A 532,299-nucleotide genomic window follows, 5' to 3' on the forward strand; every position below is an offset into this window, starting at 1 on the left:
TGGTGACTGGATCACTCACGATCACTCGTCCTGCGGTGATCGTGTGGTCCGTGCGTTTCTGCCTATCTTATCGTGCTGACCGCCCTTGGGGCAGTGCACTGCGGTAACGGCGGTTGATTCTGTGACACTTAAGGTAGTAATAGGATAGAGGTAAAGATCTAACTACTTAATAAACTCTTAGTGCTTATTAATTAGAAGGATCTTAGTTAGCCTATTAGCTAGTATCTAATTAGTAGCTAGGTATTCTATCTCTATTATCTTCTTTTAGACCTTTTACTAGGCCTAATAATAGTAGATATTAATATGCCTTAAAGCTATCTTAAGCTATAGGTTCTTGCTTTTAACTAGGTAAATAGTTTAATAGTTATTATAATAGATAATAAACTAGCCTAGTAATTATAATATTATCTTCTTAAAAAACTATATAGTAGTAATAGTCTCTTAAAGAGAGCTTATAAGAGTAAGTAACTCTACTTTAGTAAATAAGATAGTAATAATATTTTACTTAACTACTTTCTAATTAACAATACTTCTAAATAGCATTATAAGATATCTCTAGAAGGACTTCTAGTTCTCTAGGTCATCTCTAAATAAAGTATTAGTATAGACTTTAAGTAAGAGATCTAGGTTATTTCTATTAAATAAAATGTCTAGCTCCTTTATCCTTAAGAGGTAGTAGATAACTTAATCTACCTCCTTTATTACTTTAGGTAAAGGGTTTATAAGAAAGTAGGTAAGACTAGTGACCACTTTAGTGATGTTCAGCCTTATAGTAATACTAAGATAGATTAGAGATCCTACCTTTTATTAGTAGATATAAATCTCTAATAAGATTGCTTACTTATCTAGCTTTATAATCTCCTTAACTAATATAGAGGTGGCTAGCCCTCTAGCCATATCATTAAGCTTATATCTAATAATAAGATTAATAATCTTATCTTCTTATAAGATCTAGATCTAGCTTTAATCAGTGCTTTAAATAACCCTTATTTCTAAGAACTATTTAATATCCTCTAGGTCTCTTATTTTAAATTAATAGGTTAAGGCCTCTTTAAAGACCTCTTCTTTAGCTTTATCCTTCTTATAATAGAGGTAGATGATATTATTAATATAGAAGAATATTAGGATAGAGTTATTATAGAAGAGGTATGGCTCTTTAATTGATTAGATGAATCCTATTTTAATAAGAACTATTAAGAGAAGCTTCTGCTATAGCAGTAGCGATATCTATAGGCTGTATAGTACTCTAATTAAATAAGTGATCTTGCCGGTCTATTTAAAGTGCGGTAGAAGTTCTATAAATATCTCCTTATTAAGGTAGGTATTAGTAAAGGCATTAATTATATCTAACTACTTTACCTTAAGCCTAAATCTTATAGTAGTAGCTATAAGGATTTAGAAAAACCTTCCTGCTAATATAGTAGTATAGATATCCTAATTATTTAGTAGCTATTAGTCTCCTTAAATATAGATCCTGGCCTTAAATCTCTTAATATACTCTTTACTATTAAACTTATAGGTAAATACCTACTTTAATAATATAACTATCTAGCTCTTAGCTTTATAATAGTTTACTATCTCTAATATCCTATTATCTTAGATATTCTTAACCTCTTTCTATATAGTCTTAAGCTAGTATTAGCTATAGAGGCTATTAATAGCCTTCTTAATATTTCTTAACTCTAGTAATAGATTATTTTAGTATAGTTAAAGTGGCTATTAAGGCTCTTATTTAATAGGGACTACTTTAGCTTAGAAGCTAGTATAGACTATATTAACACCATAGCAGTCCCTTAGGATCATCCTATTAACTACTTACTATTACCTTCTAAAGAGCTCCTCTTACTCTCTTAACTGCTGTCTATAGTCTATTAGCTTATGATTTTAAGCTGATTGTCTAATCAGTATAGAACTTAAGGAATCTTTCTGAAAATTTTCTAGTATCTTTAGAATACTATTCTCTCCCTCTAATAAAGTTTCTAAAGTCATTAGACTAGAGGTTGTAGATTTAGAGCCCTCTATTAATCCTATTATGGCTAGTTCTTAGACTAGCTCTTTACTTTAGTAAGAAGTTAGGTAGGTGATAATGATCTCTTTAAGCCTCTCTTATGTTAAGCCGGCCTTTTTAATTACTTCAGCCTGTTAGAACTAATCTCTCTCTCTAATAGCTTTAAACAGTCTATTTATTAGACTAGAGAGGCTGATAATCTTATTATCAGTCTCTTTAGGCTCTAGCTCTATTAATTTTAGTAGCTTATAGACCTCTACTAATAGTATGAATATGGCTAATCTCTCTCTAGATCTATTATAATTCTTCTTTTTAAAGAAGGACCCTTCTTTAAAGGTTATATCCCTTAATAGGACAACCTTCCTCTTCTTAGGGATCTAGATCTATTAAATATTTATATCTTTATAGCTAATAAGATATCTAATCTTAATATAGGGTTGATATTTAGCCTTAGTTAAGATTATAGTATTATAATATTTATCTTTAAGACAATATACCTTTAAACCATACTCTTTAATATAGCTAAGGTCTAGCTGATTCAAGCTGCCTAGGATTCAGTACCTATTCTTCTAGCACTACTATTTAATGATCTCTTCTAATAACTTCTAGCTATTAGCTTAATAAGAGGATCTATTATAAAGGTAGGTCACTACTTTATAGGCCTTACTAGCTAGGTTGGTTAATAGACCAATATTAAACAGTATTATATTAGCCTTTATCTATATCATCCCTCTAGATTACTTAGTATAGCTATTAGGTTAATATATATATATTAGTAATAGTTCCTATATAATTTCTTTATATTATTTCCACTCCTTAATAACATTAGTATTAAGAGCTAGTTCATTATTACTACAACCTTATTAGACCTAGAGACTCTATTACCAGTCTACTAGGCTGTAGTAGTTATAAAAAGTTTTAAGAAGAGTGTACTTCTTCTTATCTAGTAGAGAGTATATGACTTTTAAGCCTGAGAATTCATCTTTAATAATTAGGACTACTATTAAACTATTAAGGCAGTCTAGTATTATAAAGAGATCTAGATAGATTCAACTAAATAGGTATTCTACTGGTTAATTACTTAGCCTTCTTAAGACTTATTACTTTGCCTTAGCTTTAACATATACTTAGTAAGGCTGATTAGACTTACTAATAATTATAACTTCTTTAGTATTAGTAGATAAGTAGCCTAGAACTTTATTATTAAGATGTCTTATTCTCCTATACTAGATATTATACCTCGTCTTACTTTCTAAGCTAGGCTTTTATAATAAGACTATATTAGCAGCTTTATTTAGTTACTATTTATTAGCCTATCCTTAACTTTAATAGAAGTTAATTATAGTATGACCCTTAATTTATTTAGTTAAAAAGACTACTAGTTCTAATATAGAACTCTTAATAATACTATAGTTATCATCATTCTATTAGTATCCTACCTCTCTTATTACTCTATAGAAGACTAGATTGATATAGAAGCCTTTAATAATAATAATATTCTTTAGCTTAAAGCAGGCTAGGCTAATAGAGGTATTGACCTCTATTATCACCTCTCCTATACTATAGTATAGTATTATAGTATTGCCTATATTAATAACACTAGTTACTGGTTGATATATACCCTTAATAAGCTTCTTCTTTAAGTTAATAATATAATAGGTAGTATTAGTATTATAAATAAAGTTATCCTTTAATAGGTATATTATAGTGATAAAGGAGCTTGCTATAATATTTAAGAAGACTCTCTAAGAGGCCTTCTTAACTAAAATTATCTAGATATAGGCACTTCTAATTTACCTAGCCTTATCAGATCTCTAATTAGCTGGTAATAGCTTTACTAATAACTCCTTAATTACTTTAATTAAGTTCTAATATTACTTCTATAGCTAATCTATCTCTATAATCTTCTATAGCACCCTTTCTAGCTTTCTCTAGATAAAGGATAGTATATAGGCTAGCTTCTTCTCTAGATAGAGGACCTAATACTAGTTCTTATTATACTTTATCCTATAAGAATAGGTAGGTCTCTTACTATTAGAAGCCTTATCTTATAGTATTAGTTACTCTATTAACCTATAGGTAGGTTCTATTATTATATTAAATAATCTCTTAGCTAATCCCTTAACTATTATTATTACTATAAGCTATTATTAAAGCTAGTAAGTAAGTATATAGCTATTTAGAATCAACTCTTTCTGGTTAAGAGTGTTTATATAGGTCTAGGTAAAGATACTACTAACTTTATTAATACTACTAATAATAATAAGAAAGTCCTCTATAGGTTAGTTATCTTAAATATTACTAATATTAATATTCTTAATATATTATAGGGCTTATTCCTATTATTTAATCCAAGCTAATAGACTAATAGATCTAGATGGTTGTCTAGCTTATTAGTATTAAGCTTAAGCTTATACTCTTACTTTAAAGCCTAATAGCTTAAGATATTTCTTTAATATTATCAGCCTTATCTATATTAATCTAACTCTTAATAGTTGCCTAATTACTCCTATCCTATTAGAGATCTATATAATTACTTACTATTATTCTTCTAATAACTTATTAAATAGAGCTATATACTACTTAGCTATTTAATAGATAAGCTTATTTATCTTAATTAGCTTTTTATTCTTCTTCTTATATACTATATTTAGAACCTTCTATTTATCTAACTCTATATTAAAGAAGTTCTTTCTTATCCTAAACTCTAGATATACTATTACTAATTATTCCTCTTAGAGTATTATTAAGAGAATAGAAGGAGGTCTTAGATAATCTCTAAGAGGCTTTAGAGTCTAATCTCTATTTAGATTAATATACTTCTAGATTTTATTATCTATAGCTTTAAGATAGATATATAAATACTATATATTCTAGTCTGCTTTATTAGTAAGAATCATTACCTAATTATTATCTAGGTCCTCCTTAGCTATAATATTACAGTTAAATAATTAAGAGGGTTGATTAAGTAGTACTCTAGTTTAAATAGAAGATTAATTAGGTTGTTATTATATTCTAGAGGGTTCTAGCCACTCCTTACTAAATTTAACTATAGGAATCTATAACTCTATAGTCTAAATCTTATAATAGTTGCTCTAGATAGGTAGGCCTACTCTAATCTACTCAATCAGACATTAACCAGACTTATAACTATCAACTAAGGGTCAGATCAATCAAATTCTATTTATTGAGGTGTCTAATTCTAAGAGAGAAAAGGGGAAGGCCGCCAGGGGGCCGCCGGCCCTTTGGGGTGGCCCTAAAGGGCGGTGTGGTTGGGCAGAGACAGCTCCACATACTAAATTTGCCCTGGGGTTGTCCTTAGTGGACCAGCCCCTTCTGACAACTTTCCGTGTACTCAAATACAATTCCACTATCACTTTCTGAACTCAACCACGATATCCTCAATCTAATCCATCAGCCATTAAGTCCTTTACATCCCAGTTTACCCGGGATCCGGTAAAGGGATGTTTGCGCTCAGCGCGAGATGGTACTCTCTGATCTGCCAAGCCCGTTGTTGTCAACTGCCCACTTCAAAACAGCGTCTCCGCACATTCTCCAGCCGCATGTTGATAATTCCAGGGTGAGCCTCGGACTGCGGGAGCTAAGCCTGTACCAGACTGGATCTAAGTTTGGCATGATGGCAGCCTGCCATCCATTAGACTTCGCTCTCGGAATCTTTTCTCTTCCATATTTTTTTCAGTTGAGTGCTTCAATGAATGAGGTTGGCAAAGCGAATACTGGGGGTCTTCTCGTCCATGTCCTTGCCGATATGGCCACACAACATGTCTGATGTGTGACCTCCAGCTCCACGTCAGCCATGATCCAATGCAGCATGTACTGGTCCGTTTGCAAGTAGGTCCATACGAGCGAGCCTTCTAGTAGAATGCCACCAACTGGATGAGGGAAACCGCTTGCCATGCAGAGTCCATCAAGCTCCATTTGGCTCTGACCTGTACGAGGTGAGTGGATGGCAGGCCGTATAGCACAGCACCTGAGGTAGAAGTAAGCCCTTTTGCACTGCAGCCCTCGTTTCCTGACTCGTATTTGCTGCCGCGGAAGTGGAGGTGCGGATGTTTATTAGGCGGCTGTCTATTCCCCCATGGGAGAGTCCGATGGTCTTTAAAAGGATCTCCATCCGTGGCGTTTGCATTCTTGGCCAGCAATTTCACGCGTGCTCGCCCTGTTCCGCCTTGGTCAAAATGGTGCTGACCTCTCGCCTCGTCCTTGCTATCTCTCTTCTCACTCCGGCCACCTATGCAGGCGTATCGCCACTCGATCCTCCTCTCAATACCGGGGCCCTTGACGGCCAGGTCGATGCAGAGAGGTATATAAAGATCTGCCACGCCAAGTACGACCAATGCCGTGACGAAATGTCCCACGGGAACAGCAGCTATGCAGCTGGATGCAGAAGCCCGGAGAATTGGATATATGCCAGCGACTTCAGCGAGGCTACTCCATTCCTCGATCGGCCCGACATCGTCGGTATACAGACCCTCTACCGGTGGAAAGAGACGGAGAATCCTCAAAACCGCTACGACTTTTCCGAGATCCGCGAGAATCTGGCCGCTGCGCGATCCAAGGGCAAAAAGTTGTGGGTGCAGATACAGGACCGAACCTTCTACGTCAATTCAAATCCGGTGCCGAATTATTTGCACACACCGCTCTACGACAATGGAAGCGTGCCCCAATGCGACGGTACGAACTGTGAGGCTGACTTCCAGCCGAGTGGGTATGCCGTAGCGCAGTGGAACAAACATGTGCGACGGCGTTTTCAGGCCTTGCTGAACGCCATGGCAAACGAGCCTGACGGCGAAATCTACGGCGTCAACCTTGCCGAGACGGCGATCAGCGTTGAAGCCTGGCCAAGAACACAACTCGTACCCTTACCTCACTGCCTACCACGACAAGGTTCCGTTTACAGTGGTGGCAGTCCAGGAGCCAGATCTGAACGCTACCGAGAACCCGAATCCCCAGACTGGCAAGCAGTTCACCAAAGAAGAGTTTCAGAACTACGCGGTCAACTGCTTGGGGGTGAATATCATTTTCTGGGCCACCTCCACCCCTTGGCTAAACGAGACTCAGCCGAACGGCCGTTGAATTACGTCCTTTCAAACAGGACACTGGTGGTAACAAAAGGGCGCACAGAGGATACTCTGGAGATAGATTGTATTAACAAACTCAGGCAGAAAAGGCCAGTTGTACCGTCAACAGGCCGGCGACGACGTAAAAGCATCAAAATGTTGATCGCTTTGTCCCCCGCTTCTTTTTCTTTCTCTTTTCTTGAGATGGCTCATGAATGGATGGAATAGTCAAAGTGTCTCTCACCGGTGACTCGAACCCGCAAGAAAGTAGAAGAACAAATAGGAATGCCAACGTCCTGTTCGGCCGTATTATGATTCAACGCCCTCGGCCCAGAGAGTGAATCTCTCTTGGTGACGACCCCTTAAGAGCGTACAAAATCCAGCAGGTCAGCGTTGACCTCGTCGACGTTGATATTGTGGATGGCGTGCGACCCTCCTCCGTAGATCTTGAGCTTGCCCTGGGGCAGCAGCTTCGCGGACTTTTCACCGGAAGCTCCAAAGGGGACAACTTGGTCGTCATCGCCATGAAGGACCAGGACCGGGATATTGATTTTTTTCAGATCATCGGTAAAGTCAGTCTCTGAAAAATCCTTGATGCAGTCGTAGGCCGTCTTGAAGCTTGTATTCATGCCTTGCTGCCACCAGCTGCGAATTTGACCCTCGCTACGGGGCGCACCCTCCCGATTGAAGTTGTAAAAGGGTCCAGTGGCCACGTCGAGGAAGAACTGAGCGCGGTCCCTCCGCATGGCGTCGCGGAAAGAGTCGAACACGGCCTTGTCCGTGCCCTCGGGATTGGCAGCCGTCTTGAGCATCAGAGGCGGCACAGCACCGACAAGGACGGCTTTCCTGACGCGGCCGGTGCCATGCTTGCCAAGAAAGCGAGTGACTTCTCCGCCACCGTGGGAGTGGCCTACCATGACGGCATCCTTGATGTCGAGGTGCTCGAACAGCTCCTTGAGATCATCGACAAAGGTGTCCATGTCATTGCCATGCCACGTCTGTGTCGACCGTCCATGGCCTCGCCGATCGTGGGCTATGCAGCGGAAGCCCTGCTCACCCAAGAATGCCATCTGGTTCTCCCAGTTGTCGCTGCTGAGGGGCCACCCGTGCGAGAAGGTGACGATAGCCCCCTCGGGGTTACCCCAGTCCTTATAGAAGAGCTCGGCTCCGTCCCGTAGCCTGAGAAGCGGCATTGCAGGCAATTGAGCAATAGTAAACTACTCAGTGGGCCAATCAATCAATCAAACCTGCGTGCTGTCGTAAAGAGTATAGGTAGTATTGAGATACGCGAGGGAATAGCAACGAGGAAGTCAGGAGGCTGCTTGGTTTGGGGGGGATGGGTGAGAAAGGACAGCGAAGAGGCCATCATCTTACACGGGAGAGGGGGCACAAGCTTGCAATAAGAACTTTGCACAGAAGCAGGTCGCCTTCAAGCTGTCTTTTGGCCTTGGCTTGGAACCCGCTTCAAGCGGCCATGCACTGCTGCTGGGTGCTGACATGCACATCTTATCTCATGCATGATAGCGTCACTTTGACGAGTGATGTCTTGGAAAGGAAATTGGGGGCGGGAGGGTTTTCAGAACAGCCAATGAACATGCTGCACCCTCTTTTCCGTTCCTGGCCTTGATTCTGGGCAAAGCTGTTGTTCACCTTTTACTTTTGTCTCCCTCATATGACAATGGCCGCTCGGCAGGCCGCGAGACTAGTTGATATCGACCCGGTCGATTAATCCACTTGGTCCCCGGTCCCGTCGGCACGACCTTCTGGCCGACGCCGGCCGGTGGATCATCCAGTCCAGCTGCCGCCGATGCGCCTCCCCGCTTCTGCACCAAAACGGGCCGCATTGGTTTGGACCTCGCTTTCTTTCCTTTGGCAGTACCTGGTGCCTAGAATTTGTCCCGTACCTCGGCCGGTGTTTGCCACGACTGGAGCTGCCAGTCGATTGACTGGTACTGTAATGTTAAGGCAGTAAAGTACCGGTGAGCTGAAATGCTACTCCGTATATATTCGTGAACAATTTCCAGCCCCCATCTCATATACTTAGCTCACGTATCGCCATGGCTACAGACATGTTGGCCGTTACTGCGCCAGCATTCACAGACCCTTCTGGCTATGAGCTGTCCAAGCTGCCGCGACCGGTGATCAGTGGCGAGGCGGATGTCATGATTCGAGTCCTCGCGGCCAGCATCAACCCAGTGGATGTGAAGAAGGCAGCTGGCGCATTCAAATTGGCCATGCCGGAAAGGTGAGCAGGCGCCTCTTGAACATTCTCCTGTTTCAGCCTGGTCCAGACACCATCTGACTTGACTTGCCACGTCCAGATTCCCGTACAAGATTGGATATGACGCTGCCGGTATCGTCGAAGCCATTGGAGGGCAAGTGACCCGCTTCAAGGCCGGCGACGAGGTTTTTGTGCGGCTACCTGAGGTCGGGCGAGGTAAGAGGCTCCGCCTTCCATGAAGAGCCCTTCTGCATGGCGACACTATCCCGATCATTGGTTGTTGTGCATCATGTAAGAAGAATCTAGCTGACTCGGCATCAATATGTTCAGGCTCGTGGAGCGAGTATGTCGTGTGCCCAGAGTCATACATCGCTTTCAAGCCCCGGAACCTCTCCTTTACCGAGGCAGCATCCTTGCCCCTGGCCGGTGTCACCGCTCTACAAGTGCTGAGGCAGTATCAGGGCGGCCTGGAGGGAAAGACAGTCTTCGTGCCCGCTGGACGTGAGTTTCCCCTCTCCCGCCACCCCATCCTCTGACTCTTCCAGGCTGTAAGAATAAAGAAGCTGATGACGTTGCAAAGTTAGCGGCACTGGCGCCTATGCCTGCCAGTTGGCCAAGAATGTCTTCCGTGCAGGTAAAGTAATTACGACAGTTTCGACCTCGAAGGTTGCCAAAGTCGCCGAGCTTCTGGGAGAGGGGGTAGTTGACCAAGGTAAGTCGACTTCTTGAAACCCCAAGGCCTGTGCCTGACTGACGCCGGACCGGATAGTCATCGACTACACCAAAGACAGCCCAACCAAGGTCATTGCGCCACGCTCGGTCGATCTCCTGTTTGACACGACAGGCCAGGCCATGCAATTTCTCTCGCTCATGGTTCCATCTACTGGTCTCATCGTATCCATCTCTACCACCCCTTCTTCTGCAACACTGCAAAGTGCCAGCGTTATGCAACGACCCGACAACCCCCACGTCCCACTCCTCGGGCGGCTCTTGCTAGACACCATGGATGCGCTGCGCAGACTGCGCGCCTGGCGCTGGAGCGTGACCTACATGTACTGGTTCCTCAAGCCGAACGGGGAGGATCTCACGGCACTCTCAGGTTTTGCAGAGGAGGGGAAGTTGTTGCCGTTGGTAGGGACAAGGGTCAGCCTCGAAGATATCGAAAAGGTCAGAGAGGCATGCATGCTGTCTTACAGAGGCAAAGGCGGCATCGGCAAGACCGTCTTTGAAGTGTCTCCTGCCAACTAGTCCATTTGTCAAACGATCACACGTCCCTAATCTCTGCAGACTAGTCGGAGCAATGCAGCGTGTAACATAGTGACCATTAGTAACCTTGAAGGTTGTGTGCCTCTTTAGAGACTTTAGGGCCGACCGGTAGGGGACGGAGCAGTCACGACTATCAGGAGGGTGATGCTTCTCGGCTTGGGCCTCTGGGGATACTACTGGCTCACGCCAACACGGCCTGGGCAATCAATCAACTTAGGGGATCACGGGTGCCTGGAGCTTTCGTGCACGATCCTTGGCAATATCGCACATGGCCTGCAACGTGTATCAGCTGGCCGGCCATGAATGTCTCGCGGTCCACAGGACGGTCCAGGGGCCATGCACCTACCTCGATTGCCTCACGCTCCTCCAGTACGACGTCCCCCCTATCGATTCTCTCCCGCATGTTCCGCATAATCTCATCCCTCCCTCTGCCATTCACAAACACCACATACCTTAGCCCCGGGAATCTTTCTTCGTACTCTTCGTTGACCCTCGCAAGTTCGTCTTCTTCGCCGGCCCCGGCACGGCCGCTCCTTAGCTGGGCCTGCTCCGCCGCACTCTGCGCACTCTCTACCTTCTTCTGGCCCAGCCGGGGATGGGACCCGAGTATGTTGAGCAGGGGCTGCCTGGCTGTGGGGTCCGAATGGACCGCGCTCTGGATGGTAAGCAGCTGGTCGCGGATGGTGTCGATGAGCTCAGGATAGGAGGTGAAGGTGATGGAGCGCATGGTGGGTATGGCGAGGGCATGCAAGTCGCGAGTCGGCTCGAAGAGGAGATCGAGGGCGTCGCCAAGAGTCGAGTCGGCCAAGGAAGAGAGGCTTGCTATGTCCGGCAGGGAAGATGGCATTGGCATTGGTGCCGCCATTATTGCTGGACTGGAAAAAGCCGACAGCCCTTAGAAACGGTTCGAGATACGGCAAGCTGATCGCTGATTGATATCCGTATCACAAGCCTTTAAGACGATTCACAGTGACGATCATTTCAAGGACTAAATGTCTGGTGGTTGATGCTTACCAGCTTATCTCCTTATCTTATCAGTGTGCGTATTTATTCAATGTTGACTCGACCTTCTTCGAGGTATCTAGGTACCTTACCTTAGCTGAGCTTAGTTAGTCTCCTTAGGTACATCAGTCACTGCGTCTGGAAAACACAAAGTGGCCCGTGCACCACATGGTCTCTGCCAGCCTGGGGACCTGGACGCGGTTGGAAAAAGTTCGACTCGATCACAGACCTTGGAACTCCTAGGTAGCATATTCACCCTTCCCACGCCCGTCACATCATCCGCCATGTTGTGCGCCATTTCAGGGGAGGCCCCTGAGGAGCCCGTCGTCTCCAAAAAGACAGGTAGCATTGTTCCCGTCCTGAAGGGCCAATTGCATTTCCAGCAGACTGACTTTGGCCTCCGGGGCCCTCGACCAGGTACCGTCTACGAGAAGCGACTGATCGAGAAATACATCGAAGAGCATGGAAAAGAGCCCGGCACCGAGGACGAGCTCGACATCGAGGATCTGTTGCCAGTCAAGACTGCTCGCATCGTGCGACCGCGGCCGCCGACCCTGACCTCCATTCCGGCCCTGCTGGCTGCCTTCCAGAACGAGTGGGACGCACTGGCTCTCGAGACGTACAACCTGCAGGAACAGCTGGCGCGGACCCGGGAGGAGCTTGCCACTGCGCTGTACCAGCATGATGCCGCCGTGCGCGTGATTGCCCGCCTCACCAAGGAGCGAGACGAGGCGCGCGACTCGCTGTCCAAGGTCACCGTGTCTGGTGGCACTGCTGCCAACGGCGATGCTATGGCCATCGACAACGAGGGCTTGCCAGAGGACCTGGCCAACAAGGTGGACGAGACACATCAGAGGTTGGTCCCTTCCATGATTCGAGTCGACCTACTGGTGACATGCTGACTCGGCTTGCGCGCGCGCAGCCTCTCCAAGTCGCGCAAGAAGAGACCGGTGCCCGAGGGCTGGGTATCCGCCGACGAGATCGCTGCCTTTGACAAGGTTGCTTCCGAGGACAGCCCCGTCCAGCAGGCGTCCTCAATCGGCCTCGAGGGTGATTATGCCGCGATCAGCGGTCTGCAGGGCGACGTAGCCATCTTCTCGGTCGAGGCAGCCAAGGTGGAGCGGTCGCTCAAGGTCAATGAGCCCATCACCGACACTCTGTGGACTGGTAGCCGGGTCATTTTTGCCACATCCAAGGGCTCGGTCAAGATCTACGAGAACGGCAGCGAGATTGCCTCCTTTTCTGAACATGCCGGCCCCGCGACGGGACTGGCACTGCACCCGTGCGGCGACCTTCTTGCCTCTGTCGGTTCCGACAAGAGCTTTGTCCTCTACGATCTCTCTACTCTGAAGCGCGTCTCTCGCGTGTACACCGACTCCTGTAAGGGACTTTTCTGCTCTCTCTGTCTCTCCCTCCCTCCCTCCCTCCCTCCCTCTCTCTCTCTGTGTCTCTGTGTCTATATGTTTGGATTGGTACTGACGCTGCGTTCTTTGTAGCACTCACGACTTGCAAATTCCACCCAGATGGCCACTTCTTGGCGGTGGGCACTGTCTCTGGCGAGATCCGGGGATTCCTGACCAAGACGGGAGAGCAAGCGACCAGCTTCGACCTGGGTGCTCCCATCCAGGCACTTACCTTCTCGGAGAACGGGTACTGGATTGCAGCAACGGCCAAGGGCCAGTCGACGGTGACCATCTTGGACCTGCGCAAGGAGGGCGCGGCGGCCACGGCCAAGGTGTTGGACACGGGCAGCTCGGTAGTCGCTCTGGACTGGGACTACACAGGACAGTACCTGGCCACGGTCGGGCCGGCAGGGATCACGGTGCAGCAGTACGCCAAGAGCTCCAAGAAGTGGACGCAGCCCGTGGCCAGCGCCACGCCCGGAGTGAGCGTGAGGTGGGGTGCCGAAGCGAAGAAGCTGGTCTCTGTCAGCTCGGAGGGCGTTGTTTCGATACTGGGTGTCAAGGAGTAGAGGCGAGATCAAAGAAAAGAAAATGGTCTGCGGGTTCTTTGCTCTGGCGTCAAGGACATGATGATTTTTTTTTTTTTTTTTCCTTTTTGGAGTGGGATCCATATCATTGCTGGTTCATCGGCAGGCAACTCATATAGGGGCTCTGCGTCTTGAAAGAAGCGGGCGGGATTGAGGGGAGGGGAGAGGAGAATACAGGAGCAGCGCGTGGCCATAGGAACGAGAAGCAGGTAGTTTGTATTGTGCAAACAGTGATGTTTTCAAGAATAATGTAGAATAATGTGTTTTTCCTTGATCCAGCACAATGGCAACTTGGACTTGTTGGTCACACTGGCCGGGCCCGGACCTTATTGTGTTGTGTTGCATTGCATTGTATTGTATTGTATTGTATTGTATTGTATTGTATTGTATGGATCAGTCATGTCATGGCTGTGTCTCTGGGTGTTCTTGAGCTGGTGGCGATTCCTGCTCGGAGTCGAAATGCTTTGTCGGGGTTTAGTAGTGTCGCGCAGGTTGAGTGGCATTTTGGGTATGGATCATGGGATGTGTGGGATGTGTGGGATACCTACTGTGATTGATGGATGGTTGATGGCCGAGGCGTGCATTCACCCCATTCGCTCTGGTTGGACAAGCCCGAATACGCTCCCGAGTCTTAACGCCGAAAGGGCCAGCGCCAACGCCAGCCAGCGCGAATGCTAATGATGCCAACGGCAAAAGCTGGGCCGAGCTGAGTGAGGTCAGACTCGGTGCGATAGAATGTGCTCGCTCTCCCGCTGCATCAAATCTCCAGAAGGCTGGTCCGGGCTGCCGGCTCTCTCCTCTTCTTCCCTTCCCTTCCTGCATCGACTCGCCCTCACCATCCTCCCCGACCCCGACGTCAGCCTGGGCAGGGCTGACTTTCGATTCACTTTCCCCGCGGCTTTTCTTTTTTGGGGGCCCGACATCACCGCATCACCACGTCCTCACCTTGTCGACGACACCGCAACAATAGCGCAGCAACAATAGCGCAGCAGCAACGCACGAACCAGGCCTGCTTCACTGGGAATCCACTCTTTGTTCGCCCCTCCCCACACGGGAGAAGCCAATCGCCACGTCCCTGCCGGCCCAAAAAATAGAGCGATTCAATAAGAAGGAGAGCCCATGGTCAGGCGGGCGGCGACTTGGAAGAAATGGATCTCTCGGACCTAGAATTCCTCGAGCAGTCGTCCAACATCCCCCACGAGGCCTTTCTCCAGAACCCCGCCCTCTTCTACGAGGGCCTCGACCAGGATTTTGAAGACTACGAAGACTACGAAGACCACCAAGACTACGACGACGACGATTTGGACGACCCCTTCGCCTCCTACTACCTCGACGACGACGACGGCGAGGACGACGAGGACGAGGACGACGATCTGGCCCGAGAACTCTTTGGAGAGCCGTCGGGCACCGACGACAGCCAGACCGACGACGCTTCCCTCGCCTCGCCGCGCACCTCTTCCTCCTCCTTCTCGGCCCCCTCGCGGTCAAGCCAAACCCAGAGACATCACCAGAGCCGGAGGGACCCCTCGTCCTCCCATCGGCAGTCCGACCCGGTTCTCGAGAGCCAGGACCCCGCCTCTGGACTCCCTCCTCTCCACCCACAGCCCTTTCCCGAAGACCCGCTCGACCAGCACTTCCTGCGCCTTCAGCGCGTCACCAACTCTCTCATCTCCTCCTCTCCCGGACGCAACTCCCCGCGCCTCGACTCTCTTCGGCGGCGGATCGACCAGCACTTCGATGGGCGTGTGACCGGCCAGACTGCCAGGACGGGATCGCAAGCGGACAGGAGTGGAGAGCAGGACTTGGCCGGTCGCCTTCGCCAGTCGATGGATGAACGGAGAGCCACCGCGAGGAGGCGGAACCACGACCAGTTCATCGACGACGAACTCGTCGAGATGGAGGTCGCGCAGCCGCGCCGGCCGTGGCAGCCCATCCAGGACGCCCCCGGCAGACAAACCGTCATCGATCTGACCGACGAGCCTGACAGTCCCGTCCAGAGCCAGAGGCCTCTGCCTCGACCTGGCCAGGCAGCGGCGGCATCGGCCGCCGCCACAGGCTCTCGAAACCCCCGGAGGCAGGCGTCGCAGCGAAGACAGACTCCGGCTTTCACCCGCAGTGACGGTAGCATATTGGGAGCAGGCGGTTCCGGCGCAGGTGCAGGTTCCGGTGCAGGTTCCGGTGCAGGCGCAGGCGCGGGTGCAGGAGGTCCAGGTGCGGTGCCGGCTGACTTCATTGATCTCACCGAGGATTCACCAGACGAGGCTAGGAACCCCTCGCAACCCCGCCCGCGTCGAGCTCAGGATGCCGCCCTACGCGATGCTGCTGTGGACACCGAGGTGGCAATCATGGGCGTGTTTGCTCGCCTGAACAACGAGCTGCCTTTTGGCAACCTCAGTCCCTTTGGCAGCCCGTTTGGTCGCCTTTTCAACCTCCTACCCCGCTCAAATTCCGAACGCAGACGAGCCAACAACCCACCAGATATCGAAGTGCAAATTATCGGCCATCAACAAGGCCCATTTGCAGCAGCCATGGACAACCCTCTCGCAGGCAACCCTGTCCATTTCGACTACCAAGCCCTCGGCTTTGGCAACAACCACCATCATGCGCAGCCTCCCAAGCCCCCGCATGTGCCGCCGCCGCCGCCTCGTGAAGGCTTCACGCGCGACACCGGTCCCGACACGGTCGTCATTTGCCCTAGCTGCGACGAGGAGTTGAAGTACGATCCCGAGGAGAACAACGAGGATGGTCCCCCTTCCAAGAAGGCACGCACCAAGAAAGATAGAGAAGAGCATCACTTTTGGGCTGTGCCTGCATGTGGTCACGTAAGCTCCCCCCCCTCCTCTTGTCTGTGATTCTGTGATCACATGTTTCACCACCTGATGCTGATAAAAACATTAGGTTTACTGCCGTCGCTGTTACGAGAACCGCCGCAACTGCATCCCACCCAAGAAGGCCAAGGCGCCCGAGGCCTTGCCCAAGGTCGGCTTCCGACCTGGTGCCAAACCCAACCAAGTCCTTTGCGCTGTCGAGGACTGCGACTCCGATGTCTCGACAAAGAAGCATTGGGTGGGAATCTTCCTGTGAGGCCGATTTCCGCCCGGCTCGCCCAGCATTGCAGCAAGAGGGGAGAGAGAAGCGAGAAAGCTGTGGTTTTCTGCAACCTTTTGTATCTCCACCAGGCCATCCTGTTTGTTTGTTTTTTCTTCTTGCTGTAGCGCAGGCATTTTCAAGGTGATAGAGAGCAAGGAAGGACCATACCCAGGACCGGACAAGATGTTTCTCGCATTTTCGACCAGAGGGTTCATTCCTCGTCATCTCGCAGTCTCACCGACCGTGGAGACGGCACATTCTTGGGGGATTTCCAACTTGGCACGAAAGGCAGGACACGGACGTGTTCAGGACACGAGATGACAGCTCGCACCCGGCATCCACAGCACGTACACTTGCATTTAGACGGCGTTTGTTTTTCACTGCCACCCGAGTGGCCGGATTGGAGTCGGAGGCAGGGCATCGAATCACGGATGGGGGCATACATCCCTAGGGCACAGGGCGTTTTGCGGGTTGGGTGTTGCTATTCTCCTGTGGGCATGTGTGAGGGATGGGAAGAGGACTTCCTTCTCGTCCTGGAACGGAAAAGGAGCTTCGCATGTGTAGCATTGTCTAGCGTGTAGCGGATACTTTTCCACCATGAATTCTAGGACATTGACATCAAATCCGAGGCGCAAAGCAGTGCTGATGGTGGTGATCTTTGTGGGGATGCGTCAGATGCAGCAAGAATGATTTGTGTTTCTCGGACCTAGAGCTGCTCGGCTGCTGCACGTCTCTTCCTATTACACAACTACAGTCAATGGGATGTATTGGTAAGTACCTACAAGTAGGTAGGTCTCTGAGTTCGCCTGCCAGGCAGGCACCGCAACGATGCACCCTCTCTATCCCTTTGAATGTCTCTCACCAAGACCCTGCTGCCGGCTCTTTGCCCGTACATCTTTCACCCGAGATGTTCCGCCTCCATGCTCTCGAGCGTCCCTCGTTTTCCCTTCTCAAACCTGACGCTGGACCCGGTTCGCGCGAGCTCACCACCCCAGCGCCTCCCTACACTCTGTATCCACAAGCGACAGCAGCACCATGCCGTCGCGACCTCCCGCCCCCTTGACCTCAGCTCGTGAGGCCGCCTCCTCCATCGTCTTCGCCTTCTCCGCCACGATCCTGGGATACGAAGTGCTGTGAGACGTGTCTGCCAGCACCTCCATCCGCCGCCGGAGCTTGCCGAACTTGCGCCGTGCGTCGCCGTCGCGCACGAATCCTGCCCTCCAGGCCTTGTTGATGAGCGAGAGCCGTGCCGAGGCCCAGAGGGCCGACAGTGCCGCCGCGAGGGGTTCTTTGGCCGTTGCCTGCTTCGCAGACTCTTTCTTGTTGTCGTCGTCGTCGCTGTCCATGTGATTCTTCATCCTTGTCGATGGCTGCTGAGCTTCACCTCTGCCACGCACACCTTGGATTCCAGTTGCTGGGACACACCCGTCGGGGCTGCCAGGGGGCACCGGTAGCGCACCCGACATATGCCATGGGTCTGGGGCCAGGACATCGATGTAGCGCTCCTGCGTCTCGGCGTCGATGCTTTCGTAGAACAGTGAATACTGGTCCCGGGCCAGATCGAGTCCCAGAGCTGCCCCTGCGAGGGGGCAGTGGCTCATGAGTGTGTTCTGGAGGGCGGATATATCCTCGGGCAGCAGGCGAGCGTAGCGAGCATACTTGGGGTAGCTGAAGCTGCCGCTGCCGCTGCATCGTGGCGGAGAGGGATCATAGACCTGTCGAGATGGAGGCCGTGGGCTCCCCGGCGAGAACTGGGATGCGCTGCTGCTGTCGGACGCGGCGAGCAGCTGGGCAAAGGTGACGCCCTCGCGAAGGAGGTACGCGCGCGGGTGCTGTGCCTGCTGGTGCCGGACCTTGCTCAGGGTTATGCCAAGCTTGCGTGTGAAGACGCGGGCTTCCGAGAAGGCTGTTATGAGAGCTTCGAGCTGCTCCAAGGTAAGTGGCGTGCTCTTCTCCTGCCCACGGCTCGGTGACGGGTCGGGCGACGAGAACTTTGAAGCCAGGCGGCGAGCTTTGCGTTCGGCTTCCACCGCCCAGTCCTTTCGGTCGACCCCGTCGTGAGCGACAATGTTGACTTCTGGTGGTCTCACCACCTCTTTGCCTTTCCCCTGGGGATCATAGGTCGCATCGACACCGTCATTCAGGGTGCAGCTCTCGACGTTGTCAGTGCCCGGTATGTCATCTTCAGCAGAGGGTGCGACGCTCTTTTCCCACATTATTCCTCCATTTTCCAGATGCGCCTCGTCTTCCAGCCTCAGGTGGTCGAACCAGTACCGCAGCCCAATGTTCCCAAACTCCGTCAGTACCGGAAGCAGCACCTCCAATTCCCTTACTTCTGGCAGGTCGAGCGTATTGGATGACTTGCGCATGTACTTGTCGTACTCGGTAATGAATCGTCCAAATTCGAACCTCCACTGCCTGAACGTTGCATCGCATTGCGTCTTGGTGTGTGGACTGCCGGCCGCAACGATCTCGTGTTGAGCTGGCTGGCTTGGGGTTGGCAGCGCGGACGAGGAGCTGGCTTCCGTACGGAATGTATGGCCGATGTTGGTATCGAGAGAACTCCGTGGGATAAATCGACGGGATGAAGCGGCTTTCGAAGTGGTTGCTGAGTTCTCAGCCGCGACGTCAAGCCTTGATGCGCCGTGCCAGTGAGCTAGTTCTACCTCCATGGGCATTGATCGCCTGCAGGACGAATGATAGTCCGCCTTTGCCAGATTCAAGAGACTTTCAACTCTGCGGAGGTGTGGTGAGGGCCTCAGGGGCGGCAACGATATGTCTGAAAGATGAGGAGGGATTGGAGAGTTTGGCGGGCACCTGACAGTGCTCTCCTCCTCGCTGAGAGAGTCGCGTCCTTCCTCCATCTTGAGCAGTGATGCTGTTAGTAGTACATGACAAGAATTAGCACAGCAGTATTGTGGCAGCAGTATCCTCAAATACCACGCATCACGTATCTGGGCAGGAGAGCCAGGAAAGGGCTGGCGGGTAATTGAGCAAACGACACTATAGTTTGATGCCACAGAGCTTTGTCTCCTTTATGACAGGAATTCGTTACCTCCAAACATCCTGTTCGTACATTGTGACCATTTCTTAGTGATCAGACACATTGCAGACAAAGCGGTAGCAGAGTGAAGGAAAGTTGAGCATGTCTTGTGTTCAAACTGACCGACTCTGGGCTCATCTGAGCCTCGGCAAACATTTGTTTCCAATGCAATTGACTCGGATCATTACCAAGGCTTGAATACAGTCATATATTAGACAAGTGCATTTTCACGAGGGCATCCAAAATGTAGTCAAGGGGAGATCTTCAGGCAATGAATAGATTGTCAGGGCAAAGTCGAGTCAGGCTGGCCTCCAGGCAACACCACGGGAATTGACCAGCCTCGAATACCATAAGTATCAGCGGCAATTCTACTCAATCGCGTTGAAAGGGTTCGAGTTCAGATGTGCGACACGGGCAGCAGCAATCGGCTTTCGCATAGGCACCTGCTGAATGTCGTTGACCTCGAGTAGTATAAACGGAACTGGGCTAGGTAGCTCGTCGGTTTTCCAAAGATGGCGACAGAGTCTCTCCCGGCAAGGAAGAGCATGGTTCGGCATATACAAGAGGATCCTAGGCTGTAGGGACCATGTGATAATGCCGTGCAGTTCGACTTGTCTGGACTAGACCCGGACCTGCCATGAGTCCTCTCCGACGGAAGCCCAAACTCGACTGCACCAATGCTCTCCATGTCCCCATCTGCCTTCCAGTCAGTGCTTCTGGGAACTGCCGAGACTCGTTATTAGCGACTCGGGTCTACCGTATATTGGATCTGCCGAGACTATGTAGGAGCAAGAATAGTTTGGCGAGGACAACATCACTTCTCTTGGATTTTGCTGTGCACGGCCTGGTATCGGATCTCGTGAGCCAGAGGGGGCCTTGGACCGAGCCAGCAACCTTGCTTGTTCAAGACCTAGATATCTCCCAGGTGGTCGTTGGGGGTGGGCACCGGCTCCTTGGCTTGGCTCTCGTCAAAATAAGGAGGGTGTGCATCAGCCTCCTGAAGCAACTCCACCTCACAGGCACATGCATCTCCGTCTTGCCGGTGGAGGCAAGGGAGACGACAGCTCCGGACTGGATGCTCTGCGCCAGACTCGTTTTGGGAACGGGTTTGTAATCAAACCAGAGGAGAATGCACGCCGGCCGGGGGCAGCGTCGAGCGTTGTCGAACTCCCCGAAGGCCCACCCACATGAGGTGCTCGGGGAGAAAAGGTTGGTGTGGGTCGTCAAGCTCGAAGCTCGAATAGGTACAGAGGGTGACTATTATCTCGACGCACACCCGATGCCGCCGCTGTCGAAGGGGTCCCTCTCGTCACTTAAGAAGACCTCTTGTCCCAATGTTTGGTATGTCCTCATTCTTCCCCTGAGACTTCTGGACCCTGCACAGACTCGAGTGATCTCCTACGTGGACGCATTCACTAACCACAAGAAAACAAAAGCAGAGAGACGACCGTCATGAGGCGCCCCTCGTCTCCTGGGCCGCACAAATCGACCGCCTCTGTGGAGGCGACACCTCTGCTCGCACCCCAGAGCGAGGGTTTGGCGTCTTACACAAGCCTGCGTGACCAGCCAAAACCCAAACCGGTCACTTGGGCATCGCTTCCCAAGAAAGGACAGTTGGCTGTCATTGTCCTGGCCCGCCTTGCCGAGCCCCTGAGCGAGAGGTCGCTGACATCGTACCTCTTCTATCAGCTGAAGTGGTTCAACCCGGACCTGCCTGCCTCTGAGATTGCCAAACAGTATGGATTGCTCACGGCCACCTTTGCCGCTGCCCAGTGCATCACTTCCATGTGGTGGGGATTCGCCGCCGACAGCCCGCTCCTCGGCCGCAAGCGTGTCTTGCTGATCGGTCTGTTTGGATCTGCCATATCCGCCCTGGGGATGGGTTTCTCGAGGTCTCTTTCCCTTGCTTTCTTCTTCCGATTCCTCGTCGGTGCCCTCAATGGAAACATTGTTGTTCTTAGGACCATGGTCTCCGAAGTCGTTGTTGAGCGGCGGTACGTACAGTCGAGACACCAAGACTGACCCAGAAGCATCCCTTGTCAAGTGCTGACGAGCCCTCCAAAGGTTTCAATCGAGGGCGTTTTTGCTCCTCCCCATGTGCTTCAATGTAGGCGTCATCATCGGTCCGCTACTCAGCGGCTTCCTGGCTGATCCTATACACTCGATGTCCAACATCTTCGGACCGGGATCCTTCGTTGGGGGTGCTGACGGCGTGCAATGGATGGCCAAGTTCCCGTATGCTCTGCCCAATATAGCCTCGGCTATTTTCCTGGTCATGTCAGCCATGTTGATCATTCTCGGCCTCGACGAGACGCACCCCGAGCTGCGGCACCAGCCAGACCCCGGCCGTCAACTCGGGAGGGCGATTGTGCGCCTGTTTAAGGGGTCTTCAGAGCCTGATGTCGCTTACGAGGCCATTCCTCGTGACGACCCGGCTACCCCCCGTGACTCGCACCTCATTGGCGACGAAGAAGACGCCCGGGCGGCCGAGCCGGAAGCCAAGCCCAGCACTCCCTTCCGGGCCATCTTTACTCTCAACGTCTGCCTGAGCCTATTTCAGCGCTTTCTCCTGGCGATGCACGTCTCAGCGTTCAGCACCATCTTTTTCACCCTGCTTCCGACTCCCAAGGAGGACAGCCGCAGTTTCGACTTGCCTTTTCGCTTCAGCGGCGGCCTGGGATTGTCGAGCAAGAGTATCGGCTTGGCAAACACCACGATCGGCATGATCGGCATCCCCCTGCAAGTGTTGCTCTACCCGCTCCTCAGCGGACGTCTTGGAGCCAGGAAGTCATACCTGGTCTTTCTGCCCCTCAGTATCGTCGCGTACTGTCTGCTGCCTTACCTGGTTCTGCTGCCGGCCGACAACACGGCCCTCGTCTGGACGAGTCTCTCGGCAGTACTCGTCCTGCTCGTCACCTCGCGGACTTTTGTCACCCCGGCGACCATGATGTTGGTCAATGATTGCGCGCCGAGCCCGACACTCCTGGGCACAGTGCACGGTCTGTCCTCGAGCATCGCCAGCTCTGCCCGCATCATGGGCCCGACAGTCGGGGGCGCGATGCTCGGCTGGGGCCTTGGCCACAACTTCGTCGCACTTCCGCTGTGGATCTTGAGCATCGTGGCCGTAGCCAACTGGGCCGTGCTTCTGTGGATCAAGGACCTGGACATGGACGAGTAGATTTCAGTGAGGGAGACCTCAGGGAGTAGGGGCTGGAGTTGCCAGTGGCTTGACTTTGTGCAGTCAGCAAAGTGTGACCAGTCAGGTCTTGTTGAGGGAAGCTGAGGGTTGCTGAGTGTAGAGGTAAATGCCTACAAAATTTACGGTGCATAGTCAACACTATTCATTCTCCCCATTATCGAGGGTTATGAACTTGCTTACTATGATACGTATGTCTAGAACGAGAAGTTCGTGCAATCCATCCAAGAAGTGATCTAGTTATGTTTGCCTGCGGTGAGGAGATAGAGTCTTCTGGTAACTCATGCATTCGCTAATTAATATGCTACACGCCTGGTATCTATGCTGTGCCAGTTACACCCAATGCCGTTGATATGCAGTGTCCAAAAAGTCTACCTTGGTCATAAATCATTGTCGTCAATCATGAGATCCTCCTCGGTGATGCCATCCAGCAGAGCACTGCAGTCTTCCAGATCGAAATCTCCGTAGTCGGTCTCTTGGGAGGCGGAGTTGCTCTGAACAGACACCGCCCCAGCTTGGGGGACCGACTCTGCTGCGCTTGGCTCAATCGGCTTTGCGCTTCGAGGAGAAACAGTATTGCGCTGCTGTGTCTCGTTCAGAGGAGGTCGCGTCGCCCTGCTCATTGCCGACGACGCAACGTGGCTTCCTTTCTGCTGATATTTGTGCGCCTGAAGCCGCTGCGCTGGGCGCTGCCTCTGCCTCGCCTGCCCGGCCTGCCGCGCGAGCTCCCGCTCCCTCTGCTCCCTCTGGTAAGTCTGCCGGCTCTTCTCCATGGCCAAGTAGACGGCTTCGCTGCCACTTGACGTGAAGAAACGTTTCCTAGGTGGCGACTTTGATGAAGGGGACTGCCCAGTTCTTGCACCAAGCTCGGCCATTTGCGAGTCGCGGCCCACTTGTGAGGGAAGAGCAGGCGACTCTGAAACTGAAGGCGAAGAACAAGGACGCAACCGCTTCTGACTGCTCTTTGGCGTTTGTTGAGAGTGAGGACCAGAGCTAGTACCTTCATGGCCTGAGCCTTCCTCCTCGCAGATTGGGCTCAGTCGTGTTGGCGCCTTGTCGGACACGCCAACCTGGTCTCTCGACGTGGAGATAGGTTTCTCGAGCTCCCTGACCTCCTGTGACGAGAGGACGAAGTCTTGAGTTGAGAAGAAAGGGAGTTCATCAAACGAGTCATTGCCATGGACCCGAGGAGTGGGAGGAGAAGGGACTACCGTGGGTGGATGAGACCCGGCCTTCGCAACTACGCTGCTGCTGCTTGGAGGAGGCCTGGATAAAGAGGAATCGTCCTCGATCAGTTCCAAAGCCTGCTGCGATGACGACGGGAAAAGATCGGCCATATCATCGAGGAAGAGCATCTGGGTGCTGGATGGCAAAGCGAACTCAGTCTTGACCGCTCTTGGCTTTTTATCAATGGCCGAAGAAGGTTTCCCTAGAGATGCATGTCTCTGAGTTTGAGGCCTTCCCTGTTTGGAAGGCGACCCGAGGTCCGAGATTGGCCCGGATGGAAGCTTGCATCGAGGCACTGGAGGTGGCCTCATGGCTCCAGGCTTCATAATAAGATCGCGCTTGAAGTCCAGACCTTCGCTTGTAGCTGATCTCTGTGGCGCATTTACCGGCATTTCCTGGAACGGTGTTCGTGCAGGCGGTGGCCTCATGATGCCCAGTTCCGGTGAACGGCTTCGTTGTTGCGCAAAGTTCTCCGATGGCCTAGTCACAATAGATGGGAGAAAGGAGGGTGCTGAGCTGCCTACCACATCTACTGCTGTACTGGTTTCAGAAGGCGCAATGTGTGGTCGAGCAGGGTCCTTGGCCTCTTCCCGGGCAATGTCGCTCTGTGGTTCACCGACCTTGATTTCGGATGGTTCAGAGCCTGAAATCAGATCTTCCATCGAACCGGCAACGGCCGAACCAGTGCCACTATCCTGAAAATTCCCCGCAGCCTTGTCCTCAGTAGCCGGCTTCTCCTGCTTGGCCCGCCGGACGAAGCCCGAGATCATACCCTGGCTGGGGCGGACATTGACGATCGGCTCTCCCCGCCGTTTCTTTTCTGCTTTGACGGCCTCCTCTTTCTCTTTCTTCCGCTCACGTGCTGCCTTGGCTTTCCTAGCAGCTTTTGCTTGCTCCTCTTCTTTCTTGATCTCCAGCAGCAGGGCCCTCTCCTCGATCTTGGTCAGGCGCTTGCCACTGGTTGCCTGTTTGTGGAGTTTCTTGGCCTGCTTGCTGGTCATGGGCGGTTTGGAAACCGGAGGGTTGGAATTGGTATTTCCACCGCCACTCAACATGGCTGCAGGCCCGTTGGGGACCAGCTCAAAGGTGGTCTGTATCGGCGGCATGGTTGCGGCTTCATTGCAGCGTGAGCGATTGTCGATGGTGGGGAGCAGGTAGTTGAGGTCGCTGTTCGATCCTTGATCGCTCGGTCCGCATTGGAAGGTGTACACTTGTAAGAGCGCCTTGGTAACTTATTGACCAGAGAAGCAAGGGCGTGCAAGGGTCGGTATGAGGGTGGAGGAAGTGTGTGGCTGCAGGGATTGTTCAAAGAATGCCTGTTTTTTTTTTTTTGCTTTTGTTGACTTTGGGCACCACCCAAATTTTAGATTCAGTGAATGACGCGCCTAGACGCGGTGCCGGTTCTGGGATGACAGGTGCGGGGAGCGACTCCACGTGATCTTTTTCCAACAACCATGAAGAGCAGTGACCGAGGCCAAGGGTTGTGAAGTGAAGGTCAAGTTAGATGCATTCTATATATGGAGATAATCAAGCTGGTCAGTGTCTCATTATTCCCATGCCCATTGATCATGGGTGACTCACAGCAGATGCATTTGCAGGCGCTGGAACTATGTGAACCCTCAGTGCTGGTGGACATCGAGCCGGGGAGCAATTCATAGAAGCAGCAGGCAAACTCAACACCATGGTTTTCGGGGCTGACAAGTGGGTCATGTACCAAGTACAAGGCAATTGTTGCTTTTTCTTTTCGAAAATGCTCCAACCTGGGGGGCCAGGGCCAGACCACCCATGCACTAATTTTATGCCGTGGACTTCATCCATCTCGTCCGTTCGTCCGTCCGTCCGTCACGAGGCTCCTGTTGAGATCAGCGGCTTCATTCTCTCCCCCCTTCTCTACCAAGCCCCTTTTTGTGACAGTCGTACAACCAGATGGCCATAACGCTCCAGCAAGAATCACCCATCCCAAACATGCAAACAAAAACGACCAGACTTACCTTTCCCGGGACCCCATCCTGCCCGGTTTGCACTGGCCATTGCAAAGAAGCACTTCCATGACCGAATTCAGGAAAAAAAAAAAACCCCGTCCCAGAGTCCACAGCCCGCTCACATTACCTCACACTCCAGGGAATTCCGTCCAGATCATCCATGTAGTCCTGGTACTCCTCGTCGCTGTCAGCGTCGCTGCCACCCCCAAAGATCACCCCGAAGTCGGCATACACTTCGGTGCCGTCCCTCTCCTCCTCCTCGTCATCATCATGGTACCGACACTCGAGCCACTCGGACCCCGGGAAGGCACACCCGTTATCTCGGTCCTCCGCCTCCTCGGCGTCCAGCTCCCTCTCCCGGGCTGGTATCGGCGGGGTCGAGGCTGCCATCATCGTTGTCGCTGTCGTCGCCGTCATCGTGGTGATCGCCGTTGCTGTTAACCTTGATGGAGACGGGGATCTGGCAGCCGCGGCTTTCGATAAGGGGTGCGGACTCCCGCTCGGCGGCAGGGCAGGGAGCAGAGGGAGTATGTTCGGCACTACCGACCCGGGCGGCCCGTGGTGGCCGGGGAACCGTGCCCCACTGACCACACCCAGCCCCTGACTGAGCTGCAGCAAGCTTGCGCTGCCCGCAACCTGCGCCACGCCCGAGTCGCCGCGCGCCGCGGCGTGCCGGTACACCCTCAGCCGGAAGCGGTTGATGATGGCTGCGCGTCTGAGCATCTCGCTGGGGCCCGGCTGGTCCGGCGAGTGAAGCTGCCCCTGCGGCCCGCTCCCCGCGATGCGCCGAGCCGCCATGATGGCAGCGAGCTTGAGGAAGCGCTTGTCTCCAGCCGCAGCGGCCTCGCGGTTGAGGATGTGCGTTGCAGGCAAGGAGAAGGGGCGGGACAGCCGCGAGGTGATGAGGTCGAGGCGGAGACGGCGCTTCTTACACGACAAACAGGCCGTGTTGGGCCCATCCACATCCGTGCTGGGCCGTCGGCGCTTGACGCCCTGTCGACGCAATGGGGGGATCTTGGAGGGGAAGTGGAAGGGAGTGCTTCTGACTGGAGCATCTTGGCTGAACGTGAAGGTCGACAGGGGACATTGATCAGACCCTAAGTCGGGTTTGATTTTGGTCGGTGCAGGGCCTTGTAGCGGCGTGCCTGCCGATAGACACGCTCGTGCTATCGGTGCATGGTCGGCTTCTGTTTCTGCTGTGACTGTTGCGAGGAGATGTGGCTTGGTGTTGGAAACATGCACATCCATTCCCTCGTTCAACGAACGTGGAAAGTCGGAGCCCCCGTGCGGGACCGCAGCAGCGGTGGTGCTCGTTTCAAGAGCACCGGGTGTGAGGTGTTTATTATGGTGTAGACGAGGAACCAGGCATTCAAGGGCGCCATGCGACAATACGTCGATTGTCATGACCATAACCTCCATCGATGCGGCCAGGGGCAAGCTTCTCAGAAAGAATGATTGCGAGACCCAAGCGTCAGATTAGACACGGTTCCCCAGCACCACTGTACCTGTAGAGTATCCCGAGTTTAATGGACCCAACTTGCTCTTAGGCAAAGACTGACAGACTTCTCGTGTGGTTGTTGAGCCCCAACGGGAGCCTGAGACTGGCATATGGCGATGAAACAAGCTGGCAAGGGATTGCATTCATAGTGATGGAGTGACTGAACGCGCGAAAAACAACAGGGCTAGCCTATCGCTGCCGTGTGCTTCTTGTTGGGAAAGGTGTAATCCACAAGCGATCTAGGATCGACGGGTAGCAGAGCTTCGAGAGCTCAAAACGTTGTGACGGGTACACAGTGATGCAGACGCAAAGCACCCTGGCATGTCCGAGACAAACGCAGGCCAGAAAGAATTCTGTTCCTATGCAGCAGATGATGGGCACAACAGCGTGGGGGTAAAATAAATCCAGTACCACGGGGTTGGGAAAGCGATGTGGGAAGCGTCGTTGCGCAATGTGGAGGGCGATGATGAGGCCCGCACGGGTTAAAAGCGAGGACAGACGCTCAGACACGCACCAGATTCAGCCCCCCCCCCGAGCAGCCACTTTCTCTTGGGAGGAAGATGCAGCAGAGGAAGAAACTAGGCTCAGAACGGTAGGCGAGAGGTGCGATGGCAAATGCGGAGAGAGCAGCTCGGTAGTCACAAAGGAGCGGAGAAGGATGAAGGTCTGGCGGCGAAAGGGCAGGAGGAGCTGCAGCTTCGTGTGTCCGTCGTGCAAATCCCGCTGCAGCCGGAGAGGATGGCACTTATATCAGGCAAAGCCGGTTCATGTGAGAGGCGGAAAGCCAGCTTCGAAAGACAACAGTCGTAAAGGAAATGAAAGGCCACTCGAGGTTGGGCACAAGAGCAGATGATGGCCAGGCCATTCGAAGGACAGAGTAGAGCTAACTGGAATAGGGTAAACTGCAACAACGAGGAAGTTGAGACGAGCAGACATTCAAAGGACTCCCGGATGCATCATCTGAGAAAATGGGGTCTGCAGCAAAGCGCAGGGATTCCGGCGTGCTGGTAGTGGACAGCAGGGGTATGAACCAGGGTGTGGGCGACCAGCCATGCAGCTCTGAATGGCCAGAGGGTCCGTGAGGCGGAGAAGCACGAGACCATGACCTGGAGGATCAGTCCCGGCTGGTACACTTGCATCTGCATCGGCTTGCGGCGCCTGCTTGGCAGTTCTGTGTAGAGTTGCTCCGGCGGGGAACAAGGTGCAAAAGCAACAAGTGCAGAGCGAGAAATACAAGTCGAGAGGGAGGAGCCCAGTGCAGGAGAGACATTAAGTCACGACAAAACAGTGTCCCGAAGAAGCCAGGGACGAAGGAGGAACCGAGGCCAGCCGAGAGAGTGACTGGGTTCAGAGTGGCTTAGTGGCGACAATGTTGTCGTGAGGTTGGACTGCAACCTCGACGGCGTAAGATCAAAACATTGAGGGGGAGATGAAACCAGGCCAGGTTGATGGTTCTGGGGACCATGTACAGATTGGCCAGTCCAGACCGGTTTCAACGCATGCTGTCACAGGAACCGTACGGAAATGTGATATCTGATGAGTGGCGAGTGACGCTGACAAGGCGAGGCACTTTTGACAGCCGAAAACGAGAGAACGAGTCTTTGCCGTATTGCTTTTTCGTCGCAAACCATGTTCCGTTTGCACTTCAGTGAACTATTCCGTACCTACGCGAACACATGCACACTTGTGCAGGGTCAGGGGTTCCCTGCCAGACTTAGGCCCAGCTCAGCAACGAGAAACGGCTATGGGCATGGACAAGTCCCCCCTCTAGAGGCGCGAAGGGGATGCGTACCCATGAGCCAAGCCCTCAGGCGAGAGGTTGCCGGAGGCTTGCCCTGTCCCTGACCTGTTTGCCCATCACCCCCCTCAGCATTCTGGTGCTCCACTCCGGGGTGGAAACCTTCTTGGAAATCGAGTTTGCTATGATCATTGAAGTCGCTTAAGACCGCGGTGCGACCTTCGACGCACACCAACGGGGAGATGATGCTGCGCCTCTGACCAGGTTCTGGTGCCCCAAAAGCTGGAGAAAAAACTCAACCCCGGACAGGGTGCAGGTGGGCGAGCACAGCCAGTAGGGAGGGACGTGAGTTTGTCGCAGTAGGGCTGCTCGGCCAGCGCAGTCTCGGAGCCGGCCGACACGATGCACAGTTGATTACAAAGTACTTGTAGTAAGAATGTGCGAGGGACCACCGACGAGCTTGGTGGCAATGGCTTTTGCTCATCCTGCAGATCCGTTTGGCGACGACTGGAGCGAGCCACACCACCATTCAGGCAAGGATACTGCGGGGTGCATTACCCAAGGACTCATGCAAGCAGGGCCGGCCCTAGATTGAACTCTGCGTGTGCTGCTTTAGGCAGTGCCGGTCATTATGAAAAGATATCTGCTGCTGTTGGCGTCGCCTTGTTTTCAGTAACGCGGAACGCCGCCGTTCTCGGCAGACTTGTGCCCGGTCGTGATGAATTGGAGGGTTGTTCTGGCCGGAAGTCCCGGTTTCTTCATTTCAATCGATGCGTTTTGCTTGCCTGAATGAGACTCGTCACGGAAGGATCTGTGGAGGAGAAAGCGACAAAGTGAACGGACGTGCTCATTCGACGACGCTAGGGGGTCACGAGGCCGAAGCTGTGCGGGAGGGAAAAGATTTTCTGGAGTCATCGACGAGAAGAAGAGAGCTTTATGGCCAATAAAGAAGTGACCGGGCTCAAGCCCCGCGATGCAGGATGGGAACCTAGATCGTCCTGGAGTCCCCCCCGGTCCTGCAGTGTGACCAGGAGGAAGAGGATTAGCGCCTGCAGGGTTGGAGGACGACAAGACACATCCAAGTCACCCGTGCTGAGCAGCATGCTACCACTACGAGGACTGACTTGTTGCCCGTAGTGGTAGCCCAGCTACTTGGAGTTATTTCGCGCAAGTCAGGGACCTGGTTGGGAGCCGGGGAGGTGGTGATGGGTGCGACAGCAAGACCAGCAACTCACCCCTCTCCGCTTCCTGCCCTGCTCCCAGAGGGAAATGATCGGCGACGTCGCGAAGGTGGCCAGCTCTTCCCAACCGGCCGGGACACCGGCCTGACCTGGCGAATCTGCTTCGTAAACAAGTACAAGTACAAGTAGACAGTCGAGAACCGACAGCGTCAAGGGGCGTTGCCAACCCAGTTTCGAGGTTGCATGGGATTCGGATGGGATTGTCGAGGTCGAGGCCCTGCGGCAGTTGGGGCACAGCCATTGACACATTACCACATTACGGAGTACGTACGCAGCCCTCCAAGCGCTAGTTATTGCTGACCTCAATTTCCACGATGAATCCTGGATGCCGAAAATCGAAAGACATGGGACATGCCATCTTCCCCCCTCGTAGCGGCCCAATGTGAAGGTGCCATCAAGCCAATACCAATGTTGGAAGCCAACACGTCTCCGCGCTCGCGGCACAGTCTGGAAGAATGTGTCGCATACACGTGCCCTGGAGCTGTTGTCAATGTGTGTGTGTGTTCGTAGATTTGGGACGACCCTTGGCGAGGGAATCCCTGTCCGTACCCAGCAAGGATGGCTCAAGACCATCGAGGGCAGGGCTTGAGGTTTGAGGGCGCTTTTGGCTACTCTAGTGTCGGAATGGCCGATTCATTCTCGGTGGAAGCCAGACAGATATGGACGACCGTTGAATGATCCATGAGCGAGCTTCCGGTTCAGTAGCTCGGTATGCCGGTGAGTGTGCTGATGATCGGTCGACATTCGCCATCGAGTCGGCTCAATGTTCCGATCGCGGCATTTTCTGGAAGGACCATCTTTCGCGTCGCCAGGTTTTGCTGTTCAGCTGACATTCTGCGCAGTCCACCTGCTGGAGGTAGGAATTCATGAACGAATGGATGGATGGACCCAAACAAGAAGTCCGCTTTTTAGTGGAAGCACTAGGTAACTACAAGTACAATTTAGCGCTACAGATTGTTTTAGCGGGCTGGGGGACCCATTGTGTATTCTTTTCCAGCGCTTGCGATCGCTACGGGCCGCTGTGGGACGACCCGCCCATCAATGGAATGGTTAGAAGACTTTAAGATTGGAGCGAAGCATTGTCCCCGGTCGTGACGCGTGTGAGGATCTGCCCTGCTGCACCGCTTACCAGCCAGTGCGATAAACCCCTTGACTCACCCAAGAGATCTGACCAAAAGACTTGACACAGCCTCTCCGTTGCGCTCGGGAACAGTCTGTTCCAGCGATGAGAATGCAAGGTTCTGTGAGTAAGGGTGGTTTTGAAGCCTTTCGTTTATCGCTTTCTCGCCCCTATTTGGGCCTGATGCCCCACCCCTCCCCTTCAGGGGATGGTGTGTCCCAGACTGTCAGATATTCACATCTGAACGCAGGGCACCTTGGATCTGCCCCTTTATTACCGCAGTAAACTAGGTATCAAGTCTGTCGGTGGTGTCCTCGAAGACTCGCCAATCTAGCTGTGAACAAACATCTTCCTGGGCATTCTAGCATGGAGCGGTTGTACGTAGAACGGGGCGTGTTCAGCATAATGTACCCCAAAAGCATCCAAGAGGAGAGTCGACACGATTACTGCAGTGTCCCAGTATTTTGAGCAGAATACCAAGCACGGCGAATTGGACTAGGTAGTTGATGGAGACTTGTTGTCTCGCACTGCCAAGGGTCTTTGACAGCAGTGCATGACCCAGCCAAGTATTTAGACTACCTTGCATTTCCCTATATGAGTATGGATAACATCTCTAATACAGCTTGAATAGAAAAGTCCCTTGTCACTTGTCGCCAGTCAGTCCACATATCTTACATGGCATCACCATGGGTGGCTTGCATCAGAACGACATCTTAAAGATGCTATTGACCTTCTCTCATGTCAACTTTATTCGTCTAGGTATCGAAGTAGAAGGGTACCTGGTTCAAGATAACCCGAGTCATAGCTTTAGAACGAGAGTTACCTATCAAGGAAAAATGTGTTGTGCTTTTCCATCGACACAATCGAGAGCCCCTCCTTAAGCCTCACGGGGGTTATCAAGAGGGGTCGAGCACGGGTCCCAGCAAACAGGGCTATACTCGTCCGTCTCGAGCTGCTTCATCTCGTCCGCAGTCAGGCTGAAGCCGTACACGGCCGCGTTGTCTGCAATGCGCTTCGGCGTGACACTTTTGGGCAGCGGCACGTAGCCCTTCTGCAGACTCCAGCGGATCAGCACCTGCGCCTCGGACACGCCGTACTTGTCCGCCAGCGACTTGAGCGACTTGTCCCCCCAGCGCTTGCCCTGCACGAGCGGGCTGTACGCCTCAACGGCGACGCCGCGCTTCTTGCACCACTCGCCAATATCGTTGCGCGCGCACCAAGGGTGCATCTCCCACTGGCCGACTGACAGCACGCCGCCCTTGCCCCTGCCGCCACGCTCCTCCTCGAGCTCCTTGATGTGCTGCTCCAGCTCGTCGAGGTGGTGCACTCCGTAGTTGGAAACGCCGATGCTGCGCACCTTGCCCGCCTCAACCGCCTCGACGAGCGCGCGCCACGCGCCCTTGCGGTTGCCGGAGCCGCCGTATGGGGCGTGCAGCAGGATCAGGTCGATATACTCGAGACCCGTCTCGGCGAGGGTCTTATCGACCTGCGCCTTGGCCGCCTCGTAGTTGACGCTCTTCCAGGGCACCTTGGAGGTCAGGAAGATCTCGGAGCGCGGGATGCCGGAGGCACGGATAGACTCGGCGCAGCCAGCCTCGTTGCCATACGAGGCAGCCGAATCGATCTGGAAGCGGCGGCTTGGTTAGTTTTCCGGGATCTGCGAAACGCTCGAGGCCGACACCGGGGCGGCGGGGTGGTTCATACGTGACGGTAGCCGATCTTCAACGCCTCATCGCAGCATTCTTTGGTCTGTTCAGGCGGGCTGCAAATCACTCCAAGTCAGCCCGAGGTACTGGTCAAACACAGGCCGTGGAGGAACTCCTCACGTCTGATAGACCTACGACACATTGTCAGCATACTGGGCCAGGATAGATCAGCGGCAGTGGGCAGGGCAAAAAGAACTCACACCAAAGCCGAGCAGCGGGATTTCGTATCCACTGTTGAGCTTGAACTTGGACTGGAGGTTGAAGGTGGTGGCCGTCATTCTGAGTAGCACTAAAGAGGGATGCTCTGGTTCTTTAAGAGTTATCGGGCACCGTCCAAGTCTCTCGTATGGGAACGATGGCTTTATGGGGATGGCAGGAAAGTCAAACGTGCCACCTTGACGGCCTGATGAATAATTAACCAAGTCGGCGGCCAACGGTTGGTGGCCGATCCTTAGCTCCATATTAACTTGGTCAAAGTCCCATCTTCCCCTCGCTAAAAACACAAGATGCCCCACGTTCTCCAAACCTAGAGCTGCTGAACCAACCCGTAGGCAAGTCCGTACGATACCTGTTTGGGGTGTATCGAGTCAGCCCGCTTGAGATCCTTGGAGACCATCATCTCCATGCATAATCACCGTCCCTACAGTTGTTGGGCAGTCACGAGATCCCAGGCGATAGGATGTAGAGGCAGGTGTTGGCGAAGGTGATGTGTCGCCCTTGGCAACTTGCCTCGAGATTATGTGTGTAAAGCGGTTGTCCATGCCGCTTTGCGGACTGAGTCTATGCGCATCTTGCAGCCAGTTCGGTCTATTCATATTTCTGTCCACTTGAGAGAGATACTGCTGGGAGTATACATGCAGCCTTCCCTCATTTCGGATGGTCACACGGGCGAAAGCGAGGTTTCATTGCAGACTCACCTCGTGGCATCGACAACGCCTTCCTACGCTGCATGCCATTCCTGGCTCGTCAAGAAGTTTGAATCTTTGGAGCTGTCGTTGAATGTAAGTATATGTATAGCCGACTCGAACCCTGAGTCAATATGGGTAATGCTTGCCCTGAGCAGATATACTCGATCAACAGGGTCGTTGTTGGAGCACACCAACTAGTCTCTGAATGGACCGCAGGCTTTTCTTGAATAAGAGTAAATATTGTTAATAAAACACAATCCAATCTCACGGGATTGAACAGTCAATGTTTGTATCGGGTCGAAGGAGAGCTCACACCTCCAGTCTCTACAGGACTTTCTAGTTAAGAATACAATGGATAGGCTGAAGATTAGCTTCACAGGCCATTGCAGAACGGAAACAATTCCTGAAAGATTACCTAGGTATATTAGAGCAATAACATTGCCTATTGAGAACGAGGATTTGCGAGGTTGCAAGCAGGCTCCAGCAGTGGCGTCCCGATTGCCAAGCTTGGAGGATATTTGCAATACATATCAGATTCTTAGCACTTTCTCCAAAAAGAAACCAAGGCTGGAAACTGTTTCGTGGCACAGCGGAGGTTTCTTTCTTGATACAGACAGTTATGGTTCCCTGAACAGATATGATGCTGCTCGAGTTAACCAGGATGATGCTTGAGGGGAGAGGATGAAGAGCCGGAGCCGACCGTCCTACGTCGCGTTTACCCAATCGAATAGTCCAGACCGAGCTTGTGGAATCGGGTCATGCTGTCTAAGAATGATTGCATTGTAATGATGTGTCGCCAAGAATACTCGATACCGTGAGGCTCACTCACAGCTACCGCACACACACACTCTCATTCTCATTACTAAGCCCCATCGTAGAATCTATGGAGATCAGAGGCAGTGGGAAGAGAAATTGGGAAACTATATGGATTGCTATCTAGCCTGGTGCTCTGATCTATTGTGTACCAACCACCTCAAGCACTGAGTATATGTACGGAGTAGGTTTAAATCCATGGATGGATCTGTCGCCCGATGCAAACCTTGGCTTGGCAGTTGGCCCGGTCTTCCTCGAGCACGTTCTCCACCCATTTTAACCCCTCTGAAAGGACCCATAGACCCCGCCAAACCACTGGACTCAGAGAGAGGGAGGCACATCATCGACAGTACACCCCGGCACTATTGCAATACCTTTCGAATCGTCCTTGCGACAGAAACAGGAACAGAAAACCGCATTCTCGTTTGATCCGCATATTCTTCCCAACCGGCGGGCACTGAGCTGCAAAACCCCCGTCGTTCCAGCTTCTCACCCGCGGGCATTGGAAAGCAGCTACAACACACCCTGAGCTATCTGAACCCTTCCACGACCGAAGAGAACTTACCGCCCAGAATGTTGCTGCCCGGGTCCAAATCCGTCAATGGCCTGGGAAGCATTGACGATGAGGCGGGCGTCACTCTGCTCCCCACGGAGCCAGAGGACATGGTAAAGCCTTTCACGCCTCTCTCCCCACTCGCAATGCTGCATCAACAGACTGACCCCTATGGCCCCCGGCCGCAAACAGTGGCACGCCAACAACCTGATCCAACCCGAAGATATCCTCAAGGCTCACGCCGTCCGCAAGGTCGTCCGCGAGACAGCGACCGGTTCCTCGACCTCTCAGCGCGTCCACACTGAGCTCACCATCAGAGTCGTCTCCACCTTCTTCGACCCGGGCGCATCGGCGCTGCATGTCTCGGGCCAGGTCATCAACGAGAATTCATTTGTCAGTGTCGGGCAGCACCACACGCTCGACCTCGAGCTCAATCGGACATTTACGCTGTGGAAGAAGTACGGATGGGACAGCGTGGCCCTCGAGACGTTGCGGGATGCGCTCGCGCAGGACAAGGACGGCGCTGTGGCCGCCGTGGTCATGCAGGAGGGGTTGGCCAACATCTGCCTGATTACGGATTTCCAGACGCTGCTCAAGCAGCGGGTGGAGAGCAGTGTGCCGAAAAAGCGGTCGGCGGCGTCGGACCAGGACTCGGGGATGCGCAGGTTCTACGACAAAACGCTGTCCACGTTGCTTCGGTCCATCGACTTCAACGAGCCGCGCATGCTGCTGCTCGCGAGCCCCGGCTTTGTGGCACAGGACTTCAAGAAGTGGATCGGCGAAGAGGGCGCGCGCAAGGCGGACAAGATGCTACGGCGCATAGCCAAGGATGCAGTGGTGGTACACTCGAGCTCCGGTCACCTGCACTCCCTGAACGAAGTGCTCAAGAGCCCCGAGGTGGCGGCGCTGCTCAAGGACAAGAAGTTCAGCAACGAGACGCGATTCATGGACGACTTCTTCGAGCGGATACGGAAAGACGACGGGCGGGCGTGGTACGGCACCAAGCCCGTGGAGAAGGCGGTGCAGGAGGGTGCCGTGGGCAGAGGCGGCGGAGTGTTGCTCGTCAACAACTCGCTGTTCCGCAGCCAGGACATCGCAACGCGCAGAAGATATGTCGCGCTCGTGGACAAGGTCAAGGAGGACGGAGGGGAGGCTCGAGTGCTGAGCAGCGATCACGAGAGCGGACAACGGCTAGACGCATTGGGCGGCATCGCGGCGATATTGACGTACCCGATAGTAGACCTAGACGAGGATGAAGACGAAGACGACGAAGGAGGTGGCGGCGCGGAAGGAGACACTGGGGGGGCCTCGATAATCTGAAATGCTGTCCATGTTCAGTAGCCTATGCGCGAGTGTCACGATTCCCACGATGATTCAGACGACCATTCAAATATGCGCGACAAAGGTAACAGAGGCCGCGGGCAATTGATAACGCAAGCTCCACTGGAGCCCGTTTCGAGGGAGAGAACATAATGTCTGGCAGTAACTAGGTGCCCAAGGCAAGCTCTTCTGCGTACCTAGGCGAATTTCGGAATGCATTCGCGTAGGGATCTCGCATTATCAGCGCTTAAAGAGATGCCTGGTCGGGACATGAATGGAACCGAGCGGTCGGGGAATTTGCGTCTCCGTCCGAGCCGGATGCAGGCCGGGTCCGCTGGCGAAGGCTGGCTGGCTGGTGGTGATTCGGAGCCAGGCACACACGGAACGCCAGGCGTTTTCGACATATGGATACTGATCGCTCACAACAGGTTGACGATCCCTGTCACGCTCCAGCATTTGTTCGAGCGTACATTGGACGGGTACCCAGACGAATGGATAAGCGACCGGGGATTGGGCTTGGTCTCTACGTAAGTAGTTGGGTAACTGAAGTGTGTTTGAATGAATGGACGGACTTTGGTGGGCACGACGGGAAGCTGGCACCGGGTACTAGTCGGTACCTCGGATGCAGTGATCGACCATTGCTTGGCTGGAGCTTTAAGCTCTGATTAGTGTCGATGATGGCTATGATGTAACCGGGTTGGAGAACAGGGCCATGATGGAACTCTGAAGGAGGAGGAGGAGAGGGATCTGAGTTCGCCGAGGGCCATGCATGACACAATGGACGAGAGAGACATAGGTATGGAGATACGCCTCGTCGCCTCTATTCATCCATCACTCCGTATATCTCGCATCACCTCTTTGCGAGACGAGAGAGCTAGCTCGACCTCAAGCTACTTAGGCAAAGTAGGTGAAGTCGGTATCGCTTTGTTCGCATTCCCATCCACCCTACCTCGCCTACCTAGGTACCTACCTTACGAGCTTACCTACCTAGGAGCCTAGGTACCTCCAGTACCTACCATATGATCTGGCATCCGTCCCGTGGGCAGAGATGCATGGATGCTTTCTTAGCGCTGCCACTAGTCGACAGCTAATCGACGACCTAACAACCCCGAAGCTGCCATCACACGCCCAGCCTGCCAAAATCGCATGCACTATCGCATTCGCATCCACAACCACCGCCGCCTTGCCCGCCGTATTTCGCGCCCGCGCGCGCATCACCACGACTGACGGACCTTTCGGATCCCTCGGACCCCAAGCATCGCGGTCGGCTCTCGTCAGTTCACCGCCCCTCCCCCCGACTACTCGATTGGTCGTGCCGTACTACCGCGCGACAGGGACAAGGTTGCTCTTTGTATTGGAGTGCTTTCCTCTTTTTCCCGCGCGCTCCTCGGCGCATCCGACTCAGTGCGTGCGCACCTGAGCTCCATCCATCCCGGCTTTCACCCTCGACCTGCAAGCAAGCCCCGTCTCGACCGCCGCTCGTCCATACAGTCGCGATTCCAAGTCCCGACTGCCCTGCCTCACGCCCCCGCCTGCCTATTTTTATCCGATTTTCACCGCCAGCCGACGGAGCGTGGGGGAATGAGCCTCGGGGGCGCATGATGGACCATGTCGGTCCTCCAGGAAGAAAAGTCCTCCCTCGAGGCCAATACATCAACTCCCTCTGCCCCGGCCGCCTCTGCCTCTGACCACCGTCCTGCTCTTTCCTCGGCTGGTAGTAGGACCACAAGATCCCCTACGCGGTCCGAGCCCAACGGTATGCACAGCTGATCCTTTCCTTTGTCGCCGCCCGAGTCGCCAGAACCAAAGCCAAGCGGTGGAGTTCCTCAGGCAGCAGGATAAGCCAAACAACACCAAACCTCCTCCCCCTCCCAACATCCTTGTATACATCGTGTTCTCCTGCATCTGAGAAAGGCCGCGACAACTGCCCGGCCCGCGGGCTTGGCATGCCATTGACCAATGGTCTCCCAGCGAGCGAGATCTGGCTCGCGAGACCTCCGTCTTGCTGCGCCCTGGTCCGCGCCGCTTGCTCCTGCGAGTCCGAACTAACAGGTCGGGAGATCTCATGCGCTGACGACAACGTTTGATCGCAGCAGGCAACAGTATTTCCGCGCCGGTAGCCGCGCCGATCCCTGCCGGCAAGAAGACGCCGTCTAAGCTCGTCCGTGCCAACACGGCTTCCCTCAAGGATGCCGACGACAGTCTCAGGGGTTCCGCAGTCGCCCGAGCTACACCTCCCCCGTCAGCTCCTTCTCCAGCCAACAGCACTGCCATCGATCCGCTGTCTCAGGTAAGACTAGTATGCCACATACCGGCGCCTCTCTTTTGTGCATATTACCCCACGGAAATGGTTTGGCAAGGCCCAAAACGAGGCGCCCATTCGTCACGGTTCCAATTGGTCAACCTCTTGTTCCGCTGGGCAGCGAAGCTGACATGAGCCTTGTGCGCTTCATCTGTAGCACATCTTCCTGAGGACAAACACCGACCACTCCATACCCTCTCGACTACGAAATCAACCTCGACCTGAAAGCCCCCTCGCCACCGATGGTCTACCCAGGCCAAGCTCCGACCTCTCGACCAAGTTCAACACCCCCATTACGGATGCTGGCCGAGATAAGAAGTACGTTGTACCACCGGAAGGCTTGAACTCCGAACCTGTGTCAAGTGTGGAGGCTGACAATTGCACTCTAGGAAGACGGGCTCGTTCCTCAGCCGCCTGAGCATGCGCGGCAGCAAGAGGAGAGATGACGACGACGACGAATCAGAAGTTAGTGAACAGCGCATGGAGGGTGTCAATGCCCTCGTCTTCGCCAATTCGGGCGCAGGCGGCGGCTACATCCCCATCCACAAGGAACCTCCGCGCTACATCAAGATCAAAGCCCACAATAAGAAGCACAAGGAATTCGACCGCATGTTCCTGGCTCAAGAGCTTGTCGGCACACGGCCACCAAAGACCGCCACCGAACTCAACGACAGTTATCCGGTAGTCACCGTATCAGTACCCGGTGGAGGGAGGAAGAGGGCCGAGACGGGTGGCGCCATATGGGCGTCAGAGTTCAGCAAGGATGGCAAATACTTTGCTGTTGCTGGCCGAGACAAGGTTGTTAGGATATGGGCCGTCATCACCACCCACGAGGAGCGGCGGGCACACGAAGAAGAGGAGGCGGCCAGCGGAACGACGACTGGGGAGAGGCTTAGCGCGCCGGTCTTCAGGGAGAAGCCGATATGCGAATTTGAGGGCCACACCGGCGAGGTGCTCGACATCAGCTGGAGCAAGAACAACTTTCTGCTGTCTACCTCGATGGATAAGACGGTACGCCTGTGGCACATGAGCCGCAATGAGTGTTTGTGTACCTTTAAGCACAAGGAGCTCGTCAGCAAGGTCGCTTTCCATCCGACAGACGATCGGTTCTTTCTGGCGGGCAGCCTCGACGCAGCCTTGCGGTTGTGGAGCATACCCGACAAATCTGTTGCGTACTCGGCGCAGCTTACAGACTTGATCACCGCAGTAGCCTTTTCCCCAGATGGCAAAACGGCGATCGCAGGCCAGCTGAGCGGCGTGTGCACCTTTTTCGAGACAGAGGGTCTCAAACTGCAAGCGCAAGTGCATGTCCGGTCGTCGCGAGGCAAGAATGCCAAGGGCAGCAAGATCACGGGCATCCAGACCTTGCAAGAGCCCAGCAAAGGCCGGCGCGAGGGCGACGTCAAGCTGCTAATCACATCGACAGACTCTCGCATCCGCGTCTACAGTCTGCGAGACAAGACGCTGGAGATGAAGCTCAAAGGCCACGAGCACACGTGTAGCCAGCTTTTCGCGAGCTTCAGCGACGACGGCGCCTACATCATCTGTGGCAGTGAAGATCGCAAAGCCTTTATATGGAACACAAGCAGTACCGAGTCGGAGAACAGGGACAAGAAGCCGTGTGAATACTTCAACGCCCATAGCGACGTGGTCACGACGGCCGTGTTCGCCCCAACAAAGTCGCGTCAACTCCTTGGAAGCTCTGGTGATCCGATTTATGATCTCTGCAATCCACCTCCCGTGACTCTCATGTCGGTCGAAGAGACGACGACTTCCCAGCCCTCGGAAGACTTGAATCATGGCGCTGCTGAGACGAGCGCGCAGCCGCCGCCGACTGTCAAGAAACCCGAGGAGTCACCCGCGTACATCGCCCGATCGACTCACTACGACGGCAATATCCTCGTGACGACGGACGACATGGGAATCATCAAGGTATTCCGGCAGGACTGCGCCTGGGCCAAACGGAAACACGAGACGTGGGAGACGGGCTCTACCTTCAGCCGCCGCATGGGCGGCTCTGGTCTCATCGGCCGCAGCGCCTCCATCATCACTCGCACGAGCCAGGGCAGCGTCCCGCACTCGCGCCGCGGGTCGCTGTCCCAGCCTCCTGTCGGCTTCCCAGGCGTGGTATCTGGCCCGCCGAGCGCGACGAGCACGCCGCAACTCGGTGGTCATGATCGCATTCTCTCCTGGCGACAGGGCATTGTCAGCCACGGCGGCCAGAGCCGGCCGGTGTCCATGGTGACGCCGACACGCAGTGAGAGATCGCTCTCCCCCGGCAAAGGCGCCAGGTCCGGGATGCCCATGTCTGCCAGCGCCGGTAACATGGCGCGCAGCTCACCACTCGCTTCGCAATTCAATATCAAAAGCGACCCCATGAGTCCTCTCTCGGGCACATTCAGCCACCTCAGCCTGACTAAGGAGGAGAGATCGCATGAAGATCGAGAGAGCATCCAGAAGAAGAAGAAGAACAGCATAGACGCGAACAAGAAGGCTAGCCCCGAAGCGGGGCGGAGGAGCAATGCTACAGATGCGGGGGGGAGTAAAGAGAGGAAGATGAGCTATGATGGTGTGAATAAGACGTCGGGCAAGAGGGATAAGGATAAGGGTATAGAAGACGAGCCGACACACCCGCCGACGCCGAGCTTCTCGTTCCGGCCTGCGGATGTGGACGACGCGGAGGAAGACCACCTGAGGCTCGACCCCGCGGGTGCCAGCTACTCATTCTGGAACCTGAACCGGTGGAAAGGCATCGCAGGTCTCCGGGCGTCGATCTCTGGGGCGCCGCCAGACGCCAGCAAGCAAAATGGCCGGTCCTCGAGCGAAGCGCGCGAGGGCGAAACATCACCCGGCGCGGCCGACGACGCGGGCGGTGGCTCCCGGCGCAAATCCGCCGCAGGCTCGCTGTTCGGGAAGCCCTCGCCCCTGTCGCGCGGCGACTCGGTATCCATGGATGCCGCGGCCGAGAACGGCGGCCGACGGCGGTCCTCGGCCGCGGCGGTATCGCACGCCACAACGGACGATGACGACGGGCGCCACCTTTCGCCGCACGGGGGCACCAGGCACCGCGGCCGGTCACCGCTCTCGGGCGGGTCGCGCGGGAACTCGATCGTCAGCCGCCTGAGCTCGGAGCTGACGAGCGAGGAGGCGTCGGAGGCCGGACCCGATGGCGAGGAGGAGGACATGCGATGCGCCAAGTGCGGGGGCAGGAAGTTCAAGGCCCGTCGCCTGGAGGGCTCGGCTCGGCAGAGGTTGGTGTGTGGCCGGTGTGGCAAGGTCGTCGACGATTGATTGATGGATGGATGGATGGATGGATGGATGGATTGGCTGGGTGAGGGACGGGGAGTTTATAGAGGGCTCGGGAAGGGCGCGGTATACATTATAATGTGTGCATCTATGCATGGCGGCGGGCATCATCCCTGGTCTTGTGAAAAGGGGTGGGTTTGTCCATTTGCCGGGAGTTTCCTTTGGATGTTGTGGAGGAAAGGGTACATTTGCATAGCATTCGTCTGGAGATGCGGCGGCTCCTTTTCTTGTCTTGATGTTGAGATACCACCCACGTAGTTCCGTGTTTGGCTGGCTTTGCATACATAATATATGTATCTTGGGGGTCTGAGACTCTCTGTTTGAGAAGAAGCTGGTGCAAGTGTAGGTTCAATCCAGTTCCTGAAGCTGCCCGGGCTGTCTTGGCAGCACATACAGCGACCAGATTTAGCACCCCGCAGCCGATGTGAATCACCTGAGTGCCTCCCCAGCAAACGAAACGACCCTGATCTTTCCAAAGGCGGCTTTTCCCCCACTCTATCAATGCCTCTAGAGCTGTTTCTCTAGATCTCTAGGATCCCCGTTTTTCTGTCACGAGCAAGCTGCGTCATTCCCGGAGTCATCTTTCGTTTTCTCAGCCAGCTGGGGGGGGCGAGAGGGGAGGGTGTCCAAGGTGTCATCCTCAAGACGGTGGCGGGCCCGGATCATCTTGGGCACAGGCATTGTGTCGTCCTCACCTCGGTCCCATGGCACGCACTCAAAGGACAAACTCGTCTCGGCGGCAAGCTCGAGCTCCTCCGCCTCCTGACTCCTCGCCTGGTCTGTTTCGAAACGAGGAGGCAACGATGGTGGAGGGCTATATTTGCACATCTAAGCTTGGGCTACCCACTGATCCATGGCGCCGCAACGGCAACGATCTTCGCGTCCGTCTTGTCCTGCCTCCTCTAGTGGCGGCTACAGAAACCAGGATGCCAATACGTTCGTTTTTGGCGCTTCTTCTTTCGATTAGCGAGCTCATGCACTATGCTCGCCGCTCCTTCGCCATGCTTCTTCTCTCGTCGTGTCTTGCCTGGCGGGGTGGACGGACTGCCCGCTGTCCGGGCAAAGCCGATGCTCGTCCCCCTCTCTCCCCTCTCGTTGCGTATGACGAGGCCGCCCAGCTTCTTCCTGTGTCTCGGCGCTTAGTCTGCTCCATACACCTCATCACTATACCATCCATGGATGCTTGTCTTCCCCTCCAGGAACACCCTCGCTCTCATAGGTGGCGTGTTCCTTGTGCGCCCCCAAACCCAAGACCTAACCAGCCCAGTCCCTTGATCTGGCCAATGACGCTGATGCACTGTTTCGAGGAAACATTGAGGGGGCAGCCTGCGGGTAATGCGCCAGTCCTCCCAACAACTTGGTTCAGGCACGCTAGATCGGATGCATGCGGCTCTGACACCGGCCTCGGTGCGACCCATGTTTGGTCCCCCAAGCGGGCGCGACAGGGGAGTCCCATTGGCTCGCCATCCCGGGCTCTCGCGAGTCTGGACAAACTTACACTTCCATCACCACCGGTCGATCGCATGAAGAAGCGTTCTGTACGGGGGGGCATCCTGATGTTGCTATTTCTGATTCTGCATTTCCGCAATCCTTGTCATGCTACTTGCCTTCCAAGACGCGAGTCTGTATGCTCCTCAAGCAGATGGTTGCCTTGATACGTCCCGAACCAGACCCCTCTCTCTCTGTACATCATATCGCTATTTTAGAGTCAGTGTGCTCCTCGTAACGGACGCCCCGTCTGGCGCCAGGATCTTGTCGTCCCCTCCTCCCCAAAGCCAGGATCAGAGAGCTTGTTCCCTGCTTCTTTAGCCTGTTGTCGCGGTTAGCTGCTGTCACAAATGACATGACATCGGAGCCAAGGGCCAGCTCCGTATAGGTCGGCAGCCTTGTCGATGTTTGGCCTCGGTGGCGCCGGGTCACGATGGGCGAGACGCCGTCTGTGATCGTGCATTGCTTGCTGCTTGTCAGAGTAGAGAACGAGGGGATGGTTGGTCGGACAGTCTGACCCCGATCCTAGTGTGATATGGCCCAGCGTCTCGCCGGCCGTCAGATGGCTCCAGGAGGACCGGAATCTGAAAGCTGAAAGGTGGGTTTGAAACCCCTGGTTCCCCTTTCAAGCACGAGGGAGAAGGAAGAGTCAGGACAAAGCGAAGTGTCATGGAGCCTCTCAAGCTTTCACTCGCCGGATACGCGCTTTGCTAGGCCCAAGACCACCAAGGGGGCCGACCTTGAAGCTCTACACTACGTTTCACGTCGAGTATGCTATCACTTTTGATATCAAGCTCAGGAGAAGCGGTGAGGTATAAAGACCCCAGGAGCATTGTGGAGTGTCCTGAGCCAGATCGTCCTAGTGCCATGCTTCGTCGTTTCATAGTCTCTTGAGCCCCTTTTCCCATATCGGAAGAGAACTCCTAGTGACTCTGCTGCTCTTCTTTCCTGCCTTCTTCTTCATCTCAGACACCACTACCTACAGACACTCCTCCTTGAGACATGGCAAGCCAAGCTCCCTTCCGATTCGGCGTTGAGATTGAGCTTCTTCTTGGTTGCAAGAAGAAGACTTATACCGCGTGGAAAGCCCTCGCGAAAGACCTCTGCAAGAAGCTGCTCAAGGCCGGCATCCACTGCCACGTCAATGAGGGCAATGAGAAATCGGCAGAGAACTATGCCGAGTGGTCGTTGGTTCAGGAGATCACTATTCCTAACCAGCCGGCCAAGAACCTATGTACAATATATCCTCTCCCATGCCCAAACTACTGTCATAGATCACCAACACTTGGAGTCTCCATCTTTGGTCTAGAGGTACATATGTTACTGACACACATCCTGGTCAGGGGGCATCGAGCTGGTCTCCCCTGTCTACCCAGCAGACTGGTACTGGGCCGGCGACCTGCACGCCATTTTCGCCACGCTCTACGACTCGGGCTTCACCATCCATCCTTCGAACCACTGCAGCACCCACGTCCACATCTCGGGCCTGCCCACGCCACTCTCCGCCCTAGAGCTAGCCGCCGTCGCCAAGGCCGCCCTCTATTTTGAGCCTGCCATCGATGCCCTGGCCCCCCGAGACCGTCGCGCCTCGGGAACCTACTGGTGCCAGTCCAGCCGCGCCAGCCCGAGCCTCCGGAGCTACGGACTGGCCGACTGTCTTGCCCTGCTCGATCACGCCGCCGCCGACCCGGGCGAGGCGCGGGGCGTGGTCCACGCGCTCAACATGTTCCCCGCGGCGTCGACGTACGGCCGGGCCCACGGGAAGAAGCACGACTTTGTCCGGGGCAAGGTCTACAAGTGGGACTTTTCCGGCATGCTGCCCGGCGGGCGGGGCACCGTCGAGTTCCGCCAGGGCGGCGGGAGCCTCGACGCCGCCGCGGCGAGCGGCTGGGTCGCCCTCGTGCTGGCCTTTGTGGCGGCCGCGACGGACGGGTTCGGGTTCCAGGTCTTGGATCCGGAGGAGGGCGGCACGGGGGAGGAGCTCTGGGGGTTCGTGGGACGGGGCATGGGGGTGCTTGGCTGGGGCGAGGGGGACGGGGAGGAGCTTTCTTGGGTGGGTGGGTTATATGCTGCGGCGGAGTAGCGTGGTCCTTGGTTATGAAGAGTTCGGGCTGAGAGCTGCAGGACAGCTTCTGTGATTTTTGATTTATCTCGTTGGGACGCTTGGCCGTCTTAGTCGCTGAATATTCTGTATTTTCGTTCATTACTATTCCTGTGCTGTAGAATATCACTGCCCAGTAGCCTTTCCGGGCATTAGATTCACCGTCTCGTATTGGGAGCCATAAAGTCTCTAACTCTTATGTTCTTGCAAGACACCCTCATAGTTGAGCTAGCCCTCATGCAAGAACCCATTTCTTAGTTCAAAGTCACGGTTGACCTCCTTCCTCATCCACCGAATAGAATCCTGTATCACATCATATGAAAAGTTGTAGTCATGGAACTCTGAGGGGCTCTCTGTTGCATTGTCAGTCAACGTACTGATGGCGGCACTCATGCATGGCACAAGACTCACGCGGTATTGCCTCATCGCCCAAGTACTTATATACCTCTTCGCGCACCTTGTGGGCTTCATCTTGTCCGGCGTTGCTAAAGATCGTCACGACGCTGGCCCTAGGGCGGCGGATACGGTCGTACAGTTCTAGCCTAGACATAATGATACCTGGGTCCTTCGGATCATCAGAGAGGAGAATGCCGAGACAAACGCCGTCCTGGACAGCCTGGGCTCCCCCTTGGCCTTGGTGAGGGAGCATGGGATGTGCAGCATCACCCACGAGCGCCATCCGTTGGCGGTAGTATGAGTGTATGGGCGGGCGGTAGAGTAGAGGGTGTTGACTTGGTTCGTTGGCTTTCCTGTGATGGTGATCGTACGCAGAGTCTTGCACAACTGCCTAGTTGGGATTAAAGAAGTCACGACATACTTGAGAATAGCGACTATACTAGGGTGGAAGTCGGAGAAACGGCTCAAAAGCTCTGCTTTTGGGAGTGTGGCCTGCCAGTCTGCAAAGCTTACAGAGTTAGAGTTCGAGGCAATTGGCTGTGCGGCATACGTCAACTACCGACCTTCTTTACTCATCGAAGGGTTCTCGTGGTGGAAGATGGCGACGAAGTTGTGTTGTTCGTTACTACTGTAATTTTAGCCTCCAGCGCAGACAGTTAACTCGGAAATGTCCTCAAATATAAAAGACGTACTTTCGGCATGGATACGACACAATCCTCTTCCCCTTTCCAACTAGAAACCTATTCACTCCATCCGAGTTGTCGTTCCAAAACTGGGTCTCCGGGTCAGCCTCGATTTCTGCCGCAGGAATCAAGAATCGGTAACAAAAGTTGTCATTGTCCATTTTTGAAGATGGCACAGCAGGGTTCGGCTGACTCAGTACAGCTTCGACGGCCAGTGAATGCACGCCATCCGCGGCGATGACGATGTCAGCATTCATCACAGTTCCATCGGCCAGAGTCAACGACGGAGCATCTGGATTCTGCGCCGACTTCCTTGTAAGTCCACACATATACTTGAGATCTCAGAAGGTCAAAACAAAACTCACGTATCCTACAACCTCACATCCCGTCCGCACCTGGACCGGCAAGCCGTTCCCTTCAATGCCCTCTGCCAGCCTCCTCAACTCGTCGTGCAAGTCAACTCTGTGCAATAGAAACCAGGGCGCACCATACTTCTCCTCTATCCTGCTGTGATCTTCACCGTCCCGGCCAAGAGGCTCGAGCGTGACGCCGTCGAACCGGCGTAGGCGACGTGTACGCACGGCCTTGGAGCGCAGCGGGTCGAATCCCCATGCCAGGAGCGCCCGAGATGCGTTGGGCGGAATATGGATGGCGGCGCCAAGCTCGTTTGCTAGACGAGACCGCTCGAGGAGCGTGACGCGGTGGCCGGCGCGACGAAGGGCGATGGCCGCGCTGAGACCGGATATGCCTGCTCCGGATATGAGGATAGTGAGCATCTTGAGGCTTGATTATCTACGACGTTTTTGGTTTTGTTGTTGTTGAATCGCAGAAGTAGTAGTAGATGCTGTTGGAGAAAAGTAGTGACAAACGGATAAAGAGGCTGAAATGGCGGCTCCGGAGGTCCGAAGAATTGCTGGGATTGGTGCATTCACAATGCACTGCATGTTGTACAAGACTTTGACGCATTCAGCTACTTAATAAATGCCCCGTACTTGGTTCGACGTGATGAATCAACGTTCACGGTTAGAGACCCAGCCCGGTCTGCTCAGGAGTGCAGTCTGGACGATTCTACAGAGCGTCTGCATCTCAGAACTATAGCTTATGGAAACAACAAGGTCCCAATATCAAACATACCAAACACCACCTAGGTAATTACTACTACTGAGAACAATAAAGCGATACACATAGCAAAAAGAAGGGGGTTTGGCCAAAAAGGAGAAAAAGAACGTACAACACCAGGCATTCGCTGGTCGTCACCGACCCAACTACTACTCCGGCGATTGGCAGCTTATCTATGGGAGAGCGGACGGGATCCCGAGTTCTCTACCATCTATGGTCGTACGTGGAAGCATTATTGTCGCAAGGCCTTATAACTCCAGAGCAGGGGGAAGTCGAAACGTTACAGAATGTCCAGCCCGCCTTCAGTTGCGCCGGAGGGAACTTCAACAAAATGCCTCAAAAGGCTGGCAAGCTGCGACTGTGACGCACATATGCAAGGCATTGCAACACAATACTATCAAGTCCTAGAAAAGCTGCCGCGTAGGTCTAGACTGATCTATTCAGTCAGTAGTCAGCACATTTGGCACTGTGGCCGGCCCATTGCGCGTGCCTCGCTAGTTGGAAAGCATTGGTCTTGTTTCTCGTCATTAATTACAATGTAGGTCTATGGATTTGATCTTGCGCACAATCCGTGACCTCGCAAAATTTCAAGTCCCCTATTGACTTGATTCTTTATGTCTTCTCTTACAGCTTCCCTGTCGGCGCTGGGTGCAGGTGATCACGAGAGACATACACGAGGCCACAGTAGCTGGTGGAGCCTGACTCTATGCGATCTAGTAGACGTACGGCAAGATCTTCCAGCGCACTGTCTTCTTGTACTTGTCCCAGTCCTCGCCGTACTTCTTGGCGCACATGGCATCGTCTCTGCCCTCGCGGTGGATGAGCAGGATGGCAAAGTATAGGACGTAAAAGTAGGTGAAGAAGACGCCGAAGCCTCTCGCCTCGCCCTGGATGACCTGGCGGCCGTCGAGCATCCTGAAGCCCTCGCCGGCCACGGCGGCGGCGGAGGCGGGCAGGATGGTGTAGCCGGCGAGGCCCGTCGGCAGGCTGAAGGGCGAGGCCTGCAGCCAGTCGCCAAAGTAATTGATGTGGCGGGACATGCCCCACCAGCCCTGGGTGAGCAGGCGAGTGCCGCGCTTGGTCTGGATGTAGGTCATATTCCTGACGGACGGGTGGTCGGGCTGCGTGCGGAAGCGGTTCTTCTGCGAGTTGGCGGAGCGGAAAATGAACAGGCCCAGGGAAAACACGGAAATAATGGCCGCGAAGCCGGGAACGCCGAGATGCAGCGGGTAGGTGGACAGGTAGCGGCACTGGGTCGAATAAAGGAAGGGCACCCAGACGATGTCGCCAAAGGACAGCATAAAGCCCAAGCCATCCGTAGTGATGTCCATCATGGTCAGGACGCCGGCCTCCATGTACTGACCCTCGAGGACGTAGTAGCCCTGCATGCAGGCGGTGAGAATAATGCTGTCCGAGACAAAGCCGTAGTTGCGGTATTGCTTGGCAATGAAGGCCAAATCAAGCAGCAGCCAGCCCGTCAGACCAGGCCTCATCTCGAACCAGGTCTTGATATCGATCTCACCAAAGATGGGCAGCGTGATACGCGGGTTCAGCTCGCGGCCGATGTAGAAATCGTAAATGAAGCTGCCGGTGTGGCCGCCATCGGCGAGCTCACGCATGTCCTTGTTGGGGTAGTTTGTGTCGACGCTGAATGAGGTGACATAGCAATATATGGACAAGAGATAGCCAAAGACAATGTTGGCCGTCAGCAGCTGCCTGTAGTTGTCTGCGATGTAGGTCCAGACAACAAAGTCGGCACCCTGCAGATACGTGCCTACAGCGCAGACGGCCAGGTGGACGAGTGTGCTGGAGAATGCTGACGGGACAGTATCAGCATCATTGATACTGCTGGAAACCCCCCCCCTACGGTCCTACGGTGGGAGACGACTCACCATTGAAGCGGTAGTTGAGCGGGCGGCCATGCTTCTTGAGCTTGGTACCACAGACCTCCTGAGCTGGCAGGAACCGCCACAGAACCAAGCTGAAGAGGTAGTAGAGAATGGTCGTGCCAAAGACGTGAGGGCTAAAGAAGTCACGGATGCCACCGGCTGGCCAGCCGATCTCGGCCTTGAGCTGCTCCCACGTCAGTGTTGAGGGGTGCAGCAGCGACGGCACCGGGCATCCGGACTGGTCATTGCAGGCGAATGAGAAGAAGTGCAGAAGGATGGGCAAGCCAAAGACGATGGCCGTAGCACCAGGCCTGTGATATAAAGGGGGTGGCGGGTTAGCATGGCCGGGGTCTTTGTTTTGGTCTGGTCGATGGATGAGGGATGAAGGACTTACGGCCCGCCAAACTCGTACTTGGGTCTGCCAGGAGCCATTGCTTGAAATTGACCTCTAGTCAGAAATGAATTTCCAATCAAAAGGTGGAGCGCGTGAGGTTTGGGTGAATCGAAGACGACATGAAGTGAGGTTAGAGGGATAGAGTTTTATGGTAATTTGCGGCTGCGGCACGGACCACACAGAGACGCCACCCTGAACGGTAAAAGAAGAGCCAAGGCCAAAGACGGCCCCGGAAAGCTGATGGCCCGGGTGGTGTCATCCATCATTTTCACCAGGGATCTCCACTTTGCATACCTGGGCACCCGAATAAGCGTATTCTCCCGGATTCTGCGGACTCCGCGACTGGTCAAAACATCAATTGAAGCAGCCTCACTCCTGCAGCCAAACTGCTCGAGCTGCGCTGGAGGACTCAAAAGTCGTATTTGCCAGGGTCTAGGCCTCAATCAAAGGCGACGGTCACGCATGGTTGTGGCATGACGCGGTGGACGGAGGGGGAACCGCTTGAACTCCAGTGCTCTTTTGATGATTCATTATTATCATAGCCGTGAGCATCTACTTCATGCATTATCCGCCATCTATCACGCCCTCGCGCCCTTCTTGATGGCCTCGATGCACCGCCACACGTCCTCGAACGTGTTGTACATGGGCACCGGCGCCACCCGGATCACATCGGGCTTGCGCTTGTCGCAGACCACGCCCGCCTCGGCCAGCGTGTCCACCACCTTGTCCAGCAGGCCCGCCTTGAGCAGCACGCTCAGCTGCGCGCCCCTCTCCATCGGGTTCCGCGGCGTCAGCACCTTGAACGACGCCTCCGCTCCGTTCTGTCTGTCCTCTTCCAGTATCCTGTCTAGCAGGTACTCTGCGTAGGCCGTCAACACCAGGGACTTGCTCCGCAGCTTCGAGATGCTCGTCTTCTCAAACACGCTCAGCGCGCCCCGCAGCGACGCCAGGTCGACCGCCGAAGGGTTCGACAGCTGGAACCCGCCCGCGCCGGGCGTCGGCTGGAACTCCTTGGCCATGTTGAACCGCGACGTCTTGTCGTTGCCGTACCACCCGGACAGCCGGTCGCGGAACTCGAAGCCCTTGCCGTCCGCCGCCGGCACCACCTTGCCGTGGCGCTCGTGCACAAAGGCGCCCGCGATGGCGCCTGGGCCGGCGTTGAGGTACTTGTAGGTGCACCACGCCGCAAAGTCGACGTCCCAGTCGTGCAAGCGCAGCTCCACGTTGCCCGCCGCGTGCGCCAGATCCCACCCGACCACGATGCCCTTGGACCGGGCGTGCGCCGTGATGCGCGGCATGTCGAACAGCTGGCCGCTGTAGTACTGCAGGCCCGGCAGCATGATCAGCGCCGTCTCCTCGGCGTGCTCGTCGATGGCCGCCAGGACCCGCTCTGTCGAGATGTACGCGTCACCTCCGGCCTCGTTGTCCGGGTGCAGCGGCACCATCGACCGCGCCGGGTCCAGGCCGTGCCAGCGGATGTGCGACTCGATCGCGTACCAGTCGCTGGGGAAGGGCTTCCACTCCAGGATGATCTTGTGCCTTTTCTCCGTCGGCCGGTAGAAGCTCGCCATCAGCAGGTGTAGGTTGACCGTCAGCGTGTTCATGACGACGATCTCCTCTGGCGACGCGCCGACAATGTCCGCAAAGTGGGCGGCGCAATCGGCGGCCATGTCCTGCCAGCAGGCCAGCGGCGAGTTCTCCAGCTTGTTGAAGTGCCCATGCACAGCGATCGACGCCCACGTCTCAAGCTGGGCGTCGATGTGTTGCCGGACAGCCTTGGCCTGCAGACCTAGGGAGTTCCCGCAAAAGTAGACACCCGGCGTAGAATCCTCATCCTCATGCTTTGCGTCCCCATTGGCAAGGCCATCAGTCAGGCCGTTGGCGTGGCCATTGGCAATAGCTGTTTGGTCATGTGAGCTAATGAACGATTAATGCTTACGAGTAGTGACGCAAGGTGCCCCTTACACGGTATCTTGCCGTCAAGAGCCTTCTTCTTCAGCGACGCCTGAGTGGGGATGATGTATTGGTCCCGCAGCTTGATAGGATCTTGTGCGTCGAGCGACCTGGCGTAGTCGAGAGTGTGAGCTTTGGGAGGGAACTGAACCTGTTGGCCGGCCCTCAGCTGCTCGACATATTGTGTGAACTCCATGCTCGTATGATATCTTCTGGGATTGTCTCTCTGGGGCTGAGAAATGGCCAGATGCTGGTTCGAGCTTCTTTGCTTTCATGAGCATCCCAAACCAGTGAGGGGGAACTTTCCCTCACTTTGTAGCTGGTTCTACGTCACGGGAGCGGATGGTGATGCGTCTTCCGTGTGGGACTAGCAGAACATCCTAAGTTCCGTCTTCATCTCGCGCTTCCGTCTTCCGAGGTTCCGCTAACATCCGCTCTCATCCGCCACTAGCCGTACTTTTGTTTCCACAATTCATCATCACCCGCCACGCTAACATCAACAAACCTGGCGGGCAAATGTCTGAATGAAGTTGGATATGGTCACAAGCTAGAGTTCATCGCCGCGAGGAGGCTAGATATGAGGTAATGGGACGAGGCCCACTCTTGGGTGGTTGCATCCGTTACCAAGGTTCCGTGCTCGAGCTTCCGCCATCCGTATCATCCGGGCTCGCACAGCATAGAAACTTCCTTAATCTGCTCTCAGCTGTATTAATGAACTATGGATGAAGTCTCTAGAAAGTGTCTTTTGTAACTTTGGCATTGCAGTCTACTCAGAGCCTCGTCTTTCCTGTGAATTCTGAACCTTTTCAACTTCAACTCTGTCACAATGTCTCCTCACGCGGTGATCACTCCAACAATAAGCCCTGTCATCGACGAGGCTATTACGAAAGAGTTTGCCGTTACAGAGAATGGCTTTCTCCCCAAGTCAGCTCCCTCAAAACGTCTTTCGGACTCCTACTACGCGCCATGGGAGAGGCTAGCCTATAGACTGCCTCTCTTGATCCAGGAAGAACGCATCCGCTGCGAGGTCGACCTCCTCCCCGTGCTCTCGGTGGACAACTTACGTAGTGAAGAAGACTGGAGGAGAGCATATGTTATCTTGACTTTTCTCACCCATGGGTATATCTGGGGAGGCCAAAAGGCAGCGGAGGTATGTGTCGACATAACATCCCTGGGCCACCTGTCACCGACAGCACCGGCTGACTGACATGTTCAACTTCAGATTCTCCCACCTGCCATCACCGTTCCTCTGCTCAAGATATCCTCGCATCTCGAACTTCCACCCGTCGCGACCTATGCCGGACTCGCTCTGTGGAATTTTGCCTCACCGTCCTCCAGCTTTGAAGATGTCGAGTCTCTCAAAGCCCTACTCACATTTACTGGGACTGAGGACGAGTCATGGTTCTATATGGTGTCCGTGGCTATGGAGTGCCAGGGCGCCCAGGTCATCTCAAAGATGCTCCGAGCCCTAGAAGCCCTGCGTGTTCGTGACCTAGACTCTGTGTCCGCCGCCCTCGAGTGGCTTCCGGAGCGTTTCCGTACCATTGGCGACATGCTCGACCGCATGCACGAGCGCTGTGACCCCATGGTATTCTACCACGATATTCGCCCCTTCCTGGCTGGCACCAAGAACATGTCCGCTGCGGGCCTGCCTCGGGGTGTATTCTTCGACGAGGGAGACGGTAAGGGCAAGTGGACCGAGCTGCGCGGCGGATCCAACGGACAGAGCTCGCTCATCCAGTTCTTTGACGAGGTGCTCGGCGTGGAGCACAAACCTGCCACAAGACAAAGCCCTACGGGCAAGAAGGAAGAAGTGAGCTACCATGAGGAGGTCCGTGGCTACATGCCCGGCCCGCACCGTCGGTTCCTCGAGCACCTGCCCCGCCTCGGCAGCATCCGCAACTACGTCGCGCAGATCGCGGATAGGGAAGGCAACGACGGCGAGGCCATCTCGCCTGAAGAGGCACGCCTGCGGGTGGCGTACAAGGGCGCCACGGCGGCGCTGACCGAGTTCCGCAATAGGCACCTCAACCTCGTGGCGCGCTTCATCATCCTGCCGGCGCGGCAGGGGCGCAACGGACCCGGCCGGCCGGGGGCGGAGAACCTGGCGAGCGCATCGAGCGCCCTGGCGAGGCAAAAGGGCGCGCAGGCGGAGCTCACAGGCACGGGCGGCACGGCGCTGCTGCCTTTCCTCAAGCATGTGCGGGATGAGACGTGGAGGGCCGGGAGTGAGATCAAGTGACGGTGAAGAAGAGCAGTCTTGTGCTGCATCATGATGTTATGACCTACACATACATACGATATAGACACCAGATTCGCTGGTTAATCATAGCCTTGGATGGCTGAATGCATATCTTCGTCCGTGATAGAACTGACGGTTTTATTCCATCGTGAAGACTATGATATGCATATCGACCCGGCGCATGCGCAACAACAATGATGCTGATTTGATGGCCTTCCAGTCTCTGTATTGTATCACTATCGCGAGACCTGAGCCCACCTCAAGGTCGATCTGATGTCCCGATCGAGTAAAGACACTTCGGCGCTTATCATGCTCTCCTCTCCCTCCCTAGCTCGGGACCAGCTGCGGCATGGCCGGCTAGCCAACAAATCGCTATCAACCTATCAGGGCTGATTGTTGGGCGGCCAGCAGCCGACCGGCTATTTCATTAGGGCACGCCTCCCTTCTCTTGAATCCACCTGGGCCCTGACTCACCTCTCGTCCCGCCCACTGAGAGGAGACGAACCAGGGCCCCCAGTGCTCAGGTCAGGTCGTCGCCAAGTTGGATCGGCTGTCGTCAATTCAGACTTGCCAGCCAGCCAGCCAACCATCCATCAGCGATGGAGCTGGACACCGACTCAATCCCGGCTGCTCCCCGGACCAGCTCGTCTGATGCGGCCGACAAGGATGCCTCCACACCGTCCCACTCGCGCTCCCGCTCCGGGTGCTGGACCTGCAGAGAAAAGAAGGTCAAATGCGACGAGGAGCGACCCCAGTGCCGCCGTTGCGTCCGTCTTGGCCGCGTCTGCGACTACGAGCCCCGCGCACGCAAACCCTACCCCCGAAGGCGTGCTCCTCCACAGAAGTCGCAGCAGCAGCAGCAGCACCAGGCACCTCGCCCTGCCCTTCACAGCGACGCCAGCTCCGAGCCCTTGACTGCCCACCGCTCCCCACTTTCCACTGCCGGCACCACCCCGGGCTCGATTCTGGGGTCGGTCCCGAGATCCATCCCTGGCGGTGCCCTGACATCCCCGAGTGTTCCCCCCGCAGCCGTGAGTGCCGGCCGACCCTGGGTCTCCGACGCCTGCGCTGTGATTCTCGAGCCCGCAGACTACGATGCCATCCACAACTTTCGCTTCGTTGTGGGGCCCTCGGCCGACAGAAAACCACCAGAGCTGTCGGTAGCTGCCACCATCTGGAAGATGGCGCAGAACGACGAGATGCTCCTCCACATGGTCTGCGCCATGGGTGGCCATCATCTGGCCTACAAGCACCAAACCATCACAATCGACCCTGAAGCACAGAAAGTTCGAGCTGTAGAGCACTATGGAGCGTCCCTCCACCTCCTCGCACTGGCAACGGCACAGGACAGGGGCGGCACGGTAGAGCTGGACCACATCCTCGCGACGCTCTGGCTGATGATACACTACGAGCAACGATTCGGAGACGGCTCCGGGGCAGGTTTGAGTGCGCATCTGAGCGGTGCTGCTTCCTTCATCCAGGGCAGGCTCCACAATCTACGGAACATTCTGGAGAACAACGCCGACCAATTCTGGGGGATTGACCAGGGGGCGAGCCCTCAGCCCATAGTGAATCACGATGACTGGCTCATCTCGGGGTTTGCGTGCCGCATGGTGGTCTGGATCGCGTTTAGAGACGGGGCTGCTGCTCTGAATGGATTTGGCGGCTTGTTCAACGAGATGCTCAGCCAGGCCATGGTCGGCATCGCCGAGGACGAGGAGACCTCATTAGTCGAAGGCTTTGATGCCCTCCACAGGCATGCCAACTGTAAGCTGACCGAGGATTGGAACCATCCACAGGAGCGTCTGCTGGACGACCTACACAGCCGAGCAACCTTCTACCTGTTCGGAAACACAGGGCAGGTTCGCTTCCTCCTGTCAAAACTCGTCGGGCTTCGAGATTCGGGTTCCCAGGCGTTCGAGGTTGCCCGCCAAAAGGTGGTCCGTATTATGGGCATGATCACAGATCGGTACGCGGAGCTGATTGGCCTGGCGCATACCCTGCAGCTGGACCCGTCAAGTCCACATCGCACGTTCATCATCAACGTCCGTGGCATCGTCGCCCACTATCACGCGTCTGTCCTTTGCTACTTCCGCATCATCCGTAGGGGGACATCGCTCAACAGACGGCAGAGCGTTGCTCTTGGGCGCATTCTCAACATTGCGCACCAGATGTACATTGACGAGGGCGATTCCTCATTCACAAGAATAGGCTGGCCCTTGTTCGTAGCTGCACTTGAGTCAGATGATGCACTGCATCGTGCCTGGATCATGGAGAGGTACCAGCGCCTGGCCGAGGAGGGAGAGAACTTCCGCAGGGCGTACGAGTCCCTCAAATATGTCTTCACTCTGCAGCGTTATCACGAGAGGCGAGTCGATTTGTTCGACCTGCTCCACAATAACCAGTTGAGTCGGTTCCTCGTATGAAGAGGAAGTATGTCCGAGGTGGCTCTGGGCCGGGCCTCATGAATTGCATGGCGGCCTGAAGCAGGGAAAAGAATGAAAAGACGAATGGCAATGGCAGAATCAATGTATGGGAATGGGGCACTCCGGATTCCACAGCATGATCGAGCGAGCCCCTTTGCTGGTCGGCTAGGCTTGGTCGGCTAATTGGAGGCGGCTAACCTCCCCGCCCACCGCGAACGGAGCACAAGGTGTGGTGTTTACGCACAAGAGACTTAGGGTATCTCTCCCCTTGGAGAAAGCGCCGGGGGTTAATTTAGAGCCCACGAAGTAATGCTCGCTTCGCCGGCTGGTACTGTGTGAAGTCCTCCAGACCATGAATAGTTGATATAGAGCCGCTTGTTGTCGACAGTAGAGATGTTGTATGCCTATGCTAATCTATATTTAGCAGGTACCATAGCCAAGAAAGGTTGGTGAATGCGTATAAATGTCGTTGCTATTTCTCGATAAGCTCGACTGTCTTGTACAATATTGTAACAGGACGAAATAGCTAGGTTCTAATCAGGGATCACAGATGAAGTTCCGGCATCGTGCCATTAATCTCGACATCGCTGTTCCAAACCCTTGATTTTTTGACATGGGTCAACAATGAATGAGCTGTTGTTATCCGCAATAGCACGATGGTAAGGCCACATCCCAAGATATCGGCCATAAATAAGGGCGCCGAGCCTTCAGTCTCAGCATTGAGGGTTTCGTAGCCGACGATAACTGCCTGCACCACGCACCTGTGCGGGTCGCCCCTCCTAGCCAATATTTGGAAGAGCTTATCTAACTGGCCAATTGCGCGGAGAGCATTTAACTTCTTATAGTGATTGAAGGCCTGGCATCAATAGCTTCAAACCCGACCTCGGAGTGTCCAACACTCCTGTCATCGACCTCGTCGGGACCAATACACAACGCAAAGCATAGGGCAAGGATCACGATGGGCGAGACGGTTGTGGTCGTAGGGTAAACAAACAATTCAGCCTGCTTTCCAATCTTGGGATACTGATGTCGTTCCCAGAGCGGGCGTAATTGGCCTGACAGCTGCGCTCTTGCTATCCCGCGACAAGCCCAACACCGTCACTGTCGTTGCCAAGCATATGCCCGGCGACTATGATGTCGAGTATGCCTCGCCCTTTGCCGGTGCAAACGTACTTCCGTAAGTCTAGGTTGTCTATCTGCCTAGCAGCTCGTCTCGCTCCAACGCTGACAACCTGATTGCCAGTATGGCAACAAAAGAAGACAGCAAATGGGAGACTGTCACATGGAAAGAGATGAAGCGGCTGTGCGAGCAAGTACCCGAAGCCGGCATTCATTTTCAAAGTGAGCAAAGTCCCACTGAGTGATGCAAGTCTAGTTTCACTGACTCTCTGTAGAGTGTCAAATATTCAGGCGTCGTAAGGATGCTTCGGCTCTCCCCGCGGGCATCTTCGATCCCAACCCTTGGTTCCGCGAAATTTTCGAGGACTACAGGGACCTCCGCCAGGACGAAGTACCCGAGGGCTATGATTCAGCTTCAGAATACTCTAGTGTCTGCATCAACACGGCCATCTACCTTCAATGGCTGGTCGGCCAGCTTCTGAAGAATGGTGCCGTCTTGAAACGAGGCGTTCTGTCGCACATCAAGGAAGCCAGGGGACTCAGTCACACCGGCAAGCCTGCGACCATCATTGTCAACTCCACAGGGCTCGGTGCTCTCAAATTAGAGGACGTTCAAGACACCAAGATGAGGCCCGCAAGGGGGCAGGTGGTACTTGTTCGTAATGAAGTCCCGATGTTTGTCACTAGTGGAAACGATGACGATGAGAATGCGGATTTGTGCTACGCCATGACGCGAGCTGCGGGTGGCGGTTCTATCCTTGGGGGAACTTATGATATCGGGAACTGGGAATCGCAACCGGATCTGAACATTGCTAATCGGATCATGGACCGTATAGTCAAGAAGTATCCCGAGATTGCTGGTGGCAAAGGCGTCGGTGGTCTGAGTGTCATCCGACATGCTGTGGGCCTGCGCCCTTACCGGGAAGGAGGAGCCCGCATTGAGGAGGAGAAGCTCGACTCCGACACCTGGATTATACATAATTACGGACATGCCGGCTGGGGGTATCAGGGATCTTACGGCTGTGCTGAGGACGTTGTACAGCTCGTGCAGAAGGTTCAAAGGATCAAGCATGGAGACAAGGCGAAATTATAAGGCGGGAAACAAGATGGGAGGTCAGAACGCGGAAGTAATCTCCTGTCAGATTTGAGCTCTTGATCGGCTCTCGAAAGAAAAAATTATTGAAGGGTATCATTTGACTTTTCAACTTCCAGTGTCATGGCCATACCGACCCCTTGGTGCCAAAGGATATGGCAGTGCAGGAACCAGAGTCCAGGATTGTCGGCATTGAACCGTAGCACTACATATCCGGCAGCCGGCACAAACACGGTGTCTTTTTTCAACGGGCTCTTGAGGTTATAGGCACCTCCAGGAGGCCCTTTGCGCTCGTCATATGCGTTATATGCATTCCAGCCTAGGTGTTCCTTCGGGTGAAACGAGGAAACGATGTAGAACTCGTACCCATGCTGCATTGATTGATGTGTCAGTCAAGGAAGAAAGACAACTCGGGAGCACTTGGCTGTCACCTGTAGCGACTCACAAGATGGAAAGGGTGACCAAGCTCATCAACATTGTTGATAACAAGATCAACCCACGTGTCTTTCTTCTTGGCCAGGGGGATAAATGGCACCTGTTGATGCTCATTCCATTGTTTCCTCGGAGTGCTAATCAAAGGGTCATCCTCCTGTGGTATCCAATATGTATGGTTGATATAACCTCTCGGCCTGTTCTCAAGATGTGCTAGTAGTTCAATCTTTGTGTATATTTGCACAATATGATCTGGTCTGTCTCCACCTAGGGCTCCCCCGGATAGCTGTACGCCGGTAAGCTCGACGAGGTCCAGTGCAGTTGGATTTGGAGAGCGGGTCGTGGCTCGACTTTGTCGGCCGCCCTGTATTTCATCCGCCCGAATCACTGGAAAAGCTTGCTCAGGTGTCAATGCGAGATTTTTTGACCGGTAGTATCTAAGAAATCTGTCAGACACAGTGTAACATGCAAGAGAACTGGCAGAATATACTCTCGATCTAGGATGATTTCGAATGCGTCCGCGTCCATCCATTCCACAAGAAGATCCACTCTCTCACCAGGATGTACGGTGCCTACAGCCGACCATGTCTGGTTCTGTGGTGCCACGGCATTGCCGCCGTCGACTGTCAGCACTGTGATTCTAGCTCTAGGTATGTGAAAACTGAATCCTGACATGGCGCTAAGATGTACACCGTCCTGTTGTCAGTATGGCCTGTGTTCTCAATCCAACGCAGCTGCATGCTTTGCGGCAATAGACTTACCCAACATTGACGATTCGCAGACGTGAAGTACTCCCACGTGGGGCCAGGCCTGGTGTCGTCGTGGACATACATTCAACCTTCCTCCAGTGTGGAAGCCTGGGACAGTTAAAAAGGCCGACACCATTGATGAGTAGCGAGTCCGGAGCTGGCTCAAGACCCCAATGTGTGTAGCTATCGTAATTTTCCTGCACCTCTTGGGCTGGCGAGTGGTACCAATCGCCGATCAGGAGGACCGAGTCTTCGTCATACTCTGCGCCGCAGCCAGACATCGAACCAAGTGCTTCGCCGCTTGCCTTAGGCGCATGCACGATGAAGGCACCGTATAGACCGTCGGCACGTTGAAACTCTGCATGAGAATGCCACCTACAAGAGAGGATATCTTGTTAGTGGTGCACACGTGGGCAGCAGGGATATGCAGGCTATGCAGCAAAGTATCCTGCCAAAGCGACATCCCGGTAAGTCCAGGGTTCCGAGTCCTCACCAAAAGGTACCCGCCTGGGCTGGGCTGATGCGGAAAGAGTAGGTGAAGCTTTCACCGGAAGCGATGGCACGCTGAGTGATGCCGACCACGCCGTCCATGTGGTTTGCGCCTGGAAAAAGGGACGACGCATTAGTAAGAGGTCAGAACGCGCTTCCGCTATGTTTCTGTGGAGTAATTGATAGAGGCGAATCTGGACATCGGCATCTGGGATTGTGTATTGGTCGTTACCTTCCATACGCAGCCCATGGAAATGGAGTGCTAGTCCCTCGTCCGATAATTGATTGTGGACATCGATGACAATAGTATCCCCTGCTCTGGCCTCAATACTGGGGCATGGAAACTGGCCTGGAGACACTTTGTCAGCCGAGTTCCGAGAGAGATCGACGGGTGGGATGCAAAGAAGCGGAGGACGCTCACCGTTCACCTGGTAGACCCACTTGCCCACTCCATCGGGATATCTGAGGCCTTTCGTGACTGTCCAATCTAGTTGAATCGTGGTGTTCTCTCTGCTTTCGTGAGCTTCCGGTCTGAGCTGGGCGTTAAAGAGCCGTGTATTTCTCGTGGACTCGACGGGAAACCGTGAACGAAGCAGTCCTCTTTTAAACGAAAGTGGCTCGAAGAAGTATATAAAGAACAAAACGAAAGCCGATGAGAGCAGACCGCCATTCAAAAGCCAGAAAAGTCGCCCCCGGTGCTTGCCGGAATCAAGTTGCTTGGGCATTCTTGCCGCAGATTGCTGTTTCGAGGAGATTGAACCGCACTTCAACAAACAGCCAGCAACGATAACATATCCCGAACAAACGCTCCTACGATTCGAAGCCAATAGGAGCACTTATAGCAAAGACGCATGTACGGGGTGCTCTCTGCCCCTTGCCCATCTCGAGACCAACGGCGGTGTGATCCATCTAGGACTAGCTTCAACGGCACAGGCATCTCAGGTGGGAACGAAATGCATGTTTCATAAATTGAGAGATATCTCCGGGAACGCTCGCCATTGATAAGAGCTTGTCAAACCATCATATTACTTCGCACAGCTGGGGGGCCGCATCCCGGTACGACAAAACCTGGTTCAACACCCAATGATGACTGCTACCAATGCGGGAATAAAGGTGTGGGTTGTCTAATGTCCCCGCATTTCACGACCGCGTGGGCTCTTTGACTCGCTGAGAATGACTGGCGAACGGAAATGAAGGAAATTGCATCGAAGAAGGTGTTGTGGTGGAGGAAATGCTACTCACACAGGTCTTGCATAAGCCTTCGCAAGTCCATGTGACGAGCACACCTCTCCTTCATAATGCCCAAAGCTTGGGAACCCCTGGATTGTGCATATCCGATGAGATGCACTGACATGGCTGCCCCTGTCAAACGGGTGAATGGTGCTCTCTTGGGAGATCCTCATCAATCTCCAAGCAGGTTTAGCTTGACATTTAGTATCTATCTCAGCAACAAGGTAAACCCGAAGGATTCTTCTGTACAATTCGGACGAATAAGGTACGACATATTGATATCGCCTTGAGACCCGTGCTGAACTTGGGTCGGGACGAAGTCCGCAGCGGAGTCTGTACATGTACATACTCCGGCGGCAGAACGCGTTTTGTCATGAGATCCGGGTGCATACTACCATGCCTTGTATTTAAATAATGTTACATCTCCCCGACTGAGAGTTGTAAATCAAGTTTGAGAGACGCAAGCCCCGGATCACCAAAGCGTTACCTCTCTGGCCTTGTGCCCTTAGCTCCGTTGTCTCAACGCTCCAGGTCGACTGCATTCCGCCATCAAAGATGCGTGGCCAGGTTTCCACCGCTGCCGCTCTATCGGCATTGTTTGCCACTGGAGGGGCCGGGCCCTTGAAAGACGTCAAGCATGTCGTCATGTTCATGCAGGAAAATCGAGCCTTTGATCATGTTGGTGAAGCTTCAATCCTTGAATAGAATTTCTACTGACAGACCGTTGCTCAGTACTATGGGACCATGGCTGGTGTCCGCGGCTTCATGGATGCCAATCTTCAGGTGAACAGATGGAGTGAAAGAGACGGCGAACCCAGTCTAACATAAGTCAGGTTAACCCTGATGGCCGTACGGTGTTCCAGCAGTGAGCCTAAAGCCTTTCTTTGCCATTATCACGTATTAAGCTTAGCATCATCATCCAGACTTGTACCAGATTACTTTGTCAACAAGACGGGTGACATAATCTATACCAACAGCACGCCAGAGGCTGACCGTCAGCTGAGCATGTGGTACCTTCCGTACAAGGGAGGTGATTGGGTTGATGTAAGTCTGTCACTGGGTTTGAAGTCTCCTGCACGTGGTGCAAGATCATGTCTGATGTCTTTCGAAAGGTGATGCAATGCAGTGGCGCCGGCTCTAACAGCTGGCAAGCTAACCATGCCACTCTCAACAATGGACTAAACAACTTGTGGGCAACCAACAGTATGTACAGCATCACATGGAAGCACAGAAGAGCTAATGTGCTGATTTACTATGTGTGCAGACACTTGGATGAGTTGGGCATACCTGAAGAGGAGCGATATCCCCTTCCAATTTGCTCTGTCCGAGTCATACACCCTCTGTGATATGTACCAGGAGGGCGTCATCGGTGCCACTGAACCTAATCGTGTCCAATGGATGACCGGCACGATCAACGCCCCTGGCGGACCGACCACTCCCGATCAAGGTGGTACTGTGCTGGATAACAACGGCACTCCGGGATGTGAAGTCGGCCCTGGTCTGGGGTGCTACCCTTTCTCGTGGAAGACCTTTCCCGAATACCTCGAGGAAGCCGGTGTATCCTGGCAAGTGTACCAGGATAGAGACAATTACGGAGATGATGTTCTGGCGGATTTTACCCAGTACATGAATGCTGGCCCTGACAGCAACCTGACCATCAAGGGTAATTCTTACCCTGGCCTACAGAAATTCTATGATGACGCTATGAACGGCGATCTGCCCCTTGTTTCGTGGATCATTGGTCCCGCTGCCTTGTCCGAGCACAACCCATACATGCCCAAGGATGGTGCCTGGTTGCAGCAGCAGGTGGTCAACGCTGTCACCCGCGGGGAGTCGGCTAACGATACCGTTTTGTTCATCATGTACGATGGTGCGTTCCAGACAGCTCCTTTACAACACCATGTATCTACCAAGAGCTAATATTCTTTCCAGAAACTGGTGGCTGGGGAGGTGAGCATATTATATAATGCCTCTGTTGGGACGTTGGCAGTAACCCTTAACTTGCCTAGACCACGTCATCCCGTTTCACAGCCCTGAGGGTACCGCTGCTGAATGGATGAACGATCCATTCGGCAACTCTGGTTACGTCTACACTGGACCTGGTTTGTTGATGGCTTCCTGTCACCGATATGGCCTCGCTCTAACCCCTAGGCTCTTTCAAGGCTTCCGCGTTCCTATGCACATCATCTCTCCCTGGACTCGGGGCCAGAAAGTGTTCACCGAGCACGTTGACCATGTCAGCCAGCTTTTGTTCGTTGGTGCGTTCCGTCAACCCTTAACAGGGTCACCCTGATCAGCTAATCGTGTCAACAGAGGAGTGGCTCAAGGAATTCGGCTTTGACATTCGCACCAAGGAGATGCCTCCTTGGCGTCGCGAGCACATGGCCAACTTTGTCCACGCATTTGACTTTGAGCACGTAAGTCGCTGCTTTTCTCTGCCACGAGGAACGATTCTGTTGCTGATCGCCCCTTCGATTAGCCCGACTACTCTATACCCGCCCTTCCAATCATGCCCAAGCCTTCCCAGGACAAGGATGGTAAATGGGACGGCATGGAGCGATGCATGGACGTCTTCGGCTTCGACCCGAAGCCTATGCCTCCTTATGGAAAAGAGAACGCCCATATGGACATGTCTACGCTTGTTGAAGAAGGCTTCAAAGAGGTTCTAGGCTACTTGACGGAGGGCCGCTGGCTCGTCTTTGAGCAAGACGGGTTCGCCATCACCAACCCAGGAAATGACGCCCGCGATATCGTGCTCACTGCCGCCACAGCCAAGCATGAGTCGAAGACGCAGCGCTGGGTCATCCACGCCAAGGGCGGCGCGCCCGTTGACGGCGGCAAGGGGAGCGAGGGCACTTACCACCTCAACAGCGCGGTCGACGGCAAGTGGATGTCTAGCCACACTTCGCTAGACAAGTCGGAGAGGGGTGCCCAGCTGTACACCATCAAGTACATGGGCAACGGTAACGGCTATTCGCTGCAGAAGGAGAACGGAAAGTACCTTGGCGTCAGGAACGGCCAGATTTACATCTCGAGCCAAGAAAGTGCATGGAAGGTGTATAGTGTTAGTTACCAGAAGTAGCCTATGACTGTGAGATGCTACTAATAAAAGGCACAGTCCACCGATCCGATTGTGGATCAGTGTGAAGCCGTCTGAGGGAAGTCTTGTGCTTAACGAGAAGTCCCCGCCAACCTATTGCTACAAGCTGATCAAAAGAGTTGAAATACTGCATACAAGGCAGAATCTATCATCACTTGGACCGAAAATAGTTCCAGTAGAGCTTGATATACCACCTGAACACAAGCAAGGATCGAATTCTGCAACACAACAAGTGTTGGCTGTTAGCCTGAGATACTCACAGGTGGACCCTGGAATAGCGTCAGGTGATAGGATCCTCACTGCTAGTGTCGGGGTCGCCCGAATGTCGCGCAGTTGTTGCCCGCTGTTCCCGATTGCAGATGCTAGTGTGTGGTGTGATCGATCGTTGGGACATATAAGCTCACATGCAAGCTGGACACATCTTCATATCATCCAAAACCTAACTGCAACATTGCAGCAAAACCGACGAAGCATACCTGGACACCCTCTGTTCCCACGTATCTTGCCCGCTCCCCATCCCTTACGTTCGCCATCACGTCTACTAGCGCGACAGTCTGGTCGTCAATCCCTCTCGACGACCAACACCAAGAGCATCGCTCCCTAGAGCAATATACGTCAGCATGATGAGAGCTGCTAGATACTACGGCAAGGAGGATATCCGGATCGAGCAAATCCCTTCGCCGTCCATAAAGCCAGGACAAGTCAAGGTTCGACAGGAGAAAATTGATCTCCAGACATCTCCGGACCCCAGCTAACCTCTCCCCGCGCGGGGTCGTAGATCGCACCCGCCTTTGTCGGCATCTGTGGAACCGACCTACACGAATACCTGGGCGGCCCCAACTTTTGCCCTGAGCACCCGCATCCCGTCACTCACGAGACCATCCCCGTCACCCTCGGCCACGAATTCTCGGGCGTTATCACCGAGGTCAGCCCCGACGTCAAGGGGTTCGAGGTCGGCCAGCACTGTGCCGTCCAGCCGACCATCTTCTGTGGCCACTGTGCCGCCTGCCACGACGGCGCGCTTAACGTCTGCCATGATGGCGGCTTTGTCGGCCTGAGCGGCGGCGGCGGCGGCCTCAGCGACTCCGTGTGTGTAAGCGCCACACATGTCTTCAAGCTTCCAGAAAACTTGACGCTCGAGACGGGCGCTCTTGTCGAGCCCTTGTCCGTAGGGTGGCATGCCATCACGGCGGCCCCGGGGCTCGGACCCGAGGCGGTCGTTGTCGTCATGGGCGGCGGTCCGATCGGCTTGGCGACCATCCTCTGTCTGAAGGCCAAGAATGTGCACAACATCATCGTGTCCGAGATTGCAGCCTCTAGGCAGAATTTTGCCCGCGAGTTCGGGGCTACCGAGATCGTCAATCCGATAAAAGACAACCTCAACGAAGTGGTAATGCGTGTCAGTGACGGGCGAGGAGCCGATGCCGTGTTCGACTGCGCAGGTGTCCCTGCGAGGTGAGCCGAATCCGGTTACTCTCTTGAGATGCCTAGTCTGACTGCCATTTACAGTATCAAGAGCGCATGTGAGATTGTCAAGGTGAAGGGAACAGTTGTCAATGTGGCAATCTGGGAGAAGGAGATCCCCTTCAACCCCAACTGGATCACATGGAAAGAGAGTTCCTATAAATCTGTTCTCGGGTACCAAAAGGAGGACTATGAAGCTGTTATTGAAAACTTGAGGACAGGTCAGTTCGAACGGTTGGTTGGACACTTTGGGAAATGACTACTGACAGCAACTTAGGCGCCATCAACCCAAAGGGCATGATCACACGAAAGATCAAATTAGAGAATCTGGTTGAAGATGGCATCAAGACTTTGATCCATGACAAAGACAGTCACGTCAAGATCCTGGTTGATGTAAATGATAAATGAGGATTGAATATTTGAGTCTGGGAGTTCCAGGAGGATCTTTGAGGAGTATGGGCTGAGCAAGGGTAAAGCGGGTTTATCTCGGGTGTGTGATAGAGTGATTATGTGACTTCCGTATAACATCATACATGATCCAAAGAACTAGAATTCTCTAAGATGGTGCTCCATGATCTTGCCATCGTCGATTGCCACATACTCAACGCCCACAGTCACGGCGATGGCGTCCATATCAATCAACTTTTCTTCGTCCGGGCGGATCCTCTCCTTGTACTCCGGATCCAAGAAGGCCGCCTCGAAATCCTCGTATTTACGCACATAAAAGTCAGCAGACCCGTCGTAGTCCAAGATGGGACGGCCAAAGGCTTCGGACATCTTCCTTGCTAGGTTTCGATGCTTGGAGGTAGTGTGGTACTAGGTATGCTGTTAGACTTGACTTGTTTTTGCTGAAAGGCTCTGTACTGACCTGGACATATCTTAGGATACCGCGGCGCATCAGCCATGGTGCGGCTAAAGGACCGTGGTTGTTAACCCAATACTTGTCGAACTCCTCCTCCGTCATGCCCTTCCTTCGCTTCACCATGACAGTGACGCGGATCAGAGGCTCTGTGTTCATCATCCTGGGTGACGTGTTTGTGGAAATGATCTCACTGTTGATGATGGTGGAGATGCTCTTGGATAGGTATGACAACAGTTGGGAGGCACAAAACTTCTTTATCAATACAACCTTGGTAGGTACGACCAGAGCATACACATATCCCTGGATTTCAGATGAAATTATCTAGTCAATATTGGAGCGGAACAGATCTGGAAGAGCCTGGCAACCAGTGGCCCTTGATTCTGAGCCACGGGTTGGGGGGCTAGCCTGGATCGGGAAGAAGCTCGCTTCCAATATCCGGGATGGCTTGTCACGGGTGTGTCTTTACTCCGCATATCTCCGCACCAAGCTATGTTAATGAGCCAGGTGTTGCGATCATCTTGACTACTCCATTCGTGGATACGGTGTACGGTTGAGATACCTCAGATGGGTTTGGTCCACATTGAACAGTCTGAACAAAAGCAGGCCGAGTGGTCAATGACTAGTCATCCTGGTCCTGTACCCGAGTATCGAACAAAGCAATGCAAGGATATCACGGCTTGACATCTCATTTTGTCCATATAAATATCCTCGCACTTCATCAGAGTTTTGATGCTCAGTAGAACCAGCCGCCTTCAGTATATTTTATTGTCCTAGTTGTAAAGGAGGAAGCGTCAGATATACAAAAATTCCGCGAGACACGCAACCCAACCTTGATGGGGGTTGGCTTTGCGCCTGGGATCAATATGGCTGAAGTCAATCTCTCAACCTTGAATACCAGCGGACTGACGGAATATAGGGCTCTAAATAAGTCCATAATATAATTATGGTATTTAGCTCGTCTGCAACATAAGGGGCAATTCTCTTGGTGTTTACGCGCTGAACAAAATTATATTTAATTTGCTGGGTTGGTGTATCCTTTGGCGCAAATCTTTATTAAGTGACAAGTGAAAATGCAGTGAGAAGGCTCAAGGTAACAAGTGGTATATAATAAGCGTCTGCAATTTGAACGGGATGATGTAACTGGTTAGTGAAAACATATTATACCGCATTATGTCTGTTATTCTCATGCTCCATTTGATGTGCAGAGGGGCTATCAGTGTATTAAGCCGCGAGACTGTAATACGCCCTCGGGCGTAGTGGCCACGGTCCCAGTGAATGTCGGTGAGACTCTTGATTTCTCAAGGGAGAAATCAATCATGCAAGCCTGGCCCCCACACCAAGACCCCCACATCAGCTCTTAGCTCTGGCTTGTCTCGTCCGGACAGCGTTTTCCGAGCACCAACAACTGCATAGCGACGCAGCGGCTTCAAGCGCGCCCTGTGCGCATAGCTGGTGCGTCTGGTGTAACTCGCGATCTTGGCGCATGCGTTCAAGGTATCAAAGGCTAACGGGCCCGCGGAACCAAGATGCAGCAACTCGACGCTTGCGAGTGTTTGTTCAGACCAAGAACAGGGATCTTATCTCAGGGGCGATGCTGGATGTCCCAGGGTTCAATATGGGGTGCATGGATCACGGTGTCCAAGGGCGTCCTGGCTGGACTCGCGGGAACGATCAACACCAATCAGAGTGACGAGATACCCCTTGAGTCAACTCCCCCAGCCCGAGGAACCGCATCGAGTGGGTCATGTGTGCTGCTGTGCAGCAATGCAGTGGAATATCCCCGCGACCAGTGGAGCTAATGATGACATGAATGTCCTGGCCAATCTGTATTCGTATGATCCTACGACATGCAGTCCTCTGGTCTGGATTGTTGGTGGTCAGCCCGGCGACTCGTCAGGCGAATGTCAATGTAGGCTTCAATGTTCTATATGCGGCACGATGATGAATGGTGCTGGCAGCGAACCATCATATCTTTTGACAGTATCAAAGAAGTGCTGGATGAAGAGCACAGGGGAGGCAAGGTTGAGCACTTCAAGATCCCCGGCATTCGAAGCAGGCGAGTTGGGACGGTGTCCGATCTATGTCCCCGCTGAGAGGAGAACCTGCCAAGTCTTGTTGACGAGTCACACTCACAAAGTCCTCCTTCTTCCTCCGGAGCCATTTCTAGAGAGTTCGATTCTAGGAGTACGTGTGACACACTGGGTAAGGATGTGTGCGAGCATCTGGTAGACCTGGGACCTGCTATTACCTCGCCACTTGCCTTGAACCCCCAAAATGACCATGCGTCTCAACCCCTCTTCAGCGTGCCAAATGGGTGAATATCTCAAACAAGTTCCTCGTGTGGGGCCGATTCTAGGGGCTAGCAGATTTCACGGGGGTGATTTTGCCCATGGGCCGTTCGTGGAGTGGTGGAGTGGAAACTTGGTGGACGGAATCTCGGAGTCTCGGAACGCCTGGGGAAGCTAGGGCCTTTGATGGTTGTGCATCTAGGCTCGCCTAGGGGCGACATTACGCGATCTTAAGAACAAAGTGGAGGGGGAACCGGCTCCGGGGTTGATTAGTGAAGGCCCCATTTCGATGACTACTTGTAGAGCTACATATCAACAGCCCTCATATACGTTGACCGTCCCTTTGTGCTCTTCGAATCCCAGTAGGTATATCTCCAGCGTCGTTGGGGCTATCCTTCGTCGTCCCACGTCATCATGATCGTGAAATTCCCCTTCTATCCTTGTCCGTGACTCTTCCGATCAAGATGGCTCGTTCGTCAGAGTCCAGGATCCCAGCCAGGCATCGCAACCGTGCCAGTGCAGCTTGCACAGCTTGCCGCAAGGGCCGCATAAGAGTGAGTTGGAATATAGTATGAATGTTGTGCTGCATGGGCCGCTTACTAACATCGGTCGCGTGTGTAAGTGTCTCGTCGACTCTGAAACTAGGATCTGTTCTCATTGCCGAGACAATGGCCATGACTGCATCTTCGACGAGAAGGATGGGCGAAAAAGGTTCGCAAAACTTCTTGTGTGTACTTCCATCCGGAAAGGCTGAGTCTAATATGCCATCAATAGTCGTGCCTCGGCCAAAGCAGTCGCCAGTGTTCTCTCTCAGCGCATCCAGGTTCTCGAGCAAAGGCTGGGCGAACAAGAAGCCCAGAACGAGGCCGAGCGCGCTGCGGCGGTCAACTCATTTGGCATCGAAATGACTTCTGCCTCGAACCACGGAGACCAGCCGCCACCATACGATGCTGTGTCCTTCACCACTGAGCCGGACCCCGGTACCATAGTGGTCTCCACAGACGCTGACTCCTCGCCTGAGCAGCCCGACAGGGGTTTCGATACTGAGGAGGTCTCGACCCTTATCCGAAGAATTATCCCCCTGCCTATGCGATTTGACATGACGACAGGACGAACCCGATACTTCGGCCCCACGGCGAACATGAATGTCCTATCTGGGGAATATGGAGGCGCTACGAACGGGATGTGTACCCCCTTAAGTAACCCTCGGGGAAGTGCTGGGCCAGTGACGGTAGCTGGAGGAGAGCGCCGCGAAACCCATTGGCCGATCTGCCTGATTGCCCGCGATGTCCTGCCCGAAACTCACAATTACCTGATGGATCTATTCTGGGCATGCCACAACTCGGTCGTGCACTTGGTGCATTTTGACGCTTTCTATAATGATCAGGATCGTGGAGGCACCCAATTCTACTCGACATTCCTCCACATGGTGATGCTGGCAATTGGCTTCCGTTACGCGGACAAATCGCGGGTGGATATTCAGCGTCTGACTGTAGCTGGCCAGGGGAATGGGGCCATCTCTACCTTGCATGAGAAAGCACGGGCCATGGCGAAGCTAGAGATGGACAGGCCAGGCGGGATCCCCGCGATACAGGCCTACCAGCTTCTGGGAGACATGGAATTTTACAGTGGTCGAGACGATACCGGTTGGATCTACACGGGGATGTCATTCCGCATGATCTTCGATACTGGCCTACATGCAGACCCGAGCCTGCTGAAGCTAACCGAACGGGAGACGCAAATCAGGCATATGACTCTGTGGGCGAGCCTCGTAACTGACAAGTGAGTGTTGCTACTGAAGGGAAGCCATACGTAGTTGCTCACGGGACCCTACATAGATCCTGGTCCTTATATCTCGGCCGTCCTACGAATCTCAAGACATCAGATATCTCGACTGCCTGCCTGTCCTTTGACTTTGGCCGCCTTGCGGCGTGTCGACCGTCTGGTCATGAGAAGAAGATTGGAACACGCATCTACGAGGCTCTTTTGCGACTGATGGAGCTCGTTAGCCGATTGTGTTCGGAAGCGCCAAGACCTCCTCCCCCAACCTCGACCCCAGAACATCAATCGGCTTCCGCATCTTCCACAGAAGCTTACTTCAAAATGGTGGCCATGGGTCAGGAGCTCAAGTCATGGTACTCGGGGCTACCTGAAGACTTGAAGTGGCCATCTGAGAAGCAGTCGACGATGCCTCCTTCATATTTCTTGCTCCAGTATGTTCCAACTCCATTTTGGTTTCGGGCAGTGTTGCTTGCTGACTTGAATGACCAGCACCGCTTACCACACCTCACTGATCCTCCTTCATCGCCCATTCGTCCCATATTGCGACCCCTTGGCGTCTACCCCAGTCACTGCATCCCCTCCAACACGCGAATTCGATCCTTCAAGCACGACCGACAACGGTGCCGGCACTGACAGCGACGCTCCTATCCGATCACATTTCATCGCCCTCAGCCGCTCGGTGTGTGCTGACTCTGCAAGACGGACTGTCGCAGTGCTTCAACACTACAGCAGTCGTTTCGACCCGGCCCAGGCCTTTGGCACGGCCGTACAGCATGCTGGGATAGCGGCGTCCTCATTGATGGGCGAAGTCCTCTTGCAGCAGCATTCTTCAAACCCAAGGTCGAGGGCATCGCCAGAGATGAGACGACTCATCAAGGCAGATATTGTCTATCTTCGCCAGGTTCTGGGCATCATGTCTCGTAACTACCAACCCGCGGCAGTCATGGCATCATCCATAGACCAGTTCCTCAGCGGCACACAGATCCGTGCCCTTGACGGACCCATTGCTTCTCCCTACACAATCACACAACAGACAGACTACTACGATACGTATCCTGAAGTCGTGCCAGGCCAGATGCGGAAGCGAGCCCCCTTTCACAACTCGGTCCTGACCTCACGTGCCCCGTCGCCGGTCACACCGGCCCCCGGCGGCCTCCCCTTCTTGCTTTCGCCTTTCCTCGGGCGTCTTGGCGCGGACGAGTCTACTTTCGCAGAGCTCGGTGGCCACGCCGACTATGATTTTTCTTGGGATCTAGCAAGCAGTCTGGGGCTTCCCTGACGACTTGTTCTTGCTTGAATCAGGAAAGAAATTGTTTTTCCGGCGCTGGGACGATATTAGGACTTAAGATATTCCGGACAGGGTCGAGCGGAGTTACGGAAATTTGTGCTTAGATAAGGTGTGATGGGAATCATGAAATGGGTTTGGGACCTAAAACTTCATGCGGATGGTCATTGTGTTTCTGGCTTAGTCGTTATCCGTACAATTGGCCATGTTTTGAAGAACAGTTCAAGGAGAAGCAAGCCAGTTGGTTTCAAGAAGATCAGCCATGCTACTCAAACTAGGAGGATTTAGCAAAATAAGATACTAATGAAGCATATCCATAACGTCTAATCAGAGACGGGTCTCTGAGACTCATATAACTTGCGAAATTTTGACTCGCCCTCCATGAGAATGGCGGGAGCACCGAATTCCACGACATGGCCCTGGTCCATGACAATCACCTTATCAAAGAGAAGTGCAAACTCCAGCTTATGCACGACAGAAATGACCGTATGATACTTCAGGCGTGTCTGAATGACGCGGTTGACGACCGCTTCTGCGTCCTTGTCCAGACTGAAACATGAAACAGGTCAGCATGCCGGTTGGCTGAGACTTGGTGATGGGCAAAACAAACCTGCTGGTAACCTCATCAAATACTACCAAATTCCCACTCCTCAGCAACGCTCGAGCGATATTGAATAACTGCCGCTGACCATGGCTCATCATCTCCTTGTCCAGTTTTGTATCGAGACCATGGGTCTCAAAGATGCGCCACAAGCTCATATCGACTAGTGCTTGTACCATGGCGTCGTCTGCAACCTCACCGTACGGATCCATATTCTGGCGGACAGTGCCTGGGAAGAAGAAGGGCTCTTCTGCAACTCCAATGATGCGCGCCCGAACCAGGTCGCGAGAGAGAGAGACAATGTCGATCCCATCAATGGTGATGGTGCCTTCGAAGGGATCAAGTAGGCGAAGTAGTATGAGGACCAGGGAGCTCTTGCCACTGTGATGCACTGTCAACTTCTGTCGCACATACAGATCAAGGTATTCAATAGCTCACCTTCCCGTGCGGCCACAAATACACACTTTCTCTCCTGCACCGATCTCGAGGTTGACATCACTCAGAACAGTACTCTGGGAGTCATCTCTATCACGCTGCATAAGTCGCTGTTCTACGCGGGAGGGATTCAGGGGGCATGGGCTGCTTACTTGTATCGGGCAGAGAGGCCTTGAATACGGACTTCGCCCCTCGCTGGCCACTCAGGAAGAGGCTGGTATGCCGGGTCCGGACAGGACTCTTCCTCAGTGTCTCGACTGAAACGGTGGATCCTTTCCACTGCAGCCATCGCGGTCTGAAGCTGAGCCCAAAAAAGAATCATCATCTTGAGGTAAGAAGTGAACGAGACAATTTGAGTGAGCGAGACACCTGTGAATCCAGCCGACACTGTATCACGCAGTGCCACGGCAACGCCAACGACGAGAACAGCCAGGCCAGCAATGGCCATATCAAGGACCAGACTTAACCATTTCTGGATCACGTACATGAGATAGAACGGTTTTTGGGACTGGTCGACTAGTTCGTAGTTCTTCCCAAAAGACGAACCTTGCCATGAAAAGGCTCGGATGCTGGTCATACCTTCCAGAGTCTCGAGAAATTGAGCGCTAACGAGAAGTCAGTAGAAAGCCTAGGGATGAGAATAGTACAGAACTACTGACTATAACGGAGCCTTTTGTTCCAGATCCAATGTTCTGATCTGTCGTGCTGTGCGGACATAGTACTTGGGGATGATAAAGAACACGGCAACTAAAAACGGATAGCTGACAGCAATCCACGCCGATGCTGAAGCAATCAAACCGGCTTGCGCTATGCCGATTAAGAGGTCTATACACAATTACTTTAGTTAATGCTTTTGGCTGTAAATGCATTGATGAGTCTGATACGTACTGGTCACAACAACTTGAAGCGCAAGAGGAAGCTGGACATCAGCCAGCTGGATATCTTGTGTGAACCGGTTCAATATGCCGCCACCTTCGGTGGTACCGACCAATTTCAGTGTAGCACTTTTGTCACCATCAGTAACCAGATCCAAGGTTAATTTGCATGGGAAGCACATACCGCATGAGTGTCTTCGCCAGAGTCGCATGAAGTTGAAAGCCCGTGGTGACTGCCAGTACATTCAACGTCCACCTTCGCACATCCAAGTTAATCAACGCGTGTCCCTGGCAGCGTTTTATTGTCTTACTCACCATGTTACCAACCCGGATGCAACCAGTGCTGCACCTTGCATAGCAGAGTAGACACCAATGTAGTACCCTGTCCGACTGTCGCGGACGTCTGTGTTGCTATCGGACCACCATTTCAACCAAACAACTGATCATGCCACGTCAATTCACATGCGCGAGAAGAAGAATTGGAAATGATTGCTTACAGGGAAAAGAGGACAAGAATGCCAGGCAGATTTGGAAAACGACAAATACGACGGCCTTCTTCGAGCTGACCGTTGAGAAGTAGTATCGGTAAACGGAAAAGTCTGTCCTGGGCGGCTTCACTCGTGCTTCGCTAGTCGTGTTTTCTACATTATTACCTTGCTTCTCCTTTTCTCCAGTCGCCGCCTTTGCTGGAGAATCATTGTCCAGGGAAGCTGCGGCCCCAATCTCATCATTTGACTGGCGAGATTGCCTGTAGACACTACCGTCTTCTAGTCCAAGGGCTGTATGATTTCCTTGTTGAGCAATTTCTCCAGACTGATTCAGGATGATGATATTGTCGGCGAGCGACGAAAATATGTCTGAAAGTACGTGAGCCTCGAAACGCAGACCCCTCGACAAATGAAGCCAATTGCTACTGACCCGAAGTAGTTGTCAGAATGACCGTTGTTCCCCAACGCCGATAGAGGCCTTCCGGCCCGAGCAGACGGCTGGCGATCTTGGTCTGTGTGCTTGCATCTAGCTGGCTGAACACGTCGTCCAACAAAGCAATCTTTTTGCGCGAGTATACCGCACGAGCGAGGGCCTACTGCCTGTCAGCCCTTAATTCAATACATAGCATATACCGAGTAGTCCTCACCACTCGTTGCCTTTGACCTGCGCTGAGTGAGAAGCCTTTGCTGCCAATGACTGTTGCATCGCCCTGAGCTAGTGTTGCAATATCAAATGCCAGATCACAGCAATGAATGACCATGTCATACAAGGCGGCATCAAGTGGAGACGAGAAGGTAATGTTGGATCGGATCGAGCCGTTCTGGAAGGTTAGCACGACAGCTCGCACGGATACAATTGGACGGACTTACCGTAATCCAGGGGGACTGATCACAGAATGCAATTTCGGGATGTGCAACCGCTACCTCCCCTTCCAAGCAAGGCGTTTCACCCAAAAGTCCCTTCATCAGTGTCGACTTGCCGCAGGCCACGGGCCCCATCACGAAAACAATTTCTCCCGCTTTGACGGTAAAGTTCAATTTCCGTAAAATTGACTCGCCCTCCTCGGTCCAGCCGAAGCTGCCGTTCTGTACATCGATATGAACATCGTCCGTCCTAGAATGTGGGTGTAGAGCTTGCTGCGGAGATTGTGCAGCACCGAGAGACGTCCTGTCCTCAGAAGACAATCGAGTCTGGAGTGACTGCAGTTTTCTTTTGTCCATCTGATCTGGAGTGAGCAAGAACTTTTCTATCCGCCCCAGAGAACCGATAGCCGTCATGAAGTCCATCAGACCACTGAACAGACTGAAGAGTGGTTCTGCTACCAATAGCAAGAGAGATAGTGATGTGAACATGCGAGCAGGATCGAGACTACTCGTCTTGTTCCTTGAGACCGAGATGAAAACTGCGAAGGTGATGACTGGTGAGATAAGTTGCGGGATGACCGCTTCAACCAGGGTCAGCAGTTTGCCACGAACCACTAGCCAGGATCAACATACCAATTGTCGCTGTGATCAATGTGATGTATCTGAACTTGGCAGCAGCTGCAAGCTCATCTTCGCGTAATTTATGTAGTAAGGTCAACGCCTTGTTCGCAAGGTTCGTAATCTTGATCGCCTTGAATGAACCAATGATTGAAGAAGTAACACCTAGTGCAGGTCGTGAGAAATAGACATCGGGAACAATACGTCTTCCCCTACGACTTACCTATCCGAGACTCAAGTTGCTCGAGCCACTGAACTTGAAAACCCGGCATAAATTGGGCCGCATAGCCGGTCAAACCCGTCGTCACTAAAACTGTGTCAGCACTCCAACTTGAGATCCCCATCGAAGAGAATTGATTCACCCAACGTCACCGCAATGGGTGCCACACAGGCGACACCAACCTGTGTTTCGATTAGGTAGGTTGCGATAGCAACTTGGGCGATATTAGCCCACAGCTCGTGCAAGTCCATCAAGCCCCTGGTAATGCGTTCGCAGTCTGCACTCATCAGTGTTACTGTCTTGGCATTGCTTGCTGCTGTAGATCTTATGCTCATCGCCTTTCGGTAAACGGCTGTTGTCAGCGTGCCTCGGATCATAGCCATGAAACGATAATGTCGGTGCCAGTAAATTGCTGCAGATACCTTTGGGGTTCTCTTGGTCAGGTACGTTCATCTGGGGCAAGGGGGGGATCACGCACTGCCATGCTGACATAAATGATGCCGGCAGCACCAATCAATGCGTAGCCGAGTCTGGCATCTTGTCTCTCGGTGGGATCGGCGAGGTAAACCAACAGTCGACGTATGAGCAGTGGTTGGCACAAGGTGAAAGTGAGGAGAGCTAGCCGAGGAAGAATTGGAAGGAGGATAGGCCACCAGAGCAGCCGGAAGAGCGCTTTCTTGAGTCCTGGTCTTATGTGATTCTGGTCATCTGTACGGAGTAGATGATATGTCGGTTAGCGCCGTGGCGAACGCATAAAGGGAACGAGACCCTCACTGTCTGTCATGATTGCCCAAAAGCGGGCGCTCAGCTTCTCGGAAGACATATCGGCCGTGATAGGATACAGTCGCTCTGGCTTAAGAAGATGGCGGGCGCCGAAGAAGATGAGATCATTCAGCCACCACAACAGACCTTGGCTGAGAAGGCCGCTGGATTCCTCTGGGCTTCGCTTCTGGTACGGGGGGAGAAAGAATCTGCGCTTTTCCACGGCCTCGAGGACAAAGAGAACGACCTTGGTAGCAAAGCTAGCTGTGAATATGGATCGAATGGCATGATTAGTAGTGGGCATTAGCCACAAGGTCCTGATGATAGCGACGTCAAGTAGAATATTTATCAGGAGATATGCATTGACGAGAAGAGAGGGCCTAAGGGACCGAACGTGCTCGATATGTGAAAGAGGTACGAGAGCGAGGCTTGCAGCAAGCGAAACGGCGACGGCGGCAAGGGTTGTATGGCGAGACCCTTGTACATGTTGCTGAGAGGCGCACAAGACGAGGAGAGCCAGCTGGAGACATGCCCACGCTGCGCAGACGGACTGGGGCATCGTGAACAATGGTCAGAGATCTTTCCGCCTCATGACAATGATGCCTCCGGGGGAATAGGTCATTTGAGTGCGCCACAATCAGATGCCTAATATAGCTATCGAGACATACCACTTTGGTCAATCTCAGTCCGGCTCCTGTGACTTTGGCAGGCTGGCGACGCAGGAGGGCGATGCGAATGGGTGCCGTCAAGAGGAGCACGGCAGATGGAGCAACACTGAAGAAGTATTGTTCAAAGGCAAGAGTGAAGTCAAAGTCCTGCCGACAGCCGTGGATGATGGGGCCGAATGCTGCATCGTCGCAGCCGGCTGCGAGCGTCGAGCTGTTCATTTCGTCTTTGGGCACCTTGCCAGGAGCTGGTAGTGCACGCCCACCAAGCAATACCCTAGCAAGCCAAAATCAGCTCTTATCTTGTGCGAGCCCAGGAAAGTAAAGCAAGGTTCGAGGCACATATGATAGGGATTGAATGATTCTCACTTGCTTCTGAGTCCACAACTCTACGTCGTTTGTGCCGATCCGCCGTCTGGGTGGAGGCTCAGAAACGCAACGAGGGAGTGAGATGCGTCCGTTATCAGCAAATTTGCCCCATGCTCGCTGTTCAACCACCTGCCAGTTTGGGACACTGCCCCTGCATGGTCCGAAATTAGCCGGAGGTAGGCCTCACCATTAGCGACCAGCCTCACATCCGCACCCCTCCATCTTGGTAGTGTTTCTTGGAGTTGTTAAGAGCAATCGCAGCCGCCCATTCGTTTCAATCTAATGACGTCTTCGGCACAAATTATATAAACTACACACCCCTTTTTGAATCTCTGTCAAAGGTAGTCCCGCTCACGCACGACAATAACATCCTCTGGATAGGGCACAGGCACCGGCGGAGGCGGGGGAGGCGACGTCCTGTAGTAGTCTGAGTAAAGGTCGTCCGGAAGAGACCGGTAGCCCTGCTGGCGGATACCGAACGACTGAATCCAGCGCACAATGTTGCCCAGCTCGCCGGTCCACAGCAGGCCCAGGAAGATGACGACGACGGACACGGGGATGGCTGCCGCCCAGTAAACCCACTGGTCGTAGTCCATATCGCGCACGTCGCGCGTGTTCATACCGAAGATGCTGGCGACAGCGCTGAGAGGCAGGAAGATGATGGTCACGATGGTGAAGGCGTAGATGGCGTTGTCATGCCGGTCCTTGGTTGTATCGATTTTGTTGCGGTTCTGTCGGGAGGCGTTAGCAGGGCATTCAAGAACCGATAGGTGCTCCGGAGGGACAAATGCAGAGGCAAGGTTCCAACATACCACTTTCTCGAGGAAAGACGCCCAGCCACGAAAACCGGAGATGTCTCTCTTTCGTCCGGCCAAAAATCGCAGGCACTCATTCAACAGAAGAACGCGATAGCCGCCCGGATCCGTCGAGGCCAGCTTGAAATCAACAGGCACCGACGCGATGTATGGCGTCTCATCGTAATACCCAACGACCGCGTCTCTATCATGCGAGTAAGATCTATCCCTCGCATGTGATGGTGACGGATAGTGACGCGTATAGGCATCGCTCGGTCCTTCTCGGTAGTAATCGTCTCGATAGTCTCGATAGTAATCTGGCGCTATCCTCGTCCGAGTGGACTCTCGAGATCGATAGTACATTGTTTCAGCACTCTCCCTGGATTCATGCCGTGCTACTGGCGTGATATACTGAGTGGCGGGTGGCGGAACATCTAGCTGATCAGGGCTTTCTCCTGGACCAATTTCGTGCGTGAAGTTCAAGAGCTGCTGAAAGACGAACGACTGGGCGTTGAGAACGCGTTGGACCGTCGAGATCTCTTCTGTTAAGAGGTTAATACGATACTCTCGGGATCGATCGGATGGTTTTGATGCAATAGCCGCTTCCTATACCAGTAGGTTAACTTGGAAATCAAGACTATGATACCAACTTGGTGACAACCTACCATTGTCTCGAGGGAGGCGGAGTAACACTCGCTGATATCCGGCTTTCCTAAGGTGATGTCTTGTAGCAGCTTCAAACTGACCAAAGACAACAGCTCCAGAGGCAAGACGATAGAATTGTTTATCAATGACTTCTCGGAGAGGGAGTTTACCACAATAGCCATACCGCTGCGAATGAGAGTCTTGGCATCTTCAAGGAGTCGGTCGCTCTTGTCGGTTTCGTTGGCTAGGTGGACGAGTCCCATAAGGAGATGAATCCAGCCCTCGATCATCTCCTTGGGCACGGCGAGCTTGGAACGCTCTGCTCGGCTGGACTGGCTGAAGATCTCCTGGAAAGTCTGCATCTCGACGCAGAGAGTCCTCAGTTCTGAACGAAGGGCCCGAATAGTGTAGATTGGGATCGAAAGGCGGGCGATTTGTCGAAAGCCGTCCCCATCAGTGGATGAAAGAGATTTTCCGTTCTTGTTGTGTCAGTTAAGTAACCTGTTTTGCACCTCAACCGAATTGACTTACCGTGATGACAGCTGTCAATGCTCCCCAGAATTTTCCTATCGTAGGAACATCAACTCGTGGAGGGAAGAAGAAATTGAAGACCAGATCAGCGGCATTGAATATAGCCAGCCGTGTTTCGTAATTGTGCTGCCTTTCGCGATCACTATCCTTCCGCTGTGCTAGCTCAGCGCCCTCCCTGTCGAGATGCTTGTACAGCAGATCTCGAGTAGCCTCGGGACAGGCTGTGTACGCACGTTGGTCGCTGAACCTTGTCTGGGAAAGCAAGAAATCCTCAACTTCGCGGAGGTGGTCGTCTAAAGCTTCCTCGTCGATCGTATGATAATCCGGATGAGTGACACCCACTAGGCACGAGAAGATGGGCATGAACGACACTGAAGATGATCCTGATTTGGGTGATATGCCCTTTGGGTCCTCGTGCCCGGGCTTCAGACTGGGTCCTGGCGCGTCCTTCGGCGGCTGTGGTTTGGCGTGCGACGGCTCCGACTTTGGAGCAGCAATATCTTCCACTCCCTCGTCAGTCTTGCAGACCAAAATCCCACCTGGCGGCGGCAAAGGAGACCTCCTGACAGGCAGATTAGCCAGAGCACTTTGATTGTTGAGTTGATAAACACCAACCCGATACGCATCTCAAGCGTGATCTTATCGGTAACATGCCTGGCCGTATTCCAGACCCTCGGCCAATCCTCTGCTGTCACTGGGCGTTTGCGACGGAAGAACTGAAGGCGCCTAGGCCAAAATTCCCGAAAATGCGAAAGGAAATCCTGGATAGTCGTAAGTATCGCATCGATTTAAGCCATCCTCTGTCAAACGTTGATAGATGAAACTTACGAGCCATGTCTGGCATTCGTCAACCGGAATTGACCACAAGACTGTTTTTCGGTAGGAAACAGCAATGATTGCCCGAGACTTGGCACTCGATATCTCCTGGACAGACGACAGAGACAAGGCAACCAAATCTCCACGCAGAGCATCCTCAGGCATACGACTGTAAGTGAGTAGGAATGCTGCGTCATTCAGCATACAGATCAATTAGTCAGATTGGCGCAAACTCTTACAATTGTCGATTATGAGACACCATATCTGCGCGATATGGAAACACAGCCCTGCTGGTGTGTCCTTCATTTGGCAGACAGCTTGGAGCATATCCCGTTCCTTGCCAGCTCTCGAGAATTTGGCTTGTGACAACGTCTCAATCGGGAAATCGGATGAGTTCTCAGCAACTGCTTGTAGTCCTGAGTACTGTTCGAGCGTGAAGTATGGCAGGCATACCCAAGTCACCGTGCGTCGAGCAGACCCAAGAGCCTTGGAGGTTCCGTCGGCTGGAAGCAGGTGCTGTATGCATGCTGGCTCCATATGGCGAACACTTCTTCCATTGGCTGTCTGGACATTCTTGACATACTTACGCTGCACGCGGGCTAATATATCTCGAATGCCCTTCTGTTCGGCGACCGTCAGGTCCGGAATGCGTGTGGCTTCATTCTAATGTTGACGATCAGACTCAAGTCTTCTGCAAGAGACGAGCCGATGTTGGACTGGCTTACCGAGAAATCTTCAAAGCTCAACAAGGCTCTCTTGATATGTCTATAATTCTCACGTCAGCTCCCTGTATGAGCTATCAGAGTTGGATCGTAACCCACAACCAGCGGAACAGGCCCTGGATCTTTAACCTGCTGCTCTGTACCGCAGCCAGTCTCGCGCCATGAGAGCCACCCAGCATGTAATCGCCACTGTACTGTGACTCGAAAACATGGGATAAGCGCAGCGAGCGGTCTGCTTCCTTTCGCGCACCACCACCGCTGACGGCATTGGCTTCATCCTCATCCTTATCAGACGGCTCATCATCGGTGTTGGTGCTAGGCTGTGCCGAGGTGGCGCGCGACATGCGTGACGGCGTGAATGAGTAAGCAGTAGACGAAGAACCCTCATAATCATCGGGTTCTGGGTAGTACGTCCGTGAACGCCTGACGAGGCGAATCGGCACATCACTCTCCTCATCAGAGTCGTGACGGCTGCGACGGTGCCTCCTCACCGGCTCTGGCGATGGCGTCCTGCTTCTCTCCCGGCCGTAGTCACTGGGCAAGGCAGCCCGTCCAACATGTGCGGAACTGCTCCTAGACCTGGACTTGGACCTGGACCTGGACCTGGGCGGAGATCTGCGACGTCGACGGGAGCGTGACCGAGAGCGGGAACGAGAGCGTGATCGCCGAACGTGTGCCCGACTGCTGTCAATCGAGGAGAGTGGCAAACCTGGCATGGCTGCTGTAGAGTAACCCATGAGGCTGGGCTCGTGCACGGCCTGTTGGGGCCTCACGTCGATGTAATGCAGAGGTGGTGAAGGGTAGTACATGGGCATGCCCTGCGGGGCTCCACCGTAGTAGTATGGTGCATAGTATACAGGAGCCCTCGACCCTTCATACGTGCCGGCCTGAGGCAATTGATGCGGTGCTGGTACGTGGCGTGCGAAGGAGCCCGTCGGCTGTCTTAATGGCGGCATTGGCTGCCCCGTCAGCCGGGCTGGCGTGGTCTCCCGCCGCTGGATCGGTCGCAGCGCGGGATCATCGTCACCGTAGGATTGCATCTTGTTGTGGCGAAAGGAGAGTAGACGGAGCAAGATCGGTCGCCAAGAAAGCGGAAAAGGGCGAGAGTGCCGAGCTGAACAGGAAAGAAAGGCATGGCTTATGTAGTCCTGGCGGTCGACGATCGCAAATGGCCCCCAATTTTCATTGCATAATATCCACCATGCATGCATTGGCGCTGTCCAAACCCCTGTCGCTTTCGCAGATTACCTTCTTCGCTGCCGCATTAGTGCTGATTGAATCCTCAGCCCAAAAGTGTCATGGGAGCGAGTGATTTTCGTGATCGATCGCGGGCCGGCTTACTGCATGGCAAGCCATGCCAGAAGGCCTAAAAATGTCATCAGGACTGTCAGGAGTGTTTGGTGTGATCGTTGTGGCTGTCGTTGCACCTGTCATCGCCATGCTCGTTGCTGGGCTATGAACCTATTCCATGCGGCACCCATCCTCTCGCAGATTCGACATGAGCAACAAGGCTCGCATGCTCTGTTAAAGTGTTGAAACGCCACATGGTTGTTCTGATCCGCCTTGAGTACAAGTAGTCAGTTTAACATGGTGAACATGTATTCTGAGAGGTAATAGTAGACCAATGCTTGTATTAGCTCTGATCATATCTGTCCATCAAGGTGGCTTCCATTTCAGTATCGACGGGAGTTGATCGAAAAAACAATAGGAATGACATGATACAGCGGGGTGGAGACCAAATTACTTCCTGTCTCAGTTCACGAAAGCATCCAGCTTCTTCTGGTTGTAGACATCCGACTCGACCAGTTTATGCCATTTCTACACATGATCAGCATCGACGAAGCCACCGAGAGTCTCGACAGAATACCGAACTTACTCCATTGCTAGTGACCTTGATGATGGTGGGAAGGTTCGTGACGTTGAAGGGCTCCTGTCGCCACTGATTGCTTGGGTTCCTCCACCTGGCCGTTCTCGTCAGCATGCCGACTCTTGTGACTCGGATGGATTCGTCTCAATAGGGCTTCGGTCCTAAGCTAGACAAGGTCACTCACTCGGACACGCTTCCAGCATAGATGAGCTGGGCATCCTTGCCCGCAAACTTCTTGTTCACGAACGGTTCCGCATCCTGACAGTCGGGACACCAGCTCTTGCCCCTGACCAGGCTGGCGTAGACGACGAGGTACTGAGGCTCCTGGGTCGAAGCGGCTTGCTCGACGAGGCTCTTGGCCAGCTCGTCGGATGGAAGAGTAGCTTGTTTGAGAGGCATCTTGCAGGATGACCGAGAGAAGTGCCGGCGTCGATGTTCGCGTAGAGACTCTTGATCTTGCCTGAGCCGATACAGCTGATGTAGAACACTTGTGGCAAAGGAACTGGACGAGTGGCGAATAGCTTGATGACTGGAGGCGGGCAAGGGAGGGAGGATTGATGAGAGGCCAAGGGGCAGTCTGTGCCGGCGGTGTCGAAAATATTTGCCTCGTCGGGGCTCGTCCGACAAAGGCGTGGGTCGCATCGGCGGGGCTATTTTGGCGGGAAGGGCGGCGGAATGTGGAAGGTGTGAATTCACCCGTACCTTCCTGCCAAAGCCGGCCCGCGCGCGAGAGAAATTTGACGTGGGCAGTGACGGACATGAACCCTTGTCTTCGGGGAAGCTTTGGATGCATCGTCTGGGGGAGATGCTGCAACACATACACAGGCGATATGGACAGCCCATCCCTCTTCCCACGGTTGAGCGACACCGGTTGTCACAACACACCACAGGAGGCCACACGTCACAATGCGCCTCTCTGCCCTTCCGTCCGTCCCCACGAATCCGACATTCCTTTTGGAATGCCTTGTAGAATGGCCGCGCTCAATATATGTTGAATTTCCTGGCCAGCCTTGATGAGGACTGGTCCTAGTCTCCGGAACGCCACATTTTGCAGCACTAAACTGTCGGCATGCTGTGGGCGATGCGATTGACGCTGGAGCTCAGGAGAGAAGTCCCGGGACAAAGTACTCAGAGAGCAGAAGGAGGGAGCATGACCATCTAGCCTGAAAGATGCCTGGAGCCTCAATGCTTTACACAGAGAACATTGAAGCTCAGTCGTAACAGAGCCGCATCCCCACGTTTTCCTCCTTTGGGCCTATTCCTCTTCTGACAAAGTCGCAAGCATTGCATCTGCGCACATTAAAGGTCGAGACTAACTTGCTTTGTCAATGATCCTATCAGCATTACCGCGATTGGCAAGGTGCATACAGCCAGCCACCAGCTTCCATGCATCTCCCGATAGCAAAAACTTGGCAGGACTGAGTGATGTGCTCTCGTCACGGGAAAACAGGCCTGTCCAATTTCGTTAGGAACCCGATGCTAGAGCCTTGGCTGCGCATAACCCGGCTGGGCAGAAAGGCTTTATCGGCACAACAAAGCCATACGGACGCAATGTATTGTTTTCCGATACTTGGAACTGTTGACTCAAGGAGATAGTAAACCCTAGTTTTGCTCTATATCACAGATTGACGTGGTTCCCACACTGCAATTATATTGCGATGAACACGTCCATCACTGAAGTTAGCAAGAACTGCCATCTATAAAACTTCAAGTGAATCACTTATTCGTTTGTTGTGTCTGGGAGCGCTGGGCCCCTCGATAAGCGTGTGACTCTATCTGCCGCAGTGGCTGGCGATTGGCTTTTGAAACCCTAAAGTCTGTCAGTCTCCTCTCAGAACTTATTAAATACCTTTCTTGATCTCCAACCAATAGACACACGAACAAGGCATCGATAAAACGCTCATCATGTCTGGACAGCCCGTCTATCAAGTACTCAACCCCTCGTACGTCTACTATCCGGGCAATCCACCAATGATTTGCCCAGTCGCGCCGCCTCTCCAGCAGGTACAGCTGGTACAGCAGGCGCAGCGAGTACAGCCCGTTCTTGTCGCTCAGCCTGTCCAGGCAGCCCACGTGCAGTTCGTCCCCGTGGCAGTCACTCCTACCACTCACTGGGCTCTCCGGCCGCCTGGAGACTATGGACGTGTCGTGCCGCCACCCCCGGGACGTCCTGGCCAATGGGTTCAGTTTGCCGACGGACAAATCGCTTGGGTAGCGCCAAAGCAGTAGCCATGAGACACGAGGACTACCATCTACGTCGGTGCGAGTGAGGCATTGAGCACGACATCAAGCAAAGGAAGGGGGCCAGCCACCGGCAGGACTTCGAAGGTACAGACTCTTACCATCTATCTATTCTATACTCAGGATGTAAGCTGACCGAAGAGTTTCCCATGGAAATAGAGGGTTTCATCTTTGTTCAGTGCGGACATGGAAGGTCGGGCCAGAAGGAGCAGCATTTGGAGGCAGCTAGAGCATCTGCGGTCATGCTCTTGATGGAGAAAGAACAATGGACTTCGGAGAAAATCAAATATCATTTGACAGCATTATACTGAGGCGCGGTCATGATAACCCGTTGTGCTGCTAACCTTTCGGAGGGGACGTTCCGCCAAGGTGGGATGGCCCGTCGGTTTCCGGGTTCTCGGTGCCATTGATCCCGGTTACAACGCGCACCATGCAGGGGTTGATATATTGCTCATGTGCATCCTGTCTGCAGAGCAACTAAGGTCTGTCATAGCTATTTCACACCAGCCCGGGCCGTTCTCGGGGAAACATTTGGCGATGTTCCCCTTACCGTGTTTGCCACGGACCGCACAGTTGCTTCAAGCCTCATGCAGTTTTCATCTCGGCCAGATTTCCCGTCGTGCATATGTCTGGATAGACTAGCGAAGCAAGGCATTATTGTATAACTTTCTTTGCTGCCCAGAACTCGAAAATCCAGATGTCTACAGCCATTGCACATCCGAACTGGCCACCATGCGTTTCCAGACATCCTTGACAGCTTCTATGCTGCTGGCAGCCGCGACTGCACAGGGTACTGTGCAGGCATGGGGACAGTGTGAGTTCTTGGCGAATAGTCGCTCATTTATTTGCTAACGTCTCGATCTTTCTGACCAGGTGGTGGCAACGGCTACAGTGGACCGACGGTCTGTGGACCAGGATACACCTGCTCAACTCAGAAGTAGGTCTCTTTGATCATCAAAGGTTTCAAGTGCACCTAATTGATAACCATGTGCAGTCAGTGGTATGCTCAGTGCACTCCAGGTGGCTCGCCAGCGACAACGACCTCCGTCCCAGTCCAAACAACACTGCAGTCTACCTCGGTCAAGACCACCGCGCCGCCCGGCAAGCCCACGACTCTGACGACCATCGCCACCGCCACCAGCAACCCAGTCGGCGGCAGCGGACCCGGCACCCCGTCCACCCTCCTCCCGAATTGGTATTGGATCCGCGCTGTCGCAGAGCCCAACTACCACTCGTACCTGCAAGCCCGTCCTACGGGGGCACCCGCACAGCCCGGGTCCTTTGCGTACCTGGGCCAAAACACACATGCGGCGCAGCTCAACGTCATCTCGGGCCAGCTCGTGCTGAACCGCGGCGAGGGAGTGGCGCCTCTCTACATGAACGTCGAGAACCCGACCGACAAGACGCAGCGGCGGCTGACGACCTGGTTCAACGCGACCGAGAACCCGTACGGCACTTTCGCCTTCCAGGGGGACACACTGACGTGGAGCACGCCCGACATCAAGCGGCCGAACCTAGCGGCTTGGTATGTGTGTGGGGACCAACAGCTGTTTGTCAACACCGGCGCGTACTTGTACCAGACCCCGGATGGGTGTGCTGATCAGACAGTGAGTAATACACAAGCTACTACAGCTGGTTGAACGTCAAGGGCTGACATGTTGAGCAGATTCATTCCTATGGAGGGTCGGAGGCCAATGTCTAGGAGGGTGGCAACGACACTGAAAGGTACTGAAGGTAGACAAGATGGAAGAACGCTTGCAGGTACTTGAGCATCTCTTCACCGAGATCACTCCATTGTCTCTTGCTATTGTCTTTTCTGATCATCCTTGGGTCGTCAAATCATAAACTCATGAAGCCCGGCATATACTTGTACACTCTGTCCCTCTGCCTGGGCCCACACTATTTCATCCAAGGATATAAATTGTGTTCCAGACATATCTCCAGGTGAATCTCTCCACAACACATCTAGGTTGTAGCCAGCGCCGACGGCATCCGTAGACTGCGGTGGCACAGGATCGCCCTCATCAGTCACGAGCTGGAAAGCGAAACTGACCCACGTGTTTTCGGCGCAAGACGCATCTGCCAGAGATCCGATCCTTTTATCGGGTGTGTCAGCCCAGTTGAAGCATGAGACAGATGCGTTGGCAGGCGAGCCGATGGGACGGATACTGAACTCGACGCTGTGTATCGCTTGTCAGCCTTTTCGTTTCCCTCATACGCCGAGTGTATCCCCTCACAATGATTTGTAGACCCCGTTGACCTGGATCGGATTCACCCCTGCAAAGAACCCTTCGACGTGAAGTCCAGAAGTAGATGCGTGAGGAATTGGCAAGAGGGAGGAGAGTAGTAGGCACCACCGTTTGCGAGACATGTTGTGTTCTGCAGCTGCTGCGAGGGGTGCAGAGAGTTTAGTGTATCGAGCTTGTCTCAGGTTGAGTCGAGTAAAACTAGAAGGAGTGGGAAGCCTCGCACCTAAAGCATCTATATGTCGCCATGGAAGTCAAGGCCACATCAGGATCCGGCGGTATATCCTCCCGCCTGCAATTCGTCTAGAAGTCTGACAAACCCAAGCATAGGACTCGAGTGCTGTGTGATGTTGGGCAAAACCAAGAGGATAGAATCCAAGAGGCGACTTCTTGTGCCACACTCGCTAAGGATGGGTCACAGGATGCAAACAACCTAACACAAAAGGCTCTCACGAGGCCTTGGTCACCGCCTAGCTAAGGGACTTTGACTCTTGTAGCATATTGAAGAATGGTATCGCTTTTGCCCAACCTTGCCTAGCTTGCAAAAAATGTCTATGAACAATGAGCTCAGAAAGAGAAAGATGAAGATTAAACGCTGATGGTGCGGAAGACACTGAACTCGTCACCAGTAGCAACCAGCACACCAGGAATCTGGGGGTGCCAGTGCAACTCCTTGGCGTTGGAATGGTAGTGCACGAACAGCAGCTGGGGTGGCACATCCTTGACGCCGGCCGTATCCTTGCTCTCCTCGTCATCCAGCTCGACAGCCAGATCCCACAGTGTGACGGTGTTGTCGCCTGCTGCAACGGCAACGATGCTGTCATCGGTCGGGTGCCACTCGACGCTGGTGATTTGCTCCTTGTGGTAGTTGAAGCTGGCGATTGGGCTCGACTTGGAGGCACCACCCGTGGTGCTAGGCTTCCACTGTCGCAGGTCCCAGACGCCCCATTCTCCATCATCGGCACCCGATGCCAGCAGGTGGGTCGTCTGCTTCGACCAGCTCATGACGTTGACATCTGTGTTGCTGACCTGCATCGTAATAGCGGGCTTTCGGCTCTTGCTCCTGACGTCCCACACGCGGATGGTACCGTCGCTTGAGGCAGATGCAAACACCGATGCCTCGGAGGGGCTCCACTGGATCTCCTCCACGCTGCTTGTGTGTCCTTGGAAGGGCCGAGTGTCTGTAACAAAGCCGCCCCCGTCGGTGCGAGTCGTAACGTAGATGAGGCCATCGTTGTCACCAGTCAGCAGCTTGCCCGCTGGGTGAAGAGGCGACCAGTCTACACCGTATCCTTCCGATTTGTGCGCGCGGATAGTGCACAGCGGCTTGTTTTGTTGAGGTGTGATCATGGTGCCAGGGTTGTCGAAAGACGAGAGATGGGGGGTGATGTCGTGGATGAAGACATTGGTCGACTCGGTCATAGTCGCGGTCAGCGTAGTCCCCGGCTTTCCAGCCTCTTGTGCGGGAGTTTGGTGCGATCGTATCCTGTTGGTGGTCGAATTGAGGGGTATGCTCTTGGACTCGAGGATGGGGTCGGCATCTTCGTCGTCATCGTCATCTCCAGACTCAGATGCATCGTCTCTGTCCATCCTGCTCAGGCCGCTGAACTTCATGACCATTAATTGATTCTCGGAAGCTTTGGCGTTCTCCGCCTGAGTGCCGGAGACGGTGTACATGGTGGCAGGGTAGACTTTGCGGTTGTCTCCTAGGCTGTCGCGGACAATGTCGAAGGAAAGGCAGGGCCAGGGGGTACTCAGGTTGTGTAGCATCTCGTACGTGCTCGGGTCGGGGGCGAGTACTTGGCCAGGCTCGAGCTTCGTTCGGCCGACAATGAATGTGCCAGGGCCGCTGTCAACATCCATCGCACCTTCGATTGTCGCACGTTAGTACTGTGTGGTTGTCAAGCTTGGCGAGCGCATTGGAGGGATCTTACTCTTCTCCTCAGCCTCGCGCTCTGCATCGGGCCGCCCGTCAACACCAGCCTCGAAGATCTCGTCTTCGCTCTCGAACTCATCTTCGAACTCATCCTCAAACTCGCCCATCTCGGCCATCTTGTTGTCGTCGACGTCCATGGCGTCGGGGCGGTCACCTCCCTTGAGGGGAGCTCCCCCATTCTCTGGGGCGGCTGCACGCTTTGACATGTTTGGAATACACAATATGCGCCTGTTTGCGGTTGAATCAGGAGAGAAAGAGAGCGAGAGAAGTTTGATAGTGACTGCGGTAAGTGAGGCCACTGTTAGCGGGGTTGGCGATGCCAATGCGCCCAAAATTTTGCTCCAAAGAATTTTTGGTGGGCGGGGTTATCGATAAGACTGATAAGCACCAGCATCAATCACATGCATCAGGTACTATATTATGAAATATCGGATAACTTTAGTGCAGCGCATAAACAATTCACATAAATTTATTCACGTCACCATTCTTTTATTACTTGTGTCAACACCAGGTAAAGTAAGTAGGCATTATACTCAAGCAACCCTGCATGGTCAACAGGAAACGCAGCTGAAGATTGACTTCGCCATAATGATGCTTGCATTAATTTTTTTTTACCTCACTTCGAAGCCAAATGCACTCAATCATCCAGTCATGAGTGCTCCCTTCAGGCTCCTCGTCTGACAAGACCAGACACGGAGGTCAACCTTCCGTAATTACTCTATCTGCCGCTGTTGAAACATCAATGAAGTGGCCTAATGCACTCTCATGTCGGCGAATTGATCTTCTGTGAGTGCTTCATTTCTCGATTTACAGCCTCTTTAAGCTGTCGGCTTTGGCACTCATTCCAAGAATCTTAGAACCTGAAGCATGATGAAAGGCATACCGAGGATTCTAGCATCGCGTTTATCTTCTCTACCCATCGTCTCGTCTCGTTGGGGAAAACTTCTCCTTCTGATATGTTGCATCTGTCTCACCACTCTATGGGCCCATCATCATCGGCATCAAGATGATTTTCAACAATGGTACCCTAACATCATCGGGCGACCAGCCAAGCACAGCATCGACCTCTCTGCTCCAGACCCGGCCTTCAGACCATGGCCGCTGACAAGAGTATGTAGTGAGGCGACATCGATGCCAGGTCTTGTTTTCATGTGTGACAACAACTCGGGCGGCATAGGGAATATCCGCAACTTCATTCTGACATGCTTGCGCTACGCAATCGAGGCTGGGGCCACAGGGCTCGTGATGCCACAGATCGAGACAAGGTCCGATTCTGACCTCGCAGAGCTCTTCAAGGGATATAGGCCCTTCAGTTATTTCTTCAATGAGACTCATTTCCGAGACGTTCTCACTACCAGCTGCCCCCAGATCACCATTTATAACACTGTCGACGATGTGCCAAATCTCAAGAATACCAGACCTGAGATGGTCACCCCTAAGCACTACGGACTTCGAGGTGGCTGTGACCGAAGGGATCTGAACCGACACACGGATATGTTTGGGCCACGTTTCCGGGATTGGCTCGAGGAGACGGCTTCACGGTTCAAAATTCATCCCCTGAGCACTGCCCACCCGCGCCTTGTCCGACTCAACTGGGGCGTACAGTGGGAGTGGCCAGTGTGGAAAGACGGTCCCGAATTTGCCAACTCTTTTGGCACCATTTTAAGGTTCCGCCAAGATCTACTGGACATGGGTACCAGGGCAGTGCTTGCCACGCGCCGCCTTGCCACCGGTGGACAAGGCGAGTACCTTGGGGCTCACCTCAGGACAGAGCATGATGCTCTGAAGGGATGGCCTGACTTTAAGAATCAAAGTATGGCATACTTGAGAGAAGGAGACAAGCGAGGGCACAAGACTGTCTATCTTGCGACTGGGAATTCTACCGAGGCCTCGAAGTTCAAGGCAAAAGCCCGCTCTCAGTATCGCATGCGCGTAGTCACCAAGAACGAGCTCTTCGAGTTCCAGAAGGATGATCTGCAGCTTCTACGATCGTTAAGCTGGGACCAACAGGCGCTTGTCGATTATATAGTCCTTTTGGGAAGCAGTTACTTTGTGGGCGTAAGCCCAAGCTCTTTCAGCATGAGTGTAGCACTGAAGAGACATCTGAAGACGGGAGGTCTATACACCCGACCTTGGAGGGTCGGTCGCGATGGCGATGGCAGAAGCTGTCTTGTCGGCAGATATGACAGCTACTGGGAGGACTGGTTATTTATGTACGACTCCATGTGGCCCTGATGGCAAAGTTTGGTTCTGCGCCACAGAGGCAGGTAGCTCCGGACAGTGGGTTCGGAGTTTGGTTCACCGAGGTCAGTCGGTCGTCTAAGCCACACTATCGAGCCCTCAAATTGTGGTTCACAAAGGAGGAACATATTATCCAATTTTCAAACAGTCAACATAGTACCTACCTATATTTCTCCTCCTTCCATGGAAATATGGTTCACTCAGGACACAACTTCAGTACTCCATGCTGAACTGTAAGTGTGTTGTCTCTTCCTTCTGTCTCGACTTCTCTGCCACTTCTCCGCTAAAAGATGACCACTAGCCCTGTCGCCATGCAAGCCCACTCTCAAAGCTCAGTTCCGGACTCGTCCGCCAACCCCCTCGAGCATATTGGTTCGAGGATGAATCACGAGGCCTTCCTTGCCGTCACAACAGTCCTTGCCTTTCTCGCCGCCACCTACGTCGGCGCATGGATCGTGTACGCATACCGGCTCAATAAAAAGATTCGCTCGCACCGGCCGCAGATACGAGATTCGCGCGTGACGGCCACTGTCTGTCTTTTGGCCTGCATACTGGCCTCCGTCGCTTGGCCCGTCGTGCTGGCCTGGGATACTTATCTTCTCGTGCAACGCAGGGTCCTCAAATATCGATGTTGTCATCATGGTCGAAGTAGGGACGAGGTGGTGATCGAGAATCTCTCACCTGAATTAGACAAAAGGTGGGCTGTTTAGGGTCTATTGAGCCACACTGAAGTTCTCAGATCGGGTTGTTTGAGAACGCCTTTGGTGTAGGGAGGTTGGAGAATAGGTGGGAGAGGCAGGATTGTGCTAGATGAACACGACATTGCTTTGGATTCATTGCTTCCTGTTTGTGAAACAGAACGGCGAACGTCGAACGAAGGCTGGCTATCCTATCATGCCTACCTGTATCACCTGGCCAGCATCGGGATTGTACTTGGTCGTATACTTGGTGCTAAGACTATATATAGCCAGCTATGATTCCTACGGCAAAGCAGCTGGTTGTCCATCTACAATCCGGCTATGCATGGGTAAAGTACCAAGGAAACTTTGGAAGGTCAGCCTGGTAGTGATTGTACCGAACAGGTTTCTGATGATTCATACCTACATGACATTGAAAATGCATAACATGCACGTGTATTAGTAAATATACATCCATGTGTACATCTACAACATACCTAAGTGATATATTTATTAGAGATCCCATTCTCCTGGAAGCCTTGGGCTTCTCGGCGGCTTTCGTTCACCGCACAGCTCTTTCCAACCTTTGCCAGTCCACTCAACAAAAGTCGCAGCCCGGCACTCCGGTCGCTCGAAGGAGCACTCTCAGCATCTCAGACCTTGCATCGAAACTCTTCAAGTCGTGACATTCTCGAAACCGAATCAGCGCCTTCGTCAAGCTCGCTCCGAAAGACATCGATAGAAATTTCCAAGCTTACAAGATTTTCGGGATCGCCACTGCCCCAGTGATCTCAACTTGCATGTCGCTGGATACGGGGATGCTATGAAGCTTGGATCGCCTTTTGGGTTCTTCAAATTAGTCATTCGTGATGTTATTGTTCGTCGAATCGGCGAATACCAGAGTCAAGGTCTCGATTTGGTCACAGTGTAAGACCAGACATTGTGACATGAAGTTCCCCTGAAAGGCACACGTGGATGGTATGGCGACATGGCGACATGGCGAACCTGGCGAATCCAGTAATCGTAATATCCTCTGTATAACGGTCCACATATGATCCATATGTTTACATCCTTTCCCCAGTAGTGAATGTCCAGCTCTGGTCGGAAAGGGCGAAAGGGCACACTGAAGCCTGCTGCCGGCTCGTATCGAAACTGGACATCGCTGTGATTCCGAACATAATGACGGGATTCGCGTGAGACGTGCATTGCTAAGGGGAAGGCTGTATGAACAATCATGGGCTCGAGCGTATCGGGATCTCGTCCAAATTCGTTGAGCATCTCCTTCTTAACGATACATATTTTCTGTATGTCTTCTGGCAAAGTAAAGTGCCAAATAAGCTGTCTAATCTCCAATGGTAGCTTGAAAAGTGGCTTGAATACCGTCATTTGGGAAAGACGGTGGCTGCGAAGTGTATGTGAGGAGATTCGAGTGAGGCAATACCGCCGAAAAGGACGGGGAGGAAAAGAATAAACATATCTCCATTGACCCGGTTTTGGTTCTTTTTAATGTCTCGTCCAATGAATCAAGATCACATTGATTGGCTGCATAAGAGGCGCACAGTGAAAGCGGGTGCGTAGGGTGACATTCAATACGAACGTCCTGTCGCGGGCCGAGGCGTGCTGTGGAACTGTCGGCCTCTCTACCTCGGAAGTCTACCTGGCCGGTCTACCTTCATTTGTGCCGGGAGAGCTTGCCAAACACTACCAAGTCTACTCTCCCACCATAAACAAAGATAAATATGTTCACTATCCGATGCGGGAGAAAACGAATGAGGAAACGAAGGGCTGCGCCAAGGAAGCCGGAGTCCGCGGATCGGATTGGCTGGGATTCATTAAAGAGTCAGCAGCTCGACAACAGCTTTTCCCAATCCTGTCAGAATCGCCCAATCTCTTTGAGCAAAGCTCTTGTTAAAACCCCTTTTCAAAAAGCAAGAGTAGAACCAGACTATGAACGACAAACGGCCGCAAGTGTACGACTGCATCATCGTCGGTGCTGGCTACTCGGGCCTGGCAGCCGCCAAGACCCTCCAGGCTGCCGGGAAATCCGTTCTCCTGCTCGAGGCGCGCGACCGCGTCGGCGGCCGGGCCAAGACGCTACGGCGCGACGATGGCTCCTATTGGGACTGCGGTGCGTCCTTCCTCGGCGACAAGCACGCGCGCATGCGAGCGCTGGCCGAGGAATACGACGTCAGCCGATCCGCGATGCCCACCGATGGCAAGCTGGTGCTGTGCTACCGCGGCGCGTCCAAGACCTACAAGGGGCTGATCCCGCCGACGCGGCCCTGGGAGGTGCTCGAGCTGGGTCGTGCGATAAGCGCCTTTGAGTCGCTCTCCGCGACGGTGGACCTCGACCAGCCGTGGCGCACACCGCGCGCGGCCGAGCTGGACAGGGTAACGATGCGGGAGTGGTACAACAAGAAGCTGTGGACCAAGGGAGGCCGACAGATGATGGAAGTGGCGCTAGAGTCGACGATCGGCCAGGACCCGAGCTGCTATTCGATGCTCCACGCCATGTTCTTCTTCAAATCATCTATCTGTATGACTTGGGCTTTGAACACGCGAAACGGCGCCCAGCATGAGATGATGCAAGGCGGCGGGCAGGCAATTGCGGATAAGATCAAGCATCATCTCGGAGATGATATTGTTCACCTCTCAGAGCCCGTGGAGAGGGTTGTTCAAGACGATAGTGGTGTGCAAATCGGTACGACCAAAGGGGCCTACCGAGCCAAACGAGCCATCATGGCGGTTCCCCCACCACTGATTTTCAAGATACGCTTCGAGCCCAGCCTTCCCACCGAGAAGCAGACCCTGCTGCAGCATATGCCCATGGGCGCGTACGCCAAGTTCTTCGCGAGCTACAAGACTGCATTTTGGCGTGCTAAGGGTCTGCGTGGCGAATGTACGAATCCCGGAGGAACCATGGCCGTAATGTTCGACGCGACTCCCCCGTCGGGATCACCGGCCAAGTTGATGGGCTTCGTTGCGGCGAACACGGCGCGTCACTTCCTCACGCTTTCAGAAGAAGAGCGGCGTCGCATTGCTCTGGGAGAATTCGCACTTGCATTCGGTAAGGAGGCACTTGAGCCAGAGGAGACCTTCTTTCATTCTATGATTGAGGAGGAATGGGCCATGGGCTGTCCCATGGCAAATCCCGCGCCTGGTATGTGGACATTACATGGGGAATGGATGCGGAAGCCCGTGAACAGAGTGCACTGGGCCGGTACGGACACGGCCACGCACTTTTATGGGTATCTTGAGGGCGCAGTGCTGGCAGGAGAGAGGGCTGCGGGAGAGGTCATGCAGGTACTATCATAGATGAACGCGACTCCTTGAGTGGTGTGTTGATTAGCTTTCATCAAGTTAAGCATTCAGACTCTCCTCAAGCAGGGCGATCCCGGAGAGTTCCGACCAACTCTGCTTCTCCTCAAGACTGATCAGACAATCTCCAGCACTACTGGTTTTGTACGGCTATTCCGGGCACGCTAGGTCTGGTCTAGCTGTTTGGTCGGCTTGACAACAATGACACAAAGCGCACGAACAATTTGGATATAGTTTAATGGTAAAAAGACTTGCATTGCTGATGTAAGATGGCTAGTCCTCTAACTGTCTTCAAGAGCGGTCTCCCTTGATTTTGCCTGCCGGTCTCGTGTACACCACCGGTTTCTTGCGAGATACAAACGTTTCTGAACTGGCCAAACTACCTATCCTGCAGGACTTCGCACCCTGTGAATACTTTTATGGCCATGGAACGCCGACGCTGGCGCAGGTGGCCGAAACCCAATTGACCGTAGCGACGCTACGATTGTAAAGTCAACATCCATTGGACATAGTCAGAGCGGTTTCGTGGATAACTACTTACATGCCATCGTTATCACAATGGCCGACGATGCAATTAGCCATGGCGTCCTGGTACGCCTTAGGGCTGGAAAGGTTGTATTAGTGGAGAGGATACATTTTGTGACGTGCATATGGACATACGCGGCGCAACTGCACTTGAAATCCACCAAGTCTTTGCATCCGCTTAGAGGAAAGTTATCGACGAAGCAATTGAGCTATAGGATAATTCAGGGTTAGCGAATGTGCATGTCATTTCATCTAAAGTTCATCTTACCGAGCAGTCGGGAATCTTGCTGACGTCCTGGGCAGCAGCGAGAGCTGCAAGGGCAGAAAAGAGGGTCAGTTTGAGCTGCATATTGGGCAATATGATGAACTTGAGGATGGTTAGAGTTATCGAAAAGAATGCAGCATCTCTATCTATATCTAGGCTCTATATATAGTTGAGCATTCAGAGTGTACGTCCAGTGAAATATTTGTGAATGGTCAAAAGCTGAGCTAGCAAGATACAGTGTTGCACGTCAAAAGGGGCCGAAGCAAAACCGCCCGAACTGCTTGAGTCGGGGTGTTTCAGCTTGCATACGATCAGCTCGAAGCCAAGCCTCAATCTGATGCAGCCCTTATTCAGCTCTCGTCTCTCGTCTGGTGACCTTGAATAATTCTAGGCAAACAGGACACTCGCCAAGAGTTCTTTTGGACGCCATCGAACCAGCCGAGATGCGGGGTGTTATTGAAGACAGCTAGACTGCAAGAAAACTATCCGAGCTGCTGTGATCAATGCAAATTGACGAATTGTTCTACGATCTGTTTAGCCTCGATCAGTCCCTCCTTGTCGAACGAACGCGTAGTGATCTGGATGACAAAAAGTTTGTTCCATCGTGAGAGGCTGGGTCGTTCACTACAAGTATCGTGTTTCCGAACCTCCATGGCAGTGCAGCTCCCCAGACTCACGAATTCCTCAATACCTAACATCAAAGGCGTTGTTCTTTGGCTTGTAGGTCTTTAGTATTGGGTAGTCATTCGACATTGATTCTGTATACTTTAATTGCAAGGATGAGCAGTGAGGGTAGGTTGATAGACATGGGTGAGGCCACCCCATCAAGTAGCCTATCTAGAGAAGCAACTGGGATGCATGGTAGTATTGTGGAGTCATTGACAATTACTATTTAGATTATGAACGGTTCATTATTTGTCGGCTGTCAACAAAAGCCAAGAAGTCCTTAGTAAGGGCTCGTGGCATTGCTGATGCCGCTGTAGTAATTGATCCACTTGAAGATCTCCGTGTGCCACACGAGGCTGTTCTCGCGGTTCAGCACCAAGTGGTTCTCGTCGGGAAAGTTCAGGAACTTGCTGGGTACGCCCTTGGTCTGCAGCACGTTGAAGAGCAGGATGCCCTCGGCGACGGGTAGGCGGTAGTCCTTGTCGTTGTGAATGACAAAGTGCGGCGTGGCAAAGTTGTCAATGTACAGCATCGGGTTCCAGTCGTAGTAGGGAGAGCCCGGCTGGAAAGCCTTGGGCGTGAAGGTGCCGTTGAAGTCGTGGTCCATGAACCACAGCTCCTCACTGGCGAATTGGTTGAGGGTCGAGGTGCTGCCATCGTGGGTGACGAGGGCCTTGAACCAGCGGCCCATCTCATGACCTTGCATCCTGCATCGCAAAACCTATCAGCACGATTTCACATCGACTTACAGCGGCCCTGTGTAACTTACCAGTTTGTCATGTAACCACCAAAGGAGGCGCCAGCCTCAATGCCGTTATCTGTATCGACATAGTCAAGGTTGTCACGCACATATTGCCAGGCATGGACGAGATCCCAGTAAGGGTAGCTACCCCAGCGGCCCTGGACGGAATCGGTGAGGTTCTGGCCCCAGCCCGTGGAAGCAGTCGGGTTCGGAGCGATGACAACATAGCCTTGATCGGCCCAGACCTTGAAGTTCCACCGAGTACTCCAGCTGTTTGCGTGATTACCCTGGGGCCCGCCATGGGAGATAAAAGCGAGTGGATACTTCTTCGACTTGTCGAACCCTTTAGGGTAGACAATCCAGGATTGCTGCTTGATCTCGGATGTGTTGGTCGAGTAATAGAATTCGGACACATCCTGAGGGCCGAGACCGGCGAGCTCCTCATCGGCCGTGTTGGCTTGAAAATGCGAAATCACCTCCTTGCCGTCAGGGATTACCGAGTAGATGTCTCGGCTAGACCAGATCTTCGAGTCGGAGATGAGAATTCTATCACCTGGAAGCACGAAATAACTCGAGACCACGCCTTCGTTAGTGATGTTCTTGGGCTGGAAAGTCTCCTCTGAGTCCAGCGGCACAGGGAAGATGCGCCCACGGCCCAAGTCAGTGGCCGAAGCGAAAAGGGTCTTGGAGTCACGCGACCACTCGAGGTGGTCCGGACCGCGGTCCCATTTAGTAGCGAGAGCAGTGACATCGAAGCTTCCCTTCTCAGCCTTGGCTACGTAGATGATGTTGCGATCCGACTCGTAGGAGATACCATTCTGCTGGACCCAGCCCACGGACTTGCTGTCCGGAGAGAACTTGGGGGCGGAGGAAGCACCCTGCTGCTCTGGGTACTTAGTTCCACCACGGGGGTTGATGCGAACAGCATCCTTGGCCGTGCCATCGAATGGCACATACCAGAGCTGGCTGCTTGTGTAATTGGCGAGCGGGAGGTCGATATCCTTGCTGATGAAAACAACCTTGGTCCCGTCCGGAGAGAGGTCATAGTCGCCCTGATCATTAAGGTCCAGAGGACTCTCGGCCTTGGTAATATTGCCAATCCCCGTCACGTAGTTGGTCAGGTTGCCCTTTAGAACGGCGGTGCCGTTGCTGACTTTGAGTACACCGCCAAACACCGCATTTTTCTTCTCGTCGAGGTAGTAGTCCTACAACCCATGAGCAAAAGAGTAGCGCGACAGGGTCGCATAAGAGACATACCCAGTGGCGCACGTAAATGGACGAGTAAATCCGGGCAGTGGAGAGAGGGGTGGCGGACAGCTGCTCGTTGTATGCCGTGCCATTGGGCCACGCCTTGGTATAGACGAGGAAATGAATGTCACCCGAAGCAGTGCGCGAGGCCTTGAGGCCCGAGTACGGGGCGGGCAGAGAAGCAACAAGCTTGGCGCTCTTGGGCGAGCTTGACGGGCCGTAGTACAAGCTCACACCGCCATTGTCCTCGGCGTTGGAGCTATTGAGGTACAGGATGTTGTGAGGGTCATTCTGGATGAAGACCAGCTCGGAGATGCCGCCACCTGTGTGCCAAGTGGTGATGGCCTTCTTGGTCTTGAGCTCGATGCGCTTCCAGCTAGTAGAGGTCTTGTGCGTGGCCCACGAGTAGTTGGTGGCCGTGAAGAATGCGAATTCCTACTCGAATGTTAACATCTAGAGGACCACATGTCAACGATAAATGGATATCAGAGCGCCACTCACTCCCGACGGATCCGGTAGCGCTACCGAGTAGCGATTCGCAGCGAGCATCTCCCTCGGGGTGATGGCATCAACAGCTGGCAGTAGAGCCGACGCTGCCGCTGCAGCCAGCAAGTTGAGGCTCTTCATGACGCGTACAACGTTTGGAATTCCCAATTGATTGACACTGAGCGGAAATGCTGTACCTGCGTTTGACGCTGGACGGAAGGAATTAGGCAGGCCAGTGCTGAAGCTGTGTCGATATCGACCTGGGCGGAGGAGCTTATTTATCTGGGCCTGCGATCGTCATTGCGCCCCGCTTGGATGGTAGCAGACGCATACAATGGCTGAAATAAGCAGGTGAGATTTGCATGCTGTCGTGATGGGATGCGGGACGCGTGCGAGTGGCACACAATTGCGTCCGTTGATTGCAGGCCAGATTGACGGGATAGCAGGGGCCCCGGGTCCACGAAAAACCAAGTCTCTCCTGCGGCGACACAGACGGACGGCCGGCAGGAGGACTGCAAAAGCAATTGCATCAACAAAGCCAAGCCTGCTTCCGGCGTTTGCCTGAGCTTGGCAATGAGCACCGGATTCGGCAGGTCGATAGAGCGGATGGGATCGCTCTCATGCCTTTGGGGAGTCCAAGCACCGTCAACGTCATTCGCTGACGGACGGGGCGGGGATTCGGCTTGGCCAGCCAGCACAGTCGTGTATGTAGATGGACACCTGCAGTCAGCTCACTTGTTTCCTAGGCGCGGCACGGTAAACAAAAGTATATTGCAGACGAGTGGGACAGGCCCTGTCTCGCGGATGCCAAGCCCGAGCGGATGGGAAAATGGCCATCTTGCGTAGCACTGCAGCTCCAGCACCCCTGGTCGCACCGTCTGACCCCGCAGCGACGAGCACACAGCACCGTAAGAGTGACGACGCAGAGGGAAGCTGTCGAGTAGATTGCGAGTCCTGCCTCGGGTGCCCGGCTGGCGAGGATGCTTCGCTGTGCCACGCAATTTGATAATGGACTCGGTGAGCAGATCGAGGCCAGAGCCGAACATCCGGCCTCCGCTTGTCAAAGCTTCAATCAGGAGGATACCGCTGCTGCCGACGTGGTTCTCCCATCACAAAGATGTGTGAAAGCTCACGCTCAGGAACACGGGCTCCTTAGCTCTTGTAAGGACTACGGAGTAAAACGGGCATGACAGGGAGGTGTGCCAGGGGTTTTTAAAAACAACGAGCCTCAAAGCTAAGCTTGGGGAAGGTGTCTGCGATTGGTCACTTGACTTACATGCATCTTACCTGACAAGACCAAGCTGACTGCCTCAGCCTTGTGGAGTTCTGAGCAGCCTTTACTTGGTTGCTTGGAGTTAAAGCCAAAACTTGGTGCGATTCCTGATGTAGACTAGGTAATTATGCTGTAGGGTGGAGGACGTAGGAAAAGGACATGAGCACCAGCACGAGCGTCATGGCTTAATGTTCCCTGCCTACTACCTGCGCCTGGATGGCTATGTCTCCTTGAAGACCAGCCACTCTTTCGACTCTGCAGACGAGTTATTCAAGCACTTGAGATCGCGAAGCAGCGATTGGCTTGGGAAAGGAAGTGACCGGACAGGAGATGTCGAGTGTGAATGAGACAGGCGACTCGGCCACTGGTGCATACAAGGAGACCAGGGATAATCATTTTGCCAGGCCCTAAGCACGTAGTACTCGGTTCAAGGACAATAAAGCCGACGGGACCCTCTCCTTTTCTCCAACAATGTACTTGTAGGGGCCCTTATCTGCGGAGTATTCCTCGTTTTGGGGAGTCATTATCTCTGCCCCATCTAACCGCTCCCTTTTACGGAGTAGTCCCGGATTAAGAGCAGGGAGCTTTGGGGTGTGATCCCCGCAAATATCCACTGGGGTGAGGCAAGGTGGTGGTCGGGCAAAGTCTTGGTCCTGTTTAATTCCCCAGACAGTCTCACCTGCCCGGGCGGTGATTTTTAACCTATCGGCCAATCTCACCCCCTCCCATTCCCAGTAGGTAAGCGTGTAGATAGGCACACTCTGGTTGGTTCTTGAGCCCAGATCGATCAACTTCCTGTTCCCGTGGCGGCAATTGAAACACCCACCGAGGCTGAACGCGGACTCGAGAAAAGAAATGGATACCAGCCCGATCGAGCAGCCCCCGTCGAAGCGGCGGCGATTCCGGATCCAGTCCGAGTTTGGTCGGGCGCGGCAGTGGAGAAGCCGCAAGAGCCGTCCTTGCGACACTTGCCGAAGGCGTAAGACGGCATGTATTATTGATACCAAGCCACCTTGTGAGAATACTCCCGCCCTCGAGGCCGACCACAAGTACTGACATCAGGATGCCAACGTCCAGGTCGCTTCTGTCGTGGGAAAGGTCTCGAGTGCAAAGCAACGTCTGATCCAGGACCACCTAAGAAAGCAGCTCAAGAAGACGACTCGTCGCCCACGGAGTCCAGCCCTCTGGAAGCTGAGCCGGATGTAGACATTGGTATTGAGGTTGCCATCCATGCCCCGCCTCCTCTGACTGCCGAACTTCCCGTGTTGTCCAACCTCAGTCCCGTCCGGCCCGTTGTCGAGCTGACAGCCGCAACCTTGTCGCCGCCATGGACTATCAACAATGACGAGTCACTAGAGACTCCGCCTGCCATTGCCAGCCCGGACAATGCCATTGCGGCACTACCTGCCAACAGCGGCCGAAATCATAGGCGCCGTACTACAGTCCACACGCTCGAGGATGGACCGAATCTCACCGCTCACTCGATGGGGCTATCAGGCGAGCAAGATCCCGAGCTCCTGTCATCCTTCAGATCCGTGGTTATGAACGAGGTGAACCGCGTCGACGCCGACATCATACAGCTCTGCGCCGGGGACATTGTCACCAACCAGCCTCCAGTCCACTTCACCATCCTGCATGACGAGTTCGCTCCGCTTGACATCATTGCCAAGGATGCAGCCTCTGACCGCATGGAGGCCACCGTCGACGGCCACGGTGATAACCTGGTGCGGTTATACTTCAAACACGTGCATCCAGTATACCCCGTACTGTCCAAAACTCGCTTCCTTCGAGCCTATGCCGAGGACAAGACCAAGATCCCTGCTTCCCTGCGTGGTGCAGTATATGGATTGGCCGCAAACTTTTGGAAACACGACCCGAGCATGACGAACACTCTTGGGTTCAATCAGCATGAGCTCTTCGAGGATGCCTTGGCCTGTTTGCAAAGAGAGTTGCACGGGCCAGACCTGTGGACGATGCAGGCCTGTCTCCTGCTTATGCACGAGAATCCGGCTGCAAATGCAACGATCGAGTCACCACGAGTCTGGACACTGGCAGCGCAGGCGGTGGCCTGCGCCCAGATGATTGGGCTGCATAGAGACCCCATGGTGTGGAACATTGCACCCTACGAGAAGTCCATGCGCAGGAAGCTCTGGTGGGCAGCTTTCGCCGTTGACGTATGGTCCTCTATTTGCCACGGCAATCCACCACACATACACACTGACTCCTTCACGACGTCCCTCCTGACAATGGAGGATATAGCCTTTGATGAGGAGGTGCCGCCGGAGCTCAGCTACCTGGTTCATGAAGAGGGCACGCGGCCAGACATATCTACGAGCGCTCGCTTTTACGAATACACCACTCTCAGCCTCATGCTGCACAGACTCCTCATAGACTTCTAGTATGTATACCAGCATCGGCATAAACCAGAAAGTATTGAGTGATCATCTAACATCAGATAGTTCGGATGTCAAGTATCAAGACACGATGCAGGATCCGGTGGCAAGGGAAGGGGCGTTGCTTGGCTTCAAGACAAAGCTACATAACTGGGAGTCACTACTCCCACGATGCGTTACTCTAGAGATGACGACTCTGAATTCGCCGCACTTGAACAACGGTATGTAAAAACACCCACCCTTCTATATTCCCCTTAAAGCTGACAGGCCAAAGCACCTCTCCATCTATCGTTTTACACCGGCGTGGCTCTGCTTTATCGGGCCCTCATGAGTCCTGTAACAAAAGCGGCCAAGCGGGATCCAAACTCGAGTCTTCGACGCCATTTCAACGAGGCCATCAGGGCCTTTGCGCCATTTACCATGTTCATGGGAGATATCACACCGGAATGCCTACATGCCTTTTGGGGGAACCGTAAGTCTCCTCATCTCTGGGTTGCTTACACTCGGCCCACCACACCCATGTGACAAAGCTGCATGGTCAAGTAGGCTAATCACATTTCTAACCATGTGCAGAGGCTCGGTCACAGTTGATTCTGTGCGGCAACTTCTTGATCTATCTCTTCCTCCTGGCTCCAGACCCGGAACAAGTCCAAGCCACCTTTCAGCTGCTCGAACGATTTCACGACTCACTGCAGCGGCTTAGTGCCGCGGCGGACGAGGTGTCCATACACCTCCTGAGACCCGTCGCCCTGCGCATCGACTCTTTCTTCTCACAAGCGGCACAGATCATGCGAACAGGGTCTTCGACTGCCTCGGTCTCCCCGCAGACAGCCGAGTAAAGAGTGGAGAATCAGCTTGGGCCGGGGCGTGATATGTCTTGTTCTCAGACAGAGGCTAGGTTATGCTCGGCTCGGCCAGGGACGGAAGCTGGGGTAATTCCCCATGCAAGGATTACAGGTCTCAGCGGATATCATCGTGTAATAATTTGCTCAGAAGTGTCGAATCCATGAATAAGCACCTGCATCGTATGGGTCATCCCCCGCAAACCCTGCAAGGGTTCTGCCGGCAGTGTTCCCTTCCCCGCATGTGGAAGTCCTTTTGAGTTCAGGACAGTTGGAGACTGGTGCAATGGGTTTCGAATAACAGCTGTTTGGCCCTGAACCCGTCGAGGCGAGACCGTCTTTTCTGTCATCCCCTCACAGGCCTCACAGGGGGGCATGTGGACCAAGTTGGCCGATCAAGATAGGAGAAACATGTACTCCACTTGTCGGTGAACTTGCATCGCAAGCAAGTAGCTACTTTCAGCTGTCCGCCCCAGTTCGTAACCATTGGTACCCCAACGCAGTGCGGCCGCACCAATCTCACCTATTCCGTCCCCTCATTACGAGTTTCACCCCATCGGCCGATCGGTCAACCAAAGCCAGTGCGTCCCCTCCAATATCTTCTTCCCCGCGTTTGGTGATGATGCGATCGATCCCATGAACTCTCCCAGTGTGGTACGATGATTGTGATGAAGAGGAAATGACGGCTAGTCGAGGCGCTGCCTGTGATATTTCTATTCCGGCTTCGCCGTCCGTTGCGTCGAAGTGAATTGTTGACTCGCGTTTTGACTTACAACGAAGACAGGCCTGAAATACAAGCCCCTCAGTTACGCACCCGAGCTGCAGTATTGGGAGTCCAACACGCGATCTAGTTTAGGCATACAAAAGATCACACGGTCCGCAAAGATGGGCTCCGACAGTATTGCTGAGCAAGATCTTGCCATCCCCGTTATCGACTTTGCGCCGATGCGGAGTGGGAATCCCGAGGACGCCGCAGCGGTGGGGAGGAAGGTTTATGAGGCGTTCAGGGACGTTGGGTTTGCTTACATCAAGAACCACGGCATTCCTCAAGAGACAGTCGACGAGGCATTTCAATGGGTGAGTCGCATGTCTCTCTGGATCTCTACCTTTTCAATCTCAACATACCGTGAACATAAATACTGACGACGTCGTCCTTCTCCAGAGCGCCAAATTCTTCGCCCTCCCCCAAGCCGTAAAGGACAAGGCACCACACCCCCCGTACGGATGGTGGCACCGCGGATACTCGGGCGTCGGCCGTGAAAAGGTGGTGCAGATGGTCTTTGACGAGCAGAGCATCGGCGAGCTGCGCAAGGTGCCCGACTTCAAGGAGTCCTTTGAGCTCGGGCGCGAGACGGACGAGAAGACGAAGAACATCTGGCTGCCCGAGGAGGACCTGCCCGGCTTTCGCGCCTTCTTCAACAAGTTCTACGAGACGGGCTACCAGCTCGAGCTGCAGCTGCTGCGCGCCATCGCCATCGGCATGGGCCTCGACGAGAAGTTCTTCTGGGAGTACCACACAAAGGGCGACAACCAGGTCCGCCTGCTGCACTACCCGCCCGTGGAGGAGGAGCTGCTGCGCGGTGGCAAGATGGAGCGCATCGCTGCCCACACCGACTTTGGCACCATGACGATGCTCTTCCAGGACCAGGTCGGCGGCCTCGAGGTCGAGGACATCCATGAGAAGGGCAAGTTCAACCCGGCCCCGTACGTACCCGGAGCCATCGTCGTCAACATTGGTGATTTCCTGCAGCGCTGGAGCAATGACGAGCTCAAGTCCACTCTGCACAGGGTGCGGGCGCCGCCCCTGACCGATGACCAGGGTGGTGTGGGTAAGGGAAAGATCACCCGTGCTCGTTATTCGATCCCGTACTTTGTGACTGCGGACAGGGAAAAGACTATCGATTGCCTGCCCGGCTGCTGGGGCCCAGACCGGCCCAAGAAGTACGAGCCAATCAACAGTCATGAGTATATCTCTATGCGGCTCAACGCTACCTATTAGGTAGTTCTTTGTACATTTAGATATTCAGCGAAAAGGGAAATCTATTCTCATTGATGCTCGTCTTCGCATTTGTACTGGAAGTGTAATTGGCTATATGTTCCTTGTGCGTTGGTGGATGGAGGTGTCTAGGATTTGGCCACCTCCTGAGCCCCTTTCTGATATGTTTCCCAAGTCTCGACGCCGCTGACCTGATTGCACTCGCCTTGAGGTCGTCATATTGCGGCAGAATCGTTCCGATTGTGGTAGCCCCTTTGTAGTCACCTGGAATAGAGTTCATGTAGAATGAACACGAGATGACGAGCACAGTCTGAAGACCCAATTTTGATACTCGCGCGTCTAGTATTCTATCTACTGAAAGCCCAAGTAACTTGAAAGTCCTCCTATCTGAAGCCACCTCAAAATGTACCTTTCAAACACCGTGCGCCTGTCTCCTAGCTGGCTGTGTCGTGTCTTAGCCAACTAAGCCGGATGGCCAGAGATTAAACCTTGTCACTGACCTCCATAGGCGGTTGCTTCTCTCCGGCCTGTGAGTCATTCTCCGTCGTCTCCGTGGCGCCGTGGATCACACCGTCTTCCACGAACGGTGCCTCGAGGCCTAGGCCAGAGACAGGGAAGAAGTAACTCAGGGCCCAGAACGAGACGAAGGACATGGCCACACCCACGAGGAATGTGAGGTTGTAGAGTCGAACCCAGCCAGTCCAGCTAGGACCTTCGTAGGCATTGACGGTACCGACAAGTCCAGCTGTGGTCTGTTGTTAGCAGTATTCCTATCGAGTGAGTTAAACCAAGCCTGACTTACGTAGAAGTGGCCACATGCCGATTGTGAAGGCGGCAAAGGCCCTCCAGTTGAAGCCTTGTCTGAACCAGTAGATGGAGCTGCTGTCACCGATGTACAGCTCGTTGACCTTGAGCTTAGCCTTGCGAACGATATGGTAGTCTGCCAACATCACTCCACTAGAGCTTTTCATCAGCAATCGTGTTCAGGTAAAGTGATCCAAGGGAGTGCTTACGTCGCAGGAGCCATAAAGACACCGAAGCCACTAAGCACAGACAAGAACTTGGTTGCCGTGCTCAAGAGTTGCCAGGGCCTGCGGAAGTAATTAGCGATCTTTATCTACTGCTAAGCAGTTTTGCATGTTTCAACCTACTGTGTAGCAATACCAATAGCAGCCATGATATATCCACCGCGCCGGATGTTGATGTACTTTGGGCAGATACCAGCCATGTCCATACCGCAGGACACTGAGTTGAGGACAACAGAGATCTATGAGACGGGGTAGTTAGTCATGCATGCGTCATTATTCAAGCAAGATGTTGAGGCTTACAGAGAACTGAGAGGATACACATCCCAGGCTGGCAAAAAACACACCGGCTCTCGCACGCGAGCTCGAACTGTAGTGCTCTTGGATGGCGGCAAGCAGATAGATAGGGTTCCAAATAACGTCACCACCCAGGACGTCGCGGGCGGCGCTGGTCACAATGATGCCGATGATAGCCGTAATGGCGATTGTGATTGGAGCCGCAACGAGCTGCGATAGTGTCGGGGCGAATCTGCGAGAGGCATACCTAGTCCAGTCGGACTGTCCGAGAGTACCGGCGCCCCAAGCGCCGAGGATGGCCGTGATGCCAAACATAAAGCTCCAACCGACGTTGGGAGTCGAGCCAGGCTCTGTGAACATCTTACCAGCCCCGCCAGCTTGAGAAACACTCCTGTTCACACGTTAGCTATTAGTGGCTTGCTAAGCATGCACTGTCATCTTGGACTCCTCACCAGGCGAGACAGCCAATGCAAGTACCGGCGAAGAAGAAGAAGCAGATGACGAAGGGGATCTGCAACTTTTCAGGCCGGATGAGAACGCCCGGGACGAAAAGACACATCCAGATGACAAGACCAATAAAGTCGTTGGTCATCAGGTGTGAGCTTTCGGAGAAGTAGTTGGGCATGTGCGCGAGGCCCGGGATGATGGCGCCGAACATGACGCGAGTGGCCTGACCACCCCAGAATGCCTGCATACCGAACCACATGCAGGAGACAAAGATGCGAAGGATGACAGGGACTGTTTGGGGACAAAATTAGCTCGAGTCAATGCATGCGTAGAGCCGGTGATGGAACACACAATAGGATCCTCGCATGCCCCAAGAAAAGCGACTGGCAACAGTGAAGCCAATATGGTGAACCTCGCCCATCCAACCGCAAGCAACGGCTAGAAGGCCAGTCAGGAAACCGCCCAGAATCTAGATGGTAATCTGTCAGTTGTCGTGTTCGCCCATGTGGGCATCCGATGCATGGCTCAATTCTAGACCTACCACAACACCAATAGCCTGTTGAGGGCTGAGCCCGAAGGCAAGTAAGGTACTACCGGTGGACCATGCTGAGATACAAGATCCGGACACCGTCCAGTAACCTATCGAAGGGTTATTAGCCAATCCAAGCTTGTCCGACCGATCAAATCGAGAACTGCGTACCGAAGTACGACCAGACTCCAAATGTTCGACGCTCTGGCGGAATGGGAATCAGGTCACGGTTGCACCAGGTCGTGTTCTCGTAATAGGCATCCTCGTCTTTAGGACTGTTCTCCAACTGTTAGCATACGTGGAGTCCGGCGGATCCATACGGAACAGTTGACTCACCACTCAAGCTTCTTCTTCCAATGGGCCCAATTGACACCCATGATCTCTACTATTTCTGCAAACACGCAGCGTCCCGAGTCAACGAGAAGGGGTTGGAAGCAATGATGGATTCAAGAGCTCAGCATAGACAATCAGCGACGAAGGAGGACTGGCCGCTCTGCATGTCTTATGTGAATCCCGTGTACTCTTGAGGAGGTTAATTGTTCGAGACATGAGTTGCCTCCCCTCAGACTCGGGCGTGGAAAGTACCGTAATCTGGGGAAGGCCTTATCCAAGGAACCGGGCACACTAGCCGCCGCCCCCGGGCGCTACCAAGAGGTGCCATACCCCATTTGGAGTGAGATGTTCATGCAATGGGCGGTTAACCGATCACTCGAAGGCTCTTGACCGATCGACTCCGCAGATAACTGGTGGGGATAAACAGCTAACTTCTCTGTCAAGGTGGATCACGAAACTCCACAGATAAACCACCCTTGAACACAGTTGACTCGCCTTCGACTTTTAGCCGATCTTGCTTCGCTTGTGATACCCTGTCGTGCTTTCGGTTCAGCAAAAGGAGAGTTCGCCGACTCCGCCCTGACGCAAACGGCCAAGGATCGGCCTACTAGCCTGCGGCCCAGCACTGTGGTGTTAGCCCGTTTGAAAGCGAGGAGTCCAACGACAATGTTTCAGATATTATACGTAGTGCATTGTACCAGATCAAGCGATGAAGCGCCTCACAAAACAACTGCACAAGGCAAAGCAGATAGTTGGCCGATCTCATTGGCACCAGTGAATATGACAGTCTTGCCCCAACCCTCTCACGGAGGTGCCAGCTCTGGGCCCTAGAAGGACTGCATCTTGCATTTGGAGATCGGGATCTCGGCCCCCATTGCAGGTGACAAGATCACAGACACGCTGAGACGCGTGCGTGTACATCTAGTTGACCGATTGGGGAATATTTTGCCCGAAATCAAACAAACTTGTCCCCGTCTGTGGGGTAGCTGAGTATGTGATAAGTAGCATCTCGAACCAAGGCTTAGATGCTGTGACTTGTCCCAAGAGTCTTATCTTCCCTTTTGTGTAATACCACCAATGTCCAGCCTGCTAGGACGTCTTCCCACCCGCAGATATCTATCAACCTTATCGACAATGACCCAAAACACCAAACTCACTTTCAAGCTGAACAGCGGTGCTTCCATACCAGCCGTTGGCCTGGGCACATGGCAGGGCAAGCCCAACGAGGTCAAGGATGCAGTCAAGTACGCACTGCAGCATGGTTACAGGCACATTGATACCGCGCTCAACTACGGCACCGAAAAGGAGGTTGGTCAAGGTATTCGAGAGTCGGGCGTGCCTCGCGACCAGATTTGGGTGACGACGAAGCTCGACAACACGTGGCACCGCCGTGTCATGGAGGGCTTCGAGAAGTCCTTGAGCGACTTGGATATCGACTATCTAGACTTGTATCTCGTCCATTTCCCCTGCTCAACCGACCCCAACGATGCCAGCAAGCACTTGCCAGATTGGGACTATATCAAGACTTGGTGAGTAGGAACAGCCGTTCTCCCCGTTAGAAAGTTGGAGAGTTAATATCGGTACATAGGCAAGAGATGCAGAAACTCCTCGACACTGGCAAGGTCAAGAATATCGGCGTATCCAACTTCCAGATCAGCCATCTCGAGAAGCTTCTGAACGACCCATCATGCAAGGTTGTGCCAGCGGTCAATCAGATTGAGGTGATTTTCATTGATAGTTGTTGCATCAGTCAATTGTTAACATGAAAATAGCTGCATCCTGCCAACCCATCGTGAGTATTGATCTCCTGCAACGCAGCTCTCCACGGATCCGCACCTACTAACTAGAAGATATAGACCCAAGCTGCTCGACTTCTGCAAATCTAAGGGCATCCACTGCACCGCTTACTCATGTCTCGGTGGCACTATCGGCTCAGCGATCAACAATTCAGGCCCACTAATGGAGGAGGCTACACTCATCAAAATTGCCAAGGCGCACAAAAAGTCTCCTCAACAAGTTGCGTATGTTGTATCTATGGAATCTTCCCAGAGCAGCAAAACAAGACTAACGAAATTGCTCTCACCAGGCTAATGTGGGGGCTACAACGCGGCACGAGCATCATTCCCAAGAGCGTAACGCCAAAGCGAATCGACTCGAACTTCGATCTGGATGGTTGGAGTTTAACGGAGGCAGAAATGAAGGAGATAGATGCCATAAAACTGCGCTTCAAAGTGGTCCAAGATGGCTGGATGCCGATCAAGGTGTTCCTTGGTGACGACGAGTAGGGTGATGTTACGGTAGTACCATATAGCATAGAAACTTAGAATTTAGCATAGAACTGGAAGAGAGAACTGTCTTTCTAATCTAGTAGTCTTGACATTGAGAATGTCGTGAGTATTGAGATTTCCAGTGTCTCAAAATAATCGCCTGTGTAGCAAAAGGCAGTATAGTGTCCAGACCACATTGAGTGCTCAAAGAATCTTCGCAGGGCATTGGATCTCTTAGGACTCCTCCGCAGCCACAAGTCAGATCGCTCGAGTCTCTTGCACTCTCTCGATCACGGCCGTGTCGGCGGCCATGACCTAAATTTATGGTCCCAGTTCACCCTTGCCTATGACCTCTCCCTTCTCATTATCAGGGTCCTCGGGAAAGTCAGCCTGCTTCTGGCGCTCCAGGGCCTCTTCCTTCTTCTCAATGGACCGCTGGCTGTTGCGCGCGAATTGGAGATGCATGGCCGTGATCTGTGAAACCCTGGCCGTCGCGTAGTTCATAGCGTCGAGAACCTCGGTCAGTTGGATGACGGTGAGGAGGCGTACGCCAGAGAGGTGACGGTCGATGACATTATAAAGAACCTTGGTTGCGGCGTCCTCGAGCAGAGCGACCTCTCCGACGAACATGGACGCCGGGATGGCTTGCTTGAGCTGGTCAAGAGTTTCTTTCTGTGTCTCGATACCACGGACAATGTCCATGATGAGCTCGATTTCGGTGAGTCTATAGGCGAAAGCAAGAGTGGTTAGAGCTGTGCAAGTGCAAGAAGTCGAAGTCGGATGTTGTATGGGTATAGGGCAACTTACTGCTGCTCTACAGGCATGCTGGCAACGTGATGATGTCCGTGGTGGATGAGATTTGTCTTGCGAACCTCGTTCTCGGAAGGTAGTTGATCGTGATGGAGCAGAGGTGCACTTGGCGAGCTGATTCTCAGATGAAAATGAGTCCTGGACTATCGTCTGCAGGAGGCGGAAATTGGGCTTGTGCGGGCTGAGGAAATGCGTTGGGGAGATTGATGACAAGGTGGACGGGGAGAAGCAAACCTGGTTGAGGCGTTGGAGGTAAACTGAAAAGGAGGCTGCGAGTCTGAAATATGTAGCTGATAGGACATCCGAGACGAGGATAGACTTGACTCAAGTCGAGTGAATAAGTAGAGTGACCCGAAACACTGCTCGATAGACCTAGCGACAATGGAACAAGCAGCTGAGTGAATATCTGACCTCTCAATGATATTGAATATACTACCTCTATCTGCTATGTTCTCCAGTCATTCACATTCATCAAACGTCAATAACTCCCCAATCAGAAAGTTACCGACGACTCATTCTGAGGTAGTATTGGTCAAGACCTCAAGTGAAAATCGAAGCGGTCGCAATGACACGCCGTCTTTCGTGACAGAGGACCACGAGCTTAGCAAGAAGAGTTCATCGTATCTCTTCGAGGAGGGTGCACTTCTTTAGACGTATATAGTCGAATTTTGCTGCCTGGGTAGACTCGATATCCCGTCATCTCTACGTGCTCACAACGAGAGAGTTAAGGCGAAAGAAGCAAGCAATTACCTTTTCCCCCCTCACACCTCACCAAAACCGCCTCATCATGGTGTGAAGAAGCGGACACGGCCTTTTTCATGCATCTCGAATGTACCGGTGACAAAAGTCCTAAAAACAGACATAATCGGCCTTTTCAAGAGACCGGCACGACGCCGGTAGGCGGCGCGTGCGTGGAGCTGATCCTGGTAATCCTGCTGCCTGTCAGCACCTAGAGAAAGCCGACTCCACACACGGTGACGCGTGGCTGGTCAGTATGAATTGAAAAGGTGACAAACAAACGGTCAAAAAGCGGCAGGCAGTCTTGTTTCCAATGAGACTGTCTAGGCTGGTGACTTTGTTCTTTCTTGTGCAATACGACGAGGTGAACTCGGATTATGTACGACCTGGAGATGCTCATTCGCCGAAGCGTATACGGAGATCCGCGGCAACAGCAACCGGGTCCGAACCCATGTCAGCCTGGGTTGTGTGGGCCGCAAATCGTGGCGCCTTGCTTGAAACAGGTTAATGCGGCGTCAGTCAGCACAACGTCCGTCGTTTACTTATGGCCGAGGAACGAGGAGCAAGCCCTGAAATGAAGATAGAATATCTTGGAGTTCTACTATTAAATACATGCATATCTGCTCAACTGATTTCCTCTGGAAGTGAGAGAGCAAGTAGAACAAGAATGGTAAGCCTGGTTTCGTTCGCTCCTTGGGTATATTGAAAGAATTCCCTGTTTCCTTCAATCTTGCGGTTCTTTGACCTTTCCTTGGTTCTTCCTTTCAGTACGAGAGCATTGTTCTCTGCAAAGGGTTCTGTTTATTGTTATCGCTCTCTTTGAAGCACCATTCATATCAGGTCACTTCGCTTCTTTACCCCGCGCATAACTCCAAAGCTATGATCTCAGACGTAATCCCTGTTATTCTCACGGTCGATATAGACTGCCGTTTCGGGATCCGTCCAGTGGACGGGCTTGTGGATCCGCACTACCCAGAGGAAGTAGTCTTCCAGCACGAGCAGGTTCAGCAGCACGCCGTTCAGATTCCAGGCGATACCGCAGACGATCGCACCAGCAACGGCATCGAGCACGAAGTGGTTCGCTGTCGCCACGATGGCCGTCAGGATCAGGGCAGGATATGACATGCCGCCAACAGCGAGAGCAAAGCGGCGCCAAGCGGCGGAGCCGGGACGCAGAGGCAAGGTGGCAATGGTCAGGCCGATGAGGAGGGAATAGCCGAAGTGCAGAGAGGGCATAGCAGCTATCAAAGTTGAGTCAGTGTCAAGGTGCACAGCGCCCGATATGAAGGAGAGGAGGGCAGTCAACTCACCATACTGGTTACAGAACCGGTTCGTGGTCCACACGCTGCTCTCACCGGCACCGCTGTGCACAGTGTCTACGAAGCCGTAGCTCTTGGCCTCTTCGGCATTCTCGCCTTGGTACTCGGGATCACTCAGCAGACGAGGTGGCATACATGGCCAAAACGTGAAGATGACGAAAGCAATGAGATTGCACAAGGCCATCGTCCGCCTGCGGGCCTCGTACAACGCCGGACCAGCTGCCGACTCCCATTTCGCACCAATGCTGCCTTCTAAATCGCCGGCGTCATTCACCTTGGCGGCGAGGGCTTTGCGTCGACGAGTTGTGGTCAAGTAATAGAGGACGACGAGGAACAGGATACTGCCGGGGATGTGGATGTATGAATACGTCCGGTTGATCCAGCGGAGGGCAGTGGGGTGTCCGAGAAACCACTGCTGGACGGGGAGTTCGATAAAAATATTCAGTCTCTGCTCGACATGGATGAGCTGAAGCGCATGTTTGCGAGCGACATCGACGGTGCTCTCGACGAGGGTGAGAGCGGTGAAAGCGCGACCGAGCTGGTAAACCTGCATGATCGAACACGCGTTAACTCTGGCACCCAGATGCCCCGGACCGTTGATGGCTTGCTTACCCAGTACAGCAACGCCCAGTACCACGCCTCCACCAGAAAGGGGAACCTCCTCAGAAGTCTACTCAGCATTCGGTCCCTAAACACCCGCGTGTTGGGTGTTGACATGAGCCGCCTGAAACCGAGGAACCTGAGCATGCGCAACCGGCGGTTGGGCTCGCCATCGGCCCCAGATAGCAGCGCCGACCCTGAGCTGCTCCACGCGCCCATGGACATGAGCAGATCCCCGGAAGGAGTCGACGCGCCCGAGTCCGAGGGGCTCTGGCTATCTGAGCGCTTGTGCGATGCATCGATATTATGGCTCGGACTGGGACTGCGCCAGCGACCGAGCAGGCTGGTGTCGCCGGTCTTGACGCTCTCTTGGAATGAATTGCGGTTGAACCAGGTGCCGCCGAACAGCAAGGTGACAACCACCAGCGGTTCTGCGACGGCGCCGATGCCCATTCTGGTCAGATATCCACAAGAGGAGGGCACGGTTCGTCCAAGCTTTCAGATTTGCTTTTGGGGGTGTTGGTAGCGACTACCGTGGGTGACGGTGTGCGATATTGGCGACGTTGGATTAAGCTCAAAGTGGCATATAAATGAGCTGCTAGGCAGGCACAGATGACGGGTGGCAAGTCGACCTGCTTCGTCACTTCCCTATCGAAATCGTTCTCACTACTACTTCGAGGGAGGAGGTGGAATTCAGTCAATCGGAGGGAGCGTGTCTCAATCTCAGCGATTCAGCAAAGACAGCAAAGAACAAAACCCAGAAGGAGGCCGCTGCTTGGGAGAGAAGCTTATTGTTCCTGGCCAGATTCGCCACCAGCTAGGAACAAGACGGCTTGCGAAGTACATTTAACAAAGGCAGAATCACGAGATGGGAGGCCCGGAAACAGTTCGGACGTTGTCTGCTGAAAGGCGACTAGATATGGAGAGGCAGGACTACCTGCGGAGCAAACGGACCTGGCCACCCAGAGATGCGGATCGATCGGAAATAGGGAATCAGCAAGCAAAGGCGAATCCATGTTCTCTGGGCAGCTTCATCTTGAGCACCCGGGGCACAAGGCCCTCCCATCAGCATGCATCCGTCAATGCGAGGACTGGCAGCGACGCACTTGGCCGACACAAAATGAGTGGGTAAGGGTGGTGATGCCAAGCCCTTAAGGAGTCGTACGGGAACGCAGAAAGATGGGCATGGTGTGAAATATGAATTACTGGTAATGTACTCTTCGCCAGCCTGCCCACCACCCCGACCGACGTGGACCATCCCAACTGGAGCCGGTGGTGGGGACGGACAGTCGGCGACGGGCTCTTCTGGACCAGCGACCCCGACTAAACGAAGGATGGCACATGCGGCCGATTACTCGAGAGGCACCAAGATGAAATACAGCGCAGAAGATGACCAGCCCGACACCGAGAGCACGTACGGAGCTCTGAGAGAGTACTACAAGCCAGGCATGCTCAGACCAATGCATCAAGGGCGACGCGGGCCCCCGTCAGGCCAAGCAGCGGCGGACGGGTAGGTCGGCTGCCATATTGCTTGGACGTTGCAAGGCCAAGGAAGCCGAGGAGGTTGGCCCGAACGGCCCCTGCCCTACCGTACTTAGCAGCAGCACTACCGACAAAAGGATGACGACGCACCATATGTCTAGAAAAGGATAACGGCAGCTTTGCCAAACGGCAAAATGATTGCGGCACAGAGTAGGGGCCAGCAAGGCCAAGAAACGACAGGGACGAACATGCACAAATCCATGGACGGGTCTCGAGCGTACCCGACATGTACCGTTATGCACCCCCGTTTCCCAAGCCAAGCCCTCTGATGAATGGCCGATGAGGCTGGCCTCTGCAATTGGCACGCGAGCGCGCACCAACGACAAGATCAGTTGCACCGGAGCACGAGACCAAGTGTCTGATGTCTAAGGTTGGGCGGGAGTGGACGACGGGTGGCTTGCGGTGGGGACAGCCATCAAAAACAGGCCTTTCATCCATGGATGACCGCCCCAGCTGCATATGCGACAAGTCGACCATTTGCCCAGTCGGGCATCTGGGCACGCATACAAGTACAAGTAGTTATATCCTGTGAATCTTGGCAGGCCGGTCAAAGCTTGAGGTTCCCACTCCCGGAAATGTCGGCAGCAAGCACGCGACCCTTTCTTTCTGTCTGAACGCCAACCCGCAAAAAGAGGCCCAATCATGTAGGGCGCCTCAAATGCCCTGTTCAGGGCATATCTTGGAGGTCAACACCCCGGCATTGCTGTCTCAGTCGGGCACTCGCTGATCTGTCCAGCAGCGTTTCTGTCGGCTGTGAATCAGTCTCTACTTGTCCAGACAGTACCGGAAAGATCTTTTTCGAGCGTGGCAGATCGAAGGCAAATGGAGCATCACCCACCATCCTCCCAGCTGGAGGCGTGTGGAACGACCGCTTCGGCACATGTGGCGGCCGGCAAGCCACTGGAGCTAGCCGGCCGTAGCGTGCGGCCGCCACAGAACCCCCCAAAAAGGTTATCGATTCAACCTTGAATCAGATCAGAAAGCTGCAGGGCACCCACCCGTCAGCGGCCGGGATATGCCACAGTCCGTCTGTTGAATCCCCTTGAATTTGTCTTGCGAGTGTCTCGAACGGAGCACCAAGACAGATTTCACCTACGGAAATGCAAATTGGGCGGATCCCAAATCAAATCTTTCCAGCATGTCCGTTCTGCTTCTGCTCCCGTGGTCTCGCATCTCATTGACCTCTTTCTGGAGTCCGGTCATGTGTTTGTATCATGCATGTGATATCAATCTCTTGAGCTAAGTACCTACCCAATGGCATGCATGCCAGTAATGACATGGCAGTGACGTAGGACTCGGTCCAAGAAACGATCATATGTCATGAAGAGCTGTCTCAAAACATTGACAGCAGCCCATATTTTAGAGCCACTTGAAGTCCGCGGATTGTGGGCCCGTCACCTCTGGTCTCAGGCAAAGGTATTCCTGGATCTGATTGTTGTTAGACTCGTTAGCGCGCGCCGTCATCAGACAAGTGGGAATAAAAGAGCGCCGAGGCATCCGGCGGCGAACGGAGCTTTGCAAGACACCGTGCTCCGCTCCCTGCAACTGCGCTGCCGAGGCATGGCATGGAAAGCTTATAAGGATCTTCCGCTGGCGACGGACCCGGATTAAATATGATTGAACGGAGAGCGCGGATAGCAAGCTGGATCAAGTTTGACAGCTCCACACGTTGACAGAACACACAGAATTCGGTTCACCAACAGCGACATGCCATCGCGGACAAAGGCTTCCGGCGTAAGGCACTTTTTCCGTCTAGTCTGGACCATCCAGCAAATCTGCTGGATATTTGACAATAAGGACTGGCAACACGACGGCTTTACACTCGATATCGTATACGCTCTAGGTAGATTACATCTTAATGCTGAATTTCCCTCATGCCTCTGAATTCCGATTGATCCACGTCTGAATTTCATTCGAGCTCATCATGGAGCGATACTGTTACTATAGAGGTTAGGACGATCGCTCTCCAGAGAGGTTGATAAGAGTTGTTGAGGTCGCGAGAGAGAATGTCTTTGTCGCGCCAACATTCAAGTCACACATCACATCTACTCCCAGCCTTCGTTTCACAAGGGGACAAGATATCTAGGGAGTCAAAACGGATGAAGGACAGTGCGCCATGCTTTCCTTGCGATCCCTTGTGGACGTTTCCGGGAATTTCATCATCATACGGAACTCGGTAGCTGGTACTGGTGTTCTCGTTGGCTGTTGAAGTCTTGGTTGTCAACTAAGCTTTATTCGGGTCTTGAGCGGGTAGGATATAATTTGGAGATTGTTCAAGAGCCGCCATGATGCTTTGGTTGTGGGAGGTCGGTTGGCTGAGTTGGGCAGCTAGAGGGTAGGCGATGTTCATTCGGCAGCTGCTCGAGCACGAGGTCGAAATATCCCAATATAAACCTCTCGATTCGCTCTAAATACCCAACGATCACCAATGATATTGTATCGACGCTGGGTCCAGGATTCAATCCTGCCTCATTGGTAATACAGTCAACACAGCAGCATAGACAGGTATATGCCGTAACTCTGTCGACACCACGGTGCTTTCATTGGCTAAGAGTCGCGAGCAACGGACACTTATTCTGTTGTTCCACGAGTTCGAAATAGCTTTGCCAAAAGACTACTTCAATCCGTTGATAATTCAGAGACCCTAGAGCTTCGCCTCCACTTCCTTAAGGAACGGGAGGTGTAGGCAGACAACCCACGATAATGAAGATATTGTATTACATATGTGGTGTGGAATGTCGACATTCGATCACAAGCAAGTTGAACAAACTAGCTGTATGCAGACATAGTGGTATCGAAATTGGCATGAGATCTGCCTAGCTGAGGCATCCGCCGGCATGCGCTCTGCTCTTGACTCATTTCCACGGCCTGCTTGAGGTTCGACTGTATGTGACGAAAGTATCTCAGCCTCACTCAAAACGTGCATATTGCATTCATCGCCTCTTCTTCATATATGGGCAGTTAAGCTCCCTATTTCGGCAAAATGGCTCCAAGACCTCCTATATTGATGCTTTAGTACTCGTTCTAGGCATGTTCAATCGTGCCGCATATTTTGCTTATCGAGGCAGGATTCGAATTCCGGCTCGCTCTTACCGCCGTCGGTATAGCTAAAGGCGAGCGCTTCTCAGATGAGTTCAAGGCCCTCTACCCAAAAAGCCGAATCCCAATCCTAAAGCTAAGCGAAGACACCATCACCGAGGCTCCAGCGAACGTGACGGAACGTTCATGCCTCGCACCTGATGGAAAATTCCTCGACAAGACGACTTGGAGTTATGTCCGCGTGTACGAGTGGCTCAACTACCTCGGAGGAGTGGTGCATAATCAGGCATTTGGCGAGCTCGACAGGCCGGAAAGGGTTGATGAATACCAGGATCTCCGCACTGCCGTCCGATTCAAGGTGCTCAAGACTCTTAAACAGAACTTCGGGTGATAGAGAATAGATTTGCCTTCGCTTGGACACCCTTCGCAGTGGGACAATCTTTCACCGCTGCAGACGCTTACTTGTTTGTATTCTATGGCTGGGCGGGAGCATTCATTATGGACATTGACAAGATGTACCCTGATTTGCCGGTTTGGATAGGAGAATGCTGGAGAGGGGCTCAGTTCTGTAAAGCCGGAGAGGAGTCATGCTACTTCTGTCTTAGATCTAGCAAGTCCCAAGCACCCTCAACATCCGAAGACATATCATTCTGCCATCGCACATATATTAAAGTGGAACTTTAGTAGTGAAATAAACTGGAAACATATTGCAAAGGGTATCATATGTAAGAAAATCCGACAGGCTGATCACTCAAACAGACCCCCTTTTACCAAACAGCTTCCCCAGGAACGGCTGCTTCTTGTCCTTCTTCACATCCTTCTTCTTGTCTTCCTTTTTGCGAGCCTCTTCCATGAATGCCCTCAGCTTCTTGTACTGAAAACGCATTCCTCGCACCTGCCACAGCAGACCGAGAAGCGACGCCACGATGACAGCCTCATCCTCCATGCTCAGGCCTTCCCGAAGCAGCAGGACGCCTTCGCTGTGATTGAGGGCCAAGGAGGCACCGAGGCCTATGTGGTGGTATATCGCGTACACGGCGTCATTCGCGTCGTCGACCGCCGAAAGAGACGGGGCCAGACGAGTGTCGACGAGGGTGTATCGCAGATTGCCGTGCTCTCTCGGGTGAATCTGCCACTGCAGAGCTGGCCGACGGACCACATTATCTGATATTGGGATCAGTGGCTCGGCCGCCGGCGCCGATATAGTGAAGTATGGTGCGCGATGGACCATCCCAGCGGCGATAGTGTCAGGCAATGGAAAACTGCTATCGATGGTCCACTTGACCCCGGTGGTTTCCCTCTCGACAGTAAATGGATCCTCCGGCTCAGACGGCAGTGCCCTTTTTGCTTGCATTAGTACACACACGTATTTTCGAATGTTTGCAAAGCTGGCTGCTGATCTGTCATGCTACTCACAGGTTCACTCTAACGCTCTCGACTCCGATGTGCCTGCGCTCCACCGCCGCCCTGCCCAGGGTTAACCCGGGCTCAAAGTCGACGAGGTACCGGACCTCGCCGATGCCGGTGCCGTCCCCGGAGGGCTTCTGCATGGACGCCAGGTTGATCTTGTACCTGCTTCCACCGACCGGCTCGCCGCGGATGGCACGCGCGTACTCGGCGCCCACATCGTATAGCGGTAGGTGCAGGGCGGGCGGGTGGCTCGGGATATACAAGACGACGCCGCGGGAGAGCTGCGCGGGCGTGTCGGAGAGCTTGCGGCCGAGCTTGGAGTCGATATCGGGCAGCGAGGTGGCGCGCCGGTCGCGTCCTTCAAAGTGACTGGCCCACGCGCCGCCGTGGCCGATCGACGCCGCCATGGTCGGTTTCTTTTGTCCCAGAATACGTGATGAAGAGCGGGATGAGCTTGCAAGACGCCGCTTTATGCTGTTGCCATTGACAGCCGGGCGGCCGTCCCTTTATAGAGTTGAGGAGGGAGGTTGCAGACCCGCCAAGTTCAATGTGCGGTGATAAGATGCCAAGAGCTTCCGGGCTTTCCTAGGTGCCTGACTCGTCGGGCGATTGACGCGGGCGGCGGCGGCGGCACAGCGGGACCACTCTAGGTTGCAGGCGGAGATTCCTTTTCGGGCAATGGTTTGGCATATGCGTCAGAGATCAGGATGAGCAATGCCTTTTCCCGCACGATACATCGAGACACCTGGCTGACAAACGCTGGATGATGAAAGGGAAAGAGAGAAAGAAAGGGGGATTTTCGTGGCGTCGCGTGACACCCTGAAAATGAATGGGCATTGACGCTTCGAATCGGATGGCTAGGGGCGGGGGTTTCGGAATGGTCACAGCGGTAATCGCCGACGTGGCGCACACACGCTCTCTCTCATACCACGCTTTCTCCAGCCTTGATTGATGATGTTCGCCAGTGGTGATGAGACGATTTAGACCGCATCTGGGGTCGCCATCGGTTCACCGCCTCCTAGTACCAGTACCAGTACCAGTCAACGGAAATGAACGGGCGGCAACGGCGGCGCATCCGGCCGGGCGCACCGAACGACAACCCACACCGGGGGGTGATTGACTGGCGGAGCAGATGCGATCGCGTCCTCCCACCGAGATTCCTTTGTTTTGACAGTTGTACGTGTTTTATTGAACAACAATCCAATCTGTTTGGAGACTACCTAAAGAGAAGAAACCGATACAAACTCCATTAAATGCCATGCAAGTGCTTCATTCGTGTCCGACGAGCAAGCTGCCCTCTTGGATCACGATCATTTCATTTCATCCACTGTTTCATCTTTCCTCCCCCATCCGCACCCCACCACCGCCTGCTTAGATGCGGCCGCGCTCCAGGAACTTGTTGGGGATGTCGACGTGCTTGGAGCGGATGTACTCGCACAGGTTCTTGCCGAGCGAGTCGAAGCTCGAGGTCGAGTTGAAGCCGCGGTCGAGGTGGTCCTTGAGCAGGAAGTGCACGGCGCGGATGTTGGGGAACTCGCAGCGGTCGATCTGCTTGCCCTTGTCGTCCTTGCCGAGCAGCTCGCGCAGCTTCTGCGTGCTGAGCAGCGTGCGCAGCCAGTCCCACTCGTCGTCGTGGCGCACAAAGAGGCCCAGGTTGGCGTTGGAGCTCTTGTCCCCGGAGCGGCCCATGACGACGTAGCCCAGGGGCGCGCGCGTCGTGGGGCCGTACTGCGACAGGTCGACGGGGCTGCTGGTGTCGTAGCTGGGCTGCTCGCGCTCGTACGTCTTGCGCACGGGAGGCGTGGGGATGTCGACCACGCGGCCGTCGGGCAGGTGGGCCGTCTCCTTGACGTGCTCCTGCGGCAGCAGCGAGACCCAGTACTCGAAGAAGGGGCGGCCGATGGCGGTGCGCATGTCCGGGGCCATGGTGCTTCCCGGGTAGCCCTGCAGCAGGTTCTCGATGCAGAAGCGGGCAAAGGAGCCGCGGTCCGAGTCGACAAAGTTGTTGCCCGACAGGATCTCCGGGTCGCGGGACTGCGCAAAGATGCGCATGTCCACCGTGGCCTCCTCCTGGGACTGGGGGTCCGAGGGGACGGCGCCGGCGACCTGGAAGCGCAGGCACGAGAAGCGCGTCAGGTGCTCGCCCATGAGCGCCTTGGTCTGGCGCTCGACCATGGCCGCCTTCTCCTCGATGTCGAGACCGGTCAGGTAGAAGTGGAACTCGGCTTGCCAGCCGCCCTTGGCAGTGATACCGACTATTTCAAAGCGTTAGCAATCTCTTTTGTTCTATATCTGTTCGCTGCGATGAATCGACGTACCTTTGGTCGTAGCAGGCGCGGGCAGACCCTTAGCACCAGAGATGGAGACTTGGTTGGGGCCAATCTCCTTGATGACCATGTCCTCAATCGAGGCAGTGACATCAGAGTTGTAGTACAGGGGACCCTGGATCTCGTACAGAAGCTGGCTGGCAACGGTGGCCGTGTTGACCAGGCCGTGACGGCCCTTCTCCATGGTGATGACACCCTCACCCTTGTGGTCGATGGAGGCGATGGGGTAGCCCATGTCGGTGTCGTTAGGGACAAGGTCCTTGAAGCCGGAGTAGTAACCACCGGTGGCATAGTTGGAGCACTCGATGACGTGTCCGATCATCAGGGCGCCGGCCAGGGGGTTGAGGTCGTCACGGCTCCAGCCGTGCCACCACATGGCGGCGCCGACGGTGACGGACGCGTCAGCGACACGGCCGCACAGAACAATGTCGGCGCCGTTCTCGAAGCAGGTAGCGATACCCGTGCCACCGAGGTAGCACTGGGCGCAGATGGGGTCGTAGCCCCAGTCCTGGATGGCCTTGTTGGCGGGCAGGTTCAGGAAGGGCTCGCCCTTCTTGTAGAGGTCGAGAACGACGTCGGTGACATCGTCGCCGTCAACGACACCGACCTTGAGGTCGACGCCGTGCTTCTTGATGAGCTCCCTGACGGCATCAGCCAGGCCGTGCACGTCGGAAGCGCCGGCGTTGACGGCAATCTTGGTGCCCTTCTTGGCGAGCCAGGGGATGGCAGGGTCGAGCTCGTCGAGGAAGTAAGGCTCGTATCCCTTGGCAACGACGGTAGAGCCGGAGGACATGGCCTTGTTGGCCAGGCGGTCCCGCTTGTCGGAGCCGCGCAGAGTCATGTTGCACTCGGACATCCAGTCGCCGGTAATGACATCGACATCCTCGTTCTTGGCCACATCGTGGATAGCACGCTTGCGGTCGTAGACACCTGTGGGGATATGCACATTAGCCTTTATTTTCTGTGTGATAACATTACTGCATGCAATTTCAAGAGTACTACTCACCACCGGAGCACCCGGCGACACGGATGGGTCGCTTGTGGCCACCAAGCACGCTGGTAACCGTCTCGCCAATGGAACCCATGATGGAGATGTGTGTGTGATGTATGGTGTGGGAGATGAAGAAAGGATGGCTCGAGACGAAACACAAGACCTTTCCAGAGAGGAGGAAGAGGATGGGATGAGACGAGGACAGAAGATCTGGATCACAAACTCAAAGGATGGGAAAAGAAAAAGGAGGATATTTAAACATGATATACAAGTGTCCTCGTCAGCGTCGGAGATGGACTTCCATCTGTCTAAGCCCAACGCAGACTTGGGACCCTCTACTGACCTACTGACAGCCCACCATCCCGTATCGCCAGTCCAATAGCCATTGGTCCAGACTGCTGCCCAGCACGACGGCATTGCGCGACGGGTCAGCGTAGCCCTCACACACCACCGCAGGCTGTCCATTCTCCCCACGATGAGGGGCAAATCAAGCCGCCTGCCCCGCGAGAGACTAATGGGATGGCCGCGATGGCAGAGTGAAGGGGGGTGGCCGCCACGCGCTAATGATTCATCGTCTGTGTCTCAGGGTGCAGCACCCCACACGAATTCCCATCGTCAATCTTATCGATAGCGGCTCTGCCCCTCCGGGTCCTCCTCGGGATCCGATGTCGTTCCTTGGCTCGCTGTCGTGTCATGCTAGTCTGTACATCACGATGGTGTTCTGGTGCTGTTGCTTGGCCAGACGGGCCAGGAGTGGAAGCGGAGACCAGGAGCAGACACACCACTGCAGAAAGCTCATGGGTTGATCGGAAAGTCATGTCAGGTGTAAGCAGAGAGTCGTGCCAGGAGGATTGCAATGACCTTTAGCCCTAAGGGAGGATGAGTGGTTGCTGAGGGACTATTGTATGTGAGATCTCTACGTCAATATTCACGATAGCAATGATACGCCCCAGATGCCCAGTGTCTCATTCATTTTCCATGTATTGAACTCTATGAAGTCTAGTTACTTCTTGAAGAAACCCCCGACCTTCTTCAGGAAGGTGTGCTTCAGACCCTCACGTAGATGTCCCGTGTTCTTGACATTCGCCTGAACAGCGTCGCTCTTGGCGTGTACGTCGTACAGATACTCCTTGGAGGTGTAGACTTCCCATGCAACAACCTGGTTCTTGTCTTCCGTATTCGTATAGATGCCATAACTAAGCGTGCCCTCCTCCTCAGCCGAGATGGCAACCACGTCCTTCCAGTAGGGCATCGATTGGGGCACGGTGCCATCCTTGTAGGCCAGGACGCCCATGGCGACGAAAGGATCCTCGTGCGTGTCGGCTTCTGCTCGGGTCGGGACACTGAAGCCCTCGCCTACCTCGAGCTTGGAGACCTTGATGTCTCCTGCGACCGGCTGTCGCGTCGCCAGCCAGTTCAACATCTGTTTGACCACATCGGATTGCATGTGCGCATCAGCAGCCGCCTTGTCGGTGAATCTGTGTCCAGGATCAGTACCAGAACGGAATGGCCAATATCCAAGCTATGATTTGCCTACTGCTCAAATGAGTACACGGTCAGGTCGCTAGGGTCGTTCCGGTTTGTGAAGATGGCGAACTTTTCACAGCCGGGTGAGTTCTTCTGGAGAGAGACTGCTTCCTCAATGTACTTCTCGATCATCTGTAGATATACACATGTCAGGCTCGTGTATAATCATACACTAGTACGGATCAGAGCATGGCACACCTCCTTCTTGGCCGGTTCATCCTTGCACGGCACTTGAGCTAGAAGCATGTACCCCATGTTGACTGAGATGTTGTGATGTGCGACTTGAGAAGAGGGGATATCTCAGTGATAGAATGCAAGACCGGCTTTTGCTGCCACAGTGACGGATGGGAAAGTTCGCGAGCTACACAACTAGCGAATGGCCAAGCTGTGAAGCTCGAGGTGGAGCGCGGAGGACTTATACTATATCCCGATCCTCCGACCACCAACCGGCCAGGTGGGGTCCCGGGTGTGCTCTGCCAGCTCCAAGCCATGCGGGGTAGTGAGGGAAAGCCCCGGATTCTGGACAACTTCCAGTGTGAAAATGCTTCAGAAAGGATTAGTTGATAACTTGAAACTGGGACGTTTATACGATGCCCATACGTGTGCAAACCCAGTGCTGACGAAAACAGGTCTCAACCAAAGGAGATGCTCGTTCTATGAACACATAGTTGAAAGAATTTGTGTGGTGTGTCCCCAATTTAGGTCACCTTTGGGGAAACTGTCATGACACGGAGGTGGACGCCAAGTGGATAGAACCCGAGTAAGCAAGACATCGGGTGGCCCTCTCCGTTCACGTTGACCTCCCTGACCATCCCCCTCGCTAACAGTGGGTGTGGGTTCTGCTGGAGACACCAGAGACCTACACTAATATGACTCTGCATCTCGAGCGTCCCTCTGGCCAATGATGAGCACCGGGAAAGAAGTGTTTACTTCCAGCTACACACAAAGGTTTTGTCGATGTCTTGGCAGTATCACCAGATTGAGATCTTCGATGGCTATTGATAAGAATGCCCTCGTCTAGAAACAGTAGAAGAAGCATAATCACATATTTACAGCTTGGAGAGGATCTTGTTCTCCAGTGACGTGAGGCCGTCCCTCATCTCCTGCATCTTTTTCCTCAGGATCTTGCCCGTCGGGTTCTTGGGCAGCGCGGGGATGTGCCACACGCCGCCCCTGAGCTTCTTGTAGCCGCTGACCTGCGCGTCGACGTTTTCGTGGATGTCCTTGAGCGCCTTCCTGGTCTCCTCCTCGCCCTGGATGTGGTCCTTGAGCACGACCCAGGCCGTGGGCAGCTCGGTGAGCTGGCTCTCGTCCCAAGTGGCGCCCACGCCGCCCTCGGCCACGTGCGGGTGCGAGTTGAGGTAGCCCTCGAGCTCGGCGGGCGCGACCTGGAAGCCCTTGTACTTGATGAGCTCCTTGGTCCGGCCGACGATGCTGACGCGCCCCTGCTCGTCGATCTTGCACACGTCGCCCGTGTTGTACCAGCCCTCCATGGGGAAGGCCGACCTGTTGGCCTCCGGGTTGAAGGCGTAGCCCCGCGTGATGTTGGGCCCGCGCAGCCACAGCTCGCCGGCGCCGCCGAGGGGCACGTCCTCGGTGCCGCCCTCCTTCTTGAGCACGGCCTCGATGTTGGGCAGCAGCTGGCCCGCGACGCCGTCGGGCAGCTCCTCGTCCGCCCGCTGGAAGGCCACGTAGCCCGCCGCCTCGGTCATGCCGTAGCACTGCCGCATCTTCCAGGGCGCCTTGCTCATCAGCTTGGCGACCTGGTCCTGCTTGAGCGGCGCGCCGCCGACCATGATCCACTTGGCGGCCGAAAAGTTGTACTTGGACGGGATCTTGTCAGAGTTGAGCATCTGCAGCAGCACGCTGGGCACGCCCTGGAAGTTGGTCTGCTGGTTGGAGACGGCCTGCTCGGCGAACTTGTCAAAGTTGTAGGCGGGCATGGCGTGGTGGAACATGCCCGTGTAGGGGCCCAGGAACAGGGGCCCCGTCGTCATGGCGATGTGCGCCCAGGGCGTGAAGGCGACCGTCCTGCTGGCCGGGCCGAACTGCACGGGATCATGCGCGACCAGCTGGTGGCAGTTTGCGACAAAGTTGTGGTGCGTCAGCTCGACGCCCTTGGGCTTGCCCGTGGTGCCTGAGGACAGGTGTATTGAGGCGAGGCGCTTCGTGGTGTCGGGGTAGTGAGGAATGGGCAGGCGTTCTGCGCCGTAGATGTCGTCGGGGATGTGCTTGAAGCCGGGCCTCCGCTCGACCACCGTGACGATCGGCGGCCGCGCCCACTTGACCCCTGCAGCCTCTAGGTCTTTCGCCGCGACGTCGACGGCCTCTAGGATGGCGGGGACGGCCGGACCCCACGTCACGATGTAGTGCGGCTGAGAGACAGCCAGGCCGTGTCCGATTTCTGAGGCTTTGAGGGCGTGGTTGATGGGGCAGCCGACGCCGCCGGTCCAGAGGATGGCCTGGAACATCTCGAGGTACTCGACGCTGTTGGGCAGGGCGATGGCCCAGCGCGCCTGGTCAACCGGGTGGAACTCATCGTGCAAGCCCTTTGCGATGCGGCCGGCGCGTTCGCGCAGCTCGCCAATGGTGATGCTGCGATTTGAGAGGCTGTCCTTGGAAATGAGATGCGACTCCGGGAGGTCCGGGTTCGCGGACGAGTGCAGGAGCTCAGTGAGGTTCTGATCTCGCGGGATGTGTATCGTCTTTGCCCTGTAGATCCTCATTGCGGTCGAGTTGGCTGCGGACCGTCGTCGCGCGTGTAAATAGGATCGTAGAGCTTCACGGTCTTGTCCTTGAGCTGAAGCTGGGGCAAATTAAAAATTCAAGAAAATTCGCATACAGCTCTCCGTGCTCAGTAAGACTAGACACTCCCAAAAACCCTTAGAGTTCCCAATGGAACTTGCCCTTTCGAGTCCGGAAGGCCGGCGTGCGCATCTGCACCCGAGAGAAGGAAGAAAATACCGCGGGATGCCGTTACCCTGTAGCCGTGAAGCCCGGAGCAGCGAGCGGAGAGGAACTAGCACAGAGAAAAGAGGTAGGCAGCTCTGGAGCTACCCCTGTGTGTCGTTGGTCGTTCAGGGTTCAGTCCTCGTCCCGTCCTTTGCCCACCCTGCAGCAAAAGTCCTGTCAGGCTCTCTCCGACCCTGGCACCAGTCCTGGGATGCCTGTCTTTCTCGAGCGCTTGCGGGAATGCGCCGCCTCCACCATTGCTGGGGCAGGACGTAAGGTTACCCCGACTCCCCCGCGCCCAAATCTGGCCTCCCCGGGGCTCATTACGGGGCTCAACAATGATTCATCGTGCCATTCTAGCGTTACGCGGCCTCCCCATGCCAGGGAAACCTTTCCCACGGGGCGAGGATGGGGATGTGGCGCCCCCCTAGCACGAGAACAGCTTCGTTCTCGGTTAGCATGGAGACAGTAGCGCCAACCCCTCCTGTCGGCTCCATCCATTCAGGCCCAGTGATGGGTATCTTGATGCGAACAACTTGTTGGCCGCACGGAGCCGAGGGTTGTTTGGATCTGGGCTTCCAATCTGGCATGACATCCGTACGTTCACGCCCTGCCGTATCGCCAGACTGGGATCGTGCCGTATGCAGGGTCAGTCATTGCATTGTCACCACCAAGTGCTGAGAGTGTGGATGGTGATCGAGCACGTCTGTACTTGAAGCGCTGCGCCTAGAGATGCCATCGTCTTGAAGCCAGCCCCGGCCCGCCTACCTAAGACCACCATCAACCACAAGATCACAGCAGTCATGGCTCGACGTCCCATCCGCATAGGCAACTGCTCCGGTGCCATCAACGATGGGCTGGACCAGCTCTACGCCCATGCAAAGTCCGGCCAGGTGGATGCCATCACCGCAGACTACCTCGCCGAGTTCAACTTGGCATGGCGTGCCATTGACCTCCAGACCAAGCCGGAGGCAGGCTACGAGGGCAACTTCCTCGAGCAGCTGGCCTACCACAACGGCGACGCCGCCCGGCTCCTCGCCAAGAACAAGATCAAGGTCGTCCACGACGGCGGCGCGCTGAACCCCAAGGGCCTGGCCGTCGCCGCGGACAAGTACTTCAAGTCTCTCGGCATCAAGGACGTCCGCGTCGCCTGGGTGGACGGCGACAACGTCACGGAGCAGGTCAGGAAGGAGCAGTTTGGCCCGCTCAGGCACCTGGACTACGAGAACGAGTTCTTGACCGAGGCGCACGTCAAGACGATGCTGACGGCCAACGCCTACACGGGCCAGGCCGGTGTCGTGCGTGCTCTCAAGGAGGGTGCCGACATCGTCATCTGCGGCCGCTGCTGCGACGCCAGCCCCGTCATGGGCCTTGCCTCGTGGTGGCATGGGTGGGGTCCGGAGGACTATGATCAGCTCGCCGGCGGTCTCATGGCCGGCCATCTGATCGAATGCGGCCCCTACGTCACGGGTGGAAACTACTGTGGTGCTCCCGAGATTAAGAATGTGCTGCGTCCGGGCTTCCCGATCGCCGAGATCTCGGCCGACGGGACCGTCATTGTCACCAAGACGGAGGGCACCAATGGCGCCGTCACTATCGACACTTGCAAGGGCCAGCTTGTCTATGAGATCCAGGGCGACAGGTATCTCAACCCCGATGTCATCGCGCACATCGAGAACATGAAGCTAGAGGAGGTCGGCAAGGACAGGGTCAAGCTCACGGGCGTCACCGGCTCCGCCCCTCCACCCACCACCAAGCTCGCCGTCTGCCTCTTGGGCGGCTGGCAGGCCGAGATCTGCACCTTCTGCGCCGGCCTCGACACCGACTTCAAGTTTGAGCAGATGAGGGAGGGCGTGCTGTCGAGGCTCAAGCTTGAGCAGTTCAGCCACGTCAGCGTCGAGCGGTACGGCACGTCGCCCGCCAACCCCAAGAACCAGGCCGACTGCACCGTCATGATCCGCATCTTTGCGCAGGCGCCGCAGAAGGAGCACCTGACGCAGCTCAAGCAGGCCGTCTTCTACAACGGCATGACCGGGTACGCCGGGCTCACCGTGGCCATGGACTGGCGCACCCTCGAGCCCAAGATGTACGTCAAGTACTTCCCGGCGCTGGTGCCCCAGACGCGCGTGCCCCTCACGGTCCACATGCTCGACACGGGCATCCAGTTCCTCGTCGAGCCCCGGCCGGCGCAGCTGTGCGCCCCCGCGGCGCCCAAGCAGCGGAGCTTCGAGCCCCGCGCCCTCGCGCAGTCCGGCAGGACCGTCCGCCGCGCTCTCGGCGACCTGGCCTTTGCCCGCAGCGGCGACAAGGGCGGCAACGCCAACGTGGGCTTCTGGGTGCGCGAGGCGTCGGCCTGGCCGTGGCTGCAGTCGTACCTGACGAGTCGCAAGCTCACCGAGCTGCTCGGCGAGGACTGGAGGGACAAGTACGAGATTGTGCGGTGCGAGTTCCCGGAGCTGTGGGCGGTGCACTTTGTGATCAAGGGCATCCTCCAGGAGGGCGTCAGCAGCAGCAGTCTGATCGACGGCTTTGGCAAGAGCTTTGGCGAGTACCTGCGCGCGAGGCATGTCGACATGCCGGCCGAGCTGTTGGAGAGCGAACAAAAGCGGCGAAAGGAGAACATGGCCAAGGCCGGCCGGTCTGCGGCCAGGCTGTGATGTCGCCGTATAGGTACATGGCTGGTATGAGTGCGGACCGGGCGTTTGGGCATACATCATTTATGAATTACGGACCATATCTAGATTGAAGTAAAACGTATCACCTTACAGGGTTTTCATTTAATTTCTTCCTGAAAATCTTCTACAGACGAGGCCTCTGATAAGAGGCACTATTGCTGTCGAATCGCATCTTTGACGTCTGCAAAACTGCAGTGATCAAGCCGGGTTTGAAAAGTAAGGTAGTTAACTGTCGGCTCTTCAAGGTTCCAAGACTTGGCCGAGGTATGCTAGCAGTGGAGTGATTGGGGGGGGTGTTTTGGGGTACCCTTCTCCGTAATGGACGCCAACTCGAGGCGCTGGTCATCCCCACAGACGCTACTTTACAGCAGGGATGCCGCCTGGAACTTCATGGGACCTCGGGCGGATTTTGGACTAGTTATCCAGTCTTCCTTCTCCAATTCCCACCTGTGAGCATTAACATTTTCATACCTTTTGCGTTCATACCTACTTTTGCATTCATAGAGCACGGCTTAGATTTACTTGCACAACAGTTCTCTGCTATTTGGCGGAAACAGACACTGCTCCCATTCCCATCTCACTCACGAAGCAGGCCGTGATCCGCAACATGCCTGTCAAAGCCAGCGACAAGCCGGTCAAGAATGCCTCTGGGCGGTATGACAATGTCGACTTTAGGAAAGCTGCGGGCTTCAAGTATCCTCCCGTAAAGTGCAGCTACAACAGGAGAGATGTCCTCTTGTTTGTGAGTCTCGTCCCACAGACAGACGCACTGCCACCATGCCCAGACACTGACCATGAATCCGCAGGCCAACGCGATAGGCGTGTCCGCCGACGAGCGGCACTTCCTCTACGAGCTGCACCCGCGGTTCGCCGCCTTCCCCACGTTCCCCATCAACCTGTTCTTCAAGACGACCGACCAGGACGTCTACGACTTCATCAAAAAGTGCACGCCCACCGACGTGCCGGGCACGCCGCCGTTTGACGCCCAGCGCTCCGTCGACGGCGAGCGCGGCATCGAGATCGTCAACCCGGTGCCCGTCAGCTCCGACGGGCTGGACCTCGAGATCCACCAAAAGGTGCTCGGCGTCTACGACAAGGGCGGCTCCATGATCCTCGAGGCCGAGCAGGAGCTGCTCGACGTCAGGACGGGCACCGTGTACGTGCGCATGACCTCGACGGCCTTCGGCATGGGCCAGGGCGGCTACGGCGGGCCGCGGGGCCCCTCGCGCCCGAGCCCCCGGATCCCGGACCGCGCGCCGGACGCGGTACACGTCTTCCGGACGACGCCCGAGCTGGCGCTGCTGTACCGCCTCTGCGGCGACTACAACCCCATGCACGCCGACGACGAGTTCGGCCGGCGCGCGGGCTTCAAGGGCCACATCCTGCAGGGGCTGGGCACGTGGAACATCGCGGCGCACGGCATCCTCCGGGAGCTCGGCGGGTCGGACCCGGCGCGGTTCAAGGCCTTCACGGCGCGGTTCAAGAGCGTCGTGTACCCCGGCGAGACGCTCGAGACGCGCATGTGGAAGGTCGGCATCGAGAAGGGCTGCGACGTCGTCATGTTCGAGACGGTGGTCCGCGAGGACGGGCGGGTGGCGCTGTCCAACGGCCAGTGCAAGATCCTGCAGGCCAGCGCGGGTAGCAAGCTGTAGATGGGTTTGTGTACTCTTACCCAGCATCAATGAGAAAAAAAAAAAACGCGCATCTTCTTTTTTTGAAGGAGAAATAAATTAATTCACTTGTGGCGGTGTTGATTGCAATAGCGTCGGAACGATGCATTGGGCAATTTGGGATGTAATCAACTGCTGTATCATGGATCTTTTTTCGCTAGAATATCAATACATCTGTCTCATGAGGCACCCCTTCCTGAAACACACACATCATCAAAGGATTAGATGTGCGACGGGAACCACTTGGGGTCCCTCTTCTCCTTGTACGCCCTCAGGCCCTCCTCGGCGTTCTTGCTCTTGAGCATGTTCTCGGCCCAGAGCTCCTGGCCGCGCATGGTGGCGCGGCTGATGCCGGCGCCCTCCCAGGCCTCGCGGGCGGCGAGGCGCGAGATGATGACGCTGTCGGGGGCCAGGGCGGCGATCTCGGCGGCGTACTCGATGGCGCGGTCGACGAGCCGGTCGAGGGGCACGACCTCCTTGACGAACCCCCAGTCGACGGCCTCCTTGAGGGTCAGCACGCGGCCGGTCAGGATGATGTCCATGCACCGGTGGTTGCCGAACAGCATCATGGCGCGGGGCAGGGCGCCGGCGAGGGCCGAGACGCCGCGGATGACCTCGGGCAGGCGGAAGTCGGCGTTGGGCGAGGCAAAGATGACGTCGGCGTTGAGCAGCATCTCCATCCCGCCACCTGTTTTTTATTCAATTGTTTTGTTTGCAACGGTCAGGGACAAGGGCACAAGAGCGTAGCGATGGCGGCGAGGGTCTGGCCGAGGGTGTAGTTACCGTGAGCGTGGCCGTTGCAGGCGACGATGATGGGCTTCTTGCCCGTGCGGTTGGACATGCCGCCGAACTGGCCCGAGGGGTACTCGAGGGCGACCTCCTCGGTCAGCAGGACGTCGTGGCGCTCCTTGAGGTCCATGCCGGCGCAGAAGGCCTTGTCGCCGGCGCCGGTGAAGACGGCGCAGCGCAGCTCGGGCTCCGAGTCGTACCACTTCCACAGGTGGCCGAGCTCGATGGTGGCGGTGACGGGCAGGCAGTTGCGGTACTGCGGGCGGTTGATGGTGACGAGCAGGATGTGCTTGCGCGGGAAGGAGACGAGGCAGTGCTGCATCTCCGGGTGAGGGACCTGGATCCAGTCCGGGACCGGGTTCTTGGTCCGCTTGACAGACATGTTGTTGGTGGGGGAGGGAGAGGTTCTGTCGGATGGGATGCGGTGGACGAGAGGTTCAGTCGAGCAAGACAGCAAGCAATTGAGCAATCGAGATTGCCGCGACACAGCGATCTTGTGGCAGCAGGTGTGAGAATCTGTCAAATGCCTTCAGGCGCAAGCAATGAGTGTCACGAATTCTAAGCGATCTGGAATGCCAATCAGCAAAGATCAATGACAGGCCAGTCAATGCACCTCTTTTCCTTTGTGGTAGTTTGCGCCAACAGGAGCTTGCCGAGCATCGACGTCTGGGGTTCACTCACTGGTTGGAGCTACCAGGTAAGGGAATCGTACCGCGGCTGTCAATCCCCAACACGCACTGCTGCTGGCTCAGTCGTGGGTCTGGTGTGGGCACAGAAGCGTGCGTGCGTGTCCCGTGGATCTGGCTCAGGTAGCAGACAACCGTTGAACCAGCCGAAGCCGAAGGCAATTCCACGGCTATCTCTGGAGCATTAGCTTCCTATCTTCTTCTTCTTCCTCTTCGCGTGCGGGGTTAGAAGGCGGGGGCTCCAGGGGAGGCGGGGAAAAAGGTCGGGGAAACCAAGAGATTTGAAGCCATCGCTAATGTCGCAGCGGATGGAGACAGATGAATCATTAGCTCGACCCGGCATCTCTCAACTTGCTGCCCCGACCCTTGCCCTGTTGGCTGTTGCTGTTGGCATTCCCTTTCCACTCCCCCTGTTCACCCTCCAATGTCCTCTCCGCCAGGAATTGCTTGATCCTCAGCCAGTCACCATCCTTGCCAGCAGTGTCTCCAGCCGTAAGCCAGGATCTCCAACAAGGAGGTTCGGGATCAGCGCCCATCCCTGTTAGCACGCAACCAACACGTTGCATCCAGTCGCAAGCTCTTCCGTCCGTTGGTCCAGTCGGCGTTTTAGGGGCCCGAGGAACGAGTGAGTCGTGCAGCCCGCCCAATTGATCCCTCTCCTGATTCAGTCCTGCTCCAACCACGGACGTTTCGCTTGCTTGTGTTGGCTGCCCTGAACCTTGCAGCACATCTCTCGCCTCTGTGTCTCCAAATTGCCATACACCCACGATCTGCCTCGGCCTGGACCGATTAGCTTGGCGGTAGTTTCGGTAGTGGCCATTCACGTCTTAGCATATCACTTGGATCGTTGTCGAATTTCTTCGCGATCTTTCCAAGGTGTAGACGACAATCTTTCTCGGCTTGCTGCCCGCCCTCCGCACGACATTACTCCGGCATTCCGTGCTGTATTCGCCTTTTGCATTCATTGTCTCGATATCTCGCTTGTCTTGATACATATCTGGGCGGTTTCTTTATCGGGTATTATTGGCGGTTTGTGCTATACCCTCCGAAGACGACTATCGACCATCACCACAACCGAGTCAAAGGGTTCATACACACACACACACACACACACACACACACACACACACACACACACATACACAATGGCGCCAACAGCCACACCTCCCCCTCCCACCCCTACCTTTCTCAAGCTGTCCTTCCCCGCGCCCAGAGTCCTGCTCGTGCGCATGGACAGGCCACGGGATCTCAATGCCATGTCTACGACGGGACAGTGGGAGATGGACTCGGTATGGAAGTGGTTCGATGACGAGCCCAACCTGAGCGTTGCCGTCATCACGGGCACGGGACGTGCGTTCTCGGCCGGCGCCGACCTCAAGGAGTGGAACAACTCCATGTCGGACGATGCCGACCCGAGCAAGCGCATGGGCAACGCTCCGGCGTTCAAGCCTCTGAGCAGGCGGCTGGGAAAGAAGCCCGTCATCGCCGCCGTCAACGGCTTGGCCATGGGTGGCGGCTGCGAGTTTGTCGTCAACTGCGACCTCGTCGTCGCCGCCGAGGACGCGTACTTTGGCCTCCCCGAGGTGAAGCGCGGTATTGCCGCCATTGGCGGTGCCCTCCCCCGTCTTATCCGGACGATTGGCCTGCAGCGCGCATCCGAGTTTGCTCTGTCGGCTCGCAACGTGACTGCACAGGAGATGTATCAGTGGGGGATCGTCAACAGGGTCGTGCCCAAGGAGAAGGTTGTGGAGGAGGCTGTCAAGCTGGCAGAGTCCATCGCGAAACACAGTCCCGACGCCATCATCTGCACGCGTGCCGGTCTCCGGCAAGGCTGGGAGACGGCCAGCGTCGAGAGGGCGGTCGAGTGGACGCTCGAGAAGGAGTTTGCCGAGTTGCAAAAGGGCGAGAACATTCTCGAGGGCCTCAAGGCCTTTGCCGAGAAGAGGGAGCCCCGGTGGAAGGGAAGCAGGTTATGATCCGGCCTGGTCCTTGATCGTCTTCATGAATCGTGTAACTATCTCGCGTTTCGCGTTGCCTATGGCTTGTCACATTATTGAACTATTCGCCAAGTCGAAAAGTGTAAGACTCTTGGCATTGGGACTATGGGGGAATGCGGGGAAAGGCTTATGCTAGAAATGAATCATTATTCACGCCTAGTTTGGTCGAGTGATATTGCACGCGCTCGTATAGAGGAAAAGTCTCCAAGACTTCGTGAGGAGTGCCGTTATTTAGTTAATGATTCAGACAGACGCCCAGAACCGTCGATTCCTGACTCGACAAGCACATGCACTCCCTTCCCCACGGGAACGACGCACCTGACAGCTTCCTAGTTTCCCTACTATCCATTTGCCTGCGATCTCATCTGGACTATACACAACTAAGGTTCAAAGCTACTAGTCACACCACCGATCCGATCCCCCCATGCTATCCGAAACTACCGTGCAATGCGGGGTTGCGAAGCCGAAGACTCGCCAAGACTAGAATGGCTCAACTCAGGAATTGGGGAGAAAGATACCGTGGGCTTGGGGGAAGTGTGGTAGGCCCCTGGTGTTCTTGGTGCCACGCCCTTGCCTTAGACCCCTTTTTGCCACGTGCAGGGAAATGTTCTACCACGGAGATGGCGGCGAGTCACAACAACTAGTCTGCATGAACAGCCATGTGCTCAAGAAGCCCTCTGGCTGCTTGACCCTGGCCGGCTTGCGGGAAGCACACGTGTCTCTGAACTAGGGCGCCGATGGCAAACTTTGTATGCTACTTTATTGAGACGAGGCCTTGTTCTATTCCTATGCAGGACATGGCTCACACTTGTTTTCTTTTATCACCATGCATGAACCGCAGATGGGTTCGCCAAGTAATCGGTATAAAGGTATACGCCTTATGGAAAAGCATTCATGAGATGACTGAGACCCAGCACCGCGGAGCCGCTTTTCCGAAGCAAGAAAAATGGGTAGCATCTAGGCTCGTGATGATGGATCGGGATATGGGATGAAGCATTTCTTGTCAGAGTTCCTTCTGTCACACTCACATATCGAGCTAGGAAGCCTTCGGTATCGATCCATATGCGGTATGCACAGACAAAGTGGCGTGGGGACCAGCTGGACGGGATGTCTGGAGCTGAGCCTCGCTCTAACAGGGCCAGACCCCGACATGCTGAATCACTAAGGTCTTCTCGGGGTGAGACTGGACCCGCAATGGCTTGTGGACCATGCCAATCCCTTCACAACTTGGAGACCCCGGATCCCCCCCCTTTTAGCAAATTCACCCCAGCAATACGCCCCAGTCTCTTGGAGGTACCGGGTCCTCTGGCTCCTGCGAATGGGCAAGCCGTCCGACGCTCGTAATGCTAATCAGTCCACGCAGTATTCAGCCGTTTCAAAGCTAACTCTAATTACCCCACAGGGACGCATTGGAACATTTCAGCGACTTGCCCAAGGAGCATTGCGGGGGGTTCATTCTCTCCGACTAGCCCGAATGCCAAGAATACCCTAGTCCGCGGTGGAAAAAGTGCCCCAGGAGAAGCAAGCCAGTCAGGCCAGTGCAGACATGGGGGAATACTGCGTGTGTGCGGGATGTGTGGTGGTGGTGGCTACCGAGACTGTGCAGGTTAGCTGATGCGGAGCTTTCTGAAATGGGCGAGGAGTCGAGGACAGGAAGAAAAGCCTCTATTCTCCTATCCCTGTATTTTAATAAACGTCGAGTCTCGCACCCTCTTGAGCCAATTCTCTTCATCTCATCTCAGATCATCTTTCTCCTGGCCTTTTGGACTTGCCCTCCCTCCTCCAGGGTATAAGACTAGCTTTGGGATCGACACCCTCGACTTCTCTTTTCTCCCAAGCCCTCTCGATTTGCGCCAGGTTGATTTCCATCCCGTCGACCAGCGCCCCTTGGTGATTCTTCACAAATTCTCCGAGCCTTAGTTTCATCCTATCGTGAGTGAGCGCTGTGCGCCCGGAAGCATCATGGCTGCGGCCCCAGAGAACACCAACGCCGAGATCCGGCAGGACGAGTCCACCGGTCAGGCCAACTTTGACAAGAACAGCGTCAAGATGTACGAGCACGCACACCCCGGGCACGAGGATGATGCCTCGTCCATCAGGTCGGAAGCCCTGGGAGACAACCTGCCGCCTGGATACTTTACTTCCTTCCGCTTCATCTGTGCCGTAGCGGTAAGTACATGAGCCAATGTTCTTCGTGGGGTTGAAGAAACCATATACTCATGCATCTTTGCTATGATTTAGGGCTTCTGCCTCTCGGCCATTTCTGCCTACATCTTCCTGCTCATGCCCACCAATGTGCTGACATATATCAATGCGGATATTGGTGAGTTGAACTTGTCTCGATCTCTCATATAAGAGGCACTGATGATCTAACGTGGTATCTTCTCACCTAGGCCCGAGCAATTACCTGTCATGGGTGAACATTGCCCGTACCCTCGCCCTGTCCTTCACCTACACCATTCTCGGCCGTCTGTCCGATCTGTTCGGACGTCGCTGGTTCTTCATCGGCGGCAATGCCGTCGCCCTCATCGGCATCATCGTCTGTGCTGTGGCCCAGAACATCGACACCCTCATCGTCGGCAGCGCCATCTACGGCCTCGGCGAGACCGTCCAGCTGTCCTTCAACGTCGCCCTCGGCGAGCTTGTCCCCAACAAGTACCGTGGCATGGTCAACTCGTTCATCTTCCTGACCAACGCCCCCTTCGCCACCTTTGGCCCCATCATGGCCCGCAAGATGATGTCCCACCCGGGCATGGGCTGGCGCTGGACCTACTACATCAACATCATCACCGTCGCCCTCGCCATCGTCCTGCTCTTCTTCGGCTACCACCCGCCCACCTTTGAGCTGCTCCACGAGCGCAAGACCAAGCGGCAGCTCATGAAGCAGCTCGACTACGTCGGCATCTTCCTCTGGATCGCCGGCCTGACCCTGGCCCTCATGGGCGTCTCCTGGGGCGGAGTCATCTACCCCTGGAAGTCGGCCGCCGTCATCTCCTCGCTGGTCATCGGCTGCGTTCTCCTGATCATCCTCTTTGTCTACGAGACCTACGTGGACCTCGCCTACCCTGCCATCCCGGTGCAGTTCTTCCGCAACCGCGGCTTCATGAGCTTGGTCATTTGCGCCACTGTCGCCAGTGTAAGTCTTTCTTCATGTTGGAAGACCAAGTTGTTTCTCGTTTTTTTTTTTCATGTTCTTCTTGCTGACGCTTGCACGCGCACACACAGATGTTCTACTACTCGGCCGTGCTCCTGTGGCCCCAGCAGATCCAGGCCCTCTTCACCAAGGACATCACCTACGCCGGCTGGCTGTCGTGCACCGTCGGCGGCGCCGTCGCGCTGGGCCAGATCCTGGCCGGCGCGCTGATCAAGTACAAGTGGGCCGGCAACGACCGGTACTGGATCATCTTCTCGGCCTGCGGCATGGTCGGCTTCGTCGGCGCCCTGGCCGCGCTGACGCCCGAGAAGAAGGGCCTGGGCATCGCCCTGACCCTCCTGGGCCCCTTCTTCGTCGGCGTCATCGAGCTGCTCGCCCTGACCCTGGCGCCGCTCTACTGCAAGCCTTCCGACATCGGCCTGGCCGCCGGCCTGCTCGCCTCGATCCGCTCGGCGGGCGGCTCCATCGCCGTCACCGTCTACTCGACCATCCTCAACAACCGGCTCGGCACGACCCTGCCCGCCGCCATCGCGCCGCTGGCCCAGGCCGAGGGCGTCGCCGCGGACAAGATCCCGGCCATCGTGGCGGCGGCCAAGACGGGCAAGCTGGCGACCTTCCCGGGCATCAGCGACGCGCTCAAGGCCGCCATCACGGCCGCCATGCCCATGGCCTACTCCAAGGCCTTCCAGACCGTCTACCTCGCGTCCCTGGGCTTCGGCGGCCTCGCCCTTGCGGGCGCCCTGCTGGCCAAGGACTCGCGCAAGTACCTCACCGACACGGTGCAGCGCCGCATGCACAACACGGGCGCCGAGGGCCACCCGGGCCACAACCCGGCCCAGAGCAAGGCCGCCGAGGCGGGTGCGTAGAGGGAGAGTGGTGTTGGTGTCTGGTTACATTGAGGCATTTTGCGTGATTCGATTTTCGTGTTTCGATGGCGCAGGGACTAGGTATGTCCCGCAAGCTGGGATAGATTGCCATGTACGTACGAAAGAGCTTGAGTGGCCGGGGAACCGCGGAGGTGCTTCCGCGTAAGTAGACTAAGTGCGGCGCGCCGCCCGCAGGCTCAGCTCAGGGGGAGGGAACATTTGGGATATTGTACGCCTCACTGTTTTGTTACGAAGCAATAACGAAAGTACCGTGCAGGGATACCTAGGAAAACAGTTGTCGGAATGCAACAGAATGAATAATGTACCTACCTATCCAGCCAAATGTAATCTCCGCCGATGCAACAGTGAAATGCTTGTCTCTCTGACAGGCTGGCATTAGTTACCACTCCTTGTTTTGATCTTGGTGGCTGAGTGCAAGTTCTTAGGGGGTGGCTCTACTGGACATTAGCACTGTAGACCCTGGAACTGTGGGAGAATCCTTCCCCAAGATCAGTCAGCCCTGAGCCCTGTGCATAACCGTCCGGTGCGACCAGACATGGATGGCTCACACAATGGTCAAACATTGTTCTATATGTACACTTTTAATGAGGCCTATTAATCAGTTGGGTTTAGAGACGGCGCAGCTCAAAAGGTCGAACCAGAAGGGATGCTGTAGTATTCTAGATTTCGGCGACGGTTTCGACACGGCCAGGGTGACCCATGGAATGATGTCTCTTGAGAATCCACAAGAGTCGCAATGTACAGGCTCCGTCTGCATGTATTTACAGGGCCGGGTTAGCATGGATGCATCAGCCAGGATGGCCGCCGACGGGGTATTCCCGCGCGCGGATCAAAAAGCAGCTGGAGCTGGCTGGCAAGGGTTGATGAAGAAGAGGGTGTGTTTGCCAGGGCGTGCCCTGTCCGGCAGCAGGGCTTCGGGGAGCGCGTAACGTTAGCCCTGGATTCGCTCCAACCGAAAGAATAGCCTTTGGGATGCCTGATCCTCTCTCCACCGCTGGAGCCAAAGCTTCGATTCTGTGCACCACAGTGGCACCACTGGGCCGGAGGTTCAGCACTGGCGCGGGCGGTAGTCGGCACACTCTTTTAGTGCTTGGAGTGCTTGGAAACACTGAGAACAACCTTATTAACCTTGGAACCTTCCAGGTTAAGTGACTCCACTTTGGACTTCTCCCCTCCTCCCCTACTGAATCATTCCCCATCCATACAAACCCAACCCCATGCCCCTTCTGCTCTCAAAGTAGGATCGGCCGAAGGGCCAGTCGAGCCATAGTGCAATTGAATGATTCACGGGGCTTGAGAGCGACAAACCGGAGGGTTCTCCCATCGGCTCGGCCCCCCCAAACCAAACCCCATGCCTCCTCCGCCGGGCCCACACACTGCTCCGTCGCCGATCTCGGGCGGCGGTGCAGTCCCCGTCCTGGCCAACAGCACCACCTCCGGCACCTCCCCGGCGTCTGTCGCCGAGTCCTCCGAGGGCTCCTACAGCGCCTCGGCCGGCGGCATGAGCTCCAAGGCCCTCGAGCTGCAGCGCAAGCGGGCCCGCGACCGCAAGTCCCAGCAGGCCATGCGGGACCGCACAAAGTGGACCATCGCCAACCTGTCCGAGCAGGTCGCCTTCCTCAGCCAGGTCCTCGACGAGCGCACGCGCGACCTCGGCCTGCTCGACACCCGCGTCCGCATGCTGGAGACGGAGAACGCGCACCTGCGAGCCCAGAACGCGGCCCTCCAGCTCAGCCTGATGGGCAACGATGGCCAAGGTGCTCAGGCTGTGAGTCCGGGGGCGGCGCCAGGCCCCTCGGCCGCTGTCGCTCCAGGCGGCGCAATGCTGGCGGCCGGCCAATCGCCGCCGGCGAGGCCAAAGCTTCCGTGGGAGCTTCCTCCGCTCAACTCTCCGCCTTCCTGCCTCGCCGACCAGATCCTGCAGGGATTCATCAGGGCGAAGCTCGAGCGTCGGTCCTTCATATTGCCTGGACAAGCCGCCAACGAGGCTCTCTCGTATTCGCCCAAGATCAATCTGGGTTCTCTTCTCGAGAAGGACAAAACTGGAGGTGATGATATCAGCAATCTTGTCGGCGACATTATTCGGAGCTATTTGGAGATCGACACGCTTCCAAAGCAGGTTGCCGTGTACTATGTCATGCAAGCGCTCCTCAAGGTAAATCTCCACCCCAAGCAGGTGATGCAAGTAGCGCAACGATGGCGTAAGGGATGTCCTGCTAACTTGTGATGGAAAGTGGATGGTTCTACTTGACAAGAAGAGCTGGGAGCTGCTACCACCATGGCTACGGCCGATCCCAGCGCAGCTCTCGAATCATCACGCTGCTTGGATAGACAGGTTACCTTGGTTCGTTCTACACAAAGACCGGCACACAATGGCACAAAGACTTGTACTAACTCACACCCAGGCCCGAGGTCCGCAAGTATCTCATACTAGAGCACCCAGAGATAACACTCGACGATTTCGCCGCCACATACAGCTCAAGTTTCACGATAAGCTGGCCGTATGAGCATTCGCACGTCCTTCTCGTCACCAAGTCCAGTCCTCTCGGAGAGGAGGAGACCACCATCAATCCCGTCTACGAGGAGCACATACGACAACTGAAGAACTGGAATGTCGGCAAGGCATTCAGAGAGCAGTGGCCGGAGATCGCGAAACTGATAGACGAATCGCATTTATGATACCACCACGACAACAACCGACTTTTGGTCCCCTGCATGCGCTGTTTCGCCTGCATAGGATTGTCTGTGCATCGAGCGAAGATGTAAGAATCCCCACGTTATTCTGCAATATGCCAGCTCTATCGAAAACCTCCTCTCTGGTAAGGCATGACAGGTCAACACTTTGCTGGACCAAGTTGCCGGCTTGCTTACACTGGGGGTGTGTCTGCATCCACAAGCCTCCCGTCATTCGTGGTGGGTACCTGGAAATCGATCTCCGGTGCGGGGTCGGCTGGAGCAGCGCCAAGCCTGCAGGGTAAAGTGTGGATGCGGGGACCTGGGTATTGAAGGAATTCCCCAATGACAATGGCGGCCTTCTCCAACGCCGACGCGCCTTGGCCAATGCCCAATTGACCACCGCCCGGATCTCGGCGCCTCTACTGCCCAAGGAGACGATATCGGTACGAGAGATGCTCAAACTAGCCGGCGATTAGCCGCAAGGCCGGCGCTGGAGCAGCAAGCGCTCATCGGACGGAACACCAGACGACGCCAAGCATCATCATCGATACTGGACAAGATCTGCCCCCCCTTCTCTATCATATTCCAACGAGAAGGGCCGCCGAGTGATGACTTGCTAAGCTGCTGAATTTCCCACATACTCAAACTCAACTCATCACCCGCGATCACGATGGCCTCTACCCCCCAACCCCGACGCCCGGTGCGTATCGGCGGCGCCTCTGGTGGTTTCACTGATCGCGTCGCTGCCATCAACCGTCTCGCCAGCGATCCGGAGATGGATGCCATCGTCGGCGACTGGCTCTCGGAGAATGTCATGACGGGCTACGGAGCGGGCAAGGCCCGCAAGATCCAGAACGGCCTCGACCGCGACGACCTGCCCCTGGAGGAGCGCAAGAAGACGGCGCAGTTCGCGAGCACCTTCCTCCAGTGCTTCGAGCCGGCTATCCAGAACCTGGCCAAGAATGACGTGAAACTGGCCGTCAATGCCGGCGCCAGTGATACCAAGCTGCTGGCTGAGGTGTGCGACAACATGGTCAAGAAGGCCGGGCTCGACCTCAAGGTTGCGTGGGTCGAGGGTGACGATGTCACCGTGCCCTTCAAGAAGATGGTCGCCCATGGGCATGTCTTCAAGAACATGTCTGATGGCAAGACTCTCCAAGAGTGGGGATTCGACCCCATCTGTGCTCAAGCATACCTGGGTAGCATGGGTATCGCGGAAGCCCTGCGCCAAGGGGCGGATATTGTCATTTGTGGTCGGTATGTCTAGACTCTTTAATCTTTTTCAACCCTGGAAACTAGCTAATGCACCATGTAGTGTCGCTGATGCAGCGCCGACCATGGGCGTGGCCGCCTGGTGGCATGGATGGAATGCGAACCAACTCGACGAGCTCGGTAGCGCCTTGATCGCTGGACATATCATCGAGTGTTCCGCGTTTGCGACGGGCGGTTACTACAGCCGCTTCAAAGACCTCATGAAGGCCAAGAAGCACCTTAACCTGGGCTTCCCCATCGCTGCAGTCCATGCCAATGGCGAGTTTGACATTCTCAAGGAGAAGAACACCAACGGCGTCGTCAATGTGGAGACGGTGGCCTCGCAGCTCGTGTATGAGATCTCCGGCCCTCTCTACTTCAACTCGGATGTCGTAGCAGATATCCACCACATCAAGACAGAACAGCTGGGCGAGGACCTTGTCCACGTCAGCAACATCAAGGGGCTGCCGCCACCGCCCACCACCCGCTGCGGCATTACTGCCCAGGGCGGCTTCCAGGCCGAATGGCACTTTTACCTCGTCGGCCTGGACATCGAGGAGAAGTGCCAGTGGATGGAGGAGCAAGCCCGCTACGCCATTGGCGAGGAGCTTATGAGCAAGTTCTCCATGATCAAGTTTCATGTGCATGGCACCTCACCGGAGAACCCAAGAAACCAAGAGATTGCTACGGTCGACTTCCGCATCTTTGCTCAAGCGCGCGATGCTGCGCTCTTTGACCCCAGTCTCACCGATGGATTTAGCAGGAAGCTCTACGAGACGGTCTTGCAGTCATGTCCTGTAAGTAGGCCCTGCCTATACGGCTTCCGTCAAAGCTGAGCTAATGATGTGCTTTATAGGGTGTTTCACGCCCCAACGACTTGCGCCAGTCTACTGCAAAGAGCTACTTTGAGTACTACCCGACGCTGGTGCCGCAGTCTATCTGCAATCACCGCGTCCATCTTCTCTTTGGGGACCGTAGCTCTACAGATATCCCCCTTCCCTCGGAGATGAGGGAATACGGCCTTCAAGAGTCCTATAATACCAAGGACCCTGTGCCTCTAGAGACCTTCGGTGAGACTGTAGATGCACCTCTCGGCTACGTTGCCCTCGGCCGCTCAGGTGACAAGGCCTCAGATGCAAATGTCGGGTTCTTCGTCCCCAACCAGGAGCAGTGGGACTGGCTGAGGTCCTTCTTGACAATGGAGAAGATCAAGGAGCTCCTCGGCCCTGAGGAATATGAGGGCGGCCGCATTGACAGATTTGAGATGGGCAACATCCGCGCCGTCCACTTCCTGCTCAAGAACCACCTAGACCGCGGGTACAACTCGGGATCAAAACTAGACACGCTGGCGAAGAACTTGTGCGAGTATCTGAGAGCGAAATATGTGCCAATCCCGCGCAAATTCCTGGAGAACGGCAGGATATGATATCACGGGTTTCCATCATACTAGCTAGATAGGCAGCCTAGGATCTAGGGATTGCAGGTCCGAAAGCGGTTAACAATTGCCGCACTAAAATAGACAAGCATATCAGCCAAGATATTTCGCAGCCCAGAGAGACCTTTGCTACGTGACTAGACCTGTCCTACCGAGTTCCGTCCGTGGGCTGGCTCGGGAACCCGTTGTCCCGCAACAGACACTAATGGTCAAGCAACCTGAGCTGCTTTGCTTACCCCACGCCGCGCCATCTCCGCATGGGACAAATATCCCCGACTTCCCCCGCTGCTTGGGTAAGTTCCAAGTGTGCGTGCTAGACATCTTGGCTTTCTGAAGCGACTGAGCTCCTTTCCTATATTGTCTGACCTGAACCTAATATCCATCTGTCTCCCCTGTTCTGCCCCCAGTAGCTACACATCACCTACCATGTCGAACCAGAACTTTGCCAACAAGGTCGTCGCCCTCACCGGCGGGGCCTCTGGCATCGGCGAAGCCACTGCGCTTTTCCTTGCCTCCCGGGGCGCCAAGCTCTCCCTCGCCGACCTGCAGCAGGAGGGCCTCGACAGGGTCAAGGCCGAGATCGAGCGCAGGCACCCCGGCGCCGAGGTCATGGTCTTCCCGCTCGACGTGCGCAACTACGAGCAGGTCGAGGGCTGGACGGCCGCGACGGTCGAGCGGTTCGGCCGCCTCGACGGCGCGGCCAACCTCGCGGGCGTGATCCCGCGGTCCATCGGCGTCAAGACGCTCGCCGAGCAGGACTTTGAGGAGTGGGACTTTGTCATGGGCGTCAACGCGACGGGCGTGATGCACTGCCTCAAGGCGCAGATGAACGCCATCGCCGACGGCGGGTCCATCGTCAACGCCTCGTCGATCGCGGGCGCCACCGGCCGCGCAAAGAACGGGTCCTACACGGCGTCCAAGCACGCCGTCACGGGCCTGACGCGGACGGCGGCCAAGGAGATTGGCCACAGGGGCGTCCGGGTCAACGCCATCCAGCCGTAGGTTCTCCTCTTTATTCACTGATACCCGCTGTGGGACTGCATGTGCTAACACAGACATATATAGCGGCCGTATTGAGACTCCCATGTCGCGCGCTGCGCGGGCAATCGGCGAGACCCCGGCCGGCGAGGAGAAGCACGAGCAGGCGGCGCTGAAGCGCATCGGCACCGCGGAGGAGTGCGCCCATCTGATCGCCTATCTGCTGAGCGATGAGTCTACGTATATCAGTGGGACGAACATCCCTATCGATGGCGGCTGGAACTGTTAAATAGGGTCTCATAGCACATTTTCACAATTCAACTATATAGAAGAAGAACAAATGATCATGAAAGACATGTTGAATCATATCTTGGCCCGCAAAGGCTTGTCTGGTACAAAGAGTCTTTCCTGATTGATCACATCCTCCGGCTTGGGCATGGTGTTCTTGAGTCGCAAGTCGCAGATCTCACATATCCTCGTAGCCATGTCGAATGCATAGTCGATCCGCTCCCGCGTTCCCCCATTCCTGATCAGACCGCGCATATGCCAAGCTACTTCGGCAGTGACATCCATGGTCATCAGGGTGGCAATGTTGAGCTGGCTTGTTATGATGGGGCCCAAGATGCTCACATCAGACTGGTAGTAGCCGTAGATGGTTGTCACGACGAGCGTGCGAAGGTCTGGCCAGTAGTTGTCCATGGTCTCGAGGAAAGGGTCTAGGTCTGCCCGAAAGATATTGCGCATATAAGTCAGCCCTCTCTCATCCAACTCGGCCGGAACTTTTATGTGGCTGCGCATGGAGGAAGTCTCATTGGCTTCTGGCGTAGGGATAGCCGTGATCAGTGCCCGGAATGCATTGATCACTCTGGGAATCCCATAGATGACGCTGGTTTTAAGTAGAGCCTCTGGACGTATGTTAGAGACTTCGTCATCAAAGGTATATGCTGATGCTTCTGACCTTTGATCCTCTTGAGAACATGCTGTTGGTACTTGATGTCCGATGGGTGAGGCTTGATTGCAATGCGATATACATCGGCTACATACTTGGCCTGGTTGCAAGCAGCAAATGTGCATGCCTTTCGCCATGTTAGCAGTGGATGAAGATGGATCGAGGCATCGATATGGGGTACTTACCGCTATGCAATACCATGTGTCGGCAGTATCTCTCCCTTGGGTATCTACCAAGAGCTGCTCGAGATATGCGACGGCGGCCCTGTCCCTGACATCATTGGTCTCGTGCTGCATTATGATATCCGCAGCCAGAAGTCAGACAAGGATGTGCCAGTGGTGTCACTATGTCGGACGGGTGAGCGTGAACAGTATGTGAAGGGCGTCGTGGGGATTGCTCTTGAGTAGGATAGCCTTAGTGACGACGTTCTCCACCTCCGGGACCGGTTAGCCGATGCAGGCCCGATGCTAGGGCAAAGCATACCACAGTACATGGCGTTTTGCTGCAGCATTGAATCATTCTCAGTAAATCGTATTGAACCGTTTCTATAAAATTCTATCTACAACTTTGGCTGTGATGTTTGCTTCTTTGCATGCTCGGCCAGCTTGGCCGGAATTTCACGCCTGACCAACTTACCAGTGGATCCCTTTGGGAGCGCTGGAAGATGGAATAGCCCGCCACGTAGACGCTTGTACGGAGCAACTCGTTCGTCAACATGGCGCATGATGTCAGCCAGGGTGGTGTGGATGTGCTCCTCCTTGACAGCTGGGCCCAGTACGACCGCGCCCACCGGCAGCTCAGTCTCTTGCTTTTCGTCGTACACCCCTACGACACCAGCTTCGTCGACGTGAGGATGTGAGAGCAGAACCGACTCCAACTCTGCAGGAGGCACTTGGTTGCCCTTGTACTTGATAAGCTCTTTCTTCCGTCCCGTCATCCAGAAATACCCATCCTCGTCTACGCGCACGATATCTCCTGTGCGTAGCCAGCCGTCCTTGAACGTGTTTGAAGTCTCTTCCGGATTTCCCCTGTATTCTAGGAAGACCGTCGGCCCCTTGAACAGACACTCACCGTCTTGTCCTTCTGGGACATCGTTGAAGTCATCATCAACAACACGGATGGAAACGCCAGCGACGGGCTTCCCCAAACTACCAGCGCGATGACTTTGCGTTTCCCTCAACATTGAAATACTCCCCTCAGTCATACCGTAGCCATTAAGCACCGATGCAGAGGGGTCTAGAATCTTCTGCAGATCCTTGACGGTTTCAGTAGACAACGACGCTCCGGAGACGGCCAGAGTATGGACGCTCTTCAGGTCCAATTTCAGAACCTCGGGGTCTTTGGTCATTCTCACGGCCAGGGCAGGCACAAGTCTCAGCACTGTTGCCCTGATGTCGGCACACCTCTTTAGGTACGCCAGGAAGTCAAAGTTCTTCATGGCGACGATGTAGCTGCCGCAGTAGGATGACAGAAGCACCGCGGAGACCAGCCCGTAGATGTGAGCAAACGGTGGGAAGAACACCTCTCGCATGTGCGCACTGTGGATGAAAGGGTTTGTTATCCTCATTGACAGTAGATATGCAATGAGATTGTAGTGGGATAGCACGACAGCCTTGGGTCTTCCTGAGGTCCCCGAGCTGAAACACATTCCAACGGCCACTTTGCGATTATCTCGCTTGGACAGGTCAAACGGAGCGACAGAGCGGGCCTGAAACCTGATAAAGTCCTTGGGGAACTAATTGCTCAGATGAGAACACGATCATTCAAACAAATATCCTTTGAACACACTTACCTTCGGAAGCGTTGTGTGTTGTTGATGGTCCGAACCTTCGATCACGACAATGCGCGGAGTTCTCGAGAGTTTCACTGTCTTCAGCGCTTGCTCGACTCGCTGCACCATGCCCCCGTCCATGGCGATAATTGTCGGCTGGGCTATCTCAAAGTAGTGTTGCAGCTCATAGGGTGTCGCCAATGGGTTGATAGCGCTGCGTGTCCATTAGCACAAGTCCTCGGCATGGATGACATTACACGCAGCCTGCAATGAAACCTACCAGAAGCACCCTCCACCCCACATCACGCAGTGGCACAGGAGCAGCCAGTTGACTGAGTTCTGGCCGTAGATGCACACCACATCTCCCTCGCCCATGCCGAAGGCATATCGCAGACTGGCGGCGCCTTGGGCAGCGCGCTTGCGAAGCTCGCCAAAGGTCAAGGAGCGGCCCGGGTTGTCAAAGTCGCTAGCAATGACTCGGTCGGACGAAACATCATCGGGATTATTCCTCGCAATGAACTGAGATAACGACAGGCCCGTGGGCACGTTGAGGTCCCCAAATGGTGAGGTGTAAATCATATTGAGCGTGCTAATGACCTTCTGTGGTCCAAATTTGCACGCTTGAAGAGCTTAGTGATGTTTGGGCAAACTCAAGTTCTAGTAAAGCTATGTGTCTGCCCACAACCCATACGGTGTCCGTCAAAAGACTTGGACTTGGTCTTGATTAGTATGGGCGTCAATTTAGTCACTTTAAGTCCGTAAAAGCATAAACTGCCCCGACAGGGGATCTCGGCTCCCGCATGTACCCCGCAAGAGTTGCTCTCGGGTGCGGAGTAAAGTATCCAGCCCAGTCAAAAAGCGAACCAGACCACAGGGAATAAAAAGGCTTATCTCCATTAGGCGAATTTCGGCGAGCCAGTGGATGGTTTTGTCAATCAACATGGCTGATTTGTGACCAATCCAAGCCCAGAGTGGATTCGCGAGTCTTGCTTGTGAATCATTAGGCGTCCTCGCAGCCACACGTCTTAAATGCGAAGCTTCAGCCCTAAGACTTACCCGCAATCATACTGGGGGAGGGGGAAGAACTGTGGCGTGGTCTAGTAGTCTCTAGCTCGTACCCCAGCCTTGGGAAACCGATTCCGGGCCACACCCCGCGAAGACTCGCATCGTAGGTGGAATGTCTTTGCCATCACCCTGCATAATGCCGCTGGCTATACATACACGAAGAGGAAAGACAGGGGGGTCTTAAAGAGCTTTGACATCCTCGATGCAGTCTCCGTGTCGATCACTTCGCATTCTGTGTCTCGACGCCCGAGTTCTTCCTGTAGTTTCCCATTTGTCACGCACGACGCTCTCCGTGCAGTTCTGTTCTCTCTAGGCCATCATCTGCTCCTCCGGGTGAAAGACTCCAACCATGGCTGCCGTGGCAGACAAGCCAGAGGCTTTCAACCATGATCATGTTGAGAAGCACGATGACTCTGGCTCACAGCTCGAGACTGGCATCCCCGCCGAGGAAGAGGGCAAGATCACCCTCAAGACAAAGCTGGCCGTCCTGGTATGCTCACTCCGTGGCTTGCAGCTTGCTTTGGTATCATGATGTGTCTCTGACAATACACGACTTGTGCAGTCCCTGATCCTCATGTACGAAAGCTACCTCTTCACCCTCATCATGCCGGCAGCAGTCTTGACCTATATCAACGCCGACCTCGGGCCTGACACGCGATACCCATGGATTGCTATAACGTGAGTTTGCATCCCCGAGTTCTGCTCTGTTGTGTCTTGAAATATCACAATATTGACTCAAACATATACAGCTGGAACTTGGGTGCCGCCGTCATCGTTACCATCGGCGGTCGTCTTTCCGATATCGCCGGTCGACGATGGTTCCTCCTCTTCGGGGCTGGTGCCGCTGCCGTTGGCGCGTTGGTGGGAGCCACAGGCCAGAGCATCAACCAGATGATTGCCAGCGGCATCATTTTCGGTGTTGGTGGTGGCTTCCAAGAGATGTGCTTTGCTTGCGCCCAAGAGTTGGTCCCCAACAAGGACCGCTTCAAGACCCTTGGTAAGCCAGCCAATGCACATGTATCGCACATATTTATCTGGTTACTTATGCGGATTCAGGTATCATGATCCTCGCCAACCACTTCAGCTCGATCTCTCCCATTCTCGGCTATGTCTTCATCACCTACACCAAGCCTGGATGGCGCACATGCTACTGGTGGTGCTTCGCCTGGGAGTGCGTCACGGCCGTTATGCTGTACTTCTTCTACCACCCACCCACGTTTGAGACCAAGCATCAGGCCGACCACAAGTCCAAGATGCAGATGATCAAGGAGATCGACTATGTTGGTCTGTTGCTCTTCACTGGAGGCTGCCTGCTCATCCTGCTCGGTCTCAACTGGGGTGGCGGCCTCTATGCTTGGTCGAGCGCGCATGTCATTGCTTGCATCGTGGTTGGATTTGTCTGCTTTGTAGCTCTGGGCTTCTGGGAGGCATATGCTCCTCTTCCATGTCCTATCCTGCCTCCTCATCTGTTCGTTCAGTGGCGAAAGTAAGTCTTTTCCAACGCACTTGACTCAAGTTGGTGACAACTAACTGTTGTGATAGGTTCACGAGTTTCCTCGTCGTATGCTTTGTTGCTGGTATGCTCTACTACAGTATGAATGTGTAAGTCTCCTGCACCGATAGGCACTAGTTTGATGGGTTCTTGTTTTGCTGACTTCAGTCGCGCCGTAGCATCTGGCCTCGCCAGTCCGGACTCCTCTGGGTGCCTGCCAACCAGCCCATTATCCGTGGTGTTTACGCCAACATGATCTCGTTCGGTACCATCATCGCCGGTTGGTACTGCATTGGTGTGATGCCCTGGATCAAGCACGAGCGCTGGCAACTCATCACCATGATGGTGATCCAGACCGCTTTGATTGGCTCTCTTGCGTCAGTCGGGACCAACGACAAAGCTCAGGCCATTGCCACCGTCATCCTCGTCGCGACCGTGAACCTACCGCCATCGCCTCTCTCCTTCGGCATGGTCAGTCTCCATCTCGATGACCAGACGGATATCGGTGTCGCAGTCGGACTGATCAGCACCTTCCGTCTCATTGGTGGAGCCATTGCGACGGCTATCTACACGTCCATCCAGACCAGCCGGTTCGCGGTCCTGCTCCCTGGTGAAGTCGAGGGCGCAGCCCAGGCGACTGGCTTCAATGGGTCCCTCCCTGCTCTCGTCACGGCCGCGAAGACCAATACCCCTGCAGCTTACAGCAAGGTCCCCGGCATCACCAACTCGACCATTTCCGCTGTGCAGGAGGCCGTCCGGCAGGCCAACACGCAGGGCTACAAACTTGTCTACCTTGTTGCCATTGCATTCGGCGCTCTTGCCATTGCAGCGGCTTTCAGTACTAAGGGAGTGGATGAGAAATCGAGGTCCAGCTCTACTGCAGCGAGGCTTGAGAATGAGAAGGAAGGCGGAAAGATCATTGACTACCACGCGCACTAAAGAAGTCTGATCGTAGTAAATACATGTTCGATCGCAAGAATTAGTATCACTAGTCTTTAATCAAATCATGTTGGTAGTTATACGGTGGTTATCCACGATCTTCGAGAGAAGTTCCACGCGTGTTGAGGCACTCAGCAGGCGGCTATTAAAACTAGGTTAACCACAAGTATCATGCGGAGCCCGTACCTCCGCCGATTCGGACAATTGATGCAACCTTTAATCTCATGTGTTCGCCTTTCTTCTCAATAAAGGAATGCTCGAAGTATAAGATGTAATGAGAGATCCTTACCTTCTATTCCTGGTGATCATATTTGATCAATGATTCACAGTCCTAGTGAAATACCTGGTATTCAAATGGCGACTCTTCGAAGGGCTGTTACCTACATTCCGTGGCTTGTGTCGGTGATCTCCGGTGCATCTCTTCAAAGAATCGCCGAGCCCTTCGGCTACAATCCCACAAAGGTTGGTTTCTACATCTACGTCCCCGACGCTCTCGTTCCGCACCCGCCCGTCCTAGTCGATCCTCACTGGTGCCACGGCGACGCCAACGCCGCGTTTCGCGGATCTCAGTTTGCGACGCTCGCCGACAAATACGGCTTCATCGTCATATACCCTGACTCGCCCAACACGGCGGACAAGTGCTGGGATGTGTCGTCCCGGGAGACTCTGACCCATAACGGCGGTGGCGACAGCCTCGGCATTGCCAGCATGGTGCGCTGGACTCTGGACAAGTACGGAGGGGATAAGGGCCGTGTCTTCGCGACGGGGGTCTCATCGGGCGCGATGATGACAAATGTTCTTATGGGCTCTTATCCCGACATGTTTGCCGCCGGCTCGGCTTTTGCGGGCGTGCCGTTTGGCTGCTTTGCTGCGCCTGGGAACAACAGCGGTGTGTACGGGTATTGGAACGATGCGTGTGCCACCGGCAAGGTGTCGCACACGGCAGAGGAGTGGAAAGCCATTGTCGAGGCCGCGTATCCGGGATACAGCGGCTGGCGGCCAAAGTTGCAAATATTCCATGGGACAGCAGATGAGGTGCTGAGCTACAACAACTACAACGAGGCTGTCAAGGAATGGACGGCCGTTTTGGGCTTGAGCACCACGCCCAGCTCGGTCACGGAGGACACTCCAGCCAAGGGCTGGACAAAGTCGGTGTATGGCCCCGATAGCTGGTTCGAGGCATACAGCGCAGCAGGGGTGCCGCACAATATCCAAGTGCAGGAGGATACTGTCATGAAGTTCTTCGACTTAGCATGTAAGGGAGACGGTTGCTTCAAATGGGGAAAAGGGGGCCTGCATAGCAAATGCCGCCGCTCTCGCAACTAGACATGAGGTCATACCTCAAACGCATGTAGAGAAGCATTTTCTGCTTGGCAGCTGTTATGTATTGCGGTCATCCTTTGGTTCATCCCACAACACCTGAGGGAGGCACAGTTGTCCAATAAGATGTTATTGGTGGCTTTTGCTGAGATCTTAGCAGAGCACAGCGTGGAAGCCTGACACCGCTCTTGGACATGGCGCTAATTAGACATCAACCTGACAACTCATTTGTGGACAACATATAACCCGCGGTGGTTAAGCGACGCGATATGGGATAAAGATAAGCTCAGGGAGTTGGGCAGGCCAGACGAATGATGACCACGATTCCCAGGATCATCGCCCGGAGTTAGCGGTAACCGCTCAAGCGACATCCGACGAAGCGACATTCGTGGTATGATTGTCAGCCGCTAAGACGGATTGAGCAGGTAAAGGCCAGCCTAGCAGTGCGTCATGAGTAATAAAAGTAGCACAGTGTTGTCGGATGTCGCTTCGACGAGCCGAAAGATGAAGCCAGACACAGCAAAGACGCAGTGTCTTTTCCAGGAACAGGTCAATTTCTGACTTCAGGGGCAACACATTATTTTCGCGGTTCTCGACGTGCTGAATCGACCGGTCAGGCGGGATCAAGAACCCAACAGCCAGGAGAATCGTCTATTATAGCCCAGAGATGCACGCCCAAAATCATACATAACTTGCATACGCGCGCATCTTTACCGTCGGTTCTCGATACACGATACACGAACCTGGAGCCCTAATTGTTATCCACATCTTCTTTCGTATCTCGCGTGGGCTCTGATCCGCGCAATCTTCCTCCAGTCGAGACAATGGGCGACTCTGATAGCAAGAATGACTCTTCCGGCGGGTCCACACCGGCAACGACACAAGCGACACGCTCCCGGGCAGGGTGCTTAACTTGCCGCGCTCGGAAGCTGCGCTGTGACCGGAACGGACCCGATGCCACAGGCTCCTCATGCGGCAGATGTGCCCGCCTCGGCGTGAAGTGCGTCTCGTCCAACAACGCCAGTCTGTCCCAAAAGGAGCGGAGGCAGCTCCAAGGAGATGCCGCCCGGCGCCACGACCTGAACCAGGCCGGATTTACGCGCCTCAGGACGGCTGCCAGCTGCCGTTACTGCCGGTCTCGGCGCCAGAAGTGCAGTGGAGACCGGCCGGCCTGCGCTCGGTGCCAGCAAAGCAAGCAGGAATGCATCTATGATCGCGGCAAGACCGAGGTCAAGACGAGCGAGTCGATGTCACCCACAAACATTGCCGTGACAGCGTCGGCCACGTCGGCTGTGATGACTCTCCAGGCTGAAGGGAGCCCCCTATCTACTTTGAGGAACTTTCATGATAAGGCCCTCATCCGCAGCTTGGTGGAGGTGTTCTTCCACGAGATATCTCCGCTGCGCTGCTTTGGTTTTATTCATGAGCCATCATTCATGCTCCGCATGGACTACCTCCTCAGCAACGATGACAAAGATCCTCTCCTGATGACCGTGTGTGCCCTTGCCAGCAGGGCCACCAACCAGCCACCCGAGATCCGAGCACAAGGCGCGGCCTGGGCGCAGTGTGCACTGGTGATGACGCGAAGCCAGGCACACAGGATCAGTGTCAACAATCTCATGTGCCTGGTCTTGCTTCACGAATACTTCGCGCGTGTTGATGAGGTCAGCCAATGCTTCATCTTGGGCAGCCTAGCTTGCCGCCTTGCCCAGGCCCTACAACTCAATGTTGAGTATGACGAGGACTATGAATGTCGATCATCGGCCCTGTCGGCGACTGAAAAGGAAACGAGAAGACGTTTGATGTGGGCTTGCTACATTCTGGACTTTGCTTGTTCAGGAGGCCTCGATCCTATCAAAATGTTCGAGGAGGAGGATGTGTCGATCCAGATGCCCGCGGATGAACAGGGCTTCTTCTACAGGACTGCAGGGATGACTTCATTCTTGAAGCCAATCGGCCAGCTGGCACACCAGGACCACTTGGGCCTCGGTGTAATCACTAGCAACGGGCCGCTCCTTGGAGGGTATCGTGCTTACTACATACACCTACTTGTCATTCGTGAACGAACGATCAGGTACCTCAAGAGGCGAGTCCAGGAGGAAGACCCTAGCGGTCCCATGTCGCAGTACAATCTACTTCTTTCTGATCTTGAGCAGTGGCGAGCTTCGCTGCCCCAGAACCTTCGCTTGACCCCAGAGATCATCTACATCCGCAAGTCACAAGGAGAGTTATCCGCCCTGTTTGATATACATACAGGCTACCACCAATGTGGCTGTGATCTCTACCGGGCCATGATTCCCGAACTTCAGCTGCCCCCCAAACGGCACAACAACATGACAATGACTGCAACCCCTGAGTTTCTGGCCGAGGGCAAGCGGAGGTGGTTTCGTCACGCGTGTGAGATGACCAAAGTCTTTCGCCTTGCCATAGAGCACGCTCCCAAATCAATGACGGAGCCAGGCTCCTCGATTCACGCCTACACAGCCATCCGCACCAAGCTCTACTATCAGCTCTACATCATGACGAACAAAGAGCGCCAGACGCAGTCAGCTGCAGTAGAAGAGAGCATCCAGACAGACTTGGAGTATCTACGACTCATGACCGAGCTGCATCCGTCTGCGGGTATGACACTTGCCTGCTCCGAGGAGCTCGTCCGCACACTCGACCCCCGCAGCGGCGGTACCAACCCTGCTGAAGAAGGGCCGTCGACAGTCGACACGCCGGTCAACACGGCAAGCCCCCATCACAGTGCTGGTACGCGCAGTGACGCCGGCGGGAGCGCCGTGGTCGTCGACCTGGCACCCACCTCGAACCCCTCCCCGGCCGTGAACCTCAACGGCTCGCAACCGTACAGCGACACGTCGGGACGCCCACACACGGCCCCACAGGTGTCGGTCGACGTGATCCTACACCCGCTCGCGCCGTTCCGGGTCCTGCGAGCGAAGCTGTCCGAGAAGCACACGCCGGAGAAGATGCGCGGCAGCACGCTGTCGCTCAACGGGGACGAGGCAGTGTCTCCCGGGCTAAACATCGCGGCGCCGTTCTTGACCGCGCCGGCGGAGCTGCCGCAGCAACAGTTCTCGAATGCTTTCTGGGGCTTGGACGAGAATTCGTTTGCGTGGATCAATGCTGATGTGCAGGACACTGACTTTATGATGTCGAATGGCTGGTATGCATGAGAAAATTGAGGGTGTCAGTGTGGACACGCATGGGCAAGCAGGCTTCTATGAAATCTATTGATTTATATCCGATGATATTTGTTCCATCCCACATGATAATACCCCAAGTGTGGTACTGAAACATGAACGTATCTCCCAGCTTGTCCTTCTATTTCGGCGCCACCTTCTCGTAGTAATACTTTTGCGCGGCATCCAGGATGGCCTTTACTCGTGCAGCCGGAATCTTGGCGTGTCGGCCAAAAGAGTAGAGTCCATTGACCTCTTGCTCGACGTCGCATCTAGATTAATCATGTCAGTCACCATCTCGTTGTGTCTAGGCTGCAAGTTTCACTTACAGCTGTGTGTAGACAAGCCCGCAGATGAGGCCTCCCTGAACGACAGCCATGATCAGCTTCTCAAAGCGTGAGAGCAAGTCTTCGGGGTCACTGGCGGTTGTGTATCCCCAGTCTCTCTCTCCAGCCTCTTCGGACTTCCCAGGGGCAATGTTGACGCCGCCGAACTCTGTGCATATGACTGGGAGACCAGGGTTGTACTGTGGAGGAGCGTCTACCTCGATGGAGCCGTCCATTATCTTGGGAAGGAAAATCGGATGCCATGCCTGGCCACCGTGTTTCAGGTTCAAAATCCCACCCTCCATCTTCTTGCAGGATTCTGCCAGCACATCATGGTCGTCGTAGTCGTGGAAAGTGGTCAGGTCAGTGATGACGTGTTCCCAGCCACAGTTGTCGTTGATCGGTCGAGAAGGATCAAGAGTCCTGATACAAACGGATTAGCAGCGGCATTCTAGATCGATTTTTTTGGGGACGTACTTGGTCGTATAGTAGAGTGTGCGTAGGTGATTGCGCTGCTCGATGTTGTCCTTGAGCTTGTCGTATCCCCAGCTTTCGTTGGCAATGGTCCAAGTGATAATACAAGGGTGGTTGATATCTCTCTTCATTGCTTCTAGCCACTCCTGATTGAAAGCCTCGACGTAATCGTCATTGAACTCGTAGGCGCTGGCCATCTCACCCCAAACCAGATATCCGAGACGATCAGACCAGTAGAGGAAGAGAGGGTCTTCGACCTTCTGGTGCTTCCGGCAGCCATTGAAGCCCATTGCAATTGACATTTCGATGTCTGCTTTCAGGGCATCTGGTGAAGGAGGAGTCATGCCAGTGCGAGGCCAGTATCCCTGATCGAGAACAAGTGCCTGGAAGTAAGGCTTGCCGTTGAGGCGGAACGTACTATCGCCGTTGTTCCAAGATATACTGCGCATGCCCGTAGTGGTCTGAACCTCATCTACGAGAGTATCTGAGGAATCGTATAGCCGGATAGTCAGGTCGTAAAGGAGAGGATGCTCAGGTGCCCACAGGGCAACGCCGTTCTCGGACACAGCCCCGTCGACGTTGAAAGGCAACCCCTTGCTCTTGAGGCCAGCAACATCAGTCACTGTCATGGGAACATCGACGTTGACGAAACCCTTGTCCTTGGGCAACTCTTTCTTCTCAGACTTGCCGACCTGCTGGCCGCCTATGCTCGATACTATCTCCACCGAGCAGCCAAATCCAACAGGACGTCCGGTCACAGCAACTCTGGCGTGCAGCTGAGCGTTCTTGACATCGTCAGATCGCAGGATCGTGCCTTCACTGCTCGTCGCGAGGCGCATTTGCGGCACACTCTCGAGCCATACCGAAAGCCAAATACCGCTGGTGGGATGATAAAAGATACTCTCCGGAGTCTCGCGCCAATACTGCTTGCCACGGGGTTGTGCAAGATCGTACGCCGAATCCTCTACGCGGATCGTCAACGTCGCGTTGTTTTTGTCGCTAGCAGCCTCGATCGCATCCGTGACGTCTAGATCGAATGATACGTGGCCGCCACGGTGGGAGCCAACAAGGTGGCCATCAACCCACGCTGAGCACTTGTAGTCAACGGCGCCGAATCGCAGGACTAGTCGGTTGCCCTTGGCGAGCTCCTCGGCGCTCCGGATGTCAGCAATCTTTCGCTCATACCAGAGGACCTCGTGGACTTCGTTCAGGCCAAGACCAGATGCAGGCGCTTGGAAAGCGAAAGGGACTTGGATCTGACGCTTGGAATCGGCCGGGATGCCTTTGCTCTGCCAGAACTCGGCTCTGCCAGCGTCCTTATCATCAAACACGATGTCCCACTGCCCGTCCAAAGTCGTCCAATTCAGGGCCGTACGTTGATAGTCGGGACGGGGGTACGTGGGAGTCATGATGGATTTCCGAAAGAGACGATGATGCGTGCGGGGGAAGGTTGGGTTGAGCTCCAGCACATGCAGGGAAGTGTTGAGATATAGGAGGATAACGAATCACATTGCTGCTATGCCAAGTCTAGATCCTCACGACTAAATACAGACAAAGCCGCATTGGATTCTCCAATTTTCTAAGCACGTGAAGTAAATCTCCTCATCGGATATGGCACAGCGCGCCAATGCTCGGTGTAGTGCTTCCCCGAAGCGACACGCGATCGTCAAGAAGTGTGCTAGTATCGACTTCGGAGTAGAGAGACACAATGTTTCAGCATGCGAGACGGAACCCGATGTAGACGGTGCTCGTCACCGTGCTAGATGTAGAGCACGGAGACTTAGGATTTGTTTGCGCATCTCGCCACGCGCAGAAGATTCGAGCAGCATTTGCTGGACATTAACCCAATGTTGAATGTGTTGTTCTACCAAGACTAGGCTTTTCAGTCCAGTCTGCTATCCCTTATTACACTCCAATGCAGTTTGAAATTTCATGTAGCCATCCATATACATCTCCTTTTCACTTCATGAAGCTCCATATTCTAGAGACAATCTGCCAAGTCGCACCCTTCGTAGAGATTTGGACGTCACTCAAACACAGCTTTTATCAACAATGCGGGGCAGCCCCAGCATCCCGCCCCAATCCAGGCAAAGCGCCCAAAGAGGCGGTCCGAATTTTGTGGCGGCACTGGCAAAGAAAACGGGTACTCGGCGGCGCCGAGATCGCATTTGGATGCCGGAACACAGAGAGACAATGAGAGCAGCGACGGCCGCGATACTCTAGGAGGTTACGACTGGACGTGCTTCCTATAATATCTTCTTGTGAGGGCATACTTCTTGCGCTTGCATTGCTGCCAGTCATGGATGCTCACTAAGAACTTGGATCGAGGACTTTGTCGCCGAGAACCCGGCAGACAAGTAGAGGCTGGAATGCGCAAGGTTTTTCCGCGCAAAAGTCTGGCGGAGATGGCACCATCTGCCATCATGGCCGGAACCGGGAACTCGTGTGGCTATGATCTCAGCCATCCTACACTAGACGCAGTCCTCTTCCAGAGGAAGGATGAGCGTGAGATGGGCATCCCATGTTTTCATAGCTCTGACAGAGGATTCGTTTTGGAGAGGAGCACTGAGTCCTATCATCAGATATACTGGGGTTTCCCATTTCACTCTGCGCCATATCGATCGACTTTGCGTCGTAGGCGTTGTAGGCGTCGACTCCATCAAGCAAGGATAACTTTTAAGCTTCATTACGATGTTGTTCCCTTGTTCGGGAGTCGCTCCACTGTCAGTCTGGCCATTTCAGCTTTGACTGTGGAGAAAGTTACTCTACAAGGTCAACAAAGAGCGCGTTAAATCTACTCCAGGATATACTTGCTCCATGAAAATTAGGAATAGGAAATATACTCCTGTATTCTCAGTAGTAGGATAAGCTGTTCTTGGCCCTAAAGTGTTTCCAAATGCTGGTTGACTATTGGGTGCAACAAGACCTCTCAAGAAACATAACAGGACCTCTGGCAGTCTAATTACACTCTTGAGGGTTCCAAACAACGTTCAGTCCTCTTCAGTCAAAACAACTGTCCTTGGTTTATCGACCTCAATCAATTGTTTCAGAGTCACAGCGTCGTGATATTCGGCCTGGCGCCATCGTAAGTGTTAAAGCTTTGACTGAATACCAGATTCAGGGTAAATACTGATGAAGGCTCAATGTGGGTAGCAAAACCAAAGTTGACTCGAGCAGTTGGAGCTGCGACAGAATAGCTGTCAAGAGCGACCCAAAACAAAGTTCTCTTGCCTGGGCGCCGCCACCGGTGCGGCATTTCGTCCACTCACCGTCATGTCCTCACAATGATTCCACCGTCCTTTTTCGAATGAGGGTACATTGTGGCGAACCTGGGGACAAGACCAGGCTCTGACTTCGGACCTCGGAGGCGCGGAGACTTCTCCATTGAGTGTAGCCTCCTGCAACCACTTAAACAGTCGACCCCAAACTTCCCCGCGAACGCGTCCTGAACCCGGATCACCGGGCTGTCACTCGCTGCAACTCTACGGCGTCATCTCGCGCCACCTGCGTGCTGAGATCGACAGGGCAAGGCGAGAAAGTATTCAGATCACAAATTGAGCGGAGGCAGTTGTTCTGGTCTTTTGAAGCTTAAGTAGATCGCAGGTCATGCCGTCCCAATTCTGACCTTGATCACATCTGCTCATCTGCTCACTTCGACACTCGTTCCCCCATGGCGCATCCTTGAGTCTGACATGCCGGCCTGCACAAAGGATATCGATACAGGAAAGTCGATCTGATCCTTCCCAGATGGTTGAGATCGTGGAGGTGACATCCCCGACTCAAATTAAGGACCTTGGCTTATACAAATCCGACCCATTTGTGGGCTTTTCCGAACAAGAACACCGAACGGTTTCTCCGTGTTTGCTCGTTTTAAGGCAATCTTGAACGCGGGGTACCGCTCTCAGATGAGCCTAGGTAGGGTCCGGCACCTGCTCAAGACCTTACAAAGCTGGTGGTGGAGGTGCGGCTATCGCCCGATTAGATCCGAGCTTCAGTGCTGACAGCGAAACATCAGCCAATGGGCATGTCCATGGGCGTCCTTGACTGACGTCGCGTCTTGGTGAACGTGCTAGAAAACCAAGCTGTCCTTCGAGGTGACGTGACCAAAGTCGCCGTAAAGCGACCGTGATCAGCGCGGTCAGGAAATGTAACGCTTGGCAGGAGAGACCATGAGTAACCCGCCGCTCGAGTGCATGGGAATCGGGGGTTTGTCAAGAAGTAGTGCATGAGCTCGGCCTTCAATGATGACAATGAATTATTGTCAACGTGCTTTTCCGTGCGCGTGGAAGCAGAGTGACAGCGTGTCGTGGTCTTTGGGTCGTATTGGCCCGCGTCATCAACTGCTGTAGAGAATGGCCCACTGTAGTCTATTAATTACTTGTGCTTGTGCTGTCCTGAAACGCCTCCAGGCCGGAAGAGAGCACTGGCTAGATCGAAGCCGACCCACGGCTGTTCCCGTCAGTCCGGCAATGCCGTCAATCTCGGGAATTGAAGACATCCTGATGCCCTTCCTTCTCAGAGACATCGATTGCATGATCTACAATACAGCCAGCCTTCCTTCGGGGGCAAAGGCCAGGATGAAGACTTTCTTTCATTCTTTCTATCGCTAGAGAGTAAACAGGGGATTTCTTGCCATGGCGTGATCTGCAATGCGGCGTCCAAATGGAGCTAAGGATGACTGTGCCATTTCACCACCGCCCGCAAAGTGGAAGAGTGGGTTTGATTTTGATGGTCAGGTGGCAGTGATGAACGTTTTTGAATCCTATTGTGGGTTAGGTGTTGATGCTTATTTCTCGGACATGCTGCGTCGACGCTGGGATGGCGAATGTGAAGCGGCAAGAGAGCCAGATAGGGGTAATGGTTCGTGGTGGGATGTCTTGCTTAGGGTGCGGCACAGACTCGCTTCTTGTACTCTGCTCGCTTCTGGTCCAGTCTTTTCAGCACCAGCTCGCGCTCGAACATGTCATCGGAATTGAAGGACAGAAGGCCAAGGGGCTGATCCTTGCCCGTGCAGGAAGGTCTCCTGCTCATCCCACATCCCGCAGTGACTGGCTCTCAGCGAAGCTTCCAGCACTGCCTCTAACGGCGTCTTTTAGTCTCTGTTCCAGTGCCTCATTTTGCTGGCAACGTTGCAGGATCACTCAAGCATGGATTGCACCGAGCCCAAGAGCCCAAGATGGAGGATTCCCGACTCTTGGCGGCACCGCCGGGGTCCCAAATTAGAAACCCATCCGCCCTGTGGTCGATCCACAGACACACTGGGGTAATATGGTGATGACGCGAGATCCAGGTATTTAAGTCGACAAGATTCGCGACAAAAACTAAAGGAATTGGATCGGTCCAGCAGCAGCACCGGGTTCACCCATTCGACATTCACTGCACCGGCGACGACAACAACAACGACAATAGCCATGCTGTCCCCTGTGGCCTCTTTCAAGCGGCACTCGGCCGGCCTTCTTCTGGCCCTCGTGGTCGTGCTCTGCCTGCTAGTCGACTTCTCCACTGCCGCCACCAAGATCCGAGATGGCGCCGACCCCTCCATCATCAAGGTCGGTGACAACTACTTCTCGGTCGAGTCGGCCGGCGGTGGCATCTGGGTCCGCAAGGCCACCTCCCTCCTCGGCCTCGGCGCCGATGGTGTCGAGCGGAAGAAGGTCTGGTCCGACTCTACCAACCTGGGCGAGGTCTGGGCCCCTGAGATCTCCATGGACAGCGGCAAGACGTGGATCCATTTCGCCGCCGGCACTGGCCCCGCCCACCGCATGTACGCCATCAGCTCCGACACCCCTGACGGAACCTACTCAAGCCACACCAAAGTGAACCTGCCCGATGACCGCTGGGCCATCGACGGCACCCTCTTCATCTTTGAGGGCCAGCGATGGTTCGTCTGGTCCGGCTGGTCGGGCGAGACAAGCGGCGGCATGCAGAACCTGTACATCTGCAAGATGAGCAGCCCGACCCAGAGCACCGGCGGCCGCTTCATCATCTCCCAGCCCAAGGAGACGTGGGAGCAGGGCGACAGCCCGCTCATCAACGAGGGCCCAGAGGCCATCATCGACCCCAACGGCCAGCTGCACATCGTCTACTCCGCCAACGGCAGCTGGGGCTCCAAGTACTGCCTGGCTGACCTTCGTCTGAAGAAGGGCGGTAACCCCACCAATGTCTGGGATTGGTACAAGTCCAACGGATGCCTCTTCGGCTCTCACCAGGACCGGATGATGTCCGGCTGGGACGCCACCGTCCAGGTCGATGGCCCCGGCCACCATACCTTTGTGATGCCCAACGGTGACATCAGGAACAGCCAGGGAGGCACCTCGAGGATTCCTTTCGTCTTCCATGCCGTCAAGAAGGGCGAGACCTACAGCTGGTCGAACCGTGACTGGTTCACCGGCAGCTGGGTCTGGTGGAGCAAGACCAACTACCACCGTGGTGGCAACACCCCCGGCGACCACGACAACTCGGGCTACAGCTTCAAGTTCTTCGAGTAAATGGTTGCTATCTGCTCTGTAAGCCCCTCCAGCACCATCACGGTGGGAGGAGATCAAGAATCTGCCCCTCTCATCCTCCGGGCTATGCTTATTGTACATACTTATTTTTAAGTTGTTCGGGCTTCTAATTTATTTGCCTCGGAACCACGAGGATGATGATGATGATGATGAATTAAGTGCCCCAAATGCCTCTGAAACTCCATCCCAACCAAAGCCCCTCCGTGATTGTTCGCTACTATCGTCTCGGCTCCCATCGATACTACCAGCCCTTCTCGGCGTTATATTATCCCCAGAAGCCCTGGGTCTTTAAAAGTCCCAGAGCGTGCCGAAGGCATGCAGGCCGGCTAATTGGTGATTAAGATTAGCATACGATCGCCATGATAGAAGAGAAGTGCGAGTCCTACCTGCTGTACAGCCTTGCATCATCTCGTCATTGCCCTGCATGTTGGACGTGATGAAGATGACCTCGGCGCCGAAGCTGTCCCACGTCTCCTTGAGCAGCTGCACCGTGTCCGGGCGGCCGCCCCTCTTCTTCGAGTCCCAGAGGATCATCCTCTCGGGCTCGATGTATTTGTGGATCATGCCCGTGATGGTCGGGCCGAAAGTCCGCTCTTGGTCGGAGCCTATCCAGATGAGGAACCAATTAGGGCTCTGGATGCACGTCGACAGCGCCGCGCCAATCCCCGTGCCCGTGCAGACGCGAATTCCCCTCTTGAACATGGCCGAAGCGTGGCCGACGCCCGCGAACTTGAGCTCTCGCGTCCACAGCGTCTTGGGCGGGTTGGCGACGAGCTCCTTGGTGAAGTCGCCCTGGACGCCGCAGATCAGGTAGTGGTGCGGGGACTTTCTCCCCTCGCTGATGATGCCAAAGGCATGGTATTCCATGATCGAGGTGCGGCTGATCCTACTCAGCAGGCCTTGCTGCATGCCGCGTTCGAACTTGATCACTGCGACCTTGGGCGATGGCTGCGTGAATTGTCAGCTTGGGGATCAGACAGACTCGACGGGATGACGTACAATCTCAACCTCCACAGGGACCTCACGCAAGGTGACCCATGGGATCAGAACACTGAGACCATATTAGCAAGAGAGGTGAACCATTCAGGGGTGAGGGAGTCATACAAGATGGTCATGAAGACGGCGAACCACAGCTCCTGAGCGCTGAGCAGGGTGTTTGCGTTGTGCCGCCATTCTCCGGTCTTGATGTCGTAGGTGTTCCCAAGAATGACAAACACCCAGGTCGCCGCCAGGCCCAACCAGCCGATAAACCGATGGTGCTTCTCAAAGACATTGTGGTGATAACTAGGTTTAGTTGCCAGGTGTTAGTCGGTGACTTGGCAAATGCCAGGAACAAGACGACGGAGCAGAACAAGCTTGCGCCATTATACTCACTTTCGGACCCACGGAAATGCGCTTAGTACAGAGATGATGACAAAAACGTTCGTGACGATGCCAGTGGCAATCACGGAGCTGTGCTGCACCGCTCGGTACCGGATGATATCGACGATCTTGAACACTAACCAGCTAGCGCCGGAGAGGGCACATCCGCTATGGATCCCTCCGACGTGTTGCAGGAACGATGTGGCGGCCAGCTTGACGCACACTGGGGCCCACTGCAAATGCAAGATGGGTTTCCTCGATCAGCGGGCCGTTGATGTAACGAAAGGAGGTTGCGTGGGGAAGAAATAAGCTTACACCACGGAGACCATAGATGGCCACCATGTAGAGCACCCGCAGGAACAGCTCGTTTCGGAACAAGATAGCGCACAGCAGGTTGCCCAGCACTAGCGCGCCAAGATGGGTCTCGCCGTACGGGAACCGGCCCAGTGCCGTCAGGAGGATCCCTGTCAGGTTGAAGAGGGTCACGAACGTGAAGAGCTTCCGGTAGGTGTTGAACCAGAGCTGCATCAGGATCAATCGGCTGATCCTGGGCTTGGGTCGGGCCGGTAACGCGGCCTTCTTGTCCGAGTCGGCTCCGCCGGGTACTGCAGCCGTGAGCGAGAGGACGGGCACGCTCGACGACGGCGTGATGCCCTCGTGGACAGGCGACATGGGAGACATGAAGCTCGTGTCGATCTCGAAGGGCTTCTTCTCGTCGACATGAATGAGCGGCGGCAGCACCGGCAGGCGGTGCGTGTAGTCGTACAGACCCTTCTCTGCGTCGTCGTGGTCCTGACCGCCGTCTCGCCGCCTGGCGGCGCCGCCCTGGGACTTTTCGAGAGGCATGGTGGGGAGGGAGAGAGAGACCCAAGTTCCCCAGGGACGCAGAGAGGTTTGGAAAGGCAAATACAGACGTAGTGACCAAACGAGGGAAAGAGGAAGGGCTTGCAAGGTGGGATCGCCTACCCAGGCCGTTGGCTTTAAGGTTTCCCAGGTTTCAGAAGTCTTCCCAGGTTCGAGCGCGAGGCCTGTCCGGATTTGGACGAAGGCCATCCATCTTTTTAAAGGAGCTCACACGGATGAACTGGTCATCGCCAGATAGATGATGTCGACCATGCGATCTGAGATGTGCCGGACTTGTTCGCGGGCGGCCGTCAAGAGTCAGGCCGCGCTCTTCCGACTGCCGATGGAGCCATTCCTAGTCGGTCGTTAGAACAAGATCCGAATCGATATTGTTGTACTGGTCGTTTTATCATTCCTCTTGCTGCCCATAAGCATGGCCACATGGATATTGCCAGCTTAGGGCTGCTGGGGCGTCGAGGCGGCCGTTATGTGGACAGTCCCGGCAAAACTGCATAGAAGCGCCGATTATCCAAATTAACCCCCGGATTCGTCAGGCGAAAACCTGCCTCCCCATGGGGCAGCACGTGGGTCTCGAGTACCTAGCCAAAAGTGAGGGATATTACTCGGGCGACAGGATGGGCAAGTCTCGCCCTGTCGATCACTCGTGTTTGTTGTCTGGTGTTCGCCGTGGGCTGGAGCTGGCCGGTCCGATGACGATCCCACGCTTGCCGATGTGGGCGACGGCATCATTTATCGATATTTCTATACAGTATCTCGTAAGATATTTTTCATATACCTGTATCACCACCATTTTATCCTGTACAAGAGCATCAGAGGCTTATCGCACCAAGAGCAAAGTCCCTGATGGCACTGATTTCCAGTCGCACCACCCACCACCATAGCAGAATTGCCCGCGCTCAACTGCCATGGTCAGGTTGGAGTGTTTAGTGGTGGGCAAGATAAATGATTGGCCACATTATTTGTATTTTGCACATGTATAGATGAGTAATGGCTATCAACGGCCGGTTTGATAATGTGAATAGTGCAGTGCAGCTCGCTTTCGTCATGGCTCAAGGACCTGCAGATTCGGAGGAAACGGGGGCTTTTAACTGGCGAGACTCGGTGAAATTCAAGACGCGCCCGTTATGGATACCCAGAAACGCGTCGGGTCCGAAAGAGGTTGCCAGAAGTATGGACCGCCCGTCCCCTTGGGCCCGTGGTTACGCTGTCCGGAGCCAAGAATGGAGCGGCTGGGTGCCACGGCCGAGAAAAATTGAGTTTATTACTTCCTATTTAAGATAGCCCCGGTAGAGCATAATGCGTTAAGAGCAGTGGCGTGGCTCCCGCTCATGCACGTCCGCAACCCCTCAAACCTCAGGCATGCCGGGTTCTTCCTAGGGGGGGATCGAGGAGAACAATATCAATATCAGGTGTTGCTCTTCTCAGCCCCAATCAGACATATCCCACTAGCCTGGATGCAGATACCGGCTTTATTTGACACTGCTACAACGAACGATCGAGTTCTAGATGGTGTGATGTCCGTGGTAATGGCAGGCATTCCATTGGCTTATGCGTTGCACCCATGGTCAGACAGGCAGCCACAAATGACAGTCTCTCGGGTCGCTGGGTCTAGCTCCCCCGTGGCGACTTTGTCAAGGCACTCGGCAACATCAAGCATCTTCAGATCAAAAGCTACTTCCCAAGCTGCCCTGCCATTCTCCTCCTGAAGGTAGACGTCGGCGCTTCGCTCTACAAATAATCGTAACGTATGATGGTTGTCGCTAGTTAAGCGCCGCTCCAGCACCGTTGGGTGCTGTTACGCCACTGAGCGTAGGATGGTAGATATGCACAGTCTGGTAGTTCCCCGGACTACCGTTGACATCTCGCTTGTTTTCCCAGGAGAGTGTTGCCAATATGCACTCGGCCCAGCCAGACTGCAGATACTTGTCCCGGAGTTCTGCTATTTATTGCAACAGGAGCTCGACAACTTTGACGCAGACCTGTGCAGCAATCACCAAGCCTCTATGCGGTACTCTCGCTGCCGTTTAGGTTCAGACTGGAATTGGTACCGCCTTGCCAGAATTCAACGGATATAAAGCAGGATCGAAGTCAAAAGTCAATAGACGACCCACTCCCTCTTCGCAAATGCAATCGCACAAGGCAACAGATAATCCTTGTCAAGCAATCATCATTGGCTAATAAGCAATCTCGGCAGTCCACATGGCGAGACAAAACCGATCTATGGAGACAACAACCGAAGATAACAACTCTCTCGATCATTATGGAAGACGAGGCATCGTACTTCAATACTTTGTCGTGCCGGTGTTCCCTCTGGTGTCTGGGGATCAACAAAAGCGGTGTGGGGTGTCAGGGCGGCTATTCCAGGTTTGCCCCGTGGCTGTCCTTCGCTCATCGAGTCGAAGCACTTGATGAACATGACTTCATCCGGGGTCATGTCCTTGACGTAGTAGAGCCTATGGCTGTCGTTGTGAAGAATGCCATACGTCTCTCCTATGAGTCCCTATCAGCTTCTGGACTTGTGTCAAGGGCCTTCATTGTACCAAAGAATACAGACCTTTTACCTCGTAGCCTTCAGTTGTCCTTGCCTTGGCGGGGTCTGGTAGCACTTCCTTCCCGCGGTCATCGTCGTCTTGGTCTCTGTCTCTAATTGGATATAAGAGCTTCACCTCTACCAGATCACGTGGAGACGTCGATCGCCAGTCCACCACAGCCAGAGGAAAGTCGGTCGCAGGGTGTGAAATCGGCCTCCAGACATTAATGAGCTGGTAGCGGCGCTGTAGAAGATCATCCACCTCCGAGGCGGGAACATGTCTTCTTACGCGGCTCTCAGCAGCTTTCGGGGTCTGATCCACATGGACCTGTTGGACAGGCTGTCGTGCAGAGCCGGGGTCATTCCGCCGGATTGTGTGGTCGAAGATAACAACCTTCTTGACTCCAGGAATCTTTTCACGGAGGAGTGCCTCAACCTCGTCATAATAGTCCCGCCTTACCACCTGGTCGTCGTGGAATAACTTTCCCTTCGTCGGAGAGTTGAAAACGGCAAAACCGGACACATCGGTGCCAAAGGCATCAGGAGTATCGCGGATGTTGGCGACAGGGAGGGTCTTCTCGAGACGCGCATAGGAAGTGACGTCAGTGTCGACTTTGCCCCATACTTGTTCGTGCTCGACAATTGTCGCTGGGTCAAGATATTTGAAGATTCCTGTGGTCATCTTGGAGACGATGAGTGTGAAATATCGTGGTGGTGCATCAGACAGGTCCAGCGAAGTCAAGTCGGCCAAGGAAACAAGGCCCAAAAGCTTTCATAAAGATCACGCAATTGATTAGTAATTCTCAAACCCGACCCCGCTTTCAAGTTTTATATGTCAGCTATCTAGGTAACAACTATTCGCCGTAGCATTGAATGGAAATGCGTAGGATCATTGGACTCTGCGTGAATTACGAGTAGATTATGCCGTTGGTATAGCTGTGTGGAAGACTACACCTCGGTCGCTTGTGTGAGGCGTCAGCCAGATTGGCCATATCTTGTGATAGATAAGTACAAATTTTCCAAGTGTCAGGTGTTGCTGAAGAGTTGCAAGGATCAAGAATACGTTATACAACTTGACAAAAAAGCCTCCTACTACCGACTGTAGAGTAGAGAGACCTTGTATTTCAGCACGGCTTCTGAGGGAGCGACTAGTGATGCAATAAGGCTTCGGATCATATAGATCTTCAACTAAATGTTCAAATTGTAGGTGTACAGTCTCCTTCCTGGGGGCATTGAGCTTGTTAAAAATTCAACACTCAGATGACTTACTGATCAAATCTCCCATTATTTTGGCATGTAGTTTCTCACCACATGCATCTTGACTTTTTGTTGAGTCAATGTGATGCGGAGTTGCGGGGCACTCATGGCCAGAGAGGCCCTCTAACGACTTCAATTTTGTCTCAAGTAGACGAAGTTGCCCTTCTAACTCAAGCGATTCAAAGCAATGCACCTTGAGTGCATACCACCCGAAATTTCGTTTCTCGCAAGCAGGTGTGGTTGGTACGGGACGATCCACGGCGCTTCCGAAACACGGGATACAACCACGCAATTACTAACCCAGCAATTGCGGAGGAAGAATCGCCGGGCGGCTACAGTGTCCCGGATATAAATGCTTCTGATCACGCTCTCGCTCCGTTTCCTCGTCTTCGCTTAGTTCGCCGAGACTCAAATCAACTCATCTTCGACAAAATGCTGTGTCAATTGGCCTTGTTTGCTCTCGCTCTCGCGCCGTTCTCGGTCGCGCAAGTCGCCGATGATTTTGAGAAAGGATGGGACCAGACGGCCTGGCCCACCTACGCTCCCGACTGCAACCAGGGCGGCAAGGTCACCCTAGACAGCTCCACTGCACACAGCGGCAAGAACTCGATGAGGGTTGATGGAGCCGGAGGCTACTGCGGACACGTCTTCTTTGGCACGACCAAAGTGCCCAGCGGTGACGTCTATGTAAGGGCTTGGGTGTAAGTTCCGTCACCTCTACGAAGAACAGCATCGGTCGGATATTGAACATGAAGCAGGAAGGCGTCGAGGGCCCTCACAGACTCTCACGTCTCTTTCATCACTATGCCCGACTCTGCGCAGGGAAGCAAGAAGCACCTCAGAATCGGTGGCCAAAGCAGGATTCTGATGTACAACCGCGAGTCGGATGATGCAACTCTTCCCGACCTGTCTCCGCAAGGTATTGCCTCTTCCAAGGCCCTTCCCACCGGATCGTGGCAATGCTTCGAGTACCATCTGGGCCCAGACGGCACGGTCGAGACATGGCTGAATGGGGATGCCATTGCTGGCCTCACCAGCAAGGCGGGTACCGCCAACCCCAATGCAGCCCAGTGGCAGAGGAGCAGCATCAAGCCCAAGGTCACGGCCATTTACTTTGGCTGGGAATCCTACGGCGGGGACTCCAACACCTTTTGGTATGACGACATTGCCGTCAGCTCGACCCGCGTGGGATGCACTTGATTTGAGGTCGACGTACCTGGAATAATCCCCGCATCCTCTGTTGAGGAAATTCCCGAACTGCATATTAGCCTGAATAGAAGGAATGATCGACAGGGATATCTCAGCCCTGGCAACTTGAACACATGACGAACGTTCTCATTCGTGCGAAGTGCCGTGTTAATAATCTGATGTTCCCGGTAATATATCTTGCATACATCAGTACTGGGAGCTTCCGTGGCTACCGTTCTTAGGTGGTGCGACCCAAACTCGGGAGTTCACCGGTCAGGATCGACAACTGAGCCGCAGATGTAACAGTCCAGGAAGCTTAATTCTAAAAATTGCCAAATGCCTCTATTTGCTAAGCAAGTTTGCAATGCTAAGGTGAGCTTCATGTTCTTGACTCTCGCGAGTGCATCTGGCGCATTGAATCGAAAGGCCCATGTACATATAATATAAACTCACGGCAACAGCATAATATTATATCGATAATTAGTTAAGCATGCTTGTGGCCCGATACTCCTCACTTTTCAGATATTCTTCACTGAAAGGATAGTCGATGTAACCTTTGCTTTGGACTGGCGTGTAGAACGTTGACCGATCGTAAGGGTTGGGCTCGAGTCCGTGGAGAATTCGGAAGACGAGATCAGGTGTCGACACAAAGAACCGCCCAAATGCCACCAGAGTGTTCGTTTCCTTGTACTCGTGATCCACTGCCTTCATAGCAGAGTCTCTGTCGAACCCACCCGCAACAACGACTGGTGACTGATTCTTCCAGATATCAAATGCAAACTCTAGTCCCTCAACCTTTTCGGTGTCGATGCTGTTGATCACTCGAGATTCGATAAGGTGGAGATAGGACAGTTGAATATCTTTGAGCTTTTGAATAACGTACGAGAACTGTTCAGTCGCAAGCGCCGTATCCATCTTCATGCCCTGAAAGGTTGACCACGGGCTCAGCCTTACAGCCACCCTGTCGCTTCCGATAGTGTCCACGCATGCTTTGGTGATCTCAAGAAGGAACCGAGCACGGTTCTCAACGGAGCCACCCCACTTGTCAGTCGTGACATTGCAAATATCTTGGGTGAACTGGTCGATCAGATAGCCGTTCGCTCCATGCAACTCAATGCCATCGAAACCGGCGGCAATTGCATTCTCAGCCGCGACTTTGAAGGCCTGGATGCACTCAATAATGTCGTCCTCCGACATCTCTTGAGGGACCGGGCCTCCCGGGGTCATGGGGATGGGACTGGGGCTGTATGGAGAGTATCCGTTCTTGGAGCCAGCCCGCCCAGGAGCACACAGTTGGCAGTAGATGAAACTACCTTTGGCGTGAATGGCCTCAGTAACTTTTCGCCATGCTTCAATCTGCGCTTGGGACCAAAGACCTGGCGAGTGTTCTCCGCCAGTATGTTTCGGTGAGGGGTAGGTTGCTTCGGCAATGATGAGCGTGCCCGGCGTGCTGGCTCTTTGGGTGTAGTAAACGAGAGATTTCGGCAATTGTACATGATCCTCATCGGCTCTGAAGCGAGTCAATGGTGCCATGACTACTCGATGTTGCAGAGTTAGCCGCCCGAGCTGGACTGGTTGAAAGAGCTTAGTGCTGCTCATCCTGTCGACGTATTAATTTCGGAAATATGCTTCAAGCAGCTTGACGGAAAGTTTGGCTTGATCTCAAGGACCTTTTTACACGTATTGGGCTAGAATTATGAGCTTTATGTAGTGCATCGTCTCATTCCACTTCTTTAGGATGTCAGATTTCCACGCTTGATCAACATGTACCCCAATTATACGTGGGCACACTTAATTGGGACTTATAATCACACATATCTGGGCTCCTAACAGATGGAGAACGGGCTCATTGCGGGGCAGGTCGACGAAGTAACTCCAATATGCGCCTGAGGTGTCTTTATGAAGGGGCCAGCCCGCCTCCTCCTGTTAAAGTTCCATTTTGATTGGTCATCCCGAATCTTCAATGCTTGAGATCCTGTTATATCCGGGTCTTCAAATCGGCAATCCCAATTTACTCCACCATAATGGAGTCCATGAAAAGGACACACAACGCCAACCTGATTCAAAGCAGTTTCCAACTCCTTGCAATGCACACATGATAATCGTAAAAGTATTGAAGGAGCTGTTCAGAAGTTGAGGTTGTTTTTCTCGCCAGCACTATACCTGTCGTTCATATTCCTGGATTAGAAGATCACGGTATTGCTCCAAGCTTGCTCCCATGACGTTGATAAATCGCCACTGTGTGTTGCTTTTGAAGAAGTGCGGCCAGATCTTGAGCACAGCAAGACTAAGGCCTTTGGGGTCCAAGCTCTGCTCGGTCTCTTCGTCCTCAAAGTCCATAACCGAGAGTGCCTCTTCGACAATGCAGCGGACCCAATGAAGCATGCGGTCTTCACCTGCTGTGACAGATGTCAGGTCTCACTTGAAAGATTCGACAGGAGTTTTCATAGACGCAACTAACCATTAAGAGCGACGGTATCCATAGAACGATGCAGAGATGCCAACCACTTACTCAGAAGCACGGCACATTCAAGGCCAGAGAGTGAGTGACGTACGCTCCAGAAGAACGCCTGACTACGTGCCACGCGGTCTACGCCGAGTCTCACCGGTATACTCAGCGCATGTGCCGCGTACAGAAGGGCCGAGATTACACCATCACTTCGTTCCACATCGGGGCAGCGGATCAGTGCCTTGGATATCGTGTCCGGATCCCTGGACTCGAGTTGGCGATGTGGTCCGATATTGAGGTATATGCGGACATACGCCAGTCCAAGAAGCGAGCTGGAAGTGAAGGGAATGGGGCCATTGTCGTTGTTTGGGTCAAGACTTGATTCGGGGGCTTGTTGCCAACTCGTCGTCCAGGACCGGAGGCCTCGGCTATAGCAAGAAAGACGTTCAGTTACACGGTCGGTGGCTACGAGGAAGGAGTCTCACGAAAGGGGACTTACTCAAGCTTCTGCAACTCCTCCGGTGGCAGAGAGGCGCACTGATCCATGATAGGCAGTGACAAGTCCCGCACGATGTATATTCGCTGTAGAAGACCGTGAAGCAGTATGTAATTACCCATGGGTGAAGGCACAGGATCTAGTGAGCAGTTTCCATCGCGCAAGAGACGTGATAGTGCTTCCTGAAACAACAGTTGCTGTTTCTTCGTTTCGCGACGGGCAGCTTGCCATGCCTGTGCAGTGGGCGCTCGCCATTCTTTCGTGTGGCACGGTAGCCGGAGGTGGATCTCATTACTCCTCAGAGGTGGATAGACATTGTAAGCAATGCTATGCGTGTGCGTAAACGAGAAGACGATGAGCTTCGCCCTCCTAACAGACTCTTGATGGACCCAAGCTATCCATCGAGTGTGTAAGGGCGTTTGTTCGGAGTCAAAGTCGACTTCGCAATCTTTAGACTCTTCCAAGCCGATATCGCGAAGGACTTGGATCAGCAGACTTTGTAAGGCAAACGCTTCCTGTACAAGATATTGCTTCATCTCCCAAGTCGCATAAGCCATGAGATTCAGAAGGGCACGGACGGTATCAATCGGCTCCCACGTTCCGCAAATAGCCCGACTTTCCACGGTGTCATCGTAGGCACGCCGGCTGGGTGACCTGCCCTGGAGGCTTAGATGACTGGCCGTCTTGGGTCCAAAACGGCCAGCTTCTTGCCGTAACCTCTCAAACAGTATGGCCTTGCCTGCATGGAACAGGCGTTCTGCATTGCGGTGCTCGAAACAATACTGGGCCCCAATGGTAGCCACAGACAAGACGAGCTCGAGCGGGCTGTCGAACACGGGCCACGTTTGCACATGCATGAAGACCATGTGAGAGTGGAAGCCCTCGAAGTAGCTGGTGATGTAGCGCGTCAACGCATGACGCGAAGGCAGGCGGAAGTCGGGATCAAGTAGACTCCGATAGCTCTCTAAGGACTGATGGAGGCGCGATCGCTGGTCGTCCGTGATTTTGAACAAGGGAGGCGTGGCTTCGCGGGTCGCGTGCGGTCCATCTATTGGGAGAGATGGGAATGTCAGCAAGTAGACATAGAAGATGCCATGCAGCTAGTATCTACCTTGATCATACGTGTTCCCGGGAGGCTTATCGCCAACAGGGGCTGAAGGTAGCCATGAGTTGAATGGAGTGCCAGGGCGAGTGCCATTGGAGCCGACATTTGCAGAAGCAGTATCGCTTGCCTCTTGCTCTGTGAAGTCTGGGCCTTGCAGATATGGGCTCCATTCGGCTGGGAGTCCAATCCCGTCGAGAAACCCTGCAAACTCCCAAAATTGATGAAAGTTGTCGTTGAGTTCATTGCCTACAAGGTCAACTTAACAAGCGGGCTCACAATCCAGAGCAACAATTTCACGTACAGTACTCAAACATGGGCTGTGGGACAATGAGCTGCTGTTGGGCGTATGGCTGTGTCTCGGCGTCCAGCATCCCTTCGCCGTTAGTCACAGCAGCCCCTTCGCCAGGAGCATTTTGTGGTTCTGGCCACACATGGGTCTGTCCCAGGCCGGGCAGTGGCTCCGAGTCCGGGAGGCCCGTTAAGGCAGAATCAGGTGTGGACTGTTGGTCCTCGGCCTGGCCATGGTGTGATGAGAGGCGGTGGTGCCTCGTCAGGAGATCCCGGCGTGTGAATGCAGCCCCGCAAACACACACGAAGGGCTTCTCCTTCGTATCTGCCATGCAGTCCAAGTACGTAAGAGATAGGCCAAGCAAGACCAAGGGCGGGGAACACTAACGAGTTCGAACATGCCGTCCAAGATGTTCGGAGCGCTTGAAGACCCTCGTACAATGGGGGCAAATATGGGGAGTGCCCCGGCGTCGCCTCCGGGGGCGCGAGCCGTCGACTACTTCGGGGTTCATTCTGGGGAGTGAGTTGGAGATGTTTGTGTCAAGGAAGAGAGAGTTGGAGGCGGTAATTGATATTTGGAGGACGTTATCAAGTGGAGACAGTAGCAAGGCGCTAAATTTGGAGTCGTTATGATCACATGTGGAGATAGCCGTGACTAGTGACTGATGGTCCGATGCCCCGATGCCGATTACGGCAGGTTGATGTGATGAAAAGGTCACACTGGATAAGGATGTGCTTGAGAGCACAGGAGCCTAACTAATCAAACAGCTTGCCGTACTGGATCTATCGAACTCTGGCCAGAATACGGAAGTGGGAGGCAATTCCGGATGGCGTCCATCCTAACTAGATTTCCCGGCGTGAGCTTGATCACTGGTGCTGGCGGTACTGGTAAGCCCAGTTCATATGTTTCAGGTGCCAGCGGAGGTGGCCTCCCTGTGCTAATCTCTGATATAGGCATCGGCGCCGCTGTGGCCAGGGCCTTTGCCCAACAAGGCTGTTCACGTTTGGCCATCACCGATGTGAATCGGGAGACGCTGCTTCAGACACGAGACGCAATTCTAGCAATCAAGCCAGATGCAGAAGTTTACGCGCATTCCGGAGATGTCTCGGACGAGAAGGATGTAGAATCTTTCGTGACCGAGGCATCCCGGCAGTTCGGTCGCTTGGACTACGCAGTGAACTGTGCCGGAATCCTAGGTCCATCGCTCAAATCAGCGGATATGAACATCGAGACTTTTGACACGATCACGCGTGTCAATTACCGCGGATCGTGGCTTTATTCTCGAGCAGCCCTGAAAGTCATGTTGAATCAACAGCCGCTTTCTGCGCATCCAGAGCAGCGAGGAGCCGTCGTGAACATTGCAAGCCAGTTGGGCATCGTGGCGCGGCCTGAAGCTGGTGAGCGAGCCCCTAGTAGTCCTGACGGCCGTCTGAGTGCTAATATTGATACATCTATCTAGCTGCATATTGTGGCTCAAAAGCAGCCATCATTCATATGACACGCTCAGACGCAATCGACTATTCGAAACATCAGATCAGGGTCAATTGCGTCTGCCCCGGCGTGATTGAGTCACCGATGACGACGGGCAGTGCAGAAGTCACTGAAAGGCTACGCCCGGCGATCAACATTGCGCCTATGAAGAGAATGGGGAGGCCGGAGGAAGTTGCTGATAGTGTGCTGTTTCTATGCTCTAGCCAGGCGTCCTTCATTCAAGGACATGCCCTGGTAGTTGATGGAGGATACACAATCAATTAGATACCCAACTATGCAAGGCTCGTTATTACTGCTGCTGATAATTGGGGGTCTGTGAAATCACTTGTTCTCTGCAGTGCAGATGGGGCTTGCCTGACAATAGAGAAAAGCCTGTCTACTTGGTCGTATGAGTATCCGAGGACAGCGAGCTTTGGCATCTAACGTTCTAATTGCAAACTTCCAAGCTGTTGACTACCAAACTATGACTTTACGGTGAGAGGGCTGGGGATTGTTCTCTGCTCATTTAACTTGCTCCAAGATTCAAGGTCCGGTACGTCGCTGATGCTTTCTTTTGTGGATGAAGAGTGCAGGAGCCGCCAGTCAAAGCTGGTTTCCCATGCATGTGCTATTCTCAAAATAGTCTTCTCTTGCTTCAGGCCACCCACTATCTGCATTCCCACTGGCAGTCGGACTGAAGCGTCATCTTTTGCAGGCGCGTACCCTACTGGGATTGACACAGCCGGGTGACCGGTGACATTGAAAACAGCAGTATTAATAGTGAGCCCAATACTTGGTTCGAAGCACTGCCGTGGTGTCCCCTTCGGATTGCCATGCCTCGGAGCAACCACCGGTGTCGTCGGCATGATCAAAGCGTCGAACTCTTGTAGGGTCTTTTCATAGTCGTCGCTGGCCCTTCGAACTAGGTTCATCGTTTTGCCATAGAGTCCTGGAAAGTGGTCCATAAGATACATCCCGTTAATGACGGTGTTCTTTGTTGATGCGAAGAGCTTTTGGAAGTTGCCTGCCGTCCATGGGAGCCTTGCATGCTCAAACTCGGTGAGATATAGACCCCTCCGCCCATGGGCATGACCGAGAATATTCATTGCTCCTGCTATGCGTTGCTGGATCGTCCACAGTGCAGGTCCTTCCATATGTAACGGGACTGATACCTGGCGTATTGAAGCTCCAAGCTTTTCGAACATGGTGGCTGCTGACAGCACGACCTCATGTACTTCGGCTTGGACAATGGGGTTGTCAAAACCTTCCTGTAGGATTCCAATCTTGATGCCTGTGAGGTTTGTCGAAGATTCTCTCAGGGACTCCGCAAAGAGATGTGACCCAGGCTCTCCGGCACCGAGTGATCTGTCATCGATTCCATCATACCCGGCCATTGCGTCGAGACAGACGGCCGCGTCGTAAACTGACTGAGTCAGTGGACCTGCATGATCATCAACGGCATCTCCGCTGGTGAGTCCAGTCCAAGGAACTAGGCCATGTGTTGGCTTGAGCCCAACACCTATCATGCCATTAGCGATGAATTCGGCAGAAACTCGGTGTCAATGGGGCGAACTCATCACGTACAACCACAAAGAGAAGCTGGCACCCGAATGCTCCCGCCTTGGTCTGAACCAATTGCGCAGTCCACGAGCCCAGATGCTACCAACACCGCACCACCCGAAGTACTTCCGCCGGCAGAGTAGCCGGTACGGTGCGGGTTTTCCACCGTCCCCTGTGCACTCGTGAATGACGACGTAGAGTTGCAAAAGTTCTCACACACAGAAGTGCCAACTATATCGGCCCCCGCGTCGAGAAGTCTCGTCACAATAACGGCATCCGTCATGGGCGTCCATGCCGGAAATGCATCGCTCCCGTAGAATTGTGGTACGTCTGCCACGGCGATACAATCCTTCAGGCAGACAGATTTGCCTTTGAGGGGCGCATTGTCTGATGTATCGCCTCGGATCAGAAACTTGTGTGCCCAAGCATTACCGAAGACTTGTTCATCGGCTGTAGGCCGGTGAATATCCTGACGAGGATAGCGTTTGAGTTCCGGAATAGGCTGGTAGTCCGGTAGACCCATGACATGGTCTGCCACATCGTGAACTGCCGCAAGCAAGTCATCAAAATCTCGTGATTCTATTTGCTGTAAACCGAATCCGAGATGATGCCGTACTAGCTTCTCTGCATCGCCTGCTTTAATAGGATTGTTTCTGTCCGGTCGTGAGTGAGAGTCCATGAACTTTTGAACACTTTAGACAACATACTCCGAGATCTCTTTGAAAAACACTGACATCTTGACCGCACATAAGGAGCCTGCAACGGGATGTCTGTAAGTCGTAATCGGTGGGTATTCTGATAAGAGATAGAATTTGAACTCTCTGCAGTAAAGTCAATGCACTATTAGTACCGAGGCCTTGTATGGCAACAAAAACAATGCACGAAGTCATGGTGACTAACCCAACTAGTACGACTGGCGAGAGTTGTTGGAGTTGGAGTCACAAAAGCGACCCACTCAAACATCTCCAACACGATGTCCACAAGGATTCAGGCACGAACTCCACATCTCCGGCAGTTCAGTCGGGACCCATCAGGGGAAGAACCTGGACTCCATTCCCCAGGCTCGGGCAAGAGATAACGAATGCACGGTCATATTCACTATCAGTATACTGGGAAACTAGCTGATATTGACGACTAGGCGACCCTTGAAATCTCTAGTCTCGTACCTTTCTACAAGCCTTGGGGACTCGTCAAATGGCACACAGGTAACTTGAGATTGTATGCCACTTCTCGCCACAGCCTCCATCATCCTAGCTGTGCTCTCCGCGCTGGTAACGTAGCTACCTATGACCGTCAATTGGCGGAATACCAATAAGCTTGCGTCCAATCGCCAGCTCTCAGAGGGTAGCCCGAGCGCTACCATTACGCCTTCGATTCGCAAGAGTGACAAAGTCCAGGCCGTGACCTCGATCGAGTCTGTGCATACAACTGCAGCAGCGACCCCATCCATGTCCGTAAACTCGAATATCTGTTTTAGTGCATCCTCGGCGTTGCTCGAGTCTACGACTAGATCTGGCATCAGCTCTGGAGACAGCACTGATCTAGCCAGGTCATGTCCAGCCCGGTGATTATCGATGGCAATAGTGCGGAAGCCCATAGATTTGGCGAATTGAAGACCTAGATATCCAAGGCCACCTATACCAATAATCGCAACGGGTGCGCCGGGCTCTAGGCCCTTAGTGGCCTTTTCAAGGGCACCCCAAACTGTTGCCTTGGGGAGTGTGAGTGAGATGGGGCATTGAATGCAATTCGAGATTGGAACTTACGCCTGCACACATCAAAGGCGCTGCCTGGTCAAAGGATACGCTACTTGGCAAAGTAATGGTAGTCGCCGGATCAGCAACCATGTACTCAGCCAGGCATCCATCATCCTTGAATCCTGCCATCTCTCTCCGTTCACAAAACCGAGGATCCAGTACTCCGTTGTGCCGGGACTGGCACTTGATGCAGCCTCTGCACTGTGAACATGCCTTCTTGAAGTTCAGAACTCCAACGCGATCGCCGACCTTCCAGTTGCTACCACAATTTGGTCCGACTTGTACGATCACGCCAGCGGGTTCGTGTGCTGGGATGATAGGGAGCCGCGAGTTGAACTGTCCATGGTAGACCTGGAGATCCGAATGGCAGAATCCGGCAGCATGAATTCTTACCAGTAATTCATCGTCTCGTATCTCGGGGACCGGAACCGTGACTAGCTCATATGCCTTATTGTACTGCAGAGATATACAAGATTAGTGCTGTGTGGTGGGCGGAGCCAGGGGTATCGTGGCCTACACTACGGAGCTGTGCAGCTCTCATGTACGACGAGATTGTCTTTGTCAAAGTCATCTCCAAAAGTTTCACGCATCATGTCGTATCGTATCACCATGCAGTCTGGGGTACACTCGCCCGTATTAAGGAACTACCATTGATAAGTTAGCTACCCATTTGTCTCAACTGTCAACCCCAACTTTCTGTTAATTGACTCCAATTAGTGAAAGATGATCTTATCTAACTGACTCCAACACCTTATCTTTTCCCCGCCAACTAGTGGTAAGGACCTGGGCTAGCGCGTCCGAAACCCGGTTCAAGATGGAGGGATAAGGAAACGATCAACTTGTCTGAAGCTTGCTGAAGATAATTGGTAAAACCTCGGTCGGCAGTTGCATTTGACGAGTTGTACAATCGCACTTTCGTTACTACCTAAAGATATCAGCATCATGGGCAAGAAGCGTGTTCTCATCAGCTACGGTGTTGACGTCGACGCTGTCGCTGGATGGCTTGGCTCGTACGGCGGCGAAGACTCCACCAATGATATCAGTAGAGGTAGGTCGGCATACCCTAGAATGGATGAATTGCGATGCTAAATTCTCCTCGAAGGTCTCTTCGCCGGGACAGTCGGCGTGCGGAGGGTGTTGAAGTTGCTTGAGAAGTACAAGATCAGGTCCACGTGGTTCATTCCCGGACACAGTTTGGAAACCTTCCCGGAAGAGATGGCGATGGTCCGGGACGCAGGCCATGAGATTGGACTGCACGGCTACTCTCACGAGAACCCTACCGATATGACACTTGAGCAGCAGCGAGACGTCCTCGACAAGACTTACAAAATGCTCACCGACTTCTGCGGCAAGCCACCACGTGGCAGTGTCGCACCGTGGTGGGAGACCAGCATGGAGGGTGCACAGCTTCTCCTTGACTACGGCATCGAGTATGACCACAGCATGTCCCACCACGATTGCCAGGCATACTATCTGCCCACGGGAGAGTCGTGGACCAAGATCGACTACACCAAGAAAGCAGCGGATTGGATGCATCCGCTGAAGAAGGGTATCGACACAGGTCTTGTGGAGATTCCCTCAAACTGGTATTTGGATGATCTGCCTCCAATGATGTTCATCAAGGCAGCGCCCAACAGTCACGGCTTCGTGAATGCGCGCGACGTGGAGGATATATGGCGAGATCACTTTGACTACTTCTATCGGGAGTACGACGAGTTCATCTTCCCTATGACGATTCACCCTGACGTGTCAGGACGCCCACATGTGCTGCTGATGCACGAAAGGCAGGTAGCCCGGGATCCATTTGATGCTATACATCAGTTTCAATTGCTAACACAAAACACAGATTGATCGAACACTTCATGAAGCACGAGGGAGTGGAGTTTGTCACGATGGCAGAGATTGCGGATGACTTCAAGGCGAAGAATAAGCCTGCCGATGGCGCTATCATGCCTGCTGCACCTGGTGCTATTCTGAAGAAGTAGTCTAGTTTTCATAAATAAAAGACATGCCTTGAATGAGATCTGCATGTGGACCAAATGATAACGCAAGCACACTGTTATTATTATGCTCAAAATAGCACTATGTAACCCAACCTGTCTCATACTATCCTTGTTCCTCCGCATATCAAGAGACTGTCAAGCTCAGGGCACACGAAGCTCTAGTGCATCAAGGCAATGCACCCGTCATATGATGCCCACTACTTTGTTATTCGCTATCTATCATTTGTGAGTTGGGTGCTCCAAGAATTATGGGGCAGGTGCGTAAAAGTCTCCAACTCACAACCTTTTACCCCAACGTTATCATCAAGGATCCACCGATCGTCCCATCTCATGGAGTGACTCTGCGGCCCCACGGGGTCCATCAACCAGGCTCTTCACCCCAGACGGCTTATCTCGAGCCTCTGCAGAGCCAGGAACCCTCTCTTTTCATCAACTCTATTTATATTGGTGGATGGTTCCGCTTCTTGCTGTCCCTCAGAGAGGCATCAGTCGTCCTTTAGTCATCCACAACTCTCCTCTTGTTAACAGACGCGGCCCTGCAAACCACATTGGAGACTGCTGCCATGACTCTTGCAACCAAGACAGGCGACGAAATCGCCCCTGCGGCTAGCCGCAACAGTACCAGCAGTACTGAGAGGTATGGAAAAATAGAGAACCCCGAGAATGCTACCGAAGTATTCAAGACGGGAGAGGGAGGCGTCGAGTTCCGCACTGTTGGTTGGATCCATGCTTCTGTGATCTTCTTGAAGGGTATGCCTCTCCCTACTTCCTGTTAGACAAATATTGTTGTTGACTTTGCCGATTGCAGTCATCTTTGCCACCGGAGTTTTGACGATTCCCTCGGCCATGTACGTCCTTGGAGCTTTCCCTGGTGCCATCAACGTCCTGGGCTGGCAAGCCCTGAACACATACACAGCCATCATTCAGGGCAACTTTCGCAACTCTCATGCTGGGTGCCACTCGATTGCTGATATGGCCGAAAAGGTCGGAGGCATATGGGCTCGCGAGATTGTGGGCATCATCTTCCTGGTTACGTTCGCCATCGTTGGTGCTTCGGGAGTGTTTGGCGCATCTGTGGCACTCAATGCTCTTTCGAACCACGCCATTTGCACCAACTATTTTATGCTCGTTTCCATGATTACCGTCTTCATTCTCGCTAGTGTGCGCAAGTTTGAAAAGATTGCGTGGTTGACATGGATTGGCTTCCTGTCGGTCTTCATTGCTGTCTTCATTGTTGTGTAAGTCCAACATAAACCACTACTACTCGCACCACCGGAGTTCTGACAGAGTCACAGTGTTGGCGTCACCACCCGCGATAGGCCAGCTGCCGCACCTCAGACCGGAGATTTCGACCTCGGATACCATGTCATCGGTAGCCCAACCTTTGTTGCCGGCATCACCTCCGCCGCAACAATCTTCTGCTCTGGCGCTGGAACTTCGGCATTCCTCCCAGTCATCTCGGAGATGAGGAAGCCGCGCGACTACAACAAGGCCGTATATCTTTGCATGAGCATCGTCACAGCCTCCTACCTCTCTTTCAGCCTGGTTGTGTACCGCTGGTGCGGCAAGTGGGTTGCCTCGCCATCTCTTGGTAGTGCTGGAGGCACTATCAAGAAGGTCGCCTACGGTATCGGGCTCATAGGTCTGCTTGTCAGTGCTTGTCTCTACATCCACGTCGCCGCAAAGTACATGTTCGTACGCATTCTCCGAAACTCGGAGCACTTGCAGAAGAACTCGTTCGTCCACTGGTCGGTCTGGTTCGGCTGCACGCTCACTATGAGTGTTGTCTCGTTCCTTCTGGCATCTGGCATCCCCATCTTCAACTACCTCCTGGCTCTAGCTGGAAGCCTGACCTTTGCTCCCCTCGCACTGGGGCTGCCCGGTTACCTCTGGCTCTACGACCACCAAGACTACCGCAAGGGGTCTATCCTAAAGACGGTCATTTACTATCTGCACTGGGTCTTGATTGCCATTGCGGCTTTCATGACTGTAGGAGGCACCTATGGTGTCATCCAGCAAGTTATTGATGCATATGCCAACGGCGAGATTAGCTCTGCCTTCTCATGTGCCGACAACAGTGGATCCTCTTAGCCATGGATCCCTACCCAGGTCTTTTCCTTGTCTGTATTGCACATCATGTTCAGTTGGACTATTGGCCAGGAACATCAATATCTTTAGAGTAGCAGTCTGCACTGCAAACCTTGCCCCTGGTGGTGAGATGATCATTACATAATATAGCAACTGAATATGGAACGTATTTAAGATTTTCGTTCACAGATTCCGGTATCCTTCGCATGTCTCACATGCCGCAGTGTTCAATTATTCCAGCCTTTGTGTCACAACTCGGATTTCTTGTGCTGCTGTTAAGCCCAAAAGTTTCTAGTGGGTTTCATGTCTAAGGTCACTATAACAACGTGTTGGCCATTGCCGGCGAAAAGATATAGGCTACCTTGGATGATCCCCAAGTACTATCACACCTCGGACTCACGCCAAGAATAATGAGAAATTATCTGGCACCACACTAGAAAAACATTGATTCGGCTTCGGGTATCCCGACTGACGCCGGTCTGTTAAATTTCAAGCAGGGTGGCTGTCATCAGTCCGAGTTATCCGTACTACGGGGTTAGCAGCTTAAGTCCACCGGAGCGCCATCGTGTAAGAAAATCCCAAGTTGTATAAAATGTAAGGGTCTTCGTAAGATCTGTCAATATCATACATGCTCACCTTACTTTTCCAAGGCATCCCCAAACTGCAATGACACCCCCGAACAACCTTCCAACTCGCAAGCTGGGTAGAGATGGGCCTGCGGTCCCTTCCATTGGGCTGGGTCTCATGAGCCTCAGCGCTGCCTACGGCGCAGTCGGGTATGTCTGAAAGCTTCTAGGATGTACCTATACTGATCTCTATCAATAGGTCCGACGAAGAGCGTTTCAAGCTACTGGACAGAGCATGGGAGATAGGCTGCACAAACTGGGATACTAGCGATCAATACGGGGACAGCGAAGACCTTCTGGGGAAGTGGTTCAAGTTGCACCCAGAGCGCCGGGCCGACATCTTTCTAGCCTCGAAGTTTGGACTGAAAGTCCGGCGTAAGCCAAATGACTCGGGTTACGACATCGGAGTCGATAACTCGCCAGAGTATGCTCGGGTGGCCATAGAAAGAAGTCTCAAACGCCTTGGAGTTGACTATCTGGACCTCTACTATGTTCATCGACTTGACTCCTCTGTTCCTGTCGAGAAGACCATCGAGGTTCTGGCCGAGTTTAAGAGGTGAGTTTCTCATCGTAGGATAATCAGTATGAGCATGGTAATGCTGACGAGCTGCACCTAGAGACGGAAGAATCAAGGCCATCGGGCTCTCAGGCTGCACCTCTAGGTCTCTGCGGCGTGCATACAAGGTGACGCCCATTGATGCTGTCCAGATGGAGTATAGCCCATGGGTACTCGACATCGAGAACGACGTCGGTACTAATATGCTGTCCGCATGCCAAGAATTGGGCGTCACTGTCTTTGCTTACTCACCCCTCGGGCGAGGGTTCCTGACAGGAAAATACCGCACAACATCTGACTTTGGCCCAGGCGATTCTCGGAATCTACTGCCACGCTTCCAAGAAGAGAATATGGCACATAATCTACCACTTGTTGACCGTTTCCACGCTATTGCGGGGCGGAAAGGCTGCACCCCAGGTCAGGTGGCTCTGGCCTGGCTGTTGGCGCAGAGCGAGAATATCATTCCTATTCCAGGCACCAAGAAGATTTCGAACTTGGAAGAGAATGTTGCCGCTCTCAACATTGACTTATCAACTGCGGAAGTCAGAGAGTTGCGAGATGCAATCAATGCATGTAATATTGTGGGCGAGCGTGGGTTGCCAGGGCCTTTGCTCGAGTATGGAGATACGCCGGAATTATGATGGGTGCATTCGCAGTGGAACTTCCTACTCCGTAGGCAGAAGGCTCTTTTGAAATCGATTACGTATGTTCTGCTAAGCGAGACCTGGCTGGTACGCTGCTATCATTTTCAATCTAGGCATTGAGGTATCCAACCAATATGACAGATAATCCGAGAGATACGGCAGGGCAGTGTTCAACTCCCGTATTTTCATTTAAAGTGATTTGGCAACTACTTGTAGATGCCACCAGAAGGGCGTGGCGTTTCCACAGCGTGGGAAACGCTGTGGCTCCTAACTGATTCGGTATTCAGATCGGCAGCTTGGTAGATGAAGGCGCAGCTGAACAACAAGGAACAGGATGGCCACAACAATGTTATGTCGGCATGGCCCCCACGACAGGTGCGCCGGTGAGCGGCGGACTATCTCAGGAGACCGAAGTGTTCTCAGGAGTTCTATGCAGATCATGGAGCGTCCTCAAAGCACAGCGACCCAACGCTAATGCATGGGTTGAGTCTGAAGCCACCTCAGGACGATACGGAGATAAGCCTTGCCAATCAATGCGAGGTGGTGTCAAACATGTGGTTTCATGTATAGAAGGTCATGACAATGGAAGCCAAGACGGACGCGATTGAGCATAGTACATGCTTGGCAAACAGAATGCAACCTTGTCCTTTGGTGCCAAGATCTTCGCCGGCACTTGGAGGGAGGAGCGGGGAAATCGGCTCCGTTGATACCAAATCCAAAAAGGAAAGTGTATGCAACTCATCACAATTTCACCATCTCGAGCTGATTCCTGCTGGGGCTTGGCAGACGCCTTGAGGCTCGCGGTTGGGCAATAAATGCCACCACTCAGAGCCCCGAGGGGCAGCCTCGGGACTGCAAGGCGCGACATTGCCAAGAAGCGGTTGTTACCTGGTCCATGCCACGCTTCGGGGCGCCTATTCCAACTTGGAAGGTCATGGATGGACAGGAGCCGAATATTACGAGACCAACCTTCCGCTACTGCCGTCGTGCATCGAAACGGCGGGATTTACGGCCAAAACACTCCGACAAACATTGGTTCACCGGTGTGGTGAAAGGAATCGTTGCACATGTGGCGCGAGGAAGGACCGCAGCGATTAGTACTGATACCACCACAAGCACATGGAAGTAGCATCACTAGAGAGGAAGGTGATATACTGCTAGTGAGGGCATCGCAAGGTGCTACTGAATACGGAACCGTGGTGAGAATCGATAGTCTCGGTCCGTCTATATAATATCCGTTGACTGACTTTCTACCAGTCTAGAGATTGGCTCTGCTGTCCTTTTGCTCTTCAAGCCTCATCGATCACAGTCTTGGTTGACCTCCGTCTTTTCCTGGATACTTGGCCTTGTAACTCTCGTTATCATCAGACAAGATGAAGTCGTTCGCAGCTTACATTATGCTCCTGGCGTCTGCTGTCAGCTCCATGCCAGTCAATGAGCGCGATGCATCCCCCTTGGCAGTCAACCTGGAAATGGTTGGCAACACCCTTGTGAAGGCGACTATCACCAACACTGGCGAATCCGGTCTGAAATTGTTCAAGACCGGCTCGCTGATTGACTCTGCCCCAGTCGAAAAGGCTGAGATCTTCCAGGCTGGTGAGTAGTCCACCTGTCTCTGGGTGACTGGATACATGGCTAAGCCAGACACATACTAGACCAGAACGTTCCCTTTGATGGTATTCGTCTCCGCATCTCGACGGCAGACCTGGATGAGACCGCCTTTGAAGCTCTTGCCGCTGGCCAGACCATAGAGACCACTTTCGATGTCGGTGAGGCCCACAACCTCGGCGCCGGTGGTGATTTCTCCTTGACCTCTACGGGTTCCTTCTCGTATGCTCTGCCCGAGTCCAACGAGATCGCAGGCGCCATTCCCTTCACCAGCAACACCATCAACGCGAAGGTGGACGGCGCTGCTGCCTCTGCCATCCACCAGCGCTCCCTCCTTCGTGGGCGCCAGATTGTGCAGTCCGATTGCACCGGCACTCGGCGCAGCGCGACGACCAGCGCGATCTCGGCTTGTGAGTCTCTCGCCCGTCGAGCCGCTACTGCTGCTCGCTCTGGAGCTGCCGCCAAGATGACCGAGTACTTCAAGTCGAGCACCACGTCGACCCGCAACACCGTCGCCGGCGTCTTTGACCGCGTCGCGGCAGAGTGCGACAGCACCACCTCCGGCAACGCCCGCCAGTACTGCACCGACGTACTCTCCAGCTGTGGCAGCCGCGTCCTGGCCTACACCCAGCCGTCGACGGGCGTCATGGTCAACTGCAATCTGTACTACACTGGCCTGCCGGCTCTGACCAGCACCTGCCACGCCCAGGACCAGGCAACTACCACGCTTCACGAGACGACCCATCTGACCCAGGTCAAGGGCACCCAGGACTACAACGCCTATGGCTACTCTGCGGTCCGGGCTCTTTCGGCCTCTCAGAACCTGAACCATGCTGACACGTACACTCTCTTCGCTAACGGTGAGTTGGATGCTCAAAACGTGAATGTTAACTGTAAAACCTGTGTGACTGACAACGTTTCTTGTGAAATAGCCATCGCTCTGAACTGCTAAGTTAGTGCATTCTCCGCATTCTTATGAGGTCACATTAACTCCTGTGTGCCAGGCCGAGCAAGATATAAGGATTTAAGGCCAGGAGAATTTAATTGATCAAGATAAGGATTGGAAGAGCCAGTATCCAACATTCTGGTTCCTGGTAGCAGGGGATTCAAGAGTGACAGCAACAAGGACACGTTTTGGGGATGTATTGTATTCAAAACCTATCTGTCTACTTGCGCTCTGCTCTACTGCATCTTTCATGGTCCAAGGTGCCAATGTAACAGATCCGGCATCTAGTTTCAAGCCAAAATCTAACGTCACCCCATGAGATATAAAAAGAGAGCTTATGTCTCAGTTCTCTGCTCATGATCCCAAGATTTGAGTCTGCCATAATGTGAAACTTTCCATATGAGCCGACAGTCCTTGATATAGTCAACCCTCGTACCATTCCACATCATGACAACGAGAGGTTCACACAAGCTTTTTTTGTATTGATGTCTTTCTGGGTACTCGTGTCATGAGCCTGAAGTCTTAGGAGTTGACTCTGTTGGTCCAGTTGGGTTTATGAGGTCAACATTGAATGAAGAAGTGTCAAGTCAAGTCTGGGGCCTGTAATTGCAATGAGAAATCACAAAAGAGAACGGCATACAAGACTCCACGCCCATTTGATTTGTATATGTCTTAGGGCCGAAACGCGGTCTCCTTCCATTCGAAAGTTGAGCCGTATAGGAAGCTTCGTCAGCCGATAAATTGCATCGAGGCCATTAATCATCGTGACAGACACATTGGCAACCTGATCTGGGGTTCAGAATGCGGGGTCTTTTTATTTCAGCTGCCAAGACCTGTAGACAAGGATCATTGCAGCCGTTTGAAAGGTGGGAGGTTGGCAACTTGGCGGCAGACTGGTGGGCATTTCTAAAGGCTGAACAAAGGCCTCAATGACTGTTTTCCGGACGCTAAACCATCTCTAGAACTCAAGCTCTCGTGTACCTAGGTTCAGCACAGAGCAGGTGTTTGGCTGCTTTCCGCGGGAGGTTGTTGGTCCGCCCAAGGATAAGCACCTAATATCTGCAGATCATTCTTCACCCGCAAATTCCAATTTACGTCTTCAACTCTGGGCCTCTGTATTTTTGGTAACATGACACTATTCTTCAATCGACGGCTCGAGTTCACCGCCCGCGTTACCGCCGCTCTCAGCGGCTTCTGATGTGCGCCATTTCGTTGTGATAGAAGATGGCAGACAGAACACCAGGAGCCCGCGCTGACGCGCTCGCGAATATTACCAGGACGCAGAACATGTTACGACAGCATTTGGCCTCTGGGACTATACCCGTAGACCAGGAAGTTAGGATGCGCCAAGAAGCAGCGGAGTTCCTCATCCAACACTACAACCAGCTCCAGCAGCCACAGTTCATCCATGATGCCATTGAGCACCTCGAGATCATCCTTCGGCGGATCCCTCAGGATTCACCAGACCGTGCGAAATACCTCAACAGGCTGTCTTACGCGAAGATGACCGAGCACATGATTACCAGCGTCCAGCGCTCGCTCGACCAGGCCGTGCGATACGGACGGCAGGCAAAGGAAGTCGCCGAGGCGACCCGTCTTCTTGACCGGCAAGTCTCTGTGTACTTTGAGATCCTATCCAACTACGGATTTGCCCTGTCCCATCGCTACGCGCTCTTGCAGCAGATGGAGGACCTGAACGACGCTATCGCCTGCGCGAGGACCATCGTGGACTCGGCGCCGAAGGATTCAGAACCCTACGAGATCACGCTCAACAACCTTGCATCGCGCCTGCGCATGAGGTACGGTCGCAGCGGACACTCTAAGGACATCGACGAGGCCATCGCACTGGTGCAGAAATCGCTGTCGCTATCGGCCAAGGGAACGGTGCCGTACGGCGTCGCGCTGGGTCAGCTGGGCATGATCACTGCGGACAAGTTCAAGCGTACGCAGTCACTGCAGGATCTTCAGGATGCAATATCGCACTGCACAGAGGCCGTCAAGGCCCTGCCTCCGACCGTCGAGACTAGGGTTGATCTGTTCCGGCAGATTATCCAGCTTTATGATCAGAGATATCGCATCACAAAGGACACAGCCGACCTAACCGAGCTTGCAAACTACTCGGGATCGTTGTTCAAGGCGATTCCGGGAGGCCACGCGGCACGCGGGCAGTTCCTGCTAGACCACTGTCTTCATCTCCAGAACCATCTCTTTACCGCTCCAACGCTCCCTCTGGAGGAAAAATACGTCAGCCAAATCCAGCTTTTCGTCAGCATGATGCCTCAAGACTTTGTTGAGAAGTTCAAGTGCCAGTCTGTCATGGTCAACATCTTTGGCCAGCGATACATCCTCACACACAAGCTCGAAGACTTGCGCTTCCTAGCCGATTTTACTCGGACCGTGCTTGAGGAACACAACAGCAAGAGCGAAACCATGAATCCTCCCAAACCCAAGTACGACACGAAATGGCTGCAGGACCTAATCAACAACTTGCGGACATGCTGTGGAGCAGCAGCAGGAAATCCGATGCGAGCAGCTCTCGAAAAGGACGTTTATGAGATCTTCGACAAGCAGTACATAATCCAGCACGCTGCCCTAGATGCGATGATTGTGCTCTGCGAGAAGCGCGATGTGCGTCTCCAGGTCATCTCGCTGGCTGTACAAGCAGGACGCACTCTGTCAGAGGCGGACATCGACGCCGAGGTGGCGAACCGCAAGGCGTGGACGGAGACAGAGCCCAAGAAAGCAGAGGCATCGAGGTATCGTCCTCCAGAGTACAAGACTGAGCTTGGGCTCCGCAAACTAGCAATTGACCCAGAGACCAAACACATCGTCATGGATCTCAGCAACATGCTGGAGAGTGTCCTCGGCTACGATCCTACGGAGAAGGTCACACCGCAGGAAGCCGTAGCCAGGGAAGCTCGGATGGAGAAACAGGCAATTCAGAAAGCTCGTGATCAAGGACGACATCCCAATCTGAAGCTGTGCCGGATGTGCCGCGATCATACCAAACCGATTCAACTAGGCCAAGGCGGGTTCGAGCTAACAGCCAAAGACTCTCTTTATCCCTTTGGCAACTACTTCCAGCTCTCCCAAAGGAAGTCCATATGCGTCTTGTGTCGCTCCATTTTGTCGATCATCGAGGCTAGGCTTGGGGTTCTGCACCCAAGACTTGCCGCTATTGATCGGGAAATCCAAGGAACCCGGCTGTCCAGTGGGACATTGAGAAATGGGGAGAAGGTAATGAGGATCGACTACGGCATGAGACAAGTTGGTGAGCTGAGGCTGGTCACACCCAAGACGTATCAAGCAGCACTCCGCCAGGGCTGGTGCCTCGACCCGTATACCTCATTTGATGCCGCTCTGAACGGTCATGGAAGCCCGATCCATGACCCTCACGACCAACGCATTAACCTTGAAATCATCAAGGCGTGGTTACATATCTGCGATCACAGCCATGGGACGCTCTGCAATACAGCAAAGTCCGAGGTGCGAGCCGACACAGCAATACCAATGAACTTCATTGACGTGAGTCGGGACTGCCTCGTCAGCGCGACCTCCCATGAGAAGTACTTCGCCCTGAGCTACGTATGGGGCCGGGTCGAGATGTCCAAGACGGTCAAATCCAATTTTGAGCAAAGGCAGCAGCCCGGGGGCTTGGGCACAAAACATCTTCCGGCCACCATTAGAGACGCGGTTGAGTTTGTTGCCGCACTGAGCGAGCGTTATCTCTGGGTCGACGCCATCTGTCTTGTCCAAGATGACCAGGACCAGATGCAGCGGGACATCCCGCGCATGGATATTGTGTATGGAAGGGCGTTTGCCACCATTGTCGCCCTGGGTGGGGACGATGCCAATGCTGGTCTGCCTGGTGTCTATCCAGGGACTCGGCCCCCTCAAACCGTCGAGCAACTGCTCGTGTCGAAGCGGTCGACAGAGCTTGATGACGACCCTCAAGACCCAAATCGAGAAGTATTAGGCTTAGTTGCAGCACCGCGCGCTTTTTACTTGGAAGTCGAGCTCTCCAAGTGGAATTCACGTGGATGGATCCTGCAAGAGCGCCTCCTGTCCCGACGCTGCATCTACTTCTCGCCAAGTGCTGTATACTTCCAATGTGGACAGGACACACTCTGTGAAGGGGGCTCCAATGAAGAGTATACTTCGTTCATGCTCGGCAGGGTAGCCCTTGACGACAACCATGTGATGAAGAAATCCAATCACGACAATCCGCTGTCTGACATTGACGCCGTCTACCGCATGAGACCAGAGCAACGCACGAGGTCAGCATTCCAGACTTACAAGGCGCTGCTCGAGACGTACAGCAAGCGGGAGTTCTCATTCAAGTCTGACATTCTCAACGGGTTCGCCGGCATGTCCGCAGTGCTTAGCGAACTGCTCGAGGGCCCGACGCTACATGGGCTTCCGACTGCTGTGTTCAGTCACGCACTTCTGTGGACGCCGAATGGTAGACTCCCGCGCCGCGGAGCCAGTCTACCCACCATGGTGAACTTTCAGCCTGGCAAACCCGATAGAAACTTTCCTAGCTGGTCATGGGTCGGATGGGACGGGCCAGTCGAGTACCGCTTGTTTGACGAAGCCAACGGGAACATCATCTTCCCCAAGCCTCTGGTGCGCTTGTTTGAGCTCGAGGACGAAGGCGACCGTCAGGTCATTGAGGTGAAAGGTTACATTGAGAAACCTGCTCCAGGTGTCATCTCTGCGCCCGACTCTACCGACATAGGCACTACAACCGGTGGCCCATCTAATGCCATGTCTGCAACAGAGGAAGCAAAGAAGCAAGTCCTCGCAAAGATCGTCCCTGACCTCGACCGCAACTCGTCCTGGGTCGTCATGCCACCGGTACGGCCAGCGGAGCCAGTCTCCACGACCCCACCCAGGAACATCCTCCGCTTCAAGGCTCGCACTGTGCCCCTCACGGCTTTCAAGGTCACGCCGCGCAAGGAGTATCTCAGCGTGAGGACGCATATCCACGTGCGAGGAGACCAAGCCGTCCGGCGCATCGTCGACCGCAGCGGGAAGCACTGTGGTCTGTGGTGGGACCAGGCTGGCTACGGCTATGTGGGCATGGGTATGAGCGCCGAGGCCGAGGGCCAGATGGTCATGGCCGCGATCTCAGAGTATGAGAACATCTACTGGCGCCGCAAGGGCCCGAATCGTGTGGAAGGGGAGATACGGATGTTTGACGACGACGTCTATCCTGCAACGGGTGCTGGCAGTGGTATAGTCAATGTCCTAGTTGTTGATCAAGACATGGGACATCCAGACAAGATTGGGGATAGGTGTACAGTGGCGGTGATACATCAGAAGGCTTGGGAAGAGGCCGGGCCTCAAGAGGCTGAGATACAGGTGGCATAACGTGACTGTGCTCCATATAGGCTAAGCCCTGAATCAGGAGAAGCGGGTATGTACACGAGTTCATTGTTTCTCCTAATGTCTTGGATTCCAGCTGAGCAAGGATACCAGAGAAACACAAATAGTGAACAAGTTCCGAAAGCTCGTCTTCATATTGCTCAAGGGAAGGCCCGAGCGACATAGCTCTTCTTGTTATCAGAATACTGCCAGCCCCTGGTTGAATGCCACCGCTTTATAACTCGGTGAGCATCGTTCATAAACTTGATGATATCGAACCTCTCGGCCCAGGGTACCGGGCCTTCTCTCTGGAGGACTTGGATTGCTGCTCTCACCCACGTGATGCAATTTTCGTCGCCACTCCGCATTGGCATCGAGACACGACTTAGAACATGTTCGATTTCATCGTAGCCCATGCCGGCCGGGAGCTTTCCGATCATAATACGCCCGATCAGATGTTGACTGGTCTGCGAATTGCTCTGGCGCAACCCAAATTTCCACCCTCCGGGAACTGGCCCCCGTGAACTGTTCATCGGCGGATGGTCCTCCACATGGTGCAAGCGTCCCTCCCCATCGCTATTCTTTGGCTCTACCCAAATGCCCCAGTGATACATGGCCAGCCCGTATACAGGCTCCAGATCACGTCGGTGAGAAATGCCATCACGAAAGAAGGCAGCGACGTAAACGCGGAACTTGTTACCGGTCATGGTTGCATCTTGTCTTGACACACATCAGTTTTGGCTCTCACAAATAGTCGAAACACATGACTATACTTACAGCAACAATTCGACTTTTGGGGGAAAGACAGGAGGATGTGTTAAAGTCAGGGGCCAGGGATATTAGCATCTGATGAACTGCGTGATTGATCACGGGAGACAAAAGTCAAGCGTGTTCCGTGGACTAAAAGAAACAGGTCTTTCGTCTAGCAGGAAAAGTAGAGCCCCGGGGTGTTTTGGATCTTTGTCTAGGCCTTCCCTCAGCTGAGGGCACCACACAGTGAGTGTAGCAGAGGAAGCTTCCACTCCAACTGTCAAGGAAGGCTCCATTCACGTTACTGAGGAAGGATAATGGTGAATAGTTGGCTCAGCCGCATTAACTCATATCTCGGTAGGCCCATTCACTCCTGCATGGCACAGATGCATGCATACCAAAAGGCCTAATGTTGTCCACAAACATTCGTGCTTTCTTCTCTCGCTAAACCCATCACCCCGGTCCTCCAGGTGAGACGACCACAAACTTGCTCTAGTTTGTAAGTATTCAGGTACACACAATTTACAATGGAATTTCTAGAAGTAGCAGATTTATCTCAAGGATTTCTGCCACCATCCTCAGGCCGGGTGGCTTACTTATTTCAAGAGGGAGCACAGTCGTGCAGATACTCCGGGAACTTAATACCGTACCAGCGAGCACCGAGGGACAAACAAACTAAGTACCAACCAATGAAATGCGGAGCCTGTAATAATAGTGGGGGTACCATCTACGGATGTCCAAGCACCAACATCCCAACACATCCCAACCTTCTCCCTCTTTCAAACTCAAGTCTCCTGAAGGTCTTCTGTGCGGCACACCTTGTCTTGATCTACTACCGCAATGCCTAGCCTGGATTCGCAAGCAATGGCAACACATGCAACCCCCGGCACTACGTGTCCCCGACGCGTTGTGCTTAAATCAAGGAAGCTCCCTGCCTGGCTTCGCCTGCGGGTGTGGGCCAGCCAATATCTCTACCCGGGGAAGAATCGAGCGGGTTGGGGCAATATCGTCCGCCTTCCCTTTGGCAAGGTCCTTAAAATCTCTACTGGGCGGAATGAGCTCGAGGCGATGGAATTTGTGCGTGCCAATACGTCCATACCTCTGCCCCGGCTTTATGAGGTGTACGAGCGGCCAGACGGTACGGTTGGTCTGGTGATGGAAGAGCTCCCTGGAGACGGCACTGAGTATGCCAACATGGGCCCTGAGCAAATCCAGGCGTTTGGTCAGGAGCTTGCCGGTTACCTCCAGCAGCTACGAAGACTGAAGCCCCCTGAAAAGGGTTTCATTGGATCCGTGTCGCAGGGTCCGCTCCTGGACTATCGAGTCGGTCAGGTTACCTTCGGTCCTTTTCACCGGATAGCCGACTTTCACTTCTATTTGCGTCTTGGAGGGCCGCTCGAGAATTGGACGAAGGACCCTGTGGTGAAGGAAGTTCACGGGAGGTCCGCATCATACAGTGTCAAATTCACCCACGCCGACCTCAACCCTCGCAACATCCAGTATCATAACGGCCGGATAGTTGGGATCATCGACTGGGAGCTTGCGGGTTGGTACCCCGAGTACTGGGAATATACCAAAATGCACTTCAACTATTGGCCTGCGTATGAGGACTTCTTCGCCGCTGTTAATTCCGAGCCGGGCATAGAGAAATACCCCGAGGAGCTCAGCGCAGAGCGAGATATTTGGCGGCTTATTAGCACCTGGGCTTATGACGACTTCTATGAGGATCCACAGAATGCTGCTACTGTTGCCGCCGCCATTGCTGCTGGGGCAGCAACTGCTCAGAATGAAGAAAGAGTCTAGCGAATATCAACGCCTGGTGCAGCAGCCGGGGCTGTGAGGATGCTACGAGAGGTTCAAAAATTTGGCTGAAGCCTGTGGAGTGCTGAGAACGGTGTATGTCATAGTTTTGAAGTGTCATCTGTTGACAAATTCGACGCTTTGAGGATATGCAATTCATTGAAATCCCAACATGTTACCAGTACCCGCGTGTCTGTTTCTCCTGGGACATTTGCACGCCTCCAGAAGATCTCCCGAGTTGACTATCGGTCCCAGAATGCACGTGTGGCGGGACGAGAGCGCATTGTTGAGGCGTTGTCAAGCTCTATCTCGGGCGCTTGGTAGGAGCAGTGGCTGAGATCTTCGTGATAGATTTCCACGTCACACACGTCTCCCAGTGAGCATACCATATATGAGGCCTGAAACTGCTCTATCTGTCACACAGACTTATAGCTTCGGAACCATTGAAGCACAGATTGTACTCTGGCGTTATTGGAATTAATTCTATTCTCCCCTTGAATTGGACATGGCTTCGGCACACTCGCTGGTAGCTTATGATCCCACTATGATATACTCTTCTCCTTTTCCTTTTGCAACAGTTTACAGTCATTATGATTCGAGCCGTCTCGCCGGACTTGAGGTCAGAAGAGCATATCTTGTGGATTAAAATAGAAACCTTGGCCTTGCTTCATCCGGCAGGAGTCATCCAGATTCAGTCAAGTAATCTCCTGATCTCACCAAAGGTGCCTGGGCTTGAGTTGAAGTGTGTTTGCCACTCACAAATTGCTCCCAGTATTGGAAGGTGTCACTCTCCAAGCTCAGGCTGCTACACAGTCTGGTCAGCGAATTAGTACGCCACGGTTGCATTGCCGTCCCGATGGATCAGGAGAGATGAGCTAAGCGCGAGTGCTTATCCCGGGCTCACTTCTCCCGAACGGTAATGTGAAGGACTTTGAGAGGTCCAGAACATCCCGATCGGGCCGTAGCCGATCATCCGGTGGCTTCGGATCACTCCGACGCCAGAGATCAAGCCACTAGTAACCTGTAAGAAAGCCACGAGGGTCGTGTGAGACTGTCAGCGTCGTGATGTCTGGTCCTTTTAGGTGCGGATAGAGTTCGGCCTGGACGCAAACGCGTGTTCTGTACCTGCGTCTGCTGCAGGGGTAGGGTTGCAGTGAAGGATCGTGGCAAAGGCTTATACACAGGGCACGTTGCATCTGCGAGCGTTTTCGGGCCTGGGAACTGCCCACGTACAATAGCTGCGCCAGGCCCTCGCGTCAAGCCCTTGAACTGTGTGAGGTTCTGGGCGTTGCCAGCCTTGCAGTCTTCGCCGAGATGGGAAGGTCACCTCTGATTCTCACCTGCAAGTACCCAAAATGTCAAGCCATCTCGGCTAGGGTCAGATTATGTTGGAAACTTCCAACGCAACCTTGCTACACAAGCTATGTTCATCCCTCGCTTAATCCGGTGGCAATATTCGCTCGAAGCGAATGATACGCGCATGCCTGGGAGTGACAGCGGGCTAGGGCTGAAGGCGAGTTCGAAGGACTGAGACCGGGCATCTGATGATCAGTTGCAAGTATATAAGTACGCAAGTCACCCACTGGGTTGACGAGACTCTTTTTCCATTAGCACATCTCTACAGAAGCTTGGACAAGTTAACAACTCTTCTTTATCTTGATTCTGCCACATAATATTGAAGCTATTTACCAAATTGAACTCTACCGCAATGCTTTCCCGCATCAGTATCCTGGCTCTCTTGAGCCTTGCCTCGAGCGTTGCTGCCTTCCCTCAGCCAACGCCCGTGGTTGGTCGAGATGTGGGCGAAGATACCGTCTCAGTTCCGGGCAATGCCATCAGTGTCGCCGACTATTGGAAGACCGCCATGCCTGAGGTTACTGAGGCCCCTTCGGCCGATGCCGCTGCTGCTGCCCAAAGGTTCACGATCAAGGTCACCAACAAGCTTGGCCGAGCCATCCAGACAAAGCATGCCCTCAACAAAGGCTTTGCTGACATCGTCTCCGGTGACAAGGGTCAGGGCGTCATGCAGAACGGTGCCCAGTCTCAGTTTGTCGTCCCCGTCGGCTGGGCTGGCAACTTGGCTGTTGTGGAGAATGGCGGTGGCCGCACCTTCTTGGGGGACGAGTCTCTGATTGAGGGTTCGTTCGTAAAGCAGGGTAGCAGCCCCAAGTTTGATATCGACGTGTCATATGTGTAAGTTACTTCTCTCCGGGCAGAACGGACAACTTGGGTCATGAGACTAAAATGCTCCGATAGCACTGGATTTAGTCTGCCCATCACATGTACCTGTGATGGTAAGACCGTTACAGGCTGCAACAAGTACCTCTGGTCGCTGAGCAAGTGTCCCAACGACAATGGTAAGGGCTCGTGCAAGAACCCCCACCGCGATATCAAGGGATCTGCAACCCCATTCTTCAAGCCCTGTCAGCATGCCGCCTACACCTACCCCGATGATGATGGCGCCAATGCCAATGGCTTGTGCAAGGGCAACACTATCACTTGCTGCGTCGGAACCAGCTGCCCGAAAAATCCCAAGCAGAGTTAGAAACTTGCATTGTGGGTTGAACAACGTCAGCAACAGCACCGTCAAGCTTCATGGGTATTATTCGAAGACAGACGCACTACTTTCTCTTTATATTAAACTTCTTGTACACGTCGACTATTTCTTCTCGATGTTCTCTGTAACTAAATACCGAGCTCTCAATCTAAACCTCGATTGGATTTACTGTATAGTGGAAATGACAATAGATTTTCTCGTGATAAGAATCAAAGAGAAATGAAATTCTGCGTCGAATGAAGGGAAAGAAAGAAACATCCAAGTTCTGACGGACCATAATGAACTGATGCTAAGTGTCGGAGGTAAATATTGAGCTCCAGGCGTGAACAGCGAGCGTCAGCATAACGGCGCCGCCTATCTGAGCTGGGTGTTGGGGAGATGGCTGCTACTGGCCAAGAAAAGAATTGTGGAACCGACAGCTGGTAGAGGCATGGCATTTGGTAGGCTGTTCGAACCGTCAATGAACACCGGAGTAAGCTGATCATCCGATGTTGGTCGGTTCACGCGTGCATGACACTATTGCTGACAAGCTTTCCCAAAGTCTGATGTGTTCTTGGTAGACCGATGCAGTCACGCCTATCTTGATTGGAGCTTTGGCTGTATCTCACGCCCTATTAGTCGTGGATCAACGCCCTACGCCGGTCTCGATGCCCGTGCCGTCTCAGCTCCGAAACCTGCAGCTCAAGCTCGCATTTGTGCATATCTCGTCAGCCAATGACATCGGCGTGTCTGCAACAGCTCCTTGTTGATAGGGCAGTGAGGTCATATCACCTCAACATGCCAGGATTCGATCCTTGCAAACGGTCATAAGTTATGGAGCGCGGATGCCTGCAAAGTGGCGCCCCGGGCGGAGGCGTGCGCTCGACTTGCACACAGCCTTGTGTCCCTCGGGCCAGTGATGCGGTGCCACACACATCCTTACCCTGCAGTGCACCCTGTCGCATCACAGTCAACACTCTGGCAGGCCGCATACACGCATGCACTTCCCCGGACCAAGGCTGCCTTGCAGCAAGCTTGGAGCTCCCAGGTGCTGATCATGCCATTGGGCATGGATGGAGAAGCCTACATTGAGTCGCGCGGGGAAGAGGATGGGCATGTGTATAAAAGGCCTGCTGTTCGGGGGCGATCTATGCAAAGCTTCTGTCCCAGCATTATCCCTGGTCTCCTCGAGAGCCATTCGTTCCACCAGTGATAAGACTACTAATTGTCATCACCGCACCATCGACCCTCGTTAAACCTATCCTCCTGTTTTGCAAACATGCATCTCTCGCTCTGCACTACATTGACCCTCCTCGGGGCCGTCGCCACTGCCCTCCCGGGTGAGCTTATCTCGAAGCGCGCCCTCACCCCACAGGACATCAATCCGCGGACAGGCTGCCCGGGCTACCTCCCCGCCGGCGAGTTCGAGTTCCCGCACTACATCACGCAGGTCTCCAAGTCCGAGCCCGACCGCTCCTGGGGCCCGCAGTACTTTGGCGTCTTCACGCCCAACGACGTCGCCTCCATCTTCAGCTTTGACGTCCCGGCCTCGCGCGCTGGCGCCAACTGCACCCTCGAGTTCCTCTTCCCGCGCCAGGAGCAGCTCGTCACCAGCTCGTACGAGTACAGCGGCGGCGGCAGCTTCTTCTTCACCGGCTTCAACCCGGGCAGCTGCCCCGGGCCCCAGACGACGTGGAACAACCTGCCCGCGCCGGGGCCGTTCCCACCCTTCCCGCCGGTCCACATGGAGCCCGGCAATGCCTATGTCATCGACATTGGCCCTTGCTGGGTCGGTGCAGGCACTTGTGTGGCTGGGATGACGAGCACGAATGATTCCAACTTTCGGTTCTTTCAGGACTTTAATGACTGTCCAATTGGCATCTACACTACCTACTCTTATCTCACTTGATCCGACGCATATCTGATCCAGACTGAGAGTATGGGTGGGATGGGAGGAGAATGGGAAAGATCAGTAGCACAGTACAGAGAGATTTTAATCAGTAGTCTAGTAATGTCAGTCCAACGTCCACTTTGCGAGTGGCAATCAGTACCATCATTGCTTTTCTTGGGTTGGTCGTATGTACGCGAATCAGTCGGTACCGTGGTTTTTTTTCTGTGTTTTCCCTTTGATAATGCCAGTTACTGATTTGGAACATAATTAAGAAAATGATGAGGCAAAAAAGAGAAAGCATCTCGCCTCTTCAACCACTCTTCTCGAATGTATGGTAAGGAGTGATTTGGGAGTGATTTGGGAGTCTATGGATGTCTATATAATTCCTCTCCATTCCTCCATCGAGTGTCGGTAATTCTTCACCCGAACAACTCTACCTACTCAGTCAAGCACCCTGCTACCTCAATATTCTCTTCTGAAAACACATCTGTTCTCGGAAGTCCTTCACTCACGATCTGAACCACGTCAGCTCGTCAATCTTCACGCGTATCGCCACCACGCTTCCCGCCTTGCTCTTGAAGCCAGCTATCATCACACGCTCTGCAACAAACATCATCCGACATGGCCAACACGTTCACGCTGCCGTTGCGCCCGAAGCACATGGCCACTTCAGCCAATACCTCCAACCACCACGACTGCGCCCTTTCAGAGCCCGCAGCCAACACGATACCTCGCGACTCAGCATTCGGCAGAATTCTGGCTTGGGATTTTCTGCGGCGCAAAAACGCCATCTACAAGCAACATTCTGCAGCAATGTCAGACCTTGCCAAGAAGCACAGCGCGAGGCTTAGGAATGACCTAGAGGCCCACTACCTCCTGGTACCGTCCTTCTTCTCAAGACCTCGGAGGGAGATTCCTCACGACCTTGTCAAGCTCCACTGCAACATCGTGTCAAAGGGTGTATTCACGAGCGATGGTCGAGTCCGCAAGCTGCCAGTCGTTCCCAAACACCTGCGGGCGAGTGCAGAGAGACGATTCCTTGAAGACGTGGCACATCTTCGGGAGGACTACGAGAGTGCCATGTCCTCTCTGGTGGAAGAAATCAAAGTGCTGTGTCCAGACCTTGTGCCCACATGCACGGGGCCGGTATAATCTCTTGGCATATGGCTCATATAGACACATATATCTCTCAATCAAACTCTCAATGAGCATATATCCTTAATTTCCAGATCCAGCGTCTGCATTTCCTTGGATGAGAAATCCCATGGCTCCCATCATAGGGGCGAGTGTGCGTGCCTCGGCATGGCCAACTTGGCATCAAGTCATAAAATGCTCCTCAGTCAACTTTGACTTCGTACCTAAACCAATCCTTCAGACATTCTTTTCACGCGCTCTTGTCCACCAGCCCAACCATCTCGTCAACAACAGCCTCAGGACGAATCACATTGACTGCGTGCCCCGCGCCGTCCACAAATACCCTCTTCACCTTGCCGCCCGCACCCACTGCCCGCTCATGCATCTGCTCCTGGAGCGCCGTGGGGATGACCACGTCCATCCCAGGGATGATTTGCACGGTAGGAATGTCCATCCACGGCTCGTACCCGAGCTTGCCGCCGTAGCTGTCGGAGCTGTGCCGCGTAAAGAAGGACAGATACCTGTCCCCGACCTGCTCCGCCGAAGGGCTCGCGCCCGTGAAGCTCATGAGCAGGATCTCGCGCGGGGCGGGAGGGAAGTACTCCCCCGGCAGGCCGGAGCGGTACGGCTCCGGAGCTTGTGACCCCATGAGGTCGCGGGCGGACTGGCCGAGGGCCGGGAGGAAAGAGGCCATGGCCGCGACGCCCACGACGGCGGTCTGCCTGCCCTCGGCAACGCGGGCGGCTTTACTGAGGCCGGCTAGCGCGGTGCCGACGGGGATGCCGCTATACGAGTGCGACGCGATGACGACGTCGCTCGGGTGCTGGGGGTCTTCGAGGATAGCCAGCACTACGGCTCGGATGTGCTCGGCGTCCTGCTCCATGGTGGCGGGGGGCTGCCGGGTGCCGTCATCGGCAGATAGTAGGGGGATGGTGCGGGCGTCGTAGCCGCGCTCGCGGAGGAGGGCGACGACGTTGTCGTCGTAGAAGCCTGGCAGGGCGAAGGAGCCCGGTACGATGACGAACGTGGTCTTATTGATTGCCATTTTGCTGTTGCATCACTTTCTGACCTTCTGGAGAACATGCGAACTCCGCTGTCAGAGTCTCTTTCCTGCATTACGGAGTGGTGGGGATATTGCAACCTTGGACGGCGTGATATGGAGCTCTCATTTGTCAGCCCGGTCTTACATCATCGCATTGTCCATTCAAGAGGCCCGCTGCTTGAATCCTCCCAGCGTTATATCGAGGCAAGGTTAAGGCAGAGTAGATCTGGAGGAGAATCATCAGGGTACACGATCTGGCTTTGGGAACAAAGGGGCGAGAGTCTGGTGTCTGTATGCTGTTATTCTATGACGGCTCCGGCTTGACCCTTTCCCTCCAACGAAAGATAGGAACTCATATTTCTAGCACTAGCCTTCTTGCTATTCCATATGCCACACTAGTCACTCCAATTTGGCACGCTCCTTGGTTTGGGGTGGTAATAGACTGCTGTTGCCTCGGAGGTGCTCCTTAGCCCAATTCATTCAAGCTCAGCAGTACCAAGCAGCTTTAATCAATCTTGATGAGTGAGCAAGAATAACTAACATTTGTCAACTCAGATCCAGTTATTCTATGATCTGGTCACGCCAAAGGTCGCTATTGGCAGGTTGGCGATGAATAACCTGTCTCGTTCGATGTTAGACACGTAATGCCATCCTCTTTTTTCCATCCTTTCCGGAAAGTCTCTCTCAATGCTGAATCCAAGAATAGTTCCCAATTAGTATTCCGCTTCCATTCAGTGCCTTTACATATTGCATCTCACCCATATCGTCGATCCAAACTGTGTTACATTAGTTGGGGGCTGGTCTTGAGGATCAGTAAGCAGATGTTTCACATCGGCCCAAGCCAGACCGCGAGCCGCGTGTTCGTGGTCTTACGGATCGGCCTGTTGGGGTCAGATTATGAGGGAGCTTCTCTGTATTGTAATCTCGGATCCAAGGGTTTTAGATTTGAAAAGCTTAGCATGCAGATTGGTCCGGGGATGTGTGATTACAGAGACTGGAGCCGCTCCGGATAATTTCTTGCAGATCCCCAGATGAGAAGGTGTGGGGACAAGTTCCTAGAGCTTTATACGCGCTGAAGGCTCGTCAGATTGTACGAGACATGCAGCATAGTGGCTCCAAGCATAGTGGCTCCAGTGCGCAGGCACCAATGTGAGAAGGTTGGGGCTGCCTCATCGATAATCACGGTGGTACTGTGGGCACACAGAAGGGGTTTATGCTAGAATCTCACAAGTGTCTTTCTCCTGAAGAGTCCATCAAAGAGATGCTCAATAACGCTTGAGACCGAGTGAAGGTCATCCCCAGCTCAATGCCCTCCATTGACACCGTTAGTTCCATTCGTCTCGCCTGTGTCGAGCTGAGCAGCAGGGTGATTCCACAGTTCCGAGACGTCATACTCTGGCAGCGCTTCAAAACTGCACTCCAGAATGCGTCGGGCCAGGATCACCACTTCCTTCTTGGCCTGCTCCTCCGAGATGTGAATGCCACCCTTGTTCTGTTCCCAGGTGATGGCCTCAACCTTCGCCCCTCCTCGGTTGATGCTGCTGTTGCTGCTGTTTCCGGCGCGTGGGTTTATGACAAGTACATAGAGTTCCTTGTCAGTCCCGCTTCTGGCAAGATGGATGGAGATATTTCCGCCGCTCTGTTCGTTCGCCGAGACGCGCCATTTGTCATCTTGGTCCTGGGGTTCAAAGCCAGCCTTGAGCTTCGCAAAGTCAGCGTCGCTGACACTCAGGCCCCACTGTGCTGTGGCAGGCTCCTGCATGGTAGTCATGTTGACGTGATCTAGATGGATTGTGATGAGATCGGCACGAAGGCACGAGGGGTACGAAGTGGTTACATACTCTTGAGTGAATTAGTGATAGGATTTGGACTCGGCGAGAGACAATCTAAGATCAGGTGACTAGCCAGTATGAAAAGAAGTGATGATCTGTGCTTTGAGTTGGCTGCCAAAATCCGAATGTCGGTGTCGAATGTTTATATTGCGTTTGATTGCATCGTGATTCTAGACCATGACGTAACGTGCCGTCATCAGCCACAAGCGTTCAACAGGCATATACCGCGCGTAATGGCCCATGGTACCATCTTACTTGCAGAGATGATTCTATATTGAGCCGTCTCCTCGGCTGTGCCACATTGAGATTCGATCCTCTGCTGACTCGGGTCGAACCGTCTTGGTCGACCCATCGATCCTTTTCAGGGGAGTTGATCAACAACTGCGACCCCAGTTTTCAAAGACAAGAGGGGATAGTACTATATGCCAGACAGATGGTCGCACAGTAAGCCTTTTGCAGAGAGATCAGCATCAAAGGGGTCGGTCCGTTTCTATCTGACACATATGGTGACATTCTCTCTCAATTGCATCTCCGCGGCAAGTTGGCGATAATGGACTCTGGTCTGCTCTTGTGGTATTACTTCAACAGTGATTTCTTGTCTCCTTATGTTCCTGGCTGCAAAAGAACAAGTACACTGTTTACCTGTTTAGCGACATCGACTTTACCTGGGAACTCAAATAATGCAAGTCACGTTGGCAACATAGACAGGTCACTCGTATGTAATTACAAGTCGTTGTACGAACGCGCAAATGCATATACTGAGTCGTCAAGGAGTTTTCCTTGACACGGAATGCAACACAGCCTCGGGGGCCTCGACTCGAGGGGGCCCATGTCCAAGTTCATGAGATCAGCCTGTGGCCGTAAGCTTACTTGTGGATATCTCCATACACGGGAAAGGCTTCATGTACTGGCTGCACATGAATTTATCACTCCATACTCGTTCCGAGCACTCCCTTGGGGGCGGGGACAACTACACCATCGTCACTCCTGGCTGCCAACCCTCGGAGTCGTCCTTGGGCTGTCTCTTAATTTAGAGGCACACTTCCGAGATTACTGAGAGACCTTGAGGCGTGTGTAGCTTTCCTTGATGCCAAATGAAGACGATGTGCGAGACGAGAGAGCAGTGGTGTGTATAAAAGGCTGTTCTTGCCCTCTCCAAGATGAACAACTCATATCAGCAACACAGCACCAGCCCTGACATCTATCACAACTTATATTCTTGAGCTCAAAACCTTCGAGTCTACTAGCCTTGTCGATCCAAGATGCACGTCTCTTCTCTCTTCATCTTCTTCGGCCTCGTCGCCTCGCTCGTGAGCGGCGTCGTGGCCGAGACCCTGTACCGCGGGGACTCGCGCGGGCCCAAGACCATCAAGGAGGCCGGGGGCTTCAAGGCCAAGGGCTTCGACAAGCCGGAGGGCACGCTGTTCGAGCCCGTGGAGGGCACGCTGAAGCACCCGTCGCGCGACCCGTTCATCTCGACGTCGGACGACATCGAGGTCTCCAAGAAGCACGCGGGCAAGGGGTACCTCTACTTCCTCGACTCGACCAAGATCGGCAGCAAGATCCACGACGTGGCGGCCGAGTACAAGGCGGCGGGCAAGAAGTACGGGCACGCGGACGAGAAGGAGTTCGCGGTCGAGCACCTGATCCCGTGGGCGGCGGTGACCAAGGTGCAGAAGAAGGACAAGGACGGGGTGTGGAAGACGCTCAAGATGCCCACCAAGCGGATGGTCGAGTTCCCCGTGGAGGATATCTTTGTAGACTGAGGTGTAGAAGCACGAGACAGGACAGCTTGAGCCTTGGAAACAGGATTCAAGAAGCCTACAAAACTACGGGATCGGATCGGATCGAATTTGGCTACTTTGAACGCAGGGGTGACGGAGCCTGCAGACATTCGCTCTTTGCAATAGCATGCATACACACACCACAGTCTTTTAGCTCTTCAAGAAACTATGTCATTCAACTGTCATGAACCTCTCTTCCGTCCCACCCGTAGACAGTTAGTTACAGGGAGTTTTGCATTGAAACTTATCTCCATCTCGTGTGACCTTTGCTGGGATGAGTGTTTGAGCAAAATGAGTTGACTCAGCACGAAACAGGAGCGTGGCGGTTGGAGGATCATGGGCTTCCTTTTTCGGACGTGATGTCCTCTCGGGATTTACGTACATTGGCAAAAGAAGATATGGCACGGTTGATTAATCGATTGCGATAAGGGGATGTAGATCCAGTCTAGCCCGTCTGACAAGGTCGGTCGGTAGTAGCCGTGGGTGATCAGCAGCCTCAGCTCGACCGCACCGAGACACAAGACGAGTATTCCCGGGCGACAACTGCACTGCAAATCTGTTTATTGGTGCGCCAGTGTGATAGGATGCAGCGTCTGAACGGATGGGATGAAAGGCGTCGAACAGGGGCCCCCATGGCCGCGATCAAATGCAGAAGCAATAAAGCCTCCACTCTCATTTGTCCGACGATTCCATTATCTGGCCTCTCTGGCGCCCGGATGGAGCCCCCAAGATCGAATGGAGCCCAGCCCTGGAGGATCTCCTGCATGATTGATCCAATTGATTTGATAGATGTGCTTTTCACTTGGCCTTATCCGTGGCTCCTTATCGACTCGCACCCGACCCAGCTACCTACGGAGTAGCCAATCCGCTAACGAAGCCTCCAAGGGTTCGGCCGACACGCACGCTCCCTGCCCACTAAAAAGGGGGGCCATTCAAGAGTTGGCGCGGGCTGGCGCGGGTTGGCGGGCCCAGGATAGGGACAGGTACCTGCTCCCACCACCAGGAAGGGGTGCGAGCCAGAGGTATCTTTTAAGATTGGTTCAGCTCTTAGAGTGCCCCGGAGCTGAGCGATGTGTGCCATTTCATGATGACCAAAAACCTGTGCCAAGCCGGGCGTGTCCCCTTTTTTGTGAAGAAAAGCATCACAACATTTTTGAATACAAGTAGATGAGATGAATGTATGGAGTAGGTACTTGTTAGAATGGACACACAAGGACATTGGAATTAACGACCCCCTGACGCCATCCGGGATGGATGCGAGTGCATGTACCGAATCTGCTTTGTTGCCCTCCCCTAATAACGAAATCATTTAGGGGTACCCTGGCCCAACCGCGACCCTTGTGTCGCCTAGAAAAATTCGAGCCTCAGTTATCATCATTAGCGCATCAGCAGAAGCATCAGCCAATTTGGATTGCATCCTGTCTTCAGGAAGCGCAATCAAAGATTCCCTTTGGCGTCAATTTGGACGATCTTGACTCCATCCATCCTACCTATCTATCACACAAATTGACTTCACCCACAGCAGTCCTCCTCCTCTTTCCTCCTGCACATACCTTACTCTACTTACGCCACTGCAGGTTGCATGCATGCACGATAATAAGCACACGGCAGTTTGCGCCGTTGCATTTACGACCACCCGCCTCCTCACGCCTGACCCTGTCCGGACCGAAGTGAAGCGAGTGTGAACGAGATACGACGAGACCTCTGCCCTCCACCTCCGTCTCACTGGCCTGTCAACTCGAGCTTGGCGGCGGCCCCCCTCCTCCAATTCTCGTATTGCCTGGAAAAGCAGCACACCCCCCCCCAAGCATCTTGGTTTCTTGGTACTTTGGTGGTCAGCAAACCTGCAAACCCGGAAAGCCACCAAAAGCCATCTCTGTAGTGCCCTCGCGGGAGTACCTAGCGCCAGCTAGCACGTCCCGGCAGACGCACCAGAGACATCCAAGGCCCCATACCAGTCGAGATAGTGGACCTCCAGCGCTGCTCAGCACCACTCTCAGCACCACATCAGGGCCACCTCAGCACCACCCACTCCCGGGTACCTGCCAGTACGGCTGCACTAGACTTTTTGCACGCTTTTTTTACACCTTGGCCTTGTCTCAGACCACAAGTCACCCGTCACTTTTTGACTCTTGTTGTCTGTTGTCTCTCACTCTCGACTCGTCTCTGCTGCGACGGTACTACCGCTCTCCTCTCTGCGTGGCCTTGTCGCTCTAGTTTTTTTTCTTTCCCATTTGGATCTCTTGCATCCCCTCCTATCCCCCTTTCCTCCCTCCTCCTCTTTTGTATCATTAGTTTCGTGATTCCAGCGTGGCCCCCGGCGTTTCGAGGCGGCCATTCTGGTGACACGATTCACGACACATCTGCGACCCTGGCTTCCTCACGACTCTCAGCCGCATCTTCCTCCTTCAGCGACCGGCAGTCACGCTCCCAGCATCGGAGAAGATCGTCCTCTGCTGCTGGTGCCGCCTCCCGACCTCCAGTCGCCGGCGCCGGCTTGACACTCCACGACTCGTCGTCCTCGCAGTACCTCGCTGTGCGCGAAGCGGGTCTGCCGCCCATTCCAGGTACGTGGACACTATTTTTCTTCTCTGGCTTTCTGGTCCAATTGCTACATGCCAGCTCCCCGAGACCCTCCTCTTGCCGATCACGAATACTCCTCACGGACATTCAAAAATGAACTCACACTAACCTCACTTTCAACCCTTCACAACAGGCACACCCAGCACCCCAATGTCGCTATCACGAAGCCCTTCCCCCGTCCCGGGTGGAGGATGGGCCAGCCCAGGACTCAACATCACCTCGAGCGGCCGATCGAGCCCCGCGCGCTCTGCCAACGGCGCCGGCAGCAGCAGCAGTCCGGTCGTCTGGGAGTCGGCGAGGTTAAAACAGGGCAGCTCTTCGAGCACCGGCTACCCGTCCTTCTCGACCCAGAACCAGGGCTTCTTCACCCGCCACATGCGCAAGCTCTCGAGCAGCCTACCGCGGTTCAACAGCGCCGGCAGCATCCACCACGCGCCCTATGCCGATAAGGAAAAGCTTGGTCGCGGTCGGTGGTCCAACAACCTCGACAACGTGCCGCTGCTGGGCCGCCTCAAGGCCATCTTTGGCCGCATGGGCAGGAAGTTGAAGCTGAGGCTGCTGATTGCCTTTATCGTCTTCCTGTGCATCTACATCTTTTACCATTCTCGTGAGTCCCTCCCTTCGACCTGGTTTCGGTGCATTGGCGGGCGAGATCTTGGCCAGAAAAGACCTCTTGGGGGTTTGAATGGCTTGCGTGGCCTTGACCCTCCCTCGCCCCGGGTGCTCTTGGCAACAGAAAGTGACTGACCACCATATCTCAACAACAGCGCTCGTCTACCACTGGAGGAGATCGGCGAAACTGGGCGGCGGCGAGAAGTTTGTCATCATCCTCGCGGCCAACATTGGCGGAGGTGTCATGGAGTGGAAGGGAGCTCGCGAGTGGGCCATTGAGCGGGACAGCATGCGTAACAAGAAGAAGTATGTGGCTGAATGGGGCTACGACCTCGAGGTTGTCGACATGAGCACCAAGAAGCGCTACGCCCACGAGTGGCGCGAGAGCTGGGAGAAGGTCGACTTTATTAGGAATGCCATGAGGAAGTATCCCAAGGCCGAGTGGTGCGTATTATCTCCTCCCATTACTACAACAAAAGTTTGTGAGCTGGAGTGACTAACCTTTTCTTCCCACCATGCTAGGTTCTGGTGGCTGGACCTCAACACCTTCATCATGGAGCCGCACACCTCGCTGCAGAGCCACCTCTTCAACCATCTCAAGGACCACACCTACCGCGACATCAACGTCTACAACCCCCTCAACATCTCCCACCCACCCACCGACCCCTACCTCGACGCCGACTCGCTGTCGCCCGTCGGCGACGGCAACATCAACAGCGTCAACCTGCTCCTGTCGCAGGACTGCTCGGGCTTCAACCTGGGCTCCTTCTTCGTGCGCCGCTCCGAGTGGACGGACCGCCTGCTCGACGTCTGGTGGGACCCGGTCGCCTACGAGCAGAGGCACATGGACTGGGCGCACAAGGAGCAGGACGCCCTCGAGCAGCTGTATAAGGCGCAGCCGTGGATCCGCAAGCACACGGGCTTCCTGCCGCAGCGCATGATCAACAGCTTCCCGCCGGGCGCCTGCGCCGAGAACGGCATGGACTGGCGCTACCACTACGACCAGAACGACCGCGACTTCCTCGTCAACATGGCCGGCTGCGAGTGGGGCCGCGACTGCTGGGGCGAGATGTACAGCTACCGCGAGCTGAGCTACTACCTGAACCGCACCTGGTGGGAGCGCTTCAAGGAGGACTTTCTGGCCTTGATCTGGTTCAAGATCACGGGCCAGAAGGTCAAGTTCTGAAGGAGAGAATCGACAAGACCAAGAAGAGAGCACCACCAAAACAGAGTTGAGGGAAGACACCGAACATCGATCATACGGGGATACAAAAAAGCATCATTCTTTTTTTTCTTCGATTCTCGCCGCGCGCGCTGGCATGGCAGCTCTGGCTAGAGCTTAGCAGCTGCCCACTGTTCTCACTATACCCTTTTTCTGTACGATTTTACAAGCCACGACTGAAGGAAAGGAGGGAAGATGGAACGAACGGGATGGGATGGGAAAACGAGACGACGAAACAACGGAGGCTCTGGCCACCCCCGACCCCTTTCTCGCTGTCCGGAACGACGATTGCACGAATCGATGTGTGTGTATGTATTGTGTGGGGTTGGTGTGGAAGAGGAGGATTTGGTGTTTTTTTTTTCTTTCATTGTTCGACTGCACTTTCCAGTGTGTGTATGTGTGTTTGTTTATTGCCCGTTCCTCTCTTTCTGGAGTTGGGAACACAGGAAAAGCAGGGATTCCAGAAAGGAGGAGAAAGGGGATGGTTGAGACCACACCCAACCCTTGTTCTTTCTTGTGTGCATTCGCGCACCGTCTTTTTTTGTTTCATGCATCATCAAAGACTACCATACAGAGTGTATGCATTTTCTACGGAGTACCGTTGTTTTACATATACTACTATTACTGCCTGCCATCTGGAGAGCATCCAGTGAGAGGGCAGGCTAGCTGAGAATTTGACTCGTTCCTGAAATCGCAAGGCTCCCAGATGATGTCTTCTTGGGTGACGACGATGACGTTGTCGTGTTTACCCCTAAGTCCCGGGAGATCGGGAGTGGTTTGAGATCGGGGTGCGAAAGGCGTTGGATCGATCTGCATATCCCGGTGCGGCTCTTTCGGGTGGGCGAGAGGCAGGATTCACATGCCAGCGGTGATCTACATGCCTCCGGGCCAGTGATGACATCGCCGACTCTACGGAGCGACGAATTACAGCTGGTCTGGAGACGTACTGTCGTCAGAACCAGAGCAGACCAAGGTGTTAAGGAAACAAAGACAACAATAACAAAAAAGGAAGCGCTTTTGGCTTTGTCGGAAGACGACGAGAAACCACATCACATGGTAAGGCCACACACACATCGGTACACCACCTTCAGCGCGAGAGCCTGCCTTTTGTTTTCGATCTCCTCATCATTTTCCCGCTTTGTTCTGAACCCACCCGCCACCCCTTCCCGTTCAAAACAATTGTCTCTTGTCTCTTCCAGCTGAGACCCTTTGTACAGCCCACACCACCAAGCCTGCCTGCCGGCCGCGCACGCGGGACTGATACCTAATAAGTAATGTAGGTACCTATGTAGGCACCGGCACCTAAAAATGGACGAGACGACGCAAAGGACCCCAGCCGGACCCAAGCCTAGCGCTGCCCCGACGTTGAAGAGCGCGTCTTGATCGCCCACGGTTGAGCACGCAGGAATAGTGCGGCGCCAAATTGGGTCCCAGGGTTTTTTCCTTCGTCCGACTGGAATGCTGGCCAAGAAAGGATCAAGGAATTTTCTCGACCAACCCAGCTGTGCCTGCCGCAGCTTTTTTTTTTTTTTTTTACCATTTTTCCAGCGAGCTGCTGGCTGGTATGGCTGCTAGCAGGCTGTGCTGCGGCTCGATGGTGTGCATGAGCTGGGCGTGTGTCCTCACGACCAGCTTGCGCGTTGGGTACATACGAAATGGTCATCTACCCTCGTGCCGCACGAGAAACAGAAGGGGATGCATTCGTTCAATGCCTTGAAAATTCCCCAGATGGTTCTCGAGGTCAAGAGGTCAACGGCTGAGCCGCAACTCTTCCCAACAGTCTACCACATGCCCTCAGTAACACCGCAGGAGAGCATCAATGCATCTAAAGCTGTAACTTCAAACTTGTATGTATTTGGTCTTTCTTTTCTACTCTTTTTTTGCAAGAAAAGGCAAAGCAAGACTTGTGTGTATGCTCAACTCTGATTTGTATATGTACCAAGCGAAGATAGAATCTATGATGAGAAGACTGGGTGTAAAAATGCAACAAGATGGGGGTTGAGCATCCGAATGTTGGGAAGATCGCACGAGTTTGGTATCAAGAGCAAACCAAAGAGCCAACGAATCCAAGCCATGCTCGTCCACCGCAAAGCCAAAAAAAAGAACGCCCATGAGTGCCAATCCAAGAAGGAAGAGGCCAGCTTTGGAACCTCGCAAAGCAAACAGAACAGACCAACAGAACACCAGCCCAGCCATTCATCATATGCATTTATATAGAAAAAAAAAAAAGAAATCATGGGCTTCATGCAAACATCCATCCCCCCAACGCACTCACTCAAGAGCTCTGAAACACCTTGACCGCGTTGATCATCCAGTACGCGTCGGCAAAGGCCCCCGGGTTGTTGGCCACGTACTGCTGGCACGTGGGCGCCAGCTTGCCGCACGTCGCGTCCTGGCCCCAGACCTGGCCCGCCCAGTCGCCGCACAGGTCCGTGTTGAAGACGACCTGGTGGTCGCGGAAGTGGGCGTCGAAGTCGCAGCCGGCGAACCGCGCCAGGGGCGGGCCCCAGCTCGAGGGGACCGGGTTCGGGCTCAGCGCCTGCGAGGCCTGCGGGCTGCCCCGCGAGAACTGCCACATCTGGATGGCCTCGGCCGTCCACTCCATGGCCACGACGGCGCCGCCCGCGGCGTTGAACCCGGCGCCGTACGTGCGGCTGTCGGCCGTCGCCTGCGAGCAGCCCGAGAAGCCGCCGGCGTGGCCGCAGTCGGTCGACCCGCCCGCCACGAACTTGGTGCTGCCCAGGGAGCCCGTGTTGGTCACAGAGCAGCCGGGCCCCGTGTGCAGCGTGAGCGAGTTGGTGGCCTGGCTGTTGACGCCCTCGATGATGTCGATCTCGCCGCTCGAGGGCCAGTTGGGGCCGAAGGTCCAGAAGGCGGGCCAGACGCCGCACCCTTCGGGCATGTGCGTGATGTCGGCGACGAAGAGCCCCCGGGTGTAGGCCTTCTTGGAGGTCACGCGGACCGAGGCGCGGCCCGAGGCCGGGTTCTGCGTCGTGTGGTCGACGCCCAGGTAGATCTGGTTGCCCGCGTAGCCGGCCAGCCCCCTGTTGTTGGCCACCTGCGGCGTCGTGTACTGGACGAAGCCGTTGGTCGGGTCCTTGTCGGTGAAGAAGGTGAACGAGTCGAAGAAGTTGCTGCGGTCGTAGTTGTCGACCAGCGTGTAGGCTGCGTTGGCCGTGCTGGCCGCGGCCGCGGCGCCGAGGATGAGTAGGGATCGTGGCAGCATCATTCTTTTTTGTTCTTCTTTTATCTTTCGTCTAGATAAAACAAGGAATTGTGTCGTCGGGTCCGAGGTGTGCTGCAGACAGACTGTCTTTCGAAGTTCGATCGAGTGAGTCTTGTCAGTCTGTATGTAGTGTCTGTATGGTACCAAGTGGCCAGGACAATGCTTGTTGATTGTCACTGTCAATACACTGGTTCTTTTTGTCTTCTTTATAATAGTGAAATGAATGGATCAAGCCGTTCTCAGAACTTGTTGACTTTGATGTTGGACAGAATGGGTGGCTGTACTGCTTCGCTCCCAAAAAAAGAGATGACTTTGGGTCTATTGTTCCTGACAATAGACACAAGAGAGACCAGGCTTCGTTGGACGACGACAAGATTGGTATCGTCACACGAGGAGTGGTATCGGGTAGAGAGTGAGAGACCGGTGGTCAGGGAAGCCAAGTAACTTTGAACAGTAATGAACAGGAAGGGGTACAAGAAACAGAAGAAAGGATCGTCGAGTTCCTTTTTAAGTGAGATGAGAATAGAACCGCTCCGTCACAGCCGCATAAGGAGGGACGACTGCGCAGGGGACTGGAATGAGGCTTAAAGGAAAGAAGGCTGTGATGCGTAGGCAAAGCACAGGAGAGAAGACGTAACCGACGAGACAGAGCTGGTGTTCCCCAGCCATGAGGGGGAACGCCGAGCTTCTAAATAGGTATCGAGGAGGACAAGGCACATGGCATGGGTTCAAAGGACTAGAGAGGTTCGAGGTGCACACATGCAACCCACTCACATACATCTCCTCCCTCAACGTGGACGGAGACCAAGACTAGTCGAGGTGGGCCAGGGGTTGGTTCACTTGACAAAGGCCGACGACGAAAAGCAGGAGAGGAAAAGCCGTGGGGCGGTCGAGCTACATGCCTCTGCCTGCCTCTCCCTTTGGGAGTGTAAGCTGAAGGTGTGGAGCCATGGCTTCTTGAAACGAGAGACAAGTGTTTCTCGGAAGGGCTTGGGTGGCTTCAGGAGAGACGGGCAGTACCTAGGCCGGACGAGCCACGAGATCTGTACTTGTGACGAGCGAGGTGGTGTCGAGCGAGACCCCTGGCTCGAACGAGCCTTTGTCGTCGTCGTCTTTCGTGGCCCCCGCATGACATTGGGCGGTTGGGGAGAGAGCTGGGTAGACAAAGACCAGCAAACAAAATGGGCTAAAAAGAAACAAGTGCAGTCCAAAAGGCCAAGCACAGGGGCCTCGGTGGCGGCTCCGCGCTGCTGTCGAGATCTTCTGATCGGCAGCCGGCAAAGACTGGAGCCCAGAGACAGGGGTTTGCATGCCTATTAGCGCTAGGCAAGGGGCTGGAGAGACTGCATCTCGAACAACTGCGCTCTTGCTAGTAATAAGCGACAACTGACTACTCGTATTCATCACCTCTTGTCAGTCCACTCGCCACTCGCGTGTCTCGCGTAGACAAGGAAGTAGACTTGACACGCCTTACTGTCCTGAAAGAATTTTCAATTAAGCAGAGTACGCGTCGCAACCAGGGAGAAGAGAAACCAGGTGGAACACAGGAGTGATGCCGAGGTCGAGTCAAGAAGCCCGCACGCGCGCGGGCGAAATGCCAAGGCCCGCAGCCACTGACAGCGAGGCTTCTGCCCAGGCATTCCCGAAGAGGGTGCAAGCGCAGACAGAGGAGAAGAAGAAGAAGAAAAACTGTGCGTTTCAGGATTGCAGTCGCGCGGCCAAGTGGTGCGGTGCTGGCATGAGTCGAGATGCCACACGCCGGCGCGCAGTCCGCTCTCGATGACGCACAGCCAATCATTGCAAGCCCGCGCGTGGAATGTGCCGTTGCCCGGCGCGGCCACTAACTGGCATTTTCGTCCGGTCCTGGCTAGCGCGACAGAAAATGGCCGCTCTCTTAGTGGGCTAATCGCAAGAAGAGTACGCGCCTGCCCCTGAACAGATCCACTAAACGCGCCCTCTGTGATCCCGTCTACAGTGCTCGCGGCCACTGATAGGCTGAGGCCGACTGACTGAGCACGCTGTGAAGCGCCCCTAATAGGTGGTCCCTGAAACGACGCCGTTCCTGCATGCACCACCTCAGGATGGATGAATGGATGGAAGACTTGTGCAAGCCTGAAACGAAACAATTCTGCTTTTTTTTCTTCTCTCCTTGAAGACCAGAAGAGAACAGAACACTTGCAGGAAGGAGATGGCTTCTATCACAACGGCCACCTCAGCAGACTCGGTTCTGCAGGGAAGAAGACCTCCTCGACTCTTACTCGGTAGTTACCCCTTGCATGAAGCTGATCGGAGACAAACGGAGGGGATTCCTCCCTCTTACCGAGACAGCAAACATCGCGCCTCCGTCTGTGTTACCCCCTTTCCTTATTACGCGTTTGCTCTGCCTCGATTGATATAAAAGGAAAACAACGAGGGGGAAAAAGGTGTTCGCTTGCCTCCTCATCCCCTCGTGCTACCACCCGGAAGATCTGACTTGCACCTCGGAGTGCAGGCCTGCCGCCCGCCCGCACTACTGCGCCCAAGCGCCGGCGCCAGGAACATTCGAGTCAAGATCTAACACTCTCTCCTTCTATCTTCGTCCTTTGCCGTGATAGCAGCATGCCGCAGGCGGGTAGAGAGCCAGCAGTGTTATCCGATGGGACCTTTTCCAAACGCGCGGGTCTGGTGGTGTCTCAGCACATCTGAATCGGGGAACTAGCGTAACGCATTGGCACAGCTCGGCCTCTGCGAGACACGCATCGGATGAAATCTTCAGCTGTCACAAGATCTGACATTTAGTCTCTAGCTTCGTACATCAGAGGAGAAGGGGGCGAGGGAATTATGTGTGTATGACGAAAATGATGCAAGTCGCTTCATGGTCGAGGCGGGAAGAAAAAAGGTGTGGCTTGTGGTGGTGGCTGGACCGCAGCATTCCTCTCCCTGGCTTTCTTCTTGCTTCCTGCATGTAGTCTCATCACGATGCCCAGTGCCATGCCTTTGCCATGACCGTCTGATGTCTGATCTCGGAATCATGGCCAAAAGAAGGTTGTCCTTGTGACCAGCAATTTGCTTCCCGCCGTCAGCTTACTCCGTCTCTGTCTTGCTTCCGTCATATTGAATGCGGCTCGCAGGCCCCCTAAACTAAGGGACGGGAAGAAAGCCACTGCAGCAGGTTGAGCGTCACCGGCTTCGTTTTCGCAGCCGTTATCGAGTGGCGCCATAGCCTCATGGCTAGAGCCAGGCGGTAATGTCTCTCCCCTCCGCCAGCAAGAAGGCTCATGGCTCAAAACAATCACCGGCAAGCCATACATCAGCGTGAGCAGAAATAGCATAGCCATACCGAACCATCTCCAGTCTTCGCATCTCAGGTCACACTGCTTCTCAGCTAGCCGCAGCACACGGAAGAACCCGCTCTCGTCTGTTATCGCTCCAGTCTCTTCGCGGAAACGCTCTCCGTGGCTTTCTGATTGCAGTAGCATCAGGCATCTGAGAACGAACACAGTGCTTGATTCTCGAAATAGTCTCATTACCTGTCGTACAAACTCTTTAGCCTCAAATCGCTAAAAAGAGAAACACATGCAAAGCCTAGACAACACCAATCCCATGCCAATGCCATGTCATACACACCATTAGTTTTTCCACATCTCACTCACTCACTGCCAACTCCTCTCCAGCAGCCCCTCTCCGCCTCCTTGCCCATCCGCCTCAACCTTCGTCGTCGTCGTCTTCTTCTTCTTTTCCTCTTCCTCGATCCTGAGGATCAGCTCCCCAAACAGCCCATTCGCCCACCCGAACCACGCCCTCGTCCAGTCGTCAGCGCTAAACGCATTCACCGTCTCGTGGATCACGCCCCATCCCCCCGTAGAGTCCAGCACCTGTCCCAGCTCCGCCGCGACCTCCTCCTCCACCGCCTTTTGCGCCAAGGCAGTCCCGTTCCCATCATCACTACCACCACGCTCTGGCGAGCGAGAAACATCATACGCCGTCATCCCCGCCACGATAGCAGCCATGGGCCACCCCTTCCCGGGACCCAGGTGCGGCCCGCCCACGGCCGACAGCACGGGGCCCTTGGCCCAGTAGGGGTTGTCCTCGCTCGTCACGAACCGCCGCGTGTTGCGGTAGATCTCGTCGTGCTCCTCGGCGCCGCGCCCGCCCTCCGGCAGGCCCCCGGCCACCGACGACCGGCTGTAGTTGAAGAGCGGGCTCGCCAGCAGCGACGGCAGGTTCGCGTCGTCCATGAGGTTCTGCCCGCCGAACCCGTCCACCTCGTAGGCGTACACCTCGCCAAACTTCTTGTGCCTGACGACGGCCTCGGCATCGATGCCGCGCCGGATTCCGAGCGCGTGGCTGCGCATGACGCGCGTCAGGCTCGCCGCGCGCGGGTCCGTGTCCGTCAGCCGGTCCATGATGTGCGACGCCTCCTCGAGGTACTTGGCCCACATCATGTTGGCCGGCACGAGGAACTGGTAGATGGTCGCGTCGTCCGAGGGCCGGAACGCCGAGCGCACCATGCCGTTCTCGCGGCTCGGGTTGCCCAGGCCGTCGTTGGTCAAGGTCTCGCTGCCGCGGTTTGTCCACCCCGTAAATGTCCACGCCGAGCTCTGCACCTTGCCGTCCTCACCGTAGGTGCCCTTCCGCATGGCGCCGGCGGCATCGACGGCGGCCTGCACCGCGTCGATCCAGGCGTACTTGCCGAAGAAGGCGGCGTCGCCCGTGCGCTCGTAGTAGGCTGTCGAGATCTGCAGGAAGGAGGCGAGCGAGTCGAGCTCCCACTTGCAGTCGAAGACCTTGGCCGGGTTGTAGGGCGGCTGCGGGTTGTTCTGGTGGAAGGCGCCGTTGTGCGTGGGTTCGATGCCCGACTCGGCGGGCGGCTGGAAGCTGTGGCAGTAAGGCGAGATGACGATGTAGCGCGAGTGCGAGTTGATGAGCCCGCGCCACAGGCTGGCCAGCGAGTCCGAGCTGTTAGACGCCTCGAGCAGCGAGCGGTACGAGTAAATCTGCGATGCCGAGTCGCGCAGCCACATGGCGTCGATGTCTCCCGTGATGACGTAGGTGAGTTCTTCGTCCGTACGCTCCTGGAGGATCACGCCGTCGTCTCTCGTCTTGTTTCTGTAACCCTTCCACTTGACCATTGTATCCAGCGTGTTGGGGTAGCTGTTCTCGAAGAGGCGGAACAGGTCCGGGTCCTTGATCACACCCTTCATGCGCGTAATCAGGGCCTCCATGCTCGGTAGATTGAAGCTGCGGCACTCGGGAGGCGGTCGCACGTAGGGAAACTTGCGCTTGCCCTCGGAGGGCGGGCCTGGCTTGGTCCGTAGCCAGCTCTCAAACTTCATGCACTTGTTTGTAGGCGAAGGGATCGCCGCCTGGACGACGGATCCGGCAGAGGAGGTTTGCGCGACAGGCGCTCCCGCTTGGGCGACCTCGGTCGGAGATACGGGCTCTTCGACGGGTCGGCTCTCGATCGGAACATTGTACGAGTCTTCTTCGCCGCCATTGCTACCGACCTGCACATTATTCGACTCGTCGTTGGACGCTTCGTTGGGTGGTTCAGCCGGAGGCGGCGGCGGAGGCGGGTCGTTTGACGGCTGCTGGAGGCCGTAGTCGGATCCGCCAGGTGCGGACCAGATCAGAAACACCACCGAGAAGGCGAGTAGTATGGCAAGGAGGAAGATTCGAGGACGAATCTGTCCACCCAGGAGCATCGCCATCTCGTTGCGATGAGCGTTGCGCACGCTCGTGGACCAAAAGCTCAGCTTTACGTGCAGGCAGAAGGACGACTCACTCACGCGAAAGCGTCGCAAGAAAGAAAAGAAGCGAGAAAGAGACCGAGGCTACGGGCTGCAGGACATGGCCAATTCTCTGTAGGTAGAGTCTCAATGGGACGTCAGGCAGCACACAAGGAGCTTGTCACTGCTCGCTCATCGAGTCTTGGTCTCCGTCTGAGCCAGAAGTCAAGTGAATCGCGAACAGAATGAATGTCAACCGCCACTTTGGGCGAGAGCGAGTGGCACAGAAAAATGGAGAGCTGGCATCCATGCATCGTGACCCTGAACCCTGCTCCCACTGCCACTGTAACCCCCGTCCGTTCCCATTCTCATTGGCACTGAGCCCATCAGCACCAGGTGCAACACGGGGTAAGTCGCAGGTGCCGAAACGGGTTAGGGCAGGGACGAGAATGTGTGTACGCAAAAGGGTTGAATTGCTTCGCTGGAAAAGAGTCCAGGCAGAGTGCCAAGACTTCTTGGCAGGCGGGGAGGTCTTTTGCAAAGGGGGAAACGCTCTCCTCTGTGTTCCGTATGTGTGTGAGAGAAAGAAGGTATGTGCATTGGATGAGAGCTCTGCCAGTGCGACAAGCCCTGCCTCTCGTCCATCAGGTCGAGAGGGTGGTGAGGGAGTGCCAGATAGATGCTCGAGAAAAAGAACAGATTCTCGACGGGGCCATGCCTCAATTGGGGGTCCAGCAGGGGTTCCCAAAGCAGCCAAGCAAAGCATGTCTCTCGTGTCAAGTGAATCCGTCCATCCGTTCATTCTCGCGCGCGTGCGGTGCTCAGCACCGGATTTGCTCTCTGACACTGGCTGGCGGTTGCGCCGCACTGACACCGCTGGACGACATTGCCGAGTTATCCGGGCCCAGACCTTCAGCTCACACGCCCACGATTGCCAGGCAGCATGGCTTTTCCCGGATAAAACCGATCATGCCAGACAGGCACGATAGCTTTCTTGTCGTTGAGTTTACAAGTCGATATAGGTAGTATGTAAAAAAAAGAAAGTACAGGCATGAAAATAAGGTTGGAAAGACCCCATGTGCGCTTTTCCGAGTCGGGCAAGGACCTGCGCTGGCCGCTCGTTCCTCCCCGCAGCATTCCACAACGTCCCTGACGCTAACAAGGCGGCAACGATTGACAATGATTGATCCGTCGTCATCCGGCACGGAACGAACCATGGTTGATAGCACTGAGGTATGAGTGTCCGCCTCACCGCAACACCACTGAAATCTCTGTAAGACCAGTTCGAAGACAGCTTCACCATGAACTCGATTCAACACGCAATAAAGAGACGGCCTGGAAGAACTGGGTGCATCGCAGATGTTCACTGATGCGGTTCTCACTGCACTGTGGATGGCGCTTGTGGTAAAAAGTACTCTGTCTACTCCCAAATGCTCTTTTCAGTCGGGTCCTCCATGTTTGCTAACCAAGAGCAAAGCCTCTACCACCTGCCTGTGTGTTGTAATAGGCCTGGGTCTCAAGGTATGTGGTCCCTGGTAGGCTCGCAATGACGGCCAACCCGGCCGTGGTAAGATATCCGTGATGCGGTACTTCAAAGTCAAGGATCCTATCATCTCCGAGTCAAGGCTTTACTTCCGTACCGGAAAAGTCCCGCATCTGAATGGATATGAACGACGTGCGACCTCGGAGAGTTGGCCTTCCTCCCCAGCGATCCCGCCGCCAGCCAGGATTTGAGAAACCGGAGAGCTGCCGCCACAAAACACGCAAATAGCCCTTATCAATGTTGAGAAAAGCATCGGAACACGAAGATCTGTAGGGAATAACACGCAATGGGGAAGAGAAAAGTCGATTCATCACATCGACTCCTGCAGCCAAGGAGTCGAAAAACCTGTTATCTGCTCTGGCGATCGTTCGGGCAATGCCACTTTTTGCATAGAGGCTGATCGCTTGCTCGATTCTCGGTGCCGAAACAGCATCATGGGACGCCATAGCTGTCTTTCCCTAACCAAATCATCCATTCAAGAAGGCAGCCGATGGTGTGAGTGCCAACGCACGGGAGTGCCAGGGTGGTCATTGTCCCGCCCGGCTGTCAACGCTAGTGCACTACGGGTACACATTTCCAGTGGTCATGAACGTTTGTCCTTGGTAGGAATGACACACCTGTGATTATATCTTTGCCCGGATTGCATGCCGGTGTCTGTTGGCTGCTGACCTCCCGCTGCCTCGGCTGTTGACTGGTTGTTGGTGCAGGGGGGTTGCAGTCATGGCTGTGCATGTTGGTTGCCGCTTCTCTCTTGACTACATGCCATAGAAGTATCCCCTCTGGGCTGCAGACTGTTTGCGCTGATTCTCGCGTGGAACCAATGAAACAAAAGTGCCAGATCACTCGGCATCGCCCATATGTCCCGATTTGACCCTTTTGGCTTCTTTTGCGCCTCTGCGCGGTGATCGCCTCGTGCTGTGCCGTCCATACAAGGACCCGACAGTCTGGTTCGGCCCGACTTCCTATACGGGATAGGTGCTTGAATGTCGACTGCAATATCCCACCTCGTTTGGGATCTGAGTATAGGACTGCCAAATGTGACGTCCAACAAGTCTGACGGCATTGCCTGTCTGAGCTTGTGCTGTCTATCTCCTGATCCTACCAGGCCCAAAGCTCAATGCCGGGGAATATTGAGACTCGGTCAACGCTTGGTTCTCCAATATTCTCAACTGTATAAACCGGGAAAACCCATATGTATCTTGGCTCACCGAGCAGCTAGAACAGGCGACGATAGAAGATGGGAGACATGACCTCCATGACGAAGGTGAGTCGCGAATGGAATGTGAGATACTCGTGGCATCGCCCCCACGAGACAGCCATAAAGACACGAGCAACCACTACTAGAACATGATCGGCGTAGCAGTGAACGCCAGATTGTGATGATTGAGGTGAGCAAATTGCCAACAAAGACAGCGAACCTTCCGCAAGATAATCGGACTCGACGAAACCGGACCCGCAAGGCTCCCAGCCTGGGTAATGGCCTTCTGCAGGGCCCCTGCTGGTGCATGACTGTGGTGCAGGGTGACCGTCCCGGTCCAGTGTGAGAACTTGGCCGAGCCAGTGATCTCGAGGCTGGCTCATCGGGCATCTCTGCCCTTGTTGCTGTCTAGGTATCGGCGATGAGTGGTCGAGGGGCGCTAGGCTGGAAGAGGACTTGACAGCACATCAAGCTCGCCTCAGTGGTCAACGCAAGTCACTGGGTCTGCGGTGTATGCATGCAAGGTGGCGCACAGTAGGGTCGGGCTGGGGCAGTCGCGGCAGAGCGCAAAAAAAAGGCAGAAGTAAGCGAGACTGAAGCCCTTCTACTCGTTGGCGCGACACATTGCAGCTCCCTCACCTCTGTCAGTGGTCAAGTCTGTGACACTACCAGAGCAGAGCCCCAAGGCCGCGGACACCATATGAGTCGTGGCACTGTGGCAGAGAGGAGTGGGAATAAAATCATTCGTTTTCGTTTTCGGTCGAAAGGCTACCACGAAACTCTGTGAATAATACTTTTCCGGAGGACGGACGAGCGAACTGTGCCTTGACTCCAAGCAACGAGTGGATGAGCGATGGTTATTGCTGAATGAAGAAAACAACAGAGATCACTAATCAGACCTGATTCGTGTACATTTGATCCCTTAATCTCATGCTGTTGGGCTGTTATGGGTGTGCCGGTTGCAGTAGAGGTCCTGGATCAGTCGAGCCATTATCTCGACTCTACACTCGTATTGACCTCTTGACAGGGGGCACCCATCCATGGCGATGGGCATCAAAGTCTCCAGCATGCGATGCAGGAAGCAGTACTTTGACTCTATGTACAAACCAACGAGCTGTAGTTGATGCTACATCCATGATCGACTGGGGAGCCCGAGTGATTCATCATCGTAAACAGGAGATGTTGGTTGGTAGAGCGGCTCAAGGAATCAGAGATGTGATTAAGCCCATGAGTGCAAGACCATGGCGCTGACTGGATTTTGCAAGTATTTAAAGAGCGACGATGAACCTTTGAAATGCGGATTCTCTGCGAAGCAAGAACAACAGCAATCATCTTCAGATACATACTACAAGATCCATTGAAAAGACACCCATCCCAACAAGCAAGACGACCAGAACCAACATGAGCCACTCTCACCAGCGCCACCCTTGTGTGCCACGGTCTCGTCGAGCACGCCGCCTTACCTCCACCTCAGGGCTAGGAGCCAGAGCCTACAGGGGTCGACGCAACAGGCACCATACTCTCGGCCTCACAGTTTACGCACCACTGTCTGAAATGGCGGACGGCCCCTGCGCACATAAATGGACACATGGGTGTGACAAAAAAGCACGGTCCGACGCTCCAGATGGTCTCTGTCCAGATTGCCAAGCTAAGAAATGTTCTTGAGAGCTACGCTGGAGAGTCGTGCGACAAGGGTATCAACTGTGGTCCAGTCGCACTCGGAAGGATCAATACAAATCTCTTGCCGGAACGAAGACAAGACAGGAATGTACCATTTGGACGGCTTGCCTATTGTCAATGGCAAAGTGTATGGGTTGGGGAGGCAAGTGTCGGGTGAATGCAGGTATGGGGGATGGCTTTTAGGAGTGATGAGAGGGATCAGCATCTGTCTTTACAGCTTTCCATAAGCAGGGCTCCCTGCAAATAATCACTGTCTTTCCCGGAGATAACCCACGGGCCATTGACAATACCTGTATGAAGTGACCGTGAGCAACTGTGCGTGATATATCCGGCTGACAGCTGGACTGTGTGCGCACGGCGTGCATGTGGCCACCAGCGGATCTCGGCTCCGTGCGTGTTCGCGAGGAGCAACCTTCAATGCTGCATGAGCAAAGAACCAAGGGCCCAGTGGGCGTCATGCGGAAGAGAGTTACCAACACGTCGAGAATGAAGCAATAAGGAACAGACCCTGACTCACCTTTTAGATTGTTGAAGAGTTTGGCTTCAAGGTACCTTATTATTTTTTTTGGAAAAGTCCCTAAGAATGTTATTAACATAAAAGGTAACCTACCTGAAACAAAGAAGGCACATTGATGGACGTAACCGGCGAAATAGAGGATGCCAGCGGGCTGCGAGGGAGAGTTGCAGAGATGAATTTGCTACATTTGATGAAGCGACACGACTCCTCATTTCATGGATTTCAAGAAGAACACCGATGCAAGTATAAGTTTGGCCATTTGAAAAGGCACATAGACAGATGACTGGCTGCGTAGACGTGCTATCGTGTATCTGGAAGCCACGGTGATGCTGGCTACGTTGAACCTCAGTTACGTCACACTCGTAACTCACACCTGTGCCGACTTGTCTAGACACATGCATCCAAGGCAAGTCCGGTAAGTCCTGGAATCCTGGGAGAAAAGCTTGTCATAGAACGATCTCCGATCAAATGTACGACTCCAGTCTCCCCTGCGCCACGGGTTGAGGAGCCGCAAGCCACATCACGACTTACACGCGCCGCGCCGTGCAAGCACTCTCTGCGGACGCGATCGTCCAAGCCACGACTTAACCTCGAATGTATATTCATCACCACTTACATAGGAACGCCGTGGCGCCCAGGGATAGACATAGTTCTGCAAGCACTCAACATAAGTACAGACGCTGACGCCATCCATCCATCTCTGCTCCCGTCCCGGAAACGGGGCGCCATGTCTCACGGACAACCGCCATTCTTTCTCTCTCTGCCGAGGCCTGGACGCGACCGCACGGTATAAAAGAAAAAAGGAAAAGAGGGCACACACGCACGCAGGCCTGGGAGTTTTTGAGTTTTCTGGGCACTGTGCCCGGAAAAGAATGCGCAGGTATCGCCAGAAGTACACGTCGAGCCCCCCATTCCAGCGGCGCATTCCAGCGCCTTCGCATCGGACACCCAAACACGATGGGGCCCCTCCAAAACAAATCCCCGTTGCTCGGCGAGAACGCCACACACGTAGAAACAGAACAGAAGCAGAGACAGAGGAAAGAATTGGATAGTTTAGGCGAGGTGGGCGGGCGCTGAGCTCAGCTTCGAAGTAAGGCAGATGAAGCAACAAATACAGGCGTCGTGATAGGGCCGCTTCATGCAAGCACTTCCGCCAAATGACGTTTTTTGCTCGGGTTTCGTAGAATCCATCCAGCTGGGAGTAACCAAGCAGGCAAGTAGTCACATATTGCAGAAATAGTTCACGGCCGAATGTCTGAAGTTGGTCAAGAAAAGGAGTTTCTTCGATCTATGTCCAGAGCGTTTCCTTGATTCAAAAATTAGAGGTATATGCAACAAGATGTTCTCTTTTTGAAGCAGGATCAGACCCTTTCCCCAACTCCCCTTCCCTCCCACTTTTGCCCAACAATACAGCACGCGGCTCGTCGCTTCACCCAGAGCAATATCACACCGGGCTGCGGCGTCCAGCCGCTGCTGTTGTTCCCTTCGCCTAACCCATCTCTGCCGGTCCTACATTGGAAAAAAAAGAGCCAATGTAGGGCTCCGACATGCTTGCCTAAACTCCAAACTAGCTGCTCGTCCCCGGTAGAAAGGTAGTAAAATAGATGTAGCACGATCGATGTCTGAAGTGGGTATCCAAATATCGCTCAGTACTGCACAAAAATGGTATGTTGCGAAGTGAAAGGTATAAAACAGAATGAAATACGAATAGTCGCTGCGTGAACAGAGGTGGTTGCGAGATGCGGGTGAATCGTCGTGATGGATGTAAAAAAAAGCTTGATGCTGGATGCTGTGAGGACGGGTGCCGATACATGTTTGAGGATTCGCGTAACCGGACGTAGTCTCTCATCATTGCGCGGCTCCTCCCCAGAAACGAGTCAGAATGGCCGGTCCTCACACGCCCTTTGCAAGACTCAAAGGGCAGGCGAAAACCGGGGGAGGGGGGTTGGCGATGGAGCGTCCTGTCTCCTCCCCCAGAGAGAGGGGAAGATCAGGAGCTCTATGCGAGGAGCGCGACACCAGCGCCGACGATGCCGAGGAGCAGGCCGCTCTGCATGAACAGGTTGGCGGCGCCCGAGGTCGGGGGCGCGGTCGTCTTGCCCGTGGGGACGGTGGTGGGCTGGGGCGGGACGATGACGGCCGTCTTGGAGGGCGTGGAGGAGGGGGTGATCCAGAAGGTGGTGTTGCTCGGGTAGGCCGTGGGGCCGCAGGAGCTGGTGGTGTTGGACATGGGGTACCAGGTGGTGCTGTTGGTCGTCGCGGGGATGCTGGTCGACGTGTTGCGGCCGGGGCAGTTGGTGACGGCCGGGTTGCACGAGGTGATGGTGATGGTCTGCGTCATGGTCGAGGTGGAGGTGGTGGTGCCCTCGCCGGCGGCGGCAGTGGTCTGGGCGGCGACCATGGAGGCGCCGGTGGCCAGGATGGCGAGGAAGCTGGAGGCGTGCATTTCTGCGGTGTCTTTGGTTTCGAGTGTAGGGTGTGTGTGCTTGGAGAGTTGTCCTTCAACGAGATATGTTGCGAATTTCCTGACTTTCAAAGCCTTCTTGGTTGGTGGTATTCGGCGGGATGCGATGTTTTGATGCTTCTGTTTGAAAACGAGACAAGATCGGATCGAGGTATCGTCAAGAAAAGGGATTTTGAAAGCTGGTTTTGTTTGCTGTTTGCAGGAAATCGACAAGATAATGAGCGTGGTGCGTCGTTGAGACTGTAAAATGAGTGTAATCCGAGCAAAGATGCCGGCGGGTGCAAAAAGAGCGTTATCACGAAGTTGAGACTCGTGAGGAAGGAAAAGAGAAGGGAAAGGGGAGCAGGTGTGGTGGAGAGGAGCGCCTTTTTGGGTGGCTTGCTCTCCTTTTCCCGCAGTGGCAGTGGGTGGTCCTCCAAGAGCGGGAGACCGACAGCAGGTGAGAGCAGAGCAGAGAGTGGGCGCGTGTGTGTGCGTACCTGGTCGGCGGCGGGGGGGCTATTTTGGCCAAAGGATGGGCGGTGGATCCCCCAGACATGGGCGTGATGGGCCCCAAAACGGCACCAACCAGAGCCTAGCAGGCCGGGTACCTGCCATAGCGCGAGCGCCGATCTCAACTAAAACGCCAGGGGTATGGCTGATGTGGTGATACGTCCTTGCGCAAACAGAGACACACACACACACATACGGTACGGAGTACAATTCAAATCAATTCATCCACCCAGGAGAAGAGAACATCGCCAGTAAGGCAGCGCACGAGAGAGGCGCGATGGCCATCCGGACTCTAAACACGGAAACACGACCCAAATACCCGACCACCACATCGCATGCACCCAATCTATTTCCAAGGTAGCCTCGCACGCATCTACGGAGTATCCATCTCACCACCCCTCGGACTAGTCACCACCAACCTACGACCACTCTCACAGGAAAAGGAGGGCGAGACAACCCTGGTCTCTCTCTCTCGCTCTCATCAATCTGAGATGCCCATTTTCTGCAGAGAAGCCAAGCTTCTTGGGTGGTGGGGCGGCCAGCAAGAGCGCCGGCCTGGCCCTCAGGAACACAGCAAACCAGCGCCATTTTGCCGGGTTCCTTGCAGAAGCGCACCCTCCTGATTGGGCGAGCCTGCCAGGCACGGGGCCGAGAGAGCCCACACCCATCTAAAAATCGAAAGGAGTGAGGGCTCGGCTTGAGCCAGAGGCCCATGAGACGCTGGCCTCTGGTTTCGAGGGCCTGCTCCAACGCCGTTGGCTAGCCTTGCCCATCCCGCCAGCGAGCAAGGGTCGTCCTTTATCTCTGTCGGAGGCGAGAAAAATTGAGCTCAAAAATCTTCAGGGAGGCGAGATCACGTTTAATCAATCTCAGGACGGGCGAGATTTCGCAAGGAGGGGCGAGGGGGACTGGAGCACACGCACGCAAGCAAGCCTGGGGACAGGGATTCAGCCGCTCATCAGAGGACAAGGACATGGCGCGAGCATGGTCCGTACGTATGTCCCTCAGTGATACAACGATGTGTGGCCAGAGTGCTGGCCTGTGTATCCGGAGGTCAGGGGACCACTCCGAATGTACGACTCGTTTTGTGAATGGGAGCTCCCGAGCCAGGAGGTCAAACGGGAATACCTGCCATCGCATCCCTCACTTGCGTCACCACGTGTGGATTCTTGGCAGGAGACCTACAATGTACGGAGTAGGGAGTAGTGCGCTGGCACTTGTCGCCCATCATCCCTTTGGAGCCTGACCTGGTGTGGTTTGGTCTGCGAAGTCCGTTTTCGGCCATTTGTGCTGCCCTGTTTACGGTTGGGACGGCACTGGCGTCACGATGCGTACGAGGTAGTATGCTGGATTGGCTGGAGTGGTTCACTCACGAGGCATGCTTGGAGGCATGTTCGTGCGCACCGGCGCCAGAGGCCGGCCCTTGGACGCATGCCACGATACCTACCAAGTGTCTCTACTCCGTAGGCGCTCAGTGAGTGCGTGCGGTATGGGAAGACAAGATGATATTGTCTCTTTCCCTGCACCAAGTATCACGATGAAGCCGGGATGGGCCACAAAAAGGCCTCGAGTATCGATCGGATCAGCTGGCAGACATGTAAATCCTGGGGTTCCGGATCGGTGACAGCGATTGGATCGAGAGGCTGGAGAGAGACTGGAGAGCCCAACGAATCCAAGCACGAGCGCATTAATTAAGATGGTCGCTTCTCCACTCCATTGGTGGGCAAGCGCTAGATCGAATGAAGATGACTTGCTGGCCGTCTGTCTCGCAGCACACAGCATCATCAGCTCGGACGCTGCACAACAAGACTCATATCATTCTCTCGGGTCGATACATTTCACCGTTCAACGACAGCCAAAGAACACGAAAGGAAACACGACAATATCTGCTCGTATCCTTCTGTTTCACCGCACACGCACCACAGTCGCACGACATTCAATAACCATCTTTTCTTTCCTTCCGGGAATCTCGTGCTTTGCAGGGCCCGTCCCCGTCCCGTCGCAGCACTAACAAACGGCAGCAGCCCGTGCCGCGTCCACGAATTTCCCACGCATGCTGAACGAACCTCTCTCGTCCCCCGTTTCACCAGTACTCATTCCTCAATCAATCCGCAGTCCTTCTTTTCTTCTTCCTCTTCCGCGATGCATCATGCCGCTCAGCGCCACCCAGTCCTGCAATGACCGGACCCGGCCGCCCAGCCATGACTCTCATCAGTCCGTCGTCTTGGATTTGGTCCGGGGCCATCGTTGGTCGGGGCCACATCCTGGCCTGCCCAGGCCACAGGCCGGAGATTGAAGTGATCAACAGGGACCCACAGCCAATTACCGGCCAGACAACCAAGACGCACACTCTTGTACGAGTGGAGTGACCAACGCTGACGACGTCTCTTGTCCTTTTTTGAAATGAGCACTCTGAAATGGCGGGGGAGACCCTGCCCTGCCGAAGTAACCTCCCTGGACCCCGAAGGACCGGCCGTTGCCAAGACCCAGACGCCGGAAGGCAGGCACCTCCAAGCCGTCAGGTCCCGTCTCCGGACTGGCCCGTCGTCTCGTGAAGCACATTTCATCACCTCTCTACCAGCCCTGAGCCCAGCCCGTAGTTCCATAACTGCCGTATCCCCCATATCTACCGCCGCCGCCGCCGCCGCCGCCGTTGACCTCCCTCTCATAGTTCCGCCCCCAGAGGAACCCTTCCCTCTGCGCGGCCTCGCACTGCAGGATCCGCTCGGCCTCCTCGCGCCGCGCCGCCTCCCGCTCCCTGCGCCGCGCCCGCTCCATCTTCTCCTCCAGCTCCTCCTGCCGGCGAGATACGCCGGCGAGGCCCTCGCGCAGCCTGCTGTAGGTGGCGTCGGCGCCGCCCGGGTCCCCCGAGGCGGGCGCCCGGTTCGGGCCGGCACTAGCACCGGCGTCTTGGCCTGCGGGAGGAGGAGGTGGTGGAGGATTCCGGTAGTAGACGTGGTCCACGAATCCGTCGTCGCTTGCCATGTCTCGTGGCGGCAGGGCCGTGTGCATCAGGTACGGATCTCTGGGCGGCTGCGAGTAGTAGTCTCTGGGCGGTTGCGAGTAGTAGTCTGCCGGCAAGCGGCCGGCGGCGGGGAGGTCGTTGTAGGCGTAGTTGCCGTACCCGGGGTAGAACGACAGGTCGTAACTGTAGTTGTAGTACCGGTAGGGCGGAAGTGGTGAAGGAGGAGGGTCGGGCTCGTCGCTGTCAAGGCAGCCGCCGTTGATATGGTGGCGCCGATGGCACTGCTTGTGCTTCCTGCAAGTGCGGACCTGCTTGTTCTTCTTGCCTGGTTTCGCCTTGTCGCAGTAGAACGTCAGACACATGGCTATGACTGATGATGGTGCTGTGTCTTGCTCTACAACCGACGGCAGGAATAATAACACCATGGCATGTGTGGTGTGCCGTTGATTTATATCTTCCTTCTATGGACCTCTTTGTGCAAGCACTTCCAAGGCAAGCAAATACTGCAATGTCGATATGACTGAAAAAGCTGGCTTGATGCTTATGACAGGCTAAGAGCGAGGTACTTCGTCTTCGCTGCTGTGTTCTCTGAAGAGCAATCAAGCCGAAGTCGAAGAAAGAGACCTGCACATGTTTACCTTCCTTAGCCTTTCTTCATGGTCTTTATGACTGGCGATGCTGGACGAAGTTGTCAAGCAAACCGGACATCAATTGCCGTTCCACAAGTGCCATCATAAGACAAGGAGCTTCCAGGCCTTTGAGCCTTCAATTATAACAGAAGATGTTTGTTCGGAATGCTAGAATAGCCGCAGATTCAAGCTGCCCTCTGTATGTTCCTGCTGGACTAGCATGATGATAGCTGTGGGTAGGAGCATATGCCACGCCTTGCTGTCTACAGAGCTGTCACACCATATAGCTACATATTTACCTGATTGTAAACCTACGAATACGTGATAGGCATCAGCAGAGCTACATGGACCTTTTATCACCTGTGTCTTCGCAACAACACGCCCGAGCAATGAGGGCTTGAGATCGGCAAAGCTGAGACAGGTGAGGCTGGCGGGCTGTGGCAGTGGTCGATGCAACCACAGGCTGTTGCTTTAGCGCCCCAAACCTTATCTTCCAGGTCGGCGTCAGTTGACTTGGGCGCCCATTCCCACGCAACCCCAGCGATGGAAAGCCCCGCCACCCACCCAGCCCGACCCCCAAACGCTAGGTGCCTTTAGCCTCCAAACTGCCAGCACTGGGCCACATGACATCCGTTCCCGACCCCGCGCTCCATCCATCATCGTGCCGGCCAAGTCCCGTCCCTGTGCTCTCGACCTTGGAGCTCCCCTGACATCCCACTCTCGACCTCCTTGCATTGGGCAGGCTGAAACAAAGAACAGCCATCATCCCGCCCTGACATCCACGCCTTTCCCAACGTCGACCATTTCTTCTTTTTCTTTTTCTGTGCCCTCACTTCCTTCCCAGCACCCCTAGAGTTGATCCCTATTACACCAGACGAGAAGAAGTTAGAGGAGCAGCTCCTAGGACAGGACCCTGGACCCCACACACACACAGACATCACAGCCCTCTTGAAACACACACCGGAAACCATGGCCGCAGCACCGCCGTCTGACGCCGCCGCCGCCGCCAAACCCGGGACGTCCTACTCGACCGACCCGGCCCTCTACCTCTACACCTCGCTCACCGCCGGCTCCTCCCACATCGTCACCGCCACCTCGCGCCTCGAGACCATCCTGCGCGCCAACCGCGTGCCCTTCAAGGCCATCGACATCGCCACCGACGAGAAGGCCCGCATGCTCTGGGGCCGCCGCGCCGGCAAGGACGAGGGCGGCCGCCTGCGCAAGCTGCCGGGCCTGGTGCAGATGGGCCTGGTCCTCGGTGTATGTTCCCCCCACCTTTCCTCCTCTTTTCTCTTTCTATTTCTCCTCCAGCGTCCGATGTGTGTGCTAAACTGGCCGATCAAACAATACAGGACCTCGTCGAGATCGAGGACTGGAACGAGTACGGCGAGCTCAAGCAGCATGTGACCATCTACTACGACGACTTCACCCAGCCCCCGATCAGCCAGAAGCCCAAGACCCCTCCCCCGGCCGTCAAGAAGCCGGCCATCCCGGCGGCGACGGCCGCGTCAGCCGCCGCCGCCGCACCTCCCGCACCGCCGCCGCCGCCCGCGAGCAAGTCGACTGCCGACTCCTCGACCGGCCAACAACCCAAGTCGGCCGCCGCCGCCGTCGCCGACACCGTGTCCAAGGTGACGATGCCCATCCGCAGCATCGCCGAGGAGGCCGCCGCCAGGGCCAAGCAGGTCCACCTCCAGAGCCTCCGGGATAAGGTCTACGGCAAGGGCGGGAGCAAAGACGACGACTCCGCCGCGGACAAGGACAAGGACAAGGCAGACAAGAAGGACGACGGAGGAGAGGAGGAGGAGACGTCAGCGGGCGCCCCCAAGACGCCGGAGAAGAAGCAGGTAAAGAGCATCAGCATCCCCCCGGCCGCCGCCGACGTCTCGACCGCCTCGCTGTCGACGACCCGCAGCGCCGAGCCGGGCCTGCAGTCCCCGACGACGGGCACGTGGCGGGACGGCGCCTCGGCGCGCAGCCGGGGCGGCGCGGCGATGCACACGGTGCAGAGCCCCACGTCGACGAGCTGGAAGCCGACCGACGTCGACGCGCCCATCACGACGTACCAGGGCGCGCGGGTCGCGTCCGTGTCCGAGGAGGAGATCCAGGCCATCGAGAAGGCGCAGGCGATTGAGGAGAGGCCCGAGGAGGAGGAGGAGGAAGAAGAGGAGGAGGAGGATAGTGATGAGGAGGAAGAGGAGGAGGACAAAGAGGGCGAGAAGAAGAAAGATACCACGGCGGGGAAGAAGTAGAGGGCATCCTCGGGGTTTATCGAAACGGGAACGGCGGCCATGTGCGTCGAGGGAAGGACTGTGAGAGGTTGTATGAGTGGACCTCTGGACAGGTCGGGGTTTGGCTGATGAATCCCAGCTCACACGCTACCTGTGATTGCGAGTCGTTTTGAAAGGCGACGGCCAGCGACAGACTATTAGATGCATTGGCGACGGCGATGCTGATGACTGCACGATTGATTGCAAATGGATAAATTTTCCAAGTTATATCGCACACTCAAGTGAATCTTCTCATGACGGAAGAGACCCAGGGCTGTTCGAGAACCTCTTATGACACACACACTCTATCGATATACATACAAACTGGCTGTTCTACATATGAATGCCACTGTACACCATTGCACATGCCACCGAACCCAGCTCACTCATACAGCCCCTCGTCATCACTAGCAGTGCTCTCCCTAAACGCAGGCGAAGAAGCAACGGCCTTGCCCTTGCCCTTGTCCTTGTCCGCCGCCGCCCTCCCATTGACACCGACAAACGAGTCGCCCTCCCTCTCGTCATCGTCCTCGTCGCTCGACATGGCCGCCCGGCTACTCGCCACGGCCACGGCCACCGCCTTGCCCTTGCCCTTGTTCGCGCCGCTCACCATCGCGTGGCCGCCCCTCGACGACGGCCGCCGCGCAGCAGAAGAGGAGCTCGAGCCGGGCCGCGAGGCGGACGAGCCGGGGCGGGACCCGGGCCTGGGCCGGATGGGCACGGCCGCCGGCTCGGCGTGCTGCTGCTGCTGCTGCTGCTGCTGTGACTGCTGCTGCTGCTGCTGCTTGCCGCCCTCAAACGTGGCGCGCACCTTCTCGTAGTGCGCGAGCTCGCCCGCGCTGACGCTGGGCACGAGCTCGGCGTGCGCCTCGACAAAGTCGCGCTCCGTGACCATGACGGCCGTGTCCTTGTCGGTGGCGAAGTGGTCGAAGAAGTAGGCCGTCGAGATCTCCTGCACAGAAACGTGCTGCTGCTCGTGTCCGAATTGGTGGTGGTGGTGGTGGTGATGTTGGTGTTGTTCCCGGCGGGCGGCGTTGAGCTGCTTGATCTTGGCGTCGACGGCCGTGGCCTGCCGCGTGACGGCCTTGAGCATGGCGTCGGAGCAGAGGGCGTAGAAGTCGGCGCCCGTGTAGGTAAAGGGCAGCTTCTCGGCGACGGAGCGGAGGGACAGGGAGGGGTGGAGGGTGAATCTATTTGTTTTTGGCAACAACGTTAGCAAGGTTGAACCTAGACTAATGCATATCAAGAAAGGGAAGTAAGTATACGTACTTTCGAGTAAGCGCCTCCATGATAGTGAGCTGCTTGTCGTGCGTGTCCGACACGCCCAGGTACAGCATCTTGTCGAAGCGTCCGGGCCGCAGCAGCGCCGGGTCCAGCAGGTCGGGCCGGTTCGTCGCGCCGATGACGAAGACGCCGCCGCCCGAGTCCTCGTCGCCGCCCGACATGCCGTCCAGCTCGGCCAGCAGCTGCGACACGATGCGGTCCATGACGCCGCCGCTGTCGCCCTGGTTGCCGCGCTTGGGCGCCACCGAGTCGAGCTCGTCGAAGAAGACGACGCAGGGCCGCGCGTCGCGCGCGCGCTGGAAGACGCGCCGCACGTTGGCCTCGGACTCGCCGATGTACATGTTGAGCAGCTCGGGCCCCTTGACGCTGAAGAAGTTGAGGCTGTACTCGGTCGCGATGGCCTTGGCCAGCAGCGTCTTGCCCGTGCCGGGGGGTCCGTAGAAGAGTATGCCGGAGCGCTTCTTCATGCCCTTGGCGAAGAGCTCGGGCCGCTCGAGCGGCAGCTGGATCGTCTCGGTCACGGCCTCCTTGACGTTGTTGAGCCCGCCCACGTCGTCCCACGTGACGTTGGGGATCTTGGGAGCGCCGATGGCGTCGGCAAAGTTCTTGCGCGCGGCCTCGACGGCGACCTCGAAGTCGGCCTTGGTGAGGCCGTTGGCAGCCGGCCCGCCGGCGACCTGGATGTCGCGGACGGTGAAGGCGTTGTCCTCGCTCGTGGCTCGCTTCGAGAGGGCCTCGAGTCGCGAGCGCTGCGCTACGAGGGCGCGGTCGATGACGTCGACCAGGTCGCCGGCGACGAGGGCGGCGGTCTTGAGGGCCACGGTGCTGAGGTCGATCTCGGGGTCCAGAGTGATGCCGCGGTCGTCGACGATGCTGCGCAGAATGCCTTCTCGCTCGCCCTCGTCGGGAGCGGTCATCTCGATCTCGTGGGTGAAGAGTCCCCGGACGCCATCCGGGACCTTGTCGACCTCGGTAGTGGTGGCGATCAGGACCCGGGCGTCGGCGAGGACCTCCTTCAACGACGAGACCATGCGGTCTGCCGTCAAGGCCTCGATGTGCCGGATGAGCAGGGCGCAGCTGTCGGGCCCGCAGCTCATCGCCCGCTCGGCGCGGACCTTGAGGAAGCCTTCCGTCTTGACGTCGCTGCCGCCGGCGCCGGCCTCGTTGAGAATGTCGTAGGCATCAAGGGTGAAGGCGTGGATGCCGATATCCGCACAGGCGGCCGAGGCCACAGTCGCTTTGCCAATGTTGCGCTGCGTCGAGACGAGCAGGATGGCGACAGGGGGCAGTTTGAGGTGGATGGCTCGCTTGCTCGTAGCGGCAGCCATGAGCTCGCGCAGCCGCCTCTGCAGGGGAGGGACAGGCCGTCGCTCAGGCTCGGACGTCGCCACCGCCGCGGAGCCGGGGGACTGCTTGGGCCGCGCCTTGAGCCCCAGGTAATACTGCCAATTGCTCTCCTTGATGCCCGGTATCCGGCTCGTGACAGAGCCCGACTGCTCGAGGTGAGCCATGGAGATCTCGACGCACGCCGCCGACCCCCAGATGTCCTCCTCCTCTTCGCCTTCTGGAGCCTCCCGGCGCTGCGCCTGGACGTGACTGATCTTGAACCACGCGACCTCGTCATACCGGACATTTCCCCCGCCGCTGGGACGTCCCGCAGTAGTCAGAGAGACCAGGTCGTCGACGGCGACGTTCTCGCCGAGGGCGGACACCTCGTGCAGCGCCTTGCCGAGCTGGGTGTCGATGGGGATGGCTATCAGGTCGCCCCTCCGGACGATGCGCAGCTTCTTCTCGAAATGCCACTTCAGGCCGGCCATGACGGCGGTCTGCACATCCCTCTCGACGGCGGGCGGCGTCCTGACCTGCTGCACGATGACCTCCTTGGCGAAGGGCGGCTGCGAGGCGCTGATGAGCTTCGCCTGCGGACCCTTGCCGTGGAACCCGGCACGCTTGAGCGGGGCGATGCGCAGGTACGGAGTGCTTTCGAGGTTCGCCAGGAGCACGGGGGAGCAGTACGCGATGGGGCTCGTCGGCCTCCGGACCTGCGACTCGAAGAACGACAGCTTCCTCCCCCCGTGTCTCGAGCTTGCGATCCGGGTCATGGGCCGGTGCGAATAGCCTTCGGGGAGGCCAAAGACGCGCACCGGGCGCCACAGGGGCTCCTCCGTCTCCGGCTCTCCGAAGCTGCCGAGCGCAAAGGGCCCGAAGCCATTGAGCGGGGGTTCCTCGGCCGTCTCGAGGCGCACCCAGTCTCCGGAAAAGCAGCCTATCCTGTTCAGGTCTCTGATATCCACGTACACGCGAGCCTCGTCGTCGTCTACCGCCGTGGGCTTGGGATGGAGCAGCTCGGACGGTATCGGCTCCATCAGGCCTTGTGCCTTGAACAGGCGCCCTCTCGGGCGGTCTGGTCGCGCCGTGGTGGCGGTGAAGTTGGAGAAGACGGAGCCCGGGGTGTTGATGCCGTTTGTCTTTCGGCCACGACCGCCGAGGGTCATGGGCGTACCCGGCTGCATCGTGGAGACGCCACTGGCATTGGTGGTAGGGAGTGTGGGCGTCTGAAGGGAGATCATGTCGTCTATCGAGTCGTCGGAGAGCTCGTCGGGGTCGTCGGACAGCAAGTGCTCCTCGGTCTCGGTCTCGGTGATCGAGTCGGTATCGTCCGTCTGAATGTCGGTCTCGGTCTTGACACGATCTTCAGCAGCCGAGTAAAATTGGTCGTTGGCCGTATCCTCGTCATCCTCGGCCACGCCGTTGAGCTGCCGGCTGGAATTCATGGAGATGGTGTCCCTCGACCGTCGGGAGTGCAGACGCCCTCGGGAGAGGATGATCTTGGTATGGGGTGCCAACACTCCCTGCGCAACGGGCTCGCAGAGCGTGACCCGGCCCGGGTTCGGAGGTACATGGGTGACCGGGTGCGGCGGCAGAGGCAGAGGGAACAAGTCGCCGGTATGGACCACCTTGAGGGTTCCCAGGGCGTTGCGGAGCGCATTGGTCAGCCGCTCCTCGGGTGTGCCCTTTCCTTTGCCGGAAGCGATCGCGCTGGACGGGTGCTCGCGGAAGAAGGTGCCTTCGCCGTCCTCGAGCCTCTTGGCCAACTCGCCCTCCAAGCTCACGAACACGGTGTCGAGGGACAGGGCGAGGACGTCGAGTACGAGGATCTCGATGCCGCTGCGGCTATGGCTGGACAGCTTTGAAGGAGCCACTTGCTGGAGGGTCTCGGCGAAGCTCTGCAGAGACAGGGAGGACGGGGAGAACTGGGCGGTGGAGTGGGCGAGGGCGGAGGACCGAGCGACGGGGACGATGCTCCACGAGGCATTGGCGGGGGACGCATCGGGGCGCCAGGGAGCGACGGCGATGTGGTAGATCTCGGCAGTGGTTGGGGTCTGGTCTTCGGGTTGCTCCTCTGTCCGCGACGAGTATCAGTGCCCGTGGCTAGAGAGGCAACGCGATTGTAAGATGGGAGAGCTTACCGTCTGACTTGAGATGAGGGAAGAGGTCGGCAAAGAGGTCGTCAGAGAGGATGCCGACGTCACCCCGCACATGGTCGTCGAGGACGAGCCTGGCGGTGATGGCGGGCTTGTCCTCTCTGCGTCTCCTCCTCCTCCGCTTCCTCTGTTGGACGTCGACCAGACTGTGCGAAGTCATGGCTGCGACTGGTCTGTCCTCTAGCCGGGCACCAAAGCTTGCGATGTCGAAACGAGCAGGTCGTCTTTAGAGGCTGTTAGGTAATAAATACAAGCTGCCGATGGTCTCAATCCATTTGGCTAGGCGGATTGGGCAGTCTGCAGAGTAGAAGAGTCGATGTGGAAGGCAATAGTTGGAGTTGCGATGCGAAAGGAGCTTGCGCTGGAGCTCTCGGCGAGGCCCGCGTCACGAGGGGTAGCAGAAGCAGAAGATGCGTGCGAGGATGTCTTTACCAATGCCCTGCCCTTAAGCCCCAGAACAACAGCGAAAGAGTCTGTCTATGCAGGGGATGCGGTGCTCCTCTGCTTGCGGCGAGAATGATGGATCTCCTCGGTAGAGTCGTGGGAGGTTCCGCAGGTCAATTTGCGATTCTCAGTCTGGCTCGGGCTCTTGTGTGCGCTGGCTCACTTCCAGTTGTTGCGCTTCTCGGCTGGTGAGACTTTTGGCCTCGGCACAAGACGCGCCCACGGCGACACCACCGCATTTGATGCACTACTGTCCCCGCTAAAACGAACCCTCCTCCACATCCGCCAGTTGGGGAAAATTACTACTCTCGGCCAATCTGGAGTCACACCTTGAAGTGGACATATAGGAAAGAGATTGATGCCTCTACACAGAGATACCTAGCTAGCTGAGCCGCTGAAAGAGAGGTTTAGAAATTCGATTATTTTGTTCTTTCTTAGGATCAATCTCGATAAATAGCAGCAGTCTAGCCACACGAAGACTGACGGGGACTTGTTGACCGTTTCATTTCAGTTGAGCTCCGTCTTTCCTCGACCCCTATTATGAAAAACCAGACTTTTCGCTTTTCTGCCTAGTGTCGCTGCTCTGAACTCATGCTTGTCAATAAGATGTAGCAGGCTCACTTGAACGAAAGGAGGTTGGCAAATGCGGGAGCATAGTGTTCTCTCGCACAAGGAGACGCACCGGCCATCACTGTGCCTGATGATGACGACGATGGCCAGCATCAGATGGAACAAGCTCCTCTCCAGAACCCCGCGAGCCGCAAGACCTCGTGCGCCGCTCCGTCGACTGCCTCTCCAGATCCACCTTGATAAAGATCTGCCGGCCCATCTCGACATCGTCGAGATGCTCCCAGCCCAACCCGTCTCCCCAGGGTGCCGAGGCCGTGCGTGCGGGCCGTGAGCCTATAGTCGTGTTGGTGGTGATGGTTGCTCTGTTCAGGCCGTCGAACGGGGTTCCTCGTCCTGGAGGCTTGTCGTCCGTGGCGTCGAACTGGAAGTGCCTCTTGAGCAGCCGCTTGAGCGCAGGGAGCGAACAGGCGGCGATCCCGACCCCTGACTCGACCATGGACCATAATACGATGTTGGCGCAGTGGTCTAAAGGTCTACTATGTAAGAATCCATCTTATGTGTGCATGTGTGATAGTGGAAGAGAGAGAGAGAAAGAGAGCCGGGAGGCATAGTTGGGAAAACGCACACAGGTAATCGTCCGGTCTGGTATAGTACACGACGTAGGGAAATCTGATGCATGTAGCCACCGAGGCCCTGTTTTCATCCATCATCAGTCAGCCGCAGCTCAAGAATATCCCTCTGGACAAGAAAACATGAGGGCTCGCCTACAAGACTCCCAGCCCGAGGATAATACTGAGTGATACTTTCGTCGCCCTCTTCATGTTCACCTTGTACAGCATGAACCCGGGCAGGATCGCACACGTCCAGTCGGTCAATATGGCGCCGCTAGACACGAGGTAGCCGAGGCTGGCGAGGACCGCGGTCGGCGCACATGTCCCCGGGTGACCCCAGGCCGCAGCTATCGGCCGGCAGATGACGAGGAGGCCGATGATGACAACGGCGGTGGAGAGGGTCGTCAAGATCAGAGTCGCCCAGATGATGACGCGGTGGACTTTGAGGACGGCGATGCGCAGGAGGGTAAAGCAGATGGACCCCTTGATGAAGAGTAGAGAGATGCAATACGTCATTTGGAAGGCCCAGAGGTACTGTTGACAGGAGATGTATCAGTTCGGGTTTGCCGTCTTGACTCTTCCCTCTGGAATGCATTTGGACAATGGTCCTGATTCATGCTCACCTTCCGCCCATCACTTTGGAGGTGGGCATTCAAGTTGACGTCTTTTATGCCGAGACCGGCGTATGTGCTTCGAATGACAATACCAGTGACGCCCATGTAGCACAACTGAGAATTCCAGTGTTAGCCTAGTTGCCAGAGAGAGAGAGGGTCATGACATTCGCCGGACTCACCCAGCCGACAAAGATCAAAGCATCATCAACGCCAAATATCTTGTGCCTTATCCGAATCCAACATCTCAGGATGATGACGATCGTTGCCGGTACTGGCAGGATCAGTGTAATCACAAGAAGCGTCCGTCCAAGGCCTGAAGGTTGAATGGTCGTGGCATCTGGATCGAGTGACATGGCAGGCTGGATGGCAGAGATGGGCTGGTGGTCCCAACGACGAACAGCCGGTTCACAGGCGAAGAAGAAAGGAGATCCTTCACCTCTTATCTTCGTCTTAAGGAGACCATCTCGCCAGACGAAGCAGCCCTCTTCCCATAAACACAGCAGGATAGTGCACGAGCTGACTCGTTGGAGCCAACCCCCGCGCTTTTACCTCTCGATGATCGCGCACCGGTTTCGCCACTACCGCACGTGGTGGTGGTGCGTCACCCGCCAGCGCGACATCTGCGGCACGACGGCCACCCTCCATCTCTGGTCGAGGAGGGCATCAGGAGCCGTCCTAGCTTTTGTGGCCGGCATTAGCCCGAACCTTGGCCAGTCTCCCCGGGCCAGAGCCACGGGTAAAACTGCCACCACAGCCTGGTGGTACAGAGACAATCAGGGAGCATGAGCCGAAGCCTGGCTGGAGCACAGCACCGCTGAGCACAACTTGTGTAACATCCCTTCCAATCAATTACTTATGCATAAGGAATGTCAACCTGACAGACGGACTTGAAGTCTTGTTTGACCAACGTGTATACCTGTTGTACCTGTCATTCAGATGATAGTAAATTCCATTTCTGGAGCGTCAAGGAAAGGATTAGGCTCGTCCAACAACTCTGGAATAAGGCCAAGGCGGACATAGACATCTCCAGTCTTGCCGAGGACAAGAGCACGTGGCAGCAAATCATCGTCATCCGGCTCTTCTCCCAGTCCTAGGTCGTGGTACCCAAGTAGGACGCACCAGACCTTACCACCGTGGCTTTTGTACTGTGGGTTGTTTATTGAGGCGGCTGACACTACCCGCTGCATGCTTTCGCCGTTAGTCTCCAACAGACAGTCAGGGAGGAAAGACGAGAAGCCTTCTATGGTATAAAAGTCAAGGTCTTCCAGAAGACCTTGAGGTTCTGGGCAGGATAACCGCCGACAAATAGCGGGTGCTCTGAGAGATAGACGGCCGCCGCTGACTCTTCCATAGGTCATCAGCCCAGAGAGGTCGCACGTAGCTTCTAGAATCGTTGCGCACGACTTGAATTTGCGAGCGATGCTGCGCGGCAAGGCCCATTGCACGGGTCCCATTATGGAGGCCCAAGACCACGAAGGCGCAATGTACACCGAAGGTTGAAGCAGGGATTCTCTGTCGAGTTGTGGGTAATAGTTGGCTTCCCAAGACAGATGGCGTGGCAGAGAGGGACCATCCCACAGGCCGGCGAGATAACGCCTTTGAGTGGCTCGAGAGTATAGAGCAGCCACACCGGCGAGGGCGGGTAGTCTATCCAACGGGAAGGTCAGGTCACGACTGCTGTAACCCTCGACGATTTCATGCCATGTCTGATCGATATCATCGTGAATCGCGGATACTACCAGGACAAGGCGGGGGTCAGTACAAATGAAACAGGCGGCATGAGAGCCAGGGAGCGGCAGTTGGGCGTACGTACACCTGGGAAGCTTTGCTGCATTCCCTACCGCGCCGCTCATCATCAGGCCCCGCGGCTCAGCATGCTGGCCCTTGACATGGTGGCGGCATTCCCAGACCAGGTCGTCGTTTGCAAAGTGAACAGAGCGTGGGGAAAGAGCCGCTTCTTGATATGCCCAAGCTCTTGTGAAAAGCTTACCGCCCTTATCGGATAGGCCTATTGTTTTGGGAACCCGTCGCGCATAAAGGCGTTGTGGCGAGATGGTGTTGACCTCAAAGGGGTGCCAGATGGGGTCCCGGTCTGTCAAGAACGGGGTGCTATGGTCAGTAGACGACGCAGCAGAAATGTTCAGGAAGGCGTTGGAGTAATATTCATGCATATTGGCTGACTCGGTTTCCCAGTCGGTCTGGTCGCCTTGGATGATACAGAGAGAGTTGATCCAGAGATATCGGATTTCTAGTCTGCGCACTATGGAGATCGCCTGGGCGAACACAATAGGAAGCCTCTTTTCCGGTATGCATTTCAACATCTCTGCGAGGGTATCCTTTGTGGTCTGTAGCGGTTGTGTCGCGCCCCAACAGTGACTAAGTGTTGCGTAGATGCCAAGGCGACCCGAGGCAGGCTCAACGAGCCTGACCGATGGGTTCCCCGGCTCGACATCGATCACACGTTTCGGCAAGCGCCGGGGTTCTAGCCCGCCACAGCGCCCGTCGTGGTTTTCTAGACATTCTTTCAAATTCTCCTGAATGAAAGGAAGAGCTGCCCCAAGATCGAGACGTGTCGGATAGACAGGTAGGTGATAGAAAGGCTTGCACTGAGGGACGAGTTAGGAGAGGGTACATGTATGGATTCGCAAAGGCGGAACGTCATACTTCTCGATCCACGGTATATAGGATGTACTCTGGTTCAGCATCGCCCGGGCTAGAACCCATCCTTTTAAGCCTGCATCGTAACCCGCCGCTGGAGGTTGGGACAACGACTACCCTGGACTGCGTTGAGTCCGGGATCCGGGCAGCGAGCGGCTCCAGCACTTGGCAGCAGAATTGGCAGTTTGCATGGAACACGTATGAGTCCGCATAAAACAACCGGCCTACCTCTGCACGCCGCAACAACTCACTGCATTTCGCGCAGCAATTGGTGAAAAGAGCCGCCATTGAAGGAGATGACGCGGAAAGGGAACATGCCAGACCAAAAAGAGAATTCCCTAGTGGCCTCTGACGGAACAGGAGTTCGCAAGTCCGCCCTCGTCTCACGGCCAGTCAGCACAGGCAGTTTGTGCCCAACACACCCCAGCCATCCTCGCGCAGTGCTGCCCTCAGCTGACCTTTCAACTGTTAGGGAGATCCTGCAGCTTCTTGCGGGGTACCTTCACGTCCATCCCTTTCACCCATCCCGACTCTCGGCCTCCTCTGCCTGATCCTGTTGCACATGCATTCTGGCGCACACCACCACCACGCATCCACGCCACCGGTGTCAAAACAGACTGGATGCCAGTGGTTCAATGTTTCAGGTCTTGCCGTCATCTAGGGACCTAAGCCTCGGAGAAACCAGCGTGGCGGCGGCGGATGACGGCCGCTAGTGGCCGCTACTGAGGAAAGACTGCCCTGTTTCTGCTAGCCGCTCGCTCGCCTCCACAACTCTTCAGCTGTGACGTCGTCACCGACCTTCTCCCCCCCCCCGGTAATTTGATTGAATTCCCCTCTCCACTCAAAACTTGGATCTGCAGACAGAGTGAAGGCAGTGGTGTGTTTGCATGTGGTCTGCCTCTCTGCGTAGGTACAGGGCGGCGGCGCGGAGTGCTGTGTCCTGGTTCTGGTCTGGCGATCTATCGACCACACCACACCGATGTAACATTTCGACTTGACGCCCGCAGGAACTCTTCCGTCCTACATCCTCTCTCCTTGTCAGTCATATTGTATCAATCTTTGCTTCTCAGTGGTTGCCATTGAATGTCCTGCTCTTGATGCCACCCGTGATTGACAAGCGCAAGATACCACTCGTTCACACACTCGTTGATCGCTGCGAAAGATATACCTGAAACCAAAAGAAGGTCCCTCGCTGTCGTGGATGCATATCTCTGCACGCAGCTCTCCGAGAAGGCATGGTCGCCAACGATGATCCCAGACGGGACGTTGCATCCAGCCCGTCTGACCCCAATCCCATTCCCAATCCCAATCCCAACGCGAGCGACGATAGCATTCCGAACCGCTCCTCGACAGCCTCCTCCCTCGGCCGCTCCGCCGTCGAGTTTGCCGAGCAGTCCCAGAAGCTCTCCTACCAGCCCCCCGGCGAAGGCAACACCAGCGACATCGCCCTCGAGGCCCGCTTCGTCACGCCCCATGACCCCGTCATCGTCACCGCCGAGGGCCACCGCCTGCCGGGTGTGCCCCTGACCGAGGCGCACAAGCTGAACATTCTCAAGGAGGAGCTGCAGACGGAGAGCGAGAACAATGTCAGCAGCGGCAGCGCCGGCGCCGGCGGACAAGGCCATAAGGTCAATGACGGCGCGGCGGCGTCTCCTCTGTCGGCTGGAGAGCCGAGTGGCAGCGAGCAGCCGCACCAGCAAAAGCAACCCTCGACCGTCCCCGTGCCCACGATGCAAAACGGCAAGTCGGTGCAAAAGTCGGCCGAGGGCTCCCTGCGCCGCGCCATGCCCCCCTCCCACACGAACCCGCTCTTCCCGCCCCTGCCGCTCTACGGCCCGCCCTCCCTCATGCGCGACTTGCAGTGCCTCACCTTCCGCGTCGCCTCCTTCTTCCTGAGCCTCGCCTTCCTCGGTGTCATCGTCCTGGGCGCCCTCTTCACCAGCGTCGGCCCTTTCCTCTCGCGCATCTGGCTCACCTGCACCTTCCGCAACCCGGACGCGTCCCGGCCCTTCTACGACGAGGAGGTCCGCCGCAAGAACCTGCGCCGCGAGCTCGACCGCGCCTGGACCAAGCGCCGCAAGTCGCAGGAGAATGTCCGCCGCGGTGGTGGCGGCGGCGGCGGCGGTCGCGAGCAGGAGAAGGACAACGAGGACCCGCCGCCCGCCGACAGCGACGGCTTCGTGCCGACCGAGGGCGGGCCGGACGCCATTGTGTGCGACCCGGCCTACTACGCGCGCCGCGTCGGGCTCGACGTCGAGGAGTTCCAGGTCCAGACCGAGGACGGGTTCATCATCGACCTGTGGCACGTCTACGACCCCAGGGAGTACGAGGAGCTGCCCCCCTCCGAGCGGGCCCACCGCGGGCCCGACATCTTCCGCGACGACGCGCCCGACACTCCCTTTCCCGAGAGCCGGCGCCGGCGCAGGAGGAAACAGCCAGGCGGCCAGGGACAGCAGCAGCAGGAGCAGAAGCCCAAGTTCCCCGTCCTGCTCATGCACGGCCTGCTGCAGTCCGCGGGGGCCTACTGCGTCAACGACGACGACTCGCTGGCCTTCTACCTCTGCAAGGCCGGCTACGACGTCTGGCTCGGCAACAACCGCTGCGGCTTCTCCCCGCGGCACGTCCTGCTGTGCTACACGGACCCGCGCATGTGGTGCTGGAACATCCGCCAGATGGGCGTCTTCGACCTGCCCGCCCTGGTGTCGCGCGTGCTGCGCGAGACGGGCTTCCCCAAGGTCGGCCTCGTCGCCCACTCGCAGGGCACGACGCAGACCTTTGTCGCCCTGGCCAAGGAGCAGCGCCCGGACCTCGGCGACAAGCTGACCGTCTTCTGCGCCCTGGCGCCCGCCGCCTACGCGGGGCCCCTGATCGGCAAGATGTACTTCAAGTTCATGCGCGTCATCACGCCGGCCATGTTCCGCCTCATGTTCGGCATCCACGCGTTCATCCCCTTCATGATGACCATGCACCGCCTCCTGCCGCCGCGGGTCTACGGCTGGTTGGGCTACAAGGTCTTCTCCTTCCTGTTCAACTGGTCCGACGCGCGCTGGGACCGCGGCCTGCGCGACCGCATGTTCCAGTTCGCGCCCGTGTACGTGAGCGCCGAGTCGATGCGCTGGTGGCTCGGCCGCGAGTGCTTCGCCAAGCACAAGTGCATCCTGGCGACCAAGGAGGAGTGGCGCGCCGAGGAGCGCGAGGACAACGAGGAGGAGCTGCACGGCGGCGACACCGAAAAGAAGAAGAAGAAGAAGAAGGACAGACTGCCGCTGCGCCTGCCGCGCCTCCGCGCCGACCTGGACCCGGACCCGGACCCGGGCTCCACCGACCGCGCGGCCGTCGCGCGCCACGCCCGCAAGCCCCGCGGCAGCACGGCCTGGTACGACGCGCGCGCGCCGCCCTTCGCGCTCTGGGTCTGCGGCAGCGACGACCTCGTCGACGGCGAGCGCCTGCTGCGGCGCTTCGACCCCGCGCGGGGCCGCGAGCCGCACGTGCGCCTCGTGCACAGCCGCGTCCTCCCCGAGTTCGAGCACCTCGACGTCATATGGGCCGTCGACGCCGTCGACCGCGTCTTCGTCGAGGTCAAGGAGGTGCTGTGGCGGACGGCCGGCGGCGAGGCGAGGCGCGGGTGCCGCGTGCCGAAGGGGTGCGAGGGCGTGGAGGAGTGGGTTCCTCCTGAGGAGCAGGCGGGCAAGGCACGAGAGGGTGGTGAGGGCGAGGACGACGAAGGGCAGAGTGAGAGCCAGAGCCAGAGCGAGAGCGAGGGGAGCGATCGCGTGCTTGCTGAGGAGGCGAGGCGGAGGAGCCACGAGAGTGTCCGGGACAAGGCCGGGACGCATGGGCATGGGAGCGTAAGGGGTGCGTCCTAGGGGGAGCGGCGGTGTCAGGAGTTGATGAGACGGAATGATGGGATGACAGAACCAAGTGACGACAAATGAAACGATACACACAATGTACGCACCTGGGAGGAGAGACGGCGACACAACACCCGACACGATATAGATTTCCCGCTACACACGTACGGAATGCGCCGTGGGCGAAGAGGAAGATGTTGGACACGTACACGAGCACACATACACGGACAGCGACTGCTTTTTAGGTTTCGGATCTTTCTTGGAAAGTCTGCTTTATTTTGGATTCTTGATACCTGCCTGGTTCAGCAACACACGAAAAAGCTTATAGATATCCCCCTTTTAGGTTCGCATCCTCATCTTCATCTTTACCCTTGGTAGAACAATCAACAAGCAAGCATAATACACAATACAAAGTAGATCTTAAAAATCTTTGTATTCCGTGCGTCACTGGATGCAATAACACAATCCACATTGCAGCATAAACAACAACGCAGAGAACTCCTGCTCATCCAGTGCCGTGTACCATGATACATGGCTTTGCGCACCGTGCATATCAAGATTGATAGAAAAGCATCCGCGCCCCTTTTCTTGTCTCAATGCAATGTATTCCGATTTTTGATCACCCTGTCTGCTATGCATGCAGGTGGTCCCTGCAGGTGGTCCTTTTGCCCTCATCTTTGGAGGTTAAGAGGACCCTCTAGAACGAAACTGGCCGTATTGTCAAAAACCACATTAAACTCCTTGATGAATTTGCCAGTACCATCCACGCTTCCCCTCCCCCTCCTTTCTTTTCCTGATGTCAAGAAGCCTCATTTCAAACCTCATCATCAGATCGGTCCTTCTCACCCCCGTGCGCCCCGCTTACTGCGCCCTCTGCTGCTCCCTGTTATGGTCGCGCTGAGCCTCGCGCTGCTCCCGCTGGGCCTGGGTCACCATTTCGGCCTGCTGTTTCCGGACGACGGTGAGGACGTTGCGCAGGCTGTGCCTCCACGTGTCGATGCGCGTGCCCAGCTCGCGCCACTGCTTCTCGCCGAATACCCGATAGGTGGTGCGGTGGACGAGGAACACCTTCTTCTGCTGGGACAGCTTGCCCTCGACGAGGCCGGCACGGATGACATCGATGGCCCACATCTCGATCTCCTCGGTGGGAATCTGCAGCGCCTTGGCAATCTTGGCGTACTCGATCTCGCGGCTCGGGGTGCTGGCGGCCAGGGAGGCAAAGGTGAGCAGGCGCATCTTGCGCTGCAGCTTCTCGTGGTCGAGCTTCTCCTTCTCGACGAAACCCTCGTGCTCCTCGGTGAAGTCGTTGTAGTCCTCAAGGTCCTGCTCGGCAAAGATGTCGAGGAGCTGAGAGTAGACGGGATGGGAGTCGCTCAGCGCCTGGATGCTGGCCAGGACGCGGAGGTCCTGGAAGTCGTACTGGGTGGGGGAGAGGAGAGCCATGCGCAGAGCGCGGAGGGAGAGCTGCTGGGCCTCCTCCGAAGTGACCTCCTCCGAGTCCTTGGCGTCGATCGTCCTCAGCGCCTTCAGGATGTACTGGTATGATTCGCTGCGATAGGAAATGGAATTAGTCACGGAAATGAGGCACTTATGAACATGTGTTGCAAGACTTACCCTTCCTCTCCAGCGTCGGCCGCGACATCGGCAATCTCGACGTACATCTTGCGCTGGTCCTCTTCGTCCATATCCCAGCTCTGGAACCATCGGGGCAGGTTGGCGAGGGCGGGCTTGAGGGTGTCGAACATGCCGTGGCCCTTGACAAACTTGAGGATCTGCATGAAGACATTGTAGCGCAGGGTGTTGGTGGGCTCGAGAAGGTTGAAGATGGCCTGGAGGGCGTTGAGGGCCAGGCCGGGGCCGTTGACGGGAGAAGAGGTGATGGGCTTGAGCAGGTTCTGGCAGATGGTTGGCAGGTGCTTCTTAGGCTCCTTGGACTCGAGGACGAGGTGGATGAGAAGGTTGTAGGCGCCGGTGAAGTCCTTCTCGGGGGCCGAGTTCAGGTTGCTCGAGGCGCGAACGATCTTGGCGAGGGCCTCCTCATGTTGGTCCTTGGCGAGCAGCGGAGAGACCTCGTCGCCGATCTGGAGGTAGTCGGCCAGCTCCTGGGCGAGCTCGGCAGGGGTGCCGTCGACGAAGACCAGCTGGGGCCGGGGGGTAGTGGGCGACATGTTGTAGTTGCGTGGCCACGGAGGGTGCTCGGCAAGATCCTCGAGGGCACGGATGACGGCGTCGATGTCGGTCGGGTAGTAGAAAGGGTCGTGGGAGTCGGGGGTGAAGAGAAAGCCAGACTCTTCCGAGTCAGACTGGGTGGTTTGTCCGGGAGAGTGAAAAGCGGCGGACTGGATGTCAGAAGCTCGGAGAGCGAAAGTCGGAGGCTCGAGGGTCCGGGTGACACGGTGGTGACGAGGTTGGATCTGGTCAACGTCCTCGTTCTGCTAGGCGGAAGACGAGACAGACTGGCGCAGTTCAGCTACGGCAGCGGCGCGGGTCTCTTCGGCCGGGGTCGGGGGAGTAGAGAGATGGCTCGAGGACTGTTGCTCGTCGTCAACCACGAAAGGGTCGTCGGAGGTGGTGGTAGCGGTGGTGTTGAGGGCGCGGGTGTGGGCGGATCCGGCTGGAGCAGAGACTTCAAAACCGTCGTCTTGTTTCTGGCCCTGGCCTGCCACCACTTTCTCTGCACCAGTGTTCTCCTCCATCCTCGAAGCCATTTTCGTGATTTTTTGGTGGGATGATCACGTGTAGCAAGACGCTAGGCCCCTTGAGGAATGTTAGGCGAGGGCGGTCAAGATGTTTGTGTGGGCAGAATTTGTGGTTTGGGTGCTTTGGTGGTGGTCATTTGTAGCCCCACCATGAATTTTCAGGGTCGGAGGCCACAGCAGAGCACAGGCCAGTTTACAGGGCACGTCCAGGTACAAAGCCGATCTGGGGAGCTGCTCTGGTTCTGAATGCAGCAAAATGTGAACAGCAAGTGATGTAGCGCATTGGGGAAGTGTATACAGCTGCTGGTATTAGTTGAAGGGCTTCAAGGTGGGCGCTGTCATGAAACTGAATGTCTATCAAAAGGGTCGTTTGGAGTGTCAGGGCAGGGAACAAGTGGGCAAGTAAGTTGTGCTTTCTGGCAGGATCCAAGAACATTGACGTCCAGTCAATCTAGAAGCAGGGATGGATGGAGAGAAAGCAGCTTGTTTGGCAAAGCTTGGATACGTACTTGTAGATACAGGGTCAAGTTATCAAGCTTGCGGCAGGCAAAAGCAGGATTTGGTTGTTTCCTTTCCATTGCCAAGTTCCTAGGTACTAGGTAGGTAGGTAATAATAGCCTAACAACTTGGAGGCTATTCGCCAACTTGAACGTTGTCTTTGCCTTGCTTCATTTCCAAAATGGTAGGCAAAAGTTCAAGTAAGGTGGTTGCACCTCAGCTGGAGAAGATGAAGATGTCAAATGGCAGGACTCGGGCTCATCCAACGGATGGACGTTGATGATCGAGGTTGGCAGTTGAGTCTGCTGACCAAGGAAGCACGGGGAGTCAATCGGGCAAGGTCGGTCTCCAGAGCTGCCTGCCTGACTGATTCATCGGCCCACGTGCCTGTAATTGCTGGGCCATTTCTTGGTCACCGAATATCCTCTGCAAGGGATGCAAATGATGCCCTCCCGGTCATGACCCTCAACCCCAGATCACATGGATGCATTTGCTGCTTGGGTTGTCTGGTACAGAAGACCAAAAGCCAAAAGAGCACGGAAGAGGGAGCTCATATTACATCCCCTGAAATCCCCCAATCGGTACGGTGCGGAGCGGCATCAGCCCTAAATCTTAGCGGCTTGTCCCTCTCTTGGTCTGAACCCAGAGCTCCTGGCAGGGGGAAGCTTGAGAGCAGCCATCGAGGGAGCTTGCCGCATTCGCGCATTTACAGCGTTGCCTGCCCACTTCTTCACTGCCGAATAACAAGCCACGATCCGATTATGCTTTTGGCCACTGGAGGCAGCTCTCACTAGCCTCCAGCTTGATCAAATATCACACCGGCTGGCAGTGTCGACCATGACTGCCGTCGATCACTCAGATACACTACCTCCCCGCCCACGAAAACCAGCTGGGGCCCCGCCAGGTCTCACGTCCCAAGACACCCTCATCCGCCCATTCCTTGTCCATTTGATCAAGAGGGAAAACGGATGACGAAGGGTTGGGGGTCACGGCCACCGCCCGCAGGTGGCAAGCTTACCTGGTACCTTGGTCATAGCCCACCGGGACAAAAGAACAAAAGACAGGGCAGGGGCGTGAGGGGAGAGCCGAGCACGACGACGACGCAGAGCAGGGAAGCCACTCGATGAGGTACGTAGTTATTGTACTTGGTAGCCAAAAGCCGTCATCCTGGTTTTTATGGATCTCAGCTGCCCGCCGCTGCCCGCCAACCAAGACTAACTCCAGGCAGAATCAGCTCCACTCTCCTCCTCCTCTCCTCTCTTCTCTCGCTCTCCTGCGCTCTTGCTCCACCTCAGACACGACTGGAGCTCCTCTCGGCTGCGGTCAGCCTACTGCATCCTCTCAATCACGCTGCATTGGACCCCCGTCATCGCCTCTTTTTTTCCATCCCAGATCCCATCTCCATCCGTCTCTCCTTGAGGATTCAATTGGCAAGCCCCTGTGCTGAACTTTCGTTGCCAGGCTGCCTCCCGATACCATTTGTGACCTCGTTGTGTCTTTGACTACCTTTTCTGGTGATATCATCCGGCCATTCCCTTAAGTGCCTGGACCAGTGCCTCTCGCTTCGTTCGTTGCCTCACTGCCTATCTTACCAATCAAGGGTTATCTCCAGCCTCAGTCAATACCCTCCTTGCCTGTTCTCTGCCTAGACACCATGGCTCCTCGGCCCGAGCCAAGTCATCTCAAGCGAGGCCGGGTATGTCCTTCTGTCGCCGCCGTCGCTCCGTGATCCGGGGCGGGCGTACTGTCGTCATAGTCATCCTTTGCTAATGCGCTGCGCGCCGCGTCTCAGGACTCCCCCGCGGCCGACGCAGAGCTGGACGCCAAGAAGCCCCGTCGCTCCGAGCGTCTGTCCCATCGCGACGAGGACGAGGATAATCGCCACAAGAAGACGCCTGTCTCGACCAAGCAGCAACTCCCAAGCCCACTCACACATCTGACCACCGAGGAGTCGTCAAATCGCTACAAGGAAGCAACAGCTACGCCGCCAGAGGGTCGACCCAGCCAGGTCATCCACCGCAACGGCGATGAAACCTTTTCACAGTCGCAAGGGTTCTCGTCACCCCCGCAAGACACACAAGCCTTCCCTTCGCAATACGTTGACCCCAATGCTGCACTGTCGGACGAAGTCGAGGATGAGGTGAAAGAGGGCGTTTGGGGCTACCTGTTTCCACTCGACACCCGCTATGGCGGCCGCTGTGTCGTTCTGAGGAAAAGGGCCGTCTGCCCTCTGCCAGACACCGTTCGCGACACTGAACCGAACAAGAAATCGCAGAAGAGGGGCAAGAAAGCGCTGCTGCGGGAGGAGGACTCCTTCGAGAAGACCAAGATCTCCGGTCTGCCATCGGGAGGTTATTTGATCGGACGGCACCCGGAATGTGGTAAGTGGGAATTCCGGCTCCTCGTCATACCTGCTGGTGATGCTCGAGATGACCGCGTTCTGACCTCGCACAGACATTGTTGTCGAGGACCCTATCGTGTCCAACCGCCACTGTCTTCTCTTTACCGAGCACGTCGGGTCCGACACGGTCGCCGTCCTCGAGGACCTATCGAGCAATGGCACATTTGTCAACGAGGGCATTGTCGGGCGCAACCAGCGGAGAGAGCTTAAGGAGCAAGACGAGATTGCCGTGCTCGACCGGGCGCGCTTCATCTTCAGGTACCCCAAGAGTCGCACCACCAGCGCCTTTCTGCAGCAGTACACCCTGCTCGAGCGGCTCGGCAAGGGCCACTTTGCCGAAGTGTTCCTGTGTGTCGAAAAGTCGACCGGTCAGCGCTACGCCGTCAAGATTTTCACCAAGACACCTGGCATGGAGGAGAGATCCAAGACGGACGGCCTGCAGCAGGAGATTGCCGTGCTCATGGGTGTCAGCCATCCTAACGTCCTGTGCCTGAAAGACACTTTCAACGAGAAGCAAGCAGTCTATCTCGTGCTCGAACTTGCACAAGAAGGAGAGTTGTTCAACTACATTGTCATGAAGCAGAAGCTTAGCGAGCATGAGGCTCGTAAGCTGTTTACGCAGCTTTTCCAAGGTGTCAAGTATCTGGCAAGTCTCATCTCTTCTCTTCTCGCGATCGATCTATGGCCAGCTAACATCGCTTCCAGCACGAACGCAACATTGTCCATCGCGACATCAAGCCCGAGAACATCCTGCTTGTTGACAAAGATCTCCATGTCAAGCTGGCAGATTTCGGCCTTGCCAAGATTATCGGCGAAGAATCATTTACGACCACACTATGTGGCACACCGAGCTATGTGGCTCCCGAGATTCTCGCCGACGGGAAGCAGAGGAAATACACCAAAGCTGTCGATGTGTGGTCCTTAGGCGTTGTTCTTTACATCTGCCTATGTGGATTCCCTCCATTCTCGGATGAGCTGTACAGCAGAGAGTTCCCGTACACTCTCTCACAGCAGATCAAGAGCGGCCGGTTTGACTACCCGTCACCGTACTGGGACTCTGTCGGAGATCCGGCCTGTGAGTGCCTTCGTCCTTTCATCAATCTTCCGGTTTAATGACTGACAGCAACTCATAGTGGACTTGATCGATTCTATGCTGGTGGTTGACCCCGAGAAGCGCTTCACTATTGATCAATGCCTCTCGCACCCTTGGATGACGGCTGAGCAGCCAGGAGTCAACGACAGCACGGACGGTTTGGTCGGCGGCGTTGCTGGCCTGGACGTCAACCGTCGCGGCGTCCACCGCGAGCGCACCCTGCTCTCGTCTATCAACTCTGTACAGGTCACCAAGGTCGATGTCCCTGCTGCCAACAAGAACGACAAGGAGAAGAATGGTGAGACGGAGACGATCAAGATCTACAAAAAGAACCCCACAGCCGGCAAGACCAATGCCGCAGTCTCAGCAGCCGGCAAGGAAGCGCGGCCTGCGGACGGCAGGAGGCCAGACGAATTTATGGAGATGGGGGAGAAGGGCGATCCGGAACTGTTCGGTGACGAGACGAGCAACTATACGAAGAAGGATGTTGCAAAGAAGAAGAGGTGAGATGTTCTGAAGAATTGGTGGATTTCGAGAGGGCGAGGTTATGTTGTATGTGTATTGTGGTATTGTGGGGTTGGGGAGATATGGGGCACTGATCTGAATTCGCACCAACGAGTGGCTTTGTGCTGAGAGATCGAGATTCCTTTTGCTTGCTCCTCTTAGAAGAGGGTATATATGGACATGGGACCGGACAGGTGTTCGATGAGGTTATCTAAAAAGGGGATTGATTCATGGTGCCTGCTTCTGAAACTGGGTCGTGGGACGCGATGTGCACCACATATGGAGCCAGTCCTTGCATAAGGCATAATAATTATTCACAAAAGAGAACATTTTCGAGACTCGCCTCACCCTGCATGTGCTTACTGGAGAAAGCTTGAGGTTGATGGAATATCAGCAAGCTTGTTTGTATAGTGCAACAGTGATTCTCATGTCTATTTATGTTTGTTTCCCCCTCTTTCCTGAACTGGACCTGAACACTGTTTCCAAGTCAGAAATCGGTCAAGGAGAGAGTCAAGGCTCTTTATCGAAATCCGTTGCAAGAGATACCACCGCGAGCTCTTCTTGGAAACTCAGGTACTTTGTTGCTACTCCGTCCATATTATCTTAGTCTGGTAGATAACTATGCCTAGAGATCTACGCCCATGCTTTCTTCAGGCCCGGGGTATGAACGGGATATATAGAATAACTACGGCTGGCCAGGTAGTAAAGAACGTGGCAAAGTACGCAAAGTTTACTCCAGACTGCCGTCCTCCTATTTACCGAATGTCCTTGATGTCAAGCTTCAGAGTACCGATTACTCCTGTCCGCGGAGCGCAGTTGACGTACTCGAACCTGGCGTCGCCTGCCCGCAGGACAGAGACCTCGTGCCAGGTCCGCAGCCTGCGCCTCTCGCCCGGGAACGCCTTGTAGTGCGCCAGCGCGCCGCCGTAGATGGCCAGGTGCGACCTGTGCGTCCTGGACCACCTCTCGAGCGCGCCGAGGCTGGTGAAGAAGCCCGCGCCGCACGACTCCTTCCGCGCCTCCTCCTGGCCGCCGCAGCAGCCACGGCCGTAGTCCGTCCGGATCTCTTGGTTGCGGAGGTAGCGCAGCGCCCGAGAGCCGGTCTCCCGCTCGTGCTCCCACAGGTAGGCCAGTCCCGCGCGGAGCGCCGGCTCGAGCTTCTGCTCGTACGCCGCCGCCTCCTCTGCGCCGCAGGTCTCCCAGAACTGGCCGGATCTGATGTGCACTAGGTTGGCGTAGTTGGTGCCGCTGAGGTGCTGCCCCGTGCCGCGTGGTGTCATGTCCTCGGGTAATATTGCTAGCAAGGCCTCGTCTGCTTGCTCGAAGAGGTCGTGGGCAGAGTCGGGGATGCGGTCGCGCGCTGCGCCCCAGTACGTCGCGAGCTCGTGCTCGACGGCGGTCGTGCCTGGGAGCCTGCAGAGACCGGGGAGGTAGTCGGTGCCGCTGTAGTTGGTCTCGAGCCGGGCGTCGGCGGACTTGAAGCTCTCTCGCCAGAGGCCGACGGATGCACGGCCGTGGGCATCCAAACCGGCGTGGATTTTGTCCAGGTTCAGATGAGTTAGGCCACTGTTGTACCGGGACTCGTCGTCAAAGTAGCAGACCCAGACAGATGTGCCCGGTTGATCTACGCCGTCGATGAGCGCGAAGGATTCCCAGGCCGCGGGGCGAGAGTCTGGATCCTCTAGCCATTCTTGCACCGCTCTGACAGCTTCTGCCCCAGCTTGAGAGGCACGAGCCCCATCCGACCTCACTTGGATGCCGATGTAAGTGGTGAAGATGTGATCAATGCCAGCTCGAAGTCTATGGTGAAAACGGGGCACGGGAAGTTTGTGGTTTGGAGGTTTGCGAAGGGGATACACGCGCTCTCCAGGGCAGGACATTGCGCTCCTATGTTAATCGATCTACATACATGTGGCATGAAGTTGAAGGCGTAGGGCTGGACTGCAGGTTGGGGCCCCGGACTTCTTGATGTGTAATTTGTACCAGCTCTTTGGTCAACATCCCAGCTCCGCACGCCGCCGTCGGCCGTCTTCCCCGCAATACCCGTTCTATCCACACCAGCTTGCCAAGACCAAACAGGCATGGTAACTGATCAGCACGACTTACAGAGTGGTGTACAAGTAAATGGAGGTTCATTGTAGCTCTGGTGGGCATGCTGCTACTTCGATTAATGTGTAATTAAGGTTATATGCCAAAACAGACGGTACAGCAACGTGGCTCCCTGGTTTGTGCTCCTCCTCCTTCTCTTCTCCACGTGCTCAAATCATACAAACTTGACGTGGCCAAAGAAGGGGCTCATGTGGAAGTTTGCCTGGTCCGTCGGGCTCCAAGCGGCGAGGATCTGGTCCGGGAAGATCTCGGGCGAGGTGACGATCCTGAAGAAGTTCATCCTCCACTGCGTGCCCCGGGCCGCCCCGTCGTCCACGTTGAAGAGGCCCAGCGGGATGCGCACGTCCGAGACCCACGTGTGGCAGTCCCGGTCGAGCGTCGTCGCCGCCGTCAGCCCGTCCTCGATGGGCTGGCGGAAGAAGGCGCCGTCGAAGCGGGCGCCGGGGGCGCGCACCTTGGACGGGTTGTAGATGAAGGCCTGGAAGGTGACGTTGTTGGGGCTGACCTCGTACTCGAAGTACCGGCGCGGGTCGTCGGTGCCCTTGTAGATGAAGGCCTCCATGACCTCGTAGGCCCAGATGTCGCCGTCGGTCGTCTGGCTCGCGTTGAAGAAGAAGTTGGTCTCGTCGTAGGCCTTGAAGGTGATGTGGATGGCGCGGTCGTCGTAGCAGAGGTCGACCTTGGTCAGCGGGAAGGGCTTGCTCGGCGCCGGCATGGAGCGGTCGTAGGAGACGGTGGCCTTGCTGGGGCAGGCCGGGACGTCGACCGAGGGCAGGGCGGCAGCGGTGGCGAGCGCGGCGAGCGCCGGGATGATGGTGAGTTTGGAGAGCATCGTGCTGATCATTAACAGCAGGCACGGTGCTTATGTGCTTATGGCCGGGGGAGACTGAGACGGGAAACCCTTCGTGCTCTTGGTGATAAGCGGGCTCAGACAATGAGTTCAACGGGTGAGGCACACGACCCAGCGGCGGCGGTCCAATCCCTTATTATGAGGAGCAGGATCGAACCTTGGCACATGCTTACAGCTCCAGACATCCCATCCCCATCGCCCCTTCCCGTGAGGGGTAGCACAAAGCTGGGGTAAGCTCCTACAGCTCCTCTAGATTACCTTGGCTTGACATGGCGCGTCCCCAACGGCTTTGTACGGAGTAGGTGGTAGGTGCCAGATCTCGTGCAAAGGATTGGCCGGTCATGCGGGTTAACGTTGCATTAGGCCGTCGGGATCAGCCCGCGCCCTGCTGTGCGAGGTAAGGGCTGAGTACGAGCTGGGAGAGCGAGCGGCGGGGCAGCAGCAATGGGATTGATCCCTGCAGCGTGGCATCGTGGCAGAGAAGGGTGTAGCAATCTCCGTTGTCTTACTTCGTCTCCCTAGATGGTACGACGTATCGCTGCAGGAGTTGGTCGACAGGCTCCGAGCTATTGTCTTATTTTTGCGAAGCAAATCCTGCTGTGGCAATCGTGCAGTGAACGTCGAGTGGAACATCAAATCAAAGAGACACAAGTCAAATCCACAAATGATCTCCGTGAACCCGGGCTATCGGGCTAATAAGTGCCTAAATTCGGACTGCCGTTTTGCATATGAGGATCTTGCTGTTAAATGGAAATAGCCAGGCTATTAGATTACAGTCAGATAAGCTTAAATGCCAAAGCTATCCTCCTCGATCAGTATTCTCTGATATCAGTACTCTGGTACATGACTAGGGTCAGATGCCCTGACTCTTTGGTGATCCGTGAAGCAAGTCTTGATCAAGATTGTATTGCTGAACGATTCGAATAGGGCTGACAAGATGGCCTAAATTTGATCATTTCATTGTTCGTTATTTTTTATATCATTCTGGAGCTTTAGCAATCTGACCAAACAGCACTAATAGTTCTCCTCGATCACCTCACGCACTGCCGTTCCCAGAGCCCTGATCGGCAGAGCTCTCTCTCAACTTGTAAGCAAACATCTCGTTGGACGGGCCCCAGTTCCTCTCTCTCAGCTTGTTGGCGGTCTGGATGCCCGCAACTGGAAGCCGATACTCGTACTTCTTTGTGCTGGCGTTTCCAGCCGCATCTTTGACTGGGTGGGGGAAGGGCAGGTACTCGGGCAACAGGCCCAGTTGCCGCAGAACGGAGGCCTGGTCCCAGCCGATATGTTCATGGTATAGACGATCTCCACGGATGTTGACAACAGCGGTGAACGGCACCTCGACTCTCAGTCCTGTTGGCGGAATGCCCGGCAGCCTGTGGTCGATATGTGTCAGCAATCAAAAGGAAAACCTCAAAGCACGTAGCAAACCGGCGGGTGGACATACATCCAGTCAACCTCGAGGTCGTGGGTGAACTTGAAGAGGAACTCATCAATAACTCGATCGATCCCAATGGTTCGGCTGATAAGCTCCAGGTCGGTATCCGCCGAATTGTTGAAGATGAAGTGTCCCCGATAGAACTCGGTGAGCTTCTCCCGTCCAATCCCACCCGTCATCTGACGAGGACGAACAGTTTCCCGTTAGTCAAGACTTTCGTTGAAGTTCACAGAACGAGGCGGCACTTACGGTCGGAACGTGGTTCACATAAGGTTCCTGGACCATGGTGCTCATGGTATGCTCCACCGACCTGTCGGCGAACTCGTAGTACGTGTGCTCGTCCCAGATGGTCTCAAGGTCAAAGTAAGGGCCGCCGACCAGGGGCTTGAGGAACGTGAGGCTGCGCGTGTGCGACACGGCTTCAGTGGAGTAGTGGAAGTTCTCCTGGAACGGCAGGGCGAACCCGTCCGGCCGGGTGTACGAGTACTTTGTCACGCGGTCTCCCCGCTCCGGCGGTCCAGCCGTTGTCGCACCGCCGAGGTGCATCAGAACCGGAACGGACGCAGAGGCGAGCTGCGCCTGTTCAGCAGCGGAGCCATACACAACTGCGCCGACGATCTGGCTGTGAGATCCGATACCAGCTGCAAGCTTGTTCCAGACGCCCGCGTCGTATGCTAATCGCCATGAACGGCCGAGGTCAATCTTCCGCAACTGCTACAGTAATCATGGAAGGGGGCAGAAACGTACAGACGAGGCCAACCTTTTCCTTGGGCTGGCACTGTTCACACTTTGACAACGCCGCCAGAGCATCGGCTAGGGCGTCACCTTCTCCCAGCGCTCGGCTTTGGATCTCGACAACGGCATAGCCTTCCTCGGACCACTTCATCAGTGGCGAGGGAACGCCTTCGGCGATGTGAACAGGGGTGTCCGAATCGGCAGACAGCACAATCAGACCAGGGCCATGGCCTCGGCGTGTCAGAGGAGCCAGTAAGCTGATGCCCGGCCGGATAGTCTGCAAGGTGGCCGAGGGGAGTGGCTTGGGCGGCTTGCTGATGTCTGCGAACATGGCGGGCGCTTGTCGAAAGGGATTTACCAGGACTCAAAATTCGAGATTCTCTCTTGTATCAACAACTCTCTTGGACGAAGAAGTCTCCAAATCAGTCAGTTAGGCGTGTGGTAGAGTTTGCTCGTGAGAATCCAGGATACGCGGGGATCAGAATCTTATGGAACGACCAGAGACACTTATCGTATCATCTAACTATCTGTGGCCCTCCCGCTATCTCCTGGCGGATACAACCTTGAAGGGTCCTCGATTAGAGAAGGATGCGGGTCCAGGCGGGGTGAGCATTGTAGTCACCCGGAATCTATGACTTCTACTCTCTAGAGTTTAGCCCGTCCGTGGCCATTTTAGCGGCGACAGTGGCGGCTTTCCGTGGCTTTCCGGACCATTTCCGACACCAAATCCCCAGAGTGTCCAAAGCCGACCCAGGCTCCCCCGCATTTTGATCAAACAGCCCAGCTCGACGAGATAAAGATGGGACGATTGCTGTATGTAAACTCAGCTGGGGCAGATATAGACCCTCTTCAAGGGACTGTGAGACCCGGAAAGCGAATTCGGCTGATATGAAGGAAGGAAATCATGGACATCACCCACTGTTTTCAGTTATAGAGACTGGGATGCATTATTTGAAGGGTGCGGATGCTTACAGGTCATACAGAATAGTCAATATTTGATTGGTTGCTCTGTTTGTAAGTCACTCATAACATCTGATAGATTCGTGGGCTATTGTATTCTAGAATATGAACAATCATGGCCAGACCGGAATGGCCAGCCGGAAACATTCAGCCCCGGCAAGACCGTTTTGCTGTACCTTAGCTTTGCCCGCCTCCATGCATTAGTCGGGGTGCATCCTCGTGGCTTATGGAGCTTGACTTGGCATGGCTGTAGACTTCTGATAGAATCCTTTTCGAAGTTGTCGTCGCCTCATAAAGCAAGTGAGAACGCTAGAGGCGTTCCATCTAGATCAATTGCGAACCGTTCTCATTACGAGCACATTTAAGAGATAAGGCTATCTAAAGCGGTTCTAACGGGAGCTTTGCTATCTCTCTGCTTTCTGTGTACGGAGTAGTGCTTTCTGGTGGAGGTGAGTGCTCTATCCGAACCCGTATGTGCCATACCCGCCGCCCCATCGGATCCGGATCCGGGTTTGGTGATGACAGAGATGTACGTACCGCAACGTCCATTTCGGCGTTTTGTCAACAAAGATAGACTTGCTCGGGTGCAATACGATGGTTTCAGTCGCCTTGGCTTGGGCAAGATTGGTTCCATGCAGGGTCCCTGATCATCTCGGGTCTGGGGGTGGAGGCGGCCGGGGCAGTTCCGAAATTTGTGCCTGTCTCGGCTCTTCGCCTCCGGCTTTGCTGAACACCCGTGAGATGCATGCAACCGTTACCTGTCCGCTGAAGCGTGAATGGAGGTTGGTGAGGTCAGCGCATTGCTATCACTACCACGGACGGCGTTTCTCATTGCGTGCGTGTTTCCATCAGGTCATTATCGACTTATCTACGGGGCACACTTCTCAGTCCCGCGGCCAGGGCGTCGGCTCCTAATCCGGTATATTAAGCTGGTCTTGGACTAGCGCTGGGCTCAGTGAGAGATTGAGTCCACATTTCGCCTTCCAAGGTTCGCGAATACGGGCAGGGTGACTGGACAGACGGTTGGGTTAGTGGTCTAGGGGAGATGGGGAGATGGGGAGCGTGTGTGTGCCTGGCTCTCACAGCGAGCTTGAGGGTTTTCTGTCGCGGTAGTGCCCACACCCGGTCGCTGTTCCACTGGGACATAACGCAGGGCAACATACCAAGCTTTCTGAGCTTCCCGATTGCGATTGTGAAAGCGTCTTTGCCATCATTATTGCCAGAAGCCATACTTTAGAGGGCAGATGCAACATTCACTGGCACGACAGTGAGCGGGGCCCAATCGCAGTCTTCAGTTAGTTCCCATCTGTAACGCCGGAACCTCGTCCTCGCCAGCCATCAACACACATTTGCACATGGCGTCGCATGCAGGTCAGGATTCGGGCATCCTGCCAGACCCACTGTCACCACCTGGCAGCACTCCCGGGCGTGTGTGGCAAGCGTGCCAGAGCTGTCGCCGCAAGAAGGTTTGTGTCGTTTGTGTCATCGTCGCCATCCGTGGCCTTCGTCTGCGGATACAGGTCTCTGACGCCGCCTAGGTCAAGTGTGATGGCAAGAACCCATGCCATAACTGTAGTTCTCGTGGCCACAGCTGTGTCTTCCCCGAGGCGAAGGACCATGCCTCTGTCAGCCGATAGTCAGTATCGTTATCTAACCTGGTCATACGGATATATGTTTGCCTAACCAGCGATATCATGTAGCTATGCATCATCGCTTGAAGCGAGGTGCCAACATATGGACTTCGTCTGCCAACGACTTGAGGGCCTTGCAAAGACACTGTCTCAGGCTACGGACGTTCTAAGCCGTGCTTCGTCCTCATCGCGTCCGGACGGCAGACTGAGCGAGGATCTGATTCAGGCCGCCAATGTTCTTCGGTCTTTTCCCGGTGGCTTGCCTCAAGGACCGTTACAGGATGGTCAATATGGCCATCTGGACACTCCAGCAACTGGCCAGCTCGCCTTCCGGGATCCGGCCGCGGTTCGGGCTTACGACGATGAGCCCTCCGACTATAGTGAGCAGGACGGGTGCGTAGTTCCGGACGAAGAAGAGGATGATGTCCCGGAAGATGGCGAAGATGAGGAAGAAGAAGACACCCAAGACCAAGCGGGTGCTCTCGTTACAGACTCTTATGGTCGTCTTCGGTGAGTTCTTGCTCCAGCTACATGTCAACACTGCTACTCCATACTGATGTATCGCGCAAGCTTTGTGGGTGGAGCCACCAACAAGATGCTCATCGACGCCGCAAAAGCAGTTTCACCACTTACGCAGACACATACGCCCGCTTCAGGCGTTGCCCACGAAACTGGAGAGACAACTCACAATACCGACGTCGAACTGCCCTTGTTCATCCGCGGCCGGGTCTGGCCCGAACTACCATACCTCCCGAAGCCGGAGCAGCTGTCGAGACCACCGCAGTATGTATCTGACATCCTCGTCGGTTTGTATTTCGACAAGCTGCACTACACCTTTCCTGTCATATTCAAACCCCATTTCATGGAGAAGTACTCGAGGATGCTACGGGGAGGTAGCACGCCATCAGCGAGCCAGGACAAGGAGTTCCTGATGGTTTTCTTCGCCGTCTGCGCGTGTGCGTCCGGTCTACTGCCCTCCACTTCGGAGCGGGGGTTCCCAGGTATCGAGTACTATGAAAAGGCACTGCTCCTTCATTACGCCTCTCCGGGTCAAGCTTCGTGGGAGAATGTGCAGTGTCTGGCCCTGCTGGCGATGTGCGCGGCGAGTTGGAACACGCTCACTCGCAGCTGGAGCTTGGCTGGCCAGGCTGTCCGGTCCGCGATGGACATCGGCCTACATCTTAGCAACCGATATGTGAGCCGGTCCTCCCTTATGTCCAGCCTGATATCCGATACTTACTATGATGCTGCTCTAGATGAAGGCCGCCGGCGCCAAGCGTGGCGCATCTGATGCCTCTGAAAGGCTTCGGCAGCAGGTTGCGCGCCGCACTTGGTGGAGCATATTCTGCATGGAACGGTAGGCCTCTGCACCGGATCTCTCTTTTGTTTATTTGTTGTTGTCTGACACCATCTCATAGCGTTGTCTCGATCTGTCTCGGTCGACCAATGGCCGTTCAAGAGAGAGACTGCTCATGCGAGCTGCCCCTAGATCTCAGCGACGAGGACCTCGAGCGTCACTGCTCCTCCGGCCGAGCTGCGTTCGTGGCCACAGGCACGCCACAGCCGCTGACAGGGTTCCTTGCATTTGCTCGCCTGTGCCAGCTCTCCGGCCGGATACAGCAGCTTGGTTCTCCGCTGCGACTGCGCCGTCCCTCGACCCACTCCGCAGAGAAGACGAGGAGGTACCTGACACGAGTCCGCGCTCTCGACCAGTCCCTCCGAGGGTGGCTAGAGACTCTACCCGACACCGTGCGCTTCTCTGCCAACGAAGTCAACGGCGCTGCCGCGGGAGACTCGGGCCTCGTGATGTGCGTCATCATTTTCATCATGCACGCCGGCTCGCTCTTGAACCTTTACCGGTAAGCAGCGCAAATGCCATCCCTGATTTGAAGCCTCGGTGAAAACCGTTTGCTGATGGTGGAAATGTGCTAGGGATCTTGTCTACTACCTAAAGCGTTTTGGCGGCAGCCAGTCCAGCGCCAGCACAGAGATGGCGGACGCCACGGCACAGTGCATGAGCGCAGCGAAGAGCTGTATCAATGCCGCCGAGCTCGTGCGCGACCTCGTCCCGCCTTCGCACTATCTCGCCATATGTGTGCACTTCTTGACGCTATCAGGCGTTGCTCTGTAAGTGCATCTGCCAACACCTCTTGACTCTCTAGAATCGCCCTACTAATCCTCAATTTCTTAGACTGCGTATGTCATCCAAGCACCTGGGGCCAGAAGTCATCGACGACGCCGAGAAATGCGCCGGGTATCTCCAGAATCTCGAGTTCCGTTGGTCAGGGGCTAGTCGTAGTCGGGCCATCATCGAACATCTGATAGCCGAATGTCGGCTCCAACAACAGCAGCAAGCCATCACTTCGGGCCAAGGAACAGTAACACCCGCGGATCAGAGACCTGCAGCCATGTCTAACAAACGTGTCTTTGCAGAGATGGATGGTGAGAACGGCTTCCAGATGGAAGACATCCTGTGGGGAGATGTGTTGCCGTGGTTTGACGTCAATGACCTAGGGGGTAACAGCTCATCGTTTGTTCCTTGGAATGGTTTCTAGTGTAGTATTAAAGCCTTTGAGATTGTTCCTTGACAACGTGACTAGGACCTTAATTCAAAGAAGCAAAATTCAGATATCTGACACGATATGCGACGACTCCTAACATGTCCCGCCGATCATTCCTAGACCCTTCAATTTGCCACTGCAACTAATAACTATACCGGAAATGAATGTTTTCATAGTCTGTCATGTCCGACTCAGCATTGAGAGCACCCTGGTGAAGCGACTCCTCAGGGGTGAGTCCCATGTCGGCCACGAGGCGAGCACGACGCTTGTTCTGCCAGATGTCTGGGAAACGGTCAGTCAAATTTGTTGCACAAGGTCTGTGACAAGACGTTCACACTTACAATAGAGCCGCCAGAAGAACATGACGACGAATTCTAATCCGTACATGCAGGAGCAGATGATAATGGCCGGGATGTATCGAGGAGCATCCTTGGCCTGGAAGACCTGCGCGCCAATGCAGTTGCCTGTACAGTAGGCGATGAAGAGCACGGTCCCGGTGACGGACTTCTTTGTCCGGCCTGCGATGTTGGAGGGCACCAAGGTCCAGATCATGGGGCCGGCGACGTTGCCGACGATGGTGATCAGGTAGCAGCCCCAACGAGTCCAAAGCATGCCCTGCCTAGGGAGAAGGGCCAAGGCCAGCATGCCGGCGAAGGCGGGGACGACGGACGCCATCATGATGTAGAAGCGCATTCCCGGCTTCTTGAGGGTGATGTAGCCGGCGATGATGAAGGTGATGATGGACAGGCACTGCTGCGGGATCTTGCCCTTGACGATGGTCTCGAGCGGGGTGAAGCCGAAGGAGACGTAGACCAGGTTGCCGAAGGATGTCGTGCCCCCGTTGGGAATGGAGTTGATGATGACGAGGAAGAACAGGAAGTAGGTCTGCGGGTCCTTGAACGCGGTGGCGACCTGGTCCCACTTCCAGGGCTGCTTCTCGACATCGGTGCCGGTCTGGTTTCGGACGATACGTGCTTGGGCGATGCGCTTCTCCTCAGCAGTGAGCCAGCGTACTTCACGGGGTGTGCCGAAGATGAAGTAAGTAATGACGGACAGGACGACAGTAAGGGCGCCTAGGAAGAGAGAGATGCCCTTCCATGGGGCCAGTCCGTTGGGGTGTTCCTTCGCATGTGTACCAATACCGTAGTTGATCACTGAAGCACAGTTCGTTAGTTGAAGAGAACTTGTACAAATCAATAGATGGAAGGGGGGCTTACGGCTGGTCAAGATGTCCATACCAGCGTTGGCTGTGCCCCAGATAACAGATCTGTGGGCGTGCTCTTGGCTAGTGTAGAAAGTTGACTACTTACGGTCAGTTTGATCGTCTTCATATGGAATCAGTCAATATCCAAGCCTACCGTGATATAGATGAGGGCAGGGTAGGTCGTGCACTCAGCCGCTCCCTGAAGGAAGCGCAACACCATCAGGCTGGCAAAGTTCTTGGCAGCGGCAATGCAGAACACTAGGATTCCCCAGATAAACATGCTAACCGCAATGGTCGGTCCAACACTAACACGCTGCAAGATGTAATTGCCTGGCGCCTCGGCGACGAGAAACGCGATGTAGAAGATCGAGGTGAGCCCTATCAGCATGTTAGTTGGGTCTATCCATTAGAAATCGGGATTACGACCACCACATACATGAGAATTGCTGGCCGACCAGGTGGGTATCGGCGATCAAACCAAAGGTAGCCTGAGTAGATACCGAGACCTTGTCTGCATATTGCGCGCCGGAACAGATCTTTGAGAGAGAGAGAGAGAGAGAGATGACAGATTAGAACAAGCCTGCTTTCGAAGCAAGGATCAATAGCGACAACTCACCCACATGAGCGGCAGGAGAACCCAGTCGACCTTGCGCAAAACCTTCCGGTATTGCTCATCCGTGAACTCTTCCTCTGCTGCATGAACCATGTCCACGGCCACATCTGCGATATGATCCATCTTGCCATCGTGAAGAGAAGCGGCGACCGCGGGCGGGACGCTCTCAAGTGCAACGCCATCCTCACCTTGAGGGACGGCAGCTTTCGTTTCATCAGTGGAACCCATATTGTCGGCAATGAAAGCTAATACTCAGATGGCCAAGAAAGAAACAACCACAAAGCTTGGCTCGATGTGAATAGTGTCCCCGGAGGGCGGCCGGAAATTTATAACCACGTCTTGCTCTGCGTTGCAGGGGGATCTTCAGTGCTAATCCACGACGCGGCAGGTGTGCCGCTACCCCGGTCTTGGACGACCATCTTTGATGGAGCCAATGTGTTGGAGACCGAATTCGCTTATCATGGTGGTGTCGGAGCTCTTCCGGTCTGCCAGTTCAAGTATTGGCTGACAGGTCGAATTGAAATGGACAGCGGCGATTGATTTATGCCCCAAATCCCTCTAGTATTGCAGTTTAGTTTCCCCTACCCCAGACTAGCCGCGTGGTTTTCATCCATCGTCTCCATTTGGTGAAGTTGATTGGGAGGGTCTCCAGATAGCGGTGCTGGCCCAAAACCGGTGATAGCCCGAAATCGGCACGGAGCCCGGATGTGCCACCTATCGTGTGGGATAAGATGTTCCCTCTGGGACATTGGTGGGACGGCCTTGGCTGTTGTTTGTCAGAGCAGGCATACGCAGAGGACATCCCCCAACCAACCCCAACAACCAAAGCATTCTTTGCAGAGGCTACAGTAAGCGAGAGATCAACTGCCGGCTTCGAGCACAGTCAGGCTTCCGCTTCCCAGTCAGCCCCAGCACAATGGCGCTGAATCATCCCAATGGCACGCCTCCCAAGGCCATCGACTTATCACATCACCTCAATACATTATCCAAGTCTCGACACCCTAGCCCTCTCAAGGATATTATCAAATTCATGGCCTACGATGGCATGATTAGTTTGTCTGGTGGTAAGATCCCGATCTTAATCTCAGACTTGGCGGAGGTTGAGGTTGCATAGAACGGATATTAAGTTGTATATCACTGTCTAGGCTTGCCTCACCCATCCCTATTTCCCATTAAAGAGACTGGCCTTACTTTGGTGGATCCCTTGTCTCCGGCAGACAGCATTCCCGCTTTGGAGACCAAGAAGCTGCGGATCGACAGCACTTCGACCCCTCCACTTGCCAAGTTTCTACAATATGGTAAGTCCCAAGTCATTACCACCCCAGATGTATCAACCCGGCGCTATGGAGTCACCACTAACTCTCTGCAACTAGGCACTTGCGAAGGCAACGCTGAGCTGAGACAGTGGGCCTACAACTTCACCGCCAAGATTCATCGCCCAGCTTATGCCGACTTTGAGATCCTGCTGCATCCGGGTAACACCAATGCCTGGAGCAAGCTCGCCGGGCTCCTGGTCGAGAAGGGAGACTATATCCTGACAGAGAATTTTACTTACCCATCATCTCAAGCCCACTGGATTCCGCACGGCAACTTTGCTGCACCTGTGGCCCTGGACGGCCAGGGGTTGCGCGCAGATGCCCTCGAGGAGGTTCTGAGTTGCTGGGATAAAACGCATCCCGGCGTCAGGAAGCCCCATGTTCTCTACATGGTGAGCGTCGGCTCCAATCCGACGGGTCTGACGATGGGCGCCGAGAGGAGACAGGCCATTTATGACACCTGTGTCAAGCATGGTGAGTCTCAACTGATACGTCGGGTTGTGCCGTGGCACGCCACTAATCTATTTATGATCAGATGTTATCATCGTCGAGGATGACCCTTACTACTTTATTCAGTATCCCGACTACAAGATTGGCGGGTCAAAGCCTGATCATGAGATCCTGCCTTCAGACAAGTTTGTAGAGTCCCTGGCGCCGTCTTTGCTACGATACGACTACCAGGGCCGGGTCATCCGCCTAGAATCTTTCAGCAAGTCTCTCGCTCCTGGTTTGCGGTTGGGATACTTCGTAGCCAATCCCATTTTCACCGAGCGGTTGCTGCGAGCCACTGAGGTCGAGACCCAGGACCCGTCGGGCTTCTCGCAGGCACTCGTTCTCGAGCTGCTCAAGGCTTGGGGGGATGACGGCTATCTGGCCTGGCAACAGCGCCTACGCATTGAGTACCAGACCCGGCGTGACTGGATGATTGATGCCTTCTCGTCACACTTTGACCTTGTACCCGCGGAGCAGGTCTCAGGATTCAAGGGTGACGGCATTGTGGCTAGCCTTCGACACGCCAATGGCTCTGGCTCAACGCCCATCTTCAACTTTGTAGCCCCTACCGGCGGCATGTTCATCTGGACCAGGTTCCTTCTTGCCCAGAATCCCAGGTTCCGACAGCTCAAGTCCGATAAGAGCGTGACTGGGCCCGAGGAAAAGTTTGCCAACGAGTTTTGGTCACAACTCGCCGAGAATCTAGTATGCTTTACCTATCGTTAATTGTTGCGTAACAAATGCTGACTTTATTACCAGATCCTACTTACACCTGGTTCATATTACTACCCTTGGCAAGGTGGCGAAGAGGCTACCTCAAAGGTCCAGGTTGTCGAGCCTGATATGACGTATTTCCGATTTTGTTTCTCAATGGCAACGGTAAGTCGAAGCCCACAGGGATGCAGAAAGACTTGACAGTGTACTGACAGTTTGGCTTTTAGGAGGATCAAATGAAGACAGGTATTGCGAGGTTTGCTGAAGTTGTGAAGAAGTCATGGGAAGTGTAGCCGCACCTGGCTCGTAGACTTGGTAAAGTATAGTGTGAACAATATCAGGTACATTGTGCTATAAATATTATATGCCGGCGCCATCCCGAAGCATCTTGATGACCTGGTCTTTGATCTCAGTCAGGTCCTCTCTTGGAGGGATTGGCTGTTGCTTATACTCCTCGCCACGAGCCATGACAAAGCGTGGGTGCTCGAAGGCCTTGATATCCTCCAATGGGTTACCAGCAAAGGCAGCCAGATCAGCCGCAAGGCCTCTTGCAAGCTTGCCGGTCACACCCTCGAGCCGGCAGACCCGAGCCGCCTTCTCAGTAGCCGCAGCAATGATCTCGCGAGTAGTGAATCCTGCATCGGCCATGGCGAAGAGTCCATCGGCATACCGCTCGAAATGGCAATGTCCAATGCCAGAATCGGTGCCGACGACGACGTTGACACCAGCCTTCCGAAGAGAACCCAGGACTTCCATCACAGCTTCTCTAGCATCCCAGGGACAGAAGTAGTTATCGTGGCTACATGCTGTGTTCATCTGCAGTTCGATCATCAACGACAGAGCTTGGTGGAATGTCTCGGGGCACACTCAACTTACCGTCGGACAGACAGACACATTATACTCCACCATCTTCTTTGCTATCTCAGGCTCAAACTTGGCCCTACGGTTGGTAGACAGAAAAGAGCAGTGTTCAATGCAGTTGAATCTCGCCTCAACTGCTCTCTCGATGCCCTCTGTTCCGATAGCATGCGTAGTTATGGGGAGACCGCACTTGCGCGCCTCGTCCGCCATGGCATCCATCTCTTCCTGGGAGTACCGAGCCTCCCATACATGGGTGCCAGGAGTGAGGAAGCCGCCCGTGGCCATGGCTTTGATCAGATCCGCGCCCTCGGCCTTGTGCTGCCGCACCAGCTGCCTACACTGCTCCACGCCCTGGCACTCGCCGCCCATGCTGCAAGCGTGGCCGCCGGGGACGGTGAGTGGCGCGTTGGCACACTGCATACGCGGGCCTGGTATCTCGTGCCGGGCGATGCGATCACGGATGGTGATGACGGTCAGCCCTCGAGATCCGAGATCCCGCGCGGTGGTCACGCCGGCGTCCAGGAGCTTGGCTGCGTGCTTGGCCATGAGAGGGAGCAGTTCTTCATCGGTCAGGGTGACCTTTGTCGTGCTCATGCCGGTAGGATCCAGCTGGAGGTGGACCTGTTGAGGTCAGCCAAAACTTTCAGTAGGTGCTCACGGCGTAACATTCCTGGAGTTAGTCGGGACGACTTACATGGCAGTCAAAGAGCCCCGGCATCAAAGTCACGTCGCCAAGGTCTTTCACTTGCGAGTTTCCCAAGGAGGTACTGACGGTTGACCATGGGCCAACTGCTGTAATTAGCTCTCCATCAACTACAACTACACCGTCCTGGATAATCTCGGCATCACTACTCGTCAACAGGCGAGCAGCTCGGTATGTGATGGTCATATTGTTTGACGAAGCAGCCAAAGGAAGTACTAGTGAGTGCTGGTAGGGAAGAGCAGTTCACGCATAAAATGTATCGTATCAGGGCAATATACAAATTATAGTTCGCCCGTGGTGTGCTTCTCCACGCCAAGCGCGTCTCGTCAAGGACTCTCCGCATTTGCAGCCATCATGTCGGATCCCTTTAGTGTCGATGAGACAGCGGAGATGGTGTGTTGCATACGACAGGCGGAACGGTTCTCGGCCCGTATTGGGTGACCCGACTCCTCAGTGAGGTCGTGTTCCGACCGAACCCACCAGTTTCACTCCGTATTCGGTCGGCCAGATCAGTTCGGAAAAATGGCCGACGCTTGCACCATTCCATCCACGCTAGAATGCTTATCTCCAAACTGGGCCCGTTGCTTCCAGAGCGACCTTTCCTTCCTCAGTAGTTTTGGTTGATTGTATCAAGTCTTGGCACCATCGACCTTGACACATGCACCATGGGCAACACACTTTCAGCCTACCACGAGGCACCGCACGTTCTCGATCTGGGCAAAAAGGGCAAGATCAAGGGTGTTCAGTTCGACGACAAGGCGCGCCGTTATACCGGTGTGCCCTATAGCTTGCCGCCGACAGGAGAGTACCGGTGGAAGAAACCTCGCGCGCTGCCCGAGACCTGGACCTACTCCGGTCAGGATGGAGCTCCGTTTGACGCAATTGAATTCCGAGCGCCCTGTCCGCAGTCCGCCTTCATCTCCGGGGTGGAGAAGGATGTGATAGACGACGAGGCGTTCAGCGAAGACTGCTTGATCCTCAACATATGGACACCAGTCGAGCGCCCGGAGGACAAGGGCAAGAAATGGCCGGTGTACATCTGGCTGCACGGTGGGTGGTTCCAGATGGGCACTCCGTCGCAGGAGGAGAGCATGAGCCCCGTCGAGAAGATTTCCACTGGTCAGCTCGACGCAATTGTTGTGGCTGTTGGCTACCGCCTGAACGTCTTTGGTTTCCTCGCCAGCGAGGAGCTTGCAGCCGAGAGCAATGGCGAGTACGCTGGCAACTTTGGTCTCTGGGATCAGAGGCTGGCAATGGAATGGGTGAAAGCCAACATTGGCTACTTTAATGGCGATGTCGACAACATCACGCTCGCTGGCCGCAGTGCCGGCTCCTATGGTGTTCACGCGCAGCTTATCCATGATTTTCGCCTGTCGCCAGCCGCTCAGAAGCAAGACCAGCTATTTCACCGTGTCTTCATGTGCTCCAATGCCATCCCGGCGCAACCTCGACCCCTCGCCGAAGCGCAGCCTCAGTTTGATGAGCTGTGCGACTATTTCCAAATCTCAGCGACCGCGACTGGCGCAGAAAAGCTGGCAGCACTACGCCAGGTCAGCCATCAGAAACTAGTCGAGGCACTGAAGCACCTTACACGCCACACCTTCCGGCCCGTTACTGATGGGCTCTTTATCGAGCCGGGCATGATGGAGTACCAGCGCAGCCAGCAGTTCGCCGATCAGTTTCTGCAGAGAGACATGCGTCTATTAATTGGAGAGGTGCTCAACGAAGAGACCTTATACGCGACTTACAATACACCGGATGCTGGATTCGACTCGCTCAAGATCGAGGTCGCTAATTATTACGGCGAGACCACCGCAGAGAGGATCCTCAAGAACTATGCTCTCCCAGCTGAGGGCAGTAGTGAGAAGGATTGGAGAGATTTGTTTGGTCGCATCATTTCGGATGGGCAGGTCCGCGCCCCATCAAGAGCCCTAGTTCAGGGGTTGAGTCAAAAGGGAGTTCCGTTGGACAGGATATGGCGATATCAAATCGCATATCGTCTTTCGTTTATCACCGAAAAGCAGGTTCCCATGTCTTTCGGAGTAGCTCACGCAATGGACAAGCCGTTCTGGAAGTAAGTTTCTTCAGCTCAGGATAGCCAGCCATGTGGTTTGCTGACATTAGCCTCCAATAGTTACTCTATCCTTCACGGACCTACACCTAAGGAGCGGGAACTTATGGATGAATGGATCAAGATCCTTGTGGCCTTTGTTCAAAATGACCGAAGCTATAGCTTCGGCACCAAGTCGTTAGATGAGATGAAGGTGGCTACACCAAGTGCGACAGTCGAGGTGCAGCGCGATTCAAGGTGGCAGGACCTTGTAAGACTAGGCGAGATATTTGCTGGCCAACAGTAGGAATCATGACAAGAGACTCTTGCTCAATTCGCACGAATATAGAATTGATGGCATCAATGCCTCATTGCTGTAGCAAGCTCATCTATGATGTCTAGTCTTTCGTTCTCTTGCCCCAAGTCTCGAAATCCTCTGCAAAGAAGCCCCTAAAGTATTCACCCTTTGACGGCTCGCTGATGCTCTGCACATCTTCAGACGTTAATTGAAATTTGCCAACTTGCTCTAGATACCCCGCCAGTCTCTCGGATTGCGCACTGGTGGTGACAACCGAGGCTCCCTGGTCAATGACCCAGCGGAGCAGGACCGCGGCCTCGCTTACTCCATACTTCTCTGCGAGCTCCTTGCAAGGCTTGACAGCTGGGCCGTCCTTGACCTTGGTTAGCGGCGTCAGCGCGGCAAAGCCTTGGATGGGAATGCCGTGCTGTTTCAGGTAGGCCATCAGCTCTGGCTGCTGGACATAGGGGTGCATCTCTATCTGATTCAGGGCTGGCTTGATGGTAGCGACCTCGAGGATCCATTCGACATGCTCGATGGTGAAGCTAGACACACCGATCTTCTTTGCCAGTCCTCGCTGCACGCAGCGCTCCATATCGCGCCATGCCGATTGCAGGTGTTCTTTGGACTTGGCGACGAAGGGCGTGTGTATGAGATATCTGTATGCAGTGAATGTCAGTCTGTTTTGCTCCTTGGAAAGATGCAAGGAAATGCAGCACGGCATACAGATCAACGTAGGCCATCTGCAGTTTGGACAGACTCGTTTTCAGGGTCTGTTCGACGTGGTCGATATCCACGGTCTTGGTGGTTACGGCAAATTCGGACCTTGGCACTCCGGACTCCTTGATGGCAGCCCCCAGCTCTGGCTCCGTGTTGTACACTGCTAGTGATTAGTAAAAATCATCAGGGAAGCGAAAATGTACAAGGAGACCTACTCTGGGCTCCATCAATCTGACGGTACCCAAGATCGATTGCTGTTCGAAAAGCCTTCACAGTCTCGGCATTGAGTGCGCCATCTGGACCTCTCATCCAGAGCGTTCCAGCGCCGTATACCACCTGATAAAATCAGGATAAGTGTCCCAGGATTAACTTGACAATGGGATTTTGAAGTTTACGATTTGAGTGTACATACCGGAAACGTCATGGTTCGGGATGGTTAGTGCTTACAAGGTATAAGGCACACGTTTCGGATCTGGTGAAGGGTTTGGAGAAGCAAGAGTCCCTATGGAGCAGATGTATGCAGTACTTGGTGGTATTGTATGCCGTCCTTTCCCCGAGCCGAGAGGGGGGTCGCGGCTAGGTTCCAGCCATCGGTCCAAGAGAGTGCGGGCCTCCCCACATGAGAGGTCCTCAACCGACCGAGACGCGGTACCAAGGCCTCGGTATCAAGAGTGACACACTAGGTAGTCGGTGAGTCGTCTAGAAATTTTCAAGATAGCATCTATTACCGTACTTTGCGATCGTCCGGTCATTGAAGGGTCTATCTACTATCTCTTTTAAATACTACAACACTGAATTTCATTCTTGGTTCATGATAATGATCTTGATATCCTTCCTGGCGTGCTGTGCCTCAAACGCCTCGGCTCCCTTAGTCAGGGGATATGTAGATGTGATCAGGGGCTTCAAGTCAACAAGCTTTCTAGAGATGAGGCTGATCGCGTCCGCGAAGCAGCCAGGTGTGTAACGGACAGTGCCTAGTTTGGAGGCATCAGTAGGTGAAGAGTGGAAGACAAGTAAACTAGGAGCACTGACCTTTGATGGTAAGTTCCTTTGCCGTAACCTGGAAGAAGGGGACCGAAGTCAAAGGCTTGCCCAGACCGGCCTGGACCATGGTACCGCCCGCCTTCAGCATGAACACGCCCATCTGGCTGCAGATGTCTGCGCCACTAGCCTCGACAACGACATCGAATCCGTGTCCCAGTTCGTGCTTGGAGATGACCTCCTTGGCGTAGTTTTGTACAAATGTCAGGGAGTCCACAGAAGGGTCCGTGTTTTTGGGAGTTGCGATTCCGACGTCGGCGCCATATTTCTCTGCAAACTCTGTCCGTGACTGCTCAATGTCGAACATGACAATCTTCTTGACGCCGTGAGACTTCGCAACCGCAAGGACCAGCAGGCCAAGAGGGCCACAGCCACTACATGATGGTGACAGATCAGTGCTCAACTCATTCAAGTCTCAAGAGTGGACAATGCCTACAAGATAGCCATTGTCTGGCCAACATTCAACGCAGCTCTCCGGGACAGTTGAACCGCAATGGCCACAGGCTGGATAGCCCCGGCCTCCTCCCACGAAACATTGTCCGGTATGGGCACTGTCATCGATGTGCGACATGTGTAATACTGGCAAATCGTACCGTCGGTCGGGTCCATTCCGCAGTATTTAAGGTTGGCACAGACGTTGGGGTTCCCCTTCAAGCAAAACTCGCAGCTGTTACGGACAGTCATGGCAAAGTCAGTCGCTAATACAGCGAGACCGTGGACACTGCGGGGAGAGAAACGTACTTCATGCAAGCATTGCCCGGCTCGACCGCGACTCGCTGCCCAACGAACCGGTCCGTGACATTCTTGCCCACCTGCTCGATAATGCCTGAAGACTCGTGGCCCAGCACCAGCTGTTTCGACACACTGTCGCTCTCCCAGTTGTGGCAGTCTGAGCCACAAATTCCTGTCGACATGATCTTGACCAGCACCTCGCCTTCACCGGGCGCAACGACAGGTCTCTGCTGGACCTCCAACTTGCGCTTGCCCACCCACACCAGTGCACGATTAGAGGTTGGGAGAGACATGGCTGCTTGTTCGTTCTCGTTGGAGTGTAGCGACAAGGTCCGGTGCCGGCTGATGCTTGTGTCGAGGTTTAGAATTATAAGATACTCTCCGGGTAGAGACGTCGGGTGTAGTCCATCATCGCAGCCGAAAAGAGAAGCGGAGAAAGCACTGAATGTTGGAGATAACCGAAAGCTGCCTCACAGCCCATGATCGCGGTTTCGGCTCGGAGCCCGGCACGCCCCTCAGTAAAGGAGACTAATGAGGGGATCACACCCCGGCCGACTGAACAGGCGATGCAGTTTGCGGATTGGCGTCGGCCTGGAGCCCGGCCCGCCCACTAATTGTCTCTATCCCCAGAGTTCGATTGGACATCACGTCCCGCAAGAATGGTTGGCATGTCAAATTCTGGTTGCATTGCTGTATTGCTGTGGGGTTCCAGGCCCTGTGGCATGGGGTAAGCAGCACTGATTCCACAGGAAGATACGCCTACCCCAGATCAGGGGGCCAATATTTCACATTCTGGACCCAAGCAGATCCTGCTGATTACTGTTGAGAGGCGTGCAGCTGAGCCAAGCCTCGACGATGGCGGTCTGGATACTAACTCGACTTGCGACACTATCCCTCCCTACCACGACTAGTTAGTGTGTGTGCCCTGCAGATGCAGCACGGAGAGTGAACGATATCCTCTTGCATATCTTGTGCAAGACTGTCGATCCTGTCTATATCAGACGGCTGGCCCCTGCCTGCATCCTGACCACTTCTCACCATCTGCCCAGTCGCCAGACCTCTCAGCTCAACTTCCTTCCTGAAACTTATCTTCATATTTTCCCTTCCCTTTCATTCATTCGACTTGCACAATCTTCCGAGACTTGTCGCTGTCTCTCGTACCAATCTCCTTTCCTCTCTCCCTTGAGTGCACATTCTCGCCATGGAGCCAGCCAAAATGGAGGACGCGAAAGACATATCGGCAGCAGAGCGTGCAACTACTGCGTCTATGAAGGCAGATGATATCGCCCCGGTGGTCGTCTCGTCTTGGGACCCCGCCGCGGAGAAGGCCCTCGTCCGCAAGCTGGATCTGCGTATCTTCCCGACGCTCATCCTGCTCTTCATCCTCAACTTCATCGACCGCAACAACTTCGCCAACGCGCGACTCAAGGGCCTCGAGAAGGACCTGGGCCTGACCGACGTGCAGTATCAGACTTGCATCTCCATCCTGCTCGTCGGCTATGTGTCGATGCAGGTCCCGTCCAACATGGTCCTCAACTCGGTCAAGCGCCCCGCTTGGTATCTCTGTGCCTGCGTCGCCGTCTGGGGTGTCATCTCGGCCGCAACGGGCGAGGTCAAAAACGCCACAGGTGCCATCCTTTGCCGTTTCTTCCTCGGCTGCGTCGAGGCCGCCTTCTTCCCTGGCTCGCTCTACTTCCTCAGTCGATGGTACACTCGCCGGGAGATGCAGCTGCGTGTCACGATCCTGAATGCCGGCAACCTAGCCGCTCAGGCCTTCGGCGGTCTCATCGCCGCTGGTATCCTATCCAACATGGGCGGTAAGAGCGGCCTCGCGGCCTGGCGGTGGCTGTTTATCATCGAAGGTGTCCTCACCGTCTTCTTCGCGGCTGTCGCTGTCTTTATCCTACCCAACTACCCCAGCAGCACCTCTTGGCTCTCTGATGAAGAGAAACGCATCGCCATTGGCCGCCTTGCGCTGGATGCAGGAAGCGACGCAGTTGATGAGAATGATGAAATCTCGTCTGTGCAGGGACTTCTCATGGCGGTCAAGGATCCCAAGACCTGGCTTCTTGGTATCACCTACCTGACTACCATCATGGGTCTCAGTGTGAGTAAAATGCTATCAGATTCAGGATGAGCGACATAGCCTAACATAAGTGCCTCTAGTTCTCTTTCTTCTTCCCAACCATCACCCAGGCACTTGGCTTCGATTCCACCAAGACCCTTCTCCTCACCGCTCCTCCATGGATCTGGGCCATCCTCGTCTCCCTCCCCAACGCCTGGCACGCCGATCGCACTGGTGAACGTTATTTCCATTTCATCGGGCCGGCCATCGCTTGTATTGTTGGGTACATCATCTCGGTGACCACCACCACTGTGGCTCCTCGCTACGTTGCCATGTTCCTCATGACTAGTAAGAAGCCTGACAAGTATCTTACCCCTTTTGCTCAAAGCTAATGCCTATGGCTCCAGCCGGATATGCCTCGGGCTTCGTCATTCTCGCTTGGATCTCCAACACCTTCCCCCAGCCCGCTGCCAAGAAAGCAGCCGCCATTGCCATTGTCAACGCCATGGGCAATATCGGCAGCATCCCTGGCTCGTACATCTGGCCAGCCAAGTACGGTCCTCTGTACGTCAAGTCGTTTGGCGCGGAGATTGCCATTCTGGGGTTTGCCTGCCTCTTTGCCCTCGTGCTGCGCTTCTACCTCATTGCGCAGAACAAGAAGCTTGACCGCGAGGAGCATGTCCACGTTGAGCACTCGGAGAAGCCCATCGAAGAAGGTGGCGCCATCAAGGCCAAGCCGTTCCGCTATCTCTACTGAGTTCACTCAACATAGCAAAGGGGGCCAAATTGGAATCTGTGATGATGTTGGGGACTTTGGTGTTGTTGAGTCTGTCGACGGACTAACTATCGATGGAGATTTAACAGTCTAAGGCTCGTGCGCTCTTTGGATGTTTCAAACTCGAAGCAAAAGAATACATGATCATACAGTAATCAACCAATAGTCGTCCGCTTCCCGATCCAGACTCTGAGGAAAGAGCTCTTTGATGTTGGTCTCTATTGAACGCTGCGTTTTGCAATCCTCACTGGCAGGCTTTGGTTGCCATGGCGTAGGAGTCAAAGTTGCGAAGTACCGGCTATCTTCAAGGTGACGTGTTAATAACCTCTTCAATGAGCGTCAAAACGCAGAGTCTATTCTATAGTTCTAAGCAACTGCTCAACTATAGCCAATGTCAGGCTTCGTGCCATTAGTCTGGCTCTTCTTGCTCTCCGCCAACAGGCTCTTGAGCTTGCCCATCTCGGTCGACATCCAGGCCGTGATCGCCACGATGTCCGCGCCGCAGTTGACAAAGTGGAAGCCCTGCTTCACCTTGGCAGCCGCCACCTCGGCGCTCAGCGCGAAGTGGCCGACGTACTTGCCCGCGTCCAGGCCGGCGTTGAGAATGCGCGCCGTCGCCTCCTGCACCTCGGATATGGAGGCGTGGTCGAAGGCGACGTAGCCCATGGAGGAGGCCAGGTCGTTGGGCCCGATGAAGAGCATGTCGATGCCCTCGACCGCCGCGATGGCCTCGACGTTCTCGACGGCGAGCCGCGACTCGATCTGCACGCACACCATGACGTTGTCGTTGGCGCTGAGGAGGTACTCGCGCCCGTTTTGGTTGAAGTTGGCCGGGGCAAACATGCCGCCGGCGCCGCGGATGCCCTGGGACCATGTTGCGGATGGGTACTTGGCCGCGCGGACAATGGCTTGTGCTTGTTCCTGTTTTCCAGATGAGCCACCAAGTCAGCGAGTTGTTACAAGACCAACATATCCAACAGATGGCTACGAACCGGAGTCTCGCACATGGGCACCATGATCGCGTGCGCCCCGCAGTCCAACGCCCGCTTGATCATCCACGGCTCGGACCCTGCAATCCTGACGATCGGTGACACTCCTGATGACGAGATGGCCCCGACTTGTAGGTACATATCACGGTCGTCGATGTTGCCGTGCTCCGTGTCGACGAGAACCCACTGCGGTATAGGGAATTTAGCTGCGGGCTGGTTCTCCCTGGTTGATTGCTCGAATACAATCAATGATCTGCACTCACATCTGCACCCAGCGGCGCCACCGTCCTGGCCAGAGTGTAGCCTGGGAACTCGAGCCATTGTCCAACACAAGGACCTTCTCCTCTTTTTGCCTTCTCGAGAGCAGCGCGCAGGCGCGTCTTGCCCGTCGCGTCGACGACAGGCGACGCAATCTGATTTGACATGGCTGGGTGGCTGTGGTGAGTGGTGACTGAACTTGCTTGAGGTTGAGAGCTATGTACAGCAAATAGGAGAAGAAATTTCCACCCTCTTGTCTCTGAATGTCTTGCAGAGTTAGAGTTAATCACCAAAAGACTTTATGTTTGTAATAGAACTATCGTGAAGTCGTTATCGGGACCCTGTAATACTGCCGAACTTGTCGGATGTGGCCCGTCAGCTCCGGAACGGATCCCGGCCCGCGCCCCACGGAACCCCGCCCCAGCTTCGCTCTTGGATGCTGACTTGTCTGAGCTGACAACCGCTCAAGCTTTCCTTTCCCTCCATGCTTACGAGCTAGGAAATGCCAGCATTGGCTGGTTCCGTATGCTCAGTGGTAATTGCGCACATATCAGCAACCTCGGTCGACTGTTGATATGGCTCTGGCTACTAAGTAGCCTCGACAGAAAATATCTTTCAACATTGCCGCCACCAGATTTCAATATTATTATTGAGTGTGTGACTCTGATATATGATATTGTCTTTGAAACGTTCTGGTTTACGATTCAATTTCGTCTTGCTCATGGGAAAGAATATTACAACGTGATAGTGTTCCAGACCAGTAGACAAAACGAGTTATAAACCCTCCGCACATAAGGTCGACACATTTGAACAGCCATTATTGCTTCGAGCGAGTCCCAAGTGGTATGCCACCTGTCTGTGCACCCGCTCTATTATTCCTCGGCGCCTCTCCGCGCCCCAAACTCCGGCAGCAGCACCAGAACAGTCCCAGAATCACCACTGCACCCACCACTGACCCGACCACGATTCCAGCTATCGCGCCCTTGCCCAGGGCTTCCAGCCCTGGGTCACCGCTTCTCGGCGGGGTCTCAGTCGGTCTAGGCCCGGTGCTTACCGGCCAAGGATCACCACTCTTCCATGGTGTTGCGCAATTTGGTGCACAAGTAGTCCCGCCGTCTTTCACTACGTACTGGAGACTCACTGGCGTGGCCACCAGATAGTCGGAGCCGTAGTTGAATGTGACTGTCGAGATCCCGGGCCCCGACGTTGTGGGGCCGTTTGTCGACGGAGCAAGTGTCAGTTGTGTCTGGGAACCCGGCCCCAGGCTGGAGGCAACGCAGCTGAAGACGAATGCGGGGCCAGGTGTGGAAGATGCAGTGATCGTACCGAAAGGTTTCGTATCTCTGTACTCGAAGTTGTGCCCTCTGGATGCATCAAGACTTTCTTTAGAACATGGTCGTTGACGAAAAAAGAGAGAGCAAGAGAGGGGTTAAGGGTAACGGCTTACGATGGACAACAAAATAGGCTGACGGTAGTCTGACCATCGAGGTCTTTGCTCAAGGACGACGACACAGCTTCGTACGAGACGGGACATTGTGTGGCGGGGTGCCGTGAAGGATCTGGGAAACAAGCCGAGTCACGGGCGAGCTTGCCGAGCTGGTAGTAGGAGCATGCTGATCCACGGTCACATGTTGTTGTTCTGACAAATGTGTCGGTAAGGCAGGACCCTGCAGGCGTGAAAGTCGGCAACCCCAGGGGCTTTTCTTGTCGCTCTGCCAGGTTTGCGCCGGGAGCTGGTGTGATGACGGGAGCATTCATTATCGGTGTCGTGGTGTGGTTTTGGCATCCGAGAAAAGCTACACCCTTTCCCCAGGTGTTTTCTTTTTTTGAAAAGGCACGGTATGCTAGTCAAGTAATGAAGGAAGATAGGTTCCACGGTCCGAGATGAACGCGAAGGCTTGACATCCAGTCGCGATTGAAAAGATGCGAGTCTTTACCACCGTGGAAGACCAATGAAATTGGCGACGTTGTGCATTTAACCGCTGCTGCGCCACCACGGCGCGGATATTGTCACCTTTTGCGAGCGCCCTCACGTTTTTACCCTATCTTTGTGAGACCACGGCTCGAACGTTGCCACAGGGCATTGGGTCTATCTGACCACCCCGTAAGCGCCTCGTGATTCGCTTGGGTTGTATTGCCAAGGCCATTTAATCCGCCAAGGCTGCTCAAGCCTTCTTTGGTCCGAAAAGGGCGTCGTCGGCCGAAACAATACTACAATGTGCTGACGAGAGTTCAGGGGTTCAACCTGAATGCATTGTTTGTTACGGTTCATAACTATCCCTCCAATAGAGAAGTCAAACAGCCCATGATTCAATCAATAGATCTCACCGAAGGGCTTGGCAGAGGTCCTGTCAAGCGGTGTTGGAAATGAGCAACGCGAAATACCACCTGCCGTTGATGTCTAGACTCAGAGAGATGATTACTTGAGCATTTGGGTATAATTGTAGCATCCTGCCTGGCCTAGCCAGGAGAGATTACAGAGGTTGTTCACATTAACAGTTCCTGGCCGAGAACTGGAACATACAGTATTGCACCTCTTCCACAATGCCTCCCAGTCAAGCAGTGCCCTTGCGGTTCCTCCTGCTCTCGGTGTGCCTGTTTCTTTGTGCCTTACCTGAGGTTCTCGCAGGCATCATTCATGGCGTACACTTCTCTGACTCCAAGCCCGAACTCCTGACACGTCAAGAGGACCGCGGGAATGACACTGTTGCCCCTCTCCTCGCTGGTGCTACACCAGCCGATATAGAAAATGCTCGTAAGATTGTCAAAGCGGCCATCGAGGAGTCCTCGAAGCGGAACAAAGCTCGCTTAGACAAACCGGCCCGGAACATCTACAAGCTAGCACCAAAAACCTCTGTTGGAGGGAGTAGCTCACGCGTCAAGCGTGATGCCGAGGACGAGCCGGTACCAGCTCTTCTCACTATCACTCCCGAGATCGCGGCCGCTGCTGCTTTAGTTGCCGAGGCCGATGCAAAAGCAAATGCTACCGGTGGGCAGAACGTTTTACAGAAGCGCGGAACGTTCTGGATGGAACATATCGAGCGAAAAGGTGCATATCCCTCAGACTGGGGTGGGTCCAGCGGTTACAAAGTGTTTCGCAATGTCAAGTCTGCGCCGTACAATGCCAAGGGTGATGGTGTGACTGTAAGCCCTACGACTACCAAAGCTGCCGCATTTGTCGACGACTGCTAACAGTACTCCAGGATGATACCGAGGCAATCCGTAAGGCTATCATGGAAGGCGATCGCTGTGCCGAAAAGTGCAATGGTGCAACCAATAAGAACGCCATTGTGTACTTTCCGCCCGGCAGGTATCTCGTGTCAAGCACCATCCAGGTTATCTTCGGGACGCAGTTGATCGGAGACAAGAACGACAGGCCTCAGATCATCGCGTCCGCGGGCTTCGTTGGCCTTGGTGTGCTATCGACAAACGAGTACGTGCCAGATGGAGGAACTGGACCAGACGGGAATGCCAAACAGTGGTACAGTACGTGAAACATCAAATGAGGGAAAGCTTCATACTGATCGTGCTGCGATAGTCAATACCGGCCGATTTTACAGCCAGATCCGCAACTTTGTCATTGATATCACGCGGACCGACCCGAACGCATACGTGTGCGCCATCCACTACCAGGTTGCCCAAGCCACCAGCCTTCAGGATGTAGAGCTTGTCGCCAAAACAGGCACAACTCAACAGGGAATGTGTAAGCTGAGATATCCCCCAAAGCCCCGTATTATTTTTATTACCAAGTTCTATAGAACTACTGGCTGACGTGTCCTTGCTGCAGTCTCAGAAAATGGAAGCGGAGGTGTTATGTCAGACGTGACATTCCGTGGAGGCAACTTTGGCTTTTGTGAGTGCATTCCGGTTACATGGTTGCCCGTGCCAGCTATCGGACTAATAAGGGCATAGACGGTGGCAACCAGCAGTTCACGGCCCAGAGGATGACATTCATTGGCTGTAAGACGGCCGTCCAGATTATTTGGGATTGGGGATGGGTAAGGCTTTCCATCGTGATCCTGTTGTCAGAATGAAGACTAATTTGGACATGCCCAGATCTGGAAATCAGTTAAAGTGTCAGGAGGTGAAGTGGGTTTCCGCCTGCTCGGCGAAGGAGGTCAAGGCACAATCGGCTCTGTCGCCTTCGTAGACTCGACCTTTGAAAATGTGGGCCAAGCCATTGTCATCGGGGGCGTCGAGAGCAAGCCTGGCTCAGGCACAACTGGCCTGATCATAGAGAACTGCGCATTCAGCGGGGTTACTAACCGCGTCGTGACGTCCTCCAATACGGCCGTGCTCTCGGGCTCTGGCTCCGTCACCCATTGGGTCCTGGGACCAACATACAGCAAGGGCGAGAGATCCTGGGCCAATGGGGTGACTTCTCTCTCCAAATCTCGTGAGGCATCCCTCGTGTCTTCGGGCAGTGGCGGTCTCCCCGTGAGCCCCTATTTCGAGCGCAAGAGGCCTCAGTACGAGGACAGAGATGCAAGTGCGTTCATTCATGTGAAGGACTATGGTGCTAAAGGTAAACGGCTTCTACACCGCATATAGAACCACGCTGACAGAACATGGTCTAGGCGATGGCAGCTCTGATGACACAGCAGCTGTGCAGCGAGCGTTTGATGCTGCCGCAGATGGAAGCAAGATTCTCTTTGTGGACAATGGCGTATACATCCTCACCGGAACTGTTACCATACCGAAAAACGCGAAGGTAGTTGGCGAATGTTGGGCCTCGTTCGTGGCTCGCGGCAGCTATTTCTCGGACGCGGAGTAAGTAGCAATAGATTCCTGCCCTAGTTGAGCTCAAAGAACTGACCATTCCCTCAGCGATCCAAAGGTAGTCCTACGCGTCGGAAAGGACGGCGATATTGGCAATGTCGAGCTTCAGGACTTCATCGTGCTCACCAAGGGTGGTACCGCTGGCGCAATCCTCATTGAGTGGAATGTGCAGGCCGAGCGCCAGGGTTCGGCAGCACTTTGGGGTAGGAATTCCTCGTTCTTGCTACATTCGGAGGGCATGCTGATACATGATTTCAGACGTACACGCACGAGTCGGCGGTGCAACTGGCACCGACCAAAACCCTTCCGACTGCCCGCCCATCACCGGCGGAACAAATCCTGCCAAATGCCAAGCTGCTCACATGCTGATGCACATAACCCCAAAGGCGTCGGGATTGTTCGACAACATGTGGCTTTGGATCGCCGATCACCTCATTGAGTTCGTTTCCTTTCCACCTGCATCTGAGAGACGATGATAAGAACAGCTGCTAATCAAGTTGACAGTGACCCTCTTCGCGATGATGACAGCAATAATATGGACCAGCTGTCCATCTATGTCTCCCGTGGTCTTCTCATAGAGAGCAAGCGACCAGTATGGCTGTATGGAACTGCATCGGAGCACGCCGTCATGTACCAATACAACTTCTACAAAGCCAAGAATGTCTATGCGGGCATGCTGCAGACAGAGCCCCCATACTTCCAGCCAACACCCAAGGCACCAGCCCCTTTCAAGGCGGGCAAGTACCCCAGCGATCCGGACTATTCCTGCAAAGGAGGAGACTTCGACGGATGCGATACTGCCTGGGCCGTCGTCATCACCGGGTCGGAGAACATCATGATCGGAGCGGCCGGTACATATAGCTGGTTCTCCACCTACACACAGGACTGCATCGACCAGCACTCGTGCCAGAAGGCCCTCTGGTTCATGAAGGACAACTACGATAATGTGCGGATCCAGCACTTGATTACCATAGGCGCAAAGTACTCGCTCGTTTCCGACGGTAAAGGCGTTCTCTCCACGGATAATCTGGCAACGACTGGCCACCCCCAGTGGAGCCACATCTCAGTCTTTGACGCAGCATCACTAGGTTCTCAGCCCGATGAGAACTTTTGCGATCCTGCAGACAATACGTTTCAGAAGCCTTCGGGACCACCGCAAGGAGAATCGTATCCCAGTCCAGGTTTCACCATTAAAGATTGGGATGATGCTGTCGACTCGTCCAAGATCTATGTGACTATCGTCAACCTCACGCCGTACACGTTCAAGTTAGATCGGACCGAATTTTGCCAGATGGACAGAATGGACTTTGGCGACGTCCCTCCGGGCCATGTGCGCCAGAATGTCATGGACTACTTTGGCGCCAAGGGCGGCACGAACCCGGTTGACGACAACGGCGAGGCGTACTATCACATCGAAGAGACTGGCAAGAAATTTGTCATCATGGCACGAACTCACATCCCCGACTCCCCGTCGGTGCTGCGTCCCAGAATCGACATGGGTGGGCTCGGTGTTGGTGTAAGTCCTATTACTTTTGCATGCCGTGTTATACCGTGCCAGTCAAAAAAGCTAACTTCACGGTACAGTTGAGAGAATTCAAGGGGCGAGGAGGCCAAAGAGCGGTCAATCTAGTCATCACAGGCAGCGATGACTACGGCACCTACTACACGTCGATGTATTCGCCACCTATTGGATGGATGCAGGAGATCAAAGACGTGATCGGGCCCCGGACCCTCAATCATGTGGTCATGCCAGGTACTCACGATGCCGGAATGAGTGTCATTGGCAAGTACGCGTGGCTTGGTAAGTAGTAGTCAGCATTCCTATCCGTGCTCATTAATATTAACGGTAACTCAGGTGACAAGATGAACACTCAGACACAAGCACATAATCTCTATGACCAGCTTCGTCTAGGCTCCCGCTGGATCGACCTTCGCATAATCAACTGTCCCTTTGACCCCTCGGCCGGCGATTACAACTTCCACACGGCACACACTGTAAGCAATATTCATTGTCAGGTTATGTTGTAGTCCCGCGGAAATTGACGCATTTCTAGTGTTGGCCGTGCGACTTTCACGTTGGTGCTACTGGCATTACGGGGACTGAAGTGGTTGAAATGGTGAACAAGTAAGTCTTAACAATCAAACTGAAGCGGCCACTGATCTTAGGGCGGTGCGTCCTCGGTATAGTGACAAAGCTAACAACGAGCTCCTCACAGATTCACTGACGAATATCCTGGCGAGGTCATCGTCCTCTGGACTCGGTACATGTACTCAATTGATGAAGACCCCAAGAGCGGGGGTGAGACAAACGAGATCCGCGAATTCAACGAGGCCGAGATGAAGGCATTCTACGACTTGCTCAAAGGCATCAAGCGACGGTGCTCTGAGGATTCTCTCAAGGTCAACGGCAAGAAAGTCAAATTCAACCAGATGAAGATGGAGGACATCATGAAGCAGAACAACGGCGAAGGCTGCGTGCTCATCATGCTCGATCCAGATGACGTGCATGGCTCAAGGGCACAAGGCTCATTGCCGTCTGAAGGTATCTTCAAGGGTACAGACTTCATGGACAGATGGGATATGGTATGTGGCTTGATGACCTGAATTCACTCTGTCTACTCTTACGGCGCAGCTGTATGCTAACCGAAAGCATGATGTAGTGGCCCTTCTCGTCAGACCGCAAGACAATCATCGAAAAGAACGTGAACGCCTGGTCCGACCTCCGCAAAATTGGAGACGATTTCCTGATCGGGCAATGGATCGGGACGTACGACACCACCATGCTCACGTACCTAGGCCTCCAGGAGCTCGCGCTTCGCAACTTGTACGATTTCCTGTTCTGGCAGGGCGCTGCCCAGATGAACCCAGACAGCTTCCCCAACGTCATCCTGCTGGACTATCTCGGCGTCGTCATTTCGGGCGAATGGGACTGGGACCAGGCGGATCACGAGGTCAGAGCCCTGATCTTGGGTCTCAACCTCTACATGGTCAGCGAGAACTGCGATATTTCCATGGTCCGCGCGCCCCTTCGCCACCCCAAGGCGAATGCACGAGAGGTCCGGGAGAGTCTGCTGGTCAACGACACGGTACGCGTCGATCCAAAGTCGTTTTCGACGATGAAATTGGAGCCTATTCATGAGGCGCTCGCGAAACGACAACAGAATAACTGCCCTTAGTCAGCGGGAAGGGAATAGGTAAAGGACTGCTCGGGGTATGCGTGAGATTTCTATTCGATTGTGGCTATGTACACCTGAGTACCTAAGGGACAGGAATTCAGTCTGTCATGAAGTTCTTCACTGAGGTTCAGGCTGTCGTTATTTTTTCATGTATCTGAGCAAAATTACATGACTTGGAGCATTCTCTCCTCCTTCTCTTCATGCGCTCTCGTGTAAGGGGGGCCATGACCCAACCTCTGGCAACCAGTAAGGACTGTGCGAGGTCAATAGACAACCAAACTTGCGATTTCCAACGTCTAAAGTCTAATAGAAGAACTTTATCGTTCCAATACAGCAGCTTTTCGTGTTCTTTATATTCATTAGTGCAAAGCCATGACAGCGGCCACCATGGTGAGCAGCAATACCCAACTGGTTGATACACCAGTCGCACTATTCTTGCCACCGGAGCCGTTGCTGCCGTTGTTGCCCTGAGAAGCCGGCTCGTTCACTTCACCTTTTTCCTGTGCCCGGAGGCACACCAGTTTGGCGAAGCCTGGCTCGACTTTGGCATTGGGGTCCGAGTTGCTGCGCCCAAAGAGCGTAAGGATGGGTCGATAACTGTGGGTGATAGTCTTCCACATGGCCTTTTGGTCTTCGGGTGTGTAGCGGTTGTCGAGGCTGTAGCCGTCTTGAAACGTCGACGAGCCATTCAGATATTTGAGGGGTGCTCCCCATCCTACACGCCTCGAGTTAGTTACGGTCGCAAGGCAGGTTAGTGGTTTTGAACCTAGTCATGTGAATAGCTTACTGTCGGTGATAGGCTGGCTTCGCGACATGTAACCGCTACGGCAGACCGAGGGTACATCCAAACTCTTGCACTTGTGCCTCTGGCCCCAGGTGCCCTGGAGCGAGGAGAACTCGTAGGCCGTCTTGGCCGCGTTCTCCAGCGCGGCGATGCAAGAGTCTGTGAGCCATTGGCCGCAGGAGCCATCGGGCTTTTGCGGCAGGTTGTCTGGGTTGTTCTGCAGCGAGTTGTTGCCGGCGGGCGGCAGATACCACGGCCACGCGCAAAAGACCCAGTCCGCGTGGGCGTTGACGACCGGGCGGCCGGCATCGCTGGAGTTAGCGCTCTGCTTGTAGAGCGAGCTGGGCGCGACGATGCGCACGTCGTCGCCGATGACACGACGCTTGCCCTCAGCCCTCAGGGCATCGTCGAGCTTGGACAGGTCGACTCCAGTCGCGGAGACGGTCCAGCCATCCAGTGGCTTGCCGGGCCAGGGCAGAGATACGTCGTAGCCGGTGAATGTGATGGTGCCAGTGGCGTTGGAGCTGTTGTACGCCCTCTCCCACGCAACGCTGCGGGCTGAGATGTTGACTGCGCTGCTCGAGTAGCCGTAGCCGCCGAAGTTGTCGTCCGCCCGGGCAATGGCGGCGAGGCCGAGCAGCAGGGCGGCGCCCACAGTCGAGGTAGAGTACATGGTATGCAGGTATGGATTGCTGGATCTCAATTGAGACACTCGCGATCACATCTCATTTCACGGGCTTCGCCTGTCCATTTGACGCCTTCCTCCCACGCTCTCATCCCGCGCTACGCATCCACAATTACACATCACGAAACGCGAGACCGACGCCATTTCGAGCATGACCGAAAATGGACCCAAAAAGGGCAATGTTTGAGCACGGCGCAGTCGGCACAGGCGCCTTTCTCGTGAATTTTCTGGAGCTCTGCAGGGTTCGTCCCTCAGCTCAGCCTCAAGCCATGGACACGGAGGGCGTTCAGCGGAGGAGCCCGCAGCCTTGGCGGAGCCTTGGCTCAGCCTTGGCGGGAAGCTTGTCAAAACGTCTGAGGGCAAATCGATTGCCCACGTGGGCTCCATTTCCTCACAAAACAACCCCCACACTGGCAACTTCGCTTTGAGGAGACAACCTCCGCGACTCCACACAACGGACGAGTTCTCGACCAGAGATGCATGGACTGTGTCACAGAATATTCCATGCAGTGGCGCCGGGCGCCGTGGGAGAAGTATGAAGTCCAGATGTGAGACTTTTGGTTGGCTGCCGGACCAATTGCCATTTTGCACCCAGCAGCCCCTCCTCGGATCATCACAGTTTTTCTCGTTGCCTCGATGTCCTGACCGTCAGCGGCAAGCCTAATTTGACATGAGATGTGGAGATACTATGTGTCAATCCGGCATCAAACGAGGACAACAAGAGGAGATGGGAGCACCAGAGATCATCCTTGACATCCTGCTCCTGGACTGGACCTAAGTGGAGATAACTCAGCCTCATCCGAACTTGTCAACGCATGTATGTATATACATGGCTAGATATGCATGCACTCGGTATGTAACTAGTGACCGGAACCAACGACCGGTCTTACTGCAGGCCACATGTGAGAGCCCTGCACGTCTCATGGGTGGACATATATGTATGCAAGAGTGATATTAATGCCCAGGCGCCTGATAATGGGGTCAGCAGGGTCTCAGCTCGGCCCACGATGAGTTGCAGAAGACGGTAAACTGTGTCTGGGAGCATATTCGGTCTGCCCATGTTCTAGATTGTTGCACGCGACACGTTGGTCAGAGACCGCGCGATATGTCCTGGCTCTGATGAATCAATAGCTTGAGATTCACACATGGCGGGATCGATGAACTGAATCCAGAAAAAATTCAGTAATCTGATGAATGCGGGACTCGTCAAGGCTAGAAGCTCTGACACGACAGAGTAACCTGATAAGAACATTCAACGGGTAAGGAGCATCCTCAGTGAACCTCGAGATATTCTCAGCGGTAGAGCGTCGCCGTCACCGAGAAGGGTGTATGTATGTTGTAGCCGAGGAAGAGCGGCGCGGCAATACGAGACCACATGTCTGCTGTCGTGTTCTCGGCCTTGTTGTGCCGCTGTACCAGAATATCGCCCCCCTCTACCACCCTGGATGCTTCGAGTGTCACGGTGTTCGTGTCGGCGAGATTGATCGGAGTAGAATTCTGCTGCCTCTAGCCGTTGAGTCTGCAAAATCATCATGGTCTTCTTGATAGTACGTCAGTGGCTAATAAAAGTATCATGAAAATAGTGAGCAACGTGTCATGATTCCAATTTGGAATCTACACAAACGGCAGCTCGCTCGACGAAATAGGAACCGACCTTGGAAAGCTTGCACACCTCGCCACCCGATGTAAGACCAGGAAGTGCTGATCAGCTACGCGAGATGCGTCAAGTTGCGGCGATCACTGGGGCATGAGGCGTCTGGATCGCCGAGCACAGGCCTTTCTAGAACAGAAGCCATTGGGGAAGTGTGTGTATCAGTTCTGGGAGTGATGATCCCAGATATAGCACCATATTTCGTTAGGGGCGAACTTTTTTTTTCTTGTCGTGTGCCACCCGCCAGGAACCAAAGGATCTGAGAATTGGCAAGATAAGCAGATTCAAAGATAGATGCGCCGCCACACACCGGTGCCTCTTCTCAGCTTCTCGGTCAGGCCCAGCCCCTTGAGACTGACCACCAAGAGAACCAAGACGGGCAACCAAGAGGACAAGAGATGGACAAGAGATGGACAAGAGAACCAAGAGGACCAAGCATTCAGCATACCAAGACTCCAAGACGGACGGGATCCTCCTTTGAAGCTTTCTAGAAACTCTCGAGGTGGGCGCCGAGACGGAAATGCCGATGCGGCCGTGTGTCGGCTGGCCTATGCGATCAAGGCAACCTCACAATGACCACATGTGCACACGTGCACAGCTGTTGGACGATAGTGAGAAGATTACATATCAGATTTGCGCATGTGGCAACGCAAATCTCCCTATCCACGTTCGGCTGCTCCATTTGGATCTCATGTTCATGCTCTTCTCCTCGATTGCCAGCCGGCGTGAGTCTTTGAACGAGCGAATCGGGGGCCAGTCCACCACCAGGTATCTGTCGATAAAAGCCGGATATGGAGCCAATGAAGGGGGCTAAACGCATGGGATCCATCCCAGGGAGATGACCAGATGGGTGAAAGAGCTTCATGGACACACTGGAGATCCTGGTGTGGTGCGCCGGATCAACCTTGGCAAACGCTTGACAGCAACAAAACAGGACCACGGTCCTGAACAGAGCCTTCAGAGTAGCTGGCCGTCGTGGCTGACATGGCTGGACGCTCTCGACCGGGGTCGGGGATGGTGTCCAGGTTAGGCGGTCTTGGCCCGTCGTTCTTGAGCGTTGCTTGTCTCCTCTTGTCTCACGCTGGTCGTTTTCTTTGCTATTGCTAGCCCATCGTCGGTCTTCGCGTTGGACGAGTCGGTACGGGAGGGAGTTGCCTTAGCAATCTTGGCGGCGGAATACGTGCAGAACGGCGATGATTGCTGGGTTCTGACCCTGGTCCGAGTCAAGGGCCTCGAGCGAGCGCGCTATGTATGGTGCAATCGGCCGCCGCAGCCAATGGTGTCGCGACTAAAGGCTTTTTGGCCTGCTTGGCATTCCGGCTGGATCTGCCCTTTTCGAGCCTTTACCTCGCAATAATCCAAGAGTCCAAAAGGCTCGGCGTTTCTGGGCACAGTCTGGGCATCTCTTGGCCCTTTTATGTCTGGACACAATTGAAATCGACAGAGCCCACGTGCTCGATCCTCGACCTCTGCGTGGAAGTGTGAAGCTCAAGCAATCCAAGCATTTGCATGCAGCTCTCGCCGCGGGCCACACCCACACATGGCGCCCACTCCGGGCTCCATACCAAGATGCAACTCGCCCCCATCACCAGAAGACCGAGTCGTCTTTTTTTTTTTGGTCTCATCCATGGGTTCACGCAATGTACCCAGACCCCTGGAAATGGGAAGGGAGGGACACCCGTTCAGCGACCGAGCCGCGTGCCCAGAGATGGCGAGCTGAGAGTCCCTCAGATCAGAGCCATGCACACGTGCTCATGGGTCCTGTATCGAGGCCGTCCCTTTAAAGAAGGAGAGAATCCTCTCCTTTCCCATCGAACATTTGGAACATTCCTTCACGCCCAACCAGCTCAGGAACCGCCGGTGTTCTCTGCCTCTTCTTGTCTTGACCAAGCAGTGTCCGAGAAACCCCACAACAAACCGCCAAGATGGTGATGGAAGCTTACACCTACGTTTTTGTCATTGGCACCATGTTTGCCCTCCTCGAGGCTTACAACAACGGTGCCAATGATGTTGCCAACGCCTGGGCCACCTCGGTCTCCTCGCGGTCCGTCACCTACCGCCAGGCCATGTTGCTTTGTTTAGTCTTCGAAGTAGTCGGCGCCGTCTCCGTCGGTGCCCGTACCGCCGCCACCATCAAGAACGGCATCATCCCCATCTCGGCCTTCCACGACAACGCTCCCGTCCAGCTGCTGGCCTTCACCTGCGCCTCCGCCGGTGCCGCCTCCTGGGTTATGTGGTGCACGCGCCACTCCGCCCACGTCTCCTCGACCTACTCCCTCGTCTCCTCCATTGCCGGTGTCGGTATCGCCACCATCGGCGCCAAGGGTGTCAAGTGGGGTTGGGAGAAGGGCAACGGTCTCGGTGCCATCTTCGCTGGTCTGCTCATGGCTCCCGCCTGTGCTGCCGGCTTTGGTGCCATCATCTTCATGCTGATCAAGCTCGTCGTCCACAAGCGCAAGAACCCCGTCCCCTGGGCCGTCTGGACATCGCCCTTCTTCTTCCTCGTTGCCGGTACCATCTGCACCCTGTCCATCGTCTACAAGGGGTCCCCGCAGCTCGGCCTGAACAAGAAGCCCGCGTGGTACATCGTTTCCGTCACCCTCGGCGTCGGCTTCGGTCTGGCCATCCTCTCCGCCATCTTCTTCGTCCCCTTCGTCCACGCCAAGGTCGTCAAGAAGGACTACACCCTGCGCTGGTTCCACATCTTCCAGGGCCCCCTCCTGTTCAAGCGCCCCGCTCCCTCCGACGCCGAGGTCGCCAAGGTTCCCGACTACGCCGTCGTCCAGCACGATGAGGAGGACGAGGACCAGTCCGTCACCGACAGCAGCGGTGGCGTCAAGGAGTCTGCCGAGAAGACCGGCTCCGAGGGCCTCAAGGACGGCGTCGTCTCCCGCACCGCCGCCGGCCGCGACACCGAGAACGCCGTCACCAACGCTACCGACTATAAGGTCCTCATGGAGGAGGCCCGCCAGCGCCACCACGCCCACCTCCGCAAGACCCGCGGCCCCCTCGGCTGGGCCATGCGCACCCTGCACGAGAACCCCATGGGCGCCGGCTCCATCTACGAGCTGCACAACCTCAAGATGCTCATCATCCGCATCCCCGCCTACATCGTCGTCGCCGCCCTCTACGGCGTCAACTACGACATCCACCGCGCCCAGATCGGCATCCTCGGCACCCCTGAGGGCCGCCGCATGGCCCGCGTCTACGCCCACGCCGAGAAGTACCCCAACGAGGTCGAGCACCTGTACTCCTTCATCCAGGTCATCACCGCCTGCACTGCCTCCTTCGCCCACGGCGCCAACGATGTCGGCAACTCCGTCGGTGTCTGGGCCGCCATGTACTCCGCCTGGTCCACCGGCCACGCCACCGCCGCCTCCGCGGATGTCCCCCTGTGGCAGATTGCCGTCATGGCTCTGACCATCTGCTTCGGCTTCATCACCTACGGTTTCAACATCATGAAGGGTAAGCTCCAGCTCATCTTGAAAAAAAAAAAAAAAAAGTCAGCGTAAACATTCACTAATATTGGGAAACATAGTCATGGGTAACAAGCTGACCTACCACTCGCCGTCCCGTGGTTCTTCCATGGAGATGGGTGCCGCCATCACCACCCTCATCTTCTCCCAGTACAAGCTTCCCGTCTCCACCTCCATGTGCATTACTGGTGCCACCATTGGTGTCGGTCTGTGCAACGGCACCTGGAGGGCCGTCAACTGGCAACGGTAAGCGTTCCATGGCTCTTAGTTCGCTGGTTCACTCGCTAATCATTCTTTCAGTGTTGGTCTCCTGCTGTTCTCCTGGATCATGACCATCCCTATTGCCGGTCTCATCGGTGGTATCACCATGGGTCTTTTCTTGAACGCCCCGCACTTCTAGGTTTACAGCGATATCCTAGTCACTTAGGGAAACGCCTTGCTCTCTTACGGAGCCCGTAAGGCACAAAAGTTGATGTTTGGAGGCAGATGCTTGGAGCCTCTCATACCCGATCCTTGCATATATGAGATTCCCCTGTTGTAATAGATTCCATTATAGATTGCGTTTAGGCATGACTAGATAGGCCCATGAATGACTACATGGTCTTCTAGACGTACTGTTGTGCAGCGACTTGTGCAGTGACAAAGCTAGGAGAATCAACCGGATGACATGAAGTACTAATACCAAAGAGCAGTAGATGTATATCAGGAGTGCCCTTGCTCAGAAGATGTCGATGCGCTCTCCTTTTTGTCATAGCTCCTAAATAGAAGCCAGAAAATTGGAGCGATGATGATCATAGTAAAGGACAAGCCCGTGTACAACCATAGGATCTTGGGGCTAACTGAAATGGGTGAGAGCGCCATCCCGAGTCCCGAGCCTACACCCGTGCCGAGCTGAGTGATCGCTTGCACCAAACTGCGCATATTAGTCGGTGCTTCGGAGTAAGTGTACTCGGCCATCGTTGCCAGGCCAAGGATCGCAGCAAGCGCCAAGAGGAAGTATATGGGCGTCTGCAGCCAGACGCTGATCTCGTTGGGAATAGTGTCTCCCTCCTCGCCCATACAATGGAGAGGGTATTGATAGCAAGGCGCCCTCGTGTAGATGACCTGCTGTACACCCGCCGCCATTGCCATAGCGCCGCCCATGATGAGGAAAGCCCAGGTCATGCGCGAGATTGGACCGAATCGGATCCCGGCGCTTCGCAGTGTCGGATAGAGGACCTTTTGCGCCAGTGGTCCCAGAATGACGCAGCAAAGGGGCTCAAGGGCTTGGATTGTGTCATTTGGGATTCCCGCCAACTGCATCTGTCCGGCCTGGGATATGAGATTGTTGATGATTTGATTCATGCAGAGATGGAAGGGAACAAAACAGACGCTGCCACCGGACGTCAACAACAGTCACACCCCTTTGTTTTGGTAAGTAGAAACACACAAGACTTACACAACTTTGCAAGCTTTCAACCCTCGCCTCATCTCGCTGACAAAGTCATCGTCCCAGTCAACAATCCTTCCGTGTGCTTGGGCTTGATAGGCGGGTCTTGCTGCGTCTAATTTGAAACGATGTCGGGCCGAGTGTAGCATAACCTTTGCCACCTTTGGAAGAACATTCCCTTGTGGGGCGAGCTTAACTGCAAAGCTGATGCGTTCCTCGACACGCAATGTGCAACATGGGTCTTCCATCCTTGACCTACCAAAAGTCTTGCGGAAGAGAAGCAAGGATGGGAGCAGCAGCGCTGTTGAACACAGAGGTAGGAGGTAAGCAGCCCAGAAGCCTACTTGCCTCTCCAGGTATGTAGAAGCAATCATAGCCATGCTCCCCAGGTTGGTGAACCTGCAGCCATATCAGTGTCTTGTGTGCTTTCCGCGCCACGATATCGCATTGCTTTACCAGAAGAAAATGTTGTAGATGTACTGCAAGGTCAACGCTCTGTCCACAACCACTGGTTTGCCACTCTTATTGACACTGATTTGTGGCGATTTCACAGGGTACTGGTCTCCTATGAAAAAACGACGGATCAGCGTAGTGCCCTTGAGTTTGACTCTTTTTCGGGGCGTGTCTTGAGATATTACCTATGAATGGGGCGACCGTGGCTTTGACTCCACCAGTGCCGAGTCCGAGGAGAAACATGGCCATCGCTAAGCCCACGATCTTGAGTGTTTCACTATCCACAGCTGGGAGGGATGTAATGAAGAGTACTAGACAGCCGCAGAAACTAAGACTGGTTCAACGGGGCCATTAGCTGTTATAGGACAGAAAGCGAGATCATAGGTGATCAGTCTCGATCAACTTACAAAACACTGATACATAAAGTCACATAGCGTCCCAGCCAAACATCGGAGAGGATAGCAAAGGGTGTGGGCGCCACGTAGGTGAAGAAATAAAATGCGCTGGAGAGGTTGGTAGCGATAGCTTGACCGAGTCCCAGCTCGCCTGGGACGGCGACACTGTCGCGGCCGTTCTGTATGTAGTTCTCTGCAAGATGCCTGTGTCAAGAGGTGGCCCCTCGTCTTGGGCACAGGACAATGTGTGACTTACGCCACGGAATCGTAACTGCATAGAACAAAAGCCTCTCTGCTCCGCTAATTGCGATGGCAATCCAACCAGTAATCGGTATCGAGTCAGCTACATGACGCAAGGTTTCAATCCCGTTCTCAGTTGCATCACGACTCTTTGATTCTGTTCTGATGGTTTCCATATCGTTCTCGGGATGGAATGCCCTTCCTGAAATGAGTAGCATGTTAGAACACAAATATGCCGTTATCTTGTAATTGAGATAATCTTGATTTACTATAAATACTTCCTACTCATCACCCTGACATGGATATGAATCGGCTATAAAAGCAACCGAGGAATGTTCCTGACCTTCCTGAATTGTGGTAGCCACAATGAAATACCGTCTTCACCCCAACATTGATAGAGCGGGAAGAGACTGTGCATGGAGTTCTCCTGCGACAATTCGGCCAATGGATCTCGGATTGAGTTGGGTGGAGCCCAGTTGTGGCTCTCATACATCGGCGTTCCAGCTTACCCCGGGCGGAGTTGCAGAGTCCGGAATGAAAACCCTGGTCAGATTTCTTGAATAACCCGCTACCACATCGATGCCGAACCTATTCAGTCCGATACCGAGATAAATAGACGCTTTACATTTTCTTTGCAAACCTCTCAACCAATCTAGATTTACACCTTTGCAGGCAACAATAGCTCATTGCGATGGATCCAGAACCCATTACCCCTCCGCCCCCGCACTCCTTGGGCCTCTCTCAGGAACATAGAATTGATAAAAGGAATGAATCGTTAAAGACTGAAGTTTTCTCTATCAATGTCGATGAAGTCAAAGACAACTCAGGCATGTTGCACGTTATAGCTGAATCAGCCGTCTATACTCCCTTCGCTAACTCCAGTCCTCGCAGTTGCCATAAAGCTAACTTGTCGTTGGCGCCTCTGTGAGCCAGCCGGAAAGGGGAGATATGTTCGATCACTTGATCTGCTCCTGAAAATTGATCCGTTAGACTCAGAAGTTGTCAAAAATGGGTACCAACACAGACAACTACAGCCCTTGCAAACTCTCATCCGTGCGTGCCATCAGACACGAAATGGTCTCGAATGCAAATTTGAGGTAGCTTTCAAGGTCATTCTTGTTCCTCGAGACGGCTATCTCTGCAGAGATGACATCCTCGAGCTAAGAATGAGGCACTGCATCGCCATCCAGTCTGTCATCCGCCTTGCACCTCCCAAGTCTCTCTTGGAGGTTGAGCCTAAAGACACTGAGCCGACTCTGACTTCGCTATTGTCATTGTCACCCGGTGCACTACTTGTGGCTGAATCTGGTGATGCATCTCCCTTTGAAACACTAGAAGAGTTAAACAAGGAACTCGACACTCGTCTTTCATTCGACTGGGTGCTCCCGACCCAGCCGACGCCACGTACCGTGGCCATGGTTGGAGGCCGCCGTTTATACGATATGAATAGAGGGCAATACGGTGCTCGTGGACTATTTGAGGCTGCCCATGCCCTTGGAATGGCTGTAATAGTCCTTGACGCACCAGGGCATTGGCTCGAAAGCAAGACTTATGCCCATCTCCGGCACGACTTCATCGCCATTGATGTGGCGGCTGGCGACGCGAAGCTGCCAATGATCATCGCCGAGGCTATCAAAGAGCAAAAAGTTGATGGTATTGTCACTTTCTCGGATGAATTTGTCATCTCTACTGCAAAAGCAGCGGAGCTGCTGGGCCTCCCAACTGAGCCCGTGGATGCCATTCTTCGAGCACACCACAAGGACGAGACGCGCAAGGTTGTCAACAATCCCAACATCCAGTCAGTCAGATTAGACTCTCTAGCACAGCTAGACGACCCTGTCATCCTTGGAAGCTTGGCCAATCTTGAATACCCTCTGATCGCGAAGCCTTGCCGGGCCGGCGCATCTCGTGGAGTCAGAAAATGCCATGAAATCTCGACATTGCGCCAGGCTATCAAAGACATGGACGACGATGGCCTTACAAAATATGGTGTTCAGATTGAGACGTACGTCGATGGCCCAGAGATTGACGCCAACTTTGTCCTCTGGAATGGTGAGCTTTTATTCTGCGAGATCTCGGACGACTTCCCCTGCCCTGCCGATGCAGTCGACGCCACGCTCGAAGCCAACTTCGCGGAGACACTCATGGTCCATCCTACCAGTCTCAACCCCACGGAAGCCAAGCTAATTCAGTCAACTTTGCATCAGAATCTTTTAAAGTTAGGATTTCGCTCTGGCGTCCTTCACGTAGAGGCACGAATGCGGAACTCCTCCAAGTTCTACCGGGAACTGGACGGCATTGAGGACCTGGCCGCTGTTGAAGGCCCGAAAGGTCAACCAGAAGTCGTTCTGATCGAGGTCAACGCCCGCCCCCCAGGGTTTGACCCAGTATGGGCGACCCTGCATACGTACGGCGTGGATTTGTGTGCGCTCCAATTCCTACAAGCTCTCGGGGACCGCGAGCGCTACAGAGCCATGTCAAAGCCCTTCGCGGGCCCTCCTCATCAGTTTTGGTGCGGAGATCGCCAGATCCCCATGCACCGCGACAGCATCTACATGCCTCCCGACTTCTTCGAACGGGTGTTTGGGATGCTGCCCGAGGTCAAGCCATACGTGCTGGCAGCGGAGTTCAAGGTTGAGCCTGGGAGCACTGTATCACCGAGAGCAGGTTCCGGATTCGTTGCATACTTCTTACTGTGCTCCAGGACAAGTAGGAGACATCTGTTGGAGATGTGTGACTCCGTCTTCCGAGCATCTTTGAAGGTGTTAGATGGAGCATAAGCTATACTTCCCCTCTTTCAGTCAAGATCTTGTATTTTCAAGAATAGTGCTGCTAGGGATATGTCAATTGTAAACGTACACATTCAACTGTGCTTTTGAGGTTCCATTCCAGCCTTGTTCAAATCTAAATACACATGTTTTTGCAGTTCAATATCTTGTCATTAGTCGTCGCTCAAAGCTTCAATCAAGCAAAAGAGATCCACATCTGATACTCTCCCATGACTCTGCACAAGTTCCAGGGGCTAGTCTCTTCAAGTGGCTGCGTCCAAACGGTTTCCAGCAAGACCAGAGTTTCTCTCATGTTCCCAAGCCCAATGGTCTCGGACATCGCCCGCAGACGGGCTCGAATGATCTCCTTGACTGCATCGCTAGACGTGCAGCAGCCGATGACAGCCAAGGGCCAGCAGAGACTCGTGTTGACTCTATCCGATACAGGCAGCTGCTGTAATGATAGTAGAGCTTCCGCGACAGCGCCATCAATCAGGGCCTTGTGCGTATCGGTGTTCGCATCGCCTTGGTGGGGATTGCCGATCAGCGTCCACAGGTAGAGGAGCACGGCTTGCTTAAAGACCAGTGCTGCCAGCTGGGAGTTGGGACGAGCGGATGGGTCGGGGCAGTACGCCATGATCTGTGACTGCAGGAGGCCAAAGGTGATGATGTCACTGGGTGATGGCGCTGCGGTAGACTCGCTTCCTCCACTTGAACCTAGCATGCTCTGGCCCAGCGCGAAGATCTGCGTGATCAGATAAAGGAGCTCGATCCAACAGCCGCCCAGCTGCCCAATATACTTGTTCTCGACAAGCTGGAGGACTTTTTGGTCAATCTCGGGCGTCATCATGGTCTGTCGTGTATATCGGACGTCTACCGAGATCATGCTGGTGGCGGCCATGTGCACGTAGTATTCGACGAGGAAGTCTGGAAGGTCCTGGAGAGAGGACGAGGAGGGCTGCGAAAGAAGAACCTTGAGAAGGGTCTTGGATGCCGAGAGATGATCAAAGACGACGCCGTGTACGTCACCTCGAGCAACCTAGATATGTATCTGATTAGTGAAATCCGAGATAAAGACTCTGGCAAAGTGTCCGACCAACCTCTGTCAGGCACAGGACAAGGCTCCCGACGGTGACCACCAACACATTCTGTTCCCTCCCGTTCGCGTAGTCACTAAGCACGCCCCTGAAAGAACTGAGCGATTTTGAATAGGACTGATGTGCAACTTCATTGGCCGAGTCCGTATGCGCTGAGTGCGCCCATGCCTGGCGATGAGCGGCGCTCTGGGCCAGGATGAGCTGGAGGACGAGGGAGTTGGAAAACGCTAGCGGTATGAGCTTGGTGACGAATGGATTGACATCAGTCGAGCCGTTTCCCATGCTATTGACGGTCTTGGAGAGGTAGTAGCTCAGCAGTTCCATGGATTGGTGACTCTGGTCAGGTAGAAGACCGAGAGACGGCTGGAGGGGAGGAGTTAATAGTGTCGGAAGGAGCGATGAATCGAACACAGACTCGCTTGTTGTGATAAGGGCATCATCGGCGAAGTCAGCGCCATCGAGGCTGAACAGTTGATCATTTTCTGCCGCAATGACTTCCGTGGAAGCGGATTGGATATTATCAGCGCTAGCCAGTGGGATATCAGGTGATGAAGAGAAGGGTGAGGTAGATGGATCTAGCCCGGCGGCCAGAGGCGGAGGTGCAAGTAGCTCTCCGTCTAGGCCGTCATTGCCGATCAGGTCGAGATCGGCCTCTGAAGTCGACAGGGGCAATGTGAAACAAGATGGATCGAGGAGTGAAGTAACCAAGTCAACCGTGTTCTCCAGCGAGACAGCAGTTGCAGTGGTAGCACTAGCTGCCTCGTGATCCGGCCGAGGCCCGAAGGCCGGACTGGGGATCTGTTGAAGCCGTGCTGACCATTGACTTGGCGAGTGGGTCGTGGGCACTCCGGAGATACGCGGTTCGATGTATCGCAGACCCGTAGCTGCCGGAGCACTCTCCCTGCGCCTGCCGGCGGAACTTGTTTGAGTGTCTCCGCGTGAACTAGCAGTGGTAGAAGGAGTCGGCTTCCGAAGGTCCCCTCGGGCAGACGACGAAGGCTTAGGGGCCACACTCGGCCAGTGACAATCGAGCTTGTTGCGTTTGCAGCCGATGCAGACTGGCTTCTCCTCGTTGCACTTCTTCTTGCGGCGTCGGCATGTGAAGCACCCGTTGCGGCTACGGACTGGCGGTGCCGGTAAGTGGGTCGCTTCGGGTCGCTCCATGATTCGGTTAAAGAGCCAGGTTGAGACTTGATCAGTAGCACTTCGTCAAGCACGAATATCAAAGATGGAATCTGGGGCTCACAGCAGCGTGGACCAAAGGGCCTTGCTCCATGCACGTGAGCGGGGGCTCGTTTCGAATCTGGGGTGTCGCCATGAATTACCTATCTATGGAGCCATCGACGGAGGACGACGATCCCCGCTTTGATTGGAGGAGTAGCCAAGATCGGGGAACGAGACGGGGAGGGTGTCTAGACTTATTGGTACTAGTTCATGAGCTATCTCTTGTACGAAGGTACGGACAACTGACTCCGAAACTGGATACACCACACACACTCTCTCTCTCGTTCTCACTCTTCACATGCAGACAGTGATTCGCCTCCCACTGGATAACACTGGCCACGACATGCGGGTTACGTAACGCCACGTAAGAAGCAAGTATATGCCCTTCCTTGCTTACTTGATCTGAAGTGCATCTTGCATGAGATGCAGAGCCGTAAACAAGCTCGCATCGTGGTATCTCCGTGCAACGACCTGGATATTCATAGGAGCACCTTCAAAGTCAACTTCCTCCCAGAGCTGCCTGACATGCTTGCATTGGTCACTCAGCGGTGTCTTTGAAGAGTAGTCCTCTTGGCCCTTGGCCAGGGCCCTGATCGGAGTCGGGAGCACGACACCGGGGTAGTCGACATAATTCCACAGGGCAGTGTAATTCCAGTAGAAAGCAGTCTCGTGTGTACATGCCGGGCCAACAAAGGCTGGGCAGATGACCAAGTCAACATCCTGCGCAGCCCAGTGCTGAGAGAACTCGCATCGGAACTGATCGCGACGCAGGCGCTGGTCAAGAATCCCCGAAGCCGTGAGGCCAGCGCCTTCCGCGTCCTTGATGATCCATTGGGTCAGGGGGAACATTGGTTCGCCCGTCGCTGCGAGCTTGGATTTGATCAGATTGCCGCCATCCGGCCAGTAGGCGAGCCGGATGTCCTTCATAGCCTCTGCCGTTCCATAAAGCTCGAATGGTTTGATTTGGAAAGCAGACGACTTTGCGAGCTGCTCTCGAGCCCAATTCAGGGCTCGGATGGCGGGCGGCTGCGGCTCGATAATCCCGTCATTCATCGCGAACCCGATCTTCAGAGATGCAGTACCCTCTTGGAGTTGGGTCGAGGTCGATACATCCCAAGGCAAAGGAATGACCCGCGGGTCTTCGATGTATGGCTTCGCAGCAGCCATCACGGACATGAAGAGATTCATGTCCCGTAACGAAGTGCACATGGGCCCAGTAGAACACAGGATATTGAGTTCTGCAAGGGCACCGCCGTTGAGGAAGTCTTTCATCGGAAGCACGTACGACGTCGGTTTGAAACCGTAGATGCCACAGAACGCCGACGGGCCGCGGACACTGCCTCCAATATCCGTCCCAATCCCGAGAATGGAGCCACGCATAGCAACGAGGGCCGCTTCGCCACCTGTGGAGCCACCAGCCGAGAGACCGATGTTGTGAGGGTTGAGCACTCGCCCGATAGGTGAAGTGCTCTCCAGATGCATGATGGACTGAGGCTGGTTTGTCTTGCAGTAGAAGACGGCGCCAGCTTTACGCAAAATTGCAATCATCAAGCTGTCCCTGTCGTCCACCATTCTCGTGCTCAAATAGCCAACATCATTATAATGCCCGGCGACCGGGATGTGCTGCTTGATACTGATAGGGACGCCGTGAAGCGGACCAATAGTCTTTCCCGTCTTCTCGAGGTGGTCATCTAGCTGCTTCGCCCGCTCGATGGCCTCGTCCATAAACCATTCCGTCAGGCAGCAGGTGAGCTGGTGCGCTATAATGGCCCTTTTTGCAAAGGCCGTGGACACGGCGACTGCTGTGAGCTTCTTGGAAGCAATGGCGGATGCTAGACTAACAGCATCATACTTCTCGGTGATATCGATCTCCTCGGGAGACAGAATACCGCACTCTCGAGGAATGCCGGTGACATCTTTGGGAGGGTTCTCGGTGATATGGCGCGGCAAAATCAACGCTTCGGGCACAAACGCAGCGAATTCGTCTAGTATCAAGGTCCGCAAAGCTTCATATTCAGGGGTGCCTGAAGGAAGTGGAGGCCCTTGCTGGACGACCACAAGTGAGGTAGAAGACATGGCGAGATTCGTGCCCAGGTGAAGGGTCTATGATCTTAGAAGATCACACAAAAACAGCGACGCAGGCCTCTGGATGGCGCGTGATAGAGAACGGAGGAGAGCCGTCATACAAGCAGGAGGTGCGGGGTCACTAAGAAGGCGCGGGTGGATACACTGATATCGGGTAGTCTTGTCGCCCAGTTCAAGTGCCGCCTCCTATCAAGGCCAGTCTTGCTATCGACCCTTTATGTACAAGCAGCGGGATGGCACCTGTATATTCCTAAGACACAAATAACGACTCTCGCCAGATTGTCGGGACGGGGCATACCCTCCCCGACTTCACGTCGGTCAAGCCGCGCAGATTCCCGAGTTCTCGGTTTGCCGAGAAATACAAGTACTGGGGTTGGCTCTCCCTCCGGTTCATTGTCCGTAACCCAGAACCGAATCCTGGCTCTGCATACAATACAAGGAGTAGTCTCCAGAGTGTTCTCGAAGGGGGGGTTGTATCTATTGTTATCTTGGTCGTCTCCTCCCTTGAGTGATTCTCTATCTTGACATTGCATGTCCGATTCTAAGAAACAACCCTATCCTATTTGAACAGTTTACACGAACAACGTTTCCATCGCCTCAGGGTTCAAGAGTTAATACCCACGTTCACACTGAGCCATCATACATTCAAAATGAGTCTCCGATCTTCGCCTTTGAACCCCACATACCTTGATCCATCATATGAAATTTCCGCTTTGGGCAGTGTGTCTGAGACGATTCAGATCACAGACGCCTTCCTGTTGACCGGCGTGATCGGCTCACCCGCAAATCCCCCGTTGGCATCCACAACCTGCAAGATGTTCCTCATGGCGTTGAGCTCGAAGGTGATGTGCATCGTCAGCGCCGCGCCGCCGTTGTGGCACGTCAGCGTCACGTCGATGGGCTTGTCGTCCCACTAGCCCATTCCGCCGACGGTCTGAAAGTGCGAGCGGAAGATGGCCGAGAAGTCGCCATGTCTGTTGTAAGTTTTCTGTCAGGATCGGAGAGAGTGAAATGCAAGTGACTTGAGTCCACACGGGGCACGTGTTTATCTTACTTCTTCTCTGTCAATGCTCCTCGTTTGGGGCAGCATCAAACGTCATTGTAAAGGCGTCATTGTAGAAGTCGGAATTGTACTTGATATCCTCGCCAAGCCGCAGGACCACGGGCTTCTCGGCCTGGGAAGCCATGTTGCCTGCGAAGGGGGTTATTTTGCTACTGAGTCTCTCATAATAATCTGCAAGAAGGACTAGGCGACAGATAATCGGGGACTAAAAGATGAATAACATGAGTCGGGAAAGTGAGCTTCAGACTTTGCGCCCCAGCTCCGGCCTGGTAATAGTGAATATATCCGTCCCCTGCGGGCCTATATGTGGAGTAACAGCTGGCTGTGATGGGAAGACGAGTCGTTGGCTGTTCATGCGATATGGGGGAAGTTGATGTGGAGACTGGTACAAACCCGGTGCTTCCTCAGCCGGGTATGAGCAAGCCTTGGCGGGTTGAAATACGAATAAGGGCAAGAGTATAAGACTCTTCCAAAAACCACTGGCTTGGAATTTTTCAATACCTCGTTTTGTCAAGTTGGCTCTCTAGAAAGATAGTCCCGGCTCAATCCTTGAAGGGATGTCAAAAACTTGTGATGCACAGCGAGACAACGAAGGGATTCGATAGAAAGGCTGAGTCCAGAAGGAGGATCCAGACGCGAACCAGCAAATCACAGAGTTTCGACCTCCGAATTTTGTATAGAAATTGAGAAACAAAAGTTGAAAATGCATATTGTTTGTCGAATGAGGGAGGATCATGAAGAGACCTGGAAGATCTTTCACTATAAGAATGTCAGAAAAAATAATGTATAACTGCAAAACACATCATGAGCTGTTACTATGTTATGGAATTATTCCAATTTTGTAAACACATGCTAATATCGTAGATCATCACTAGAGTTGGTCAACTTGAGAATCCAGTTACTTTGTTGGTGAGTTTGGAGGCTGTTGAGATCTTGGCGCTTAGGTAACCCGACCACGTGATGCTCATCCCTTGGGACATCGGCCAACAAGGACGCAGACTTCAAATCCGTTTTCGTGACGCGGGATGAAGTATCGCCGGACATGCTGTTCCAAGAGTTCAGGACAACATAAAATGGATCAAGCATGCCGATAGTCTCCATCCGCCCTCTTTCCTGGAGGAATGCACAACCTTTCTCTTCTCTCGTGTAGTGACAATCGGCGTGCTCCGCAGCTGAAGCTGTCGGGGCAACAGCTGGAGAGAGGATAGGAAAAAAGAGGAACAGATCCGCTTAAAGCGTTCCAATTCGCCTCGGCCAGCCGTTCTAGCGCAGTCTTAGGCGGGCCTTTTAGTTGGGAAAAGAAGGCGGAGGATGGACACGACAACTAAATTAGGCGTTGTAGTGGATATCATAAGGCCCGTAGGGTTAGCTAGAGGGGGACAAGCAGCGACTCACTCGCCTGCGTCTTCAGCTCTGTTTTCTGATGACAGATTCCTGCAAACACCAGACAGAGTTGACATGTAGATGTAGACCTGATTGTGACGCCGCAAATTACAGGTCCTGTCCCTGATCAATGAGCGTCCCTGCTTCGAGGGAACGGCACAACAAAGACCCCCGCGCGCGTGGACGAGTAATTGATTTATCGCGATGTGATTTGCTCGACGGAGCATCGTTTAGCAGCAAATGCACGGGCCAGACCAAATCTCGGTCAAGCATGCCAAGACCAAGCAGCCGCCTGGTCGAGAGCCTAGTCCCTCGGGGCCAGGCGAGGGCATGGATGGCATGGACGCATGAAGGCCGTTAGTGAACCCTCCTCAGGCACCTGATTATTGCCGCACTCTGTGACTCCCAAGCAAATTTGCACGGAGCAGAGAGCCAGCACTGGAGATCTAGTGGCCCCTAATAAGCGCCCAAAGGATAGCACCAGCGCTGCAGTAAATGGGGAGAAGCCTCCAGCTATCTCAACTGTGCTGCCGCCCCTAACAGCTAGCAGAGTCCTGGTTGCTTCCATAAACTCTTCTCCCCAACCAACCCCAGTATTTGGGGCCCGCAGAGTCGCTTCTCAGTGGACGAAAGGCCCAATTCCCACACCACCACAGACCACCTGTACAGGCACCTTGCACCTGCACCTGTGCCCTGCAGCCCCCTTCCTCCCCCTTCAACGCATTCTCTCACGCCAGTCTCTTCTCGATCCTTTCTCCCTCTCCCCAATCCTCTTTCCCTCATCCACGCCTTTCCTTCTCCTCCTCCTCCTCCTCCTCCTCCTCCTCCTCCTCCCGATCCCGCATCCTCTCCAACTGCGGCGTGTGCAATCCAAGGCCACCCTTCAATCCCCCCTGTGTGCCTTTTCTCGAGCCACAGCGCGGCAAACTCGACCTTTTCCGAGGCCCCTGTCCGATTGCGGGTTGCCCATCTCCCTTTTCGCTCGAGCGACAGGGTGACGAGGTTCAGAGGCGTTGGTCCCTTTTTCGCTCGGCAAACCACCACCTCCTCAACGCACTCCCTTTCCGATCGGGCCTTCACGACGTGTGCTACGACGACAATAGAAGCGTCGACGACGAATAGCCGACCGTGACGCATTCGGATTCAATTGAAGCGGTTGCTTTGACGGATGTCTCTTGCCTAGAACGTCACCGACGTGCAACCTCAGCCTCACCCACCGCCACAACCAACGCACGCTACGAACATTTTCTTGGCTCCGTCCAGTAAGTTTGCCAACCGCATCGTGGACAAGCAGCACACACCACCCGCCCCGTCCCCTCCCACGACACGACTTGCTTCCAGGTCGACTGGCCCGATCCCTTTATCAGCCTACCGTCCTTCCACTTGATGCCTTTGTGAAAACTTGAAAGTACTCGCATGCCGAGTCCCTGAGCATCTGTCGCTGACCGCCTACCCACATCAGCATACGACTGCTTGGCACCCGAAGTCAACGTCCCACTCATCGCCGAGCTCCTTTTCAACAGCTTCCCGGCCTTGCCCAACCACCCTTAAACGCCTCGCTCATCAATAGTACTTATCCATCGCCTCGATTTGAACTACCTCGGTCACAATGGCTTCTTCGTCATCCAACGTCGTCGGTGTGCACTACAGAGTAGGCAAGAAGATTGGAGAGGGGTCCTTCGGTGTTATTTTTGAGGGCACCAACCTGCTCAACAACCAGCAGGTTGCTATCAAATTTGTAGGTGCCACAATATCACTGCTCCGTCTGACACTCAGCGATGCCTGGGCGTGTCACGCATCGACCGCCAGGAGAACGTGCCGCTAATTAGCCATCTCGCAGGAACCGAGGAAGAGCGATGCTCCCCAGCTCCGAGATGAGTACCGGACCTACAAGATCCTGGTCGGCTGCCGTGAGTCAATTCGCGGTCGAGTATTCTATGAGCGTACTGGAACTGACGAGGCTCCGATAGCTGGCATTCCCAACGTGTACTACTTTGGCCAGGAAGGTCTCCATAATATCCTGGTCATCGATCTCCTAGGCCCTTCCCTTGAGGATCTCTTTGACCACTGCAACCGCCGGTTTACTATCAAGACCGTCGTCATGGTTGCCAAGCAGATGGTATGTCCTCACCGCCGTCTTTGGTCTGGTGACACCGGATCTGCAAAGGCTAATATGCTTCCTCTGTAGCTGTCTCGTGTGCAAACTATTCACGAGAAGAACCTCATCTACCGCGATATCAAACCCGACAACTTCCTCATCGGGAGGCCTGGCACCAAGACTGCCAACGTGATCCATGTCGTCGACTTTGGAATGGCAAAGCAGTACAGAGACCCCAAGACGAAGCAGCACATTCCCTACCGCGAGCGGAAATCCCTCTCGGGTACGGCGCGGTACATGAGTATCAACACTCATCTGGGCCGAGAGCAGTCACGTCGAGACGATCTCGAGGCTCTGGGCCACGTCTTCATGTACTTCCTCCGCGGTGGGCTGCCGTGGCAGGGCCTCAAGGCTGCGACAAACAAGCAAAAGTACGAAAAGATTGGCGAAAAGAAGCAGACGACAGCCATCAAGGAGCTGTGTGAAGGCTTCCCCATCCAATTCGAGAAGTACCTGACGTATGTCCGGAACTTGGGCTTCGAGGACACACCCGATTACGATTACCTGCGTGAGCTCTTCACCCAGGCCCTCAAAGATGCCGGTGGTGTCGAGGATGGCGAGTACGACTGGATGAAGGTTGGCAAGGAGAAGAAGCACGACTGGGACCGTCCCGGCGCGCTTCACAACCCAAACCAGAGACCCGGTGCATCCAACATGGAGCTGCACGGCAACTCGCGGGGGGCAACGACGCCTCACCAGGACCCTCGATCTCGTCTCACTGCCGACCGTTTAAACGCCGCGCAACCCCCGCCTCCTTCACCGATCAAGCAAACACCCCGGAAAGATCGGCAAAACGCCCCCGGCGCCATCATGGCGCAGAGGGGCTCAGGAGTCGGGGGTCTCCGGGACATGGCCACTCCGACGGGCTCGACGCAGGCTCAATTCCAGAACAGCAGCCAGAACCTGCCCCAGAGGCCGATGCACCAGCAGGTCGGCATGCAGGCCCAGGCCCCGTCTAACGGCCGCCAGGGTGAGCCACAGCCGACTGGTTTCCAGAAGTTCATGAAGGTGCTCTGCTGTGGCTAGTCATTCTGTAAGTCTATGTTGAACTGCACAAACTGAGCATTTTCTCCGTTCTGGCTAACACACCTCAGGAGAGAAAGCCATTAGTTTCCAGGAGCATTAGACATGGCGGCGATGACGCCTGCAACTTGATTTTTCGGACATATAGAGAGGAGCACGCATTTTCTAACGACACATTGCATCCTGACCCCTTTTCCGCCCCGCCCCGCCCTACACACTTTCTGTCCAGGACCACCAATGCCTGGCCAGTCTACGGACCATCTTTTGTTAGAGCTGCGACGTGGGATGCAGATATACCACCTGAACACCCACTCTTTCTGGCCGTACATGAGCCTGAGTCGCAATTACCGATCTGCTACATCGTGGTCCGGGGCGACAACGGCAACTGGGATACGGGACAGCGCACGCACTACCTCTTCTATTGCCACCATAATGACGAGACCAGACGACCTTGTTTTTGATAAATTCTATCTGTTGAGAAACGGTCAGCGTTGGCGCTGGCTGGGCATCATCACTTTTCACCTCCCGTTTTTTTTTGTCGAAACGTTCTACGCGCAAAAAAAGAAAGGAATTCTGCATTGGGTCTGGCCGGCTTTTCTCCTCATTCATGTCTTTTGTTTTCCTTTGTGCACAGCTCCTTGTTAGTAATCTTTCTCGTCGAGTTTTTCTGGTTTCCAGCAGCGACACAGTATCATGAAAGGGGAGGGGGCGGCGATCTAGATGAGGAGTCGCAGAGTGGAGGAGAGAAGACGAGAAGCTTTGAAGGGGCGGCTTGTGCGGAGGTCTAGAGGAGAGGGGCGTTGCGGACGGAGGAGTGACACCGTCAGCAGCTGGGGCCGTTGAGAGAAGCGACATAGCTCATTGAGATATAGAATTGAGCTCCTGGTACCTTTTCCTTTTTTACGCTGCTGCTGACGATGAACACTGCCCGCAACGGGAGAGAGATGAAGCAAGTCGAGGGACTGGGGATAGAATGGAAATAGGCGAAGAAAAGAAAAAAGGGTTCAATCAGCTTTGAAATTCATGCGCAAACCTTGATTCATGTAAGTTATGACTTTGATGGACATGAGAATAACGGATAGGGACATAGAGGAATAAAAATACACTCTCAGAAGATGCACATATATATCGTTCATTACAAGATGCGCCGTAGGTGGTCATTCCAACGCCAGTCGACAGACGTGCCATCGACGCTTCGAGGGACGCTGGGTCTCTATTACAGTCGTCTTAAAAGCCCTGCTCCCTTTCGCCTTTCCGAATTCACTCTTTTGCCATCCCTCCCCCTTTTTTCCATAAACCCAACGACAGACACATGGGGAATTCCATCCTGGTCATCCCCATCAAAGCCATATATCGCCCGTCCGGAGTCTAGAAACAAAACAAGAGCCCCTAGGGGATATAAATAGCTCGGGAAAAGAGCCCATATGTCCACGCGGCTTCTGCCTTTGGCGTCCATCCATGCAGCCAACTTCCGTCGCCACACGCAGCCCTCGGCCTCCCCTGCGCTCCTTTCTTTTCTCTGTTTTACGTGAGCTTCTGCTTGATGAAGAAGGACCGCAGGTGGGAGAGCTGCCAGGCGCAGGTGCCGCCGAGGATGACGAGCTGGATGATGATCCAGCGGATGACGCGGGCGTTTGTCGACTCGGACTGGTCGCGGAACTCGGCCTCGCGTTCCTGTTGCGTTTTGTGTCAGTCAGTTACGTTATCATGGTAGGTGAAGGGAGTGGAGCGAAGACGGGGGGGAGGGGGGAAGGACACCCGTACCCTCTGGAAGACCTGCTCCCTCCGGATGTCGTTGAGGCGGGCGTTGAGGTCGCGGATGCGGCCGGCGATGTCCTCGATCTTGGACTTGTCGGACGACTCGATGGCGCTCGTCTCGCCGATGGCGAGGTCGAGGGTGAAGCGGACGCCGCCGTTGGGGTTGTTGATGGAGAGCCACGAGGAGCGGCCCGAGTTGGACGAGGGCGTGAAGCAGAGCTTGTGCTCGCCCGCGTCGGCGGCCGTGAAGGTGAAGCGGCCCTCGGCCTGGCCGCGGTTGGAGACGACGCGGTGGTCGTTGTCGAAGGTTTCCTGTTTTGGCGGAGCGATTGGCGTACGGTCAGTATTATCATCAAAGAGAGGAGAGAGAAAGAGAGAGGGGGGGAGAAAGGCGCTGGCTCTTCTTACGTCGACGGAGATGTAGATGCTCAGGCCGTCGTGCTTCCACCAGACCCCGCGCTGCTCGTCGAACTCCTCGGCCGTGTAGGTGCCGACGACCATGGTGTCCTTGGGCAGCTCCTCGAAGAAGCACTTGGGCACGGAGCCGTCGATGTAAAAGTAGAGCGCCTGAGCGACGGTGCTCAGGGCGAGCATGGGGAGGAACGCTCTCATCTTGGCCGGGTGTTTGTCTGTCCTTTTTCTCGTGTATATCTCGCTCTTTTGTTTCGATTAACCCAGGACCAATTTGCGAATAAAGAGGTCAATTCACACGAATTCAGTCGGTATTGACCTTTGGGGGACTGGCACTCGTGCGAGTTGGACCGTAAACTGTCGTCGTGTCGTGTGTGTGGTGGATATGAGATTCACAAGCCTTGCCCCTAAAGTTGAGTGTCGTGCTGGCCTTGGCCCCAAAAGGTGCCACGTTCGAAAATCTGCTAGTGCCTCGAGAGCCGCTGCCCTGCCATAAACCCAGCAGCCAGCAGCCAAAATGGCCAGGCCAGGGGGCGGAAATGGGGGAAAGCGTGTTTTCGCGTGTCGGTCCCTGTCACGTGTGTTTCCTCGAGCCCACCTGCCCTGCTGAAAGTCGAGGCGTGCACCTACCTAACTTGGACCACCTGCACGCTAAAAGTTTTGGATGGAACAACCAAAAGACGTCGTCGCTGATATCTAGCCAAACATTCCCAAAATTTCAAGATCGCGTCCCCCATCTCGAGACGAAAGAACATCTTAACACACCGGCGAACCAGCATCGCATCCACGATCGTACTCGGCTCGCATCAATCGAGCATCTAGCTGCATCCCATCTCAATCGAGCGCTACTATCGCTGTATCCGGGATATTTTTCTGAAATCGCATTTCATCCGATTCGATACTACACATACGGATCGCCATGATCGTTTGAACTTCAGCAACTAGCCTGCACAGCACTGAGCATACCAACACACCAAATTCGTCATCATGGCCTCGCTCGACGTCCGCGACGTCTTGAACCTACCGCAGGATGGCCCCGCGCCCCGTCCGGCCAAGAAGCTCAAGACCGCCGCCAACCGACCGAACCTCAAGGGTCTCGCCCGAGAGGTCCAGAACCTGGGAGGCGACAACCCCATCGCCATCGTCCCGGATGTATCGTCACAGTTCAAGAAGCGCCGGCTTGCTAACTGGAAGCCCGCGCACTGGGAGCTCAAGCCGTTCCGCAACTCGGCGCGAGACGACGGCAGCCTCGTACTTCGGCACTGGAGGAGGGCGACTGAGGCACCCCATCCCGGCGACGACAACGGTGCATCCGATGCCGCTGCAGCAGAAGAGGCCCAGGCAGAAAGCAAGGCCGCGAGTGGAGAGGCCCAGGTCGAAGACTCGGCGTTTGCCAAGTTCAATGTGCGGGTCGATGTCCCTCAGTACAGCGACGACCAGTACAACTCGAATCTGGCCAGCGAGGAATGGACCAAGGAGGAGACAGACTACCTCCTGGACGTGGTGAGGGCGTACGACCTAAGGTGGCCGCTCATCTGGGACCGCTACGAATATGCACCCCAGTTGCCAGAAGGCAGCGATCAGGAGAGCATGGCCATGATCCCGGCGTCCAAGTCGCGCACGATGGAGGACCTGAAGGCCCGGTACTACGAGATCGCCGCCAAGATGCTAGCCATCCAGAAGCCCGTGCAGTACATGACGCAGGCAGAGTACCAGATCCACGACATCATGGCCAACTTCAACCCGCAGCAGGAGCGCCAGCGCAAGGAGTTTGCCATCAACACGCTCAACCGCTCCAAGGAGGAGGCCCGCGAGGAGGAGTCGCTGCTGCTCGAGGTCAAGCGCATCCTCGCCCGCTCCGAGCGCATGAACGAGGAGCGCCACGAGCTCTACGCCCGCCTCGACTACCCGCACACCGACTCGGACATCAGCCCCTTCAAGTCGAGCGCCGGCCTGCAGACGCTGCTGCAGAACCTCATGAACGTCGACAAGTCCAAGAAGCGCAAGTCGCTGATGGGCGCCGACGGCGTCAGTCCCGCGGGCCCCGCGGGCGCGGCTGCCGGCCCCAACGGCCAGGCCGGTTCGGCCACACCCGTCGCCGAGTCGGCCAACCGCCGGGAGAGCATCGCCGCCTCGGGAGCAGCAGGCGCGCACCGCGACTCGGCCGTCGGGACCGAGAAGGGCACGCCCACCACCGAGGCCGCGACGCCCATCACGGGCAAGAACGCCAAGAAGGGTGCCGCCGCCGCCGCCGCAGCCCAGGCCGCCGCCGAGCGCCGCAAGCTCACGGAGCAGGAGGAGCAGGTCTACGGCGTGTCGCACCACGACCGGCTGGGCCCGGGCCCCACGTTCCGCTACGAGAAAGTCAACAAGCTCTTCACGCAGAAGAGCGGCCAGCAGCAGCTGCGCATCACCAACGCGCTCAACGAGCTCGACGTGCCCCCCCGGCTCGTCATGCCGACGGCGGCCGTCACGGCGCAGTTCGAGCAGCTCATCCACGGCGTCATCGCGCTCGTCGACCTGCGCAAGGTGGCCGACAAGCTCGACGGCGAGCTCAAGATCGAGGAGGCGCGCGCGGCGGAGCGGAGGAAGGCGCAGGCCGTGCTGAGCCAGGTCGACGGCGCGGGCGACGAGCCCCCCGCCGGCGGCGACAAGGAGGACGCTGCTGCTGCTGGTGGTGGTGGCGAGAAGAAGGCGGCGGCGGGCGTGGAGGGAGGCGAGAAGGGTGCTGCCGGGGCGGACAAGGAGGGCGGAGACGAGGCGAAGAAGGAGGACGCCGCGGACGGCACGGAGGAGACTCGTGCCGAGGCCGCGCAGGCTACGAACGGGGAGGACAAAGATGGCGAGGCTGCTGGGGATGACGACCGCGGCGGGGAGGCGTCCGGGGACGCCAAGGTCGTCAAGGAGGAGGAGGAGGCATCAGCAGCAGCAGGGGCGCCGGAGAAGGAGGGGAGGGAGAGGAGGCCCGGCAGCAGCGGGCGCCCGGGCAGCAGCGGACGTCCCGGGAGCAGCGGACGGCCCGGGAGCAGCGGCGCGCACAAGCGGAGCGCGAGCGTGCTGAGCACCACGAGCGACAAGAGCGCCAAGAGGCAGAAGAAGTAAGGGCCGGAGCTTCCAGAAGGAGAGCTTGCTTGCTGGCTGGGTGTAATGTCTACTATTGGCTGGCGATGGGAGTCATGTCATGGTGGAACTCTGTGTACGAAGATCATGTTTCCAAGGCTATAGCGCTATATAATAGGAGCTCGCGAGCGGTGAAGGTTGCCTCTCACCACCTTGATCTTTCTTTCCTGCTGCAACATGGCTCGTGGGCACATGAATGAAGTGGGAGGTTCTGTCCTTATTGCCTCGTGCAAGCAGGTCTACAGCTCCTGGTCAGACCTGTGGCTTACTCAAGATATCCAAATACGCAACGTGATACTATAGAGGATTTGACATTGTCGGCACAATGTCTGAGAGAATTTCGTCCTGGTATGATGTTCTGAAAGCTTCATCAAGGGGGGACACACCGTTGGGAGCTATTCGATATAGAATCAAAGACAAGATTAACGTCCCTCTAGGCGAGAGTGCGCCATCACCACATCTGTTGACTCCTTTGCGATATGACGCAAGTATGTCCATTCTCCACTGGGTGCTGTCAGAATATCAAAGACCGGGTCATCTCGACCCGGCAAGGACACAAAGTATCCTCGACATTCAACAAGTATCGGTACAAAACCTACAGGAAATGATGCTGGAAATGAAGCTGGCTCCCCCCTTACCGCTGCGGTAGTCTGCACTAGCAGGGGACTTTCAAGATTGGCTAGGGAGTGATGGGCGCACTCCCCTATGGTTTGAAACGTCGCTGTTCTGCGATCGTCGCCACGATGCATGTGTAATGGATCTGAAATCTCAAAATAAGTCTTGTTCGTTTCACACAGACGAAATTGTGCTTGTAGACTCGCCGAAGCGTTTGTGGGGAGCGCGGGCGTCAAAGGGGAGCGCACGGCCTGACGTTTCGATAAACAAGTTACCCGTGCTGCAGCCGCCCATGCGGCTCTATTCCTGGTTTCCTGTTTCCCGTGCAAGACCCTTAATTTAGCAACCAACGAGGGGGACCCGGCCTGCTGATAAAGGGGGTGTACAGTCCGTTCCCCGGCAGAGCCCAAAATAGGTGCACCGGACGGGTGGGAAAGAGATCTGGGCTAAATCAAAGGCCAGTCGCATGCGTCACCAACGACATCTGTACGTGCGCGAAAAGGGGGTGCTCTTGTCGCCCGGCCCGACGGTACGGATGACGCCAGCTCGAGGGGGGCAACCTGTCAGGTACACCAATCGCAGACATGTGATGGCAGACGGCACTTGTGCATGAGCAAGCCGCTGTCCCTCCCCCGCGGGTGGGCAGGTGCCATGGCCACGGGCGGTGGCTGCTTGCTCGAGGCTCGTGGAGGGTCCTGCCGGCAGTAGTCTGCCCAGACGCCGGGCGCCCAGCCAGCGGCAAGCCTTCGACGCTGGCGTCAAGATCTCCCTGGGCGAGGACGACGATTGGGTCCTCGGGCATGACGTGCAGGACGGCCACACCGAGCGTCTCGCCCGCGTGGCCGGCGTAGGCAGCCATCTCGTCCAGTCAAGGGCCTGCGAGGCTGCCGACGTGGGATGGGATTGCATCATGGGCGGCGCCGCAGAGGGGACCGGAGACCCATCAGCCAGGCAAGCGCTGGCTTCGAGACCGACGATGGCCCGAAAATAGAAGCGCTTCGTCTCTCCAAGATCCGCCGATGTGACGATAGCACGCCAAGGACGCACACAAGGTGACGACTTGGTAGACCTCGCTGCTTAAAGGTCTATCGAGCATTTCCTCGAGCACCCGCTGGCAGTTTGACGAGCGGAAGCGTGGACGATGCCAGCGCTTAGACGGGCGCGTAGAACTGAGCGGCTATCCTGGCCGATCTGATTCGTCCCTGGCTGCTGGTTAGAGAAGGTGGAGACATGAGGAGCGAGCTGATTGGCTTACCTGGCTGCAGAATGACATATTCTTAGCTGTACTGGCAAGGAGAGGGGAGGATCTGGAGGATTCTGAATCCAATTACTTGTTGAAAGGGAATTTTACAGAAATGAGCAAATGCGTATTGCTGTGCTCATCTGCTGGCGGCGTTGATGTGGGGGGGGAAGAAGGAGGTTGAATCGGCCTTCAAGATCCGACCAACCTCCCAGCGGTCTTTCTTTTCTTGGAAGGCGGCCGCCATGGTGGGAAGTGGGTAAGGGGCCAAGGGCGAACCACCAGAGATCAGCAGGCCTGGGGGGGCCAGAGGGCGCCACGTGCAGCAGGCACGTTTTTGCTCAGGTACGCGAGTCACCTGACGTCGCTAAAGCGCCTGTCTCGGCCCCCAAAATCCACCCATCCTCTAGCGCTTTGCCTGGCGTTTTCAGGGACCTCAACGGGATGGTTTCAGGGCGCTTGGTCACTAAAATAGCCCACCTGGGCAGTCCCTCCCCACACAAGGCCGCCCGGGTTGAGGAGGGAACCATGAAATTGATGGGCGGACGGCGGGCCCTGCCGCAGGCGGTGTTTGTCGCCTATCGCCTAATTGCGAGATCTGTCACGTCCGGAATGGGCGGGTGCCCTACAGCGCTACTACGGCTTAACCTGCAGAAAGAGCAGCATGTGTGTGTGACCTTCCCTTCCAGGCCCCGCCCAAACGACGAAGAACTGCAGGTGGTCTGGTGCACTGGGGATTCCAGGCTCGCATTCCCAACATCATCGGACTGACCCTCTCCCGCATTACTCCTTGGCTCAACCCAAGAACCGCGGGGTTTATTTTTATCCTCCTTGTACTTGCTCTACTCCCTCTGGATCGCGATGCGTGTGTTGCGCTATTGATGCACGCTGCTGCTGTGTCTTTGGCTTTTCTTGCGCTAATTAATTTACGAAATGCAACCTCCGGCAAACCAACATGATTGCTGTGAATAAATCAAGTCGCCGGGTCGTACGCGCACGTCGCGAGCACGCCACCAACTGCAGCTGCGTCTCAATCCTCAAATACGCCGCGTCGAATCCGCCAGTAACGACATGCGGGGGCTGCGCCGCTGTGCAGGTAGCCAAGTAGCCTACTCTCTGCAGGCAGTGGACTCGCTTCTCGTCATGCCCAGTCGTTGTTCAGTCCGTCGGCCAACACCACCAAGACCGCTAAGACTCGAGCACCCTCTTTTCTTCCCACTTCTCTCCCTCCTTTGATTCCCAATCCATGCTCTCGGAGCCTCTTTTGTCGGAGAGGGATCGTGCAGGGCGCCTCCTGATAGGTCGGGCTACGAGCTGGCCATCTTGCCATCCATGGATGCGAAGGACCACAACAGCTTCGCTTCCTGCCGGCTGGGATTCTCCTCCGTTTTCTCTTTCTCTTTTCAGTTACCGCTTCTCTTGCGCGTTGCATAACTCGCAGGGCCCTTTCGACAGATTCGGGGTCCCTCATGTCAAACCATGCCAGGGTTCTGAGCCAACAGATCTCCACACAAGCATCTGGCATGACCTCGTGAGCAATTGGTATCAAGGTATCTCTCCGTCAGTAAGGCCGGAGGCCCGGGCTGTTTCATTAGCAAAAAGGGCGAGGCTACTTCTTTCGGACATATCACCGGTGCTCTCTATGCCAGGATCGCCCCCAGCAGCGCTCGATGCCGTGGATCGACGCTCTTTTGGCCCCTTTGACACACCGTCCAGACTCGAGCTAGTCTGGCTCCATGGCAAAGCCGAACGTGCTTCCCGGCACCTAGGTTCCTTCGAATCTGCTTCCACAACCAGATCACCCCAAATTCCGCGCAAGACATGTTACATTTCCGCCCGGCAGCTTGGCAGGGAAATGCAACGCCATCTCCACTCGAACCATCTCCAAACCCCTCGGATGTTACTCTGTCCCTCACATCCACTCTGGGGCACGACGAACGGGGTCCTCTTTTCAATTAAAATCAGATGCCAAACGTCTTACATCGTCCAACGTGCCTCGGCGCACCAGATATGACGGTATCCTGGCCTTCGCTCTGATGACAGTGCGCAAGGGCGAGAGCGGTCAAGTTGGCCGATTACGGCAAGTGCCTCTACTCTCGCCCTTCATCATCCAAAAGGGATGATACTGTTGCAATAATAACAACTGTATTAATGGACAAGGGCTTGTCAAATAGCGATTGTCAGCCCGCCACGAATATGCCATGCACCTGCAATCACCACGAGCCCATCACGTCCACATCACAGTTCTTTTAGAGCGTCGTGCAGCCCACGCCAGCGTTTCTGCTTTGAGCCTGGTGCTTTCTGGCGAAGTGCGGACTCCTCACGGGCTGATGGAGAGAACCACTCAGCGACCGTTTCGACCCTCTCAGCGTCGGTGATGATGTGTGGAACTTGTGCCTTTATCCTTCTCCCTGCGCCGATAGGCTCAATACCTGGTGAGATCTCACCAATCAACTGTCGCAACCCGCTTAGTCGTCTTCTTGACACAAATGGCGGTAAAGATCCCAACAAGCGAGGGTGCCCGTCGCACCAACAAAACAGGCGCCCTTTGCGATAGAAAAGGCCCCCTCGGAGTTGGGATCGGCTTGAAATAGCTGACATCTTTTGGCCAGGGGCAAAGTGTTGGTCAATCAGGAGCAGAGGTTGCCTCTTTGACATGCTTGAAATGCCAAGCGAGCCGAAGAAACACTGGCTGTCGCTTAAAATCTCAGACTTGGTTGGAGACGTTTGACAGCCGCAGCTCGCTTGACGACAAGCTACCAGCGCGTGTTTCTAAATATAACCCCTTCACAACCATATTCAAGGTCATCAGTTTCGTCCTCGGGTTCGCCTCTTGTTTACACGCCGATTCGAGTTTGAGGGTCTGAAAGAGCCCTTTCAACCAACCTGTGGACACCTCCTGGTGGGATTTCTGTCAAAGATGATAGGCATGTTATCCCGGTGGTTATGTGGCGTAGTTGACAGCCGCCAAGACCAAGAGACCTGACCAGTTGTCTTCCCCAAGAGGGAAAAGCCCACAGCCGTGCGTCTCCCATTTCAGTCAGCGTTGCGACGGCGCAGGGCGTGCGAGGCAAAAGTGCTACCCCACTTCCTGTCACTCGCACGCTTTGTCCCTTCAACAACTGTCGGCGAGACCAGTGGCCCGATCGAGGTGTGTCGAAGGAGCGTCCTTTTGCGGCACCAAAGACCCAAGACTGTCTAAGAATCTCCACTGGCCTTCACGTCAAATCCAGGGAGGGATACGAGCGGGTCCCAGACCGAGGAGTTGGCACCCAATGTACTAACTTCCAAGAGTAGGTACATGCTGTGCCTCGTGGAAGAAGACGCCGTCGCAAAGTCCGGAGGAGCTTCATCACGGTCCAGATGATTAGACGCGGACATTTCAGGGGCCTTCCTTGAAAGCATGACCCATTTTCCTCGTCGAAGAAGTGCGTGACACATGCAGGCCCTTGTCAAGCTGCCTGATTGGACCACCCCATGCGGGAGGTCGCTTTCTAGCCCAAGATGCCTGCTCATGTATCGACGTCAAACCTTCCTGGCTGTCGAATCTCTTGCTGTGTGTGGCACATCGATTTTGTGCATCTCGCGGAGGTGCCAAGAATCATTCGGTCTCCGGATGTTACGGTGCAAATTTCACATCCCACGTCCGCTAACGTTATTCTCCCGAGTCCACCACACCACGCACGCTCCGGCAGGCGCTCTCCAGGCTACCAGGTCGCAGGTTTGAGCCTGGTGTGTTCTATTTATTGCATCCATGAACGAGGGCCAAACCAACAACCAACACGATTCTGAGTTTTGGTAATTTCGAGTCAAACACTTGGCTATCCGGTGCCAGGCCGAACAATTCGGTCCCTGGTTTGTCCACATGGCCTCCCGCATGGGCCGAAGGCCAAGATTCATCTCTCAACCCCCGCTGGGCCTGTCTGTGGAATTGTGATTTCGCATTGTCTATTTTTGGCTCAAGGCTTGAAGTCTTGTATGTGGCATGATACCCATTGGCTGGAGATGACCGATGTTGCGTAACATGTTGATGATTCAACTGTGGCCTCCGAGAAAGTGACCCCGGAGTTTCCTCCCTCTCTCTTCATGCGAGAGGACAACGCGGCCTTGATTCCGTGCTGTCTGGCTGACTTGCACCGGACCAGGGTAGGTACCTTCTTAACCCGACATAGATATTATCTGCCTCTGGCCATGCATGCGAAACAGTCAGCAACTCCTGGAGCCATAAGCAACTCCACACGCAGGGTGGGAAGATGGACATTTCTCCCTCCCGGGGGTCAAGTGTGTCATCAAATTAGACAAGATATTTGGAGGGAGGGGGGGTTGGGGAAAAAAGGGCTAGATTGCGGATTGCTTTACAAAGTTGGTCCCGTATGCAGGCCGCATGGCGCTAGGGCGGGGGTGCATCACCGCAATGCGGCCCTCCCTCCTCCCTCCCCCTCAGCGCATCGTCGATGTATCCCGGAGGAGGGACGACATGTCTCTTTTCTCCTCTGTGCATTTGCGATGCGCGGCGCGCGCGCAGCGCATCTGGGGAGGGTGTGTGTGTGCGGTGTGGGCGAGCTGCCTTACGGAGTTACTAGGTACCTACCTACCTATCTACCTGTCGCCCATAGGCTCTTCCTTGCGTCATGTACTAAGCAAGCAGGCATTGCCCATCACGCACATCCTCTCCTGTTAGGTATCATGGAAGCGTAATTACGTGGGCCGGCAAGCCACCACCTAAAGATCACTGCCGGGCAGCGGCATCGTGGCCCAATGAGCCCGTGCATGCGCCAGAAGCGCAAACGAGCAGATCGTCAGGTACCCTGCTGGGGCGGGACCCGTGGCAGGGACAAAAAAGCCAAGCGTCGAGTTCTACTTGTAGGCACCCGGGAGTAGTCGACTTGCTCGCTGGGTTATTGCATTGGCCGACTTCACGCCCATACCATACCCTACCCTCACGTTTGTCTTCTTTCTTGCTCGCGCCCCCTCTGTAAAAAGAAGCAGCAGCGGGAGTTCTTCCGGCGGCGCACGATGCAACAAAGTGGCAAAACGTGCTGGCAAGAAGGCCGCCCGCCCTGTGCGTTGTCATCATCGAGTGCGGAACGGAGCTCCCCTTTTTTTTTTCTTGATAGCCATCACAGCTTATTCGATGGGGGTTAGTAGCATGAGTGCGCATCCTAATCAAGGGCAAAGGTGCGTATAAGCAGAGCAGGGGCGGAAGCGATGTGCTCTGCATGGCCTCCGGTAAGCGACAGAGGGGTTCGGATCGGTCTGGACAAGGGCAGATACATGCACTCGATCTTGATAAGATCATACGGAGAGACTCAAGGACCCGGGTCTCGTCCTTTGACGGACCTGTCCGCAACGTTCGATGGGAGGGGGGGGGGGGGGTGTCAGCCCAAAGACACAAGAAGAATACGAGTCTGTGCAAGTACCTACCCGGGCTCTCACTGTCTTTGCCTGGAGGGTGAAAATGGCAACTCCGCTGCAAGACGACGACCGCCGTTCGGTTCTTGATGGGACTCGACAGGGGAGGGGGGGGGGGTGTGCCTGTTGTTGAGCCCTGTCGAGGGTTAGTTACGGCAAGGGGGTGGGCGCATGCTACGAAGCGACCCGACCCTTTTGTGACCTTTTTCTTTTGCCATCATTCTTGCTGAGATGGAAGTACATACCTTACTTTGCTCCGTGCCTGCGCATGTGTCTCTGCCGCAAGAGGCATGGCATTCGCCGGCGTGTATCGTGTATCCAGCCCAGGCACCATGTACCAGTACCGGTCGCTTGCCTCCCAGGATATGAGACTTCACAATTCCACACTGCCTGCTGCGTCAAACGCATCGCCGTGCTTGTTGGAAGCGCCATGCCGCCACCCCAGATATTTTTGGGGAAATCCCTTCTTCTCTGTGGGGAGAGGAGAGATGTAGTTAGTAGAGTGAATGTAGATGATATGCGCGACGACGGGCGGCTCCTGTTATTGCCATTGTTAACAAAAACTGGCGAGACACCCGCCGTCGTTCGACAGACGGGGGCCTCTCACCCTCCCTCTTGGTTCCTTTTCCCCAACTGCTGCCCGCTTGCTGGCCGAAGCGCTGTTTTTACACAGATCGAGGGGCACGATTCGACGTTGAGAAGGGCGAGAACGAAGAGATCGTTCTCTACGGCCACGCACTGGAGCACCACCAACCATTCAGCTTCGCCGGCAGCTCCTCCGCCAAAGCGGCCCGAAGCCTCTCAATTTCTGGAGAGATATTGATCTGTCCAGTCCCTCGCCAGTTAGCGGGCCACGATTGGGACTATCAACCAGCAAACGAGCCGTGCGCCCCCAAAAAGAGCGAGAGGCAGAGCTTAGCCTAACCACGGGACGATCGAATCGAACCGCATTCGTCTCTTTTGGTTCTCTGCTCGCTCGACAGAGTCCTCTTTTACCCATCATCCGGGGGGGGGGGGAACCTCTGGCATTTTTACCGCGGGGTGTCTCTCTGCAGGAACTAATCTGGATTGCAACCCAAGAAGGTCGCTGTCGTCACCCGACGGGGGGGATATTGGGATTTGTGATATTGGCGGTTAGTCTTTTCTTTTGTGTCTGGCCTTTCCCCGAGGTACCTTCTTCCTTGCTCGATATCACACCCTGGAATAAGCCCAGCCGAAGATATATTGCGGCCCATTTGCCACTGTTCCTGGTTTTTCCTTCTTTTTTGCCGGCTTGCTGCGTTTCGCAACGGGAGTTGTTTTTTTTTTGTTTTTTTTTTGTTCTGGCAAAGAGACGAGACGAGACGAGGGCGTGCGTGAGCAAGGGCCAAGCCAAGCAAGCGGGTGTGCACAAGTCCCTGCTCCATTTGTACTTTTCTTCTACTTGTGACCGCGGCTGTGCAAGACACGACACCACACGACACGACACGAAACGAACGAGCCTGGCTAATAACTGGCAGGCAGGCAAGCAATAAAGGAAAGAAGAAAACGGAACCAGCCGGAGGTCGCAGACAGACAGACTTCGGCACATCTTCATAGCGAGCCGCGGCAAAGGAAAAAGAATAGCACGGGAGGTGGTGCCGTTGATGTTGATCTTGTTGTTGCATTGCTGCCGTCACCAGAGACATCATCATATCATCAACCACGACAAACGCAGCCGTTCAGCAAGCCATCGGCGGTACCTCGTTGTTTTGAGGAAGGGGAAGCGAGACACACATTCACATTCACACGCAGGCATTGCGAAGTAACCAAGGTACGGAGTGACACCCACCACTCGCACTCCCACCCCCGAGCCAAACCCATACACACCCCAACCCCAGCCCACATATCCCGAACAGACGCAGCATAATCGCGCGTCAAACACTGCACGACCACCCTGGCCTGCAGCCAAGTCAGGGAAAGAAAAGAAAGAAAAAAAAAAGAGGCAGCCACCCCGGCCCAGCGTCTGTCTCGCAATCCCTACTGTCCGTCTCTTCTTTTTTGTCTCGTCTCTTTTCTCGTCTCTTTGCCTTCCTGCAGGCAATTATAGGGTACTTATGCTACCTTGGGCCTCGCTGCCTTGCGTACCTGCACTGTCCTTGTTTAATACCTAGTTATTCATTCGCTTCCCATTTCTTACACATCTTTCACGCAGCCCAAACGACGCTATTGTACCTGCGGACCGCCACAAACGACGGACGGCATTTAGAGCCACACCCCCCCCTCCCTCCTCCCTCTGGCCGTGCCGTTCCCTCGCTGTTCCATTTTCCTCCTCTTGGTACTTAACTAGTACCCTACCCAGTCCAGTCCAGTCCAGTCCAGTCCAGTCCCTCCTGCTAGGTACCTAGGTACTCGAGTGTACCCGACTCGACTCACACTCACACTACCCAGCCCTCACTCCCCTGGCACTCGCCCCAGGAAGCGCCCGCCCGCCGCTTGGGTGCGGAAAGAGAAACGCTAGGGCTTCCGTTAGGCGTGGCTTGGCTGGGCACATCTCGCATCTCGCCAGCCCAGGTATACCTGTCGGGCGAACCGCTGGCCGCGGCCTGCCGCTCCCATCCCCCTCTCGCCGGGTGCGGTAAGCCAGTCTTGGACGGAGAGTACTTTACTGGGCGCTCACACATCAAGTAATCAAGAGACCAAAGCACACTGATCCATTGATCTCTGGCTGGGCCTGCCTGTCTCGTTCTTATCCTGTTCCCAGCTCGGGCTAGCATTAGCGCGATACCTCTGGCTCTGGGCCTATCTCTGATCCCCAAGCACCCGCCGCCGCCGCCACGCCGCCCAAGAGGAAAGCAGGGAAAAAAGAGAGACAGAGAGACCCAAGCAATAAAACAAAAAAAAAGAGGTCCCGAGGAAAGAAAGCCGCGCGCACGCGAATCGATCAAAAAAGGCAACAACCGTCGTTCCGCTTCTTCGCTTCCCCCACCCACCGCACCGCTGGCTTTCCGGCCCCCATCTCCAAATATTCCCTTGGACTCTTTTTTTTTTCTTTCTAGGGCCTGCCCGCTCGATTCATTCCTTGTCTGGATTGATATTTCGGCTCACCCTCGTCCCCGTTGACGAGCAGCTAAGGCATCCTAGGCCATCCCCCCCCTCCCCCAGCTTGTCTCCATTCTGAACCGAGCATTCCAGACGGGACTTTCCTGCTGGGCTTGTGCGAGGAGGAAATCCCCAAGAAGGAGCAAAGCGACACAAACGCAGAAAAGACAAGTCTTGGCGCCTGGACTATCGATCTCGTCAACAACAATAGCTCGATAAAGGACTACGGAGTAGATAGCCGCCCGGAGCGAGAAAAGCAAGACTAGCTATCTTGTTCTTGTTTCGTCATTGCCTGCCGCTCGGGCGTCTTCCTCTCCTTTGCCTCGAGCCCACACCAACAGAGCCGCTTTGGCCCAGGGCGTGTGCGTCCCTTGTATTGCGTCGCCTCGTCTGGCTGGCTCTTCAGCAGGAGCGGCAGAATACCAAATATCGACGTTTCCGTGGCCGTGGTCTCACCCAGGGAAATAAAAACCCACCCGGCGGCCAACCAGAGCAGCAAACCCCAGCCCTTCTCTACTACCCCCTTCGGCAGGGCATAAATCGGTCCATTGGGGCTCGGCTGTTGCTCTCGTCTGTCTCTTCTACTCAAGTCGCAGCAGCCTGTTAATGTGTCTCTGACGTGTCATCGCTTCGGGTCACCCATCCTGTCTCGGACGCAATTTCACGCCCAAAGCAGCAAGTCTGACATACATAGGCGCGAGATCGCCCATCTGCCGCACCCCTGCGACCCTCTTTCCACCCTCCCGACGACTCTGTTCTTTTTTCTCGGCCCAGAAACCGCGACGGCGCGCGCGCGCAGAGCAACGAACACCAGACATCAGCGTCCCGTCCGTCTGCTTGCACCCAGATCCCGATCCGTTCCCCGCCCGTTGAGGCGCCGCACCGCTGCGCGAAGTGCGCGTCCGTCGTTCCTGTCTAGGCTTTGCTGGCGTCAGCGCCAGTGACAAAAAGTCGACGAAGAAGAGAGGCTCAAAGTACCTTAGCTTTGGATCCCGGCCAACTCTTTTAGTTAGCCTAGCCTGCTCGGATTCGGCGCCTACCACATCTCCACTCGAGCTGACAAGACGCACAAGTCCCAGAGTTCATCTACGTATCTCCGCGCCCCCGGAGTTCGTTCTGGCACCGTTTCGTCTCGCCGTCCTTCCCGCAACTAGTCTAGTGCGCGCTGCGTTTTGCATACCTACTGCACCCTGGCGGCAGACGAGACGACCCATCGACTGTCGCTCTGCACCAGACGCACATACGCATCCATTTCCCATAACCCATACCCATACCCGTTCCCCGCCATCGTATCCAGTCACTAGGGTCAATTGCCATTCGAACCAACCGAATAACCTGCAGGGTTGATCACACCTTTGGGACACTCGCACCACACTGCCTGCACACTTTACCTACCCTCTCGCGATCCGCGCTGAGGCGACAAGCCGCCTGCTCTGCTTATTATTCAGGGAAACCCCGCAGGGCACCGCCGCATCTTTTTTTTTTTCTCTGGGTTGCGCAATCCCGTATTACTTGTCTTTTTTTCCTTGAGGCCTCGCTCTCTTTTGACCCATTCTTTTGTTCTCGACACTTTTTTGTCTCGAGCAACGTCCCCGGCTCTCGGTTTCCCGACTGGAACTTCGACGACGACTCGACCGACTAGAGCTACTCGGCACCCATCGTTCCTCGCCAGCGGGGAGCTGTGAATTTGTGTGTGTGTGTGAAAGGCATAAGCGGCCAAGTGAGACCGACCGAGTTCGGCGCGAAGCACCTTCGCTCGATTTCTTGTCCATCTGGCCCTCAGCCGCACCCACTTTGGTGCCCATTCACTCAATCCGAGGTGAACCGATCTATCGATCTATCGTGCACGTTTACGCGCGGGTCTTCCAGGGCCCCGTATTCTGCTGCCTACTTAGCTCACGGAGTGGCATCTCCGGACCCTGTCCCATTCACCACGGGACAGCCTTGTTCTGTGCTCCCAGAATTGCGTCTTTTCTGGCACCTTTTCGTCCCAGCTTGAGCAATTGACTTGCCCGGAGCCTAATAACCGCATCCTGAGCCATCACTCGTAGCGTGGATGAAGATGGCGGCGTTCACAGCCCTTAACGGGGGCTCACCAAAGTCGGCTACTACGGAAGGCCTCAACGGTGGCCTGAGCACGATACGGAGGGAGTCTGAGGAGCACACTGGCCGACCCGGCCAGATTTCAGAACCCAGGACGGCCGCATCAACAGCCGATCCCTCACCCACACAGCCCGAGCGTCCTGGGAGCTGGTCCGGCCCTTCACTGGATAGGCCCGCGTATCAACCGGCGCCAGCTTACTCAGATAACGAAAGCACGCATAAGCGCAAGCGATCAGACTCTATGGAACCCAGGAGAGGAGAGTACGACCTGTCGAGGCACGACAGGCCGGTGGAAGAATCGGACCCCTCACGGCCCCGATCACCGTCCCGAGATGCTTACACGCCGCAGAGGGACTACCGCCCGTACGGCGACGAGCACCGGGATCACGGCGACTCGTGGTACAGCCAGAGCAGAGCGGACGAGCGCAGCTCCAATTACGAGCCGCAGTCGGCGGCGCCCAACTCTGCAAACACGGACGAGCAGATCGAGACGCTGAGGAGGGCGACCGGCCAGATGGATCAGGACTACCCGCAGACGAGCCCCGACGGCGACGACCGCTCGGTCATCTACGGCGGACAGTACACGCCCGAGCAGCGGAGGGACGGCGTGATGCAGTCGGATCCCAAGAAGCGGAAGCGTAACTTTAGCAACCGGACCAAGACTGGCTGCCTCACCTGCAGGAAGCGCAAGAAGAAGTGCGATGAGACCAAGCCCGAGTGTGAGTGCATGGGAAGCAAGGGAACGTCCAAAAGAAAAGCAATAGTGTACTGATCATCCTCCAGGCTCGAACTGCGTCCGTGGCGGTTTTGTTTGCGCCGGCTACCCGCCACAGCGCGGCACCTGGCCCAAGCCGGAAGCCAAGACGGCGACCATCCAGATCGAGTCCAAGGATCCGACGTACATCCCGCCCGGTGCCTATGGCATGCCGCAGTCCATACCTATCACCATCATCCCGCACCAGCAGAAGCGCGAGCCTCTGCCCACCTACCGGGGCCAGCCGCTCCGGATCGAGCCTCCGCAAGGCCGCCCGCTGCAGACGGACGACGACAGGCCCACGGCATCCACACTACCGAGCGCGTCCATCGCCAGCCCTGACAACAAGCTCTCGGCATTGTCGGCGTATACCAACACGGCCAACATCTTCCCCACGCCCGTCAGCGCGGCCGCGCCCACGCCGTTCCCGGATCGCACGCCCAAGGAGTATCAGCGTGTTCCCCCACTCCACGACCTCAGCAGAACCGAGCCCGACCTGCCGGCGCACGGCACCACACTTCCGCAGATCAACATCCTGCACGCGACGAGGACGAACAGCCCTATCACGTCACAGACGAGCGGCGTGCAGGCGACGGCGCAGCTGGCCCTCTCCCACACGCCGCAGTATCCATCCGGTGGCAGGCAGCGGAGGGAAAAGGAAGAGATGATCTCGGGCCGCCAGTACTACCCCTTCGACAAGGAGCTGGTGCTGGAGCGGGAGCGCTGCAGCGCCGCCTGCTGGCGGTTCAACAACGCGACCAACCCCAACAACGGCGTGTCCCCCGGCGAGCGGGCGCGCCTCTTCCGCGACATCCTGCAGCCGCGCGAGGGCGTGCAGATCTCGCCGACCATGACGTCGCCCGTGACGCACACGGGCCGCATCGGCAGCGACGTGGTCGTCGAGGCGCCCTTTGTGTGCGACTACGGGTACAACATCAACATTGGCAAGAACGTGCTCATCGGGCGCAACTGCACCATCATCGACCCCTGCGAGGTGAGCATCGGCGACAACGTCGTCATCGGGCCCAACGTGTGCATCTACACGGCGACGATGCCGACCGACTACCGCCGCCGGCAGGGCAGCCGGGGCGCGCAGTTTGGCAAGCCCGTCGTCATCGAGGAGGACGTCTTCATCGGCGCCAACGTGGTCATCTTGCCTGGCGTCAAGATTGGGAGGGGCACGACTGTCGGGGCTGGGTCTCTGGTTACGAAGGTACGTTTTTCTTCTTTTTGGTTTTCTTCTTGTGAGGGGTGCTTTAGAGGAATGATGGGTTGAACGAACGATGGCTGACTTGTTGTGTTTCTGTGTGCAGGACCTTGCCAAGTACTGCGTCTGCTACGGCAGCCCGGCCGAGGTCCGGAGGGGTCTGGCCTCTGTCTGATGAAGTGTGTGTGTGTGTGTGGACGGATGGATGGGGGATGTATCGAATTTCTTCTGGCTGACGATATCCGATGATGAGTGATGATACTACGGACTCTGTGTGTGTGTGTGTTCTCTTTTGTTTTTAACCCCCAAGATTCAAAAGAACGGGTTTTGGGGCGTTTGAAAGTTGTTTTTGTTTCTTTCAGTGGGCGATGCTGTGGGTTTTTTTCTGTCTGTTTCATTATTGAACATGATACCCTATATTTTATTAGTGTGTGCAGCCTTCCTTGTCTCTTTTTTTTTTGACCTCGCTAGGGTGGGATTCTACCAAAAAGGGGGCTCTTGTCATGGGAGCGTGCGAGAGAGAGCGAGAAAAGGGGCAGGGGGATGGGATGGGGGAGATTTATCCGAGTAATCAAAAGTCGGCCTGGGTGTTGGGGCTGCTTGGACGGAGGGAGAGAAAAAAAAGGAGACATGAAAGCTCTGGAAGCTTTGGAAGCTGAGAGGAAGGCTTTGGCTTGTTTCGGGGGGGGGGGGGCATTTGGTATTCTCGTTTTTATTTCCTCTTATCTGTGTGTTGTGGGTTGGTTTCTCATGCTCGCTGGAAGGGTTTTCTCTGTCTGTGTCTACTCCCATACCATACCTGAATACCTACTACCTTGCTATGTGCAATAGTTGTATCTATCGTCGTCCCCCCTCTACTACCGCTGTGTTCCAGTACATTTGTCTCCATTTGCTGCTTTCTTGTGCCTTGTGTGTGTGTCGGACTGTCACTGGGAGAGGGAGGTTTCGGCTTGGTTGGGGAGTTTTCCGGGTAGTGACTGAGTGAGTGGGCTTGTTGATCATGGTTCTTTATGGTTCTTCATCTCGGAGGGCGAGGGGGGTTTGTGTAGATACTTTGGTATGGAGGTGTTTGAGGGTCAAGAGCTGGACTTATTTCCAGGTATCCCAATGGGCATATGGCATGGAAAGACTGAATGTCGATTGAATTTTATATGGGAAATAAGGGTTAAGAGAAAGAGAACAAAGCTTGGAGCGTGCGTATTGCAATGTATGTCCAGCCATGGTTTGAAATCCCCACGATATGGTTGTGAAATGTAATGCCTGGTGTTTCTACGATGGAAGGGCCAGTGGTGCTGTCCCGGTTGCCCATGTGAATCATGCCGAGGTCTTCTACGTGGTCCTTTATGACCTGATTGTCACTGCCGTTCAGATATGGTACGCAACGCAACGCACATACATAACACATCGAGTTGCCAGTATTCACCCAGCCCATTGTTTTCGAAGACTCGAGACTGCCCGTTCCGTTCTGTTGACAATTGTCACGTCAGAGAACCGGTGCCTGTTGATCGACCAGCATGCCAACAATTGTGAAAGGAAGCAGCTTCTCTCATCGATGTATGCATTCATCGCCAAGATCTGATCACCTTGGACACTCTGATGCAAATGCCAACAAGAGACCACCACCGCCTTGCCATCGGGAGGAGCAGGTCGAGGTCACCACATCAAGAGCGAGGAAGGAGGGATGACTTGGCATGTCACTAATGCCTGGAATAACCCTCGCTTGGACAGCAATCAGAATGGTAGAGAAGGCGGGATTAGCTGGAATTTTTGTTTCTCGTATTTGCCTCCTCGGATCGCAAACCCTACTTGTACAGCTCCTCCGCGTCGCAACCTGCGTGCGGGGCGTTTCTCTCTGGAAAACGATCGAGTATGTACATATGCCAAAACAAAGGAAAAAGAGATCACCTCGATGCACCGTCACAGTCCGCCCCCTTGTGCTCCTCCATCTCTTGCGTCGACCCACCACCCATCAGGCACACGACCAAAGGTTGCCGTTCCGACACAAAGAGACACGGTCCTTAAAAATCGTATCCTCTGCGCCACCGCCTTGTAGTCCAAGTCTTTCTGGGAAGAGCAGAATGACGCAAGCGGCAATAGCAGCAGCCTCCATCTACTTGCGGTACCACATCCTCGTGATCTTGGTATTCCGCATCTTGCGCTGCAGCTGGAAGATGCCGTACATGAGGGCCTCGCTGGTGGGCGGGCAGCCGGGGACGTAGACGTCGACGGGGACGATGCGGTCGCAGCCGCGGACGACGCTGTAGCTGTAGTGGTAGTAGCCGCCGCCGTTGGCGCACGAGCCCATCGAGATGACCCAGCGCGGCTCGGGCATCTGGTCGTAGACCTGGCGCAGGGCGGGGGCCATCTTGTTGGTCAGGGTGCCGGCGACGATCATGACGTCCGACTGCCGCGGCGAGGCGCGGAAGATGATGCCGAGGCGGTCCTGGTCGTAGCGCGGGGTGGACAGGTGCATCATCTCGACGGCGCAGCAGGCGAGGCCGAAGGTCATGGGCCAGAGCGACGACTGGCGGGCCCAGTTGGCCATGATGTCGAGCGTCGTCAGGGCGTACTGGACGACGCCCTTGGTGGGCTCCTGGCTGGCGAGGGGCACCTCCTTGCGCTCGCGGCGGGCGAGGCCCGTGTGGTCGTTGGAGCCGCCGACGACGGCGGCGTGGCCGGCGTAGGGCTTCCGTGATGAGGAGGAGAGGGCGGCGGTGGCGGTTCGGAAGGGGAGGAGGGCGGTGGTCGGCTTGGCTGTACCGGTCAGACTGTCAGTACATGCGTGATGTCGATTGATGCCCATCCATCCTGGGGCCAATTGGGGAAGGGGGCGCGGTGGTGGGCTTCAAAACAAACCTCTCAAGGCGGCCGAGGCCGTCGTGCGCAGAGACGCCGACATGGCTGCTGTGTGTGTGTGTGCGCTGGACCGGAGCCGAATCTCGTGTGGAGGGTCGATTGCAGAGACGAGACTGATGGCAAGCAACCCGTTGGTCGTCCAGAGAAGAGGCGAGGCTGTTCCGAGAGATTGGAAAGGTCAAAGGAAAGCCACCCCACGGATTGACGTTGCGGTTTCGATCAGATTGCCGGCTTTTTCGCCTCCCGGATGGGTGAAAAAGGGCGCTAGCCGGCTGCACTGGCTCGAGGGAAGCCAGCAGAGCTCCAATGCTCTCGCTAATGCCCAATTGCGCGCTGCTCATTGGCCGCGAGGGCGGGCGCCGTGTGGGTCGGAATGCGCGCCTTTGGTTTTTCCGGCCAGCTGTCAGCGTCAACGACTTTCGATGTATCATTTGATGTCAACTCTGATCAAGTTGATCATGGAATTGATGATGCTGGACATCAATTGCTGTATGGGTATTGGAGTAAGGATGCTAATGCTTGGCGCTTGATCGTTGTAGCCCATCGCTTTTGTCTCTGCACCAAAAGTCAACATTCTGGAGGCAGATAGGTCCATCGGTGCCCTGATTGTGTTGATGTCACTCGTTGGACATTTGAAGTGTCTGATACATCATTGATTCGTGCTTGCCATTGATCACCTGTACTGGTGCCTTCTTTCCTTAAAGATATAGAGCTTGAGGAACCAATCCATTGCTTCTTCCATCCATCATGCGTCGCCTCAAGTAGCGAGAAAGCAGCCTGGTCATCACCATCTTCCATATTTCATCTTGTCTTCCCAACATCAACATCGCCATCGGCATCACTCGCTGCATCTCTCGATCTACACGGCTCTTCAGCTTCCCTCACTAGGTATCCTGGAACCGACAAGTCTTGTTATCCCACAACTGCTTTCCCGGCTTCAGATTTCAGACTGCGCTGCCATGTCCTCCCTCCCAATCCCTCACACCGACAGGGGCCAACCTCTGGAGGGCCGCACTGCCTCCATGTCCGCCCGAAATGGGACCTCTGCGTGGACCAAAATCCAAGGCCAAGTCGGGCAGGAAGACCAGGGCGAAATCGTCTAGAATGACGTTTCCTCCGCCTCATCGACCTGGTCAGAGGCTCGTCTCATGACGACCGGGAAGCCAAGACAGTGGTCCCGATTTGCTTGCCCATTCCACGTCTTCAAACCCTATATTTATCGCTCCTGTGAGCAAGCGAGCTTCGCTAGCATGTGGTCCCTCGTTCAGCATTTCAAGGCCGCCCATCGGATGCCCTGCCGCTGTCTCCGCTGTGACAGTGACCTCACCATCACGGAAACCCCTGACTACCTCCAGTCTTTCCACTGGTTCGAGTGCAGTGGCAATGGATGCTCCTTCCGTTTCTTGCGCGGCCTGACGCCCGCTCAGATAGACGAACTAGTCGGCCGACAACACAAGCCCCTCGACGCGTCAATGTGGTGGTTTCTCAACCAGCTCTTGTTTCCGCAGAAAAGCTTTAGACCACGAGGCTCTCCGTTCCATCTCGCCCAAGGCGGCCACCGCTGGGGCCGCCTGTTCGGCACCGGCCCCTCCACGGGTGAATATTCCGGAGCTGCCTCGTATGCCGACTTCATTGCCGTCCATGGACTCCGCTTCCTCGAGGCCGCCGAAGAGCGCTTCCGAGAAGAGACGGCCTACGCGGACATCGAATCGTTGCAGCCGTTTGCAAATCGAGTCACGATTGTCGAAATGGTGCATATGTACCTCGCCGACAGGATTGCCCGGCAAGGCTGGTTCGACTCCCCGGCCATGAGACTGCAAAAGACAACCCAAGCACAGCGAGCCGATGCGTTGCAGGCGATTATCAAAACCTTGGCCCTGCACGAGCACACGCCGCAGAAGGCACAAGCCTGCAGGCAGCTATGGCCTCTTGTCAACGTGTCTGTCGAAACTCTCCCAAAGATATGGCTCCGGTTAAACGAATCTCCGGGTGCCTTGATCGGTAAGTCAGTCGAGCCGAGCCGGCAAACCCTTTCTTCGTCGCATTTTGTGGACTGGCCCTTTTCCTCTCCCGCGAAATATATACTGATCTTGTCCAACCCTAGAGCGCCTACACCAAGCAGATGATGACCAGCCACCAAACCAGCATGCATCGGAACGGGGTGCGTGGCCGCCGTTGCAGTCTCGTACAGACGCCCACTCCCGACCTCAAGCTAGGGCTTTGGGGCCTGGCGGCCCATCTACCATGGGTGCTCCCATGATCGGCGACCATTTTGCGGCACACAGCCCCCGATCTCAAACCCAGACCCCAACTTGGACCCCTGGCGGGCGCCTCCCCCTTGGATCTGTCAGTGCTCCCATGTCCGGCGGCGTAGTTGATGCACGCCCCCAACCTCAAGCCAGGGATCGGTCGCCTGGCCACTCCGAACCTGTCGGTACTCCGCTGTCCAGCCACGAGGGTCCTGCCCAGGCCCAGGAGCTCATGGAACAGCTCTCGCTGTGGGACACGATGGACGCGGAGGAAGAACCTCAGGGGCGAGTAGTGGATAGTAGAGGCGCCGAGTCTCCTTTTGGAGACCGATCAGAACGGGAATGAGGGGCTCGTCTTTCTTGGAATGAGGGGCAAGAAAGACGAGCAAGCCCCTCATTCCAAGAAAGACGAGCAAGGTGAGAGATCCCAGGATACCGCGCAAAGAAGCGTGCTTCTGAAAGTTTGATTCCATTTCATAGCTATTCTAGCAGCGTATTACTTAGTTCCATTGAAGTCATAGACAGCGAGATTCATCGATGCCCTCCTGCGAGGCAGATATCATCTTGACTGCTCATCTCATTTCGCCTCATCCTTGAAGGCTAGCAGCAGCAGTCATCAGGTACAAAGGTTTTTTTGTAGTACAAGCCATGAATACATACATGGCAGTCGCTCGTGTCCGTAATTAGACGACTCTCTAATTCATCATCGTGGTCACATTTGAAGCTGTACCGAGCATGCGTTGCTGGGGCGAGTCCCGACACACCTCAGGCGCGTCCCCTACGACCGCGACCACGGCTGCCTCGCTTCGATACGCCTCCTCTGGAGCCACCACCACCACCACCACCACCACCACCACCACCTCCGCCTCCACCTCGTCCACGCCCAGAGCTGCCACCACCGCGGGAGTTGTAATCGTTCTGAGGCGGCGGCCGGAACGAGTAGGCGCCCATGCGCACGCCCTGCGGCGGACGGGGGGGCAACGAGTTCGCTCCCGAGCCCTGGCCGCCGCTGCCGGAATTACCACCACCACCACCACCACCTCCGCGCCGTCCACCTCCGCCGCCACCGCCGCCCTGGTAGAAGTCTGAGAAGCGGATGTTACCCGATCCCCCGGCAGCGCTTCCACCACGACCGCCGGCGCCACCGCCGCGCGCAGGCCGCTTGCTGTGGTTCAGGAAGGACGCGACGTCGTCATCGTCGTCGTCGTCGTCCTCTGTGAAGTGGATGTGCGTGCGGGGCACGATGCTGCGGCCGGGGATGTTGGGCAGGGCGATGGGGTCCGTGGCCTGCGGGACGGGAGGCGCGCCGGGCGGCAGGGGCGGCTGCCAGGCGATGGGCTGGTCGCCCGACGCGGCGTCGACGTAGCGCGCCTGTGCGGCGGCGGACCAGACGTCCTCGTCGGCGATAAGGTAGGTCCGGCCCGAGGGGTGGCGGCCGCGGTTGTCCGGGCAGTCGGCGCCAAAGTGGCCCTCGCCGCCGCAGCAGTAGCAGTACGCCGGGATGGACTGCACCTTCTTGCACGCGGCGGCGGCGGAGAAGTAGGTGCGCCAGACGAGCGGGCAGGCCGACTCGCCGTGGGTGCGCGACGCGCAGTACGCGCACTCGGCCTCCGAGGCCGGCTGCTTGAGCTTCTCCTTGCAGGTTGCCTTAGCGTGCCCGAGCTGTCGGCACTTTTCGCATCGCTGGCGCTCCGGGCATTGGAAGCGCGTGTGCGACTTGGACGAGCAGAAGACGCACTCCGGGCTCGCGTGCGGGCAGTCGTTAGCGCGGTGGTCGCTCGAGGCGTGGCAGAAGACGCAAAAGTCCGACTTCTCGGGGACGCCGGGGAAGTAGCGCTTCAGGTCGGCGACCTCGTCGTCGCGCGAGAGCTGGTAGTGCACCGTGCCGATCTCGTCGCGGAGGTCCATGATGATATCACCGTTGGGGGCGGCCGTGGCAGCGGTGGGCATGGCTGCGACCTGGGATGGTGCGGGGCCGTCGTCTTTGCGCTTGACCTGCGCTCTGGCGGGTGCATCGTCGAGGAGGGAAGCCCATTCGCTTGCGCTGGGCTCGTCCTTTACTACTGTTGATGCTGAGGATGTTGTTTGCTTCGCGGACTGTTGGGGAGCATCTGTGGCACGCGCTTCTTGTTTGATTTCTTTGACATCCTGCTTCGTAGCCGCTTGGTCGTTGGATGTACCCGGCGCAGTAGGCTTCTTGCCGGCCTTAATATCTTCCTGGATCTTCTGCGCAATGGCTTCGAGCATTCCCTTCTTCTCGGCTGCGATAATCACATTTCTGCCCTCAATCTGCTGGTCCATGGGTAGCTTTTCCTTGAAGGTTTCAAAGTAGTTTCGAAGGGCCTTGAGCAGGATGGTAGCATTGACATGCGATGCGTGCCGGGCGTTGCGGCTGTCGGCGCACAAATCGTAGCACCACGTCTCGATCATGGCGTTCCAGGACGTGCCTTTACCTCCACTCGTATCGACGAAGTCGGGAAGCCGCCATTTGGTTTTCTTCTTCTGGTATACGAGGGGGGTCTTGCGCTTAGCAGCAGCAGCAGCGAGTACTGCAGCGGCTGCTGCTGTGGCAGGTGAGATCTGGTCGCCGATCAAGATGCTCTGTTCATTCTCATCCGAGTCCTGGCCCACCTTCTTCTCCTGCATGACCTTTTTCTCCTGGCTGACCTTCTTCTCCTGGCGCTGTTCCTTTGGTCGGTCAACGATCCGCTGGGGCTGCGTGTTGGTACCAGAGCGCAGGATCGGCATGTTGGAGTCGTTGCTGCCTGCCGTTGCCTTGGGTGGATTCGATAATGCTCCGGACTTTGTTTCGGAAGTCGAGGACGCGCCTTCTTGGGATCCAGAACTACTTGGGGAGGAAGAGGTTCTGGAGGTGTTTTGTTGAGTGGATTTTGAAAGGTTTGTGGCTGCAGTGTCGGGTTTTTTCGAGGGCGCAGCTGCCTTGTTTGTGGAGGAAGCGCCGCCAAAGGAGGTGCGAAGGGCGCTGCCTTTGTTTACTGCGCTGTTCCAACCCACTGAAGCCTGTTCTGGCAGGCCCTGCTGCTGCTGCTGTTGCTTTTGGCTCAAACCCTCCTCATCCACCTCGCCCTCTGATATATCATCGCCATCATCATCACCGGTACCCTCACTGCCCTCATCGCCGCTTTCTGAGCTTGTGGCGCTTACTTCACCCTCCTCTGCGCTCGCACTCTCGACCTCAGACGCTGCATCCTCTGTTCTCTGCCGCTTCTGCGGTCGGCTAGGCGACTCGTCTTCTGCATCGCTCTCAGATGCCTCTCCTTCCTCAACGGAGCCCGAGTCCTCATCGCGTGGCCTCTTTTGTGCCGATGACGAAAGGGGTGTCTCTGATATTTCCCCTGACTCTGACTGCTCAGCCCGATCTGGTGATAGAGACCTGGAAGCCGACCGAGGCTGCCCAGACTCATCCGTGTCTTGAAGATGCCCTACAGGCAACCATTCCGGCGATGGTTGTCCAGACATGACAGTCGACTCTCATGCAAGGCCCTGCCCCTTTCGAGAGTCTCTTTGCCTATCCACCCCTTGCGTGCCAGATAAGGCCCAAAACAGCAATACCAAGACCTCAAAATTCGCAGGCCTGTGTATCGATACTGCAAGAGCCTCAGTCTGAATAGTCCTCCGCGAAAGCCCTCTTGTTTGACGCGTTGTTCAAAAAAGAGTTGACCGTAGTCCCGGGATGTTATTGAGTCTTGACAAACAGCTTGTGTTGTGTCATTGAAGCCTCAGAGAGCAAAGCAACAGGATATCCAAGACCAAGCAGCTCAGATTCTCGAGCCGTGTTTGAAAGCCCTTTTTTGGCGACTCAACTCATCAGTGTCGTCTTCTTTGTCGGCGGATGAAGTTATCATCGCAAATGAATTTTTGAGATTGGGCATGGCTATCTTATCGCCGATCAGCGTATCAGACAGCATTGAAATTCAGGTGGGTATTTGGCTTTCGCATAACTAACAGCAACGGCGTCAGGCTGCCAAGGTTGGTAGAGGAGTCATGGTGCGCCAGGCACTCAACAGTCTTCATTAATGAATGTCGGGAGTGAGAGTCTGAATAGAGTTGTGAGTTCCAATAGAAAGGAGCCAAGATGCCAGGCAAGGACTCGATCTGATGCTGATGATGCGAGTGCTTGGGGTCTGTGTTGCTGTTGAGAGATTGAGATGGGTATCGGGGTACGTGAAATTAGACTGCCTATTTGCGCAGATTCAAGTACTCGGCTAACAGTGAGGTTACGAAGTTCTGTAATAATGGCCAGACCACTGTTGGCCCGAGCTCCCTTCACTGATCTTTCTTTCTCCAGCTGGCGGTGCCCGCGGGCCTGGCACGTCCCCACCACACTGGACCCAGCTACGCGTACTCACTCCACCGTGGTCGGCGTGGCTCATGACCTCCGCTACATGTACTTCGTAAAAGCCCATTACAGAATGGCAGGGGTCCTGGAGATGTGTCCAGATCCATCATCGACCTCAAAGGGGGAGGAGACCACAATCTCGGCTCCTCCCAGAAAAGGGAACAGGGCCAGGCTAGACCAAAGCGAGTGTACCTTCATGTGCACACATACAAGGATAAGTGAGTATGTAAAGTCGGTTTCTCTTCGCAGCACTGTCTGTCTCGGTCGATATGAGGGAGACAAACGCATACAACACAAAGCACATGTCAATCTTTGTGGGAATAGTGACCAATTCTGACTCAAGCCGACAGGTTTGCAGGACAAACACGAGTGGCATTGATCAATCACTTTAGGAAGAGTTATACATAGCAGGAACCAGTTCTGGTCGGTTAGTCCTCCCCACCGCACATCGGGTTTAGGACTGCCCAGGTCATGTTAGGGGGCGTTTAGCCACTCTGTTAGGGGCCGCGCAGCGCCCACGCTTGCCTGTGTATCCACCCTGACAGGGCTATTTCCAGGCTGGCTTGTCTCGTCCCAGCACTTCCGCGACGCCTCGGCGGGCTGGCTGCACCCTTGAGATTTGTTGTCTCATCTCTTCATCCACCCATTCCAGCAGACTCTCTCTTCCTTCTGAGGACAACATATTCTCCCCCCTCCCCACCAACGAGCTGCGGCTTCAGTCATCCCCCCCCCCAGCTTCCAGCTCAACACAATCCTTGGACCAGTAGTCATTCACTGCATCATCTTTGCTGGATCATTTGATTCTTCAACCTCACTTTTCTCCCACGTGAGTAGTCTGCCCGTCGCCAAAATCTTCTCCTTTCCCCCTTTCCCTTCGCAATTCCTGTGACATCATCACCACCACGAGCGAGCCGGCATCAGTGCGCGCGTGTGTGCACGAGACCTCCTTTTTCTTCCTTCTCCCGCCCCGTCTCAGTAGGGAGCAGCAAACAGAACACACGCTCCGACCCTTCCGACCGACACCCGAGCAATACCGTCAAGCTGTCTCCCATCCTCATCCCCCGAACCGTCTCTTACGACGCCGGCACCGATCCGCCGCGCCGTCGTGGGAGCATCTACCGCCAGCCGACCATGCCCGAGACCGATAAGGGAAGCCGGAGGAGGAGATCTAGCAGCATCCTCCAGGTCTACCAAGAGCCTCCCGAGCCTCTCGAGCGCCTCAGCGACCAGGGCGCTCTCCCCAACGGCAATGCCGAGTGGGTAAACGCCAAAGGTAAGCAAGCACACATATTTATACGCCAAATCCTTAACCCCCTCCGAACTCCGATCCCCGGCGGCGTTCCCTATTCTCGCTCGAGTGCCCCAAGGCTGCACGGCCTTGGCGTGCACCGATCCCAAGTCCAGATTGCAGCCTTGAGATGCACTCTAGGTCTCGATCTGTTGCGGGCCCATGTTGCGAGACCTCTGGATGCGAGCCTTCCGGCCTTTCCGCAGCTCTGCTTAGCTCCGTGTATTTCTCAATCCGAGTGACTAGATGCTGACATTTGCATGTCTCCAACACAGGCGCGTGGGCAGTCCACTTTGTCGTCATCTGCCTGCTCAAGATCCTCTTCGACATTGTCCCGGGCATGTCCCAGGAGACATCATGGACCCTGACCAATGTTTCGTACATGTTTGGGTCCTACCTCATGTTCCACTATGTCCGCGGCGTACCCTTCGAGTTCAACTCTGGAGCCTATGACAACCTCAACATGTGGGAGCAGATCGACGATGGCGCTCAGTACACCCCGGCCAAGAAGTTTCTGACCAGCGTCCCCATCGTGCTCTTCTTGCTCAGCACCCACTACACCCACTACGACCTCACATACTTCACCATCAACTTCCTCGCCGTCTTGGCCGTGGTTATACCCAAGCTTCCATGGGTAAGTTGGAAAAACATCTCCAAACCAGCTGCCTCACTAACAATGCACCTTGCAGAGCCACCGAATGCGTGTTGGCCTGTTTTCGGGCATACCCGAGGAGTAGGATCCTGACCGGACGTGATGGGCAAAGTGGCGGATGCATACGGTTCATGGTGTGTAGGCGTTATAGCGGAAAGCCTCCGAGACTTGTGTGGCCTAGGGCAAAGAAAAGAGAGGGGAAGCCAACCAGCGAGCGCGTATCGCACAACAAACGAGCAGCATATGAGAGAATAACGCGCCGAATCGATGATTGCTTGACACCACTTTTGAGATGCAGAAATGCCCCAGACGTGATTTGGACACCTTGATGCACCCTTCACCCCGACGGAGGGTATCCGGCTTTGCAATTGGGGAAAAGAACCAGCCCTCGGCCGGACTGGCCAGCCGGGCACCTGCAACATGTGGTGCACCACTTCCATCACCGGGCTGGTTCGTGTCTCCCCACACCCGCTCGACTTTTACGAGAGCCGACTGCCTGACCAGATGAGCGAGTTGCGTTGTTTATGTGGAATTGTCGATGTCTGGTACTGATGGGTCCTCTATTTTTCAACCACCCCCTTCTGCCCAGGCAATGGCCGGGAGATTTTGAGGAATTGTCCCCGTTGCCGCCTCGACTGTCAACATCGGGTCTGGCTCTAGAGAGCCGGTGGCTTCATCGTGCCAAGTTGGACCATGCTCTGTTCCGCGGACCTGGGTCATGACCATGCATTGTCGCAGCCTGCGTTCAATAACATGTCCGTGTCTCCGGTGCGCCAAGGGTCGATTGTGCCGAGCGTGTTCAATGCAGCCATTCATAGTTCATAACACAACAGCTCATGGAACGTACTAGAGATGGCGCAACCAAGAAGGGATTCGGAGCGAGGCAACGAGTGCTGGCAGTGTGTATAAGAGAAGCGTCCAAGCACCATTTCTGTCCTTCCCGGCCGAAGCTTACTTCTCTCTTCTTTGTGTTCAGCTTCCTTGACACCATCCTCTCTTTCTCCTATCTGCTTCAGATACTTTTCTAGAGGACGTTGTCACCCCTTGCACCTTGCTTGACTGTTACTTAGTCACGATGAGGCCCATCCTGCTGACAGCTGCCCTCCTGGCAGTTGCCAACGCCAATCCAGCTCCTAGTCTTACCTTCAAGGCCCTGACCGGCCGTGACGTCGAGGCCAAGCCGAACGAGGCTGAGCAGCCTCCTCAGGGTGTCCCCTTCGCCGCCGGCGCTGAGAACCAGACTGGCGAGCAGGAGGGGTCATGCCCCTTTGCCGCCGAGGGTGAGGCAGGCGATGGCGTCAGGCCGGGCTGCGACCCCAACGGCCGGCAATACATCCCCATCCCCTTCCTCGACATGTAAGCCTACCCATCCAGCCCCAATAGCTTCTTGCCAGTACTTGTGATCGGAGTTAGCAATCGACTAACACGTCTCCTCTCCCGACAGCAACCCCAGCGGCAAGAGGTGCAGTGACAAGGAGTACTGCAAGCCCAAGCGTCGTTGCGGCGAGCACGACCACGAGTGCCGCCGTGACTGTGAGTGCAAGAAGAAGGACCACGAGTACTTCGTCCACCACTATCACCATCACCACCACGACCACGGCGAGCACCGCCACAGGCACGATCACGGTGAGCACCGTCACGTCCATGACCACGGCGAGCACCACCATCGCCACCACTACGACGACCGGCTTCTGGACGACCCCAACCGGTTCCTGAGCCGCGGCGACGAGTGCGACCGGCGCTACATCGTCCTCAAGGGCGACACCTGCTGGGACATCGCCAACCGGCACCAGCTCGGCCTCGACGCCCTGCGCACCTTCAACCCCTTCCTCGACCCGGAGTGCCACATCTACCCTGGCCAGACGCTGTGCCTGTCGGAGCGCCGCCTCGTGCCCGTCCCCGAGGCCGAGCGCGCCGCCCTGGCCGGCGAGGGCCGCCTCGGCCGCACGGAGGAGGAGCGCCGCCGCGAGCGGGACGAGGAGCTCCGCCGCCTCCGCGACGAGGAGGGCGACAGGGACTCTGGCCGTCGCCGCGGCGGCGGCCGTGACCGTGGCGGCGAGCGCGGCCGTGACCGTGACCGCGACTTCCGCGGCTTCGGCGAGGGAGAGGGCGAGGGCCGCAACCGCGACCGGGACCGCGATGACTTCCTGCGCCGCTTCAACGAGCTCAGCGGCAATGACGGCATCGGCGAGGAGCGGGGCCGCGAGCGCCAGGGCCTGCGCGACGAGTTCCTCCGCCGCTACTTTGGCGAGGAGGGCGAGCGTGGCGGCCGTGATGGCCGTGACGGCCGTGACGGCGGCCGTGGCGGTCGCGACGGCGGCGAGGACGAGCGCCGCGGCCGCGAGGAGCTCATCCGCCGCCTGCGCGAGCACTTTGGCCGCGGCGGCCGCGATGGCGAGGGCCGTGAGGACCGCAACCGGGGCCGCGAGGACTTCCTGCGCGAGCTGGAGCGCTACCGCGGGGACGGCGGCGAGGAGCGCTGCCCCGAGCACCACGAGTGCCGCCGCTGCCCCGACGGCGAGGAGTGCCGCTTTCGCCACAATGGTAACCCTTGCCGCGATGGCCACCAGTGCCGCCGCCGTGGCGTGGAGCGCCGTACCGTGGTAAAGCGCGAGGAGGAGGAGAAGCCCCAGGGCCCGCATGGCAACGGCGGCTTCAAGCCGGGCCACGGCCCCGGCAAGGGCGAGAGGATCAAGGTCATCATCCCGCTCAGCCCGAACGGCGAGTTCGCGCCCCCGGAGAGGCAGGGAGGCGCCGGCAACCCGACCGGCATCCGGGCCGACGCCGACCTCGAGGGCTGGAAGGCCAAGGTGCAGGAGATGCTGGGCAAGAAGTGCCCATTTAGCGCCGGTGACGAGGAGCAGGAGTGCCACGCCACCTCGTGCCTCCGCTGCGAGAAGTTCTACGAGGTCCGCCGCGGCGACACGGCCTCGCGCATCTGGCGCCGCTTCGGCATCTCGGGCGAGGAGCTGCGCGAGCTGAACCCCTGGCTCAACGACGACTTTGACCTCTACCCGGGCGAGAAGCTGTGCGTGCGCGGCTGCGGCATCGGCGGCGGCGAGGGCGGCGAGTGCCCCTACAAGCAGAGGTGCAAGCTCCTCCGGGACCACGAGGGCCGCGAGGTCGACGACCCGCGCTGCCCGCTCAACGGCCACACCTGCCAGGAGATCACCGGCGGCGAGGACAGGGAGGACGACGGCGGGCCCAGGATCGACTTTGACCTGCTCGGCGGCGTCAGCGACGGCGAGTGCGCCGGCGCCCCCGGCGAGGAGCCGCGCCCCGGGTGCCCCTTCGGCAACGGCAACGGCTCCGGGCGTCCCCGCGTCCACCATGTGCACCACCGCGGCAAGCGCGCCGAGGGCGAGAGCGACGTCGACTCTGCCGAGGCTACTGCTGCTGCCGAGGACGACAAGCAAGTCGAGGAGACCGACGCCGAGGACGCCGATGACTTCGAGGCCGATGTCGCCGAGGAGGGCGAGGACGACGAAGACTACGGCCCGCCCGTGACCTCGAGCGGCGGCCCCCCTCCGGCTGACGACGACGACGACGACTCGGAGGAGAAGGAGGGTAAGAAGAAGGATATCACCCCCAGGCCTTTCTTCCCTCTGCCCAGCGGGCCCTTCGGCCACGAGCACGGCTACGGCCAGGAGGACAACGCCACGGCCACGTCCACCGAGTCGGCCAAGCCTGCCGTCGTCACCGGCGGTGCTAGCCGGGCCGCTCTCACGACGGCGCTGGGCGTGGTCTTTGCTAGCACTGCCTTTGCGATGCTGTTCGCCTAAGGGTGCGGTGTCATGCACGTAACGACCCCAGGGGGGGAGGGCTATGGACCTTTTCATATTATCATGGTTTTCCTTTTCTTTTACTTTTCTTTCCCTTTCCCTTTTCCTTGTTTTCTTCTTCTTCTGCTTGGTGCCGTCACAGATTGGGACAAGCTACGGCCTTGGCTACTTTTTTACTTTTCTCTTGGAGGATTTGATATGTGTTGTTCTTCTTTCCTTTGTCTCTTTTCCTCTTCTTTCTCTTCTCTATTAGGATCGGGAAGGGAAACTCTTGGGAAATTATCGGTACACGGACGGGAGTGGGAAATTGGGGCAGATTGGAATAATCCGGAAAAGTGTGAATTCTCGGTTGGGGTTTCTTATTTCCTTACATTTACTCAGATTGACTCAACTCTTTGTATTTCTCTTGGACTGATAGTGAAATTGATATTCCTGCCCTCCCTTAAACTTTCAGTCCCAAACATGGTCAGGTTTGAGAGTGATTGGAACACTATCCCGGATGACCACGGACGAAACCTCAAGCACCATGGCCCAATATCACGACTGACCGCATTCTCGGAGTTACGAGCAAGAATGAAGGATGATGCAACAATACCTTGCTAGTTTAGTCTGGCGGCTGTGGGGATACTTGAGTGACTGACTAGCTACGTATGTGAATGTTTGACTCCCGAAAAACCGGGGCCGGACATCGGAGGTAATACCGGCGAGGTAGTCTCCCTCAATAACAATATGAGAATCGGATCTTCCTCCAACTCGTACATAGACGCAGTTATACACGGGAGGGAATTACCTCATCGTCGATCACAGTTACTCACCGCACTACCAGCTTCGCTTCTTTGCCAGATAAATACGGAAGGTGAGCGAGAGATCCATTCCTAGTCATTAGTCGGCAGGGAGGGCGCCAACAGAACTCGCTTGCGACTGCCAGACCTAGAGGCGGGTGTCCTTGGAGATATCAGGAGATGGGAAGCAGTACCACCGGGAGAGCCGCCGCTGCCGTCGAGCGTTTGACAAAAGTCTCTTGGCGCCGCCAGAGTTGGGATAGAAGCACGGGACTGCTCTCTCTTGCGAACCGGGATGCCATGGCAAGCAAGAGAAGGTGCGGCGTACAGATTTGTCAAGATCTTTTCCAAGAAAGACTGGTCTCGGGTCGAGCGTTCCATCTTGTGTCGCCGTCCGCCAGTTGCACACGGCCAGGAGCAAACATGGGTCAGGAACCAAAACAAGTGCTTTGGAGGGAAGAAAGAACGAATGACATAGATGTACAAAAGAGAACTCGTAGCTCACATATTTCTTTTTCCAGATTCACCTCATTGGTCACTCGGATACGACCTTCGTTTGGTCACTCGGACGGAAATATCTTTCAGACACTCGGACAAGACTTTCTCTCATTTGTTCTTTAGGACCTTTGGGAGGAAACCTACAGCCATGAAGTCTGACGTCCCCGTGCTCTACCCCAATGAGGAGGTCGCCAAGGCCGTGACCGAGTACGCCGCGACCAACTCGGGCGGCCTACCGGCTCACCTGCACGAGTATCATGACCACATTCTCAACAACGAGGAGAAGTCCAACCTTACCATCTCCAAGTACCAGTCCCGCGCCGTGATGTGGCTCGCGAAAGCCGCTGGCGCCAAGCGAGGTGAGTTGGAGGAGCTGAAGGCCTGGGCGGGCTTCGCCCCATAGCATGCACCAGGGAGGCTCACAGCCGGCTGGGAAAACGAGACGATTAAGAACAGAGACTAACACCATGCAGTCCTTGAGATCGGCGTCTACATGGGATACTCGAGCCTCATGTGGTCCGAGGTTGTCGGTCCCCAGGGCAAGGTCACGGGCCTCGAATTCAACCCGGACTACGCCGAGAAGGCCAAGGCCGCCTACGCCAAGTATGGCGCCACCAACATCGAGGTCGTGGTCGGCGATGCCCTGGAGCAGTAAGCGCCTTTCTCCTCTCCTCTCAGCGCGCCCTTGATACTAAAGCATTCTACCTTTTCTTCTCCCAAACAAAAAGACTGCCCAAGCTCAACCCGGACCAGCCGTATGACCTCGTCTTCATCGACGCCCAAAAGTCGGGCTACCCTGCTTACCTGCGCACCATCCTGGAGCGCTCGCGCCCCGGCCAGAAGCGCCTGCTTCGCGAAGGCGGGCTCATCGTTGCCGATAACGTCCTGCGTAGGGGTCTGGTCGCTCTCAACAACGAGGCCAACCCGGCGTACGAGGGCGAGGCCAAGGCCGTGCAGGCGTCGGGCTACTGGAGCGAGGACGACATCAAGTGCCTGGACGAGTTCAACCGGCTCATGGCGTCGGAGAAGCGCATCGACGCCTTCCTTATGCCGTTGTTTGACGGCGTTGGTCTCGGCAGACTTGTGGACTGACGGAGAGGGAGCCGGGGCTTGTGGTTTGTTGTTTGGTGACTCGGCGAACGTTTTCCTTCTTTGTAATCGACATACGTTTTTTTTGGTGGTTGTTGACAGTCGCAACCCGTTATGTAATTGTAGTTTCTCCTTCTAAGAGCCATGGGTGATGATGGACAGATGGCTTGGTCAACTTGAGCCTGACTATGGTTCTTCGTGGAATTTTGGTCTCGACTTCTCCTACCCAAGAGCTCACTTATGGAACCTACTGCCTAATTTACTATTCATCTATACCTTGCCTATGATGACACAAGACATCCTTGATTTCAAAGAGGGAGAGGGAGAGAGAGAGGTCCGGAAGCGTTGACATGACCAGAGCCGACATGACCTTTGCACGATGTAATGGGGAAACGAAATGATATCTTCTCAGGTCATAACTTATATGATTGCATATTTGCTGGATAGAGAGAGTGGTTACCACTAACCTTTTTGTGCTTACAGATTCGTTTGCTGGCTGTGATTCATTGAATATGCCACTGATGCCGAGGTGAAAACAATGAAAAACAAGACGGTGTCTGGCAGGTGAATGAACAATGACCAAAGGGGCAATGAAAAGGAGTCAGACCATTTCTGATGATAAAAAGTCTCAACATCAGTCTTACTGGGTTACCCAACAATCAGAGCAAAGACCTTGGAGGAGCATAAACTCAACCCTGATATGAGAAAGTCATTCACCCACCCAGACCCTTTCTTTCGCAACGCCCACCTCAAGAAATTTCCAAACTCGTCACACACACACACACTTCTCACAATCATTTCCCCCTCTTTGCCACTCGCCATTACTCCTATCAGTCAGCGCCGCAGCAGCAAGAGAGCATGAGAATCACCAAGGTCCCCTTCGCCGAGGTGGCAGCGGACCTCGCGCGCCCACAGCCCATCAACTTCAATACCTCCTTCCACTCCCGCGACGAAGCCACCGATCTCGTCGACGACGACGACGACGACGAGAACGAGCCCTCCGAGGCGCCCTACAGCTTCAAGCGCTGGCTGCCCCTGATCCTCCGCAGCCGCGGCCTGCGCCCCGCAGATGTCCAGGTCGTCAGCCTCTCCCGCCCGCAGGCCAAGCTCCTCCTCGAGGCCATGGAGGCGTCCGCGCAGCTCGGCCACGTCAACCGCCTCTACCGCGAGGACCTCGACGACGCCGTCGCCGCGCCCGCGCTGTCCGGGATCGTCTTCCCGCCCGGGGGCCTCTTCGCGCGCCTCGACGCCTGCTCCCCCAAGGACGGCGCCCAGACGAGGCCCGGCGAGAGGGCCATCCGCTCGGTCGACGATCTGCTCACGAGACTCGTCACCTCGGGCCGCGCGCGGTCTGCGGTGCGCAAGATCCTCCAGGAGGACGGCGGCGGCGGCGGCGGCGGCGTGCAGCTGTATCTCTTGCCCTTTGACGCCCGCATGAGCTCCGCACGCGAGTACAGGGTCTTTTGCCCGCCGCCGGGAGGAGGAGGAGGAGGAGGAGCGGAGGAGCAGGCGCACCACCGCATATCCGCCATAAGCCAGTACCAGTGGCACAAGCCCTGGCTGTTTGCCGAGCGCGGCGCGGCGGAGCAGCAGGAGGCGGCGCGGGCGATCTGGGAGGGCTGCCGGGCCGTGCACGCCATGATCGTGGCGGACCTGTCGGCCCATGGCGACGATGACAACCACGACATGGACCTCTTGCTGCGCCGGCAGGGCTTCTCCTTCGACGTCCTGTACGACGATGCCTCCGTCGGCGGTGGTGGCGGCCGGTGCGAGCTGGTCGAGCTCAACGGGTTCGGCGCGCGGAGCTCGTGCGGCTCTTGCCTGTTCCAGTGGGTGCGGGATCGCGAGGTGCTGTACAGCAGGACGGGCACGACCTTCAAGGTTACATGGTGATACCTAGAGAATTCGAGTTTTCGGCCCTCCGGTGATGGAAATAGTTCGAGGGGTGGAGTTTGCGACGACTCCTGGAGCGGACGAGCAGGATGGAACGATGCGCCATGCAGGACAGCCGGTAGTGAGCAGCGGAGTCTTCTGTGTGATTTAGAAGTCTTAACTATTTGACTCTCAATTTCTTTGGCTCTTCCTCTATGAGCTATCCAAGTCTGAGAAACTGGTTTAGGCGAGGGTGATCGGCAGTGAAGCCGTGACCAAGATAACATCTAGCCCTGACCCCTATTTCCTAGCCGTGAAGTGCCATACCCGAGCTCAGACTTTAATGGACAGCACAATTTGATCCTGCGTGAAGATATCGATCGCGTTGCAATGGAGAACACCACACTCAAGCGGAGATGTGTGACCACTGCGCTTTGCAGTCTATTGAGTACAGCATGGATGTCATCATCAGTCAGGGGCACATTGAGTCTGGTCAATGTATCTCTTGAATGACATGACATGAGAATTTCTATCTCAACAAGCGCCTGTAATTATGCCCACACCAAATCCATCATGACCCGGAATCCAAGGAACACGGCACTAGCCGGGCATCAGTGTAGAAAAAGCAAGTGCAAAGGCCGCACGCAGCTTTGCGCACGTCGAGGGAGGGCCTTCCCAACCAGTAAAGCGGACAGCAAAACCTCGGGACACCCTGGATCCCCCCCCAACCATCTTCAGAAGATCCCAACAAGGCGTGCGGCAAGCAAGCAGTCGACGGCCCGAGGCCTGCCTGAGCCGCCCCGTATCCTCGGAGAGGGCAGACCCTGGCAAGCCAAACTTGGCCTGCTGCCGCCCCCCCTCCCCCCCCAGCAGCGGCCCGCGCCCGCAGCCAGACAAATCATCATCGATGCATAGCGCGAGCAAAGCACGCGGATGCACGAGGCGGTGCAGGGCGACAGTCAGCAGACGGGCAGCTGCAGCAGGCACACACGGCTCGGGAAGAGGGAAACATCACACCGCTGATCGTCGCCACATCCAGGGTTCGACAGCAGAGAGACAAGAGGGTGCGGAGGAAATGCAGTTTGACGACTATTTTGCTCTGTTGAAGAGAAGAAAGAAGTAATGAGATGGAGAGGGTGCCATAAGGAAAAGCAAAAGGGGTCTGACCTTCTCTGTCACTGATCGAATCACCTCCACTTGCACGGCTCTCCGCTCGGACCCTCTCCTTTGGAGAGGGGGTGCGCGAATGCGAACCCCGCGCTCCCGGATCTGTGTCATGGAGCCTGAGCGATCGGTGCCAAGAGGAGCTGAGGGCAGTTCCTGAGATCGTGATTATCACCCCTTAGTACTTGTATATCCGTGCCGTGCCCAGCAATGCCCACTGACTGGCAGAGATGCAAGTGATGGTCCCAGTGGCCGTGCTCAGCCTTGCCGCACGGACGGGGTAATGAACCGCGGGACCTGATGGGCAATGAACTCGAAGTTACGACCTCCGCCAATGTACGTGGCTGCAAGTTTGAAGCCCAGGCCCCGGCAGGTCTGCTTGGGGCAATTTCGTGAACCGGCCAAGGAGCAGCTATGATCAATATTTGCATAGAGTGAAGATCCGCCACAAGCGACCGAACAGATAGGCTGCCACAGCTCAAGAGTGAATGGTTTCAATTCTCCGACTCTGCATCAAGGAAGAGCGATCGGTTGCTTGAGCCGAACAAGGCCCTGAGCCTTGAATGCTTGATAGGGATGCCATCTGGAGTCGTGCATGTTGGAGACTTCGGATGAACAGGGGGGACAGGCATCTTGGAGACCGCCAAAGGGACGGGTCGGCTAGCGCGAGACGGCAAAGCCCTTGTCTCAGAGCCCCAGAGACGGATCAGTTTCCGGGACTACCTGATCTCCATCCTCAAACGAGGAGCCGTTGAAACGACATGAGTATTTGAGAAACCCACCCCCCTCGCACATAGATAAACACAATTGTAGGTTGTCAGCCGGGCAGTTCAGTGCAAGTCAATCAGCTTGAAGCACTCGCTTCGCTCTCGATGGTCGAAGCCTAGAACTCTATGTGTCGGTGTGTTGATGATGGTAAAGGGTGTGGTCACGTCGGAGACTAAAATAGCTTCAACCTCCGGCTGAGACAATATCAACGTGCGCATGAACGCCCCTCGCTAGCGGCCTTGAAAGCCCGTCTAGAACGTCGTCGACGAGGTTGATCGGGCCATATCCTTGTTCTGCCACTTAGTGCAGTACCATTAGCAACCAGGCTCTCACTGGCGATGCGCGACTCGCCGATGACGGCAACATGCAAGGCTAGAAGTACAAGTAGAAGGGTGAGACCGTCTGTGGTGAGAAAATCTGCTCACACATCGATTTGGGGGATGAACACGAGCTGCTCGGTCCCGAAGACGAGGGCGACAGCTGTCATCATCTTGCTAGCTTGTCAGTGAGGCATCTGACATCGGCTTAGCCCATGCCCGGATGGATCTTGTCTGGGACCCAGGATGGGCGCCGGTGTTTGATCAGTCACGGCAGCCAGGCTTTCAGCAAAAAGCAAGGAGAAAAGACCGGCCTCCCCAACCTAGGGACCTGATCGACGTTGTGGTGGTGGTGGTGGTGGTGGGTGCAAAAAGCAATGATGGTGTGGTGTGCAGCTAAGGTGAAGGCTAGATTGAGCTACCTAGGCGCTCTTCGTTTGCAACGGGTCAAAAGGTCAAGGTCGGAAGAAGGTCGGAAGTGTCGACTGCCGATGATCGCCTCCTCGAATTCTGCCATAAGGGTTGGCGATGACAGCAGAACTGGGGCATTTGCTTGATGACAGCGAGATGTTCGTCTCGGAGATTTATCCGGAAGCTCGGCAGATAGGTAGCAATCCCAGCACCGAGAGAGAGAGAGAGAGAGAGAGAGAGAGAGATCCTTCTCGTTTGGCGGCAGACCACGTCACGGTGGGAAGGTCTCAGATTGGCGAAAGGGTGTTGGTTAGAGCTTAGAAGATAGTTGTATCACGCTCAATTGTTCCTTTTGTTAGCCGGCGGCTACAAGCCATCTGTTCACGACGGGTTGCATTGCGTGTTCAGCTCCGGACGCTTTGGCCCGTCAGCAGTCAGCCACCATCCAACGGTGAGCACAAAGTGCAGGGCTGTGAACACGAACCGCTGGCAATGATGGCTGGCGAATGGCAAGCATTTATCGTCACCAGGACCCCTACTCAGTGGGAAACTCGGTCAGTTGCTGTTGGTGTTCGAGGCCTTTTCTCAGGGAGAAAAAAAATCAAGATCGATCTGCATCCAGGAAGACGCGATGTTGGACGAAAAGAGCAGTTGGGAAAGCTAGCACCATCAAGCTCCGCACATCGGGTTGCCGATCAGGGCCGTGGATGCATTCATTGGCGATTGAGCATCTGATAGACAGATTTGTTATGGGCTAATAAAGGAGAAAAGAGGCAATGAGGCACGGCTTTAAAGCTCTGGCCGTCCCGGATATGTATTGATGGGTGATTAGTATTCGAGCAGTCATCATCATTGTCGAATCGAGCAAGCCTGCTCCCAATTGGGGCAACTCCTGCCAGACTGATTGAGGACAGTCGGGAACATCAAGGCCAGCAGGCCGGGGATCTCGGTACCTTGCAGCTGCTGAAAGCCTGCCCAGTGCCGTCTGTGAAAGTTTGTTGTTGATGCAGCTTGCCATCCATGTCCGGCCTTCACGCTCCACTCCAGACAGGCCCCGATGGCCATGTCCGTATGGATGCAGGTCACGGAGACGCACATGCAGGTCAAGATGCAGAGAGATGCATGGTCACTGGCAGCGAGCAACTTGGGGCCGGAGGGGTGCTGGCATCATGGGCTCTCCTCCATCACCGCCTCCTGCTGCTACTGCTACTGCTGCTGCTAGGCGGTTTGTATTGCACTGCGTCAGTACATTGTTGACGAGCAAGAATATGCATGCTCTCGGAGTCCTGCACTAGTACAAGTAACTAGTAAGCAGCACCTGATGCTTCAAAACATCGCCTACCAAGTCGCACTTTGAATGAAACGACCCAAGGAGGCTGGAACACTGGCCATCTGGAAGCATCAGGATCTTGAAAATCCCCCCCTATTGGATGCAACCCGTTCGCGTGGGTTCCTGGCCTGGAAGCAGGAGGAAGGGTCTCTGTCTGGCTAGTGGAAGCCCCTACCAGACCAAACAGGCATGGCACTGTGCGCTCGGTGGTTTTTTACTTGTGTTTGCCAGCAGGGGATCCTGGATTAGGCTGGCACTAGGCCCGTGGAGTCTGCTCGAGGGCCCCGAGAGAGCACCTGGAGGAGGCGGCCTAACTCGCAACAGCACACCAACTACAGTTACTGGTTCCGGTGGTTGTCACGGCTGTCAGGCTAATGCAATACCTAAAGTCAAGTAATCTCTCCATCTCCAGGTTGTCCGCCAGCAAATTAAAGTCCAACCTCTCTGCCTCTCTTGGCCCACCTCGACTGTGGAATCACTCACGTTCCAGTGCCTTTTTCGACATCCAAGCGAGGAGCGAGAACAAGAAACGTAAAAGAAGGATTCCAATTCGATTGTCGGCAGTTCCACGCCTCGCTTAAAGAGCTGGCGTGTAGACCAGACCGCAAAGGGAATCCGGCCAGCGGAATAAAGCAGGGGTCTCTCGTCAATTGGACCTCAACTCCTCTCCTCTTTGCATGTCCGGCCAGCAATTGATCAACCGGGGCTGGTTTACAAGTACTTGTACGCTTGTACAGTATCTCCACCATCACCGGCCACCCCAGCTTCACCTTGGACCTGCCTGGCCACCATCTCACGTCTCTCTCACTTCTCGCTCACACTTGAGCCTCTCGTTATTGAGTCTCGCCTGGCCCCCGATGCCACCGTGAGCACAGCATTACCACCATTTTTTTTTTTCTTTTTTCTTTTCTTTTCTTTGCGCCCCACGCAAAGTCTCATCCAACCCTCTGCCAAAACCACCCACCACCACTCCAGGCTCGCCCACGAGCACACCCTGCATACCCACCAGGGTCTTGTCCAAGACAGGTAAGGAAGAGAAAAAGGGATCGCCCGCCGTCTCCTCGCACACCCACAATTCTCGTCCCATGCGTTGCTAGGCCCGTGGCCCCCTTCACCACCACCACACCTCCTGCAACCTCACGCGCATCTGGCCAGAGATAGGGGGTGGCAGCCGAAAAAAAGAACGGGGGCCGTGTGTTTCTTCTCCTGTCTGTCCGTCCCTCATCATCCTGCTCCTCGCCTTTCCGCTGCGGCATCGACGGTGCCAGCTGCTTGTAGGCGACCCGACCGACGGCTTTCCTGCTCAGCTTTCTTCTTCTTTACGACCTCTCTTCGGACACCCGGCCGTTTCTTCGCAGCTGTGTTTCACCTTGTTTGCGCTGCCCTGCTGTCCTCCTGTCCTCCCGCGTGTCAGTGGACCTCCTCTTAATATCCAGAACAGCAAAGGTGCGTTCCGTTTGGTACAAAACAATCCTCCGGTACCCTGGTTTTTTCTTTTGTTCTTTTTGCCTGGCAGTCCGTGTATCACCCAGCCCTCCTGTCTGCATCTTCATTGGGGGCCCATTGACCTTGGGCCGGCTGTGTGCTTGACCGATTGTGCGCCAGCGGAGCACAAAAGTTGCTTTGCTTTGCTTTGCCATGATTGCTGCTTCTTGCAGACTGCACATCGCTTCACACGGTCTGTCTGCTTTGGCATGCAATTGACCCGAGAGAAGAGACAGAGTATGTGTGTGAGGAGCTAGAGCGCGAAGCTCTGAACCTTCGCGCAACGACTAGTGACGATTGGCTTTCTCCCTCCCGAAGATGACTTCATCCTTCATCCTGATCCTGCCTGTCATCCCAATTGCTTTCTTCATCGCCTGCTACAAGTTCAAGAAGGGAACCGCTGCCCGTGCCTTGGCCTCGGGGTCACACCAAATCTGCCACTGCGCACAAAGTTGTCGCTTTGGTTGTCCCGCGGCTGGGCCTGCGCATGAAGCAGCCCGTCTTGGTGGATCATACGCAACACCTATTCTGCCATGCTTCCCTGGCTTCTTTGTTTCACCTTGCGCAAATCGGGTCCATAGGTCACCAGCTAACACAAGGCAGCTTGCCGCTGTTCTGCCCCAGGTACTTTGTGGCGACGGCGCTAGGATACGCACCCTACTCGAGATCTCGAATCCGACCCTTGAGCGTCGACATTCCACGACATACTCACCCTAATCTGCAACCCTCGCACAAGGCCAGCACAGTCAGCGGCGACTCGAGCAGTTCTCGCCGCGATCAATCCTACGAGGCGCTGTGCGCCGTCCTACACTACCATCCGGCGCCCGCACAAGGTGGCTGCACATCCTGGATGTGCAACGAATAATACAAAACTATGACGGTGCCTTCGGCGACAAACTCGGCCATGTCTAGCAGAACATCTTCCGGGGTTATTTCGCCGCCCCAAAAGGTGCGATCAAGAGCACCGAGCATGTCTAGCGACCGGCCGTCCACCACGGCCCACAGCTTGATGTCTCCTCCGCTCTCAGTCTCCCCCGAGGCTGCCTTCATTGCCGCATCGGCCGCGTCACAGATCGTTACCAACGACCACGACAGCCACGCCGATGCGTGGTACGATCAGCATGGTTTAGAGCCGTCTGGAGAGACGGCCTCTGTCTCGCCAGCGGCCCTCCAGCTTGTCAACAACTTTCTCGACCAGCTTCTCTTCAACTTTCTGTCAGTCTCACGAGCGACAACGCTGACAGCACTGAGACCGGCCGTCTCAGAGGTCCTCAAGCCCAAACTCGCCAAAGATGCCATTAACCAGGCCGACGAAGAGCTCAGGGAGTACCTTGGCGGCGGCGATGATGAGGATATTGTGCCGACCAACTCCGCGCAGTCCCCGAGGGACTGGGACCTCGAGCTCGTCTGGAAGAGGACGCGACTGAGATGCATGGTCTACTCGTCGCTTGGCGACATGGAGGAAGAGGACGAGGACTACCATATGGAGCAGGAGCACCTGGGCGGCTTTGACGACGAGCAATTCGCCGAGACCGTCTCGCCCGCCGTGGCCATTTTCCTGACCTCCATCCTCGAGTTCATGGGCGAGCAAGCGCTCATCGTCGCCGGCCAGGCTGCGTATCACCGCATGCGTGCCAAGTACGAGAAGGACCTCAAGGAAGGTGCGCGGAGCCCTGCCGAGGTCGCGGATCGCATCGTCCTTGAAGAGCTTGATATGGAGCGCGTGGCGCTCGACCGCACGCTCGGCAGGCTCTGGAGGGCCTGGAAGAAGCGGATACGGTCTCCCGCCCCGGAAATCAGCTCCTTTGCCAGGGCCATGTCGCGCGATTCACTGCGGGCCTCTGCGCTGAGCCATGCCAGACAAGGAAGCATCAGCATGAGTGCTGATAATGTGGTCCCGGAGACCGTACCCGAGAAGGCTCCGGCCCCTGAGTCTCAGTCGAGTGACACGACACAAGGATCCGAGCCGGTGGAGGAAGAGCCACTGGAGGAGTACCTCCGAGCGGCAGCTATCCCTATCCCGGTAGGAGATAGAGAAATCGCCGAGATACTGATTCCCGGCCTCGCATACTACAGCGACGACGAGGAGGAAGTGGAGGAAGATGGCGAGCCACACTCTGTGAGGCCGAAGAGCATGATGATCATGTCGCAGACGACTTTCCAGGACCTCCCTACCCCCACCACCTCGCAACCACATACGCCCCTTCTTGGGCCGTCTCGAAAGCGTGCCAACTCGCTTCCCACTCCGGCGTCATCTCCTTACAAGTCCCGCTCCTTGGATCCGATGAATGCCGAAGGCCCAGAACCTGAGGTGGCTGAGGAGCAGGCAGAAGAGCGTGACGATGCTTCGCCGGCTACCATCACGCCCGCCGAAACCCAGGCCCAACCCTTGGCTTTCAACGAAGAGTATGAAGTCGAGGGCGCTAAGGAAATGTCGGCTCGAGTTGTTCCTGCCATCCAGACAGCTCACGTTGGCTCACCGGAGCGAAAGGGCGCGGGTGATGTCGAAGAGCACACAGAGATTCGCGCGTCCTTGGACGGCGTTGATGACTTTGACGAGTTCGCGGAAGAGCCCCAGATCCTCACGTCGGCTCGCGTCTCCATGTCGGGCCGGAGCAGCTCGCCCTCTGCTTCAGAGGGCGGCAGACCCTTATCTATCAATCCGCTCCTCCCCACCCGCTCGGGTAGTGTCCACTCGCTCAAAATCATCGAAGTCCAAAGCCCCCGCAGCCCCAACCCGATCAACCCGATCAGCAGGTCTCGAGGAAGCTCCTTCGATACCACCGAACACAAGAGCGGCAACGTATCGCGCGCTAGCAGCATCTCCGTCAACGAGCGCAGGAAGACGGCCGAATTGGTACCAAACGCCAGGGCCTCGATGATGGCTAGAAGCCCGACCAGCGAGTCGATCTCGGAGGCTGAGGAGGTCGCCGAGCCAATCCAGCCCCTCGCGGCAGTCGCGCCTTCTGCACCAGAGCCCGCGACGAAAGCCGCGCCCGAGTCCAAGCGCGCCCCTCGACCTGAGAGCGTTGAAGCGAGTGTGCGTGATGCCCAGCCGATTTTTGGTTCCGCAGCTACGCGACCAATCTCCCCACCGCGATCGCCCGCCAAGCCGACGACCAAGGTGACCATCCTCAGCTCAACCACCTCCAACGGTACATTCTTCATCGACGAGCCGCCGCGGGTCCCGGAGAAGGCACCGAGACAAGTCAAGCCCCCCTCGCCGCCACTGCCCGAGAGGAGCTCGAGCAGGCAGTCGCCCATCACCAAGCGTCCTGTGGAGATCACCGCCGCCATGGCATTCGCTCCTCTGGATCGCCCCAGGACTCGCAACGGCTCTCCCGACCCGACGCCCGCCGAACGCAGCTCGCCCGCAAGATCTCTTGAGCGCCCTCCGAGCATGCGGCCCCACCATGGCGCCGGCTCCTCCATCTCGTCGACGAACAAGTTCAGGAATGTCCGCGCATCCGAAGACAGCACGGCGATGCGTCCGGAGGATGTTGCTCGCAACTTTGAGGAGCTGATCCAGAGCGACCAGACCATTCAGTATACGCTCACTCCCGAGAGCATGCGGGATATCGATTCCACCAGGTCCCTTCACAACGAGAGCCCCGTGGTCACGACCAAGAGCAGGAAGAGCGAGGATGCCAAGCAGAATTCGGACCGGTCTCGATCGTCGTCGGTGAACAGGCCGGCTGATGTCAAGCGGACGGCTTCTGTCTCGCGTGCTTTCGGCCTGACTTCGCACCCGGTGCCCCAGGGCCAGGCGGCTCCCAGACTCAATGGTCCAGTACCCAGGGCGCCGCCCAACATGCCCTCTTCTGGCCGAGCCAACGGTCCTCAGGCCAGGGATGCCAAGGTCCCCGGCGAGTCGCTCAAGGACCTGGCAGAATTCATCCGGGCGACTGGTCCCACCGGTGTTGAAGCAGAGAATCCTCGCATGAACGGAGCCAACCGTGCCGCGCCCAGTCGCAGCGGCTCTGCGCAATCGCCCTCGTCCCAGTCCAAGACGAGCCTTTCCTCGGCCAACCGGCCGAGATACCAGGCTCGGGACGCCACTGTCGACTACAAAGACGACAACTCGGATCTCATCGACTTCATCCGCCGCGGCCCGCCGAGCACCGCCAACAACCCTCGCATCCCGCGCACCGTCGCGCCCTTCCGCACCACCATGGACTCTGATCAGCTCCAGGCCGCCGTCGGCGGCAAGGCCGTCGATGCCACGCTGCCGCCCATCCGCAACAGCACCGCCGCTACCAGCGTCAACACCCCCTCCGTCCAGTCCTCCATCAACTCCTCCAGCGCCCTGCTCAAGAACTCCCAGGGCAACAACCCTGGCGGCGGCAACGCGTTCGACAGCGACATGCCCATGCCCCAGCGCAAGACGCGCCGCGTGCGCGACCCGTACGCCATCGACTTCAGCGACGAGGAGGAGGCCGAGGACGAGGACGGGGACCTCTTCGATGCGAGGCCGCCGCCCAAGAAGCCGCAGAGGCAGGAGGAGAGCCTCATGGACTTCTTGCGCAACGTGCCGCCGCCTCCGGAGCCGGCGCCCTCGCGCCTCGAGCAGCAGATGCGCCAGGTGCCCAAGAAGAAGGCCAGCGCGCCGAGCCTCATCATGGCGCGGTTCGCGCGCCGGGAGAGCGGCTCGCACGCCTCGTCGTCCGGTAAGTACGGCAGCGGCGGCGGCGAGACGAGCCCCGGTATGCCCCCGCAGACGGCCTCGCGCTCGCTTAACAGCCGGGCCGGCACAGCGAGCGGCTCCGGCGCGCGCGGCTACGTGCCCATCCAGGTCAACATGCCGGCGAGCCTCGAGCGGTTCCTGCCCGGCGGCAACTCGCCGCGCGCCGCGTCGACGCCCTCGCCCTCGCTCTCGCTCTCGCAGCATCAACAGCAGAGTCCCGGCCTCGTCCCGCCTAGCAGGTCGTCGAGCCGGACGCTCATGAAGCGGTACGAGCCGAGGGACGCGCACGGCCCCGGGGTCCATAGGTCGGCTACCTCGGACCTGGCGGACTTCCTTAAGAACTCGGGTCCGCCTGAGGGTTTTGCTGGCGGTGGTGGTGGCGGCCCGATGCGCAGCCCGCGGGAGGACGAGGTCTCTGGTAACGCCGGAGGCAGCTTCTCGCGGCGCATGTTTGGCGCGCGGAGGAAGAAGTCGAGTCTTGCTTGAGCACATGCACGGCAGACACATGCATACACACACATACCGATGAGTGTGTTAGGGGAGAGAGTGCGGGTATCTGTGTTTGAATGTTTTCTTTTCTTTCCAATTCTTGATGACACCCTTTACATGAGGAGGTTCATTTGTCTTTTTTTTTCTTCCACAACTCGGCAGACTTGATGAGGCTGCTCTCTGGTACTCATTTCTGCCTTTTTCGAAGACTCTTTGTATGATCACGAACACACAAAACATTCACCTGCTTCGTTCAAAACATTCCATCAGGAGCGGCCCCTTTCCTGCTCCATAAGCACGACTCATCTCGGCCGCCCCCATCTTCATGTCACGTCCAGAGTCTCTCTCACGGACCTTTTGTTTGGCACGATGCTCACCGCGTTCTTCTTGTTCTATTTTTGTTTTTACCATTCGATACCACGACCTTTCTCTGTGGAAGGGGAAAGATTTACGACCATCAGGGGCGGTCATGTTGTTCCAATCCTGGCCTACCATTCACATGTGGGCTTTTGTTTTTTGTTGTTTTTCTCTCTTGCCAGCTATCTATCTGGCTGGTCTTCTTTTCCTCTACTATCTCATCTGGAAGGGGGTTGCTCGGATGGGAAAGGGGGGAATTTTCCTCGACTCTTCGGGGAAACAGGGAGACTGTGTTTGCAGAAAAAAAAAGAGGAAGACAAGACTGCTCGTGTGTGTACATACATCTGTTTGACTGATCCGTGTATTCGGATACTCTTGTACTGAGTTTCAAAAGAAAAGACAACGGTTCATGGTATTTACAGTTGCTCCACTTTGGAGCTTTGATATGTGACTGACTGACTGGCTATCGTAATGTGTGCCCTCCTTCAGGGTTCGGACACAAGTAGGCAAAGCACTTGAATCCTGACCAAACTACCAGAAACTCAATAGCCTGTTCCCAAGTAGGTTCGATCGGAGATAGGATCGATGTCGAGATCTTGTCCTACAATAGGCAGTAAGAATACTACTGGTTGACTCAGCAGGGGATGGACATTTTGGCACGAAAACTGGTTTCTATGGACTTGAACTGGAGGATCAGTTCTCGGTCCGGGGTGCTGCTCGCAGCGTCCTTCCGGCATTGCCTGATTGGTGACACAGCGAAATATCTGCAAGGGATCGAGAGGAGGGATATGCCGGTCTGCTATTGCTTCGACCAGGTTCTGCAAGATGGCCCCCAGAACTCAAGATGGCCATGTTCTCCCAGGCGCGGCCGCTAACACACCGTTTCTTCCCTCCTCCCCCCCATGGCTGGCGGAATCCCCCGCTCCTTGTGCCTAAAAAGTTTGGGCCGCGTGAGCCACTGCAGGATTAGTTGATTACGCCACAGCCAGAGAAAAGAAAGGCTGGAATTTCCCGTTTGGCGGAGGCGTTGCGTGTAGGGATGGCGTCGATTATGACGTCGTAGGCTTTGTGTGCCCGGGGTTTGTGCCAAGCAACGTCACGCGCGTCCCCTGTGTTGTTTTGCGCAAGAAACAATACCGGCACAAAGCGTTGCATGGCGGCGGATCTTTAGATTGCGATAATATCAGGCAAAGTAAAAAAAATGAGTAGTAAGATGCTTGTGAGGTCACTTGCATTCTTTTGGGACACAGTCAGGGTTCGTCTTCAACGACGGTCTATCTAGGTGCGAGTTGCTAAAGTAGCAGGATTCCTCGACAGAGTTTATGAAGGACGAAAAGCCATATGGGTTGTTGTGAGAGCTACGCACAGGACACGCACGCTCGTGGGTCTTTTGGGCATGGCGATTCTTGTTCGTTCCTTGGCTGTCGATGTCGAGCCTTGGTTTTTTGGCTCTTGGATTCATTCCCTCGTGGCACCACACCACTATCACGAAACCCGAAACGCTGATCCATTCCCACCCCCCGGCCTGGGCGAATCATCGTCACACTTTGCTGCATGCGAAATAAGGTGAGTCAGGGCCAACCAGTTGCTGGCGCCGAACCTTTTTTCTTGTCCGTCCTCCATTCCCTGGTCTCTTCTTGGTTCCCGGTTTGCGCCCTGGTTTGCTGGCTTAGGTCGGTGGCCCTGCATCTGCATGCCCAACACGCCCGGCAATGTGTAAGTCAAGTGCTGTCTGGTGTCGAAGCAGGGTCTGTGACCATATGATGTAGGAGGGTAGGTAGGTCGCAGCAGGGTAAGTGGAAGGCCCTTCGTCATTGCTCGCTGCTTTGCGTCGTACGATACACATAAGAAGGTGTGCGGGTGACCTGCCTACCTACCTCTCGTTTGCTTTCCCTCTCCCTTCCTTTCTGTAGCAGTCAGTTCAGCCTTGAGCACTTCGTCAAAGAAGATAATCTGTCGGTCAACCTTCTCGACCCTGTCGACACCTTTTTGCTCTCCAGCAAAATCCATCGCCAACAAGCTACACCCCACCCCGAACAGCAAACCCCTCCCACAACAACATCAACCGCCGCCCAAGATGATCATCACCGACCTCGTCAGCATGCTCTTCCGCCTCGCGGAGCTCGCCTTCGCCGCCATCGTCGCGGGCCTGACGGGCGACTACCTCCACCGCGTGCGCGGCACCTCGTCCTGGTCCCAGGGCCGCTTCATCTACACCGAGGTCGTCGCGGGCCTGTCCATCCTCTTCTCCATCGTCTGGCTCTTCCCCTTCGCCGGCAGCTTCGTGCACTACCCGGCCGACTTCCTCATCTCGGTCATGTGGTGGGTCGCCTTCGGCCTGCTCGTCAACTGGCTCGACGGCGGCTGCGGCTACATCTTCAACTGGACGGGCATCACCTTGCGCGGCGGCGACTCGTGCGGCAAGTGGAAGGCCGACGTGGCGTTCTGCTTCCTGTCGGCGCTCTGCTGGCTCGTCAGCGCGCTGCTCGGCGTGTACTGGGTGCACCGGCAGCGCACGCGCGCGACGACGGGCACGGCCGCCGGGTACCGCCGCCGGAGGTGGTACCGCCGCTCCCGCATCTAGGCCCGGAAGAGCAGAGCACGCGGGTCATTCCTGCATGCTGGACCGCGCTCGCCTGCCCCGGTGTGCAGACCTCTGCCTATGCCGGGACAAGGGAACCTGGTCTTGCGGGGACACTCTTCATCGAGTGCGACTTTGTCAAATACCCCGGCTGAGCAAATTTGCGGGAGGATACCAAGCTTGACTGTTTCGAACATGCGTTGCGATATTTGGGTTTCTTGCAAAGCCATGTTGGTTGGATACCTTGTGCGTGCTAGTTCCCTGTTTAGCCTATCCGGTCTTGGGAGACGGACTAGTTCGCGTTGCGTGTTGCTGAGGGAGTTTTCCGTAATGACTGTTATGATGGATGTGTGTCGAGGATTTTCATATGGGAGAGACGACGATTCGGTCTGGCACCACACGCTTTGATACCCTCACTACGCTTGCCATTTTCCATACGTTTACTTTTGTCCACTTGCTGCTAGCTTCTGTACTTCTAATAATAACTTGCTTCCTCGACGTTATTATGCCTTGCTAGAGTGAAAAAAACCGCCCACTTGCTGTGGGCACGGTACGTGAAGCTAGTTGCGAGACACTTACGTACTTGGTCACTAGTTTGCTGATGAGGCAAGGTGAGAGGATATCTTTCTAGCTAGGCACTTGGTGTGCACTGTTCACGGCCAGCGAGCATCTGCAAGGGACCAGATCTCAAGCGCGATCTCAACCAGAGGGATGCACGATTAGGTTTGGGGCGGGAGCAGAGATATATGACCATGTCATGTCATATAGCAAGAGGGAGAGAAACAGCTGCTCGAGCTTGTTCTGTTTCAGTCCGGAAAAGCAAACTGGCATCGCAGCGTGAGACTGCACCTATACCTGCTGGATTCTCGCTTCCTAGCCATGCCTTTAGGACAGGCTCTGGCCTTCGTGAATTCTAGAAATCCCCATTCATCGTGCCCACCCGAAAACTACGGCCATCTGTAATCTCATCTGCAAGACAGCGATGCGAGATCCGCCCCGTTGGTAATCTCCATCGGCACCAAAGAGGGAGCATCGGCGAGGATGGAGCAGCCCCAGCAAGGACCGGCCCTGCTTTGATAGGTACGGCCAGGATTCAGGTCTAGGCCCAGCTCCCCTCGTCCCGTGGCCACACCGGTGATCAGAAACTGTAGCAGGAACGGAGACGGGTCGCACGGCTCGAAAACCTGTTTTTGTCAGATTCTGTGACAGTAACGCCTTCAATGGTCACGGTTGGAGGACTTTGTCGGAGGAAGCGAGCAGGATCTAGATGCAGTAGGTACGACAAGGGCGAGGTACATCCTGGATTCGTATCCCGAGGCCCGTTCGTACAAGTAGCTTATTCCTGATGGAGTAGTTCTACTTGTAGTACAGATGGCCGATCTCTCTGTTCAAACAGGCAGAAAAGAGTTGGCAAGTGATCAGAGCCGCAAGTCTGGCTGGTGACGTTTTGGGGGCCGGTCTAACAGAGTCTATGCTGTCATAATGCGGGGGCGGCTAGGCCGGAACGCCACAGCTGACCCCACCACTTCCCGTCGGGCGAGCTATTTAGCGCTTTTGGGGGAGAGAGCTTCAGCCACAGCGGGGTGCGGTTTCGTATTGTCGCTAGAATCTCCCACTGAAGAATTGCACTCACTTGAACTGCACGTAACTACGGTAGCTGAAGCTTTGGGTAATCTCGAAGGCTACAGCACAGTGTAGAAGACCAATTGAAACATTGAGACTCCTACGACTTCCCTCGTCACAAGACCTGGCTCTGTTAGGCTGCTGCAGGATGTTTTGCTCCGGACCGAAACTGCAGCTTCCTTGGCCAGCCAGCCCCTGATGTCCAAATTGACGATTTCCGGATTCAGCCAGGGAATCCTGTTGGCTGGCGAGATCAGATCGGGAGGAACGCCCCCACAGAGGACGAACGCCTAGAACGTCACCAGCCACAGCTAATGAAGCAGCTATGACGCCCAACCCGAGCCACCCTGTCCACTTTTTGTCTTTTGTCTTCTGTCATTCTCCCAAATGTCTCATCCTGGAACCAGATGGAGAAGTCAATGGGCGTCCACGTTCAGAAATAAGGTATTTGCTTGGCTTGCTCCGCTGGGGAGAACTTGGGGGCTGTCTGCTAGCCGCCACACTTGGGGGCTTCCGCTACCAGCAGGCCAGGTATCCAAGTATCTCTCCTTCTTCCGAACGTCTTGTCCAGCAGCTATGACGACGCATGACTTCACATTGAACTAACGCGCGCGCCTCCATCCAGGTTCCTGCTCGCTCGGGTAGCTCTCCTGCCACTATGTGAAACGCCGAGTGGCTGACGCAGCTGGAGAAGCCCACAGAAACAAGCCGGCTCAGGAGCCAGGCAAGCCAGGTTCTCTGCCATGGCAGGTCGAGCATACAAACGCACGCCGATGCGGGTCTGCTGAGGTACCACAACCCTACCTATATGCCAGCCAAGGACGACCAATCCTCCTTCCCACGAGAAGCCGTGGAGATGACGTGACGCCATCTGCCTCACGATGTGTGGTAGGTGACAAGCAAGCCCGCCCGGTGCGAGGTAGGTACCTTTTTCACAGCTCTTGTCTTCCGTCACTGCCTCCCGCTCTTCACCCACCACCATCGGAGATGTATATAAAGATGGAGATATCCCCCTTAGCCTCCTTCGTCCAGATCCTCCCTTGTCTCTTCATCTTTCCAACCACACACACACACATCAGATACCCCTGAAACCAAACTAGCAACATCCAACTCTACCTACTTTCAAGCCTTTCGATACCCACATACACACCACATACACACAGTCACCATGTCTTCCATCGTCAACAAGATCAAGGAGGCAGTCCACTCCGACAGCCATAGCACCTCCCAGCCAGAGGGCACCCACGGTCCTCACTCTAGCCGCGCGGCAAACGCTGCTGATCCGCGAGTGGACTCGGACCGAGACCACCGCGCCGCTCCCGGAGGCACGTTTGGCGGACAGACGGGTGGCCACACCACTGGCGCCGGCAACAACTACACACACTCGACGGGCACCACCGGCATGACGGGCACCCATGCACACACCGGCGTCGGCACCACCGGCATGACGGGCACCCACGGCGCTGGCACAACGACTACTGGTTACAACGATCCCGAGGGTGTCCACGGTCCTCACTCCAGCCGCATGGCAAACGCTGCTGATCCGCGAGTGGACTCGGATCGTGACCACCGCGCTGCTCCCGGCGGCACTTTTGGTGGACAGACGGGTGGCTACACCACTGGTGGCAACACACACTCGATGGGCACCACCGCCCCGCACGCACACACCGGCGTCGGCACCACCGGCATGACGGGCACCCACGGCGCTGGCACAACGACTACTGGCTACAACGATCCCGAGGGTGTCCACGGTCCTCACTCTAGCCGCATGGCAAATGCTGCTGATCCGCGAGTGGACTCGGATCGTGACCACCGCGCTGCTCCTGGAAGCACTGTTGGCGGCCAGACGGGTGCCTATACCACAGGCGGCAACACACACTCGACGGGCACCACCGGCATGACGGGCACCCATGCACACACCGGCGCTGGCACCACCGGCATGACGGGTGGCGCCTACTCCACAGGCCCGGGCCCTGCTCCCAACACTGCGGGCCCCCATAAGTCGGATATGCTCAACAAGATGGATCCTCGCGTGGACTCGAATCTCGATGGCAGCAAGACAATGGGCGGTAACAAGACCTACCAGTCGTAAGTAGGTTCACGTGCCTGTTTTCTCCCGGTAGCCGGCGCATCGTTTCGTTTTTGGCCAGCCGGACTTTTCCAACTCGCCAGGTGCTAATCGTCGTCTCTCGAATCAGTGGCTCCACGCTGCACAAGGACCCCACCGATGCCTCCCAGGTCCCTCCCTCGGTGATGCAGAAGCACGTCGGCGGCCCGACCATCGAGCATGAGGATCACTCTCACGACCGCGCGCGCCGCAACTCGCAGGCCACGCACCAGGAGAACTTTAGCGGTATCTAAAGTGGTCAGAGTGGTTGCAGGATGCTGTCTTTTCCTTTTTCTTTTGCTGTCTGTATCATTACCAGCAGCAGGTTTTACGTCTGGTTTGATGAATGTTATGATAATGCATGCCCCTATCGCGGGGTATGGGGAGGAAGAATTGGGGTTACTGCCTTACGTAGCTCCTTTTTTGATACCACAATGAGATGTCATTTTAGTCACTTTACAGGGTCTCGATCGAAATGACGTAGCTTCGGTCAGTATTGATGGATGAGCTTTCATGCAGCAATGGTACCCGACCGATAAGGTGCCCAATCTCCTTAGTGAGCCATCTGGGACTTGCGTAAGCCATTGAACCGATGCCGGCTTCCAATCGTCTCCAGGTTCGAGTCTCGATTGGTGGTTATCTCATCTCGATCCATGGCCACTTATCCGGGGTTGAAGCCTCGTTTTAATGCCAGCTACGAGCAAGTCAAGGCTACGCCGCGGCCCCTGGGCTGTGCGTGGCTCTGTCTGTCACCACGTTAGATTGGGTTGATAGTTCATGTAAGTCCCAGCGGTCCGGGCTTTGGCGCCTAACAATCTCTCGAATGAAGTGTCGAGCTCACAGAGGTTCAGTTAACTCTCATCTTTTATTGGTCTCGCCTGTCACTGCGAGCGGCTGGGGCCCATGTCAAATGTGTAGTTCATTGGCCCGCAAGGCAACAACACCTCATCATGAACAATCCGCATACAATATTTCTACCCAAGAGGGCTCCTTTTGGATTTCTTCTCAAGTTTTGGCCAATGCACAGTGTAGAAAAGCTTTGTAGCAATTGGTCTTGACGAGCTTTCTAGCCGCATCATGGACAGAGGCTGGATCGAGTTTCTCCAAGCCGGACAGCCCAACTTTAGTTCGTGTGGTTGGCGATACATTGATGCCCTTCCCGGTGCAGTCCCCATCAAGGCCCAAGATGCCTCAGTGCGCCATGCCCGTGTATGTCCATCACTTCAACTGTTTCACTGTCTCACGAAGCAACTGTATTGGACTTATTGCATCACTAATTCACGACACCTCGATGATTGGTTGCGCTCTTCCAAGATATAACGGCACGCTCTGACCCGGGTCATATCGCTATGCAGTTGTCCTCCTTTCCTTCCTACATGGGTGTCTCACATCGGCAGCCTCCATCACTCTCGTTTGCCGGTAATCTTGATACGTTCGTCCAGTCCGTCGTTTGGTCCTCGTTTCCAAGCACATCCTTCACCCAGGAGTCCCCGATCATCCCTTCTTCCTCCAGCCTACCCTGCTCCAATATCTCAAATGGGCTCCTCGCACTCAGTACTCAGAGTAGTGACCATCTCACAAACTTTTCTCTCAAAGCTATCGCAATCCCGTATCTTGGCAAAGCTGCCACTCTCCGATCCGCTCAAACCGACAGCATGCAAGAAGACCCAACCGTCCGCTGCCGCCGACGGTGGCGACGATCCCAGCTACTTCTCACCCTGTCGCGACGGCATCGTCGAGAGACAGAACCTGTTCCTCTTCACGGACGACGCCTGGGCGCCCGGCAGCGAGCTGACTGTGTCGTTTATCGAGCCCGTGCCTCGCAACGACAACTTTGATGTCAGGGAACTCGTCGAGTGGTGCGCCGCAGAGTGGACCAAGGGCATTGACCTGTATCTCGTCTTCCTCGACGAGGGCGACCCGGACTGCGGCGTCGCCAACGTGCGCATCAGCTTCCAGGCAGGATCCTCCCACTCTGACGTCGGCGCACAGGGGACTGCCCCCGGGCAGGCCACGATGAACCTGGCGATCACCGAGAGCCATCACAGACTGGACGCGCGGCGCATGATCCTGCACGAGTTCGGGCACGCGCTCGGGTTCAGGCACGAGCACAGCTCGCCCAATTTTCCTTACCGCCTCGACAAGGACAAGGTCGTCGGCGATCTGGCCAAGTGGCAGCGCAAGGGCACCGAGGAAGCCGCGAGGGACTTTGAGATCAACTTCGGGCCGGACAAGACGGGCAGGAGGGTTCAGGCGTCAGAGTTTGACCCAAAGTCCATCATGATGTACCACATCCGGGCCCACTGGCACACCGGCCAGGTCGACCTCCAGCAGAGCTTCGGCCTTTCGCCCACGGACAAGAAATTTGCCGAGCAGGTCTACGGGCCTGCGCCGCCCGAGAGCGATTTGCATCGCTAAACCTAACGGCCAGGCTACTCGCAAGAATTGCAAGATCAGGTGGTGATGAAGCTTCTACAGTTGCTATCAAAAGGGAACACCAGGAAGGGATTTCATGCCGTCTTAGACCAGGCCTTGGAAAAAGTTGGCTTTCGCCAGAACAGAGACCGTTCCTGACGTACTCTGCCTCGTGGCGACTCCATGTTGGACTCTCGGGAATATTTGCAGGGAATCTGACCAGGTGGACTACCAGATGCGTTTTTTCGATAGTTCACCTTCAATGATTCGTAAAATGAACAGGTTTCAACAACTTTTATCATCAGATCTTTTGAATTGGCCCATTCTCAATGTTAACCTTCTCACTGGACAAGGTCATATCATGGGCGATGAGTGGTACAGGAAGACTAGCTGATCAAAGACTCGAAATCCTGGGTGCATCTTGTGCAAAGTTGTTCTGGTAGGAAAAAGAAAAGGCAAGTGGCAGTGGACGACAAGAGTACCTCCCAGATATCTCATGAGCAAAAAGGAACAAAAGCAAAAAAAACGTACAACACCAGGCATTCGCTGGTCGTCACCGACCCAACTACTACTCCGGCGATCAGCAGCTTATCTATGGGAGAGCGGACGGGATCCCGAGTTCTCTACTGTCTATGGTCGTACGTGGAAGGAGGTGGCTTGAGTTCAAATTATATCTTCATGTTGTGGAGTGGGGACGCTGGGGCAAGGGCATCGTGGAGACAGAGATTCGACTACGGATAGATATGTGGGTCAGATAGTTAGCCACTCTCACACTCTCTTGGAAGTGATGTCTTGCTGCAAGCATGAGACTACCTAGACGAAAGAGCATGTCGAAAGGCAGACGTCAACGTTGTCTTGCAGTCATCGTGCCGAGGTGGCTTCCTTGAGTTGAAAAAGCTTCTACAGAGAGACGTTTCATTGCAAGACAACCATAACTCGAACGATATTTGTTTGTACTTCTTTCACGAAGCGCAGTCATGAGATTGAACTTGGAAAAGTTAATATCTCTGAATGCCTTTGCTTGGATTCGGCCTTGAGACAGCACACTGATCAGCAACTCGCAAGCCAACTTTATTCAAATAGCTGTTATCACTGCCAGAGTTCCCCTCCGGGGGCTTCGAAACCGCATGGCGGCAAGGCACATCTTTTACTTTCTCTTGAATTCTTGTTATCAGCCATCTCCAAGAGAAAACTTCCTCTGGTGCTAAAAGTGAAGTCCGGGTCTCGGGATGGTTCCGAGCAGGCGCAAGATTGATTGGACAGAATCGACTTACAGATCATGGAGGCAAAAAGTAATGCCCCTTATCTAGCGTGCTTTAAGGATTCAAATTAGCACGGCAAGCTGGGCAATTCCAAGTCTTTAGCTACTCGTTGCGGGGGCCGTAACTTAGGCCGGCCGGCCACCCTCCGGGCCCCACTCTCCCACTTTGCTCCCCGGGATGCTCCCCGAGCACCTCAACTCCCCATGCCGACCCCGGAGTTACTCTTCCCCCCTCCCTCCTCAGATCTCCTCTTAAAAGGCCGGGATTCATAATCAGCTTTGTTCCTCAGATGAGATCTCTTGTCCTAGTGATCCTCGCCGTCCTCCTCAAACTCTGGTACTCGTCGCAATTCGCATCTTCCCAAACCAAATCAGACACAATGGCCTCCTGGAACCGCCTCATCCGCTTCGCCGACGACAACGGCAACGAGACGTTCGGCGAGCCCTGCATCTCCAACGAGGGCGAGCTCACCTCGCTGCTCGAGCAGGGCCAGCTCTACGCCGTCGAGTACAAGGGCGCCAGCCCAGTCTCGGCCACGGCCAAGGGCGACAAGATCCACGTCAAGAAGCTGCTGCCGATCCTGCGCCCGGCCGACGTCCCCATCATCCGCTGCATCGGCCTGAACTACATCAAGCACAGTACGTTGACCACATGTCATGAGATGAGAGACAAACTCACTTTTCCCCTCCAGAGAGACAGTGCGAGTAGTTAGCTAACACCAAACACAGTCCAGGAGGGCGGCCGCAAGCCTCCCCCGTACCCCTCCGTCTTCATCAAGCCCGCGACCTCGGTCGCCAGCTACGACGAGGACGTGCCCATCACCAAGATCGCCCAGGACGGCACCCTCGACTACGAGGGCGAGCTGGCGCTGATCATCGGCAAGACGGGCAAGGACATCCCCAAGGCCAGGGCCCTCGAGCACGTCGCCGGCTACGTGGCCTCCAACGACGTGTCCGCGCGCGGCTGGCAGCGCGACCCGGCCAAGGCCGGCGGCGTGCCGCAGTGGTGCTTCTCCAAGGGCTTCGACAAGTTCGCGCCCCTGAGCCCCATGATCGTGTCCCCCGCCGTCGTCGGCAACGCCAGCGACCTGCACCTGCAGACCTTTGTCAACGGCGAGGAGCGGCAGAACACGAGCACGGGCGACCTGCTGTTCGGCGTCGAGGACATCGTCAGCTTCTGCTCGCAGGGCACCACGCTCGAGGCCGGCACCGTCATCCTGACGGGCACGCCCTCGGGCGTCGCCATGGGCATGAAGGAGCCCAAGTACCTCAACGACGGCGACGTCGTCGAGGTCAGGATCAGCCAGCTGGGCGCCGTCAAGAACAAGATGCACTTTGAGTAAGATGTGTGTGGAGGGGAGAGGGGGGGAAATGTTTCATGTAATGATACCATGATTGAAAACAGATACATAGAATAAAGACAGTAAAAGCTTCGAGCATTCAAGGTGTGTCTACGTATGTTTGGTCAGCGAGTGAGATTGATCACGGCACCGAACAGCCGGCCGAGTGAATGAATGGCTGTTAAGCTGTCTCCGAACAAAGGAGAAATGAAGCGCATTGGGAAACCTCCAGCGGGAATTGGCGGTGCGGAACAGCGCAGTCCCACAGCGGAGCTCATCCCGAGACGGTTGGCCTCGGATCGCCGTGAGGTGGTGGTAGGGTAAAATCATGGATAACTAGCTGCGTATTGGCTCGCCTTTCGTTGACTTAGAAGGACCTGGGAACAGATAGAAACTTCAGCCACCCCCCATTACCTTCATAGTTGTAAGTTCGCCCTTCCGAAGCTTCTGTCCCCGCACTCGACATCGCCCAAGCTCCCCGAGTGCCCTCTTTAAGTACTTATTGCCTGCCAACCTGGGAGGCCAAAGAGGTTCCTACAGCCCATGTCGCCATTCTACGTACCCGTCAGCAAGCCAGCCTATCACAGCACCCCCAATTGAAAATCAGAAACTAAAATGCCGGCTCCGTACTCGGGAAAGTGCCTCTGCGGAGCGGTCTCGGTCGAGATCGCCAGCGAGCCGCTCGTTGTCCTGTCCTGCGGCTGCGACCACTGCCAAGTCGGCGCCGGAGGTGTCGCTCAGGTGGTAAGTTTTGCTATCTTTCATCAGTCCCTTTTGCATCGAACTAAGTAATTATTCACACTTTGTGCGCGCATTGCAGATTGGCAAGTTCGCCGAGAAGGATATCAAGGTCTCGGGCGAGGAGAACCTCAACACCTTCACCTTCTCCGACACGGGCAGCGGCAACCCCAAGGAGAAGATGTTCTGCAAGACCTGCGGCGTCACCATGTGGACTATTCCGGGAGCCGCAAAGGGCTCCGCCCGCATGGTCCGCACGGCGGTGCTCAAGGACGGCCTCGCGCTGAAGCCCAAGAACGAGATCTACACCATCAACAGGCCCGCCTGGGTCAAGCCCGCCGACGGTGCCAACCAGTTTGAGAAGTCCTCTCACTGAAAAAGTCCGTCCCGGGTTTGGGATTAGATTTCGGCAGCCGGGACTTGGGGGTCGGGGCGGAGAGCTGGACGACCGCCACGGAGCCGGGAAGAGCCGGCTATCTACGTAATGAATGTATGAGATATTCAGATATCATATTGTATCGCTTCCCACTGGCGTACCATATGTGAACAAGTGCTAGAGAAGGCAATACCAGAGGGCCCAGACCCGCCCTGTCTGATCTCCCCGTGCCAAAAGCTCGGAACCCTGACCGGGCCCACTTTCCGACGTTGGCTGCTCCCCGAGGCGTTTCCGTTCCGAGCTACCCCCTTGCTCCTCTCTTCCGAACGTATTACTTACACGCGATATCCCCATGTCCGAATGGCTCACCCGCATATTGCACTGGACGATGTATTGTATTCGGAGCACCAATTCTATGCCCATGGATCGGTAGCCATGTCAGAACCGGTGGCCGCCGCGAGCTCGCCGGGAGCCGCGCCGGAGCCGCAACCGGCGGACGCGGCGCCACGGCGGAAGCGGGTCAAGATCGATATCGCCTGTGATACGTGCCGCTCGCGCAAGGTGAGGTGCGATGGAGTCCGCCCGTCCTGTGGAACCTGTTCGCGAAGGTTCAGCCTGCGGGACAAGTGCACCTACTCCGGTGATGTCCAGCATGAAAGGACGCCCTTGCCATTGCTGTCGGGCAGTATCCGAGGGACGGACGAGTTATTGGGGGGTCGGCCTACTGCTCGACATGATTCCATGGAATCAAGTTTACACCGTATGAGGCCACCTCCTTTGACTGCCGCTCCAGACAAAGCGTCGCCGGGAGGGATCGCGAAATACCCAAGCTCAGGGGTGCCGGCGCCGAATTCTAAGTCGCGTCCCGTCCAGCAAGTGTCACCATCTGGATTAGGATTATCTCCAGCTGCACCTACCCCAGCAAGCACGATACGGAGTACGCATTCGGACGAACGGCGAGGAAGACACTCCGACACCAGCCCGTCAGCCATCGACTCCATGACTGCAGTCGCAGACGAGGGCACAAACACCTTCGAGTACTTTGGGAGCAGCAGCGCTGGGTCGTTCACGAGGCAGATCAAGGCCGCAATCGATGCTCGTCTGGGCGTGTCGGCGGCCACACCTGCCCAGCCAACGCCTACCCTGAGCGGCAATGGGCCACAGGACGCAATACTGGATGGCGCCAGCTACACCCTCCCGGCGAGGAGAGTCGCAGATCGCCTGATGTCCACGTACTGGCTCTACGTAGACCCTCTATACCCATTCCTGAACCGGAAGGTCTGGGAGCGCTCATACCGCGCCCTCTTCGAGGGGACGCCACTCCACACCGACGAGCGCATCTTCGTCACCATGCTCAACGTCATCTTTGCCCTGTCAACGCAGCTGCTCGAGGCTACGCATTCGGAGTACCGGGAGAACTCGAGCAATGCGTACTTCATCAACGCTCGGGACCTGCTACGGCTCGACCCCTGGGAGCCCGGGTCGCTCGAGCTGGTGCAGTGCCTGTTGCTCATGGGCCAGTACTCCCAGAGCACCAATAACCCGCACAAGACGTGGATGGTCGTTGGGAACGCGATCAGGATTGCTCAGGGTCTTGGGCTCCACTTGCCGGAGACGTCGGCCAATGTCGCCGATGCTGATGAGCGAGAGACGCTGAGGAGAGTGTGGTACGGCTGCGTCCTCATGGATCGGTAAGGAGACCAGAGGTGCTCCTTAATTGCAAATCGTCAAGCTGACATTCTCTAGAACTGTGTGCATGACCCACGGACGTCCAGCAATGGTCTCCGAGAACATCCCATCAGCGGTACCCATGCCAGTCTGGAGCCAACCAGGGTCTGGAAGTACATCCGCCACCGCATCCAACAAGTCGAGCCAGACGTATTTTGCTTTCTTCGTCAAGTCGGTCGAGCTGTACGAGATCATTCACCAGGCTAACCTGAAGCTTTACTCAGGCTCCGATTCCCGATCTGCCAGGAAGGAGGGCCCTCAGGCCTCGCACAGGGAAGCCGATGATGAGGACCTGGGCATCGTCATGCAGATCGACTCGTCCCTGAGCCGGTGGAAGTGCAGCCTGCCAGACCACCTGAAGCCCGACACCACGGAACTCCCCGACTCGGCCACTGTTCAACGGCAGGCGGTTATCCTCCGGATCCGGTAAGCCACCCTGACTAATCTCGAGCCGCTTGGATATTCTGTTTGACTGATTAACATAACGCTCAGGTTCTTGCATGCAAGGATCCTCCTCCTGAGACCGATCATGGCCCGCTTCTGTCTCGACCACGCCCCGTATCACCACGTATACGACAGTCTCAAGACGCGAGTCACCCAGCAGTGCGCCCTCTTCTGCGTGGAGACGGCCAAGAGGATGATTTCTACGCTCGTACAGTACCAGCAGAACGACGGCACGGTGGGCCTCCTCCCGGCCTGGTGGTACCGCGTGTACTACGTCTACTCGGCCGCCACGATCCTCATCGCGGCGAAGCTGCGTCCGGATGTCTTTCCCGCGCCAGACATCGCCCGGTCCTGGGAACAGGCCATGTCGATCCTCGAGACCCACGAGAGGTTCGGCCAGTCGGCGAAGAGGTGCGCCGCGGCTCTGCACATTTTGTCGACGAAGATATTGCAGGATACCCAGACCTGTGAGAATCCAAGAAATGGCGCGGGTCTGGCGGGGAGTGGCGAGCGACCTGCGACCCTGGTAGATTCCGGAACCGCATTTTCTGGACAGGTGGACGAGAATACCTTCTTTGGGCGGTCAGACCTTGCTGGCATCTCTTTCGATATTAACGACTTTACATGGCTCAATGATATGCATGCCTGGGAGCTGCTGAACCAGGCATAGATCCATTTGTATCAGTCCTGCTTTTCGCAAAACTTCGAGATACCCCTAGTCACTGAGATGACAAGCCATTCCAAGAATTATTTGCGATAGAAACCTCAGAAGCCCCAAGTTAGCGGGAAATACATCCAGGAAAAGAAAGAAAGAAACAAAAAATCTAAAGTCAACCCTAATTGTACATCCCCTTCTATGCTCGACTAGCATACTTCGCTATCTGCTCGATCAGGTCGCAGACCTGTTATGGCACGGCTCATATTGCACAAACCTATTATCTGTGATGTAAGTGTACACATCTCTATACACCATTGATGAGGAGAAAATTACACAGAATATTCGCAACTGGAAGGGAGCATGCCGCCTGCATTTCTCAGCAGCTGTACAACTTCCTTGTGTTCTCGCCTCACAGCATATGACAATGGTGTCTGGAGACCGTGCCAGCGAGTGACGGATTCCGAATTCGGGTGGACCCTGCCCGTGTTTAGTAGCAATAGAACGACCTCCCCGTGCCCGTTCTCTGCGGCATATGATAGTGGTGTTCGACCCCTGTAGTCCTTGGAGTCGGGGTCGACTCTACCTGTGTCCAGTAACAGCTGCAATATTCTTTGTAGCCCCTTCTCTGCAGCATATGACAGTGGTGTACGGCCCTTCTCAAAAGCACCAGTATAGCTGGAGTCGGGGTTGACTTGACCTGTGGCCAGCAACAATTGGACAACAGCATTATGCCCACTACGTGTAGCCAATGACAGTGGTGTGCGGCCCGAGGAGTCCATGGAATCAGGATCGATGCCGTCTTTCTCTAGTAAGAGTTTGACAACAGCCTCATGCCCATTCCATGCAGCCATTAACAGCGGTGTTTGGCCCGAGTAGTCCATGGAATCAGGATCGATGCCGTCTTTCTCTAGTAAGAGTTTGACAACAGCCTCATGCCCATTCCATGCAGCCCATGACAGTGGTGTGCGGTCCAAGCAGTCCTTGGAATCAGGATCGATGCCGTCTTTCTCTAGTAACAGTTGGACAACAGCCTCATGCCCTTTCCTTGCAGCCAATGACAGTGGTGTGCAGCCTGAGGAGTCCTTGGAGTCAGGGTCGATGCTGCCTGTGGCCAGCAACAATTGCACGATTTTCTCGTGCCCTTCCTGGGCAGCGAATGAGAGTGGCGTTCGATCTCTAGTACCCAACCCTGGCTCCCGCGAATCAGTGGCAACCTTTCCTGTATCGAGGAGCACTTGCACAATTTCTGTTTTTCCGCTTTCCGCGGCACAAGATAGGAGAGTTCGACCACGGTCCTTGGAATTGACTGCTGTATCCTTCTTCAAAGACAAAAGAAGAGCGAGTAACACAGAGTCATCCAACTCTACTATTTGAGATATGACCGTCCTCGATTTCATAAATCTAAAATTTCGGCCAATTCTCTTGGGTTTCTCACTTCCCTCGAGATACCGTTGACAAAGAGGTTGGAGAGATCCTGGCGGAAGGCGATCGATGTTGGTGTCCACAAGCGCCCGGACTGTTTCATCGGTGCCGGTAGCGAGCGCGGCAAATATAGGTGTTCCATATCGCTCATCTTCCACGTCGAAGCAGGATTGGTCTGTATCATATTCTCTGATCAAGCTCGGCGAGCCGTACTCCGCCAGAAGATAAAGTAGGCTCGCGTCCGGGCTGTGGCGGCGTACATCGGCGTCTTCGAACAGATTGAGGATGAAAAGCCAGTCACGTCTCTGAAAACTTGAGAGAAAATCTGTCTGCTGTACTTGACCAGACTGTGCTTCTTCGACGTGATAAAGGATATTTTGTGCGGCATACTTCAGAAAGGGAAAATCTTCGCTTGTCTTTGCCCTCAGAGCTTTGGCTTCAGCAGACTTCGCGTCCGGAAGCGGGTCGTCAGGGTCCATTCGACGTACGTCAAGCATTTGCATATACGCAAGGCAGCAGCCTTTCAACTGGTTGTGACTCAGACCTTGGAAATTTTGTCTCAAGTGAGGCCAAATCGTCTCGATCCCATCGTTTGCTAAGAGAAAATCCCTGACAGATTCATGAATGAATTGAGTACTGGGAACCTTCGACCTTGTGATCTCGACCAATCCCTTCGACGAGTTCAGGATGGATCGTTCCACGGTGTCCAGAGAGATCTCATCAGGGTCCCATTTCGAAAGCTCTGACGGGTTAGTGCCTGACAGGATGGCACAGTACAACTGGGCTGGACTGAGAGGCTGTCTCGCAAAGAGCACCCATTGTATGCAGAGAAGCAATTCGTCTTTGTTTTTCTCATCTCGCACCAGTATATCGCGGAAGAGTGAGTGCAGATCGGTAGGTAGGGTTTTCAGCTTGGCCTGAAGGTGGCGTGGAGCGCGGCCTCGATCGTGTTCCTTGTTCAGGATCTCGACCACCAGGACGACCCACATGAAAACACCAGCAGCCTTTTGGCGAATGTCTTCCTTGATCTGGACGGCAAGTCGGCTTTGACCAATTGCGAGCTGCTTATGGGTGTAAGCCACGATGTCTTCCTCGTGTCCTTCCTGTCCCTCCAGCACTAGACTGAGACCCTGGCCGCAAGTGATGTGAGGGTAATGTCTGCTCGAGAAGAAGACGCGGAATTGGACGTGGTGTAATATCGCCAGCTCTCCTAGCCTCCGGAGAAAATCGACCATGTCGCGAATCGAAGCTTCATCGCATTCGTCCAAGGCGTCTATGAAAAAGACCACAGCAGACTGTCCAAGCAGACAGATCACGTCCTCAAACAGATCTTTGAGTCGCTCAACAGTCCAAGTCAAATTATGGATGCTGTTGATGTCTGTGAAGCCAAGCGATTGGAGGGAGAGCTGTAGTTCTTCCCGTCCTTCTAGGAGCTGGACCAGGAGGGATCGGTACATGCCGATAGTCGACTTTTCCAGATCAACTCCTCGTGCATGGAAGAAGAATGAAATGATGGACCAATCTTTGTACTTCTTCCGTGTCTTGTCCAACACAAATTTCATGATGGTCGACTTGCCTGCTCCAGGCTTCCCCCTCATCCAGATAAAGCCTTGGTGTTCGGCAAGTTTGTCGGGGTTCAGCCAGTCGAGGTACTCGGACTTTCGCAATAACCAGCTACAAGTCCGAAGATGCGGTCTCTTGATGTTGGTCAGACGCGCATCAATCTGGTCAAACCTGAGAGAGTCCAGTAGAGCCGCTCTGATATCTCCGCTGAGCAAGCTGTGTTTGGTTGGTGCTGGGCTTGCTGACAATGACGATGCCGGCCCGTGATCATGCCTGAATGAAGATGTCGTGGAAGGTGCCAAGTGGCTCAAGAGATCTTTGGCATACGCAGCAGCCGCCAATGCTGCATACCCTTGCCATCCTTTGTTCTTGTGCGAGTCGGAGTAGTCGCAAATGCCACGGATCACCAAGCAACGGAAATTGTTCATCAGCCCAGCAGCCTCCATCTCAAAGCATAGAACGTCCTTGCCACTTGCAAGCTTGTCCCGCGACAGTGCATCCTTCATCACTTGATTTGCCGAGGCGATCAAGCCATAGTGGACGACCAGTGCCTCCTCCTCGGTGCGTTCTTCTCGGCGGATCATATCGGAAGTTGAACTACCGCATGCATCCACGCAACTTCTATCATCGCCCGTAGGATGCTCAATATGGCTGATGTATAAGCGATCGGTAGAGGTATTCGGCCGTGAATAGCTATTTCGCAGTCGAGGTGACCGGTCAAAAAGAGCTGCGATGGTATTCTGGATACCGCAGCCCTCGCTCATATGTGTACATTTCAGAGCGCTCACTGCCGTTCGTAATCGCCTTGGAGGCTGGTCTAAAAACCCTGTCATATGGAAACTCCGGTTCTGCACTGTCTTGCCAAAGTCGTATTGAAACACACCGCCATGGCCATCTCGAGGTTCACTCACGACGACATCGCCTAGGCGTATGTCGTGCTTTGAGCTCGGTGCGCCGCCACCAACTCCCACCATAAGACGGATGTCAATACACGGAAAGCTGCGTTCCAAGTCTCGCGCGGCGATCGCGGCAGACGCCGTGCCATATTCTCCGCTGGGCAGTACAGCGATAACGACATTATGCTGGCCTATCCTTCCGAGGGTATACTCGTTGTCGTCATGTGGTATATGGCCAGGCTTTTCGTGTACCTCGTCGAGGAAGGCTTTGGCCGCACCGAGCTCAACGGGGATGGCGCATATCCATCCGACTGTGTAGTCTTCGCGGGCGGGTTGCAGGCAGCTTGACCTGAATCGCTTTTCGGCGACGAACTCGACATCCGAGCTGCCCTCTCGGAAAGCTCTCTTAGACATTACGAGATCCGGCAGCGAGCATCGAAAACTGATGTCCTGAGACACAGAAACTGGCCAGACAATGCGGCGCAATAGGGTCCAAGTATTGAATTTTGAGGAAGGAAATAGAAAATACCGAGTGCCAGCAAGAGAAGGAGATTCTGCCGTCAGATATGAGTGTTTTCTTGCGTATCGGAAAAGAAAAGGAGAAAATCCTTTTCAGCCTTGTGGTGAGCCCGTTGGCCAGTTGTCAGGCGGACACCTCAGGCCGCAGTGCATGTGCTGCAGCAAGCAGGCCTCAGCCACCATCCAATCAAGGCACATCCCATTCATACACATTATTTCTGTGTGAAGACTGGCCAAAATGCACTTTTGAGTCCCGAGATGGAGAGGTCGAGGATGAACTCACAATCCAGGTGACGTTGGCCTGGAAAGTGGGGAGGCTCCATTAGCCAAATAGGTACCTGAAGCTACACCAGACATGCACCAATCTCTAGGTTACTTTCTGATATCAGTTGTTCATGCCATTTCGCACATGTATGGACATTCTCACGCAACAGCCCCGAAGGCATCTTTTCGACATCATTCAGTAGCATGTCTTGACCGCGGCCTGGTCTTGGGCGTCCGGGAGCGTTTGAACTGAACACTGCACGTCATTGACTCTTCTCGCTTTCAATGATTCTCGTTTGCCAGGCGGATCGGTGACGAAGCGCTTGACTCGGCGGCGTAGGATGCTGCTTGATGCAGCCCCTCACATCGCGATAACCTCATCCAAACTCTAAGTCGAGAGGCCATCTCATCAAACCCTCGGACTCTCTCGAACCGTTCACATCTTTCCTCCTCTCTCAAAGCAACCTCTCCCGGGAGATGGCGTCCCCATCCCCATCCCCGCACAACAACAACCTCCCCTCCCCCGCATCCTCCTCATCCTCCCCAGCGCCGCATCCCTCATCCGCACCCGCGCCCGTCACCACCCCGGCAACGCCGGCCTCCATCCCCCAGACCCTCTGGCGCCTCCGCGTGCCCCTGCACATAACCCACCCGTCCCGGCCCAACACGCCCTTCGTCGCCAGCGTCCCGCGCTTCTCCTACCTCGCGCTGCTCCTGCCGCGCCTGCGCGCCTTCTTCGGCGCCGACGACTGCTCCAGCTTCCACCACGAGGAGGTCCAGCTGCGCAACCTGCCCGTCGGCCTGCTGGTCGACATGCACCGCCCGCAGCTGCCCTGGCGGCTCGTCGTCGGCGACGGGGACGAGTGGCACATTGGCGACACGTTCCTCAACGGGGCCAAGGAGGTGAGTGAGCTTTGCCTGCTACCCTGCAAGCTGTTTTGATAATGATGATGATCATGATGAGGACCTGGTTGCTGACCGGATGGGCCTGATGAAAAGGCGGACTTCGTGCGCAACGGCAACGCAAAGCAGATCATGGGCATGTCCAAGGAGGACACCACTGCTCTGTGGAACGCCGTGCAGGATAGTACGTTGCTCCCACCGGGTCAACCCTTCCGCAGATCCGTGACAAAAGACTGACCTCAAAGCAAGACGACCACGCCTCCTTCGCCCGCATAAACACACGCCTGCTCAACGCGCCCACGGCGCTCAAGCACATCCCGCTCCGGATCTACATCCCCTCCCCGGCCCCGCCCACCGACGGCGGCGGCACGACCTCCCCAGCGACAGCCGGCGAGTTCAAGGTGATGCAGGTCCTCGTCCCGCCGCGCGTGGCCGCCAACAACCGTAAGCCTCCCTCCTTGTTGCCATTCTGTTTATCCATCCCTTCCTCCGTAAATCTCCTAATCATTGCTGATGCAAGAGGAACGAACGTATGTGACGAAAACAGGCAACCAGCAGCAGCCGCAGACGCTGGGCCCGGCCCTCAAGACCCTCCTGCCGGCGCTGTTCCCCAGCAGCCGCGACCCCGTGCTGGCCGGCGTCGTCATGCACGGGGCGCCCGTGCCCTTCTCGGCGCCGCTCGAGGAGCTGATGCGCGAGGCCGCCTACCCGGACGGCTGGGTCTGTCTGATTGTGGAGCTGCTGTGACAAACCCCAAGAATAGCGGAAGAGAGGGTGGCGAAGCCGTTGCGGGTTTTGGTCAAGGATGTCCTGTCTAGAAACCGGACAAGATCAAAGTCAGAGTGGGCATTCAGCATACACAGCCAGGCGTTCAAGGAGTCACAACAAATTCACATTGTACACATCACAAACATTCTCAAGCTCGTACAACAACAACAACAAGTTGGCAGAATCATAAAGCTTTATATATGATATGATGGATGATCAACGCCAAGGCCAGGCTCGCACCCGGCATCCATTCGCTCGCGCCTGTGGAAACAAGGATCCACGCAGCAGCATGTAGCGTCGGCTTTGGCGGCCGGCATCAACGGCGGCAGCATTCGTGATAAAGGGGGGGAAAACGCCGGCAGCCAGCTCGCTCTAGTGTATACAACCAACCAAGAGAGAGAGAACGGCATCGCCGTTTCGTCCTTCTCTCTTTCGCTTCCCTCTTCTCGCCCCTGTCTCTCTCTCTCTCTCTCTCTCTCGTTCTATCGACCTTCCAACGCTCGAAACCCCTCCTCTCCCTGCCCTCCTTCTTTCCCTGGCCACCCATTCCAAGTTCCTTCCAGGCCAAGAAGACATCAGAGCGTTCGTCTCCGAGAGAGGGAGAGGGAGAGAGAGCCAGAGATAGATAACAAACCACCAATGATATAAACCAAAAACACTCGCAACAAGGTATGGTATCGAAGAAGGGTATTTGCGCAGGCAAGAGGGGAATCAAGTGAAAAGCCCTTTGTCGTTTTCGATTTGCGATAGTTGCGCGCCGCCACAACGGCACACACGCGTTGTAGTAAAAAAGAGATTTGTAAAAACAAAGCCCCCCCCCCCCCCCAGGTTTCGAAGGGGGGGGGGGGGGGGGGGGGGGGGGGGGGGGGGGGGGACTTTTCGGGTACGAGTACATGATGATGTGATAAAAAGAGATCCAAAAAAAAAAAAACAGCTAGTATGTGGTATAAGACGATGCAATAACCCAAGATGATCAGCAACGTTGCTTGGCGACTCGTGAGAAAAAGCCCCCAAGATCACCAAGTAGAGTAGAGCTCTCGTGTCGTAAGAGTCCCAAAAAAAAAAGACAGCTAAGCCAGCCCAATAAAAAAAAACGCGGACAAACACACTTTCCAACAGAGAGACAACCACGCACACAGATACACACAACACACAGAAGCAACACACAACACACACACATATGCAAGAATCCCCCCATCTCCGATCCAATATCGTCCCTCATCCATGGCGTCGCTGTCCAAAAAGGAGGTTCGTTTTGCTTATGTTTTTCGCGCTCGCAAAGGTGTGTTGAGGGGGGGGAATCCAGTGTAAAAAAAAAAAAAAACGTATTCGTTGGGAAAAATAAAAAGACTGATGACATGTATATTCGAGAGTCAAAGAGTAGAAAAAAAAACACACATGAGATGAGAACAAACGCCGTAGGTGTGTGTCTCTCTTCTTCTTTCGGATCGAACGGTTTGCGAGTTTTCCAAAGGCCCGTTTCCGTTATAGACGATGTAATTCCGAGGGCAGGGCGGTATAAAAACTTTGCTGCTGTCGCGTATGTTGTAAACAAGGAAAAATCCGGAACTGCTTTCCCAACGCCTCATATGATGATGATGGTTTGTTGTTGTGGTGGTGATATATGCTACAAGGGGATGGGCGATGATTTGAGAAGAAGAAACGCAAAACAGTAGGACCCTCCCCGCCTTAATTTCCTCCTCTTTTCCCTCACCGTCCATTTTCTCTCTCTTCCTTTCTTCCTTCCCTTGCTTTCCCATTTCTTTTCGTCTTTCTGACGACGCGTTTTTTCGTTTCGGTCACTTACTTTCCCAAGAAAGAAGGGCCGTTTGGGTATCGACGTGATGCTTTGTGTGTATCGGGCAAACAAGAAAAAAAAAAAAAGAAACATAATAATATTAAGCATTCTTTCGTATCGGGGTGTGTGGTAGGTGTTAGACACAAGACACAATTCTCATCGCCCATCGGGGGGTCTCCGACTGTCGCCGTACGGCGGCGGGAGGTGCTGCGGCGGCAGCGGCGGCGGCGGGAGGTGCGGGTGCGGGTGCCCATGCGCATGCGGGTGCGGCGGCGGCTGCTGCCAGTGCTGCTGCTGCGGCGGCGGGGGAGGGTGCCGCGGGAACTGCTGCGGCGGCGGCTGTCCCTGGACGGGCGAGTGCTGCTGTGCGCGGGCCCCGTCGGCGACGACGGGCGGCAGCTGGTGCGGGTACGACGTCGGCGTGATGGGCGGCGGTGGCGGCGGCGGCAGGGGTCCGCCCCCCGTCCTGTCGCTCGAGAAGCTCGAGCTCGAGCCGGTGGTGGTTGCTCCTCCTCCTCCGCCGCGGTGGTCGGCGGCCACGACCTCGGGCCCCCACTCCTCGAGGAGCTTGCGCTCGAGGCCCTTGAGGATGTTCATGTCCTGCGTCATGGAGCTCGACGGGTGCGAGACGAGCTCGAAGAACTCGATCGTGCGCGCGAAGAGCTCCTTGAGGACCGCCTTGTTGATGTGCGGGCCCACCGTCGGGTCGTCGCTGGCCGCGGCCAGGATGAGCAGGTTGCCCCATTGCCTGTTTGTTTGTAAAGTTTTCACCATTTCGTCAGCTAATCTATTATTGCATTTTGACTTTTTTTTTCTTGGGAGAGAGAGGGAAGAAAAAAAGAGAGAGAGAGAGAGAGCCATATATACTGTTGGCTCTATGCGAGACATTCAAAAAAAAAAAAAAGCACTTACGCGTGAGCAGTCCCAAAGACATTGGTGATGATGAACCTCTTCTCCTGCAGCCCGTGGAAGGAGCGGGTGCTCTCGATGAGCGCCTTGACGGCCAGCGTCGCACACCTGGTCATGTCGTCCGAGATGACCTCCGAGGGCGGCGCGTCCGGTCGGAGGTGCGGCACGTCGACGTCGTGCCTGTAGTCGCCGGGCATCGTCTCGATCATGTTGTTGGCCTTGGACGGGTCGCCGTTGCTCTCCGACATCCTGTGGTTGAAGAGCAGGATCTGCCGCAGGAACGGCCGATACAGAATGGCCCGCGCGCCCCAGTACTTGGCGCGTAGACGAGCCGACAAGATGTCGGTGGCCGGAGGATCATCGTCGGTGAACCTAAAGTGCGGCGGGACCCATTTGGGGGGTTCGAGCGAGCTCTGCAGGGACGCAAAAGTGGGATTATTCTCCATAGGCCCACGGTCCTGCTTCGGGTTTGACGCGTCGTAGAAGGCCTTGTGGATTTCGTTGAGCCGCTTCCGGAGGAAGAGCTGGGCGGAGTAGCTCTCGAGCACGTCCGGGGTGAAGCCGTACAGCTCGGCGACCTGGTTGTTCGGGTACGGCATCTTGTCCTCGTAGGCCAGGATGCCAGACGGGGGCAGCTGCAGCTCGGCAAGGATATCGCTCTCCAGCTGCAAGCAAGACCAAAAGGCAAAGACGAGCTGGTTATCCCTCCGCGAGTGCACCTTCTCGAGCGTCGGGTTCAACCGCTGGAAGCGGTCGAGATGGGGTCTCAACAGGCTCTGCAGCGTCCTGCCCGCCATGGCAATGTGCTCCAGGCTCTGGAGCGGCCGGCCGAGCTGCCCAAAGTAGAGGCCGGCGAAGATGCTGACCCACACGTGTTTCAGCGTCTTCCCGCCAATGTGGTTGCCGATGATGTCCGTGGCCACGGCAAAGTATTCGAGGCCGGGAATGACGTCCAGGTTCCTCTTCATGCTGTGGCTGCCCCGGGCCGGCGTCGGCGGCGGGCCCTGGAAAGAGGGCCTCCGGCTCATCGAGGTCCGGTCGTCACCGCGCGGCGAAGGGAGCCCCGAGGACTGCGAGTGCGTCTGATAGCCCGGGGGCGAGCCTTGGCTGGGCGACGCCGGGTGTCCATTGCGCGCAACGGGCGACTGGTGGCTGGGCGCCTCGCTCTCGGCCACAACATCGGGGAGCTTGCCGTGCTTGTGCAGGCAGATCTTGCCCAGGGCCAGGACGCAGAGGATCAGGGCCGTGTCCATGCTGCGAAACGGCTTTCCGGGCTTCTGCGGCGTGTTGATCGGCTCCGGGATGTCCGCACCGGCCGCCGGGGATCTCTTCCTCTTGTTGCCCGTTTCCACATGCTGGTCGGGCATAGGTACGAATCTCGCCTGCGGGGGCGCCGTCGTCTTGATCTTGGTGTTGCTCGTGGGGATGGTCTCCAGGAACAGCCTGGTCATGGCTTGCAGCTCTTTGGGCGGGATCAGGGGGTGCATGTTCTGGATGTTGTCTTCGAAGCTCTTGACGTACTTCCAAACCTCATTGTGATCAAAGTTGAGATCGCCGTTGGAGCGAAGAGGACCGCCCTTCAGATCGACCGAGTTGGGCGGACTAAGACCGCCCGTCTGGCCCCAGACATCGCCCGGTGACGGCGATGAGATATCAGACATGTCGTCCGAAATATCGGCATGCGACGCACCGATCTGGCCATAGTCTGCGGGGGTGTCCTTGTCGACTTTGCTCTTCTCCAGTCCTTCTCCACGGCCAAACACCCGCAAGAGCCCGCGCTGCTCTTCCTGGCGAATCGGGTACTCGCCCGGATACTTGATGCCCTCGATCTCCAGGAGGCGACCGACCTTTTTGGCGATAGGCGGCCACGTGAGGAGCAAGCCGGCCAAAGTCGTGTGGTGCACGGGCATGGCAGGTTCGCCTGGGGCCACCGGAGGGCCGGGCACGATTTCCATTTCGTCCTCGGTGTTGGCGAGCCGCAGCAACCGATGCGCCTCGTCCAGGGTCAACGGGACGCCCGCGGAAGGCGCACTGCTCCCTGCAGCCGGCTGGACCTCTTCGGGCGAGTCGTACATCTCGTCGCGGTGCTTTTCGTCCGCGGGCGATCCTGGCTCCTTGATGTGTTTGAAATGATCCTCAGTGGGCAACTCGTGGTCAAACTCGACACCAGGACGGAGATAGCTCAACACCCTTTCCAGCCTCATCAGTCGCTTGTCAACGTCACCTCTAAAGTCTCTATGCGCGCTCGCCAGTCTCTCAATGCCCTCCAGAATCTCTGAACTAATCTTGTCTTGCCTAGATGGGGGGAGAGGGTTGTATAGCCCGGTCAGCAAAGGAGGCGTCGTCTAGAATATCGCAGAACAGCTATCCCTGTAGCGAGAACTCACGCTTTTGGCACAGGATCTCGATATTTGCACTCGATGTTCTTCTCCCTGCAATTCTTGCAGGGCTTCGTCTCGTCGCACTTGGCCTTGAGCGACCTACAGCTGTCGCAAGCCTAGAATATGAGACAGGTTTCGTGGTCAGCGAACGGAAACAGGTCCTCCCGCGCGCAGGTACAGTCAGTCCCCTTTCTGCGCCGCCCGCGCCTCTGTTACCAAGGCGTGCGTGTGCGCAAGACATAAAAAAGCGACCTACCTGCGATGCCCGCTGCGTCTTCCGCTTCGCCGTGGTCGAGTATTGTATGGGGTACATCTGGTCGTGCGGACCATTGTACATGGCGTAGTCGTAGGGCTGCGGCTGGGGACCCGGCGTGGGCGGCGGGTAGCTGGGGTCGTGCTGTCTGTACATCTGGGCTGGAGGGGGCGGATGGGGCGCCGGCCCGGCGTCGAAGCTCATGTGTCGTCTCTCTTCGGTGTGCGGCTGCGGGGGGAGGTGGCCATGAGGGGTGCCGGGCATCTCGGGCACGTTGCCGGTCGAGTGAGGTCGGCGCAGCTGGGGCAGGGTGTCTTCGGCAGGGTCGCGCTTCACCATGGGATCTCGCGGAGGGTAGGCCGAGTAAGGAGGATGCGCCGGGGAGGGAGGAGGTTGTCGATGCTCTTGTATGGGAGGGAAGTGGTCTGGTTCATGGTGGCGGTGGCCATCGTAGTGCTGGGGCGCTGGTGGTAGAGGAGGAGGAGGAGGATGGGGATCCGAGGGGCGAGAGAAGGGATGAGGAGGGGGTTGATATTGGCCTGGAGGCGTGGGGTGGTGAGAGGTCGGAGGCGCCGCGGGATTGGGGAGGGAGACACCATGATGAGAGGGAGCCGCAGACCATGACGAGCCAGCCGAAAGACGGGGCCGCTTGCTCTCAGGCCCTTGGTCCATGCTTGCGGCTATGTATGGAAGTACATTAATACAACAGGATGGAGCAAGAGATGCAAGCAAGCGAACGGTGTCGGGCAGTAAGCGCAGGACGGGCGGCCATGGAATGGGCAGCAGTAGGGGAAGAGGTATTCTGGTAGAGCGAGTGACCCAGGCGAGGGCGAGTCCGGGTAACGAGAGCGACCAGCCCCGGTGGGCATGCGGAACCAGGAGGACGAGTGTCAGAGGGTGAGAGGGCAGAGGGGAGAAAAGGGTACCGAGAGGTCCTTCTCCTCACTCTGTGTGGTATGCTCTGGTACACGGAGCGAGTAAGGCGTGGGAGGAAGGGAATACGTGAGCAACAGGTCACGGTATGGAGCGAGGAGATCGCTCTGGGATACCTGGGCCGAGTCCTAATTGGTCGCGCAGGAGCAGCCCGAGTTGCTTGGTAGAGCTTCGGCAGACAGCCGCGAGCGTTAGAGGAACCCACACTTCGCCTCAGACGCTGGGATGGGAGACGGGGGGAGGGGGGTGTGTGAGAAGGGAGAGCAGCAGGAGCGTGAGTGTGTGTGAGTGGTATTCGCCTTGCCAAAAGCTTCTTCCCTCGTGGGAGGACAAGAAGGGATCAGCAGTTGGGCAGCGACAGAACAAGCTACGCTTGGTCTCTTGGTGCTTCGTTTTTTTTTTTATTCCCTGGTGTTTGCCCTTTTGGCGGCACCACACCTTTCTGGGTCCCTCGTTTCGCCCCTGGTGCTGGGAACAGGTACCGGGAGAGTGGAGAGGCCGATGATTGCAGAGAAATAGTCCCCGGAGTGGGCGGTCTGCTGGGGACGGGGACGTTCCACCCAGAGGCAGTGTGTGTGTGTGTGTGTGTGTATGTGTACTTGTATGTCAAGCAAGGTCTAGAAGACAAGCAGCAGCCATGCAATGTGTAATCCGAGGCGAGCAGAGGAGGGAAAAGGCGGGCGGCGGTCAACAACGGCGAGGAGGAGGGTAGTATGGTCCAGTCTGAGTATGGTCAAGGTAGGTATTCTAGACCGGGAGCGAGGTTTGACCCGCGGGAGAGAGAGAGAGAGCACAGAGAGGGCAGGGAAAACGCCAATCGAGAGGTGAAGGAAGCCCTGCAATTGGATCGCCTGCCAGCTCCGTTTCTCTCGTCTGGTCTGGTCTGGTCTCTCACTCTTCCCACTCTTTGCCTCTTGCTCGCGCGCCAAGCAGCAACAAGGAAGCAGAGCAAGCAGCAAGCAAGCAAGCAAGCAAGCAAGCAAGCAGAGAAGAGCAGGACAGAGAGCGCCAGCAGCGGAGCCGGGGACTTCCTGGGTATGGCAAGGTTGAGATGTGGATTAAGGTAGGGGGGGGCAATCGATGGATGGGGAGCTACCTAGATCCTGGGAGCGCCAGGTGCGGTAAGTGTGCCGCCAGTCGCACGTCGCTTCCATGTTCCCAAGGAGATGTAGGTACCTACCTAATGTAGGTATGTAGGTAAGGCAGGTACTTTGTAGACACACAGTGCCCGGTGCGCCAGGGTTTCATAATAGCGATTCCTACAGGTACATTAGTGACTGCTTGTACGGGAACAGGGCAGAACGCGAAGGGTGGGGCAGGTAGCTAGCTACCTAGGTAGGTAAGTACCTACTCCGTAGGCAGCTTGAAAAGGGAAAAGAGCCCAGCGCCACGAACGGCGGAATTTGCGTGAGAGTGGGGAGGGAACATTTGCTTCGACGGCCGGCGTGGCTCCTGGCAGTTAGTCCTGTCGGGACGGCTAGGTACGAAGTAGGTCTGCGATATGCGATGCGCCACCGCTGGGGCTGGGGCTGGGGCTGGGGCTGCGCGCTCGCGGTGTGTCTACATGGACGGACGGGGTAGTTACCTAAGGTAATGTAGGTAACTACCTAGGTACGTACAAGCCCTGTCGAACGAACAGGTTCATCATCTAACTATCGCTGCGGGTATGCTTTTTTTCTAGTCTGTTTGCCTGTCTGTGTAGCAGAGGCTAGCTATAGCTCATGCTGTGCGCCTTCTCGAAGGGCTGGGCAGGGCGGCACAGAGTGGGCGTGAGCGACATGAGCAGACATGGGCAATCCAAGGAAAAAAATAAAAGTGGCAGGGCTGGACCGATGATATGGGCCACGGTGGTGGTGATGATGATGTGCAAATCATGGCGTTGGCCGTCAGTGAGGCAGGTAGGTACATTGTAGTTAGTAGTTAGCTGTCAGTTGCTGGACTGACTGGAAATGCGAGCAAGTGGCTGCAAGAAAAGTAGACGGATTGCTAACAGAAATACATCAGATCCTAACATAGGAACCAGGGGCCCTGGCATTTATGACTCTGCGATCTTCTGAATTTCCCCTCAGAGTGTTGATAGACATGCACTGAATGGCTATCGTTTACTTTGGGCCCATAAAAGCCAGTGAGAGGTATTGCCACTGATCGAGGTGTTAGGTATGAAGTACTCCTTGATGGAAATCCGTCTACTTTTCTTGCAGGCACTTGTGCGAGTTACCTATGTTGGCTCGCTAATAAGCCCCCCGTCTTTCTTTTTCTCCGCCTCCGCTCATCTACAATACATGCCAGTCTGGGTCTCTCTTTTTCTCCCTGTGCAGAAGAGATGATCACCACCTGCGACGCTGCGGGGAAATTTGGGAGACGTGCCCACAGGAGAAGAGTCCGGCTTGCTGCAAAATGCAACGAATCGGGCTCTCACATAACGTGCTCGACGTATCAGAACGGGCAGCGCGCGCTGCCAATGCAGCACCACGAGGTAAGCAGCCGCCAAGTGCATACGAGCAGCGCGCCTTCGATGGGATGGGACGGGAGCATCTCATGCACGGTCTGCTTAGTGCTTTTGCAAGTGACTGACTGGGGCCTCTCTGGTGATGGCCTAGCCTCGCAATTGGCACAGTCATCTCAATGACCAGAGCAAGGTAGCTTTGGGGGGGAAAGGGAGGGGAAGCTTTTGGAGCCAATCCGTCCAGTGAGAAGTCAGAAGCGATAGATGCGGGGAGCTTGTCGCGGAAAAGAGAGAGGGTGACAGAAGTCGTCGTCGGGAGGGGGAGATAGAATGCTACACTGACTGGCTGACTGGACTGGGCTGGTGGCAGAGCTCTTGACCGGCTGGGTGGGCAGGGGACAGGGGTGCTTGCATATTGACGATTGATGATGGAGGGTTGGTTTGAGGTTTGCCGACGTTGGCCAGTGTGGGCGGCGTGCAGCGAGAAGTGTGTGTCTGGCGTTGCATGGTCAGCAGCACAGTGGATGGGCAAGGAAGAAGAAAAGTGAGGACTTGTACATAGGAAAGGGACATGAGGTCGCGAAACGGAAATCGACAGGCCGCTCTAGGCCATGGATATCTCATTTGCTCCATGCATACACTCTCTCAGACTACCACGCGGCCGTGGAGATTCGACCGGAAGCGACCGTTGCGGGCGAGTAACAGCAACCAGACCGGAAGAGAGGAAACGTGCAGAACCCTTGTCATTTCCACCGTCGACAACCAGAAACTTGGGGCGCCATGTCTCAAAGCCTCGCCTTGCCTCGCTGCATCAGCCGTCCGCCAATCATTTCCCAACCGCCGTTGTTCTTATGCAAAAGCACAGTAGATCTATGTACCAGGGTAAGTACCCTTCGCATCTTTGCTGCAATCTGTAGTAATATGTAGTAGAAGATTGCCGGAATTGCGGACAAGAAGAAAGGTGTTCTCCCGAATCGAAAACGATGGCGGTCAGAAGCAAGTGTCCAGCCCACTCACACTCTCCACAAACTTCCCTTCGATTACTTGTACAAGTAACTAGTTGGGTCCCGAGGCCAGTCCCTACTTGTACGTACCTAGTCTCAAGCCCCAGCCTGGCCCAGCCGGCTTGACGGGAAGCTGCTGCTGCTTGTGTAGGATACATGCGCCTCCGAGCGAGTGAGTAATCGCCAATGCCAGTGCCAGTGCCAGCGCCAGCGCCAGCGCAGATGCGTGCTCCTCCTCTCACATCTCAATAACCCTGTGCCGTTCCAAGGCGCTGATCACATCTCCGGGAACATGCTGAAGAGGGGGCAACGTGACGGGATCTGTGCTACACTGCAAACCCGTTCCAAAGGGGTCATGTGAACTGGCCAGTGGAGGAGCATCATCTCATGTGCTCCCTTCGCGGAGGCTGATTGATCGTCGCTGTCCCATACGGCCCGTCCCAATCAACCCACTCACTAATCACTCACTAATTGCGCCCGCTGTTGATTTATTGTAGGTACGAAGATACAAGTACTCTGTAGTAGGTAGTCAATAAACTGCGACTCCATGAGGATCAGGATCAGGATCAGAACGGGAGGAAATCTCACCAGCGCCACCCAGGGCGGGCCCCATCTGAGCTAGGCCCTTCGCTGGGTCCGAAAGGCATCGCAAATTGCACTCCCGTGGACAGCCACAGACAGACAAACATGACCGGGAACGGAACGGGGAGGGGCGGGGACTTCTTCACTCACACGGTCGGCAAGGTGAAGTGAGATGGCTTGCTGCTGCTCGCTACTCGCTGCTCGCCCTGCAACGCACACATACGAAGTACCTACCCAGGTAGGCCGCCAAGGGGTCGCTACGTTTTCCTCTTCCAGCAAGCAAGAGCAGATCCCTCCCTGCATTGGGCAAAGCCCATCTCGCCCTGCTCGTCCTTCGCTTCCGCAGCCACATTTGCAGGAGGAGCCAGGTCCGTGGGACAGGCCCCTCGCTCGTCAAAGAGGGATCCATGCAAGTAACTAGTTACAGGTTTGCAGTTACGGACGGCTTGTATGGTTGACTACAGAGCACGTACCGGCCTCCATACCTCCGCGGGTACCTGGACATCAAGTTGCTTCTGAGCGCCACGTTCGCCTTTTTTTTTTCCTTATTAGCGTACCATATCTCTGTGCGAAAAGAAGATGGTGTATATGCATCAGGAACGAACATGAACATCCTATCGGAAGGGGAGTTGGGCGTCGCTCCGGCTCCGAGGGTGGGCGTTCAATCGGAGCAAGGCGAACGTTTCTTTTTTTTTCCTCTCTCTCTCTCCTTTTGCGATGAAACAGCGATCCCTCCCCCGTGTAGGGTTCACGATATGCGCTCTTCCAAATTGCGGTGCCTCGTCATTTCTGACAAGCCGGCACGGTGCAGAAGGCAATCAACCAGGCCAGCCCTGGGATGGAATCGACGGAGGAGGGTGCGGAATCTCGCCCACCCAGCAGTTCGGGGCCCTGCATCGCATCTGGGCGAGCATCCCTCCCTCCCAGGCAGGCAAGCAAGCAAACGACGAATTTACCCCAAAGGGCATCTTCTGTGCCGAGCGGAGCGCGCGCGCGCAGGAGATCCTCGCATGACCTGCGACCGGGGTCTTGGGGGGGTGGTATTCTGGGGTCGAGTCGCTTTGCTGATCCCCTCTCTTTGGGGCCAGAGGGTAAAGAAAAGGAATACAAAAATTGCGATGGCCCAAACACCGACAATACCGGTCGATATTAAGACCTGGTTCTCTCTCTCAGTCTGAGGCGGACATGCTTGCCCTCCCTGCCTCCACCCGATACGACGTTCTCCGTATCTTGCAGATCGAGAACCTTGATGATCGATTCACTAGGCAGGTACCTCATATATCGCAAGGATTCTGATACGGCGTATTTCCTGCTTTTTTTTTCTCCCCCAACCCCAATCCTTTCCCATGACCATGACCCAAAATGCTGCAAAAAGCTTATCTGGGCCACCATCCCCCTCGCGACGCGCATGTCAACATCTCGAGATCATCTCATGCCGTGTCACGAGGAGGTCAAAGTCCCCTTTTGGTGAGCGGGAGGTAGTTAACCCATCGGATCTGACTCTTGGGGGTCTGCCTGCTCGCCAAGCATGACCGAGAGAGAGAGAGAGAGAGAGAGAGAGAGAGAGAGAGAGAGAGCAGGGCCCGTCAGAAAATAGCGTACCAGATGGAGAGCTGCCCAGGCCCGCGCGCTCAGATGCAACAATGACAGCTTGTGCTTGTAGGGCGTGGGGAAGTTTGGCTATTACTCTCTTATTAGACAGGTGTCACAAGGTAGCACCCCCAAGGGCCACATTTTGTGCCGGGATTCGTGAGGATGAGGCAGGCTGGCCAGGCGGGCATTCGACCGGGCCCTGCTTGCGCACCCGGACGCCGGGCTCCGGGCTCCCTGTATTGCAATTGATGGAGGTCCCCATGCACCAGTGTTGATCGACAACCAGCCTGCCGAGGTCTAGGTACGAGAGCAAAAGAACCCAATCAACAAGAGGCATATGACAATCCTCAGCAGAGAACGAAGGAGTTGCCATCTTCCCCGCTGTGATGGGGAAATGCATCGACGAACGCGCAGCTTGGGACGGAAATCTCCATGGTGGGTGGGCCAGGTGCCGACACTACCAAGCACCTACGTCCTGTACAAGTACAGACAACCATTTTGAGGAGAAGCTTTTCTGCTCAAAGGGCTGGCTGGCAGGCAGGCAGGCAGGCAGGCAGGCAGACAGGCAGACAAAGTAGAAGGTTTCCGTGCCTGCCGGAACCCTCCGCAAGGCGCAAGGGAGAGCAGCAAATCAGGACGGCATTTTTGCCGACCAAAGACCACAAAGATTTGCGACTAGTTACCCAAGGTACAAGTAGAGAATCGCGCGCTACTGCATGATCGACAAGGAGGGCCGGCGGCAGGAACTCTTGTGATAGTTAAGTGCGGGGTGGTTGATGTCAAAAACAGGTGATTTTTGCGCCATGTATGCCCGTTTCGCGAGCAAATCTCAAGAAGGCCGGGGCCAGGATAGGAGGGATCGCTGGGACCATTGGAGGAGAGGAGGGATGCGGACATCGTCTCGCGGTACGTCATTTCTCGCAGACCCTGAATTTCCCCCACCATCTACTTGTACTTGTATCTGCCCAAGGAGCCTACGATACAAGAAGGTAGTAGGAAGTTCCCACCCCGGTTTGGGCAGCAGCAATGTACAAGTAATGGGGGAGCTAGCTCTTTCATTCTGGGATGCATTTCTTTCACCTCGGTGAATCTGACAGATGATCGTCCTCCCTTGATGCCATGCCGCCTTTCCTCGGGGGACCGGAGGATAACAATCTGGGCCTTCCGGAGATCGCCGTGTGCAAGAAATAGACCCAAAAAGGACTCATAGCAAAAGTAGACAGACAGACCATCGGGAAAGGCACGCTTCTGGAGGGAAATCCGTAATTTGGAATAGACCAGGCACCAAGAATCACCAAGTTGTCATACTCGACTGAATGCATTATTAGTGAGGAAAAATGGCGCAGCGCCGCCATCGCGCTCTCAACTCTTCCCTGGCTTCTCGGCATCGCTAACTTTTGGCGCCGCCTACCACACTCACCGCCCTGGCTGGTTCTTGTCTTGGCCAGATCAGGGGACCCGACCCCATAATTTTTCCCCATTGGCGCGGCCACGGCGTGGGCCGAACCACATGGACGGAAGCGAGCGAAGGGATGGATGGATGGATGGAAGGATCAAATGGGAGGGCAAGACTTGGAAGAGACAAGCCACCACCAGCGCCGCCAGGTCACAGCGGCAACTAGTCAGGCCTGCTAACTAAGCTGGAGGTCGGGTCGCTCCAGGGAGTAGCCGTCCTGTGTCAGGCCGTGTAGTGGAAGTGCTGCCCTTAGCTCGCGTGCCTGACTCGCGGGAAACCGTGATGAAGAGCCAAAGATCCAACGACCGCAAAAAGAAAAAAAATAAATGCCTCTCTCCCTTTCCCGGGCTATCGGCGAAGTGAAGCACGTCTCGCCAGGAGAAAATGAAACGTGGGCAGCAAGCCACGCAGATGTACTCCGTACACCTTTTCTCCCACACATAAACCGACGAACCTGTTGTTGGCCAGCGTCGAAGGATCTGCCCCCCCCCCCCCCGTGGAAAAGGGAACCATCCTCAAAGCAGCCAACAAGGCCGAGCTCATGGGATCCTCCGTTCAGCTGAGCCACGGTCAGATGGACGACGAGCACGCTTTTGTCCAGCCAGTGTCCCTCACTGAGTCGCCCGTCAGTCCCTCCCCCAGCTTTGAGGCTCGATCAACAAAACGGTCAAGGATGCATCGCATCCCCAGGTCAGGTGGGGGGGCTGTTGTCAATGGTTGTCAACAACCCTGCCCTCCTGCATGCCGAGTGATTTTATTTTAGGTTTTTCTCGACCTCGGAACCTAAACTTCGTTTGCTCGGTGTTGTGACGTACAGAAGATCAACAACACACACACTCTGCCTGCTGCGACTGTGACCGTGCCGTGCATACGTTTGCACACATAACGTACAATCAAATCCCCCCCCCCCTCCCCCCTCCCGGCAAATCCTCCCCCTTACAAGTCCCGCACGCCCAGCAGCGGGACTTTTCTTTACCCTTCCCCACGATACAGGTTCCTGGGTCGTCCTGCATGATGCAGGCAGATAGATACCTATCCAAGGTAAGGTACTGTACAGACGACGACCATGGTACTTTGGTCTTTTTGAAAGGAGTGGAGGAGGACCGGGAACCCCCCTCCTTTCAGGCACCATTGATCGCCGCCGCCGCCTGCGCCGCCGCGCGACGCTATAGTTCATGCCTAGCGGTCCTGTTTTTTGACACGGAGGTGAAACTTCTAGAATACCATGATACCAAGTATCTAAATTTCCCATCCACAATGCATCTTTTTGATGACAAGACCGTCCGGATAGCCATTAGAGTTTAGTGCTTCGGGGTTGGGCATCAAGAACGGAGACCCGCGGGCACCCGTCTCGCGTCATGATCGCCGACCCGGGCTCACGGGACGATGGAGAATACCTAGCTTCTTGTCGAAAGGACGCTTGTTCTGCTCAAAGAGGGTCTAGCCACCTTCTGGATAGACTCTTTTTTCAGGGTTTGTCAAGGCCCCCCGAGATAGGTAGGTATCTTCTCTGGCACCCCTTTTCGGGAGAAGCGACATGAGTTAGGAGGAGGCTGTCCACTTTTGCATCTCATCGGGTTCGACCTGATGAACAAACCAACAAAACTCTACTCCCTATATCATGTACGTAGGGATCACATATACAGTGTTTGAAGCGAAAAAGAACGGAGTGCAAGATAGGCAAACTCGGCCGACTGAAAATGATCGGGCAAGTAACCAACCTTGCCAACTTACCTACCCCCCAACCATCAATCGTACGAACACAAATAACTCAAGACAAGGAACAAGGAGTGCGGACGCAAGCGAGCAACAGGTACAGGGGACCCCCTCGGAAATCCCGCCCTCTGCCCAATCACCGCACCAAGACGAATCCAAGCCCATGGGCGACCTACCTAGCTTCCTTGCCCAGGAACAGGACAGCAGCCTCCCTGGTGCGTTTCTGTCACATCTCAGAAAAGCTCGCGCATCTTCTTTCTCGATGGACCTAAGAAAAGGCCCGTCTTTCTCTCCTACATCATCTAGTTACCTAGCGAAGGGGTGAGGTTCGAGGGGCAGCGAGATGTTTGCTCCCATTTCGACCAAACTGCGTCAGCGGACTGACAACAAGGATCTCCTTTTTGCCTCTCTCGCCAAACACGAAGTTTGGCAAACAGAGCCCAATCTCGCAGAGGAAAGGGGGGGGCCCAAACAGAGCAGCAGCCAGTTATCCATGTCCGAGTGGCAATTTGGGGGGTTGCAGTTGCAGTTGCAGTGCAAACACAAACAGCCAACTGCACGCATGCCCTGTAACTAACCGAGCAGTCTCATCGCAAATATATTGGTCCCTACATCGGCAGGATCGTGTCACAGACGAGGAGGCACTGTCCCCGTTCTTCTGCAAGAGACGGAGTATTACCAGACTCAGAGAATGTCCGTAGGTGTGTGTGTGCCTGCCTCAAGGTGAGGAGGCCCTGGTTTGACAGGTTGGTGGGTGTTCCTTGACCGACACAATGCGCTTCCGTGCCTGTCAGCATGCATGGCCCGCCCCCTGTCGTGCTGGTCGTGGAGCTTGTCTCCACAGGTCAGGACGATGCTTTTTCATACACGTAACGTACTTCAGTTTGTAGTTGGATATAGAAGGGCCAAATAGGGGGGGGCGTGTCCTCATCGTTCGTGGATCGTGATGATGGACAGGAGCAAACCACAGGCCATGCCAATATGAGGTCAGGTACCTGCGTAATGGAGCCCGCAATGGATTATGACAGCGACGGTGGTGGAACGCTACTCTACAAGTACTTGTACTGCGGGCACGGGCGCGCTTGGCTGAACAATTCGAGAAGAATGCACGCCTGGAAAAGATGAAACGAACGATGCGGGTCGGTCGGAGATCAGGGTCCAGAGAATATCTTGGTAGCTTGCGCTTGGAAGTCACTCTCTGGCGCGAAAGAAAGAGCCATGACCTCATGCGACAGCCGCCTGAAAGCGACCCTGCCATCAATTTTCCTCGGCGGAGTCTTGTCTGGCGCAGATCTCTGGCGGCGCTGGCGGTGGGTGTGTCGTCGAAATGGCCGAAATCCTTGTCTCGTTCGGGAAGTTTGTCAATGCGCCAACGCGACGGACCGTCGGACTAGAAAGCCTCACTACTGCTGGCTGTGTCAGGACCTTGCACAACTTCTGAGGAGCCCAATCCACATCTCGATCTACTTGTACCCTGGAATAAAACCGCCAAGGGGCCTTTCATTAAGTCCAATTATAGAAGGCAACCGTGGTATTTCATTTCGCCTTCATTGAGCTCTGTGCATCATCGCCTGGTGCTAGGAGGGATGTACTGCGACGCATCCCGGCGCCGCCTCGTACAAGTTAACTTGCTGCGATCCGCCACTCCGTTGAGAGAGAGAGAGAATCTCGACGTCAAGCTGGGGGGAGTGCATGGTTGTCGAAAGCACCAGGTAACGACGAGGGCTGTCCCCAGCCAATGCATGGCATACGCCGCAGTTGCATCAGGAATCGTGGTCGTGGAGTGGCTGGAGCTGCTGTTGACCGTGGTGGCCAAGATCAGGTTGCTCGATCCCACATTTCTCCCTGGCATGACATGTCATGGCAGGGAGGGAGGGGCCCTGAAAGCAAACGGCGCCCTGTACATCCGCAGATCCGGAGTCTAGAACTTTGCAAACTAGGTACCCTCTCTGAAACTGGCTCAGAGCGCGAAAGAACCTCACGGGCAATGTACCTACCCCCGGCTGCTCGGCTCGCTGAGCGTCTTCTTCGCACGAGGCGAGTCCCAAGTTTTCCTCTCGTGGTGATCCATGCTGGTACGTAACTACTCCGTACAAAGTATTTCAACGCAATGACGTGTTGGCCCAAAAAGCGGTGGGCGGTTCAGCTGGCCATGAACGAGCTCCTCCTCGCATCGTGATACTTTCGGCAATTGCAGACAATAAGTGGATGCCGTCGGCAAACGACGTCGAGTATGTCACATCCGAGTGGGTTGGTATGAGGAGGAACCACTTCAACCATCACAGTCGCATCGACCGTGTCTACGCCGTATTGCCAGATGTACAAGTAGCGCTCGAGAGCAGGCGATGACACGCTGCTGTTGGCGATAGCCTCGGTGCCTGAGCGGGAAGCGTCACCTCCAGGGCTGGGGAACCAGGGATTCGCGGTCTGGGCAGCGGCAACCTTGCCCAGGCAACTGGAGACTTTGCGGTCATGTGATGGTCCGGGTCCTGAGGCCCAGGAAACGAATGGATCGAGAGCCCAAGGACCCTGGGCAATACCGGGGCGTTGTTAAGATTGGGCTGGTTGTTGTGGTGTTTATCTGATTTTCCCACTCCATGCCGCCGCGCGGTCAGGCCTGCGACCGGAGGTGTAATATGCCAGAGAGATTTACCCGTCGGATTGGCCGTGACGCTGCGTGTGGGAAATGGCCTCATCTTCTCCACCGGTTGCGTCTCTCAACATTACTCCAGGGGGGCAATTACGAGGAATATTTCCGTGTCGTATTACTCTCATCGATGAACGCTAAGCGTAGCTTCTTTGTTGGAGGTTGATCTTGATGCCCAACTCGACCGGCCGGTGTGTGGAAGTGTCTTATTGTCGTTAGCGTCGGGGTGGCGAAACGACAAGATCAACGGTCCTTTTGAGGATCCAGATACTCGGGTCTGAGTACCTTGCCGTAAGGCTGTCAACCCTTTTTCATTGATCTTCATGATAGTGTGTCGACGGTTGTACGTAGAGAGGCTTCTTGGAAGGGGCTAGATTGTTGATCACTTGCTTACGATGGGGGCGTGTCTCTGTCCGTGAAGATAGCTCGCGGACTTTGATGGACCGGAGCATTTCCTAAAGGAGGAGAGAGAGGGAATGTAACATGAAAACATTGTAACTAATACCAATTCAATGTTGTGACTAGGTCTGGTACTTCGTAGACGTTTCCTTGAGGAATATCCCGGAGCAATGTCCGATCTGGCAGGGTGGTCGTGACTCTGGAGGGAGGCACGACGACCCCGTAGCGTGGACTCACTCCTTCAAGCTCGACAGCCTCACGAACCAGGGCATGAACTCTTTTCCCCCTTTCCTAGAACGACATTCTTGCTCATTGTGTGGCCTCATTTCTCGTGATTGCCTGAGCTTTCCACGCCCGTCATGGGGTCTCCTTCCATCTTCGTCGTTGATGATAGTAGCGAGGAGTCTCGCAGTCAAGTCTGTATGGAGCACAGGAATGCTGATCTCAGTATCATCCCGGTGCCATCACAAGATTTTGAAGACCATTCCTCGCCCATCGTGCCCTCACGAGTTGTCTTTGTACATTGCAAATACCACGAGAGCAGCAGAATTACTGGTTTACTTATTGCTTCCACCTCCCAGAGTTGGGATAGTCGATCTGGATGTACATACGAACAGTGAAAGCGATGCTGTTGTTGCTCGCAACTACTGTGGAAGAAGGTCCGAGTTCAACTTCATTTCATTGTCATGTCTTCCCAGAGAACTGCACAGGTGTGTTGCCACGAAGCTCGAGATTCTTCTTCGTCTTCCATTCCAAAGTCGTGTTCAGTGCTTCAATGCTCATGCCAATCTGCATGACTTCACCCCGTACCTACAGGCTTGCTTTCTCCATGCTGTCAAGATCTCACCAGTAATGGTGCATAGCAGTGGTGCATGGCCATGAGGCAAAGAGGGAGCCCCTCGCCCGTCGAGGAGTCGAGCCTCTCGAGCGACTGGGCCGTGGCTGTGGCTAAGTGACCGACTGCTTGCATCGGCCCATCGACGAGAGACGCTCTTGCCCCTGAGAGCGACCACATGGTCTTGATGCTATATGCAGGGCCGCAAAGGGCCGGCCCCGGTCGATGATCAATGATGTGTTGTTATGATCTGTCTTGGATAGAGGAGCTTCTCCTGCGCCAGCTTGAGACAGTTCAACATATGAACGGACAAGATCAAATCCGCGAAAAGCAACGAGATGAGCTTAAGTCGGCCCATTGAATCAGGGGCATTTGCGTTGGAAGCCCGGATATCCTCACTCTCACTTACCTGTCCAAAAGTCTTGCAACCTCTGCCCTTGCCCATGCGACCTCTCTCGTTCCTTTTTCTCGCGACTTGTGACCAAGTCCGGACGAATTCAAAACACCAAAAATGTCTATGCGATATCACCGACTGCTCTAAACCCGTGCGATGAACCAGTCGGTCCGCAATTATGCTACGTTACGGAGCTCAACTCCTGGTGAAGGCCAGTTCCAGACCCCCTTTTCTCACCCGTGACAGGCCATCACTGCTGCCCAATGGCACCTTGCAGTCTGACCCGGAGAGCCTGACTGTGCCGGGGTTGGCTCTGCTCTGCCTCAAGGACCGATGGAAAATTGCCGCAGGCTTCAACTTTTGATTCATCGGGGGCCCTGGCCAAAAGGGGCAAACGAAGGTTATGATATGTCTCTTTCTCTGTCATCTCTGAGCCCCCACAGGTGAGGTCCAGCTCTGACAGCGCCATCTGGAGGGCAAGGGGGGACCACGAGTTGATGCTTCTGCCGCTTACTCGGCCGAACGAAAGTGGTACATTTCGCTTTTCCAGTCCGTCGCGTGGAAATGAAACGGTTTGCTTCGGAACAGCGCTGCGTCCAGTCGCAAGCCAAGAAGGTACGGACCATCTCGAGTGCATCTCGACAAGCCTCCCGAATGTGGACCGGGCGGCGGGCTTGTCGGGTCCCGAGTGTCCGGTGGAGATCTTGTGTTGGCAAGGGAAAAAAGAAAAGGCAAACGCGCGCGGCGCGCCTAGCAGCAGCGATGCGCCTTTGGTGAATGCAGTTCACTGTCCCTTGTTTCGCAGGCACCGCTGTGGTCGGAGTCGGACAGTGTGCCTTGCGGTCGCAGGAGCTAGAGGATCAGCTGAAAGCATACCCGCGGACTAACTCCCACTCCAACTCTGCAAGCGCGAAGCCACACGGGTTTGGATGCGACTTGCGCTCTTGGACGGCGGTGTGATGAAAAACGACGTATCACATTCGCGGGTCCACAAGAATGCGCGGGCAGTGAGGCTACAGTTCGGCAATCTCGCTAACTAACAAGTTCGCGAGATGTGCTAGTTCATCGCTCTCTTGAGACGGGGCTGCACGTTGCCACCACGAGCAAACTGGCGGGCGGGCGGGCGGGCAGTGGCAGGCAAGGCAAGGCAAGGCAAGTCAGGGTGGGAGGGCACGGAAGGACAGCAGGATGCAACGACAGATCGACGGCGGCAGCCCCGAGAAGCAAACGGCCGCGAAGATCTGCGGGCATCCGATGAGTATGCACACGGCGGGCTGGAGACGGAAACTTCTAGCCCGCGTAGGCTGCCCATTTGCCCATTTGCCCATCCATCCCTTTCTCATCACCGCTATTTCACAGCTGACTGCCATCGTGGCAAGTCTAACGAGACCCGCGCCGTATCAGCCCAAACTGCATACCAACTCATCTCGCGATTCGACAACTCGGCGCAAGATGCCCGCTCCCGAGAACCATCTTCAGGTGAAGGAGCCTGAACATCATGCAGTCTACATGCAAATACATCTGGGTACTTTACGACACGCTGTCGACGAACAAGAAACATGGCCCCCCGCCATTAACCTCGGGATTACCTCCCACCACCTACTACTTGTAATATTGTTTGCTTTTTCTACACCGCTTGAATCGTCTCTTATTACCAGGAACGAGCTGGCTCGGTGCCCAAAAAGGACAGTCGTAAAAAACTGTGTTTATGCTTGCTTGCTTTTTCCTGCCCTTTCGCTCCCCACCCGCATCTAGATCGGCATCCTTTTCGGTCCTTGGGAGGCGGCGCGAAACCCGCCTCTAACGCGCACACGCGGGTCTGTCTGTCTGGTCTTGGAGATATGTGTGGCTGAAGAGGGGAGGGACCCGTGGAGAAGTAAAAAAAAGACAAAAAGAAAGAAAGAAAAAAGAAAGGAGAAGCCTCGCGCGATTCACACTACTGCCGCTGAAGTAGCTACGGACCCCTGTCAATCGGGGGCTTGAATGCCACACCCACCACCCAGTGCTCTGGTCGCTGGCGAACTGGGGAAGAAAAAAAAGGCAGCCAACCGGCCCCCCCCAGCCCCAAGTGGTTTGATTTTGTGACCGGGCAGTCGGCCGTGGAGGTGGAGGGCGGGGAGGGAGTTGGTTGGTGGTCATGCATGCGCAGTGGCTATCACCGGGTCTACTTTTGGGCGAGGAGAGACGACGGGCCAAGACTCTCTCCTCCTGGTCTCCTGGTGACGGGAGTTGAGTTCGGAACTCGCAGGCAGGACAGAACCCAATGAGGAGAAGGAACTGCAGTCTCCCGTGTATACGAACACGAAAGCAATGGGGTGGTGGTGGTGGTTTGGACCGCAGGAGAGGTGCAGCATCCGACAGCGTTGCGTACGGAAACCTGGTAGGTCCTGTAATCTGCAGTAGGTCGCACGGCGTGGCATGCATTATCACTTTTGTGTGATGGGTTGGGGGGGGGGGGGGGCCCAGGCCCGGGGCCAGGCAGACACACTCGCAGGGCGCAGGTGCAGCAGATGTTTGTTTCTTTTGGATGCGTGCGCGCGCATTTCGAGGGAGCGAAGCATGAAGCATGAAGCAGGTAGGCGGGCAGGCAGTCCAGCAAACAAAGCAAGCAAGCAAGCAAGCAGCCTGTTTCTTCTCGGCACGCCGTATATTGTATGCCGTGTGATTTGCGCGCTTCCACCCGGACGTGTCTCGGCATCGAGACTGACAAACATCAAAGCACGATTCATACGCCCTCCCTGCCAAGCTCCGACGCTTTGCTGGACTAGAGGCAAGTCCAGTCGAGTCACAGTCGTGTCTCTGTGTTTGTGCCTCTGGGTAGCTGCATGTATCTTCTTTCCTCCCAAGACCGTTCGGGTGATCATGGAGTCGTCATCTCGGCGCAACCGATGCAAGTAGACGCGTCCAGACCCAGGAGGTGAGGAGGAGGCCCGGGGTGCTCTCTGTACTGTACATGGACAGGATTTAGTACAGGACTAGGTCTGTCTAGGGGGCACGGGAGGCGGCCGCAAGAGATCAGCCCCCTTTTTTCTTCTTCGACTGTAACAAAGGCCACCTGCAGCTCCCGAGCTTGCAGGATCTGCATTGCCCTAGAACGGAGGAGGGACGGGAGCAGGCAGATCACGATCCCGTGTACCTGGAAAAAGCAGAGCGTGACACCCCCGACAATCAGCCCGGCCCGGGGACGGCATGGCATGGCATGGCATGGCATGGCGTGGCGTGGGCAAATGGCCCATGCCGCCTCCCAAGCGCCCGCCCCCTGACGGCTAGCCGTGCCTGTCCTCTGCGACCTTGCGCCTCTTGGGCAGCCTCCTCCGCCAGAAGTCGTCGCCCTCCAGGCCGACAGACACCTCCTTGCTGCTGCTCCCGCCGCCGACAAGGCCGGCCGCCGCACCGCGCGAGCCGCGTCCTCGCCGCCGCATGGCACGACGGCCCTCGTAGTCCTGCTCGTCGTCGTCGTCCTCCCTCCCCTCGCCCTCCTCCCGCTGCTGCTCCCCTGCGTCCGTCCCGCGCTCGCGACCGCCACCCTGTGCGACGCTGTCCCCGTCCCTGTGGTGGTGGTGGTGGTGGTGGTGGTGCAGCAGGGTCACCCCTTCGGTGAAGACGAGGTCGCCCCTCCTGCCCAGGGCCTCCCGCCCGGCCTCCTCGAGCAGGATGCCAAAGGCGAGCAGGGCCGTCTCGTCCATGCTGCGCTCGTCGACGTGCCGCGAGCCCACGAAGAAGGAGGAGTTGTCGTGATCCCCGCCGCCGCCGCCGCCGCCGCCGCCGCCGCTACGAACGGCCATGGCCTCGTAAAAGTCGCTCGCGTAGGCGTGCACGGCCTTGAGCAGGTCGCTGTCGGGCAGGGCGTCGCCGCCGGGGCCGAGGTCGCGCTCGTTGGCGAAGTAGACGTCGCGCTCGGCGTAGCGCTGGGGCGCGCCGCGGCGCTGGAAGAGGACCTCCTCCGGCGCGAGGACGGGGTCGCGGCCCGAGGTGCCCGGGCCGCGGCGGCGGTGGCGGGAGTCCTTGGGGAGGGCGCCGGTGGTGGTGACGTTGCCTGGTGGGAGTGGCAATGTCAGTGAGGTGAGTTTTTGTTTGGGGTGTGTATGTGTGGAAAGGGGGGGCGGGATGTATGTGTGGACTGACCTGCGACTGCGTCGTAGACGGTGGCCTCGCGTCTCCTGTGCTCGTAGAACTCGGCGAGGAGAGGGCCCTCGGTTTCCGAGTCGCTGGGTGCTTTTGCGTCGGGGGCGGCGATGAAGCGCGCTTCTTGGACGCTTTTGGATGTCATTTTTGACAGTGAGAGTGAGACTGAAGATTGGGGTTGAAACAGCACGGGTGGTACGGCCCGGTGTCAACCTGCCGGTTGCGAATGCGCGATATGGTGTGGTCTCTCAAGAATGAGCGTGTTCATGGCCATCATCAGCCATCATCAGCCAACAGGTTTACAATCTCATTGTTCTTCAGTCTCAGATGCTCTGAAGGTCGTGGAATTCTGGAGATGGAGACTGAAATTCGAGATATGTTTGAAGCTTAATTTACTGTGGGTCTGCTGCCTGCCAGAGAGGACTGGCATTTCGTTTCGTCATCTGCGCGCGACGTCGCGAACTTCTTCCATCACAGGCAAGACAGGCCAAACATTGAAACTCGTATATCGGCGTCCAAATCTTTCGCAACTCGTCGCAAAACAGTCTGTTTGCGTCGCGGAACTCTCTCACTTCATCAGATCAGCCGGTCCTGGTGTCAGATGCATGAATCAGCTCCTGTTTGAGCGCTCCACGGGCAACCTCGGTCCCAATGTCTTTGCCAGGTTAGAAACGACCCGGCTGCTCCGGTCGTTCGCCGCCGCGCCCCAGTTCAGATTCGATGGTGGCGAGCGCGGCACGAAGCTCGAGGATGGCGAGGTCTCGCAGGCCGTGCTGGGTGAGCGCGTAGACATCTGGGCGCATCAGGCGGGCATCAACTCTCTTGCCATCGATCGCTTCGATGGCCGAATGTAAGCCCACTCACGCTCACGAACCCTGCCCACAAGAGTCGGACTAAGTCTTACACCTCTATGATAGACTCATATCTGGCGGGTCAGACGCGACTATCCGGCTCTGGGATCTTCAGCAGGCCGGCAACCCCAACAACAGCTTCACCTACAAGCCCGTAGCCCAGATCCTCCGCTCGCAGGCGTCTCAGTCGCAGCCCCCTGCCGCGGGCGCGAGGCCGAGAAAGTCGCAGGGCCACCGCTTCGGTGTCACCCACCTCTCCTTCTACCCCTTCGACTCGGCCGCCTTCCTCTCGTCGTCGTACGACCAGACCCTCAAGCTGTGGGACACGGAGACCACCCAGCTCTCGGCATCCTTCGAGCTCGGCGCCAAGGTCTACACGCACGCCATCTCCCCGATCGCGGACCACCTCTTGGTCGCCTGCGGTACGCAGCACCCGGCCGTGCGGCTGGTGGACCTGCGGTCGGGCTCTGCAGTCCAGTCCCTCGTGGCACCCGGCGCGGTCGGCGCTGCGACAGGCGCCGTCCTCTCCGCGGCGTGGTCCCCGCGGCACGAGCACGTCCTCGCCAGCGGCGCGGTCGACGGCACGGTGCGCATATGGGACGTCAGGAGGGCCAGCGGGCTCGTGGCCCTGCTCGACCAGGAAGACAGCCTGGGCATCGTCACGCGCGGGGGTACCTCGTCGTCGGCAGGAGGCGGAGGCGGAGGCGGGAGCTCGCTGCAGGACCGCGGGATCCGGCTCTCGGCGCGGGCGCACAGCGGGCCCGTCAACGGGCTCGCGTGGACCGACGACGGCGCGTACGTCGTGTCGGCGGGCCACGACCGGCGCATCCGCGTCTGGGACGCGGCGACGGGCGCCAACACGCTCGCCAGCTTCGGCCCGACGATCCGCAACGGCGGGCTCGCGAGCGTGGCCATGTTCGCGTCGCCCGCCGGGCTCGCGCCGCCGCGCGGCGAGCTGCTCTTCTGGCCCAACGAGACGGAGATCCTGGTGCTGGACCTGCACGACGGCGGCGTCGTGACGCGCCTGCGCGGCATCGGGCCGCAGGTGTCGGGCGTCAGGACCTCGGCGCCGGCGGCACAACGCGGCGGTGGCTCCAGCGGCGGCGGCGCCGGCGGCGGCGGTGGCGTGCGCGGCGAGAGGACGGTCCGGAACCGGGTGACGAGCATCGCGTGGAGGGGGGCCGGCGGCGGCGGCGCGTCGAGCGGCGTGGGCATGGGCGGGGCGAACATGGCTGGCGCCGTGTACAGCGGGCACCTGGACGGGCAGATCCGGGTGTGGGCGCCGCGGCTGGCGGAGGGGCGGGACGACGAGGACGCGGACGCGGACGCGGACGATGTGTCGGCCGAGGGCGGGCCGGCGGCCGAGGAGGCGGGCCGGAAGCGCAAGGCTGTCGATGATGCGTACCGGAGCCTGATGGGGAAGAAGATTACTTTTACGTGAGGGCGGGCTCAATGCAATGCCTGGTTCTGGCCTGTAGTTTTTATCGGAGTCTCGATCATGTTATGTTGTTTTGAAGGGGGGTGATATTCACGGATCCATGACGAGCGTTCGTCTTGACATCGTGCAGTGCTGCACAATATTTCAAGGAAAGGTCGGAAACTGAAGACATGGTTGAAGATGATATGTCTGTGTTATTCTCTATGGAATAATTCGTATCTCATCTTAAGACATTAAATTACAACAGTTCACTTGGTAGTGACTTAATCATTTTTGTTTTGCTTTTTAATATTTTCATATTCTTGGATATACCAAAATAACCCAGACAAATACGAACGGTCACAATTTATTCTATTCTATTTGATTTGGAGTGTATACATGATTGAAGCTATCTTTCTAGACATCACCATGATACTCATTCAACAATCGTGTGGATGCAATGTTGGTGTGCTGCACAAATCTCGACGCCCAGGATATCAGCCTGATATTGCCACAGTGGCCGTGAGAATGTAATTACTTGAGCCTTGCTTCCCCAAAGGAGTAATTACTGCAATTCACCCTGGACGCTGACCTTCACAAGACCCAGACGGCATCATCCGTGTGTCTCTCGAAGCCACATGGTCCTTTTGTCCGACCACGGTCGCGCTTGATGCTGGGTCACGGCATCATCGCATGGGACTTACCGGGAGGGAATCCTCATGCCCCTTTCTTCTGCGGCCATCACATTCTTCAGCGGGCGACATGCATGTTGAGAGCTCGAGGCGGCTTGCTCGGCGTCAGCCTCAGTCCCACGCGCCCAGCTGAAGACTGCGATCATTTCCATTTTGGATCCAGCCTGCATGTCTCATCTCCATGCGAAAGCTTACCTGCCTCCCTGCTACCGCGAGGAACGGTTTATGCAATGGTCTGTTACACAGACGAAGCTGCGAAGCTACCGTACTGGGATAGGCCTGTTGGTTACCTTGCAACCTGTTACATTCAGCCAGGCCAAATATCAGCCTCCAGGTTCTCTCGAGGGGCCTGGACCGCCAGCAGCTATTGGCCACCCTTGTGCTATACGAGGAGGCGGCATGCTGCTTTGGGCAATTCCCATCCCGAAGCAGCATGCAACCCCCCTTCCTCTGTTCCAAGGTGGCCCCCTGCAGCATGCGAAGCCCCCAGCCCTCTTTCTTTTTTCCCCCGTCCTCTCTTTGGTCGAGATTGACGAGATGGGGGGGAGGGGGGAAGAGGAGTGCGAGTTGCATGCTCTACCCGTTCCTCCTCCCAGATGCTTGGGACGACGCTAATGCGCGGGCAACCCCGGTTCGCCGGATGCAGCAGCCCTGCTTCCGCGGACGTGCCGCCCGCAGCGGTCCGGTAATCAAGGTTCGCTGCGATGCAGTGAGCGCGGGGGGGGCCTCCCACCCGATCAGAGAACTGGGCGGCAATCGTTCTTTGCTCTCCCAAGGGGGCGGCCGGCGGAAAGCATGAGAGTGTAGTTGCGGAGTCACTAGCTGCAGGGTGGCTTGGTCACGGTCGCATCCGTGGCCCTGCTCTCGTCCATCGACCCCCTTTGCGTCCCGCAATATCACCGGGATGGCGTCGGGATGTTCTGCGGAGGCTGACGCCTCAATAAAGCGTGACGAACCAATGGCTGATCCCAGGTTGAACCTACCGCGAGCTCTTGACTGTAACCGGCAAGGGGCGGCGCCGCTCTGGTCCAGTGACGAAGCGTCCACTGCATCACGACATGGTCCCGGTCACGGACGATCCTCAGCCTCTGTGGAATGGGCTCTACAATCTTGAAGTGGTTTGGGAGGCGCACCTTGATGAGAGCGTCTCGGGTATCTGCGATGGCCAGGTAGCCCCCCTTCTTCGTGAAGATCGCTCGCGCGCCCGGAAATTATGCCTCGATTCCACTCTTCGCCCTGTAAAGGCACGTGAACACCAGTGGCTGCAGGGTGCCCTGGCTGATCAACTTGCGGCTGCCGAAAGGGAGGGTCGGAACAGGTGGGAATGTATCTCGTCTTGTAACTACACAGTGCACACCAAGTTGGCCCCCTGTCTTGCAGCTCTCACGGGAGGGGATGGCGTGGCACGGGCTGGCTGGGGTTCCGTTTTGAAACGGTGACGAAAAGGGAATAAGGGAAGATGGTGTACCTTGAGACTTGTGATTATCGTAGAATGGTTTGTGTTGTTCTATCTTGTGTGTATATGTGGTGATAGTGTTTGTTTATGGGATGCTGGGTTTGTTAACAAGATATCGTTTTGGGTATTTATGGTCAAATACAAATAAACAATAAACATACCAAAAAAATAAATTCTCTCGTGACAATGAGGTGGCTATATAACCACGGAATCTTGCTTCTACTTCAGCGGACTACCCATGCATCTACTGGAATGCTGTATTTGAAGCCATCTCGATGTGGATAATTAGGGGATTGTACTGTAATCTCAGTGGTTTTCCAAGGTTGCTTTCCCCTCCCCGCGATCGAAGCTCCCGCTGTTGTCCGCTGTTGTGGATGGTCGTTGATTCTGACTGCCCTGTCCGACACCCCGCAGTGCGGGAAGCTGCAGCAGGCTTGGGGCTGGTCCTGGCCTAGCCTTTCCTTGGTTTTAGCCGTCCTAGGCCTAGGTAGGTCGCGCTGCCAACAAGGCTACAGGGCTCCAGCTCGATCAATTGGAGCTAGTTAGTGCCACATGCTTTTCCCATCCAACAACTTCATCTCTTCCTTGGCCCAGCACTCGTCGCTGCCCGTCACCGTAAATCGCGCCAAACAAAAGCGGTCTTGCAGCAAGAACACCAATGCGATGAGTTGTTGCGAGGATAATTGAGAAGAGCCAGCTTGATCAGGCGCGACGCCCGCGCATGCATGCGTGATCCTTGCCTCGTCCCGATGTGAGCAACCCCCCTCCCCCCGCGCCTTTGTCCTCCCGCATGTTCCAGACATCGCCCGCCGGACATCGCTGACTTGCTACCCGTCAGATCTACCTCTGATACCCCATAGACTGTATAATATTCCATCATCAGTATCGGTTGGCCCCTTTTCGATACCGAATCCGACACGCACATCACCATGTCGACGCCGACGCCGATGAAACATGCGCCCTCGCAGCAGGGCCGCACACCCTCCCAGTCCCAGCACGGCGCCGTCGCCACCCCCGGCGTGTCGACGCCATTCTCCCAAGCCCACGCGGCCTTCTCGCCCCAGGGCGGGCCTAGATCGTCGCCGCAGACCATAAGGAGATCTCCCGCGACGTCAACTACATTGATGGGCCACTCTGGCAATGCTCCAGTCAACTTTGATAGCCCCTCGGCCGCCGCTGCCCTGGGCGCCCTGGGGATAGGCGGTGGCTTGGACCTGAACCTCGATGGCGTCAGTGTGGGAGGTCTAGGTGGTCTCGGGCTGGGTAGGGCCGATGACGACGAGAGGGCGAGGAGGCTCAAGGGGGTCATCGATATACTCAAGGTTTGTGTTACACGATGGACTCAAGTCTGACACCATACTAACATGGGACAGAAATCAAAAGGCTACGTCAGTGAGGCGGGCCTGGAGCGCCTTGCCCAGATGACTGGGCTGGAGTGCATGTGGGAGGAAGGCAAGGGCTCAGACAAGTCGCGCACACTGATCATTGCTGGCTCGGCGCTCGCGCTCGAGGTCGTCTTCATCAACAATATCGTGCAGGCCGTGAACCTGACCTTTCCCGAGTCGGCCGAAATGGTTATGCGACACGTCGACAAGGCAGGCCAGATTCTATTCAACGACCTGAAACTCTTACCCCACGAGAGCCCCTTGTGCAAGAAGCTGGACAAATTTGCCGCCAACCTCGAGAGCCTCGCCGTGTTGGACAAGCTGAGCGTCATCCCCGGGCTTAACCTGCACGAGGCCGTCGCCGGCATCTTTGAGAGCTTGCATCGGCTGCACAAGTGGGACGTGAAGAAACTGCGCGAGGACCCGGCAAACTCTGGCAAGACCGAGGAGGCGCTAGAGACCATGGCTCTCTGTGCGCGACACGGGATGCCCGTCATGCACGCGCGGGAACGCCTCGGCTTGAGCCTGGACTACTGGAAGGAGAGGCATCACACACCGCCACTGACGAAGCGGACAAAGGAACTTGCCAAGCTCGACGAGAGGACGTGGGCTATCCTGATCGAGTGTGCACCGATAGGTGACATGGTGTACGCCTCAATACGGATTTCGGACACCTGGATCTCACCCGAGGTCGAGCAGCAGCCCACCGAGCCTAGTCTGCTCCCGCCCACCCCCGACGAACCTCTTCTGGACTGGCGAGAGCCTGATAACACCTTCCTCCCAGCGACCGACGAGGAAGCGAAGCAATCCGGGCCGGACGGCACCCAGCAGCACCCGACCATGAATGCGCCCAAGCTCCCCGAGGTCGTCTTCATGGCCAAGCTCGATCCGCCAGTGACGGTGACTTATAGTGTAGGACACCAGCTCTACCAGCTGATCGGGCTGACGCCAGCGGCCGAGTACAACCTCGTCACCTTTGATGCCCTGAACTTCCCCATCGCGCCGGGGACGAACCACGACCCCAGCGAGCCCCGCAGGATCGTCTGCCACAAAGAGGTCCACGTCAAGACGGGCGCGGGCGCGGGCGCGAGCATGCACAAGGCGACGCACAAGAACCAGCTCTTTATCTACAAGCCCGTGTACGGCAAGACGCTTGAGGAGCTGCCGTTCTCGCACCCGAACCAGCTCATCCGCATGCTGCCCACGCTGAGGCAGTACACCTTCCTGGCCACGCTGCTCGAGAAGAGCTTCGACACGCGGATGGGCGAGGTCTTTGAGAAGACGGCCGACGATGCGGCCAAGGAGGAGGAGGAGAAGAAGAAGAAGAAGAAGGAGGAGGAGACGGTGGAGACTACGACGGTGCCGGACGAGTTCTTCAAGTTCATGTCCAAGTCCAAGAACGACAACCTAGCCGAGGGGACGGCTGGGGCGCGCGACAGCAGCTGCGCGATGGATATCTCTAGCGACGACTACGACGACCCGAGGAGGATCGTAAACGGCGACGAGGACAAGGTCGACCTGCAGATGGACGTCATGCTGACGGCGCACCCCGTGCCCCGCCTGCAAGTCACCTTCCCGCTCAGGGACGGCGAGACGGCCGACGTCATGCTCGAGATCCGCGCCAACGGGCTCGTCCACGTCGTCTCGCAGAACATACTGCCCGGCGGCGACGGCGGCGACGACGACGACGACGAAGATGCCGATATGTGGGGAGGAGGAGGAGGAGGAGCCGGCGATGGAGGCGGCGGCGGGGACGGCGCGATGGGCAAGGGCAAGGACAAGGCGGCGGAGAGGCCGCAGCTCAAGCCGCAGGACCTCGGCCGCCTGCTCGAGCGGTGCGAGGACCTGGGCGTCTGGTGCGAGTGGATCCGGCGCCGGCTGGCCTGAAGAAAGAAGAGAGATAATAAAGGTGGGGATGGGGGGAAAAGAGGGAACAGAGGGTGAGTGAGTCCTCGGGGTACGGAGTTTTTGTGAGGATAGATTGGAGGCGGGCGAAGCGATCTCGGTGAATTTCTTTCCCCACCGTTTCACGCTATGGCAGAACACGACGCGGAATGGGCAAAAAAGAGGACATTGATTGATTACCTCGGGCCATACCTATTCGCAGCGCAGCGGGATGAACAGCAACCGAGGGAAGATGCTGTTTGTTTTTTGTTTGGATGTCTATCGAGAATACCCCCCTTGAGAGTGATGATGGAGCGGGTGTTTCCGCCTGTGGAGCAGAGCAGGATAGGTAGGGCAGCCATTATCTCCATCTCCGGCCTATCCACTTGGGCATCGTCTTGGTTCTTTCTACAAGTACATAGGGCAGTGCTTGAGGTAAACAGGCAATGAGATAAGTCTCCCTAGGCCAAGGTGAATGATCTTCTAGTAGGCAAGGAGACTTACTAGCGTATTGATTGGACTCGAACAGTGAGACCGCTTTGTACTACTATCTACAGGGTGTTCTAGTCTAGGCAGCGAGGAGGAAAGAAAAATCCGTCCGCTTCTTGGGTGATGCCTGCAAACGTCGGCGTGCTGGACATGGCATGGAGTCGTTGAATGTTTTGGTCCCGTTTTGGGCTGAGAGAATGAATTATGGGTCAGGCAGACACAACACAACAGAATAGAGTAGTGGCTCGAGGAGGGCACAAAGACAGCATCAACCCATTTGAAGATTGAATGGAACCCCCCATCGCGGACCCTCATAGTCTCGCGGGGGAAAGCTTCCGGGACGCGCGCCGCGCCGTTTGAGGAGAAGGCTAAGAAGAAAAGGGGGCGAAAAGAAGAGGGGACATGAGACCAAAAACATCGACGGCGTCGAAAACGGATTCTCGTCGAGAGAGCCAGAGAAGTTGGATCTTGTCTATAGTTGGAAGCGGGGCGGGTAAAATTAGGTAGCAGAATCCGTGTTATGCTGTTTCTGCAGCGTGCTCTCTCTCTCTCTCTCTCTCTCTCTGTGTGTGTGTGTGTCTCTCTCTCTACTTGTACTTGTAGTTACAGAGAGAGAGGACGAGGAAGAGGAAGATGAAGAAGCCGTTGTGGAGCTTCGAGAAGGTGCGTAAGCGAGATGGGGGGTTGCTCACTAAACCCTCTTGGGCGCTCCTCGGGCATAAAGTCGTAATATTACCATCAAATTTCATGCTGTGGTTTGCATTATCGAATTTCGATACTGGGAGAGAGAGAGAGCGAGCGAGCAGAATCCGGATTGCGGGAGATGACGCGTGATTGTTTATGTTTATGCTCTTTGCCACCGAACCGGAGGTGCCGTGTTGTTTGTGTACTTGTACATCCAAAGTGGCACCAGAGCGTACCAAAATAGAGCCTGAAGAGACCAGCAAGACAAAGACGAGAGAGAAGAGGGAATACGAAAACTGCAACTTGCGCAGAAATGTGATGGGATTCCGGATCAGGCGATGCTTGTCCTTGCAACTGTACAAGTACGGGGAAGACTGGGTAGTATCTTCGTTTTGACAGGTCAGGTCAGGGTCCTGGAGCGATACCAAGGAGAAGGAGCTTGTGTCAGAGAAAACGCGAGACATGTCGCAGAGGGTAGCCCAGGGATCCAGGGGGGGGAACAAGGGAAACAATAGAAGGGAGATCTACAGATGGTCTCCGTGTGGTCCCCTAGGGTCTCCCGGGAAGATCGCTGCGCACCAATGGCAAGTGGCGCGCAAGTTCGTGCAGATCTGCCACCGCTTCGATGGGCGAATGTCCGTCCGTCCCATCTTTTTCTGCCTCTTGCGATTGATCCGTCCGTCGTTAGAGAGAGTTTGGGTCGCAAAGTACATACTTGTACAGGCAGTTACGTAGCCAAAGCCGATCCCTCATCAACGTCATCTCATCAGGCGCATAACTACTTGTACACCACACACAACCAACACGCGTGCATGCAAACACAGGGGACCGATCTCCTATCCTGTTGATGATTGGGCAAGATTGGGCAATGAGAACAAAACAGAGAGCTTGAGTTGCATTTGCGGAGCAACCGTCACAACGGAAACCAATGGATGGGCCTTGTCTCTGCCCCCTTCGCCTGCCGGCACTCGGGACTGAAGTCTGTGCGATGCTGACGGCAGGGCCATGGGCACATGTGAAGCTGGGTTCATGGGCGGCGGCGCCCTCCCCCCAAAGAAGAGGCATCATCCACAGCCAGGGCACATGCCCGAGGCTTGGCTTGAGTGGCTCGAGAGCAGCGATGGTCTATGGCGTACTTCTGGTTGGTAGATGATGATCAGATCACGAGCAACATGTCAACTGAAATGCAAGACCTGTGTTGTTGTTGTTTTGAGAGCCTGCCTGGACGTGGTGGGAAGACGTGCGATCACAAGAGGCGCAGCCGTTTGTTGTCTTGCTTGACGACGCACGAAAAAGACACCTGGACACCCACTTGTTCGGCCCCCCCCAGGAGGGACAAAAAGGTTTCAACGGGAGACATCCCATCTGGAGAGACTGGGCCGGTTAACGGCACCACACTGCATTGGCTGGTTTCTGCATCGTTTTACGCCTGTGGAGGGGGGCAGTTTGGAAGGGGGGAGCCAGTTTTAACCGACCAGGCGTTGGGCCTAAAGGGAAAAAAAAAACAGGGGACAGGGGAAGGGAAAATGACATGGCCTTCCCGGTGGAGAACGAGAGGGAAGGAAAGTGGATGCTGCGGTTTTGTGGGGCCCTGCCCAGTCGCATGTGGGAAAAGACGCGTCGAGGACGTGAAGCTGCTTTCCTGATACGGTAAACAAGTAAACAACGCGCGACGTCCACCCCCCGAAGATCCCCCAAAAATTCGCCTCTGACTTTCGCGGTGAGAGAGAAAGCGTGTACTTCGTACGTGTGATGTGGGCAAGTGCGCCCCTGCCTGGTTCGAGCCTGCCCACTTTGTAGACAAGTCGCGCGCGACAGAGACTCCCTCCCACACACACTCTGGAGACTTGTCTTGCGCCCGCGACTTCCTCACTCCGCTACTTGCGCTTCGCAGCACTCGCACACGTAGGAAAGAGGTACCCGCCAAGCTCGCCCCGGAGGGCAAACCGTCGTGTCTTGTTCTTTCCTTCCTTCCCACACACACACACCAAAAAGACAACGGCCGTCCCCTTTCTCTACAGAGAGAGAGAGAGACACCTCACCTCACCTCAGTCGAACTCTCTTTTTTGCCACGCAGTGTCATCATCGTGTGCTCATCTCTACATTCCTGGGCATCTGCCCTCCACACTCACATTCTCAACCTCTCTTCTGCCCCTCCCCCATCCAGTCTCGCTGCCACTCGCACACTGAGACAGTACCTCCTCTGTGTACACGCACCCAACACTAGAGCCAACGCCAACCACTACTGGTATCCTCTTATTCCGACCTTTGGTCCAGTCCAAGCGATCCTCAGCATACCACGACGACTAGCGAGGCGAGTTCCCGTACCCTTTCTTTGGGCCACGAGACGTCTGTCACTTTTGGGTTGGCTCAGCTTTGGCTGTCTATCTGCCTGTCTGCCTGTCTGTTGGTTGGACCCTGCGCCGGCGGCCGTCTGACACATCGCGAACGCCTCAAAATACAAGAGTAAACACCTCGAACCAGAATTCGCCACACAAGTCGAGCTGAACGAGCCATTACTTCAGAATGTCCTAGAACAGACCAACCCAACTACCCCATCGCGTCCACCTCTCCTTGCAAGAAAGGCTGCTTGCGCTTCTGCCCTTTCACACCACTTCTCTTCTTCCACAGGCTTCCTCTACCTTCAGCTGGTCTTTTGATACGAGCCTCCTGCCGATGATTGTCTTTCCCTCACCGACCTGATATCAGGCCTTTCCCCCAACACCAACACCAACACCAACAGCACACAACATTGCAAATCTTATGATCGCGGAAGACCCGGGACGAGCATCGCAGCGCAGACCTTGAGAGCGACTTCTTTGTTGATTGCCTGCCCATTCCGAATGAGAAACACAAACTTGGCGATTACCTCAGCCACGATTCTGAGCGATAACTGATCAACAATTTGATCGCAGCGGCGTTACTATATTATCTGAAACGATTTTTGGACTTGTCGATATATCATTAGATCGATTTGTTCAGCTAGCACCGCCCCCCTCAGGTGGTCCAGTCCGGCCATCCGCTTCCATTCCTGATCCAACCGCCCTTTGATGATTGGACCGGCGTCGCTCACATTCCAGCGATGTCATACTCAAACACAAGCGGGGGCACGCTGACCATCCCCTCACCCACGCATGTCCACCATGTTGATGTCGGCGCGGCCGTAGTGCGATCGCTTAGACGCTCTCTGTCGCGCTCGCCCTCAAAATTCAACCTCGCCCGAACCGCATCGCACAGTTCGAGCGGCAGCTCTGCACAATCACCTCAGGCGTCGCCAGCAGAATTGCCCTGTTCGCCGTCGAAATTTGCCGCCGATACGAATCAAGATACCAATTTCCCCACTGGCGCGACTTCGCTGCCACAGACGCCCTCCGCGACGCCGTTCAGCCCCAGCATCAAACTGTCTCTACGATCCGCCAAGCCCAAGGCCGCCTCAGCCCGACCTTTTACTCGGACGCGTCTTTCGCCCAAGAGCCCGCTCAAGCGACCGTTGAACACCAGCCCCGACACTGGGAACCCGCCGCCGCGCATTTCTGGTTCTGCGCCTGTTCTCGGCCAGGAGAACAACGGATATAACAGCTTCGCCCTCTCGTTCAGCGCCTCGGCGCGCTCGAACCTGGACAAGCCATCGCGCCATAGCATGCACCTGGACCTCTCTGGCTCCTCGAAAACCATACCAAGCAAATTTCTCGACGCGAAGAGCGAATTCTTGTCACCCACAGCCAGCCCTCTGAAGCGCAGTGACGCAAAGATGGACTTTGATCACGCAAGTTTCGGGAGCCCCGTGGCGAAACGGCGCAGCTTGCACGGAATCTCGAGCCTGGGGAATGATTTCAGCATCTTCGACCAGTCGCCTCAGCCTGCGCCACAACCTCAAGCCTCCCAACAACAGAGTTTCGACATCCACGAAGATGGCGACCAGGAGTACCAGCTCACCGGCTCGTCACTAAACCTGCGAGATCAGGTATCTTCGCCCGCGTTTTCAATGCCGAAGCGCACATCATCCCTGCGCAAATCGACCCTGCAGCAGCGCCACGATCCCAGATCATCTTGGGGTCGCCGCCAAGGTGAGAAGTATCTGGCCCAACAGTCCAACGAGACATCGACACCCAACCCGCGGAATCGGCTACGTGCATCTCTGGACCAGTTTCTTCAACCCGACCCGCGAGACAGCCCTTTCACCTCGAGAGGACCTCTCCCCAACCCTTCTGCGCACGCGATGGACCCTCCGGCGCATCGCCCACACCCGCTGTCCCGGAGCCTCACCACGTCTTCTTCGAACTCGAGCGTGCCGGACGAGTCTCCGACTCACTTCCCGATCCAATTCGGGGACAGGCCACGCCCGATGGGCATATTTGCAAAGTCCCTGCCCTTGACTGCTCAACGACCCAAGGAGCCGGTGCCGGTATCGACCCCGCAGTACAAGACTGCAAAGCCGTTGCAGTCCGTCTTCGCGTCGACCGGTCTTGTATCCAAGATGAATCGCAATCCGGAACTCGACCCTGCCGAGCGAGATGGCGGAAAGGCAATGATCATGCCTGACACGCCCTGCAAGAAGCAGATGTACTCCTCAAATACTTACCCTCCATCGTCCGGAAGTGGTGGTGGCAGGAAAAAGCAGCCGCGCCACTCCTTTGGGACTCCTTCGACTCCCTTCAGCACCTTCGCGCACCCGCCTCGCGGCACCTTTGGAAACCCAGAGAGGGGCGTTGGGCTCTTCAAGCTGAGGAGCGATCATGTCCGCCGGGATAGCCTGTTCAGCCTGGATGGTGACGTTGATATCCACTGCGGTATTGAAAATGAGCTGCCTCCGACGCCGACAAAGTCGGTTCTCGGTAGGGAATCTTCCGGCCCCTATGTTAGCACCACCCCTGTGTCCGTACGGAGGATGCCGGCCCCTACATCGGCCATTGGCCGCGGCGGTAATGACGACATGTCAGAGCTTAGCTCCAGTCCCCTGGACCGCATCGCCAACGAGCCGAAGAGCTCCCCCAAAACCCCTCGGGATGTTCTTCTGCCTCTTGATCCGAGTCGCCTGTCAATTTCGAACGCGCAGGCTCTGGAGCATCCTGCTTCTATGCCTCCGGCAACCCCGACGGCAGGCCGCGACTCGTTCATGAGCTTTGCCGAGCGCCGGACGAACTCGACGCCCGTCAACGGACCAGGTGCGGGCAGCGTTGATGACGTTCTCCGAATGCGCTTTGAGAGCGTCGAGATGGTGGGCAAGGGCGAGTTCTCCGAGGTCTTTCGTGTGGAAAGTCAAGAGTCGAAGAGCATGCCTTTCATTGGATCAATGACGCCTTGCCGCGGCACCACCACTCCAGCTTCCATGATCAAGCGTGTCTACGCTGTCAAGAAGACCCGCATGCCCTTCCTCGGACAGAAGGACCGGGCCTCGAAGCTCAGGGAAGTGGAAGCCCTTCAGGCTGTGAAGGACTGCGAGAACGTGCTCCAGTATGTCGACAGCTGGGAACAGAACCACCATCTCTACATCCAGACCGAGTACTGCGACGAAGGTAGCCTGGACAAGTTCCTCAAGATGGTCGGGGAATCTGGCCGCTTGGACGACTTTCGAATTTGGAAGATAATGCTCGAAGTCGCACAGGTAAGTCATTACATGAACTTGGGAGGGAATATTGGAATCAACCTTGCTGACGAGTGTGTAGGGACTGCGTTTTGTACACGATGCTGGCTTTGTTCATCTTGATCTGAAGCCGGCGAATATCCTCGTCAACTACGAGGGCCACCTCAAGATTGGCGACTTTGGCATGGCAGTGTCTCTGCCAGCGCCAGAGGGCGTCGAGGGCGAGGGAGACAGGGAATACATTGGCCCTGAGATTCTTCGTGGAGAGTACGACAGACCTGCTGACATCTACGCCCTTGGTTTGATCGTGCTGGAGATTGCATGCAACGTCTTCCTTCCCGACAACGGCCCCACCTGGGTCGCCCTCAGAGAAGGCGACATGTCTGTCGTTCCGAGCTTGACTGGAAGCGAGTCGAGCGCCCTGGTGCGAGACGGCACGGGCATGCCTATCGCAAACGACGTCTCTCCGCTGGACGACAGCCTCGGCTGCTTCGAGTTTGATGGGGCAAGCAGCCGAGGATTCCCGTTCGAGTTCTCCAACACGTCCACTCACAACCCCAGCAACCTGTTCGGTACGACCAAGCGCTCAGAGCTGCAAACCCCTCCAGCTTTCATGACGCAGGCCTCCGATGCCGGCTCACTGGACAGCATCGTAGGATGGATGATTCATCCAAACCCCGCGAGTCGGCCGACGGTCCACCAGCTTCTCGATGCAAGTTCTTTGCAATGGGTCTTTTCCCGTCGGCGGGCGCCTGCCACCATTTTCGAAGGCAACTGGGGCCCGGCTGACCAGACACCAGACGTGCTGGTCTTTGACGCCGACTCGGAGATGACGGACGTATGAGGCTCATCTCATCTCATATTGGACACGGTTTCAACTTATTTGGTCACGTTCTGGACTGTCTCGCCTCGACGCTGGATAGCATGGCCCAATACAATATGGCCCGCAGTGTATGGAAAGCTTGAGCAATCTTGTCACGCTTTGAATTTTCGAAGACACATGGGCTGGATATCATCTCCACAATGTGGGATATCAAATGCCTCGATATGTGTACGCAACTAGCCCACATTGCGGACGCACACGATCTACACTTTTGAGCCTTGGGGACTCGAGGGTCCTAGCATATCACATCCTCACTATCATCAGCGAACACTCATCTCATTACTGGGCTCGCACTCAGCATCACTCGCTACCGTTTTGCTTTGAGGCAGTCAAGGCTTGGTTTTTTGTTTTTCTAGGCTTCGGCCCATAAACATGCTTGCACGAATAATTGCGAAAAGGTGCCGAGAGCAGAATCATCTGCCGGCAGCCAGCGGCGCCGCGAGTTGGGCCGTCGTATCGATTGGTGGAGGTAATACGTGTGGAATATCATGTATAACAAGGAAGCCGGCGTGCGGACTGTGTATTTGTTTTTGTTTTTGGAGCGGGAGAGAAGGCTGTGTGGTGTGTGGGTTGTGGGATTGGTGTATTGTGTCGAGTGGTGTAGGGGCGCAAGGAGTGTGTGGATGGGCCTTCTTCCCTTGAGCAGAGCGAGAGAGATGCGAGACGGCCTGAGGGGGGGGCCAGATCTTGATTGGTTGGCATGGCTATAGACAATTTTGGGAGCCCTTCCGTGTTCCGCTTGTTCGGAAGGGCAATGGTTATGAAGTTATGAGGCAAACGATATGATATAGAGCAGCAATATGATACATTGGCTCCATTACCCCTAAAAGAGACAACCCGCGCTCGCAAGACGTGGACTACCTGAATGGATGGTGCTTGGTCATTGAACATGTCGTCGGTGATGAAATCGATACTTGTTTTTTGGGGAATAATTCGTCATTTCCTAGCATTGATATGGCGAGTACTGCTTCAGCAGCAGCAGCAGCAGCAGCAGCTGACCGCTCCTTTGACTGGTATAAAATATGCCCTTGAACCATCTCTACTGAAAAAGCAACAAAAGCGAAACTCCAAAGCTACATCGTGCGTGTCACTGGCGAGCCATGAGCCCAACACGGTAAAGCCGACTTACAGTCCATCATCAACAAAAATCTTCACTCCACAGCAGCAGCAGGAGCCTTCCTCTTGCTCGCCGTGCTCTCACGACCGCCAGCCACAGAAGAAGCGGCAGCAGCAGCAGCCCCGCCTGCTTTCCTGGCCGCCGACCCAGCCGCCGCCGACGAGGTGGCCGTGGTGGACGACGAAGCTGCTCCCGCTCCCGCTCCTCCTCCTCCGGCCCCCGAGGGGGGCGACGACGACGACGACTTCTTCTTGAGCTGGTAGAACTCGTTGAAGTTCATGCTGACGCCGAGGAAGCGCAGGTCGGCGTCCTGCTGGTAGCCCAGGTCGCCGAGGAGGTGCGTCAGGCGGGCCTTGAAGGCCTGGCCCAGGGCGCGCAGGCGGTCCTGCAGCGCGGGCAGCTCCGACTCGACGGACGGGGTGGTGCTGCTACCGGTGCTAAAGAAGGGGTCGTCGCCGCCGGGGGTGGGCGTGGACGGCTTGCTGGTGCTTGCGAACGGGTTGTTGGTGTGTCGCTTGTTGTTGTTGTTGGGCGGCTGGCCCTGCCGGTGCTGCTGCGTGTAGATGATGTCGGACTCCTGGCGGCGCGTAAAGTCCGAGACGGCCCAGCTGTAGAGCCCGTCGACGCAGTCGCGGTAGGCGAGCATGGTGCGCAGCAGCTCGCTGAGCTGGAGCATGTAGCTGTGGTGGTCCTCCGCGGGGGGGGCGGCGGCGGCGGCGCCACTGCCGCCGCCGCCGCGGGCCGCCTGGGCCTCGCGGTGCTGGCGGCGCTGGGCGCCGAGCAGGCCCTTGTGCGTGATGGAGCGCAGGTACTGCGTGTGCGCGCTGACGAGGTCGTCGAGGGTGCAGTCCTCGCGCGCGACGGCGCGCTGCAGCGCGTCCCACGACGACTCGATGACCTCGAAGAGGATGTAGTACTGCAGCTGGCCGACGAAGTGGACCATCTCGGCGAGGGTCCCCCGCGTGGCCTTCCAGGTGCGCAGGACGGCGCGGTCGGCCGTGTGCAGCACGCCGCGCGAGCCCGTCATGCAGCGGCGCCAGGTCGAGGCGAGGGCGAACTCGACGCGCTTGATGCGCCAGAGGAAGTTGAAGACCTTGAGGTACTGGCGGTTGCCCCACTCGGTCACGACGCAGTCGACGGGCGCGTCGATCTTGTACTCGAGCGTGAAGCAGTCCCAGCCGATGTCGCCGTGCGAGAGCTGCAGCATGCGGGCGTCGAGGCGCCGCAGCACCTCGGGCGGGTCGTACTGCGCGTTGGAGCCGCGGATGGCGTGCTCGAGCTGGGCCGTCAGGGTGTGGCGGTACTGCGCGCCGGCGGGGCGGTCGAGGTTGGCGGCGAGCGACTCCATGAGCAGGGCGATGAAGTCGCCCTGGCCGAGGAGGATGTACTTCTTGAGGGCGGCGAGGTGCTCAAACAGGTGGAACTTGTCCGTCATGAGGTGCATGAGGCGCCGCATGGTCGTCTTGTAGGCCTCGTCGATCCAGGCCTCGAGGGTGGCCGTGTCGCCGTAGCGCAGCTCCTTGGACGCGGCCTTGGAGTAGTCCTCGACCCACTGCGAGTCGCCGCAGCTGTGGCGGATGAAGTTGAGCGACTTGCCGATGAGGAAGACCTTTTGGGCAAAGTCGGCGCTGACGATGGACGGGATCATGCCGTCGTCGACCTCGTACTTGTCGGTCCAGACGGAGCTGAAGCCCTTGGCCTTGGCCTCCTTGCGCCGCTCGTCGGCCGGGTTCTGCTGCTTGACGAAGAACTCGAGGTAGGGGTCCGAGAGCTCGCCGTCGTAGATCCAGTGCCGCAGGATGTCGTAGAAGGGCCGCGTGACGTGCGCCAGCAGGCGCTCGGCGAAGGCGGCGACGGTGGGGTCGCCGTGGCTCGAGGAGAAGTTGTGGATCAGGGTGATGAGCTGGCCCCCGCGCCGGCTCTTGGACTCCTCGGCGATGACCGACATGAGCCGCAGGCCCATGGTGGCCTCGCGCGTCCAGACGACGCAGCGCTTGAGCGTCACGCCGGCCTTGCCGATGCCGCTCCTAGGGGCCGACTCGTCGAGGGCGGACAGGGCGCGGCGGATCTGGGCCTCGAGGGTCGCGACCAGGCTGAGGTAGGAGCGCAGCTCCCCGTTGATGGCCGCGCGCAGGCTCTGGCCGAGCAGCCCCTTGGCGGGCGAGTTGACGAAGCTTGTGAGCCCGCGATGGAGTAACGAGGGTTCTGCGAGGGCGTGCAGTAATGAGATGATGGGTGCGGGAAGGGTGGGAGGCAGCTTGATGGCCTTGTCCTTGTAGAAGACCATGGTGGTCGAGTTGAGGCCCTGGAGGGTGAAAGGGAGATCTCTCAACAGGCTGGTTTCTGATGGATTGTAATCTGAATAGTTGTTTGCTAGTAGTGTGGACTTGAGCGAGACATCTCGTCTGGGGCTCTCGTCTGCTTCGTCTGATGCGGCTTCTTGGGCACCACGGGTAGTCCTTTCTGGTGGGAACTTCTTCAGCCCTTCAGGACTGAAGGCGTCGTTGTACGCCTCATCCTCGTGTCTTGAGACGGGAGTCGGCACTTTGGACGAGCGCGCCTGCTCTGCGGCCTGGGGGAGCCCGCGCTGCTGGAAGGGCTGGCGCAGAGGACTGAGAGGCAATGGCTCGTTGGGGTCGGGCGAGTCGGCCAGCTGGTAGAGAAGATATAGGATTGCCCACTTCTGGTTAAGAACGGGCAAGGCAATCAGCAGGGTGTAGAGGTTGGTAAACCTCAAGGCCTTGGGCGGACTCCGCTGCAGGAGCTTCTTCTTAATAAGATCATAGGCATGGTTCACGTCGGCCGCGATGGCGGGGCTGTCTGAGCTGCGATGAGGCAAGGCGGACGGACCATGTTAGTTGCTTGTCGCATGACTCTGGCGCACACGTCGTGGGGCTATATGCATACCTGAAAAGGAGGTTCTGCACGAGCTCGAAGCGGTCATCGTGCCTCTGCTGCGCGACCTCGTTGCTGTCCTTGGGATCGTTGGGGATGATGTGGGTGATTAGGCTGTCGATGGCGTTGGCAATGCGCGGATTCTGGTCTTGAGACATGGCTGCATCTTTGCACGGCAATGCCGAGAGGGGAGTAGGCGACTGAAGGAAGGGTATCCGAGGAGGGATCAAGGATCAAAGGCGGTCGGGAGTGTGGTCGCCGACTTTGGAGCTGCGGCGACGATGTTGACAGTTTCGGCGGGGCAGTTCAGTCGTGGGGAAGACTTGAGAGATTCGCGACTCGCCCTTGTCGCTGGCGAGAGCAAAAGAGCTCCCTCGAGAGCGCGCGCAAATCTTTTTGTATGATTATGCGCCTCGACAGGATACTCTGCTCTAGTTTGAAAAGCCTGCAATGTTTGTAGTGGTGATGTAGAATGCGATATCGTGCTCGAGAGGTGGAATAATAGAGTGTGGTTCCTGTCGACTGTCGAGGGAAGACGCGCCAAACACCATCAACACACGCGCTGACCCAGGGCGGTGAAAAGCTAATTGATTGAGCCTCCGGGGGACTCATGCCCGAATGCGGTGTAACTGGGCCCTGGTAGTTTTTTCGGCCAGGCGCCTGAGAGCCCACTAATTCCAGGAACAATGGCGGGATTGTTCTGTTTGGCGGACGGGCAGGCCCTTCATTGGAACGCCAAGGTAGGTAGCCAGTACAGAGGTTCTGGCGGGGGACTGCAGCGCAGCTCCCACAACTCCAGGTACCCACTACCGCGGCATCCCACACTCCCTCTCCCACTGCGGCGTGTCTTCAGTGCTGTCCGTCTCCGCAGTTGTCAACGACATCCGCCAAAACCTGGCCCATCGACAACTGCAATCAACCGCCCTCGACACTTTGACCATCCATTCCGCACTCGCACCATGCCGAATCCATCAATATAATATCGTCATCTCGATCGCGTTGCTCTCATCTGCATGCCTATGCGCTCGATGATACGGTTTCCCCCTCGCGCTGTGCTCTGAGCCCGCCCGCGACTGCCTCGGCTGCTGCTGGAGAAGCCGGGACCCTTGTGGCTGGTGCGCGCGCGGTAACGCTCACCACCGCAACCGACAAAGCCCCTCCAACGACAACCATCGTCCTTCATCATGCCCGACATCAATCCCGCGGACCTGAGCCGCCCCTCGATCAGCCTCTCGACCCCCGTCCTCTCCAACAAGACCATCACCGTCTCCTCCAGCCTCCAGAAGCCGAAGAGTCAGATTATCCCCGCGCGCATAGAGCTGGAACCCGTATATGCCGCCCTCAAGGCCGCCATCGGCAACGAGCAATGGACCACCTACAAAGAAACACTTTCACAATTCCTCATTGGTGAGTGGCCAGATATCACGATAATGCGCCGCGCATGAAATGCCCGACCTGCTCGGGAACTGGGATGCAGCAGACCGACTAACCGCTGCACACTGACAGGTCGACTGAACCAATCCGAATACTCGGAGCGTATCGATCCCATATTAGCCTCCCCCAATGGTGAGAAGGAGCATCTACACAACCAGCTCATTGCTGCCCTCTATGGCAATGTCACGAGGGAGATGCCGGACCAGGGCCTGGCCCCTTGGGTCAGCGCCAACGACAAACCGACCACCGGCACGGGGAGCAAGCCGGTCACTGGCGATGCGGCCGAGAGGAGGCTCAAGGGCGATGTTATGCAACTCCCTAGTAGGGACAGGAGGCGTTTGAAGGATCTCGCACATAACGATGTATGTGATACTCGATATTGGCATTCCCTTACTGCGCTTTTGCGCCTGGGGACACTGAGGCTGACTCGTTTGCGCGCTCGCTCTAGTTCGATCCATACGACACCCTGGCAAACGTCTTTACAGATCATCACAAGACAAGGGCAGCTCGGACTGCGGATGCGCCCGCAAGTGCCGGTGGTCTTAACAGGATGAGTACGCACATATACATCCCTTCCCCCCCTGCTCCTCAATATATATGCTGACCAACAATCCTCAGACCTGGACATCGAGGTCAGGAAACGGTTTGCTCAGCCTCTAGCTGTGGAGTCGGGCGAGTTTCCTGACATCAGCAATATTGAAACGCGCATGCTCTCGTTCTGCTATGAGTCTGGTCTAGTATCGGGCCACGCATCAGATGCCGCGCACTTCATTTCTGTCGCGACCGACAATTTCATCAAAGAAGCGCTGGCCTCTGTGTTCAGCAGGACGCGGAGCAATGGCCCTGGCGACTCTGGCAGCGCTGGATTCGGCACCAACTCGCAGTGGGTCCAGACGCACAAGTACCGGAAGCAGCTGGCCAAGGAGGAAGAGGCGGCCATGCGCGGCGAGATCACGCGGGATAAGAGCGGCCTGCTCCCTGTTGAGGCCAAGGCTGCGAGCGAGCGCGGGCCCCTGGGCGTGACGGACCTCAGGCTGGCCCTCGAGATGGGCGACTGCGGCATGGGCCACTTCCCCATCCTCGCCGATACCATCGCCCACGGGTACCGGGAAGGCGAATTGGAGAACTGGGAAGACTATACCTTCTTGGACGAAAGGGAACCGCCTAGTACAGAGGCCAAGAAAGAGCCGACAGCACCAACCAAGGGGGCGGACGCGCCCGCTGCACTCCCGAACGGCGTGGATCATAACGATGAAATGGACGTCGACGAAGAGATTTGGTGGGAAGGCGCCGAGGCTGCCGACGGAGACGCACTCGATGCGGTGCTCGAGTCTTGCCTGGCCGTCAGCTAGGCGCCTGATGAAGAGCGACTGGTGATATAAAGACTCTGCTTAACATAGGCCAGGCTGTAAGTTGGGTCGGGGATCATTCGACCTACTGCTTTGGCTCGTGGCTTTGATTTGAGAAAAGGACGGAAGCACACGAACAATCTCGTCGACAGCCATCAGCGCCAGCCGTGTACTATCAGATGTACGTCGTTATCACGTCACAGTGCCAGGTGCGTAACAGGGTTCCTGGAGCGAGCGCGAGCAGGAACAGGCGTTTCAAACGGCGCATGGAATTCGGGGGTCGGCACGGTCCATTTCATCGCATTCTTTTCAGTCGGAGGTCATATGCATCATGACTGGCGTTACCACAGCGGGAGGCGATGTCCGAGGGTGGGTGAAGCGAGATGCGGGCTTCTAGGCACCAGCACCAGCAATTGTCCTCTCTCCGGTTGATTTATGAGAGCATTCCTTGGGGGGTAAAGATGGGGTTGCTCTTTGGCGGTTGGTGTGGCACGGAGCATACTTCATCACTGTTCAAAAAGGGAGGTTTACTTGTGCTTCCCCTTTGTACTTTATACGTATATCATATCTGTTTGGACGATACCCAGGAGGTCGCGGGGGGGTTGGCGGAGCGGTTGGTTGGCTTTCTGAAGAGGACGGGTCAGGACTGAGAGCGAATTCTACATTTACAAACAAGAACTCGACTTGCAGCATCTCAAATGCCCTCCCGAGATTGTAAAGTAGATGGTGTGCATGGTTTATGGTGTGAGGTGAGGTGAAGTGACTAGAGTACTATGATGTGTTTGCTGTCATCCAGAGCATACGCATTGCACCTTTCAGTTGGAATTGGGCTAGGGAACTACTTCTGTACAGGTACCTTAGTTACTGTCCATTGAGAATTGAATAAGCATTTGGTGACTAGGAGTCTTTCTGTGACAGTATCTTGATCGTTTGTGTCATTGCCAGCCTGGCAGCGCGAGATAATCATGCATTTGCATGGGCTTGATACGGCTCTGACGGTTGAGAAGACACTGAACGAAACCAAGCTTTGAATGTCGAACCTGAACACCACAACTTCTTTTGTCAATTATCAGCTTCGGTGATTGGCATAGTAGGAGGTGGCTGGGAGAGACCCCCATGTAAGTGCTTGGGTCGCGGTCACTGCGCGATAAGATAAAGATTTCGTTTTGGTGACACTTTAGACGCGCTCCATCGCGTGTGGACGCGTGAAGCTCCGACTCCCCACCACCACATACCAGCACACCGGCAGTCCACCCCTGCACCATGCACACGCCGACTCCTTCTTTTCAATCGACCGCTTCCTTCTTTCTTGCATCTCGACCTTCCCAATAGCATGTAAATACAACCCATTGTTTGCCTCCAGAGTCTGCTTTATACCCCCGATCTCTGGTGAACCACGGCACACAATGGCCTCCTCTCGATCACCTTCCCCCGGCGAGGGCAGCAGCTCGCCACCCGGCACGCCGCTGACGCCTCGATCGAAGCTCAAGGCCCTCTTTGCCGACATGAGCGCCAGCTCAGATGACGACGCGAGCCCAACACGCAAACAATCCCGGCCCTCGAGCATCAAGGCCGGCCAGTCTCCCACCGTACGACGGAATACCCCTACCTTTACAAAGTCACCTGTTCGTGATGACGATGAGAGCTCAGAGGAAGAGGTGGTACGGCCTCGTGGCCGCCTCGCGTCTCGGATGCAGGCTCAAGACGCTGTCCAGCAACACCAAGAGGAATCGGAGCCAGAAGCCCGTCCCGAGGACGCGCGGGAACGCGTCAAGAGGATGCTGGCAAAGGCTGCCGAACCACAAAAGACTGGCGAGAAGGACGGCAACAGTGACGCCGACATGGCCAGCGGCGAGGAAGACGACGAAGTGGTCACGTTCCGACAGCACCGGAGGCTCAAGCAGAAGAGCCGACGGAGCCCGACACCCGCCAGCAAGACCGCTACTCCTCAGCGCGAGGACTCACCAGGGATGTTCGTGTCGCCAACCAAGGAACCATCCCCTCTTCCGTCTATTGCCGATGGCGAGGCTTCGGACAGCGATGCCGACCTCCCACCCGCCAGTACCAAGAACCACCGCTTCATGGCTCTGGTAGCCAAGAAGCGCGAGGAGCTGCGGGCCAAGGAGGCCGAGGAGGAGCGCAAGCGCGAAGCCCGACTGGCCCGGCAGGCGGAGGAGGACGAGCAGCTCATGGACGACGGCGAGAGCTCCGACATCACCGACGACGAGGGCGGCCGCAAGCTGACGCAGGAAGCCTCCGGCAGCCGGCCCGCGGCGCGCAAGGCCAGCAAGAAGGCGCTCGAGGAAATGAACCGCGAGACGCAGCGCATGAGCCGCAGCCTGCAGCTCGCGCACGAGGCCAAGACGCGCAAGAAGATCACCAAGGCGTCGCTCTTTGAGCGGTTCAACTTCAAGCCCGCGGGGTACACTGCCCCTGCACCGCCGGCCGAGGAAAAGCATGCTGCCAGCTCGAGCCGGCCTGGCACTCCCGCGTCTGACGTGGAGATGAAGGACGCCGACACGCCCCCTAGCTCGCCTCCTGTAGTGGGCAAGGAGCCTGTAGGCCCTGGAGAAGCTAAGGAGGTCAGTGCATTACAGGCGGTTTCTGAGGCCATTCCAGCGGGAACCAACACCAACGACGATGACGACGAAGCCTTGCCTACACTGGACGACGTGCTCGCACAAGCGTACTCGTCACAGCCAAAGCCGCTTGACAAGGGTAAAGGCAAGGCTGTCGACGTCGAAATCCCACCACAGCCGCATGAAACCAAGCCTGCAGCCCACAAACGCCAATTTCGCGTCAAGCTCCCGCAACTAGAGGCCAACCTCGTCACAATCGCCTCGGACGAAGAAGACGAGCTCGTCATCACGAAACCCAAGAAGAGCAAGATTGACGCAATTTTCGACCGCGTACCCGCCAAGCGAGAGACCGAGTCCCGATCAATGCAGGCCCTTCGCTACCTCGCACAGGTCGATGGCTCGCCGGGCCGGAAGGCCTCCCACGGCGCCCGTCGCGGCGCCGCCAAGGAGAAGGAGTCCATGACCGTTGCCGAGCTGCAGGCTGCCCTGCAGCAGCGAGCCCGCGAGCAGGCCAAGCTTGAGCGCGACCGCCGGCTCGAGATGCTCAAGGCCAAGGGCGTCCACGTCCAGACGACCGAGGAGCGCGAGCAGGAGATGAACGAGATTGAAGACATTGTCGCTCGTGCCCGTAGGGAGGCCGAGGAGATCATGCAGCGCGAGAGAGAAGCCGCAAAGGCGGAGAAGCGGGCCAACGGCGAGGAGGGCGCTGCGGCCGATCCGCTGGCGTGGGACGACAGCGACGCTAGCGATGATGAGGAGTATCGTGAGGAGCCGTCCGAGATTGAACTCTCCGGCTCTGAGGAGGACGAGGAGATGGCCGAGAAACGTGCTGGCTTGATCGATGAGGCAGCCGAGTCCGCAGATGAGTCTGAGGATGGGGAGGCCGAGACTGTCGAGCAAGATGCCAAGGCTGCAGACTCTGACGAGGAGATGGTCGAGCTTCCCACGCGCAAGGCTCGTCGCAACAAACTCGCCGCCATTCTATCAGATGATGACGATGAGGAAGTCCAGCCTTCTGAAGCCAAAACGCCCAAGCCCAAGACTAGCTTTTTCAAGTCACCCTCGGCAAACCAGACGACAGATTCACCACATGTGCCGACCTCGGTGCTCCGGTCGGCTACCAAGACTTTTATTCCTGGCCTGCCTGTCACGAACGGAGATCCGGCTGGCCTGGGCCTGACGCAAATCTTCGCCGGAACCATGGACGACAGCCAAGCCAGTGCGATGATGGGCTCGCCTTCGCAGCCGATGCCTACGTTCGAGCCCAAGCCTACCTTTGACAGCTTCCCAGACTCCAACTTCTCGCAGACGGTGCCCGACGGAGCAGATATGATCCTCAACAGTCAGCCTACGCAGAAGGAGACGCAGGGCGAGGAATCTCAGGGCGTGCAGATCCAATTTACTCAGTCACAGATGCACGGCTTCGACAGCCTCTTGAGGGAGCAAGACGCCACGCAAACGTCGGACTTCCTCGTGCTCACCCAGGACGGTGGCTTCCAGAACTACTCACCCCTGAAGCAGCGCTTCGTCGAGCCGCCCCCGTCTACCATCGAGACTGTCGCCGTGGACCCCAGTCAGCAGCCTGACCCCTCTCAGCACGAATCCTCGCCCCTGATGCACAAGAAGGGCAAGCTGCGCCGCAAGATCCAGATGGCCGCCGTCCCCGAGTCCGACGAGGAGATGGAGCCGACCGAGGCTCTGCAGCCCGAGGAGGAAGAGGACGAGTTCGGCTTCGGCACGACGACGACGACGACCGCCTTTAGCGTCATGAAGGACGCGGCCGCGGCCGCCGAGGAGAAGAAGAAGCGCAAGGCGCTCGAGGCGTTCAGCAAGAAGAAGAGCAAGGCCAAGGACATGGTCGAGGACCAGGCCGAGGAGTCGGAGGACGAGTACGCCGGCCTGGGCGGCGCCGACGGCGAGGACAGCGACGACGAGTCGACGGCGTCGGTCAAGGACATGATCGACGACGAGACCAAGGGCAGCCGGGGCGACGACGCCAAGCTCGCGGGGTTCTACGCGTAAGTTTTGCCTTTTTGTTGTTATTACCTCTGCCCGTTTAATTTTTTTCTTTCTTATTGGATACTGTCATCTAACACAAACGAATACATACAGGGATCGCGAGCGCGCCAGCGACGAGAAGCAGGTCGAGAAGCTGTTCCGGGACATCACGTCGGGCATGCTGCGGCGCAAGCGCGCGGCGGGCGCCGACTTTGACGGCCTGTCGGACGAGGACGACGGCGGCGAGGCGCGCCGGCGCATGAAGAGGCGCCAGTTCCAGAAGATGCAGCGCGCGCTCTTCGCCGACGAGCGCGTGTCCAAGGTCGCCGAGAACCCGCGCAACTCGGCCTTTTTGCGCACCATCGAGGACCGCGGCAGCGACGACGAGGACATGGACTTCCTGTTTGAGCAGCCGTCCGTCGGTGGTGGTGGCGGCGGTGGTGGTGTGGACAGCCAGAGGAGCAGCGACGGCGAGTCGCAGCAGGTCGTGGCCATCCCGGACAGCCAGCCGTCGGCGTCGACTTCTGCCGCTGCCTCTGCACCGGCGCGCCGCGCCAAGGGCAGGGACAAGAGGCCCGCCACGCTGGGCGAGATCCGCGAGTCGCTGTCCAACCTGCTCGACGACCCAGGCGAGTCCGTGATCCCGGCCACGGCCACGGATGACGAGGAGGAGCACGAGAGCAGCGGGGACGAGCGGGAGCGGGAGCGGCTGCTGCCGGCGACGGCGTCGAGCATGAGCAGCGGTAGCAGCAACAAGGAGAACAGCAACCCCCGCCGCCGGCAGCACGGCGCGGTGGTGGACCGCATCTCCCTCAAGCGCGCCGGGTCGTCCAGCGTCTCGGCTGCGGGTGGAGGCGGAGCGGCAGGCAGGATGGCCTTTGCGGCGCCGGCCGCGGCCTCCTCCTCCTCCGCGGGCGGGTTCAGGGTCCCCGCGCTGCTGCGGCGCGCGACGACCAACAACTCGCTGGCCGGCTCTTCGTCGGCCACGTCTGCGCCCGGCGGCGGGTTCGGCGAGGAGGGCCATAGGGCGGCGCGGAGCAAGGCTTCCTCGTCGACGAATGGCGGCGGCGCTGCTGGTAGTGGTGGTGGCGGTGCCAAGAAGAAGAGCGGGATCAACTACTTTGCGCGCGAGAACGAGCGGCGCGCGGCCATGGCGGAGAAGGAGAAGAGGAGGGAGGCGAGGAAGTGGAAGGGCGCCGAGGGGAGGGGTGCTGTCGTCGGCGGCCTGTTTGGGGCGGGCAAGTTTGAGTAAAGGAGGTTGGTTGGTGCGGAGAGGTTGTGTTTTGAGGTTCGTCGGTGGTGGTGGTTTGTTGTGTTCCTACTTGGGTGGCCACTTGGGGAACCTGGAAGGTGAATGTCATTGTAGCAGGCGTTTCGGTGTTGGTTTTCCGTTGGAACACTCGGATCAGGATTGTGTTTACGGGCAATGGGTTTGAAAGGGACTTTTCTGTATGGCATTGTACGAGTCTGTCTGTCTGTCTGTCTGTCTGTCTGTCTGTCTATAACTTTGACAGAGTAGTGTCGAGAGCGTCCGGATGATAGGAATTGCGATGGTATTCAGTATATGACTGATGCTCAAGTTCATGTCTAGCATGCGATGTGTTGCGTTCATAGAGATGGAAATGCTTTATGAATCAGATTATGATGCAGCCTTATTAGTGACTGGGCAGGTAGTGTTGCTGAGGCCCACTTTTCGCAATCACATTCATGAGCCAGATCGACCGCATCCTCACCTCTCTCTTCACGACTCGACGCGCACAAGCCGGACGATTCCATCTAATCCAACCGTGTCTTTTTCATCCGCACCCTCATGGCCCTGAAGATGAGACGACACGCACCTGTGAAGGGAATGACATGAGTGTACTCTCTGTCAGATGATAATCTTGCGCCATGCCTCCGCCGCCCTCAGTAAGTCAAAAACAATTCACCCGCCCGGCCCAGGGATGAGGAGTCTACTTACACGAACCCCAGACACCCGCCCCCTCAAAGTTCCTCCTGTCGAAGCGCCAGGGCAGGCAGTCGCAGACACAGCAGCAGACGCCCACGCAGCCACCGCCGCGCTTCCAAGCGACCCCGCGCTTCTCCGCGCCCTCGTCGTCGGCGACTCCCCGTGCGGGAGGAGGAGGAGGCGGGGCGACAGGAGCACCGTCGGCCGCATCCCAGCGCCAGCCACAGCCGCCGTTCTTCAATGCTGGTTCCGGCGGCACGCCGTCGACGGCAGCAAAGTACCCGCGTCCTGGCCTCGGCGCGGCGGAGGATGCCATCAGCGACGACGACGACGACGACGACGACGACGACGACGACGACGACGAGGATAGTGATGATGCAGCACGGCAGGAGGAGGAGGATTTAGTAGAGAGTTCTTCGCCGGTTGGGAGGAGGGAAGGTTCTTTCGGTGACGGTGCTGGCGGTTATGATGAGCTCGGTGGTCGCGAGGAGTATGATGACTACCACGATTGCGCGCCTGCGCGTCGGGCATGGGCGAGAGCAACGATGCCCACGAACACCGCGGCGCGGCGTATGGTGACGGACGCCATTGAGATCGACTCCGGGACGAATACCCAGACTACTACTACTGCAGCCGGCGGAGAAGGAGACGGAGACGCAGAGCCCTTGCCCAAAAGGAGGCGGATCTCCGTCTCTTCTGCCGAAGACAGCGATGACATCGACGCGACCGCGTCAACGGCAGACACCAAGCCAGAAGACGACGACATCATGGCTATAGACGACGCCGTCGAGCAAGATGAGCATGAGCCCTCCTCGTCATCACGCGGCGGCCGGGACGAGGTAGACACCCAGTCCTCAGCAGGATCCAACAACAGTGACGGAGAAGACGACGACGACGACGACGAAGAAAAAGAAAACCCACTCCGGCCGCTCCGCCCACCACCACCAGCCTTCCGCCCGCCACCGCGCTTCAAGGCCCCCGACCTGCCGGCCCCGGCCGAAGGGGACACCGCGCGCCAGCAGCCGCCCGTCCACGAACTGCCCGACGCCTTCTCCCCCCAGCGCCGCGGGGGTCCGCGCTACGTCCCCGGGGGCCTGGCGGCGCAGCTGCGCGACTGGCTGATGCAGATCAAGGGCAGCAGCGCCAACCCGGGCTTGGAGGAGGAAGAGGGAGGCGCGGCAGATGGGTTTTCGATGCGTCTCGCCGTCGACGAGGTCAGTCCCGGAGGAGCCGCCGCCGCCGCCGCCGCAATGGCGCCCATGGCGGGCATGGTGCTGGTCCGCGGGAGGCCTGTCACCTCCTCTGACGGCGGCAATGAAGAAGCGGGTGGCGAGAAGGGACGCGCGGTTCTAGTCATGCTTGCCGGAGAAGGGCGGCTGACGGACGTCAACACGCGGAATGTCGTCACAAAGGGCGCCGTTGTGGGCATCGCGCAGCCTGCTTGGGATGTTGACCTCGGGGATCATGGCGGGGAGCGCTGGACTGTAGCTTGCGACTGGGCCGTTTTGTAAAAGGAGATCGACTTTTGGGAAGGATACCTGGATGTATGCATGGTTGGGCAGCGGCGTTGGCTAGACGGTATTTGAGGACGAGACGCAACATGGCTTTCTCTGTTCTCCTTCTTTGGGCTGTGGAGATACATGCCTGGCATGGGATTTGAGATTTGGATGAGCCCTTAATAGAAGAACAGGTCTACTCTATCTCTGATCATGAATATCCTCATTTTATTCCGTTACGCCATCCCTCTCATCTGCAATCCTCCCGCGCATAAACCCTCCTTCCGCCAACCCACGTCTCCCGTACCCTCATGCTCCTCAGATCCTCAACGCCGTACTCCCCCAGGGGCCGATCCAGCACCACCCAGTCAGCCAGCGCGCCCTCCTGTATCACACCAGCCCGGCCTTCCATAAACCCGCCGTACGCAACACCGCCAGTAAACCCATGCAGCGCCTCGTCCAACGTCAGCGCCTCGTCCATGAGAAATCCCACCTTGGCATCCCCGCCCGGGCCCAGCCCGGTCTTGGGACTCCGCCGCGTCACAGCAGCATACATCCCCTGGAACGGATCTGGCGGCTCGACAGGAAAGTCGCTCCCGAGAACCGGCCTCAGCGGCAGCAGACTCTTCAGGCGGTACGCCTCGGTAGTCAGACGCTCCCTGCCGAGCCGCAGCTCCGCGTACGCCATGTCCGACGTGGCGTGGGTCGGCTGCACCGACGGCAGGACGCCCAGGGCGTGCATGCGCGCTCGGTCGGCCGGGTGCAGGATCTGGGCGTGCTCGATGCGGAAGCGCCGGCGCTGGCTGCACTCTGCGGGCTCGCGGGCCGGGTGGCAGTCGACGAGGGCGGCCTCGAGGGAATCGAGGGCGAGGCGCGCAGCCAGGTCGCCGATGGCGTGGATGCAAACCTGCCAGCCGGCCGCGGACCACGAAGCCGCGAGGGATGTCAGCGTTGACGCGTTGACGAGCAGGGAGCCTGTGGTGTCTGGGCGGTCGGTGTAGGGGTCGAGCATGGCGCTGCCCCAGCTGCCGAGGGCGCCGTCTGGGAGGCGAAAGGGGGTGGTTAGCGAGCTAGATCAGCGGACGAGAGAGGGTGATGAGAGGCCGGGATGCTTACCTCCAAAGAGCTTGACACTCCTGATGGACAGAAAGTCATCTTGATGACGGACAGCAGAAGCCTCGTCGGGACAAAAGGTATTGCGCTCCTTGCACTCAAGCATGGCGTGTACGCGCAGGGTCCAGTCAGAGCTGTCTTGAGACATATCACGGAAGAGCTGCAGGTCCTCTGGCGTAGCCCCGGCGTCATGCATGCCGACGAGGCCGACCTTGTGCAGCTCGGCCATGGCAGAGCGGATGAAGCGCTTCTTCTTTGCGGCGTCCGGCCTGGGCCACTTGGCTGTGATGAGATCCATGGCATTGTCGCAAAAGACGCCCATGCCCGGGTCGCGCACGATCTCGCCGCCGGGGACGTCTGGAACATCAGGGCCTAGGAGGTCGAGGACAGCCTGAGAAACCCAGACACAGTGCACGTCAACGCGGTCGAGCATGATATGGAGGCCTTTGAGTCTCTCGTCTTGCTCCAGCCATTCCTAGACTTTCGGATTAGCCCCGCCACCCAAACCGATCTTGCGAGAGTTGCGCCCTCGAATGGATGAGCATTTACCGCTGTAGGCATGCCTCCCAGGACCATCTGGTCCCATCCGACGCCCCTGAGCCACTCACCCGGCGCACCGACGCCAGGATGCGCATCGAGATACTGGACCACGCGAGCTCGCACCTCGTCCGCAGACTCGGACCCAAATAGGTCTACCGAGTGGAGGAACTCGCCATACTGGAGCAGATGGCCATGCCCGTCCCATAAACCCGGGATCACGTACCCCGGCAGAATCTCGTAAGTGACGCCCGTACTGCTGGCCGGTGGCTGTTGGAGCACAGCCGTGAACTCACCGCTTGGCGAGACGGTGAAGCATCGTGCCGCGGGCTTGGTGTCGGATAACGTGGCGACACCCTCGTAGCAATAGGTCCTGTCGGAATTCTGCGTCTTGCTCCAGTCCGAGAACCGAAAGGCGAAGGCGGCGACGCAAGCTGCGATGGCTGCAGTTATCCATGGTGACGACAGTGCCGAATTGCGGACCGGCTTGGTGGATTCCTTGGAGGACCGCCGCGGCTCTTGTGCTTGCTTGTCCCGATCCATTGTCCAATGAGGTGGCAAATGAGTCGCTATTGTACGATCATGCCCGGCAGTAGGAAGCCAACAAGGAAATGACCTGCGCGAGGAATTGAGAACAGCTGAGGGTTCGGCTGATACAATATTTGAGGTCCCACGGTCGTGGCTTCCGATTTAGTGTGGAGCCGCAATTGCCTGATGATGGCTGACTCCGAGCAGCGGGAAGTTACGATGGATTCCAGCTTGACTTGACGTATGAGGGCAATTCCCTCGCGAGAGGCGACGGCGAGTGATCGCAAGTAGGGTTGACGATTCTCATAGCCACCGCCGATCTCGACTTCAGCCAATTTCCTTCTCGGCCGTCATGCATGCACACTCACTGGCGCCGATAAGAGCCACAGCCAGCCCAGGCAAGCCCTTATCTCGTCAGCTCAATATCGGCGCCCGAGTGTGCACCATCGTCACACAGCAGCATTCATCCTCGGTTCTTTGCTCTCAAAGGACTTATCGACATGGAAGCCCGCGGGCTGTTGTCTCGAACTGGGTGTGCAGAGCGCGCTCATCCACGCAACAAGTATCGATTGGATGATGCCGATGCCTGCTGAGATCGAAACATCTCACCCATCTAAGTAAGCTGTAGGCAACAGTCAATCACGGACCTCATAAGGAGCTGGCTCTCCATGAAGGGGAAAAAATAACAACATCATTTGAACAACACTTTCCGTATTGTAGTTCTCTGAAATCATTCGACTCGAGAAATAGCGACTGAGAAGCATGACAGGCACTAGCTTTGACGTGCTCACCACCACTGCCGTCGAGCTGCAGCAGTTTCTCAACGCAGGGCGGATCTCGAGTGTCGAGATAGTGCAGCATTACCTGGCCCAGATCGACCGGCATGAGGCCAAGCTCAATGCCTTCATAGACCTTGCACCTCGCCATCTTGTCTTTTCTTCCGCTGCGGCACTGGACGCGGAGAGACTCAATGGCAAGCGGAGAGGCCCATTGCACGGCATCCCTATCGTGGTCAAGGTTGGGCAACCTGAACCCTCTCCTCTCACCAGAAGCACCACTATACTAACACAACAGAGATGCAGGACTGCTTCATCACGCCTCCAGAGCTAGGCATGGGCACCACGGCAGGATCGTGGGCCCTGGCCGGCGCCCAGCCCAAGGAGTGCTCCCCGCTCGTCCAGCACCTCATTGATCAGGGGCTCATCATCCTGGGCAAGACTAACATGACGGTGAGCATCCCTTACTTGATGTAATTATCGTTGGATAGACATTATTACACGAACGCTGAACGAAATGAGCAGGAATTCTGCGGCATGAAAATGACCATGATGTCGCCTGGCTGGTCAGCCTACGGCGGGCAGACACTGTCCCCCTATGTCGGCGATATCGAGAAGGACGAGACGATTTTGGGTCATTCGGTAAGGCCATTCATTATAGGCACGACCTGTATGGCGTGGTTCTAATCTCAATTTCGTCCATATGCTGCCAGTCCCCGGGCGGTTCCTCGACTGGCTCCGCCGTCGCCGTCGCAGCGGGCTTCAGCCCCCTGGCTCTCGGCACCGAGACCATCGGGTCCATCATCACCCCCGCCACGAGGGCGGGCCTGTATGCACTAAAGCCCACGGTCGGCTTGCAAGACACGCGCGGGATGTACAGGATGACGGAGTTCTTCGACTGCCCCGGGCCCATGGCCAAGACGCCCGAGGACCTGGCTGTCCTGGCATCTGTCATGCTCCGCCAGCCTTCATTGTCCTCCCCCGCCTCCACTGAAGAGTCAGCCTTGAGGCAGCCATGGGAGGGGCTTTCGGTTGGATATCTGGACCCGCGGGTCTGGAAGCTGGATGAAGATATGTGTCGACAACATGAAGGCACGGCGGAGCAGATGGTAGTGTGGCAATTGGCTTGCTCAATGAACACTGACGATAGCTAACCTTTTTAAATAGGTGGAAGAGTACCAAGGCGTCATTGCTCAACTCAAGCAAGAAGGCTGCAGCGTGATGCCTGTTGAGTTGCCAGACCCATCCACCCTGACTACTGTCGACGGGGAGCAAGCCATCATGCCCATTGCCTGTAAGCCTGCAGTCACGAACATGACCCATGAATACAGACTGACCATCAACTAGTCTGGGACTTCAAGAACATAGGCATTCCTCAATTCCTGAGTTGCTTCGAGGACCACCCGGTAAGGTCTCTCACAGACGTCATCGACTACAACGACAAGCACAAGGACAGGGCCCTTCCATACCGTATGTCCCCAAAACATCGCAACTGTGGTCGTCTGAATCCCCCTGGGCAGCAAACTGACAAACACAACACAACATGACCATAGCACACACCGAACAGAATGACCTCATCAAAGCCCTGGCGAACACCGACAAGGAAGACCACATCCGCAACCTCAAATCGAGCCTGCGATCTCTCGCCTGCAAGAACCTAGACGCCATCCTCGATGCCCATAACATCAACGTCATAATCGCGCCCGCGGACTCTGCCCTTCCGATATACACTGCTGCAGCAGGTAAGAAAAAAAAAACCCAACCTAAATCATCACACACATACAGCCTCTCTCCCTCCTGAGCTTCTGTTCTCTAAAAGAAAATGATAATCCTTTACCCTTCGGACAATCCTGCGCACCCATACGTTGAACAACACTAACATAAACAACCCAACCGGGAATCAAATGTAACAGGCTACCCCGTCGCGGCCGCACCCCTTGGCCAGCTGCGCTACAACCGCCGGCCCTTCGGCCTGTGCCTATTGGCGCGGCAGTACCAGGAGCAGATCCTCCTCCGCTTCATGTCGGCATACCAAGACGTGGTACAGCACCCCGCCCGGGCACTCCCTCCCCTCCCCCAGTTTCCTCTCCATCTTCCTAGCCTAGCTTGAGACGGATGGGAGTGAGGATATGCATATGCATTGCATCAGTTACCCGCTTGCGGGTCTCTCCCCCCCCCCCCCTTTGCGATCGTGGGGAACCTGTTCCCTTTTGCCGCTCGGGGCGATCGACACACACTAAATAAAGCACATCATGAATGACGCCGAGGGCAAAGAGAGAAGTAAAACCGACAAAAAGAAAAGCCTCATGGCCTAGAATCTGGGGCTCGGGCCGACTGCTCTGGTTGGGCTGCTGCGTTCTCGCCCGATGATTTGACGTCGGGACTGCCGGCTCCGCGGTCCACGTTTCGGGCCATGTGGTGGTTCAGGGGTCTAGGGACTCGCTCTATCTTTCCTAGTCTGTGCTTCGAAAAGGGTTACGAGCAGCATCGTGAGATCACATCAGCACTGAATAGGCAGTGAAGACCCAACTATGTAGTTAGTTGGCAACTTGGCTGGCATCGCGATTGCCGAGCCGACAAATGCTTAGTTGACTTTGAACAATGGCTATGTAAGCCCAGTCACATTCTGAAACCTTTTGACTCTGGCAGCGAATGCCATCACCATGGTCATGTTTTGAAAGATTGTGCTCAGTCATGTGCTTAGATTTATCAGGTTTTAGTAGCCGGTTGGTGCCGCTCAACGACCGCACCGGCTCTGCTGTCACCCTCCTCTCGACCCCAGATAACACACTCAAAAGAGCTTGCCACCCCCATACAGCCAACGAGTTCTTGTCTCTGTAATAGTATAGAAAGAAAAAAAGGCCAATAACGCACCACAAGATATTGCTACAGATCCGCTGCATGCGCCTTGCTGTAAACAGGTATATGTCCAAAAGAAGAATAACATCATCAAATGCCTGAAAGCCCGTTGGTTCTCGTCAAGTCGTAATAAACTCCCCTGTGATGACGCGCCATCCCTCTGCTCTGCTCTCAATGTGTATGTTATGCCTTGCCTCAGGAGCGGTGGGGCCGAGCCTAATTGCCCTACGACACATGCCCAACCCCAAAGAAGAAATCAAGATCGTTGCCACTGCCACTGAGGCCCCGCGCGCCCTCGCTCTCAGCAAGCTGCTCCAGCAGACTGAGGAACGGGTCCTTCTCCTCACCGGGCCCCGTCCCGGCGCTGCCGTTGTTGCTGCGCTCTCCGGGGCTGTGGGCGAGAACCTGGCCCGCGGGCTTCGCGTCGTCGCCGCCGCCGTGCCAAGCCGCCGGGCTCGAGAAGGCGTTGGTGGGGATCGTGCCGAACATGGGGTCGTAGGTGCCGCCGTTGTCGAGCTGCTCCTGGCCTGCCGCTCCCGCGCTTTGCGAGTTGTCGCCGGCGGCGGCACTGCCGCTCGGACCTGCGAGCTGGGAGAAGTTGAACTGGGGACTGAAGGTTGCAGTTGCCAGCTGCTGGGCCACCATATGCGAACCTTGGCCCGAGTGGTGGGCCATGGTAAAGCCGGCTGCAGCGGCTGCGGCGACCGCCGCGTCGCTGGCGGCGACATCGTCGACTAGTCCTCGAGAGATGTGTAGTTGGGCGTCTTGGCCCGGCATGCTATGGTGTTGAGGCAATCCTGTGGGCGTGTGGAGTACCGCAGAATGCGAGTGAAAGGTTTGGTTTGGGAAGCCTTGCGGTGGATGAGAGGGGGTCAAGAGACCTTGAGGAGTTGGTGGCATGCTCATCCCCCCTGTCGACAAGGGCTGTAGACTCTTCATATCAGGTCGCTTGATCCCGGAGTGCGCTGTCTTCTTGCGCTTCAGATTCGGCCGCTCAGACCCGGAGCCCTCAGACACCACGCTATGCCGAGGCGCATATAGGTCATGGCCTGTGTAGGCATCCGTGGTAAAGTCGACAATGACGTCGGAGAGGCTAATATTAGCGGCATCAAAGTTGAATGTCTGGCCACCTGGCCCACCGATGTTGGCGTATCGGTCAAAGAAGTCTTCGAGGTGGAAGACCGGCGAGTATCGCATAGGATTATTCAAAAGACTTTTGACCAATTCAGAATGCGCGTTGTAGATGCCCTGCAGTGTTTCGCGCTGGTGCTGCACGCTGGCCCAGGCGTAGCGGAGCTCACTGAGCTGCTGCATCTCTCGCGACAGGAAGTCGGCGGACGAGGTGAATACACTCATCTCGCCTGCGATACCTGTGGTGTTGTAATGGGTACCGTGGATGTGGACCGTGCCGGCCGTGCAGATGCAATAGCCGACAAAGGCCGGCCACTCAATGTTCCCTGTCTGGTTGCCGAGCTCCACCAACTCGGAAATGGCATTTGCATGCAGGAAACACATGTTTGTCGCCTCTATTTGCCAGGATTGGTGCTGACCTGTCCCTGCCAATTCGGCCAAGTCGATCGGTAGGAATGGCCGATAGATGAGGCAGTGGATCAAGTGGTATATGAGCTTACTCAATACCAAAACCGTTGAATCCGGATGTCCAAAGAGGCTGTCCAGGCTCGAAAATGCATCCTCGGTTCCGGATGCCCAGACGTCCAGGTCCTGCCGAATCTTGGACAAATTGGACAGCGAGTGCCACGGGAAGTGGGAGTCGCCTTTTACCCCTCCGGCGGCCAGGTAGCGATTGGTTATGCCGAGGATACGACTAATGTCGATGAGCATGCCGTTGCTGCCTTGAGATTTCTTGCCATTGCCCTGGAGGTACTGGAGGTTGGATCCGCTTTGGAAGAATTCGCCGTCGACCGGAAGGCTTGACGGATTTGGTGACCAGCTGGGCAGGCGTAGGAGGATGGTTTGATCTCCGATGAGAGAAGGGCGCTTGGAGCCGCATGCCATGAATCTATCAAGCAGGTAGCATGCCCAAAACAGTCGTCTCCGGACCTCACGCTCGACTGGAGTGACGCAGGCTTGATCATCCAGTTCCCTGTGGAGCTCAAGGGCCATGGCCATGCCCACAGCGTTGGCTGGGAAAGTGTTAGTCTGGTAGTACTGGCTCTGAGGCTCGCAGATTACGTACTGAGCAGCATGTACGCTTTCTTTCCCTTCCCGGCGGCGGTGAACGAAGTCACGAGCAACAGTAATGATTGCAGAGCGTCGACAGACGGCTCATCCGTGTCGATCTCACCCCTGGCACGAGCAGCATAATCCTCGCTGAGTTTGACTGCTGATTGGTAACCACCAGGATGAGGAGTGTACCTAGAACTTGTGAGATGCAAGCGCATCACTGAACAGTGTAGGATAACGACATACCTTGCCGCGACAGCATAGATGGCATGCATCAAATATACTGGTACCTGATTGAGTTGTAGTCTTTGACGGACCGAGGACTCATCAAGTACATGGTAAGGTTTGGCATGGAATCGAGTAAAGTACGTGTCTAATAAAGCGGTCGTTTGTACACCCGGAGACGGCTCGCTGCGGAGGTAATCCAGTCAGATCGTTGGCCCGCGAAATGCATTGGGCGCGGGTTTCAGACTTACTTTGTGGCTGGAGGGGAGTAAATGGCTGATTCACCTCCCTGCCGTGACTGATTGGCTTCGATACTTGCTAGATTGGATGCCGCATCCCCAGAACCTCTGAGAGCAGGCTTTTGGTCCGCCGAATCATCAGCTGCTGCCGAGTCTCTCTCGGAACTCGAAGCAGACTCGGCAGACTTTTGGTCTTTCAATTTCTGCTCAAGGCCGTCTACTCGCTTCAAGAGGGCCTCGAGCACGTCCGTCTTTGGGCCACGCTTCTTGGGTACAGCATCTGTAGCACACAAAATGCCAGTATTAGTCTAGCTGCCAAACATGCACAAGAGGGAGCTATGGCCACGCCTCGTGCCATCTTAAATTGATTGGATTCGACAGCACACAGTGAACAACATACCGTAAATGCATGGGCATTGGAAGACCTGACAGGCCTCACAGGCAGGCCGTAGCCGATTACACTTGATCTGGGAGAGGGAGTAAGCATTGGACAACCGAAAAGCCTAATGAACGGCAGGCCCGGTAAGACCTGAGTGTGACTGTGTCGTTACAGCATACCTTGCGTTTGCGGCACGATTTGCAGTTCATCGACTCTCGGGGCTCATTGCTCATCCGGCGCGTCGGCAGCCGCTCGATGCCAACCTGAGGGCGGGACATTGCGATGGACGGGACCCCAGGAGATAGGAGAGGCGCCACGGCTATGGATTCAAAGGCCGAGACTGTCATACCGTTTGCCGCGGGGGATGATGAGTGGTGAGGGCGGCGCGGGACGAGTGGCGGAAAACGGCCGGAGTGTCACCCGGAAACCTCGCAGCTAGTACCGGTCATCGACGTCGCATGGCCCGAAGCTCCGTGTGTTTTGCAGTCCCGAAATGGTGTCTTGGTGCTGCTGGAGAGGCTTGGACGAAACCTCGGGCGCGTATATTGTGGTCAGTCGATCCGGTAGCCGTTGTCTGTGTCTGCTTGAATCCCGTTGCTGGTATGGGAAAGGAAAGGCACTTTGGGGCAGGGTCTGGATGAAGTAATAAGTCGCCAGGGCGGAGAAGTGGAGTAGAGAATGTAGCTACTCTTGCTAGCTTGGGGGAGCACTCTCAAGACGGTCTGGTCTTCTGGCAACCCCCTTCTCCCCTCTCTGACCTGTGCGTCTCGCTTGTGTAGTCGTGAGTGGTGCGGTTTGAGTGTGGGTACCACCACCTTGTTCATTACGGACCATGCTTGCTGCGTGCGCGTTGTGGTGTGGAGAGGTGGAGGCGGAGGCGCGAAGGTCATGGTCAGTGGAGGTGGCTAGTGAGATGTGCTAGGGTCTCCTAACTCGTCCAGAAGAAACAGCGCAAAGCCTAGCATAGCAGACTGACACCAGACCCCGACTAGGAAAGCTTTTCCAGTGGGCTTCCGACAGAGACCAAGAGACGGGTGGTCCTCGTGGTATGCCCCGGTCCCCGGTACAGGGGTCCAGTTCCCGGCTGGAGGACAGGCATGAAGTGCTGCAAATTAACCACGAGCAGTCAGAAGATCGATGTGTGTACTTGCTCAAGCCCACTTGTTTGAGGATGGATCATGTATTGCGAGACACACCCTCCAAGAGATGTGGCCGCACAATCAATCGGCCATCCGTCTCGCGCTAGAGGCCAAATTAAGGCATGGTAGACAGACCCGTCCATGCTTCAAGCCAAGTCGCTGAGCAGCCAGCAGTGGAAGCCTACACCAACAGGGTCGTATCCGTTCCAGGGTGTTCAACAACACGGAGGAAGGGATGGTGGATGATGTCTTGTTCGTGCCGACGGGAGAGCATAGTACACATATTCTCGCACCGTGTCTTGCTCGCCTTCTTTTGCCTATGGTCAGGTTATGAGGTGGCCATCCCGGATACATGCCTGCTTGCAGTTCGAACCTGAGGGCGGGATTGGCAGCCTGGCGGGTTTGTACTGGGAGCCAGCCTGGCCATTGTGCTCATACAGGCTTGCCTCCATCCATCTCACTCCATAGCGCAGGCCTGTCAGGATATGCCATGCCGTACAAGTGCGTACAACGGTGGTCCGAGCTGGTGTGATAGCTCTGTCAGAGTAGGGCTGGGGTAGGGACAGGGAGAGATATCAATCTCTGCGGCACAGCCATGGATGGCCATGCGGCAGGCCGATCTGTGTGTGAGTGTGTGTGAGTGGATTGAGCCGATGATGGATCAAAATGGGACATCAATGATCCCAGCCATGGATGATGGATGGACTCATCAAACCGGGGCAGAACACTAAGAGAAGCAGAAGCCAGTGACTAGCGCCTGGAAGTGGTGGGGAAACAGCTGTGAGATGGGGTTCTGTGGGCTGTTCCTTCCCCTCTGCCGATCCTGACATTCCTTCCGGGGCAGGTGCTTGGGGGGGGCAAAAAGATCAGTGCAGGCGTGACCTTAGGTACGGAAGGCACGTTGAACATCGAGTTGGGATATTTTGGGTTTCGGCATTGGGATCTCACGAATGCGAACGCACTGTTCATCGTCTGGATAGTAGATCGATCTGACACTAGCCTTATGCTCATGCGCCTGCGTGCGCGTGCGCGGTCTGCCCGACAGACACCGCTCCTCTGTTCCAGCACCGTCGACCGGCAAAGGGCAATCTGTCTGGACCTGCATCTGGGAAGGGTCTAGCACGGTTCACGATACGATCCCATGTGCTTTCCGACCGTTTCGAAAGAAGTGGCGTTGCAGATCGATGGGGCCTGCGACGAATAATCTCACTTGGATGTCGTTGACTCGAGTGTCACAGAAGTTTGCCCAGGCCACCTTGTTTCCTCGAGGACGGCATGACTTGCTGGTTCAGATGATGCCTCGCTCGCTGGCTTGCACCTGCATATGCACAGATTGGAACTGTTCCTGAATCAACTCTAGGCCCGAACCCCCCCCCCCCCCCCCCAATCTTTGGTTTGTCAACCATGCCGTGCCACCGTCAGTCCCGACCACGCCCACCACGGTTCGCGAGGGCATTGGACAGTCGCAGCCACACCTCAAACGCCCGTCCTGCGGCGACCCGGGAAAAGCTCGTTCCCTGTTCTGTATATTTAGACATTGCGTCGTCGAGCTGGGCGAGGCTTGCGAGCGAGCTGTGTGCAACCACGCCTTGCTTGAGCACACACCACAACGCGCGTGCACACACGCCTGGCCACACAGTGAGCAGATTGCTTGCTCCTTTACTCGAGGGTTAAGCTTGTGTATGTGCAACCCACAAACCTGCGCCCAGGCCTCGGGGTCAGAGCCAAAAGAAGCAACAGCAAAGAACCCAGCTGCAACCCATTGCCCCTATCACGCTGCTGTGACACGCGCGCGTGAGCCGTCTCGGTCCGGTTTGTCGATTGCCTCGAAACTCAGGGCCACCGAGCTTGGCGGCGGCGGTGGTTGTGCTACGTACAATGAGGTGGAAGGGCCAGTCGATCCAGACAGCCCACCATACTTGGCCATTTCCAGCGTTGCTTTCTGCCGGATTGCAGTTCAGGTCAGGTCGGTCAAATGCTGCATGAACCTAAAATCGTACTGAATGGGCCCCATTGAAGTGCTGGCCCCGGCAATCTCTCTTTACCTGATCGAGGTAAAGAACGTGGGCTAGGGTCACAACGCTAGGATTACCGGGTCGGGGAACAATCTGGGTGCGGGCTTAATTCCACCGAGCTCTGTTTCGCTTTTTTTGGTCGCCGGGGAGTTCTAGGAGCCTCTTCGAAGTCCACCTCAACGCTCACTCGGGGTACGCATCAATCTTACTTGGTAGGTCAGGGACAAGTCAAAAACGCAGTCCTTGCCGCCGAGTGCTGTTCAAACCAGGGCTATGCCAGCCACTCTCGCGTTGAGGACGTTGGGCCAGCAAGGGTACAGATCATCTATCTCATGCAAGCCACGCAGTGAGCGCCGCCATCCGGCCATCTTTGGTGGTGGTAGAGGTCACAGATAGGCTTGACGGCTGCCGAACCAGCTAACGGCTCCTAGCTGCTCTTGCTGTACGTCCCTCTTGGCTCGCCACGTCTCGTTGGCCGGAGGCTCCGTGTGGTGGTGACGAGACGGCCAGCAGCATGACAGCACCATGAAAGACTTGTTTTGTTTGATAATGTCTCTGGTCGCCTTGCCGGTAAGCCTTTCCTGTCTGGTTGCTTGCCATGGTGATTCATCGTCTGAGCTTCCCCCCTGCAAGATCCCGAATCAACGGCCGAGCCGGCTGTCACTTTTCCTTTCTTCTTGAGACCTTTAGCCAGATAAGGCCTTCAACTATGAGCTGTGTATGCTGCCTGAGCTACGATTCAGCCGTTCTTTGCTTTTTTACCCGTCGTGCGCAAAGCTCTAGACAAGCCCGTCGGATGCCATCTGTTTCAATATCAGCGATGAACAAGTTGACCAACTACTGCACTCCCAAGAAACTTTGGGTGTTTCTGGGACGAAGGAGGACCAATCGATTCTCCCCGCAATACCTATGCCAATACCACTCTAGAAACAGGATTCTCTCCCAGTGTGCACAGATTAAGGTCCCAAGCTCATACCAAAGAGCACGAACCGATCGAGAGATTGTCTTGCTCTGGAGACGGCTTGGCAAATGCACTCGTCTAAGCACGCTCGCAGTCCGTCCCTCTGCCTTTCATCCCAAGAATCACCCTTCTTCCTTGTCTTCACCCCACAGAAGCAAAGTGTTGTGGCGACGTTGATTTGCATGATTTGCATGGGGTCATCCCGGTCAAGCGTGTTCGGGACGGATGATGGACGCGCAGGGGAGGGATGCCGCTCAAGCGCGCCAGCAACACTTTCTTCTCCAAGTTGCTTCCAAAGGATCGGCGTTTTGGAGGGCGCTGCTTCGGTGCAGCTAGACCGCGAACACCGATCTTGCGGACCCTGACATATTCTTGTACCTACCTCGGGTCTTTGAAGGGCTTCCAAAACGCAAACGACCGAGCTTCGGAAGACTCTCCTGTTCGTATCCGCTCTGGACCAGGTCCATTCATTCGCCGCCTAATGCGAAATCTTGTCTGCTGAGCGAGTGCTTGCGGGTAAAGGCACAACCTGCTATCACACCGACGACGACAATATCGTACAATAAAGAAAGGGCCGAAGCTAGGCTCCTGCTCCCTGAAGATATCCCCAGGGCTAGCCGTCTCACACAGAGTGCCGTATCCAGACCATGCCCACCGGGCCGGGATACCCTCAGCGCTGGAGCCTTTCCACGTTTTTGCTTGCCTTTCTTAGCATGGTCATCCAGGTCAATGACAGGGAATGCCAGCGGCTTCTCGGTCCTGGCGCCATCCATTCTACAAGTACGGGGACTGGTTTGAACTAGCTTGGCGGTCGGTAGAGGTACATTTCTTCTTTCGAAACATGGGGACAGTACATGGCTGTGCCCTCCCCCTGTCTTAGTGCCGCTCCCACACACACGCCCATTTTTTTTTCTTTTTCGGTTTCCAGTAAAGAAACAATGTGATAACTTGAGGTAATAAGACCTGTTTATTGAAGAACAGCGAGATGAACGTGGATTCTCTTTTACATCATCGCTTGCTTTGATGATTCATGTTAAGAGAAATGGTGACAACTCTGATTCCTGGTCCCATGTCCAGTTCCAGTTCCCTTCTTCATGCCAACCCTGAGCCTGCCCACCGGGCCACTTTCCATCCCGCCATCCTTTTTCCGATTCAGCCTCAGACATGCATATTGGGGGGTGTTGCTCAACGGCTACCTGCATGCCGAGAGGAGAGATAGAGTCTCATTCTACACGTACAAAGACAGGAAACGGACACTTTTCCCGAGAAACCTTGTGTTGACGGCCCGGGTTCATGCTCGTTTCTTCTTTGTACACCAGGCACGCGCTCGTTTCCTGTCCAGTCGCTTCTCTCCGATGAGGAGGAACCTGGCGGTCACCAATCTCTCCTTCCTTTCTTTTTTGTTCTTTTCTTTTTTTTCTTCCTGCACCACTGAGACAGCATGTACCTACATCCGGTGCATCAGATTCCCCCTTGTTTCTCGTCTATCTGGGTGAGCTAGATACAAGCACGATTCCGAGTTCGCCGCGCGAGCGCGCGAACACACGTACGCGCCGCCTGTGCTGTGCCCAGAACTCGGCGCATCACATCGTCCACAGATGGGCGGGTCCACCGGCTCTGAGTGCCGGACCAGGTAATTTTTCGCATTAGAAAATAGAAAAAAACATACAAGATGCAGACGGGAGGAGAGCCGCCGGTCGGCACTGTACGGTTCAGGCAAACTGCGGCGGGCATACCCGCATGCAAATGCTTCCCTGTGGTGCTTGTCTAGAGGAAGGTTTTGGGAAACGCGCGCGTGCCCCGCCATGTACTTCCCTTGCACACGGCCTCTCGCCTCCCTGAACGCCTTCTACTCAGGTGCAAACGCGGCCCGGCTGTTGATACAAGACAAGACACATCATCTATTGCATGAAGGTCGCCGAGGTGCCCGAACAAGGCAAGGGGGCGAGGGGGGGAGGGGGAGGGCGTGAAAAGCTTATGTATTCGACTTTCGATGTGTTGCCATGGTGTCTAGCTTCATCTGTTCGTGTCAACGTCAATCTCCCCTCCAGCTCTATGAGAGGAACTATCGCCCACCGCGTTCAGCAAACAGATCAACGATTTTTTGCACATGTTGCTCACAAGCCTATGGATCAAACAAGCTCTGAAGAACGTGTCTTTATAGAAAACGGATGCTGCCAGATATTCGTTCTTCTCAGTGGTACAAAAAATAAAAGCCTAAAGCAAAAGTGCAACTAGATCAGAAGAGATAACAAAACTCAACATGTATGCTCGCAAAACAACGACGAAAACAACAACAAAAAGACAACAAGTCAAAAGAGAAAACGCCCGGGCATGCCAGTGATGGTCGTCTTTCGAGTTTTCCTTTCGAAGAGCCCTTTTGACAAACCCATGCAAGATGCAGGTAGGTCTAAAACAATTTCCTCCTCGTCTACCACGCCGACCATCCGAGATACAAAACCTCCCTCCCCCTCCCCCCTTTCCCTCCATCTCTCCAGGAGGGGCTATCACACAAAGATCCCTCGCCCACTGGCAAGCCTGACAAAGCTGTACGGCACGTTCTGCCCGACCAGCAGCCGCAGAGTCTCGACGGTCGTGAAGGCCGCCGTGTCGGCGAACCCATAGGCCGCGAAGCCGTTCTGCTCGGCGACGGCGCACGGGTCGGCTTTCCGCAACACGGATCCGTCGGCGAGGTCGAGAAAGACGCGTCGTGCTGCGGCGCTGCTGCCAGGCACCTGCTGCTGTTGCTGCTGCTGCTGCTGTTGGGAGCCAAAGACGCGCACGAGCATGCCGACGAGGTTGCTCTTCTCCGGCGCCAGCGCGCTCACAATGACAAACGGCGCGCCGCTGCTGTTGTTGTCCGTGGCGCCGCCCCCGTCCATCCGCGCCCGCTGCAGGCTCTCGAGCGAGTTGAACGGCTCGATCGTCAGGCCTCGGGCCAGCGCGGCGGGGGTCTTGAAGCCCACCGTGTACACCTTGCCGATCTGGAGCGCCTTGAGCGCGAATATGGCGCTGGCCGCGTCGTCCGAGGTCGAGGCCAGGACGATGGCGGAGCGGCCAAAGTACGCCGAGGGGGCAAAGTCGCGCGTGAGCGTGCTCAGGATGCCTCGCCAGGAGGCATTGTCAAAGACGAGTGTCGTGCTTGGCGGTAGCCCGGAGATATAGACGGGTGCGTGGGGCTCGCTCTGGTTGTGGTGCGGGCTTGAGGGGATGGACGCCGGCGCGGAGCTCGGGGTCGAGTTGCTAGGCTGGACGATGATGGTGTCCACCATGCCTATCACACGGGCGGCTTCACTTAGGATGGGGCCAGCTCCGCCGTTGAGGGCCTTGAAGAAGACACTGCTGTTGTTGCCGGTGATGCTGGCATGGGAGACGGGCGGGGTGAGGTAGGCGCCGCCAAAGTTCCTTTGGTTGCACCACGCCTCCATGCACGCCGAGCCCTTGGGCTGTCGCTCAACGACTGCAAAGTGGTGAGGTAAGCCTAGTTCGTTGAAGCACTTCTCATAGAAGGGCGCCGTAGGGGTGGCGCTTCGTGAAGCAGGACTGCTGATGCCGTATATGCTCTTCTTAGGCAGTTGTCCCAGAAGCGATAGCGCAGCGTTGATTTCCGCTGCGCTCATCTGACCGGGTGCGGCAATCTCGGGAAGCAAGGGGTGAGTGATAGGGGTGAAGACCTTGTTCAGCGTTCTTGAGAATTGACCTGTTGGACCCATGTTCACGGCAGAGAATGGTGGTGCGTCGGGGTATTCGGTCCTCATCTTTGACCGGAAGTACTCGAGTTCAAAGTTCTCGTTGTGATCGTTTGTCAGGGCAATCATCTTGATGATGTCCGCATATTGTTGAGACTGCCTGAAGATAGCCTCGGCTTTGGATGAAGGCCACTTGAACGTGCCTGAAAAATCGTGAAAGGCAGACATGATCCGGCTGTTTCCTCGTTGTTGCCATAGCCTTCTCCTGATCTTCTCGGGCAGCCATAGCTCAACGTCGATATACTCCACGCCCCATTGAATTGCCCTGTAGAGGTACTCGTAATAGAGATCGGGATCTTGCATGGGAAACCGACCGTTCTCGCGCGTGCACCTGGTTGTGAATATTATGGGCAGTTCTGTCCTCTGCCGTAGGAGCATGACCTGCTCGCCGACGTAGCTCAGACTGGGTATTTGAGAATAGGCGCCGTCACCTAGAGGCTCTTTCAGAAAATCCACACGAATCTCAACCGCATCCGAGCCAACGGTCAGGATGTCGATGTTGGGCAACGCCGCCCTGACATCTGGAAAGGTGGTTGAGATGAAGTATGTCCTCGGTTTCGTCATCAGCGTCTCGTGATGATTGATTTGACCCAGCGTAAAAGAAATAAACCTGGACAAGTCCCTCCTGAAGAACGGGGCACTGGTGTACAAAAATTCGTAGTCACACTCTGCCGAAAGATAGAGGTCTGGCGGCATCCCCAAGTTCACGCAGTGCGCGTGGATAGCTACCACAGCCATCTTGTCTCGTGAGACCACGTCGGTCTTTGCCTTGTCTGAAGCAATGCCGACGACCAGCCCCTGGTCAGCAGACGTGATTTCGCCAAAGCTATCTCGAGAGCAAAAAGGTTGCCCGAGAATCTCGGCAAAGACTGAAACGATGCTGTCCTGGCCTGGGCCGTGAACGATGACCACAGTCCTCGTATCGCCTCTCTGAGGACCACTCCCAAACCTGGTTCCATTCGTTGCGGGTAATGAGGGTGCGGTCATGTCCACATCCATATCAATTGCAACGTCATGCAGACCGCCATTAACCCTTCCCGAATGCGCCGGCGTTGGCGACGCGCGTAGTTGCTGGACGGCAGCCATTCTGGCGATCTTTCTCCGACCCTGGCCGTCGTACCCAGCACCTTTCCTTCAAAAATCCTGGACCTGGCTCTGACCACGAGTGGCTCTGTCTCAACCGGTGGCAAAGTTCCCGTAATACAGTCCACGGAGGCGACAGTACTCGTTACAGTGCTTTAGATCGTCGATGAGGATAGAGACTGCCACGTATGAGAGGCCACATGGATACGGGGAGAGAGGCAACCGGGTTATCTCGTGCTGGAGAGTTGTCCCAACCCAATCAGCCACAGCCGCAGGCGATAGACTCGGCGACGATGTCTCAAGCCCAACGGGAAGCACGGTCGAGAAGCAAATGGAAAGAAGCTGCTTCAATCGCCGTTGGTTGGGTCCGGAGATATCCCGGTGGATGTATGCGAGGTGCTGCTGGCCAACAACACAGGACGGCGGTGAAGGGTGTTATCAAGATCTAGCTCACAGGAAAGATGTTGTGCCAACAAGGGAAAGAAGCCGGCGAGGTTAAAGAAGAGTAGGCCTGGCGGGCAGAGAGGGTCACCGGTGCGGTACCGAGCGGGCGTAGAGGTTACAATGCGATGGGGAAGGGGGTATGATAAGGACGGAATAATTATCAGTGGTCCATACCAGCCGTAGGAGGGGTGGCCGGTGCGTGTTGGGCGAGGACGAGTCGGCTCCAGGACAGAGGATTTCTCCCAAGCGCAGTAAACGAGCACGTTTGGCTTCCCGGATCGCTGGTGATTCCGTTTCGGCCTCAAAGAGGGGGCGTGGTTATGTAGATATCTGCACCACCGGAGGACACAAGGAGAAGGCGCCGCCACAGTAGGCCGGTGGCGGGCGTGCGACACAGTGGGCAGAGGAAAACAGAGCCTCGTGCGCGACACAGACCCTGCGGGTTTCGGAAAGTTTTTGTGTGTAAGACACAGGATGCACAGCAGCACGAGAGCGCGATGCTGGCGGGCGCAGGGTGACTGATTGGAGGATCCTGATGTGAGCAGACAACGGTGATCTGTCTCTGCTCTCAGCTTGGGCGCGCAATGTGGTCGATGTTTAGACGTCGGGTCTTTGCGGCGGGCGCCGCTACGCTTCCAAGGAAGAGACGTAAAGTTCTCTCCGGGAGGATGACGACTGGCGGTCCATCCGAATGAAGAGGATCGGCACGGCGGTCGCAATCTTTGCCTGTTTCTGCGGCAGACGAGGGTGGACGATGGAGGTTGCAGTCGCAGCAGCCTCAGATGTTGCGCATCGCAAAACCCAGCACAGCGTCCAAATCATGGAGTGCCAAGACCAGGGCAAGAAAACAGCAAATGATAGATTCTCGGGTACCCAAGTGACCAGAGCCAACCCAGAGGTAGAAGAAGCTAACAAGCGGCGGCGGAACAGAGAAAATGGGTCTGGCCGGGGGAGCGGAGTGGGGGTTCTGAGGGTTTAGCGGGTTGGGGGGAGCCTCAGTGCTGAAATCATGGAGGGTCGTATGGACGGATTTTAGGCGGGAAAACAGAAGGATGTGGCACTGGACGGGCCTAGAGAGCCAGGCAGCTCCAGTGGATCAGCCTCCAGTCCTTGGCCTTGTGGCAAAGTTGGGGACACTTTCTGAGTGGGCATGGGGAAGGGTTAGCCTTTCCAGCTTTGGTGGTTCTGTTGGCTTCCCCCGCGACATGGATTGCGATCACTTCGACTGATGTTCAAAGCCTGACAAGAAGAGACATGACTTTCTGATTTGGATCAAATCAATAACACCCTTCCACTGAAGACAGGTCGCACTGTTGTCTGAACTGAATTTCACCCTCATCATCAGCAGGCTACCCAAGTAAATCGGCAGCTAGGCCCAGGTGTGAGAACGTCCCTGCATTCCGGCACTGCTCGAGACGCATTACCTAAAAAGGACTTCCACTGTTTTAGAGGCTTTCAAAACACGCCCAAGATCCATATTTCTCCTCTCCGTTCCCGGAGAATTCACAGATACACCAACTAATATGTGCAACAGCTAAGGTAGGTGCCTAATAGATCACATGCCGCGCCGCGATATGCTGCCTACCGTCAGCCCATGGTTCGTCCTCAGGGAGATCGGTTGACGACCGTCGCCAAACATCACCGACCTTTCAGAGGGGAGCTCCTTCCTTGAACCCTTTGCTCCAACAAGAAAGAGAAGGAAAGGGCAGGTGGGGACCGGGACAGGCTTCCCCTGGCCCCTGTCAATGGCGCTCCAAGATTTGGGGAAACAGCCCCACATCGCCATCGCGATATTTCCCCCCTTTCCGGAGTTCATTCGACATAAAAATCCCACCAATGAGCAGCCAGATGGCGTCTCTTGGTTCCTCACCTCCCCGCAGCCAGATTTCCTGCTCGACCACCGTCTAGAATTTCTCCTAGAGGGTTGCTCGTTGCTTGCTCTACGGAGTACCTAACGTACGCCAACTAGGCCTTTGGTTGGAGACTCGCTCTCCCAAGATCGCCGCGTCGAAGAGACCAGGACTAATTGAAGCAGGCTTTACATGCCCGAGGTCCGCCCGGAGACGAAGGGTTGGTCTGACTGCCCTCTGCGTCGTCCGCACCGTTTCCACCCTTGGGACATGCCCTCTCCAGAGGCTTGTTTATTTCAGACACTAGACGTGAAAATCTTCCGATGCGTGCAACGGTCCGGGTGCAACCGTACCCAGTGATTATTACCCAGTTTATCCTTTCATTGCAGCGCAGCTCTCAACATTCTGACATATCAGGCTGAATGATCGCGTTCCACGTGCCAGTTCCACAGCCCTGGGTCCCCGAGATTCATTTTGCACATAAGCTTACTTCTTGATAGTCTTCAGTCTGGGGTTGATAATCATTGACTCTGCCTCTGAAGCAGATGAGAGAGAGTGTGTGTACAAGTACGAGGTAGGGTCGGCGTTCTGCCGAAGCCCGTGACAGTGACTCCACAATAACTCCTTGATGATCATTAAACACCCGTCGGCTATTTCCTCCAGTCTTCATGTACGTGAAGACGAGACAAGATGGCAAGATTGTATGTTCCTTGAAAAAGCTATGAAAAAGCTATGAAAGATGAAAGGAGTAACACATACCTCTCATCTCACCATGTATTGATTGACTATCGTTTCTCTCACATGCGTGTCTCGTCGAGGCGACGGAGTAATGTTGCATGACAGTAGAACCTTTGAGTCGGCATTGGACTTAAAGTATTGGTGGAATCCAAATGGTCTCGACACGGGCAAAGGAGCAATGAGAAGTGGGATGTATCGAAGCCACGTGGTCCTATTCGAGAAGCGTTTCTGCTTCTCACATCATGCATAACGTCCGCGTATGGCGGTCTGGTCTCTTTTGGGCAAGAAATCCGGTCCACCTAGCACGTAAGAGATAGGTTCCCATCAGAGTTACGTTCCCAGCCATCGTCTTGAGAAAGATTCTCTATGTATTGAGTGTCATCATCTCGGTTAATGTCTTCAAGCATGTTGTTTGTTTGGTGGAGTGATTCCGGCCGTAGATCAGGTACCTAGTCCTCGTAAGCCTGGCCTTGGATGCGTTGGACACTACCATTATTCCAAACTCCGGAGAAATCACTAGAACAGAAACATTCTGAACTTTACCTTGACGAGTGTATACCTTTTGAAGAATAATGCCGTACATGTAGATCAGCAGGGAGTCGAACGGAAGAGTAAAGGCAACATGTACCTCTTCTCGTTCCGAAGGTGTTGTCAACATTCAAAGCGGACTTATATTTACTGGATTGTCCTGTTTCAGGGAGCTCCCTGGTCAGGAGTAATGCCAGGAGAGGTAGCGGAAAGAGACATCATCCAACCGGATCCTGCCGGTGACTCTTCCAAACTAGCTTCCCAACATATCAACGCCAACCTGGCTCTGGAAAACATCACTGCTTAGGTCTCTGGCCATCTCACCGAGGCCCGGACCATAGACCTGCACTCCTACTTCTTCAATGGGCAGACTTTGCCGGCTCTCTATCAATGTCAGCATCAAGATTATCTAACGTCGATATCAAGAGTATTTCATTTTTCCGCACATGAATTAGAGTGACTGAGCAGATTCTCAAGTCTTCACGGGGGCAGATCATATCGGTCACTGGCGTTCTGACAACAGTATCTGTGAGCCTGATTGGGGCCTCATCGCCCGGCTTACTCTAGCAAATAGGGGTCAGAATAGTTGGCAGAAATCCACCAGGAGATATCTCAATGTTATCAATCCGAATCCATACTCTGAAACCCACAAGGGTTGTCCCACCACCTAAAGCCGATGTGTTTGATGGCCGGTTAAATACTTCTGTTAACAACCCATCCGCTGGGCTGACCACAACTTCTGGACACAGTCAGCCCGAGAGGTAATATCTCTTGCTATTCCGCACAAGTCTCATCGCTGGAAGATGTACCGGATGGGCTTGTGGCCATCAATCAAGAGGAATGATATTACATTGAAGGTTACCCATCATTACCGTAGAAAGCTGCCGTCGCTAGGATCTATTCAGAATCCTAGCATTACCTAGCAATTCCCGTTTGCCGCATTCTATCTCGGGATGGGGTAGTTGCTACTCAGTTGGCAGCAGCGTAAGTTGAACATAAACTCTTCTAGGGGTGAAGAGACAACCTCAAAGAGGCTAAGAAATGGGGCACCATGCGGCATGCTGTACGTGCTGAACCTTATGTGCCATGATCAACGGCGAAGGATGCAGAACAACGATCTCGCTGCAGGCGGCGGGCTGGCACTCCTGCATACCAAGGCAAGATAAGATAGCACGTATAGAGTTAGGAAGTGCTGGGACCGGTGCTAAGGTCCTGGTTCTTGCATTAACAAAATGGTAAGGACTGGAACCATTACAGTTGAATTGCGTGTACTCACTCGAGTACCTCTCTAGGCAGGCTACCTACTTCAGATCCTTTTATATTATCTGATTTGTTTAGGTAGTTAGATACTGAGCTATGCTAGGTAGTAACTCAGATCAGAACATTTTGATTAAGCAATAAAATTACCCCCTGAACTGAACCTGACCTATCTGGTTCTCACCGCCCAAAGACAACTTTAAATAACCCCGATGCAAAGGTAGTAGCCAAGCCAAACATTGCACGCGTCGCCAATCTGGGTATTCCACCTTTGCAGATTCGCTTTGGACACCTTTGTCTTGGAGGTGATCACGTCACATGTGTCGCCGTCGACCACTATATTGACAAATCAACATGTCAGCATTGGCCCACCAGAATCCGATCGAACCGATCTTGTTCAAGGACATACCTTTGTAGAACTTGTTACAGTTGGTCACCATCCCCGGCTGCGTCGGCGTGGGCGTCGCCACCCCGTTGCCCTTGGTAGTCGTCGGCTTGGTCGTCGTGCTCGTGGGGATCACGGCCCCGATGGCGTGCACGCACACGTACACGTTGGCCCACATGTTCTCGCACTGGGAGCCCACGCCCGTGTTCCACGAGTAGAACGTGGCCAGGGGCAGGCTGTACTGGGCCAGCACGGACGCGCACGACTGCCCCTGCGCGACGAAGTGGAACTTGTCGCAGTTGGCCGTCATGCCGGGCTGCGTCGGCGTCGGCGTCGTGATGCCGTTGCCGGACGTTGTCGTCGGCTTGCTCGTCGTGGTGGGCGAGCCGCCGCCGCCGATGACGCCGACGCAGACGTACACTGAGGCCCACAAGCCGGAGCAGTCGGCCCCCACGCCCTCGTTCCAGGCGTAGAGCTGCGCGATCGTGATGCCGTTCTGGCTCAGGACGGCGCTGCAGCTGGTCCCGGGGTTCACAAAGTAGAACTTGTTGCAGTTGGGCGTTATGGACGGCGGCTGAGTAGGGCTCGGGGTGACGATGCCGTTGCCTCCGGTCGTGGTGGGACCCGGCCCCGTGGTGGTCGTTGGCTCGAAGCCGGGGCCGGCCACGCAGACGTAGACCTCGGCCCACATTCCCGAACAGTCGGCACCGACTCCGCTGTTCCATGCATAGAACTGGGCGACGGTAATGCCATACTGGGATAGGATGGAGCTGCAGCTGGTGCCTTTGCTGACAAAGTGCAACTTGGTACAGCCTGCGACGATCTCGGGCGGCTGCGTGGGCGTCGGCGTGACAATACCAGTACTGGTCGGCGTAGTGGTTGTCGAAGTGGTAGTTGTAGGATCGACTGGAGGTACACCCCAGTTCTCCTCCACACAATAAGACGTGCCGGCGATGACATTACATCCATTAGCAAGCGAAGGGTTCTGCTCGAACGTCAGCACTCCTTGCTCTATTCACCATGTTGCGAAGACTGAAGTCACAAATGTCATGGTTGACTTACCCAGCGGTATAGCCAGCTCAGCTGGATGAAGTTGTCAGTTGCGATTGCCTCGCAGGTATCTCCAGCTGCGCCGACATGCCAGTATGTGCAGTCCGGTGTAGTGTCGGAAGGGGCAGTGGTAGGCGGGTCAACAATGTAAGACTGGGCGACGGCCGAGCCGGCCAGAACCAGAAGAACGGAGCGCAAGTCAACACGCATCTTGGCATAGATCAGCAGGGAACTCAGGGGCCGAAATAGATTGACTTGAGATAATTGAGATTGGCAACGTTTTTGCCATACACGCCGATTTATACACCGTACCAGCCTACTCAGAGCAGACCGCCTTGGTGTAACATCATACTAGCTTCAAAGCTACCATTACGCAAATTCTGCGAATACCTACTCGGATGCATCTACCTGGCACCACAAGACGCTGATGTTATTGGAAGTCATGATCCAAGTACAAAGTCACCTGCCTAACCAAGTAAGTCAACATCTGCGTGATATTGGGCAATAATGCTGGAACGATGTTGCTGTCAGCTGAGAATGTGGCATCTCAGGGCTTGGCGTATTGTTGAGGCCTAGTTTCGTCAGAAAGTCATCTGCCTTCCAGGTATGAAGCTCAGTTGGACCAGGCAAACGCGGACATAGATCGTCGCCAAACGCGGTTGCGCACCTCCTCGACTCGATCTCAGGTTTTGCTGAAAGGTACCGGTACATGAGCGGTTGCCCAATGCCAAGGCTGTGGAAATGAGATTATCGATGCAGATACAGTAGCACATGTGAAATGTCTGAGCGTCCGTAAGCACAGCCTACCCTGCAATGCAACACTACCACGGCCAGCAGCCGCGGGGGGAAATAAGGTTGATCCAACGCGGTAATGGTGGCGTCGCTAACCCACACAAACAACCTTATCACAGTGGTATCGGCGCTGACCGGTGTCAAGTCTGAGTAAGATAGACGCGGAGAAGTTGCCCCTCTGGTCCGCAGTCTCATGACCGTGCCAGACATCTAAACTCCAAGAGGAGCTTCGATGCGATGAGAAAACCAAATAATCCAAGAATCTTGTGCAACGCTGACCTCTTGGCAGCGGCGCAGCAATATCACGGGATGCAAGTCGAATGAGATTGACATGGTTTGGGTTGGGGGATAGGGGCTGCCATCAGATGACGATTTGGATGATTGTTATTCGGGCTACAGGCTTGTGGTCTCTGAGGAGGAAAATGGAAGCCCTTTTGAGACCTCCTGTATACCAGGAGGAAGCTGGTTCCCATCTTTTGCCTGCTAGGTGTTTTACACATCCTTTTGCTGGACCTTCAGCTGTTGTGTCGTGAGACTGGCAGTCGACGTACTCACAATCATGGAGCTTTTGCTCGTCCTTCTTTGTTTTCAGGTGCTACCCAGTGCCCTTTGCTTCAAAAGCGGCTCGCACCTTGAAGGTTTCCACAGCTTGAGCTCGTTGCACTCGTTCGCCGACGATGACCCTTTCGCCGCCAACAACCATGTGATCAATCCCTGGGACGATCCTCGAGTCCAAGACCTCCTATGGGACGGGAAGCCTCTACCTTCTGGCGAGCCGAAGAGAAAGAGAACTGTCCTACAACATAGAGCTACCGGCGGTCGCACGGTCATTCCGTCAACATGGCCGCATCGACACTGTCTAGGGTGTTTCAATGCCGCAAGCGGAGACAGACCTGACATTGGCGACCTCAGCACTGAGTACCTGGTGACAGAACTCCTCAAGAAAGAGCCAGAGATGAGAGACTTGTGCGTCTTTTACACCGGCGTGCCCAATGATGAGCGACAGAACACCGCCAAGGGACAATCACTAGGTCCTCAGGAGAATCTCTCGCCGAGTGCAGCAAGATGGGCATGTGACCGTCAAATGTATTCTCTCTGGGTAAGACTTCATCCGAGATGAATACATTACCTTGTTATTCAGAGTGTGCATCCTTACTGATATGTTGTTCATTTTCCAGACTCTTTTCCCTGGTAGGGACGACAACGTGGCACCTCCTGGAACCGTACCCGATGACAGCATCAATAAGAAGAATTTCTGGGAGATAGACCGACAAGACAGCTGGCTCTATCACTTGAAGGACCCTCCCACCCGATTCACTTACTTTGAGAACATGTCTCGCGCGATGGCCAGACGCTGCTCAGGGAAAATCTGGGTGTACTCCCTCAACCCGACGAACCTGGCTCATTATGGTACACAGCAACCGCCTCCCGACAACAACAATGCCCACAGCATCTGGAACACCGTCGAATACCGAGAACTGAAGGCTCAAAACAAATGGACACATCTCATCAGCATTGACGCCAGCACGGGCGATATGCACCTTCTCCGGATGTCAGATCAGTCCCGTATTGGCCCGTACACAGGATCGGTGCCACGTGCTCTCGAGTTTCTCAACTCTACTCTGGGCAAGAGAGATACTTGCACCCAGAATCTTCTCTACCAGGGCCCCGGAGATGATTGGTTTGGTACTGGACGTCGCAGTAGCACCCGATGAGCATGACTTTTCTTCGTGTCTGGCCCTTGGATAACTGGCCCACTCAGGACTTGTATCAATGATACAGCAACTAGTTTCATATGTCAGAATACAATAATATTCAGTGGTTGACTCAGTATGCTTCCAGCGACGAGCTTGACTTGAGTTCTTTTCGTGCAGAGTTTCCGCAAGCATTTACAATGTATGTTTCAAATAAAGAGGAGTATTTCGCATAAAACAATTAGTCTCGACGGATGTGTTAAACGGGTATTTAGATACCGAAGTAATTGTCAAGCTGAGGTATCGAATCGTAAGACGTAAGACGTGCCTTGCCACCTTCTGATTTACCCCTCTCACTCCCCGCTCTGACCTTTTTAACCAACACCAGGGAAAGTTCCATGAGAAGACCCCATTGATTCAATCCCATCTATCCGTGAGCTGCGATGCAGGAACCTCATTCGGAATGCTTCTATGGCAGTTGGGATGACCACAGAAATGGCCGCATATCTTTCGAGGTCCACCTAAGGAACAATCTACGCCATATCCTTGGTGGTACGCGTCATAATGAAGATGCTCACATCAACGACAAGGAGGTCATGTTCTGGTCAGAGAGAGACTTGACAAGTGCAGCAGTAATGGTGTGTATGTTGCACAGTGAGACCGAGGTATCTGAAGGTTTGTGTTCCTTCCATTATTCAGACGAGGCCTGATCTTGGGCTGACTGCGAAATGTATTGCTAGACTTGGAGGACAGACTGCTCCAAATGTTGCTGCGAAGCAGAACTGCAACTCTAGATCAATTGCGTATGATCGACCTTCCTCAAAGCTCTATACTATCGAACCCGCTATTAAACCAGGTCCTTGTGGCTACAGCACTCCAGGCGGGCAATCCCAGCTTAGTACGGGACTTAATTACTTCTGTACAGCCTGGACCAGGTCATGACCTGTTGTTCGGGGCAGACAAAGGCCTACAGACTCTCGGAGGATCAGCACATGACTTCAGCGGCCACAAGGCGTACGGTCATGGAGCCTTGGCCGGACAGCCTGACAACGGATGCGAAATATGGGTGACTATGATCCGCGCTGGCTGGGCGGTTCCGCGTCAATACATGCAAGGTTGGGCAGCTACCAGCGCCGCGGTTGACGCGGGAAAGCAGCTATTTGATGTACTGCTGGAGCACAATGTCGAGATCACCGGCTCGGCTGCCTTTGCCGCAGTCATGCACGGGAGATATGAGCTACTCGACTACGCGCTCAACATATGCACTCCTGCGGACGAGCTTACCCGCAACATGCTGTTGGAGCAAGCTGCTACGAGAGAGCTTCGCTACATCAAGTTGCTTTTTGAATATGGGGTGGATGATATCAACTGGATTCCAGGAGGTGCCGCGAGTATGCCACGATCGAGAGAAGATACCATCCCAAGCAGGACACTGTTGCATGCGGCCGCCGAGTATGGGGAACCAGAAGTGGTGGATTTCTTGCTTCGGCACGGCGCTGAGGTTAGACGGGATTATTTCGGCAGAACTCCCTTGGACCTTGCAAGAAATGCTGGTCGTGCTGAGGTAATGGAAATATTCACTCGACAAGCAGGGGGAAACTGAGACGGAGCGGTGGGACATTTCATCACTATCATGACTAAGGAAATTGAGCACGAAGGCTTCACAAGATGAATCAAGATGAATCATGCTCAGAGGTCATCTATCTAGTTAAATAACCCTCAGATCGAAGCCCAATCCTACTAGTCTTTTACCACTGGCTCAAGTCTGTTGTGGCGCCGCTGCAGTAGTTGGGAATGTTGGTCGGAACCCTGGTATGGACACACAGTACTCATAGTTGCGATACAACCCGGTACCTGGCAAGTGGTGTTGTCAGTGTCGGTAGCCCAAGTTCTCAAGCAAGATCTGTTTCACTTACAATTCTGCTTCACGGCCGGATTCCAGGCCACGAAGCGAGGATGCTCAATGCCGAATTTGCTCTCGATGATCTTGCAAGGACTGTCGGCCCCTGTAGTATTGACTAGTGTTAGAGTCGCCATCTCGTAAGAAAGCGCATCTTATTGTTGCAACTTACATCTCGAGTTATTTGCCACAGCAAATTTGTTGCAAGTTGACACAATACCTATCAGACTATGCGTTAATACCTCTCGTGTTATTTTAGAGTTCCCGACTCGACGTACCTGGCTGTCTGAATTTGTACACATTAACACAATACGAAAGGCCTGTAGAAATCAAGTGGTCAGCATATACCCGCTTGGCGCGATATTAGTTGTGAGTACAGACCAGTCTTGAACCCCTCGCAAGTCTGACCAACAACAGGGTTCCAGGTGGTGAACTGGGCCATCTCGAGGCCATGAGTAGCAATGAAGGCATCGCAACCCCGACCCGGGTAGGCAAATGCGAACTCGGCGCAAAACTCGTTGGTGTCAGGCACTGTGTCATTGCTAATTGAAACACAGTATTGCCTATCGCTCTTCAAGGTGCAGTCGGTCTTCAATGACGGGTTCCAGCTCAGAAAGTCATCAAGGGCAATATTGTAGCCGGCCGCCACCTCCTTGCAGTCAGAGGTGTATGTGTCGCTCGCCCAATCCTGCAGAATGGGCGGCTGTGCGTACAGAGAGCAGTCAAGCCGTGTGTCATCTGCATAAGGGGCAACCTCAATAGAGTTATTCCAGCCAATACGTGTGGGCTCTGGCAGAGATGTCATCTCCATCATACCCGGCATTGACGGGATTGACTCGAAAGTCGTTGTGACTGGAGGCGGTGGAGGATCCGGATTCACCCAATCGCCACCAGGGTTCGAGATGCAGATGACCTCCCCCACGACACTGTCAAAACTGGAGCAATCCACTGTCGAGAGCCTTGGTTAGCTACGCTTGTTTGTGCATTGAAACACATCGTATTCAGGAAACTCACTTCCGAGCTCTGGGTTCCAGGATATTAGCTGTGGCTTCGTGACGCCATTGGCGCTCCCAATAGTGCGGCATGTGTCGCCTTGCTTGACAGTATATGTCTTGCAGACGGATTTGTTCGGAATACAAAGAGTACCGCTCTGAGGGAAGCCATAGCAGTCCCCAGACAACCCGTTTGCCATCAGTAAGCTCCTCGTCGAAATTCCATTGCTGGTAGACACCTCCTGGCATGTCTGACCTGACAATGTCACTGTTTTACCGGCACAAGTCGGCTCAGGACCAGGTCCCGCTGTGCCACTATTTGAAGTCTCAGAATGATGTAATGTCGAAATAAATACAAGGAAACTCACGAAACATCCCAAGTAGTTTTGGCTGGACTTGGCATTGTCCATGCCGTCGAACCGCACTTGGACGTGGCCGCTTGGTATGCCAGACTCAGACGCGTCTCCTCTGCTCCCAGAGGCATGGCCAGCTGCGTGGATAGCACAGATAGAAAGCAGCTATTGCAAACTGCAGTTGAGCTTGGAGTGGCTGTTTGTGCCTGATTGGTCGGGTTGACTTCCATGACACTGCGCAGGACTGAGTTGCACAATTGCCCAGAGCTGAATGGAGTGAAGTCAGTCTTCTGTGTCTCAGAAGGAGGGCATCTCCAACTCACTTGTCTTTAAGACAGGTTGAACTATAAGCCTCGAGATACTCTTGCGCCCATTGAGCAACCCAGGTCAGTGTATCGGAGCTATTGCTCATTGAGACGCGGACGTTGGCGCACGCGCCGACCACACGACGATGCCATGCCGTGAGGCCGGAGGTGCAGGCAGTTGTACACAGGTTGGACAAGGACTCGTCAGTGTAGAAACGGGTCATACCCCCTCCAAGATCGCGAGTCCATATGAGCACTGGCGCGCAGTTTACAGTCTGTGTCAACACCGAGAAGCATGTCGACGGTATCGTTGGCCAGTCTGCCTGATTGAGATCCAGCAAACGAGTTTGATTCTGACTCTGCGCATTGATAACCTGCGCCAGTACGATGGTCGCCGCTGTTGCCAGCGAGGGCCACTGGGTGACTCTCATGTTGCCGACGTATTCAGTGATAGAAGAGTTGAGGGTATGTCAACAAGAAGCCAGTACATGGGGAGGCACTTCCCACTAATCTGTTCCTTATCCTAGAGCAGAGTCGATGTAAGAAGATCACTACCAGACGTCTGCTTCTGGCGATGAGGTAACGGGAGAACCCCTTTGCAGGAAAGCGCGTTTGACAAGGGGTTCAGAGTTGAGCCTACGATATCGGTACATCGCGAGCTGGATACGACGGCATGGTGATAAAATTCTCCCGCAGTCCACTCGCACACCCTCTCGATCGAATACGGAGCTAATCTCCGCCACATTGCGACAAAGATTTCGGTCATCGACATCAGATGATGATCACGACCCAGTGTTGACGATGTATTCACCCTCGACTTGTCGCGGTTGTATCGGTACTTGTATCATCCAGGCTGAGTCTAATTTCCTTTAGTGCTGACCCGGCCCAAGGGCGCAACGACTGGGGTGCTCGACCAGGAAGGTGTATTTGTGGTCGATGTGACAAGAGTGTAATTAAGGTGTGTTGTATTTCGTCTGACCGGTGGCGGCCTCGTGGTCTGTGGATTGCTTGGCGTAATGCAGGGGTACCAGCTTGAGCGCGGCTAGGAAGCCAACACAACTTTCGAGCGCTGATCGTGTAAAATTGCCGAGACTCTGACTTACATGGCCTGACCAACCACACTGCGCCCCTCTGATTCAGGCAAGAAGTACTCCTGATGTTTGATATCTGCAAAAAAGCGTTCAATGAACCGCAGCAGAACGCTCATCACGAACCATCAAATCTTGAGTCGCTGTGATCGCGACCGCCTGCTTCAACATGGCAAGGCTCAAGGCGATACTGATTCGTTTCCTGACGTTGGGTCCGGTCTTTACGAGCATCTTGGCTTCAGCTTCACTACCTTCGAATTCAAAGCATCTTGTTGACACCACTCCGGTGAACCGTCACCTTCAGCTTTCTCCTCGCCAGACTGCAGAGATTCGCTGCGACCCGGACACGCCGTGTTCCAATGGTGATTGCTGCAACGGCGAGACAGGATTTGTACAGCAGGACCTCATCTCACCTGGCGCCTTGATCTGTGCTAACAGTGAATTTAGTGTGGACGTCGACCAGAATACTGTGACAAGTCTGTCTGTACGTCCAACTGCGATGCAAAACCAGAATGCGGTATTCGAGCAGACAAATTTGACTGTCCTCTGAATGTGTGCTGCGGATTCTGGGGATCGTGCGGTACTGGAGAGGTGAGTCAGCTGTAGTTGATGAGAGTAACAAGCGATGGAAGAGCAGAGATGCTGATTTGAAATATGCCAGGACTTCTGCAATGAACGTTGCCAGGGAAACTGTGCAGCACCGCCTTCTACCGGTCACAGGTAATTAAATTGCCAACAGTCTCTCCAGCTTTACCAAGATAATGTTACTAATGCTCACGGTCTTCAAAGCCAAGGCGATGTTCGAGATCTGGTCATTGGGTAAGTTTGTTGTCACTATTCGCTGTGAGCAAACCCGGTGCGCAAGGTCACTGACTGCGGGATTAATAGTTATTATGAATCGTGGACTTTGGCGGAGGATGGTTGTAAGTCTTCCGGGGTTGAAAAGCAATCTGTCGATGAAGATCACCTCTCCGCTGACGATACGAAGGCCGAGTCATGCCTCTTTCAAATATCCCCGTCGATTCTTTGACGCATTTGAATGTGGCTTTCGGCTACATCAAGCCGAACTCCTTTGTGGTTCATCCCATGAAGCCAGCAGATGACAAAATCTTCTCTGACTTATCGAACCTGAAGACGAAAGCTCCAGGACTGCAAATCTGGGTGTCTTTGGGTGGCTGGACCTTCAGTGACAACGGCACAGAAACGCAACCTGTCTTTGCGGATCTCAGTAGCACTTCCGCCAAGAGGGCAAAATTCATTGATGAGCTGATCAAGTTCATGCGAAACTGGGGCTTTGATGGTGTTGATATCGACTGGGAGTAAGTCAGCCATAATCGTCGTCGTTTAACCCGAGACTTACATGGCTGCAGATACCCAGGTGCTCCTGATCGTGGTGGCAATGAGTGGGTTGACACCGAGAACTATGTTCGACTCCTTGCGGACTTGCGATCACGTTTTGATGCTGAACCAGAAGGCTGGGGCATATCCTTTGCTGCACCAACTTCATATTGGTATCTCCGCTGGTTTGATATCGAAAGCATGATGCCCTATGTCAATTGGGTCAACCTCATGTCGTACGACTTGCACGGTAAGGTTTTACTCATTTTGTTATCAGTATCGGAGGGTTGCATTGGAGCTGACCGATCTGGCTGCCTAGGGAGTTGGGATGACAAGGACAGCTACATTGGCAATTACGTGAATTCTCACACCAATCTCACCGAGATCCAAGACGCTCTCGAGCTGTTGTGGCGTAACAACGTGCAGGCAGGCCAAGTCAATCTCGGCATCGGCTTCTATGGGCGGAGCTTTCAGCTCGAAGATCCAAAGTGCAACAAGCCCGGGTGCAAGCAAAAGGGCCCTGCGAACGCAGGTCGTTGCACTGGCCAAGCCGGTGTCCTGTCATACGATGAAATCAACACTGTTGTCGACGTCTTCCATCTGAACACGGTTCATGACCAAGAGGCTGCGGTTAAATACTTGACATGGGCCAGTGAGTACAATTTCGGACTCTGTAAAAAAGTCTAATGCTTATGCTTCAACAGATGATCAATGGATCGCGTACGACGATTCTGAGACCCTGCAAGAAAAGGTCGCTTTTGCGAACAAGCAAGGGTTAGGCGGCTTGATGATCTGGGCTGTCGACCTCGATGACCGTAAACACACCGCCCTGGACGCTCTGCTGCAGCCAGACGGCCTAGGCAAATTTGCTAAGCGTAATGGCGTGAACTACGAACTCGGTGACTGGACCAGACAAGGCGCGCAATGCCGGCTTGGTTCCTGCTCCACGAAGCCGACATGCGACACGGGGTTCGTCAAGCACGGGCATGATCTAGAATGCCCGAAGAAAGGAGAACGACGCAACATTTGCTGTGATATTGCGCACAACCCGGACCCGAAAACTTGTGCCTGGCGCGACGGAGTCAATGCGTTCGACTTTCTGGGGCTCGGACCAGGGATCTTCTGTGGTGGCGCTGCTTGTGGCGACGGAGAGATCTTGATGGTTGAGAACGACAGGTTTTGGGTCGACAACCCTGACCATCCTGATCAGGGCGACGCAAGATGTCTTATTGGTGGCAAGGCAGTCTACTGCTGCAAGGGTGTAAGTCCCCCTGCCTCCTCTGCTCTGGCTCATTTGTGGTGTATATACCATTTGCTGATGAGGCTATGCTGCTTAGGTTGGTGATAAAAAGCTTGAGATGTGCTCTCCGCTCAAGGACAGCTGTGCTTACAAGGTGGACGTGCCATTCCTTGGAGATCCGAAATTCCCTGACACAAGTACAATGTGTGGCGACGGTATGTCATGCTATGACGTGGAAAAAGATTTCTAGCAGACTGACTTCCTCTAGGCAAATACTTTCTGGCCTATGCGCAAGGTACCTTCGCTGCCCTTGAATTTCTCGGTCGGTTCGCTAACATCCACGAACAGGCCCTTGCGAAATCTGGAACAACGAGTACCAGCCCATTTGCTGTCCCAATGAAACCCCGAAGGATGCTTGCTACGTACCCGGGCCTCATGGCAAGCACGAGGAGTGGTGTGAGTCAGTCAAGAGCTGCGGTACAGGGGAGATCCAAAGCGGAGACATCTTGTACTATCCAAACGCTCATGGCTGTGCGGGCTTCCATATGGATGTCGCCTTGATCACCACGCGACCTCTGTGCTGTCGTGCTGATAAGCTGGATGTTGTGAGTATTCCGAGCGCTTTGATGTAGCTTGGGCCTATGGAGCTGACAGCATCCATGTTAGAAAACCAAAGATCTTCCTGTGAAGCTCGAGTATGATTCCTCCCGTGTATCATTCCTAAAACAAGTTTTAGATTCTGACAAGGTCAACAGATACCTGTTCCCCAAGCTCGGACCAGAGAGTGACGAGGAGAAGTTCAACCTGCAAGTAGACACAGGTGACGGTGCAGATGGCGACGCGAATGACAATGCTTTCGGCTTTGTAATCATGTCGGGTAAGTCGCAAAAACACTACATCATGACCAATGCTTTGACTGATACGAAGATATCGTCGTTCAGGGCCCAAGAAAGACCTGATCAGCCTCGACAAGAGAGATGGGTCTCACTGGGAACTCCTTGGTTGCGAGAAACACGAGAAGCGCCAAACAGTCACGGCTATTTGTACCGAGACCGGGCCTGACAGCAACTGCGGCGACATCTTCCTTGGACAGGTTGCCGAGACCGTCGTCGAGATGCCACCACAGTGCGGCGCCGGCCGCTATGCTGTAGCCGTCAGCATGGAGGCGTCTCATAACCAGACATTGCCGCCGTACATCATCCGGAAGCTCAGGAGACGTGGAGAAAGTGCGCCTCTTAAGTATGACTTTACCTTTGACTACGACTTCTCGCCGATCCACAAGCGCGACAAATCGGATGTGCTTCTCCGAATTGACTACTCAAGCGAGCCGGGATACTGGGCCAACATTGTAGACAAGCCTGGAGAGCACAAGAGAAGCTTGAATGAACTGCACTCCATAGTGAAGCGGGATCATGGCGGTTCGGTAAGTACTCCTCTCAACATCTCCTGGCCTTGTGTGCTATTATCCTCGCTGCATGATATTTGTCTGACAATATTTCAGTGGCCTGACTTCTTGCACCATTCTTTCCGCAAAGAGAAGAGAGAGACACCAGAGCACGAGTGGGACCAGTTGCATAAGCGGTGGTTCTCCAGTGACCTCGGTAGATGGCTGGATGAGATGCGGGAGGTCGACGTCGAATACGAGGCTGTACGGCATCGGATTTATGTGAGCCTTCAGCAAGAAGTGTGTTGTATCTAAAGCGCAACTGACCTTTCTCTAGGAGAATTATCAGTGGAATCTGTTTGACGAGTCCATCCAATGCGTCAACTACAGGTTCGTACCTTAGCATGCCCGCGCCTTTTCGTCTCACTGACCCCAACACACCCTAGAGCTCGTATGCATGCATGGATAGACCTTGATATTGACGTCGAAGTGACTGCGACCATATCACTCATTGTAAGTGTCACTCGAGCCACACATGAATGAGACATCTTAGTGGAAGTGTACTGACATGTGTGTAGGGCGACTTGGCGGACCCCAAGACCTGGGAGCAGGTTGGCGCCTTGTTCCGTACAAAAGGCGGCGTGGTGACAAAGTTATATGTCGAAGCCAATGCCGAGCTGTTCTTCACAACTGGTCCCATAGAGCTTTTCGGAGCCCAGAACTTTGGGCTGACTTTTTCTGTACCCGGAATTGTCACAATCGGTCCTAATTTCCGCATTATCGGGGTAAGTTGGCTGAACATGGACAATGTGGGGGAAAGACACACTGACGTTGAAATGCAGCAAATCAATGGCAACGCCGCGTTACATCTGTAAGTCACGCTGATTAAGCCATTGAATAACTCAAAGCTGACGACAGCATGAATAGTGACGCATCGGTCAAATTTGATGTGGTCAATTGGGATTACACACAGAGATACCCGATCAAGAACAAGGGCACGCAAGTCAAGGATGCTACACTCGAAGACAAAAAGGCCGATCCCCCCAAGGTTGGAGCCAAAGACTCTGATGACGACAACGCGGGCCCAGTGTTCCATGCAGACGTTACTGCCAATGGTGCGATCACGGTCTCAGTGTAAGTTTTCTTGTCCAGTGCGGCGTGCGTACAGGAAGCGGAAACGAGTTAACACCATGTTCTACTTTTCAGCATTCCCAAAGTTGAGTTCGGCATCGTTTTCAATTATGAGGCTGTGCCTGATACTGTGGTAAGCTCTAGCACTAGGTGTGGAATCGCTACAGTAATGCTCACTCTTCTAGATCACCATGGCACTTGACAACAGAGCGACCCTGTACGGTGACGCTGGCATCGGTCTCCAACAAGCGGCATATCTGTGCTACGGTATCGAAGGACGCTCTACCTTGTATGCCGCTGTCGATGCACCGTAAGTAGCTATCCCATTTGAGATGAGTGCAGGACTCGGATATAATACTGACATTCCAAAGGTCTATCTTCGGGTATTCATTAAGCAACAGATGGGATATATTTGATAAGCCTGTAAGTTACTGTTTTCCAATCGTCGAGAGCTTGGAAAACTGATATTGATGTGCACTATAGTTTGATCTCATCAAGAGAACATGCCCCATCGGTCAATAGCCTCGACTTCGCTCTCCACAGGGCTTGACTGTGCGGGATTGTACAATGAGAGAGGTTAGAGGAAACATTGCTATTCCAGCACTATCGGTTCATTGTGCACTAGACTCAGATCCTTCCCATATGCTTAATCAAATAAACATTCACAAGGTCGACAGGATACAATAATCAATGACGACTTGCCTATGAAACTCCTAACAATCATACTGGGACTGTTAGGCAGAACGAAATGAGCTAGTTTAATGAGAGTACTGCTGGCTATGATTGAGGAGTCCTCTGAAAGAAATAGATAGAAGTTTGCCAAGTAGTAACAGGACGTACCCTAAAAGGCCAGCCAACTTGGGCTTCCGGCCTGCTCAGAGATCCAAGCACTTGTAGTTTAGCTGGCGGTACCAGGTCACCGTAATCCCCTCACTGAAACTCTTCTGTCCCCTATCAAAGCTCGGCGGCGTCTTCCCATTAACCGTGACACTAGGCCTGGCAACGGCGTCTCCGCCAACGGAGGACGTCCTTGCAACGACGTGACCAATGCCGCCAATGTCGAACTCGTACTTGAAGCCCGGGCTCTGCGGGACCCAATCCGCGTCTTCGCGGACCTCGCATTCGCCGCTGAGGCGCATGATCTTGCGATCGCCGGCGTTCAATTGTCTCTGTGAGTAATGGGAGATGATGACGCATTCGCCTTTGGAAGGGGGATATTCTCGGCAAAGGGCGGACCAGTCTTTGGCCAAGGCGGTGGTGATGAGGCCGGCTGCGGCGAGGACATTGGTGAAAGCGACCATGGTGCTTATAATTGCTAGATCTTTGACTTGAATGTGTGGTCTATGACGAAGAGCAAGAAAGGGTTGCAGTTGAGGGTTGATTAGTTGGAAGATGTAGGTGATTTGCACGCATATTTATACTTCGAAGGAAGACTAACTTCCATCGATGAGCGTGGGTTCCAAGCTTACATCAACGAGGAGACGTTCGGATATGTCTACAGACAAACCTCCTTCACGGCAGGGGGTTGCTTGAATCAGCTGCTCGGTGCCGTTGTTTTGCGTATTCCGTCAAGTAGTCACATCTGCTCCGGTTTTTCTTTGCCAATGGCCGTTGTGAATGTAGGGATTAATTACGCCTCCTGGTATTGTAGTTGATGCCAATGCACTTCCGGGATTATACGCAGGTGTATGACTACGATACGCTCCTTGGCGATGAGATTCCCCCACTTGATGGGCATTTAACGCAGGCGCCTGACCACAGTAAGCAGCTTCCCGACCACGCTCCTCCTCTTAATGGACGCATTACATATTTTCATAGCATTCAAGTATGAAGACTGCGGCAGTCTCCGGTGTAAAGCAACTGATTCGTTCAAGTGGGCGGTGCTAAGTATGGTGTGCTTCGTATGGGATTGCTCATGCAGGAGGTGGCCAAGTACTGCATTTTGTATTTTTGTTTCATGAGTAAACTTCATGATCATGTTCGCCAGTCCAGCCTAACGGGTCTTTGATCGTCAATTCACTTCATCACTGAAGGGTTTCCTGATTGTATTGCATCAAGATCAGAGAGTTGGGATGACCTTTACTGAGTTTGATCTAGCATACCGCATAAAAGTCCAAGCCCGGCATCATAGCTCATTAAGTTGTGAGTTCACGCGATCCAACAGTGTTGTATAAGTTCCCTAAAGGCGGGACGACTTGGCTGGAGCGGGCAATAACTGAATCTCAGACAGAAAGTTCAGTATAACCTTCGCTTCACTTCCTCTTATAAAAAAGCATTGTGTTATTGTTGAACTACAAGTGAATGTATCTGATAGCTTAAGGCATCTAGCCCGCTGACAATTTTGCAAGCTACCAGTGTGGCCGGAACCCACGATGTCTCGGCTCGGGGGTGTGGTGGATATAGCTGACTAACAGAAACATCATCAAGAATCCCAGAGTTAGCATAAATCTGTCCCTGCCAAGATGCGCAGTGGAGATGCGCACACCACTTCTGAATGCAAATTCGCCGAGTGAGTCAATTGACGGATGGATCCGTTGCGATCTGGAAATTGAGTGCTCAAGCCGGCTTCATAGGACGTGCTTTTGCTGGAACACGCACCGCCACCATCAACTCAACATCAAGACTCACACACACTCACACACACGCCTCAACTGGCCCCCCAAAATCAACCTAGACCAATCATTTACAATGGCAAGCGGAAACAACGACGAAGTGCGCGTCGAGCCCGTCACCTCGGCCGACGACTTCCCGGCCCTCTTCGCCTGCACGTGCGCCACCTTCGGGCGGCAGACCAACGACGGCGTCTGGCAGGCCAACAACCCGGGGTGGGACACGCCCGAGGGCGCGGCCGCCGGCGCGGCGCGCATGGCCGATCGCTGGCGCTCCGCGACGCGGGACAGCCAGGGCCGCCCCAACACCGTCTTCCTCAAGGCCGTCGCGGGCGCGGGCGCGGGCGCGGGCGCGGGCGGCGGCAGCAGCATCGCCGGCTTCGCCATCTTCGTGCAGCAGTCGGTCGTGCCGGGGTTCGGCGACGCGCCCGTCGAGGACCTGGCGCGGGCGGCGGACCTCGAGGCGCTGTACCCGGGCCGGCCGGACGAGCAGCGGTACCTGTGCCAGGCCGACTACTCGCTGCACCGGCGGCGCATCGAGGCCGTCAAGGCCAAGAGGGGCGGCGACCCGCCGGCGACGTTCGCGCTGGACATGTGCGTCGTCGACCCGGGCTTCCAGCGGAGGGGCATCGCGGCCAGGCTGGTGCAGTGGGGGCTGGACGAGGCGGAGAGGAGGGGCGGCCTCGAGTGCCTGACGGAGGCGTCGCCGATGGGCAGGACGGTCTACGCGAAGCTCGGGTTCAGGCAGGACGGCGGGGAGCTGGAGCACCTGGTCGACGACGAGTTCAAGGACCGGCGCTGGCCGTCAAATGTGTTTATGCGGACGGGGACTCAATCATAGAAGGGGTGGAAGATAGGTACCATGTTCCAATTGATCACCGGCCGGCCAATTGGCTCTGACTTGTTAGCTACACAACCTCCTCTGATAGAATACCTCTGGTCCCTAACATTCATCACGTCACATGTAATCAGTCACAGTTCTTTAAGCATCCTTTTCTGACCTCCCCTCCGCCTCTGAGAGCCGCATCGAGCCTGCGTTCAATCACGTGCGGCGCGCTGTATCGCCAGTAGCCCCGCCACCGGTATCGCATTCTGGCGCGCTTTGGTGGACTGGACCGCCGCCATCGGCCAATGAAGCCCGCCGTATCTACAAGTATCACCACAAAGCAAAGTCGCTAGACTAGCACGGTGGAGCAAAAACCATCTTTTGAGCCGCTTAATCGCGGCATTGTCTCGACAGCAAGTCCAAAGAGTGCAAGACGATTACACAGAGCAGAAGATAAAGAAGTGCGCAGGTAGTTGAAGTAGCTATCTAGACTCACGTCGCAAGAGTCAGCCATCACAGCTTCTTAACCCCCCTCCCCCGCGTCTCCGTCACGAAACCTACAGACAGAACCCCCATTCACCATGTCCGCACCCCAGCTCTCGTCCGCCAAGCTCTGCTTCGTCGGCGGCGGCAACATGGCCGCCGCCATCATCGGCGGCCTGCTGGCCAAGGACATCCCCAAGGCCAACATCTACGTCTCGGAGCCCTGGGAGGTCAACCGCAGCAAGATGGCCGCCCTCGGCGTCCGCACCAGCGAGTCCAACGTCGAGGCCTCGGCGCAGGCCGACCTCGTCGTCCTCGCCGTCAAGCCCCAGGTTGCCGAGACGGCCTGCCGCGAGCTCGCCGCCGCCTGGGCCGGCCGCGGCGCCCTGCCCCTCGTCATCTGCATCGCCGCCGGCATCCCCATCCGGAGCCTGCAGGCGTGGTCCGCGACGCCCGACGGCCGCACCCCGCACGTCGTGCGCGTCATGCCCAACACGCCCGCGCTCGTCGGCGAGGGCGCCTCGGGCCTCTACGCCGGCGCCGACGTGTCCGAGTCGGAGCGCAGGCTGGCGACCGAGCTGCTCGAGAGCGTGAGCAACGCCACCGAGTGGGTCAGCAAGGAGGAGCTGCTGGACGTCGTCACTGGCCTGTCAGGTAAGAAAGGGCGCCCCTTTCATAGACAGTGCAACTCGTTCTTGCTCGTGCGCGGACTCTATGCTGACCAAAGAATGTTACTAGGATCCGGCCCGGCCTACTTCTTCGCCATGGTCGAGCACCTCATCTCCAGCGCTACCGCCCTCGGCCTGCCCCAGGAGCAGGCCGCCCGCCTGGCCAAGCAGACCTGCCTGGGCGCGGGTAAGATGCTCGTCGAGTCGTCCGAGGACGCGGGCCAGCTGCGCAAGAACGTCACCAGCCCCAACGGCACCACGCACGCCGCGCTGGTGAGCTTCGAGAACTCTGGCTTCAAGGAGATTGTGGACAAGGCCGTCAAGGCCGCGACCGACCGTGCCCAGGAGCTGGGTAAGTCGGCTTAGGTAGATGCCCAGGAGGTAACATGACACAAAAAGGCGTTTTGTTTCTATGGGATTTGCGGTCATTCAGGCCCCCAGGAGCGGCTTTCGGGTTAGAGGCATAAAATGAGAGACTGGCGCAGGAGAATAGATTCATGCCGCACTGTTTAAACGTGTGCCAAATTCCTCGTGCATCTACTCCGTCACTTGAACGTCTCCCCCCTCCCGAGCATCTCCACAAACTGCGTGATCCGCTTCTGCCTCGTGTCGGCCTTCTTGGCCGTCTCGATCCGCCACAGGAACGAGTACCGCTGCGTCTTGCCCAGGCTCTCAAAGAATTCCGCCGCCGGCCCTGTCGCACCGTCCGCCGTCGCCGCCGCCGCCGCCGCCAGCGCCGCCGCAAAGTCCTCGGGCACCCGGATCGTGCTCGAGCCCGCGTACGCCCGCGCCCAGCGCCCGTCCGCCCTGGCGGCCTCGACCTCGGCCCGTCCGGGTCCGCGCATGCGGCCCGCGGCCTCGAGGGCGGCGACCTTGTCCACGTTGCGCTGGGACCAGACGCTGCCCTTCCGGCGCGGCGTGAAGCGCTGCAGGAAGTGCGACGCCGAGTGGCCGCGGCGCTGGCCGTCGATCCAGCCGTAGCACAGTGCCGCGTCGATGGCCTCCTCGTAGGTCACGGTCGGCGCCCTGGCCGCGACGGACTTCTTGGCGATCTGCAGCCAGATCCCAAGGGGCGCCGCCGCGTGGTTGGCGTCGAGCCAGGACTGCCATGCCGCGGCGGAGGGGAATGTGTGGATGGGCAGCGAGGAGGAGGAAGAGGAGGAGATGGACGCGGAGCCCGTGATAGAAGGTGATGGGGACGGTTTGGCCTTTTGGGCTGAGAGGGCTTTGGTGGTGGTGCCCTTGCGTCTACTTGCGGGCTTGGTCGCAGAGGTGGGAGTGTCGGCGGGGGACGCGGTATCGGACGCTGGGCTCGGGATGGTTCCGGCTCGCGAGAGCGACTTTTGGAGCCTACTACTCCTTCTGAGCATCTTTGATGTATGGAGCGGGAAAACGGATGGAGGTAAAGAAAAATGAATGCACGATCAGTTTGGTGGGCTTGATTTCGACACCGAATCCAACTCTACAGAGTGTCGCGACGTCAATTCAAGGGATGTTGGCTGTGAAGTTGGAGATCCAGCACTCAGCGGCCGATTGGGGTTGGCATTGGAGCGCTGTTGCCTGGAATCCGGTCTGACTTTCAGGGTCAAAGCTCCCTAAGACCCGCTGGCATTGGCCCCTAGCCCCGTCTTACACAAGGTACCATCAATGATGTAGTCCTTGTGAGAATGACCTCGACAGCCCATGTGAGGCCTGCGACAGTGTCGGACACGATAGGTCTCATCATGATGATGTTTTATTTTTGATCACTAGGGCCTGGTCAGGAGAAGCAGGGAAGTTCTCGCGCCAGCTTGTCTTCTGGGGACACGAGCTATTTTTGATTGTTGAAAAGAGCTAAGACCTGCAATGACTGCAATGACGACTTCTCCATCCTGGGACTCACATTCGTTATCACAGTGAAGACCGTATCCTCCGAGAGCTCTGCGCGCGCTCGCATTGTCATGTCGGCGGCTCTTGATGGCATTCCCGTCTACACTAACATGACATGTGTCGAAGGTGTGGGCGGGATTTACTGGCCGGTACCTCGAGAGTCCCCAGGGCTTAATGCAGGACGGACTCACGCTTGGAGCGAATTCTGTACAATCGCCTAGTAGGAAAACCATTTCCAGCCAGAGTAACCTCAAGGCAATAATAGTCACGACTAGAGCCTCGACCTCAATTTGCGGGGTAATGGTTTGCTATGGGCAAGGGATTTATATGGTAGTGTCGAAATTGGCTACGAAGGTGCAGATTGACAGGATTCTGGTTTCCGTTGCGGACCTAGGGACAAACAGATCCAATATCGCAAGTACTTGTGTCGACATATGTTGGGTGGATTAGCAAAGCATCTGGATTTGGAGTGTGTAACCTTCAGGACCATTCAGAACTCATCGAGATCAATACGCGACCAAGCCAACGGATGACGTGCGCGTCTTGATTTCATGTACTTTTGCAGAGAACTGAGGTCCTGGTCCCGTTTCCGCCTCCCGCTCCCTATCTACAACCCAAAAGCAAGCCTCGGCCTGAGGAGCATCTATTCCTTGCACTCCCTTGCATGACAATGGAGGTGGAACAAGGAGGAGGCAGCAAGCCTAAGAGTGACGATAAGGCCAGCCGGCGTGTATCCAACATGACTGCGTGGCAGGTCGAGAAGAAGAGAGCCATCGATCGAGTCAACCAGCGGCACTGCAGGGACAAACAAAGAGCGCGGCTCGATAAACTGGAGAAGCAGGTTGCTGAACTATCGCAGAAGCTCGCCGAGGCGAACGAGAAGCTGAGCAGATACGAGTCACAGCTTCCTGTCACTCCTCCAAGTTCCTCTGCCGTGCTTACATCTCCTGGAAGGAAAGAGGCTCAAAACCAAGCAATTCCTCTTCTGAATTCTCTCACCACGTTGTCCGACAATCACATCACCGAGGCTGCGTCATCTCTTATGTTGGATCCCCGGTTCCACACCCTACCTCTGGCCTTCGACCTCGGTATGGCAGTAGATATGATGGACTATGGCGAGGAATTTCGCTTTCTTGGCTTTGGCCTGAGCGATGAGCTCCGCCCTCTCATATTAGAAGACGTCATGGGAACCCCTACTGCGGACAAAAACACAGACAACCCTCCCGGGAAAGCTCCTTCCCCGGAGGGAGACAAGCGGGACGACGGAGACTGGAAGCAAGTACCGCCGCATACGGAACCAATGTGCGACCTGGATAGACTCGTCCACGGCGTGCTCGCTGCCTCCCAGCCAATGGCAGAACACGGCAACGAGCTCAACGAAGCGACGTTTCCCAGCATCTCATCCCTGCTCAACCCATCCGGAGAGGCGGACAAGTCACGCCCGCTGTCGAAACTCGTCGCGGCTCAGGTTTGGAAGTCATCTGTTCAAGGTGTGACGGAGAGGATAGCATACTTGTATGTCCTGGCGCAACTCTTGCGTTGGTACCTCCGCCGTGACAAGCAGAGCTACGACCACGTCCCAGACTTCATGAAGCCGACCCGTCTTCAACGTACTGTCCGGCATCCGGCGTGGATAGACTTGGTGATGTGGTAAGGATCTCGGCGGGACTTTCGATCAAAATCCTTTTGCTGACTGCACAGCAGGCCTGCTGTTCGAGACCTTGTCATTCAACACATGGACTGGAACGACTTTCCAAGCTTCCGGAAGCTTACAGGTGGCACTCTCTCCGTCAGGTGGCCATATACGGACTCTGGTGCGATATTGGAGTCTGCTGATGGGCGACATCTTACGCTCAATCCTATATTCAAGGCCCATATCCGCAATGAGAAGAATTGGACAGTCGGTCCCGAGGTGCAGAAGAAGTACCCTTGGCTTCAGCCATTCTGTCGATCGGGGTCAGACTATTGAGCGGGAATACATCATTCACTTTGGAAGTGATTTGTAGGTGTAGTCGTACAGCAAAACATCGAAAATATGTACTTTATTTCTCCTGATCGATGAGGTAACTCTGGGTGTATGCTTCAGAGGGTTCAAGTCAACCGGAAAATGTACCAATGCTTTATGGAATAGTCATTCCAGAAATCATTGTGCGTCCTTGAAAGAATGCTCATGTGCCTCTCCCGCGTGAAGATCGACTTTTTCTATCCCAAAGATTCGGAAGTACTCGTCACTGATGGGCACCTGTTTGGCTCCAGCGGGCCTGGTAAAGTTCCTCGCCCTCTCGGCCACAATTGTATTCTTCTCTTGCCACTCCATTAAGACCTCGATGTTGGAGCACTTCTTGTTCACGTTGAAGTCGGCAAACGGCAGGTCCTGCGTCTCCTTCCAATTGAAGGTGATCACGTCAAGGTTCGCGCCGCACACGAGGTTCTCGCGGATCAGCTCTGTGCAGTGGGTGACGTGGATCCAGTGCAGGTCGGAATACGGCCGCTTCGCCGTCACGCCGTCGCGGTCAAACTCGCCCCAGGCGATGTGCCGCAGCAGGTTCAGGCAGTGCAGCTGGTGGAAGATGTCGAGCTGGGCGACGTATGCGTCGTCGCCGAGGCCGTACTCGGGTGGGAACTTGACGGCCAGCTCGGGGTCCTTGCCGATGCCCCTGACGTCGTTGGCCGTGATGGGAAACGTGCGGATCCACTCTAGCTCTTGCCAGGCTCTGTCGACGTCTTCTGTGGGCGAGAGACCGTTGCGGTAGATCGAAGGATTCGCCGTTTCGAAGAGACTGCCGTCGAACAACTTATCGACCTTGACAAGCTTCTTCTCGAGGTCACTTCCCCAGAGCGGCGCTATCATGACTAGTCAGTCTCAGTAAAGGTGGAAGCGTGAAGACCAGTTCCATACAGTAGTGAGACGTTTGCCTCAGCCAGTTATTATCTGACGAAGCCTCTCCGAATTGCCTCTCGGCAACTATGGCGGCCAAAGTAATGATGAGAAGGGCATTGAAAAGTACAGACAGCCCAAAAAGCTTTGTCTGAGAGTCTCGCCTTGCAGATCGGGTGACACCATGCCCATCATTTTGGAGCAATGTTTCCTCAGACTCACTAATCTGTTCGTACTTCATGGTTATCAAGATGGTGAACTGTGTCTATGAAGTTTTCTGTCATGAGCAGAAACTGTAGAAAGGTGAAGTGTGAATATGCAGGTAGGTTATCAAGCATGTGTAGATGGAATCACATCCCTCTGTTCCTCACGAGCCACCTCGCTGACAAAAAGGACTTTGTGTGTCTGCTCTTAACTCCATGAGGTCTGGTGTCCGACGCACTCCATGTCGGAATGTTTCTCGGAGAATGCGAGCGAAAGAGGCAGGTAACATGTATCAGGCTGACGCTGACATGAGCATGAGCGGCCGATCTGGTTGCGGCATTGTGATAGCAGAAGTCTATTCGATCACAACCGAATATCTCTATAGGCTGCATATACCACATTACACGGCATCGCCATCCCACAAGACCAGAACTTTATCAGTTCCGGGAAGGTGCAAAGCATGCGCCTCCTCTTTCTGGTGTGATCTGCGAGTTCGTGAAACAGTGGGTTTGTGCGGTGTCTATTTGCCTCCAAGGTTCACCAACCAGGCGTGCAGTGAGGATCGAGAGAAACTGGATCTGCCTGCACCATGATTTAGCCAGAGGAATCAAGGTCACAAATGACACGCCGAATCGCTCCTAAAAGGGAAGGTTGTAGTATAGTAGATAAGCTTCGGTGTGTAAGAATTTGGCGCGGCTCGTAGACGCTTCTCCACGTCGTTTTCATTCTTATTGAGACGTTCACGCCTCTTGCGACATTGGCGTTATGTGAAATCCAGGCCTTTTTGTTTTGAACTCTTAACGGGCAGAAACCGACTATGCATTTCTCCAACATTGTTCTCGTAGCACTGGGCGCGGCTGGCTTTGCCGCTGCTGCTCCGGTTGCAGCTCGTGAGTCTACACGGATCTGGACATCTCATCTATGGAAATCGTATTAGCTGACCTGGCTGACAGCCGAGGCCGGTGCACTGCCTCAGGTATATGGGGACCATAAACTCAAGATGAAGGAAGACGACTTCAAGAAGGCCAAACGCGACGCTGATGCGGCCCTGCCACAAGTCTATGGGGCTCATCAACTCAAAATGAAGGAGGATGACTTCAAAAAGACCAAGAGGGAGCCTGATACCGAGCTTCCCCAAGTCTATGGAGCTCATCAGCTCAAGATGAAGGAAGATGATTTCAAGAAGGCCAAGCGGGATTCGGAGAGCGCCCTGCCCCAAGTGTATGGGGCTCACCTTCTCAAGATGAAGGAGGATGACTTTTAGGTGAAGTCAGAAAGAGCCCAACTTCGGAGAAGGATACGCCGATATGGATATAAGATTGACGTAGCGAATCCAATTCAAGTTGATTATCCTCGGCACCATATATACAGTACTTGGGGGTCAAAGTCAATGAATGGACTCGAATCTCTGTACAACTCTGCAAAGACCTGACATCACGGGTGTGTTGGTTGTTGCTCCGGGTCAAACAACCACTCCCAGTCATGAGGCCCACAAAAGGAGAACAGAGCAGGCTGTGCCTCTCCGACACCTGGCGTCATCGCAGCTTTGAAGGCTGTCTCTGGATGGAAGCTTGTCGATGCTGGGCTCTCCCATTCACTAAGCGCATACCCCAAGTTGGCAGCAGGGGAGCTATTATCGTGATTACTCTGTTGTTGACTTTGTTCGGTCGTAGTAGGCCCTTTCGTCGCGACATCGGGGCCTATCTTATGGGATGATGACGCATCGCCCAACGCAGAAGAGTCTGTCTCTCCACGCGCCTGAGCCGCGCCTAGAGCGGGCTCCTCGGGCGGCTCTTGCGTCTCATCACTATCGTCTTCGCCGCCCTGATCTGAAAAGTCGGCTTGGCGGAGGAGACTATGGATAGCCAGTCGCTGGCGCGCGCGGGCAGCAGCAGACAACCGTGCTGTGTGCGAGTCTTGATGATCCATCTGCTCTGGAGTAAAAGGCGATGCCGTCTCCGGAGACGTTGATGTCCCATACGTGAGCACCTGCGTTACTTGCGCTGGAGACTGCGCTTGCAGCATCTGCGACTGGCGCTCCTGAGACGAGAACACCCTGAGCGACGTTTCCAACTCTTGTATGATTGGTGCGGCCAACGGCGAAGTGGGAAAGAAGCGCTTCAACGCTGCCAGGCACAGTTCAGCCCTCGAGGCCGCAAACTCGCCGCTTGGCCTGGCCGGAGAGGTGCCGAACCTCGAGATGAAGAGTATTAGCCTTGTGGCATGATATACGCAGATTGCAGTGTCGAACTCGAGTAGCGGCCGGCGCATGCACTCTTGGTTGAGTCTTGTGATGATGTTAATGACGCGAGTGGCATGATGGACACATTGCTTCTCGGCATCGGCGATTGCGCCAGGGTCGGTGGCTTGGATCACAATGCCAGGCGCGGCTTCTGGGTAGCCTGGGAGCAGAGTCCTGTAGAGATCACAGTGTGCTTGATGCCAGGAGACATGGGCAAGGATATGCCGGGGTAGCCAGCGATCCGCAGCAGGGTCTAGTCCCGCATCGTCTCCAGGGAGCGGAGCAGGAGCCCCGATGCTGTCGAGAGTGTGTTGGTGATGCTGCAGCAACTCAACCAACGAAGGGAGCGGCTCATCAAGGGGAGCGACACTTCGGGCCAGTTTCATAATGTCACGACGGACGACTTCGAGGCGCATTATCAAGCCGTACGCCCCACCCTCGACTGGCTGGTTGCCTCTTGCTTTGGATTCCTCCTGCTCACGGGCTTCGGCTTCTTGGGTCTTCTCGTCACGAATGTGCCGTAGGGCCGTAAAGTCTTCCTCGCTGCACGGGTAGTCAATGTAGATGACCTCTATCGGCAAAGGATCGAACTCGGCGAGGCCCACCGAGAAGTAGCGCTCGACAATTTTCAAAGACCATAGAATGCGGCGGCGAACTTCACGCCCAATGAAGTCGAGGTCAGTGCGCTCGTGGTTCAACCTCATGGCTGCTGCAAAGCGGGATGCCGTGGCGGTCAGCATGAATGCGCGCTGGAAGCGACTTGTTTCCATGTGGTATTGAATGACGAGCAATAGAGCCTGGAGTCGTGGGATGGTTGGTGACTCTAGGTTCATCCAGAGACTCTGCTCAGCTGTTTGAATCCACGACGAAGTTGTCTGACGGCGAACACGGACACCATTGATACTTCCCAGATACAAAGCAGCGACGGCACAGATGGCGGATGTTAAAGCGCGATGCGACATGCCACTCTTGCCTCGTCTCTTGGTGATTTGCGGATGGAGGAAAGTGTAGGATGGCAAAGGATATATCAGCTCGAAGAACGCGTCAACAAGTGGTGCGCGCAAGTCATTCAGGAGATCTGAGTGACTCCAGACGCTGTCTCGAGCTTCCTGAGAACCCGTCTGCGAAGCAGCTATGCTGCTCGACAATTCAAGTGGCGTTGTGTCGGAGGGGCGATGACCGGATACAGAGATCAAGGTTTCTACTTCTGATCTGTCCACTGCTGGTGATTCTTCGCCGACTTGGATGGTGGAACTTGAACCCATGTCCTGGTTCGGAGTGTTGCCGAGGTCATCGACCGGGTCTGCAGCATTATCTTCGCCTCCTTCTCCGGCTTGATCATTAGTCGCCCTTCTGGACTTCGGGTAAACGCACGCTTGCCCCTTCCGCCGGCAGCCAGAGCAGGCTGGAAGAGTTGCGGAGCATTTCGTCTTCTTCTGACGACAGGCGACGCAGGCCCGACTGGCCCTCAGTCGTCGCGGCTTGCTCAGTATCAAGGGCAGCAAGTTGTCGCTGTCTGTCGACTGTGGAATCGGCCCGCCGCCAGAGTCTGCCACTGCCGTGGCGGCAGCAAAGTCGTCCGCTGTCGCGTAGACGGGCGGGTTGCACGGCAGTCCGAGCCGCTTACAGTTGGAGCATGTGCCCGGCCGTCGATCACAGCGCACTTTGCGCCACCGGCATTGCGAGCACGCAAGGGCGCTGGTGGCATGGGCTTTGGAGCGGAAGCAGCTGGTACGAGACTCCATCGTCGCAATCTTGAGCTCGGCGTATCTCACCTGGACATCGCGGCATTGGGCTGGCTCTTCAATTGAGAGGTCATCATCGTGTGGTCACAATCGACACTAAGCGTTATGTGAATGACTTTCGTATTTGTGTTGGTGACCGCGTAACGGTGAGGAGAGCAAACAGAGAGAGGGCCAAAGGAGGACAACCACGGAGCGACGAAGCGACTTTGTTTAAGAGGTCTTTCCGACCTGAAAATTTGGGGTAGTGGTCATTGCTCCATGGGGAGTCTGTCGCCGACCCATAATTCATCCCTTCTAGCACACTAATTAGACCAGACTTGGCATGACCTCGAATGGAGGTGGAGGGCCAAGCCGGGGAGAATAACGTACTTGTACAAGAATGGGAGGGAAAACAAGCTGACCAGGATTCTCCAACTTCTCCATACTGGGTTTGAAGACATGTGCCATGCATGATGAGATGCGTGCTGAAAGACAATGTCAGGTTCAGCATTCAAGGAGCCATGGTAGATGCACCGGGCCACTTGTGATGATTAACATGATGCTCAGCGTATCGGAACTACGCAGAATATAGCTGAGGCGAGGACAACGGGCCACTGACGACCCCATCTTGCAGTAAAAGGGTCAGATGAAGAATCAGAGATGGAAAAAGGGTTGAGGGCGTTCAACTTTCAGCCCAATGTCCTATATGAATCAAGTTCAGTGTTTGAGATGGGACCTCCGGCGTGAAGAAGACTTGTCAAATCCGATGCAGCCATGGTCTTTGAATGTGTACATATTCAAGCCCTCTCTGAAACCTTTTGAAAGTAGGTTACTCCCAACCTCCCCGTGCCATCGGCGCACAACGTGAACCATTCGCGATCCGGACACCCCAATGAATGACTGTGGGGATTGGGCTAGAACGTTTTAGGATATCCGAGGCCGAGTGCCGCTGTCGCACCGCGGGAATGGGCCGGCCAGCTCCGCAACGGATCTGAGTAGGACACGATCTTTACGAAAACATGGCGGTTCTGAGGGATCCAGAATAAAGAATCAATACCCTCGTGGGGGTCCTCTTCCCGTGGGCACAAAGCTCCGACTCTCGATGAGGCCGACATCCGGGGCGCTCGACCCTTACATCTAATCCTGGACTCCCTGAATCATACAATCAAGCGTGTCTTCAATTTCTTGACCCTACACAAGGATCCATGATCGCAGTCCTTTCCTTTCGTTCAGACGAAAAATTCCTCATCCCAGTCGGGCGATGAACATGACAGACACGATGTCGTCCAAACGACCCAACATCTTGTTCATCATGGCAGATGACCATGCATCCAAGGCCATCAGTGCCTACGGAGCAGGGATCAATCACACGCCGCACATCGATAGGTTGGCTACGGAGGGCATGAAGTTCAACCACTGCTACGTTACAAACTCCATCTGCACGCCGTCACGAGCTGCTATCCTGACCGGCACCCACAATCACGTCAATGGCGTCATGACTCTGGACAACAAGATCAACAAGCACATGCCCAATGTAGCCAAACATCTCCGGGCCGGGGGCTATCGGACAGCTATGGTTGGCAAGTGGCACCTGGGAGAAGGGTATGACCACGAGCCGACGGGCTTCGACTATTGGTCGGTGCTGCCCGGACAGGGAGACTACTGGGATCCCGAGTTCATCGAGATGAACCGGGACAAGCCCGACGCACCCGGCGTCGAGGTCGAGGAGCATGGATACGTCACGGACATTATCACAGACAAGTCCCTGAACTGGCTCACCGAGACCAAGGACTCTGGCAAGCCGTTCTTCCTCATGTGCCATCACAAGGCACCCCATCGGTCCTGGGAGTGCGACGAGAAGCACAAGAGCCTGTACGCGGACAAGCCCATCAAGGTACCCGAGACGTATAACGACGACTACAGGAACCGGGCTAAGGCGGCCCGTGTCGCCAAGATGCGGGTGGCTGAGGATCTCACCTACCAAGATCTCGGCCTGGTCCAGCCCGACGGCGGCAACCGGGTCGGCACGCGCGTCAAGCAAGAGTCTGGCTCTGCCCAGCGAAAGGTGCCCACGGATCCGAGTATCAAGCTCATCGACAAGGACGACGGCACAGTTTTCACATTCAAAGATGCGGCGGAGCTATCGGCTTTCAAGTTCCAGCGCTACATGCAGCGGTACCTCCGAGTGATCCAGTCCGTCGACGACAACGTGGGTCGGATTCTGGAGTACCTGGATCAGAATGGGCTGGCTGAGAACACGCTCGTTATCTATACCTCGGACCAAGGCTTCTTCCTGGGAGAACACGGCTGGTTTGATAAGCGCTTCATGTATGAGGAGTCGTTCCAGATGCCCTTCCTCGTCCGCTTCCCCGCCGAGATCCAGCCCGCCAGTGTATGCGACGACATCATCTGCAATGTCGATTTCGCACCGCTGTTTCTAGATCTGGCCGGCCAGAAGGTGCCCAACTACATGCAGGGTCTTTCCTTCCGATCACTGCTCCAGGGCAAGACACCAGAGGACTGGCAGCAAGTTGCCTACCACCGCTATTGGATGCACAACGATGTCATCCATCAGGCTTACGCGCACTACGGCGTCCGCGACCGCCGGTACAAGCTCATCTACTGGTACAACGAGGCCCTCGGGGTCTTGGGCGCGCGGCCCGGAAAGGCCGAGAACACGGAGGAGGAAGAGGAGAAGGAGTGGGAGCTGTTTGACTGCGAGCAGGACCCCCTGGAGCTTTTCAACATCTACAACGACCCGAAGCATGCGGAGGTCGTGAAGCACATGACGAAACTGCTCGAGAGCAAGATGGAGGAGATTGGCGACGACCCTGTCCACCTGCGTCTCACAGGCCGCAGCAAGGCGATCCCCGAGGGTGTAAAGTACAGCGAGCAGAATGGCACGCGGCCGGAGGCGGCCATGACCAATGGTAGCAACGGCACTCATTAGGAGGCCTCAGCGGAGTGACAAAACACAGAGAGATAGATGTTATTTGAACAAAGCAGGGTCTAAAGATATCGTGTTTAGTCTTTGGCAAGAAGCAGTACCATGTCAGATGAATGAATTGACGGAGTCTGTAATCAGGGCTGAAAAGGGCGCAGCACTTAACCCTGAATGCATCACCGTAGTGGATACCACAGCCCAGACTTGCTCTGCCTTATTGGCCAGTTCGGGTTATCCCTGCTCAGATTCCACTTTGTCTGCTTAGCCTTTGAGCCTCTTGAAGCTCGAACTTCGTCAGCCAACTCTGACCTAATTCTTTCCTCCATCTGCACCACTAGACCTGGGCATCTGCTTCTCTCTTGTGCATCTTTGTACAGTGCGCCAGCCCTACAAGAGCCCAAGTAGATCAATAGCCCCGGAGTTCCCGAAATAGGATGGCCCGAAAGGGAAGCAGGAAGGTCAAAACAGGCTGCATTACCTGCAAGTGGGTTCCAGGCCCCCAGTTCCAGATTCCAGATCTTTCCAAGCGACTGACGAGTTGTCTCAGAATCCGAAAGATCAAATGTGACGAATCCCGTCCTGCTTGCGTCAAATGCACAAGTACCGGGAGGGCGTGCGACGGATACGCGCCAGCCTGCGCAGCCCAGACCATCGTTGCCCCCTGGAATGTGATTTCCGTTACTCCATCCTTGCATGTCAGGGACAGTGAGGCAAGGCCACTCGAGTACTTTCATCGTGTCGTCGCCCCCGCTATCTCCGGACACTTGGACGCAGACTTCTGGACCAAGCTGGTATGGCAGGCTGGGGCAGACGTCGCTGCTGTTCGGCATGCGACAATAGCGATCAGCTCCCTGTACGAAGGCTTTGGACTGCACACGTCTGAGCGGGAGCACATAGCCCTACAGCACTACAATCGCTCTATCTCTCTTTCGATTTCTAGCACGGACCAACAAGAGATTCTTCTCGCCTGCATTCTCTTTGTCTGCATCGAGTGTCTACGGGGAGACGCGACAAGAGCTATCGAGCATTGCCGCCATGGTATCTCCATATTGAATAGGCTTGTTGAGGGCAGCAATTTCACACCCTGGATCGAAGACATTCGAGCCGTCTTCTCTCGTCTAAGCTTCATTCCTCTGTTTTGGGGATCCACGCCTGATACTTTTCCCTTGATGGCAGAGTTTCATGATTTCTCTGCCCTGGGCCAAACAAGGCTCAGCCAGGCCGAACTCCAGCGATACCTTGACACCCTCATCAGCCGATCAATGCGAGTGGTCAGGAGAGGAGATGAGTATCGCCTCGGGGTCAACGGTAGATCAAGCCTTCCATGTGGCCTTGTCAGGGAGCAGAACCAGCTACAGGAGGCCCTGCAGCACTGGGAGAGAGCTTTCCTCAACCTTAGATCAGCGGCGCCGCTCTCGCCACAAACTCGCCTCGTTTTCGCCACTCTCGAGGTCAAACTCATCATCGCTAGAATATGGGTCCGTAATGCATTTGAGAATGATGAGGGTTCGTACGACTCGAGCATTGAAGAGTTTCAAAGGGTCGTTGCTATTGCCTCACAGGTTTGCCGTCTCAAGGCTGTAGAGGTAGTCGTGCCAAAGTTCAAGTTCGACATGGGGTTCATGCCTCTGCTGTACTTCGTTGCGATCAAGTGCAGGGAGGTACGGACTCGCCTAGAGGCCGTGAAACTGATGAGATCATTGGCCATAAGCCGCGAGAATCTTTGGGATTTCAATGTGATGGAAGCAATTTCGCGGCGCGTGATCGAGCTGGAACATGGGCTTTCTTTCGGCGAGCTTACTGCTCAGGTTTCTTCCGGAGACGCAGAAAGCTCTCCACGACCCCCTAGTCCGTCTCGTGTCATAGATTCGCTGATAGAATCTCCACAGAAGGGAAGCACAATGTCGCCAGGAGAGGTTGTTACATTTTTCTTCCCTGGAGAAGGCGGACATGTCAGGGTCGTACGGAAATGGATATCAATGTGAACAAGTTTGCAAGATGTGGTACCGCCAGCTAAGGGAACGAAAGAAACTATGCGTGATAGACTCACATTTTGTCTGCATATCTCTAAGTACGCCTCGTCAAACCGCACTCGAGCGATGCCATTGGGTCATTCGGTTTATGTGACGGAAGAGGTAAGCTGCCAGGGGTACTGCGCCACTCCCCGAGCCAGTGGGCTTAGCTGTATGGGTCCTTGAAGGATGGGTGCGAGATTCCAGGCGGTTGGAGCCGCAGTGTCTAGACCCTGTGTGAATGAAAAGGCTTTACCAATTAGACGACCCTTGGAAATCCACTGATATGTTTAAATAGTGAGGGTTGGCAACATGTTGCTGTTCAAAAGCCTACATCCATTCACTTAGCTATCAAGCAAGATGCAACTCTCTACTCTTGTTCTCCTTGTCACTTCCGTGATCTCTGCACTGGCAGCACCGGCCCCCACACCAACTACTACTACCAGCTTCTTGAGACCACGGGAGGAGCAAGCGACTCCCACCCCCGCTGGATCAATCACCTCTACCAACATCAACTCCATCTCCACGAAGCTCATCATCATCACCGGAGTGACCGAATCGTATGTCACAATCCCCGAGAAAACTATCACCCTCGACATCCCGACTTGCGTACAAACCACCATCCCGGACAAGAATGGCCACGTTCCAGCCGGCTCCTGTGGCTCCATCTGGAACTACTATCCAAGCTTCGAGGCGGCCACTGTGTTTGCTGTGCTGTTCGCCCTTCTTACTGCTGTGCATATCTGGCAGGCGGCATACTACAAAAAGGTCAGTCCTGATGTGACGCCTCTGTGACACGCATTACGGTGGCTGACCACTTGAGAGAAGTCGTTCTGCTGGGTGATCATCATGGCAGGTATCTGGGAGACTGCGGCTTTCACCTTCAGGTCACTGAGCACCCGCAATCAGCAAAGCCAGGGAATATATCTTGTCTATCAGATCTTCATTCTGTTGGCACCCTTGTGTAGGCCACCTTACCCAGAGAGTTTCTGTTGTTTGCTGATGGGTGTGTTGCCAGGGGTGAATGCGTTCGACTACATGGTATTGGGCAGGATGATCTACTACTACATCCCGTCCCGGTCCCTCCTCGGGATGCCTGAACCGATCATTGCTGCGCTATTCGTCCTTTTGGACATTGTGTCGTTCGTCGTACAGCTTGTGGGCGGTAGTATGGCCGGCCCCTCGGCCCCTCCCCAAGACCAACTACGAGCTATTCACGTCTACATGGGCGGTATCGGCATGCAACAAGGGTTCATTGTTCTCTTTCTTTTTCTAGCAATCAGGTTCCATGTCGTCATGGGCAGAGCCCAGTCGAAGGCGGCGACTCCCAATGGCTGGAGACCTCTGGTGTTGGTGCTGTATGCATCCCTGGCTTTTATTACGGTATGGTTCTCTATTTGGTAGACACTGGCGCCTATTGGGTTTATGAGCTGACTGGTGCCAGATTCGTATTATCTTTCGCCTCGTCGAATTTTCTCGGGGAGCCGACGACCTGACAAATCCTTTGCTCACGCAAGAAGTTTACTTCTACATACTCGAAGCCGCGCCCATGTTCCTCGCCCTTCTCTCTCTTGCTGTCGTACATCCGGGGAGATTCTTGGTTGGGTCGGAAGCAGACATGCCCGGTTTGTTCAAAACTATCAAAGATATGCGCAAGACAAGATCGGAGTGGGCAAAGCTAGGGGAGGGGGACGAGTTATCGGAGGTTGGTCGTCGCTAGACATGAAAGCCTCTGTGGCGACAATCTGATTTAAGGAGGGGGGAGGCGTTGGCCAGCTTGATGAACAAGTATTCAAGACCGAGCGCAACAAAGAGGCAGTGGCACAGAGGAGAAAATCAGGGAGAATGAAGGATCTAGAAACTATGTATCGAAGTCTCGGTAGCTAGTTTCTAGATAACTCGCATCTACCGCTCTCGGCTGCAAAGAAATGACCGATCCGCATCGTGGTGGCCGGCCACCGACGCAAAGCCATTCAAGAAATCGAATTACTACCCCTTCCACGTTCCTCCTCAGGACTTCGCCCTTGTGCGAATGACTGATCTCCAAGTATAGCTTATTCAGTGTCCTGAGCCACGCAGGCTTCTGCCGCAATGCATCTTGTGGGGTAGGAATGAGCAACAATTGCAACCCAATCGTCCGGCGTAACCTTACCGATCCTGTAATCTATCTGGTCCCAAGCATTTGTGACCTGTCCGGATGATTTGGCTAAATCACCCCGCATCGCACCTGGTGCGCATCTTTCCCGACCAGCTGTCCTAGGACCGGGTAGACTGCCTCTCCGCCAAGAGTCTTCCATGGGTGTCCGAGTGTATAACAGCTATATTTATCGCCAATATTGCAACCCTGCTCTGCGGGCTCGCGCGGCTCTCGTCTTGGCAAGCCCTTTTTCTACAAGGCATCGGGACCGCACACACCAGTGGTCCATGTTGCAAGATCTAGAGCTGCCATCTGACCAGGAGTGGTCAAGGAAAAGATGCCGCGTCTGAGGGCTGGTGAAAATCAGCTCATTCAAGACTCCCCTGCGTCCAATATCCTGCCGCGATCGCCGGGAGAATTATGAGCTGTCGGCATTGTTTACCCGACTGCCGCACGTCGCAGGAGCCACTTGTAAGGGAGCACAACAGCTCCGTGTAAGTCGGCAGAGGGCTATAGGAGGTGAGATGGCAGTATTGTTGCATCCTTTCAGAGACCACAGCTTTGCAAGCACTATATAGACCGATAGTTAAACTACTCTCGTAGTACCCCGGAGTCTGTGGTCTTTGTGTGATTGAGGTTCCCAGTGGTCATCTGTGCAAGCCACGCAGATGCCCATGATGCGTGTCCTGCTCGTTCTGGCCGTTTTGGCCGCGGAGAAGGCCATTGCCATCAATATTCCCTTCGAGTCTTTTGAGCTCACACCAGCCGAAGTCGACGCATTTCCCGTCATAGCCTTTGGAGATTCCGCGAATCCAGGACCTGCCCGTACCGGCTGCCGTTTTGTGCCTGGAGATTCTGAATGGCCGACAGATGATGACTGGTCGCGCCTCAACGTGTCTATGGGAGGCGCGCTGTTGCGTCCCGATCCACCTGGTGCCGTATGCTATCCGGATCATCCTCGATACGACGAAGATGCATGTCTCGCACTGATGAGGAATGCGGGCCGAACACGGGTATATATCGATGATCCTCTTACGGTACTGACCGCCTGGACGCAGGGGGAGACATGTCCTGCAGCACTACGGCCTCGGGGGACCTGTGAAAGGGGAGGGTTCCCAGAGTATGTCGTGAATGTATCTACGGTGGCGCAGATGCAGATGGCGGTCAATTTTGCAAGAAACAAAGGCCTACGGTTGGTAATCAAGTAGGTCGCTCGGCTCGGTCCTCTGACGTGTAAAGCAATGTAATGACCGAAATCAATCGTGCAGAAATACGGGACATGACTTCAATGGGAGGTCCACGGGCAAAGGGGCACTCAGCGTCTGGACGCACTTCTTGAAGGAATTCGAATACTTACCAGACTATTCGGTGGGAGATTACCACGGTCCAGCGGCCAGGGTCAGCGCTGGTCTAGAGGCATGGGAGATGTTTGATTACATGAGGGCTCATGACATGACACTTGTCGTACCGGGTGGATACACCGTCGGTGCCTATGGTGGCTGGATGGCTGCAGGAGGTCATTCACCCCTAGCCTCTACATTTGGGCTAGGATCCGATCAAGTGCTGTCTCTGCAGGTTGTCACTGCCGATGGTAGATTTGTGACGGCAAGTCCGGAATCAAATCAGGACTTGTTTTACGCTCTATGTGGAGGAGGCCCCAGTGAGTGTTCGTTCTGAAAACCAACCCGCCCCAGTCTAACTTTCTCAGGCACGTACGGTATCGTCACTTCGGCCGTCGTCAAGGCCCATCCAGCCACCAACGTGACGACAGCTTCGCTGCGCTTCCAGGTGACGAACGGAGCGTTCGGCTCAGAATCTGACATGAGCGCATCAGAGGCGGTCGAAGCCTTCTGGACCGGAGTCGGCATGTTTTTTCACTACGGCAAGGATGTTACCGAGTTTGGAGGCACCACGTACAACTACGTGACGCCTGGCATGAACAACGCCTCCGTGTCCTTCCGGACAGACTTTGAGATGCCCGGGATGACGCCCGATGATGTGGCGGCCTTTCTACAGCCATTGTATGATGCAATCACAGACGTCGGCATCCCTATTAGCAAGACTGTTCCCGGCCCTTCCAGCACGTGGGGACCAGGACGGCGTGGTATCGGTGATATGCCGGGCAACAGTCGGCTCGCATCGCGTCTCTTCCCTCGGCGCAACTGGGAGTCTGATGATCTCTTCGACGAGACCATGGCAGCTGTGCGAACTTTCGTCGAGGGAGGCTACTCTTTCCATGGGATCCATATGGGGCCCACGGAAGAGGTCGCCGGCTACCCTGGCGGCGGGGGTGTCAACCCGGCATTCCGCGAGACGCTCATGCATGCGGACTTGTTCGACCGTGGCGTGGCCCCCGGCGCTTCTGCAGACAAGGTGAAAGAGGCCCACGACCGGCTGGTCGAGTACGTGCAGCCCATCCGAGACGTGACGAAGGGATCAGGGGCATACATGAACGAGGGCGACGTGCTAGAGCCAGATTGGCAGGGAAGTTACTTCGGGGACAAATATGAGCGCTTGCTCGCCATCAAGCAGACGACGGATCCATGGAATCTCTTCTGGGCTCCTGGCACAGTGGGGAGCGAGCCTTGGGCCGTGAGGACTGCAGATGGGCTGCCAACACAGAATGGTCTATTGTGCAGAATTGATGCTCCAAGGAGATGAGAGTGGCTGAGCCACTCTCAGAAAAAGAGGATCTTTGGACATAAATTGATGATGTGACCTTGGTCAGATAACCATAATATCTTTCCCAGTTTAGTGCCTTCCTTTAGATCCGAAGCTATTAGACTCCAGATCATCTCTCCCCCGCAACTCTTCTAACTCATGATCCCACATTTGATTTCTCAACCCCTGTCGAACTCTGCGATGTGCGATAAGATACCCGGTAAGGGGCTTCAATTGGATTCACCAGAGTATCACCTCTATCCAAGCGACACGCATGGGCAGAACATGAGGAGCACCTTTATCACAGACCAAGGTGTCAACTGTGCTAGAATTCAGTATCGTTATCAAATAGATCAGAGGTGGAACTTGCTATTTACTCTGATTTATAGGAGAAGTCTGGGCCTGGTATTAATTGTTGCACCACGCCCCAACAGCAAGCAAGTCAACACTCTGGTCCAAGGACATGGGATGGTAGTGCGGGTGGAACTGAGGACGCTGCTTTATCGCCAACCAAAGATGGACACAAGGGATAGTTTATCACGTTCAAATTTTGCATGATGATAGAGAAGAGTGTTTCAAAGGTAGTTATCTCCAATGTTAGCTCATCATGATTATTTTATAATGCATCTGTCTCTGGTATTCATCTATACCAAGAACATTGCAGCCTGCCATCTCCTTCTTTTCATGTCGTGAAGTGGTCAAATGTCAATCCTAACTGGCGAAGGCTTTGCTTTGACCGGCTGACTGGATATAAATGACTGGTCGACAGCAAGGATTTGATTGGGTCGGCCGAGCATCTGAGCAAGCGCAGGGACAAGTCACATTCAGTTTTTATTGCAGGAAAAGCAACATGGATCTGGAAGAGAATCTCCATTTGATTCTGCCTAGTGCATGATAACATACTATGGAAGCGCTTCAGTCATTGCCTTCTCTGTGTAGTTCCAGGCTCATGGGTCTTGGCGAAATGGCCGCTTGAGGACGTTGCATTTGAGACCTTGGTCCTTTTGTCCCGTCCTATGCCTTAGGGCTTCAAAGGTGACCCCCTCGGGATCACAACCATCACCGTCAACATGAAGATTGGTAATGAATTCATACCCAACATGACGAAAGAGGTTGGCACCCATGCTGGTGGCCAGAACGCCCTGGCCAACATTGTCGAGGTCTGCCAGGTCGACTCCCCATTTCGCAATTTTGGACCCGTGTCCCCTTTTCCAATACGCGGGGTGAACAACGACTCGTTCCATTTCAGAGAGACCGCCAAAGTATCTGCGATGACCTGGTCAGCACAGGGTGGGTGAATCGGGTTTCAGGGCGAAGTTGTGCACCTTTTCGCTGCAGCACCGGCGACATCCTCAAAAGCCCGAGAACGCTGTCGGTCCAGATCTTTGTAGTCATACTTGGGGAGATCAGGGTACGGGTCTGTGTGCAGTAGTACAGGTAGTGTCAGACTGAAAGTGTTCAAGCGAGTGCAGGCGCGGCAGCAGACCTTTGCCATCATTTTGGAAATGCCCAATCCGCTTCGAGGAAGCCTCGAGCTTCCACACCCCCAAGCCTACAACCACAGGTGTACCTGCTGCCGGTGGGGTCCAGCCGTTGTCTTTGGGGATGACGGCAATGGTCTTGGAAGATTCGCCGGGGTCATAACCGTCGAGAATGACGAGGGCGATGTATTGGGGGTCCCTGATGAACTCCTGCACCTCGTGCCGGAAGCAGACAATGGTGCATTGCGGGTGCTGCTCGTGGGCCGTCCGCTCCCAGATGAACTGTTCAGAGTAGCGAAAACCCGCGGCGCAGACGATGCCCAATCGGAGAATGTCAGCGGGGGAAGCCAGTTTCAAAGGGCCGAAGCGCGGCGCATCCGACGCCATTGATTGAATCAAAGGAGAAACCAGACTTGGGTGCTACGGTCAACCTGTTAAGGCGAGGTGAGGTGAGGTGAGGTGAGGCGAGGCCCTTTTCCCTTTGGGAGAATTGTTTGTCTTGAATATTGCGAGCGAGGTTCTGGGGGTTTCTGCCCAATTTATGGGTGACAGGCCTTGTCCTTTTTTACCTGATCTGCTCCTTCAGGACCTCGTCTGCGTTTTCTGGGTGACAGACGGGGCAAGAGCTGGGTGGCTCACTTGATCCTGCCCTTTCAGGCCTTCACCCACTCAACCCATGACATCTCCCGCCTCGACTTCACGATACCAGCCAATCAGTTGCCACTTATCGCAACACACCTATCATGTGGTGGTGCATGCCCCTTATACAAGGCAATCTTACTCCCTCGCCAGGGTGCAGGCTGCAGCCCGCTGCCTGAGGCGCAGGATGTGTGATGGTACCATCACTTGAACATCGCAAGGGACTCCCGTGTGGCCTGCAACTCTTCACCGCCGCCAGTCCACTTTTATCTTTATGTTTCACGCGTGAAGCGTTATCATTGCTGCCACTTCATGTCAGCCACCCACCCTCCATCCTCGTGCGGATCAAGCATCTGCTTGCTCCGCATGTTCTAGACCGAAAGGAGGCGATGAATCCCACTCCTGCCGATGTCTCGGATCCAAATCATTGTCACGGTCCGCGCCCGTTGACCGAAGACTTTCAATCAACGTCGGGTAGTGCACCGTCGAGGCTCATGAGGATGCAACTGCCGCCAAGCTCGTCTATCTCTGATCACCCCTCAAAAATCGCACTTGAAGGCCTGCCAGGTTCTATTGAATCTGTCAGCCACCAGGGCCGACCACCCACCTTGGGATAGAGGCTTAGGTTTTGGAGACTTCACACCTCAAGTAGGCCCTTTTCTAATGCCGGTGGGCATATGGAATCACACCAGCGGCCTTTCTACCTCTGCCGGGCTCTTGGCCGGTGATGTCGTCAACTATCCCGCCTTAACAACCGCATTTATTTCGCAACAATGGATCCCTCCGCTTCCTACAGAGCCAGGCCCTTTACAGCTAGACACCTCCCACTTCATTCTACTATCTTTGCCACCTGGTGCTTCGAGACTTTCTACAGAGACGGTGGCCACAAGAACCGTCTTTAGAGATACCGGTACTCGCCTTTCACAACGCTCGTTGTCAGCCCATTTGACCCCGGAACAGCTAGTTGACATGTACTCGGGACAATCAGACTTCGATCACTTAGCTTGTAAGTATGACAATTGGCAGTTCCGAGATTATGGAAATCCATTCTCCGGCGGTCCTCCGACCTTGTCCTTCGCCACTGCCGTTATAACGCAATCGGTATCAGAATTGACAAGCCCTAATCTAGTGGATGAAACACTTCACACAATGCCATGTGTTCCTGGACACTTAGTCATTACCTATCCTCAACTCAGTTTGCCTGGAGCCAGTTTAGCTCAGGCTTCGTCTCCTGGGGAAGGGGGACGACCACTAGCATATCGATAGATATATCACCCAATGCACTAGTACCCACCAGAATGCCACAAAGAAACGGAAGGCGCAGTCTCCTGACACTCCATCTGCTCTCAAGAAGATGCGCGAGATTGGCGCGTGTATTCGATGCCGGGTATACCGGATGAAGGTAAATATCCTCAACATGGCTCAATATAGTCGGCTAGAGGAGATCAGCCAACTGATCACGACTCTAACAGTGCGATGAGAACGTGATTTGTGCACAATGTGAGAAGTCTCTTGACGGGGCTAAGGTATTCAAACAACTGGGCTTTCAGGTACAACTCAAGGATGGCCTCCCTTTCCGGGCGGGCAACTCCCGAACAGGCGAGTTGCGATCGACACCTCCAATCTTTTAGTGGTCCTACAGCCATCCTAAACCTCGAAAGATTCGAGTATCATTTTTTTTTTCTAGAGACAATTAGAAGGAATCATGCAGTTCCGTTTATAGACATCAAGTGTCGCAAATTCGTCCCCCTTGAGGATAAAGACGTCCTTGTGAACTCGACTGAGTCATTCGATGAGCAAGAAACGACAGCAACCGACCTTCTACCCTATGCATGCGTAAGTCAGACTAGCCGATCCAGTCATTCCTTGGGTAAAATGAATTTCATGACCTTCCTTCTTGGGCTCCACCCCTTTTAATCCATCCCTTGTAACAATTAAAGATCTGTAACTTGCAATCTAACCAACCATCTCCATCAAGTTCGATACTAGCACCAGTAAATCTCAGCATGCCATGAATGCGTATCTCGATTCTTGCCAACGAATTGCCGAACAAACTATCGATTGCAGGATGGAGGATGAGCTCATAAATTTAATACATATCGAAGCTCGGCAATATGCCCGGATTCATTCAGTCATTGCTCACTCGCAGCAACCCCTTTAACAACCCTATACTTATCAGTACGCAGACGATCCTTACTAACGCTCTCAAAATACAAGCCGTCGCACTTATCTTCGAATTCTTGCCGATTATTGTTAGGAATTAATAAGAAGTTCTATAACAAGAGAACTATCTATACCGTACCACTTTGGTCGGTAGCCCGTCCATAAGATCAGATCTGAGCCCAAAAGACACAACTCGAACTATTCCAATATTGAATTGAGATAACTCAACCGGTTCCTGTTTCGATCTATTTCTTCTCGTCTTGCGAGGAGTCATTGTTACCCTGTTCCTTCAAGCCCTCCGGGTCGATACCAATCTGCATATCATGCTCGATGATGACATGCTTCGGAATTGTCACTTCTTCCTCCTGGAAGTACTTGGAGTCTTCCAGAACAAACAGGGCCATGTATCCCATCATAACAAAAGCAAGGGCGTAGAATCCAAGAATGAGACCTCCAATTAGCACGAACGGGACTTTGCGGCTGTCGAGCCCAAAGGTCACGGCCTCGCCGGTGGCCATGATGCCTCGGAACACGCCAGCGTTGTTCGCTGCCAGACGAGGGTTGTTGGTCAGACATCCCAGGAAGTACATGACTATGTACTGCCAAAGGGCTGAAAATACCCAGTTGAGCATGAAGAGGACAAAGATTGCGGCGAAGCCGTTATCGTTCCAGTCCACAGGATCCGCTGGGGGGTTGTTTCGGTTGTAGGAATGATCCCTGACGAGTTGCCAGATCCACGATCCGATGAGGGGTATTCCAACGAAGCAAAGCCCGGCCACAGCTCGGCTCCGGCGTTTAACTATTCCTTGAGTTAGAAATCAACTTGTAAATATGGCGGTCTGGTGATGAACCTACGTTTCGGGTGGTCTAGAACCCATTGCAAAACCCATGCGACGGGAATCTGAAGGACGACAGCACAGAATGATAGCAAGCTTCGAGCCCTCAAACTGTTCAGGTAAACATTGACGGAACCAGCGTAGACGAGATAGGACTGAGCAGGTAGGAAGGCGGGAACCTAGCGAGCGTCGATTGTCAGTGGCGGTACGTCCAATAAAGAGATTATTCCCAACACACCATCAACCAAAGCCTCCAGTCTTTCAAAGCGTCAAGATTTCCCTTGAGTTCTTCAAGGAATGTGCGCGGCTTGATTTCGGCAACATCCGTACCATCACTTCGTCGTACTTTCTCAGGAGAAGCTAGGAGGAAAGCCATGGCGCATCCGACAAAGTCCATGGCAATGAAGGTCGCGTACACAGCTGGGGGAACACCGTCGCTGACATTCTGTTCCAAAGGGTTGCAGTCAGTCATAGTTTGCCACCAGCGAGTATCGCGATGACACACCTTGTTTCTGTTGATTAGGAGAGGTATAATGCCACCAATGACAGCTCCCAGAGCTTGCAGGTTCAGGGCGATCGCGACGAACTTTCCTCTTTCCTTCTCTTCAGAGTATGACATGGAGATATATCCTTGGCACACATAGATCAAACCGGCGGAAGTCTATACAGGAGGCAATTGTTAGCAACAAACCCAAATATAATAGCCCGGGCTGCGAAAGATGGACGTACCCCAAGACAGATGGCCGCAAAGAGAGGAAAGGCTGCCACTGCATACTTGTCAAAGTGCCAAAGACTTCCAATATACAGGATGTAACCGATAATGCCAAACTGTGCCTACGTTAGCAGGATGTGGATAATTCAGACCGCCACAAGCGGGTATGCTCACAAATCCAGTCCACGCCGGCCCGATCATGTTCAGAACCGTGCCTCCAAAGAGTGCACTCAGCGCGTAGAACGCACAGAGGACAGCATTTGCAGTGTTGATTGTCGATGCCGAGTTTGGTTTCCCGCCAGCGGCCCCGAGCATGTTCAAGGCAACATAAAGTCCGCCAGTGAGACCGATCTCGATGCCGATGATGAAGTTTTGCCTGTGTTCGAACCCTTCGCGTTAGTCCGTGTCCTCGCCCGCAAGACAGACCGTAGGCAGGGAAGTAGTCAAGCATCCCAACTTACCAGTATGGCGAGTGAAGCTTGGCGTTCGCCTTTTGTTTGAGCGTCATTTTGGGTTGACCCATGATGTGACTCGTCCTGGAGAGGTTGCCACTCTTTCAGCCAGTGGGGAGAAGTGTAGATGAAGGGTGGGATTCTATATCCAGTCTCCAGGACCCAATGCAGACAAACCTGGAGTAACACTAGGGGTTCAGGAGACGAGACTGGACTGTCGAAGGGTACCAATTCCAGCACCTACCCGCTTCCCCGTGCAATGATACCTGGGGTTATTTTCCCAGTCCTCCCTGCTGAGCAGTCACATCAGAAGATTGGACACTTTTTCCGCGTGATATGTGATTACCGTGCGCGCGCTGGTCCGATGTGCGCGTTGCTCCGAGACTATTTGTGTGCGCCTTGGTCCGAGGCCCCACTGCGCGGCCTTGGGATCTGCGCGGTTCCAAGCTTTGCCGCCTTGCCATGGCCACTAGAAAGTGGGACAAGTCTGATAGGAGAATCCGAGGCCTGCCAGGGGTTAGATGGGGAACAGAGACTGTGAGGAGTGTGTCTCGTCCAAGATTTCAGCGATATCACCTACGATGTGAATGGGGAGGGTTCACTTGGCATGTTTCCAGAACAGTGGTATCATTTGAACGACCAGTCACTTCTCATGTGGCTCTACCCTGCGTGTAGGCTTGTGTGATTTGCTATCGATATTAAGACGCTCCTCCTTGTACAGCATGACCGGGCAACTTCCCACTCTTGAACTGTTCTGCCATCTCCCCAAGTGGAACCCACTCGACCCCGGGGTGGGTGTTGATGTAGTTGATCATCCCCTCTTGCAGCAGCTGCACGTGGGCCTTGCCGGAGACTTGGGGGTGAATGCTAATGGGGAAGATGAATGAATCATAATCTCGATAGAAGAAGTCGAACTGTGCCTTCCAGATCTTGAAGACCACGTCCGGGTCGATGAAACCACTGCCAATCCCCTGGCCGATGTTGAGGGGAGGCCAGTCGTCCAAGTGCCAGTTTGCGGGAATCTCAATAATGCTCGAGTCCTTCAGCGCAGACATGGGGCGCATCCACTCCTCGGCCTTTTTGCTGTAGTCGGTCTCGATATAGTCTGGGTTGTACGGCAGGTAATAGGGCTGGCTATCGTGGTGCATGAAGGAGTGGTCGTACATAATACTACTCTCCTCGAGGATCTTGACTGTGTTGGGAGACGTCGTCCACGCCGGCGCAGTCCAACCATGCGGAGGCTTGCCGGTTATTCTGGTGGCCGCCTCGATACTCTTCTGCAATACAGCACGCTCCTGTTCTTCGGACAGGCCAGAAACGTATTCGTGCGTATAGCCGTGAAGGCCGCTGGGTAGTTCTACCTGTCAGTCTTCCGGCGATCCTTCCTGTGCTCTGGAGGAACCTGCAACTTACATCTCATGACCTTGCTCGTGGACCTTGGCGACCTGGCTCGGGAACGAATCCATGGTGTGCCCGGGAACGAAGAATGTAGCTTTGATATTGTACTTCTGAAGCATTTTCAGGACGCGGTCCAGGCCGACTGTTGCACCAAAGATGCCTCGAGAAACATCGGTGGCATCTGCGCGGCCTTTGCCAGACGTGTTGATCCTAGATGTTGGTCCAAGTCAGTACTGCACGCACGAGGCCGAGTTTATCGTGCCTAACATACCATGAGCTAACAGCATCCAGATCGATGCCATAACCGCACAAGACTTTCTTGCCCATAGTGAAAAGTTCTTTTCGTGCTTGAATTAAGGAGAGCAAACGAAGAGCGAAAACGTCTCCCTCAAAGTTCGAGGGAATGTCTGAGCCTCCCAACAAGCAGACATGTAGAAATTAAAAGCAATGACAATCCCTTTTCTCCAAGTGATCGCCAGCCTAAACACTAGCCTCCACATGTCATTCCGTCTGCCGCACCAACAAGCAAGATTGAGTAATGGTGATCGCTGTGTGGGCTACTTCCCCATTCCAGGTTCCCCGCATCCTCGGAGCTGCGCGCAGCCCTGGCGACGTCACCATTGCTTGCAACGTCAGCCGGAGCTACGCGCAGTTTCAATTGTCCCTTGGCTGGATCTCAAATACATGTATCAAGAACCAGGAGACGAGTAAACATCTTGACAGACCCGATGTAATTTGCCGCATAATTGACAGGGTACAACGCAAGATGGATCAATTCAACGCGGATACAGATACCTACAGGTCGGTGACCATCAACAGCTTGTTATCTCTGGCAGGAAAGACTGTGGTTGTTACTGGTAAGTCACCAATCCTGTATTAAATGGCCTGCAGCTCACAGAACCTTAGGGGGTTGCAGAGGACTTGGACTGAGTATCGCCGTTGGCTGCGCCGAGTTTGGGGGCACGGTCGTGATAGTAGACATTCTCGATGAGCCCAAGGAGGATTTATCTCGTCTGAGAACAGAAAATAACATCACACTTCATTACAGACAGTATGTAAGACCATTCCCGAACAAAAGGGCACTTCTCAAAGGCTAACACAAGATACTACAGTGTCAATGTAGCGAGCTATGATGGACTCCAGTCTACCTTCGCCGAGATTGCAGAGACCTTCGGCTGCATTCAGTGTCTTGTCAATGCGGCAGGAGTTGGTACCGGCGGTCCCTTTCTTGAATGTGGGAAGGCAGTCATTGACAAGATTTTGGACGTCAATGTGAGCAACATCTGCATGTCACACAAAAGTCTTTGGACATATAGCTGACCCGATCTCATTCTCCGTCTAGGTAAAAGGAACGATATTGGCAACGCAACTTGCTATCGAGCAGATGACGGATAAAGGTGTAGAGGGGGCTATAGTCAACATATCTTCCATCGGTGGACATGCTGGCATCCCCGGCCAGCAGAATGCCGCATACTGTGCCTCTAAAGGTGCCATCCTTGGCTTTACTAAGTCACTTGCTGTAGAGTTTGCCCAACGCCGCATTCGCGTCAACAGTGTAAGTCCGGGTTTCTTTCTGACAAAGGTCACACCAGGCTACGTGGAGAGAGACGTTGAGAGACTAAAGCTCTTTGAGAGCTTAGTGCCCATGGGACGTTTTGCCGATAGGGCTGAGCTCAAAAGTCTTGTTGCATTCCTCTTGTCACCAGCAAGTTCCTATATCACTGGAGAGGATATTGTCATCGATGGTGGTGTGCTAGCCTGACCACAAAATCTAGATATGTCCATCCAGTGAATACAGTGTTGTAGTAAAGAATGAGAAGTATTCTGTTGGCTTTGTGCATGTTTGAGCACCCCCACCAATACTGACATCCCCAAAGAGACCCCAATCCTCCAAGTGGACTCCGGGGAACAGAGCGGGAGGATGGATTCCCAAGATCCCCAAGCCCCCGCAATCACCTCGGAGGAACGCGCAACCGCGCCGAAGGCCCCAAGGCAGCCGCGGTCAATGTCCATAGGCAGTAATTCAGTGATTGTACAGTAAACTGTCAGGGTATAAGTTCCGACAGGCACTCTCTGTGTCTCTCCTAACGCCTAAGTTGCTTCCATTGGATTCTCTTCCAAGCGCTGGCCCTTCCATCCCAATAACCATGACCGATCAACCTCGGATCCTTATTGTTGGCGGTGGCTCGGGAATAGGCGACTGCATTACAGACTTCCTCGTTCGGAAGCATAATGCCAAGGTCATAGTCCAGAGCTTGCACGTATCAGACCGGGTCGAAAGATTAGCACGCCAGGGCCAAATTATCCTTGTTCATGGCGATGCAACCAAAACAAAGGTTTTGGATCAGACATTCAATGCTGTTCAAGAGAGCCTCGGCGGTTTGGATGCCCTCGTTATCACCATGGGCGTCATCGGGGAGATCGAGACCGTGAGCCGCATGGATATGAGCAAGATGCGCGCAGCATTCGAGGTCAACTTACTCGTACCAGTCCAGCTTGTGAGGGTCCTCTGTATGCTGAAATGATTCGATGTCCACGAGTAACTTATGTTCCAGTGCCAACAATATCTTCCCTTGCTCAAGAAGACTCACGGCCGTATTATTGTCCTTTCATCCGCCGCGGATAACGAGGTCAAATACGCGGGCTGGAGTCCGTATTGCTCAAGCAAGGCAGCACTGACGCGCTTCATTCAAGTGCTGGGCCACGAAGAAGACGACGTGCGCATCTTTGGCGTTTACCCGGGCCTCACCCGGACGCCTATGGTTACAGACTTGGTTTCGGGGAGGTTCCGCGGGAAGATGAAGGATGACGAGATTGCAGAGTTTCAGCGTCGTGACCGCGACGGCGAGATAGAGCCCCCCGAGTGGACAGCAAACGTGGTTGCAAAGCTGGCGGTATCTGCAGTTCATGCTGGGGACTCTGGCTCCGTTCGCTGGTACCATGAAATTGATCCCAATTACAAGGGGTAGGAATGCGGAGAGGCGCGTGGTTCTGGTCGCGCACGTAAAGGGCTACACCCTAATAAGCACCAGCAGAGACAGCGAATTAAATAGTTTGCCGCGCTGAGCCAACAACGATGATCTGATGTATCATGTAACTGTCATCCGGTCGTCTCCTCCAGTTTATGTATCAGTGACACACACCCGGGCCATCTTGCTCTGTGACGATCCAGAAGGAGCAAGCCATGGCGATAGGCGGCGGACGAAGGCTCATTCGAACAAATGCTAGTTGCTTTGAAAACCCAGTGTGGGAGGAGGCAGGTCGGTAAGCACGGCGTGGTGTAATACGTGTTGATTAGTGATGCTGCCGCTGTTTGCGTCGTGCCAGAAGTGTTTGCAAAGCTTGCTTCAGCCATTGCTAGCTGTGTCTGCCGTAAGACAGCCAGCAAATCTGGGATATGGAGTTGAAGTTGGTGAATCACGATGTCCAACTCGTCCAGGCTTGGGTTGGGATAGGTCTGAGCCTCTTCAGAGGACTTTCGACGCTGAGTGCACTGAAGAGAAAGCATCCACCATAGGAGGTCAACAGGTTCTCGTGATCCAGGATTTGCATCCTGTCATCAAGTTCTGTTAGTAGCCATTCATCATACTCCTCAGCAATTCTGCCGTCCGGTCAAACTCACGATTGTAGGCAGGAGCCAGGGCCTGTCTAGAGTCAGAGCTACCTGACGTTCCATGCATATGACTGAAAGATATAATTTGCGTAGAGCAACATCTTCTGTTTTCTGAATGCCAAGATCAAGGCATAGCCTGGCTGCTAGGCTGATGAGCTGTGTGAAGTTGCCTTGTTTAGGCACGAACAAGCTGAAGAGAGCCAGTAGAGCAGTGCTTCGCAGGGTTAGGACGCTGACATTATCTGTTACATCTTGTATTCTTTCCATGGCTTTCTCGTAGAAGTTACACGCTAGAGGGATGAGATCTTGCGCTCTTAAGCCTTGATCTGACAGTGATGCACATGAGATAGCGCAGATCATATTCTGGGTGAAGTCTCGTGATGATGACGGAATGCTGCGGGCTTGTTCGCTGCGGCTGACCTCGAGATCTCTGACATCTAGAATAGGGTAGAGGGCGTGTATATGTGTCGCAAAGTGATGCGAAAGATGGTTATGCAGCTCACTTGACATTCTGGGCATGTCCTGCTGGTTGGAGAGCAGTTCGGCATACAGAAGCGAGCTCAGATCGCTCCCGGAGTCAAGTCCCACTGGCTGCTGCGGTGCGGCTGAGGATCTGGGTATGCAAGCACTTTCTCCGAAGAACAATGGGATTGCACGAGACGGAAATGCTGTCTTGCTGTCAATGGTTGGTGCCCCCTGTGCAATCTTATTCCTTTCTCTTCGTAGTTTCTGTAGGCGCTGCATGAGCGGAACGATGGCGCTGGCACAAGACTTTAGTATCAAGAGAACCGTAGTTGCATCCGCAGCTGCTAACACACCTTCGCTTCAGTTCGCTGCCGAGAATGTGATCGTGATAAACGCAGTCTTCGACGCCAGCTTTCGCACAATTGCGACACCTGGGGAGCAATACGTCGCATTTTCTGTGTTTGGCTCGGCATCTGAGACAAGCAGGGAGATTCGCTAGCATCTCACGCAAGTCCTCCGGGTATTCTTGCTGAACTTCTCCCGTTGTCGCCATCTCTATAGTCGCGGGAGAGGGAGGATGGAGGATGGTGAGAAGGCGCCAGACAAGATGACAGCAAATGGCCGAATACCTAAAGCTGCCAAGGCACTGTCGGGTCCGAGAAACACGGATAGTGACGCTACCCAAGGGAGACTTGGCTCCACATAGCGACCTCAGAGTAAAGTGCCCGCCCACGGTCCACGCTCGGGCAATTTTGTACTTTTGCGGCTTGCCAGTCAGCAGCGAAGTCCTGGAGCATAGATCTGGACACATCTACGCCCTTCCAAATGCAAGCATCAGACGTCAAGAGGCGGATACGCTCTTGTGCCTTGTGTCGGAAGCGCAAAGTCAAGGTTTGTGCTAAGACTTGCCACCACCTCTTTCTCGTTTCTCGTTGGCATCATCGTTAACGTTTACTCTCAGTGCGACTTAACATCAGTCCCCTGTGGCCCTTGTGCCAAATTGGGGGCATCGTGCCTCGGTGGGAACGATGGAGATCCTTCTACCCTGCAAAGGAACCCGAGAAGCATATTCTTGTGGCTGCAGAACGAGATTCGTGACTTAGAGGCTACGGAGGAATCGAGGCCTACTATGTCGTCTTCATTGCGAAAGTGCCAGGGCTTGATGAATTCCCTCGCCTCTGATCTGAAGGAGGCTGGAGAGTCCTCCACATTGACCCAGGCCGTCTCTCGGGACATGTTATTTCCCCGGATAGGTCTATCTCAGTCCGTGCCGCTTCCGGGTTTCGTCCTCTACGCCGAGGCCCGACTTCCTTCGGTGGACGTAGGCGGAACCGGGGAGAGCTTCTCGCGGAACGACGCGGCGATCCCGTCAGACACTGTCGGTCCGGGCACCACAGATCCTCTGCGGGTGATCCCGACACAGGTGGTAGACTACCTACTCGAGATCTATATCTCGAGATGTATGGCATCGCACCCCATCTTTTACGAGCCATGGCTTCGAGCGTGTCATGCATCCGTCATCCATCCCGGAGAGAGCGGCAATAACATGGCTCCGAGCACACCTTACGAGCAGTATACTATAAGCCTGGTGATGGCAGTAGCCTTATCCACTGCAGCACGTTCCAACAGAAGGGAAGCCGGCGAGATGGCTTTCGAGCTATTTAAGAACGCACTGAGGCACATGTCAGAAGTCACCACCAATGACTTCGCCGGCCTGCAAGCCCTTGTCTTGCTGCATTCATACGCCGTCATGAACCCAACGGCAGCTAACCTTTACTTCCTCGGCGGCTATACCACCCAATTATGTATCGACCTCGGTCTTCACAGGGAAGACTTGACCTCGCAAAGTGATGACATCATCGCTCGAGATATCAAGCGGCGCGTTTTTTGGACAGCATGGGAGCTTGATGCCTCAAGCAGCGCTGGGTTCGGGAGGCCCTTCGCCCTGCTTCCCCAAGATATCACCACGGGCTTCCCGACGGACTTTGCAGACGGTGCTATTGGCCCGGATTATATTGATGAGCGGGGAAGCAGATCAAAATTCATCTGCAACCGGGTCCGGGTATTCCGTTTGATTGAAACAGAGGTTATATCAATCCTGTTCCACGATCATCCGTTTCCTCCCGGCATGGACTCTCACGAAACTTGGGCCGCGGACGTCGAGGCACGCATGAATGCCTGGTTACAAGACATTCATCATAAGGCACTGTCCAATCAGGATGCCCAGCTGAGTGTCAAGTGGGAGGAGATGGCTCTATTCGCAGAGATCGCCACGCCCCTGATCACAGTGGATCTATACCGCCCCTGCCCGAGGGTCAAGACACCGCAGCTAAACCATCTCCTCAAGGCGTTTGAGGCCAGCATCCAAGTCGTCCAGGGCTATCGTAGGCAAGCGAGCACGGCATTTGGAAGTCCAAAGTACACCTTTGGCCCATGTCATCACGTCTTTGCCTCAGCCATGGTCTTTCTGCATGCCCTCCGGACTTGCCCGTCCGCCCTAAGGTCTCACTACAGCGATCTCGAGATGGAAGCCTCGATGACCGCCTTCTCAGACTTTTTCGCCGTCACTGCTGAGCGATGGCCTGCATCCTTGAAGTGCCTCGACGAGTATCAGCGCATCCTTGAGCCTCTGAAAGAGCGGTACTTTGAGGCCGAGCGTGCACTCAGCAGCATTCCCCTAGACGATCTACTACCGGCCAACGGTTTCTTGGGATACGAGGACTTTGTGATTGATTCTGTCACTGCTGAAGATTTCACTAGTTACTGGACGGGCCAAGAACTAACTTACCTCGACTGGGCAGACCATTTTGATCTCGAAGGAGCCGCTCAATAGATACCCAGATCATATTATATCATCCCAGATGTTCCTTTGTTAGGAGCCTAACGTCGTTAATCATCCCGACGCTTCCTTCATTATCATTAATATTACGGCTGTCCATCTCTAGATGATAACCCTATTCTTCATCCGACGAAGCACTCTTTGCGCTATGAAGCCGTATAGTTATCTCTTGGGGATCCTGTCTCCACCGTCTCACAAACACCTCCGGATCGTCTTCTGGGATTGGCAGTCCGACCATGCTATCTTTCGCCTCTTGAGGAACCACATGGGGCCTCCCATCGATAGTGCATATGTCGACTGATGATATGAGACGTATCATGAAGGACATGGCAATGTTGGCCGCCAGGAACCTCCCAGGACACATGGCACCAAACAGCCCAAACATCTTCATCTTTCTCCTCTGGCTCTCGTCCAAGCTCCCGTCGGCCTTGAGGAATCGCGCTGGCCTGAACTCATCCACATCATCCCCCCAGACTGCCGCATCGATATGGTACGGCCGCAGCGGCGCAACCAGGATGGTGCCCTTCCCCAGCAACCACCTGCTAGCTATAGTCGTGTCGCTCTCGACGTGTCTAGCAATCGAGAAACCGCTATGGCAGCGCAACACCTCCTTCCACGTCGCCATCAGTTTCGGGCACCTGGTGGGCACCTCGGCCAAGTCAATCTCGCCTCCTACGCTGTCGGAGTAGGCAGTAAGTTCTTCCCGCATACTGGCAAGCCATTCGGGCTCGGCCACGAGATGATGCACCGTCCAAGCCAGCCCACCCACGATATTCGGCAGTGCCCCAGCCAGCAGGAGGAGCTGAAAATCTGTCCAGTCCTCCGGAGCAGCGCCGTGTGCATCGCAAGCTGATCGTAATCGCCCTAGGAGACTGTCGCTAGGATACTCTGCAACTGCTGCGCTGCTCTTCAGTGCTTCTCGTACGAAGCGCCGCGACTCCAGCAGCTTGCGGTCGATGAGGAGGCTCACGGGGTTGCTCAGAGCTCGCATGTTTTGTAGCATTGACTTCAGGTGGAACAGGAATTCGGACTCGCTGAAAGGGCTCTTCTGCGAGGAGCTCTCGCCCCAGAGAACGCTGCCGAGGGCTCCCACTACCGTCGAAAAGACCCATTCTTCGATTCGAATCTTGGCGTCGCTATTCCGATGTACCAGATCGGAGAAGGCGTTATGGATGTGGTCATCGAGCCGCAGGACGTACCGGCGGAGGTTGCGATTAGGGATGAATTCCTCCCGGAAGATGCGAGATACTTGTGATCCGAATCCGTGGCTCTGCTGAAGCTCTTCCCTCAGCAGCGCGCATGAATGGTCGCCAAAGGCGAGGGCGCGTCTGAAGATTGCAGCCACGAGTGAATTGAGCCGGAGGTGCCGCACCTTGGGCAGGTATTGTCGCAGCGAGGGCTGAACAATGGTCAAGCTGATGGGTGCTATCCTTATTGTGAAGATCGGCAGCTTGGTTGATCGGCACAGATTGCTAAAGTAATCGTGACCCTCTCTCATATAGTTGACCGCGTGGCCGATAAGCGGAACGGTGGTGGGCAAGAGGCGAGGCAGGACGACAACGTCGACACGAATCTTCCTTGGCTCGTTGTCAATGAGGTGTTGCGCATATTGGCATTGCGCGCAGAATTGTAACAATTGCAGTGAAAGTAATAGAAGAGCACCTGCTACGGCAGCAGGATCAACATTCTGAAGCAGAGCGTCCAACATCTCGAGGGTTGGTTGTATCAGAGCATTTGAATCTCAATATGAAGTAAGTTTCGACGATGGGAGCCAGGAACCGACACGGAGCAAATGGAAGAACATTGAAATGAAGAGCAATGCAATTACTATCGCCACGAAATCGAGCTGAACCCGGGGAAATGAGGCACACTTGCAATTTCTAGAGAGGCATGGGTAGGTTTAGTTTGGCTATCAGAATCCCTGTGGTCGAAACCGGCCTAGACACGCGGACACAGCGCCATAGTTTGCTACCAAACGGGCATAACGATCCGGAATGGGAGTAGCCTGGTGAACTACTGATCACGGAAGCTGAACCAAATTGCTAGGGCTTGGAGAAAAGCTTGGCTTAGGCTTTGACCACGCGGGTGGCACGCACTTTGGAGCCACTCCTTTGTCGAAAACATCAGTCTTCTGTATGTGATAAGTCTACTTTAGCGTGGCTAGAATCAATAGTGCGGCCCGTAGCTGGAGCTGACACAATCTAGGCCCGAGATTTGGGTTTCCCGGATTGCGGGGATCTCCAGATTGGACCTAGAGCTTCCAATAGTCTGCTCAACTTTGCAATCAACAGCTCAGCCCAGCTCGCGCTGGGGCTCAATTGCCTTTTGAACTCTACCAAAAGGACTAATCATAGACCATGCTATTCTTTGTTTCTCGATGGCGCAAGCCATTCGCTTGGCTGGTATTTAAGAGGACGATGCTGTGGCGTTGACGGTTTCCCACCTAGTTCATCCCTACGATCTTGCATACCAGATTCCTTTTCCCGGTGTGAGAAACTGCCTCGTGAAGCCAAGACTCCCTGATCTTGTCAAGATGAAGTTCTCTCTTCTCCTGCTTCCCGCCGCCTTCTCGGCCGTCTACGGAACGCAGTTCATGGACCGGCGTGCCGACAAGCACTGCGCCCCGGGCAACAACTGCCAGCGCGGCGTCGGCGGCACCAACGGCGTCAAGCCGCCCCTGACCAGCCGTATGGCCGACTGCTCCAAGCTGAACACTGTGACTGTCAGCCCTTACACTATGTATGTCTTGGCGATAGCCCAGGCCGCCCTCTCCCGTCCCCCATGCCTCCTCTCGGCAGCCAGTATTGCTCGAGCCCACAGAAAGCTGACAGGAGTACACCAGCACTACGATCTCCACGACGACGGTCCTCGAAAGAGCGCAGATCCCGACGGCCCGGCGCGCGGCTCCCCCGCCGCAGAAGCGCCAGGACGCCGGCGCCACCACCATCGAGCCGACCGAGGTCCCGACCTACGCCACGTACTGCAAGTCGGCCTCGGCCTACTACAGCGCCTGCTCGTGCGCCGGCGTCACGGCCGTGACCACGACATTGCCGACACCGACGTCGTACACGTCGACCACGACCGTCAGTATCTGCCCTGCCAAGAGGGCTGTCAAGAGGGCTGCCGGCGTGTTTGGCTACGAGATGGCCGAGGACTTTGACCACGTCCAGTGGGATGGCATCAAGCTTTTCTAAAGAGGGCGGAGTTGGAGAGGTCTGTAGCTAGGATGGCAAAAGCGGATATGGAAGGGGCATGGAACATGAACGAAAACGGAATCTGTACATATTGTACATACCGAATGCTTGTGAGCATGCTGTTGCTCTTTGGAATGGTGGCTATAAGGCGAAATTAGGAGTTAATATCTTCGACATGTAACATGCCAATGAAGTCTTTATTTGACAGGATACAGGAAAACGCAGAAAGTAGCCGTCGTCTGTTCGTCACAAGATCTCCGCTTCAATGAGACTTTCCATCCCCATCTTGAAGCTATAAACCTGCACAATCCCGAACCCGGCCCGACTCAGTATCGCCTCCCAGTCAGCCCTCGTGCGCTCGCGCATAGCCCCCAGCACGAACACGAGCTGGTCCATCGAAGTCGCGGCCCAGGACGCGTCCCGGTCCGGCACGATGATCTCGTTGATGAGCAGCCTCGAGTATCCCGGCCGCAGCGCCGGCTTCAGCTGCTCCAGGATGCGCAGGCACTCGTCGTCGCCCCAGTCGTGCAGCACCGAGTGGAGGTAGTACGCGCGCGCGTGCCGCACGGGCTGCGGCGTGAAGAAGTCGTGCGCCTGGGCTTCAAACACCCCAGTGCTACCTGCTTCCTTGCCTACGGTAGATATGACCTCGGGCCGGTCCTGCAGGATCAGCTTGCCCGGGAGGGAAGGATGCTTCGCCCTTAGCTCCCGCAGGTCGTGGCCCATCCCGCCGCCGACGTCGACGAGCATGGCCTCACTGATGTTCGAGTCATACCCAGCTGCCAAACGCTCTTCTACGGGGTAGAAGCCCGGATCGACCCAGGCGGGCTTGCCGGCGCGGTAGGCCGACATGTAGCTGTTGAAGGCTTCGAGGTAGGGCGGATTCTGATCAAGCCAGGCAAAGAATGGCAGCTGCGTCTTGTGCGCAGCCTGGAAGGGCCCGTCTGTGAGGCTCGTGGGCAGGGCGTAGCGCGTGCTCCTGAGGTACTCTGGGAGGGCTCGGAATGAGGGGCCCGCGACGTCGTGTCTGGACGCCTCTTGTTAGAGCCAACCTCTCCACGTGCAGGTGGCGGTGTAATATATCTTTTTGAAAAGGAAGGCTGGGCAAGGCTTACGTGTAAATGATGCCGTTGCGAAACCTTGGCTCGGTGAGGGCGTTGCTGAGAGGCGTGGCAACGACTGAGTCTGCGCCGTTCTCTCCCACGACTTTCATGGCCGCCAGATGTTTCAAAGCGCGTGCTGCATCAGCTTGTCAGTTCAAACGCAACCTTTGTTAGGCACCACCGCTGATGACAGCTTCATACCAATGAGCACGGGATCCGCGCCAGTCTTGACTGCCAAGTCCGCGGCGCGGATGCCTTGAGAGCCACTATCTCTGATATGCTCGAAGAGATCAAGGTCTACAGCTATTCGGCAGTGTGCTGTCCTCGCAGGCTATAGCAGACCTCTAGTTTTAGTCTTTCCGTCTCTTCAGAAGACTTCCGGAGGGAAGCTCACCTCGGCCCACCCCATGCGCTGTATTGCCTCACTAGGCAGCTCCAGGCTTGATATCAGAGCATAGCTCAAGTCGATGAGCTGCTCCCGCGCGCCGGGTTTCCCGCTCGCATAGTTGTCACCAGCTGTCTGGAGCCGAGCGAGCACATCCGTAGGTGGCAGGAACGTCATGGCAACGAGGTTGATATCAGTCTAGCGGTTGGTTGGTCCTAGAATCAGATAGTTCAGTAGCAGCAGCTAGAGGCTGTGAAATTCAATAGATGGATCCTCCGAGTCTACGAGCCGGTTATATATCCGATGAGTAGAGATAGATGACGAAAGGGATAGAGTTGTGGACTTTAGGTTCCTCGTCTCGGCTTCTGACATAAGACCTAGGCTGGAATAGGGCAACAATGGTGGATACATAAACAACGGGAATTTCGAGTAATAGCAACTAGGACAAACTCAAATATACGCTTAGTTAGTTCTACGCTTTGCAAGATCTATTCTGATAATGGTGAGAGATGAGGGTTACTCATAGTTGGTGCATCGAATTGACCAACGTCCTAAAAGTCTATGTGAGCCAACTTCTTGATGTGCTCAGTGCATGTAGCAAGATAATATGTAGAGTAAAGGATTCTAAAGCCACATGGACATACGTATCGTAATTAAAAAAAAACCATTCCTTAATAGAAACTGCGCTTGATGTCTCCTCTCCAAATCCATTCGCAATGACGAGACTATTATCCGAGCTCGAGGCATCGAATTCGACTCAAGCGAACCTTGACGGGACCTGACTTGCCTGAACAGGACCAAAGACCTGCACTGGCCCGTCGTGAGGCCTCATAGCAACGGTGTGCTTGCAGTTTGAGCAAGTGTAGTAAACGTTCTCACACCAGCCCGCCAGCTGGGGAACGCAAGTCAGGCATATGCAGAACAGGCAGCACACCACCGAAGCAAGCCTACCAGGAAGTGCATGAGCAGGCTGAATTAAGAAAGGAACATGCTAGTTGGGTCTGGAACACTCACGCCTGCGTGCCCGAGCCTCGTTTGCTCAACACCGTCTGCGTCCTGCGCTGGCAGAAGGGACAGTCGATCCACTGCGGTGAGTCGCCGAGAAGCTGCAGCGGCGTCACAGTCGCCGGGTTCGGCACTGGGGTGATCATGGGCTGTCCCTTGAGTTCGGAAGGTGCCAGGGTTGCAGCTGGAGACGAAATGCCGGGCCCGGCTGGGTCTCTGTAGATTGTGTGTTAGCTACTCCGTTGAGATGCATGAGGGAGTAGGCGGATTCCGCACTCGGATTGAATCATGTCAGGAGGAAACTCCTTTGGCGGAGCCGTGGGCAGTGGTTTCCAGAGCGGGCTCGTTGGCTGCGGCTGATCAATCCCATCCTCGGGACTCTTTGCATCGCGGGACGGTGCATCTTGATGCTGACGAGACTCCATATCGAAATGGTCCAGCTAGTTAGATGGGTTTGAAATGGCCGATAGTAATGGTGATAGGAATGGCGATTGCGATGTGATAGTCTTCATGGAATGAGGCATCAGTGTCAAAGTCTAGAGCAAAAGGAGCCCCCGTGGCACAAGCGATGCATTCTATTTGTATTTACCCCCTGTTGTGTTAGGACATCGCCGCAGGGCTTAGCCGGCGAAGAGCACTTGGCCCCATGTAACCAACACCCGCAGTGTCACGCCAGATTTCCGATGATTTGCCACCTCTCCGCACCGCTGTCAGCCCTGTGTCCCGCCCGTGCCAAGAATAGCCAAGAATAGAAACTCAGGCATTATGATCCTGATGGGTTGTTTGCTTTCTTGATTCGTCCCAGAGAAATACATATTGAGTATCTCCGGAGATCTTTATGCTAACAGTGATGCATTCGTCGATCGTTTGAAGAAGCCTATATGGAGCCCCCCGAGATGGCATGATGGGATGAAGGCAACATGCGAGTACTAGTCGCAGCCACTATCAACGACCCGTCGGGCCCGTCGATGGTCGACCTGGACCCCGACGGCGACGTTCAGTACGCCATCCTCTCGCACACCTGGACCGGCAGCGAGGTCCTGTTCGCAGACATCGTGAACGGCACGGGCGCCGAGAAGCCGTCGTTCCGGAAGGTGCGGTACACATGCCTGCAGGCCATCGCGGACGGGCTCGAGTACGTCTGGATCGACTCGTGCTGCATCGACAAGACCAGCAGCGCGGAGCTGTCCGAGGCCATCAACTCCATTTACGAGTGGTACCTCAAGGCCGCCGTGTGCTACGCGCACCTCGAGAGCGTGGCCCGGGACGCGAGGCCGGCGGACGCGGAGTCCGGCTTCGCGCGCTGCCGCTGGTTCACGCGGGGCTGGACGCTGCAGGAGCTGCTGGCGCCGGCGGACCTGGTCTTCTACTCGGACGACTGGGCCCGGCTCGGGGAGAAGGCGACGCTGAGCCGGCCCATCGCCGCCATCACGGGCATCGACGAGGCCATCCTCACGGGCCGCCGGCCGCTGCGGTCGGCGAGCGTGGCCAAGCGCATGTCGTGGGCGGCGCAGCGCCGCACGACGCGGCCCGAGGACGCGGCCTACTGCCTCATGGGCGTCTTCGGCGTCAACATGCCCATGCTCTACGGCGAAGGCGGGCGGGCCGCCTTCCTGCGCCTCCAGGAGGAGGTCATGAAGCACTCGGACGACCAGTCGCTCTTCGCGTGGGTCGACGCCGACGCCTCCCCCGGCGCGCAGCACGGCCTGCTCGCCCCGTCGCCCGGCGCCTTCGTCTACTCCAACTCGGTCATCCCCTACCAGGACTGGGACCCGCGCCCGCCCTACTCCATGACCAACCGCGGCCTGTGCATCGACCTGCCGCTCAGCCGCCTCGAGCAGCAGCGGGATGATGGCGGCGGCGGCAACGGCGACAATGGCGACGGCGACGACGTCTACGTCGCGGCGCTCGACTGCCCCGCGCCCCCGGACTACGAGGACTCGACCTTCCTGGCCGTCTACCTCCGCAAGCTGTCGGCCGGCAGCGACCAGCAGTACGCGCGCGTGCGCGCGGCCCAGTTCGCCAAGGTCAGCCGGCGCGGCGCCCTGCAGCGCGTCTACGTGCGGCAGGACCCGACGGCCCGCGCCGCCGAGACCGAGGGCGTGTTCCCGCACCACGTCCTGCAGCTGCGCGCCGGCCCCCCCGCGGCGATGTACCGCCTCGTGGGGACCTTTGTGCCTCCCGCGCCCGACGACGACGGGGAGGGGGACGGGAAGGACGGGAAGGACGGGGAGGCAGTAGCAGCAGCCGCAGCAGCAGCAGCGAAGAAGCTGCCGGTCCCGCCGACGCCTCTCCCCATCATGTCGAGCAGGGCGGCGGCGGCGTCGCGGGGCTGGATCTCGGGCCTGACGCGGACGACCTTTCTCGCGCGCAAGGCGAGCGGGCTGCTGGCCGTCGGGCTGCTGCTGCTCCGGGCGGACGGCGAGCGGCTCGTCGTGCTCCTCGGGTCGGCGGGCAAGTTCGAGGTCGGCTTCGACGCGGTCGAGCTGCCGCCGGTGTACGTCTCCGGCAGCGACGACGGCAACAAGAACAACAACAAGAACAACAGCAACAACCCTCGCATACACACACAGGGGCTCGGCTTCGAGGACCTGCAGAGGAGGTTCTCGCCGAGGCCGCCGGGCCGGCAGCTCGAGCTCCTGTGCCACCGCGTCGACGTGGCCGTGTTGCCGATGGTGCACGGCTCCGGCAAGTACTACATGATCGACCTGGACGTGCAGGCATGTGGAAGCTCGTCGGTCACGCGGGAAGTAGTGGACGGCCTCGTGGACGCGTACCAGAGCGCGACGGGCAAGAAGAGCCAGAGTGAAGCCAGGGGTACTTCTATATGGCGGAGATTGATCAATCATTAGGCAGACGTGTCGCTGGAACCAAGCGGCGACATAGTAGCGGGAGGGAAGAGAATAACAAGACAAGATTAGCATGAGAAGCGTGGGTATATATTGACTCGAGAGGCGATGATGGCCTTGCAAAAGCCACATGCAAAACTATGTATGTATGTAAAACCCAGACTGTGCGTCGTTGTCTCTATGAAGCCATTCTAAGACGGAGAGCCGTTTCCCAAAGCCACGACGAGGCTGTGATTCTCAAAAGCACACACACCTGCAAATTATCCCTCCCAACCAGACTTTCGAGCAAACAAGGCCCGTTCCCAACTATGTACCATCCCAATCCCAAATTAAACCCAAACCCCAAACCCAAACCCGGTCCATTTCACTCTCCCCATGTTAACCCGGTTTCCAATTGCGCTCGCTCACCTCTTCTTCGACCGCCTCGCAAGCTCATCGACCAAGAACCCGCCGAGCGCAGCGCCCATACCCCCCTTCCCTCCTCCTCCTCCTCCCGACCCTCCACCGCCACTCCTCGAAGACGACTTGCCCCCCCCGCCGCCGCCGCTCTTCTTGTTGAACGCGTCCAGCGCCGCGGCGCCCAGGGCCGCCGTCGCGATCTGCCCGCCCTTCTTCTTCCCGCCCCAGCTGCCCGGCTGGCCCCGCAGGCTGAACGCCTTGGCCGCGCCCGCCTGCACGGCCGCCGCGGCGGCGGCCTGGAAGGCCGGGTTGGTCCACAGGCCCGAGGCGTTGAACCCGCCGCCGCCGGCACCGCCGCCGGTCTTGTCCTTGGCGCCGGCAGCTCCGGCGGAGGTCGTCTTGCTGCGCTGCAGGTTCGGCCTCGGAGGCGCAGGGTCGTCTCTCCGGCCGGGCCCCGGCCTCCGGTCGCGGTCGTACGATGACGACGGCGCCGGTGCTGCGTCGCGCGTCGACGCGCTGCGGCGCATGCGGGGGCCCGGCGGCGGCGGCGGCGGCGGCGAGGGCGAGAGGGAGTGGTGCCGCCGCTGGTGGCGCCTGCTGCTGCGGTCGTGCTCGTAGCGGTCCCCGACCGGCGAGGGCGGCTCCGGCGCCGGCGGCGCGCGGTACGACGACGGCCCGCCTCCTCCTCCTGCTGCTGCTGCAGGTCGGCCGTGGCGCGTCGAGGGCGGGTAGTACCCCGGAGGCGGACCGCCGGCGTCCCCGTCGTCATACCGGCGCCGACCCCGTCGCGGGGGCGGGCTGGGCGAGCGGCGGTACGAGGACCGGCGCCTGGGCGGGCTGGGCGACATCGACGGCGGCGGCGGCGGTCCGCCTGCGGGTCGGCGCGGCCGTGCGCCGCCGCCGCGCATGTCCTCGTAGGGGGAGGGCTCGGCGTAGCTCGACCGGCGGGGCGGCGGGCCGCCGCGACGGGGCGGCGAGTCCTGCCTGGGAGGAGGAGGAGCGGGGTAGTACGGCCGGCGGTCGTAGTCGTAGGGCGGCGGCGGCGCGCCGGCGGCTGCGTAACGGCCTCCTCCTCCTCCCGGTCCTCCGCGGCGGTGCTGGCCGCTGCTCGTCTCGGAGCTCGAGTCCTCCACGCCGTCGAGCCAGCCGTTGACGGAGCGCGTGAGGGGGTCTTCCTTGTACGGGCGTCTGGGCATGGTTGTGTGTGTGTGTGTGTGTATCTTTTTGATGCCTCACGCCCTTCTTCTGTGTTGTATGTTCTGGTGTGTTGTGTTGTGTTGTGTTGTGTTTGTCCTGTATGGGAAAACGTATGTAGCCTTTGCGCAAGGATGTTGTTGTATGGTGATTCCTCTAGTGTGGCACCGAAATCGAGACAGCAAGTAGATGATGGGTGAGTAGGAAAAAGATGGCGATGCGAAAAAAGATAAATAATAACAAAAAGTGGTCTGAGAAAACCAAAAGGCCAAGGGAATCTCGCTGTCCCGGAGCGACCTATCGGGTGTTACGGACAGAGAGAGCAGTGGCAGCGATGCGATGGTGTGACGTTTGAGGCAGGCAAATCGGACGTTGGTTGCGTTCTCTCTCCGGCCAGACAAGCGACAAATCCGCGGTGCTACTGTAGAGAAAAAGAGAGGACGCCTTCCTGGACCGCGGATGGGAATCCAAGTCGCGATGATGCGTTGCCAGTGGCCCGTTCGGACTGTTCTGGTTCTTCTGCAGCGGAGTGGCAGTTGATCTCTCTTGAGGCGAGGCGAGGCGAGGCGAGAGATGACGACAGCAAGCGCTCCGTTGGGCGGGCGGTGTGTCTAGCAATCCATCTGAACCCTTGGAAAATGCAATGGAACAGGGAGCCCAAAATGCACGAACGACGCAAGGACGCAGGAGTTGAAAAGAAAACAGGACGTGGGGATGAGAAGATGAAGAAGCGGATTCGCCTGCGAAGGAGAATGGGGGGGAAAACTCTGAAGTCGTGATTGTCTATGGGCGGTTATCACTGGTCCAGGTCATGGGATCAGGTCGTGGGTGTGGAATGTGCATGTGTGTGTGTGTGTGCTTGTGTGCTTGTTTGTGTGTGGGATGGTGTATGGGATGGTGTATGGCCTGCTTGTTGGAGGAGCAGGCGGTCGCAGTTTAAAAAGGGCGACGATCACATTCGGGCTTGTCGATCAGGTGCAGCACATCAGCCCTTTTCGCCTCGGGAGGGAGACCCCTCTTCACGTTGCAGGAGCACAAGATTGGCCGGTCTTGGGTGGCCTCTTGGTCTGCTCCGTATGGACGATGGATGGATGGATGGATGGATGGATGGATGGTACAGGGCCAAGAGAAGGGGGTTTCGGTCAGGCCAGGCCTGGTCGGGGGGGAGGGTGGCTTTGCTCAGGGTCTTTGGTCCTCTGGTCGTTCGTTCGTGCTTGTGTCTCGCCACCGCCGGTTCTTTTCCTTGCTCTTGTGTGTTTGACTCTCTCCTCTAGTCCTCTAGGGTATTATCTAATGCAGGCCGGCAATGGCATCCATCCAATCCCGTCCCAGAGGAGGACAGGGAAGCCGTGGGGGAAGAAGAGAACCGGCGACCTCTCCTCTGCTCGTGACTGCGGCGGCGGGTACGACGAAACGACGCAGCATGAGATCATATCCAAGGTCTCCAGAATTGTGGGTTTCAAGCTGTTTTGGCCAAGTTTGTGCGGGCGGCGGATGATGGCTAGGATGGGTGGATGGGTGGATGGATGGCCAAAGATGGGGGAATCCAGCTGGGCGATGAAATGGCGGTCAAATCACAAGGGACGAGAAGGGAACCAAGGACGGACCCTGCATCAGCCCTCGTCCTGCACAAGCACAAGCCATGTCTTGAGTCTCGGCTGGCCGTCATTTGCCAGTCGCTGGAGGCGTTGTTGCAGTGCGTGGGACTGGCAGCCAGCACGATGAGTGAGCACGGTGCTATTGCTAGGTATCTCTTACAAACCAGAGCGAAGAGACTGACTGACGGACACGAATCGATTGATTAGCCGTGTCGGTGATATCGATGACTCTCTCGATTTTCAACAGAACTACAAGTACGGAGTACAGACTTACAGCGTGGGGTTTCAGCTCTCCCACACTTTCTTGCGACAACACCCGCAGCGCAACGGCAACCGGCAGAAAACCTTGGAATCTGTTGCGAACTGAAAAACGCCCTAGAATGGCCTCCAGGCTCTAAAAGGCTCGGCACGCCCGGGGTCTGCGGATACTGCCGGGTGGCGGACCTCCCCGGGGGGCGGGCGTCCTGTGTGTGCGGTGCTGGCGGCCAGACCGACTGGAGAGGGAGGAGACAACAACTCCGCCCGCGCATGAGCCACAGGCAGCCAGCTGGATCCGATGGACGCCTCGAGACGAGAAGGGGCAGAAAGCTGGCAAGGCTAGAAAGCTAGAATGTCCGGTGAGCAATGATGATGATGTGACTGTGCGCGGCCCGTTGGTTATCTGATCCCCCCCTCCCCCCCCAATTTGCAAACAAGGTTACTTAGCCCCCGACGATAAACCACCGATCCTGTTCCCTCCCACCGCGAATCGAAGATCCCTTCAGGGTCCCGTACCCTCCTCCTCTTCCTCCTCTTCCTCCTCCTCCATCCATCATTTGCCCATTCTGCTGATAACCAAGCCGCCCCCTGCGCAGGGTTGTTGGCCTCGCCACCCACGCACCCACCCCCCAAAGCGGAAATCTTGTACAACCTCTCCCATCCCATGAACACGCCCTCCACACTTTTCGCTTTGCTGACATCACCCGGTGACAAGGATGGCAAGGGACACTTTCTTCCAGAAAAGAATCCAGGCCTCTCTCTGCAAGGTCCCGCACGCCAGAGCGAAAAGAAAAGGGTGCTGCGATCGTTCGCTGGAAAAGTTGAAACTTGTTCTGCGCTTGCCCGCGCCGGGACATCCCCTCCGATACCAAAACTGCGGCATTACACGACACGACTGCAAAGCTCTGCCGGTTCTGTCTGCATGTCATGTGTGTAAATGTCCCCCGTACGTAGGTAGTGTAGGACCAGGCCCTGACGTAGGTAGCACTGTCCAGGTATTTGGCCCTACCCGACACCCGAGCGGTCGCCATTCAAATTCATGCTGTCCTACTTGGAAAGGCGCATCAGCTGACGGCAATTGCACCGTCCCTCCCGTCGATATGATCATTGATATTGTCTGTCTTGTCGCCTTTCCGAGGGAATGTGCTGAAAAGAAGCCCGACTCGTTGCGTCGCCGCCAGGCAGTCTTTGGGCTTGCCTGGGCGTATGTCCAGCCGTGAGATCATGACGATGCCCAGGCATAACAAACCCAATAAGGAATCAGAACAATTCAGCAATCCGCTCAGTCACTGTGACCAAAGACGGTGCCCTTGGCCGTGCACATGTGCAAGCCTTCAGGGCCGTTGCGTTGGTCCACGTCAGCGACCAAAGCCGTGACCGCCCGGGGCGGTCCGGGACGGTCAACTTCGCAACCCCGCCCGCAACGTCAAACAAACACGCAACATGACATAGGAGATCGCAGAGGTCGAGCAAGGACGTCGTCATTCAGGCTACCGTCAACCCTTTGTATAGTCAAATTGTCGTCGCTGATGGTAGAGGCGATAATCTCAGCCCAAGTACAAGTACAACCACAGGCACAACAGCAAGATGCAAACAGGAAAACCGCTTCCATCTTGGCCAGACTACTTGACTCATGAAATCATCAATTGCATTTACTTCGTAATCCTCGTTCGCCATGGTATCGTCTAGAGAATGCGCCAGTCCGCTCGCCCGCTTGCCTCCAATGAAAACGTAAAGCCCAAAGGGACTCATCCTTCCGTTTGAACCAGATGATCCCCCCAAACCAACCAGCCAACCACTGTCCATTCCTTGTTTTGTCTTGCACCAGGCAAACCAGCCCCTGAAGGCAGGTAGATAAAAAGTCCTCGAGGGAAAGGGAAGGGGGAGGGCCCTCTTGTGACCATGGTGTTTGGCAGGATAAACACCCGCCCTGGCCTGCCAGCCGAGCCCGCCCCAAAGCAAGCGCATGAATCTGGCGACTTTAGCCGCATCGCCTTCTCGTGGAAGCCGCGCTGCCGCCTCCCGGGGCAAAGCTCGGCATATTCGAGTGCCATTCCATCCCAGTGACAGTGACAGTGCCAGCCCGCCCCCTTATCCAACTGCCCGGGAATCTAACCCCCCTTTTGAGTTGATGGCCCGTCTCTCCCGCCCCCCCAGCCGACCCATGAGGCTCGACCGGGGAAAAAAAAAGGGAAGAAACAAGCAAGCCACCTAGTCTCAACCTCCAACCCCACGGCTTTATTCTGGGCAGACTCGCTCTCTCCCCGGTACCGCATACACTTGCCCTCCAAGTACCCCATCCAGCCACTCACTCACTCACTCACTCACTCCCCACAACCCCTGCCATACCGCCAGAGCAGACTCGCCCCCTTGATCCCGGGCAGCCGGCCCCGCCCGACCACGCCGCGGTCCACGAACCCCATCTCGAGCGCCACCAGTATCGCCCTCTGGAAGCGCCTCTTGAACCGCCTCCAGTCGTCGTTGGTCGGCCAGGGGTCGCACCAGCCCTCCTCGTCCTCCGCCCCCGCCCCCGCCGCCCCCGAGCCCTCCCCGAGCAGCAGGCCGGGCAGGTCCCAGAGGTCCCTCTCGTCTTCCTTGCTGTCCTCGCCCGCGCCGTCGTCGAGCGGGTAGTACAGCAGCTCGTTGAGGTGCGGCCGCCGCAGGGGCCGGTGGTTGATGTTGGCCTCGATGTCGAACTTGAACCGGTACGCCTGGTGCACGAGCTGCGTCCGCGGCTCGTAGATCGGCTGCAGCAGCGAGGTATGCGTCGTATGCGTATGCGTATGCGTGTGATTATGCGTATGAGTATGATGAGTATGGTGGTGGTGGTGGTGGCCATGGTGGCCGGCAGTGCTCGCCGCCGCCGCCGCCGCCGCCGTGGCCGCCGCCGCCGCGATCGACCCCGGCGGCGGCGGCGGCGTTATCTGCGGCAGGAGCAGCGCCGGCGGCGGCGCGCACCGAAAGTCAAAGTCGAACTGGAACTCCTGGTGCACGACAAAGATCAACGTCCGGAGCCGGGGGAACCCCGCCAGCGCCAGCAGCAGCTTGCCCATGTTGTTCTTGGACACCTTCCAGCTGAGGACCGGGTGGCAGATCCCCGTGTAGACGCCGTACGAGGTGCCCAGCGCCAGCCGGCTGATCTTGTCCCGGATCAGCGGTATCTGGCCCATGAAGTGCAGCGTGCGGTGCAGGCGCTTGATGAGCAGGTACGGCTCCAGCAGCAGGATGTCGCGCGAGAGGTCCACGAACTTGGTCGTCCCGCCGAGCGTCAGCGGCTTGTAGTCGCGCAGCACGTAGTACCGCGCCTCGCGGCAGACGGCCGCTACCGCCGGCGGCGGCTCCGTGTGCACGTTGGCAAACATCAGGCCCTTCTGCGCCGGCGTCTTCTGCTTGGCGCTCGGCGCGTCCAGCACCTCGTAGACTCGCGGCTCCGGGAGCGAGTACTCCCAGATCATGGACCGTATCTCGGCCGGTAATGATGAAAAGTTTCGAAAGCTTCCAGACATTGTTGTCGTCGGTGCCGTAGCTTGTGAGTGGTGACTGCGGTAGCACTCCATCGTGCTGGCCCACGAGGCCCGTCACTGGCCTTGGTGATATAGACAAATGCTTGCTCTGCGTCTCGGCTCGCAGAGTGGTGTGTAGCCGTGGGCTGGATCTGCTGGCGCCAGAGGGCTGGATCAATCCCTTCGAACCGTCAGATGTGCCCGCGCCCAACCTCCCTCCTCGGTGGCCACGTCAAGATGCTCCACCACCAACACCAAACAACCGCGAGACGGTAATTGTACACCGCTCTTCTAGCAAGCTGGCTGCAATAGCACACAGAGTGATATTGAAGAATATGGTGGCAAGATGGGATCTAATGTAGAAGAGATCGGCTTGGGGAGCGGAGCAAAAGCCACCCGGATGTTCGGTCCTGAGAGGAGGTCTCGCCCGCGCGTCCGGCTGTCGAGTGTCCTCGTGTGGGAAGTACGTACTCTAATAAGACAGACTCTGTGATGCAAGGTTCGGATGGTCGGTGGTAATCAAGAGCACGGTAGAAGAGAACAGAGAGGCCCAGGTGGGAAGGCTTATCAAGCAATTGAGCACCGGAGAGCTGAAAGATTAAAGAGATAATGGGCATAAACCGCCGTGCTGTCAAGATTAACTAATGTTCTAGCTCAATAAGACATGGCAGAAGCCGAAATGAGGGTCAAAGCAGAAGACGGGATAAAAGCCCATGACAAAATTTCCTGGGAAAAATAGGGCATGCCATGGGTTTTGGGTCATGCTGATGAGAGATCCAGCTCTAATCACTTGACACGGACGCCGCGTCAGGAGCAAGGCAACGTACCACTGGGTTGGTTAGATGCTCGTCTAAGCTCCCGGGAGACAACCGGACCGCAGGCAGGCAGGTGAAGGGGGGAAAGGGGGGGAGCAAAGCACAGGGCTTTGCTGTTTCGCCCCGTTGATAGTTGAAAACGAAACCTTCCTCAAAGGGAAACAGCAAACAGCAGGGCGGCACCGGCTGATACTCCAGGGTCAGAGCGGAGGACCCCAGAGCGGACGGCAGAAGTCATTGCGAAGGAGCAGATCGGGGCCAGTGATGATCGGGTTTACTTGCTCAGACTGGTTAGTGGCCCGTGGTCTGTTCATTTCGCAAGAGTGAGTGCCTGGAATCATGAAGCTCCTTGAAAGAGCAACTGCTTAGCTGGCGCCATCAGTTCGGGAACCCATGAGCAGGTTTGCCTGGACCAATGTGGCTCGTGAGCGAGATGGACCAGGGGGGCAAGAGATCTATCGGGAACAAAGGCCTACCAGCTACCAGAAGGGCGGTGGTGGGTGGTGTCCCTCCCTCAGGGATGTTGAATGATATTTTTAGCATGGGGTATACAGGGCCACGTTTTATTGCTGCAGTGATCCCATTCACGAGGCCCTAGGCTTACCGATCTGGGATGGGGAGCAACCGACTGTCCAGGGAGCGTTGCAGTTTTGGCGGACAGCATCACCGGGCTTTGGTGGGGGTCCCTGTCCTGGGAGAGGGGTAAAAAGAATAATATTTGACCTAAAATGGCCTGGTTCGGAACCAAAGAAACGAAGATCAGAGGTACCTAGGCCGGGTAGGAAGGGTGTAGTAGTGAATGTCGCCAGAGCTGAAGTGTGTACGAGCACTGGTCGACGCCGGTGGGCGTGGAAGGGTGCGGACAGAGCACAAGCGGCTAGCTCAACAAGCCTAAGCAGAAGTGGTGTTGAGCAGAGGAAGCAGCACGTCTCGAGGAGGCGTTCCGATGCAGACTGAGCTGAAGAGGTACCCGAGTGACATAGGATGCGCTATCGAAAACGCATTGTGCCAGAGGCTTTCATTGGCAGACAAGGGTGCAGAGAAGCAGACACGGCACAGCGAAGGGCAGTCCCTTTCTGGTCCTACGTCTTGAGATGCGACCCGTCTGTGTCGTATGAGATCACTCAGGACGGAGGGGGCGCAGTACAATAGTTGAGTGTTACCAGAGAGCAGCACTTGCAGGTTTGGAGCGCGGGACAAGGGAGGACCTAGCCGCGATGCGAAGCGAACACTGCACGGTGTCCGTCCCGAGCATCGGGCAAGTTGGGTTGGGTGAGTGAGGCTAGACATGAGTCCCGGGGGAAAATCCAGGGTGCGCAGGTAAATCAAAACGTAGCGTGTTTTGGTGTTGGGGGGTCGTCAAATCAAAGCTTGCAGCCTCGGAAGGTCAGCTCGTAGATTCATTGACGGAGTGCGTGGAAACATCAATGCACCGACACGTAGATCGCCATTGCCGAGTGTCTGACAATGCCGATGCTGAAGGATTTCCAGGCGAGAGGCCTGTCGATCCTCCCAAAGGACCTCTCCCTGGTACGGTATTCGAGAGCACAGCCGGGCCACTGAGCGGTTGAATGACGGAGGAGGGTCAAAGTGATGAAGGACGGCCGAGTAGTTGCAGAGACACCGAGGCCGGCATCGATACCGACATCGACATCGACATCGACATGCAGCATGGCCGATTACCACATGCTGACTGGTGGAGGGGCCAATCTTAACAGACAAAAGGGAATTGCTAATAGGGCGATGCGCTGTACCGTCCGACCTGCCAACCAGCCTACCTACTTAATACGTGACTCGTCATGCTGCGAGGGTCTCACGAGGATGGGCAGCGTGGTGTGTCTGATCGTGCGTGTGATGCCGTGCGCCGTGGGCCGTCGTGAGCTTGGGCGGTCATCTGGGACGCATCGGTGGTCGTCGAATCCGGAAGGCGCTCCGACAGAGGTGGTGTGGGTTCCGCAGTCTGGGTAATCTGCCTCTTGGGAAGGTTGAGCAATGCCATGTTCCAGAACCAGAGCCAGAGCCAGAGCCAGAGCCAGAGCCAGAGCCAGAGCCAGAACGTGCAAGCATGCCGGTTCTGCTCTGCCCAGAGGTTGCATGGCCACTGCTGCAGGGAGCGACGAGACGAGACATGACACTGAACGACATGCAGACGCACTGATGATCCAGTGGGGAAAACAGGAGGCAGAGTGGCAGGACAGGGGGGGGGTGCTTGACAGCATCAGATAATATCCAAGATGACGATGGAGAATTGCTCTGCAGAGCCCTTTCATTTCACCAAGCGCCGAGGCGAGAGAGGCGGCTCACGAAGAGGCGCAGGACCTTTTCGGTCTCGCATTGAGGTGTAAATTGGAAGTATTGCTGGGGAGGCTGGAGAAACCAGGGTACGTGGGCGCTCAAGTGGCATGGAATCAGCTTGCCATGTGGTTTTTGACTTTATCCAGGTCTGGGGTGCGATGATAATTATTGCGCGTATGGAAATTGTGCACACTTGAAATTACAGGCCGTCGTGCTTTCTTTCCTGGTCCAGCGTGATTGCCATTCCCGCTGTCACCTCGCAGACTGCAGACGGCAGGTGGCACCAGCCCGTTGAACTTGCCAGCCAGTACGAAGCAATCATGACTAAGCACCGAGCACCCGCCCCACACTCTCCAACCACCATCGGTATTAAAATTTTCTAGCTCTGGCCCAGCTTTTGCTTTCTCTTTTCCCTTCTTTTTTTCCTCGTGCGGCTGGCATGACATCAAAACATTACCCGTGTTGCTCGAATTCTTCATCTCCCGTGGATTATCAATCGTAGCGTCAGTTGTGCCACAGATCAATCAAATTGCAGGCCGGTCTCCCATCCGTAAAAAATCCCAACCACCTCTCGTCGATGCCTTTTTTCCAAGCATTGATGGGGTGGAGGCGAGGAGATCGGACATATCAAGAGAAGGATAAATCCCCATCTGCTCCAATTCTGGCTGCGAGGGGGGCTTAGGCGTCGCTTCGTTACGTATCAAACCCGTGACGTCTGCTGCTGGATGAGTTGCCCGTCGGCTCCTGAAGCACGAGATTGCTGCCTTGGCATTGCATGCTGCATGTTCTACCCAGATAATCGTCGGTCCTGGTACGTGGATCAGGATCGCGTAGATGGTCATTCAAACATGCAGCCTCGGATCGTGGCCCCCAATTCAGGCATTGCAAGATCGCGGCCAGGGGCTTGAGCTGGAGAACAAGCATCTGGTAAAGCCTGGAGGTTTGTTTGCTCCGCATCATCTCTGGCGCTGATCCGACGCATATCTAGCCTCTCGCTTTCCCGGGATACCGAGTCTGGTGTTTACCTTTTTTCCACCCTGGTTTGGTTCACGCTGGTTTGCCCATCGCTCTCATCGAAACGGATGATCATTCGTGCACCAGCTTATCGCGGACCAAGGAGAGAATTCAATGTCGTGACACCCGAAAGCTCCATCAGATAAACGATTTCAAAGTGGTAACCCTCTGTCATGGGCGCATATCCTCGTAGAGGTTGCGAGTTGGATGTGAGTGTGTGCATGTTCAGCCACTAGAAAGAAAGTACCGCAACCACACTTGCTCGACGCTATCACGAAATATATTAAACAAGTAAATTGCGCATATGCCGCAACGTTAAACTCGGCGAGGATCTATTAATACTACCCAGGCGCCAGGTTCTCACCGTTCGGCGCGGTTGGGGGTCAAGAAGCCTTATATCGTATGGGATGGGATCCTCTGGTCTGCAAAAGTGCTTTCCCCAAAGCGGCTGACGGAGGATAAGTTTCTCAACCCCATGACATGGGATGGGCCAGTTGGTGATATTTTCCACCAACTGGAAGCAACCCGGAAAAAGTGATTGATAGAAAGTAAGCCGCGGCTAGCTCACTGTAGCTCGAACAAATGTCTGACAAGGTTTGAAAAGGGCAAGACACAGGAAAGAAAAAGCATGTGAATGAATATGGCGATGAGGCACCATGTTGGGAACAGATTGCGTCTATTGCTAAGATGGTCGAGCAAAGTCACTCTCTTGTCTTGTTGTTGCTTTGGGCATTCTCTACCTTAACCATCCACACCATCGCTAAAAAGGAAATGATTTTGTCTATAATCTCTCCGCTCATAATGGCATCACTGGCCGTCTCTGTGGTACCTGCCTTGCCAGCCGTCCGTCTCTGACTCTCAATGTCCCTCCCGACTCCTCAGAGTTCTAGAACGCCATCAATGGAAGAAGCCGCTGGCAGCCCACCCTGGTTTTTATTGATTCCCATCCATCCCTTTCCACGCTCATGAACCCGCGCCGCACCCATGAACTTATGAATCTCCTCCGCCTTACTCGCCCGGCTCGTCGCCAATCTTCTCCAGCTTGCCCATCTCGCGCTTCTCGCCGGCGTCGCCAATGAGCCGCAGCCTGTCGATGCGCACCTTCTCCGAGTCGCCGTCGCCCGACACGACAAAGACGACGAGGCTGTTGATGTTCTGGAACTTGACGAACCGCAGCGCCACGCTGGCCGTGCCGTCCTTGTTCCAGTCCTCCTCCGACAGCTCGATGTCCTGCGTCGCCGCCGTGTCCTCGGCCTCGTCGAAGCCCAGGTTGTGCGGCTTGTTGCTGTAGAGCTTGATGTGCCGCGGCCGCATGGGTGTCTCATCGTCGTCGTCGTCCTGGGGAGGGAGGGATGTGATCTATACAAGAGTAGCCGTTAGCTTCTGAGCGCCCCCGTGACAACGAATATCATGATATGTGTATCGGGTGCACCGTACCTGCAGAGTATGCAGCTTGATCATAGACTGGAAGGGCATGAACAGCATGAGCTGCTCGTCCGTGTCGCTCTCCACCCAGTCCTTCTCCTTGCCCTGGCCGCCGCCACCGCCCAGCGCGCTCGGCCTATC

General features: G+C 55.4%; 173 protein-coding genes across 173 annotated transcripts in view; 92 read left to right on the forward strand and 81 right to left on the reverse strand.

Moving 5' to 3' along the window:
- Positions 1-6,207: 6,207 nt before the first annotated feature.
- E0L32_003374 (uncharacterized protein) lies at positions 6,208-7,105 on the forward strand (the record flags this gene model as incomplete). The annotated part of the gene is made up of 2 exons (XM_031137667.1): positions 6,208-6,885; positions 6,944-7,105. 2 exons carry the CDS (start codon positions 6,208-6,210, stop codon positions 7,103-7,105), a joined length of 840 nt encoding a protein of 279 aa, XP_030998523.1.
- A 346-nt stretch (positions 7,106-7,451) lies between these two features.
- E0L32_003375 (uncharacterized protein) lies at positions 7,452-8,282 on the reverse strand (the record flags this gene model as incomplete). Its single annotated transcript, XM_031137668.1, has 1 exon — positions 7,452-8,282. The coding sequence occupies one exon, from the start codon at positions 8,280-8,282 to the stop codon at positions 7,452-7,454; it is 831 nt and encodes a 276-aa protein (XP_030998524.1).
- Positions 8,283-9,146: 864 nt separating this feature from the next.
- Positions 9,147-10,558, forward strand: E0L32_003376 (uncharacterized protein; the record flags this gene model as incomplete). Its single annotated transcript, XM_031137669.1, has 5 exons — positions 9,147-9,334; positions 9,411-9,526; positions 9,641-9,811; positions 9,891-10,022; positions 10,080-10,558. 5 exons carry the CDS (start codon positions 9,147-9,149, stop codon positions 10,556-10,558), a joined length of 1,086 nt encoding a protein of 361 aa, XP_030998525.1.
- Positions 10,559-10,789: 231 nt separating this feature from the next.
- Positions 10,790-11,441, reverse strand: E0L32_003377 (uncharacterized protein; the record flags this gene model as incomplete). Its single annotated transcript, XM_031137670.1, has 2 exons — positions 10,790-10,849; positions 10,923-11,441. 2 exons carry the CDS (start codon positions 11,439-11,441, stop codon positions 10,790-10,792), a joined length of 579 nt encoding a protein of 192 aa, XP_030998526.1.
- A 421-nt stretch (positions 11,442-11,862) lies between these two features.
- E0L32_003378 (uncharacterized protein) lies at positions 11,863-13,550 on the forward strand (the record flags this gene model as incomplete). Its single annotated transcript, XM_031137671.1, has 3 exons — positions 11,863-12,434; positions 12,501-12,958; positions 13,075-13,550. The coding sequence occupies 3 exons, from the start codon at positions 11,863-11,865 to the stop codon at positions 13,548-13,550; spliced, it is 1,506 nt and encodes a 501-aa protein (XP_030998527.1).
- A 1,166-nt stretch (positions 13,551-14,716) lies between these two features.
- E0L32_003379 (uncharacterized protein) lies at positions 14,717-16,652 on the forward strand (the record flags this gene model as incomplete). Its single annotated transcript, XM_031137672.1, has 2 exons — positions 14,717-16,390; positions 16,467-16,652. The coding sequence occupies 2 exons, from the start codon at positions 14,717-14,719 to the stop codon at positions 16,650-16,652; spliced, it is 1,860 nt and encodes a 619-aa protein (XP_030998528.1).
- A 989-nt stretch (positions 16,653-17,641) lies between these two features.
- E0L32_003380 (uncharacterized protein) lies at positions 17,642-19,522 on the reverse strand (the record flags this gene model as incomplete). The annotated part of the gene is made up of 1 exon (XM_031137674.1): positions 17,642-19,522. The coding sequence occupies one exon, from the start codon at positions 19,520-19,522 to the stop codon at positions 17,642-17,644; it is 1,881 nt and encodes a 626-aa protein (XP_030998529.1).
- Positions 19,523-21,153: 1,631 nt separating this feature from the next.
- Positions 21,154-22,879, forward strand: E0L32_003381 (uncharacterized protein; the record flags this gene model as incomplete). The annotated part of the gene is made up of 2 exons (XM_031137675.1): positions 21,154-21,695; positions 21,766-22,879. 2 exons carry the CDS (start codon positions 21,154-21,156, stop codon positions 22,877-22,879), a joined length of 1,656 nt encoding a protein of 551 aa, XP_030998530.1.
- A 398-nt stretch (positions 22,880-23,277) lies between these two features.
- E0L32_003382 (uncharacterized protein) lies at positions 23,278-25,230 on the reverse strand (the record flags this gene model as incomplete). Its single annotated transcript, XM_031137676.1, has 1 exon — positions 23,278-25,230. One exon carries the CDS (start codon positions 25,228-25,230, stop codon positions 23,278-23,280), a length of 1,953 nt encoding a protein of 650 aa, XP_030998531.1.
- A 999-nt stretch (positions 25,231-26,229) lies between these two features.
- On the reverse strand, positions 26,230-27,525 carry E0L32_003383 (uncharacterized protein; the record flags this gene model as incomplete). The annotated part of the gene is made up of 1 exon (XM_031137677.1): positions 26,230-27,525. The coding sequence occupies one exon, from the start codon at positions 27,523-27,525 to the stop codon at positions 26,230-26,232; it is 1,296 nt and encodes a 431-aa protein (XP_030998532.1).
- Positions 27,526-32,580: 5,055 nt separating this feature from the next.
- E0L32_003384 (uncharacterized protein) lies at positions 32,581-33,687 on the reverse strand (the record flags this gene model as incomplete). Its single annotated transcript, XM_031137678.1, has 2 exons — positions 32,581-33,327; positions 33,610-33,687. The coding sequence occupies 2 exons, from the start codon at positions 33,685-33,687 to the stop codon at positions 32,581-32,583; spliced, it is 825 nt and encodes a 274-aa protein (XP_030998533.1).
- Positions 33,688-35,854: 2,167 nt separating this feature from the next.
- On the forward strand, positions 35,855-37,003 carry E0L32_003385 (uncharacterized protein; the record flags this gene model as incomplete). Its single annotated transcript, XM_031137679.1, has 1 exon — positions 35,855-37,003. The coding sequence occupies one exon, from the start codon at positions 35,855-35,857 to the stop codon at positions 37,001-37,003; it is 1,149 nt and encodes a 382-aa protein (XP_030998534.1).
- Positions 37,004-38,611: 1,608 nt separating this feature from the next.
- E0L32_003386 (uncharacterized protein) lies at positions 38,612-42,596 on the forward strand (the record flags this gene model as incomplete). Its single annotated transcript, XM_031137680.1, has 4 exons — positions 38,612-38,759; positions 39,097-39,293; positions 39,463-39,623; positions 39,695-42,596. The coding sequence occupies 4 exons, from the start codon at positions 38,612-38,614 to the stop codon at positions 42,594-42,596; spliced, it is 3,408 nt and encodes a 1,135-aa protein (XP_030998535.1).
- A 2,505-nt stretch (positions 42,597-45,101) lies between these two features.
- On the forward strand, positions 45,102-46,182 carry E0L32_003387 (uncharacterized protein; the record flags this gene model as incomplete). The annotated part of the gene is made up of 2 exons (XM_031137681.1): positions 45,102-45,333; positions 45,443-46,182. 2 exons carry the CDS (start codon positions 45,102-45,104, stop codon positions 46,180-46,182), a joined length of 972 nt encoding a protein of 323 aa, XP_030998536.1.
- A 246-nt stretch (positions 46,183-46,428) lies between these two features.
- E0L32_003388 (uncharacterized protein) lies at positions 46,429-48,055 on the reverse strand (the record flags this gene model as incomplete). The annotated part of the gene is made up of 6 exons (XM_031137682.1): positions 46,429-46,553; positions 46,612-46,949; positions 47,018-47,096; positions 47,160-47,224; positions 47,289-47,587; positions 47,645-48,055. The coding sequence occupies 6 exons, from the start codon at positions 48,053-48,055 to the stop codon at positions 46,429-46,431; spliced, it is 1,317 nt and encodes a 438-aa protein (XP_030998537.1).
- A 1,056-nt stretch (positions 48,056-49,111) lies between these two features.
- E0L32_003389 (uncharacterized protein) lies at positions 49,112-50,719 on the reverse strand (the record flags this gene model as incomplete). Its single annotated transcript, XM_031137683.1, has 3 exons — positions 49,112-50,214; positions 50,291-50,598; positions 50,682-50,719. 3 exons carry the CDS (start codon positions 50,717-50,719, stop codon positions 49,112-49,114), a joined length of 1,449 nt encoding a protein of 482 aa, XP_030998538.1.
- Positions 50,720-51,259: 540 nt separating this feature from the next.
- E0L32_003390 (uncharacterized protein) lies at positions 51,260-52,830 on the reverse strand (the record flags this gene model as incomplete). The annotated part of the gene is made up of 2 exons (XM_031137686.1): positions 51,260-52,581; positions 52,647-52,830. The coding sequence occupies 2 exons, from the start codon at positions 52,828-52,830 to the stop codon at positions 51,260-51,262; spliced, it is 1,506 nt and encodes a 501-aa protein (XP_030998539.1).
- A 630-nt stretch (positions 52,831-53,460) lies between these two features.
- E0L32_003391 (uncharacterized protein) lies at positions 53,461-54,876 on the forward strand (the record flags this gene model as incomplete). The annotated part of the gene is made up of 2 exons (XM_031137687.1): positions 53,461-53,784; positions 53,857-54,876. 2 exons carry the CDS (start codon positions 53,461-53,463, stop codon positions 54,874-54,876), a joined length of 1,344 nt encoding a protein of 447 aa, XP_030998540.1.
- A 599-nt stretch (positions 54,877-55,475) lies between these two features.
- E0L32_003392 (uncharacterized protein) lies at positions 55,476-57,302 on the forward strand (the record flags this gene model as incomplete). Its single annotated transcript, XM_031137688.1, has 1 exon — positions 55,476-57,302. The coding sequence occupies one exon, from the start codon at positions 55,476-55,478 to the stop codon at positions 57,300-57,302; it is 1,827 nt and encodes a 608-aa protein (XP_030998541.1).
- A 958-nt stretch (positions 57,303-58,260) lies between these two features.
- E0L32_003393 (uncharacterized protein) lies at positions 58,261-59,514 on the forward strand (the record flags this gene model as incomplete). The annotated part of the gene is made up of 4 exons (XM_031137689.1): positions 58,261-58,286; positions 58,342-58,479; positions 58,546-58,643; positions 58,697-59,514. 4 exons carry the CDS (start codon positions 58,261-58,263, stop codon positions 59,512-59,514), a joined length of 1,080 nt encoding a protein of 359 aa, XP_030998542.1.
- An 83-nt stretch (positions 59,515-59,597) lies between these two features.
- Positions 59,598-61,909, reverse strand: E0L32_003394 (uncharacterized protein; the record flags this gene model as incomplete). The annotated part of the gene is made up of 6 exons (XM_031137690.1): positions 59,598-59,885; positions 59,960-60,383; positions 60,437-60,592; positions 60,708-61,070; positions 61,189-61,297; positions 61,417-61,909. The coding sequence occupies 6 exons, from the start codon at positions 61,907-61,909 to the stop codon at positions 59,598-59,600; spliced, it is 1,833 nt and encodes a 610-aa protein (XP_030998543.1).
- A 1,060-nt stretch (positions 61,910-62,969) lies between these two features.
- Positions 62,970-65,571, forward strand: E0L32_003395 (uncharacterized protein; the record flags this gene model as incomplete). The annotated part of the gene is made up of 11 exons (XM_031137691.1): positions 62,970-63,092; positions 63,147-63,197; positions 63,248-63,279; positions 63,338-63,458; positions 63,527-63,617; positions 63,679-64,284; positions 64,347-64,364; positions 64,424-64,672; positions 64,728-64,831; positions 64,894-65,478; positions 65,533-65,571. The coding sequence occupies 11 exons, from the start codon at positions 62,970-62,972 to the stop codon at positions 65,569-65,571; spliced, it is 2,019 nt and encodes a 672-aa protein (XP_030998544.1).
- Positions 65,572-66,134: 563 nt separating this feature from the next.
- On the forward strand, positions 66,135-67,386 carry E0L32_003396 (uncharacterized protein; the record flags this gene model as incomplete). Its single annotated transcript, XM_031137692.1, has 4 exons — positions 66,135-66,221; positions 66,293-66,969; positions 67,024-67,199; positions 67,256-67,386. 4 exons carry the CDS (start codon positions 66,135-66,137, stop codon positions 67,384-67,386), a joined length of 1,071 nt encoding a protein of 356 aa, XP_030998545.1.
- Positions 67,387-67,524: 138 nt separating this feature from the next.
- Positions 67,525-67,999, reverse strand: E0L32_003397 (uncharacterized protein; the record flags this gene model as incomplete). Its single annotated transcript, XM_031137693.1, has 2 exons — positions 67,525-67,794; positions 67,847-67,999. 2 exons carry the CDS (start codon positions 67,997-67,999, stop codon positions 67,525-67,527), a joined length of 423 nt encoding a protein of 140 aa, XP_030998546.1.
- A 2,797-nt stretch (positions 68,000-70,796) lies between these two features.
- On the forward strand, positions 70,797-73,189 carry E0L32_003398 (uncharacterized protein; the record flags this gene model as incomplete). The annotated part of the gene is made up of 4 exons (XM_031137694.1): positions 70,797-70,855; positions 70,903-71,910; positions 71,967-72,341; positions 72,400-73,189. 4 exons carry the CDS (start codon positions 70,797-70,799, stop codon positions 73,187-73,189), a joined length of 2,232 nt encoding a protein of 743 aa, XP_030998547.1.
- A 329-nt stretch (positions 73,190-73,518) lies between these two features.
- Positions 73,519-83,640, reverse strand: E0L32_003399 (uncharacterized protein; the record flags this gene model as incomplete). The annotated part of the gene is made up of 27 exons (XM_031137695.1): positions 73,519-73,744; positions 73,806-74,177; positions 74,235-74,321; positions 74,384-74,836; positions 74,891-75,056; positions 75,120-75,235; positions 75,291-75,362; positions 75,422-75,545; positions 75,604-75,963; positions 76,025-76,187; positions 76,242-76,415; positions 76,465-77,039; positions 77,092-77,241; positions 77,300-77,383; positions 77,466-77,718; positions 77,775-78,004; positions 78,071-78,608; positions 78,727-78,971; positions 79,448-79,823; positions 79,905-80,492; positions 80,552-81,010; positions 81,063-81,624; positions 81,678-81,823; positions 81,891-82,066; positions 82,118-82,541; positions 82,604-82,643; positions 82,700-83,640. 27 exons carry the CDS (start codon positions 83,638-83,640, stop codon positions 73,519-73,521), a joined length of 8,100 nt encoding a protein of 2,699 aa, XP_030998548.1.
- A 712-nt stretch (positions 83,641-84,352) lies between these two features.
- E0L32_003400 (uncharacterized protein) lies at positions 84,353-84,866 on the reverse strand (the record flags this gene model as incomplete). Its single annotated transcript, XM_031137697.1, has 3 exons — positions 84,353-84,418; positions 84,477-84,561; positions 84,652-84,866. The coding sequence occupies 3 exons, from the start codon at positions 84,864-84,866 to the stop codon at positions 84,353-84,355; spliced, it is 366 nt and encodes a 121-aa protein (XP_030998549.1).
- A 1,506-nt stretch (positions 84,867-86,372) lies between these two features.
- E0L32_003401 (uncharacterized protein) lies at positions 86,373-86,696 on the forward strand (the record flags this gene model as incomplete). Its single annotated transcript, XM_031137698.1, has 1 exon — positions 86,373-86,696. One exon carries the CDS (start codon positions 86,373-86,375, stop codon positions 86,694-86,696), a length of 324 nt encoding a protein of 107 aa, XP_030998550.1.
- A 744-nt stretch (positions 86,697-87,440) lies between these two features.
- E0L32_003402 (uncharacterized protein) lies at positions 87,441-88,410 on the forward strand (the record flags this gene model as incomplete). The annotated part of the gene is made up of 4 exons (XM_031137699.1): positions 87,441-87,522; positions 87,582-87,645; positions 87,703-88,315; positions 88,375-88,410. The coding sequence occupies 4 exons, from the start codon at positions 87,441-87,443 to the stop codon at positions 88,408-88,410; spliced, it is 795 nt and encodes a 264-aa protein (XP_030998551.1).
- Positions 88,411-89,542: 1,132 nt separating this feature from the next.
- Positions 89,543-91,096, reverse strand: E0L32_003403 (uncharacterized protein; the record flags this gene model as incomplete). The annotated part of the gene is made up of 2 exons (XM_031137700.1): positions 89,543-90,822; positions 90,889-91,096. 2 exons carry the CDS (start codon positions 91,094-91,096, stop codon positions 89,543-89,545), a joined length of 1,488 nt encoding a protein of 495 aa, XP_030998552.1.
- Positions 91,097-91,984: 888 nt separating this feature from the next.
- Positions 91,985-94,494, forward strand: E0L32_003404 (uncharacterized protein; the record flags this gene model as incomplete). The annotated part of the gene is made up of 5 exons (XM_031137701.1): positions 91,985-92,000; positions 92,068-93,103; positions 93,433-93,661; positions 94,099-94,184; positions 94,326-94,494. The coding sequence occupies 5 exons, from the start codon at positions 91,985-91,987 to the stop codon at positions 94,492-94,494; spliced, it is 1,536 nt and encodes a 511-aa protein (XP_030998553.1).
- A 1,261-nt stretch (positions 94,495-95,755) lies between these two features.
- E0L32_003405 (uncharacterized protein) lies at positions 95,756-97,123 on the forward strand (the record flags this gene model as incomplete). Its single annotated transcript, XM_031137702.1, has 1 exon — positions 95,756-97,123. The coding sequence occupies one exon, from the start codon at positions 95,756-95,758 to the stop codon at positions 97,121-97,123; it is 1,368 nt and encodes a 455-aa protein (XP_030998554.1).
- A 420-nt stretch (positions 97,124-97,543) lies between these two features.
- Positions 97,544-98,000, reverse strand: E0L32_003406 (uncharacterized protein; the record flags this gene model as incomplete). The annotated part of the gene is made up of 4 exons (XM_031137703.1): positions 97,544-97,604; positions 97,668-97,730; positions 97,787-97,860; positions 97,920-98,000. 4 exons carry the CDS (start codon positions 97,998-98,000, stop codon positions 97,544-97,546), a joined length of 279 nt encoding a protein of 92 aa, XP_030998555.1.
- An 862-nt stretch (positions 98,001-98,862) lies between these two features.
- Positions 98,863-101,199, reverse strand: E0L32_003407 (uncharacterized protein; the record flags this gene model as incomplete). Its single annotated transcript, XM_031137704.1, has 4 exons — positions 98,863-99,289; positions 99,352-100,529; positions 100,582-101,007; positions 101,074-101,199. 4 exons carry the CDS (start codon positions 101,197-101,199, stop codon positions 98,863-98,865), a joined length of 2,157 nt encoding a protein of 718 aa, XP_030998556.1.
- Positions 101,200-103,186: 1,987 nt separating this feature from the next.
- On the forward strand, positions 103,187-107,565 carry E0L32_003408 (uncharacterized protein; the record flags this gene model as incomplete). The annotated part of the gene is made up of 8 exons (XM_031137705.1): positions 103,187-103,310; positions 103,409-104,729; positions 104,791-104,945; positions 104,999-105,196; positions 105,298-105,523; positions 106,070-106,220; positions 106,347-106,643; positions 106,729-107,565. The coding sequence occupies 8 exons, from the start codon at positions 103,187-103,189 to the stop codon at positions 107,563-107,565; spliced, it is 3,309 nt and encodes a 1,102-aa protein (XP_030998557.1).
- A 479-nt stretch (positions 107,566-108,044) lies between these two features.
- On the reverse strand, positions 108,045-110,237 carry E0L32_003409 (uncharacterized protein; the record flags this gene model as incomplete). The annotated part of the gene is made up of 10 exons (XM_031137706.1): positions 108,045-108,307; positions 108,365-108,519; positions 108,576-108,653; positions 108,714-108,829; positions 108,891-109,275; positions 109,337-109,622; positions 109,683-109,800; positions 109,873-109,970; positions 110,032-110,135; positions 110,197-110,237. The coding sequence occupies 10 exons, from the start codon at positions 110,235-110,237 to the stop codon at positions 108,045-108,047; spliced, it is 1,644 nt and encodes a 547-aa protein (XP_030998558.1).
- Positions 110,238-111,327: 1,090 nt separating this feature from the next.
- E0L32_003410 (uncharacterized protein) lies at positions 111,328-112,478 on the forward strand (the record flags this gene model as incomplete). The annotated part of the gene is made up of 5 exons (XM_031137708.1): positions 111,328-111,722; positions 111,782-111,914; positions 111,966-111,985; positions 112,050-112,214; positions 112,280-112,478. The coding sequence occupies 5 exons, from the start codon at positions 111,328-111,330 to the stop codon at positions 112,476-112,478; spliced, it is 912 nt and encodes a 303-aa protein (XP_030998559.1).
- A 303-nt stretch (positions 112,479-112,781) lies between these two features.
- E0L32_003411 (uncharacterized protein) lies at positions 112,782-113,284 on the reverse strand (the record flags this gene model as incomplete). Its single annotated transcript, XM_031137709.1, has 2 exons — positions 112,782-113,184; positions 113,268-113,284. The coding sequence occupies 2 exons, from the start codon at positions 113,282-113,284 to the stop codon at positions 112,782-112,784; spliced, it is 420 nt and encodes a 139-aa protein (XP_030998560.1).
- A 1,609-nt stretch (positions 113,285-114,893) lies between these two features.
- On the reverse strand, positions 114,894-116,380 carry E0L32_003412 (uncharacterized protein; the record flags this gene model as incomplete). Its single annotated transcript, XM_031137710.1, has 2 exons — positions 114,894-115,874; positions 115,940-116,380. 2 exons carry the CDS (start codon positions 116,378-116,380, stop codon positions 114,894-114,896), a joined length of 1,422 nt encoding a protein of 473 aa, XP_030998561.1.
- A 4,879-nt stretch (positions 116,381-121,259) lies between these two features.
- On the reverse strand, positions 121,260-122,325 carry E0L32_003413 (uncharacterized protein; the record flags this gene model as incomplete). Its single annotated transcript, XM_031137711.1, has 2 exons — positions 121,260-121,848; positions 121,925-122,325. The coding sequence occupies 2 exons, from the start codon at positions 122,323-122,325 to the stop codon at positions 121,260-121,262; spliced, it is 990 nt and encodes a 329-aa protein (XP_030998562.1).
- A 964-nt stretch (positions 122,326-123,289) lies between these two features.
- Positions 123,290-125,330, reverse strand: E0L32_003414 (uncharacterized protein; the record flags this gene model as incomplete). Its single annotated transcript, XM_031137712.1, has 3 exons — positions 123,290-124,173; positions 124,237-125,175; positions 125,252-125,330. 3 exons carry the CDS (start codon positions 125,328-125,330, stop codon positions 123,290-123,292), a joined length of 1,902 nt encoding a protein of 633 aa, XP_030998563.1.
- A 909-nt stretch (positions 125,331-126,239) lies between these two features.
- Positions 126,240-127,018, reverse strand: E0L32_003415 (uncharacterized protein; the record flags this gene model as incomplete). Its single annotated transcript, XM_031137713.1, has 3 exons — positions 126,240-126,714; positions 126,774-126,895; positions 126,962-127,018. The coding sequence occupies 3 exons, from the start codon at positions 127,016-127,018 to the stop codon at positions 126,240-126,242; spliced, it is 654 nt and encodes a 217-aa protein (XP_030998564.1).
- Positions 127,019-127,812: 794 nt separating this feature from the next.
- Positions 127,813-129,489, reverse strand: E0L32_003416 (uncharacterized protein; the record flags this gene model as incomplete). Its single annotated transcript, XM_031137714.1, has 1 exon — positions 127,813-129,489. One exon carries the CDS (start codon positions 129,487-129,489, stop codon positions 127,813-127,815), a length of 1,677 nt encoding a protein of 558 aa, XP_030998565.1.
- A 1,029-nt stretch (positions 129,490-130,518) lies between these two features.
- On the forward strand, positions 130,519-132,372 carry E0L32_003417 (uncharacterized protein; the record flags this gene model as incomplete). Its single annotated transcript, XM_031137715.1, has 1 exon — positions 130,519-132,372. One exon carries the CDS (start codon positions 130,519-130,521, stop codon positions 132,370-132,372), a length of 1,854 nt encoding a protein of 617 aa, XP_030998566.1.
- A 336-nt stretch (positions 132,373-132,708) lies between these two features.
- E0L32_003418 (uncharacterized protein) lies at positions 132,709-134,042 on the forward strand (the record flags this gene model as incomplete). Its single annotated transcript, XM_031137716.1, has 3 exons — positions 132,709-132,839; positions 132,895-133,132; positions 133,197-134,042. The coding sequence occupies 3 exons, from the start codon at positions 132,709-132,711 to the stop codon at positions 134,040-134,042; spliced, it is 1,215 nt and encodes a 404-aa protein (XP_030998567.1).
- A 239-nt stretch (positions 134,043-134,281) lies between these two features.
- On the reverse strand, positions 134,282-135,231 carry E0L32_003419 (uncharacterized protein; the record flags this gene model as incomplete). The annotated part of the gene is made up of 2 exons (XM_031137717.1): positions 134,282-134,748; positions 134,844-135,231. 2 exons carry the CDS (start codon positions 135,229-135,231, stop codon positions 134,282-134,284), a joined length of 855 nt encoding a protein of 284 aa, XP_030998568.1.
- Positions 135,232-136,680: 1,449 nt separating this feature from the next.
- On the forward strand, positions 136,681-137,511 carry E0L32_003420 (uncharacterized protein; the record flags this gene model as incomplete). The annotated part of the gene is made up of 1 exon (XM_031137719.1): positions 136,681-137,511. The coding sequence occupies one exon, from the start codon at positions 136,681-136,683 to the stop codon at positions 137,509-137,511; it is 831 nt and encodes a 276-aa protein (XP_030998569.1).
- Positions 137,512-139,494: 1,983 nt separating this feature from the next.
- On the forward strand, positions 139,495-141,552 carry E0L32_003421 (uncharacterized protein; the record flags this gene model as incomplete). Its single annotated transcript, XM_031137720.1, has 4 exons — positions 139,495-139,701; positions 139,774-139,855; positions 139,926-140,668; positions 140,758-141,552. The coding sequence occupies 4 exons, from the start codon at positions 139,495-139,497 to the stop codon at positions 141,550-141,552; spliced, it is 1,827 nt and encodes a 608-aa protein (XP_030998570.1).
- A 1,372-nt stretch (positions 141,553-142,924) lies between these two features.
- E0L32_003422 (uncharacterized protein) lies at positions 142,925-144,252 on the forward strand (the record flags this gene model as incomplete). Its single annotated transcript, XM_031137721.1, has 3 exons — positions 142,925-143,728; positions 143,808-143,917; positions 143,979-144,252. 3 exons carry the CDS (start codon positions 142,925-142,927, stop codon positions 144,250-144,252), a joined length of 1,188 nt encoding a protein of 395 aa, XP_030998571.1.
- A 667-nt stretch (positions 144,253-144,919) lies between these two features.
- Positions 144,920-146,926, forward strand: E0L32_003423 (uncharacterized protein; the record flags this gene model as incomplete). The annotated part of the gene is made up of 3 exons (XM_031137722.1): positions 144,920-145,506; positions 145,565-146,297; positions 146,357-146,926. 3 exons carry the CDS (start codon positions 144,920-144,922, stop codon positions 146,924-146,926), a joined length of 1,890 nt encoding a protein of 629 aa, XP_030998572.1.
- A 435-nt stretch (positions 146,927-147,361) lies between these two features.
- E0L32_003424 (uncharacterized protein) lies at positions 147,362-148,202 on the forward strand (the record flags this gene model as incomplete). Its single annotated transcript, XM_031137723.1, has 2 exons — positions 147,362-147,933; positions 148,001-148,202. The coding sequence occupies 2 exons, from the start codon at positions 147,362-147,364 to the stop codon at positions 148,200-148,202; spliced, it is 774 nt and encodes a 257-aa protein (XP_030998573.1).
- A 74-nt stretch (positions 148,203-148,276) lies between these two features.
- On the reverse strand, positions 148,277-149,158 carry E0L32_003425 (uncharacterized protein; the record flags this gene model as incomplete). Its single annotated transcript, XM_031137724.1, has 3 exons — positions 148,277-148,818; positions 148,872-148,989; positions 149,048-149,158. 3 exons carry the CDS (start codon positions 149,156-149,158, stop codon positions 148,277-148,279), a joined length of 771 nt encoding a protein of 256 aa, XP_030998574.1.
- A 263-nt stretch (positions 149,159-149,421) lies between these two features.
- Positions 149,422-151,212, reverse strand: E0L32_003426 (uncharacterized protein; the record flags this gene model as incomplete). Its single annotated transcript, XM_031137725.1, has 3 exons — positions 149,422-150,597; positions 150,655-150,847; positions 150,914-151,212. 3 exons carry the CDS (start codon positions 151,210-151,212, stop codon positions 149,422-149,424), a joined length of 1,668 nt encoding a protein of 555 aa, XP_030998575.1.
- Positions 151,213-152,047: 835 nt separating this feature from the next.
- On the forward strand, positions 152,048-154,129 carry E0L32_003427 (uncharacterized protein; the record flags this gene model as incomplete). Its single annotated transcript, XM_031137726.1, has 6 exons — positions 152,048-152,188; positions 152,261-152,376; positions 152,448-152,695; positions 152,755-153,184; positions 153,241-153,300; positions 153,370-154,129. 6 exons carry the CDS (start codon positions 152,048-152,050, stop codon positions 154,127-154,129), a joined length of 1,755 nt encoding a protein of 584 aa, XP_030998576.1.
- Positions 154,130-154,483: 354 nt separating this feature from the next.
- Positions 154,484-155,455, forward strand: E0L32_003428 (uncharacterized protein; the record flags this gene model as incomplete). Its single annotated transcript, XM_031137727.1, has 1 exon — positions 154,484-155,455. The coding sequence occupies one exon, from the start codon at positions 154,484-154,486 to the stop codon at positions 155,453-155,455; it is 972 nt and encodes a 323-aa protein (XP_030998577.1).
- Positions 155,456-156,273: 818 nt separating this feature from the next.
- On the forward strand, positions 156,274-158,628 carry E0L32_003429 (uncharacterized protein; the record flags this gene model as incomplete). Its single annotated transcript, XM_031137728.1, has 1 exon — positions 156,274-158,628. The coding sequence occupies one exon, from the start codon at positions 156,274-156,276 to the stop codon at positions 158,626-158,628; it is 2,355 nt and encodes a 784-aa protein (XP_030998578.1).
- A 148-nt stretch (positions 158,629-158,776) lies between these two features.
- Positions 158,777-160,843, reverse strand: E0L32_003430 (uncharacterized protein; the record flags this gene model as incomplete). Its single annotated transcript, XM_031137730.1, has 3 exons — positions 158,777-158,906; positions 158,964-159,383; positions 159,438-160,843. The coding sequence occupies 3 exons, from the start codon at positions 160,841-160,843 to the stop codon at positions 158,777-158,779; spliced, it is 1,956 nt and encodes a 651-aa protein (XP_030998579.1).
- A 4,002-nt stretch (positions 160,844-164,845) lies between these two features.
- Positions 164,846-165,922, forward strand: E0L32_003431 (uncharacterized protein; the record flags this gene model as incomplete). The annotated part of the gene is made up of 1 exon (XM_031137731.1): positions 164,846-165,922. One exon carries the CDS (start codon positions 164,846-164,848, stop codon positions 165,920-165,922), a length of 1,077 nt encoding a protein of 358 aa, XP_030998580.1.
- Positions 165,923-166,228: 306 nt separating this feature from the next.
- E0L32_003432 (uncharacterized protein) lies at positions 166,229-168,148 on the reverse strand (the record flags this gene model as incomplete). The annotated part of the gene is made up of 6 exons (XM_031137732.1): positions 166,229-166,266; positions 166,327-166,888; positions 166,940-166,991; positions 167,045-167,224; positions 167,315-167,535; positions 167,618-168,148. The coding sequence occupies 6 exons, from the start codon at positions 168,146-168,148 to the stop codon at positions 166,229-166,231; spliced, it is 1,584 nt and encodes a 527-aa protein (XP_030998581.1).
- A 1,778-nt stretch (positions 168,149-169,926) lies between these two features.
- On the reverse strand, positions 169,927-171,378 carry E0L32_003433 (uncharacterized protein; the record flags this gene model as incomplete). Its single annotated transcript, XM_031137733.1, has 3 exons — positions 169,927-170,105; positions 170,456-170,656; positions 170,721-171,378. 3 exons carry the CDS (start codon positions 171,376-171,378, stop codon positions 169,927-169,929), a joined length of 1,038 nt encoding a protein of 345 aa, XP_030998582.1.
- Positions 171,379-172,385: 1,007 nt separating this feature from the next.
- On the forward strand, positions 172,386-173,153 carry E0L32_003434 (uncharacterized protein; the record flags this gene model as incomplete). Its single annotated transcript, XM_031137734.1, has 2 exons — positions 172,386-172,654; positions 172,712-173,153. 2 exons carry the CDS (start codon positions 172,386-172,388, stop codon positions 173,151-173,153), a joined length of 711 nt encoding a protein of 236 aa, XP_030998583.1.
- Positions 173,154-173,621: 468 nt separating this feature from the next.
- On the reverse strand, positions 173,622-174,674 carry E0L32_003435 (uncharacterized protein; the record flags this gene model as incomplete). The annotated part of the gene is made up of 1 exon (XM_031137735.1): positions 173,622-174,674. One exon carries the CDS (start codon positions 174,672-174,674, stop codon positions 173,622-173,624), a length of 1,053 nt encoding a protein of 350 aa, XP_030998584.1.
- A 624-nt stretch (positions 174,675-175,298) lies between these two features.
- Positions 175,299-177,811, reverse strand: E0L32_003436 (uncharacterized protein; the record flags this gene model as incomplete). Its single annotated transcript, XM_031137736.1, has 5 exons — positions 175,299-175,540; positions 175,603-176,018; positions 176,090-177,134; positions 177,198-177,437; positions 177,493-177,811. The coding sequence occupies 5 exons, from the start codon at positions 177,809-177,811 to the stop codon at positions 175,299-175,301; spliced, it is 2,262 nt and encodes a 753-aa protein (XP_030998585.1).
- A 78-nt stretch (positions 177,812-177,889) lies between these two features.
- Positions 177,890-178,939, forward strand: E0L32_003437 (uncharacterized protein; the record flags this gene model as incomplete). The annotated part of the gene is made up of 2 exons (XM_031137737.1): positions 177,890-177,999; positions 178,327-178,939. The coding sequence occupies 2 exons, from the start codon at positions 177,890-177,892 to the stop codon at positions 178,937-178,939; spliced, it is 723 nt and encodes a 240-aa protein (XP_030998586.1).
- Positions 178,940-179,432: 493 nt separating this feature from the next.
- E0L32_003438 (uncharacterized protein) lies at positions 179,433-182,808 on the reverse strand (the record flags this gene model as incomplete). Its single annotated transcript, XM_031137738.1, has 6 exons — positions 179,433-180,469; positions 180,535-181,163; positions 181,218-181,280; positions 181,677-182,221; positions 182,277-182,723; positions 182,785-182,808. The coding sequence occupies 6 exons, from the start codon at positions 182,806-182,808 to the stop codon at positions 179,433-179,435; spliced, it is 2,745 nt and encodes a 914-aa protein (XP_030998587.1).
- Positions 182,809-183,209: 401 nt separating this feature from the next.
- E0L32_003439 (uncharacterized protein) lies at positions 183,210-184,252 on the forward strand (the record flags this gene model as incomplete). Its single annotated transcript, XM_031137739.1, has 3 exons — positions 183,210-183,315; positions 183,370-183,973; positions 184,114-184,252. 3 exons carry the CDS (start codon positions 183,210-183,212, stop codon positions 184,250-184,252), a joined length of 849 nt encoding a protein of 282 aa, XP_030998588.1.
- A 581-nt stretch (positions 184,253-184,833) lies between these two features.
- E0L32_003440 (uncharacterized protein) lies at positions 184,834-186,361 on the forward strand (the record flags this gene model as incomplete). Its single annotated transcript, XM_031137741.1, has 3 exons — positions 184,834-185,020; positions 185,079-185,508; positions 185,566-186,361. 3 exons carry the CDS (start codon positions 184,834-184,836, stop codon positions 186,359-186,361), a joined length of 1,413 nt encoding a protein of 470 aa, XP_030998589.1.
- A 663-nt stretch (positions 186,362-187,024) lies between these two features.
- E0L32_003441 (uncharacterized protein) lies at positions 187,025-188,792 on the forward strand (the record flags this gene model as incomplete). Its single annotated transcript, XM_031137742.1, has 5 exons — positions 187,025-187,134; positions 187,184-187,540; positions 187,602-188,156; positions 188,217-188,271; positions 188,472-188,792. The coding sequence occupies 5 exons, from the start codon at positions 187,025-187,027 to the stop codon at positions 188,790-188,792; spliced, it is 1,398 nt and encodes a 465-aa protein (XP_030998590.1).
- A 765-nt stretch (positions 188,793-189,557) lies between these two features.
- E0L32_003442 (uncharacterized protein) lies at positions 189,558-190,744 on the forward strand (the record flags this gene model as incomplete). The annotated part of the gene is made up of 2 exons (XM_031137743.1): positions 189,558-189,780; positions 189,840-190,744. The coding sequence occupies 2 exons, from the start codon at positions 189,558-189,560 to the stop codon at positions 190,742-190,744; spliced, it is 1,128 nt and encodes a 375-aa protein (XP_030998591.1).
- Positions 190,745-192,025: 1,281 nt separating this feature from the next.
- Positions 192,026-196,111, forward strand: E0L32_003443 (uncharacterized protein; the record flags this gene model as incomplete). The annotated part of the gene is made up of 1 exon (XM_031137744.1): positions 192,026-196,111. One exon carries the CDS (start codon positions 192,026-192,028, stop codon positions 196,109-196,111), a length of 4,086 nt encoding a protein of 1,361 aa, XP_030998592.1.
- Positions 196,112-197,695: 1,584 nt separating this feature from the next.
- E0L32_003444 (uncharacterized protein) lies at positions 197,696-198,658 on the forward strand (the record flags this gene model as incomplete). Its single annotated transcript, XM_031137745.1, has 1 exon — positions 197,696-198,658. The coding sequence occupies one exon, from the start codon at positions 197,696-197,698 to the stop codon at positions 198,656-198,658; it is 963 nt and encodes a 320-aa protein (XP_030998593.1).
- Positions 198,659-200,363: 1,705 nt separating this feature from the next.
- On the forward strand, positions 200,364-201,200 carry E0L32_003445 (uncharacterized protein; the record flags this gene model as incomplete). The annotated part of the gene is made up of 2 exons (XM_031137746.1): positions 200,364-200,848; positions 200,912-201,200. The coding sequence occupies 2 exons, from the start codon at positions 200,364-200,366 to the stop codon at positions 201,198-201,200; spliced, it is 774 nt and encodes a 257-aa protein (XP_030998594.1).
- Positions 201,201-202,470: 1,270 nt separating this feature from the next.
- E0L32_003446 (uncharacterized protein) lies at positions 202,471-203,100 on the forward strand (the record flags this gene model as incomplete). The annotated part of the gene is made up of 1 exon (XM_031137747.1): positions 202,471-203,100. One exon carries the CDS (start codon positions 202,471-202,473, stop codon positions 203,098-203,100), a length of 630 nt encoding a protein of 209 aa, XP_030998595.1.
- Positions 203,101-203,703: 603 nt separating this feature from the next.
- Positions 203,704-204,234, forward strand: E0L32_003447 (uncharacterized protein; the record flags this gene model as incomplete). The annotated part of the gene is made up of 1 exon (XM_031137748.1): positions 203,704-204,234. One exon carries the CDS (start codon positions 203,704-203,706, stop codon positions 204,232-204,234), a length of 531 nt encoding a protein of 176 aa, XP_030998596.1.
- A 232-nt stretch (positions 204,235-204,466) lies between these two features.
- E0L32_003448 (uncharacterized protein) lies at positions 204,467-205,261 on the reverse strand (the record flags this gene model as incomplete). The annotated part of the gene is made up of 1 exon (XM_031137749.1): positions 204,467-205,261. One exon carries the CDS (start codon positions 205,259-205,261, stop codon positions 204,467-204,469), a length of 795 nt encoding a protein of 264 aa, XP_030998597.1.
- A 1,300-nt stretch (positions 205,262-206,561) lies between these two features.
- Positions 206,562-207,029, reverse strand: E0L32_003449 (uncharacterized protein; the record flags this gene model as incomplete). Its single annotated transcript, XM_031137750.1, has 1 exon — positions 206,562-207,029. One exon carries the CDS (start codon positions 207,027-207,029, stop codon positions 206,562-206,564), a length of 468 nt encoding a protein of 155 aa, XP_030998598.1.
- A 1,323-nt stretch (positions 207,030-208,352) lies between these two features.
- On the forward strand, positions 208,353-208,856 carry E0L32_003450 (uncharacterized protein; the record flags this gene model as incomplete). The annotated part of the gene is made up of 1 exon (XM_031137752.1): positions 208,353-208,856. The coding sequence occupies one exon, from the start codon at positions 208,353-208,355 to the stop codon at positions 208,854-208,856; it is 504 nt and encodes a 167-aa protein (XP_030998599.1).
- A 2,751-nt stretch (positions 208,857-211,607) lies between these two features.
- E0L32_003451 (uncharacterized protein) lies at positions 211,608-213,255 on the forward strand (the record flags this gene model as incomplete). The annotated part of the gene is made up of 3 exons (XM_031137753.1): positions 211,608-212,064; positions 212,225-212,513; positions 212,592-213,255. 3 exons carry the CDS (start codon positions 211,608-211,610, stop codon positions 213,253-213,255), a joined length of 1,410 nt encoding a protein of 469 aa, XP_030998600.1.
- Positions 213,256-215,566: 2,311 nt separating this feature from the next.
- On the reverse strand, positions 215,567-216,517 carry E0L32_003452 (uncharacterized protein; the record flags this gene model as incomplete). The annotated part of the gene is made up of 1 exon (XM_031137754.1): positions 215,567-216,517. One exon carries the CDS (start codon positions 216,515-216,517, stop codon positions 215,567-215,569), a length of 951 nt encoding a protein of 316 aa, XP_030998601.1.
- Positions 216,518-220,149: 3,632 nt separating this feature from the next.
- Positions 220,150-222,207, reverse strand: E0L32_003453 (uncharacterized protein; the record flags this gene model as incomplete). The annotated part of the gene is made up of 1 exon (XM_031137755.1): positions 220,150-222,207. The coding sequence occupies one exon, from the start codon at positions 222,205-222,207 to the stop codon at positions 220,150-220,152; it is 2,058 nt and encodes a 685-aa protein (XP_030998602.1).
- A 6,955-nt stretch (positions 222,208-229,162) lies between these two features.
- Positions 229,163-229,609, reverse strand: E0L32_003454 (uncharacterized protein; the record flags this gene model as incomplete). Its single annotated transcript, XM_031137756.1, has 1 exon — positions 229,163-229,609. One exon carries the CDS (start codon positions 229,607-229,609, stop codon positions 229,163-229,165), a length of 447 nt encoding a protein of 148 aa, XP_030998603.1.
- A 3,084-nt stretch (positions 229,610-232,693) lies between these two features.
- E0L32_003455 (uncharacterized protein) lies at positions 232,694-233,446 on the reverse strand (the record flags this gene model as incomplete). Its single annotated transcript, XM_031137757.1, has 1 exon — positions 232,694-233,446. One exon carries the CDS (start codon positions 233,444-233,446, stop codon positions 232,694-232,696), a length of 753 nt encoding a protein of 250 aa, XP_030998604.1.
- A 1,236-nt stretch (positions 233,447-234,682) lies between these two features.
- On the forward strand, positions 234,683-235,965 carry E0L32_003456 (uncharacterized protein; the record flags this gene model as incomplete). Its single annotated transcript, XM_031137758.1, has 2 exons — positions 234,683-234,973; positions 235,066-235,965. The coding sequence occupies 2 exons, from the start codon at positions 234,683-234,685 to the stop codon at positions 235,963-235,965; spliced, it is 1,191 nt and encodes a 396-aa protein (XP_030998605.1).
- Positions 235,966-236,365: 400 nt separating this feature from the next.
- E0L32_003457 (uncharacterized protein) lies at positions 236,366-240,912 on the reverse strand (the record flags this gene model as incomplete). Its single annotated transcript, XM_031137759.1, has 3 exons — positions 236,366-237,173; positions 237,253-240,670; positions 240,738-240,912. 3 exons carry the CDS (start codon positions 240,910-240,912, stop codon positions 236,366-236,368), a joined length of 4,401 nt encoding a protein of 1,466 aa, XP_030998606.1.
- Positions 240,913-241,884: 972 nt separating this feature from the next.
- Positions 241,885-243,344, reverse strand: E0L32_003458 (uncharacterized protein; the record flags this gene model as incomplete). The annotated part of the gene is made up of 4 exons (XM_031137760.1): positions 241,885-242,302; positions 242,535-242,911; positions 243,001-243,105; positions 243,171-243,344. 4 exons carry the CDS (start codon positions 243,342-243,344, stop codon positions 241,885-241,887), a joined length of 1,074 nt encoding a protein of 357 aa, XP_030998607.1.
- Positions 243,345-243,923: 579 nt separating this feature from the next.
- E0L32_003459 (uncharacterized protein) lies at positions 243,924-245,312 on the reverse strand (the record flags this gene model as incomplete). The annotated part of the gene is made up of 1 exon (XM_031137761.1): positions 243,924-245,312. The coding sequence occupies one exon, from the start codon at positions 245,310-245,312 to the stop codon at positions 243,924-243,926; it is 1,389 nt and encodes a 462-aa protein (XP_030998608.1).
- A 1,572-nt stretch (positions 245,313-246,884) lies between these two features.
- On the forward strand, positions 246,885-249,515 carry E0L32_003460 (uncharacterized protein; the record flags this gene model as incomplete). The annotated part of the gene is made up of 1 exon (XM_031137763.1): positions 246,885-249,515. One exon carries the CDS (start codon positions 246,885-246,887, stop codon positions 249,513-249,515), a length of 2,631 nt encoding a protein of 876 aa, XP_030998609.1.
- Positions 249,516-250,361: 846 nt separating this feature from the next.
- E0L32_003461 (uncharacterized protein) lies at positions 250,362-252,208 on the reverse strand (the record flags this gene model as incomplete). Its single annotated transcript, XM_031137764.1, has 3 exons — positions 250,362-251,049; positions 251,115-251,935; positions 251,975-252,208. 3 exons carry the CDS (start codon positions 252,206-252,208, stop codon positions 250,362-250,364), a joined length of 1,743 nt encoding a protein of 580 aa, XP_030998610.1.
- A 2,143-nt stretch (positions 252,209-254,351) lies between these two features.
- Positions 254,352-256,698, forward strand: E0L32_003462 (uncharacterized protein; the record flags this gene model as incomplete). The annotated part of the gene is made up of 5 exons (XM_031137765.1): positions 254,352-254,393; positions 254,454-255,078; positions 255,152-255,732; positions 255,804-256,173; positions 256,232-256,698. 5 exons carry the CDS (start codon positions 254,352-254,354, stop codon positions 256,696-256,698), a joined length of 2,085 nt encoding a protein of 694 aa, XP_030998611.1.
- A 752-nt stretch (positions 256,699-257,450) lies between these two features.
- On the reverse strand, positions 257,451-258,575 carry E0L32_003463 (uncharacterized protein; the record flags this gene model as incomplete). The annotated part of the gene is made up of 1 exon (XM_031137766.1): positions 257,451-258,575. One exon carries the CDS (start codon positions 258,573-258,575, stop codon positions 257,451-257,453), a length of 1,125 nt encoding a protein of 374 aa, XP_030998612.1.
- A 383-nt stretch (positions 258,576-258,958) lies between these two features.
- Positions 258,959-259,636, reverse strand: E0L32_003464 (uncharacterized protein; the record flags this gene model as incomplete). Its single annotated transcript, XM_031137767.1, has 1 exon — positions 258,959-259,636. One exon carries the CDS (start codon positions 259,634-259,636, stop codon positions 258,959-258,961), a length of 678 nt encoding a protein of 225 aa, XP_030998613.1.
- Positions 259,637-260,507: 871 nt separating this feature from the next.
- Positions 260,508-262,158, reverse strand: E0L32_003465 (uncharacterized protein; the record flags this gene model as incomplete). The annotated part of the gene is made up of 5 exons (XM_031137768.1): positions 260,508-260,596; positions 260,699-261,030; positions 261,102-261,271; positions 261,342-261,766; positions 261,840-262,158. 5 exons carry the CDS (start codon positions 262,156-262,158, stop codon positions 260,508-260,510), a joined length of 1,335 nt encoding a protein of 444 aa, XP_030998614.1.
- Positions 262,159-264,521: 2,363 nt separating this feature from the next.
- Positions 264,522-266,973, forward strand: E0L32_003466 (uncharacterized protein; the record flags this gene model as incomplete). The annotated part of the gene is made up of 6 exons (XM_031137769.1): positions 264,522-264,928; positions 264,989-265,613; positions 265,675-265,775; positions 265,837-266,277; positions 266,351-266,545; positions 266,610-266,973. The coding sequence occupies 6 exons, from the start codon at positions 264,522-264,524 to the stop codon at positions 266,971-266,973; spliced, it is 2,133 nt and encodes a 710-aa protein (XP_030998615.1).
- Positions 266,974-267,121: 148 nt separating this feature from the next.
- Positions 267,122-269,024, reverse strand: E0L32_003467 (uncharacterized protein; the record flags this gene model as incomplete). The annotated part of the gene is made up of 6 exons (XM_031137770.1): positions 267,122-267,261; positions 267,321-268,133; positions 268,197-268,281; positions 268,338-268,561; positions 268,620-268,719; positions 268,800-269,024. 6 exons carry the CDS (start codon positions 269,022-269,024, stop codon positions 267,122-267,124), a joined length of 1,587 nt encoding a protein of 528 aa, XP_030998616.1.
- A 688-nt stretch (positions 269,025-269,712) lies between these two features.
- E0L32_003468 (uncharacterized protein) lies at positions 269,713-271,611 on the forward strand (the record flags this gene model as incomplete). Its single annotated transcript, XM_031137771.1, has 6 exons — positions 269,713-269,860; positions 269,975-270,094; positions 270,170-270,586; positions 270,648-271,309; positions 271,364-271,483; positions 271,546-271,611. The coding sequence occupies 6 exons, from the start codon at positions 269,713-269,715 to the stop codon at positions 271,609-271,611; spliced, it is 1,533 nt and encodes a 510-aa protein (XP_030998617.1).
- Positions 271,612-271,678: 67 nt separating this feature from the next.
- Positions 271,679-273,068, reverse strand: E0L32_003469 (uncharacterized protein; the record flags this gene model as incomplete). The annotated part of the gene is made up of 3 exons (XM_031137772.1): positions 271,679-272,134; positions 272,195-272,800; positions 272,874-273,068. The coding sequence occupies 3 exons, from the start codon at positions 273,066-273,068 to the stop codon at positions 271,679-271,681; spliced, it is 1,257 nt and encodes a 418-aa protein (XP_030998618.1).
- Positions 273,069-273,547: 479 nt separating this feature from the next.
- E0L32_003470 (uncharacterized protein) lies at positions 273,548-275,239 on the forward strand (the record flags this gene model as incomplete). The annotated part of the gene is made up of 2 exons (XM_031137774.1): positions 273,548-274,956; positions 275,017-275,239. 2 exons carry the CDS (start codon positions 273,548-273,550, stop codon positions 275,237-275,239), a joined length of 1,632 nt encoding a protein of 543 aa, XP_030998619.1.
- A 91-nt stretch (positions 275,240-275,330) lies between these two features.
- On the reverse strand, positions 275,331-276,374 carry E0L32_003471 (uncharacterized protein; the record flags this gene model as incomplete). The annotated part of the gene is made up of 4 exons (XM_031137775.1): positions 275,331-275,889; positions 275,957-276,113; positions 276,166-276,286; positions 276,363-276,374. The coding sequence occupies 4 exons, from the start codon at positions 276,372-276,374 to the stop codon at positions 275,331-275,333; spliced, it is 849 nt and encodes a 282-aa protein (XP_030998620.1).
- A 374-nt stretch (positions 276,375-276,748) lies between these two features.
- On the reverse strand, positions 276,749-278,016 carry E0L32_003472 (uncharacterized protein; the record flags this gene model as incomplete). Its single annotated transcript, XM_031137776.1, has 4 exons — positions 276,749-276,924; positions 276,983-277,365; positions 277,428-277,658; positions 277,733-278,016. The coding sequence occupies 4 exons, from the start codon at positions 278,014-278,016 to the stop codon at positions 276,749-276,751; spliced, it is 1,074 nt and encodes a 357-aa protein (XP_030998621.1).
- A 923-nt stretch (positions 278,017-278,939) lies between these two features.
- E0L32_003473 (uncharacterized protein) lies at positions 278,940-280,545 on the forward strand (the record flags this gene model as incomplete). Its single annotated transcript, XM_031137777.1, has 3 exons — positions 278,940-279,830; positions 279,890-280,136; positions 280,196-280,545. The coding sequence occupies 3 exons, from the start codon at positions 278,940-278,942 to the stop codon at positions 280,543-280,545; spliced, it is 1,488 nt and encodes a 495-aa protein (XP_030998622.1).
- A 396-nt stretch (positions 280,546-280,941) lies between these two features.
- E0L32_003474 (uncharacterized protein) lies at positions 280,942-283,568 on the reverse strand (the record flags this gene model as incomplete). The annotated part of the gene is made up of 5 exons (XM_031137778.1): positions 280,942-281,484; positions 281,556-281,738; positions 281,816-282,026; positions 282,941-283,174; positions 283,258-283,568. 5 exons carry the CDS (start codon positions 283,566-283,568, stop codon positions 280,942-280,944), a joined length of 1,482 nt encoding a protein of 493 aa, XP_030998623.1.
- Positions 283,569-284,354: 786 nt separating this feature from the next.
- E0L32_003475 (uncharacterized protein) lies at positions 284,355-289,765 on the forward strand (the record flags this gene model as incomplete). The annotated part of the gene is made up of 15 exons (XM_031137779.1): positions 284,355-284,954; positions 285,014-285,296; positions 285,349-285,513; positions 285,598-285,663; positions 285,723-285,808; positions 285,867-286,335; positions 286,388-286,580; positions 286,638-286,792; positions 286,848-287,028; positions 287,094-288,105; positions 288,174-288,390; positions 288,445-288,584; positions 288,644-288,714; positions 288,806-289,172; positions 289,250-289,765. 15 exons carry the CDS (start codon positions 284,355-284,357, stop codon positions 289,763-289,765), a joined length of 4,521 nt encoding a protein of 1,506 aa, XP_030998624.1.
- Positions 289,766-290,124: 359 nt separating this feature from the next.
- E0L32_003476 (uncharacterized protein) lies at positions 290,125-291,222 on the reverse strand (the record flags this gene model as incomplete). Its single annotated transcript, XM_031137780.1, has 2 exons — positions 290,125-290,480; positions 290,553-291,222. The coding sequence occupies 2 exons, from the start codon at positions 291,220-291,222 to the stop codon at positions 290,125-290,127; spliced, it is 1,026 nt and encodes a 341-aa protein (XP_030998625.1).
- A 3,588-nt stretch (positions 291,223-294,810) lies between these two features.
- Positions 294,811-296,761, forward strand: E0L32_003477 (uncharacterized protein; the record flags this gene model as incomplete). Its single annotated transcript, XM_031137781.1, has 3 exons — positions 294,811-296,350; positions 296,424-296,607; positions 296,662-296,761. The coding sequence occupies 3 exons, from the start codon at positions 294,811-294,813 to the stop codon at positions 296,759-296,761; spliced, it is 1,824 nt and encodes a 607-aa protein (XP_030998626.1).
- A 302-nt stretch (positions 296,762-297,063) lies between these two features.
- On the reverse strand, positions 297,064-299,096 carry E0L32_003478 (uncharacterized protein; the record flags this gene model as incomplete). Its single annotated transcript, XM_031137782.1, has 6 exons — positions 297,064-297,733; positions 297,800-298,189; positions 298,247-298,355; positions 298,429-298,577; positions 298,651-298,831; positions 298,895-299,096. 6 exons carry the CDS (start codon positions 299,094-299,096, stop codon positions 297,064-297,066), a joined length of 1,701 nt encoding a protein of 566 aa, XP_030998627.1.
- Positions 299,097-299,886: 790 nt separating this feature from the next.
- On the forward strand, positions 299,887-301,658 carry E0L32_003479 (uncharacterized protein; the record flags this gene model as incomplete). The annotated part of the gene is made up of 2 exons (XM_031137783.1): positions 299,887-299,975; positions 300,023-301,658. 2 exons carry the CDS (start codon positions 299,887-299,889, stop codon positions 301,656-301,658), a joined length of 1,725 nt encoding a protein of 574 aa, XP_030998628.1.
- Positions 301,659-301,842: 184 nt separating this feature from the next.
- Positions 301,843-303,907, reverse strand: E0L32_003480 (uncharacterized protein; the record flags this gene model as incomplete). The annotated part of the gene is made up of 2 exons (XM_031137785.1): positions 301,843-302,685; positions 302,747-303,907. 2 exons carry the CDS (start codon positions 303,905-303,907, stop codon positions 301,843-301,845), a joined length of 2,004 nt encoding a protein of 667 aa, XP_030998629.1.
- Positions 303,908-304,360: 453 nt separating this feature from the next.
- Positions 304,361-306,043, reverse strand: E0L32_003481 (uncharacterized protein; the record flags this gene model as incomplete). Its single annotated transcript, XM_031137786.1, has 1 exon — positions 304,361-306,043. The coding sequence occupies one exon, from the start codon at positions 306,041-306,043 to the stop codon at positions 304,361-304,363; it is 1,683 nt and encodes a 560-aa protein (XP_030998630.1).
- Positions 306,044-310,107: 4,064 nt separating this feature from the next.
- Positions 310,108-311,682, forward strand: E0L32_003482 (uncharacterized protein; the record flags this gene model as incomplete). The annotated part of the gene is made up of 3 exons (XM_031137787.1): positions 310,108-310,236; positions 310,339-310,617; positions 310,687-311,682. 3 exons carry the CDS (start codon positions 310,108-310,110, stop codon positions 311,680-311,682), a joined length of 1,404 nt encoding a protein of 467 aa, XP_030998631.1.
- A 1,521-nt stretch (positions 311,683-313,203) lies between these two features.
- On the reverse strand, positions 313,204-314,049 carry E0L32_003483 (uncharacterized protein; the record flags this gene model as incomplete). Its single annotated transcript, XM_031137788.1, has 2 exons — positions 313,204-313,353; positions 313,444-314,049. 2 exons carry the CDS (start codon positions 314,047-314,049, stop codon positions 313,204-313,206), a joined length of 756 nt encoding a protein of 251 aa, XP_030998632.1.
- Positions 314,050-314,835: 786 nt separating this feature from the next.
- Positions 314,836-316,950, forward strand: E0L32_003484 (uncharacterized protein; the record flags this gene model as incomplete). Its single annotated transcript, XM_031137789.1, has 1 exon — positions 314,836-316,950. The coding sequence occupies one exon, from the start codon at positions 314,836-314,838 to the stop codon at positions 316,948-316,950; it is 2,115 nt and encodes a 704-aa protein (XP_030998633.1).
- A 12,407-nt stretch (positions 316,951-329,357) lies between these two features.
- On the forward strand, positions 329,358-331,534 carry E0L32_003485 (uncharacterized protein; the record flags this gene model as incomplete). The annotated part of the gene is made up of 3 exons (XM_031137790.1): positions 329,358-330,117; positions 330,182-331,365; positions 331,466-331,534. 3 exons carry the CDS (start codon positions 329,358-329,360, stop codon positions 331,532-331,534), a joined length of 2,013 nt encoding a protein of 670 aa, XP_030998634.1.
- A 1,935-nt stretch (positions 331,535-333,469) lies between these two features.
- On the reverse strand, positions 333,470-334,258 carry E0L32_003486 (uncharacterized protein; the record flags this gene model as incomplete). Its single annotated transcript, XM_031137791.1, has 2 exons — positions 333,470-334,113; positions 334,216-334,258. The coding sequence occupies 2 exons, from the start codon at positions 334,256-334,258 to the stop codon at positions 333,470-333,472; spliced, it is 687 nt and encodes a 228-aa protein (XP_030998635.1).
- A 1,207-nt stretch (positions 334,259-335,465) lies between these two features.
- On the forward strand, positions 335,466-336,810 carry E0L32_003487 (uncharacterized protein; the record flags this gene model as incomplete). The annotated part of the gene is made up of 2 exons (XM_031137792.1): positions 335,466-336,216; positions 336,320-336,810. 2 exons carry the CDS (start codon positions 335,466-335,468, stop codon positions 336,808-336,810), a joined length of 1,242 nt encoding a protein of 413 aa, XP_030998636.1.
- A 419-nt stretch (positions 336,811-337,229) lies between these two features.
- On the reverse strand, positions 337,230-339,944 carry E0L32_003488 (uncharacterized protein; the record flags this gene model as incomplete). The annotated part of the gene is made up of 1 exon (XM_031137793.1): positions 337,230-339,944. One exon carries the CDS (start codon positions 339,942-339,944, stop codon positions 337,230-337,232), a length of 2,715 nt encoding a protein of 904 aa, XP_030998637.1.
- A 2,011-nt stretch (positions 339,945-341,955) lies between these two features.
- On the forward strand, positions 341,956-342,849 carry E0L32_003489 (uncharacterized protein; the record flags this gene model as incomplete). Its single annotated transcript, XM_031137794.1, has 3 exons — positions 341,956-342,097; positions 342,388-342,746; positions 342,802-342,849. The coding sequence occupies 3 exons, from the start codon at positions 341,956-341,958 to the stop codon at positions 342,847-342,849; spliced, it is 549 nt and encodes a 182-aa protein (XP_030998638.1).
- Positions 342,850-343,839: 990 nt separating this feature from the next.
- On the forward strand, positions 343,840-346,546 carry E0L32_003490 (uncharacterized protein; the record flags this gene model as incomplete). Its single annotated transcript, XM_031137797.1, has 2 exons — positions 343,840-344,120; positions 344,209-346,546. 2 exons carry the CDS (start codon positions 343,840-343,842, stop codon positions 346,544-346,546), a joined length of 2,619 nt encoding a protein of 872 aa, XP_030998639.1.
- Positions 346,547-347,974: 1,428 nt separating this feature from the next.
- On the forward strand, positions 347,975-348,918 carry E0L32_003491 (uncharacterized protein; the record flags this gene model as incomplete). Its single annotated transcript, XM_031137798.1, has 3 exons — positions 347,975-348,185; positions 348,300-348,477; positions 348,555-348,918. The coding sequence occupies 3 exons, from the start codon at positions 347,975-347,977 to the stop codon at positions 348,916-348,918; spliced, it is 753 nt and encodes a 250-aa protein (XP_030998640.1).
- An 855-nt stretch (positions 348,919-349,773) lies between these two features.
- On the forward strand, positions 349,774-350,808 carry E0L32_003492 (uncharacterized protein; the record flags this gene model as incomplete). The annotated part of the gene is made up of 1 exon (XM_031137799.1): positions 349,774-350,808. One exon carries the CDS (start codon positions 349,774-349,776, stop codon positions 350,806-350,808), a length of 1,035 nt encoding a protein of 344 aa, XP_030998641.1.
- Positions 350,809-357,136: 6,328 nt separating this feature from the next.
- E0L32_003493 (uncharacterized protein) lies at positions 357,137-361,432 on the forward strand (the record flags this gene model as incomplete). The annotated part of the gene is made up of 1 exon (XM_031137800.1): positions 357,137-361,432. The coding sequence occupies one exon, from the start codon at positions 357,137-357,139 to the stop codon at positions 361,430-361,432; it is 4,296 nt and encodes a 1,431-aa protein (XP_030998642.1).
- A 2,437-nt stretch (positions 361,433-363,869) lies between these two features.
- Positions 363,870-364,376, forward strand: E0L32_003494 (uncharacterized protein; the record flags this gene model as incomplete). The annotated part of the gene is made up of 1 exon (XM_031137801.1): positions 363,870-364,376. One exon carries the CDS (start codon positions 363,870-363,872, stop codon positions 364,374-364,376), a length of 507 nt encoding a protein of 168 aa, XP_030998643.1.
- Positions 364,377-367,164: 2,788 nt separating this feature from the next.
- E0L32_003495 (uncharacterized protein) lies at positions 367,165-368,357 on the forward strand (the record flags this gene model as incomplete). Its single annotated transcript, XM_031137802.1, has 2 exons — positions 367,165-368,084; positions 368,195-368,357. The coding sequence occupies 2 exons, from the start codon at positions 367,165-367,167 to the stop codon at positions 368,355-368,357; spliced, it is 1,083 nt and encodes a 360-aa protein (XP_030998644.1).
- A 1,282-nt stretch (positions 368,358-369,639) lies between these two features.
- E0L32_003496 (uncharacterized protein) lies at positions 369,640-370,521 on the forward strand (the record flags this gene model as incomplete). Its single annotated transcript, XM_031137803.1, has 1 exon — positions 369,640-370,521. One exon carries the CDS (start codon positions 369,640-369,642, stop codon positions 370,519-370,521), a length of 882 nt encoding a protein of 293 aa, XP_030998645.1.
- A 1,638-nt stretch (positions 370,522-372,159) lies between these two features.
- Positions 372,160-373,122, forward strand: E0L32_003497 (uncharacterized protein; the record flags this gene model as incomplete). The annotated part of the gene is made up of 2 exons (XM_031137804.1): positions 372,160-372,418; positions 372,509-373,122. 2 exons carry the CDS (start codon positions 372,160-372,162, stop codon positions 373,120-373,122), a joined length of 873 nt encoding a protein of 290 aa, XP_030998646.1.
- A 612-nt stretch (positions 373,123-373,734) lies between these two features.
- Positions 373,735-374,233, forward strand: E0L32_003498 (uncharacterized protein; the record flags this gene model as incomplete). The annotated part of the gene is made up of 2 exons (XM_031137805.1): positions 373,735-373,863; positions 373,940-374,233. 2 exons carry the CDS (start codon positions 373,735-373,737, stop codon positions 374,231-374,233), a joined length of 423 nt encoding a protein of 140 aa, XP_030998647.1.
- A 999-nt stretch (positions 374,234-375,232) lies between these two features.
- Positions 375,233-377,075, forward strand: E0L32_003499 (uncharacterized protein; the record flags this gene model as incomplete). The annotated part of the gene is made up of 3 exons (XM_031137806.1): positions 375,233-375,924; positions 375,980-376,387; positions 376,454-377,075. The coding sequence occupies 3 exons, from the start codon at positions 375,233-375,235 to the stop codon at positions 377,073-377,075; spliced, it is 1,722 nt and encodes a 573-aa protein (XP_030998648.1).
- A 317-nt stretch (positions 377,076-377,392) lies between these two features.
- On the reverse strand, positions 377,393-381,358 carry E0L32_003500 (uncharacterized protein; the record flags this gene model as incomplete). The annotated part of the gene is made up of 1 exon (XM_031137808.1): positions 377,393-381,358. One exon carries the CDS (start codon positions 381,356-381,358, stop codon positions 377,393-377,395), a length of 3,966 nt encoding a protein of 1,321 aa, XP_030998649.1.
- An 846-nt stretch (positions 381,359-382,204) lies between these two features.
- Positions 382,205-383,448, forward strand: E0L32_003501 (uncharacterized protein; the record flags this gene model as incomplete). The annotated part of the gene is made up of 3 exons (XM_031137809.1): positions 382,205-382,630; positions 382,727-382,814; positions 382,880-383,448. The coding sequence occupies 3 exons, from the start codon at positions 382,205-382,207 to the stop codon at positions 383,446-383,448; spliced, it is 1,083 nt and encodes a 360-aa protein (XP_030998650.1).
- Positions 383,449-385,352: 1,904 nt separating this feature from the next.
- E0L32_003502 (uncharacterized protein) lies at positions 385,353-389,411 on the reverse strand (the record flags this gene model as incomplete). The annotated part of the gene is made up of 4 exons (XM_031137810.1): positions 385,353-385,944; positions 386,109-388,450; positions 388,493-388,585; positions 388,743-389,411. 4 exons carry the CDS (start codon positions 389,409-389,411, stop codon positions 385,353-385,355), a joined length of 3,696 nt encoding a protein of 1,231 aa, XP_030998651.1.
- Positions 389,412-406,010: 16,599 nt separating this feature from the next.
- E0L32_003503 (uncharacterized protein) lies at positions 406,011-407,014 on the reverse strand (the record flags this gene model as incomplete). The annotated part of the gene is made up of 2 exons (XM_031137811.1): positions 406,011-406,780; positions 406,870-407,014. The coding sequence occupies 2 exons, from the start codon at positions 407,012-407,014 to the stop codon at positions 406,011-406,013; spliced, it is 915 nt and encodes a 304-aa protein (XP_030998652.1).
- A 788-nt stretch (positions 407,015-407,802) lies between these two features.
- E0L32_003504 (uncharacterized protein) lies at positions 407,803-409,981 on the reverse strand (the record flags this gene model as incomplete). Its single annotated transcript, XM_031137812.1, has 2 exons — positions 407,803-409,192; positions 409,842-409,981. 2 exons carry the CDS (start codon positions 409,979-409,981, stop codon positions 407,803-407,805), a joined length of 1,530 nt encoding a protein of 509 aa, XP_030998653.1.
- A 2,233-nt stretch (positions 409,982-412,214) lies between these two features.
- Positions 412,215-414,557, forward strand: E0L32_003505 (uncharacterized protein; the record flags this gene model as incomplete). Its single annotated transcript, XM_031137813.1, has 2 exons — positions 412,215-412,607; positions 412,659-414,557. The coding sequence occupies 2 exons, from the start codon at positions 412,215-412,217 to the stop codon at positions 414,555-414,557; spliced, it is 2,292 nt and encodes a 763-aa protein (XP_030998654.1).
- A 4,252-nt stretch (positions 414,558-418,809) lies between these two features.
- E0L32_003506 (uncharacterized protein) lies at positions 418,810-422,155 on the forward strand (the record flags this gene model as incomplete). Its single annotated transcript, XM_031137814.1, has 2 exons — positions 418,810-421,332; positions 421,394-422,155. The coding sequence occupies 2 exons, from the start codon at positions 418,810-418,812 to the stop codon at positions 422,153-422,155; spliced, it is 3,285 nt and encodes a 1,094-aa protein (XP_030998655.1).
- Positions 422,156-423,345: 1,190 nt separating this feature from the next.
- E0L32_003507 (uncharacterized protein) lies at positions 423,346-426,364 on the reverse strand (the record flags this gene model as incomplete). Its single annotated transcript, XM_031137815.1, has 2 exons — positions 423,346-426,136; positions 426,219-426,364. 2 exons carry the CDS (start codon positions 426,362-426,364, stop codon positions 423,346-423,348), a joined length of 2,937 nt encoding a protein of 978 aa, XP_030998656.1.
- A 1,026-nt stretch (positions 426,365-427,390) lies between these two features.
- Positions 427,391-428,992, forward strand: E0L32_003508 (uncharacterized protein; the record flags this gene model as incomplete). The annotated part of the gene is made up of 4 exons (XM_031137816.1): positions 427,391-427,613; positions 427,713-428,002; positions 428,089-428,194; positions 428,259-428,992. 4 exons carry the CDS (start codon positions 427,391-427,393, stop codon positions 428,990-428,992), a joined length of 1,353 nt encoding a protein of 450 aa, XP_030998657.1.
- Positions 428,993-430,395: 1,403 nt separating this feature from the next.
- Positions 430,396-434,818, forward strand: E0L32_003509 (uncharacterized protein; the record flags this gene model as incomplete). Its single annotated transcript, XM_031137817.1, has 2 exons — positions 430,396-433,586; positions 433,681-434,818. 2 exons carry the CDS (start codon positions 430,396-430,398, stop codon positions 434,816-434,818), a joined length of 4,329 nt encoding a protein of 1,442 aa, XP_030998658.1.
- Positions 434,819-435,456: 638 nt separating this feature from the next.
- On the forward strand, positions 435,457-437,025 carry E0L32_003510 (uncharacterized protein; the record flags this gene model as incomplete). Its single annotated transcript, XM_031137819.1, has 2 exons — positions 435,457-435,474; positions 435,538-437,025. The coding sequence occupies 2 exons, from the start codon at positions 435,457-435,459 to the stop codon at positions 437,023-437,025; spliced, it is 1,506 nt and encodes a 501-aa protein (XP_030998659.1).
- Positions 437,026-437,260: 235 nt separating this feature from the next.
- Positions 437,261-439,203, reverse strand: E0L32_003511 (uncharacterized protein; the record flags this gene model as incomplete). Its single annotated transcript, XM_031137820.1, has 3 exons — positions 437,261-438,051; positions 438,127-438,598; positions 438,673-439,203. The coding sequence occupies 3 exons, from the start codon at positions 439,201-439,203 to the stop codon at positions 437,261-437,263; spliced, it is 1,794 nt and encodes a 597-aa protein (XP_030998660.1).
- A 747-nt stretch (positions 439,204-439,950) lies between these two features.
- E0L32_003512 (uncharacterized protein) lies at positions 439,951-442,074 on the forward strand (the record flags this gene model as incomplete). The annotated part of the gene is made up of 8 exons (XM_031137821.1): positions 439,951-440,205; positions 440,271-440,417; positions 440,490-440,606; positions 440,678-441,016; positions 441,132-441,258; positions 441,312-441,434; positions 441,518-441,706; positions 441,878-442,074. The coding sequence occupies 8 exons, from the start codon at positions 439,951-439,953 to the stop codon at positions 442,072-442,074; spliced, it is 1,494 nt and encodes a 497-aa protein (XP_030998661.1).
- Positions 442,075-443,048: 974 nt separating this feature from the next.
- E0L32_003513 (uncharacterized protein) lies at positions 443,049-446,684 on the reverse strand (the record flags this gene model as incomplete). The annotated part of the gene is made up of 5 exons (XM_031137822.1): positions 443,049-444,967; positions 445,021-445,199; positions 445,254-445,418; positions 445,484-445,751; positions 446,609-446,684. The coding sequence occupies 5 exons, from the start codon at positions 446,682-446,684 to the stop codon at positions 443,049-443,051; spliced, it is 2,607 nt and encodes an 868-aa protein (XP_030998662.1).
- A 5,788-nt stretch (positions 446,685-452,472) lies between these two features.
- E0L32_003514 (uncharacterized protein) lies at positions 452,473-454,800 on the reverse strand (the record flags this gene model as incomplete). The annotated part of the gene is made up of 1 exon (XM_031137823.1): positions 452,473-454,800. One exon carries the CDS (start codon positions 454,798-454,800, stop codon positions 452,473-452,475), a length of 2,328 nt encoding a protein of 775 aa, XP_030998663.1.
- Positions 454,801-459,813: 5,013 nt separating this feature from the next.
- E0L32_003515 (uncharacterized protein) lies at positions 459,814-461,259 on the reverse strand (the record flags this gene model as incomplete). Its single annotated transcript, XM_031137824.1, has 3 exons — positions 459,814-459,950; positions 460,024-460,984; positions 461,062-461,259. 3 exons carry the CDS (start codon positions 461,257-461,259, stop codon positions 459,814-459,816), a joined length of 1,296 nt encoding a protein of 431 aa, XP_030998664.1.
- Positions 461,260-462,400: 1,141 nt separating this feature from the next.
- Positions 462,401-463,556, forward strand: E0L32_003516 (uncharacterized protein; the record flags this gene model as incomplete). Its single annotated transcript, XM_031137825.1, has 2 exons — positions 462,401-462,940; positions 463,020-463,556. The coding sequence occupies 2 exons, from the start codon at positions 462,401-462,403 to the stop codon at positions 463,554-463,556; spliced, it is 1,077 nt and encodes a 358-aa protein (XP_030998665.1).
- Positions 463,557-463,978: 422 nt separating this feature from the next.
- E0L32_003517 (uncharacterized protein) lies at positions 463,979-465,138 on the forward strand (the record flags this gene model as incomplete). Its single annotated transcript, XM_031137826.1, has 2 exons — positions 463,979-464,173; positions 464,461-465,138. 2 exons carry the CDS (start codon positions 463,979-463,981, stop codon positions 465,136-465,138), a joined length of 873 nt encoding a protein of 290 aa, XP_030998666.1.
- A 156-nt stretch (positions 465,139-465,294) lies between these two features.
- Positions 465,295-467,516, reverse strand: E0L32_003518 (uncharacterized protein; the record flags this gene model as incomplete). Its single annotated transcript, XM_031137827.1, has 8 exons — positions 465,295-465,389; positions 465,452-465,541; positions 465,608-465,655; positions 465,714-465,755; positions 465,817-466,383; positions 466,450-466,742; positions 466,796-467,047; positions 467,104-467,516. The coding sequence occupies 8 exons, from the start codon at positions 467,514-467,516 to the stop codon at positions 465,295-465,297; spliced, it is 1,800 nt and encodes a 599-aa protein (XP_030998667.1).
- Positions 467,517-468,342: 826 nt separating this feature from the next.
- On the forward strand, positions 468,343-473,788 carry E0L32_003519 (uncharacterized protein; the record flags this gene model as incomplete). Its single annotated transcript, XM_031137828.1, has 21 exons — positions 468,343-468,657; positions 468,913-468,992; positions 469,062-469,096; positions 469,162-469,492; positions 469,544-470,163; positions 470,216-470,772; positions 470,849-470,966; positions 471,020-471,046; positions 471,100-471,356; positions 471,418-471,628; positions 471,693-472,174; positions 472,253-472,417; positions 472,473-472,525; positions 472,582-472,648; positions 472,714-472,920; positions 472,978-473,006; positions 473,063-473,269; positions 473,342-473,399; positions 473,452-473,576; positions 473,638-473,689; positions 473,750-473,788. The coding sequence occupies 21 exons, from the start codon at positions 468,343-468,345 to the stop codon at positions 473,786-473,788; spliced, it is 4,035 nt and encodes a 1,344-aa protein (XP_030998668.1).
- A 353-nt stretch (positions 473,789-474,141) lies between these two features.
- On the reverse strand, positions 474,142-474,567 carry E0L32_003520 (uncharacterized protein; the record flags this gene model as incomplete). Its single annotated transcript, XM_031137830.1, has 1 exon — positions 474,142-474,567. One exon carries the CDS (start codon positions 474,565-474,567, stop codon positions 474,142-474,144), a length of 426 nt encoding a protein of 141 aa, XP_030998669.1.
- A 1,387-nt stretch (positions 474,568-475,954) lies between these two features.
- Positions 475,955-476,716, forward strand: E0L32_003521 (uncharacterized protein; the record flags this gene model as incomplete). The annotated part of the gene is made up of 1 exon (XM_031137831.1): positions 475,955-476,716. One exon carries the CDS (start codon positions 475,955-475,957, stop codon positions 476,714-476,716), a length of 762 nt encoding a protein of 253 aa, XP_030998670.1.
- A 566-nt stretch (positions 476,717-477,282) lies between these two features.
- Positions 477,283-478,218, forward strand: E0L32_003522 (uncharacterized protein; the record flags this gene model as incomplete). The annotated part of the gene is made up of 1 exon (XM_031137832.1): positions 477,283-478,218. One exon carries the CDS (start codon positions 477,283-477,285, stop codon positions 478,216-478,218), a length of 936 nt encoding a protein of 311 aa, XP_030998671.1.
- A 179-nt stretch (positions 478,219-478,397) lies between these two features.
- On the reverse strand, positions 478,398-479,222 carry E0L32_003523 (uncharacterized protein; the record flags this gene model as incomplete). Its single annotated transcript, XM_031137833.1, has 1 exon — positions 478,398-479,222. One exon carries the CDS (start codon positions 479,220-479,222, stop codon positions 478,398-478,400), a length of 825 nt encoding a protein of 274 aa, XP_030998672.1.
- Positions 479,223-480,391: 1,169 nt separating this feature from the next.
- Positions 480,392-481,690, forward strand: E0L32_003524 (uncharacterized protein; the record flags this gene model as incomplete). The annotated part of the gene is made up of 2 exons (XM_031137834.1): positions 480,392-481,371; positions 481,426-481,690. 2 exons carry the CDS (start codon positions 480,392-480,394, stop codon positions 481,688-481,690), a joined length of 1,245 nt encoding a protein of 414 aa, XP_030998673.1.
- A 174-nt stretch (positions 481,691-481,864) lies between these two features.
- E0L32_003525 (uncharacterized protein) lies at positions 481,865-482,840 on the reverse strand (the record flags this gene model as incomplete). Its single annotated transcript, XM_031137835.1, has 2 exons — positions 481,865-482,565; positions 482,621-482,840. 2 exons carry the CDS (start codon positions 482,838-482,840, stop codon positions 481,865-481,867), a joined length of 921 nt encoding a protein of 306 aa, XP_030998674.1.
- Positions 482,841-483,620: 780 nt separating this feature from the next.
- Positions 483,621-484,067, forward strand: E0L32_003526 (uncharacterized protein; the record flags this gene model as incomplete). Its single annotated transcript, XM_031137836.1, has 2 exons — positions 483,621-483,693; positions 483,757-484,067. The coding sequence occupies 2 exons, from the start codon at positions 483,621-483,623 to the stop codon at positions 484,065-484,067; spliced, it is 384 nt and encodes a 127-aa protein (XP_030998675.1).
- A 170-nt stretch (positions 484,068-484,237) lies between these two features.
- E0L32_003527 (uncharacterized protein) lies at positions 484,238-486,790 on the reverse strand (the record flags this gene model as incomplete). Its single annotated transcript, XM_031137837.1, has 1 exon — positions 484,238-486,790. The coding sequence occupies one exon, from the start codon at positions 486,788-486,790 to the stop codon at positions 484,238-484,240; it is 2,553 nt and encodes an 850-aa protein (XP_030998676.1).
- Positions 486,791-488,048: 1,258 nt separating this feature from the next.
- Positions 488,049-489,719, forward strand: E0L32_003528 (uncharacterized protein; the record flags this gene model as incomplete). The annotated part of the gene is made up of 1 exon (XM_031137838.1): positions 488,049-489,719. One exon carries the CDS (start codon positions 488,049-488,051, stop codon positions 489,717-489,719), a length of 1,671 nt encoding a protein of 556 aa, XP_030998677.1.
- Positions 489,720-490,147: 428 nt separating this feature from the next.
- On the forward strand, positions 490,148-491,698 carry E0L32_003529 (uncharacterized protein; the record flags this gene model as incomplete). The annotated part of the gene is made up of 1 exon (XM_031137839.1): positions 490,148-491,698. One exon carries the CDS (start codon positions 490,148-490,150, stop codon positions 491,696-491,698), a length of 1,551 nt encoding a protein of 516 aa, XP_030998678.1.
- Positions 491,699-492,085: 387 nt separating this feature from the next.
- On the forward strand, positions 492,086-493,445 carry E0L32_003530 (uncharacterized protein; the record flags this gene model as incomplete). Its single annotated transcript, XM_031137841.1, has 4 exons — positions 492,086-492,493; positions 492,554-492,689; positions 492,744-493,108; positions 493,170-493,445. The coding sequence occupies 4 exons, from the start codon at positions 492,086-492,088 to the stop codon at positions 493,443-493,445; spliced, it is 1,185 nt and encodes a 394-aa protein (XP_030998679.1).
- A 1,094-nt stretch (positions 493,446-494,539) lies between these two features.
- On the forward strand, positions 494,540-496,523 carry E0L32_003531 (uncharacterized protein; the record flags this gene model as incomplete). The annotated part of the gene is made up of 3 exons (XM_031137842.1): positions 494,540-494,875; positions 495,204-495,522; positions 495,571-496,523. 3 exons carry the CDS (start codon positions 494,540-494,542, stop codon positions 496,521-496,523), a joined length of 1,608 nt encoding a protein of 535 aa, XP_030998680.1.
- A 947-nt stretch (positions 496,524-497,470) lies between these two features.
- Positions 497,471-498,391, reverse strand: E0L32_003532 (uncharacterized protein; the record flags this gene model as incomplete). The annotated part of the gene is made up of 3 exons (XM_031137843.1): positions 497,471-497,789; positions 497,849-497,942; positions 498,094-498,391. 3 exons carry the CDS (start codon positions 498,389-498,391, stop codon positions 497,471-497,473), a joined length of 711 nt encoding a protein of 236 aa, XP_030998681.1.
- A 2,660-nt stretch (positions 498,392-501,051) lies between these two features.
- Positions 501,052-502,877, reverse strand: E0L32_003533 (uncharacterized protein; the record flags this gene model as incomplete). Its single annotated transcript, XM_031137844.1, has 7 exons — positions 501,052-501,605; positions 501,662-501,821; positions 501,881-502,087; positions 502,148-502,303; positions 502,372-502,470; positions 502,529-502,730; positions 502,816-502,877. 7 exons carry the CDS (start codon positions 502,875-502,877, stop codon positions 501,052-501,054), a joined length of 1,440 nt encoding a protein of 479 aa, XP_030998682.1.
- Positions 502,878-503,504: 627 nt separating this feature from the next.
- On the reverse strand, positions 503,505-504,531 carry E0L32_003534 (uncharacterized protein; the record flags this gene model as incomplete). Its single annotated transcript, XM_031137845.1, has 3 exons — positions 503,505-504,153; positions 504,220-504,414; positions 504,476-504,531. 3 exons carry the CDS (start codon positions 504,529-504,531, stop codon positions 503,505-503,507), a joined length of 900 nt encoding a protein of 299 aa, XP_030998683.1.
- Positions 504,532-504,970: 439 nt separating this feature from the next.
- E0L32_003535 (uncharacterized protein) lies at positions 504,971-505,966 on the forward strand (the record flags this gene model as incomplete). The annotated part of the gene is made up of 4 exons (XM_031137846.1): positions 504,971-505,061; positions 505,111-505,255; positions 505,317-505,476; positions 505,547-505,966. The coding sequence occupies 4 exons, from the start codon at positions 504,971-504,973 to the stop codon at positions 505,964-505,966; spliced, it is 816 nt and encodes a 271-aa protein (XP_030998684.1).
- Positions 505,967-506,351: 385 nt separating this feature from the next.
- On the forward strand, positions 506,352-507,173 carry E0L32_003536 (uncharacterized protein; the record flags this gene model as incomplete). Its single annotated transcript, XM_031137847.1, has 2 exons — positions 506,352-506,702; positions 506,760-507,173. 2 exons carry the CDS (start codon positions 506,352-506,354, stop codon positions 507,171-507,173), a joined length of 765 nt encoding a protein of 254 aa, XP_030998685.1.
- A 131-nt stretch (positions 507,174-507,304) lies between these two features.
- On the reverse strand, positions 507,305-508,835 carry E0L32_003537 (uncharacterized protein; the record flags this gene model as incomplete). The annotated part of the gene is made up of 3 exons (XM_031137848.1): positions 507,305-507,757; positions 507,827-508,577; positions 508,636-508,835. The coding sequence occupies 3 exons, from the start codon at positions 508,833-508,835 to the stop codon at positions 507,305-507,307; spliced, it is 1,404 nt and encodes a 467-aa protein (XP_030998686.1).
- Positions 508,836-509,411: 576 nt separating this feature from the next.
- On the forward strand, positions 509,412-511,115 carry E0L32_003538 (uncharacterized protein; the record flags this gene model as incomplete). The annotated part of the gene is made up of 1 exon (XM_031137849.1): positions 509,412-511,115. One exon carries the CDS (start codon positions 509,412-509,414, stop codon positions 511,113-511,115), a length of 1,704 nt encoding a protein of 567 aa, XP_030998687.1.
- Positions 511,116-511,236: 121 nt separating this feature from the next.
- Positions 511,237-512,829, reverse strand: E0L32_003539 (uncharacterized protein; the record flags this gene model as incomplete). The annotated part of the gene is made up of 1 exon (XM_031137850.1): positions 511,237-512,829. One exon carries the CDS (start codon positions 512,827-512,829, stop codon positions 511,237-511,239), a length of 1,593 nt encoding a protein of 530 aa, XP_030998688.1.
- An 825-nt stretch (positions 512,830-513,654) lies between these two features.
- E0L32_003540 (uncharacterized protein) lies at positions 513,655-514,315 on the forward strand (the record flags this gene model as incomplete). The annotated part of the gene is made up of 2 exons (XM_031137852.1): positions 513,655-513,860; positions 513,964-514,315. 2 exons carry the CDS (start codon positions 513,655-513,657, stop codon positions 514,313-514,315), a joined length of 558 nt encoding a protein of 185 aa, XP_030998689.1.
- Positions 514,316-514,561: 246 nt separating this feature from the next.
- E0L32_003541 (uncharacterized protein) lies at positions 514,562-517,233 on the reverse strand (the record flags this gene model as incomplete). Its single annotated transcript, XM_031137853.1, has 8 exons — positions 514,562-515,342; positions 515,431-515,554; positions 515,620-515,749; positions 515,813-516,001; positions 516,582-516,695; positions 516,755-516,773; positions 516,818-517,024; positions 517,085-517,233. 8 exons carry the CDS (start codon positions 517,231-517,233, stop codon positions 514,562-514,564), a joined length of 1,713 nt encoding a protein of 570 aa, XP_030998690.1.
- Positions 517,234-517,728: 495 nt separating this feature from the next.
- Positions 517,729-519,660, forward strand: E0L32_003542 (uncharacterized protein; the record flags this gene model as incomplete). The annotated part of the gene is made up of 1 exon (XM_031137854.1): positions 517,729-519,660. One exon carries the CDS (start codon positions 517,729-517,731, stop codon positions 519,658-519,660), a length of 1,932 nt encoding a protein of 643 aa, XP_030998691.1.
- Positions 519,661-520,061: 401 nt separating this feature from the next.
- Positions 520,062-521,252, reverse strand: E0L32_003543 (uncharacterized protein; the record flags this gene model as incomplete). The annotated part of the gene is made up of 1 exon (XM_031137855.1): positions 520,062-521,252. The coding sequence occupies one exon, from the start codon at positions 521,250-521,252 to the stop codon at positions 520,062-520,064; it is 1,191 nt and encodes a 396-aa protein (XP_030998692.1).
- Positions 521,253-525,430: 4,178 nt separating this feature from the next.
- Positions 525,431-526,612, reverse strand: E0L32_003544 (uncharacterized protein; the record flags this gene model as incomplete). Its single annotated transcript, XM_031137856.1, has 1 exon — positions 525,431-526,612. The coding sequence occupies one exon, from the start codon at positions 526,610-526,612 to the stop codon at positions 525,431-525,433; it is 1,182 nt and encodes a 393-aa protein (XP_030998693.1).
- Positions 526,613-529,202: 2,590 nt separating this feature from the next.
- On the reverse strand, positions 529,203-529,520 carry E0L32_003545 (uncharacterized protein; the record flags this gene model as incomplete). Its single annotated transcript, XM_031137857.1, has 1 exon — positions 529,203-529,520. The coding sequence occupies one exon, from the start codon at positions 529,518-529,520 to the stop codon at positions 529,203-529,205; it is 318 nt and encodes a 105-aa protein (XP_030998694.1).
- A 2,221-nt stretch (positions 529,521-531,741) lies between these two features.
- The window catches only part of E0L32_003546 (uncharacterized protein), a gene marked incomplete at both ends in the record, with an annotated part of 2,735 nt that continues 2,177 nt past the window's right edge, over positions 531,742-532,299 (reverse strand). The window contains 2 exons of the mRNA XM_031137858.1: positions 531,742-532,092; positions 532,171-532,299. The exon at positions 532,171-532,299 is cut by the window's right edge and continues 437 nt beyond it. Coding sequence (XP_030998695.1) covers positions 531,742-532,092; positions 532,171-532,299 — 480 coding nt within the window. The remainder of the gene's footprint in view (positions 532,093-532,170) is intronic.

Source organism: Thyridium curvatum (assembly GCF_004353045.1).
Source record: "Thyridium curvatum strain D216 chromosome Unknown NODE_15_length_556224_cov_80.126021, whole genome shotgun sequence".
Taxonomy (NCBI): domain Eukaryota; kingdom Fungi; phylum Ascomycota; class Sordariomycetes; order Thyridiales; family Thyridiaceae; genus Thyridium; species Thyridium curvatum.